The sequence below is a fragment of the Aquila chrysaetos genome, chromosome 1 (assembly GCF_900496995.4).
Source record: "Aquila chrysaetos chrysaetos chromosome 1, bAquChr1.4, whole genome shotgun sequence".
In the NCBI taxonomy this organism is placed as follows: domain Eukaryota; kingdom Metazoa; phylum Chordata; class Aves; order Accipitriformes; family Accipitridae; genus Aquila; species Aquila chrysaetos.
The window spans coordinates 84,959,247-85,456,622 of record NC_044004.1 but is presented as its reverse complement, the minus strand read 5'-3'; the positions used below and the strand labels follow the sequence as shown (position 1 = coordinate 85,456,622).

The window sequence follows — 497,376 nt, the reverse complement described above, 5'->3', positions numbered from 1 at the left end:
GGCCCAGGCCCAGGTCTTGTAGACTTCCAATTTTCCTGTTGGTGCTTTCTTTATTCTTGAATAATGAAGCCAAGGTTCTTCTCCCAGACCTTTCCTGCTATAAGTGTTGTTAAAACGACTCGATACGGTCCTTGCCGCTTCTCAGCGATTTTATATATATTCAATCTCCGGGTCGGAAGGGATGCGCTGCTACGTCCAATTCTAAGGGTCCAGCTGCGGAGACATACCGACAAAGTTCTTGAAAGAATTGCTTAAAGAAATCATAACACCTTTTAAAAAACATATCTCCAAAGGCACTCAAGGTACTCAGAACATAGGACTCTTGATACGGTCTTTCATATAACATTGCATAATGACTTTAAATTTTCTTTCTCTTCTGGCTATACTCTGATTCTTAATAGAGCCATCGGTAAGGCTTTAACCCATGTGAGTGAGGTTTCCTGACAAATTTAACTCACCTGTCGCTTAAGGGTATAGTTCATTCATTCTCCCCCCCCCCCCCCCCCCCCCCGCTTGCTTGTGGTCTATATGGGGTGTGATAGTCTCAATCTCTAGATAATACTTTGCTCAACTTGTCTCATAATCTTTGCTATAAAATGAGGGCCATTGTCAGATGACATTCTTACGGGCACCCCATATTTTGGTGTTACCTCTTTGAGCAAGACTTTGACTACTTCTCTCGCTTTGTTGGTGCGACAAGGGAAAGCCTCGGGCCACCCAGTGAAGATATCAACTAAAACTAGGCTATATCCTTCTTTTCGAGGCAATTCTATAAAATCGATTTGCTAATATTCCCCTAAAAAATTTCCTTATTTAATAATGCCAAAGATAATCTTATTACTGATTTGGGGATCGTTTTATACGTAAATTTCACATCCGCTTATAATCGTTTAAACAATCTTTGTCATGTTTTACCTTCTGTTCCCCAATATACTTTGTTATGTTCAGCTCGGGCAATTTCTCTTATTATTGTGGGCGGGACTATTATTTGACCTGTCGGTGTTACAGCCTGTCCTGTTTCATTTTGTTAGCCTGCAATCTAACAATTAATTCCTCATCTTTTTCGTTATAATTTCGAGTTTCTTTAGGCAATTTTATACTTTTCTCTGGAACTAGTGCTAGGGTGCCTTCTTCTGCAGCCTCTTGAGCAGCTTTATCGGCCAGTCGGTTACCTGCGTTAGGAACAGTCTTACCCAACTGATGTGCTTTACAGCGCATTATCGTGACTGCTGCTGGTTTTTGAACGGTTTCTAACAATTTCAGTATCTGCTCTGCATGCTGAATGGCGGCTCCTTGTGCAGGTAACAGTCCTCTTTCTCTCCGTATCGCTCCGTGTGCACGTACTACTCCGAAAGCATCCTTTGAGTCTGTCCAAACGTTGACTCGCTTTCCTTGACTTAGTTCCAGAGCTCGAGTGAGAGCTATCAATTCAGCCTTTTGGGCAGATATCATCGAAGGCAAAGTTCGGAACGCAATTACCTCCTCGGTAGTTATTGTCTATCTCGATAAACGTTTTCCTTCACAGATGAAACCGCTTCCGTCGGTATATAGTTCCCAATCTGTTACTTCTAGCGGCGCATCTCAGAGATCCGGTCGGCAGGAGTAAACTCTTTCGATTGTCTGCAAGCGGTCGCGTTCCAGTTCTCCTTTAACTCGATCGGTTGTTGAAAACGCAACAGGGTTAACGGTGGTACGAGTTTTTAAGTAAACGTCATCTTGTTCCGGCAACACCACTTGGTATTTCAGCATTCTGCTAGGGGATAACCAAGGCCCCCCTTTCTGTTTTAGCACAACAGCTATCATATGGGAAACACACAGTAATCCTTTGTCCTCAGGTGAACTTACGAGCTTCCTGGATCAGTCGCACAGTTGCAGCGACGGCTCTCAGACGACCAGAGCATCCCAGACTCACGTGATCTCATCGCTTCGAGAAGTAGGCCACAGCTCGCCCACTTGGCCCCAAATATTGGGCCGGGATACCCAGAGCTATACCTCTTCTTTCACGAGTAAAAAGTTCAAATGTCTTTGTGAGATCTGGCAGGCCTAGGGCTGGCACCCCCGTTACAGCCCGTTTCGATTCTTTGAAAGTGGCTTTCTCGGCATCAGTCCAATCCATTGCCTGAGGTTTTCAGCTGCTCGTATAAAGGTCGGACCAGCAAGCCGCAATTGATAATCTACAGGTGACACCACTCAACCGTTCCCGGAAAGGCTCGTCATTAATTTTTTTTGGTCTTAGGTTCGGGGAGACGACAAATTGCCTCTTTTCTCTCAGCTCCTAATTGTCTCTGTCCTTTTAGGACTTTAAAACTCAAATAAGTGTCTTCTTTCTGGGTTCTTCGGCTTTTTTCTTTTGACACTCGATATCCACCGATTCCCAACAAGTTCAAAAAGTTAATAGTTACCTTGGTGCATTGTTCTTCCACCTCAGCTACAATTAACAGACCACCCCTATATTTCAACAAGATTTCTTGATTATTTTCTTTCTTCCAAATCTCTCATTCTCGTGCCAATGGATTTCCAAAAATGGTAAGACTATTCTTAAAGCCTTGAGGCAAGACTGTCCACGTATAGTGTGTTTTTCTCCCAGTCTCAGGCTTTTCCCATTCAAAAGCAAAAAGCTCTTGACTATTGGGATCCAAGGGAATACAGAAAAAGGCATCTTTTCAGCCTAACGCTGTGAACCGTTCTCGTTTCTCTGTCAGGGTTGTTAACAAAGTATAAGGATTTGCTACTACCGGATGAATACCTTGTACTATTTGATTTATTGCTCTGAGGAACTAATCTATAATCTTTTTCGTTAGCCTTTTAACAGGCAAGGTCGGGGTGTTATATTTGGATTCACGTTCTATTAACAATTTACATCTTAAAAAATTTTTGTCTTATCAATACTAACCCTTTCCGACTTTCCGGTTTTAGGGGGTATTGTTGAATTCTTACCGGATTCGATCCTGGCTTTAAATCAATTCTCACAGGTTCTGCTTTTTGGACTTACCGGGAACTTCCCAGGCCAGACGATTGGAATTACAGCGTTATACTTTGACCGGTATAATCTTCGGCTTTCGGTAACCATCCTGTAACAACAAAGCCACTGCTTCGATACGCTTAGTTTCTGGAATTAAAATTTTAACCTCTCCATTTTTTAATTTAATTTCTGCCTCTTAAGTTCTCCAATAGATCTCTCCTTAACAGGAGCTTAGGAGAATTTGGCACGTACAAAAACTGCCGAGTGACCCGTTGCTTTCCTAATTTCATTGTTCAAGATTTAAAGAAGGGTCTAGTTTCCCGTTCACTTGTTGCACCAACACCACCCATTTCTTCAAAACTCAACTCTCCCTCTAAGGTATCTAAAACCGAAAAGGTGACTCTAGTGTCAATTCAAATTCAATTTTCTGTTCTCCCAGTTTAGCTGTAACCAGAGGTTCTGCTGGGAGGCTCCCCTCCGGTCCCCGTCAGATACGTTCACTTAAAAAGAACAAATCGACCTATGGCACTTCATTCCATTTACTCTCTCTCCTACAAAACAACAGTAATTGCGATATAGCATTATAACTCAAAGGTCTGTCTGTTTCCCATTTTTCCCGCAATTCACCCCAGCGTGCCAATAAACATCCCAACGGTGACGTTTTTGGTACCTTTTCATCAGCAGTTATATTTCCTGCGCTCTCATTCTTAAACAACTTTGCTAATGCCATGATACTTATATACGTTCAAATACCAAATAATACCAAACAAATGCAAATGACAGTTGTCCCAAACAATACACAAAGTCCAACCCAGCAATAACTTTCGCTTATGACTTACGGGCGGACGCCTAGGCTTCCAGTGCAAACGGGTACCCTCCGAGCCCCCAACCCTGCGAAGCTTTCGCCGCGCCTCAGGGGCAGGCTTTCCAAACAAACTGCAAAGAAGCAGCGCCTCACCTTTTTTCCAGGGAACGCTGCGAGGAGCTTTGCGAGTCGAGGGTGACGGTTCTCCCCGAGAATACCTCGGTGCCGGCCGGAGTTCGATCAACACTCGATCTCGTCCAGTCTCACTCGCAAGGTCCCATCCGGGTCGCCAAAACCGTTACCGAAATCCGGAATAAAACTCCTTAACGCCAACGTGAAGTTAAGAAGCGGGCACTTCGTTTATCGCAGCGCTGGGGACACGGGGGATCGCTCCTCCAGAGGCGTGTCCCGCCTAGTATCAAAATCCATCAGTTTTTACAGACTTTTCCTGTCAGCTCATTGTTACATAAGCTCTTTCCATAAAAATGCATACTGTGCTCGTTCTTAAATTTAACCTTTATAAGGACTGGTCCTTCGATTACGTAACCTTATCAATCTTCTTATTCAAAAACAATCATTGGTCAGTTACACTTAGCTCTACTGACTGGAATCTTCGATACTCAAATCGAGATGGGAAGGGTAAGGGGGTCTCCAAGCAGCAAACTGGTGTCCATGACGGTTTCCTTAGTTTCTTGAAACAGAACATAGGAAAACCAGTAACTTCCTGGGGAGGGTTCTAGGGTTCGCTATTTCCAACTTTAACAATATTAAGGTTCCGATAGTCACACATAACGCAGTTCCTAAAGTTTCTACGGCTACGTTTCAGACTTAACGTGAAAAATGATCACGTCCAAAACAGGATTCTAATTAAAGTTTACAATTTATTATATGCATAGAGGCAAGCAAACAGCGCTGGGTGCACTGGGAGCCTCTGCTCTACCAAGGCACACCCCGTCAGGTCTAATTGTGCAGGTTAAGTACAGGTTCTACATACATATTCACTAGATTCCTGAGAAATGTTATACATATTCATTAGTTTTCCCGGGAAACTATTAACATATGTAAATGTCCTTTACGCAGGCACATGGAAGGTCTCTGGTGGTCTTCAGGAGTCCTCTGGTGGTCTTCCATAGTGTTCCTCACTTGTCCGCTATTTGACCCTCCTCAGGTGATTCTGCGCAGTATGGTCCTTTACATGTTTTGATACCTTAGTGCTTGTTAGTGTTCTTATTATCTAAGTTCTCATTAGTGGTATAGCACCGTAGGTTAGTTTAAGCTAAATTATCTACAAGGATGGGAACAAAAGGCAGGAGTTCTTATCTTTTCCGGCCTTATCTATTCAAGCAAGGCCTCTACTTGCGTTTTCTTAACAAGATCGTAAATTCATCGAACACTTAATTAAGTCTTGTGATCGCTCTTGGTTCCTTCTTGCTCATCATTCCTAAGTACCAGTCTCTGACAGGCTTAATCCTTGACAAACACCAGTCCTGGGTATGTAAAGTTACAGAGAGACAATCATTAAGCAATAAGCAGTTTGTTCTCTATATCAATCCCCCCCCCCTTTTTCTTTAAACCTTTGCAACTATAGGATTCCGCTACTTCCGAGAGACCGTGTGAAGTATTTTTCGATTTCTACTTGATGTCTGATTTTATTTCGTTTCCAACTTTTGTAATTCCCTACTGTTATATGGCTTTTGCAGGAAGCAAGAACTATATACATACTCTCCTACTTCCCTTAGGCCTACGGTTATACAAGATCAAGCAAAACGGTTAAAGATTACATATGCAGAAAGGGTCACATTCACCATGCGGCCCTATCGTTGTTTTATATTGACACGAATCAGGTTACTATATTTCACACTTAACAATCCTATACGTTATGCTTCACAATTTTACTTCTTAATCAAACCTAACTCTTCTACGTGATTAAATTTTGATTTCTTTACCAGAATATTTGCAACAGCTGGAGCCCAGCAGGAACAGGGGGGGCATGGCCCGACCCCCCCAGCGCCTCACCTCCTCCTCCCCTGGGCTCCCTCACGGCCCCTCGCCCCGTGCAAAGGGAGCGCAAACGCAGCCCGGAGCGCAACGGGGACGGACAGCCAGCGTTCGTTCAGCCAGTCGCGCGCCTAACGAGTCCTGCCAGCGAGTCCGCTCCGGGGCTCGGGGCCCCCCCCCCCCCCCCCGACGCTCCCCCTGCCCCTGGGACACCTCTGATAGCATATGTCCATACATTCTGTATGGCACGTCTAAATATTTGGATGGTTTTAATGTTTTGTACCAGCCGTGGAAACTGGTTTGCTGCTAGGTGACTGTAAAAGTGAGATTTGGTAAATAATTATTAGAAATCTTACACTAACACGATGATTGAAACAGTAGACAAAAGTATAGCCAAGCAGTTAACTAGCAGAGGTAGGTACTCACAAGTTTTGCAGTTCTTTGCTCTTAGGACTAGATGTTCCTGTGCACTAGATGAGAACAATGCTGAAACTGACCACGTGCGATTGAAACTGCGTTAAGCTTCAAGATCAAAGAACAAGGACAAGAATAAAGACTTTGAGGACAGCCAGCAGGAACTTCAAATGGGTCGGCGGTCGCAAAAGCAGCCCTTCGTCTCAAACGGATCCTTCATTGCGCATGATTGGATGTAGGCAGTACTGTGATAATCGGTTGCCATCGTTTTTATGTATACGTATACTAATCTGATTAATATGCAATTAGTTCTTCTATAGAACCTGTGTGTGCTAAACCTGTGGCACGCGCGCTAGGTGGAACTATCCCCCGTGCATCCAGCGCTGCAGTGAAGAATGCCTGCTTTCTAAAACTCCAAAACGAGCCTTAGAGAGTTTCTTCGACCGGCTTTTCAGTATCAGAGGTACAAGGGAGGAAAGGAGGGGAAAAAAAAAAAAAAAAAAAAAGAGGCAGCGGTGTGGGAAAGAGAGGGGGCCGGGCAGGGCCAGGGAGGGACCGGAACGCAGAAGAGGGGAGAGAGACAGGGCCCCGAGGCTCACCACAGCTCTTGTTCTTGGCGCTGCCAGGAGAATTTGCCAGTTCAGACGCTTCTTTCTGCTCCTCTCCCGCTCCCCTCCTCTGCTGTAACTCCGGCTGCACGGCTGTCCTCCTCCCCCTAGGAGAACACGCGTCTCACAGGTCTTGCAAGACGAGGCTTCCTAGGCACAGAGCCTCGCTCGCTCGCACGCTACGTGGCCGTACGGCACCGTCGGTGCTGCATACGGACCCTGCAGCGCACCTCGGCAGTCTGACCTGCTGCGGACTACGAGGAGGGATCCTTCCACACGCGGAGAGGCAGGCTCTCTCTTGCCTGCAGCGGGAGGCAGCTGCCGGCCGGCCGGCCTTCCGTTCCTTCTTCTCTACCTTTCTCTGGCCTCGCCAGCTTCAGCCGCAGCAGCTCCTGCCCACAGCCGGTAAGTGCCCCGCCTGTCCCTTTGTGCTCCCGCGCCCGCGCCGCGCGGAGAGGGAGGCCAGGCAGAGACAGCCCACGCAAGCCTGAGGCTGCTGCAGTCAACGGCATCCCCAAGGGAGGAAAAGACAACCATGCCCTCAGTGCAGCCTCTGCGAAAGAGAAGCATCGACTCATTACCGCAGATCGCCCCTGGCCAGAGCCCCTCCTTCTGCAGAGGCTTCTGGAGATGCACTGAGGGCCAGCTCGCTGCCCTCACGACAGGGCTCGGGGGCTGCCTGCGGCCACAGCACAGGCTTCAGGGGAGGGGCTGGAGCTGGGGGCAGCCGCACGGCCCGAGCGGAGCCGGGGGAGGCGCCGGGGGAGCTCTGGCGACTCGGGGAGGCGCCCGCTGGCCGCGCCTGGGGGGTGCGCGCCTCCGTCCCCTCTTCCCTTCTACCGGCGGCTCTCGGGGAACTCCCCGGCGCTGCCCTGGCCCGGCTCGCCTCCGGCGGACCGGGAGCCTGCCGCGGCGGCCGCTTCGCAGCTTCCCGGCCCGGCAGCCCCGGGCGGCCAGCGGGCAGGAGGCACCCCCCGCCCCCGCCCTCGCCCTCGCCCCCGCCGGAGGGGATCGCTCGCCTCACCCGCGGTCCCGGCGCTCGCCCGCTGCCGCCGAGACCCGCGCCCTGCGCGCCGCCACGCTGCTCCCGGGGACCGCGCATGCGCCGGAGGGGCGGGAGCCGGCGCGCGACCGCCGGGCTGCAGTACCGCGCTTTGGCCACAAGGCGGCAGCAGCGGAGGCGGCGGCGGCGCTGCTGCTGCGCACCCGGGCCGTGCCGGCGCTGCAGTTCCGCGCTTCGGCCACGAGGCGGCAGCAGCAGCGAGAGGACGGCGGGACGCGCGTGCCCAGGGGCGGCCCCGGCGCTGCGGTTCCGCGCTTTGCGCGCCGAGCGCCCGCCGACACCGCGCGCCTGGGGCGGCAGCGGCGTTTCCTTACCGGGAGGAAGCAACGAGCGCGGCGGCACCTCCCGCCGGTGCCGCATTGCCGTTACCGTCGGACGGCACGTGCAGGACAGGGGCAGCCCCGCGCACTCGCAGCCTCCGTCCTGCAGTACCGAGCATTGGTCGCAGGGTGGCAGCTGCGAGGGCTTGGCGCGGCGCGCCAGCGCGCATGCGCGGCTCCCAGCTGCAGTACCGAACTTTGGTCAATAGGTGGCGGAAGAGAGCGCTGGCGAAACGCGCCGCCACCACGCTTGCGCGGCTCCCGAGCAGCTTGCACGGCGTCGCGGTTGCCAGGCAACAGCAGGAGGGCGGCAAAAAGCGCCACCGCGCATGCGCGGCTCCCGAGCAGCTGTGCGGCGTCGTGGTTGCCAGGCGACAGCGGCGAGAGCCGTTTAAGGCGCTACCGCGCATGCGCTCCTCCCCAGCTGCCGTACTGCGCCCCGCTTGCCAGGCAACAGCGGGGGCCCAGCCACGCACGCCTCCGCGCATGTGCGCCTCCAGAACGCAGTTCCCTCCTTCGGTCGCCACGCAGCAGCATCCGCATCCCCGCAACGATCCTCTTCTGAGCATCAGCTGCAGGAGAGATGACTGACAGCTCAACCCAGTAGAGACCAGCCACAGGCGGTAACTACTTACTGGGGGCACGGGGCTTACATTGCCCTGCCCTTTCCCCACTCGCAGCCCGGGCAGTCACCTTCATTGCCTCCCTTCCAAAAAGCACCCGAGGGGCTGGAGCGGTTACAGCAGTCAAGCACAAAGAACAGACAATTCGGGCGGTTGCTTCTGTCCCTGCCCCCCCACCCCATTATCTAGACAGGAGAAGCAGCACAGGGAACCTGCAAGGGCAGGGGGGACGGGGGGTTCCCCTGGACCAAGCCCCAGGGACTGCTGTATCCATCTGCATGCAGCATCAGGGTTCTGGGAGTGACAGCAGCCAGTCAGCAGATGCTGGCGAGAGATTAAAAAAAAAAAAAAAAAAAAAAAAAAACAAACGCCTGGTTCAGGTGACAGCCTGAAGGCAGGCCACAAGAGACCCAAAGCTGCCTCGTGCCAGGGGGGCAGCTCTGTTCAGCAGGAAACGGCGCATCCCAGCGGACCGGATGCGAGCGGCCCACCTGCAAGCGAGCGATGATACCCTGGCGATCCTGGGGCTCTGTTGGGGTGGGGCGCACCTTTCCTCACCTCTGTGCTATCACAACTCTGCTCTCCTAATCCTGCACGCACGCAAGGCTTCTTGTGCAGGGCTTGTCTCTTATCGAAGAGACGCTGCACGGTGTTACTTACCGCCCCGCCCTCCGGCGTGCAAAGTAATTAGACGTGAAGCAGGGAAAGCAAAGCGGCGCGTCGGGATAGTAGACGTTCTCGGCCGATGACCGCAGAGCCCTCGAGGTTCCATCTTTGCTCCCTACAGGAGCGTGGCTCCGCACCCCTTGCCGCTCCCCCCAGCAAGCGTCACAATTGCCCTTTGCTGTCTGCAACGTGCAGCACCTGCACGGCCCGAGTACTGCTGCTTACGGAGCAAGAGGCGCTCGCTATAAAGCGGCAATGAAGAACAAGGACGGCCCGTCAAGACGGCAGGAGGAATGCAGAGAGCCTCCAGCATTAGCCAGGCAGGGCTTGCGACTCACCTCGTGTCGTGGTCTAACGCCAGCCGGCAACGAAGCCCCACGCGACCGCTCAGTCGCTCCCCCCCCGCCAGTGGGACGGGGAGACAATTGGAAGGGCGAAAGTGAGAAAACTCGTGGCTGGACACAAAACCAGTTTAATCATTAAAAAGAAACAAGAACAATAACAACTTGTAAGGAAAAGAAGAAAAAAATGACAGAGAATGGGGTGCAGGCAGCATGCCAGGGGTCTGAAGCCTGATGGATCATGGGGCAGGGGGGGTGGTGTGGAATATGGAGGAGGGAAAGGGCCGGGGGGGGGGCAGCGCAGGAGAGAGGAGAGCAGGGCATGCGGGGGGGGGAACAACTCGCGCAGGTTAAAAACTCGCGTGGGTGAAGGGGGCGGGCCGGAGCAACGGGGGGCACATGGGGGAGAAACACACACGGGGGGAGGGTAGGTGAGGGTACAAAGGTGCATGGGGGGACACGGGCGGGGATGACCTACCCCAGGGAGTCCACCCGGGATGATCCACAGCAGGTAACTCACCTGGGATAACCCGCAACAGAGAATCCACACCAGATCATCCACACTGGGAGGACCCCCAGCAATGCCCCTCAAACTGCCTGTGCTTCGCCCCCAATCTTCCCCAAACTGGCGAGTTTTTTGCTTTTTCAAAATACTCAGTTTGGGGTGTGTTTCAGTGCTTTTCCACAACATAAAAAGGGGTGATCTTTTGGTTGTGGTTTTGCGCGTGAAAACGGGGTGGGATTTTTCCTTTCCAGCTGCACAGATCCAGGCGGATTTGGCTTTCCCAGGAGTCCCAAATTCGTTTGTTTTTTTTTCCCCTGTTGCAGACCCAGAATCAGGGGGGTTGGGGTTGTCCTGGTTTTGGCTGGAATAAAGTTAATTTTCTTCCGAGTAGCTGGTACAGGGCCATTTTGGTTTTAGGACGAGAATAACGTTGACAACACACCGACGCTTTAGTTGTTGCCAAGCAGGGTTTATACTAAGTCAAGGACCTTCCAGCTTCTCATACCGCCCTGCCAGCGGAGGCTGGGGTTGCACAAGAAGAGTCACTGAGCTAAAGGAGGATTCCAGGTAAACAGGTCAGCTCGAAATACACCACCTCCTTTAAATGAGTGATTTGAACTCTTAAAATCAGCATTTAGGCTAACTGATACCATTTTGAACACCTTCTTAGCACACAAGTAAACACTCTTGCCGGGGTTGAAAAACGTCTCCTCCCTTCCTTACAGCACTGCTGCAGGGAGAGAACCCCGGGAGGCTGCGGGACGAGGTCGTACACAATCATAATCTACGCTTACGGATCCACCGCAACAGCTACAGCCCTTGCGTTGCTGCTGCTGCTTTGCATCTTGCTTGCTTGGTCAATACAGCTGAAAGTGAACTGGAAAACTTCAAACAGCAAAATCAAAAAAAAAGAATATATCTCAATAATTCACTTTATACTAAGAAGTCTGCAAATGGTTATATACATGCAATAAAACTATTTATACTATCAAAGAAATTGATTTTCCTTTGCATTAACTTAACTTGCATAGCTGTGAATTGATACCATTAAATTGTTTATCTACAAAATCCACAGTTACAATGTGACATGGGGGGGGTGGGGCAGGGGTTGTGAGTGTTACTCCATGAGGACAGACACCTGGCCAGCTGCACTGCCCAACAGAGATGCTACTGAACTGCCAGGGAAAAGCACCATGGAAAGCCAGACAGCAATAAAATACTTCAGAGCACTCTGTCACAACATCACGAAAACAACCCCATAACATTCAGTTGCCTCTCTTCTTAAACATTTAGAAAAATACCTAACTGCTTAGTTAAACCTAATAAATTATATGCTACAGCTATTTGGCAGTTACAGTTTAAACAATGCAAGTCAGTTTGTAAATAATACAATTTTAACTTTTTTTTTTAAAGTTTCATTTATGATAGAAAAATCAGTGAGATAAGAGATCCTTCATATAGTTTTACTTTTAGAAAACAAAAAAATCCCCAGTGCTGCAATACCTCAGACTACCAAAAAGGACAGGCGGATTTCCTAATGCTTTTGGCTGTAGTAAAGCATGCAGAGTAACATATTTTTATGATATCTCAACTGTTACAACTGAGAACCCAAAGACCTGCGATGCCATCAACTTTAGGAAGATGTGCTCTGGGCTTGGGTCTTTGGAAGGAAACTGACTTCGGTTTGGTTTTTTTTTTTTAAAAGAGAGTGAGAAGTCTTGTTGCCTATGACTTCTACTGTCAAGGCAATCACCCCTGAAGATCCACTCTGATGGGAAGTTCATACAACAAACTTTCTTTGAGTGAGAAAGACTTCCATTTTGGAAAATCTCTTTCCAACTGAAGTCAAAATTCCACACTCTAGGTGTGGTGGTTTCAGCCCAGCCGGTAACAAAGGACCACGCAGCCGCTCGCTCACTCCTCCCGCCCCCTCCGGTGGGATAGGGGGGAGACGGAGGAGAGAAAAGAAAAAAAACTGGAACCTCGAGGGTTGGGATAAGGGCAGTTTACTGGGACAACGCAAAAAAAGTTACAACAACGACGGTACTAATGAAAGAGTATACAGAAAAGAGTGATGCACAGTGCAACTGCTCACCACCCGGGACCCGACGCTCCGCCACTTCCCCCACCGAAAGTCGAGAGCAGGAGCCCCCTCCCCCCGGCCCACTCCCCATGTATATACTGAGCATTATGTCACATGGTATGGAATAGCTCCTTGGCTAGTTCAGGTCAGCTGCCCGGGCTATGCCCCCCCCACCTCCCAGGTTCCTGTAAAAATTAACTCTATCCCAGCTGAACCCAGGACATTATCCACCCCTTATTCTATACTATTTACATCATGCCCAGATCTTACATTTTCCAATCAACCGCTACCACTTTCCTTGTCTTATATATAGATATATATGTATATGGACCCCCCCCACACACACACACATACAAATAGTATTCCCTTAGTCAATGGGTTATCCCTCCAATGTGTCCATCAATTTTATTTAGTCCATGACTTTGAGGCTCCATCTGTTGTAACACTTCTTCAGGATAAGAGAGATGGTGTGAGGTGTTGGGTTGTTGTATGCTGTCTCTGGAACTTCTGGCTGGTACATTTGATGCAACCCACACCCTTGGTCTGCAGGTCGAAGAGGTTGATCTTGAGGAAATTGCTGGGCGCCAGTTCAAGTTCTATCACTGTTGTTCTTGGCTCAGTTTCAAAGTCCATTCTTCAGTCATTTGGGTAATTCTTACAGTAATACCCTTGATATGGCATATAGACACTATAGATACAATGACATACATTGGCAGGTTATTTAGCAGTTAAATATCCTACAGCCTAGTTCACTGGCTATTCTCTCCCAAAATCAAATCTCCCTGAGGTACACATCGAACTTCCCCATCCTTCTGCATCACCCACCAGGTGTACCCAGGTCCCTGAGCAAAAACCACCCCTTGGATGGGTTTGTCTCTGCGTGAGGGAGGACTAACCCAGACTGTCTCTCCTAACATACTCCTCATGCGCACTACAGGAACTTTATCCCCTTCTACAGTATGTGGAAGTCTTGGTTGGGCGGGGCCCGCCCGATTGGTGGATCCTCTAGTATTAACTAACCAGGTGGCTTTTGTTAAATGTGTATCCCAATGTTTGAAAGTTCCACCCCCCATTGCTCTCAATGTAGTTTTCAGCAGTCCATTGTACCGTTCGATTTTTCCGGAGGCTGGTGCGTGATAAGGAATGTGATATACCCACTCAATGCCATGTTCTTTGGCCCAGGTGTCTACGAGGTTGTTTCGGAAGTGAGTCCCGTTGTCTGACTCGATTCTTTCTGGGGTACCGTGTTGCCATAAGACTTTCTCTTCAAGGCCCAGGATAGTGTTCTGGGCAGTGGCGTGGGACACAGGATATGTTTCCAGCCATCCAGTGGTTGCTTCCACCATTGTAAGCACATGGCACTTGCCTTGGCGGGTTCGTGGGAGTGTGATATAGTCAATCTGCCAGGCCTCCCACTGTTTATATTTCAGCCATCGCCCTCCATACGACAGGGGTTTCAGTCGCTTGGCTTGCTTAATTGCAGCACATGTTTCACATTCATGGATAACCTGTGCGATAGTGTCCATGGTTAAGTCCACCCCTCGATCGCGAGCCCACCTATATGTTGCATCTCTTCCCTGATGGCCCGAGGTATCATGGGCCCACTGAGCCATAAATAACTCACCCCTACGTTGCCAATCCAGGTCCACCTGAGACACTTCAATCTTGGCGGCCTGATCTGCCTGCTGGTTGTTTTGATGTTCTTCAGTGGCCCGACTCTTGGGTACATGAGCATCTACGTGGCGTACTTTTACCACTAGCTTCTCTATCCGAACAGCAATATCTTGCCACAGTGCGGCAGCCCAGATGAGTTTACCTCTGCGCTGCCAATTGCTCTTCTTCCATTGCTGTAGCCACCCCCATAGGGCATTTGCCACCATCCATGAGTCGGTATAGAGATAGAGCACTGGCCATTTCTCTCTTTCAGCAATGTCTAACGCTAGCTGGATGGCTTTCACCTCTGCAAACTGACTCGATTCACCTTCTCCTTCAGCAGTTTCTGCGACTAGTCGTGTAGGACTCCATACAGCAGCCTTCCACCTCCGATGTTTTCCCACAATGCGACAGGACCCATCAGTGAACAGAGCATATTGCCTCTCATTTTCTGGCAGTTTATTATACAGCGGGGCCTCTTCAGCCCGTGTCACCTCCTCCTCTGGCGACATTCCAAAATTTTTGCCTTCTGGCCAGTCCATGATCACTTCCACAATTCCTGGGCGACTGGGGTTTCCTATGCGAGCCCGTTGTGTGATCAGTGCGGCCCACTTACTCCACGTGGCATCAGTCGCGTGATGTGTAGAGGAGACCTTCCCTTTGAACATCCAGCCCAGCACTGGCAGTAGGGGTGCTAAAAGGAGCTGTGTTTCAGTACCAACCACTTCTGAGGCGGCTCGAACTCCTTCATATGCTGCCAATATCTCTTTTTCAGTTGGAGTATAATGAGCCTCGGATCCTCTGTATCCCCGACTCCAAAACCCCAGGGGTCGACCTCGGGTCTCCCCAGGTGCTTTCTGCCAGAGGCTCCAGGTAGGGCCATTCTCCCCAGCTGCAGTGTAGAGCACATTTATAACATCTTGTCCTGCCCGGACTGGCCCAAGAGCTACTGCATGAACAATCTCCCGCTTAATTTGTTCAAAAGCTTGTCGTTGCTCAGGCCCCCATTTAAAATCATTCTTCTTCCGGGTAACTTGGTAGAGAGGACTTACAATTTGACTGTATGTCCTAGTTTCAGCTGGGATAGAGTTAACTGTCTTCCTAGTAGCTGGTACAGTGCTATGTTTTGAGTTCAGTATGAGAAGAATGTTGATAACACTGATGTTTTCAGTTGCTGCTAGTAGTGTTTAGACTAATGTCAAGGATTTTTCAGCTTCTCATGCCCAGCCGGCGAGAAAGCTGGAGGGGCACAAGAAGTTGGCACAGGACACAGCCAGGGCACCTGACCCAAACTGGCCAACGGGGTATTCCATACCATATGACGTCCCATCTAGTATAGGAACTGGGAAGTGGGGGCGGGGAATCGCCGCTCGGGGACTAGCTGGGTGCCGGTCGGCGGGTGGTGAGCGATTGCACTGCGCATCATTTGTACATTCCAATCCTTTCATTATTGCTGTTGTCATTTTATTAGTGTTATCATTATCATTATCCGTTTCTTCTTTTCTGTTCTATTAAACTGTTCTTATCTCAACCCGTGGGTTTTGCTTCTTTTTCCCGATTTTCTCCCCCATCCCACTGGGTGGGGGGGGAGTGAGTGAGCGGCTCCGTGGGGCTTAGTTGCTGGCTGGGGTTAAACCACGACACTGTAATTTGGAATATGCATTCTCCAAAAGCCCACAACACCTAAGAAAGCTTGTGTTTCCTTTTTATTAGTTGGTGGGGACATAGCTGCTATTTTGTTGATCACATCCATAGGGATCTGACGACGCCCGTCTTGCCATTTTACTCCTAAGAACTGGATCTCCTGTGCAGGTCCCTTGACCTTACTTTCTTTTATGGCAAAACCAGCCTTCAAAAGGATTTGGATTATTTTCTTCCCTTTCTCAAAAACTTCTTCTGCCGTGTTGCCCCATACGATGATGTCATCAATGTATTGCAGGTGCTCTGGAGCTTCACCTTTTTCCAGTGCAGCCTGGATCAGTCCATGGCAAATAGTGGGGCTGTGTTTCCACCCCTGGGGCAGTCGATTCCAGGTGTACTGGACACCCCTCCAAGTAAAGGCAAACTGTGGCCTGCACTCCGCTGCCAAAGGGATGGAAAAAAATGCATTAGCAATGTCAATTGTGGCATACCACTTAGCTGCCTTTGATTCCAGTTCATATTGAAGCTCTAACATATCTGGCACAGCAGCGCTCAGCGGGGGCGTGACTTCATTCAGCCCACGATAATCTACTGTTAGTCTCCATTCCCCATTAGATTTCCGTACGGGCCATATGGGACTATTAAAGGGTGAGCGAGTCTTGCTGATCACTCCTTGACTCTCCAATTGGCAAATCAGCTTATGGATGGGGATCAGGGAATCTCGGTTGGTGCGATATTGCCGCCGGTGCACCGTCGTGGTAGCAATTGGCACCTGTTGTTCTTCAACCTTCAGCAACCCCACAACCGAAGGGTCTTGAGAGAGACCAGGCAGGGTAGACAGCTGTTCAGTCTCCTCCGTCTCCAATGCAGCTATACCAAAAGCCCAACGGTACCCTTTTGGGTTCTTGAAATATCCCCTCCTGAGATAATCTATACCAAGGATGCATGGGGCCTCTGGGCCAGTTGCAATGGGGTGTTTATGCCAGTCATTCCCGGTTAGACTCATTTCAGCTTCTAATACGGTTAGCTCTTGGGATCCCCCTGTCACACCAGAGATACAGATGGGTTCTGCCCCTTTATAACTTGATGGCATTAGGGTGCATTGTGCACCAGTGTCTACTAGAGCCTTATATTCCTGTGGGTCTGATGTGCCAGGCCATCGAATCCACACTGTCCAGTAGACTCGGTTGTCCCTCTCCTCCACCTGGCTGGAGGCAGGGCCCCTCTAATCCTGGTTAGAATATTCGTTACTCACTTTTCGCACACGTGAATCAGAAGTCCCTTCAAGAGGATCAGAAATGTGATCAGCCCATCTACTGCATCTGGGGGACTCCTCACAGGAAACTGGAGCAGCAGTTTTCCAAGAAGAATCCTCTTTCCTGGTTGCTTTTTCTCGCAACTCCCGTACCCGTGCATCCAGGACTGAGGTAGGTTTTCCATCCCACTTCCTCATGTCCTCTCCATGGTCACGCAGGTAAAACCACAGGTTAGCCCGTCGTGTGTACTTTCTCTCTCCTCTCTCTTGGGCAGAGGAATGCTTACTCCCAATAGCTGCGATGCGGGCCTGTACAGGTGGGGAGGAAGACATATCCACTTGCCTTGGTGACATGTAACTTCATCCTTGAAGGGGTATCTTTCCTTTACGCCTAACAGAAGTCGCCTCCAGAGGCTGAGGACTTGTGTTTTTCTCCCGATCGCCTTGTCGATGCCCCCTTCCCTAGACAGAGATCCCAACTGCTTGGCTTCCTTACCCTCTAATTCCACACTACTAGCCCCATTATCCCAGCATCGGAGCAGCCAGGTAACAATGTGCTCACCTGGGTGGCGGCTAAAATCTTTTCGCATGTCACGCAACTCACTCAGGGATAGAGATCGGGTGATTATTTCAGGTTCTGCCTCTTCCTCCTGTTCTCGTGATGACCCTGGTTCATCTTCATCTCTCACTGAGCGAACTGATTTCTTTGTGTGTTTCTTTTTCTGTACAGGGGCGACTGATACTGGCACAGGTTGGTTCTCTGGTTTAGCTGCAGTATCCGTCACTGCGGTTGGGGTAGCCGCGCTGCCTGTTGCCGGGGTAGGGGTAGCCACGGTGCCTGTTGCCGGGGTAGGGGTAGCCACGGTGCCTGCTGCCCTGTTTTCCATCTTTTCCCCCTTTTCTCCCTGAGGGTGCTGCCTAATATCAAGCAGTGTTTGGTAGATACTGGCCAGGGCCCAGCACAGTGCAGCGAGTTGTACGTCTTTGGAATAGTCACAGCATTTTTCTTTCAAATATTCTACCACTTCATGAGGGTTCTGTAGTTGTTCGGGAGTGAACTTCCAAGCCACTGGGGGTGAGAAGTTCTCTAGATACCTGCCCATATCCTCCCACATGCCGTGCCACCCATGAATATCCAGCTTTGGGGCAGATCTCTGGGTGGTACTCTTAAAGAGCCTTTTTGTAGCCCTAAACAAGACCTGAAACATATTCAGGAGGCATAGCACTAACAGCACAGTGGCTTGTGCATCCCAAGGATATTCAAAGTTCTCAAAAGCTGTTGTAATTAGTCGGAAGGAGAAAAGGGAGGCGAACGGACGGGGGGAAGTATCCCCCCCTAACTCCCCCATGGATTGGCTGTAATTACCAATAAAATCCGATAGAAGGTGCCCAAAGTATGGAAATGATATCACTGCCTCATACAGATACCAGCTTAACCTCATGACCAGTGATGTAATCATTTCACAAGTCGACATTGCCCAGTACAGCAAAATGGTAATCCCAATCACTCTCCCAGAGGTGAGAAACGTAACTACAGGCAATACATAGAGCATATAAGGACCTACAAAACGCCACCATGTAAACAAATTAATCAACATTGTGACTAACATCTATTTATCTAATATAAGGAATGCGTATGACAAATTTGTTTCAACACGCTCTGGCCAGATCTGTCGTTATCTCAACCCTTCGTGCCCCACGTTGGGCGCCAAAAAGGACTGTCGTGGTTTCAGCCCAGCCGGTAACAAAGGACCACGCAGCCGCTCGCTCACTCCTCCCGCCCCCTCCGGTGGGATAGGGGGGAGACGGAGGAGAGAAAAGAAAAAAAACTGGAACCTCGAGGGTTGGGATAAGGGCAGTTTACTGGGACAACGCAAAAAAAGTTACAACAACAACGACGGTACTAATGAAAGAGTATACAGAAAAGAGTGATGCACAGTGCAACTGCTCACCACCCGGGACCCGACGCTCCGCCACTTCCCCCACCGAAAGTCGAGAGCAGGAGCCCCCTCCCCCCGGCCCACTCCCCATGTATATACTGAGTATGATGTCACATGGTATGGAATAGCTCCTTGGCTAGTTCAGGTCAGCTGCCCCGGCTATGCCCCCCCCACCTCCCAGGTTCCTGTAAAAATTAACTCTATCCCAGCTGAACCCAGGACACTAGGTTAAGGAAAAAAGACATTATCGAAACAGTAACTCACCAAAAACACCTCAGGACTCACTGTCACCAGTTAAAAGGCTGCTAACACTTCTCGGGAAAACCTGGAAAACACAGGGAAGCGACACCAGTTGGTCCTGTTTTGTCCACGTCTCCTCTGTGACCTTGATTGCTTTTAGTACAGATATCCCCTTCTGTCAAACCCTCTCCTTACCCTCAGAAGCAGCACAACAGTGCCACCACCATGCAGATCTACCAGAGGCAAGATGCTCTCCACGCCTGAGGGCAAGTCAGAAAAGCCAATTGGTCCATCTCCACCATCCCCACATCACCACAGTACTCATAGCGCAGCTGTGCAGCAACACCCACAAGCAACGGGCAAACAGTAAATTTACAAGGGCAAAAATTGGCTCAAACAGCAGCAAATTGCATCACTCTTAAGGACACATATGGAAACAATGCAACCCGCTTAAGTCATCGGAGTGACCCTGACCAGAAAACTGCTGTACAGCGAGGAGTCAGCAGTCCACAGAACAGTTCCCCAGAGCAGTCACAGGTCTGGGCTGCGCCGCACTGCACGTACGGCCAGGCTTTCAGGGCCGTGCTGAGTTGTGCACATCCCTTGGCCACAGGATACACTGAATCAGCTCATAGCAGCACAAGATGCTGCAGGCAGCTCCACCTCAGTACCAAGGATTACACCACCTGCATAGCCTTGCCTTAATCAAACAGTGCAGGAACCAGCTCTCACACAAATGACCTTCCTGTTTGACACCAGAGAGAAGGAACAGAGTTGTTGCCTTGTAAGAAAAATCCAATAATAGCTCACAAAACCAAAATGGGGGATCCTTTTCTATGGCTGGGGTCTGCATGGCATGCTGCACATCAATCAGAGGCCCATTGGATGCCACACCTCTTCAGGTTCCCAGCATCTAATAAGACCTAAGACTAACTATGCTTTTCACTTCGTAGTGTTAGCACTAATATATAGCTTCCAAAATGATACTTCACAAAACAAGTGCCTTAAGTTGGGAGCAGGACAGACCAGGACCTGGTACAACACAGCAACCTGCAGAAAAATATACATGTAGATTTTCATCAGAGCTGGCACGAACTTCTTGCTTTTCTTGGTTTTGCTTTATTTTTCAGCCACGCTGTTCAGCAAACACAGGCCAATTCAGTAGTGCTCTCAGTGCTACTGCGCTTGAAAAGCAGCACAGGGCACTAAGCACCTCACGGATACATGCTGCATGTGTCTGACAAAGGCAGAAGCTTTAACCCAAGTAAAATCCGTCATTAATATATTCCCCCGACCCCCTGCCAGGGAAGTAGTTGAGACAGCTGCTACCCACAGTCAGTAGTCCACGCAGTCAATTACACTGCTTAAGGCTGGCCTGAGACACAAGGTCTCTGAACAACTGTTTTTATCACTGCAGCTTTGACCTACTAGCACTTCTGGTCACTCCAACAACTCCTCATCAAATTCTCATGTGCAGTAACAGTATAAACACCTTGGGGAGAGCACAGGACCTCTAGCAAGTACAGTTGTGAACAAATTATAGCAGTGACAGGGGAATAGGAATAGTGACAGAAAATAAGGCAAAACTAACCCCAGCTCAAGAAAACCAATGGAATAGCCTCTGTTGACTCTCCCCTGCCTTCAAAAACCCTCAGCCCCCTCTCATCAGTGGAGTCCTTGCCCTCAGCCAAAAGGCACACAAATAAAATCTCTACCAAAGTCTTCACTGACTGGTAAACAAAGAAGAACACCACTTGATACACAAGCTGTTGTACAGGAGCAGCTGTGTTTAGCTCACCAGTGAGCCCTCCAAAGAGAGAGCGGTGCAGCCAGCCTCCTCTTCCCCACCACTCCATCACTGCCAGGCCCACCCTGAACCATGAACTGGAAAGCCACAGCCGGGCACTGAGCTGCAGAAAGGTTGGGAAAGAGCCCTTCCTCCACCTCCAGTCTTCACAGGAGGATGCCACCCTGTGCAGTCAGCTCTGTGCTCCACCCAGGAGCTGGCAGAACTCGGTTGCAGAAAGGCCAGGGGCAAGTGGAGGAGGTTTTCTCAGGAGCTGGAGACAAAACTTTGCTCTAAGTGGTTCTAACTATCACATACCAAACTCGGGGTAAAGTACTCAAAATTATTGTCCTGCACAAAAAAAAGCAGCTTAGTGGGTGGTGTTGGTCAGTTGGGTTTTTTTGCGGGGTAGGAATAAAGTTGCCCAGGGCTAACGCTTTGCCCATGTGTGCATTGGCTAGAGCCTCCTTTGGGGTGTAATCCCCAAACCTCAGTCAACTTCACAATTCATTTGTCACAAATTTGCAAAAACACATCCTTTTGTATAGAGGAGTAAACAGGTCACTAGTCTGCCAAGTTTCACCCTTCACCTTCCCCCAGTGCTGACAATAACTACACCCAGTACCAGGTAAGGCTGAAGAGGCGCACATACAAGTTGAAATGGCTTACCACAAGTTAAAGGGAAAATTGGCAAAAGCATCAGAGACTGAGACATTCTCTTGCTTCCAAGGCGAGACAGGTCATCCCTCTAGGAAAAGGCAAAGAGACAAGTGTTACTCAAGCAATTCACTCAAGAACTACCATCATGTTCTGTGCTGGGGGTGGGGGGGGGAGACATGTTTGTTAATAGTTAAAATACCAATGGAAGTTTCTGGCTGGTTACAGCAGTGAGCTTCATACAGCCTCACATACTCATGGATTTATAAGCAGCAGCAGTTTCAGGCTCTTTCACTTACTCCAAATGCTTGTGAAAGCCATCGTTCACCGAAGTCCCCAGCAATTTTCTCCTAAGAATAAAAGCAGCCGCTGGCAAGGACCAACAATTACTAATCGAAGATTTGCACAAGATTAAGCCAGCCATTTTGCGGGTACATAGAGCAAATTCTGGAGCTGGGCAGCACTCAAATCTTTCTCTCCACAAGCAGTCTCACACACTTCTGCTAACGCATACTTGTCAGAAATAAAGCAATCTCCTGACAAAAGGCCCCGAGTGCTGTCACACCTATAACAGTACGAAAACTGGCCAAAGACCACATACTCACAGATTTAGGTTTCATTTCCACCGATGGCAGAAAAAGGAATCAACCATCCTTTCCTCTATGATGTAGTCGTCACATCAATACAGCAGGATGGGGAAAAAAACCCACCTCCACCCCAAATCAAAACAAGAAGCACTCATGCTTTTAGGCTCTCTAGGATTGCCGTAAGCAATACTAGCCAAAAAGCAGACTCCTGACTTGTGAACTGCAAAGGTTCACAGACTCAGTGTTATCTAAAGCATGACAGCTTAGGTCCACAAGGTTGGATTGGGATTCCCCCTAAAATACTTCAACTCATTTCAAGCGCTTGATGTTCCTGAACATGTCAAGAATATCACAGACTTAATTCTTTTTCCTTGTAACATTTTGTCTCTGACTTCCTCCTCCCTCCCCAACTCAGTAAGTAAAAGAAGTCTTTATTGCCCCTGTAGTACTACTAGTAGCATGCAGTAGTAGGTTCTTATTTCACCTCAGAAAATGATTGGACAAGAACATTTAGAGCTAGGCTCAAATCCACACTGTTGGAAAAGCTTTTAAGAACCCTATTGACAACATTTCCTCTATCCCTCTAACATCAGTGGAGGCAGTGAGATATTAGGCCAACAACAAGAGAGAGGAGGAAAGAAGTAAGGAGAGCCTTTTCAAGAACAGGCAGGACAAAACGCACGGTGTAGACAGACGCAGGAGAGACTGCCTTACACGCAAAGCACAACCCCAGTCTAAGGGCAGAAGGGCCACCTCACACTGCCAAGTCTCCGGCAAAGCAATTTCCAATTATAAATACCTATTTTCATTACACACACCTGCCAGGTATGGTTTCTGCCATCCTGCCCTTGTTCCCACGAGGCCTCTACCTCTCCCCTGTCTCTGACAGCTGACTGCCTGCGCACATGTTCAGCCCAAGGGCTGTGCAGGTCCTGCCTCACCAACTGCTAGTGCAGGTGCCACGAACTCAGCACTGCCTCGCCTTCTTATTCCTTACTAGCTCTCAGTAAGTGCAAACAGCAGAACTACGGTCTGATCCTTGCAGTTATGATACCCTCGTACATTTACAGCTCCCTGAGCCTGTAATACCTCCTATGTCTGGTACCAGACAGGGCTGTCAACAGCCAAACCTCTCGCGTTGGGCAGTTTCCCTGCAGCTGGGCTGGCAAATCACACAATGCCAACTGTGTCGTGGAGCCGGGCAGGTCTTTCAGCCTGCGCTGCAGGCAGTTGCCTTCATTCGCGGCCAGAAGCCTCCTCATATTTCTTCCTCTCACAGGAGCTCCCTTTTGCCTCTTCCTTTTTATTATCCCTCATCTCTATAGCCAGGCACCTGTCCAACTAGCCCACTCTCTCACCTCAGCTACCATCTGAAAACATCCTTCAGCTCCTTCCCACAGCCCTCGCACAGTGGTTCGCAGTGTACACTATTTCCAACACCAATTCTTTGGCAGTGGCTGCTGAAGTGAATGAAGGCATTTAGCTCCTGGAACGGAATGACCTGGATCAGAGACATCCGAGCCAGCAAAGCCTACAGCGCTTCAAAAGTTTCACATAAAGCTGCTCCAGGATTCCAAGTTATTATCATTATTGTCATAACACAGTTAGTGTGCTGCCCGAGACAGAGCAGATGTCAAAAAAACAGCCTTTCTCTGGGGTTGCGCGGGCTGTCACATCGCTTACTCTAGTTCGAGCTCTGCAGGGAAGTCCTGCACATCCACACGGTGCCTACAAGAGGGTGCACAGGCTGGTGCCGTGATTTCCTCATCCTCTCGGCCACAAGCCTCTCCTCAGAGTCATTCACTCAATAACAAATTACAAGTGGCTAATGAGCACTGGGGCAGTCAACGGCTCTCTGCCAAAGAGAAACAGTCTTTGCCAACAAAGTCACACCAACATTTACACCAACCAGGCACAGTTCTGCGCGGGCCAGGCAAGCAGTTCAGGAAACAAATGACTTCAACATTCAGAAGATCGGCTAACTACAGGGTCTCAACATGGGCCAGGATCTGTAAAAACTGAGGAAGGGTTGTGTCACTTAGATGGCTACCAGCAGAAACACTCACTGCAGCCAGCTGCCTTTGAGCCCGTGCGCTTTCAGTGCGAGCCAGGTGTTCACTTCATGCTAGGCTAACTCTTGCCCTGGCTGGAGGCTTCTCGCCCTACCCGCTCCCAGAGGGAGCTGGCAGGGGACCCAGCAGGCTGGTCCTTACAGGCACAAAGGCCCCACCAACTTGTCTCCGAGACACAGGCCTGGGGAGACACACTCTGCTCTGCCGCTGTACTGGCAGCGGAGGAACCCTGCCAGCTCCCGAGTCTTCATCTACATCCCTAGAGCTGAGAGACCACCCATAACCCTGTGGGACAGGCTACCTCAGCTGCTGGACTGCAGAAAGGGGCTTCCTCCCATGCCAGGGAGCACGTACCCCTCTTTCCACATCCCCGTAACTCCCAGAAGCAAAGCATCCCTTTCCTGGCTACCTGCTTCAGCCCCAGTGCTCTTCTAGCAGGCCCCTCCTCTGCCTCCCCTCCCAGCAGCCTTTCTGACAGCACCCTGTTCCCAGTCCCCTGTGAAACAACACAAGGGGCTTCAGGAACTGCAGCTCTTCCTGAGGTTAAACATTAGCTGCCTTTTAGTAGGAAACAAAAGGGCGAGATCATCTAACACACCCTGATCAAGAGAAACCAGGCTAAATGGTTTTCGAATGCAGCCTAAGAAAATCAGCACACAAAGCATTAAGATGTACTGTCCAAAGAGTAAATTTATTCCTGTAAGCCTTCAAGAATTACACAACACTGACCCCAGCCACACACTCTGTAACAATGAGAGCTTGTTTCCAAGATGCTGCAGCAAGTGGATCACCTCTTTCTTTATTGCTCTCCTGCCCTGTTTTGCTCAAGCTGATAAGCTTCATTACTGCGCAGAAAATAACTGATTAGATTTATATGGATAGCCAGAGTCATACGACTTAGGAAGAAGTTCACAGTACAGGTGCACCACATGAGGAGCTAAAACATTTTTTGACACACACAAAACCACACACAAGGACTTTCCAACACAAAAGACCTAGAACAGATATACCTCAACAATAAAGCACAAGGGGCTCTGTAACCCTGCCCAAACTTTGCCACGCCTACACGTGCACACTTTCAGAAATCATCTACCAGAAAACGCTGGACCGAGCCATTCGCCACAGTCACAAGATGCACCACACGATAACACGATATGACACGTAAGGCGGGCTGAGAATTTTAAGACAAGAAGCACCGCCCCTGCCCCCCCCCCCCCCAAGATCCTTCAGGTTACAGATCTGCCATCTCTCCATAGAAAACGTACCTGGCTAAAAGGGTTTCAAGTGGCCTGAAGCACCATATACTAAAAACAATCAGGGAGACACCTGAATTTGACAGGTATTTGGTAAAGTGACTGATTCCTGACTGGGGCCTCTCTGGGGGGCCCAGAGGCCACCGGCAGCCACCCCACGGTTACCTGTGTCACTGTGTGTGCCGCACCGCTCTGCCACAGAGCTGTCCAGGACAGCTGCTGGCTGGCCAAAACGCTGTGTCTCCAGCAGGACCCCGATGAAGCGTCTCGCACTGTCAACTTCAGCTTCCCCAGGCCGAAATCAGCCTGTTCTCCCAACCCCTGCCCAGGAACAAAGCGACGCCCTCCCGCTCCCTATTTTTTAAGCAAAGTAACGGACAAGCCCACACAGCGGGTGCACAAACTGCACCCTGCGCTGTGACCCGTCACCGCAGAGCACGGGCTCACCCAGAGGCGCTCTCCGGCCTGTGGTTACAGCTGCGCCGCTCTCCGAGGCGGCTGCCGCAGGCGAGGCTCAGGCACCGCTGCCGTCGCCGCTGAGGGGATGGCTGGCGACGGACGGACCGTGGCAGCCCCCCGCCGCCGCCGCCTCGGCGCTGCCAGCCCAGCCCCGAGCGGGCTCCGTCAGCCGCAGCGCCTGGAGCGAGGGCCGGATTCCCGCAACGGGACTGCAGACGGGCGCCGGGACGGCAAACAGACGCCTCACCACTGCGGCCCCCTCACGCCGCCGCGGCGGCGGCGGCGGCTCGGGCTCCGGCGGCATCGACTCCGACCTTGCCGCGCCGGAAATCCCGCGCGCGCGGGGCGGCCGTTAAACGGCGGCGGGAAGGACCGCCCCCCACGGGGTCCGCCGCCGCGCGGGGCGGCCCCCTGCTGGCTAACCCTAGCCGCGGAGCACGAGCGACCCCTGCTGGCCGAGACGAACTCCTGCGTGCGACAGTCCGCCCCGCCCCCGCCGCCAGCTGGGCCCAACGGCCGAGCGCGAGAGCGACTCGCCCCGCCCCTCCAGCCGGGCCCAACGGCCGCCCCGGCTGCCCCAGCGGCCCCGGCCCCTCGCCTCAGCCCGGCACCCCGGCCCCACAGGCTGCTGCCGCCGGGCAGGGGCCCAGCCGCGTCCCCGCTGGTGTCACAGCTGTGAGGGGGCACCGGGATGTCGTGGCAGCTGGGGAGTCTCAAAGCTGGTCGCTCCACAAAGGGCCAAGGAGAGCCTGTGCCAGCTCTCCACAAGTGAGGGACGCCAAGGTCCGAGGGGACACGCCAGCCAGGCCCGCTCCTTTGATGGCGAACCAGTGGGAAAACATTGCAGGTGCTGTTCGTCTAGGCAGATCTGCTGCGTGCCTTCAAAGAGCTGCTGAATATGACTGCCGTTCGTGACAAACACTGAGCCATCGGGGAAGGGAGCGAGCAGAAGAGGAAGGGGTCTGTGGCTGCCGGCCTCCGGCCACACGCAGGGGAGCTCAGGCCTGTGGGGCCGCCCTGGTGGATCACTGCCCTGCACCACACCAGTCTGAGAGCTGGGGGCTGACCCGTGCCTGTGGACCAGGGGGCAGCAACAATTAGAGGGCCCCAGGTTAGCCACAGTCTGCTAAAAAATTCTGAAGTGTGAGACCTTGCAAGGCCAATGTATTCCTTGGAGATGTAGGCGCCTGGGCTTGGCCTCCACCTTACTTGTGCTGGATCTGCGTGTCATCCTAGGGAAACGCTATTTTCCTTGTGTGGAATGTAGACTGTCCATTTAGCTGTGCCCCCAGGAGTTACTGATATTGCCAAAGGCACTCAGCAGCTCTCATTGATTACTGCTGTGATGCCTCATTGTACCAAAAAGAAAAGGTGGTGTATTTTCTTACAAAAGGCCTCCTATGGTCATCTGAAGGAACACTCTCTTTCCAATGGACCGACTCTTTTCTTGCAGTCCATAGCCAGCTTTTGCCTCTACAGCATTCGGTTTGCCTTCTGTCAAGCTTCCTACCTGCTGTAAAACATTTCTACTGGCTCCACAACTCCCACCCCGACCACCCAATGCAGCTCCCCGACCAAGGAGGCTTTCCCTGGGATGGCCCCTACATGATGGCCGAGTTGTTTCAGCTCTCGCCCTGTCTGTACCCAGCTGAGGATGTCTCTGTCCCTTGGGAGATACCCAGAAACTCCTCCTGCGGTGTGCCAGTCCCCTGCCCCTTCAGTGAAATTTGCTGCAATATCAGCCAAGTTAAAAATGTGTCGGCAGAAGTTGCAGAACACATGAATACAGAAGTTGCTGGCTGCGGGCACAATATAAACACATTTTCTCCTACGGTCCTACGCAGTGTCAAACGACACCTCAGCCCACTGACCCCCGGGCTCACTGGGCTCAGAGAAGGGTCTCCTCAAGGGTGTGACATACGGCAGCTCAGGAATCCCAGCCGCCACACTCCCAGTCAGTGCAGGACGCTTTCTTACAGTTACACTAACAAGGGTGTGGATAAGGCTGGAAGTAGTGGAAATGCTGACTTTTCTGGCCCTTTATTCGTGTGAGGCATAGTGCACAAGACTCAGCAGCTCACAGGAGAAGCATGCAGTACTGCTTGATTTTTCTTTTCAGTTCTCATGAAGACTATTTTCAAGGCTCTCGCCCTGCGCTGTGCCAGATACCAGCTGATGTGGGAACGTGGACTCCTGAGTGAACCGGTTGTTCTAAGAGTGTGAAGTATTCACTTTCCTTTGCATGAAGCTTGGAGGAGATTTCCTGCAAGTTTTAAAACCTCTATCAAATGTGACAGACTCAAAGAGCATTTAAAAAAGGCAGTTAGGTTTTTGTAACCTTTACGATCTATAGCGTGGCAAAGAGCACCGTCTCGGTGTCAGTTGCTTGGCTTTCTCCCCTACCAACAAGGTCCCAGCCTCCCGGTGAGATCTTGCCAGAGATACTTCCCTCAAGTATGTGGCTGCAGTGGCCCAAGGCCAGTGAAGAAGGTGACTTTGCTCGTGCCTGAGTCAGCAACATGTACAGCGCACAACTTACTTGCAGAGCCCAGGGAACCCTTGTAAACGGGTTTCTGTGTGTGTGTGTGTGTGTGTGGTGCCACATCTGCTACATCAGCCGTGGCAAAGGAACAGTGCAGTAAAACAGGCAGGTGAAACTGCAGTACACGCCGATACATACCGCTGTAGGAGGCATCGCTTTGCCTGCAAGGCAATTCAAATGCTCTGTGTAACAGTCAGTCGGAGTAAAGGCAGTAGGAGATTTTTCCACTGATTTTAATGAAGGCTGAATGGAGCCCATAAAGGAAGACTACGTGTTTTGCTGGTTTTGTTTGCCTGCCTTGTAAGCTCTTGTGGAAACTTAGAGCTAGCAAAGCCTATGCAAACTGATGACAGCCATATACAGTTGAAGAGGAAGCAGACTGTGAAAGCAGAGGCTTGCGCTTCAGGCTGTGCACTGGAAGCTAATACTATTTTGCAGCATTAAAGAGTGGATTTTCTTTTGGGGGTTCAGGTGAGCACTAAACATTATATGTGTGTGTATCTCACACAGATTTTTGTCATGCCCCCCCTACCCCACCCCCCTGGAAGAACCTCACACTCCACAATTTAGGTAGTGTTTTTCCATTTAATTTGTAAGTACTTTTTAAAATGCAGGAATAGCATATGATAGATTTAATACAGCTAACAATTAGATGCGTGTATCTTTACAGTGTTGGTTGTTTACAAAACAACTGTACACCTTATTTAACTCACAGTTTAAACAAATAACCATCCAGCGCATCACATGCACTGTGTACAATCACGTTTCATACGGTAGTCCAGATGTGTTGCCCTGCACTGTACTTGTTGTCCCCGTGATTCCAACGGGACAGAGCCACTTTCTTGGAGCTGAGTTGCTTGCCTGGATGTCCCGCAGACAAATGATTTCCCCACTGAATCTTTTCTTCAGTATTTTCCTATTTCTGCAGGCCCCACGTACTTTTGTTCATTTTATTTCTGGGCTGTATGCACAGGACTGCTGCTTTCCAGAAACAGAAGCGGAAACTGATTCAGTTCAGTCTAAACATTCTTTGAAATAAACCAAACTCTCTTGAATAGATAGCTGTACTTTAGACACAACCTCAGAACCAGAAGTTACACTGTCATAAAAAAGGTGGGAAACAAGGCATTCAGGCTGAGGGCGTTGAACAGTGGGCTGGAGATGGAGGAAAGAAACAGTGGATTACACTATGCTCAGTGTTGCAAATTATGCTATTATTTTGGAGGTCAGCAGAAAATAGATTCTGACATTCATTTCTTTTGTGCTGTGTGAGTTCTCTCCTCAGCATTCCAATGCACCATCTTACCTTTGTGTTGTGTCAGCTTTGCTTTTGTTTCGTAGCTCTCTGAGAAATCCAGTTCTAACCGCGCTCCCCTCCCTGCCGCCCTCATTGCTCTCTAACAAACGCATCTCTAACTGTGCCTTTTTTTTGGTTGTTGGGGTTTGGGGGGGGGGGGGGGGGGGGGGGGGGGAGCGGGGTGCAGGGAAAAGCTCGTACTTCTGCCACTAGACAACATACCTCAGAAGGCAGGAGAGACGACGATGCGTCCTGACAGAGGACAGAGCTGAGGAGCGGTCCGCCTGGGCTGGGTAGATGGCAGCGCCTTTCCTCAGCTCTCACAACAGAGCAGAGATGCAGGTGAGCACTGAGGAGAGATGAGCAAGCAGAAGCAGCAGCAAAGCGAGAGAAAACTTTCCCAGGTGTACGCTACTGGTGTCTAGTTTTTAGTGCAAGCAATGAATGTTCACCACATCCTTGCAGCTGCCCCTTCAGGACTCAGGGAGAAGGGCGAGCTTGGCCACCCAATGCAGCCCAACTCTGTGCCCCTGAATTGTCGTACTGTTCAGTTGCTGCCCTGATCTAGCTGGTATCCCTGCAAAAAGTTTGGCATTTCTGGTGCCTCTCCCTGCCTGCCACAGACCCTGACTGCATTCGTCAGAGCAGTTGCCGAGTAAAGTGCAACTGCCTTCCCTGCGGAACTGGTGACCCTTTTTCAGCCCTCACCCTCTTTCCTCAGCTCGTTGGCCCTTCATTTACCAGTGCCAGCACTGATCCTGACTCCAGCTCACCCTGTCTCCCCCTGTGAGCACCCAACAGGAGCTAAACGTCTCCTCAAGTACGCATGGAAGAGGCACAGAAGTAACCTAGCACAGGCCCTCTGGAAGCATCTTATTTCCATTTTTTTTTCCTCTCCTGACATGAATAGATGACTTAGGAAAAAGCTTCTCTTCCTAGGCCCCCGCTGCATTTCTTCTGTTCTTTCTTAAAACTAGATAATGCTTTTGGTAAAAGAAGCTGGAAAAGTGTTTGATATGAAGCTCATCATTCTTTAGGAATTACCGACTATGGAAACACCTGGACTGTCCTTGATGGGTGAAAGAGATCAGGATACCTTTGCACAGCGAATTTCTCTTCTATGGGGCTCCCTGAGGACTGAGTAATCAGAAAGAAAGCGGCTGAATTGTTGAGGCTAATAGTATTTATTTAAAAAATTGCCTGCAAACTAGTGATAATCAGCATGGTATAAAGTTGCCTGAATCACCTGTTAATCAGAATCATCTGCCAATAAAAAGGGCAAGAAGTAACCTCAGTGCCCCATTGAATACCTATATAAAGGGGTGCAGATGTTACAATGAGTGAGCCTGTAATTTTTTTTTTATTGAATGAGAGATAAGAGTTGTCTTCACACACAGACACTCTCTGTGATTGCAGAGAGGTCAGATTCAGCCAAATGCAGGCGGGCTGTTTCTCTGTCCGACAGGGTCTCTCTCTCTCTCCCGCCAAGCTACTAGCTGCTTTCCCGTCAGAGGCCAGCGTGGTCCTGGCAACTTACTCTTGACTGGGGGAAGCAACACCAAGCAGATGGGCAGCTGTGCTAGGCAGCGGCTGAAATGGGACTGGGTTTCAGGTACACCTCCCCTCCACGATTTTTCCCAGATTTTGGGGTAACATGAGGAAACATTGCCTCCCTTCTTCCCAGATTGGTCACCGGCTTTCAAGACTAAGGTCAGGTCTTCATCCCATAAAGGAAATGGATGGGCTTCTCTGTCCATGAGCTGCCAACATCATCCAGAGGTAGCTCAGGAATTGACTGGTCTCATTTGCAATGAAAAGCAGCCGAGACCCCTTTCTCCTGCCACTACGCAGCAACCTCTCTCCAAACAGACATAGCTTTCCCCTGCTGCAGTCTCCAAGGACCTTGTGGTGGAGTGGGTAGAAGAATTTTTATCGTTATATGACTAAGTGGGAGCTGAAGTCCCGAGACATTTAAGCCCCCGGGTAATTTTTGAAGGCTCTCTGGAGAGCTGTGTGTAGCTTTGGGTTTAGACACCTCTGACAGTTTGACAATTTGACCTCCTTGAGATTACACAGAAAGTGTGGGAAAGAAGAAACAATTAAAGGCAGCCTTCTCAGGTGTAGTGTAGCGCGCTGCCCTAAATTCACCCTCCCTTCCCATTTTTTTGCAAGGCAGCAAAAGGCTGGCGCTCTGTATCTCTCGAGTTCCTTGTGCGTGAATGTGGTAGCACAGTTATTTTGCTTCCTGGCATGGGTTTGAGCATTTCTGATTGACTTCTTGATCTAGGGCTGAACAGACAGGAGTAAATCGAGAGGACGTGCACAACTCGGTATGCCCGTTAACGAACATCGTTTCCCAGTTTTGTTTCTCACCACTAAGGTGGCTGCACAGCCGTGCTCAGATAAATGGTTCCCAGGGATGTGGTGATCCTTAAGTGTGCAAGATCTGTTGAGATGAAAGACCAAGGAAATGGATTTGCACCACATTATGATTCAGACATTTTGCACGTGGTGCACTTTTAGGGAGAGAGGGGAGGCAGCACTGAAGCGGTAGAACGCAGGGTGAGTAAAACGAGGTAATTCCTCCTAAAGGTGGAAAGCAAGGATGAGGTTGTGCAGAGAGCAGACGTGAAGATGTGAAATTAACGATAAAAATGTGACATTGTGGAAAGCTTAAAAAAAGAAAAGATTCTAAATTAGATCCAGCTCTGCTCACTAGGATGTTTCAAAATTGCCTGGAAATCAGGATAACCCAGGGCTCACTAAAAAGGCTCATTTATGAGAATGGGATTCTCTGGTCTATGTTGCAGGAAGGGACCCTCAAAGTGAAATAGGAAGCTGAAAAGAGGGAAGCATCCTTTCATAACGACCTCATAAAATTCCACGTGTCAAGAAAAGATGTGGGATTGTTTTTTGCGTGCAAGCGTTGTACAGCAGAGTCCTATTTCTCCGTACCCTTTAAACACAAGTGTGACCTCCTCGCGTGAGGTAAGATCTGAATACAAGCTTTCCGGGAAAAGATCGTTCCTCTTCAAAACGAGCGTATGAAATCCTGAGCTTTGCTCAGGAGGAGGGAGTTAGTGGGTTTGTATGGAAAGTTTGATTTGTGCAGGATTACCAGTAAGCAACCATTGCTCGGGTGCTCCCACGTGCAACGGTGCTTTCTTGTTATTCTGCACAGCGATGGGAGTTCAGGTTTACCACAGGCTGCAAGCCTCGCTTTCTTAATAACTAACTAACATCCCCTCTAAGAGGCAGCGATCAAAACACAACGTAGGCCCGGAGCAGCTCCCTGAGCTGCAGAAGAAAAAAAGCACATGTGTAAAGCTCAGGCATGAGTACTAATCGTCAAGGCCCTGAGCACCTCTCTCTCTAAGTGCGTGCAGCTCAGGGGTCAAGAAATCGGGGAAGGACGCGCGGGATCGCCGTGCCCGAGACAGGCTCCTCTTACAGCCGATGTCATGAGCCGGCTGTCGTGGTTTAACCCCAGCCAGCAACTAAGCACCACGCGGCCGCTCACTCACTCTCCCCCCAGCCAGCAGGATGGGGGAGAAAGTTGGGAAAAGAAGTAAAACTCACGGGTTGAGATAAGAACGGTTTAATAGGACAGAAGAAACTAATAATGATAATGATAACACTAATAAAATGACAACAGTAATAATAAAAGGATTGGAATGTACAAATGACGCGCAGTGCAATCGCTCACCACCCGACGACTGACACCCAGCGGCGATTCCCCGCCCCCACTCCCCCCAGTTCCTATACTAGATGGGACGTCACATGGTATGGAATACCCCGTTGGCCAGTTTGGGTCAGGTGCCCTGGCTGTGTCCTGTGCCAACTTCTTGTGCCCCTCCAGCTTTCTCGCTGGCTGGGCATGAGAAGCTGAAAAATCCTTGACATTAGACTAAACACTACTTAGCAACAACTGAAAACATCAGCGTTATCAACCTTCTTCGCATACTGAACTCAAAACATAGCACCCTACCGGCTACTAGGAAGACAATTAACCCTATCCCAGCTGAAACCAGGACACCGGCGCATCCGTCATCGTGCGCAGTCACAACCTGCCTTCCTCGAACCATTATGTCCCTGTGGCTTGGGAATCTGGGTCACCTCCAGGCAAGAGGTCAGGGTGTTGCTCTGAAACCCAAAGCAAAGTTACTTGTCGGGTTGGGCCGGCAGGGAACACGATCGAGCAGTCGGAAGCATCCAAAAAGCCGTCGGGAGTCAGAGTCCCCATTCTTGTCACCCTCATGTAATCAGAGGCAAGAGATTGTCTCAAGACGGAATGCTCTTGCTGTGGCAAGTAATGTCATACCTGGAGGGCAGCACATGCCTTGCTTTTGTCTTCTCCCCACAGTTTCTTTTCTATTGTTTTGAGTAAAACAATCCTGTTAACTGAAGAGAAATGTAACAAGTCTTGTTACCAGCGTGGCAATGTGGGTTCTCTTGTTACGGTGACCTGGGGCTATCTCCCAGCTGCTCGGAGAACAAGCCCAAGTTCTCCTTGTTTCCAGGGGACAGAGCAGACTGGAGTCCTCCCTTTCAGGGCATGCACTCCGTTGGGTGTCTGCTCTCATTTCCCTTTGCGCAATTACTGTGCGTCCCCCAGGTTTGTGTAGCTGCAGTCAGAGAAGACGAGGATCACAGAGAGACAGGCATCTTGGTGACGGGCAGAGCCTGGGAGCTTCTGACCCGCTGCCTCCTACGTGGCCCGTACAAGGGGGGACAACGTTGCGCCCAGCCCACCACCCTCCCTTAGCTGGACCTGGGGGAAAGCAGGAGAGCATCCTGCTGGGACCTCCCTAGAACAGCAAGTCTAGAGGCTTCCTTTCCCTACTTCGGTTTGCAGCAGCATGCTATCTGCAGTAAGGCTGCAGGAATTACTCTTCTTTTTTAACACAACCGCCTTGGGTTCCGTTCACACCAAGAAAGCAATTAGGACTGCCTCATTCTTCTTATAAATTGCAGGGTTGTCACCACAACTTCTGTACCGTTTTTGTGGGCTGGAATCAAAACTCAGTGAAGCCAGTGGATAGAAACCCACCGACACCTTCGGGCCTTGCTCGGATCAGGTCCGGTTACCTCAGTAGCTTCTTACTGTCATATCAGCTAACCTTTAACTGAAGCCATAGCACCCACTCCCCAGCCACTCTGTACTTTCCTCTATAAAGACAATCTCTGTTTAAACAGCATTTGCAAATGAGCACTTGAGATGGATGCATTTCCAGAGTGCTGAACACCGAAAGCAGTGAAAGCCTTCATGTTCTTTGGAAAGACCTGAATACCACACAGAAAAAATGGATTTTCATGTAAAAACTGATTTTATTTTATATTTTCTCCAGAGTTCCTAGCGACACTTTCCCATTATTGAAAGAGAAAAAAATACAAATCAGGCAAGCTTATACATCAGTAGTGAAACGTGCCCTTCACAGTGTGGCTACGACCTGTCCTCGCACACTTGACTACGGTCCTAGCATTTCATCTTTGCGACGACAGAGAAAACTGTATTGTTTAAAGAGCACCGAGATAAAGAAGGAAACATTAAAAGGACAAGATGGCCACAGATATAAAATAAATTAAAAGCATCTGTCAAAGTTTCTTTCCATATACAAGATAACTTTCTTTTGGGGGGGTAATTTTAATTTTTTTAAATTGACATCGTCTGTACAAAGAATAACCTTTCAAAAGAAATCATTTCAAAAAGCTGTTTTTACAAGGAGAAATGGGCGGCTGAACAAAACGTCAGTCTCCTGCAAACCGCTGCCGCTCTCCTCAGAGGTGAGCACATGAAGCTTTTGGGCCAACCCTGCGGCAGAGCACAGTGACTTGCAACCCCACAGCCGGTCGGCACCTCACGAAAGGCGCTCTGCTCCTTGCAAGTTCAGCACCCCCAGACAAAGGAAGAAACAGAGCCTGCCTCGTGACCCCGTTCAGGGGAACAGCATCATTGGTTCTAGCAGGCAATTCTCCTGGGCCAAGGTACCGCATTGCAGGATAAGCAGTTTTATTTTGCTCTCTGTGTTTTGCACACTTACCGTGAGTTTCCCTATTCAGCCTCCAAGAGTGGCATTTTCAAGAGCTTTCTGCAGCGGCCTCCTCACGGTCAGCTCCTCACTGGGGACCGTGCTCCCAGAAGAGCCTATCTGAAGAGAGAGCTTGTGTAGCTCGAGACATTCTCCTGCCCATCTTTTGAGACAGCCATAAAAATAATGCATGGGCATCAGATACTACATAATTAGATACAAAACAGAGCCATATATCAATTAATAGTGTTTCAAAAAACAGAACAGGTGGGAAAAGCCCCTCGTGCCTAGTTGAGATTAAAATCGTGATTAGTAACATGAGTTGGAAATTATTTGGAGGTCACTGCTAAAACCAAGTTATATACAGAAATCATTGCCTGTGCGATTAATACATTACTGATGCTAGACACGGCTTTATGTAGAAAGTTTCACGTACAGATACAAAGGCAAAACATCTCGTGGGCATAAAATGTCTCACTTCTATATGGTTAGCTGCAGACATTGCTCTCCGTGTAGGATTGGAAGAGGCAAATCACATTTTCCTTGGAAGATTGTACTGATTCGACACGACATGGTTCACAACAAAGTCTGGCTGTATCCCGGTGAAAACCAAGCATAACATACTCGCGCTTGTTTTCGGGTGATGCTTTTAAGGTCACTTCCAGGCTGTCCCATCACAGCACTGGAAAGCATTGCCTGTAGCCTTGAACTCGGCTTCAGTCCCAAAGAGCGACACAGAGCACGGCTGCCCCAGACTGCTGTGCTGGGGAAACACCTGTATTTCATTAACGCCTCTGTTCTGGAGCACAGAAGTTGGGAAGCGTGGCTGCCAACAGGCTATTCTGATCCGGGTAACTCCACTACCATCCAAGGGGGGGGCCAGGGGGAGTCTGCATTTTCCTCTGAGGAGCCCTGTTCCTGGCACTGCTTGTACCAGACACCGTTCACAGACTGAGCTGGGCTCAGCTCAGTCCTGACCTTCTGCCTGAGAGCCAAACGCTCCAGTTCATCCCCAGCAAGCAGTTCATCCCCAGGCTTAGCAACACCTCAACTCGCGGGGTGCCCGTTCCCCCAGCGTTTTCCTGGGGGACTGACTGCCCTTCTCCCAGGCAGCAGTCTCATTTGCAGTGGAATGACGCCCCCCAGCCCTCCCACGGGGCATTAGAAAGCTGCGAGGTACTTACTCCTCTGTGCCGTGTTTGGGAAGGTGTCGTCCGGTGGCGTTCTAAGGAAGGAACATGCTGTAATCCCAGCACAGGGCGACGCGAGGAAAAATACAGCCTTCGAGGGCTACCGCGCAGCTCCTGCCTTTCTACGCAGGACAAGAAGCGCGCACCTCAAGAGCCTCGAAAATACCGTGAAGGAAATGATTTTGGCAATGAGAGCGTTACTCATCACCAGCCAGCTCACCTTGAACAAAGAAACGTGCAGCTCTTAACAAGACAACTATTGGAAACCACCGTATCTGTTTCTGCTTGCAGGGCCCGATGTCTACTGAGAATCCGAGCCTGCTTCCAGCTTAGCCAACGGCATCCCCCACGTGTCCTAATGACACCAGGCCCAGGAGCGGACCAGTGGATTAAAAGGTGAACCCTACGGTACGGGCAGCCCGTGCGCATCCCTGCTTCTGCCTCTCCGTAAAAGTCAAGACGGGAACTCACACACCTCCGCACCAGAGAGACAGGCTCTTTTTCATTACTAAGACACAGCTGTGAAAAGCTCCCAGTTGTCTGCAAGTGTCTGTCTTTTGTGCCAGGAGAAAATTACAGCTTTTTTCCTCCATTTCTAAGTCCACCCAATTAGCGTACAGAACGTCGAACTTCTCTCCTGCGTATAGAAGAGGATCAAATGAACCTCGATCTAAACGTACGCAGCTTCGCTCAGGCTTAGCGCTTGGTTTTGATGGCACTTCTGCTCCTGTATGCTGAAGATGGCACTTGTTCTCTAGAAACGGAGACTTTTCTCTTCCAGTTCCAGGGAACGCATCCTTCACGACGATACATCGCTACAGAGCTCTTGGAATCCTAACACACAGCAACCAGGTCAGATAACTGTGCTAATCAGTGTTGCTTAATTGGAGCCAATAAACACGTATCCGGTGGCATTTGGGGAATCTGACTGCAGGGGTATGCTGTTCAAACAGGGTAAGGGAAGAGCTGCAATCGTAACCTGCATCTGGGACTAACTGGTGGTTCTCTTCTTTTATTTTCTTTTTTTAATTTTTTTTTTAACTTAAATTCCTGTCAGCTTCCACTGAGACTTTGTGCAGGTAAAAAGTGACTGCTGAAAGGATCCCTAGGCTACCTATTCCACCTCCACACCTCTCGCACCCTTCCACATGCGCATTATTCAGGTTGGTAATCGCGACGGCACCAGTGACAAAATACAAAAATCAACGACCGAGTGTTTAAACTAGCCTCAAATAGCTATGAAGCTGCAAAAAGGCACGTACATAGGAAAACTGCTGTCACCTTCAATACGCTGAGGAATCGCTGACTCCAAAGTAGAGAATTGAACTGTCATGATGATGGGGAATTAATTTATTCCCTATGAATATGTGCCCTTTAAATACACTATTTCAGAGAGTCAGTTATGTAGATAACTTATGGGAAAGACTGTTTGATGTTTACTCTTAGCGCAAACTAAAACATCGCTCTCGCCAGCCATAAGTGCTTTACAAAGCATCATCCTCTATAGATCGCGCTGCTGGAAATGGAACTGGGGTTCTGTCTTCTGCAAACATACACTCCGTAACACAACAAGCTTTTCGCAACCGTGCCTGAGATTCATCAGACGTTTTCTCTCCCGCTTGTAGTTTCTCAAATGAATTTTTTTGGCGGATTAAGTCACTGAAAGAACATTTTGCGTTTTTATTGTGCAAAACCTGCTAGTAAGAAATCTTAAATTGACAGCATAGGTACAACAAATTTGATTTTCAGAGTAGAAGTGAACTAAGGAAAAAAAAAAAAAAAATTCTACCATCTGATTAATAAACTCACCACCCAGAGGCAGTTTTGACCAAATAATCATAGTGAACACCTACAGATAAGAACTATGCACCAAATAATTTCACGTCAGGAATCAACTACCATGATTTACTCATAGATTACTTGCAACTATGTTGCATAACATGTGTTGTGAACAAGTCACTCAGACGCTTCACCGAGTGCGATACTTTCATACCCTTGGCCTGCTGAGTCTCCATAGTGGCATGAAAGAAAAGTCTCTGCTTTTGAGACACCGCCGTTATGCACACAGCAGTAATGCGTTTTGCGTCCTTCCGACTGAGGGCACTGACATCTAATAAGCTGAATTACGAAGAATACGTCAACGAAAATGAATACACACATGCATTCGGTGACGTGCCATACCAAGGAGACGTATGTCTTAAGCTGTGTTATCTAAGGCTCTTAGGATGTCGTATTTGTTTTTCTTCCTTGCTGCACTACTCGATAACCTAAGGCAGAAAGCTTAGCTTTAAAATGAAGACTAATGTATTTCTAATCTCCCTCCCTATTACTCACTGTAAGAACGGAGACAAAAGTTAACAGCTACCGCTGCTTCCAAAATCTTGTACAAAAATAGACCAGTATGTCCTTCTGGCAGTCTCAAATATCTTGAAGAGTCTTCTGCAAACTCCTCTTTGATCTCTTGATTTCAACAGAAACAGTCGGTCCCATTGCCAAGACTTGTGTCTTGGTCAAGTTCAGAGACAAATGAAGTTTGTATTCTTTTTCCTTGGAATTGCTATTCAGAATCCATTCCGTTTCCATCCTCATGGTTTGGATTTGTTTACATTTTTTTCTTTTTTGTCCAAAGGAAATGCATTGGCAGTGCAAACAAAAAGTAGTTATCATGACGCTCCCCCCCTCCCCCCAGCCCCAAATAGCAAGTGATCACCTCAGCATTTCAAAAGGGTCTCCCTAGATGTTATCTGCATGCACAGGATTCCACTGTCATGTTGGGGTACACCTTAAGAACCACGTTTTTGTTTTCATCGAAGAATAAGATACTAAGAGAAGACATTTTGTCAGGAACGCAGCAAGGCTCAGGAATGCCCGGGACCACCCCGACGGCTCTCACTATGCTCTGGATGGTGGCATGGTTGGTTGGCTTCAAGGCCTGCAAGAGAAAGATACAGCACAAAATGTAACTGCACCCAAGTTAGAATGGACCCACGTTCTCTAGAACAAAACTGGTTTCTTGAAAAAGGGCGCGGTGGAGACCCCACAGCTGACTAGCTGTAACATCTGTCTTCTACTCGACCGTTTCCAGTTGTCACTTGTAGCTGCCCTGAGTCTGCAGCAGGAAATACGAGTCTGGTCCGGTTCTTCCGGCCACTGGATTTGAGTGTCGCTCCACCGCTTTCAGCTCGAGCGTCCTGCTGGGGACAGGGCCTCAGGCTCTCTACGGACCTGCCTTCCCAGGAAAACGCCCAGACAGAAGACCTGGCAGCAAGGTGTACCTATAGGCCAATGTAGTCTCTTCTGAGTGAATCAAGTTACATGTGGGCTGCAATTTAGTCATAAAACTTGTTCGGCCTGGAGGGAGGCAGTCAACGTGCTAGCAGGCTGAGTCATTAGGGGAGCAAAAGAAACCTAACTTGTAGGCTGGGAAGTTTGACTGGTGGAATGTGAGTGCATCAGGAAAAACAAAAGCAGGTAAAATGTGTACAGATGAGAGAACGGAAGTACTTTACACCAGGATGCTAATTGTTCCAGTTTGCTCTCATTCAAGTTTAGGTTGTTTTGCTCATTCTTCCATGCCAAATCACTTCTCATCCGTGGTATACAGAATCAGTGACATTGTCCAGTAACTGAGGCCCCATATCCCACGTCAGTTGTACCTCATATTAAGGTGACATTTTTCTCCAAAGGACAAAGTTTCCTGGATTTGTATACTCACGTGAACAGGAGCACGCTTCGGTTTGATATGAATGAAAAGCGAATGTGACCAGTTAGATAACTGTATATGTTCACCAAACCAGAATACATTAATACACTCATAAAAATTAAAATGAACACAGTCATAGAAATGAAAAATACTAAGTTTTACCTCTGAATCTCCAAACCCTTCCAAATCCAAGTATCTGTACGAGAGATAGGTGAGCATGAAAAATGCACAAGATGCAGTTTTTACCCAAAGACTTCTGGTTTTCTAAGAGTGAGACTTCAACAACGCTTTTTAGAGCTCTTCTTGTATGTAGAATCTGGGAATCACACAGTTAAATATGCTCAGTCAGATGCCACTGAGAAATATATGGAACAAGATCATTTGGGCTAAATGTTCAACTGGCAATTTTGCTCTGACAAGAGATTTGCTTTTGGAAAAATCAGTGTTAAGGGTTAGACATCTACCTACCTGAAGTGCAAGTCTTAATGACCTTGCATACAAAAAGCACCGGAATAACTGTGAGATTCCGGCTCATCGTATCGTTTCTGTAGCACGTTAGTACATTTAGGAGGAATTGCTTCCAATTCTGCTGGCAAAACGCACGGATGTCTAACCTGTCCCTACTTACGGCAACACAGCTTACGACTAATGCCAGCTGTATTTTCCTTCTTTCTCATGGAGACAGCTGTTCCTTGAATTCCAACAGAAATGGATCAGAATGGACTTTTTCCATATCATGCTGTTGAAACTAGTCTCAAGAGAGAACTGGAACCATCTGACACAGAACTGAAAAGGATTCACTGGGGAGCATTCAGCTATTCTTTATGTACATGTTAGACATAATTCGAATGTTTCTTCTTCTCACAAGGAACCTAGTTCACCTGCAGGAAGGCTGAGCAACAAATGGCGCCAATCCTGCACATCCCATGCTTCTATTTATCCTCCAAGAGACTCGGAATTTGCTCAAGTATACGCAGGATTTGAGTCCCTTTTAAGCGCAGACGTTACACAGAGCCTGATCTTTTTCCCCTGTTGCTGTTTAAGTTTACTGTCATAGCTTATCAGATGAACAAGATGCAGGGGCGTGGTGATATTCTGTTTAAAATACAAATGCAAAGCTTGTTGCGGAATCCTCTGAACGGCTGTAGGTTTCCCAGCGTGGTTACAAAGACATTACTCTCCATCTAGGTAGCCGATCTCAAGAAAGGCATTTCTGTTTGTTTGTTTTGAATTCAGGAGTACCTATACACCTCAGCAGTAGTTGATAGAGATTTCAGAAATGTCTTAGATCAGCATACAATTCCAATTCCTGTATCATTTCCGCCTGCAAAAGGAAGCAAAAGCTCTGGTAGCATCCAGGCTTGTTTCCCTACTCAGCTGCAGCACAGCGTGCTCCACAGAAATAACGGGGAGCCAAACATATCTCCTGAGCCTGCTGATCAGACACCAAAAGGTAAAACGTCTACTGAGGCCCTATTTCCCATTGCCAGTACTACTGGAATTAAAAGCGGGTCTCCGAATATGCCGTGTTAAGGTGTCACCGGAAACCCGTCCCTTCCAATATGGAGTCTGTACCACTAAAATGCTAAATTGTACACAACTGATTTCAGGTATTGCCTCAGCTATCGGTGGGAACAGCCCGGATACATTCCGTCATTGTATGATAAAAGAAGTATCTCTATTTGATATGGGTATCGTACAATACAGAACATCCTCCGTACTGACTTGAAGTCCGTCTTGAATACCCTGCCCCTGGCCCTTAAGGTGCACTCTTGAGGATGACCAGCTTTGGAATAACTCTGCATCTGTCGGTGGGAATTTAACTGTGACTGGAGTAAAATCCAAAGGCGTGTGCTTCTCAGAAAACCGAAATCCCCCTCGGAGTACTGAACTGGCATAATGCCCTGCACAAGGGGGGTGAGTTGGGCCATTGCCCGCAGGCCGCCTACGCCCTGTCCAGCACACGGTCATGAAAAGCAGGCAGAGATTTTCTTTTAGGAGGGAAGAAGCAGGGGACGCCCAGAGGAGCAGCAGGAGGAAAAAATGCCGAGCCGACTCCAAACTGCCAAATAAATCTGTGAATGAGTCCAGCTGTGGCTCAGGCTGCACCTGCTAAGCTGCACGCATCCTTGGGAGACTTGCTGCCCTGTTGAATATCATTGGAGATGTATTATGAGCAGGGCAAACGATGTCAGTTAGGAGCTTTCATTCCTGACCTGGGAGAGGGTCTGCCTGGCCCGTGTGCTCTGCGGCATTACGCAAGCCCCACACACGGGCTTGACAGCAGTCAAACCGGCTAACTGAAATCAGGGAAAGGTTAAGGCCAGAAAATTTGGAGGTGGGAAGGCAGGGGGTGGGGGAAGAGGTACATCTGTTCCTAATTACCCAACAGGTTGTCAACTTTAAGAGCTCGCCCTCAGCAAGGGAACATTATATACCCAGAGGCACAGATTAGCTTGTTACTGCCCGATGGTTATAGTATCATTTTGCAAACATAGTCTTGTTAGTAGCACCAGATATTATGCATGGCTCAGGAATAACACAAGGCTCTAGAAGTTGCTCGCTTTCCCTTTTTATATAATTTAGCTTTTCATTTTCTTTGGAAAACAAGGTCATTTTGGTTTTTGCGACTGAAAAAGTGCACAAAAGGAACAATTAGTATTCCAACATGGACAGAAATCTACCAATTGCTTTCAGGGAACCAAAGTCACAATGGGTTTCAGTAACCTGCCCTCTTAATGAACTAGCGCTCTCTGCAGTACGCGACAGCAAATATTCAGCTTCACAGTGTCCAAATAACTATAATGCTCTGCTGATGTAACTCTTCACCCAGCCGAGTCTATAGAGTTTCACAGAAAAAGGCCGGATTTGGCCTTTTAGTAGGAATTTGTAGAAGAAAACCGGTGTCCTGGTTATGGCCTTGCAGGCCTGCACTACAGGCTTAGTTCACGGCAATCAGACCTTCCGCTTCATGTCAGCAAAGTCATTTAAACTCTGTGCTTTATTTGCCTACCCACCTCTCCTGTTTACTTCTCACCTTGTCTCTACTGTAAGCTTTTTCCAGGGCAGGGATCACTTCTCGTAGTGCATACATGTCTATCCCAGGCAGAGCAGAGGGGTGAAGACGAGGAGGAAGAACACTCCTTTGGGACTGCCAGACTTAGCTACCGTGATATCAGTAGCCAATACTGCAAATTTACTTACTTGAGATAATGGAGTTCAATTACAACATCTCAAGAGGCTGATGCTACTATCTGCATGAAAGCTAAACCCGAATTTGGCAGAGAAAAACTTGGCTCTGTGTATCAGAAAATCTTTTGATGCCCAGTGTAATACCTCAGGGGAATTACCCAAAGATGGACAAATCACAGACAAAGCTGGAACTCCTTTTTCACCCAAGCAATACCTGTTAACTGCCATTCAGCTGTATGCACTGTTCATACCTCCCTCTCATGCCTCAGAGTGTCAGGTGTAAGTTTAAACTTCAATTAAACTTCGTTTTGCCTCTTCAGAACCACCGGTACTAAACTCATCTCGGGACGTTTTACTTGCAGGAGCATTCGTATGGCTCACTGTGTTTCTTTCCAGAGGTTTGAAGTTACTCTGGGAATTAAGCCCCGAGGTTATGGAGCACGTTAAGGATTTTCTGGTTGCAGGTGCTAACAAAGGCTCTGTGTAAGGACTAGGAAGCTCTTGATTACAGTGCTTCTTTATCATTACTTGACTTTTGGTTTCTGAGAGTTTCTTTACCTTCATGAAGATACGTAACGCTTTTTGCTGCCCGAGAATCTGTGTTCTCAAAGTCTCACCTCGACTCTTAAAAGGAGAGATTTGCTTTCTGTCTTAAATATGTAATTTCCCATCAGCTCTCGGCAGGATTAGGTTTCGGTCAGAGCAAGGAGAGACCAGTAACAAGGGCTTCTAAAATGACTACATCCAAAACTGTTTTTGAGCAAAGCCACCTTTGCTCTTGAGAATGCACATTATTGAGCAATCTGAGGTTTGATCCAGACTCTCCTAATAGGCAAAGGGGGGGTTCTTCCCAGTCTCTGCATCAGGCATCGACTAACCCTGAAATAGATGCTATGTATTGACTGTTAAAAGAGAGCTTTTCTGCCTCAGAAGGTAGAAACCTATTTTGCATGTCTGCCAAATGTAAAAAAAAAAAAAAAAAAAAAAAAATTTCTAGTGACTGAGTTGAAATGGTTATTCTCTAGCAAGCGCTAAATCCTGGGAGTTCATCAGCACCTCAACTATCCTTTTACTTCTTTGAGAGCCAAAAGAGCCAGACCCAATAACCTTAGGAAATGGGAACCTAAACGCTGTTGGACTGACAACAACACACCTTCAAGCCTTTCTAAGAAGCTGCTATGCCTTTTTTTTTTCTCCTATCATCAGAAATACAGAGGAACCTGATTGAAATTGTCCTCCAGTAGAATCACCGATTGTCCGATGCGTACTTGACTCTTTGCTTTGTTTCTTTTGTAATACTGACGGCAGCCCATAGCAGATGTCTCATTTAAAGTGAAGAATATTTTAGGGGGCAGGATCAGCTGAGCTAGATGCTTTTTTTTGTACTCCTTTGAACTGAAGTACTCGAACTCTTCCAATTTAAGTATCATGTACCATTTTCTCCTAAACAAAAATCAGAGCGACACTCACTTATGGTTGGAATAAAGTTTTTATAACTAAAGCCGCAACGGGAAATGCTAACCCAGTCTTAAGCAGAGGGATACGGCAGGCATTTTTGTAATTTACGTGTCCTTAAAGTTTGAACGAAAGAAGTCCAGGTCTGGCGCTTTTAAAATTTCTAACCTGTATGCCGACTTACCGGTTTGACAGAGGACTGCTCCCATCAACGATAAAGCCAAAGGCCCAGTGCAATGTATTCAAAAGTAATGACTCCACCGCTTCCTGTTCCCTTTCATTTTTGCCTTCGATCCAAAACCTGAAAGCCTGCCATTGCGGTTGGGGGTAGTCAAGTAAGTCATCTCCTCCTTCAAAGAGACACTCCTGCCTTCTCTGCTTTCTCTGGGCTCCATCCCCTTTGGTACATTTCTCCACATGCCATTTTCAAAGGGTGACTTCCTTGGGTCCTTAAGCCACTGAAATGCCACGTAAATTTCAGAACTAACTGCTAAGGCTTCACCGTGGCAGGAATAAAGACTCTCGAACGTGAGGTTACAGCGAGACCAGAAACCCTACCTTTACTGACATTTCCTGCAGGCATCATTTGCGTGTACCCCCTGTTTTAGGCTAGCCTCAAATACCGCATCCTACTTTCAGGTTTCGGTAGACTCCAGGGGGGGTCCATGCTGCTAATAATGACACTGGGCACTGGATTTTAAAGAGCTGAGTTCATCCACCTAAGTCACGGGGCTAGGAGCACACTGCCCTTTCTTGCTCCTCACATGCAACAATCTTATAAAAACCAGAGGATATTCCAAAAGTCAGTTGGCCGGGATCTACTGTTTTTGCATCCACTTGGCCCGCCACAGAAGTGATTCATTTGACTCTTTTGCTTACACTTAGAGCATCCTGACTGCTCCTATAGCTCCACAGAGCCTCTCTGTCATTGTGACGGTCATGCCTCATGAGGCACGCATTCTTCCTAGAGCGTGCTATGCTGACTGACCCCAGCGTGGGTCTGGGAGCAGACACTCCTTCGAGGCATAACGACTACTGTCTAATATGCAATTTTCTGGACCTGGCTTGTATTATGTTTATTAAACACGTTAATAACAAGTTCACACATCATAAGCACTATTCAGGAAACATTTTATGGCAATTTGGGTTCTGGCAATTTGAGTATTAGTTCAAAAAACTAATACCATGTAATATTTTTTAAATTACCTTTACAAGCCTGTCTTTTTACTAGCTGTTCTAACCATCACTCCTTGCAGCACAAGACAAAGATATCACTTATTTACTAGATCCAAACACGTAACAGGTGACCAGCTGCCTTCTGCTGACACAGGAAAGAAAATGCATAGTTTACGGAAACAGATAGTGCAAAAGAATCAATAAAGACCGTACCTTTGGAATTGGGAATTGGCATTCCCCTGAGCAGTAATAGGCGTCGAAGGATTTAGGAGAAATAATCCACTCGCTCCAGCCAATGTCTGCAAAATCCACCTTGAGATAGCGCCGGGCGCAATACCTTGGCTCGTTCCACTGCTTCCTCCTCGCCTTCTTCAGTGTTTGCTCATCGAACTGGAGAGTCTGGCTCTTCTGGTGATGATTCTTCCTCTGCTTTTTCTTACTCTTTGCCCTCTCTGCTAACCGTGGCTGGAAGGTTTTGTACGGTTTTCTGTCTTCCCATCTCTCATCCTCATCGTACTGGTACTCGGCTCCCGGAAGCTCATTATTCTGCAACGGCAACAGGACATTTGCAGAGCGTTTTCGCCGCCGCTTCCCGAGGCTGCTCCTCACGTGGTTTTCTGGCCTGGGAAAGACCCTTGCCAGAGGATGACGGTGCCCTTGCAAACTAAAGACAACGCTCTCTGGCTCTGAAATAGCAGAATCATTGGCATAAATCAGAATGTAGGGTTCATAGCGAGAAGGTGCCCTTTTCCAGGAGCGATGGCTGGTCAGATCCATTTTGACGCCGATCAGGAGTTCGTTGTTTTGTTTTGCCTCATGCAGGAGCTGAGTGATATCCTTCCGCTGCCAGGAAAGGACATCCTGGTAAGCAGTGGAGACATTTATTAGGAAATGTCCCAGGCTCCGAGTCTGGTTCCCAACAAAAGGAAAGGCCCAAACTGAAAGATGTATCTGAATTTCAGGTTTCCCCTGCCCGTGACGAAAACAGCCTCTAGATTGGGAACAGTTCCACTTAGCATGCAGCAGATCACCAATATAATAATGCACCGAAGCTGACAAGACGTTTTCAGACTCTGTGAGTGACGTCAAGTTAAAAATGTACATCTCCTGGCTTTCAGGGCTCCCTAGAAGAAGAAATACTTAGATAAGAATGTGGGCATTTCAAAACGTTATAAAAAAAGGACCGAGCGCAAGGCTTTCTAGGTTATACATTAAGTTCACAGGAAATTTTCACGCGGCGCTGTGGAAACAGGTTTAGGCCGCTATTCGGAAAAATAACCAAACTGGTAAAATGGTGACCATAAATCACACACGCTTTCATTCTGGTTTCCTTGTAATACCTATCTCCATCCAGAAGTACTCACACATTTCCTACTGCTCCTCTGACGTCAGGAAACAAACTAGGGCACAGGAACACAGCTCGATTAACAGACGCACTAAAGACTTCAACTATCATCCATAAAATTGAGCGATGCCACAGGAAGGTTTCGCTCTTTTGTCTTCCTCTTTCTGTAACATTTCCACCCCTCCCCCCCCCCCCAAAATTCACTCAGGTGCCGACGGCTGCCCCGTCATGACTAAAGAATTGTCTTTCTTTGTCCACGACAACTGGGACATCACCAGGACATCAGTGGCACTGAACCGTGCCTTAGCCCAGACCTAGCCGAAGCTGGAGAAAGGCTCCCGCTGCCTTCACTAGGCACTGGATTGTCTGTAAACTTTCATTATCCTCTTGAGCCACACCCTCAGTGGGAAAGAAAAGATTTGCTTCCCTACTAGTAGAGGCTCAACGTGGCAGCGAGGAAGAAAAAAAGCCTGGATTCCAACAGGGCACGATTCTCAAGCGTTGCCACAGGCTTTCAAGTGTACTGCCAGGTAAGTCACTTAAGCTCCGATTGCCAAGCCGTTCAATCCAAAAAAAAGCCTAGCTGGTTCCTTTAAACCTTCCACTCTGCTCCACCGTGATCCGGGCCTCACCTACAAGACAGGGACTTTGGGGGCTGGGTGGCATTTACTCTTAGCTTCTAAAGATGTCAGAGAGACTACTAAAGAGGGACCCAAAACCATGTAACATTTGATACAGCTACCTACGTATATCAGGATGCAAAACAGGTAAGCAAACATAGACAGCACTACACGTTTCAAAAGCTAAACAAAAAGACAAATTGAAATCCTGTGTTACAAAGGACATTTCCTCTTGATATTAACCATTCCTCCATTACAACGAGACCAATTTATTGGCCCCTCAAGTGGTCAGTGAGCTCTGCACGCACAACTGGGTCTTCATGACACAGAGCCCTTCGTAACAGCAAGGTCAGAGTTGGGCACAGAAGAAAGTATAAAGTTATTGACAACAAGCTTCGCACACAAAGAAGGAATGTGGCTCACCTCTAAAGACACGGGGAGAAGAAGCACCAGGATAGAATCACTGTTTAATCAGTGATTAAGGCTTGAACATCAGCTCTGGAGAACGAGACGATTCACCTTTTATAACAAGCTAAAGACACGCAAGCTGGTCTGACAGCCTTTTGGCTAAGTCAGACACTAATCACAACCGAAGTTTCCCTCTAGAATGATCAGGCCTAGGACTGCTTCAATTACACTGGGTAAATTTAGTCATTCCACCTAGGACATTTCATCAGTTTTCATGCCAGTCAGAGTTACAAAGTATTTACTAGCATAGCTGAAGGTAGGTGAACAGTACTAGAGCAACCCCAATAACCAAAAGAAAGCCAACCCAAAATGTCTTGGTTTTAGGGGGTGGTGGTGGCGGTGGCAAAACATACCCACTCGCCTCTGTGCAGAGGGAAACAAGCCAAGGACGATCCTTCTTAATGGTCCGGATGTTACCTTATCGATTAGGAGGGATGCAGGGGACTGGAGTTTCCACAGCTGTGAAATTAGAGAAGCCAACCTAACCACCAGCATCTTGCACAAACCCAAAGATGCGCTTCTAACACAGGCTGATCTGTGGAAACAGATGGCTAACTACTTTAATCCCTCATAGGGTGCAACAGAAAAGCTTAGGGGAAAGGTTTAATTTTTGTTTTCGAATTTCCTGCTTGGACTGCAGTTACATCTGTCCTTCAGAGTAAGAGAAATATAGATCCAATCGTTAAGGCCCTATTGAGAGCTATAAAACCAGGCTGTATGGAAAAGCCAAATGTAGTAAAGCAAAGGTATGCTCTGCAGCCCCCCAAATGGCTGGAAACAACCCAACACATTAGGAAAACAAGGGAACACGGAGTTAAATGCTTCGCTGACATCATGGCACGTCAAAACCCTCTCTGAAGGCTAAAGAGAAGTTATAGTTTACAGAATTTTGCAAGAGTGTTGCTCTTTTTATTTATTTTTTTATTCCAAGGAACGAGAGGCCTAAAGATGATCGTGGACTAGAGAACAGCCTCCCCACTTCCACTCTCAAAACACTTTAGTAAGTCTCCTGCCCAAGCAAGGGAAAACATCGTTTCCAGTACTGAACTTTCAAAGATTATGACAGCTTTAAGTTCTGGGTGACAGTCCATGCTTCCAGCCTGCGATATCCCAACTGCTAATGCCATTCAGGTAAGTCCAGCAAACGACTGTATTCCGCCTCTGCCTCCTCATCCCTACCCCAACAATCTAAGTGGCCTCCTCTTCTAAACATTTTTTCCTCACCAATATTCTAACCCACACATTAAAAAAGCAGGAATCGGTCTCACTAGAAAGACAGAACCCTTCTCCCCAGTATATCACATGCACTGCTTCATGAAATTAGGGAAAAAGCAACATACGCTTTTCCCAGTGAAACAGGGGAAAACAAGGCCAAGTCACTTACGGGAGGCACCCTTGTTTACACACTCAGCTCAACCTGATGGTGGATCACACAGGTAAGTTCCCAACAGCTGAAAACTTAACACACCAAAGCCATCCAATTTCTAGCTATTACTTATGCCTGGGGCACGAGATCTTCTTTTAATTCGATCCTCCTTTTCATGCCTCAAGCCAAAACCAGCTGTTTATTACATTTGTACTAAGCACGAACGAGGACCTGACCTCTGCTTGGTTTGTAATCACTAGTATAATAAGGTTAATATGTAATTTGGCAGAGCACGAAGTACATCAGTCTTAGGAACCAGAATTTATGATGTCTCACAAGCTCCTATTAAAGAAGTTATTATTGGAATTGCTGTTGTATGTTGAATGACAACTTTTGATTTTGATTTTTAGTAAGAACTCCACTTAACACATACTGCCTGTTCTAAATTGGAACACAGAACAAGCTGCTTTTGTTTGTGAAGAAACCCTAGATGGCATGAAACAGACACAGGAGGAATATATAGTTTTGATTTAAAGCAAAACTCAAGAAGCCACTCTTGGTGTTTAACTCTACACCCAAGACCAAATACTTGCAGTAGATGGTGCTATTTTCTTACTGCCTGACCTCCAAGCTCAAACGGCTCCGAAGAGTTTTCGGATCATTCACTCTGCAAAGTATCTTGAAACCAGTTACCGGCAGCCAGCACAGATGTCTACGGATTTGCTGGCTTTCGGCTCAGAGAAACCCAACTGCGTGACCTGGGTCTCTGTCACAACTTAGGAACACTGCGTCAAATACATCTGTTGGGTGACAGCGATACCCGACTCTCAGATGTGAGCAACGCACCGAAATAAGCATTCCCCAGGCTAGTCATTACCCTTAAAAATGACAGACACATCAAGGAAAATTCAGCTTTACAATATCTACAAACGCACCTTTTCCTCAGGAGAATTTCATTTCACTTAAATGAAACTTTGTCCTTAAACCCAGAGGACAGAAACTGCTGAAAATCTGTCCCCACAATAATGTAGTTTAAACTATTAGCCAAGGTCGGGAGCACTGTTTCAACTTTTCACCAACATCAGGAGGTATCGAGTAGCATCTAACCACATTTCATTGTGATGCGAGAAGCTTTCCATGAGCCTCATCCAGCTTGCTCTGCTGACACAGGTGAAATTTTACTGAGTGATGTGAGCTGAGACTTCAGTCTTTACAATGACTTACACTGATAACTCCTCTCATATAAACAGTCTGATTGACTGATTTCCCCCCTCGCTAATCCCAGAGAACCCCAAACCAAAACCCAAGCCAAATCTAAGTAGGGCTTAAACTCTAATACCTTGCCAATGATCAGTAAATGGTATTTCCTAGGATGCCACCACCAATAGCTCCACGTTAAATGGAGGGGAGGAGTGGGCCAAAATGCAGGGTGAAGTCCATCAACACTTGCTCAGCTGCCAGTGGAAAGAGGCAGGCTGACTAAGCCCAGCTAAGGCCTCTGGTCAGTTTGCCCTCTTATAACACGACCTTGAAAGCCTCAAAGGCAACAAGACCTCCTTGCAACAAAGCCCTCTATTGGTCTAGAAGGATCAAGTCAGTTTCGCAGGTGAAAGCAAGCAAAAACACCGGCCCAGAAACCTATGCCCTAGAAGATCATGGCATCACAATAGCTTTTTTCTTATTTATGTTTTCAATATCAAACAAAAATGGTGAAAACAGCAGCTTTGCAGCAGCCTTCTTTGTGCCAGTCACCCAGACAAGAAATGGTCTGTTGCAGACATAGACAAGAATCTGATGCTAAAGTATGACCTTTCGGAGGGATGCTGGGCAGAAGGTCCCCTTTTGCCTGGGCTGGCTCTTAGGATACAGCGGCGGTGGGAAGATCGTACGAACCTTGGGCATCCCCGCACTGCAGGCAGCTGCCGGAGCAAACTCACAATCGGGTCCGTCACCTTACTGCCTGGCAAGATTCCGTCTGGTACCTTTCAGCAGCTGTACTTGGTAAACCTTGCGCTCATTTGTGGCAGTATACAACCCAATTCAGTGGCAACTCAGTATTATTTGAGCAGGAGTAACTTCCCTGGCTCACCTAATACCCTTCCCAACTCTGCAAGCAGCCGATTTCTATCCGAGCACCGCTACTTGAGCTAAGCGTGTTAGTTTCTTACTTAAAGTGAGTTCTGCTAACCCAGATTTGCTCTTTTGTAGTACAAAACAGGAAGCGCAGAACACTTCTCGGCCACAAAGCACGTAAGGAGAAGATGACTTAAGAGGAAACAAGCAAAGGAAAAGTACGTACAACAGAGCTATACGCAAGGAATACGATGCTACCTTCCAGATACTCTGAGGCCAGATTTTAAGGGCAATCTCTGCTCCCCACCAAGGCATCACCGTATGTTGCTGCCAGCCCGATGAGGAATTTTCAAGACCAAGCTCTGCACAACAGAGCTCTTTTGAATTGCAATAGGTAAGACATAGCCTCGCTGCGCTGTTCGTTAGTATCGCTCGCTTCTACAGTGTAGAGCTTTGGAGCGGCAGCCACGAGCTGGGCAAAAAGGTACTCGACGAGGAGAACATCTCATTGTTTGCATTCGTGTAGAATGCAATTGGAAGTTGCATGCAGTTAAATGGATAGGCTACATATTCATCGGCCTCCTCAGCCCATACGCAAGTGATCATTCCACCTGTGCGCTCTCCCCTTGCTCGAAGGGGGAAACCCAGACCCCAGTAGCACCATGGCAAAGCTTGTACTGGGCCAGCATCACTCCCCCACTCTCCCGTACGAGCGACAACAGAGCTCTCCGGGGTGGGGGGAGAGCAGAGGTACAGTCCCTCCAGGCCTAAAGCAGAAAAGCCTTACTGTGTCACACAGGTGGTTGTCACCCAGACACCGTCAGGGTGTGCCGTCACTCACTGTTTGGGGTATCAGAGATGCCAGCTTATTGACGGATAGCTCAGACGAGAAATGAACCCAGCTCATAGCACTACAGCTGAAGTACTTGTACTCGCTGAATCTTCAGAGGCATGACCCATGCTTCCTCACCTTCCTGCAATAACCCACAGCTGTATGGATTGCCTGTTACTGGCATTAAAAAGGTATTTTAGGAAAAAGCAGTAGGTCTGTGGAGACTGACGTCACCAGCATGAACATATTCATGTTCCAAGGGGCATTTCCAGGCATCAATAGGCTGGAACGAGACCACTAACATGTGGTGTGTTTACCTTTATAGAGGATGCACTGACGTTTTTATGGACTGCCAAATCTATCCCACGGGTGAAAAAGGATGCAATAATGAGGACTATTTAGTTATATAGTCATCATTAGCCATCATTTAAATGAGATATTAAAGTGGTGCCCTTGTGCCACTGCACCGCTAAGAACGTATCAGTGTTTCCATTGTAAAACTTGGTTTTCATGGGTTCATAGCCTAGCTACAAAAGTTCACTCCAAGCTGGAAATGGGAACAAGTTCCAGAACAGGAACACAAATTTGGAAGCCAGATTTCTTCTTTTCTCCCACCTTTGCTCTTACTCGATTGCTGCTTCCCCCTTACCAGTTTGACTATTATGCAAAAGAAAAATATAGGATCCCATTTTCTCTTTGTAAAGAGCATAGGACTTGGTGTCAAACTGGTTTTGTTAATTCTTTCACATTTATTAATTCTTACTATCAAAGCAGGTAAGGTCATAACAGCTCGTACCTTGATATAAACAAGTCAAAAGTCCACCACTCTGACTAAAGCTATCGGCTACTTAAATAAAGAACTTCAAGAAACAGCTACTTAAGTAAAGAACTCCAAGAAACAGCAATGGTGTGTGCTCAGGATCTAACTTACATGTGGATTTTATGATATGAAAACCACAGATATGCACATTTCACATAAAAAATAGGCTGCACAATGGGCAAATGATCTCTCTTCCTATATACTTTAAGCAGAAAGACCACAGCAGGTCTGAAAACTAAACATCAAACTCAAAGGTAGCATAAGCTAAGCAAATAAGAAGGTTGCATCAGTAAAGGACACAGATCTGGGAAGGGGAACACAAAAAGCCAACTCTACTCCTTCTCACAGTCACGATGGATTCCACTTCAGCTCGTGGGAACAGGTCGGCTATATGAAAACCAAGATGCGCACAGTTCGTCTGTCCCCTCGAGGCCAGTACTCTTCACAAGTGAAGTGACAGGCTCTAGAAACTGTGACCGACTGGCAACCGTGAGCACAGGCCATCCACGTGCGTGACAGCACAGCGAGACAGGTGGTAACAGAAGCCAGAAAATTCACATTCTGAGTCTGGTCCCGAGAGGCCAAACCTACAGAGATCCTGCCTATTTGCATTAGAGAAGGTTTGCAGATTAGAGCCCAGCCTGCCCAAAACATAGCGTAATCGTCTTCAAGTTCATTCTGCTTGAAAAACTACCAGAATGCTGCTGCTTGCATTTTATTTATAGGGGTACAGCAAAAAAAAAAAAAAAAAAAAAACCACAACCAAAAAAACCAACCCCAAAAAACAACCCAAAAACCAAAACAAAACAAAAACCAAAAAACCCCCAACCCAAAACCCCCAAACCAAAAAACCCCACGCTCTCACCATCTCCTGCCCGAATGGTTTTAACGCTTTCGTTACAAAAGACCTTTAACGTTACTAGAGCTCAAAGAGGTTAACGCTTTCGTTACAAAAGACCTTTAACGTTACTAGAGCTCAAAGAGGTTAGAATTTGGCCCGTACTGGTTTTTGCAGGCTGACAGTGGCCGGCGACTAGCTGGTTTCCCTGTGCAGTACTCTGTTTCCCTTGTTTGCGTGGGCATTTCATACCACAACAAAGGAAAGAAAGGCGTTTTGAAAAGGAGGAGAACATAGTTCTTAAACCACAAAAATTGGCCTAGGGGCGGGTGTAATACCTAAAATTACTTGAAATTCAGTCAATAAAAAAGAGTTTAAAGTAATTTCTGACTGTATAGCTTTACTATAACATCATTAGAGGGACCCTCCAATTAAAGTCGAGTTTTTTAAATGACTCATTTGCAAGACATGCTGCTTTAGCGATGCTACGATTAAAAGCGCTTTCAAAAGCAAACTGAAAGTCTTGCGCGTAAGGCTTTAATCTTTCCGCTCTCTTTTATTTATTCTGCGCTCTATCTTTCCTCCAGATCCTGAGCCTCAGAAGTCGCAGATCAGCACACCTCTACGGGAAGCACTGAAGGTAAGCAGATTTATATCAGCTGGAGGTCTGGTCATTCAGCGGTTTCACTAAGCAGCAGGAGAAAAGAATGGTCGTGTGCAGAAACCGATGCACAGACTCGACCGCGCAGTTTAAGAGTACGCTTGCCAGAATTGTCAAAGTGTTCGGCTCTAACTCATATATCGTCTGACCTTCTTCCTATCTGTCTTTTTAGAGTCACAGGGACTGGAAAGCCACTCGCTGTTGTAGTACACACGGGGAAAGAACCGGAAAAGGCTCTGTCTTAGGATTTTTACTGAAGCAGAGCTCGCTGTGAGGCCTGGCCTAAGCAAGACAAGAGCTACTAGTATCATCCCAGAAACACCCCACAACAATGACACAGCTGCCATGGAAATCACTGGCTGAACATCCTTTGACTCAAATACATAGAAGTAAATTAGAGCAGTTAAGTCAACGAGAGAGAACAGTACTGGAATGTAACTAGATATGCCGTGAATGTTGTACATCCTTACTTCACTTGTAACGGATTCGGGGCCCGGGGTTTCCTTCAGCATTGTCACGGGCATCAAAGGTTCCTTTTTTAAGTGACTCGCACTGAAAAATTGTGGTTTGGGATAATTTAGCAAGATTAATGGAAAGGAAATTTGCCCGAATAGAAGATCACATGAACATTCATCAAAATCAAAGGCCAAAACCCCCAGCCCAAACAACGAAACCACTAATAGTTCAGCCTAGTCGTGAAATCTGGTGCGCGAGAGATTTCGGGGCAGCGTGGGACGGAAACTTCAGAGGTGCCCACGCAGGGCTGAAGTTCTCGTCCTATCCCCTCGGAGGACTGAGCCACGGAAAGAAAAACTTGCATTTAACACTTCTTAGGATGCTTCTTTTGATTAATCACTTTTTAGTTCCTTCTTGTTGGCTGTCCATTGCAAGACCGCAGTTGCCACACGCAGCCCCGCTTTTCTTGGACTAGAAACCGGGATGAGTTTCAACAAGTCCCACCGGTTCTTAGTCCCATCACACAACACTCTGTCTTACAGGGTCTCAAAAATTTGTCTGGTGGGTTACCTGGGAGATCTGGGAAAGGCCTTTCCAGTGTGCTGCGGAAGAGCCAGAAGCCCTCCACAGGAAAAGCGAGGACAGAAAGGTTTCAAAGCCACATTCCAGAGTTGTGTTTCAGAAGAGAAACAGTTTCTCTCCTGAAAAGATATGATTAAATTGCAAAACGTGTGGTTAAACTGCAAATGAAATCACTAAAGATTTCCTTCAAGGCCTCTTGCTGTAGATGCAGGAGAAATGGGCAGATTCTTAGGGAAGTTCTGCTTATTGCACACAACAAGCTGTCTCCTGAAAGGGCTCGCAGCGGGGATTGTAAAATGTGCTGAAGGAGTAACGGCAACATCATTTATTAATTTAACTGATGCAGCCACATTAAGGACAAGTGGAAGCCTGTGGGAAGCTGAAATTTGCAGCCGAGGAGCGCAACAGTCAGAGCAGAGGATCTGGAAACCAACTACCTCGAGAGGGAAATACTGTCGATGTGCCGTTTCCATCACAGGGCTGGCCAGGCAGTCGGGTGCAAGGAAGAAGTCAGAAACCAGAAAAGGCCTTTTCACTCCCCCCCACCACTCCAAAGAACATTTGAACTAAGGGTTTTCTGGAAATGCACTTTCCTGCCATCAACAACCATACAAAATGAGCTGCTGCCGCCTACGGTGAGAGAAAGGCAACAGCTAACTAACCGGTTAAATATTTTGCATAAATACTTATAAAAGTGTCAAAAAACTTAAAACCGCTCACAATTTATTGCGTTGGCACTCCAACCGTGAAAGTATTGGAGAAGGAGGAAAGGGCTTAGCGAACAGTGTGTTTATAGGACTGCTGCCACCCAATGTCGAGTGAGAGTATAAATATAATCAGAAAGACCACAGAGACGGGATTTCAACCAAAGGCCTTCTAGGTTTAGAACAATAAATATCATTAATTAGGTATGCTTGAAGGAGCAAATATCACTCTGCTAGGATTATACCCTCCCCCACTCCTTCAGTGAGGTAACTGCTTATTTCGGAACGAAGGCACGTACATTAGACCTTCTATTTACTGCAAAAAATCGTCACGTTAGAAAGACAAGAGAGTTCCTCTGTAGGAGCAGCAAGTGGGCAGTCGCAGCTCTCCATCCTCCAAACCCAGGGTATTTACGCCACTAGCCTCTAAAGCTTCTCTTGTGGACAGAACTACTTGCAGTAGCATGCGATGGAGAACGTTTATAGGGCTGAAGCCTAAGACACCAAAGCCATTCAATTATTCATGGTAGTTGATCTCTGTGCAACGCTACCCTATAGTAGACATCGTTGCCTTGGAAGAATCAGAAGTAATGACTCGCAAAGAAACCTATGGGAAGTCTGGCACCCAGCTCTCAGTTTTCTGGGAGAGGAAGGGATCTACGCAGGTCACTGAAACTCCCAGACAACACTCGGTTTTACTGACGGATGCTCGTCTGTGAAAAAGCCGCTGTGTCAATCCACTAGTGCTATGAAATATAAGAGACTGGCAATCGGGCTGCTATGCACGGCACGACAGTTGTCGTACAAACAGCAAGTTTTAGGGATGCAGTGGACCTGGGAAGCGTATCCCAGCAAAGGTCACGTTTGAGTTCTGGCATTTCCATTTAGCCCTTGCAGAGGTCAGATGGAGAAAAAGCAGAACAGCGGCGTGGGGGAATGCAGCGCCAAGACAGTGCCATCTCACCCTTCTGCTAGGACAGAGCTCTTTCGGGATGCTGCCACGTTAAATACACGCCCTCCCCCTTTGTGAAAGAACAGTGTACATTTTCATAAATCTACCTGTGCATGCCACTCTGCAATGATGGAGAGATCTAAGCGTCACTGCCAAAGACGCCGAGATGCAGTATTTACTGTGCACGAATTACACTTCAACTAGACTCATTTGCCACTGCCCCTAATTGCCAGTACTGTCACCAACGTCTCAAAATGAATACTCTGTAGATAGTCTAAAGGATCGCCAAACCATGTTACTGCACTATCGGATGCAAATCAGCCCTCGGTTTCAAGAGAAGCAACACATGCGAAACACCGATAAAAGGAGACTCCAGAGGGGATACATTAATTGCTCCGCTTCCCTCACATGGTACTCGGATATCGTACGGCGGAGACGTCGCATACAGAGTTGAAGAGCTAAACCAGCAATTAAAACACGGGAGACGACGTAAACACGATATGCTAAAATATGCGACTGTTGCCGCAGAAGCATCCTTTTCTCACCCTCTTCCCTACATCGAGCTCCCCGGGCGCTAAACCAGCCAGCCCGCTCTGCGAGACGGCTGCCGCGCAGAACCAGCAGTGTATCTTCGCAGGGGTACGAACGGACCGTTACCTCCGTTTCCGCGGAACCACCGAAGCCTACTCGCCTGCAGAGCGTCACCCGAAAGCCGGCCGCTCCGGCAGCTCGCTTAGCCCGCACAGCGGCCGAGGTCTCCCCGCCGAGCGCCCGCCCTCCGCCGCGGGCAGCCGCCGCCCCGCCGCCGGCCGAGCTCTGCGGCCGGGGGCGGCTCTGCGGGGCTCCCCGACGGGCCGGGGTCCCGCCGCCAGCCCCTCCTCGCCCGTCGTCCCCCCCCCCCCGGCACTCACCTGCTGCCAGCGGGCGGAAGCCGCGCACCGTGTTGCCCTGCCGCGGGTGCGGCGCGGGCAGCCCCGGCGGGTCGTGGGGCCGCGGCGCCGCCGCCCGCCCCCCGCGACCGCCGCTGTACTGGTCGTAGAGCCGCAGCATGTGCTCCGAGACCTTGTCCCCCGGCTGCAGCCGCTCCGGCCGCCGCCGCTCCTCCTGCCGCTGCCCCAAGCCGTAGTCACCTGCCGCGGCTCTCGCCCGGCCGCCCCGCACTCCTCCCGGGGCAGCTCGCCGCCGCAGCCCGACCCGGCGCGCCTTCAGCACGTCCCCCAGCGCCAGGCACAGGCAGCCCCAGCCCAGGCACAGGCACAGCACCCAGCGGGTCGACGCCGCCATCCTGCCCCTCCGACCCGGCTGGGCGGGCGCCGGAGTCCCCCTCCTCGTGGCTGCCCCGGCCAGCAGGCAGGCGAGACCGAGACCCCCAGCGAAGTTCGCTTGGGCCAGGTGCAACCCCCGGCTGCGACGGGTGCTGCGGGTGGGGCTGCGCTAAAAAGCGCAGACGGGATTTCCTCTTTTGGGGGAAGAAAAAAAAAAATTAAAAAAGAAGAAAAAAAAGGTGGGGTGGAGGAAAGCGCCACGGTATAAACCGCCCGTCCTCCCCGGTGCTGGCAGTGAAGGTGTTTATTCCCCTCGCTGTGCAGGTTGTTTTTTGGCGAGAGGTGGAGGTGTTGCTCGCCGTGCAGCCGGATGCTCGCTCCCCGCTTCGACTGGTGCAGGCGCAGCCCGGGTGAGTTTTTGTGGGGTGTGCGCGCGTATGTGCGTGTGCGAGTGAGCGTGAGTGTGAGTGCCGGCGCTCGGGGCCGCTCTGTGTAATCGGCAGCCAATCGCACCGCCTCCTCGTTCGGCTCCGGCTGCAAGCAGGAGGCAAAGCGAAGGGGAAACCGCCACCCGGAGGGAAGCGCGCAGACCCGCGCAGAGACAGAGGGAGACCCGACTCTGGAAATGCGATCACTGGCACTGACTGCGTCCCCGAGGGCAGGCGGGGAACAGGGTGGCGGGACGGTCCCCTTCCCGCCTCTGCCCAGCCTTTTCCAAAGGCAGCCAAATAACATGATTGCGCTAAAACAAAAATCACGAGTCAGAACGCAGTCGGCCACCTCCCCTTGAAAATCTCAAGGCTTGGCTGGAGTCAGAGCACAGTCCAGGGCAGGCAGGTGGCAGGGATGCTCACCGGGCTGGGCGGGGGGATTCAGCCCACCTCTCGTGAGGGCCGGCCACGCTCCGTGGCACTCTGCCACCTGCTCTGTCACCCTCCAACCCGTCCAGGGCTGGCGGAGGTGTCCCCAGCAGCCTGGAGACCACGGGAAGAGACAGGCACCGTGCCCAGGTGAAAGGAGGACAAACCCTCTCAGGCACATAACCCTCCTGTGAGCTGCAGCGGATCAGACAGAGAAATCCTGCCCGTCAGGACTCCTCCACTACAGCAGGGCAAGCAAGGTGTTTCTTGCTCGGCAGAGAGGATTTCACACGCCTCCTGCCTTTGCTGCTTTTCGCCACCAAAAGGACGCAAACGCCTCATTCCCATTGCCAGTGCCACAGCATCAGAAAACACCCCACCGGATATGTAACATCGTCCCTTCCAAAATAGGCTTTGCGACACAAAGGGTGCCTTACCTCATACATCTGGTGGGGGAAAACACAGGAGGTGGAAGAGAAGCCTTGCTGTGTTTTCACGGCTTAGAAATACATTGTTTCACAAGAATGACTTTGTTCCCAACCTGAAGAAGGGAAATGAGAAAACTGGCTCGCAGATTAGTATATGGAGCTTAACACACCTTATTTCCAGCACGGGGCATTCACATTTTCAACAGGCTGCAGAAAATGTATCATTACCAAGCACTAAACGTAACATTAAAATGCATCAGGTATTGCAGGGTGAACTTGCCTTTCAAATTCCACCAAATTTGTGATCAGTAACAAGTACTGTTATGCAGTTTTAATAAGCCCATCTGTAGCTACAAGAGGCAAGTGCCTGTTGGCAGGTAGAAAGAGAAGATTTTCAAAAGCGGAGTAATGATTTTTATATGCTTCTGTATTCGAGTGCTCAAATACAACCCATGGCAGTGCCTCATTTCCAAGAAGTTTTGAGGTATTGAATTTGCCATATGCATCTAAAAATATTATCCATATATGTACAAACACCCACAATTTCAATATTAATGCTTACAGTAAGATTAACTATACTTTTCACTTCTCTATGGAAGAAACATTACCGCACTATAAAAACTGTACAAGTGAATGTACATAATTAAAACATTAAGGCGTGATTGAGTTTTTGGACACAAATAATAAAACCGATGCAGATCTCTGCAGGAAGAAAATGAAACGACTCGAACTAAGAGCTAAAAAATTCAGCACAAGCAGCAATCTCCGGCTTACATCCACGGAGGAATTGTCAATCCCCAAGAAGAATCTTTAGGCGACCAAAATACTGGAATTGCTATTTCAACTTCAGTCGTGTTATTTTTCTACTGGTGAGAGATGAGATTTAAAAAAAACACCACCACACCACAACTCTTCAAATAAAACAAGCATAACTGAATCCTCTTTTAAACCCACAGCACCAAATAACTGGCCATAAAAATGCGATGTTTTGCATATCCAACACATCTTCCACACTGCGGCCTGACTCTTGAGATTGGAGCACTGTAGATCAAGAACGACTTCATTAAAAAAAAAAAAAAAAACAAAAAAAAACCCCCAAAAACCACTCAGAGACAGCATGTATCTTACCACCATACTCAAGCAAAGGATCATTAGACAAGAACTAACTTAAGTTCAGCATGGAAGCTCAAGCACTCTCTTGCTGAACTTTTATTAAAAATCTTTTAAGTGTTAGCAGAAAGCCCTGTTTATGCAAAATTAATTCACAATTTGACTCCCAGAGCCTTGCCCCACCACTTGACTGCAGTTGTTTAAGTTAAGTGTCTAAAATAGAAAGTTAGCCCTATACAATGCTATTACAGCCAGTAAGAAGAGAGAAAGAGGACACTTGGTGTGAGTCAGAAAGGAGGAAGTGGCTTCTCAGGGCATTAGGTGCCTTCTCCGAATCCCCCTTTTTAGACAGCCGTTGCAGTTTTTCGAGAGCACTGCAGAAGAACACGTTGGGTTTCAAATACCCCTTGCTTTATGGATTGTCCTTGTGACACGGTGGGACGCTCATTACATGCAGTTCTGTGGCTCCCAAAGTTAAAAAATATTCCCAGCTCAAACTGAACATGAGATTTTTAAATGGCAGAGCACTGTGACTGCACAAACCAAACCGAACCAGTACACGTAAGGAGTTACTCCTCATTAGTAAATAACGGCTGGCAAACTCTCAGACCTGACTTCTGAGATAACAACGCTTTTGCACTTCTCTATGATTCGTTCTCCATTTCTTCCATGGAAGCGCTGCATATCAGTAGCAAGTTTAGCATTGTTCAGAGAACCAAACTTTGACCGTGTCCCAGAGAGCTTACAGTTTAACCCCACAGGTTTCAGAAGAGTTGTGCTTATTTCCAAGACAAGAAAGAGGACCCCTGAAGCCACATACGTAACTGTATTGGTACCACGCGCAATGGCGAAGCTGCATTCCTAGCCTTGACAGAAGGGCATGGTTCTTTCCATTATAAATACCATGGCGGTAGAGGCACATACAGGCTCACCCTCAAAACAACGGTTCCGACAGCGAACCTTTTTAATTGCAAGCATCAGTGAGCGCTACCGAAACCACCCCTTCCTCTTACAGATGCAGTATTTCCAACCAGGAGGCACGCTCTGCTTTTTGGCTTTGGTAAAAGAATCTGAAAGATCAAATTCAATGGGTTATTTAGATAATGGCCAGATTCCAGCTGCTTCCACAACCCTATAATAACGTGTTTCCTTCCATATAGCATTTATGGGACAGGACAGGAAGTGGAAAAAAGTAATTCACAAGTGGACCGGGACAGGGTTGTAACACGAAAAGGACACGCTGTGATAAATGCTCGGCCTGCCTAGCTCACCCAGCGCAGTTAGACTGAACGCCCCAGGCAAAAGGAGTGTGCCACCAGTATTGGCAAACATGGGTGCGTTACACTGTTGCCCTACCCAATCTCAGTAGCAAAGAGAAGGAAAAGGACCCAGAACCGGGGAAAACAGATCAAGAACATTAAAAATGAGACACTGACTTCCATTTAATCTTTCTCTAAATTCTCCATTAATGAGCGACAGCTCAATGACCTGTTATCTCTGCACTTTGTTGGGTGGAGATACTTATACACATGACATTGCTTTCCATCCTTCAGCAACCTACCGCTCCTAACTTGCAGCGGGACAGGCCCCGAGTCAGCGTTAGCTTGCTGGGGCTCTGGCAGGAGGAAAGGGGGGCTATACGCTTTACAGCTTCCCACAGCCATCCCACAGCACAATGCACACAGCAGGGAAGTTCCTTTAGGTACCCTGCCAAACAGGGGAGGAGCTGCTACCCCCGGCTTTGCAGCAGAGAGCTCCCCTCCCTGCAGGTAATCCTCCACGCCTTCACGTTGCTCTCGCGGGGCAGATGACACCGAAGAATCTGCCCCTGTTCCGGTCTTTAGTGACTGTTTTCACAGCGAAGGAGATACTCCCCTGGGCAATATTCCTGTGCCCATGAAACCCAGCAGGATGGTTTAACACTCGTATCAGTATTAAGCAGAGTCCAAGCTTGTAATTCCATCCTGCTCCCTCGTGCATGCTAAAATTACTCCGTAATTCTACTACTAATAAATATCAGGCTTACCATGCAGCACTTCAGCAATATACTAAGCAAAACCAGAGCTTACCCTGAATTGAAAGGACTATCCATCTTTTTGGGATGGTTTAATCTGCATGACCCCTCTTTTCTGTAAGCTTTCTGCTGTGGCTGACCAACAAGAAACCAGCTAATCCCAGCTGTCATGGTCATTTTGCCAGTATGGCTGCCTCAGAACTGGGAACTGTCCCTGTATTACTGACTGAGACGGCACTACTGTTTCTGTTAGGACAACGCATGCCCAGTAAGCGTGCTATACATGTAAGCTTGGACAGAGGTGCTGCACTAAAGGACCCAGTCTACTTCAACACCCTCAGCTCTCACCATTCTGTGTAACAGACTGTGAAACATGCAGTCTACCGGTCCCGATCTAGCAAGAGAACCAAGTTTTGGCAAGAAAAAGCCGTGGTTAGTTGAAACTAAGCAGCTCAAAATCCACGAGGGTGATTTTCTACCCACCTTCTCATTGCAGTTTTTGAAGCACATATTAAATGTGCACCCAGCACCGCACAGAAAACGTTCCTGGCTACAAGCTCTTGCATTGCAACTCTTAGTTCACACAGCCAGTACACAGAAGTACCAGTCACAGCATTATTAAAGTGGAGCAAGATTTTTTTCCGAAGCGCTCTGAACTACTGCAGCAAAAGTGCGGAGCGATGTGTCGAAATGGGAGTCAGCAGACCTGCTATTCTCAACCGCTTCAGGTACTTCTGGAATTCTAACAGGGGACCACCACAAACACTCGCTATTACGAATGGTGCGTATTCATGGAGATTAAAACACCCAGCTTTAGGTGTCTGTTTTCTAGCTGGGTGTCCACGACATCCTTCTCGTCAATGCAGGAAGAAGGATCTAAAGAGCTATTCACCTCACTCAGCGGTAGGCTTTTAGTCAGCCGGTTTGCTGTCCGTGCAACCGCAAAGACACTCTTGGAGTTGTACTGCTGCGATGTTCAACTTCAAAGGTTGGAGCAATATTCCTGAGTTAGATCGTGAGCCCCCGAGATGATTCTGTAGTCTTCCTCTTCAGGGGCAGCCAGGTGAATAGGTGGAAAAAAGGCTCTCCAGATTAGAGCCCACTTTTGAAAATATACATCTTGGCACACAAACAGCAGTCTCTGCATCTGAAAGCAGTATCTGAATTTGCTGATTGTGGAGAGAAAATCTTCTTTCATCAATTGATGAATATTTCATCACTACCGGTTTGCACACTTAATGGCCTTCGATGAGTTGGCAGAAGCAACTCTGCTATCCTGTCAGCCACGGTTTGTTTTCTTTCCATCTATCAATGTTTATTACTACGATATGGATGTATTAAAACATTGAGAGGTAGGCAAGGGAATTTGGAAAAGTGAGAAAATGGTTTCGTTTAAAATGAAATATTTTGGTTGAGCTAAATTGTGGTTGGTTAGTTTAGATTCTGACTACGTCCCCATCTGAAGTTCTCCACGGGCATATTTTCAGCTCAGTTTCTTTAACATTTTACAAACAGCAATGAGGGCTATGGAAAGAACCTGTGGTTTGGTTTTCAGTAGATATTTTGACACTGGCGCTCCTTCCAGAATGGAAATGTAGTTCTGCAGTTTTTCTTAATGTGCTTTGTGGCCTGAGTCTTGCTCCAAGCGAGGCAGATGGGTGCGCTAGCCCGGTTGCACCGACTGGCAAAGTTTCATAGGGCCAATAAGCTTAATAACACAATGAAGTCAGCATTTACTGATACATTTTACCACTGCGCTTCTTCCTCTGACAAAATGAATATTAATTTTAATTGAGGCAGCAATTTCATGTGCTTCCAGTTTAGTTCTTGGTTAAAAAAGGAACAAGTTAAACATCTATCTTTCAAAAAGCAAATGGCAATCTCCTTGAAAGAGACTCCGCTAGCTCTGTTTTGGAAAGAAGGAACCAATAGGGTGGCCACGGTACCGCTCTGACATTTTAACCTTTTCTACCAAAATGGCCACATGAAAATGCCAGATCTGAATCTCCTCCCAGAATAACACAAAGTCCAGACTCAATTTCACCCAATATGACCTCAGTCTATATGCAACAGACCACCGAGTATCAGAAACTAATCACCGTCGCCTATTGGCGTAAAGCAGCTCCGTAACAGCTGAACTGTGCCCTTGTGTAGGAAAGACAAGGGACTGTGGGGGCACAGGAGGAAAAAAAGTCTCCTCCACCAGATCTGTCAGAGTTACATGGTCAAGAGGAGGCGTATCAACAGTTGAGTACCTGACAGTCTCACTTCAGTCTCTGGGAAAATCACTGAGCGTGTCCTCTCGGGACACATTTCTGGGCACGTTGAGGGAGAAGAAAGTGACCGGGAACAGTCAGCATGGATTTGCCAAGGGCAAACCACGTCTGACCCACCTGACTGCTTTTTGTGATAAACTGATTGGACTTGCAGATGAGGGAGACCAGTGGATGACATTTACCTCAACTTTAGCCAGGGTTTTGCCACCGTCTTCGACAAAATCACCGTATCCAAGTTAGGACATTACCACCTGGGTAGCTGAAAAACTATTTAAATGATCACACTCAGAGGGTCGACATTAATACGACATGTTACACTTGGAGGCCAGTAATAAGCGGACAGCTGCAGGAGACTGACACACCTCTTGGCGACTGACTGACACGAGCCAAAAGCTTGCGTTCGCTTTGTATCAATATGCAGTCAAATCCTGAGGTCTTTTCTTTGGGCCAAACCCTCAGCAGACACAAACTACAGGGCTTCACCAATTTCAATGCTATACGCGCAGCCAAGAGTCACCGCATTACAGTAGTCACGCTTAAAAAGATTGGCAGTTTTTTCTTCCGAGACTCTTAGCGAGACACTTAATTGCTAAGTAAGCTAATATTACTGCACTGATTTAAGCTGTAATGATTTTCCTCATGTAAGCTCTTGACCTAGGAAGTGCAAAAATAGTTAATAACAGTTCTTAAATTCAACATCTCGGCTTTTCAGCTGTCAGCAGAACTGATCGCAATTATGCCTGAAGAGCAACTCAGGGGATGAAAACACCTGAACTCGTCCCTGAACATGGGTCCTTCTCATGACAGCGGAAGCGCACCCTGATCAGCTTTTTGAGTCTTCCACTGATAAAGGTGAAACAAGTCCTTTAGAAGGCTAAGAAGTATTAAACAATGTGTTGAGTGCTAATGTTGATGCAACAGCAGTAAAAATGATTTGTGCAGAATGAGATCTAGTCTGAACTTGGTGCAGAAACACTCTACATATTTTTCATTTTTAATGGAGATGACTAAACATAGTGTCAATTTCTTATTTTTCTCCCTCCCTCTTTTGTCTGTCTTGGTTTGCCAAACATAGCTGCTCAACAGCATAATCATCAAAGCAGGCGTGGAATAAAAGCTTACCCGCCTTTCCCGTGTTTATAAAAACAAGGCAAACATTTCAGTATGGTATACTGACAGGATCCACATCTCAAAACACTGTCCAACTTCCTAAGTCACTTCTTTGGAACATCCATATAAACTCATCTGCTTTTCTGCACAGCATACAAATCATTTTGTTGCAAATGTACAAACCAGGTCTTAGTCACTCTGGAGGGCAGGTCTCTACACAAAACAGCTGCAGAGGCACGAAAAGCTACAAAACATGCAGACAGACAAAAAGAATAACCATCACCACATGGGACAAATTCTGCGTACACACCGTGTGATTACAGCGGAGTGACTCCGTCCTATCCAGTACAGCCACTCTAGATTTCCATCTGCGGAGCCGAGATAACAATTTGGACTGCTACAGATAATCTGTAATTTATTTTTTTTTCTTCTTCTTCTTCCTGGTTCCCCCCTTGTATTAAGAAACAGGAAAAATGGAAAGAGGTCAAATAATGCTGCTCTAGAAGTAGGCACTGAACTCCAGCTGGTGCATGCATAGGCACACGTGCGTGTCTACAGATGCACTTGCAGTCAGATGTTTGAGGCAAAATCAAAGTGCAACTATCTAAAATTCTGACTATGCATAAGAGGGCCTGACTGTCTTTCTCCCCTTTAGCAAGACGCAAGTTACTTGCCTTACAATTGGCCAGGACTGGACTTTCCAAGCTGATCACCCACCTATACTCATTCGACCACGGTACTATAGAAAGAGAAGGTCAGCGGGTGCTTCTCATTTGTTCTCGCCCGTGTCAGCGATGATAGGTTATCCACAAACATCATCCTTCCGAGTCACAGCCAGCGCGCGCACCTCCCTGCTGGGCCCTACCGGCTCCTCGGTAGTACAGCTCCATCCTAATGCACTACAGAGTCTCTGGTTTGTGAGGCAACCTAGCCTTTTTATTCCCTAGCCCTGGGCACACAGGAGGCTTCAATCTTAATTAAATTTATTTAAATGATGAGCAACTCCTGTGCCATTGTCAGGGCCAGCCTCAGCACACTCCAGCAGCCCCTTTCAAAAGTGCTGTTTAAAGCCTCCACCAAAAACTTCCAGGTTTCCACTCTTTCAGAGCTTGCCATGTAATGCACATACCCGGTAACTTCACAGTTACTTGTTCCCGCCACACAAGCATTCGGAAGTCCTGTGGAAGAGGAAACCACAAATACTCCTTCTGGGGAAATGAAATAATTACATATTTGCATAACAAAGTGATATTAGCAAAATCTGTTCAGCATGTGAAGGCCAATCCCACACTTGCACTTATTAGTTGCCTGACTTTCAGGCGTTCCAGAATTTACTTAAAAAAGCAATCTCCACTGCTGCGGCTCCTACATCCAGCTCTCCCGGCTGTTTTCTGGTGAATATCTCCCTGCAGCTTCACCTTGCCTGGCTCACACCAGCCCTCCGCACCGATTGTTCGCCTGTCTCGGATGAGCTTCTGTTTTATTCTGCTCTGACAGAGCTCCTGCCACCAAGTCTTCGGGTCAGCGACACCAGCTTTGCTCCCAGCAGCGTGTCTCCGACCCCACAAAGTCACCCCCACTCTTACCAGACCCATAATCTCTGGCTAAGGTGTGTCGTCCCGCTCCCTCCCCCTGCCAAGCCATCGCTCCAAAGAAACCTTGTCTCTTCTCACTGAATTTGGTCTTGTGACCCAGTCAGCTCCGAATGACTCGCTTATCCTTAGCCGTATCATTCCCATACATCCCTTATAGACACACGTTCCGACATACAACACGGTGAAGTTCATAACCGGCGCGGGAGAACACTAAACGGCACGTCAGCCAGCAGCGCTTGGAATCGCACTACGCAAAGTCCAACATGCAGAGCCGGGTCTCCCCTTTTATTGGGGAACAAAGTGGCACTTGCTCTCTTTGAATCTCCTCGCTCTTGGTCTTAGAGATGCGTACAGAAAATAGCCTTTCGCGAGGCAGGGTCACGGTGAGAAACTTGTACCAAACCGCTCCCGTGTCCAGTCATTACGTATATCCATTATGCTTGCTTTTTTACGCTAGCTAGACTTGGTGTTTGCTCAGGTGGCCAGCATCAGCCTTCCCACTGGAAGTGCCTTCCCAGCATAATTTCTTCTCTAGGGCCCGGAGATCACATGTTTCTCTCATCACAGAGAACTTCTGCTGTGGGATCTGTAATAACTCTGCTTGCAGTTGAGCTGAAATAAAACATGCCTCAAGCGAACAATAGCCAAATAACAACAGCGATGTTTTTTCTTCTTGTAAAGAGCGTGTACTGCACACAGGGCTAATCTGCATGGCTTCAGTACATTCAGCACCTGTGTTTTTGTTTTCTTTGCAGCGGGAACAGTGGCTTGACCTGCACTGCTTGTCCCTGCCTGCCTTGCAGAGAATTGCCCAAAGGTTTTATTCATTTTTAATCTGATTTCTTTTCTGTATGTGGGGAGTTGGAGTTAATGGAGAATTTTCTCCTACAACCTCTTTCGCTGATGGCCAAAAGGAGAATGTCTAACGACCAAGTTGTATGCTGCTTGGATATCTTCTTGTTCTTTACATGAGACGGGTCAGCTATTAAGGTGGCGCTGCCATCCCCCATTTCCTTCTTTCAGCTTTGAAGACGCAGCTAGACTGGCAAGGCTGCTGCTGGAACCACGAACTTAAGAGTTCGTGAAGCATTGCTACGTTTTCTCAGCTGATCCCTTACTGCACAGCTACCAAATTCAAAAGTGGGGCTGAATTACCACCATTGCTTGGGTTCCTCAGACCGCTGGCCTTCCATAAAACCACTTTTGGTCAGAGCATGCAAACCTGCTGATGCCTCTCCATAAAATCACAGTGAACTCACCAGAATTTCGTTTCATGTAATACGAAAAGTTTGTAATTACGTCAAAGCATCCTGTTGCGACAGTTAAAGGGCAAAGAACTTTACATTTTGGTGTAAAATGACTGTTCTTTTCAAAGGATCGTATTTTGTACTTGTGATGGGTTGACCCTGGCTGGTTGCCAGGTGCCCACCAAAGCCGTTCTATCACTCCCCCTCCTCAGCTGGACAGGGGAGAGAAAATATAACAAAGAGCTTGTGGGTCGAGATAAGGACAGGAGAGATATCACTCATCACTTACCGTCACGGGCAAAACAGACTCAACTTGGGGAAATTAACTCACTTTATTACTAAATAATAACTCTTCCTGTGATTCTGCTTATGGCTCAGGATGGAGCTGTTCAGTACCAATCTCATGCTACTTTTCAGCTTCACTCGTTTTATCCAAAGTAACAACAACAACAGTTCCGAACATCGTTGCAAGACCAAAGATCCAGACTCCACATAAAACAAACAAAACTATGATTTTGGTGGGGAGGTAAAGAAACATTAAGGAATCCAAAACACATACAGGTTAATAAAACGTGTAGACTGTTAACTCATGTACACAGTTTAGACACGCTTGGAAAAAAAAAAAAAAAACACCAACACGCACCCTTCCCTCCCCTCCTCCCACCTGTATAAAATCTAGAGTTCCAGGGATCCTTTGCAAGGATGCGCTTTCCCATCCATGCCTAAAATCAGTTATCTTTTCGGCGGCGTGCAAACTCCATACCTGCAGTAAGCGTCATGACCGGCGACGGTACCAGAGTGTCTTTTCAGAACAGAATGGAGAAATTTCCATTCATCTTAACGTTTACAGCAGGCAGTAATTTCAGGCTGGACAGTTTGCATTTGTTTCTGCTAAAAAGTCACAGAGCATAAGAACATATGCAGAAAGCTTTCATGCAGTTACCAGTCCTTGGAAAGCTTGTCTCTTGATTACCGTATGTTCTGCAGGTCCACTTCACTGTGTGCCCACCCAGGGATGAACAGTGACAAGATGCTGGGAAAAACCACCACTGACATTTTAGGGAAATGGAGTGTAACAGCACTTAGATGCTTTCAGGCACTATCCTGTTTCTCTAAGAAAACGAACCTTTTCTTTAAAATGCAAGCCAGATTACAGAAGTGTTTGGGGGCAGATTTTCACTTACAGCAGAGGCTAGAGTTTCTTCCGGTTAGGATTGGCAAAGGACCGTAACATGTAACTCGGGAGCTTTCATTTACGACAACGTGCCGGGGTCCTAGGTTTTGAATGTCAGAAGAGGCAGACGACCAGGAGATTAGCTCATAGGCAAGGATGGGTGGGAAGGAATCAAATGAGTTTACTGAGCGGCCAGTACTTCTGCAAATTGCTCACTGAACACCATTCTTTAATTGCAACTGTTACAGTTTACTTTTTGTTGCAAATGAGGTTTACTGCCCCAGTCAGAAATAGCATGAAATTACAATTCCATAGGAGGTCCGCACCAACTGCAAAACTTGAGGCTTCCTACATCTTTACAGTCTTTCGGTTACCTATCTTTAGAGATACAGAGCGCATTGCTGTGCTCGCTGACCTGAAAACGCGTAAAGCCCACTTAGATCCAAATTTCCTTCCATTTTCCTGCCGACGTAGACATAGGATTCTCCTAGACTTCCTGCTGTTCTTTTGAATCAAGAGCGTTGATTAGTAAGAAGACAACAAAGGAAGCTGAATTTCTGGAAATAACTTCTAAAGTTGAAAATGTGCTTCTCTTAAGTCTTACTTAATTTTATTTATTTATTTATTTATTATGATTCTGAGATAATGTTCTCCGAACTACAGGGACCACTTTCCAACTTATTTCTTTTTAACATTACTTAAAAATCCGATTAGATTGAGGAAGGAAAATGACAATTCATTTGTCGAGAGGAATGAAAAATACAATTCATGCCCTTTCTACCAATCGTCCCTTCTACCAGTTTTCATAATGAGACCTTTTCCCTCTTCGGTGCTCGAGAGAGGGAGGGAAAACCTAATGTTTTCAAAATGGCTCAGGAGTTCTGTTTTTTTTCCTTGGAAAAAATATATCCCAAACGCCAAGCTGTACTATAAAGGCACTTTTGCTTTAATGCTACAAAAACACTTGTGAGTCAGTACCTAGCCCTTCCCCTGAGCTGCCTCAAGACACAGGGGCACCAAAGCAAAGCTGAGCCAATGGGAGAAACCTACTTCTCAGGTGAGACGCAAGGAACGGCGGAAATCTTTACGTCTGGTACTGCTAAATGCGGGAAACGCCTAGAAGCACCAAGGCCAGGAGCAGCCGGCCCTAACGGCGCGAGGTCTTCCCTCCGCAGACGCGTAGCGTCCAACGTGCGGCGGCCCTCTGCGAAATCAAAGGCTTACGGCAGTCTCGAGCTTCTGTTCTCCCCGTCGACAGCCCTGGGAACCCGAGGCACCACTTGCCTTTGCCCGTTTGCCCCCCCGAGCAGCCTCCCAGCTTGGTGCTCCCACCCGGCCGGGTGCGGAGGGCGGCCGCGGGCGCTGGTCCCTGCCCGCAGCAGGCAGGGAGGCTCCTCCAGCCGCCTACACTAGGGGTCTCTGCTGACCCGGCGATGGAGGCGGAGGCCCGATGGAGGAGAGGAGGTCCGAAACCCAGAGCAGCCTTGCCATGCTCTGGTGCTTCCCCCGCGACCCGGCTGCCGTTCAGGGACGCGCGAACCAACCTCCAGCTTGCCCGTCTGCTGCAAAAAGGTCAGGGAGCTACGGGATGAAGTGCTCTACGTACAAGCGAGACGTTACAGTAAAAGACCTCGTTGTATTTTGGAAATGGCAGAACTTCATAACATCGAAAGTTTTATGGGAAAGAAAAAAAGGCTTCCAAGTCTCTCCCAAATTACTGCAGCTTTGAAGTAACAACTTTCACTTTGTAATTGTTGGAACACTCCCTCTCCTCGCAGTACAGGGATCTTTAATGCGCCAACTGCTGAGACTGAGGCGCTCAGCCTTTTCCAAAGGGAACATGCTCGTGATGAGGCTGGCAGATAGACCCCACCCTATGGTAAGCCTAGCAGCGCAGCTACCATCTTTTTTCTCGTCTGAGTTGCCTCACTTGTCCTTTTCACAAATTCACAGTACCGAGGCCAGAAAAGATCATTAAAATCAACCAGCCCCTTAAGGCACAAGGTCCAGGGAATTTTATCCAGCCGCTTTCTGCCTTTGTTTCCTCTGCCTTGACCTCCACATCCTTTTTATTTTCTCTGCAATTATTGCTTTTGTTTCCTGCTAGTTCTTTCTGCTGCTTAGCTTTGTGCCGTTTTCCAGTTCTCCAGTAAGCAGATAGCTATGCTGGCAGTGATACCAGCTGGGTCACGTTAAGTACGGGCAACTTCCCGAAGCGCGCCGGGAATAGAAGAGAACCCCTTGGGCCGTCGCGTTGCCGCCTGAACTTCTGGCAAGTTGGTACTAGAACAGCAGCAAGAGCAGGAACGGATGAAAGGCGGCCTTCGAGGAACCACTAATGCCGTCAAAACGCTGCAGATTTCTTTACATTTACCAGTCTATGTGGTACAACTTCTCCCTGCTACCCTATGAATGGCTTGGTTCATATTACATGGTGTTAGCTGCTCAACAGAGGTCCAGGCCTACCCGAAAGAGTCTCCCAGGAAGAATTTAAAACATCCTGTTGCTGGGGAACTATGGGACAGTTGTTTCTCGTCTTTACTCCAGGAAAGAATGCCGCACTACCGTCCCAGCCGCCCTGCTGCCCTAGGAGTAGTGGGAAGAGTTGGGTCCAAATCTTCCGACTTCCCTTTAGGCGCTTTTGCAATTCACGTAGCCCAGAGACTTCACAATGGACAAACAAGGGGCCCAGACACATAGACTCTACAGCCAGTACGGGATCTTCCTTCCACTTTACTTCCGTCAAGGAACGAGGCACAAACCAACTCTAAACCGGTATGAAAATCCCCCTTCCTAACCCGGAACACAAGGTAAAGATCTCTCAACTGTTTATTTTTCTTCCCGATGACTTTAAAATAGCTAAACAAATCACTGGGAGAAGAGTCACACAGATGGACCTCAGGTCCCTCTTCTGACGATATGGTCATAGATAACAACGTGGAGGTAGAGATCTGTTTCAACAGGTATCCGTGTTGTGTTGTCTCCTGGGTAGGCCTGAAACACAGAATATTACAGAGACCCAGTCAGGAGAGAGACAAGACATGTTTTTTCGTATCATGAATTTTCTTCTTCCCTCAGAGCATGAAGTTTGATAAATGCAACCAGCTCTAATGGTGGGGATTTCTCAGCAACGATTAATGTCCTGGCACCAGGCAGTTCATTTCTCCTGCAATGCTTTTAGCAGATGCAAAGGCAGTGATAGAGTTCTTTTGGCTAAAAACAACTAGGAACAGGTGGACGGTCGACCGGTCAAAGAGAAGGCCCGCTTGCAAAGATCAGGCAGCTGGTACTAAGTCTGTTCAAGCTGAACCCCATGAGAGAGAACACATGCTGATTGCAGTTTGGCCCATAGCAAGCACTTCTCAAATGCTTGCTCTCCATCAGTGAGTGCTACAGAAAAGCCAAAGCCAGATGGATCTCACGGGGACTCACAGGCCTGTGCCCTGCAGCCTGTGGGGGGACACAATGCACACGCACAAACGCTTCTTCGTGTGGCTCTTGGCACACAAGGATCTTTCACGTACACACTAAAGAGCTAGTTATTTGTTACAGATGTTCTGCAGCTGCAGGAAGTTGGACTGGTGGCCCACTTTCAATGCAACCAAACACATTTTTAGGCATGCATTTTTGAATTTCTAACAAACCAATGCACTTATTTTGAAATGCATATAATTTGATATTTTGTACTGTTACTATTCATATGCGACCATCTTTCATGGGAAGCACATCAAAGAAACCACCATCCTAGATTAGTTCTGTAGAAACCCAAACAAATTATTGCCCAGCTTAGTTCATGTCGGTTTTGAGAGTAACCAAAGCCTGGGTGTGTTTGTCACATCCGATCTATAGTCCAAGGACTTCAGTTGTAAAGTTTTAAAAAGTGCGGTTGGCACTGGAGGAACACAGTCGGTTTCTTACAGAGGGAAGCTCTCTATAAAGTTATTACCCATTCGGCTCTCAGCACGAAAGATAAAATACCCATGGCGATTTAATCAGCTTTCAACTATGGCTGAAAATGGGATGTCCGGGTACGATTCGAGCATTGGCTTTCTTTGGATTCAACTGCTATGTAAATAAATGGTAGAGACCAATCAAATCCAGCAATAATAGGATCAGAGCCATTCTTAGGTGAAAGCAAAGCACATGTTTGCGCTGTCAATCATCTATGAGACACAGAGTCCACAACGTTCATCCAGTTTATAGCACTACTGAGGCACAAGTATTTTCCTTTCTTTTATTCAATTGTAAATCCTTCTGAAACATTTACTGCGTGTTGGAGAAACACAGCCTTCCACAAGAAGATGCACGCAGTGTCAAATTTCTCTTTTGTGAAGGACAGGGACCCTTAGGCCGGTGACAATCTCAATCTGCTACAAGAACTAAATGACCTTAATGGGGCTGCTTTCCTTAGGACTTCTCAAATCTTTTGTATTAAGGTGGAAGAATAACGACCGTGTGCCGTTGGGAAAGGGATTCTGCCAATTTCAGTTCACCACTGCAAAAGTGCTGGGGTAGAAGATGGTCCACGCTTTGGATGCAGGAACTGATTCTGCTTTCTGGATTTGCTGGTGCTCAGCAGGCCCTGCCAGGATCTGGGATATTAGCTCCTGGAAGTTGCAACTTTTGTTTCAAAGTAGCCTAGTATTTATTTATTTTTATCCACCTGCAGGCATGTTTCATAATAGGGATTTGATTTTTAAGAGGAGATGAATACCGAGACCACCAGCCCCAGGATGCGTCGCCAACATTTTAGCAATTTTTCCTTTTAGCTAGAGGCACGCGTGTCATCCTCTGAGTAAAACAGAGTGTCTTTCCACACCAGATGCACCTGCTTATACACTCCCATGCTTCAGTCCTCACATCGTCCAGTCAGTCCCGTTTTCCTCCTCAGCCTGTTCCCTCTCCCACGCTTCCCTTTCCTTAGTGCTTCTCAGCAATTCAACTAATAGGACACAGCCTCAGCCTGCAGCCTATCCTGGCAGTAAGGGCAACAGTTTCTCATTCCGGTTGGAGGGAAAAAGGGCAGGGAAAGGGGCAGGGTGTAAGAGAAACCCTGCTTCGGAAATCTTGCGGTTTTATCAGTCAGTTCGACTTCTGATTTTTGTCATCGCAAGGTAAAGGCCTAGACACACTCACTCATACGCAAGGTGGGCTAAGTTTATCCTGACAGGGACCAGAGCAGCCAGGTTAACAAGGCGAACAGCGTGTCTGAGTAAGCCTGAAATATTAGGTGTGTATTGATAAAGACACTATTTGCAATCAGACTCAACAGTTTAGCAGTCAAACTCCATTGCGTAAAGGCAATTTACAATATTGGGGGGGGGGGGGGGAGAGACATTTACCTTAGGATCCACATTTATTATTTTCCTATCGCTTTTGTTCTTGAAGAGTAGTCCACAGGCATTTTCTGCAATCACTTGGTAATTTGGGCTGGAATTTGAAGTGCTGACATTTCTATCCCAGTTGTAAAAGCTGTGAAAATGTGAAACAGAAATGCTGTGCTTTTAATGGATGTCATTCTTCCAACTTAAAGGGCAGATTCTGACCTCCTTATTCGTGCTGAGTAGTTCCTGATTCCACAACAGCCCCTCTGAAAGCCAGACAGATTCACTGAGGAGCAAAAGTCTACTAAATACTAGAAAACCTGTCCAAACGTGGCCCTACGTATCTGATCTCTGGCAAACCAAAGCTGAGGCCCCTAGCTGTCTCCTCATCCATTCAGTACTAGCGTTACTAAAAGACTCAGAGACTGGGTTACAACTAGCGGGAAGCAGTAGGGCTTGAGAACTACTACTGTGACGGAAACAGCTCTGGAGACCACCTGAAAGTGCTTCCCGGACCACCACAGATCTGCAAACCAGATGTGGGAACCGACAGTTTCCCCTTAGGATCTCACTGGAACTCTCTTGCTGCTTTACTGTTTTCCTTTCTCTTGTTTTTAATATATAATTCTAGCAGTGAAGAATTTTTGGAAGTCTCCTCGCGGGCCAGATACAGCAGGAGGGGCTGAACTCCAGCTCCCCAAGGAAAATCCCAGCTCCCCCGAGAGCTGGAGGTGTCAGCCTAGGATTAATTCTGGAGCAAACTGTTCAATCAGGCTGACTGTGCTCGCTAGTTTCCAAAATGTCTGGCACTAAACAGAAGTCAAAAGGAATTGGCCTGCTATGTCAAGTACGATATGGACACAGGAGGGGTTCAGCACTTTATCAGTCTTTCTCCCAGGCCAGCGGTACTGGAGTTCCCCAAGCCTTCTCACACTTTTGTTTTTTGACTTCTCAAACTTTCTATCACCTGACCTCAGCCCCTTTGGACTTTGTACTTGCCACACAGCCAACTATCAGGCTGTCACGTGCACGCTCATTGTTAGTGCTTGCTCAGAAACCTTTTCGACTCAGATGTACCTACAAAACTGCACAACGCGATGCTGCTGCTACGCGTACCTCGCCGGGATAGTCGTCTGATCGCTGAAGCGGCGCATTGCATTTCCGCTGCTGATTAGATGAGCGTATCTTTTGCAAAAGACGGAGGAAATGGGAGGAAGTCAGGAAATCATTGTGGGTGTAAGGAGGATTCAAGAAATTTAGAAAATACCTTCTAATTTTCCTGCCTTCTGCAAGGATACTCCATTGCAACCAGATACATGGTTCTGGTTTTTAAAGCACCTTGATTTCTTCCTCGCTTCGAAAGAGTGCAAAACTATAGGCCTCACTGTTACATATGCTAAACTTTTTACATCCTGAACACCTCTGGTAGGAATGGAGCAACATACAATGACTTGGAGGTGAATTTACAGTGCCATTACAGAACTCATCCTGGCATCAATGAAGTCAGCGTGTGATTTGCCACTGAAGTCGATAGCCTTGGATTACAGCAAGGTAATGTAAAACGGCGTGCTCAGGACAAAGTTACGTCCTTGAGCAAGCGAGTTAGCGCAAGCAGAAGCCGCCCTCTGGAACTCTCTGCAGCCTAATGCTTAGATGCCTGCAGAAAATGAGTGAAAGGTCGGTGGGCACAATTCACTCAACTTAGTAATAATAACTGCTTTGCTTTGATATGCTAATTGGTCACATTAATTTGTTGTCTATAGAATTATTTAATGCTCCTGAATACCCACATTAAGTGGTAAACACAAGATTTTTTCATTCATGTTTAAGAATAAGAATATGCACAAACTTACATACAAATTAAATACACAGATTCTTTTAACTCTCTACTCAGTTACCTTATTTCATCCACACAACTTGTCTCTGTCCCTCAGGACACAACGTGCTTAACGAGTCCAATTGCACAAATAAAGGTTGTTTCTGCTGGAAAACCACTACCAGATTTGGAAGGAATTGCTCTACCTTATCTCGGGGTGGGGGGGGCGGAATATAGCGCTCTCTGCAAAGACTTCCCCACATTCATTAAAAAGAAATTAAACATCTGAAGGCGGAAATAGTCAATTAGCTGTCGGATAATAACTTCCTGCATTTTGCCAAGTTTCCAACCCCACTCCTATCATACTTCCCCATGTAAGCCAGTGAAGACAAGATCAGCCTTTCTGCTGAGAAATCAATGCCTAGTGCATACAGTTTTGTTATGGACTCTTTCACTCCATGACAAATGAAATTCCATCATGTGCTTAGATGTGGAACATAAACCCCAAGTCCACCAGCAAAACAAAGTGAATCTCTCTGGACCCTGTACTGAGGGCTAAGAGAGTGGGGCAGTGCCCCACGCAACTCTCCAGCTGCCTTTCCCACGCATAAGCCCCGAGCTTCTTGGTATTCCCACGTTCTCTACAACAAAGACCAGCAGACAGCGAGATGGCGGTGGCTTTGAGGAAGCCTAGATGCCTGGTCATGGAAGAAGATTTTCTCCTGCATACCTTTTTTCATGTTCTTCACTGAAAACTGATGACATCTGGAGGTTCAAGTAAGCCTCACACCCACCTCGAGCAGGCAGGGTGAGAAGGGCTGCTGCAGCTAGAGAACAGTGTTACTGGGAGGACAAAGTAACATATGCTAGCAGGAAATACTCCTAATACTGCCTAAAAAGGCAGGAGGTCAGAGGAACATTTTGACCAGAGGAGCAAGGCGTTGGAGAAGGCTTCTGCGGAGCGGCCTCTCCCCTGCCAGTTACTATTACGGTGAAGCTTGCTCACTGTAATCGATGCGTTCTACCACCAGGCTGCTGCAAGAGGGAGCTGGAAATCAAAATCTAAGGAATCCCATGTCATCCGTGGTTTATTTCTCCAGAATAAATACTAAACTGAACTTCATCAGCAAAGTGCTATTTAGGAGTTACTATAATCCCAATCTAATCAAACTAATTTTTGGTAGCAGAATTCCACATGGCTTTAAATACTTAAATTATCCTGAGATGAAAACATGCTATCAGATGAACATGATCAAATGCCAAAGAAAAAAATCTCAGTGTGCATTTTTTCTATTATTATTTTGTTTGATTACCATGTGTTTTGGAACAAATGTAACAGTTTTCAGAACGGCACTTAAGTATGTGGACTACGAGGAACTTCGCAGTGCCCATACTCCAGCTGCAAGAAGAATGCATCTTAGCTTGGTTTTGTTTTTTTTTTTTTTTTTTAAATTTTGTTGTTGTTGTTAAGTTGGCGGGGTTTTTTTAGACAATGACTTGTTGGTGCAGCGGTATGTAACGAGTAGCACACTGCATGTGGGAATACAGACTAAAATATGTGAGGCGGGTTTCTTTCATTCATCAGCTAATTCTGGTCTGAGCAGATTTTCATTCTGCAGGCAGGCAGATGCGCTCCCAGAACACAAGAGTCTGAATACAGGTTTTTGTATCCTTAAAGTTATCCTTCGGGTACCAAGATGGCAGCACATCAAACCACATGGTGCTTACAGAATGTCTTTCATCGAAAAATCTGAGTCTTTTTGTAAACATGCATTAAACCACTTGACATTCTTGTGAGATGTAAGGCAGGCTTTATTACAGCTCATCAGCGGCTAGGGGAGCCAGGGCACAAAAAACGTTGGAGATCTTTCCCTAGGACATGTGGGCTGATGGCAGAGCAGCCAAGAGTCCCAATTGCCAGCTCCTGCCACGAGATGGGGTGCTTTGGTTGGAGTCCTGTGGCTGCTCACATTCAGGGAGCCAGACAACCATTTTCCTAAAGGCAAATCCTTGGCAAGGTTAAAACTGGACATTGATGCCTCAGTGTGCCATTGTACCCCTTTTTCCCTTATTCCGCAAGAAAATGAGCTGGGATGGAAGAACTTGTTACACAGCTTGTTCCAGGGGTTGAAACACCATAGCGCACCAGGCCTGGAGAGACCGGAGAACGCTGCAGACGCTGAACTAACTGAGGGTTGCCAATCACCATCTGACCAAAAGAAAAGGTGTGCATCTGCAGGGTAAGAGCTTTGTTGTCCCAACTTACTATTTACTATTTAAATCAGCAAAATCAGGGAGACAGAACGTAGTGTAAAGGTGTTTATGTCTGTGTTGGCCCCACCTTTGATCCCATGGGGTTAGATTATACTACCCTATTCTTTCTTCCCCTCAGGATAAGGATTGGTTCCTTGATTCAGTTCTCCACTTTTCTCTTCCACCCACACATGCACAAAGATAAAACCATTCCCTATAGCAGACTGGGACTTCAGTCAAAAACTAATTATAAACAATGACGGCTCAACAGCTTTTTTCAGTTTGTGGTTCTACGAATTTGCGATGCAAACTATCTGGCTTCAGCCCCACTCCTGGTAATTTACAGACCAGCTTGCTTTAGTTGGGCAGCAGCAGAAGGGTGCAGACAAGGGAGACAGGGGCATGCAGGACAACAAAGGAGACTAAAACGGGGAACAAAAAGAAGCAGCGGCTCCTTTATCCTGGTGTTCTCTTTCTTTCTGCCCTCCGGTAGAAGTGCACTGGTAATCATTCTAATGGGGGGAAACTGGCATTCTGCATGTGCTTGCCAAATATGACAAAGTAGCAACATACTTGGATGGTATTTGGCCCGTCAGTCCTTCCACAGCTTTCTGGTGCAAATGAGGTCACTGCCTTGGTGGGACACGACACGACGTAATACGACACATATGCCTGATTCCATGCCAACCGCTGTTTCATAATAAGATGCATGTCACAGACCTCTGATTAAATAAGAACAAGCTACTTTGTCCACCTAAGAAATTTAAAGATGCTGAGTTTTCCTTTTCTTTTTCATCTTGAAGCAGCTTTGACCAAAGTAATTATATTTATCAAATGATTGCCAGGGCAGGGTGAGCTATGTTACACTACTTTGGAAAACCAAGGCAGTTTGATTTGTGCACAGTAGCTATTTTGGTGGTTTTTTTCCTGCTTACCTGTGCTATACTGTCACTACTGAATTAAAACCCTGCAGCATTTAGTTCAACTCGCACGGCTGATTATCTTGCACACTGGTTGTAAATCGGGAGTAACTCCAATGCATTCTTGTATAAAATTGGTAGAAATGAGCATCTGGCCCGCAGGACCCGTTCATGCCTTGGTTTCCTAGAGGCAGTGGAAAAGCACAGCGCTGCCTGCTGCGCATGCAGTTACAAAGCAGGAGTCACCACAGTAGACAGTGAGTGCCTGACACGTCCTCTTTATACCACTTGCACTGGGAGTAATGGGCATCTCTGCCTCCAACCTCTGGCCAAGCTTCCTTGCTCTGAACCGACATGGTGACAGGATGTTTAGCACTAGAGCCAGAAATAATCTTTAAGACTATTTTGGCCTTGCCATTGCCGTTTAGCTAACGCGTAGCTCACCGTATCTCATTACCGAACTTGGGAAACAGCCCCATGAGCACCGGGGTCGGCAATGACGTTTCATCGCTGCAAAGCAGTTTTACGGATGAACACCGCGCCAGCTAGCACCGCATGCGTCTGAACCGAGCAGAGATGCAGCTTTTCCCTCTTGCTCAAATCTGGACAGCTCCTGCAGCAGCGCTCTGCGGCCAACACCAGCACCTTCTCTCCGCAGTTCCTGAATGCAGCCTTTCCTTTGCGTCTCTCCCAAGCAACAGCAGAAACTCTGAAATTCGGCTCAACAGAGAACAGCGGCAAAGCTGCCACTGGTTGCAGGAGGGCTGATGCTCACCCACTACGCTCAACAAGCACAGGACAAGAACTAACGCATCGCTGCGAGTCATTGGGACTACAACTACTCCATGGCACTGAAGCTTATGAATAGCAAGAGTTTGAATATACCTCCCTGAGCTGTTGACCTCCCCCTTTTTGTATGGCTTTAAAAACAAATAATTTTTTTGCTTTTCCCTTCCTTTACTTTTTTGGGTATTTTTAAACATAGGTGACAGTCGGCAAGAAGAGCTGTGAAAGGAGTGCATCTATGCTGATTCCCATTTGCTTCTGATTCCGTAGCAAAGGGGTGGCGAACTCTACAATCCACGGGAGGCCCGAGATCCTGACCTGATGCCACAAAACCACTGCCGTGAGGATGCACAGACAGCCAAGCTCTCTGCACAGGAGACCCTGTCACGAAGACCAATGATGACTGCTATGCACAGCGAGTGCACGGAAGCGTCCAGCGGGGCACGGAGATCGGCTTTAGGCCTGCTTTCATTTAACGTCGTCAGTGGCGTGCTGGAACAACTCGAAGATCAAAGGCTTGCAGAGCTCCTCTCGGCACTGCAACCCTTTGATCTTAGCCTCTCCTCCCGATAACCCCCCAAAAGCCACATGGCCGCTCTGCTTCCCGCCTGGGATCTGCCTCCAAGATTGCCCCTTTTTCCCTGCATCAAGGAGAAAAAAGGAGTGTGATATGCAAAACTTAGGAGCACCTGCAACTTCCGTTGACCTGATGTGAAACTGTATGACTGCTCAGCAAGCCTCTAAGTCAGCTCTCATGAGTTTGTGAGCATACCATGAAGGGCAATGCACTGAAAAGAGGTGAAGATAAATGCAAGGTGGCTCAGGGGAGCGGTACACTTGCAACGAGCTTCACCGAACTATAAACCCAGGTTGCCTGGGAAATGTGCATCTAGACCGGACAAGCGCGTAACACGAATCTCAGTCCTATGACGTAGGCTACGAGTGCCTCAAGGATGCTGTATGTCTGAAGCTTTCCTGTACGCAGCTCGTGTCGAAGCATTAACTAAATGGTGCATTTTGAGTTTATCACAGCTCGGCATATTGCTCAGTCAGAAAGTAGCAACACAAAGAGGACTTGGAAAGCAATTCTGTTACACAAGAGAGTTGGAATTCCGAGAGCCGAAAGATGCTATCGTTCTGTGAGTCTGTTTTTCAGCCTTTTTCTTGACGGAATAAGAAGAACGTCTAATCTTCATTAAAATAGTAATTTTTATATTGAAAACCACGGTTCTATCTATGCTCTCAGCTACTGCCAGCGCACACGTCTCCTGCCTGTCCCCATTAACAGCTGCTGTATAGTTCATCTTGTTAGTGTGTCTACCAGCATCTAAACCAGTTACGTTTTCTTCCTCTGGTTCACAGACACAGCAGTTTAACAATTTGTTGCCGGGAGCTTACTCATCAGGTAAGTTTTCTTCCGGTCATGAATTATCTATGAAACAAAGATGACTTCAAGTGCGCGTAACACAACGAGCACACGATGCATCTACTCTCTCTACATACACATACGCACCCCCATATGGGTATTCTACATGCAGCAATGGGATCCAGATGATCATCCTATGCATCTCTGTGCTACCTCACCAACTGCCCGCACTCCTCTCTCATCATCCTGTTACGTCGCAAGCCATTGCACTTCACCTTCCACCAAAGCCAAAGGACTTCAATCGGGCTACATATTTAAGTCCTCATAATCTAGGTGCGTGCCTCAAGTTTGCTGCCTCAGTAGGATGTCATTAAAATCACCAAACCCTTAACCGCTACATTAAGTTTCCCTTTTCGTTTCCAAAGTTTAGGATTCTTCCTTCTTCCCAAACTCTCCTCACCTCTTGGCAGAACAGTTCTCTATGGGACCTTAAAAAGCGCAAAGAAACATTTCAAAAAGCAGCAGGGAAAGAAAGGACACTACCTTTGCTTCCAGGACGGGAAGGTACACATTTTAACAACGTATCATTGTTGATACCACACAGCCTATAGTTGACCGAATGTACCTTTGAGTGCAAAAGATTTCCTTTCCTGCGCCGAGTTTGGACTGAGAACTGCAAATGGGAAATTAAACACGAGAATTGCTACCTGTTTTTTAAGAATACTTAAAATAACCCGCAAAATCCTTCTGCAAAATGTCATTAGGGAGAGACTATGTTACTGTCTGTCTGGGACGACCCGTGTAATTCAGGTGCTCTCAGAATTCAGAAACGATGCAGTTTACTCAAACTCTGGCAGAACTTTCTATGGTAACTGTTACTGCATGTATTTACACCGTACCTCCAGACAGCAGACTGCTGCCATGCATTGGAGTTTACAGAACTGATTTGCCCCTGCTGTATACTGCTATGTGCTGCTGTGCAAATAGGTACTCAACAAAATGAGTCTTTTATCAGACAGAAAACACGACCAAGGTCAAAGTGAAGCCATTAGCTGTGTCGCTCCACCTCTTAAGCTCACTCCCGGTTCTGCGAGATGTGTATCGAGGAAGTCCGGGCACTGCCAGACCGAGGATCGCAACCGGTGTCGCGTGCACCGGCCGACGTCCTTTCCTTCACCCCTGCCGAGGGGGCTTTCGCTCACCCCGTGTCCCCGGGGGCAGCAGCCCACCCCTACCCAGCAGCCTACGAGCTGTGCCCAGGGCAGGCGGCGGCCGCAGCCCCAGCAGGAACGCGCGGGTGGCTGCAGGCTGGGCGGCAGATCGTCGCAACCGAACCGGCTCGGGCACCTGCGCTGAGCTCGGGCCTTCCTTTCTGCAGGGCTCCCTGGCCCTCCGCCGCTGGCAGCGCAGGCCGTAGCCTAAGAGCTCCAGCTTGCAGGTTCGTCTGCTTTTGCTCTCAGCGGGCATTAGCAGACACCCTCAGCGTTGGAGCGTTTAGAAACGTTTCTCGTAGCCAAGGTGGTTTTTGTGTAATGTGCTCAGCACTCCCGGCATTGTTTGAACTTCGGCTGGGTACACCTTTTGCATTTCAGAATGAAGGCTAAGATTACTAAGAAAAAGAGAAGAAATAAAAGCAATAAAAGGAAAATAAATTAAAGTCCTCGGGGTTATAGGCCCGATCCCAAGAAATTATGAAACTACTGTCAGGCTCCAGAAGCTGTGGAGTAATCACTCACAAGTGTATTATCTTATTAGTTCTCTCCATCTTTAAAGAATAAAACCACCCAACACATTAGGATTTATGGCCAACGAAAAGAAAAAGTTTTATCTTGAAGCTACAACAAAGAAGATAAAAGAGAGGCATGTAATTGTTGAAGGAACAACAGGATGAACAGCTTATACATATTGTGCAATTAATAATCACTGAAGGCCTGTTGGAAGTTGCCTATAGCCGATAGATCAACGTACAAAATCAGAGTCCCTGTTCTTCTGCATACCAGTACATGGTGACTGCAATAGCAGTCAGCCAATCAAGTTGGGTTTTGTTCCCCACCGTGTGCTTTCTCAAAGTGCCTTCAGATGGGAGCCAAAAAACCCACCCTATAAAAATAAAAATCTCAGTCATGGAAGTTTTCCTCCCAGCCAGGCCTCGGGTGTTAAAACAAAACAAAACAAAACCAAACAAACAAAGCAAGCGCCATTTACAGAAACACGCACGCAGCGGTCACTCTGTCCCTGTCCCACACCGAGTGGTGCGACCAGAACAACGGTCTCTGGAGAACAGGGGGCCTCAGGTTAAATTCACTAGAGATTTACCGAAACTAGTTCCTCACCACGGCAGACAAGGGAGTATATAATGGTCAGCAGTGCGACAGGAGAAGAGATCACCAAATCTTCCTCAGAAAAGAATAAAATCTTAGGGAAAGATTTATTATCTGATTATCTGAGAGGAATTTCTAGCAAAGGCCAATGTAGAAATGAAGGAAGGCATCCTAGCGGAGCATTCGTCTGCTTGTCACATAGGTTCACTTATTAGCCTTCCTCTTCCGTTAACGAAAAGCCAGAGCACGATGAACAACTGCAGCCCTGCGTTATCACTCAACTAATTGCTTCAGGTGCCAAAGGTGCAGGTAAGTGCCAAGACAGATTTCCAAAGCCTCACGGTTTCTTGTAGTAGGCGGGGTGCACTGCAGGGAGCTTCCATGGATTTTTCAAAATCCCCCTGGGCACCTGCCTACACCTTTAACACTTTTAAAAACATGACCTTCAGATGTGTGCCAAAGTTGCACTGAAAACAATGCTTAGGTGCTTTGCTGGATCAGAGCCACAGTAAGATATGATGAGCAGGAAGACGTGGAGGAACCAAATGGCAACTAGACAGGTTGCCGAGCTAGTAAAGGTAACGTTGAAGTATTGTTCCGTATCGATTTAGATACGCGTATTTGTGGAGCTGGGCCAGCTTCTCCAACGTCTTCCCTTCTGAAGGAAGCGGGGTTAACATCCATGAATAAATTAGCCTCGTGATCAAAGTTTGATTAAGCATCTGAGATGAAATGATGGATTTTTCTGAAGGCATGTATTCAAAGCATGCTTAATGTATGCATGTATCTCTCTGTCTTTCTTCCTGTGGTTTCTTTCAAAGGGTCTTCTTCCCTTCCAACTGTAATCTCCTTAGGCAAAGAGCTGAGACCAGAAAGAATTCATCTATAAAACCATGTGCTAAAACTTCTAATTATCAGCTGAACTGATGAAAAATAATACTTTTATGAAAAATGAACACTCCCTTTTCCTAGTATTTCACTTCAATGGTGTGAGGTAAAGCTGGGGGAGACAGCTAACCTTCAAGGCTTGGAAAGGATTCTTCCCTCCTTCCCAGACCTCACTAATGCAAATCCTTTGAAATCCTAATGGTTTGGGCACCGAGGGAATCCTCAGAGCAACCAGTCTGCTGAATGAGTAAGACTGCAATTTCCAAGCGGCCTGGGGACATTTAGATGCATCTTTCCCACTGGAAGTGGAAAACGCCACATGGAAAATCTCAGCCCCTGAGAAGAGCTCAGTCTAGAAGACTGTGAAATTGCTGGGTGCTACCTCGGGCACTGTGGAGGCAAGGCACTGGCCTGCCTTGCCATTTTCTGCAAGCTGTTGCATAACAAGTCTCATATCCTCCAAACTTTGCCAACTATACAAACATCTGGAAGACGAATCTTAAATATTTAGGCACATTTGCAAAATACTGCTCTACAATTCCCTCCCCCCTCCCGCAATACGCTCAGGATTTTATCTGTATCACAACGACCACGAGCTTTTAAATACACAGGAATAGGAGAGACTAGAATGCATCAGGAGTTTCCATCTTGAGCAACTTAACTTCCCTTCAAGTGGCAAAAATGCCAGCTTTTCAGGAAAGGACTACCCCGTCTTGAGGAAAAAGGTCTTTGGCAGAGTCACTCCTAAGCTTACTAGATCCGAAGGGTTGTTGTAAAACACATCCTCATATAACGTCTGGATTACTAACTCTGGGTTCAGGATGTAAAAACTGTTGCAAAATGGGCTTTGCAGTTTCCAGCTCGCCAATACCAATTAAGAAAAAGATGTGTTTTGCTAGGATTTGGTGGGACCAGAGCACCCAGGAGACTGCTAAGTCTGGGGAGAATTACTGACAGCTATTAGTGTAAAAACAAAATCTTTAAAAGTAACTTACTTAGTTAAAAACCAGCAGGTTTAACTTCAGGTACCGTATCTTACAAACACCGGCCTTGGTATGATCCATTCATTAGTTTCTTACGGTTGAACATTTGGTACAGGAAAAGGCAGTGCCTATTCTCTTCGCTACTAAAAAAATTATATAACCCATTACTACACACATTTCAACTATTCGTGTGACGCACAGCAACGTATAGCTTGAATGGCTCAAATCAACATAACTATTGCAAACAGATTGGGTTTTTTATGCTTTCAAATCACAAACGTACTATCGATCTGGGAAACTGACGTATCTCATTTAAATGTACGTTTAACAAGAGAGCAAAGAGATGACAGGGCATCAGGCAGGCAACTTTTCTATTTCAATCCAAACAAGGCAGCAGAGCTGTGATATTAATGAAGCAAAATGGCATACAGACTACTCGCGTTCCTTATCTCTTCTCTACAATAGATTCATAGCTTGTAATCTGACTGCAAAGCTTACGCACATGAGACACACACATGTATAACTAGACAGTCGAACTCTGTCAACAGTCTATAACCAGAACCTCTTTGAAATCCAGAGGGATAAAAAGGATGGAGGCCCCAGTTCCTCAAACTACATGAAACACATTGAGTACAACAGGACTACACAGTGCACCGAAAGCTCTGCACGTGCTTGGGTCAGAAAAACCGTTCCAGGAAGAGGCTGTATGAACAGGAAGAGATTGTACACATTACAGCAGACGGTAGGAAAAGTAGGAAAAAGGGAAGTTGAAGGAGAGCTTCATGTGGTTGAAGGGGCACTGCGTACGTGAGGACGGAGGGCAAGCAGTTTGAAAGCATTCGCTGGGTCCTGCAGGCGAGGATACAGATCACGGATCTGACGTGACAGAGAGAGGACGCCGATTAAGTGTCATGAAAGGAGTGAGTTGGTCACAGTAATTGTTACTCACGTGAGCTGCGAACGACCTGAGGTTATCTGAATCACAGGAAGCAAAAAAAGAAAAGTACATGTCCTTATGCAGAAAGATAGAATCTGTTCCAAACAGGATAAACTGATATGTAGGACTACTGGGACTGTACTTACTACAACTGTTCCAAAAAAGACCATTTAGATAAATAGCTGACAATGTGAACGTTACACCTTTCTGTAAGATGTGAAGAATCAGATATCCCGAAGGTGTACGCTTAGTATGACCGTTTCAACAACTGCATAATATGTAGCCCTATAAAGAACAAACCTATTGAACAAACCAAGTCAGCAATACGGTTTTTAAGGAAATCACTCACCCTGTTTGTCTTCAATATGCAGATGTAAAGAGGATATTACTGCATACTATAAAGAACAACTACAGCAACCCCCTCAGCAAGCTACAACTCAGAAGCAATTTTTTTCTAGCTGACACCGATGAACCTTTTCTGCATATTACTCGCAGACTGCAACAGGGGTGTGCTTCACTCTTTCTGCATATATGTCCACCAAAATCTATGAGTATGTAGTATCAAGGGTATCAAAACACTGAAAATGTGAAACTACTTAAAACATCCCAGCCAAAAAGAGGAACAGTGGCGCTACGGCCGAGATGCCCCGATCCTACAGTTTTAAGTGGACTTTTGTGTGTGACTGTGCTGACTTTCAGAATTTCACACTGCCTAATTTCACTAATTTTCTGACAGAGTATCAGTTTGGAAGCTTGAAAATTCCCATCTTTTCCACGAGATACTCACCCCAGAACATAACGTGAGGAGATTATCACAAATAACATCACACAAATCGATTTTGTGATCTGCTTCAAAACCTGCCGCGTCTGCCAACACCAGCGTGGCTCCTGTTGAAGCTGTAAATTTAGTCCCACCGGAATCGAGGGGGAGGTCTTCTCCCGAGGCTGCTGCGCACCTCATTAAGGTCTGACATGGTTTCAAAAGATGATGAAAAGGTCTTTGCCTATAGTCTTTCACATACTGCTGGGATGTTTAGAGTTACTCGAAACAGGAAAGTTTAACAGTGTCGCTTAAAAAATAAATTGGCAATCATTGGCATAGATGGTAACGAATGCTCAGGAAAACGGCCAAAGCAATTTAACTGGCGGGCACGGGAAATAAAATCCAAGAATTTCATTAATGCTACGACAGTGGCAAAATGGGTCTGAGGCACCTGGCTAAGACACTGCTCAAACACCAGTGCTGTTAGGAAAACAGATTTGACAGAATTTAGATGCAAGTGCGATGATCGAAAGCCAGAGATGGAAAAAAATACAGAAATAACAATCTAGTCTTCATCTGTATTTGGGGCGTACACAAGGAAAAATGAAGATTAATTGCTTCCCAAAACAATGACATAGCACAATGTTTTAACAACGGGAAAATTGGACTTAGAGCAGATTTGTAACTTTCTAGCAGTTTAAAATTGAAAAACATAGATAAGTTCTTCCCCTCCCTAATGTTCCGAGCTGGATTCTCAAATATTATGGTTTATAACTGATGTAATCATTGCTTTTCCACATGTGCTTAATGTAGTTGAACGTTTTAGAGTACCAGAAATGTGTCGTATATAGAACAGAATATTACTATGTCCAACAGTAAGAAAAAGGGATATTCTCAACCCAAAGTTGAGAAAACTTACCAGTTCCTATGCATCCAACTAGAGCTATACGCTACCACAACTCCTGTGTCCTATACATTTGTTCTAAAATCTGTCACCCGTCTTCTTCAAGGCAAGAGTTTCGCAAGTACAGAATACAACATAATTCGTGTTATACTTCAGTGTTTTACGTAAAGTTATAATTTTGCAAGAAACACACACATCAAAAGGTATTTGCAGGCACGTATCAGTGTTTAAGTGGAAATGTGAACCTAGTGGAAAATTACGTGGAATTAAAGAAGGAAGCCCATCAACACCCATCTATTAAAAGTATGCAAATATGCTCTGGCAAAACTGCAGACACCCTGGCAAATCACAGCCCGTAACAGCTCCAAGCTCTCGCCGCACCCCTGCTGCCGGCACGCTGGGAAGCCAAGGGCTGTCACTGTTCCTCTGCCCTGCAGACGAGCGAAGGAGCTTCCACGGCAAACAGCCTCCGCCAAAACGCACTCCTCGTCCTTCCCCATCCACGTGTGTGGCGTCATCTGATGCAACGCCAGCGAGACAGATATCGCACTCTCACATGGAGACTGCATCTCTTCCTCTCAGACGTGTAGGTCTGAAGCCACACAGGAATTTATAGATCAGAACTAGCACTCCCATTCTTTATCCCAGCTTTGGCGTTCAGTGTAGCATTATTTAAACAAATAATAGGGCTTCCATTATCAAACAATTTTCTACTTCTTTCTTTATTTTAGCAGGTGTGAGAGGTCTGATTAATCAGTCATGGGTTTTTTCTTTAAAAGTGTCAAATGTCGTGAAAATTCTGACTTCCGTATCAGTTTTTGGCTGAGAAGGTTGGGATTATATGCTATAACGTTATATGATATATGTAGGATTATATGATGTGAGAAATAATTTGAATGTTCCATTGCAAAAAAAAAAAAAAAAAAAAAAAAAAAAAAAAAAGTCTCTCTCTTCACCTCACTAGTTCTGGTAAGTGCTTTAAATGGTACCATTAGCTCCAAGGAGCGTTAAGAACAGAAGAATTACCTTTCCTTCCCCACCTTAAATGCTAGCCCATGCTTCTCCCACCCTTTCTCCTGCTGTTCTTCAGGAAATATTTTCCGTGTGGTTACAACATGTGTGATCTGCCTGTGCACAGAAGGCCATAAATCCATATTACCAAATGTTTATCCGAGCTTTTGAACATCTTGGAGAGTGTGGTATCACTATCCCACAAACCTCAGGGTATACCAGCGCAGAAGAGGGAGCTAGCCAGATACCACACCGTTACAAAGAACATTTTGATCCGGGGATGTAATGAGAAGCAGGATTGCAGGAAGGCTTCCTCGGTGGCAGCTCCAGCGCGTAGGTGCAGGTGCACTGCCCAGACAGAGTGCTGAAACAATGCACTTCTGGCAGAGCGAGGACTCCAGCTTGGCTCGACATATGCAGCTTTCACATCCAAACCTTGTTACTAGATCAGCCTGGAATGTCATTCTAAATCCATAGTCTCCAGGCATTAATCAAGAAAGGGGGCCGGCAGGAGGGGGGATAGCCTATTTAAAACACATAGCACAGGAAAAACATACCCTCCAAAAATGCCCTATCGGTGAAAGGAATTAAGTCACTTTCCTAGCTTGTGGTCATTTTCAGAGACATAATAAAAATAACCTGTGGGACCCATAGAGTACCTGCAGTTAAGTTGTCATCACATGCAGATGTATGGTATCTTTACTATTGCAGTGCATTACATTATTTCCTTAAATTGGTCTCATACTTCAGCCCCTGGAAAAGCACCAGAAGAATTTACTGGAGCTGCGAGACTCGGATTGCACTGAACAAGCCCCACTGGGCTCACTTGGAAAAGCACGGGAACTCCCCGCCACTCAACCATTAACCTGGGATAAAAGGGAAAATTAAAAGCTCCGACAGTCGCGCTGAGCGGCCACCGCAACCCGAGCTGCAAGCTCTGAAACCAGGGAGGGCTGGTCCTACGGTGCCGAAAGGACACCGCGGCACCCCCAGGCAAGAGCTGTGTCACTGCCACTGTCCCACCGCAGCCCGGCATCGGAGGGCACGTGACGGTGCTTTGACTGCGAGAGATTCTCGTTTCCGTGAAAAACACAGACACAAAGAACTGTTACGAGGCTTCCCAGAGGAACGTCCAATTTTGTGAGCTCTCTGTAAGCATCTGTGAGCGAGAGGGGAAAAGGAGGCAGGGGAAGTTAAGGAAATTGAGAGATCAAGAGAACTGGGAAAAGACTTAAAAGAAAACTAAAGATGAGGAAAAGAAAGTCATACGCTTATTTCACGGAGGAAGAGAAGGGAGGTGTATATTGGAAGACAAGAAAAAAAAAATTGTCAAAAAGGACCCGACGCTTTTTAACATTCACAGTATTTTACATCTGAGGCACATTATTCCTACTTGGCATATCCCCTGTTAGCATTAAGCAAGCTGCCCCGTCCTGAAGTAGATGAGGCTGAAACGCAACCCTCAGGCTTTCTCCTGAAGGCTTATTGACTCACGAACCAAACTTCCATCTGCTCTCCATAAGCACGGGTGCCTTCAGGATATTTTGAAAATAAAATCACTACTGTGTATCACATAAAGATTTTCACGAACATAAATATGAACTCTGTGGTGCAAACAAACAAAAAAAGATTGTCTCTCCCCACCCACCTTTTTTTAAGTAATCAAGAGAAGCACAGAGAAATACATTATTTATCCACACAGATCTCTGCTGGAGGCCGGGAGTTTGGTTTCTTGACCTTCCCAATACCTCTCAAGAGATGCAGACTTAAAGCTTGCAAGTACTGCGATACGGTGGTATGAAAAAGTGATACAGTCAGCGTACACTGCTTATAAAGCGCGCGTTCCTTTTAAGAATACTTGTAGAAGCAAACTCAAAATTACTCCAACTACACTAACTCGGTTTTGACATGACCATTGCGGCCAAAAAAGAAGATCCGATAAAATGCTGTTGATTTTTATGTAAATACTTACTTTTTCACTGATGCAATCTAAGGATGAGTGGTGAAATCATGAGAAGCATAAGACATTTCCATACATAGAAAGATTAACTGGCCTAACGCATGAGAAAAGACAAGGACATGGCATCACAATAATCCAAAAATAAGGGAAAACACAGTGATATCGAACAATAACTTTTAATGGGAAATACTTTTTTGTACACGATCAAATTACTCGCGGACCTCTGCTGCAGCACAGGAGATAAGTAGATTCAGTTCGGGGTACTGATGAATTTTTCAGTCAAATGTTTATTTCAAGACCCTGATTGTTCAGACCTCACCAAGGACGTGGGAAATCCAGTTGCATATCCACCCTTCGTTGGATCGTTAATTATTGACGTAGCTCAGACAGGAGACCTTGAAAAAACGCGGCCACAAAAGCCAGTGATCGCCAAGTTAGTCTGAGCTCATGAGGGGTCGTTCTCTGTCTCTCACTGCACCTTTCCCCCTCTCTTTGCCCGCCAAACATTTTAAAGATACTAGGTCTTTTCCAAATAATAGTTTTGGAAGTTTTAGGGAAAGCTTTTTGAAGGAGTTAAAACAGATCCCTCAACAGATCCCTCCCTCGGTATTAATTCTGGTTCCTGGAAGTTAACCATCAAGAAACAACCTCTGGTCTCTTCGGCCAGGCACAGGTATGGACTATCTGTCACAGGGACCGGGGCTTCACCCTGCTAAGTATTACGCAGAAATTCTGTTTATGGCAAGACGTAGCGATTCTCCAGTTAAACTTTAACAGCGTCTGCCACAAATGCACAGCTTTACCTACAGCAGCTGGCAACCAAAGCAATACCATTACTTATCAACACAATACAGGAGAACTTTGCCATCATTTTCACTAGGATATGGCTGGCAACTAAAGAAAGTACTAGTTATTCCATACAACCATCCGTTAAAAAATCTGGACATACCGACTTCAGCCACAGCTATTTCCTGGTCTAACTAGAAGGAAAAAGTGGTTTCTCAGACACCTGTGTGTGGCAGAAATCACACGCTGCCTCAGGATCACCACACAGTGCTCTGGCTGACGTCGATATGTCCCGACAACAAATCAAAAGCACAAAGTTTCCAGAGAAGTACTCGCAAAACTATGGGACGCTGCAGCTTCATTATAAACATCCCTTTCGTGTCCATTACTAATGAACAATACCCAGATCAGCCACCACAACGCAAACTAAAGCTACGCTTGCACAGTCAGAGCAGACGTGTCGAGGTTACGCTGTGCTGGCCAGGCCCGCTGCCCGAGGTGGGTGACACCCTGCACTCGGCTCTGTGCTGCCTCAACTCCTCTCCCTCCACCCTTTACACACTCGTGCTTTCTAACATAATTTTTAAATCAACAATGCAACTAATCACGGTGCACCGCATTTTCGCTTACGTGCGTCTTAACATTTTATGTGCACATTCAGTAATTAAAGCCCCAATCTAGGGTGCTTATTCAGTTTTCTTGCTTGGAAAAGCATGTAAATACACGCTTTAAGTGTTTCTATAAATACGGAAGCAGTTAACTGAATGCCTAATTAGGTCCCTTGTTTGGGACCTCACCCTTTAGCTGTTACTGTTTCTTATATTATTAATTACACTGCAGCCAATGCCAGGAAGCCCATTCTGGTGGGCACCTTAAAGGGGCCTTTAAAAATGCAGCTTGAGAGGATTAGGCACATTCTCCATGCGTGAGATGTGGCCGTGTTTGTGGCACGCTGACTGGCAGATCTTACGCAAACAATGGGATGATTTAGAAGAGCTTGACAACAACCAGCCTGACAGCACCAGCAGATATCTTTTGTCAGCAGTGCAAAGATTAATTCAGTATCTTTCCTGGTCCACATTAAGAGAGAACTGAGGCTGGTGGGAAGATAGGCGGCTACCTGGTGAGGCAAGATATAAAGGGTTTGATCTCGTGGCCTGCAGAGCTCCCTTGGAACGAGCGAACGCACAGGGAAGTAGTGCAAAATTGTTCCCTTTATTTTCAGGGAATCAGCAAGAGGAGAAAGGGCTACCGTGTTTAGGTCCGACTGCCTTACGCATCTGTCTGTGCACCGTAACACTGTCTTCACACGTAAGCAGCTGTGAATCATTTCTGATTCTCAAATTGCACACAGAAGCTTCGACCCAAATCACATTCCAGGCAAGCGCTTGGCCGGTTTCAATTTTCCAAGAGGTTCTTCCTACCATTCTATTCTTTCTGGTGATAGTACAACTGCACCGACAAGGAAGGCAAGGTAGCCTTTCCCCTACAACACAATTTTTTCTCTCCTAAGATTTTAGCGGTTTGTAGTTTCCATTTCCCTACTTCAAATGTATACAGTTGGTTTGTTCAAAGCTGTAAAAAGCCAGTCTTTCCTCTTAAGAGACTTTATCTTTATTAAGAGACTGAAGTTTGAATTGAAAAAAAAGAGAGAAATTAAAAGTGAAAAGTAATATTTGCTGTATTTAAATACAAGCCAGATGTGGAAGTATACATCTCCAAATTAAACATTTACTGAGTTGGCAGCAATGGAATTTTCTTCTCACACATGCAAAGGTCAAGTCTGAATGTGCTCTCCTTTCTACCTACGTGTCTATCTGTCACTTGCTCTCCCTTGCCCCGCATAGCTAAGCGGCGGTTAAGAATTATTGCCTGGACTTCTGCACAGCCACTCCTCCTGCCGGCACAATGGCATCACTTCATCTCCGGAAGATTTGAAGACTATGAAGAAAAATCCCAGATGCCAAACATGAGACAACAACTTGCATAAGCAGAAACCTAACGGGTGACTGACTAAGCCATAAATACTACTGAAAGAAACCATAGTGCAGGTACTGAAAATCTTCAAAAATCAGGCCACACTATCTGTGAATTAGGACGCTAAGTCGCATATATGATCAATACCCTTACACAAGGAAAGGACTCTGGAGTCACAGATGAACAGCAAAAAGAACTTTTTTTCCCCCCATATGGCTAAAGAAAGGCTCCAGCCGACACGCCTGGAGTTGACACCAGCCTTCACTGGCTTCGTTCTCATCTGGGCTCTCTCGTTTCACACCCTTTGCCACCCATTTCCCCAAAGCGTCAAAAGCAACTAGCTTGGTAATACCGGGATATTGGCCAACAAACACAAAACACACTTGTAACCAAAGACACGGATGGTTTTGTAAACATTAAGTATGGTGACAAACAACCGAAAAAAAATGTATCTACTTTTTGTGAACTATAAAACAAAGTACTGCCCTCATCAAACTGTTTGAAACCAGTGTCTCTTTTCCAAGAGATCCAATGAAATTTACTCTGTCAGTCACGGCAAAGTTCTTACAAAATTGGGATGTTGAAGAGAGGTATTTTTTTTCTCAACCCTGAATTCTTTCACGCTGTAATATTACTAACAGTATGGCAATCCCTGCAAATTAGGGGGTGGAGTCTGTCTAATCCTCTCCAAGACTAGAGATTGCACATTTTGCAAACTCAGAAGTTTTTACCTTTTTCCTGAAATGAAGCTTGCACTTAACTTGTGGTCTACATCCATAGCATCCAATCGTTAGAGACGCTAACAAGCTTCTGATCTGCAGGCATTCAACGCTACCGAGAAGCTGACTTCTCTCGCATTAGATGGGGTAGCTGGCGAGCGACACACCAAACGGATGATGAATGGGGTCTGCAGATGTACACCAAGAGCGAGCTACCGAAGGGTTTCCCTTTCGGAGCCAATTGAAGTAAACACACCACCAGGGCGACTGCAGAAAGGGCTAAATGTGGAACTTTCAACACACGGTCAACCTCCTGTTGTGTTTGCAAAAAACCCCCTCCCGATCAACGAAACAGAAAACACCAAAACAAGCACAGCCTGTTTTCCTCCGACACCCGTTCAGCATCCTGCTCCCTGAAAGCAGGTCCACAGTAACAGGTGTCACCAAGTGCAGGCTCACGCTGCCTGTTATAGGTGACCTGCTCCTACCTCTAGCTGCTGTAATCAATTAATTTACAGGCAGCCACAGAGCATGCCCTGGCTAGGGAAAAACAGTTTGCAGAGGCTTCGGGCTGGATTCTGGGATTACCACAACCGCTGCATGTGGGTCGCTGCTGCCTCGCTGCTCCCGGGGCACAGCTGGGGCGCAGCTGGAGTTCAGTTCGGCTCCTGCCTCCTGCTCTTCGAGGGAGGAGAAGTTCTCCGCACATCTTCCGCTTGGCACAGCGGGACCGCCCGTGCCGCAAAGCGTGAAAACGCAACTTATTCCCTCTCAGCTCTTGCCCGGGTAAGCAGGGTAGGAGCAGCGCTCTTCTGTCAATTGCTCTCAGATCTGCAGGGTATGGGGTACGGCAGGGAAGGGAGAAGTTGCCTCTTGCCCCATGCTTGGGAACGTGCCGCTGGCCATGATTTGGCCTACAGGTCTTTGCAGATTAACAGATGGTATCTTAGAATATACCTGACAATAAAATGGGAGAGAATTCCAACCCCAGTTAATGAATGACTGCCAAATGCTGCGCCCACTTGCAGCCACAACAGACCACAGCTGAACTACTAGAGGAGAAGGGCAGAATCTGCGGGGATGGTTCTTGCCAATAACAAAGAACAACACGCCGTGTCTGAAAGCACCCGTGTGTCATGAGGCACTTCTATCGCGGACGAGGTGCATCACCACAAAGCCCTGAATGCCGGACCTCCCATGCTCAGACTGATGCGTGCTGGGGCCAAAACCAAACAAGTTTCACTGCTGATGAGATAAGTAAGTGACTTCAGACCTTTAATTAGTTCAGGGGAAAATCTAGGACCCGTGTTCTACAGTAAATGGCTCCTTACCTGGCTCTGTTTTAGAAAAGAATGTGCTTGCTAGTAAGAAGAAATGAAAACACTGCAACCGCAAGCCAAGTGTGCGGATAAAATGCTACAGTGTACAATATCAAATATGCTGTACCTAGCACGCTGCTACAGAAAACTAATGAAAACCCAGGGCAGGAGTTCACACAGAACTGAAATAGCACAATACTACTGCAAGACGTTCATTTCATCCTCCTTCATTAGGAGAGGTGCTCAAAGTACGGCTAATCAGACAGAAGGCAGCCCAAACTTCCCCTTTTTGCTGTGCTGCTTCATTCACAGAACTCATTTGGTATGGTTCCATTGAGTTAACATTCTCCATTTTCTTTGAACAAATTGTATTACACTTGTTTCTCATCAGATTACATAAATTAGCTGAGAGGGTATGGATTCAATTACAGTCCAGATTCCAGACCTCTTAAGAACTGACTGCCTAACACATTCCTTTCATTTAATAAACTGGAACCAAATGAGGATTATATCATATAAATAATACTCCCTCGATAGGGCAATGCAATAAAATGGCAAATATACTCAGAGGAGCCACGTAGATCAAATAGAAGAGCCTCTGATATTACCCACCGGACTTAAAGTATGAATATCACATAAACTTAATGGTTCATTACTTTTACTTTGCATTGTGAACAAGAATCTGATTCAGAGGGTACTTAAGACCAAGTTTAGTATCTTCTGAGAGCCTCAGACAGCTAAGGAAAAAATGTGTTGCAGCAAAGTATGGATTTCCATATTTAAAACATAATTTCATAGCTCTGCACAAGATACCAACCTCTCCCGCAAAATCCAAGATTTACAATCTCCCAAGGAACTAAGAGTAAATACAATCAAGAGTACGGGCTTTGTAAAGCTCTCAGTGAGGCAGTTTCCCAAACTGGCTTGTTCTTAAAGAAGGCAGCGTTTTGGAACAACCTAAACTGACAGGACAACTTTTAGGAACAACTGCTTTTGACAGAAATAGCCAGTCTTTCAGCCCGACAAGTAGATATACCATCTATAGTCGGACATTTTTACACCTGCCTAAACGTGTAAGTATCCAGAGAAGAAAAATGTGATGAAAAGACTTGGATTCGGAGCTCGACAAGAGATTCAAAGCTGAGGGCACAAAATTACACATACAGTCAAATTATCCCCATTCACAAACAGCATTCTTGACACATTTTGAAGAAGCTGGGTAGAAAACAAAGAGGCAGAGGAACAATGCTGCCAAGATGAAGGATGACCGTTAAATGTACAATTACCTGTAAGAAAATTCTTTTTAGACTACTGAAGAATGGCTGAAGACACGTTTTGATGACAGGCCATGTAATTACAACTTGTCTAATCCTAAAGCTGTATTTAACCTGGCATGCAACTATGAATACAGGATCCAGCAGGTGAAGTTCAAATTTAAGACTCCAACCAAGAAACAGGATGTTTTTTATCTACTCAATAAAAAGGTTTTCAGGGGACATTGTAAGTTCTCTGCCAACGAGAATGTTTAAATCAGTACAGTACTAGCCAAGTCTTTCTTCCTGGGCTCCTTCATGCCTGTCCTCTATCTGTCCAACAGCATTCTCAACGATAACCACAAGAGACAGCGCGAATGAAACGCGCCGCTCTGAAAACACCTAACTGATGCAAAATGAGGTGCCCGACAATTCCAGTGGACCACGGCATACATAAATGTCATTAGAGATTTTCTGTGCAGAGATGGGGCTTTTATGAAAAAGCAGTTTGTATACGCGACACATCAAGAACCGCACCATTTAACATTAAGTGAAGGCTTTTTCTTTAGTCAATGTACAATGCGCTAAAACTTCAAGATATATAGGTATAATTACATATATATTTATATATCTGTATATGAACCTCATTAACTGCAGTGCATACATTCACACATATATATAAATAAAACAAACTAGCCTTACTGGCACTGCGTACCCTTTACCTTAACTTCCCTTTATGTTCAGCTGGAAAGTTCAAATGCAGTTTTGCATGGGTTACATTCTAACTATAAAATCCCATATATGTGTCACGTTCTACCCCCCGCGCCACCCTTTTTGTTTTTTCACAAAGAGGTTAAATAAAATACCACCTGAAGCTATATTTTGCCACTAGAAAGAACGAACATAGTGAGCCATGCATGAAGTTTGCAGTGTATCCTGGTTTTGACACAAGGGAGGGAAAACGAGGGTGAAGCATACAGTAAATGAGACTTTTTCAACTCAGAATAACCAGGACTAAGGACACCTACTGGATACAACAGTGACATTTCTTATTGGATATGACAACAATGATTTAAAAAGGCTTATTTATGAGTCGCTAACAAAATCCTAACACGTAGAAAGAACACAATATGCAAAGCAGACGCTTTATTATGTTCACCCCTGTTCTTAATTCAGTCATAAACAGCAACTGTCTGTTCATCCCTGTGATTTAAAAGCGAAAAATCAGGATTTTTGCTTCCCTTTCTCAGGTAGTGCTGAGAGATTTCAGTATCTCTGCCTTATTACTGACATCTGCTGTCCCGTGAACGAATAACACAAAACCTTCACCGGCCCACTTGTCCCCTCCAACACTCTTTCCTGCTTTCTCGCTCCATGACACATACCAGAGTTTGACCGAACAGTATTTGCAGCCATTTGCGTTACAGAAAGCCACTCTCAGAAAATTGAGAAAATGCATTAAACTCCTTTGTACTGGACACCTTTTCACCAGGAGACAAGTAACTGCGCATGACGTTGCAGCTAGTTGTCAACAGTTCTTACTTTCTAACACGTGGGAAGAGAAGACTCTCATCACGATTCACAACACCAGTCCACTGAAAGTTTTACCATCTCCTCCCCCATGTCCAACAGCACCTGCCTGCCGGATCACATACTGCTTCAGTGCTAAGCACGGTCCCAGGCCTCAGTCAGACTGCAAGCTTTGCTGCACCAAGCCTTTTCAACCTGGCCCCCGCCAAGGGAAGTGCACAAACATCTCTCATACGTCTATCTCCGGGCACTCGTACACCCAGGATGTACATTAAGGAAAACACATTCCTCAGTGAGAAAGGTCATTGATGACGTTTCTCGTTAAGTCACAGGTAGCACACCATCTTATTTGCCACTAGAAGACCCCTGCAGGCGGCCCACTTTCAAAGGAAAGCATCCTCCCGCGGACTCTGCGGAGAGCAGGCAAAGCTGGAGATGTTCCAGCAATCGCTCACTGCAGCTATGTGGCCTGTGCCATCTCCAGAAGCGTGCTCTAGAGAGCATCGCTCCAGAAGCGATCATGCGTGATCGAAGCACGTCGCTATTTACGGATTCCTCAGGGTAACAAGAGATGCAGAGACAGGCGACGGTTGTAACGTCCTGCTTAAGTTTTATGCTCTGGACTAAGTAAATTTGACAGGGACCCTTCTTAAAAGCGTTCTCCACAACTAGTTCTGATCACGGTGTTTGCTTTTCAGCGAAAAACGCTTTCATAAGCTATTTTCCTACTCAAAAACATTTAAATCTTTCTCTATATATTAAGCTATTTTCCTACTCAAAAACATTTAAATCTTTCTCTATATATTGCCTAAATACAAATAAATGAAAAGTCAAGATAAATACCTCAGATCAGTGCTCCGAGGGAAAAGTCTTTTCTTCCCACTGAAGTAGACTTCAAAATCATCTGTTGTCAGTCTGTGGGCATAGTCGATGTATGCAGACACCTCCTGGCGATGAGAATTTCGGTCACGAATGAAGATGATGGACTGGAAAACACAAAGGCGGCCACAAATGAAGAACAGAAACACACATATGTGCACAGAGTTCCATATAAAAATGTATTTAGAGAGTACAGGAACATTTTCAACTTCACCTGGGCCAGGCTTCTGTTAGAAATTAAGACACTTAAATTATGGCTTATTACAGCATATTCTTAACACCAGCTTGGCAGCATTGCAGTAAAAATAAATATAAATGCAGTGTCACACAACATGCCCTCGTGTATTCCCCACGTCTCCTGCTGCCACTTCGAAAGGGTTTTCCCACAGGTCCTGGGCTGTATCCGCCAGCCCGATGCACACAATCCTAAAGCAGTCTAATGCCGTCGGACACCTATTTTTAAGCAAGGGTGGTTTTGTTTGGCTATTCTACAACGCTACTGTCCACACACTAATTACTGGACCAAGGTAGGAAGGGTGAAAAAAGTTATTTTGTTTGGGATGCACCTCTACAGCCAAAGCAAAACTTACTCAATTTAATATTCACAGCAGATTTTTAGCTTTTCAGAAAGACGACGGACCGTAAACTGCTTACCATACACCTCTCTATTCTGTGCTGTGACCAGAGAACAGAGCAGACTTCGCCAGCCCTCTCTCTTGCAAGACAACCCCTGTACTGTTTCATTCCTAACAGCTAATGAGATCTAGAGCAAAAATCTGGTAATTTAAATACAAGCCAACAAACAGAAAACAAAATCTGTACCCAGAAATAAAGCTGACTAAAGCAGGGTGGCTACAAGTAGGAGAACCAATTACCCGTCTAGCTGTTGCACCGCCTTGTGTCAGCGCTGGTTTGAAGGTGGTGCCGAGGCACCTGGAGGACAGCGACACATTCAGCAGCGGTTCCGGCTGCGAGAGATTACTTTCTGCCTTAGGGTTGAGATGCACGTCACGGACAAAGGCGCCAATGGGATGGCTTTCTATAAGCGCTTGTTGCTGGGAAGCCCCGTTTCCCATTTACTCTCTACTCCTCTGTTCCTTTACCTTTTATTTGCTTTATCTGCCAACCGAACGCAGAATAGGTTGGTGGAAGGCAATTCTTTTTCACACACTACCGCAACACAAAAAGCAAAAAGAACTGGTAGAATAAGTGTGGACTTGCAAGACAGAAGGGTTCTTGCATCCCAGGATCCACATAAGAAAAACTAACGCTGAGCGTAGAGGTTATTAGGTAGGTGAGGCATAACAGTATTTGTTAGCTGCACACATGTTTGTTTTTACTCAACTGAAATCAAGTGATATTTCTTTTCTCAATGTGGGGGAAATGGAAACAATACCACATGGAACTCTTTCAAAAAACATTTATTTTTTTAACAGCAGCAGATTTCTAGAGTGTAATGGTTTATCTGGCAAGCCTTTGTTATACTTGAGACATGTTTCCTTTTCCAATTTCACATTTAATTCCATCAAAACACGTGTTGCTCATTTTGCAATTCTGTACCATCAACGTTGTTGATAGGAAGAGTCAGAAGAATCTCCTGTACTACATCTGACCATCTTGAAATATATGTCTCCTCCCTATCCCCAGCACCTTCTGTTTTGAACGACTGGTTTATGTGTCTGGAGAGCCAGGTAAGGGCAGATATGAGGCAATGAGAAAAATAAGGTTGTCCCCAGCACACAGCAAGGCAACTGTACGCTGCCTCTACGTTTAAATACAAGACTAGGTGCACATCAGGCATCTGGAAAGGGGATTCACCGGCCTTCAGAAAAGCTAGTTTTAAATGAACGCCTTGACTTGCGCAGTACGATCCAATCGTTTTAAAAAGCTGCCAGATATTATTTGCAACGTTGAACAGACAGCTACCTTTCAAGGCTCTTGCGCTTATAAAATTCATCTCCTAAAATAACGTTCACACATTATCAGCCATAAAGCAACGCAGAACTACAGGCGAGCAGAGATACTACCATCAAAACTGCTTTACGAACTCTAAGAGAGCAACCAGAATACCTAAACAAAAATGTTCTGTGTTAAAGGTACGCTTCTGAGGACTCCTCCTCAAAACTAAAGGCCTTTGATCCTTCTAATCTCTCAACACTGTTTCCCTTCTTTGCTCATCCCTGATTCACTTCTAACCACCTATAAGCATTCATTCATTAAACTATGAATCAGCTTGAATTTTCTTAAGTTATTCTAAACTTTTTAATTGTCACACCTTTTTAGACAACAGACTTGCCAAAATTTGCACTCCTTCCTCCCAAAACGATAAAGCTCCTGATTAAAAAGTAACTGAAAGACAGAATAAAAATACTATAAAACTCATGAACAGGAAAATCTCCTAAAAGTCTCTTCAATACTCTTCCGATTTGTCTCTAACACAACAAATTCTGTGAAGCACAGAGTTTGTGCTTTACACCCCCCTGTGAGTTTTCAGGAACTTACATAGCAAAAGGCGAAAAAGCTTTAAGACGGGGTTTGCAAGCTATGCTTACATGTAGCTTTCGGACCTAACAACTGAACCTATTGACAACTGGGGTAAATTGACTTACAATTACTACAATTTAGAGCAAAGTAGAACAGAACAGAATGGAACAGTTCAGTTGGAAGAGACCTAAAATGACCATCTAGCAACACAGAGTTCCTTTTCCCACTTTTCTGGTCAGTCGCTAGAGGCACGCAGAAGTGGGGTTGCACAAAGGACTGAGGAATTCTCGTAGTTTCAGTGGAGTAAATACCAGCAGCAATGCTGCCTTCAGCACTGGCACGCAGAGGTGCAAGTTCGCAAAAAGCCACGGAGTTGTGCCTCGTAGCTTCGGCCATGAATTTGGCCCATAAAAGCCCATGCATCCCCACAGCAAACAACCGGTGGTACCGATGCTTTTGGGAGTCCCGCCGGGAACTCACCTCTCTTGGCTGCAGATGAACCCCATACTTTGCCGGTCAGGAAATGCATACGAGGACATGTTCCTTAGCTATGTGCAAGAGAGACACAAACCAATGGATTCAGAAAGCCTTAGCTGCATGACTCACCCCAGAGGACAAGCGATACCCATTTTCTCCTGAAGTTTAGATACGTCTCAAAAACGTGGCCTCTGCGCTTGGGAATGAGGTCAGATGTCACGCTCCTTCCAGTACTGATGCTGGAGACGGCAGTGGGAGCGGCATGCTTAACGCCAGTGGTCCGAGGAGCGTTAGCAGGTGAGAGGACGGCTACTGGAAATGCTTTGACAGCCGCCTCTTACCAGCTACGGTTTTACCGAATTCACAGCCCGCACATCCAAGTTCAAGTAAGTTATACGAAAAAAGGTCTTTCACAGGTGGCACGAAGGAAGGTTTAAGCCCACAGAGAAAGGAGATGTGGTATTTCTAGGGGATGAATATAAATATCTGCCTATACTTACATTTATATTTATTTATATAAATATAAATCCCTTCATGGGGGAGAGGCTGAGGCAGTGGATGAAGTTCAAGATCAGTAAACTACCATTTGGAACAGAGTAGCATCCTACATTTCGTCGCTCATCTTTCTCACTTCCATCTCCAGTGATATGTTTCTACAGTAGACAAATATTGTGGGATGCCAATGCTCTGATTACTCCAAAACCATTTGTAGCTGCTGCTTCCTATAGACAAAAGCAGAACATTTATAAGGAGCTGCACTTGCCTATGCTAAATACAGGGGCACGTTCTTCAGGAGTGTAAGTATGTGATCCTTGGAAAAGACTAATACCAACCTGTCACACTTCAAACCAGATGGAAGAAACCCAACAAACCACTGTGAATAACCAACTCATCCGGACATTTATTGATCTTGTCTAACTACACAGAATACTTGTACGATTCTATTGCCATCACTGTTTGCCTTTTAATGCGCAGCCCTACCAGAGCATTCCAGTAAGTGTGTTTCTCCCACTCACCGATCATCGAAATCAAGTAAAATTCACAATGGCTTCACCTAGCCCAAAATCAGGTCCTATGCTATCAGTTAGAAACATTGGAAGTAGGACAGTTACAGCTTTCCTTTCGCCATCATTTGTAAACACTGCAGACTCGCTTCTCACATATATTAATGCCATTATATACAGTTGAGGGGGTATAAAAGGATTTTAGAAGAGACACAAATTACATTTGCCTCCTGCTCGCAGTTTGCTTATACATCGCTAGCGTTAGGCTGAGCAAGAGTCCAGCCCATAAGTGGACTGCTTTGGGTATTGAGTTTTCCCAGGTTTTGAAGCATGCTCTTCAAGCTGTGCTTCAAAAGCTACTAAAATCATCTCCTTAAAAGGCAGGATTGTGCAACCACGAAGGCCTTCCACCTTTATCTTAAAAGGAAACAAACTATTCTGTGCACAATTTCCACGTAATACCTGAGAAAATATTGTCTATGTTGGGGTCTAGTTCCATTTGCGAACTTTTAAGTTGTAAGAAAAAAACAAACACCACCTGCCAATGATTCACTCCTATATATGTTACTTCATGCATTGAAACACGTTTCCTAAAATTGGTTTTGACTCCCAACAAGACCTTACCACGGACACCTAAATGCCAGGACTTGCCCATCATTTGGGGTATATTTGTACGCATCATAAAACAGGTTCAACGTTCATCAAAGACAGAAGACCTGGTTCCACTGACACTGGTGGGCGCTGATCAGACTTGCCAGGTTGGAGGAGAATTTGTTTGCATTTTTTCCTATTTTGGTAACATTACTAGGAAGAATTATGTTCCTTGCATTAAGTTAAATCTGGCTCTTTGAAATATTCCACACCCGAAGGATCATTTCTCTCTGGTTAGAGCGCTAGGGTGGAACCAAGGGACCTGCCAAACACATCACTCCTCCATGCCCCGCTCTTCTCTTGGAGGAATCGGTATGAATATCTGCCCTGCACTGCCGTACTGCGGGGTTAGTCCGACCTGTGATCTTAGTCTGCTGCTGAGTAATGCTGTTTATGAAAAGAAAAGCTATTGATACAGATGAGCCTTCTGAGAAAGACCTCAGATTTCTGATCATTCCCACGTAACAGAAGACTGTCTTCATTTTTTCTTAAGGTGATGCTGCAAATGAGCTCTCCAGGGGTCAGACCTCTTCTCTATGCTAGCAGTACAGCAAGGGCTAACATTGTTTCTAAGACCAATTAATATCCCTGGGTGGGGGAAAAACAACAGGTACTTCTTACAGATTAAAAGGTATGGGTGTCAATTATCTTAAGAAAACTTGTAACTCGCCCGAAACCCTTGCCTTTCCTCTATCCTCTACCCTCACAGCAGAACATTCCTTCTGTGAAAGAAAACATTTTAATACGGGCTTTTCTTTCAGCACCTCCTCTGCACAGTTTGTGGGTATGTCCTACACGCTAATTACAGCCATTTTATAACTGCATCGAAGGACTTCACTGGACTGGGACCTACGAGATGGCAAATGAACTGGAGCGTGCCGTGATTCAGCTTTCTATGAAATTATTGCAACGCAGATGTGTTCAAGTGCAGCGTAGCTGGAGAAAGAGAGTATATGGGAGCATAAAGAGACCAGCCCTGCTGTCTGGTGAAACAGTCTCGTAATGCGAGTCCTTTAATAGCATGCCAAACTGAAGGTAGATGACGGGAAAGTAAAGACAGACAATATTTAGGAGTGAATTACTAATTCACTGAGGAAGCTCTTTTCATGTGGACAATATCACAGGTGGGGACCCAGGGGAATAAGCACAATTAGGCCGAAAGGGACAGCTGTAAAATACATTACCAGTTGAAATATATTTTTAATGAGTAGCAATTTATTTTTGTTGCCTAGTGTTTGGCCTTATTTGCCACCTGCAGATCACGTTACATCTAATAGAAATACCAGTGGGCAACAGTAGTCAGAGAAAGGACCTCACCTCTCTATCTTTAAACCAGATGCTATTACCATTTCTGCTTTGCAGGTAGGAATAACTTGCTGACCTATTCTCTTGGGTAGCTGGGAGTGAAAGCAGCATAAAACATGGGCTTACGGGTTGAGATTTTACCTTCTGCACAATCTGATTTTGGGTGAAGGGAGCAGAGCACAGCAGAAATGTGTTGTCCTTTTAGCAGACAGATTGAACCAGCACTGAAGCAAGCCTAGAACGCGCTCTGTGCGTCCCGTATTTTCATCCGGAAATACCATTCTCTTACTTATACTAACTTTGAAACGTTTCTAAAACTTGTAATATGTCTGAAATTACTTCAGTTTCCTTCTCCTATGCTCAAAAATGCCAAGCGGGCTTTTGAAAAACACATATCTGTTACCTGCCTATTACTGTACAAAAGAAGAAAAACCAAGGACTTTGAGAGTAAGAGATCGCACCAGCCTTTACTCTGCTTTCTTCTCATCTACTCAAAATAAGCAGGATGTGGTCTAAAGGTAGATGCAAATTTAAAAAAAAAAAAAAAAAAAAAAAAAAAAGAGAGAGAGAGATATCCTTATGCACACTCACACAAACATAAAATTTGTTTGCCTTGGTTATTTTTCCTTACTTAAAGTATCTTCAAGCTCTGACCGTAGGAGTTAGATATAGCATCTCTATACGCTTTCCCTGTTCAGCACCTAGATGCTGGATTCCAGCCCCAGAGAGCACTGCCCGGTGCTAACCTGGGACACCAGAGCATGCAGAAGTGCTCTTGGATATTTTATTTAGTTAGCAGAAACACAGAGACAAAAACTGTGCCGTAATATAAAGCAGTTATATGCCGTACCTTGTACCAAACGGTAAAACTGTTCAGTGGTTCACAGAGACCTAGTTCACGCTGCTGTTGCAGGAATAGCACTGAGGGCAGACTACGCAGCTGCTAGAACTATTACTCAAGGCCCAATGCCTCAGTTGTCAGATAAGGTGCAGTTTTCACCGGGGTAAGCGGAAGACTGCTGTGCTGAAGGAAGGAGTTCAGGGCTTTTGTTAGCGACTGTCTGCATTCTGTGCTTTTATGTGCCAGGCAAAGGGCATCAGATGCAGCATTCAGGGGACGTTTTCGAGGCCGAGGCACCTCAGAAAGATCCTGAGAGCGAGGCTGCTCTCACCTGCCAAGTACTGCCAAGTCTAGATTCAACCCTAGCTCTGCTGCGCACAGCCTGTACCATTGTTTGGTGGTTTGGGTTTTTTCCAAAAAGCTTTGCAGTTTGAGGATGTAAGAAAAGCAGCCAACTTACTAGAATAATTTAAATAGGCAACTGAGATACAGACAACATGTTTCTCTGTCACTGGGGCCAAATTCTTTGAGAAGTCGACTGTGTGCACCCACTCTTTTCATCCGTCCAGACAGGCACCTTCACAGTTATGCCCCGAGAGCAGCCCCCGACTATTGAGACTGCAGAGCCTTTGCACAAACAGCCCGAGGAAGCGCAGCCCAGCTGCTGCCATTCCTGCGGCGACGGTCCTCGGGGCCGGCCGTGCCGAAGCACTCTGCAGCAGCGGCTGGGGTGCGAGTCATGGGTCCACAACAGAGTTTGCCTTGTTTAACAGTTCCCTGTGTTCCCCTGGTGTGGTTCTGGGCATATTTCAGAAACACAGGCACCGAGATGCATACACGCACAATAACCTAACTAAGCTTTTTTGAACCTGGGAACCAGCATTTGTGGGAAAGAACGGCTGGCCAAGAAGCAGATGTTCTAGCTTTCAACTCTTCAGGAAAAAAAAAAAAAAAAAAAAAAAAAAAAAAAAAAGAAAAAAGAAAAGAAGAAAAAAAGATCTGGTTACCCTTCAGAAGAAGAAATGTTTGCTACGTATGTGAAACATGTGCTTCCCAGTCCCTTACTGTTAAGTGTTCAGCAGCTGCTCGGACTGGAAGAAGCTCTGTGGACTGTGAATTTGCTTATCTATGTAAACAGGGTGTTGCCTCAGTTTGAAAACAATATTCTGGCTGAGAAGAGCCTGCTGAGAGTGTGAGTTTAGATTAATTCTGTTAGCATTAAAAAAAAGGAGCTTATTAAAACCAGAAATGCACACAGAACCAAAAATTTGCTCAGACAGACATAAGAAGTCAGCCTTAGCAGCAAGGAGATAGCCACAGCCTTTGAGTTCAGCTAACGTGGAACAAGGCAAGTTTTCCTGGCAGAGGAGCATTCACTCTCCGGGTCGATGATGGATAGTTAACTGCAGGTAATGCTCTGAGCAGAATGAAGGGACGTAAGGAGTAAAGCAGCAGACATATAAAAGCAGTTGTCTGTATGTAAGGAAAAGTAGGGGAGAGAAGGAAAACAACAAGAAACAAGAAAGAAAAGAAAAAAAAAAACCAAAACAAAAAAACAAACTAAAAAGAAAAGCCAGTGCAGGACTCCCCCACGCCACCTGAATTTAAGTGTAGGATTGGGGAGAGGGAGGTTGCTTTTTAATTAAGACCTATCAAAAAAGAGAAGTGCAGATGCTTCCTGAAACCTTTTGGGGAAGCAAGCTTTTCTTTAAAGCTACCTAAGAACTACAAACCTTTTAGTAAATTCAGAAACACAAAGCCAAAACCAAAAATTAACTCAGTACATTAAGAGAGAAAGCTGAGGGAAGAACACCCAAGAACGCCCAGAAGAGCTGCCATCTCCGCCTGTTTATGCTCTCTCAAATCAACAAAATTTTTTTGAACCACCAGTTCCGCGAAGGTGCTGGCTGAGAGAGCGACTGCACCACAGTAGGACATCGTGTATCACCATATCATGACTACCATGATCCCATACGAATTGAAATAAAAACAGGGGTTTTCTAGCTGCTCAGGATGACGCTTCATGCCTGCTACAGAAACTGAGTTCCTGTGTGCTTCTTTAAAATCCCTCTGCCAAGCCCCAGCATACAATTTTTCCACGGCATCCAGCCGAGAGACAAGATGAAGGATTTAGGGGATGTGGGGTCATTGCAGCTCCCTGTTGTGGGGAGACCGGGGAAAAAATGGAGGCTGAGTGCCTACTCCAATGCTACAGCCATGGATGGCCTTGCATGGTAAAAGAGACTTTAAAGAAGAGGGAAAACTTCACAAAAAGGATCCTTTGTCGACCAAAACCTTCCATGACATTTCATTCTTTTAAAAAAGCATCCCTGAAACTTACTTTGTTAAAACAAACTGCCTTGCAGGTAAGTCCCTAGCAAAATCTACTGAGATTCCTGGATGGTTTCACCATTTTCTCAGTATTTGCCCCATTGCTGAGCTCTGTTTGCATTAAACTTTCACCAGTTCTTGTTTTCCTCAGCCAAATGCCTTTTTTTTTTCCCTTGGCATTTCAGTGCCAACATTAGTTTAGCTCTGAAACAAACCAGAAGGAAAAAAGCACCACTAGCTTCTCCTCTCGTTTCACTTCAAATACATCAGCTCAGAGCGTGTTTGATAGCCACATTATTTTACCGTCAGTAGCAAGTCAGTGGTTCTTGCATGTCAACAAATACATATACACACATGTATTCCAAATGATCATTGCAGCTGATGCTCTGTCATAATAGTAACTTCGATACGAAACCTCAAGCATCCCCAGCAAAAAGAAATAGTCTCAACTCAAGAATCACTGGAAGGAAAGCTGACGCAAGTTTTCTTGAAGACGTGCGAGAAAAAGCGTCCTTACTCCTGTGCCTGAAAGAAGCCCAGATGGAAATCCTCCTGAGCACGCAGCGACAGCGGGCAGTAAAACCCACTTGCCTGGACTGCTCCAGCCCCCACCGTGCTGCAGGAAGCGGAGGGGCAGGAAGAGATGTCGTTATTAGGACACAAGGCTGTGCAGGAGCCCAGCAAAAGCCACAGCAAGAGCTAGAGATGCTGAGATAACCCCATCACATGCAAGCAACAGGTTTGACAAGGGCCCTGGGCTACTTGTTTTTGACAGCAACGCCAATTTCTGCAGCTTCTAAGTGAATAGCAATAGCCAAGTCTGGCTGAATGAGACAGGAAAGGCATCTTTCCTGCATCGAGACTACCGCGGCCACACGACATGTTCACTTACACCAGAGAAACGATCTTGTTCTGTACCCTGTCTACATGAAAACCCAGAGAACTGTACGCTAACAATAAGCGTGTCCTACCAAGTCTTTATGAGCTCCAGTTCTACAGTCCACCTGTAACAAGGACACACGAAGGCAAAACACCACTTGTCAAAGGGGATTTGCTGGCTGATGGTAAAGGCAGTGGTCTGATCCTGGGAAAGCTCTGTCCTTGGGTCACAAAAACAGAAAACCAGCAGACTAAAGTCCACCAAAATCTGTTCCTGTCCTGTTAGATAAACTAGCAAAAGATTTCAGCCTGGAAAGTATGTGAGAAGAAATGCAGCCTTTTTTTCCAAGAAGCGAAACTTTCAAAAGTCCGTAAATATTGCTTAAGGGTTTTGGGGTGGGGTTTTTTTTCAGCTCACTCTCCTGTACCTGCTCCATCAGAAGGGCATCAAAGTATTTTCCCTGGCAAACACCTAATTTATGAATAAATAAGTAGTGAGGCATGAGAAACTAGAATAATAAGGGTATGCCTTAAAGTCAGTGAAAGGGACTGCTCAAAGCCTGCCCAAATATTGTACCAACTGGATTTCCACGAATGAGCCTGACCCCCAGACAACAGCAGCGCTGCACAGAGGGCTCCTGTATTCACATCTTGGTCATCCTTGTACCTCCTCTGATGGAAAGAAAAAGAAAAAAAAAAAAAAAATTCTATTAATTGGCCAAGAAACCTTTCGGGGCCCCAGACCTGTCCTGCTTGACTTTCTCTCTGACAGCATGTGTCTGGGCGGACACCCAGCCAGGAGAAGTCTCCCCATAGCACCCGGTCCCATGGGTCTGCGGGATGAACAATCCCCCAGTGTTCGGCATGCTGCAGGTGTCTCGGGGTGTCAGCTGCCTGCTATTTATTATTGGTTTGCTGTGTACAGGGAGGCAGGCCAGGCCATCACTAACAACTCTGTGCAAATGGGTCAGGGAAAGGAAAATAAAGCCTGTGCAGCGGGAACCTTTAGGGGCTGGGGTTTTGCTGGCAAGGCTGGCCTCGTTCCTCTTTAGGTGCTACTTAAAAATTGCTACTTGTTTGACTTGGAAGCGACTTCACATAGCTGGGGCTGTGCGAGGCATGCGTCGCAGGGAAACCAGCTGGAGGCAGGTGTGCTGCTTTTTTATTTCAGGTCGTACTGGAGGAACACTTCCTCTGCCCAGTTCTGAGAGTTTTTCTTTTTAGAAGTCTATTGATATAATTTGTTTTCCAGTGGAGAAAAATCACTGTAAAAATAGTAAAGGATTCATTTGCATATCTTTGAACTTGGGGGGGGTGGGGGTGTTTTGGTTTTTTGTTTTTGTTTGACAGAAAAAAAGAGAGAAAAGACCTCTTACAATTACATGGAAAAAAAATATAAGCAAATACTTTTCCAAATTCCAAATCTTTTCCTATTTTCCACTGACCTAAGAATAAAACACAAACCGTACCGCCCCTTCGGTGCTGATAACGGTTGCAGAACCTCTTGCAGTTACATTTTTTTCTTGGGGGGATTATAAAATGGGACTCACATGTAGCTCTGGGATTAGACAAATAGCCCAACTTCAGCAAACCAGATGTCTCTAAAGCCGCTGTTTAAGACATGGCTGAGGGAGCATGCTGGCAGTGCAAACAGAGCGCAGGCACGCTGGTCACAGGCCTGGGGACTGCAGCTGAGGGAAGGTCACACAGACGGGCTGTCAAAAACAGCCTGGGAAATTAAATGAGGAAAACAGATCTCCCTGCTTGCACTGCTGGATGAGCAGAGGCACCCCGGCCCGGGCGCCACACGGGGCTCTAGCTGGGTGTGCACAACCCATCGGAGCGACCTGAGCATCTTCCCCTGGATCGGGGCTTTGTCTCACAAGACGCGGAGTCCGTCTTGGCCAGCAAATCTACAAAACTCAGCATTATTTTGTTCTCAACAGACATAACCTGTGCTTACCTCAGGATGTCCCACTGCCTTGGCAAACATGATGTTTTGACAACCTACAGCTCCAGTCATCGAGGCAAACCACAGGGCCAGGGCTAGTCTGGATTCTTCTGCTCTTGGGCAACAACCCCCCAGAGCGATTTACTTTCAGAGACTCTGTTATGTAGAGAAGTCCTCCCCTAAGGAGATACATATACACAATTCACTAGGATACCAGAATGCCTTTATTTTGTACCAGACTACCTAGCTAAACGAGAATCAACGAACACCTTAAAAAAGCAACAAGTTGCATAGAATTTAACAGCCTTCCTCTTGAACGGCAAGGACTGAAATGAATACATCACCCCCCCCGCGCTCTGGGGTCATCTTTACTTCCAAAATAACAACTTCAAGGCAGTGATTCTGCTGACACAAGTAACTGTTTGCTTTTCTGAGGCCTCCCCTTACTACTCCTTGTCCTTCTGGGCAGCTGGAAAACTAGCTGTGTTTGGCAGGTGCAGAGAGGCCAACCGGTGCTAACATCTACAGCCATCTCCTTCTCCAAAAGGAGCAAAATGAGCTCTTTCCTGAATTTATTCACACCAAGGTACAAACGGGCAGTTTACTAAAACTGATAAAATGTCATTTCTCTTGATGCCAATTCTGATGAAACCTAGGAGGGACAAGAACGGCAAAGGAGAGCAAGCAGAAATCAAAAACCGCAGGAGGAACATACTCTGATAGAAAAAACAAGAGGGTTGAACTCCAGGTATGATGACAGCAGCTTCTAGTAGCTGCCGTGGGGTTCGCAAACATTTGCCGTGCGATCACATACACACTTCATCTCTCCTTAAGTTATGAGACCTGAAGGACCACTGCAAAAATTCCTGCCAGATAGAATAAGCATTCACTGATGGCTCAAGGTTTATATGATACAGTTAAAGAACAGCTTTACTGAGGTCAATCAAAACAAAACTAAGATCCCTGGCCCTAGAGAGCTGCATAAAACTTAAAAAGCAGCACAAACATCCACCAAAGTCCTCAAGCCTCTACAAAGGGGAAAAAAAAACCAAAACCAAAATGAACTAAAAGGAGAAAGACAGGAAATGAAGTAAAATCAAACCAAAGCAACAGCATCTTGCTTTTAATGTATGAAAGTTTTGATCATATAAAAGCATACTCATTTCTTCCTGTCACCAGGCACAGAAGTCAGTTGGGCTGTTGATTTTGAAATCCTAATTAAAAATAAATTTGACATACACCTGCCTGACTCTACGTGATCTGCTCAGGATCTAAGACTTCTCAAAGGCACCTCTCTGATTCCACTCAGTTTTCCCCGACTCAAGGGCAGGTCAAGCCCGACCTGTGCTGCCAGCTCCCAAGCCCTGTCCTGCACAGCCACCTGCAGTGCCACCCTTCCAACCATGCTACTTCTCCAAGAGAGGAGAAGAATTTCCAATCCTAACAGCTTTCTCCTCTTCTCCTCCTTTTTTTTTTTTTTTTGGTTTTTTTTTTGGTTTTTGTTTTTTGTTTTAAGGAGTGACCTTTTAAAACAACCCACCTGTCTAAAGAACACTCTTTCCAGGTATTTGTCAAGGATATTTGAACAGATTTGACTGTACTGAATGCCATGCCTCCAACTGTTAAAATGAACTAGTCGTCCCCAGACTTCCTTTTTTTTTCTTTTTTAAAATGGTGTTTACTGAAACATTCATAAAAATCCACTTGGCAGCCTCAGGGCTTGAACCTCAGCTGTATACCCTGCGTGTGCTTAACACTGGCACTGCTGGAAGAGACCAGGAAGAACTTTTCACTTTTGCATAGGATTGGTTATGGATTCATTAGCCAACTCTGAGGGAGGGGGACAGGCCACGGTCCATGATCTCATGGTTCTGCACAGATGTGGGGCAGTGGTAGGCTCTGAAAGGACTCAGAAGTTTGCACCCTCTTCAGGGTAGGGAGCTTTTCCTAACACCTGTCGGTAAGTTGCGGAAGTTGTTGACAGATTTTTCTTAATAAATACCAAACCTAACACCCAGAGAAATGGTACGCTGAGCATCCGGCATATTTTTCCTGCCACTTCACTTGGGTGGAGCACCCCGATTCACCTCTGCTCTCAGCAACTGCTGACATATTCTGAGGAAGGCACCAGGGAAGTTAATTTCTCTCTTAGCATTCCTGCTAGTAAGATTTTCACTACATGAAGCCTACATTTAAAAAATATACTTCAATTACTTCCAACACCACCGAAATTCACCTGCTTCTGTCATGGAAGGAGAGAAACCAACCCGTCAGTCCAAATGAGCACTGGGAAATGGTCAAAAGGGAGAATCCCTTGCAGAAGGCACAATCGCAGTATGAATAATCAACAAAAAGAGAAGACGGAACCAGGACTGAAAAAAGCAGCCTAAACTGACTAAAGACCCCAAAAGCTCATGCTGAAAACAAAAAACAAGGAAACAATCTGAACGCAACCTAATAACTGACTTCAGAAGATGATGATCTGACCTCTTAATTGAACCCCCCCGAGTTGAACTCTGCTGATGCCCTTTACCACACAGGTAGGACAGTACATGGCACTAACTACTTGGGAACTGGCATTAAAACTGCACCAGACATGTAGAAGTATCTCAGCATGATTAGCGCTTAGATTAAGTCTTCACTTTGGGGTTGAACCGTTCCTTATCCGCACACCTGTGGTATCTATAAATACTACACAGCATGAAAATCACATCACAAGCAAAACCTCGTACCCCAATCTTCTCTGGGTTTGATGCAAGGCTTGTGAAAATCACCAGAAAGATTCCTCTTCGCTGCAGAAGTCAGGCCAAACTCAGACATTCACAGCTCTTCTAGTCAAGCACAGAAATGGCACCTCAGGAACTCCATTTTTACCCACTCTTGTGTTTTACACCTGTGGGTTTTTTGACAGAGAACTTAACTACTCTGTGAACAACTCCATGTGGTGAAAGCAAACCAGGCTTCCTCACCGAGCACCTTCTGACTGGTGCAGGGCGATTACTCCCAGTTTGAACACACACTTTACTCCAGCCACAGCAACGCCAGCGTGGCAAATCCACGTGCCCGGTGAACAACGCGAGCCGAGACGTGGCACAGTCATGCAAAGCAGACAGGCTCCATAAAGGTGATAAATCCTTGGGGAGCGTAAAGCATCAAATAACAGCAGAGATTGGATCAATGCCTGCACGCTGAAAACGTGCTGCCGAGAGCTAGGTTAACTTAGGACAGGAGTGAAGCGGGTGCCATTTGCAACAGCAACAGTTAATTTAAAACACAACTCTGTGGCAAAAAATCTCAAGCGGCCGGCTAGCACAGCCTAGCTTAAGAGCTGCTTCAGGGGCCGGGGAACGCTCTCATTTGAGCAGCCCTTCCCTGTAGCCCCGCAGCAAGCATCCTCCCGTTTCTCAGTGCGTGGATTTGTTTCACTCCAGCCCATGATGGTGCAAACACCACACCTCCCGCCACACTCAGAAGAATGCCCGGCAAGTACATCTATCAGCAAAAACACAAGATGGAGATCCCTTCCCATGTAATTACAGGGCGGTGCCACTGTGCAGATGTCTTTATGCAAAGCTTCGGCAGCCCACAATTAACCAGAAGAATCCTGCAGCAAATGTGGTTGGAAGAACAAAAAAAAAACAAAAAAAAAAAAACCCAAACAAAAAAAAACGCCACCCCACCCCCTCCTCCCAAAAAGACAAGTTTACCCTAAATTTGACAGAACAGCCTATAAATAGCTGTAGGGCCTTGTCAAGCACATCTTTGCTGTCATTTCTCCTAAAATATCGTGTCAGTAGGATTTAGTCCCACGTGTGTATTTTCTATCGGAAAATAGCCTCACTAATACGTCTTAAAGATGTCTCACTGCTCTCTGCCTCGCATCTGGAAGGTATGCACGTGGATTTATAAGGCTTATGCGAAGCATAAGTCAGTGGTTAATCCATTTGATTGTAAATCATGTGACTATGTACTGCGACCACATTAAAACTCTGCCATCAATAAAAAAAAGGGAAAACTACAGCTAACCTATAATTTTGGTTGACTGAATCAAGCCTATTCCATGGTCTCACACGCATTTGGTCCCAGATCTGTCATACAAAGGAGATGCTTGACAGTCACATCTTTAATGACTTAAATGTGCAGCTCATGGGGCTGACAGGCTGGAGACTTTTCTCCCCTCAATAGTTATTTACTTGACAAAAGAAAAATAGAGAAAACTGAGCACTGGCATCATAAAGGGTGCCAAAGTGGGAGAAGTGACTTATCACAGTTGCAGCCTCAGGCTAAAGATGGAGCGTTGGAAATAAGGGTGAGGCTTAAACATCTTTGGCAAGACTTCTGGTGACTTCATGCCCTGAAGGATGGCCAACGTTATATTGAAGGCAAATCCCAAGCAAACGCTTTGGCCCACTACTTCTACTGTATGCCAATACCCTCATGCCTGTCAAACCTGAAGACCTAAAGAGGCAATCCGCTTACCATTTTTCCTAGTGTTGTAAGCGTCTATTCAGGCTGTCTGCCAACTGATCAAGTGGTGCAAGGTCACCCTTTAAACGCAGGCCTTGCAGCCCTCGCAGCCCTCACGTGCATGATCGCAACTCCCTGATGACCCGCGGGAGAAGAGCGCTGCTGGGATTATTTCCCATGCATGAGTCGGTAAACCTGGCAGGCATAACCCACAGCTGGCATCCTGCAGCCTATGTGATGCAGTACCAGCTCTTGTAGAGACCACGGACCATCGGGGACTTGCCCGGGGCTCAGATCAAAGTCCAGCCTTTCCATCCAAAGGCCCCAGCTGGACTTCTCTCCTGTGGCAGACCAGCTCCTTCCCAAGCCCTGCTGGCTGACCCTTCCTGCCACTGGGCCGGGAAAGCCCGTGGGGGGCAACGCAGAGCCAAAACTGCTGACAGCAGAATCGCACCTCGCTGCCCTTGGAAGGGAAAACGAGTTTTTCCTAGGAAACGCGTGCACCGCAACTCACCCCGGCTTCATGCTGCGGCTCAGCTGAGGCTGTGCGACCGGTACTGCGGAACCGTCCCCTCGCTCATCCCGGCTGAGCCGCCTGAACTGAAGTGCGCCAGAAACAAAAACTCTCGTATCTACCTCACAGTGTTATAAGTTATTTACTTTCAGATATATTCCACAAATACTTCCCGCTCCGTCCAAATTTCAGCACTCCACCGCCCTAGAACATGTACTCCTAGGCAAGCAACGACCAAAAACTGCAGCGTGTGTTGTGCTGCCAACTGGTTTCACTGCAGAAATGGAAAGCGAATTCCACTCTGGAAGGGGAGTGAGGAAGGCAGTGGGAAGTCCTCTCCGGAGGACTCAGTTCTGAGGGTTTCCCCTTCACATCTCGATGATTTCCTCAGAGGTTCTTCCAAAGACGGCAGTACTCCAACATCAAAGCCGGAGGAAACCGCACTGCTGTGCTTCTGTTTGGCTCCTTTATCAGAGCAGCAGAGTGCTACAGAATACTCAAAGCCTCACGTTAATTAAATATCAGTGTCACTAGGACAGAAATCATTACCAAAGACTATTTATGGAAACGCTGTTGTTTCTCCGTGGAAGAGACGCACGACTGGAGCGGGAAGAAAGAAGGGAAGGAGAAGAGATGGACATTAGCCGATATTAGTCCTTTAAATACGTGGAGACATATCTTGAATTGATCAAGTCTCCCCATCAGGCGTCTAGCCTCTATTAGCTGTGAAGAGACAGGCTTCTTAGGGGGAAACAGGCTTTCAAATACACAAAGAAACAGACCCACACCTCCCCTTCTCGCAAATTACACCACAGCCTTCGTTTCTAATCACTTTTATGATTCAGTCAACTACGTCCCGATTTTTCAGACTCAGTTAATCATCGTACATATGGCTGCACAGCCTCAGTGCAAAAGAAGGATGGGCCCGTGTATGTACATGCACAGCAGCAGGGAATCGTTGCCCTCTGGTGATTTCTTCCAAGCTAATTCACAGATCTGGTCCTCTCTCATGCTTCTGCCTCACTTGAAAATCCTTGCTCTCCCCTTGCTTCTCTGTTGCGCTGTGGCTCCCCTTCTCTGTTGGTAGCTTTTATTTGCATTTCCTAGTTATCAACTTAATCTGGAGTATAGGAAATTGGATCCTGGCCCAATAGGGATATTTGCATAGCATTGTTCCCATTTTCTGACGACTACTTTAATTTTATGAATTTTCTGGGCTCTTTTGACAGTCCACTGGAGACCTGGAAGGAGATACCACTATGCCGCACTTCACAGTCTTGTGGTGAGCTCTGGTACTTTTTGTTGCCCCAGCACCTACAACACTGATAAATAAAACTCTCAGATTTCATATAAAGAAGCCAATAACCTCCCTGGAAAGGACAGCATGGAAACTTGAACTAATGTTAGGGGCTCAGCGGTCAACAGCTAAATTGTGATTATAAACCTGTCTTGATCAAGCTCCATCAACGCGCCTCATCCCTGTACTGTTCACATGGATGAAACAATGCATTCAGCCTGCAGGAACTCCACGCATTTGACATCTTCCTAAGTCGTCTTGTGTGGTCTATCCCTTAGACGGAAAAAAAGCATAAGCAGACCAGAAATCTTCCTGATAGAATGATCTATCTGCATTTCTAATGAAATCCGACCGGAAACTCCACGTAAGTCTCCCTGTCAGCAGATTGCCAAGGCACACTCTGCTTGCTTATATCAGTAAAACTCCTCAGTCAATCACTTGAGCATGAAATATAGCTTAAAATAAAAACTGTACATCTGAAAAGACAAGCAGACAAAAGATATCCTAAGCTCCATTTTAAAAAGTAGCTGATTTAATCAGAAATGTTTCCAAATGTTCAGTAGCTTACAGAAACACATCTGAAACCATACAGTTCACTTACCACATGTCCCTTTCCCTCATGTCACTAACACCATTTGTTCCTGACGGATTATTTTGACCTTGCTTTTATTTCTCATCTGAATTCATAATCCACTTGTTGATCAGTGCAGGCTATTATTTCTTGTGAGAAACAGTGTGTTTGAAGTCTCATCTGAAGCATCAGCAGTAGCATACAAAACACTAAAAATTTTAGGAGCTGCTTTTTATGTCAGGAGCCCCACAGAGCAAGCCAAGAGACATGAGAAACTGTGAAATTAACAAAGTCGGATAAAGTGGAAATCAGGCATGTATCACCTGATACAGAACACGATATTTTTCAGAAAGGCAGTTATTCTGTTAAAGAAGAATAAGAATTTTTTTGTTGTTCGAGTTGCCTGATAAACTTAAGTATAAATATTCACAAGAAATGCTGAAATCGCCAGATGGGTCAGAAATCTGTTTGGTTCGAACGGGTCGGGGGCCACTCTGCCGCAGGTGCCCCAGCAGTCCCCAACCACTGCTGGCTGCTGCAGAAGGCGCTAGCGTTTTGGGGGGTTGAGTTTCCTGAGGGAAGCTGGGCAGCACGGCTGATTCCTCCAACACTCCTCTAGGCCCTGAGAGGACGTGTCTGTGCACCGATAGGACACAGACAAATTCCCACTCCTCACATACTACCTTCCACCGGAGGCTCAATGGGGGCAGATGCAGTAATGGGGATGACAAGACATTCCCGGAGGGTAAACAAGCAAGCGAGGCAGGGCGTGGGTGTCCAGGGTGGGAACTGCTTGATGGTAACTGCGGGGAATGGGAGGTACCTCGATCTTCATGGGAGCGGAGTGAGTTTCTCAGATTTGCCATAAATGGGAAGAGTCCACCTGGATAGCTGCCGCAGAGTTGTAATTGGACTGCAAATGCCCGAGTAAGCTTCCCTTCTGATGTTTTTTTCATGCACTCATAACTGTACATTTGGACCTTTAGGGTACTTCATGCCAGGCATGAGCACACGTTCACGTACTGTAGTGGCTTGGTTCTACCGTGAAGGACAATCGTTCGAAACTGAGCGGCCATCACAACACAAGTACTGAACGGAGTGCGGGAAGCATCAAAATAAATGGCTGGACTAAAATCAAAAGATATCAAACCAGCGCTATCGGATGCTGAGCACTTCTCAAATGCTGTCTTATTTAGGTAGAAGTTAAATTTCCTTAGGCACCACTTCTGACCGTTTGAAAATTTGCCCCACATAGATCCTAACAGAGCTAGCTCAGAGCAACTTACCTGATCCTAGTTTCCTTTCTTGTAAGAACATCTTTAGCTCTTTGAAAAGTTCATTAACTGCTGTACCTTGACAAGCATTTCCAGCAGTACAACAGACAAGGCGTGATCTCGTAGAGTAAGAGCAGGAAATGCCTGCTGTGGAATTACACATCGGGATGTTCTTGATGATGTTCTCTGATAGTGCCCTGGCACCTTTTGAATAGATTTTCACATCAAAGAAGCGCTAATATAAACATACTTTGTTTACACTGCGCCTCAAAAATCCTTGTTCAACATCTTCTAAACATCACTGATCAGGCCAACTTCTACAACTTCCAACCCATCCTGATTCCAAGTTCAGAGTTCAAAACACATTCTCTGATTCTAGTTAAATTGCTAACTCTTAAATCAATGTAATGCTCCAGCTGACACTCTGTTGAAGTTTTTAAGAGTACTATGATAGCTTTAAAAGGATTTTAGTGAGGAAAAAGCCCCGCAGTTCACTGCTCCTTTAAGTCCTGAAGAACTAGATTAAATAGCCCTTCAACTTTGAACAAGATCCTCACAATCTAGTGCATTCAATTTAAAAATACAGATGTTCTAACTAAATCGCATATTAGTAAGAAAAAAGCATTGCAATGCAGCTAGGGCAGGAACACATAACTTTCTGAAACACAACCAGAAAAATAAGGAAACGAAGGTAATACCTGTGCTTCCACCTCTCCGTGATAACTACTATACATTATAGCCCACACATTCTGACCCAACATGGCCTTTAACTTACAGCTCTTGAAGACACCATTTTCTTCCTCATCTATTATTCTGATAGCTTTTGACGTTCTAGTTGCTTGCGTTGACAAAAGGTAGTTTGCTGGAAGGTTGTGAACAGAGTAGTAATTGTAGGGGACAGAATAACTTCACCTCTGGGGGGAGGAACTGAATGTATCAGAGTTGTGATACAATCTGGGTCGCGACCACTTAATACATCATCAGCAACGTATGGTACATACAGCACAGATGCACACAAGAAGCTTGGGGAACAGAGGGCCTGCCACCATTAAATGATATATTCCATGACTGGGTTTGTGCATGAGGGCTCCTCTGTGCTTGAGAGTAATGTATTAACATCTCGTACTTTTAGATGTTTAGTCGACTGGAGCAAGGGTGCATCAGAGCAAAAGCACATTTACTGATAGAAACCATTTCATCTCAATATATTGCTGTCCCTGACGACACTGCCGTAGTAAGGTACAACACAGCCATGGAGAGAGAAAACACTACATACGCTTCTTCCTTGGTCAAGTGTGCTAGCACGGTGTTCCCAGCCCATCACATAAAAGTGTGCACCCGCAGCGCAGTGAAGAGTGTTTTGATTCTGGAAACCAGGCTATTATGCATTAAAGTTACAATTAGAACATGAAATGTGGTTAAAAAGGACTCCTTGCCCAAGAGCAAGAACCCATCAAACTCACCTACTGCAGGAGTTCTTGTTAAGCTCTCCCTTCAAACAAAGCAAACACACACAGAAAATCAAGAAAAAGTAAAAAGGTCTCACCGACAGCTCAGCTGCCCTCTTGCTTTATTACCTACCAGCCACCTGTTTTTAGACAAACATACAAACGTATCTTGAACTCATTCTTAATCCAGATCTAAATATGGCATTTTCATCAGGCCCATCCATAGTGTAAATTCCATATTCCTCTTATCATAAATCATATATTATTTTTCACAGAGGTAGCGCAATAGGCAAACAAAGTGCTTGTCGTGGTTTAACCCCAGCCGGCAACTAAACACCACACAGCTGCTCGCTCACTGTTCCCCCACCCAGTGGGATGGGGGAGAGAATTGGAAGAAAACAGGTAAAACTCATGGGTTGAGATAAGAACAGTTTAACAGAACGGAGAGGGAGAAGCTAATCATGATAATAGTAACAATAATAAAATGACAATAATAATAATATAAAAGGAATATACAAAACAAGTGATGCACAATGCAATTGCTCACCACTCGCCGGCCAGTTAGTTCTGGAGCAGCGATCACCCCTCTGGCCAATTCCCCCCAGTTTATATACTGGGCATGACATCACATGGTGCGGAATACCCCTTTGGCCAGTTTGGGTCAGCTGTCCCGGCTGCGTCACCTCCCGACTTCTTGTGCCCCTCCAGCCTTCTTGCTGGCTGGGCATGAGAAGCCGAAAAATCCTTGACTTACTATAAACACTGCTTAGCAACAACTGAAAATATCAGTGTGTTATCAACATTCTTCTCATAGTGAATCCAAGACATAACACTATACCAGCTACTAGAAAGAAAATTAACTCTATCCCAGCCGAAACCAGGAGAGCGCTTTATAGAATTGAGTTCTTGCCCTCAAATTCATGAAGGTACGAACAGTGACAGACAGATTACTTTTCTCCCCTCATCGTTTTACTTTGAAGTGAAGTCAAGCGTGGCTATTGATCAAGAAGGCACTTGTACACCTGAGCATACGTGTGCACAGGCCCACAGGAAACGTTAAGCACAGTTCAAACAGAAGCATGGGGATTTCCTCTTAGCTAACTCTATTAGCCATGCTCATTTTTTTTTCAAGATGAATTTTCCAGAGGAACCAAAATGATTAGGTTGTCGCTGAGCTTCAAAGCCACCTGTCATGCAGCAAATACAAAGCAAGCCTGTCTACAAGAAATTACACTTCAAGTTACAGCCAAAAAGCATCTTAAAAATAAAGACAAACTGAAAAAGAGACAGCATAAGCTAAGAGAACTGTAGTAATGTCTGATGGTGCCAGCACGCTTCCTGGGCGCTGCTCAGACAGTAAACCTACCGGAAAATCTGTTGGAAAAAGAAGGGTCATCCCTGCTGTCCTTCCCTACGTGGAACAGCCAGAGGAAGGTGGAGTGACATTCCCACTCAGGAAGGTCAGGTGAAGTAAGCCGAGAGGACTATTTTGTTGTGTAGGAAAAAACCTGCAACACGTGTCCCGCAGCTGCAGCGACAAAACTAACGCTGTAGTGCAGGCAAGTCCCAGGCCTCAGACTGATCTACAGGAGTTGCATAAGTGGAGAGGGTGGAAGGCAAATGTTAGTCAGAAAAAAAAAGACCAGTTTTACCATCAAAGTGGAGTTTCCTTGCATACTGACAGAGGCCATAAACTACAGATCAGGACATACCCTAAACGTTGACATAAGAATAATCAGTTTGAACGGAAAGTTTTCCAATTAAAAAAAAAAAGAGGTGGCATTTGCTGGTTTTGCTTATTTTGCTTTAGTTTTTTCAAGCGAAAAGACGGATCGCGTGTATCAATAGCATGACATAAAAAGCGTGATCTGTTATTTTTACCAGGAGGGAGATTATCCAATGTCTCTCTTTGCACTTAACGCAGCACTATTAGGGAACTGGCTGTGAGCAAATGCACACACACCTGCTGGCGCTGAGTCCAGCTCTGAAGGTCCTTCACTCTACACTGACAGCATCCCAGCTGCATTGTGTTCAAGTTCACATCTCATGTCCCACGGGAGCCTTCCAGTAACCTCTGCGTGTGTCTAAGATTCTAGCAGTGAGCAATGCACAGCCCAAATAATGGTGCTATAGGCCACCTCAACGGAAGTGGAAATTTGGACATTTTCCATTTCTTTGCCAGACTTCTCTTAGCTGAACCATACCACGCTTCTTAGGGTCCAAACAGAAACAAATGCGTCATTTCTATACGAAGCCGGCAAACGGGAACGAAACCAAAGTGCGCACAGGCTAAATTTAGAGCATAGGTCTAAATATCTGATGACTGACCAAAGCCTGGCTTCCAATAGACCAAAACAAAAACGTAAAACCAGTGCTGAAATATTTCTCTTGAAACTTCATTTCATCTCTGAGATTGATTTCAGTCAGCTGAAACCAAATCGGTAACCTAAATGAGCAATTGTATGTGCTAGCATTTATGCGTTCATTATTTGGATACAAAGTGAAGCTTTAAATAAAACCTGAGCTGGCCCTTTCTTCCAAGTACCAGTTAGATGTTGTACACACGGGTCTGTCAAAAAAAAAAATCCGTAAGGATTTTCTGGAATGTACAAAAGACTTTGAAATGTTAAAGATCCCTTGGCAAAACGCATTTCTTCCACGAAACCCACAAATATTAATGCACAGTCACCAAAAATTCTGTCCAACATCCACCCTCAAAAAATTAAGGAGTGAAAAAAAAACCCTCCCAAAACCCCTAAACCAGCACGACCTGTGGTTCTGACAGTAGACTCTGTGCTGGCTGTGCTTTGCGCAGGTACGCTGCTCAGGGAGGGGAGCGCATGCAGCTCCTTTCCCCCTCCACGGTCCTGCTCACGTCATGCCAAATTAATCACGTTTCCCACAATACCCACGTGAACTAAGAAGCCTCACGGATGGCTATATAGAAAAAAGACGGAGAATGTATTTCCCACCCCCAGGCACGCAAGCTGCTTCTTCGGGTGGGCTTTCCTGGCACGCAGTCCATTTTCACAGCTCAGCATCCTACCGCCCAGGTATTGCTACTGCCATTGCCAGGAACAGTTTGCAAGGTCAGTGCAGGAACACAAGTGTCATCGACGTTCATAGCTTTGTCCAGCATCAGCTGAAACTTTCCTCACAAAAACCTCATCAGCTCTTTGGAAGTTCGTTAGCTGCTGTACTCAGTCACTCGCACCGATACGACAGAGAGATGTAATATCTTAAATACCAGCAGGAAGTGCCTACCGTCGAATTAAACATGATGATTTACTGTGATGATACCCCACCATGCGATAGGATGCTTTTTCACATCAAAGACTTCACGCTCATTTCTCACATACTAACTCCTTGGGCAGACAAGCCCTAAGCCCCATTTGCAAAACACAATTCTCAACTTTGAAACGAAGGACTCGTTGCAAGGACAGACGTGACCAAACTGCTTATTCAAAATAAGAAGTGGGTTTCTCGGTTCCTACTAAGCAACATGGTAATCCTAATCAGCAGTATTTTCCAAGTAATTATACTCTCAGAATAAAGATGTTAATAAAACTAACAAGTAAGAGGGCACCTAGGATAGTTCTATCATGTCTCTGTTGAAATTCTAGTAAAAGCTTCTAGAATTCATACCAGCGCACGGTTTAAAAAAAAAAAAAAAAAAGTTATCTTGAACATACTTCACAATTCAGCTGAATCAAAGCAAATCTTATTCCCCCTGAAGTCTGATTCAGTGTCAGTTGATGCAAATGAGCATTACTTGAATGAGTGAATATCTAAGTGCATTCAGCCTTGGTGCCAACATCACACACGGTATAACTTGCTGATGAATTTGCCTATATGGGTCATCAAGAAAGTATTTTCTGCTTCTTTCTAAGAATAACACAGGTTATTAATTTCCCAGGAAAATTTATCTATTAAACAATGATAGCTACTATACAGAATTTAATTAACTCCAATTTTCCTTATCCAGATACATGTCACTGGCACCTAAGATTTTCCGGGAAAGGCTGCAAATTACTAAGGTGAAAATCACATTCACCATTCACTGTTGCATCGTCAGGAACATCTTTTACTCTTTTTGAACTGAAGTCCTCAGCTGGCTCAACCTTTTGTTCTGGTAGCCCTCTACAAAAAGGTGATTTTTGACTAGCTTGACAGACTCCAGTTTTCCTTTAACCCATACTTCAGGGAAGTTTGTTTCTTTTTGCTATTCTCTCAAACCTGTTGAATCAGCACATGTTCCAAGATGCCCCAAGTACGGGCCGCATTCTCCGTGTGATGGAGGAAACTTGTGATTTCTTTCTTTCCCTTTCCCTTCCTTTCTGTTTCTTTTTTTGAGAGTCAAAAACATGCCTCTCCAGCATGGACATCAAGCACCATTCACCCTGTGATTCCCCAAGAAGCCAAAGCCACGTGCTTTCCTCACCGGGAACAATTACAAAGCTCCGTCCACCAAACGCATGCGGGGTTCGTCAACGTTCCAGAAATTCACCTTATCTTTCAAACTAGTCTAAAACTGCACCTAGGATTACAACAAGATGGCTCGATAAGAATCTTTAAAGCTGGCGCTGCCTATGCGCACGCGATCCCGCGCACAGGCACTCCTGCGCACGGAGAAGCAGCGACTGAACGGCCCGGCAGCCAGAGGCTTGTTCTCTCTTTCTCCCCAGAGGCAGCCACGTGCACACCGTGCCTCAAGTCGTTTCGCTCCAGAGATAAAGCGATAGTGGTCCTGACGGTTTCTGCTCCCTTGACAGGGCGTGATTCATCGGCTGACCCAGCTGCAGATGCGCCGCCTGCCGCGGCCCTCCATTCCCACCGCGGCCCTCCATTCCCACCGCTTACCCAAAAAAAACATACAAGAACCGGCAAGCCGGAGGCCTCCGTCACACAGCGCCCTACCCGAAAGATAAGGCGAGGAGACTGAGGAATCCCTTTGGTATGCTTTGACTTGGTATGCTGCTGCCTGAGAAGGAGGGAGCCCGTGCCCAGCCCCACTTGGAGCCAGCTTCCCTCGGGGTCCATAGGCAGCACGGGCCCGCCGGGTGAGGGGCAGCATCGCGGCTGCTGCCAGCCGACGGAGCGAGAGGCAGCAACTATTACATACTGCATCGGTACTGGACAAGGGCAAAGGAAAGAGAACTGGTGTAAAATGGCAGGGTTGAGGGAGACACGGACTAGATTTTCCTCCACATGTGCAGCATTTACACAGGGAACCAGTTACCGCAGAGCCAAAACGGTCAGCATTTATGTCTAGCTGCAGCAACCGCCTGTGCCGGTTTTTGACTTTGGGTCTGAAAACCCAGGTCAGAGACATCTCTCCCTCTTATCCCTTCGGTCCTTTTGTTCTTCCACATGCCCTCTCAGCTTGGCGTGCTTCTGTATATACGGCGGTCGTGCGGCCCACATACCTAGAATCTCATTCCTTAGTCTCTTCAGGAGTAAAGTTTGGGGATTACGCATATACACAGGAATAGCCATAGAAGAAGGAAAGGGGTTAAGGATGGATTTTGTTCACTGTTCTAATTGCCCCCTCTGCTATCGGTCTATTGACCCCAAGTATAACCGTGAACCTACCTTGCCAATCTTTAAAATTAGAAACATCTGAATGCCTCTCACCCGCTGAATGTTTTTGGAGAGTTTTTCTATGTGCCAAATAATAATAGTGCAGTTTCATCCTTCGCAACCCCAGCAAAGCCTCTGAAAAAAGCTTAGAAGCCCAGCTAAGATTAGAATATGCTATTAACCACTGCTGTAACCCCAGCCCAACAAAATGCACAAGTCCTTTTGTCTTTGCCGGCTACACGACAGCTACACATTTTGTATTCGCCCATTTGAAGCACTTCAAAACATTTTTGTGAGGGTCTTGACAATCTTCCAGTAACAAGCAGCTGTCCAAATGTATCGTACAATATACTAGCAGACCTCCTCCACACTGCTGCTATAATTAGGTGGGTGGGGTTTTTTTATGTTGGCTTTAAAGCAGCTTGCAGAGAATATAATTTTCAGTTTGACTAAATAAAATGTTCAGAGCAGATCAGGTCCATAATAATATTTCAATTTCAGAAGAATGCGTTCAGTTTAAAAGAAAGCAAGCAGCAGAATTGGTGGTAATTTATTTTACCTTTCACAGCTTCTGAAAGCCAAACCCTCAGACTAACTACAGTTCACAAAGTATGCAGGAATTTGGGACCTCCTTCTGAAGCGAGCTCAGCATCCACATGTCCCGTTCAGGGCAGCACTGTACAGGGAGAAGCTCTGAAGCTTTTACTCTCCAACTCTTTTCCCCAACTCTCTTCCAACACTTTCTTGACTTCAGCAAAACAGAGATCTCAACTCCCCACCTCTTCGGCCGTGACAAATTACAGGGACAGGGAACAGGGCACATCTCCTATTAGGGTCTAGCCGTTTGTGGTGCTCTTTTAACACAAAATAGAAATAAATAAGGCTTAACTGCCTTTATAGATGCTCTGTGTCAATGCGACAATGCAAAACAGCCAGAGGTTACTGGGAAACCTCGCTCTAAAACCATACACGAGCACGTTTTTGACAGCTCTATTTAACAGGGCTTCTTTTTCAGAAGCCTTGGCCAAACGCACCCCTATAGAAGCACACTGAAGCCAAGGGTCATACAGTCACGAATCTGACCCTGTGCTGCATGGTCTCGCAGCCTGTTTTTAAGCCAAACGCCCACTAGTGTCCCATGAAGTTTTACCTGAGGCACAAAAAGAGTTTCAAAATGCAGTTGGTTTTCCAGTAATTCTTCAGGTGCGATGTACAACTGGGCCTTGCCAGGATCAGGACAAGGACTACACTGTGACTCAGAGTTACAATTTTTCCCACCTTCCCCCAGAAGATAAAGCTGTGGGGTTACTGCTGCTTTTTGCTTAATATTTCCCCCTTTCTCAATAATTTCCCCAGTCTCCAACCCTGAAGGGTCCCTCCTTTTACTTGCTCCAGGCCTACCCCACCTCCTCATCTCCCATTCTCTCTTCCCCCCACTTTTCTCCTCCTGTGTTCTCTCATTTTTCTCTCATCTTCAGACCATTGCTATCTTTATGTTGCTGAAAACACACTAGTTCCTTTCTACTTCCTTTTCACAATTTCATGCTTTGAAAAATTAAAGGAAGTGAAAATCATTCATTTTTTAAAATTCAAAAATAATATTTTTTCACCCCGTGGGGTTTTTTTGTTGTTGTTGTTAGGGTTGCTTTTTTTTTTTTTTAATCCCTCTGCTTTCCTTTTGGAGCTTTTCAGCACAAGCCTCGCAAGAACTGCACTTGCAAACTGAAGGCACCATTCTTTTGCACTCATTTATCAGAGACAGGAGTAGTGTGATAAACTGTGAGGACCAGCAATACTGCCTTTCTCCATCCAGGCTCTCCTCTTTGTCTGCTCTTCCTCCAGTTCAGTCCACCAGATCCATTGTTTCTCAAATGTCAACTTTTATACCCTTATGGTCTGTTTTTGCTAGGTTTATTTCTCCAACATCAGAGCTGTTCAAGTCACCAATTCGCTCCTCAGTACCAAGTCTCTGTGCAACTTCGAGTGGCTCCTCCACCCACTGATTCCTCCTCACATGGGGAATATCAAAGTTCGCGTGTAAGTTGAACCCCAAACTGCAACGCTCATCCCACAACTTCGACGTAGGTCTTCATTTACTTCGGACGGAGCCTGCCATTTGCTGAAGGATCCCAAACACTGCTGCTGCTATCCCAGAATACTTCCTTTGATTACTCAGACTGCTAAACAAAGGGTTTGTGATTTACATTTGCTTAACAGCACTTATCCGAAGTGCTCAGTGGGACTCCCACACACTTTAAGTGTACATTTCCAGACGAGACGGAAGGAAGAAAACCTTACGCTGTAGAAAAGCCCAAGGAAGGCCAGGTGCCAGGTCATCGAGACTGCGAAGAGGGCTCTGAACAGTTTTACCAAAACTTTAGAAGAGCAAAAGCACAGAGAGATTTGAAGATGCAATTCCAGTACCTCTGATAACAGACCCCTCATTTCAGTGCCATAGAGAATGTGCAGAAGTTAAATTCTGCAGAAAGCCTTGAACTGCATGTCACAACAGGCACTGCGATCAACTACCTTCCTTCCTCCTTTTTACAAGCTAGAAAGGGTCAGCCTCAATGGCAGTGCTTAGGCAGAGACTGATTATTTCTGGTTTTTCTGTCAAAAGGAGACAAGTGGATAAACAATGCTTCCACCCTCCCACTTTCCAAGGACACACTCTCTCAGGGAGCCGCACCAAAGCAGTGATGTCTGCATTAGTTCTAGCAATGAAACAGTGTTAAGACAAAGGAGTCAGAAATGGAAGGGAACCTCGTCCTTGACAGGCTATTTCACATTGGCAAAGGAGCGCTGTGTAAGGTTACTGTTGTAGATGTTGGCTTTTTATGCAGAAAAGGAGGACTGTTTTGTTAGGATAGAAGAAACAAGGCAAAAATAAATGGTTCTTGTAACAGAGGAAAGTTTGGGAGTTTTGCAGAGCTCTGTGCTAGGATCTGTGTGGTTAAACAAGCATGTAGATACCCTGGAAGAAGGGATAATGTGAAGCAGTGATAAAGCTTGCCGATGAGACCAAGTTGTTGAGGTTAGAAGGGGCTCCAGCAGCAGTCACTCCACCTCCCCCCAGTGAAACATCAGGAAATAGATCACAGATAGAAAATGGCTTCTGGACAAAGAATATATGAGTAGTAGACTAAGATGATGTGGAACAATACGACAGAATGATCTAGAAAGGGATTTACATTTCACTACTCCAAGGAAGAACTAGCGACCATGAAGCGAGACCAAGAAGTTCAGAGCTAGCAAAAGGAAAGGCTCCTCATGCAAGGTATAATGGATCTGTAGCACTCTGTTTGGGGTTTGTGTGGCGGGGTTTTGGCAGCGGAGGATGGGGTGCAGGGCTGGCTCCTGTGAGAAGATGCTCGAAGCTTCCCTGGCTCCCAAGTCAGACCCACCTCTGGCCGAGGCCGAGCCCATCAGCAAAGGTGGTAGCACCTCTGGGAGAATGTATTTAAGAGGGGAAACCTGCAGCGGGGGGGGGGAGATTGCAATGTGAGAGAAACTCCTCTGCAGACACCAAGGTCGGTGAAGGAGGAGGCGGAGGAGGGGATGCCCCCGCAACCCGCAGTGAGACGGCAGGCTGTCCCCCCCAGCCCATGGAGGGCAGCGGGGGAGCAGATGCCCACCTGCAGCCCGGGGACAGAGGAGCCGACGCCGGAGCAGTCGAATGCCCCCCAAAATGGCCGTGACTCTATGGGAAAGCCCACGCTGGAGCAGTCTGCGACTGAAGGACTGTGGCCTGCGGAAAGTACCCACAATGGAGAAGTTCATGGAGAAGTGTCTCCCGTGGGGGGGACCCCACGGCGGAGCAGGGGACGAGTGAGAAGTCCTCCCCCTGATGAGGAAGGAGCGGCAGAGACAGCGTGTGAGGAACTGACCCCGACCCCCATTCCCCGTCCCCCTGCACCGCTGAGCAGGAGGAGGTGGAGAAAGCCGGGAGTGGAGTTGAGCCGGGAGGGAGGCATGGGCGGGGGAAGGTGTTACGAGATTTGGTTTTACTTCTCATTATCCTTGTTTTGATTTGATTGGTAGTAAATTAAATGGATTTTGCTTTTTCCCCAAGTTGAGTCTGGTTTTTTTGCCCGTGACCATAACCGGTGAGTGATCCCTCCCTGTCCTTGTCTCGACCAGCGAGCTTTTCTTTACATTTTCTCCTCCCCATCCCACCGAGGGGAGGAGTGAGCGAGCAGCTTCATGGTGCTTTGTTGCCGGCTGGACTTGAACCACGGCACACTCCCTATCACCACACGTGGACAGCAGAAGTGTACACATACTCAAGAGCTGGCTGGACAAAGACAGGGAAAATAAAGCCACAGGAAGTTACTGAGTCCCCTCTGTCTCCCACAAGCCTCTATTTTACCACTCAGATAAAACTGGGGATGGCCAATAATAAAGAATTTAATTCCCTGAATATCATCTCCTAGCTGTTCTAGCTGGGCAAGAAGCTAAATGCAGAAAGAAAAAGAAGTGGACAGTGAACATCCATCTACAACTTGAGAAAACCAGCACTAAGGGACTTGCATTGCTTAATTTCTTTTTTTCCTAGCTAATTTATTTAAACAAGTTGTCCAAAACAATGAGTAGCCTTGAAAATATACACAAGAATCTATCCCAAACGGGCTATATAAACATCTTAAAGCAGTCCACAGCCCCTTTGAACCTCAGCCTGATCCTACATAACACACCAGCGCTGTATATCGTACAACTCCCCCATCTTGCCAGTTCTAGGATTGTATTTGTTATGCTGACAAACTGCCCTTCAATAATTTTCCTTCATATTTAACGAGACAATTTTCTCCTCCATTTCTTCAGTTTATTTTTCATTAAAAAATCCCTTATATTCACAGTTCAGCTCCTCTGAACTATTCTTACTCTTTCACTAGGCAAAACAGAAAATCAGTAATGCAGCAAGTAAAAGCTTGTTATACACCACTGCTTTTTACTTGAGAGCAAGCGTGAATCCCTCCTAAGCCAAGATTCCTAATACCTCTCTGCTAGCCCCTCGGAAAAACGCAGTCCTATTTATCAAGACTATGTTGTAAAGTAGACGCAGCTTTGATCTTTATTGGGATTCATCACATGCTTACTGATTTCTTTCTGTCAATAGTATTCCATATCCTCAATACTTTTATTTAGAAATCGGATACAGTTTTGAGTTCGGTGACTTCAAAAGTAAATCACAAGTCCTCAACAGTAAGGAGACTCATGAACCTTTACGTCTTGCTCTAGTAAACGTTCTTTGAACATACAAAATCAATATAATAGAGTATTTAAGTAGAAAGATAGGGAACTTTCAGATGATTACAAAAGGCAGACAGCCTGTCACTTCAGGGGGAATTTGGGGACCTTAACTCTTTTTTGGTGAGCTTGGGGTTTTTGGGGGGTTTGGATTTTTTTTTTTTTTTTTTTTTTGGTAACGAAAGCCTAAGTATCTATATTGTATATCTGGAGAGGTGGTCTTGCGGCAAAATGTCCCAAAAACCTCGTAAATAGACCCCCACATACCAAACCTGCCTAAAACATGCCCAGGCTTATCTCATAAGATACAACTCAACTCTCCTTTTTCATAGCAGATACATGCCAGCAATAGCAGCTTCCTTACAGAGGAAGCCTTGTACTTCTCTGATGTGCTGTCTCATCACTTAGACGGTTTGTAGAAGCTTGAGGCTGTGACATTATGAGCCGCTCTGAGGCATGAGGAAGACCACAGACCCCTGCAGCCACAGGCATTTTCCTCACTGCTGCCAGAAGGCTTTCCAGTTCAAAACTACTGTGCTTATTTCTTGTGCATGAAGTTGCAGGCAAACACAATCAAATCATCGACCGTGAGTCGCCACTGATCACTTCGACGCTGCTGCTGCTTACACAGAAACGGCAGAAAACATGAATAAAGCTGCCTCAAAGGCAACGCACCACTTTTTACCAGCTGAGTCACTTCTGCACCTCTTCTCAAAGTTATCATTCACATAGGGTAATTCTGGAAGTCCAAAAGCAATATAAATTGACAGGACGTATTCAGTCTAGTAAGGATCTGTCTAGTGTGCAACAGTGCAGAACCATCAGACTCACAAACAAAGTGTGCAAAGTACAAACTGCTATCCTCAGGATAAAATACATGCTTATTCCTGTTATTCACATCTACTTGTTAATCACCTGTATCGCCGTGTGCGTGTCACTCGCCCACCACCCTTAGACACACGAGCCCATCCCCACAGTTGGTGTACGCTGACGCAATGCTGTCCAGATCACTGAAAACGGCACAGGTGACAAGGACCGTGCCTAGTCCACGCTCGCTTGGCCACAGCAGATGGGTACCAAAACAGTCAATGCTGTTCGTTACCAACCTGAAAAACCACTTCAAAGTTCCCAACCAATTCTATGACTCATGCCTTTTTGTTGGAATAGGATCTGTTTACCCTCATGTACTGGTGGACACACTGGGCATTTCTGATATTTGAATTCCACATGGAATGTGTTCGGACAGCTAACTGTGGCTTGTCACTTTCTTGACTTTACTTTTAAAACATAGATATATACATAACTACAGAACACTCAAAATGGCAAAACATAGCTCCACAGCTTTCCTATGAACCGGCTTAATTCAGCCATTTATCCGTAAGAACCAGAAACAGCAAGAAACAACACAATTTTTATAACAGAGATTTTTAACTGGAGCCCCATAACAAATGAGTCTGTGTTCTGTCTGTAGCCTGGTAATTACGCTACCTTTCTATTACTGCTCACGTATTTTTCTTTTCAACTAGAAGCTTTCTTCTGGGGGCGAGAAGAAGACAAGAAATACTTGCTCACTGGTATCAACAAGGAGAGAAAAACGGTGCTTGTTTCCCATTCAGTATTAACCCAAAACAACAGAGTGGACTGTCAAACAATAAGTGAGCTGGATTTATACCTCTCCTGCTCCTGAAAGGTATGATAAACAGGGGGGAGGGCCTCGCAGCGCAGCCGTACTAACAGAAACATCCACTTGGTAATTAACTGCTGTTTTAGTAGACCAGCTCGAAGATTTAACGTGTTTTTCTTCAGGTCCCTCAATTAGTCCTATGCAAAATCCCAGCCAAATTGGCCAGGTGGCCCCACACCAGAGAGGGAAACCAGAGCGGTATTTGGTGGGGATCCACCGTGGTGTTTGCATCCCTGGCGCTCAGCTGTCCTGCGGGGAGAGAGGGAAGAAGGCAGAAGGCACCTTTTCCCAGGATCAGCCCTGGAGCTCTTGGACATCACTGTAAGGGGAAATTCCTGGGGTCTCTGAATGAGGAAGGTAAGAATTTATCTTGGGTTTTTACTAGCATAGCCCTAAAGCTACAGGTATTTTATGTCTATGGAAATGGAACCACACACAAAGTCTAAAGCATTCGATGGATTTTAACCCTTTCTGGGAACACTACTGAGAAACCAGCACCTGCTCCAAGCTAAGACCTCAGGACTCATTCCACGGGTGAATACAGCAAATGAGCAGAGCATAAAAAAAAAAAAAAAAAAAAAAAAAAAAAAAAAAAAAAAGGATTCACATCATTCAGTAGCCCATCCCTACAACTGGCAGTATGAAGGCTGTGTCCCCTGGGGAAACAGAACACCTGCAACACAGCCATGATGCCCTGCATTAGAGGAATAGAGCAGTGAATACTGCAGGATCCGGTCAGACATTTCCTATCCTGTTTTCAGGGTGAACAGAATCTACACCCCAGTCCACATTTTTCACTGGACCGAACCTGGCTTTTTTTTCCTGCCTCTAAAACATGTTCATTAACCTCAGTAATTTGCAGCTGTTGTACATATATACGTGTCAATATTCCTGCTACAGATTAGTTTGCAAAATAATTAAGGATTGAGTACTAAAGTTTTAATCAAGTTCCACTTAATGTAAAGAGAAATTTACTTGAATAAGAATGAAACCCAATTAATTTAACATGTGGATTTCACTACGAAAAGCTCAAACAGATGTCCCCCACTTCACTGTACATATGCATCATGGCCAGTCCTTTGGCTTCACGACTTGGGGGTGACTCAGCAGAACGCCGGACACGGGTGCACCGTACAGAACAGGCGTCCAGAGGAGCAGGCATGGGTCCTCCTTAGGGTTAGGAGAGCCCTGTCACACCAGGATCAGCTGTTGTTTTCAAAGATGCTTAGGATTTAAATGACTTGAGAATTTGCAATTACTGAGCATGAAATAGCATCTTCATGCTTGGGCTATTACAAGGATTCCAGTCGGGTTCCAGGAAGCGAATGCTGGAAAGGCGAGCGTGGTTACGATGAGCTTCACATGCCATTTACAGGGCCAGATTCACCCTTGTTATCATTCCAGCAACTTTACTGCAGCTACACCAGAGATGTCTTAGGTTCAATAAATTCCACAGATGCATGAAATAAAAAGGGGGTTTATGCAAATGATGGCAGTCATGCCCCATGTCGATCTCTGAGCATTTTGCAAGTCTGGGAGGCCAGGAAAACATAGCGAAGTCTGCAAGGAGCATTGCTAATCATGCATGCAGCAGAACACCTCGCCAGCTCTCATCTGCCCAGAGCGAGAGCAGAAAATGGAAGCTGGGAAGCTCAAAACAGGGAGGCAACAGAGGCTGCTAAGGTAACGGCTTCCCTGATGGCTGCCATTTCTGCTTGTTAAAGGGGAGGCAAATCACACGTCATCTATAGCAGCTACATCTCATCGTTTCAGCTTCCCTGCCAACTCATTTGTTGCACCACAAGCAGGGGCCGAGAGAAGATCCATCCACTCTCCGCCGTCCCCTTCTGCACCCACCCACCTCTCTGACAGACATGGTGACCAACTAGGTCCCTACCGCTGCAACATAAATAGCACATGTGCCTTGCAGGGGGAGAGGAACAAGTTAGCTGTTGGTAACTCACTTGGCATCATCCTGAATGCAGATGAATGCAAATCTCTGACTTCTAAGAGAAGCGCAAAGATGGGAAAAGGCAGATTGTACGGATAGAGCTCTTTGGCGCAGAAGTCACGGTGCTGTGTGGCACACCAGAAGGCTTTAATTATGCAGATCTCTTTCAAGGTCTGGTTTGAAAGCGGACAAAAGCTTACAGGCAGTCGGGAGGTATTCTCTTTCTGCAAGAAGTGCTGATAGCATCTGAAGCAAGGAAAACATTTGAGATATAAATTAAACCAAAACTGCTAACCCCACAAGTTGGATCTTTTCTTGCCTATTCATTTGTTTCTTAATCCCTTTTTTCCCCTTTCGCATCTGCCTCTGACTCACCATTATCCCTTTGCTTCCACAACATTTTCTTATTTTCCCCTGGAGCTTCTTTCTCCACCATTTTATCTATTTTGCTCCCTTTCGTTCCTTGAAAAACAGCATCTGTTTACCCTGAACTATTTCTTCTCGTTCATGTAACTCAGCGTCCTTCCAGATCTGAGAATCTCATACTTCTCTCCTCCGCTTTCCTATCCCCATGCTCATCCAAGCCTTCTCCACTCTGCTCCCCGATGAGGAGACAGGCCCAGCAGAGCATGTAGGAGCCAGCAGGCAGCTCACCAAATACCATGGGAAGGGGACGCTCATACCGCGCAGGAAGCAGCTGGTCAACTCGCAGAAGGTAACTCCCTCAACATCACCTCCGTCCAGCCGAGAAGCACTAGCACAGCTCAGCTTCCGCGGCCGCACGGGAGAGCAACACGTTGTCAGAGCAGAAAGACAAAAAAAGGAAAATAGTTTCTCTCTCCTCTCCAAGATACCTGCCCTTACCACTGCTGCACCAGTGCCTGCCAGGGTACTGCGGTGGGAATTCTTTGACACAATGACTACTGGGTAAAAACCACACTTCAGAAGCTGGGACAACACCTTTTCTCTGCTAGTCCCAACAACAGGAATAAAAATCGCTCCCTCCAAAACATCAGCAGCGGGTTCCTTACCTTCCTGTGGACCAGCTATTGAGACATCTCTACCAGCTCCTACATATACACACACATCAGAGAATTTCCTTATTTGAACCCAAGCCAAGCAATACCTGATGAGTTACAGAAGTACGCTCTACAGCAGTCTTTTGCTTACATTAACTCTACAGGTTGAACACACCCTTCTTGTTCAAAAGAACTAACTTCCAGTATGATTTTGGAAATGCTCAGGCCTCAGCTCCAGGTATGCTGCAGCGCTTCTTGTTAGTTTGAATTTCTAATATATTGTCATGGAGTATTATGGTTGGCAAAAGTAACTTGGGGCTGGCAGAAATGGTTTTGACTGCAACATTAAAAAATGAAGAAAAGCATCCCCAGCCAGAACCACCATCTACGTCTACAAGACACAAATTCTTTAACAGAGTGCCAACGTGCTCAAATGGCATAAACTGTAGTATTTATTCTGTTGAGTCAGTGTGTTCGTACACTCCCAGTCAACTCACTTACTGGAATATTTTGGTGTATTCCAATAATAAAACTGCACATTCAAACCTCCTCTCACGCTCCTGCATTTATTTATAACTAAGTTACTCAAACAAGTATGCTCAATTGTTAGGAGCAAACGCTAGAATTCACCATTGCTTCTACCCCTGCTTATGGACAAGTCAAAAATCTCTCTCGCAGAATGCGGCGCCAAAGCCTTAAGTGGCTGGAGGAAAAGGGAAACAAGGCAGAGTCTTTCCACACCGGCCAGCTGAGCAGAGCTTGCCACAGTCCTGATCCAGAACAACTCGCTTACAAGCTTCACACTGATTTCAGAAGTCCTCTTAATCTGAATGGAGTGCAGCTCCTTAACCTTACAGGAACGGCATCTCCACTCTCCAGCCTGTACATATACAGATATATTTTCATGGGAAATGTGTTCTCTGAGACCAGAGAGCCATTTCTAGAAGTCAGAAGACCTGATGCTAACCCCTTTCAGTGAGTTATGTGAAAACGTACAAGATAACTTTTAAACTTAAGTCCATCCTGGGGGAGATACCCCATGGGCAGCAGCTGCTTTGAAGTGTCTTGAAAGAGAGACACATGAGCAGTGATTTCCTGCAGAAAACAGAAAAACTCACAGCTCACTAACATGCTCCTGTCCTGATGATCACGCTCAGAGTCGAGTTTTCAAGAGAACAGTCTAAATAAATACTTGGTTTAGACCTGGTTTCAAAATCCCCTGACACTGAGAGACTAAGGCTTGTCACAGACCAGCGATAAAATGCAGGTCCTTGTTGGGCTCGCAGGCTGGCAAGTATACTTGAAAGGAGTGGACGGCCAGAATGGAAACAGCGGAAAGCAGGATGCTCTTTATGGAAGGAATACCTCTTATCTGGCTGCATGGAAGCAGGATAGGAAAAAGATGGCTTGAGCAATATGTTCTTGGCCGCCCTCTTTACTGGCAACACAAAAATGATCCAGCTCAAACCTTCTCTGTTCACAATTTCTAGATCTCATGTACTTTTCAAATAGGTCAGTATTCCAGGTTTGTTACAAAAACCAGACTCCTAACACTTGATAAAATCAAACATGCTGTAAAATGGCTGGTTAGTGGGTAGCCTGCCTCCAAAAATCACAAAGCAAACTAAACTTACGAGCTACGAAATAAAAGTATCAGTGTGTGAATGACACTTAGCTTTCCATCCATACAGAAGAAACAGAAGCTGGATTTGATATTTCAGGGTGGAGTTTTGTTCGTCTGTTTGCTTGTTCTCTCCCAGAACGGACCACTTTCGGTATGTCAGACAATACCACCTTTCAGTTGTACTACAGTATCACCAGGAATGAACTTCACAAGTTTAATTCATTGTTATTTATCATAAGCATAAAGAAGGGATGAATAAGCAGAAGTCTTCTATTCTTCTTTTTTAAAAAAACACATAGGTCAAACCTTAGCTAGTGTATATCAGCTTACCAAAGGCAATGGAAAATCACCTTACACACCCTGAGCAGGTGATTCTGTTCTTAAGAAGGAGGAAAGAACCATACCTGTTATTACTACAAAAGTGCTTGTTTTGAAAGGCATTAAACTCGCTTCTAGACACAGGGTTGGTTCCCCCCTCCCGCTGGAAACAATTGCATAAACACAGGTACCAGACTTCAAAAAGGAAATCCCACAGGACGTTATTCCCTTCTGTTACGGAAGAGGGCAATGGAGATGACACAGTTGTCTTGTCCCTTCTTGACTCAAAAAAAAAAAAAAAAAAACCAAAAAAACCAACCAAACAAAAAAAAAAACCAGACCAAAACTGCTCCCCTTTTTTCATAAAAACTCTCCTTTTTCCTCCACATCCGCATTGTGCATATTCGAGGAGATAAAGCAGAAGTAAAAAGTCATGCCTACACCACAGCAATCCGTCCTGAATGAAGTTGACTTGAGTTAAGCAGAAACAGGTCCACGCAGCTGGTCTAGAAGCGAGACCTCTAACTTTATTGCCATATGCAGGATATAAATTAAATCTTGAGATGGACATCCTTCTACATTAGGGCAGATTTACCTTTCAAGGAATTATCTGTTTGTTCACAAAATCACCCATTACCAAACCTATCCTTTACGTTCTACAAAGTTATAAAAACTACCAGTCTAGAACTGAATCTCACTTCTTTTTTTAATAAACCACCATTTTCCCATCAAGGTACGACATTTTTCTCCAGAAACACCTTCCCACTTTCACTTACTGTATATAATCAGCTTCTCACTTTTTTTTTTTTAATTAGCGAGTAAGTAATTTTTCTACAGAGTGGTACCTCATAGCAGGCACGAACACAGAATACACAACTCAATGCTACAACTCCTGAATGACATGAAAGCCACAGAAGTGTTACCGAAGTGTATAATGAGACAACTGTACTGATCTCAGTGCTGTGCCTCACACCGGTCCCTCCCTTCCCTGCATTCATTTGTCTTTTCTGTCCATTTCCAATTCAAACATAGGCTGCACACAAGCAGAGCAAAACTTTGCTTTTAAACTTTTTCAAGTAGACATGGTATTTATTCCATGTCTTTTGATTAATCCTCCTAAGAGAAGTTAACAAGTCCATAGGTTTAAGTTAGTGTTCGTGCCAACCTCTGAGATGCCATAACTACAGCTCATAGCACAGCTGCTTGGCAGGAGCATCTGCCACGGGGAACTGTGATATACTTTCTATTACTGGTGAGAGGGTTGTTGTTTAACATATGAGTAGCTACGCTCCACAATAATTTATGTTTCTAAATGCCTAACTATATGGCATCCAGTTAAATATGGTGCACTTACTCTATATGCACGGGACATTACAGTCATATACCTTGGAGGAGTTGAATGAGTAACTGCTGAAAGATCACATCAAAAGAAAAGAATTTTCAGTCCTCCCAACGAGAGCAGATGGAGATAAGTGCTTCAGCAGATCCCTTTCATAAGCAACTTGGTGCTGAGCGAGTGCTCAGATCGTGAAGACACATCAAAAGTGGTAATGCACATCCTCTGTCAAGGGCAGAGGTTTAATCCTAACCCATTGTTTCCTCAACTTCCTCAGCCTGAACTCATTCAGGATGGAGCGTTATGGCAGCTGCAGTCCAGTCTTCTTTCCTCACAAACATTGTGTCATTCAGCCTACGGCAGCAGTAGAGATAAAGAAGAAGTAGTATAAAATTAAGAGTTGGTTAATATCTGCAATTAGTTAAAGCCTTAACCTTCGAAGACATGAAAAAAATGAACTAAAATCATGCCCTGAAATGAGATAATCACAACTTATTAGGTATGCGGCATGCTACAAACTAGGCGTTAAGACCAAATGGATCTCCATCTCTCAAACCCAGGAGTATGCAACGCCGATAGCCCCCACAGCCATTCCTCTATCCCAGTACGTTACCAGGACCAAGCCCATCTCAAAGCAGAGTAGCACCTCAAAAAATGGATTTGATCTCACCGCATCCAGCTCTGAGATTCAGAACACCTAAACCAAAATGGGGACAAGGGGGGCTCATGCTATGGCACTCAGGGAGGGACGTTAGCAAGAGTGGATCTGGAAGGACTCATCAACACTTGTGCTATTTCAAACCCAAACAGTAAATGCCATTATGCAACGTGGTTTGGCAAACTTCAAGCACCAATATTTAGGCAGGTTGGGTTTTTATTAGAACCATTCGCATGGCACTGACCCAAACCAGTGTCTGAGTTTGGGGGCACTGTCATAGCAGATTCCCTCTTAAAATGGCCAAGACTCTTCTAAGAACCACCTCTGAAGGAGCAGCAGTTATCTGTCCCACAACTTCTATCTTTTTTGAATGCAGCAGTTTACCTCGCATGAAAATTTGTACTGCAGCATCTCTCCGTTCACGGGGATGCTTGAGGTGGAGCAAGCACAGAGGGATGTTGCAGCAGCATCTTTTAGGGCAGTGACATTGACAGCACAAGGAACAGCCTTGGCTGTTTTACCCGGAAACAAAGTTCAACTCTGCTCATCTTGACAGAAATTAAGAAAGATGGGTAGGGAGTGATAAGAAAAGGCATAATGCAGCTTTCTGTGGATTTCCTTTCAGTATTAAAGGATTTAATACATCATATTTGCCATCTGTGCTCAAACTTGGAGCCCTCAGCCCTCACAAGATGAAAGTTTGCCCCTTCCTCAAAGTAAATTTTTTTTGCTGTTTTGAAACATACCCCAAGTCGTCACTGTAACAACAGACCAATTTTCTTGTGCTGACCACAGGAAGAGATGGACAACTGCAGTAAGATAGTTCAAACGTCTTAATTGTAAACAGGATTCCATTGTATTCTCATTTATGTAAGACAGTTCCCACTATATGCCCCACTGTATAAAAACACCCACTAAGTATAGTGACCACCCAGAAGTAAAGGATTGAATTCCAAGAGGTTGCGGGGAGGAACACAACGTAGTTACACACGTGTTCTTGTTTATATAATTCTTTAGCAAAATTAAATTGAGCTTTAAGAAAATAAAATTAAATATTGATGTCAACAAAATGCAAATTTCTATAACATCTGCGTTGAAGAAATATAATCATGCTAATCAGAGCACCGGATTAAGCTCCAATTATAGTAGTCAGATTTAAACAGAAAGGAGAATATTTTGGGGGTTTTTTTTGAAGTGACATATGTTACAGAGGTAAAAGGTACTGCTTTCAAGTAAACCAAAACTACAGAGTAGCTTAGTCTGATCTCATTACGCCAATCTGCACGTGCATTACTGTCACTCCAATGAAGACAACAGACTTCCTCTCGTCTGAGCGGGGAACAGTTATTCCCTATTGTTTGTAGTACATGGTGCTGTATTGAAAAGACCTCTTGTACACAAATGTTTTTAAAATCTCATAGACACAACTGAAAAAATAAATATAGCTCACCCCATTTCACAGATAAAAGCAGTTAACACATTAATACCTATTAAACTGAAATAGCTATAAACTGATAAGAAATCCACTGTCTTAAGTGCAGTGCTTTCAAATCATACCACCTGAGAAAAAAATGCATTCATCAGCTGGCCACAAGAGCAGTAGAAAACTGGGATCTGCTGTTAGAAACCAACGGATGAACCCAGCTATCCTGTGGTGAGAGGACTGAAGCAGACGTCAAGACCCTATTTTTATTTCTGATTTGTTCCAGTATGTCTTCTAATTGCACAAAATAAGAAGATGCCCACACTTTTATCCATCAATCACTCACTCAAACAACAAAGGAAAAAAATCCTGCATCTGAATTTCCTACGTCGTTGAACTCCCTGCAGTTGTCTGGAATTGAGCTGTCATAGACACTGTTGTTTATCCCTTCATCAGAGGAGCTGGGAACTTCTCATTCCTGAAATTCTTTATTGTCAAAACCACCCTGGTAAAAACTCACCTGAGGCAGAGACAGGTTATTAATGTCTCATTTTACAGATTATGAGAAGAGACTGCAGCCCGGATTAATGTTCCTAATCCTTTTACCCAGCCTATCATTATCTGACACAAAATACTGGAGAGGGAGCTCAGTGCTTTTACAAGCTAGGAAATTAAGAGAAAATGACCTAATGACCATACCGATACGTTCAGAAGGAACACACAAGTTCCTATGAAATGTTACTTTGGTAATTGCTATGTTCTCTTTTCAGTACTACCCAAGATTACGGTGATAGAATCATCAATGGCAGAGTGGGTCAGCAATTCTCAGAGCACCAGAAGACTGGCAATAAAAGCAGGTTTCATTCACTCTTCAGGTGTTTATCTGGACTTACCTGTGGATGCTCACCTTGGCCTCAGCACCCTTCCTCTTCCACTCAGCTTCTCTCTCCTCATCAATCCCTCAGACGTTTCTGTTCTGCTTGTCTTAAAAAGTAAGCCTATCAACTAGTTAATTCAGCCTAGAGTCTTAACAGCTCTGTTCGGTTTTAGCATGGTTTCTTCCTCTTGGCCACACAAACGTCTGTTTTTACAACATACAGCTCTCAAGAGCCCCGACCCTTGATGGGGTGCCACAGTAATACAAACAAGAAATAAGACACCGGCATCACCAACCCTAAACAGAAACGCAACCTGTGATGCTGTCCCAACAGTCATGCACTCGTCCCGTGTCAGCAAAAACGGCCTTTACCTAAAAAATGGCACTGTCGTGAGAATACATGGGAGTTTGTTTTGCAGCAGAATTTACCAAATGCTGCCATAATGGCAATACTGCAGCCATGGCATCAGGCCTGCGTGAGACCACAGAGGTTCATCGGGTGCGTACCCAACTTCTCACTAACGCTCGGAGCAGAAAACAGCACGGTGGTTCTAATCCCACATTCAGGCAACGTTCCCATTGACGTCAAACATAAATATTGGAGAGTTCAGCTGTGTAAGCCTTCTGCAGTGTTGAAAACAAGTATATTTTCAGTACTTAAATGCTTGGCATGTTCTTAAAGAGAGTTCACATGAAGCCTTAAAGGCAGGTCCTCCCCAACAAGAACTTGCCGCTGTACCAACCTTTCAGCTGAACAATGTTGCTGCCTACGTCAAGACATCGGAGCATCAGGCCAAGGCACAGAACAACAAGCATCTCGCCAGTCGTGTAACCCTTCTCTAGTCAGCTGTGCTATCTCAGCTGTTACCTCTGTGGCACACAGAGAAGTAGTAACTACGTGCGAAGGCACTGCAGGTATGGTATCAGAAGATTTTGGGCACTACCTAATGGGTTATCCCTATGTGCTCCACAGAAGGCATGACCTGCGGCTTCTCTTCTGTTGATTGCATTAACTGTTACATATTTTTACATGTCAGAGAATAAAACGCAGTCATAAACAAAATACACATCTGTCATGTTTCCATGTAAGTCACAGAACACGGCAGAACTTTAAGCCGGGGCAAATGCACTGTGCATGAGCACACCCCACACCTCTGCCACGTCCCAAGCTCTGCATGTGTGTAGACATGCCTGTAACAGCAGCCAACTACAAGAAAATACTTCCAGGCTCCCTTAGGAGAACTTGGTATAGACTGTCAATGGTGTACAACTATAAGGGTTCATTTTATTTTTTTTTTTTTTTCCCCTCTCTGGTCGTTCCTATTTTCATGGGCTAAAATCAATACCAGAGAAGGAACTTGTCCATTACAGCAGGAATCACCACTGCTGAGCACATGTGCTGATCAGGACGGTGGCGTAGCTCAACTTCTGCCTCTGGTGCAATGCAAGTGGTGGTAGGACTGCATATGTCTGTTCCAGCCAGGGTAGTTTATATTTATTACTGCAGAAGTGTAAAAATATTTGGTGGTAAAATGAACCCAGCGGATGTTTTTGCTGGCAGGAGGCTGGGAGCGACAACTGTACTACTCATTGTGAAAGAGTAACAGCTGAGCATGTGTTGGAGTTGCTTTCGCACTGACAAAGAGGCATCCAGTACTCTGTGATTAATTGGATTATAGTGGCTTTCCACTTCCCACCCAGATCAATTGGCGTTTTAAGTTATTCACTTATCACCCTCGAAGGTGAAAGGTTGAAAGGAATAACTTCAACAACAGGCCTTTTGCAAGAGTTTAAAAGACTTCTGCTCCCCTCAGCCCCCGCCTCCAGCTCATTTCTTTGCTGCTTTGCTACGTTTTCACCATGCTCAACTACAGCATTTCTCTTCTTTGGCAAAACAATCAATTAATGAGACACAAAATAAAACAAACATCGGGACGTTAATATAACACACACACCACACCCCCCGGCCCCCAAAGATAAAGCAAAGAAAACATTTTAAACTTTGGTTTACGTGAAATCACAAAGAACATGCCCCACAAAACCAATTTCCAGTATAACTTGAAGTAGGACTTTAACAGTAGCATGAAAAGCAACTCCATTCCATAAGATGTAAAAAGCACCCTTCCTGGAGAAATGTTATTCTGCCACTGCAGAGGTGTTTCTTATACAATTTGAAATTAGTAGTCAGTAAATGCTTTGATCTTTCTTTTTACCTTTTGTAAGAACTATGTGATGATTTTCAATAAATTAATTTCCTTGTAACTCCCTGGTCTCGACATTACAGTTCGGTACGTTTGTTAGCATTTGAGAGGGCATAGCCATAAAGGGCGAGATCACAGACAGATATTCCTAGAGTAGAGGCAATTTTTCAGAGGGCACATAAGAGGTACAGGGAAAGCATATACAACCTGCCCTCACATTTCACTATGAAGAAAATCAGAATTTGTCCTTTGCCATATGCAGACTTCTGATGTAAAGGCAGCGCAGGTTCGGCATTTCTCAGAAGCGCAGAAAGAGCTCATTTGCCACGCAGAATCACAGCGCAACACGTCTGCAAGCCAGAAGGGGAACGGGTGCTTTCTTGAGTGGGTTGATAAAACAGATATTGGCACTTCAGCACAATCAAACATGACTGAAATAACTAAGAGGTTACCGCATTTTTCTTTTAAATACAAAGGAAGTATAAAAATAACACAAAGCCACTTTCTGGTTTTTTTCCTGTAAAGAGGAAGGAAATGGAGGAGTAAGTGAGAATAAAGTGGCAGTAGGGGATCATCCCAGGAAATGAAGTGCCTAGTACCAAAATCTTCATCAAGAAAGCACATTATATGCTGCGTATTTTACAGCACAAAGCTTTCTACCTCAAAACATGTAAAACATGTAGAGTCACCAAGGCACCAGCAATGTAACTGTAATGAAACCAGGCTAAGTGCATATTAGTTGCTTTGCTGAGATGTCATGAAACTTTGTAGGTTAATTGTGCTTGTCCTTTGTATAGAGTGCTAATGATCGCTTTCACAAAACGTGATGTTTAAGATAAGCTGATCCTGACAAACACTGTCATGGTGGCATGCCTAAGACTAGTTTTCCAACGGTGGCGTCGACAGTTCGCTCTGTCTTTTATATTGCCAGCATGATCAAAGCCGCATTTTATCGGCTTGATCAACGTTTAGCGTTTCTTACATAGCTAGTGCACAATCCTGCGCTGTCAGCGCACCAAAGGCAGCTATCATCAGGCTATCTGAAGAATTAGCCTTAGCAGAGCTATTGTTTAGACATACTCTGGTGTTTTCTCTAACGTACTGGTACTGTGCTAGCACCGCTTGGCTCCACTGAGCGATGAAACCGCAACCTCTTGCCAATGTCATTCACAGAGGAGCCTCAGCTATTTAACATGATCAAACAAATCGCAGGCAAGGCAGCAAGTCAGCTGTATCAGGCTTAACAGTTCCAAACCCACAGAATGCAGAAAACTAAGGATATAATTAATGTTTACTAGGGTTTTTTAATCTTATGGGACAGGTGCTCTCTTTCTGACTCCTACTAATTGTGCCTGGATGCCAAGTGCACAAAGCCACAGGTGGAATCCAACTGATTCACAATTTATGAATCCCAGTAACTGAATCAGTGCTTGTTGTTAATGCAACTAGACCGTCAATGCCAATAATTATCAGTCTCCAGCTGAATGTTGTACTGGTAATTAAATGATGCTAAATGAGACAAAGGGCAAGTTCAAAGGGCAAGCAATATGCTCCATCCACCCAAGCTCTCAATGAGCCACGTATGTCCTTTGCAGTGTACCACTTAACTCAAGAGACAGCACCTTAAAACGGACAGGGCCCAAGAGGACACCAGGGGAAGTTCAGAATACAGCTACATGTCCGCAACTCAAGTAACGCATGGCTCTTCAGACAGCTATCTATGCAAAAGAACTTGTCATGGAGCTATTGAAAAAGGAAGAGATTTTGTTACCTCCACAAGTTAGAATTACTTTGTCCTGTTTTGATGCTCAGACCCATGCCAACTCACATCCTGCTTTGACTGCCCACAACATGACAAAGTTATCTACCGAAATACTTTTTTCTACAGGAATTAAGTCGTTACACCAGATGCTAAATGAGCAATTGCATCAGATCTGTATGAAAAGTTCACATCTCCTATGCTTATTCTTCTCTCTGCAGCAATCAGGTTTGTGCCCAAAAAAAAGCAATGTTCCTCAGCTTTCACAGCTCAAGAAACCTCAAGCAATGTACCCCCCACAAAATCGCTCTGACTGGTGTTGCCAGACGCTGCCAAAGTTTAAGAAATCTCAAACACACCTCTAAGAAACAAGATCTGTACCTGTTTGATGGTTTATGAAACGCCTGTTTCACAAAAATCCAAGTAATTGCTTCAAAAATCCTGAGATGCTACTCAGAAAACATTCAGCAATTTCAGCGCTCCATACACAAAATACAGCCTGCAGAGTTCGAGAACAAAAAAAAAAAAACAGTGAAAAACTAATTCCTCATCTGAAAGACTGGGATTGACTGCACGGGCTTCCCCTCAGCTTAGCTGCAAGGAGATGAACAAGACTTCAAAGGCCACAGCACAGGACACCGCTTCTCCCCTTCCCAGCACAGCATGCGGTTGCCCACCCTCAAGTTACCAATTAATCTCTCCATCACTTTGGTATCATTCAGGAGAAATGCCTGGCAGAGTAACACCCTCCTTTTCACAACCTCAAATAACACAGGGAAGTTTCTACGTGCAGCACCATCCACAGTTTGTCCAAACACACGGCCTTGAAGTCTTGCTCCCATTTCAGTGCAAGTGAACCTAAGAAAAAGGCTCAAAGAGCAATACTGATTTGCCATCAGATCAGCTCATCCTCTTACAGACAACAGCTCTGAAAAAAGTCAACCTTCTACCTAAGAGGGAGGCATAATCAGCTCCCTGGATCTGAAAATGCCATGCTGGAGTTAGTGTGGCTCTCGTAAGGATCATATGCCCTTCTCCTTGCTCTGTAACCAGCTATACACATGCTTCATTTTTAGTAAGAAACCTTGGCTTCTGATCATATGGCTATTTTCTGGAAAAAAGTTCTGAAAAAATCAAACTAAATTATTCATTCTGAATCAACTTTATCTACAGTTCTATTAACTGAAAAGTTTATGAGGCATGATTTTCCCTAGGAGAAGCCATTCTAGTCTGACCCACCTGGAAATACTTAAACAAATGTTATTCTCCGCTATTCCACACTTGGTTAGAGTTCTGCTTATTTCTTCCATGCAGCTGAATGGTGCGTAACTCCCATAATTTTTCTGTCTCACGGTTCAAATAAGCCTTGAATAAGCCTTCAAGTGAATGTACGCAAGCTTGTTCATCACTTGTTTTTCTGTTTATGGGCTTTCTAATGCTCTCGTATATGAGTTCACCTACATGATCCTGAAATAGTTCTACCTTCCAGAGTTGTATTTTAAAAGAAAATAAAATCGATTAATTGTAAAGAAACATGATCATTCTAGTACAGGACTGATTGTAACTGTTTAATCAGGCAAATTCCCACTGACTTACTGGAAGCTTTGGTTCCAGAGGAGGAGAGGCGCATTATTTCATTTACTGAACTGGCTGACGTCCTTGAGTCATAATTGAGCAGGGTGGGACTTTAATTAACTGAAGCTTTTCACCACTGCAAGTTTATACAGGTTGCGAGCGAGCTGCCAAGCACTGGAAGTCTAATTCTGGAAAATTGTTCTAGTTTCTTGATCACCTCAATATCCTCCAGTGTTCCTAGATGACCATTACATCACCTAGGAACCATGTCAGACAACTCAGAAATGCCAAATACGCACAATATTATGCAAAAATTCATCAAGCCGTGTCACACGTTAGTATTTCAAATCCATCCTCTCAGAAACACGGGCTCTCACAGATGAGGATCCTCTGAGCCACAGCTCCTTCACATGCTGTTGTTACTTTACATTGCAAGATGGTATTTAATTGAAAAGAAGTGTTACCCGCCCGGTGCAAAGGCAAACAACTCAGTAAACTAATTATGACAGCATGCGCATTATTATCATTCAGATTTTTACCATGGAAGAAAAGCAACAGTGTTTAGGCATGCCTTCAGCATTTGCTTTCACCACAAAGTAAGCTCGTTAATGGTATATAAACTTTTTTTTTTGCCTTAGGGATTACAAACATGAATCCCAACCATATAAATATTTATTTATTTAGAAATTATATTTTAAGTCAACTTTAAGTTTTAATTGTTTTTAATGATTTTTGAAAAACATTATTATTGGCTTCTTTATTTATTCATTACATCAAGTAAAATAATTAAACTTAATTTTCTGGTATAAATTACACATGTGGAACATATGCAATATCTGTATTAAAAGCTGTAATCATTAATAGTTTTTTCTATGTATATAAACACATATTACACATTCACCATTTGTTTGAGATATCATTTCTGTAATGCTTCCCGTAACGGAAACCTAGCCTCTAGGTTTCGAGGTAATCGCACCTAACAATACACAAGCTGCCATAGTGGACCAGCCAGCAATTTTTCTAGTACAGTTTTGGAGTTCCCCCCTCACCCCCCCAAAGACATTGATTCATAATCTTTGACCTGTAAATTTACATCTCCAAATACTGATTGCTTTTCCTCCACAAATACGAAACCTTGCTACACTTCTGGTGCTTATTTACCTCAACACACATGTGGAGAGGCTGGAATAAGATGTGAATGCTTAAACGCAAAATAGAAAAGTCACAGATCAGATTTATAACCCAGAGTAGCTTAAAAAATTAAGCACGTGTCAGTAAATTGTTCCATCAGCGCTTTCCAGGCAAAGTAGCAGCTGCTAAGGGAGAAAAGGACAGGACTGTGCAGAAGGGAGAAGCGAACAGTACAGATGCAATTGCTGAACGTGAACCTGACGGAAAGCATGCTTTCCACATCTAAAGCTGCACTGAAAGGCACAAAAGCACTTTCCAAAGGCTGACACGTGAAAGCCCAGCCCCGCAAGTCGGAGCCGGCAGCTCCTGGTTCCCCTGAAGTCCATTCCCTTCACATGTATGCCAACAAGGTTGTCAAGAAAGAAGTTTCCTGCTAAAAGGCATCCTGAGCTTCCCCTATTGTTTCCTTTATGGCACCGCAGGGTGATGATGGAGAGACCTTTGGACAATTCCAAAGTGCCAATACATGACAGGTGACGAGAGTACGTGTGACAGGGGGAAGGCTGCAAACAGACAGGTCAGAGCTGATTGTCCCTCAGTTTATAATCCCACATCTGAAATGCAAGGAAGTCCAAGGATATGGCAGCTCTGGTTAGGGGGGGCTGGACTGGTAGGAAACCTTGACTCTGTCGGTGAGCCTACCTGGGGCTGGGCTGTTCTGCGTCAACTTACTGCTTTGAGTATCTGGCAGTAAAACCGATGTGCTTCTGTAAAACAGTTTGATTCCAACAAGTGGCATTATTCACAGCAAAAAGCATTGTCATTTTTTTTTAATAGGCTATAGAGAATGAGGAGACTGTGGTCTTTCATGGACGAAGAGCTCTGTGTCAAGAAAGCAGCTGCGATACTATTTTCAGGAAACCATAGCCACAAAGCTTTGTCCTGCTGAAGTTCATCCCAATTATGGCAATCTTCTGCAGATATATTTGAAAAGGTGTTTAATATAGCCACGGATGTCTCTCGTTCTCAAAGCAAATCACTGTGAAAACGTGCCATATCATGCCACAGATGGAGTTCAGCTCTCTGAGACAAGCTGTACTCTTGTCTGAGACAGCATTTAAAATAATCATGGAAGTAGCAATGCTCCTGTCACTCAAAGTAATGGCAAAAGCAAGGTTAAATGCTTTTCTTTGTGTAATACAAAGAACAACTTGCTTACTGTCCTATTATGTTATTACAAGCTATTATCTGCTGCACTGTTCAAGACAAGCAATAATCTTGTATAGGAAGGACCCGATAATTTACAAGGAAGTCCACCGCTTGCAGCTAAGTAAACATTTCACCACTTCATTGAGTAGCTCTATCATTTATACAAAATACTCCTTTGTTATATCATCAAAAGCCACCTCACCAGTGATGAGACAGCCATAAAACAGACCCTGCAGGTCATTACCTAGCCTTGTACCTTATCCATTTGTAAGAAATGACTGAGGTTATGGTAGCACATGGCCTAGCATTTCTCTTCCATGGCCTCACCGGGCTTCACTGTATCCTGCTCAGCTGCATTCAATGAACAGCATCCACTCGCTGGTATAATTGTCGAGAATTTAATTAAACGTCCATGAGAGCCAAAAAAGTCCAGTTTTGTGCTGAGCCCCGCATGCGTTCCCGGCACTGGTGGAGAAGGAAACTTTCCTCCTGACTTCCCCCCGGCCACTTTCCCCACATGGACCTGGGTCCTCACTTAGGGAAGCATTGCCACTATCAGATTTTTGTAAGGATACAACTTCCAATTAAAGCGATTTCTCTACAAAGAAAAGTCTTGGCAACCTCCATCCAAAAACCCCAAGAATGTTCTGGAAAAGAAACTAGACAAACTCCCAGAAACACTTTTCAATGATTTTGAAGTGCAATATCTAACACAAACATTCATATCAAACCATAAACTTTATGGGACACAAAGTCCTTCTTAGTTGTCATTACAGTAGGCAAAATCAGTTGCTACAATACAACACGTAAGATGATAAACACTCTTCCCCAAGCACTTTCTTGTTTGCTATTACAGAATTTAATATAGTATTGATAATACGTAACTAACGCAGATGATAAAAACTCGATAAAAAAGTGTCTGCTTCGCCACCTTTCCGGCAGGAAGGCTTGCGTCCTATTCACACCTCGCAAGCCTGTGTCACAAGCGATAGTCCAGCGTCAGACCCAGCCCCAGCATACACCCTGGGCGGCAAGGACCAGTCTCTGGGTGGCTCGAGACTAGAAGTCGGAGGAAGCTACCTTCCTCACACCGACTGCGTGGGGACCGTCGCATCTCGCTGGCTGAAGCAGTCAGCCCAGGCAGAGATGCTGGCTGGGGAAGGACGGGAAGACGAGCAGCCCACAGCCGGGCCAGGCCCTGGCTGGTGAAGCCCCTGCCCCACATGCCACGGCATCCCCCCGCTTGCTGCCCAGCCGTCGGCGAGCACCGGACCTCGCTGTGCCCCGACAAGCACCCTGCGAAGATGCACGGTGTGATCCAGAAGTTGATAAAGGCAGGCAAAAAAAGAGGGAAATGCCAAGGAGAGCCACAGAGATAACAATAATTATAATAAACTTTTTTCCCTCCTGATCGACTACGGAAAATTCAAGAGTCTCAAAGTCTCTATCACACGTGGTCCTAATAATTTACCTAGGACAGACTGATAGACGTTATTTCACCTTTCTATTATCTGAGTGCGTCATAATCTTCCTTTTATATTATGTTTGCGAGGCAAGCGTGTGAGGCAGGTAATAATTTACAGGAAGCACAGGGATGCTCAGAGACACAGCGGACTCTACCTAGGCAGTGCTGGAGGTCTAGAGAAACAGAGAATTTGCCTTTCAAGACCTCCCCTCTGACATCCTGATACTCACATACTTCCCAGCAAGGATTTGAACCTTAAAAATCGTAAAAACAAGTCAACAAAAAATGCCACAGAAGAAACCGAAACCAAAACTTTCCTTATCGAGAATTATAACACAGTCACACAAATAAAGCGGCTCATGACAACTGCAATACTAAGCCCTTTTAAAACATCAACAAAACATCCCAGGGACCCAGTGCAACCATTTCAGCTCTGGACACTGCCATTTAACTGCTAAGCATTTAACTGCCAGCAAAAGGCCTGACAATTGTCATGTACCTGAATTTGTGAGGAAAAACTGCTTGGTTTGCGGCTCCAAGGGAATAAATGGCGGGAGACACCCTGCATCTCTTAAGGGCGTATAAAAGGGTACAGCTAAGGTGTCTTGTTCTTTAACCAACACCTCTGATTCCCTATGGCAGTTTTCCAAAGCAGCATCAAGATTTATAAGGAAAAATCCTGAAACTGAATCATTTCTTTCAAGTCTTCAGCATTTTTTGGCCCTTTTCCAATCAGATGAGCCTCCTTCACAACTTCCTGCTCTGAGCGTCTGTGCACCATACACCACAGACACACACGGGGCTCTAACGGGCTGACACACTGACACTCCTGGATAATCAAAGCATTTTTCATGAGTATGTTACAAGAAGGAAACACAATGTAGAGCCTCTTTACGATAAATATAGCAAGATGCTTGCAAATGGGAGGTTTAAAAGTGTAATAATGAAGTGGAATCAATCAGATGTTATCAATTGCACTAGCGCACACATCACCCAAAAGGATGTTGGCTCACTTACAAAAATATGGTTGACAGCATTAAAAAAAAAACAAAAACAAAAAACAAAAACACAAAACCCCAAACAAACAAAAAAAAAACCAAAACAGAAATGCTACATGGAGAATACAAAAACTTATGCTTAGCTGTGTCTTCTGAATCGCCAGGCACACGAACCTAGAAACATAGCATAATGACCTGTCACTGTTTCCTTATTGGGGATCCAGTGACTATTGGTTTTATTGCAGCAGCTGTAAAAAGAATGGGAGGATGAGGTAGAACAGATGAAGGGAGCTGGCATCTGGAAAAGCCAGTACTGAACATTTCAAAGTCAAACAAAAAAAAGACTGGTCAGAAAAAAAACTTAAGCCTAAAGGCCCTCAAGTTTAGGAATGGTACACAGGTTACTGATCTGGGATTACTGGAGTGTGAAAGCCATTTTTTATAAGACACCATTGCCTAAGTCATATACACGTCTTTTATGCCCGGGGACATATTCAAGTGCCAGTGAACATTCAGTTTATGTTCACTTTTTTCTTGTTTACATTTTTAAGAATTCATACTAGTCATTTTCATTTAATCAGCTGCCTTAACTGCCTTTCACTGTGTGACATGGGTTTTAACAACCAGAGCTATTAAATATTACTTGAAGTACTGAACAGTAAAGAGAGTTTAATTATTAAACCCAGGGCTACAACAAACATCGATTTTCATGAGGAAAGTAATTCAGGTATTTTTCCACACATATAAAAATGGGTGCATCCTTTTAAAGAGCAAACAGTTGTGGGGTAAGACTGGCAGATTGTAAAGTCAAAATTAAAGATAAAAAGAGAAAGCAGTTATGAAGCTGGAAAACTGTTCTGCAGGCTGCAATCAACATTTTATAATTAACCTCATACAGGTTGTTTTATGTAAGGGAATGCATTTTTCATGTTGAGCATGATAAATCATATCATTACTGCCAACATTGTAAAACACATTACCTATAACACGGCCCGGCTTTATACAGAAAACCATAACGTGTAGTCTCCAGGGAGCTGACTATCTGCCACTGGTCACCAGTACAAGCTCCACAGGCAAAGGCCAAAGCGGACCCAACCAAAGCAGCGGGTCAAGGACAACGTTTCCAGAAACCCTCGGCTCCGACTCGCTCTGCTCTTGCACAAGTTAACGGGACCTCGGTGGCAAGGTCTGCAGGCTGATCAGTCTGCATGGGCCTTCAGTGTTGGTATCATCCCAGCAGTGAAAAGGAAAGGTAAATAAATAAAGTACGACTTAATAAATGCTGAGAGTAAACATTCAGAGACAGAGAGAGGGAAGGAACTCTCAAAAAGATGATAAAAAGTTCATTTCCAGAGACTCCTCAAAACAACGCCAATACTGTTACTTCAAGGACATGCACACAATCTTCAAGGAAAAAGAAAGCTTGAGGAAAGCTCCGAAAAACTCACAGGTAAGGGTAGCATGTGCGGTACATCTTTGCAACTGAGGAGCACGGCAAGGGACTGACTTAACAACAGACTCAAAAGCATGTACGTTGGATCCTGTAATATTCTCAAGTAGCGAGTAAACACAGAAAAAGCAAGTTTATTATCAAAGTGAGCTGGATCACCCTCACCGAAGCTTTAAAAAAAGTTGTTTTTACCTCTGCAAGGTAAAAATTCTTATCACCCTAAAGCTAAAACCAGAGATGACTAAAACCAGAGCTAAACAATACCTCTATTATGTTCAGTTTCCAGCAGCACCACACAGATTTCTCTGAAGACATCAAGATTGGTGGGGTTTTGGGTTTGTTTGGTTTTTTTTTCCTTAATAGTCAGCATTGAAACAAAGTTGTTCATTAACAGGCAGTAATTTCTGCTTCCTTGTACTGGACTGTCTAACAGTTAATACAATCAAGTTTCAGGGATGCAGTATCTATAGAATAAAGTTTAAAAGACTCATGTCCTAATCTCTGCTGATCAGGACATCTTCAAAACATCTGCAAATTTTGGTGCAGTGCCCAGGAATCATAATTATTTCTGAGGAGGAGAAATTGAGATTTATTGAGTAAGACAGAGCAATACCTGGAAAATTATGAATCTTAGGAAAGATATGCTATTGCTAATAACATTTCAAAACTTGATGAGAGTCAGCACTGTGGAATGGTGAACTCCAGGCGTGTTTTTAATGATGTTTTTGATTACATTCTATTTAAAAGAATCAGCTGTCAACACTGATCATTTCCTTTTGTATAATTCATAAAGTGGTTAATTTCAGAAGCAAAAATATTATGGGTTTGAGTAATTGGCTGCTGAAGCACAGTAGGTACTAGATCTCCGCATCTGGTGACTAGGAGCACGTGCTTAGCCTGCCACATAGTCGCTCAAAAACGTACTGTGCAAAGGAATGTGCTTCCACTCGCAGGCTTTCTGCCCGAAGTGGGGGAAAGAAAACCTCCCCAGTGAGCATAGAGGCCTCGCAATAAATACATTACTCCATGTACAGAAAGTGTGATGGCCCTGTCCTTTCCTAGAGGCAACATATCTCTTTAGGCTCAGAGCAGAGCATGCAAGGAGGTCGCACTACGGTGAACAAAACAGTACCTGTTCGTGGGTTGCAGTGCTCAGGGTTGTTATTTACAGTGGTCCTGCACCATGCCACCCAAATGCAATAAAGCTCTGTCAAGAGCGTCAATCAGACCTGTATTACCACAATTTTATGCCATTACACAATTCAGAAACTTAGACTCATGGTCTCTGAGGCACTAATTTTCAACTTCTTCTGTTTCTGAGAATCTAAAAATCTCTCCAGAGGAGACGGAAAATTCACTTGCACTCACAAACCCATTATGTGGTCTGCAGACATCGCCCCAAGGTCTCAGCCAAGCTGAAGATCACGGTGACTGACGTGATCAGCACTGCACCAGCGTGAGGCCTCACAGCTGCAGGCTATTCTCCCCAGCGTCATTGCCGGCGCGGAGCTGTGACAACACACGTCGCAATAGCCGAGCTGAGAGCAGTGGCAACCAGCCTCCCGACCTTCTCGCCTTAGAGCCAGACACGTAGGGATAGCATAACAATGACCCTCCTATTAATTATGCCCCATTCATGCTATTAGAACATACTTAAATAGCGATTCTTTGCATTTAAACATTTATATGTTTAATAAAAGCTTTGATTGCTGTGGTTGTGGCACTTAGTATTCCTAAAGGCTAATGGTGATACAGCCAGAGGGCTATAAATACACAGAGGATAGCTGGTCTATCCTACTCTGACTTGCTAGTGGCATACAACACTGGAAGCCAGAACAGAGAACACACATGAAACATGCAGATCAGCATTTAAGAGTCATTTTTAAATACAGTTTGCGATTATGTGCTTGGAAACTGTTTTTTGTAATCACAGTAATTCGATAAATAAAGTTGTAATGTGATTATTTTGAGGATTTTCTTTGCGTTTTAGTATTTATTCCACCATAAAGAGAAACACGTGATTGAATTCTAAACACAAAGAATCACTACAGTTTAACAGGGATAATCTCTCCTATACTACCCCTTACATTTAAAAAAAAAAAAAAAAAAAAAAGGTCAGGAATGCAATCTTACAAATATCTATCTGTTTATGTAAGTACTACAGAAAGGACTGTATTGGCCTTCTGCTAAATCCCTCTCTGCTAATAACTTATTCAAGGAAAAAAATTAAGAACAAAAGCAAATCTTTTCTCATGCAGCAATGGATCTTGCACCTTTGAAGCGAATTCTTGCTCTCGCATCCCATGTTTTCTGTTTTTCGGTGGGCACTTGTAAAAGAAGCACATTTCCTAATTGCCAACGCTGCGTGTCTCTGGTGGGATCTGAAAATCAAACTGGGCCTATTTCATTGATCACCAGCAACAAAAATAAAGAAACCAAACTTTGCTCTGCACTATTTCAACCGTTTTGAATGGATGGCTGGGATTAAGAGCAGAAGTTCGTCTTCCAAATGTAATTTAGTTAACAGTTCAGCTGGAGATCCAAGATACAAAATATTTTCCAAATCATTTTCTCACAGAATGCCTTTGGAGGATTACAAATGAACGCTATTTAAAACTTACTTTAGTTATGACATGAAACAGATGGAACCTCAAGTTTCTTCCTCTGAACTATATAAAAAGAAGTTTTGCTCTTTTTAGAGCGCTTCAGGAACTCAAAGGTGATATTTGACTTGACCTCTGGACTCACTTAGGCTCCTTGCAAACCTTACTTTCCACGGTAGCACTTCTGCACTGCCCTTAAGTTCCTACCTCAAGCCTAATTTTTGAGGTATTTCACTCCACGAATATCAAGGCACCACCTGTCCCAGCAGTAACTCTTTGTGGGTGGGAGGTAGCCGCTTCTGTTAGATGGCTTAATGTCAATACAAATACATCTTTTTCAACTTAAAACGGTGTCGTATAAAATCACTGGGGAAACTATCTCAAATTTTCAGTGAGACAGATGATTAAGTTTTAAAACTCATCTGCTTTCAGGTAATTTTCCAACACATCTATTTCAGTCTCTTTATGCAGCACACTGTAACTTTTAGACTTAACAGTACAGGCAGTAGGGTACCCTCTTTAGTAGGTATAAGGTCGCAGTGGTATTATTTGGAGGTCGTTGTGTTTCCTAGTGCTGCTGCTCTATAACCACAGCATTAGGCTGTCACTGTGCAGGGAGTCATACCTGTGCTTCACTTCATGCCCTAAAGGGAGCAATTCTACTCTTTTTAGTGGAGCGGTTTGGGGCGTTAATTTAGGTAAGTTGTATGCTTTCACAACATCAAAGTGAATGAAATACTTTAACAAACAGAACCATCTAATCATCCATTCCTTCATTTTTCATTACTGAGTAGGTCAAAATTGATCACAATTATTCACATGTATCTCAACAGTCCCTATACCTGTCTAGCCGGTTTTTGGTGCCTCTCAGCCAGGCGTAGGTGTCAACTACGCCTCTCACAGGCCAGTCCGTTTTCTATCTGTCACAACTTAAATTCTTCCTTTCCCGTTGTCACAAAAATAAGGAGCTTTACTGACGCCAAGGAGCAACGTGCGAAGCCAAGGTGGGGAGTTTTTTCCACAGAAACACCTTCTTTTTTAGCTCGGTCCTCCCACTGGAGGAAGATTCAAGACATTTGGCTACATACTCACCTTTTCGTACGCTACCATTTCGTGTCACCCGTTTCCTAAAAATACATCCTCTGAGTCCAAGCCTGCTTCATAAACAGCGCATCCATTGCTAGTGCTTTCCCTGTTATTTCCTACACGAAGTACTCTTCCCAGAATGCCATCCATTACCAGAGTGAAGCAGACGATGCCGCAGGATCTCCACCTGCCGTGTCCACAGAGTGACTGAGAGAGTGGAGCACTGAGCAGAGAAGAGCAAACCAACACGTCCAAGAGCTGAAAGGAACCACACAGTTTTATCTACAGTGCTTTTCCTGGAACTGGAAAAAGAGACAGCGTTACTACTCTCCTCATACTGAATGTAAAACGTGGTCCCTATTGAGATTGTTCATAAAGCCAGGCAGGAACTTCTAATATTTTTATGTTCTGAGTCTCCGAACTTAAGCAATTAGAAAATGGTAACTAGTTAATTATATGGAGAAGTCTAACATTTACTGCCTACAAGTAGCTGTCATCACTGGTTAGTGGAGAACAATTACTGCAAAGAGAAAACCATCGCCCTCAATTTTCACGGCTATGTGACAACAAACATCGTCGTAACAGCATTAGCCCAAGACAAATTAAAGTCTCCAGCAAGGTTCAGTGCCTTTGGAAAAATACTGCATAATACACCAAGAGTTAGCAATCCACTATAATGTTTTAGTAACCAACAATTACTTTTCCCTGATAATTAGACGCTTGGGAAGAAGCATGCTGCTTTCACCATTTCAGGAACGTTTGATCCCTATCCAGCCGTAGTGCTGAGTTACATAACTCTGCTCATTAGCGGCCACACCAGTCCTGAATGCCATCGTACATGGGAGGCGAGATGAGTCTTTAGAAATAAACAACTAGAAGGAAGCAAGTTCGACAGGACTGAAGACACACAGATGCTGCCCTCAAATCATACTTTTCTTGTGAAGTTTGAAAATTCTTTCATGAATATTAATATAGTCACATGCAATAATGCTCTTCTGGGGGAAAAAAGAAAAAAAAAAAGAGAAAAGAAAAGAAAAAAGAAAACCAACAACGAAACCTAGAAGCTCTTTCAGAGAAGGAACAACTTCTGGAGAAACAAGAATATCCTTTTGGAAGCACTGCCTACTCAGTACCCAGCTTGACTGACTTTAAAGTGCCAAGAACACACACAGCTGCTCCAAGTCAGGGTGAGCTGTGGAGATGGGCACTGCTGAGCTGCAAGCTCTGAAGGGGCCACCTCAAAACAGGGCATCCCTAGAAACCTAGCACTGCATAAAACGCAGCTCTAACCACCTCTCCAAAGCGATACAGATCCCCAATTCTTTGCTCTGATAACACACTAGTGAGGGAGAGATTGTTGTTACTTGATTCAAATAGGTGCCAAAAATTCCATGACAGCCGAAAGTCTGGAAACGCATGAGACAGGGAGACAGCAGGAGTAAGCCCCACAGCACCCTCCCGAGATGATCCCCTCTCCTCAGATAGCTTTCTAAGTCCTATTTCTGTTGGACCGCCTTTCCTCTGCTTCGGCACTTTTGCAGAGCGGGAAACGCTGTCAGCTTCTGAGCAGAGGGGACATTTCCGAAAGCAACAGCAGAGAAGCAAACGTGCTTTTTTGGAAATCATCTTGAAACTGCACGTTTCTGAGTTATTCAAGCCTGCATCAAAATACTAAGTGAAAAAATATTTAACCATTTCATTTTTCTGAGTGAACAGAGCAATTCACAAGAACTTTCTGGGGTTGGAGATGAGGGGGCAAAGAAAATCCGAGATTTTCAGTCGTAGAAGTCAGCAAACAAACAGGATGAAACTGGAGGAAGAGCAAGCCAAAGTTAGGGCCCACACTGCCTCAGCCATAAATTATGCTAAATCAGCTGCCAGGAAAACGTTTCAAGTTGTCAGCCAGAGCGAGGGCAGAAGAAACCAGCCCCCCCCAAATGTGTCACAGTGCAAAACAACGCTTATTCCACAATAGCTCTCAGTGGAGAGGGGATGTAAAAGAATTAAGAGCTCTGAATGAGCCCTCCAATAGGGCCCCAGCAACTTTCCAAAGATTTGTCACTCATTTTGTTAAACTCCTAAAGCTAGCAGCATAGTGGGTGAGGGGAGAACTGGATTCCCCTTCTGCAGGTGCAATTTTGCATACAGAAAATTAATTCCAGATGCAAAACAGAGTATTTGTCCATCTCTGTAATACAAACCTGTAGCATGACTGACGTTCGCGTGCTGAAATTCCCACCTGCAGTTCAACTGTGGGTTAAAAATAGTGGGGGGGCCCTCTCTTGAAAATCTGTGCCTATCTATTTTTGTTCTGTCCCATTGCCATACATACAGTGATACGCTGGGGCATAAAGAAATAAACCTACATCTTGACCTTACACAGAGTATTTTAGGCATATAATTCATGTACGCCAATTATTTGTGGTAGATGAAAATATTTTTTCAATTATAAATTAAAGGGAAGAAAAACATCTGGAAAGGTCTTCTGTGTACTTGCAAATACGGAATTTTGAAAAAGTATGAAGTCTTCAGGGATGTCAAACTGTTTTAAATTCGTGATAAATCTCATTTCCAATTACTTTTTTCCCCCCAGCATGCACAGCACTGGAATCTGAGGAAAGCTCAAGATACAAAACTTCCGTAGAAGTAATCAAATGTCACAGCTGGCTCTAAAACAGTGTGGCAAGCTATTGATGTTTTCTGCCTGGGATCATTTCAATTAGTTTACATCATTACTAAGCACCTAACACTTTCTGAATCGATGCTCGGCATGAGGAGCAGGATCCCAGTGCAGTGACACACCAAGCACGCTATCTTGGGCGTATACATGACCTGAGGCTGGATTTTTCAAGGAGCCACAAGTGCCCTGATCCCAGCCGTCACAGCTCTGGGCAGGTTCCCAGGAAAGCTCCTCATTCAGCCATGGGAGCTTGGACAAACATTTTCTCTAACAGGCTAAATCTTTCTATTCAATTTTTCACAAGTTGAAGCTGAAAGAGGAAGTGACGAGAAAAATTAATTACTAGCACTCGTAACTGCAACAGAGTAAATACAACCGATCTTTTGTTTTACGTTCGGAATGCTACCGAGAAGACAGGTAAATGGCTATAAAAAGGGTCTTTATTTGCCACTATCTGAAAATGAATGGCACTTGGCAGCAATAACAACTCCCTGCAGTTTATTAAGCCTCACTGGCCATATTCTCTGGTGCTTCAGTCCAGTTGCTCTGGAGAGCAGAGGGATGCTCCAGAGGGAGTCACAGGCATCTGCTCTGCAAAGAAGGAACACTACAGTCTCAGTCACCAAATCTCCACTTCATGTTTGCTACATAAACGTGCCAAGAGTCATAGCAAGTCAGAAGACCAGCTGAGGCATCTCCAGCTCTGCTACTTTGCTCAGGCTGTGCTCTACAGCAGGGTCTCAGCTTCCACGCTCACTGCTGGTGGTCAGTAACACATCCAAACCCCAAATGAACTCAGCCCTAACTTGCAGGGGCTACGTGAAGCAACTAAGAAGGTGGCAGTCGATACAGGAAAAAAGGATTTCCCATGTTGGAGGGAGAATTCAGAATTGCAGCCTCAAGAGACAAGTGCAGGGAAGCACAATTTCCCCTTGTGAAAACGGACGTCTCTGACTGGCAACCCAGAGCACTCTAGTGAAGAGGTCAAGGATTGCTGTTCAGAAAGCCTGTCCAAAAGAATAAGAGGAGAACTGATTTCTTAGATTGAAATCTAAAAAAGATTAAAAGGGCTAGCAAGCTAGAATAAGACTCAGACTAAGCAAATGGCAGACGTAATACAGAGAAACAGATAACGAGTTACCCACAATGGTGCTTATTCTGCAGGCAAGCTCTGTTCTGAGCACAGTAAGGAATAAGGAAGACAGTCAGACAACCATTGCTGTCCGTATCTGCTTTTCCCACCTGTTTAGATGTGCTTCTGCCACAGCACATCTCAGTCCAGCTATGTCTGACTACGTTCCAGCTGCAGAACATTACATCTTTAGGAAAATGGATCCTGGTCATACACAAAGAGGAGGTTTTCTTCCCCACGGCAGCAGGTATCAGACACACTAACTGACAGCCCCGTTTAAATGCACTGATTAGAGCAGTATCATACAGACAAGTACACTATTTGTTGTCATAATGTACCATGGACTTGGAAAAGCTGCAGCCCAGGCTCGGTGCACTAGGAACTCAGCAGGACTTAATGTGTACTTCCCACCAAAACACAGCCTAGCCAAAAAGAAGGTGGGAGAGAGGAGGCATATATTACAATTACAGAGGCTTTTGAGGCCACCAACACCGCTTAAGAGGTTTCTGCTAACAATTATTCACTCCATTAACCATATTGGTTTTTGTGGACAAAAGGAAGCCGTATCAGCAAATCTCCTGTTCCCTGGCTAAACTCTGTGCTGATCAAACAGGCCCACAAGTAATAGCATACCACTTGGCATTTTATGACCGGCAGCAAGGTTCCTTCTCCTGAAGCTGACAAAAGACACAGTAGCTCACATGGCTTCAAGACCTAAGCACCTCTTTTTATTCCTTTAAATGGATTACAAATCCTCCAGTACAATGACAGAGAATACATTTAAAGGACAGCTTCATTTAGCTGCAGTGGCGATGCGATGCTGGAGGGAATGGGGAGAGAAGGAGGAGGAGATGGCTGCACTCATCAGTAGATGCTCTCCCATGTGAACAGGTTAATTACTACTGAGCAATGCTAAAAGGGATAATGGGGAGCTACAGACACTCCCCCCCCGTCCATCCCCTCCCCTGCTCCCAGTAAAACTGCTCAGAGGTCCAGGACTTTTACATGTACAGTTTAAATAAAAGAGGTAGCTTGCAACATTACCAATTTCCACAGACTATTAGGCAAGACTATCCGAACTATTCTGGGAGCCATTGTGCAGTAGCTTTTGGCAAGTGGCAACTTTTTAAAAACAAAACCATTCTAAGCAGATGGTGTTTAAAGCAACATCCATGTTACTTGAGCCATATTGCCTGTGTGGATGTATAAATACATCCTAAGAGAGGTTTTTTACTCCAGTGAGCTTACTAACTGTGTCGGTAAGAGAGGCAAAGGGTGGAGGGGGAGCAGAAGCACAAACCTGTGAAGCAACTTCCCCAAAAATCACAGAGCAGCTCAGCAAAAAAGTCAGTAATAAAACCTCGGTCTCCCTAGTCCCAGCCAAATATCCTATCTGCTAGACCGTACTGCTTCCACTTGTTCGGAACCACTAGTTGCAGCCGTGGACCAATGAACTTATTTACCATGTGCACAAGGTCTGACAGGCTGTACAATTTTTATGTTTAATAAAAAGAGAAGTAGCATTTTTTTAGAGGACTAACTTTGGAGCTACTTTTCCATTGTACTTCCCCACTCCTGTCAAATTACAGTGTTATCTAACAGGCAGCAGACTGTTTATATTCTCGTCTTTTTCATCAACTTCAGGCTATGAAATCACTTGAGCTGCCTGTGTATCGCTGTGCCCAGGGACAATAAAGCCAGGAGAATAATATTTGCATGCCAGTTTTAAGCAGCGGTATGCCTGTAAATCCAAGGCTATTTTTAAGTCCTTTGAAATTCTTCAGTGTTAAGATTCTTCTTCAGCCTGAGAATAACGACTGAAAAACTGAGAAAAGGACTAGGGGGAATCACCTTGGCCACCAGGCCCGGCTCCTCAGGATCAGAGACAAACACACAGTGGGTAAGACAGGCTGACCTGTGGCTGAGTCAAACGCAGTCCAAGAGTGCTTCCAGGGCAGCTGCCTTGCCGAAGCCGGGACACATGGCTGCCCACTAAATCTCTCAGCTTCCGCAGGGAAATATCCATCTCCAGCTGGAATTAAGCTGGCAGAAGCTGCCGAGTCTGACCTGGAATGAAGCTGGCAGAAGCTGCCGAGTCTGACCTCCCAAGCTGCCTGGGGATTGAGCTCCACGACAGCCTTACCCCTCTGGAGTCACGTCCTTGCCAGCGAAACCATCACACGCTCGCTCCTCCACCAGCTCTCAGCAGTGCCGAGTTTCGTGGCCGCGGGCTCTGTGAAGACCTTGTCCCGCACCTGGCAGACCCAGGAGACCTGGCAACGCCTGCACCGCGTGTGCACAAACGCACTGGGAAGTACGTGGCGGTTCCCTACACCGCCACCACCTCCTGCACCATCTCACCGACCCTGGCCGTGTCCAGCCTGACCGACACCACAGAGGGGCTGACGCTGGGAATCGGACTGTTCTGTCCCCAAAGGCTGCAGCTCGGGGCCCGGGGCTCCGCGCGGTGTGCCTGCTCTCCAACCCACACAGGCACGGCTGCCTCCCCGTAATGCAGGGTGGAGATGGGCTGGGGAGTGCTGCGGGCACACCCCGAAGCAGAGGCTACACATACCCGGGAACTGACCTAGATTGGGACTTCGGATGCAACCCTGGGTCTTCCAGTTTTGATGCAGTCATTAAGATGCTTAGTTCAAAAGATCGGTGTACCACCCAAGGAGACCGGGGAGACCAAGGGTATTGCCAGCACGTTCAGACCAAGGGCTGGCTGCACGGAGACTTGTAAAGACCAGGTAGCATTTCCTCCACAGTCATCGACATCTGTGATCATCAACAGAGAAGCCACAATCATAACACAATGCATATTTATACAAAGGAGACTAATGCTGAAATCTGCCTGACCCACACACTTGGGTCTGTAATGGCTGGGGCTAAAGGGAAAGCTCTGCTTCTCCAAAGCGCAGCTACATTCTTTCCAAAGCACATCCAGCCAATTAAAAGCAATTTTCAAAAGTTTCCTAGCCCCATTTCTGGTTAAAAAAGAAAAGATCAACACAGAAACCCAATCTTCAATTGACATTAATAGGATCAAGATGGATCCCTGAATTGTTGCAATCAGTGACAGCAGAGCTGAAGCCCACATATACACAAGTAGTAAATTAGCAACTCTCATCAATTACAGTAAGTTCTTCTTAAAACATACAGCAGATTTGCAAACTTTTAAGGATGCGAATTCAGAATAACAAGCCCTTGTCTTTAGATAAGGGGAGACAAAGTAGCATTAGATCAAAGCCAATGTTTAAAAGTCAGGTGATTATTTTAAATAGTCTGTAACTCTAAAATAACACGAGCATTTTAAGACATATAATTTGCTTTAAGTGTAGCAATTTTCAAGCCAAATCAATTTTTCAAGCTGAAGTTCTAGAAATGTTCATCGGGGGCACCTTCAGTCTGAAGAAACTACTGCTTTTCAGAATATGCACATCTGATTTCATTGACAGGCATCAATTTTTGCTCGTGATTTTTGGTTCCAGAAGAGAACCTGACACAGCTGTCCCTATTTTCAGTTCAACTGCCCTTGCTGCTTTTGGAAAGTGCACATTTTCTGGCAAGTTTTCCCTAGACATGCATTTAAATCAACACTGGCAGATGTCTCAAACAAAATCTGCTACCGAAACATCTCCCACATAGCAGATTTCAACAGGGTACTATCTTCACTCAGTAGAAACGATGTTAAGAAACAATTTTTAAAGCACGTGATATCACTGATTGTCAGACCTGGTCTCCCATTCCCTCTCTGCCCTGGCTCACCTCAGGACATCTCCTTGAAAGCCAGGGCTTTGCAGCCTTTTTGTCTACTGGCAGCTCAGACATAAAAATACAGCTACACCAGAAGTCACTCAAAATAAAAACATATTTTTGATGAAGACGGTTTAGTGGTATCAACTGCTTTCATACTAATTCAAATGAAAACAAGGTATATCTCAGAGGGAGAAAAGAGTATCTGCTGTGCTTCTCAGCAGTAGGTCAATTAACATTATTGCCTTTTATTCTAAGTGAATTTAGATTAATGAAGATGCAAAACAGAAATTCACACAGCCGTCAGCTGGGAATGGCAATGCCAGACATACTCCGAGGACATCTCAAGGGGGAGTTCAACACAGCCTGCTGGATCAGAAAGAGGCTTTCTGTGAAAAGCGAGAGCAACCCCGGAAACACAGCTCCTTCAGAAAGTACCTGTGTACTTTAAACCACGTGCTCTGTGGACTGCAGTGTTTACATTGATCTCGTCAGAGACTGAGCATTACTGCTGGCTCAGGGGACAGGTTGCTTTTCTGTCCTAGATCTTCATACGCTGTGGGGGACCAAGAGCCCACGCTAAAGCCTACAAACACAAGAATAACGTATACATCTAGGTTAGTACAGAAGCCACTGACAGGCAGTCAAAGAAACGCAGACTACTCCTGCGTGAGTACAGGCAACATTCAGGTAGAAACAGAGCACGTGTGTGTCTATTTGCCCCACATTCAGGGCCAACATACCTCTGTTACTGAATGCATCAGAAAGAAAAAATTTGCCAAGGCAAAGCCTCCCACTATGTCTTTGTGTTGCAATAGTATCTATGGAGAGGTCCTAACCAACAGAAGTCACTGCACTTTGTAAGGAGCAAAGAGATACCAGAAAGGTGGTGCCTGTCAGAAAATTGACAAAGTTAATTTGACATGACTGGGCACGTGATGATCCCAAAAGCCAAAATAAGTCTCACCAGCACCAACCACCAGAGGAGGGCAGGATACAAGGGCAGATGTAAGCTGACAGGCTCTTGCATAGATCTTTCTCTGAACATAGGTGCAGAGAAAAGGACGCTGGAGTGACCAAGGTACGATACATGAGTTGGAGGAAGAATTTTACCTGTGTGAACGCACAGGGAAAGCCACAGCTCAAGGATGTCATGTGAAAGAATCTGCAGAGCACGGTGACTGCGAAGACATGGAAACGGGGCCAAACCCTGGGCCACCTGTGTACACAGGCCACCGTATAGATGTGCTGCCATTTTAACCAAGGGGAAAGAAAAGTTCTCTTGTCAAACCTTTGGGGCATTTTTATGTACAGGACAGATGCATACATACGCACAGGAATAGGTAATAAATCACATATCTAGCAACAGTTTTAAATATTGGTTGCCTCTCAAGAACACGGCTGCAATACCCATTTTTCTATAAATATGCCATTGACTGAAGCCACCTAAACAACTGGCCAATTAGTCCCTGACTTGCTGTAGCTTTTTTGAATCAGGAGCACTTGCCTAGGGCACAGGAACACAGCTGGCATTCAGTCTGCACCCAGCTCCAGCACAGCTTCCCCAGCACATACTGCCAGCAGAAACCAGCACACACAATCCGAGGTCTTGTGCTGTTTTGATCAAAAGGTGAATTTTACATTTACTCCCACAAAAATCACCTCCTTCATTCAGGATGGAAGATTACTGAGTTTCACAGCTCCATAACACAGATTTAAGCAGCCAAGTGCTTGGCCACGCTCTGCAGGTACCAGTGGCCCATCTCAGTCACAGCATCTCCCTTCTGCCTACGCAGCCCTGGCAGCGTGTTCCTCCTTTGGAAGCTCCCTCCTTTGCACCCCTTTCTGGGAACCCCACCAATGAGGAATTGTTTTTCCTTGTCATTTCATTCGTGTTGCTCAACCTGCTCACCTGCTGGGAGACTAAGAACTGCGACAGGTCAAAATAAAGCATTCTACACCCATCTCTGACCCCCAAAAATTTAGTAAAAAGCAAACAAACAAAGAAACAGTAGAACAGAAAATCCCCAGAACACAGCCACCTTTGTGAGCCAAGAGCCCAGTGTCAGGGTACCCACAGACGCTCATCACCCTGAACAGAGATGCCTGGCCCTCCTCCACGCACCCTCTGCCCGAGGGCCCCAGAAGCTGAGGCCATGCTCTGGCCCAGGCGACGTTGAATTTGTACGGTGCTTGGCCTCACACCCTACCGACCTTCCGACCGCAACCTCTGACCTGCCTCGTCCCTGTGAGCTGCTCTGGTGACCACGGGGTTGCGGCTGACCCTGGTTATAGTCACCAGACCTGCTCTCCTGGTTTTGCTTGGGTATTGCGGGAATGCCCAGCTGGTGATGTCCCTGCCCTGCCCGCCATCCTCAGCTCCGGGCTCCTTGCCTTGGCTAAGATGCTCCCGACTCCTGCTGCTCCCTGATGCCTATGGGAAATCATGAAGGGGCATTTCCTGAGCTTGGAAGTAAGTGAGTTTTAAAGATTTATCAACAGCTTTAAGTGATTCACCCAAGAAAAAAAGCGATACATGCGGCCAAACAGGAAAACCAAACCTGAGCTTTTACATCTTGAGCTCCGACACATCCCTACTGCCCTCCCAACCTCACCTCCCCGCCTTGCAACCCTCTGCTCTTCCTGCTGTCACCCCGAAGCCTGCAGAGCTGCCAGATGTTCAAAACCACAGCAGGCTTCATGGCTGCAAACGTGCTAGGGATAATGACTCAATTACAAAACAGAATTTTCATTTAATTTGAGACTGTGGATTGGAACATGATCTGTGTATTTTATTGTGCTTTTTTTTCTTTCTTTTTTTGGTATGAGTTCCCTATGCATGATCTGTAAACACAGTATACTTTGCAAATTCCTTAAACAGTTGTGTAAATTGTGTCTTTCCAACAGTAAACATCGTTCAATCTGATACCACCTGTTTCTCTTAGCAGCAGCTTATATACTTTGAGAGAAAGGATTTCAACAGGAAACTTTTCAGTAATTGAAGGTAAACTGTAAGCTCCCATCTGCACCTATGAATTCCACCAGTTAAACCTCTCAAAACTAAAAAAAGCTTCAAAATAGGCAGCCAGCAGAAGCACGCTGCATATTCAGATGGGCATGCTAGAAGCAACAAGTCTAGTTCGCAGTCCACACCCAAATTCACACCTGAGACAATTCTCCTCCAAGTATACAGACACGCTAAGCACTATACAGCAAGTTTTCTCCCCTCCCCTTTGGGCCATAATGAGAGAAATCCACAAGAACTGTTCAGAGATGATGCAAAGTGTGGCACATAATCCCTTTCAGTAAACTTCAAATTACCCGATGTAAGTCTGCTCACTATAAAACCCTGATTGCTCTTGCTGAGGTGAGCGTACGATACAGCACACGGGGGTCTGTGTGCTGTCAAAAGAGGATGGCCAGAGGAACGGGGAGCTCAGCAAAACACCACATAACGCTCAGGGCTCTGGATTACAAACTCCTTCTGCTTCCAGGGGAACCAAGTGTTCCCAGTGCTAGCTGAGGCTTTTTTCCTCTCCCTTCACACCAGACATGACATAAAGCGATAACCTACTAGATGAGAAATCCCAAGGGCTACAAGAGAGGGATACAGATTGGACAGCGGAGTGTTGGACCTCACGCAGCTCACAGCGTGGTGTCGCCTCAGCGAGACTACAAACCAGCCCTGCCCTGCAGATGGAGAGCACTTCAGACTCTCGGGAAGAACTCGCTGCCTCTCTGAGTTCCTGAGTGAGTGATGAGACCAAACAGTCCAAACCCTTCTTAATTTACAGCCGATGGCAGCCATCTTGCTGGAAATTAATCTCCCTTCTCACTCCCCCTCGACCACAAATTCCGGCATAAGCTCCTTTTAAACCTGTACTTTTTACTTTTTTATTTTAAAGAATTTAGCATTTGATGAAATACTATGCTATGTAAACAAAAGTATTATCCCTAGCTATTAAATGTAAAGTCCCTTATTTTGTTAAAGAAATACCAACACCAAGTACAAAGTCCCTAGATAGGCCTGCAGGATATTCTAAGTGATTAACCCCTTTTTTCAGACTTCCCTGACCTCCGAGACAGATCAGCCACATTTTCTGCAAGCATTTCTTCAGACGTTCCAGCAATACTAACGGTCTGTTCTCACCTGCAGGAGTGGAGTTCTGTGTCTGGTCTGGGACACGTGCAGGTTAGAAGCCAGGATAATAAACTGCCCTTTAGCCTTAGGAAAGTCCTATCACTTACCTCAATGCTACCCACCTGCTGGAGACAACAATGCTGACTACATCTATTTTACAAGCATCTTTTTAAGATCACTTAGAAGCAAACCCTGGCCGCAGTTCCCAGTTCAGCTCCCAACACAGTCGTTCTGCAACGTTGCATATAAAAGGGATTATTCAGGAAACCCAAAAGAGCCCTCAGAAACTGAGCATAAAGACCCCAAATCCTTCCCCAAATACAAATACTGCAGACCATGTAGGAGAGAAATCCTGGACTCTCCCTCTAGAAAAAGAATTGCTGAAAACTGTGTAAACTGCATTTTTGATTGAGGAAACGCTTATGTTCATATTGCTCCAAAGCATAAGACAGTAATGTCTTCAGGCTGAAAAAATGGAATGTAAAAGTCAAATCTTGGCAGATAAGAGGATAAGGGGACCACACCCTCAGACAATATAAATCAGCAAAGTTTCTGGGGAACAGCTTCCAGTTTTAAATATATCTGCAGATTTTAACCCGATTTCCTGATATATGGCCGAGAGAATTCCGTGCACAACCCGAACGCCAAAACTGTGCATGCAGTTATCCTGACTGGAAATCATTCTCAGAAGCCATCGGTAACATCCAGTTGGACAGCAGCACTGCCCAACGGCTACGTCCATCACCCGTAGTGAATGCACAGATCAGATGGGCAGCTACGCTTGTGCTAGCAAGTTTAACCTGTGCTAATAGTCAGGTAACACGTAGCTTTCATCTCAACTATGTGGCAGCTTAACGGAGCTGCTGATTAAAAGGGATCGGGAAAAGTTTGCTGTCCTTGAAGATCAATTCTATTTCTGGTGTGCGGCAAAAGGAGATGACCTAAAGCATTCCAGAAAGAAACAGGCCTTAAAGATAACTCTCAGAAAGAAACATAGGACCAAAATGAATTCTTCCCTCCAGCAAAAGCTGCAGTAACTTTAGCGAGAGCTCAGCCTGGGCTCGGGAATTCAAAATCTGTCCCACAGTGTGGAAACAGCCTCCTGTACCTTGCAGTGTAACAACTTCATCTGATACGATAAAAGGTCTTCATTGCGTATCACCAGTCATGATTGCTAGGTCAGATTTGGAAGCTACATTGCTCTCCTTAAGAGGTTCCATGTTAGTGAGATCATCACTGAAAACAACAGGGCTGCACGTACCGAGTCTTGCCATTGACAATCAATGCAGGAAGATAAATCATTCTGCTGCCGGGCTGCAGCAATCTGTTTGCCAGAATTCTGAGCTCTGGTGAACAAGTTTTTCCATGTTAACGAGCTCTCTGCTCTTTACTTGGTGACCATGAAACCCTCCGGGACTTTGCTTATGCCTATTAAACTTGTGATATTCAACAAGACTCAAATAAATAAACCCAACTTGTGGTATTCAACAAATCTTAAATAAATAAATAAATAAATAAATAAACAAACAAACCAACCCCAAAGCTACATCATAAGAGCAAGGCAGAACCAGGAAGACATGCAGGTGGTACGGAAAAGTACTAACGTGTAAGCCCTGCGATCACCCTGCAAGAAGTGGTCAGAGTTTGAGTTTATGTTCTCTGGGGCCGGACTTCATGCAGTCATTTAAAACCAAGTCCAAACAAACTGATATCGTCACTTAGCTACAGGCTCGTTAACATGCAGGAGGCCGTTTCCAGCCCTTGGCAGTGTGCAGCAGGTGCCTGAGGAAACCCATACTGTTCCTTTGAAGAGGCATTACTGAGAACGTTTTTATCCCACAGAGACATCGAAAGGAATTCATTTGTCTCAGAGGAACTAGGACAGACCCGAGGTGAGGGATGATGCTTCCCCTTCCCCTTTTGCTTGTATCTACCATATCCTCTTCTGCTAGACTGAACCGATAGGCAGTAACATGTATGTCTGAGAACATGGTTACAATAACCTCTGTCTATGCACAAGCACTTGACCTGGTTGAAGGCAGTAATTTTGAGACTTATTCCACAATACTCGTGTGCAAGGGGTGCAATTTCAGATTTTGGCAATATATCTTGCCTAGTACAAATGTCTGGTCTCCCTGAGAACAATGTAGGAAAAAAAAAAAAAGTTTGGCTCCTAAATCAGACTTCAGCTCAGCAGTAGTCAAATCATGTAAGCCCCAAAAGGCTCCACAGCCAAGACCATGGAAATCTGGCTTTTGTGTCTGCTCAGACTTCTAAATTAAAGAATGTATTTGCAGCGCAGCCATGGTGGAACTACACAAGGAGGTTTTCACCCAAATAGCAACAGTTACTCAAGAAGAGGGGGGAAAAAGTTTTAAAAAATAAGAAAAAGAGAGAGACCTGTAGGCAAGACAATATGAATGATATGGAAAACATATTCCTGAAATAACAGATTTCTTACCACTCTAGGCAGCTCAGAATAACTTCCAAGGAAGGCATTTTCCTCTATCTAGTGGCCACATGGAAATGACAGCAACCAAACTGTAACTGTTAAGAGCTGAGGCTTGTGCACTTGCTATTAGCCATTTCTATCTTGAAATATCAATTAAATACCATTCTCATTTTGCAAAGAATAATTTACTCTCCCAGCCAGCAAGCAGAAACTGGCAAGCACGCTGTACACCTGTTATTATGCATTACAATTAAATTAAAATATTTAGAGAATTTGGCAAGTCTACGCTGCTAAAACTATGCTGGTAGTTTTAACTGTGAACTGCATAGATGAATGCTGTTCCTGCTTGCTAGAAAAATATTGCTGCATAAAAAACTACTGGTGGCCAGCAGCTGGCCTTTCAAGATAAGTATCAAAAACATGCACTTTGTGACATTTGGTCAGATGGCACGGGCGCCGAGGCTCTTGTTATTCAGCAGGAGCAGCAGGGAAAGAGCCGAAGAATGCCCCCCTTGCAAGCCACGTGCACTGACCTCAATGGGTGAAGTGCAGAGCACTATTTATTCAGGTGCAATAATACAAATCTTTGTGGGTTGTTCTGCAATGATAAAACAAAGAGGATTCCAAAGAATGAGCTCCATGTGTGACTTCCCGAGCTCCACTGTAAGCACACCGTATTTGCAATATCAAGTGACAGCCAGAAGCAAAATTATTGTCGTTTGGGGCTGCCGAGTGTAGAACTTGAGCAGCTTTTCAAAATGGAAAAGTTTTATGGTGCTGCAGAGTATAACTGGGATGTGGGGAATAACACAGGGGCCCGATGGAGATAGGCTTTTTCTCCCCCAAGTACTTATTTCAGCTGTCCTAACCTTTTCATGTGAAAATAAACAGGACAAGCTGGTAATAAAAGGCAATTTATGTGTACTTATTATGTCTCCATGAGCTAGATGCTCTATTAAGAGTATGGGAAACTGCGTGCATCCAAGCAGTCAGTGACCGTAGCTTGTGTCATTAATTACTGTTTTTGTTTCAGATCAGAGAACTTATGCTCAATACGAAACATCATGAGCATATGTGGCAGTTAGCATTCTAGTAATTTACGGAAACGTGTGTCTCATCATGAGCAGAAACCAGCGCAGACACCTCAGCATCAATAATACCCTAAATCTGAAAATTAGTCTAAAAGTAAGCTTAATGCACCGAGGCTTCCGCACATACACGCACCTCATGCTACCGTTACATAATCTATCATTCTTACATTTCTGACACAACCAAATGACTACAGTTTGCAGTGTTATTAGGTTATTTTAACCTCCTTCACAGGTTGAATAACATCCTTGTCCCGGGGTTTTGAAAAGAAAATACCTGAAGGACCTGTGGTTTCCAAACAACACAGTGGTGGTTTCATAAAGAATATGTAAACTGAATCATCAGTGATAATTTCCAGATAAAATTATATTCGGTCATCTTAGGCAGTTTTTCTGTAAATAGATCGAAGACATATACTGGATTCAGGTAAGCTGTTGCTCTACACGTGGCCTACTTCAATAGCACAGAGAGAGACGTGGTGAACTCGAGCCAACTCGGGGTAGCCTCACCCATGCTCACCCAGGGGGTGGGAGACAGCTACTCTCTGGATGCTTTGATTCCCGGTCTTGGAAACTGGCCATCACTGGTTTCCACAAGCATGGCATTTCTGCTCTTTTTGCCTATGTCTGACCTTCACATACCCCTTCCCATCATGGAAACAAAAAGGAGGTAACAGATTTTTCAGAGAAACAGCCCAAGCCAGGTACAGAACAGAACCTGTGTTAAGTCACAGAAAAAGGCAATATGAACTGAATAAACAAGGTACATTAAAGGTATACAGTAAAAGACCTCTACTCAGAGCATACCAGCATTTCTGCAATGCCTGGATTCTTCTTCCTTCACAGTTATGCATCTAGAACTATCCAAAATTGATAATGACAGTAAATACTATCACCGCTATTTCCCGACCCTGATAGTTTGAGATGCCATCTGGCAGATTAGCACTTTTCTTAAGGATTCAGTTAATCGTAACTCTGATACGCTGCTGGCAACACGTCCTTCAGGGCAGAGCTTTTTCCACAAGAGCCGGGTGCTTCTGTATACGTTCTACTCTCCTGACTCTATCTCTGCAGGACACTTGTCCCCCACCAGTCACGGTGTCCCCCACCAACACTGGTGTACATCTCTGCCCCAGTGGGTATCCTTATAGACTCCCTCATCAATACTTGTCGCCTGCTTTTAACATCTCTATGCACAAGACCCTACATAAGATTCTCAGCCCCAGTAAAAATCTCCAAGATGAGCAGGAAAGACTCACTGTCAGCCTATGCCGTTCACTACTTGCAGAGACTTTCACTACTTACAGAGAGAAAAAGGGGAATTTCATGTTTCATGCTCCATCTCTCTTATGGACATCCACACATGTCCTAACCTAGAGGTCACTTCAATCTTTTCTTCAGACCAACCACACAAAGCAAAAGAAATTTCTGAATCTCAACTACGAGAATCTGATTCTTTCCAATCCTGCTAAGAACAGGACGGAAGGACATCCTCAGGTGAAGAAAAGATCAGAAGAGCATTTCATCCGAGGGAAAAGGGAAGGTTTAACTGGGAGCCTCTTTTGGTTCATTTAAAGGGTTAGAAGCAAATGCCTGTGATCCTCAAAATCCTGAGCATCAAAGGAGAAACAACAGATAGACTATTTTCTGCCATCAACTTCTCTTTCAGCAGAGGGAGAAATTCAGGCCAAAGGCATCCCAAGCTAGCTTTCGTCAGAGCAGACTCCTTAAAGACTACACATGAGTAAGTATTTACCCATTTTCAAGTCTAATGAATACCAGTTAACTATCCACCCTACTTGTGCCCTCCAAGAACAGAGAACAGTCTCATCCTTTATACTACATCTTTTCCAACTGTGTGCCTGAAGTACGGTGGAGAAAGATCCAGCTCAGAGAGATGTCTCCTTTTTCTTGTCTTCAGGAAAAGAGACCTTTCCACCTCTGACTTGACTTCTACAACTGAAGGCAAACAGGAAGCAAAAGGAGCTGATCCTGCGATTCCCTCGTCATCCTCCTCAACTAACCACAGTGTCAAACTCAGCTCTTGAGGAAGCAAGCGCACTTCCTCAGAAAGCAACATGAAGGCAGGGAAAGACGCTATCTATCTGTATTTGGATAACGGATCAGTATTTTGGAAGTGAACAAGTAGTTCTGAAAAGAAATAAAAAAGACATTTTCTTAAAACTTTTTTGTCGTTGCATTACAGAGATTGTCTTTTTAAACATGCGGGAAACCTGCAAAACAGAGAACTGCTTTGCAAGACTGGAGTCATCGGTCCGTTTGATTTTAACAATAATGCCAATAGGCAGCTGAAAGCACAGATCCACTAACCAGCTCCGGTGGCACAGAGAAGCAAAGCATCAACACCCTGATCTGAGATCTTTTGGACAAAGTGCTGCTTGGCCAACACATCTGTTTTTCTAGAAATGCTACAGAGTAAGCTAATAAGTTATGCATACCTTCATCCTGCTATATATATTTACCCTAGACATTTCAACTCACTTTTGCAGATCTCCTTTTTTTTTTTTTTTTTTTTTTTTAAATGGAGGTCTGTTTTCTTAGTTTTTCCTTTCCAAACTCTGGTCGCGTTGTCTCCACAGAAAGTACAACAGAAAGCTGTTTTCCCTACAATTTTGTTTCAAGTTTGAGCTGTGGGGACATAAATAGAAACAATTCCTTAATGTTATTTTTTTCATTTGTTCTTTGCCATAAACTTCAGCAAAAATAAAAATTAGTATCAACTGAAGTATGCTGGGGTTTGGGGTTTTTTCCCCTCTCAAAAATTGCTAAGGACATGACAGAGACAGCAATTAACGTAAACTCTCAGAGTCTAATGCTTTTTCTTGGGTAACTTGTTAACTAGGGATCAGATTGAGATCACTACATTTAGTTCAAAAAAATGCTACTGCAACAGACATATTATTTTGTTAAAATTGTAATTCTGTTGAGTAGCCATCTGAAGAGACAGCTATAAGCCCACCATATATGCATGCTTTCAAATCTGAATGGCCTTTGATGCCAGCACCTGGGAAGACAGGATCAGTGACGTTTATGTGTGGAGACAATATGGGGACAAGCTACATGGTTCCAGTTTCACCCCCTGCTGATCCACCAGTTAATGAAGCTATCCCAGTAGCTCAGGTGGAAAAGGACTGGATTGCTTCTTATTTCTGCATTCATTACACTTAACTGTGGAGAGCTGTAAAAGGTTTTTGCATAGATGGGGCTGCCCCATCCTTAGATTTAAGAACAAACGCCAGATACAAAATATCTGCCATGTTGTCATAACATGTACCCATATTTTGGCAATAGTTTGGAGTTCTTCTATAAACAGTTTGCAGATACTAAGACATCCTGGTAAACTACATCTGAGGATAGCTGTTGTTAGAGAAGAGCAACTATTGGTCCCTGGCTCTCCCAGTCTCCTGCTGCTAGGGAGGGGGTTTAGCAGTCCGAGTGTATGACAGCCACACTCCCCAAAGGTCAGCCAGGGAATCCAGGAGCTTGCTTAGGACTAGGGTAAAGCCCAGTGGATTTCAAGGTAAGGTTAGAATACATTAAATAGAGAAAAAGCAGCATAATTAGCTACAGGAATTTTGAACACAGCTATTTCTTGAACAGAGTCCTGAACATACAGTCCTGGACTATACTGAGATCAAGTCAAGTTGCCATCCTGAAGAAAAAAGTAAAAGAAACACTGGTATAAAATCTATGTAAAAATATTCATAAAAGACATTTTCCTGTTTGTGTATGTGAATCTGCCTTTTGCCTCTCAGCAACAGATCTATTGCATTTCTGAGTAACAGTGGAGTTCAGGCATATCCACCTACCCTAATGAGAAAGAAAACTGCAGAGACATCGGGCACAGCAGGACACTGTGATCCCGTTTTTGTGACAGAGCTTGTAGAAAAGCTGTCAGATGAACTGGGTGTTCCTTTGTCAAAGCCGAGAGGCCTCAGTACTAGCAACAGATGTTCACAGCTGGAAGCTTTTAAGAAAATTTAAGCCTTCTCCTGCTTCGTCTTCTTGATGGCTGTCAGAAGTAAGGGAATTTGAAGAAAAAAGCCCAGAGGATCCCTCTGCTCATATCCAGTATAAGGAATCTGTCAAGGAATCAATGTGTCTCCTCCATCAGGAAGTTTCCTAATTTACTTAGTCCACTATCAGTCTAGATCATGAACACCAGCGTGGGTAAGCAACACCAGCATGGGGCTTGAGGAGTGGCGTTCTGTGGCAAACGTTCCTGAGGTGTTCCTCAGGCACAACGAAGGTTTGGAAAAATTATACCTATGCTGTTCTTGCTGGAGTCTGAATTAAGCTACCAAATTCAGTATGTCCTTGTCCAAAAGATTAAAACAAAAAAGCAGAAGTAACACGGAACTGATAGAGCAAGTTTCAAAATGCACTTGCATTTTGACTGATTTCAATTAATTCCTTCTAATAAAACAAGACATCTCTTGAAAACACAGATCACTGGTGTTCATTCTTTTTTTTTTCCCATCAGGAAAGAAGAGAGAGAGACCCAAACTCCATTTCTATACCGGTCAAACCACCTAAGTGAAACAAGACTGAAACATAACCCTCTCTTCGATTTACACTGGTCAACTGTATGTGAAATACGTTCATTATCAAATCATTGTTCAGATACCAAATGTGTATACACACCTGAGAGCGTTCATCAAGACAAACTGTGCTAAAAAAGCCCACAACAAAGCAGGGATTGCAAGCGGAGAAACTGTGTACATCTCCCTGTGTAAATCCTACTGACACTGGGAAAACATGACTAGAGTTGTTTGATATGAATTCAAGATACAGACATTTTTAATAAAGCTATTCGGTAAAAGTTTACCTGACCCACTACATAGGCATTTAGACTTTCTTTCTTTCAACTCTAGTGTGTTTAGGAGGATGATTATATAGATCAAGAAAGCAATAGAACTGGCAGAATTCAAAGACTGGATATTACAGCTTCATAGGACTATTGGCCCACATGGAAGGTGCTTTCTCTACATCTGGATATACGAGAGAGGTAAATCACAAAGCTAAAATGCCTTCCCATTGATGGTTTGCATAAGCGCAACTAACATCGAGCTGAACACATATTCTATCTTCATTAAGTTCATTGGCCTCTGTATAAGTTACCAATTAGAGTAAATTAAAAGCACTTGCATCGCCAGCTCTCACTTCATCATTCAGCTTTTAGTTCTTTCAATAATCACACTGAGCGCATTTGACAGAAATAAAACTAGATATTCCACCCTATTAAAAATACTTCATTTTGCCTATGGAAATGACAGCTTCTATAAAGTGGATCTTCTTCACTGAAAGAAAACAGAACGGGCAAACAACTGCTAGTGGAATAACCTTCACTACTGTCCTTAGCCTTCTCCCTGCAATTTTAGGTGACTTGCGAGTAAGTCTGATTCCAAGGAACTACAGAAGAATACAATTTATATTTCAAGCTCATTGTATCATGCTTACCTGCTGGTGACTGACACATCCCTGGGAAGAGATTAAAAACCGCCTCTTGGATAATACGTTAACTGGGATTTCAATGCTTCTTTCGCCTATTCTTACGCAAAAAAAATACACTCAGCACCAGTTCCTCAGGAATGAGAGTTTCTGGTCCTGACAAAACACCAAACTGAGCCTCTGCAGAGAGATGAGGGTACAACCCGGTGCCAGCTGAGATGGCAATTCTGTCGTTATTAGGGAAGAGCTGGTACAAGTGTAGCATGCAAGGCAAGCGAAGGACTAACAGGCAGGAAAGCAGAATGCTTTCTGACTCGATAACTACAGTATCACCAGAGCCAAAGCAGCTGCCTCTGCCTTTAATATATATTAAAACAAAAAAAGAAGAGATCACCACCATGGAACACGACACATCCAGCTCACAGCCTGAACGCGACAACCAGGAAATTAAAGGCTTGAATACAGGTGTCCTGTTGGATCGGCCACAAATTACTGTCTGCGATCCCAAACTCAGAAAGGAAACTGAGACATTGAAGAGTGACTCAGAGCTCAGACAGACAATAAAACAACCTCTAGAAGGTAAAAAGGAGCTTGAACCAAAGACAGGTAAAATGCATTCAGGCAAGTGAAACGTGTACTGATGTCGAAAACTGGCATATAAGTATGGTAGCAACTTATATTTAAAAAAAGAAATGCAGAAAGGTTTTCTCATCCTCACAACCACCAATATGGTAATTGATACTGTTGCATTAATTTTATATTAGAAGTAACTATTTCTTTCAGACAAAATAGCAATGTGACCAACCCCCCCCCCCCTTTTTTTTTTTTTAAGACTTTCAACTACTAGGTTCATTAATTTAGGATAGAACACAGTGCCTTGAGATCTGCTCACACACATTTTAGGTTAAATTCCCCCAGCACATATTTTACAGGATACATTTTATTCCGGCTACCCATTTCTGCAAGCCTATTTTGTATTTCAACATTTAAGCTCTAAGTTGATTATTTTTGTATTGTCACAGCAAGGCTACTGCTATCTCCTGGTGAAACTGGTTTTCATACTATACAGTAACATCACAAATATTTTAAACAAGTCCTTTACATATGTCTATGATTTTGCTAAATGCACTAACAATAGCTCAGTTACAAACGATATTAACTGCTGTAACTCTGCTGATTTTGTCAATTCAGCCCCATTTTGGAAGCAACCTTGCTATTTTCAATGATGCCAAGCCCCATAACAGACTCCCAAATGAGCCCTGAAACGGGATCGACGAAGTTTTGTGCAAGCATTAATGTAGTTCTTGCTATTCTGCTACGCAGCAACAGCAAAAGAACATCCCTAGAATGCACAAGTATTATCAAGTAGGAGAAAAAGAAAAGATGAGCACAAACCCAAGGAAGCAGAGCAGTCTATTGATTTTGACAGGTTAACATTCATTTAGAGTACAAAAACCTCTTAATGAGGTTCAAACTCGTAAATATGAAAAACCTCTTAACCTGCCATTAAGCCAAACCATAACGCTGTCCACCCAGACTCCATGTATGAAAACACTGCTCAGAACAGTCATGTTGAAGTCCTGCTCCAGTATTTCTGTCCATAATCAATCTGCACATTGAACACTTTAATTCTCCCATTGCACCAGGGAAGAAGGATGGAAGTGGCCAAATGCAACAAACGCTAAACTCGATTCAAAACAAAAATGCCAATCTGCGTAAGGCCTCACAGGCCACCAAGAAGCATTTTCATCGTGAAGCCTGCAACCTTTTCTGCTCCTCTGACACAATCGCTACCACGATGCCAGGCCTCACACCTTTAAAGATCTGAGGTCTTGAGTTGCCCCAGTTCACCAGAGGTAATGGATCACTCAGTGTCATCTCATGTTACAACACTGACAGATCCAACTGCAACAGAGGAAACATAACCCTGAGCATGCCATAACCTGAAGGCGTGGAAGTTGGTCTCCTCCCTTCTCCCCATTATCTCAGTGAACCTGGAATGCGCTCCCAGACTGGCCATCCTTGCAGACCAAAAGCAATGTTCAGCTTTCTGATGCAGCCTTCTATCTCTTGCACGCGTTAACTTGATATACAGCAAATCATTCAAATAGTCAAGATTTATTTCCTGCTGTCTGAAGAGAAGAATAAGGGAGGCAAGAGAAAACTCTTTGTATACACAAATTCTCTAAATAGACACTATGATAGTGCTATTTATAAAGGAGCTGCATTTCAGATGGGGTAGCTCTCTCCATATAAAATCAGAAGTACACAAAAGGTATATCCATAACACAGCACCACCTCCTTTGCACTAGCTCCCCAGCTCATGCCTGTACTGCACCACAGTCCAGTGCCTCATAGAGCTGCTCCTCTGCCACTGGAGGGACCAAGAGCAGCAGAGCCACGACAATCTCCGTCCGCACATGGGCGGTCTGTATGAGAGCCTCTCTACATCGTAAACCCCTCGCCTCAACGAAGTGACACGCAAGGCAGATGCCATTGACTCTAGCGGGAGCAGGATCTGGTTCAGCCAAACAACCTGCCGCTACTTCAGGACCAATTCAACCTCTCCCAGAAACGTTGTCTCGAATAAAATAGCATCAAAAGGGCTTCTGATTGATGGAGGAAATAGAGGAAGACAATTTTTTTGAGCAAAACTGAAACAAAGAATTCAAACAATATAACGCATGGCTGCCTAAATACTTCAGTAAATAAAAGATTAATCTAAAACTAGCCTCCTTCCAGCCCCCAGAAATGCAAGGCCATCATTTCACTGTGGTGTAACAAACTTTGGGTTTGGCCTCATGCACATATGGTTCAAATTAGCACCTGCATACCTCTGTTATTAAATAAAAAACAGTGCTCTCTACATGACCTGTAGAGTTCTTGTATACAAGAACTTATCCAAGAGCATTATGTCTTCCCTTATCAGATGTGTGTGGTGTGACATAACGAATGTAGCGCTGCAGTGCAATTGGCACTAGTTCAATTCCCAAGCACTGGGTCACATTTCCCATTGCATTGTTTTGAAGCGGACACTATGGGCTTGGTGGCTAATGGATGGAGCCCTGGAATTTTACCTCAGATGCTTCAATTTTAACCTCAGTCTGATGAACTAAATTCAACCTCTAGGGAAAAATGCATCTGTCAAAACCACCACTTGCAGCATACGGCTGAATTGAGAGCTATGCACCAGCAATTTTTACCTTGATTTGTTGCACATAAGTTAAGGTGTCTGCTATGCAAGTAGGATTTCAAATGAAAAGTTGCTGTTCTAGATATTTTTCCAAAACAGCGCTTGGGATTTGGATGGTGGAAAACAAATTGTTTTATCGTTAAAGCACATATCTTGGTGTTAAGGAGACCTAGTTTCTATCTGTGACTCTCCCAAGTGTACCACCTGAGCCAACACAATTGCTTAACTACTGCCTCTAGATCTCATCCTTAACCCAGCGTACCAGTGCTCACGAAGACGGTGTACTTGCACCAACTGAGGACACAACTGTTGATTTCTTACTGCTTTTGTACACAGACAACACTTGGCTTAATAACATGCAGCCACGTTCACTCAACACTGTCAGCAGATTCAAGAACTTGGGAACTTCCTCAGATAATGCACCCATCACCAGTATCCTGAAACTCCCGGTGCTGCCTCTGGGCACAGCATAGGTCAAGCCTTCTGCAGTACTTTAACTATCAGTCAAAACCTAATTGCCCCATAAGAAAAAGACCTTCACTGAAAACAGGAAAAAGTTCCTTTACAAAAGGAAAAAAAAAAAAGGGGGGGGGGGGGGACGACACCTATCTGGCTATTTTTTGTTCAATATAGCAGAACCGTTGGAGCAACCATGTACAGGATCACAACGTAGTATATATTTATACATTTAGTTGCCTATTAAAGCATTCTTAGTTAGTCCTGTCAATAATTGTTCATTTTCACGTATTTCTCCAGTCTTTCAATAGGCTGCTGCAGGCTACTGCCTGACAGATTTCCCTAAAGACCAACTCTGTTTCTCAAAAAGAGAGCTGTGAAAGTACATTTCTAGCACAGAGACACCTCCTCACATTCTGAAGACCTCGCAGTGACCGCTCCAAGCAAAAAGTAATTGAGCAGATTAAAAAGAACTATGTCGTAATGACTTTCAGGAACCCAAATGACTAAGTGTTGGTTGGGTCATGTCTCAAGCTGACACAAGCTAGACTTGGGCCCCCATGCTGAGTTGTGAACTCACTCTCACTTAGATGTGAACTTCCACCATGTCTCAATGCAGGCTTGAGTTATCAAAATTGACCTAACAAATACTTTCGATTGAGTTTTCATGTATGTCATGAGGCTCATGTTCTCATCGAAAGGACTGTTTAACAACAACAAGTTGAAGCAGCGCAGCACTTAATTCACAGGTGAATTTCCTCAGATACTGCTCACATTGATACTTAAATGCAATTCCGAATAACAATACATTTTTTGCTACTTACTGTAGTCTATGGCAAACAGCTCTCTAAAATATGGCTCAAGAGTTCCCTAGCAGTAATTATTCTCAAAAGGTCAATCAGTGTCAAACTGTAACATTAATTTGTTCTGCACATGCTCAAAGCCTGCATAAAAGAAAACTTTCAAGTGCAAACACCGAGACGTCCAAGAAGATTAGATTAAGTGTCTCCCTTTTCATCTCAGCTGAACACTGGCCAGTAAATACTCTAAATGGTGTTGGACAACTTTGTGCAGCTGTTTGTTAGAGCAGACAAGAGGAAATCATTAAAGATAGAAACTTCCAGCCACTTGACTTCCACACCAAAATAGAAGAAGCAAGTGGACGCCTCCATGACCCGATTTGCACACTCGCAAGCAAATTGCCAAGCAAGGCCTTGCCTTATACGCAAACGAGTATTTTTCTCCAATGCAACTGAGAGCTTTCCAGTTTTGTTCTCCCGGGCTCCCATGCTTACAAATCCAGTAGCTGGAATTTACATAATTGCAATTTCACTTTGCAAATATCGTTGGGCTCTTTTTATGCCTGATTTTCTCAACAGCTGCTTCTTGGAGTTGAAGTCTTTACTAATTATTTCAACCATTTAATGGAAAAATGCAAACCATACTTGGTACAATTATTACACAAAAAAGAGGAAAAATTCTCATGGTTTGGAACATAAGGGCACTAAAGGTTTTTGTCTTGTTTTCTTTTCCCCCATTTCCTTCTCCTTTGCTCTTTAAGATCAGCACATGCAAAACATTTGTGAAGCCAACACAGCTGCAGGGCCCGCTCACCAGACCAGTACTGTCTACTCAGTATCCTTTCTAGCTTTTTATAGATACAACTTAAAAACACCGTGAAATTTATTTCCTGTAATAACGATCCCCAAATATTTTCTTTAAAAGTCAATGTTTCAGCAAAACTCTCCCAAGAATGTGTAGTTATGCATTTACATTGTGTTAACGTAGTCCTTCCCTCCCCGATTCCTTCGTTGTTCCCTCTTCAGACACTCTTTGTTGCTTTATTTTACCTGCATCAGTCTTCGCGGTCTGTGAGTCCAGGCTGGCACAAACATATCCGTACATAGCTTACTGATAACTGGCACACCCCACGCTGGAGAGAGGGCACAATCCAATACAAAGAACAGACATATGGGCTCAGAGGCTCTTTTTCCCAAATTTCTCTCTTTCCTACTGTAAATTCCTGGGCAGATAGTTTATAGCTCATTTTCTTCTTCTTTATTAGCTTCAGGCTGCTCCTGGTCTCCACCTCTGCATTTTCAGTGCCTAGCCTAGCCTCAGGAAGGACCCCTAGAAGCTGTTATAAAGTAAATATTATTATTTTAAGCTAATATAAGATCTCCTGGCCTGCATACACAATCCATTCCAACAGACTGATATAATTTCCTCACACAGCACTTGTTCTTTTAAGAATTATAAAGACTTCCTTGCATAACAGCAACCCTCTTCACAGTGGAACAGATACAAGCAATATATGCCTATACACACCAGGCTCTAGACTCTGCTGTTCACGAGACCCTCTGACATTACTTGCGGCCACTGCAAAGCTGACTGGGAGAACAGCCTAGGATGTTGCTCGGAGTACGTCAGCGTTTGGTTCCAGAAGCCGGAGGAAGCTTGGGAGCACTGCTGTGCACTCCTCAGTCAGCGTCAAACAGCACGGACTGCTCTTGTATCACCTTCACTTGGTCACACCAGCAAAGCAGCTCTGGAATTTGTTACAGGGCAAACCGGGTAACGAGTATCCCACAAAACAGCACAACGAAGAAGAACAGTTTTTGCATGCCTGAAAGCTTACTGGCTTATGCTAAATACATCATTCAGTCTCATAAACGACACCGCATCTCGCCACATTTAGATCCTGACCCCACTGTGGTTATAACAACATGAGAAAACAATATAAAAATGCTCCCTCCCATACAAAGCCCAATTAACAATGGTTGTTCCTGGACTCTTCTTTACAACCTCAGAGTTAGTGAAAGTGTTGAAAGCATACAGGTGAACCCAACATGGACAGAAAGGAGCTCCAATTCCCGAGACTAGCCTGCACGTCCAAGTAAGGATGCAAGGAAGAAAGAGACGATGAAGCATACATAACAAGGAGTTTAAGAAAGGCAGAAACTAATGTTACTCCTGGCATTTTTTCCTCCTTGGAGGACTTCGCTTTACAATATTAGGAGTACCCTTCTAAAATAAAGTTTCCCTATTGCTTTTATAGATAGCAAAGCTATGGTTCAATAGCTGTTGCGTGATACGGTTCTACATAGAAAAACCACCCAGGTCCTTGGGGGTCCTTCCTGCAAGAACCTACACAAGCAACTGGCACATCAAGCCTAAGATACTTAGCACAGATTCTGAGCTGTTCAGAGGGTTTTGGTTTTGCATCAGAGGCAGATCAACACTTTTATTTTGCCGATACCTAAGCCCACCCAGTTAGCTACTGTACGAACAGAAAGAAAACACGAAACGACGAAACATTCACAGCATATCCTTAACAACACAGAATACGCAAATAAGGATAACCAACCCTAAATAAATAGCTAGGCACTATTCAGAGAACTGATGCAGGTTCAGTTGCAAGACGTAAGCTCTTTCTTCCGTATTCTGTGCCCCAGAAACAATTCAGAGACAGTTGAGACTGATCTAGACCATTTAATTGCTTTAATTTTATATAGTCACAGCGTGACTGCAAAACCTTTCCCTACAAAAGCCACTTTGTGGCTTTACAGCATCGCTAAAATATCTTTGTGATCCCAGGTAAGACTAGACTAGGGTTTGGGGTTTATTTAATAAAAAAAATGAAAGGGTGTCAAAGGTTTCACGTTACCTTTTCTTCACGTTTGACCAAAACATTTGGATTTGTTTTTCTAAAGAAAGCACGTGGTCATTGTTTGCCCACATACATGCCACCCAAGTTTGGCCTATATAGTCTCTCCCCCTCGCAGGGAGGGACTACGACATCAGGGCAGTGCAGGGTCCTGGTGTAGCACATGACCTGCCTTCTCAAATTCTCAAATTCCTTCTCAACTGCGGCCATTTGGGATGTTTGCTGTGAAGGAGGAGAAGGTCGTCATCATCTGCTGTGATTTATTTTACCCGCTGATATTTAGGATCTGCAGCGAAAGCCAATTTGTCATTTCACTGCCTGTTTTTTCATTCTTACCCCATTTAGTTCCCATCTTAGACAATAGTTGCTATAAATTTACTCTGTAAATTTTGATCTGACAGTAATGTCTATGCCTGTGGTATGTAAAAAAAAAAAAAAAAAAAATTATTTCAGAACTGGAATTTGAAAGTATTCGTCTAAGTATGTCAGCTTACTAATCTCTCTTCTACTGGCAGCTTCCAAAGAACCTTCTGGGAAAAGCCAGTCACTAAGCCTGATACGTCAGAAATATTTGCTAAACAGAACAAGCAAATCTTAGCACGCAAGACTGCGTTTTAATCACTAATGTTTATGCTCCTGATCTGTGTTTCAATCTGTGTGGCATCCAGCTCTGACTTGCTTTTCTGTGCCACTGAATGGGCTGATCTGCCTGGAACCTCAGGTTGTGTTTATAGTTTCTGTTACCCAAGGTATTGAGCTACTGAGATGAATGGTCTTAAACGTTCTGCAACATGGGACACCTGAACTAGGTGGTGATTCCCACGGGCAATACTCCTGAAGTGTGTTCACCCAACAGCAGCGCTGTTTGACCCAAGCAGTGATTCTGTCAAGTACTTGACTTCAATCTGTGCTGACTGCTAGATTTATACACACTGGATAGAAAAGAAGGGAACGGAGCACGCAGGGGTAAGGAATAAGCATCATCTAATTCAAGGGACACAGCTTGATAGTCATTGCTTAGCACCCAAGTCAATACAATTAACTTTGGCAGGATCTACTATTCATATTTGTAACTGCTAGGCTTCAGCTACGTTCAGAGCCAAAAAAAAGGGAATTGGCCATTATGATGAAAAATGAGTGACCCAAGAAATATTATAAAAGATATGTCTAATTTCCTGTGTCAAGTAAAAAATAAAATTAGGTTTATTTTATCCCACCTTATTTTGACAACTCTAGTTGTGCATAGTAGTTCAGAGTCGTACTATAAACAATATTTTTATACTGATTGCCTGCAAGTGCCAGCTGAAGAAAAAAAAATATCCTACCACTGTTACGGCTCTGCATGGAAAACAGAAGTGGCTTTGTTTGCAATCATATCATTTCACTCCTGCTGATCGCTAAAAGCAAGAGTCCGTTCCCAACATATTTACAATGTTTAGCGATTCCTGTTGTTAAACAAAAAGGGAGTAGTTACCAGGAAGCATAAAACACATTATGGAAATCCCCTTTGAGCAAACTCAAGAGGAAACCCCTCAGAGAGAGGCACCTGAAGGCAAGCACTGATCATCAATGTCAGTCCTGTGACTGGACAAAGTGCAGTGCTTTTCAAAGGCAAGGATAAGAGACTACAGTGTTACTGCTGTTTACCTCTTCTAGTATATTCTCCCTCCATCTTGTTTTCCACAGTAGACCTAGGGTAATTAACTGATGTGAGAGTAGTCACAGCTAGTTATCAATTTAAATTGAACACAGGCGGTCAGCAATAGTTACTGAGCACTGAAACGATGGTGGAAGCATTTCCAAGCTCACTAAATATCCCATCTGTATGAAGCATATCCAATCCCCCCTTTTTTCTTTTATTTCACAAATATTGCATGGGATGAAGGAATGTCAGGGCTGAACTCTCCAGTACAGATGCAGAACACATGTATTTGCATCAGTTTAAAGCAAGATTACAGACACTAGAAAGCAGTTGTGGTTTGGCACTAGAAATCTTCCATTTTAATTAACTTACGGTCCAAATGATTTCTAGAAAGTCTTCCTCACATTGCGGGAGTAGGATTACTTCTACCAGGACAGGTTTACCAAACAGATTTTCACAGGGGAAAACTATGAGAAATAATTACTTCAACTCAACAAGCTCAGTAGAAGACAATGAATCAACTCGTACATAAGCAAGTTCAGCAAGTTCCATGGGTTATACCAGCAATAATCTCAAAACTGTGTGTGTGTGACCGAAACCCACAGAATATTACCCACCACATGCAGACCACCATCAGCTGTGCTTCGAGGGGATCTTTCCATACCTTCCAATTTTCCTGATTTGTCTCCTGTATCCCTTGGGCATTTCTTCCTAGCTCAGCTCAAGAGGAATTGAGTCATTGTGGGATCAACTCAGTTAATGAGCAACTGCTCCATTACATCTCTCATCAAGATCATCATCAGTCAATAGGAAAGGATTTTACTCCAATACTTGGACATCGAACAGGGCTACTTGAGCACTGAAAGAAGAATTTGACTAACTCAATTTTTAAGAGTCTTGAGATTGAATCCTTAAAGACTCTAAATGATTCATCCTTAAGATCAAATCCATGACTATGCTGCTGGAAGTAAGACCACAGAAAGTCTGGTTTACTTTTTCTTTTTAAAAGGAAAGGACTGTTGGCTGCATTAAAATTAGTGGCTAGGTTTAAGTCTGCTACTGAAATTTGTTATTGATTAAGCTTTGAATATTAAGAACGTAGAATAATTTTCATCTCAAGTATTGTATTTTTAGTAAAACCCTATTCCAAAGAACTTATTCTGCATATTAATACTCCCACAGCACAATGATTAAACACAGCATTAACAAGCTGTTTCTAGATAGGCGGTATTTTGTTCCATCCTGAATTAGAAGGAAAAAAAAAAATTATGAAAGACTCAAGTAAGAAATACACAACTACCCAATATGTTAAAGCTTGGGTATTGTATTTAAAACACTGTTTCTCTTGTTGATGGTAAAATTCATGCTAATTTACTGCTAAAAAGTGATTTGATTGATGGACTGTAAAATCAGGATTTTTTTTTTTTTGCAAACAACAAACCCAAGAACAGAAAGAAAACACACTGCTTTATTCAATATCTTATGCCGTGATTTTAGTTTTGGGAAAACTCTCCTTTAGCTTTGAAACTTTTTAAGAAAACATTTTAAGAAAATATTAACTTTTGCAATAACAACACACAGAATTAGCCACTTGATAATTCCAAATCTGACACGTCCACCAGATTTCATGTTTCAGAATTGTCACGACACCTTATTTTTGGTAACTGTTTTAAAAATATCATATACTTAAAATACTGATATCTTTTTTCCTTTTTCTAAGTGTATTTATCCAGTCTGTGCTGTATCAGAATTATCTTTACTGTACGTACAGCTAATGCATTTCTTTCTTCAAAGCGCATGTAACTCTCGATAACTTGAGGTATTAGGGTGAACAATACATGCTAGAAACATACCGATGTGGAAGAATGCTAAAAAAAGACAAATCCTAAAGCTATTTGAAATTAAAGGCCTGGGTTTGGAAACACAAGAAACCACTTACAAACAAGCTTTGGAAAGCCATCAGAAATGCAACTTCCCCTGGAACTACGCATGACATGTTTAAGCCAGTGGGGTTACATTACCTGCTCCTTTTTCAGTAATGTAATAAAAAGTGACAAAATCTGTCCGAGTATTAAATTTGCTTTTTAAGGAGTAAGAGAGCTTCTGAAGTTCTTGAATGAAGTTATGCACTCAACTGCTGTCTAAAATCAACTCTTTTCCAATGTATTGTATCCATGAAACAGTACAAAAAAATCCTGATTATTAGCATCTGTAATACATGAGACTCACTACCCAGGCTGTCACGTCACTGTCTCCCAGCTGGCACATGAAACCCAGATGCCTCAACCAAGTAGAAAAGAGGCAAGGACTGAAGGTGATCTGCCGATTACCATGGCCACATTACAGGCATGCAAGCAATTACTGTCTGAACCAAAGCAAATGTACCTGAGGCAAAAGTACGTGCCCCACTGGACAATCAAAGCAATTGCCTAAGCAATACTGAACCCTCTATGCATGGCAGTGCAGCTGCTCACCTGTAAGGTAACAGGACTCTACGGGAGTTACACCAACTAAGGGTTTTATTTTCTTCATGTTATTCAAAACATTAATAAACTTGGTTTTATTTGATAGGAAGTACTGCTTCATCTGCTCGTTGTATAAAATGATTTCTTCGTAAAGTTTAAAGAAAGCAAGCCTTTCACTGGGAAGTATGAATGAGTCTTGAGGCCAGGGTTAGCTTAGGACAAGGTACCTTCTCCAAACTGTTCATGGGAAACACTGATGACATTTACAAGTGCCTGAAACCATCCTCAGACTCTGCACAGACACACTGCAGGGACAACCCCTGCAGATCTTGCACGCTGGAGCAAGCCTGCAAGGCTAACGTGCCAATAGACACCCAAGGGAAGCTGCCCATGGCACCCTGGAGGTAGGTATAGTTCAACATAGCCTACAGACGCGCCAGAAAGCACTCCTCCGGAATAACCCGGACATGGGCAGTGAGTTCACGCGGCTGGGATAAGTATAGCTCTCGAACATAAGGGAACAGTACAGGAGTAGGAAAAAACCTGAGAGTTTTGGGTGCATTTTAACTGCACATAAACAATCACTATTAAGTATTCCTGAAAACTTCAGTGAGAATACTGCACTTCCAATAACTATTACATCACACTCAACACAGTGAAACATACATAAAATGCAAGCTCAAACAATACTGTGGCCTGCTATTTTGCAGGTATGACATTTTCCATTCCATTAATTCCACTCAGTTATGCAAACTTCATATGGCAAAATCTGTTCTATGAAGTTGTAGAAAAAATGATCGTAATGTGAACACATTGAATAACATGACAGTGGGCTAGAATACGGTGTCATCACTTACTAAATTCTATATTCCCCCCCTTTCTTTTTTTTAATAAGCAGACTAAGCTGCAAGATCACTCTGACAGGACAAAGCGAATACTCAAAATACAACATGCAATACTCTCAGAGGATGCCAGACAACCTTTGAAAAAAGTTTACTTTTTTTTTTTTTTAAAACATCAGCTGCTACAGATGTCAGCAGCTCTTCCATAATCCACAGAAGAGCAGAGAATACACTAAAAACATACAGTTCTGAACTTCTGAAAAACTTCCATTTATCTCCAGCCTCCAGCCACAGAAAGATGCAGTTGCAAGAGGCAGGGATACACAGGGTTGTTACAAGCCTGATGGAAAGAAGGTAACGCATTTAAATCACATTCACTATACATGTATCCCAAGTTAATGTCAGCACAAGTCCTGCAACGCTCTCTTTCCTGCACCGAATTGTCTCGTCTTGTCTCCGGCTGATGGCTTTTCCACTCCCCTGCATTAAGTGAACCTCAATGCAACCTTGAACACTGTGGAGTGTTCCTGCCCCCTCTTGTCACAGCTCCATTACTACCACACTACATTTTTATTTCCAAAGGTAATTTTGCCTCTGATAGCCTGTCTGGTTTTACCCTAGAAACTTTAACTGCCTGGCTCCCTCATCTTTCTTAGGCATCCTTCTCTTCCGAGGCATCCTATTTTTAATGCGGATATGCCTTCTTTAGCTTTCAACTCATAACATTTCACGCAGCCTGTCTGTCTGCTGTTCCTGTGTGCTCCGAATCAACGCATAGTTCCCAATGAAGAAGAGATGAGACTTTCACAGTTTTTGTTTATAGTTTTGATAATTCAGGTATCTTTTCTCCTTCTAATAGCAGGAACTCCTCAAACCCGTGTGACACTTAGGAAATCTGTATCCTTCAGTGCAAAGCCGTTCAAGTTCTCCCCAGTTAGCATGACCAGCTGGGCTCCTCGCCCCAGCAGGGCATCAGCACCACAACATGCTCTGCTCTCAGCAACAGCCCTTGCAGCTCTGCCCGACGCAGCAGCACGCTGAGCCGCTCCAGGCATGCCACCTTGCTCAGAGACAGCCTGGTGTGCTATGTGTCAGTGCCCAGAGCTGACCGTGCGGAAAGAGAGAAGATGGCAGAAGGGATTCAGCTCTGACAATATACTAGTGAACACGTCTAAACCTCAGCAGGCTCTACCGGGCACAAACCGTACAAAAAGAGCACAAACTTGCCACGGAAAAAGGCCTGTGTAGAGGAAGGTGGCTGCGGCCATTCAAGGTAAGGCAGAATAAAAAGTGAGAAGTGTGAAAGACTTCTGTTTCCCAGAGACAAGTATGGACCCGACAACCCCTTTTATGTAGCAATTTTTTATTAGCATTAATATCATCATGCCTCAGAAGACAGACCTGAATGATCTGGATATAGTAATTTTATTTCTACCCAGCGCACGTACTTTTCATCTACTTCCACTGTGTCATACCCATTACGCTTCGCACGTGAAGACTTAACAATTTTCAGTACATTTCCCTTTGCAATGGGAAATACCCTATCTCTATCTTATCAACAGGGAAACATACAGACTGATGATGTAATTTTTCAAAAGCATCTGATTGCAACTCCGCTTGCCAAAAGATTTAAGACAAGGCTGTGGCAGAGGAACTCAGACCACCTAAGACCAGAAGACAATAACCACTTTTCAATGCCCTTCCGCTTCCGTGCCTCGCTTGCGTATCAACCTCTCAATCCCTTCTCAGGACTACCTCTTCATGCGCAACTCTGCTGAAAGGCTTCTTTGCCTCCCTCTCTGTTTTTTGTATGTATAAACTACCAACTTTGAAGTGCAACCTAAGCACCTGAGGCTCCAAAAATCCTGGCGGCTTCCCATACCCTTCAGGAATAATGAAATATGCAGACATCTTACCAAACCATATCTTTCCTGCTGTTGCCTGTGCTAGTTTTCTCTGGTTTGTTTTGTTTTTTTCTTTTTTTGACAGTTTCTTTACTTTCTGCTTCAAAAAGCTTCTCTATGCAGGTCTTTGGGGTTGGAAAAATTTCTTGTCACTACCTATAAAACAGTATCTTCCTTTAAACCTCAAGTCTATTCCCTGCTCTGATGTCACCTTTCTGAGTAATGTTACCCATAAAAGTCCTTCTAGAAAAAATTATCTGCTCAGAATCTGGCTACTTCTGCACAAGAACTTTACTGACAGTAGGGCAATTCCCAGATGCAAAGATGCTCGCGGTCCTCCTCCCAATACACTGGATGTGTTCTAAGGCCCAGGGCACCTCTAACGCAACTTCGCTAATCCCAGCTTCACCTCAAAACCAGAACTCCGAGAGCTTGATTTCAACATGATGGCTCAAATATATTCTAAGGATCCATTAAAATCAAGAAAAATATTCCAGCTGACTTTAATTGACTTGAAAGGCACCTGAAGCAAGATGCAAAAGCTGCTACATCCCTCTGTTTCACCCGAGACATAACAATGAAATCCTCTATCCTGTCACTGAACCAAGAAAAGCCTTCATGCTCCGTTCCAGCCAGCAGCAAAACCAGGAACACGCCCGACATCACGTGAGGAACACCCAGGCAGGTGCCACTGCAGGCTCCTAGCATTCTGAGGCGTGGGAAGTCGCTGTCCTCCAGCCTCTGCCGGACTGGCACAGTCATGTCTACTGGGTGGCACAGCTCAGAAAGGTTGGCTGTTGATGCAGACAAGGCTCCACTGCAATACAAACACTCAGGGTGACAAAGACACTACATGCACTGCATTTAGGTCTAGCACTGTAAAGCTGCCTTCGCAGAGGGACTTCTCCCACAGAAGTCAGTTACAAAACTCCCATCTTCCAAAATAATACAGGGTCAGACCCAAAGTGAGGCTTTCCTTCATACCTTTAAGACTAAAAATGCGATTTTTCAAAAGGGTTAAAACGAGAAACATATCTCAAGAAAAACCAGCAGTGCCCAAGATGCTCTGTTAAACCTACTTTCCAACAACATCATTGCAGCTTGTAGCAATGAGAACTGAAGACAAAACAAGTTCACAACAGACCTCAGATTTAGGATGAACCTCTGAGAAGGAAAACGGGAGTAATGAAGGATCAGATCCTTAATTATGTGATGCTTGGTTTCAGGTCTCCTGAAAGGTGAATCCACACTCTGTTTTCAAAGCTACCTTACAAGATTTAAGGAAGTGCCCATCAACCTCCCCTCCTGCCTTTGGTGCTCACGTCAAGGGCAAATGGTTGGGCAGTGGGAGTCTTCACGTGAGGCTGAAAACACAATAGCGCTGGGAATTCTTCTTCATTTCTACTTTAAACTTGATCTTTCAGCTGCATGACTGACCAGGTTATTACCTCTGCTGAGCAAGGTCTGCTCAACGCTGAACGTTCTGGGTCTACAAACCAGAGACAAATACAGCCATTGTACGGTGCATCAAGGAAATGGAGAGGCATTGACAACCATTGCTTTCCAAGGCCGAGGAAAGAAAATACTTGCCTATCAATTCCACTCGTTACTGTATATTACACTGTATCTATTACCAACTCCTGACAATGACTTTCTAAGATTTCCAGTTTGATTAGATGAAATAAAAAGCAGGTAAGAGCCCATTTTTATTCTCCTGATGTCTACTGTGGTATTTCTATCTTGGAGAGCACGAGACCACTTTCATTCATCATTATTTATGTAAGACTATGGGTTTTTTCACTCTCACAATCCATCCATTTTGACATCTCCTAATGCTGTACTTATGGCACCACAATTGTACCAATACCAAACCCCTTACCTGTAACTCAGAAGAGCGGCTTCTTCACAGAAGCAATCTAGAAGAGAAGCCAGGCTGCCTTACCAGAGAAGGAATGACCTGCAAATTTTCAAACGGACATTTACCCTTCTGCTGCATTTCTCACACAAACGTAACTTCCTTCTGCTACATCTACCTGCCTTCTCCTTCAACTACAGACCTATCTGATTTCTCTCAACTGATTTCTGCTAACATGCAACTACCCTGCAGAAATTATGTCCTCTTTATCCAAACTGCTGCCCAACGTAGTACGTCCTTTCTCCTGCAACTGCTGTTCCACGTGCATGGGGCCACGCAGCATGTGCTGACGCGCTGGCTCAGGAAGCCCAGGCAAGAGTCAGTCCTCTTCTGGCCCTCTTGAAGAGACAGGAGATGTAGCACGAAGCCACGTCCTACTCTCTTATTCCACGTGCTACGTTTAATCTGAACAGCCTGCACAAGTTACATTCCCCTTTTACTCCTCTGGGCGAGTTTGTGAGCTAGGCCCAAACCTGGGCCTACACTTCCATAACTGATGAATATACAATTTCCTATTTACTAAGCAAAGTATTAACATCACCCAAAAGAAAATCTTTGTTCCTTGTTACAATTAATTCCCTCTTTAGTTTACTTAGCATTCAGGTTTTGAATAAGTGATTGTTCTAAGGAACACACAGAATTATTCCACAAGCAGAAACCTGCTCTTAATTACAGAGAAAGGAAATGCAGTAAGGAAAGAATCGATATGCCTGATTGTATCTCCCCATATATTAAATTCAAAAGCCTGTGATATTGTTCATTTGTTATGTCCCCAGCATCAATCTTCAGGAATAGTAAATTAGTCAGAACAAGTATCAATCAATGACATCTCCATAAAAAAAAAAAAAAGGAGACGGACCTCATCTTTTAAAGGAAGGATAAGAAACAACTAATGACACAGAAAGATAAAATGTTTCACTTCCTTTCAAGAAACTTAAGACTACAGAAGAAAAGGGAAAAATTACATGAAAAGAAGTTGGATCAACTGAAGTGACCTGGGATGAGCAGCTAACACATTACTGAAGTTACCCATACTACATAAACCTCACTAAGAACCATGCTTACTGTAATTCCCAATGCCAATCCCACCAAATGGGCAGGAACCCACCCTGGACTTGACTTTGTCGAACTAGAACAATTCCATTCCCTTTCCATCTAAGTAACTATCAGTAAATGTAGCAGAACACTTTTTATACTCCATCCCCTTTCTCATTTACAACATTTCAGCTGTCGGGAACTAGAAGGCAGCGAGTTATCATCATAGGACTTTCTGGGTCCTCTTTGTTCAAAGCGATAGCAGGAATTATTCTTGGGGATCAGGACCACCGGCAGCCAGAGAATGGGGCAGTATAACTTTCATAATATGCATCACCTACCTACAAATCAGCATGATGCTTATGCACACGCCTGTCTTTAAGCACATATACAGAGCCAGCTGCATACGAAGATCTGTGTATGCTTATAATTAAGCATGCTTTTAGGTGCTTTTCTGAATTTGCGCTTAAAGTTAAATATGCAAAAGCTTTGCTCCAATGAAACCAGAGACATTAAGCATGCTTTAATAAATGGTACTATTAATAGGATTTCCAGTGTTTTTTTGGTGTACTAAGGTTTCATCCTTTCTCCTTTGTTCATAGATGTTCTCCGTAAAAAGCAAACTTCACTGCTCTGCAATTAATGGATAGATTCTGAGGGGAAAACGTAAGAAAAAATAACATCCCTCAGAATTAAATCAAAGGAAGGGGAAGTCTTTCCTGCTGCGTTCTGGGCAATGGAAGACAGTCCATCATTCCGATGAAGCCAGAAAAATTCTTTTACATATACCAGCGGTCTCAGTAAACCTACCCCTAACCCTCTGAGTTGTAAGGTTTATTTTATAAAAGTTTAAATCTTACCTCGTGTTTTATCATCTTCTGCTAATAGCAAAAGCTTACACAACAGCTACTGGTTAAAGAGCAACCAGAAGTTAATTTTATTTTGCCTAAATGTGATGTGCAGTCATAAAAACAAAGCAGACCTTCTGATGTTGTTTTATTAGTAGTACTAAGAAAGACTGAGTTTGCAAACTACCACTCCAAGCAACCAGTGTTCTTTAAGGGCAACTCTCATGAGAGAACAAGAGGAGATTGTAGAACATTTTCTTAATGTAAACTTTGCCTGTTTCACTCTGACACGTCAGCTAATTTAGCAAATCAAATACTATAAATGCATCCCATGAATTGGTTTCTTGCATTTGAAATGAGAAACACAACACAAAACAAAAACACAGGGTAACAACTTGCGGCTCATGTAAAGCAGCTGAATGCAGTGCTTCTCTGCTGCAAAGACTTTAAGAAATGCAGTTTGCCCTTCAGCGATCTGAAATTTTGCGTGCTCTGCTTGAACTGCATTTGCCCCTACCTGCCAATGTATTCTGCATATTGTATAGGAGACGTTTGGACAGCTCTTGAAAAATCTCCCCCTATGAAACATAATTCTTAGGTACTTCAGAGTCGTTGCTTTATTAGCTCTTGCTGACAATAGCTATCTAATACTCGATCAATGACTTCAAACAGAAGTGGAGTCCCATAGACCAGGCAACAAAAAGCCCAAGCATTTTCTTGAGCTTACTTTTGGCAGACAACCTGAAATTGGTGGATCTAACGGTTATATAAATTCATAGGAGGCACTCGTTCTCATTTTCCTCTACTTACGAACCCATTTCTGTGCAAACAGTGCATTTTAAGACAACTCTTAAATAACATAAAGGCAGCCAAAAGCAAGCCAACATAAGGCAGGTCAGGACTAGTATATCCTTATTCCTCCAAGTCACACCTCCTGAGACTGCTGATGCAGTGTTTAACTTCCTACTAAGCGATTCAAGAGAACTAGTCCTCGCTTTTTAACTCTGCAATGGCTGCACCTGCATCCGACACCCCATCAGGAGCTCTCAGCTGGCCTGCCAGAAACAGCACCCTCAGTGAACCTGCTTGGATTGGAGAAGCCTTAGAGTGTGCTGACTCAGCACAAGCTCACTGGCAAAGCAACAGCAGACATGATGGATGCTCTTGGCTTCAGCAATTAAAAAAAGACTTAAATATTTAAGAAAGCAATAAGGAGGATTGGAGAAAAAGCAGGCAGGAAAAAATGAGAGAGAGATAAGATTTCTAAACAATAGAAATCTTCAAATAAAGTTCAGTTCAAGCAAACCTTTCTTTCGTCTCATTCTTTCTACCAGCACCAACACCGAGAAAGTGTCTTGGGGTTAAATCCAACAAGTACCAACCACATAAAAGGCTGCGTATCCAAAGAAATCTCTTCAGCAACCAGAACTTCGCTTGCTCCGTTACCAACAGCATGACGATTTCCCTTTTAGCTGCAGCAGAAAAGCGCGACAAAGACCATTTAGATCTCAATTTCCTTTTTCGCCTTTTTTTTTTTTGTAATTACTCTGAACAATAATTCACGTTACTGCAATTTAGCCAAGACATGCATGAGCTACTTAAACAAGTTCTTCTAGCAAAATACAAAATCACCTCCACTAACCTAATTACAGACAGATTCAACAGCATTTCTCTGCACAAAATTAAGCAGAAGCTATAGGTTAAAAGCCTAACATCAAAAAAAGCCAAGTGTTCTAACACACTATTTGAGAACAGGTGTTATGCACAGTACTACTAAGACTTTAAAAATTCTTTGAAGGAAAATAGAGGGGCTTTCAGAAAGAGAAACAGCCTCTTGAAGCATACTGAAATGCTACAGACATGGCTGAGAGATAAATGAATGAAGTGAAGAGCAAAAAACGAAGCAGGCACTAGCATGGAAACCACAAGACGGGTGAGTGTTGAGGCAAGTCAGAGCCATCATGGAGAAGAGTAACACGGGAGGAAATGAGAACCATTAAAATAATACGGCAAGAGGCAAGACTGCTGAAAGTTGCCAAGACCATTGGTGAATTTAATACTTGGCTCACTGTTTTTCCACCACTGCCCTTTCTAAGGAATTGTGCTGACAATAGGAAAATGTAGCTAAACACAAACTATTTTGATTTGTGGAGCATCCCCAGTCCTCCATAAGAAACTTTCGTACATGTACAAGCAGAGCAAGAGGCACTCCTTGTCCTGAATGACTTCCACACTCAGCAGGCAAATAGAGAAAGGGCGAGATGAGACACATGGAAAAAAGTGTCCCTGAGGTACTTTCTGAGGACCTAACAGTCTCTTCACCAGAAACTATTTTTAACACAGCTTTATATACACTCACGAGGAGACTAAGGCCTGAGCCCTATCCAGATATAACATGAAAAGGGGAAGGGGAAATCGGAGAGGGGAGAAGAAAGGTTCTCCTGTTTAAGAAGCAGGGGCCTTCCGTCTCTCAGTATGTTTCTTCACTGGACCCCAACGGAAAGGGCATCAAGACTATGGCTGAAAAATGGTGGTTTACTTTGGATGACAGCAGTGCCCAACTCACAAACCCGCGCAGTGAGTTTGTCTATGTAAATGTTACAGTGAGTTCCCACATGTCCCGCAGCACTTAGGGCTTGGCAATTTCTTTTCTTTACTTAACACTTCTTTCCCAGCCTTTCAGTTTTTTCTCTTTAGATCGCTGCATCACTGAATACCTACCCCAGTGTGTGGGATACCAACACTGCATCACAGACTAACATATATTCATATACATACTCCATTAACTGTTTTCTCCATTCTGTCACCCTCTACCCTATGAAAATCAGTGTACAGTCATTATGTTGCATGGACTACATATTCTCCCAACACAGATTTCACGCACAGGGAAGCAAGAGTCCTCTGCAGTCCTTGCAAGTCAGCTACTGTAAGCACTCAACTGGGGGGAAAAAAAAAAAAAAAAAAAAAAAAAGTGGAAAAGTTAAATGAACCCACAAAACAATCATTATACACACACCAAAAAACCTGTCAGCCAGTCCTTCAAGTTCGCATGACTGCACACCCAAGTGATACCAGCACAGACCTCGAGTTAAAAGCTACGTGTCTATTTATGTGTTCTTTGCTAGGTTTGCACAGCAGCTTCCCTGCGGATTTCACGGGGAAATTAGTATTTTCACAAGGTACCTTTTCTTTTTTTTCCTGCTTTATTTTGCTAGTCAACTGAAAAAAGTGTTGAAAATGCTCTTTTGGTCAACTGCATACAAAAGTGTTTATTACAAAAGATTGTTACAAGTACGGTAACGTAAGTTATCAGGAGTACTAGTTTATTGGGAACAGAACAAATACATTCCTACACAATAACTGAAGCAGTGATTATGAACTCAGGCTTTTGGTTTCCTTCAGAGCTACTGGATATCCATTTCCTTTTTAATTTAAGAGTGCCACTGCTCAATCTCCCACCTGGTTTGCTTTCCACGTGCAACAACCACACAGCAGCCGATATTTACATCCATTCTAAGTATGGATGCTACATATTCTTTCAGAAAACACCTTACAAATACCTGTTGCCAGGAACTTCCCAAAACGGTGATTAGAAAATACATTTGCCAGGTCTGCAGATTAAGTTTAACTCTCCTCATGCACGCCTGGTTTGTAAACCAACTTAAAAGCAATATAACATGACTCTGTTACACAGTGACATGCTTGGATATCTGATACGCAAGACTACGGACACCTGTAAATTTAGATCAGGTTTCCTGTGTTCTCCTTTCCACCTTGGCAGCTCAGTTTATTAGAGCAAACATTTCAGAATAGGGCAAGTCCTTTGGATGCATCGCTGCCAACTGAGACATTTTGCATCATCCCAGCAACACAGGCTTGACTTGATCAGTCCTGGTACTGCCAAGCATTACATTTCGGACTTAGAGTGGGGCTAAATGAGACTCTCCGAAGTCTCCATATGTCTCTGCTCCCACGGGCTGGCAGGTGACCGTGAGGGGAGGCAAGGAGCTGGCCCACAGCAGGCCCTGCAGGGCTTCTGGCCAGAGCCTGGCTCTTGGGCTCCTGCCCTCCTGCTGCTCCCTTCTGAACCTTGACCGTCTTCCTGACTCCCAGCACAGGTGTGAACTGCACCTGGTAAAGCATTAACTTTGTTCTCTGTGTTAACAAAACAGGAGCTGCTCGGGTGCACCTGTTTGTGCGAGGTTACTGGCACGGCAAAGCTAAAGGAGTAGACCTAAGAAAAAGACCAACTACGCTAAGGGGCAAATTCTCAGCTGGTATTGCAGTTGCGTGAAATAATACAGAGATGAATTTTCTCATGTCAATTAGCCTTTGTTGTGGTGGATTTCTTCTTGAAACACCTGAGGTCTCCTGCTCAGGTCAATTTGCAGTCCCTGATGTAATGTGTTATCTATTAGACTTTTAAAATTAATTTTTCTCATGCTTTTGAAGCTTAAGTTTTTCTGGGTTTTGTCTTACATCCTCTTATACACAAGCTGTCGCCCCATCATTGGGGCATTCTCAACTCCTCGGGAATCGATGTCAATTTCAGTGCACTACTTAAGAAGTCCGCGTAATACCTGCTGACTCCTCTTGGAAAGCTAGGATTTACATTGTGGCTACCAACGTATTCTTCATGAAGCAAAAACTGCATGTATTTCAGCTCCAGTTGAAACAAATCCAAATAAACAGTGTAACACAGAGACTACAATCAAAAAAAGGTGACTGTTCCTCCTAATGTTTTCCACGGCCTCTCCATCGTGACCTGGAGGTGGGAGACAGACCCACCTAGCATACGGCTGAACAGCAGCAGAACACAACAGCTAGGTATGTAGTTCTGCTACATGACCATGCAGACACCATACACATCCAGTCCAGAAGCACGGTTAGTACTGCAAAGAGATGCAATTAATCATTGTTGCAAACCAAATCTGAAGGGGGAATTAACAACTCCCATCTCAAGCACTGGAATTTAAGTATCTCACTATCATGCACAGGAAGAAAGAATAGTTCAGAAAGATTGTGAGAAATGCTATAGAAGATGTCCCTGCTCATTGCAAGGGGGCTGGACTAGATGACCTTTACAGACAGGTCCGCTCCAACCCAGGCTATTCTATGATTCCATTCTACGATTCTATAGACTTAGCTTACATTTCCCAGATTAAAAATAATTCCATTACTGAAAATATCTATCTTAATAGGCCAAACTATGAATCTTCAACTTAAACGTTATTTACACCTTAAACCATAGAGAGGTAAAACATGGAAATCTGTCAAAGATGCAAACGCTTCAGAAGAAATCTAACCTTTTCTATTAAGTAGATGCATGTTTAGAATTCAGTAGAGTGCAACAACTACCGTGTCTCAAGTCGTCCAGGAAAAAAAGCTGTAAATATTCGCAGCCTGCGTTAGGAACAAAGGCAGCTCCTTGGCAGGAGTGCTCCTAGGCAATGGATGCAATACATAGGGAAAAAAAAAAAAAAAAAAAAAAAAAGAGGACTAAACATCTAAGTGTCTCCATCCCATACTCTTCAAAAGGAAAACACTTAAAGAGTTTTACAGATGCAGAAAACAACCAAAGAATGGTCCAGGACTGACAGGAACGGTGTAGCCTTGTTTATGCCTAACATCACATCTGATAGCATGGGAAAGATTCAGATGCAAAATCTAGTCTTTATGTTCAAGCACTGGCAAAGGGATTAGATATTACTGTGCCCCTAACTACACAGGCATGCGTGCACCACTCCTGCCTGGTCTTCCAATATGGGTGACATCTCTCATTTTTACCGTGGATAATGAAAAAGAAGACACTGAACTTAGCTCTAAAGAAAGTGATGGAGTTGGCTGGTTTGTATGGCAGGACATACCTCCATGTAATTCCTTTTGTAAAAATGACAGAATGATGGAATAACAAGAACATGCGTTACTGACAGGTGTAATTTCACCCATTCTTGAACGGCCATTGCTTGAAAGGGAGATGAAAGCCTCAAACTGCTGAATGGGGACGGAAAAAAACTCAGACAGAAATAACATTCGTGGTCTCAGGGGCGCCGAGTCACATTGTTCCTGCCGTCTTCCATTTAGCTAAGGAGTCGTACGATTTACAACATGCTCTGAAAAGACCTGATCAAAATTATTTTCACCTGCCTGTGGAGGGCTCCTAGAACACATTGGGGCATTTATAAACACTACCAGGAGCACGTCCAGAGGACTCCACAGCAACAGCATGCCCCCCTCACATCAGCAACAGTAACTACTATTAAACAGTTCTTGTTAATTCATCTGATGCTAACAAGCTTAACCCCGATCCCACTGTGGTGAGCAACAGTTTCACAACCAACCTCTATAGCACCAATATTCAACTGTCCATGAACAGAGACTTTTATATGTTATTAACTATTGTTAGTATAGTAATGACAGTCAGCTCCTGCCAGGGCCCTGCCACGACAGATGTTATACAGTTACCTCACGGCAAAGTCAATGCCCAATTTGAAGGGAAGGGCAGAAATCAAATGTAGGTGGGCAGGTTTCCACTCTGGAACTGAAGGCTGCCTGGGTCAGCCAAAGGAGGGGAGAAGAGGACCAAGGGGGAAACCTGGAAGGAGGAAGAACCGGTGTTAGTAACATGCAAGGGCAAGAGAGGGAAATCAGAAAGGCTACCCAATACAGAACTTGCGATCATCCTTCCCTATCAGACAAAGCACAAGAGCTGGAGCATCTCATGGCCATCATTCAAAGCACCCAGGGACTGATTAGGGGGAAAAAAAAAAAGGGAGGGTGGAGGTGGTAAGACAGCTTTGTAGAGGAAAGACAGAAGGTTCGCAGCATGAGGCTGACACTCCCCGAACATGGGATATAAGCAAGAAGTACTCCTTGGAGCTCTACTGACTCCTAAAGAACAAAACCACTGTGACCTATGGAACATGCACTGCTATTTTTTTTTTCTCTTGCTGAGTAACAGAACAATTATCTCCACTAGTTTAGAATATATTCTTTGAGTGGAGTTGTTTATTTGACCATCAACTGCTATAAACTTACATCACACATAGCACCTCACCACTGCAGATCTTAACAGCAAGAACCTCTGCCGAAGACTTTTGTACATATCAGCTTCTAGGTTGTTTTAATAACCTTCCGGAGAAAGCCCATTACCATGTTACAGAATGTGAGTTAACAGACAGTTGTCTCCTTGCATAGGTGATCACAAAATACAAAAGGAGAGCTGATCCCTAATTTTAAGAATGTTAAGTATTACCAGAAGCACTAAAAGACAATTTTTGTTGACAAAATACAAAGATGTAAAAGACTAAACCAAGGTCGCCAACAGTAATGTTTCTGGTATACACCTTTCTGCAACGACTGGATCCAAGGTCCTCTAAGCGCTCAAACGTTTATGAGCCCACAAGTTGATATCCATTAAACACTACCATACATTTTCCAGAGAAGTAGATTCTCACAGCATTTTCACAGTGCAAATTGGGACCCTTCCGGTTGCAGTGATGTGAAAAATAGGTAACTTCAACATCAAGGAATGTACATACACTACGCAAGAAAAACAGCCAACTTAATGAAAAAGATCTGATATCTGGTTCTCCACTTCGACTTATTTTCAAGCCAAGAAGGAGGGAGGAGGACTGTTTTACCGTTGGTATTTTAGTGTATTTTAGGTTAACAATCTGTTTTCTCTTGTACTGTTTTATTTGGCTTTTGTGGGACACTTACATAGTTGTTAGGAGTATATATGCCAACACATATGCTCAGAAGAATTTCAGTAAGACAGATCCAACTCTCAAGTGTTTGTTTTTGTACGCTGCAGTTTATGATCCAGGATGGCCAAACTGAAAAAGGTTATTAGAACAACAATGCTGACTGAACATCACAAAAATAGACAACCATAAAGCAATTAAGCATGAGAGGGCTACATCTATTTAAGAAATAGTCTACAGGCTCTGTGAAAGCCAAGTATGGTAGAGTTTCTCATATGCTGTCAAGAGCCATTACTTTTAGCACTGCAGAAACACAGTGATTCCATGAGCAACATGTCTGAGGAAGTTAATTCCCAGAACTGCTGCAAAGTGCTTATGGCATGATGCAAAATAATTTTATTTGTCTCTTATAGGGAAAAATGCATCTCTTCTCCTTACTTCCAGGACGCTGGTCAGAAGTCATTATGATCTCTTCTAACTCTGCAACACCTAGTAAAAAGGGCTTCTGTATGGGTTCTGCAATGCTATCTTAAGTACAAATAGACAGATAATTACAAGTGTCACTTGTTGAAATTTAATTAGCCTCCTTTAGAAGTTGATCTGTAAATGATAACGTTTCTCGTAGTTCTCTCCCAGACAGCTCATTACACTATGTAGTTCTATGATTCTGCTGTTCTCAGTGAAAATTGTTTCCCAGATAAAAGACACCAGATAGGAGATGTGAAAAGTATACTCTTCCTCTCCCCCAACCCCCCGTTGTTTTTTTTCCCCAGGGGAGCTGTTCAAAACTTACATAGTGGTGAACAAACAGGCTCTGCTGTATAACGAGCGCTGCAGTTAAAGTAAGTTTCAAACAGTTGGAATGAAATTTATAACTTAACCACTTTTGAGATGCTTACATCTAACATTCCAATATAGCACTATTTATCTACAAGCACCGCAAATTTTGCTTCAAAACAAACACGGATCAAAATAAACTTCTAAAACACCCACAAATGCTAATCTCTCTCTCGCCCTTGCTTTTTCACTCATATTGAGATATATACACTTGGCACCCTCCCCAATTATTGAAGGGAAAGCGTTTCATTTTCACACAATAGCGTCTCGCCCGCCAGAGAGAATTGTCTGGACTGCCTGCTTTCATGTGCATTTTCACTTTCAAGAAAAACACGCACAGAACGTAGATTTCACGAAACACGTACCTGTACTTTCCCTCCCTCATCAAAGACAGTGTGTGTCGCGGCCCTGCTATGACTGGCTTTTGAGCTAATGCACATTCCCGGATCTTGTGAATCAACCCTCAAAGCAGCCCCAAAGGCAAAAGCCTCCTTCAGAGAAAAGATCGGTGGAACCAAACAGGCACGACGACAGTCCAAAGCTCTTCAAAGATAGCCAGCTAGCTAGAAAGTGCTCCTTACAAGTTGTTTGGGGGTTTCAAAACCTTCAGAGTTAGCAGATCTGCTAGAAAAGCAGCTCTGCCACGCTGCAATACCCTCGGCCACGAATCCTCTCCATACTGAGATTTTGGCTAAGCAGGAAGGTTGGCTAATGTATAACATAGGGCTCTCATATTCCAAGCAAGTTCTCGAATAAGTGCAGCATATTATTCATAACATATTCTACCTCAACTGCATCAGTGTAATTTCCACATGAAATGGAACATCTCTCACGTATTGCCATGTCGCTACATTTCAAGTTCTGGTGAGATAAAACCAATGTACGTTGTCTTTGTCATTCATGGAGGATTTCAACTGATGCATGTGGTTGACCTCAATTGTTTCCTAGGTCTACAAGAAATTACCTGTAGGTGTGCTTTATGCATGTGCTAGGGTCATTTATTACTCTACAATTCAAAAAGTATGTATCATAATGCAAGCATATGCTCTATTGACTATTTTTGTAATGGTTTGTATTAGGAGGTCACTGAGTACTTGGCAAGAATCCGTAGGACCATCTGATGACTTTTTGATTCCACGTCACGCTACCACATGGCGCGCTCAGTAAACATCCAATCACAGTGAATCGCTTTGTCGAAAAGCAACAATTTCCCCTCATAACAACCTCTGTTCTCAGTGACATCCAACAGTCCACACGCACGTACACAGTAATAAAGCTGTTCACATTAACAGGCAAGGTGGCCAAGAATGTCACTCAAATGCTAAGGAGGGAAATATTTAGAAATATTGCATGTAACATACAGAACACCCTTAAAAGCCCATTAGTTCTCATTCCAGCTCTCTTATTATGCTTCTTTCAGTAATGCTTTGAATGTCTTCTCTTACAGCTGGTTTTCACTGGGTCTCACTTATCAGACCATTAGTTAATTTGAGCAAATGAAATGATCTGTTGACAGAATAGCTGTTTATTTCATCCATTTCTACTAAAAGCTTTCATGCATCAGCTCTTTCTGCCTTTCTCCACTGCTTCCTTCAGAGGTAATAATTTATAATGTGAAAGTCATTGTGTTTGGTAACATTAGGAAGCCAGATGGTTGGGGTTTGTTTTCTATAGCTAGGAACAGAGAAATACTCCCATTGTAAAGGTTCGAGAGCTGAAAAGACTAATAAATACATGTGGGCATAATGATTTTTTAAAAGTCAGTGACCAAAAAAGAAATTGTTTTTGAAAATATCACCATTTTTCTATGGGTACCATCATCTTTCACTAAGCTTACCCAGATATCTTTTTACCACAGTGCTTATTTGTTTTACACTAATACTACAAAACACATACAACCTGAAATACAATGCCAAAGAACAAACACTGAAAGGGTCTTAAAACATGCGCACGCTATTTAAGAAAATTCCAGTTAAATCACGTGTTAGTACTTATTTACTGAGAACTGACAACGTGTTTCACAAAGGCACGCACAAAGGTTCATTTCACGTGTGCCCAGGAGTGATAAAGTCATCCCTCTGCAGTTACACGTACCAACTTCCAGCTGGGATCTTGTGTTTTAGTGTAACAACCCACTGGACTTACGTTTACACCTGCAAAAAGCTACCGCTGAGAACATGAAGCAAACTAAAGATCAAATTCAGCTTCCAGTTCAATACAGGAGGCAGCCAGCGACAGCAGCAGAGAAATATCAAGATCAATACCGAACCCAAGGTCCTTATACACGCTGAGTGAGGTTTTTTTCCATAGAATAGCATTGTCTCAAGGAATACTGTAACTTAGTAGTACACACACAAGGAGATGGGCTTCTGGCTCCATTTAGCTCAATGGTATCAAAATAGTAACTGACTTCTGCAGGAGCATGACTTCAACTTCCATTTCCAAGCAGACAAAACACTACATCGACAGATGTGGTGAGCAGCCAGCTAGTACACGTTCTCTGCTTTGTACAAGGATCCTACAGAAAAACATCCCAGAGAACAAGCACTCATTAAGGTAAACTTGCCATTTTACGATCTGAATTAAAAGTTTTCAAACTGTTATTTTCTGACTTCAAACACAGCATTTTTTTCAGAATACTTAATAAGCAAAGGGCTACTGCAGAAAGCAAATTCAGGTTAGACAAATTTGTGAGCAAGTCAATGTCAGAGACCAAGAAAGTTAGCTTTAAAAAATGAGGCAGACTAGCCACTTGAAGACCTTTTAAGTATAAGAGACAGAAAACTGCACTGGTTCATCCCGCAGCAGCCACGCTGCCATTCCTCACTGCAGGAAGAGGTTAGAGTCGTCCTGCTGACAAATCAGGACTTTCACTCCACAGTCATCATGCTCGCCAAACCCCCTCCAACCCCCAAGTATGAGTAAACCTTGGCATCACTGTGGAGTGGAAATCACACATGTGAATCACTAAACAGCCACTTGAGGTTTCAGAAGACAAAATAAACTCCAGGGAATAAAAATTCAAAAGTCCAAGAGACCCAGTCAGTTAGAAGAGCGAGACAGTGAACACTTCCCTCAGGAAAGTGCTACCTCCAAGCTCTACTGCTTTTCCTAGAAAGGGTAAGACAGCAGCTCAACTGCCTTTCCCATGGAAAGAGGAAATTATGGACAGCCACTCCTCATCCGAAGACAGCCAACACAATACATGACAGGCTTGGGTTTATTTTCCACATGCCTAGAGAATGTCTAGCAACAAACTCCTATAACATCACCTGAACCCTCCAATTCTTGACATCTTTGCTAGAGGGAAGGCCCTGTCCCAAAATTCATCTATACCCCTTTTCAATCAATTGGAAAAGTTTGAGTCCCACAAGAGTCTTCTTCAAGCCTGAAAAACAGAGTTCTTCCGTTAGGTAGGAAAGACATTTAGCTCTCCCCTGCCCCCCCCCCCCCCCCCCCGGTGTATTTTAGTCAGTGATTTAATATGACTATGTGGAGTCTCTAAAAACATGTATTTTCCAGCTAAAGCATTTATGTAGTCACTTATATCTACATTCTTATCCCTCCTTTTTTTTTTTAATTCACGATTTGAGAAGAATGTGAATGAACACATGACAAATTCCTCCCCATCAACAACTTACACACACAACTCTGACATTCTTGGAAAACAAAAGCAAGTCTTCAGAAATATTTCTGATATGAGTTGTTAAATTATATTCGTGCAAGTACCCTGATGTTGAGAATCAGTCTTCTGAATTGGCCAACTATGGCTACTTTAGGAAAACAAAATAGTGGGTTTGGTTTAATTTATTTATACTCTGTGATCGCCTGTTTGTCTGTGTTTTAGTGATGCTCTTTGATGATCCAGCAAAGCATTACCCACTTCAAGGAGTTCTCTTCCTATTGAGAATTTTATTTCTTCAAGCTGATAGGCTACGATGAAATTTTTCCATTGCATGTGCTAGCATTTAACAAATCCTACCGTCACAAATACAGTAAGATGAACTGCAATGTACATTTGCTCTATATATCTATAATTGCATTTCTAACGCCACATATTTCCCCACTAAGACAAGTATTCTTTACTGGGTTGGCTATATTTAGGAGATCTACTAAAAAGCAAAAATTTGGCACTCATCTAGGTCCTATTCTGGAGAGACCTCACACTACATTTGCACTGGACAATCATGCAACACCAAGAGCAGGACCTCAGGAATGTAACACAACAACGTACACATTTTGGGATTTTTACATCAAGGTAGCACTCATCTGATCCCAAAAGCTGGCCATCTGTAAGAGGATGGTGCCCCCGGAGCCCGTCGTCTTGTTTAATGTCTCTTTTTTTCCAATTAACACCAATAAGCGCATTCCAAGATTGCTCTGCGACACAAGACCAACGTGTAGTAAGCAGGGCCTACTGAAAGAATTGTTTCAAAATCGCTCTCCTCACCCCAACTCAAATGCTAATGTAGACACAGCGTCACGTATGTGTATGCAATCACTCATCAGCCCCTCTAGAGCTTTCTTTAAAAGGAACCCAAAACTCCTGCTGAGACAAATAAAACCAACTACGAGGTCTTTAAAGGGAGCTTAATTGGTCTCTCGAATTAATAGCAGTTAATCAAATTATGCATTTTGATCGGAATTCTAAGTGAACCTTGAGGTCTTCTGATGACAGCTAAAACCATTCAAATATGCCCCATGTCTTGCCGCCAGCTGATCTTAAACATGACCATTTGCCACAGCACAAGTAATCTGCAGTTATTCACAGCTGTCGTATCACTTAAATGGTACAAATCATGTATTCTACAAAATATACTCAGTTCTCCTACCTTTTGCTTCACTTTTGATAAAGTACAGAAAAGAATGAAGAAATAAAAGATGGTCTATATTTCTCCTCTTTTTCCGCATGCTTTTCTACACGGAGTATCAGTTTTGCAGACTTCTGATGGAAGACACACACTATATCTAATCAAACAATTTTTAAGGGTTTAAAAAAACCCTCCAATCCACATATTACAGTTAAAATGATTTTTCCATGATACTGCACCTACGACTTACAGAGAAGGAACCTTGGGCGGGGAGGGGGGGATAATAATTATATTAACTGGTCCTTTTTAAGATATATTTCTCCAGAACAGATTTGATAAACACAACAAAAAATCATACTGAACTTAAGAGCTGTCTTAGCATGCTGTATAACATTTTAAGTAACATTCTTTGCCTGCTTTCTTAACTCCTTTCTGTCGCCAGTACTTCATGATCCTACAAGTGAAATCATAGTAATAGAACTACACCATAAATGTACAGCCGCCTTCTTAACAGCTGTTTTTGAGGTTCAGAGGACTCTGGATCCAACAGCCCTGTTTCCAAGTATTTCAAGTGCTTTTATACTCCATTACACCTTTTGCCAAACGCGGATCAGCATACAGCACACGAAAAGTAGCAGACAGCCACGCTTATGATTTCTGGAGATAAAAATATTTCTTTCATACTATACTCTTTCCAATGACACGGAATCTGATATGTATTTTGTATTTCAAGGCCAGAAGTGATTTGTTTTAAATTAAGGTACGACTACCTGCATGACTCACGCAATTTCCAAAGCAATTTATTAAACGGACAAACATGGGTTCAGTTAAAAGAGAAATAAACATTTCGATAATACCCTCTTTTTCTTGAGGGGGAACCCTTCATACATGTTGGGAAACAGCAAAGGGAAAAAAGACCATGTCAGCACAGTGTTGTTGGTCATACACAATACAGCCTTATGCTTCATCGAAGTTTTCAACACAGGAAACAGATATATTAGAAAGTGCTTAATTCACAAGTTTTTTCCGAGTCAGCTACAGCGGTTGCTTTGAATGGCTCTAAAGGAACAAGCTGTAACCAGTGCTTTCATACAGCTTCAATAAAACACATTTCAAAGCCAAAAAGGCCCAACCATCTAACTGCTTTCACGGCCAATACTCAGTGCAGAAAAAACTAAACAAGTTCCATTCTGGTAGGCATGAATTTCATCTGATCTCCTGGTTATAGCTCTCTCAATTGAGAACAGGAGCATCAGTTTTTTTGTTGTTTTGCATTTTTTTTGTGGAAACTCTTTTTTTCCCCCCAGTCAGTGGAACAGGGGAAGGAAGGATGAATCCTTAGCTTACCAATGTCCTTAATTTCCATCAACAGACTCCACCTAATTATTTGACGTGCCTTAACACTTTTGATGGTGGCACTGATGCCTGCGAGAACGTAACTATAACTTGTTCCAATCGCCATGAAATCCAAAACCAGGCTTACAAGGTATCTATGTCTTGAGATACATCAGTGTAGCTGTGGTCTTCCCCTCTGCCACATCACCCCAAGCCCCTCCCAAAAGATCAGCCTCAAGGTATTCACACAGTAACTGAGAGAGTTGTCCTGGGACACAAAAAGGAGTTCCCAAGTATTGCTTAATTTCCTAAGGCTTTTGTAAATATAAACTACGATATCCACAGAGCCCTTAATCACCTTGAATAAACAAGTAATATTTAATCCATACCACAGTATAGGTGAGGACTAGATAGGGTAAACATACACCTGTGTAAAGAAGTCGAGACCTGTCTGCCTGCCCAGTTCATCAGATCATAAGACTTGCATTGGACTTCAGGGGAATTCTCATTTATCAAAACAGAGAATTCACCAGTACTGGCAAAATCCATCAGTAGCCCACTGTTACCTTACCCTGCAGCCCCTGCTCATTTTTTAAAACTATCTTCTACCTCACACATCGTATTTCTTACATAAACTTTTCTGGATAAAGTTTTTGAATGGAACCGGTTAATGAGCAAATAAACGCAACACTTTTGTCATGACAGGGTCGTTTTAAAGAATTAACCTGCCAGATCAACTTGACATATGGATGACCTGCAATAGCCAATAAGAAATGGAGAGGAAATAGGAACCCCTGCTAATCAAGCCACAGAGAGTGGCCAAACACAGCTGAGAGAGGTTTGCCTTCCAGGCACAGTAAAGTGCAGTTTTCGAGACTGGATGTTTTTCAATGCTCCTCATCCCACTCTATGTGAGAAAAGGAGACATTTTACCCTGCTTTTTTGTTGCTTTTTTCCGTTTTTATTCTGTTGGGTTAGTTTTTTTGTTCGTTTTTATTTGATTGGTTTTGCTCTGGTTTTGTGTTTTTTGGTGTTGGGTGGTGGGTTTTTGCTTGGGGTTTTGGGGTTTTTTTGTTGTTGTTGTTGGGGTTTTTGGTACAAATAGGACGGGCTGGCTGTGTATCTAGAAAACACAAACAGAAAATCATCTTCTGGCAGAGGTTGATTTCTAAGGGTCCAGACGTATCAGCAGAGCTCCCACTGGCAACATCAGGTGAGAGCACTGACACTGTTCATTGCATCTCCTACATGTAATACCCCTATCACTGTGACATGTAGAAGTGCTGCTAACCCTTAAATAAAGGGCTGAGCCTTGCCGTGGATAATGCCAGAGCAGAGTATTACAAAAAACTTTGTCAAGACCACACTCATTCAGCTTCTGAGAAGTGTTTCACATCCTTTTCTTTTCCATCTCCCATTTCTGCATTAACCCTGAAGTCTAGCTGTAAAGCAGGTAACCCCATCATGTAGCATTAACTCCTGTTGTGCTGTGGACCACCACAGCAGACAATCTCATCGTCACAACGCTGTCACATGTGTGCGGTAATTTTTGAGGTAGACCACAAAGCCTTACACAGGCTGATCTGGATGGACTAAGAAAAGTTAGTCTTACGTTGACCAGTCTTTTGTAAGGAATCCCAAGGATTTAATTAAATTGCTCATTGGCTCAGAGAGACCCAAATTGCTATTGTCACATGGTGCCATTCAAAGGAGGATGGGAAGTCATATGACGACTCCCTGCCGTGTCTGTCATTTTTATTAGTCCAACTTGTGCAACTTGGAAGCAAGTCCCAAGGCTTGCACTGCCTTCATCTCAAAAGGAGTAGCAGATTCTAGAAATCACATACCGAACAGAGAAGCACAGAAACCATGCAAGTCTCTCACTGAGCACAGACAGGATCCTGCAATGTAAACATTGCTTGGCAGCAGTTTTAGCTTTCCAAAGAGGCAGTGTTTTCTTTGGGTCGGCTGGTATTCTCAGCAACCAGCGTACATGGTCTTAGAGCCCGAGTGCAACCCCTAAAAATGTACAGAATTGTCTATAGCCCTAGTAATAATACAGGTGGCACTGTCCAGATTAGAAAACAAACAAACAAACATGGTTTCATAAGGGAATACCTTCTCTCTGTTGGTTCATTAGGTACGCAATAGTAAAAACCAAAAATGTCTTTTGTGTGCATTCATGATTGCAGGCAACAGGTTTATGTTCTGTATCACTATTTGAAATGCATTCCCACATTAAAGTGTATTAAGAAAACATTATGGGGTCTCCTGTAAAACAGCAAACTACAGGAGAGTTAGAGTTGAGGCTGAAATTGCACACTTGATATACTTCATTATATCTAGGTACGTACTGAATAGCTTGTAATAATACTCACTGTTCCAAAGACTTTTATACATAACCAGAGGCTGTTTTGAGGGCGTAGAAATTGTATCACTGCAGGAGGCCTGGGAACCGAGACCAGCTGTCTTCATTTTGATGGGACACTTTACTATTTATTTTTTATTTTAATTTTAAAGGCTGGCCCATAATTTACCGTCCTTCGCTTTTTAGACCCCCACATGTAACTCTGCAGGCAGCGTGCTAAAACCTTACTAGTGCTTTCTGAATCTAAGCTCTGCTTAACACAGCTGAGGTGGCTCCCACCTGCTTGTTTCAATAACCTCTGCAACAGCAGTATAAGGATACACAGCACAAGAGCAGAGAGGAGAACCAAACTAGCTCCAACATATAAAGACATGCCTCACAGCATCAGAAAAAGGAAACAAACAAACAAAAAAATCACCCCAAAACCTCTTTTGGCTTAGTAAACCCAAGGAGTTTTAAAAAAAATTTTTAAAAATAAATAAATAAAATCATTTTAAGCCTATGACCCTATTCTACCTTTTTCTGTCCATGTTTCTCAGGGCTGAGTTTCACCCAAGGAGAGGAATCTCTAGCAGAAGCTTCCAGGAGTTCCCAGACTGCACTGGATCCAGTTTCAGGTGCTCAATGAATGCTACTGCACTGTGTCCACAAGACTGAAGTCTACTATTGACCTCAACTCTTTCCAGTGCCCTCCTTAGGCCCTCTGTGGTAACAGAAAAGCACATTTCATTTCCCACTCCCAGATCCACACAGCACCCCATCAGCACAGTGAGGGCATTGGAAGCAACCTGTAGAGAGGTCTCAGCCAGTCCAAAGTGCTGGGTTCTGCATTAAGCCAGAAATACCTGTTAGTATAAACTGACAGCCCTCTTCTACGCTGAAAGGGTTCTGCGTAACTCAGTAGTGCCCCCATCTGTAAAATGAAAAAATTACATTTCCTTTATAAAATGCTCTGAAAACTACAGCCAGAAAGGGAACTAAAAGAGTAAGGTGCTACAATTAGCAATTGCCTTCTTTTTTTTCTTTTTCTTTTTAACATCATGGCAAACATGTAGAATAAGTCACAGAATGCTTCCATTTTCAAGGCTAAACCATCACGGCATTGTTCCACCCCGCTTCATTTCTGCCATACATTTAACCTTTTGGGTCCCATTTCTCCCGTAGAAATCCCTAAATATCCCAAGAAGCACAGTTCCCAGGATATTTGTCAGGCAGCTGAAACCACAAGGTGTTTGAAGCTTAATGAGAAAGCTTGCTCACATATGTTGTGGAACCACACTTCAGGCAGCATTTCCTCTGCAAATTCTAGAGATCAATTAGCTAGCCATAAAAGAATAAATATCAACCCTAGAATTAGGGGAGGGAGGAAGGGGAGTTATGCTTTTACTTCAATTAGGAGAGTTCAAGGAAAGCAAAAAAATCATTAGTGTATGCCCGATCAACTTCCTAAGCAAGCAGAACCAGGAAATAAGATCACAATCACTTCTGACTTCCAGAAAGCCCAGCGCTGCCTTTGCAGTCACTTTTATTATTTTTCTTTAACATGAGAGACAATCTAACAGACAGAAATCCAGGCTCCTGCTACCGTAGAAAGAAGGCAAGAAACAGCACTGTTCTAGCTAAACACAGCAGTAAGACTAGGATGACCATTCTGGGCTCATTTTCAGTTGTGTTATGAAGTTTAAATGGAAGCAGATCAAACTTAAATCGTGAAACTCAAAACTTCCCTCCTCGTACAGCACACGAGCGCAAACTCTTCTTTGTGCAAAACTAAAGCTATTAAAAAGCCAAGGATATAGGAGCATCCTCCCTTTAAATTGAAGGATATTGATCTAGTTATACTTACAAGTGGAAATTTAAACTTCAGCAGCACTGTCCGCTGAACATACCTACGTGAATGCAAGGGAGTCACAGGCAAAGCAGGAGAGATTCCCACGCGGCCTCTGCCAGCATGATCCTGGTCAAGTAAACCACTGGCAAGCACAGCGCACAGGCAGCTTGGCTACTGTGTAGGAGCGGGCTGAGTCACGAGGCACATGGCCATATGCATAACACTTTCCTATGTTAGGCCCAACATATCAAGCACCCCACCAAAACTCAGCAGGGAAACTCCAATAGCACCAATGTTAATGAGTTTCAAAGAGATTCCTCCAACAGTCAGACTGCATCTTCCTCTATTTAAAGCACGCATGGGAACGAATTTTGCAAGACGGGAATCTACAACTTCTTATGGATTCAAAACACAATTCACTAAATGTTTTTCCTTTTGTATCCTTCAGCTCAGCACTTACCTTTTGTAGACTTCACGGCAGCATTTTCGTAGACTATGCTTATTTACAAAAAAATTAACATCAACAAATTTCTAGGTTTCAAGAAATCTCTCCTAAATCAAACAGTCTTTTTCAAATGTTCCACCTGAAGTTTTCCTGTAAAATACCTTGCTTTCCTATTCAGATTAATTTTTGAGCTGTTAAGAAGATTGTGATCTCACAGGTACTCACATAAATTTTTCCAGTACGATTGGCTTCCTCTCTTTCTGCCAGAGCCTGCAAGAAGTTACCTTTCAGTTCTTTTCCTACACTTGCTAGTGACCTAGGAAAAAAAAAAGGTACAATTATTACTATTCATTATTGCCACAGACTTTGGGTTCACGGTTGGGTTAAGGGTTCTGTAAATATAAGGAGACAGTCCTCAGCCTATCGTAGCTAGTTTGTCTATTGCCTGTTCTACTTTTACAAACCCTTAAACCACTCTTCAAAATTGATCACTACTGCAGATGTACGATATAGCAGCAGTTTATCAAAAAGTAACTTCTACTAAGATGCATTTTTCGTTATATATCCAGAGTAATCTAAGCGCTTGTTTTTTATCTCCAGAACTATGGCCAAAGTCACGTTTACATAAGAATACCAAATTTTCACAGTGTACCAATATAAATCTAAACAGATTTAATACTTCATTCTTCAGCCAGCAACTAACCAAATTAACTACTACATACTTAAACTGCTTGGTGTGGTAGGGTCAATATAGTTTCTGTATCCTTAAGTACAAAGCATGAAAAGAAAAACCAATTGCGGGGGGGGGGGGGGCGCGGTATGCAGGGCAAAAAAAAAAAAAAAAAAAAAACAAGAAAGGATACCATACACTAAAAATTACTTGTTAGGCTTTGAACACAGTGCCCTAGAACTCAGTCATTAAAAAGAGAAAACACGCATCAGATGGACAGAAGCACTGAATATTGGACAGACCCTTCAACAAAAGCGTGATTCTTCAAAATGGTTTCTACAAGTCTCTTAGCCTAATCTAAAGCCCTTCTCCATTTGCAGGGGTCATTGCACTCGCTCCAACGTACTCTGCACACACGAGAATGAAGTGAAGACTTCCTAAATCTTGCACTGAAGTGGCTTCACTGCACACTTTTCACCTTTTCATGTCTGAAGTAGTGAATGCTGACTGGAAAGCGCACTCTCAGGCAACCCAAGGCAAACCAGTGCCTCCAAGTTCAATCCAGATCTACCTGAAAGGGGAAGGATTATTACATCCGCCCACTATCTCGATGCGAGTATTGCAATAAAAAGCAGTAGCATTTGTCAATCTAAGTAGACAGAATACAGCATCAATAAAGACCTTTCTCTCAAGTGTAAAATGTATCAAATTTCAAATAAAGGACTGCCACAAAACGTGAAAAATTCCCTTTGGTTAAGTTTTTAAATATAGACATGCACGGTAATGTCCTTCAACTGAGTGAAAAGCCTGCATCTAAGCTTCAAAATTCTGATGCAGAGCTATCAGGTCAATCTCTGGCCACTTAACCAGCTGTTATCCAGAAGCACCTTAGTTTGAAGCTGTTTCAGAAGTGCATCTGCCACACAGTAAAAAAATATGAAAGACTAACATATGGATTAAAACACCTCAATTAATTACATGTAAAAGACAGATAAGAAACAGAGTATTGAATTTTACTTTTCCTGTCCAGTTAAGAATTCCAGATTCCCAAAGTATTCCTTTATCTAGCAGAGGTTATACTAAATCAACAGTAAATCCATGTTTAACAACTATTCTAGCCAACTTCACTTGAAGTCTCCGGCTCCTATTTTGAACCAGAAGGGTATGGGTGCCTGAAAGATTATGTTTTTAGTCACTTAAATCTTATGTTCCAATAACAGACGTCACCTTTCCTTAAAAACCTTGTCTTCCTCCCATCCTTCAGTCACCAGCAAAATAATCACTGATCCACTTGCAGAAAACTAAGATGTATAAAACTTCCTTTTTAGTAAGTATCATTACTTCTACATGAGAACATACTGAGCCATGCCCGAGATCAAGCTGCACTGTTTCTCAAAAATATAAGGTATCGCTGCCTGGCCCTGTCTAGGCCAAAAATCACACAGTGTTAAAACACAGTGTCAGGGTTTCAGCTGGGATAGAGTTAACTTTCTTTCGAGTAGCTGGTATAAGGTTATGTCTTTGATTCAGCATGAGAAGAATGTTGATAACACACTGATGATTTCAGAGGTTGGTGAGTAGTGTTTAGACTAAATCAAGGATTTTTTCAGCTTCTCATGCCCAGCCAGCAAGAAGGCTGGAGGGGCACAAGAAGTTGGGAGGGGACACAGCCAGGACAGATGACCCAAACTGGCCAAAGGGATATTCCATACCGTGTGATGTCGTGTCCACTATACACAGTGGGACGAGTTGGCCGGGGGGGGAGGGGCGGCAGGCCAGGGGTCATCGGTCAGCGAGAGGTGAGCAATTGCATTGTGCACCACTTGTTTTGTATATTCCCGTCCTTTTATTATTATTATTACTACTACTACTATTATTACTGTCATTTTATTATCATCATCATTATTATTATTATTGTCATTATTACTTTCTTCATTTCTGTCCTATTAAACCATCTTTACCTCAACCCATGAGTTTTACCCCCCGCCCCTTCCCCCCCAGATTCTCTCCCGCATCCCACTGGGTGAGGAGAAGCAAGCGAGCGGCTGCGTGGCGCTTAGTTGCTGGCTGGGGTTCAACCACGACACTTTTTCACCTAGCTTTTAAGAAAATCATCAAGTCCAGTCTGGCCAAAAGGGTTTCAGATTCGTACAAAAAGAAGCAAACAATGAAACAGCAACTTGAGCAATAAAATATACTAACGTGCAGAGTAACCTTTTCACAAGAGATCAAAAGGTTCCTTAAATCGTTACGGCACACTCAAAGAACCATCAAAGGTACGGGGCCTTTGGTTAAAAAAAGTTAGTGGAAGTAAAAAACGCCACAATTTTTTAAATAATCCTGTATAATTGATTGACAGAACTCCAGCTGGGGGTTTTGTTCTTTCGGGGGTTGGGGGGGGTGCTTTATATTATTCAGGGTGCAGCCCTTATTTTTTTCCAGTAACACCAGCGTATCTAAGGCTTCCGGTAGTTTTTAAACACGCAGACAGGCGCACACACGCAGACAGGCGCACACACGCAGACAGACGCACACACGCAGACAGACGCACACACGCGCAGACGCACACACGCGCAGACGCACACACGCGCAGACACACACGCGCGCAGACACACACGCGCGCAGACACACACGCGCGCAGACACACACGCGCGCAGACACACACGTTATAGACACTCGTGACAAATTGGAGGAGCCAATTTGTATTAAATAAAAGATCAAATTTATTAGCAAGCGATAAAAGAGCAAAACAGCGCTGGGTGGCCGGGGAGACAGTGCTCCGCCACAAGCTCGCACCCAAACAGGGGAAGAGCCTCTTTATTTATACAGTCTTTTTAGTCCCTGATACCTGACGGCTGGCTGGTATCTTCGGTATCTTGTGCCATCAGGTGTTAAGTGGTCGTAATTTGCCTTCTGGTGGTTGTTGGGATGAAGGCCGAAGTCTTCCTCAGCTGTTCTTTAGGTGACTCAAGTCCCATTCATGCTCTGTAAACGTCTCTCTACATATGCTAATCATCGGTACTCATGGTCTTAGATAAGTGAAGAATATTCCTACCTCCACATGCGATTTCATGAACAAAGTTAACTCGTTCATTACAACACACACACAGACACACACACACACACACACACAGACACACACACACATTCATCGTCTAAAAATAGATACCAAAGAGGAAAGCTCCTCCACCGTTCCTATTTAATACACCTAACTTCCACACATACACACTTCCTCATTCCTGCCAAACTCAGCCTAGCACAGACAGGCACAATATCAGTACTCGGAGGAGCTAAACGGGTACGCCGAGCTCTGCGCTGGAAATTTCAGTTGGGGGCTGCTGCTGACCTCCCAAAAGAGCAAAGACAAAAGTTTTCTTTTTCACGCAAATTTCCTGGGAAACCCAAGTAAAACACATTCCACGGTACAACTGTTGCTACGCATGCGCTGCACCTAACCATGCTGGGCAGAGCTTGCTTTTCGTTATTAGTTTTTTCCTTTCTGTTCTCTTAAACTGTTCTTATCTCAACCCATGGGTTTTACCTGTTCCCTTCTGATTCTCTCCCCTGTCCCAGTGGGTCGGGGGGAAGTGAGTGAGTGGGTGCATGGTGCTTAGCTGCTGGCTGGCGTTAAACCATGACACAGAGCTAAAATACTGCAGGTGCACCACAGGTATAAGGCAGCAGCTTTTCACAATCCTTGAGATAATTCCAAAAGGGCATTATTGTGCCTTACTTGCTGTGTTGACTACTTGGGGTGTATTTCAGCAAGCCTAACTTCTGAAAGATGCTAAATAGGAAAAGGCACCATCTCATACGTATGTATTTTCTAAATACTAGTCTCAGCGACGAAGCCCCCCTTGCTCTATAGAAGATGCTTCAACATCTACAAAATGAAGAAAAAAAAGAAAGCCTGGATTTGAGTAAAATAAATTCATTTTCCTATAGCCAGTGAGAAAAACCATCAACAATATTATGGCAGAATAAAACATTAGGAGTGCAACACATTATTGTTGAAGTGACACAGAAGCAAGCTCACTTGGAGCGGAGCTTAGTATTAACTGGCTGCTTTTTTGTAACAAAAAGGGCAGTGGGACAGAAGGCCCCTGCCTCCCCCTCCCCCTCCTCCAAAAAAAAACCAAAGCAAGCAAAATTATTCTTGAGTCATATCAGAAAAACATGTGAAACATTCGTTCATTTAGATAAATGGTTTTAGAAATATATCAACATAATTTTATCCTCACAACAATGTCCCTAACAGCCTAAAAGTAAAAGAAAAATAGATCATGGGACCGGTTGGTGCAGAAGCAGAACACAAGATGTGTTTTCTGCATCAGACACTTTACCTCTTTGAAATCCCCTGTTTTAAATATATACTATTACTATATATACTGTTACTGGATAAAGAATAACAGAAGGTATTGCTGTCAAATTTGAATCGCAAAGAAAGCAGAAATAGGCTCAGGCTCTTCCGGGGTAAGCCTTTATAAATATAGAAAACAAGAGCGTTCAAGAGAATGAGGAGCTTAACACTTAACACTTGAATTCTAAAACTCCAGGATCTGGAAGCATCCCCCAGCATCTAAGCAAGTACTTCCTGAGGTAGGGACAAAGAACCTCTTGGTATACCTTCCACTTTTTTTAACTGGCAAGGATTTACTCCTTTATTTCCTGCATGAATGTGTATGTTATTTCTTTGAGTCTTGGTCTTTTTCAATTCTTTGCCCCTTGGGATGTGCATCGGGTACCTCGCTATCCCAGCTCAGAGATCCGTCTTTTCTCTCCGGGCTTGCCCACACAAGAAAAGTGCACCCATTTACCTTAAGGGAGATTCTCAACTAAGGTAGTTAAAACAGTACAAAAGGTAGCATGATTATTCCTAAGACTGGCTTAAAGCGGGCTCATTTCAGTACCAAACATAGTCAATTAGTAACTGACCTGACTTAAAACTGTCCACAAGACACTGCAAGCTTCTGTAGACGTATTTTTGCATCGAACCAGTTTAAAAAAAAAAAAAAAATCAGTTTGACTTTAATAAACTCAACATAAAGAATTGCAAGCTTCTGCAGAAATAAGCGTGCACCAATTTCTTTTTAAGAAGTTCCAATTAGACATGGTTCTCATCTGAATAACACCACATATTCACTAGGAAGATGCAGCATTTACGGGAACATTGTATGAGCATTTGTTACTAGTCAGTCTTTGTGAAAGAAAGAAGATTTTTCTCTCCCTGCCACAGCAGCACGTACATTCTCCGCAATCTAGTTTACCATCACAGCAGAAGACTGAGAAAAAAAGATCAAGGCATTCCACTCTGCAGAAGTTCCCCCCGCCACGAACAGGCTGAAATTTTGGGGTGTGACTAGCTAGGAATTCAGGAAGGCCACGTAAATGTTTGTTTCAGCTTCCTGCCAGGCAAGATGAGGGAGTTCTCTGAGCAGGGAGGAGCAGTGAGGAATTCCCTAGCACCCACCAAACACTACTCATGTCTAACGACAGTTACTTAACTTGCCATGACACAAAAAATTGCTGTTTAAATGAAAAAAAAAAAAAAAGTTACTTCCTAAAATCTGCATTAGGTCCTTCACAAAGATAGAGGATTACAAATTATACACCAGTTCAGAGAACATGCTTGCACATTACAACAGCCCTTGAAAAGGAGAACACAGAACATTTCATTATTAGCGTAAATTTATGCATCTCCAGCATCACACGTCACCATAACATTCGTGCACTGCCCGAAACTACTCCTACCACTCAATTCATGCCTCAGCGTACTTACTGAAGGATGCTTTAGAGTGAAAGCCCAATTTACGAGGCAGCATTATCTCTTTACGAGGCACTCTGATGCTAACTGCAGTCATTCGTACTTGACACTGTACATATCTGACTGATTTTTTTAATTCTTATCTGTACCTCATGGGTAGAGGTCCACACTGAGACCCGGATGCTACTGGGCGAGGTAGTGTACAACCCTACTGCATTGGTGAGCTTTGAAACCAAACACCCAGACACAGAAAAGCCTGGTGGAAAAAGTAAAATACAGGAGAACGCTACTCTTCTCATATTTCAAATGGGAATCTGAGACATGCTAAGATTAAGCAACATATCCAAAGATAGCACAGAATGTTTCTTCAAAAATGTTGTTATTGTCACCAACTTGGTGGCATACGATCCATAACTAGTTGTGTTGAGTATTAATTTCTATATTAACTTCTCCCCATCTGAAGGTATGATTTTCCTGCACATACAGAAGAGGATGCATTAACAATGAGCAACACTTTTGACTACAGTTTCCTTCAACAGAAGCAATACTGAAAAGAAGTATTACAGTTTAGCAAAAATAGAAGGGATACTTTTCTGAAGGAACTTGTTTGGGTACAGAAACTCCTACTGACGTTAACACTATTAACTCTTGGTTGCTCTTTTTAATGCCATAAATACAATTCTTACTTTATGATGCTCAAAGGTTCACTTATGAAACCGTACCTTTCCACACTATCTTGTTCCTTCCAAGCTACTCTCCTCCTTCCAAGAGCTCCTAGTATCTGCCACCATCCCACACACCTTTCTCACATTCCCAGTTCAGATGCGTTTTGCTTGCAGCATGCTTTTTTGGTCTTCACTGATAGGTATTAGTGAAGCAGAAAGAAGGAAAGCTCTTTCTGAACTCGGGTTTTGGTTCCTCGATTCTTATTTTGACAGGCTACACTGCTTTTTTTTCTATTTCATTATGGTTCCCTAGGGGTTCGTTTACTTTATTTTCCTACATCCTCTACCATGTAGGCTCTTCCTGAGAGCACTGGAGTCACAGTTGGAAACAGAACAATGTAGTTTAACTTTTAGAGAGCCCCATTGACCTGAAGAATGCTTTTTAATCAAACTGAGATAATGGGAAGAACATCTAACAGTCAGACTGTTATTCTTTCAAAAGTACGCTCTGTGTTCCATTCAGCAGAAAGCCGGACTGGAATGCACATTCTCGCCTAACTTCTGCAAAGCAGCTGTGTTTTGCAAACACCTGCTCCAGGATTAGTGGGGAGACAGGCATAGGAACTCGGTCCCAAAGCTTCTCCCTCATCTCGAGACACATAATTTTTATTTTAAAACACCTGAAGTTTCAACCTCTCAGTGCTACGCACTTACAGCATTGTGTCCTGAGGCAGGACTAGTACTTGAGCACTTTTCCAAGACATCAGATGTCTATTTGTTTTCTTTACGGAAGGCATGCACACTTTAAGAAGGGAGACACTGCAGTACAAGATTATGCCTTGGAGACCAGGGTGTAAGGCTGGGACTGGAAAGATCCAAGTTCATCATCTCACTCTGTCACAAACATGCAGCGCAAGCTTGGCGATCAGCTCCGTTTTCTTGCACCTTAGTTTCCAGTCCGAAAAGCTGGAATGACTCTACTTCTCCAGCTCAATATGGACAAACACAGTAAGGCCGCCTGAGACTCCGCAAGAGGCATAGCACTTAAAAAGGCATGGGGGAGCATTCAGACACTGTAGTAACGTGGACAAATACTTACTCCTTTATGTTCAGTCACATGAATCGTAAGCTTGGTCAACCCACTTTTCATTAGCAATTCTTCTCTGCAAGGATGAGAAAACACACCCTCTCCACAGTAAAATATTCCTTTTGTTAAACGTCAGCGTGGTTCTGCAAGCTGCCTTGTGGGAGTATCAGACTGGCTTGAGACCTATGAATTCACATTCTCAGGCCTTTCTCCCTTCCCGACAGACCTAACGCCACAAGCGTACTTGCCCCCTTCAGCTAACTCACCTCAAATGGGATGCGAGGTTCAAAAGAAACTCATGCAAGGGTAGCCAACATCCACCGAAATCCTAGTAAAGGTTAGCAAAGTAAGAAAGCAGTCTCTGGCTGACCTACCACATGCAGCCACGGCAAGATAAAGCAAGAATGAAGGCAGTGTATCAGTGTTGTCAAGACTGATATGCAAGGACATATGTATGACTGATTTTTACTGCACAGTGCCATTTTTTTTTAATTTTAATGAAAAAATACAGAGTATCTTCAAACTGCAACGACACCACATAGTGAGAACCATAATCCTTTAAACCATGACTACCTGAATCCATCTACAAGTTTGCCTCCATTTTAAAAAAGAAAAATGAAACAGGAGTAAAAGAAAAAAAAAAAAATCACTGATGTACAACGAGCTGTCAGAGTCTGACCGTCAGGGTCCAGTCCTCTACTCTCCAGCAGTACTTCCACTGTATTCCAGTGGTAAGGCAAAAACAGGCACCCAAAACATCAACTGACACCACAGGCTGGATTTGGACTACTGCACACACAGATGTGTCTACCTAGAGACAAAGGGAAACTACTTCTTTTCTAAATAAACATGATCTGGGGCTGCTTAAAGGGGAGGTCTAGATTTAAAAAAACCAACCAACCAAACAAACAAAAACCCCACAAAACTTCTTTTGGTTCAGCTTTACAAAATAAAGCCTGCTGATCCTACTAACCAACTTTATGTACTATGTTAACTTGCACTTCCCTGCAGCTCCTATAAGCAACACCAAAAGGTAAAAACCGTCAGGTGATCTTTCTTGTATTTTACAAAGACAATGATGCAAGGAGAAGACAATTACTTAACCTTCTTTGAACCTAAAATAATGGCATCAAAAGGCACTAGGCAACAGCATTTGTGTAACAAGCTTATGTCTGTGAGTTTGCAATTTTATTACATTTATTACATTGCAATTTTATTACATTTTATTACACACATAATAATAATGTGTGGCATCCCAAGAGCAAAGGACCTAAGCAGGAAGACATGGCTAAGAGGAAAATACAAATGAACTTAAAATCTGTTGTATCTCTGTTCACGACCTTGCATACTGTAAGCGTGCCACATGTCTAACAGTGTCAAAACTTCTCAATTACACCGAGAACAAGCTCTGCCTGTAAGGGGACGGTAAGCGAGGAGCTTAATGCTGACCTGAAGAGAAGGGGGTGTATACATGGGCAAAACTAGGTCCAACGTGACTGCACTGCATTTCACAAAGTCCTTTTAACAGTTGTGGAGGTCTCTGCAGCCTAAATGTACTCTCTTAAAAGCCCTCTGCAAAGCTCCCACTAAACCTCCTAACCCCAAGATCTTGATGTGAACCGTTCAGGGCATACCGACATTGAGGTGCATGGTATGTACTATTTCGTTACTTGGGCAACTTCATTTTAAAAATATTTTTACTGCATGTGTGTCTGTGCTAAAAAAGAACCAATCCTGACATCAAGGAATTAGATTAGAAATTATATAGAAAGAGAAGATTAAACTTTGAACTATTTGGACATTTTAGAGCATATAAAAGTTTGTAAAATCTGCTATAAAATTTTTGATCACTGGTTACATAGTTGAACATACAGGAAATAACTTTCTAAGGACCTTAATACCATACATTTCATCGTTTAATAAAATGAACAAGGAACTGTAACAACTATACTTACTACATGATATCTGAAACTCTGTGGAATAAATGATTTTTTTTTAAAAAACATTTGAGTTGCTTATGCACTTCTCTGCAACACTTTCCAGAGCTATCGCAGATTTGGCTTGTGTTGAGAAGCCCACACCTGACAAAACACTGGCACCAGTATTTCAATCGGTCCAAGCTACAAGTAACATGGTCCTGTCACTCAACCAACATTCACAAATTTAAAAAAAAAAAAACAAAAAACAAAAAACCACAACAAAAAAAACCCCAAACCTTTATCACCTCTGGTTAAAGCCCTAGAATACACACACTGCTGCCTGTTTAAAGCAAGGGAGGGAGGAAATTCAGGCAGAAATTTTCCTAGTGCCACTGTCATAGCTCACCATCTATGAGAAAAGATAACTGTACGTCCTGTATGTTGTGCCTTTTGCACGAAAAAGCTGGACTTGCAGTCTTAACTCGAGACAAAAGCTTACCTGACTTTGGGAAGCATCCTTGTAATGAACGGGTTAACTTTGTTCATGAAATCAAGGAGGGGGAAGAGACACATTGAGAGTTAACATATGCCTGGTGTAAATAACAAAGCTTGCTTAAGTGATGTGTAAAGGGAAGAGGGCAATGGCTATAACTTACTAGATAAGGAGGGGGGGAAAGAACAACAGCAATAACTTACTAGATGTGAAATATATTAACCTGATCCGTGTCAATATAGAACAACGATAGGGCCGCATGGTGAAATGTGACCCTCTCTGCATATGTAATCTTTAACCTTTTTGCTTGATCTTGTATAACCGTAGGTCTAAGGGAAGTAGGAGAGTATGTATATAGTTCTTGCAAAAGCCATATAACAGTAGGGAATTACAAAAGTTGGAAACGAAATAAAATCAGACATCAAGTAGAAGTCGAAAAATACTTCACACGGTCTCTCGGAAGTAGCGGAATCCTATAGTTGCAAAGGTTTAAAGAAAAAAAAAAAAAAAGCAGGGGGACTGATATAGAGAACAAACTGCTTATTGCTTAATGATTGTCTCTCTGTAACTTTACATACCAAGGACTGGTGTTTGTCAAGGATTAAACCTGTCAGAGACTGGTACTGGTACTTAGGAATGATGAGCAAGAAGGAACCAACAGCGATCACAAGACTTAATTAAGTGTTCGATGAATTTACGATCTTGTTAAGAAGACACAAGTAGAGGCCTTGCTTGAATAGATAAGGCCAGAAAAGATAAGAACTCCTGCCTTTTGTTCCCATCCTTGTAGATAATTTAGCTTAAACTAACCATATGGTGCTATACCACTAATGAGAACTTAGATAATAAGAACACTAACAAGCACTAAGGTATCAAAACATGTAAAGGACCATACTGCGCAGAATCACCTGAGGAGGGTCAAATAGCGGACAAGTGAGGAAGACTATGGAAGACCACCAGAGGACTCCTGAAGACCACCAGAGACCTTCAATGCGCCTGAGTAAAGGATATTTACATATGTTAATAGTTTCCTGGGAAAACTAATGAATATGTATAACATTTCTCAGGAATCCAGTGAATATGTATGTAGAACCTGTACTTAACCTGCACAATTAGACCTGACGGTGCGGGCCTATGGCGGAGCGTTGCCTCCCCGGCCGCCCAGCGCTGTTTTGCTCTCTTATCGCTTGCTAATAAATTCGATTTTTATTCAATACAAATTGGCTCCTCAAATTTGTCACGAGCGTTTATAACATCCTGAACACGTGGGCCACAGCTCATGACAAGGAGATGTATTACAGTTGGGCTGTGGCATATCTTTTTGCCCATTCAAAGCTGGACTAGCAGCAGACCAAGCCAGTCTCCTCACATAGGTCAGAGCAGCCATGAGACCTTGATTCAAATTTCAGTGGCTGCAAGGCCACGCAAAACAGCCGTTTGGAGAAATACTATCATCTGTTGAGGTATCACCTGGTGAGCAGTTAGGCCCATACTGTTGTCAGTTTGTAGTGCAGAAAGGCATCAAAAATCTAGGAGAGAAACACAACCCCCCCTCTTTCAGCAGCAAGAAGAGAAACTGGCATCTAGAAGACTTACTACTATCACACCTCAATCATGACTGTTCAAGAATGAAACTGGATTTCCCTTCCTGCCCCCTGCCGCCTCATTTATCTCCATCACCAATAGCTCCTCCAAAACTCATATCAAACAATTAGGCTCACAAGGCAGAATGAGACACAACACCCAGATGTAAAAATGGGAGAAAAAAAAATCCGTTTAACATCTTTATGAAAATGACAAGACCTCAGGGAATGATGTCAGAGACACAACAAAAGTAATCTTACTCTAACTGTTGCTTTTACTTGCTACAAGAAAGTGACCTTAAAATATAGATTTTATAAGTAACACAGAAACAGAGTAACATTTTGAAATAGGCAAAATGGGAATTACACATGGCATTCTTACAAAGTGACTGTCAAACAGGAAAAATCATACTTGTAGATAAAAAAAAAACTATCTCTTTTTCCAGACAAACCCAAAATTTACAAAGCATTGCAGGGCTGCAGAACTTTTCAACAGCACCTATGTCAAAAGCAGACTCAGACTGCAGAGGCTACTATACAGCTGTTACACCCTACTCTTGTACTATACAGATGCTACAGCTGCTACTACAGGAAAAAGTAGTGCTTTTAAGGCTCCAAGTCTTCTGCTTATGAAAGTAATAAGGAAAAGACACAGCTTCTTCAGAAATGCATAAAAATAATTCTATTCCCCGTAAGAAAAATGTTTCTTTCTGATTTTGTGTTTCATGAGTAAAATAAAAGTGAGGCAGGTTGTCCACATATACCATTTTGTCACGCACACGAGCTACCAGAAAAAGAGTTTTGCTTAAGGTATGACTGATTTGGGGTTGGGGCGGGGTGGGGTGTGTTGGTTTCTTGTTTTTTGTTTTGTTTTGTTTTTGTTTTTTTTTTTTTTTTTTTTAACAGAGTCAAGATGAAGACTGCAAGGATTCTGCAATATGTCATTCAATCTCCAGGCCAAGTAAAGCCCTTCATAGGATATCAATTTTTACTTCATAGTATACAGATAAAAGCAGCTGATGATTTCTCAGCAAAAAAATTCACACCTAAGCTTCAAGCCCAATCTGTAACAAACTAGTAGTTGTATATCTGTATAAATTCTCACTACCTTTTCCACGTGAAGGACAATCCAAGCACCAAGTGAGCCCGGAGGGTGCACACATTAGCTGGGCAATGGCTCCAGCCGTGACTGAAGACGGCCAAAGGATACTCAGGAGCTGGGAATAGCTTCGGCACACTGATGTACCATTTGTACACCGTTCTACCCAGATGCTTCCAGCGCTCCCAGCATTGCTGCATGTGAACGTCACTTTCCTATGCCACAGGGAAGACACGCAACCATTCCCGCTACACCATGAGAATTTTTCAGAAGCCGGAAAAAATGCCAAAGCCTGGGCACCGTTGGGAGTGTCCTGGCTACGAGTGAACTGCCTAAATGGCAGAATGACCTCTCCGAGCCATAGGTGACCCCTGGGAGCGCCTTCTAAAGACATGGGGCTAAGGACACCTGCCACATTTGTGCCTGCAGTTTTCAAGTCACGTGTGGAATTGAAGATTTCCTGTTTAACAACAACCTGTCTATAGGTGGCTCTGGGATGTCTAATCTCACAAAGAATTATTTTTTCAGAAGTGGTTACAGAAAAGGAGCCGAGATTCAGAACTACGCAACTACGGTACCAAATGTGCAAATGTACAGCAGAAACACCTGATCAGCTATGTAAGACTTATATTACAATAATAACCTTTGCTGGTCACAAAAGAACTTTAATTCAGCATAAAGAAATTAAAGCATTTGTAATGGTTAAGCATTTTATTGTATGCAACTACCTTTCCGGAAACGCAACAGACCTTGGAATTGGGATGTTATTAGTAATGGAGAAACTTACATATGACAATAAAGATACTTATCAAGATGTCGTTCGCTGTACAGGCCAACAAAGTAGATTTAGCAAGACACCCCAATGCATTTACAACCTTTCTCCTGCAAATTCAAATGATTTAACTCTCAAACTGTGCCCCAAAGTTGCAGTTCTTACACAGAACCCTTACTTCCAACTCTGAGAAACAACCCTTTTTGTATCACAGTCCAGTCCTTCATTTCACACTGGGGAAAGTGAGCTAAAAAGGAGCTACTGCCACACAGCCCCAAAGTGACAGTCACTGAATTACCTCGCCTTCTGGCTCACGCACATCGCTTTCCTTGTTTGACAGCAGTGCCTTCCACAAAGAAGGGGAGCTCCCAGGACACTTCCAGGCATCGGACCAAATAGTTACTTAAGTGTACAGATGTATCGGGGTCACAGCAGTCAAGATTTGCTAGCCATTTGCCAGGAAGAGATGGCTTCTAAAATTGATTTCCTGAGAATATATTAATGTTTTACTAACAGGTGCAACAGTACGGGTGAAAGTCAGATAATCGCTATTCCTAGCATAGCACAGAATTTGCTATAACCACCAAATGAAATATCTGCATGTGGACGAAGGAACAATAGTGCAATAACCTTTAAAGAAACTGCTTCCGCTCCACACCTGGCCCCACAGTCTGTCCAACTTTTGCTGCTGACTACCATCACATCACAATTACCCAAACATTAGGCGCAACTCTCATCTGACTTATGCTCTTTCACTGGACCCATTCTCCACGCCTACTCTAGTAAACGAGAACAGAAGTATCACTCTCAGCTTTTCCTGTAGACTAAATAAGATCCTCTGTATTTGCCACTTTTAAATAAACGTTAATAAGCCTTGCAGGCTGAATCATTTCCCAGCAGACCCAGCCAGTGCTTCAGTATAACACAGGTTGAAGACTCCTTGTTGCTCCCCTTCTTCCTTCGCTTTATTACCAAAAAACAGCTGCTTTATACAGAGAGAAGTCACACTGGGGAGGAGACTGCAGAAGGGAGGAGAAGGGGATGGCTGAGAAACACGAGCAACAGCCAGAGGCTACTCCCAGTTTCCTCAAAATAACTGACAGAGTCCACTGCTGGGAGTAAGGCTGGAGCAAGGGCTGACAGACACAAATATTTGGCAAAGGCAGCTTCAGGTGGAATGGGGAGAGCCAGCACACACCTGCTCGCTCCACCTCACAAGTGCTCCATTTTCGATGTCCAGTTTTTCTGAGGGGAAAAAAACCAGACTTCTAAAGCAAAAAGATTTAAGGCAGCACACTTAAACGAGGTGCTCTTATCTTTTTTGTGCTTGGCTGCCTGACCATTCTCCACTTCACTTACTTGGCTGCTATCTTGCAAATGAGAAGGAAGCCAGAAGTTATGCACCTGTGTTTGCCCCTGTATTCAGTATTCCTATTAAGTCCTAAAGCCCTATTATGTGGTAGACAGGCATGCGGGATTGCTCTGCTCAGGTTACAGTAAGGCAGGTGAGGGGCTTTTCAATCTTAAACAATGATTACAAAGAATTCAAGACAACACAGTGGTTAGACTTGGTCTTACAGCTGAGAACAACAAAAACATTGAATACTACTGAAAACATAGCATTTATTACAGCTGCTACTATGCACCCAGATACTTATGTGTGAGAAAAGAGTAAGCAAGGTCCGACCCAGCAGGCCCATCGTCAAACATGACAAAAAAAGTACAACTCAGATGTTAAACCAAGTTTATGTACAGTACAGTTTGCAGTATCACGGTTCTACACATTTTCTAGTACAGTTCATAGTGTCGAGAGGAACTTGCTTCTTGCATTTTGGGAGATCTGCTTCACTGTAAAAGTTGTCACAAGGCCAGCTGTTCTGATTTAGTGTTATTAAAAAGTTATGAAAAAAAAGCAGCTTCCACTTCATCAGAACCTGTCTTTTCAACAGGCTTATGACAAACACTGATTTTGCCCTGTGCGTACAAGTTACTCTGTATAGAGCTGAAAGTCTGCAGTACTAACTTCTCAGATCAGAGGAAACAGTGAGCGGTATATATACACACCATTACACATATTTCAAAGTTAAGTTTCTCAAGCAGTGATTAGCAGCTGTATGTCTACAGACTAACCTTACAGGTTACTATCTTAACTTTAAAAAAAAAAAAAAGAGTAGAGCTGGAGTTCCAAAGGAACCTGACCCTACAATTTGGTGAAAACAAAAACTGTGCAAGAGACACCTTATGGATTATCTGTGCCAAGACACCAAAAGAAAGGCTTTGGGGAAAGACGGGGTCAGAAACCACTCAGATAATAATACAACATGTTACCAAACAGCACTTTAACTGCAAGTGAGGCAGTATAAGGCAGTTCACTGAAGACTTGCTGCTACTTAAATCAAACAGGCAGGAATAAACAAAACATCAGGTGCACCAGAGCTGTATCATATAATAGATCAAAGAGAAACTGAGATAACATCAGAGAAATTTAAAAAATGCGGCTGTACGCCTGGAAGGCTAGTGAGTATGGACAGAAAGTCACAGGGAGAGCAGCAACGCCCTGTCAAGCAAGGAAAATCCCAGGCTCAGGTCTTACAAGAAGCTCCCAGCCCACAAAGAAAGATCCTAAATGGTAGACATGACTGGCAGGCACTTCTACCAGGTCCAAGTGGTACACACTCAGCAAAATGATACCACATCAGCTGTTTCTCCAGTCTGCTCTCAGGACTGGGGGTTTTGGGGAGAGGAGAAGGGACAGTCTGTTTTGTCTGGATCCACCCAAAAATGTGCTAGCAAAAAAAAGACCAGAAGCACGACCACCAAGACACAGTATCTGAGCTTTTCTGGGCACTCAGGGGTTAGGCAGTTCCGCTTGGCTACAGAACTGTAGAGTGATTTTCTCTGAGTGCTGGTACCAGGGCAGAGTTTAGATGGACATGTATTCCTTTTTCTACTAGCTGACATTCCTTCATCGGTATTCCTTCAGCTGTTTGTTCTCATTTGAGCTTCATTAAATAAACATTTTGTTTCTGGAGGAATTCTTACCTCTAAATTACTAACATGTTGCCTCAACTTTCACCTATGTGCAATTGTTTGGCTGTGAATCTGAAGATTAGGAAATTTCTTGAAGTCTAGCGACGGCGGAGGAGATGAAAAGGTCTCTGGAGACAGCGAGAAAGAAACGGGCTTTAGCCCAAGCTTAAGGAAAGCTTCACTAACATCAGCAAGCGTCTCCTAAGCAAGACTAGGCTGAGTATCACCCAAGTGTTGTGAAAATTTCATAGAACCTTATTTTCTTGCAGATTCCAACTTATATAGTGCTCTGAACAATTTTATTTCTCAGGAGCTCACCGATGCTTTTATCAAGACGAGCTGCTATCATAATCATTTCAGTGGAGAAGATTTAAGCTGTCAACACTAATTAATATTATACATACTGTTGCACTGATTTACTGATGAACTGATTTTTTGTTATTGGTACTATTAAGAAAAAAGAAACCACTAACATATGGGATACAAAATAAACACAGTAGTGAAACACTGCTGTGTACTGAAAAACCAAAAAACCTGACCTTTTAAAGAAAGCCCCCCCTTCCTCCTCACTTCCCATTTGCCAAGGAAAGCAAACAGTTCCTAGACGCAGGAAAGTCACTGGTTGAAGTCCAGCTAAAGTCCTTCATGCACAGAAACTACCTCACCAGCACCTAGGGATTTATAAATTTGATATTATATGTACCAGTGAAGTTGTTAAGAAGTTTATTGTCTGGAGAGCTGGAAGCCATCCCTTTCTCGTGTCTTCTGTCCTTTTTCATATAATGGAACACAATTTTTCAATTCTGCCGAAAAAAAATACTCCACAAAACTGCAATTACTATATATTTTAGGTGTTGGAATGAGGAGGGAATATTGTATCATCATATTTATGGTAGGAAAAACCAAATGAAAAATTGAAATCAGTAACAATAACAGATCTTGATTCCCTCCCTTTCCCTCCTCACTTCCGACAGGAATACTTTTAGATTTTAGAATACTATTTCAACGCTCAGCATGAGGAACTAACAGAGCTGGCTTAAAGCAAATCCTTTGTAAAAAATTCCTAGTGACCCCCGTTCCGTATTTTATATGTAATGCTGAAACTTCTTTGCCGTTTCACTCTTTGGCCTTCCTTATACGGACAATCGCCAATACTGGTAAAACAGATAAAGCTGAAGGGTATTACCACGCCAAGGGGTATTGCTGTCACAGCTTCCTTGGAATACTTCTCAAAAAACCTGCACATTAGCCTCAACAACACGCACATCACCCTCTCCTCTGGGACACGAAGGCGCTGTCACCTCCACTGAAGGCTGGCTGGTGGCAGCCGGGGCTGCAGCAGGCGGCTGCGGCGGTGCCGACCAGGACGCTGGCCCTGCCGCAGCCGCCCACGGTCTCCAGCCAGCCACCGGCCCTCGGCACCCCGCAAGCTCCATGGCGGGGTGCCCGGCTGCTCGGCAGCAGGCAGCGGCTCACGGCCTGGGCACAGCCGGCAGAGGCTGGGTGGCTCCAAGGAATCAGAAGCTCTCTGCTGTCATTTAACCTTGGCACACGACCTATGCTGAAAAGGGCACACACCACTGGTCACCCCCGCGCTCTACAGGCCACACAATCAGCAGGAAGCGACATGAACTTACTTGGAATCCACCTTGGTAAGCCAAAATTAGGTTGCCAGACAATAGGAAAACCTCTCTTGTCCTAACGTATACCTAGGATCACAGCTTAGGCACGAGGGTGGGAGCATAACTAACACCAAGTGACAGCAACGCGCAGAACATACAGCAGCATTTAACCACAGATATTTAACGCCCAAAGAAATTGTCACTAATGCAACGCACATTAGCAACGGGTTGAAAAGCGACCGCCTAAGTACCAACTCAAGCCCAAAACACGGTGATGCCGAGGTAAGAAAGTTGTTCCCTAAAGAACAGTGTGTTGGTTTGCAAGCATTCATCTTAGTTGTTCATCTAAAAAATTCCTAATGGGCTGACTTGAAGCTGGGTAGAGAAAGGCACAGGTGTGTTTCTTTACAGATAAACAAGTTTCAATAGGGGTAGTGTAGAACAAAATAATTTTTAAAGGACTTGGTAGCTGATGAAAAAGACAGACCTGCCAGGTCATCGAAGGAGATAAAAAAATCTCAGGGTAACTGGTCAGGAGAGGAGAAAATGGACAGGGATGAAATCACTCAGACTTTGACTCCTGACTTTAAGAGATGCAGTCACCCACACTGCAAGTGCCTTAGGTTTCAGGCCAGACAGGACAAGCAATATCTGCGCTGTGCCTAACGTTTCTCATCCTTCTGCGTAACACAGGATTACCCACCAACTCCTGCATTTATCGTAGTGCCTCACTCAACCTTAACTGCTTATCATAGACAAAAACCCTTCTCCTTTAGAAAGTGTTCTCCATTTCCTGTATGGATTGTAATGAATTAACAAGGGCCATGCTGGAACCAGCTGACTGAAGCCTCTCTCTACTTTTACACCACCAAGTTTTCCAGTGACACTCTTGTGAAAAAATGTTTTTAAGGTAGTGTTATGCTTGCATTTTTATCAGCACTCTTACACCAGTAAGTGAGAAAACCAAGCATCTTCTGTGTGTGTCTGACTACAATTAAAGCAGCTTGGGGAACTCCTCTAGCTATAACACCCCGGCGAGTGTCCCCGAGAGCCTGCCTCTATCCTGACCTAACGTATAAAGCCACCACTCTGTTCTTCCGTGGCTGCTGCAAGATTTCAAACCGAGATGCCTGAAGCAGTAACAAACCTTGATAGAATTTATTTTCAGCTGTCTGCAAATTCTGATGGGGCTCTTTTATAACCATTGAAAACATCTGCACTAAGAAAGGAGAACGGAGATATTTATCGAGGAGCCTAAAAGAAGACGTAGGGAAGCTACCCTTGCATCAAGCATATCTGGTCCTTATCCAGCTCTCTTGTTCTGGGGCACCCCTCTGCATAACCAGAGAGAGACAGCAAAGCCATCTGGAAAAAGGCAGGTCAGTGGGCACCTTGTCTGCAGCAGCGTGGCCCCCTCCCCCCGAGCACCAGCAGCATTTGCTAACCCTCCGGTGGAGGACGACACTGCCCCTATGCCGAACCTCAGGTGCCTGGACCTTGCACAGGAATTTGTAGTTTGAAATAACGTTCTGCGGCACTCTATGTATGTACATGTATGCACTCTTCCGCTCCCCAAGCCACATCCCCAAGATAATAGACAAAAGTTGAAATAATAATCAAATAAATTTCCCTGATGTTACAGACTTACATCATGTTTTGCTCAGGATTTTCAAAGATTATGTGTTATATGAATTGGCCTGTGTTTTTGTTGGGAGGAAAATCATCTTGACAAGAGATGGAAGGGGGCGGGGGCTGGTGTCCATCTTGAAGTGGAGTTAGCAGCTGGGTTAGAATTTAGCCTTGAGTAAAAAGAGGACAGAGTTTCATTTTGAAATGCTGACACTCATGTTAATTCAGCAAAGAGAAGTTCTATGAAAATATTAATACTTATTGCCTCACTGTAGATAGCTCCCTCTAGCAAATGAAATTTACAGAAGTAAAAATAAACTGTAACAGAAATAATACCTTTATATGGACCTGCAGAAAGCGAGGCAAGTGAATGCAAGCAATCCCCAAGTGTTCTGTGGACAGAAGGCACTATAGCATATGCCATTCTTTTTCTTCCCAGTACTATGCTGTACTACAAGCTATTTTTGTTATGAAGACTCTAGGTAATCTTGTTATGCAGCTCTAAAATGGATTTATTTTGTGATCCTTTCACCGACTTATTGCCACCACGAAAAATGACCACAAAAACTGTCACAGCCAACTAGTAAGCTAATTTTGCACGTTCTCTCCAAATCTCCAAGCTATTCCTTAAACAAAGATTAAAAATAAACACTCTCAGAGGCTACAGGAAGAAGGAGGCACTTTTAACTGCCTTCATTTCTGACCTAACAATAGGAAATAAGACAAAAACAAGGGCAGAAACCTCGCTTTAAGACACTGGCCATCAGCAGCCTACACACCTGAAGCAAAATACATTATTTTGCCTTGGATAATCTAACCTTTGTTTCAGCCCCACGCAACTCAACTATGACTCAAAGACCCAATTACAGCAAGTCCCTCTGGGCCAGCACAGAGATGTTTCTGATAGCAATTGAGAAAATGGAAAGCACTGTGCACAGCAAGATGCCTTCATGTAACAAGTTTGCTATGCAGCAGGCTCCTGAGCTGTGAACAACTGTTACTTATAACATGACATAAGCTGACTTTAAAAACCTAAATAACATTGCACTTAAGTAACACCAATCTAGTTATCTTTTGGCAACATGCTTGGATTTAAAGCTACAGCAGACAACATAGTGGCGTATACTGCTTGAAGTGACTACAGATTGTTAACTCAACTTGTTTCTTTCCAAGTGACCCTGATTTTCAACAAGTACTGAGCATCCACTGTGTAAAAATCAAAACCCATGGTCCAAGCTATAAAAAAAACTTTTGGTCATTTTTAGAAGAATTTAGGTCGAAAGCCTGTTCACAAAATTACATTCAACACCTCCACAGCTTCTCAAGGCCAAGTTCCATACCACCTAGCTAGCATAGCCAAAAAGATAACATACAGCTGCTAATTTTTTCCAACCAGCACCAGGCATGTCTATCCTCATTATTTCACAAAATGGGTATTTAGGGTGGGGTTTGTGCAGATTACTAGATTACCTCTGGACTTGAGCGCTGAAACCCTGTGCTTCTGCCATCTTATTTCTCTAATCCATCAACATTGCAAGAAATCTGTCTTACATACTGCAAATGGTCAGAAGACATCACATTTCCTTTGTACCACATTGAAATAATTTGCTATTTGGAAACTGGTTCTCCACCAAAGTGACAGAAAAAAAAATCTCACCTTTTAATATTTGGATCAGTAACTGACATATTTGGTAATGGCTTATCAATCAAGTACAGCTCTAGGGGCTGTCTCTTCCACCTACAATGGAGAAGCGTTCAGTGAGTCTGCTTCCCGACATCAGTAACCTTGTCCATTTAAGCAAAATGAGAGACTGCTGGTAATATACAAAAAAGCTGGAGCCACTCCTATCTTCTCCACCTTCCTCCCAACGTGGGTTTTTTTTTCCTCTTGGAAAAGACAAGCTTTCAGACTTAAAAAAAAAAAAAAAAAAAAAAAAAAAAAAAAAAAAAAAAAAAAAAAAAAAAAACCACCACATTTTCATTCCAAGCACCTAATGCAGATGGAAAGTGCAGTGGCCTAGTCACCAAGAGGCTTAAATACAGAAGTTGCAATCAAAGAGGACAGAGAGTCGAAAAAGACTCAAGCACTGTTAACAAGCTACGAATAAAGCTGCTCAGAGGAGCAAGCCAAGAACACAACACGAAGAGCTGGATAGCAGCGTGCTGAGGCATCAGGAAGAATCAGTCCCCAGGGCCTTGTCTGGAGTCGTCACCCAGAGCAGGGAGGGAAAGACCAAGAGGTGGTATCTGTACCAGTAAACAAAACAGTTCCAGCAGTCAACTAGTACAGTGACACATACCACCACTAAATCCACATGGCTTTAAGGAGTGGGTCGTTGCACCCAAGCTGCCCACTGGGACTTGTTCCAGGACCAGCTTAACTCCAAAAATGCAACTGATAGGTCTTTGGGCCAAGGACCAAAGTACCAGTACCAAGGACCAGTCTAACATTTTCACTACAGGATGACCACATTTCTGTGCCAGCGTGCAGGCTTTGGCACTGCTAGATCACTTAGCGCAGAGATAACCAAACAAAGACTGGGCCAAATTGAATGCCCCGAGGCATGAGGATGCTAACACAAGTTTGGGCTGCCAAAACGCAGCAGAGCTAGACCAAAGCAGAATATCTGTTCCCCTTGCCAAGAGGTACCGGGTCCCCAAAATACACCATAACCCTTCTAACAAGCTAGCATCATCTCAAAACGCCAAGGCTGCTTCGAGAGTCCCAAAGCTGCCCAAAAGCCTTGGCTCCCTATTCAGATACTTTTAAGGACAACAGATTATTTGACAAATTCTGGCCTAACCAAACTTCATCTATGGCCTGTGGACACCCTGACATAGGTAAGTTATGGCACTCATGTGGTAGCAAGTAAAAGCATCTGGAGCTTGTCTAGAAATCCTCAGGACCACTACGAAGGGTGGGACACACGCCTGAGACTTTTGAGTGAAAACGTTACAGCTATTTGCCATCTGCCAAGTCGGAAAAGCACAGATACCCTCAGCACATGAACTTAACACCCTACCAGCAAAATAGATTATTTCAGATAGTGAGCTGAATCCTGACCCAATACACAAATAATTCCGTAATATATTCACATTTTAGGGTTATGAGCAACAGAAGATTTTTCAAGCAGTGTATCAGCTAACAGCTAAAGAAAAAAAAATACCAAAAGAAAAAAAAAAGACAAGAAAAAAAGCAGTTGCGACCTTTTCTGCTGTGAGAGCAGACCGAGAAGGAATTGAAAATTGCGAGCTACGACTTGATATAATTACCACTGCTACTCAAGGCTCACAGCTGCTGTCCAAAATGTTCCAGAAATTTCTGAAAGCTTTGAGACTGCTGCCAAAGCAAATGCCGTACACTGCGAGGCTCGAGAGTGGATTTCTAGGCAGGATACCTATCATTACAAGGGAATTCAGCTTGAGGTTTTTTCGTTAATCTTTTTGTTTAGATCTGAATTCCAAGGCACAAAAGAAAGTTTTTGGCACAAATAGACTGAAGAAAATATTTCTGTGTGTGTATTTGAGAGAGTAAGGTTTTGCCCAATTATAGTTACTTAGCTATTGCAGAAAAAGTCTTCCTCTGATTGCCAGAGCATGCTTTGCTTACAGTAAAATAAGGCTTTATAATTTCTCTTCTGCTGAGCTATCAAATCACTTCTTTCAGTTAACTCTGCCATGTTTCCAAGACATAGAAATCTCATTACCTGAAAAGCATACTGAAGTTAGACCAAGTCAGAATCGTTGCACTAAAGCTTTGTACAACCAATTGACCTGTCAAAGACAACCCATCAGTGGGCATCCCAACCATATGAGAGCCTATGGAAGTTATCTTTCTTGAAATACAAAAGGCACGGAATTCTTTGTTGAATTTAAGTTTTCACGGTGAACACCGACAGATTTTTTTTACACCATGGGAAAATGGATTTAAAGGTAACAAAATAAATATATATTAGCTGAACTGACAAGGTAGGAAGACAAGGTAAATGCTGCTACAGCTGTATTTCAGGAAATATGGATAAACGGTTTTTGAAAACGTGTCCACACATACTGAAGAAGATATTTAGTAGCTAACAGACGAAGATGCAGAGCGTGAGTATAATCTTTCAAAGAAACTACCAGTGTTCTCTTAAATACAATAAATAATACCCCTGTCCTGGGATAATCAACTCTTTAACCTTTGCCACTTGAGTTTATTTAAGTCAAGATACAGTAATTATTTCATTAACAGAAAACACCCATGTTGCAACTTACAGTTATTAAAATGCTTTGAGTCCTAACCACACACACAGGGAAGAACATGAGCTGCACTTATGGAAAAGAAACAAAACAAAACAAGAGCGAACCACGTTTCCAGCTCACACACACACATACGTAGAGATGTCATGCATTTCAGTAAACTTCCATTAACTTCAAGTAGAGGTACACAGATGACAATGGTTGTGCGTCTGACCCAACATCTTAAATATATAACAATAAAAAAAGAAGACATTAAACTAAAATTCTATTATTAGGAGTTTACATGCTGCTACATGTGTGCTTGCCAGTATAGAATAGTAGTTTTATTACGTCTGATGAAAGGTAGCACAGTACTCGGCTTCCATACATATCCCCAAACAAGCTCACTGGCAATTGGTTAATCCGAGAAACTGAAATTTTGCCAAGAAGTAAATCTTGCCCTAATATAATACCTCATACCTCATCCCTCTTACTACTATCATAGTTCTGAATTGCTAAATAGTAGTGAGAAGTGCTCTGTAATTTAGAAAACCTGCAGCATTTTTAAAAAGGAAAATAAAAGTTGTAAGTTAAGGTTTTGTAGCATATGGTTCCTGTTTACAGTTCTTCAGCCTTCCTGGACCCATTTACAAGATCATGAGGTTAAAATGTTTAAGCAGAAAACAAACAAATAAGCATTGCCCAGACCGGCACTGTTCTGCTTTGTTTTACTCTTGGGTTACTCTCTCCTTCAAAGCCTAACCTGATACTGGGCATTGCACAATTTTACGATGAAATCAGGGAAATACATGCTCTGGGAGCCATACAAATCGAAACGCAGCCACTGTCTGTTCGTTCACGTAATTTCTAGGAGCTTCTCAATGGGCTGGTTGAAAAGGAAAGAAAGGTTCCCACTGTGACAGAACTAAAGGAAGAACCAAGGAGCAGTTATACTTCTACAGCCTCGCTGACAGCTGCGAAGAACAAGAGAAGTTCTCCTAGCACCACGCAACTCCTGCGCTTGTGGCAGTTCTGCAGCGCAAGTTGTACACCTACATCTCCTCGTGCTACCTGCGCACTGTGCAGGGATCTTTAAAGAGAGTTTTAACTGTCTTAGAAAGCCCCCCAAAAAGTAGCTAGAACAAAGATTTGGGTTTAGGAACCGCAGCTTTAGCTGGGCCTGTGAGAGGACACAAGTTCAACAATTGCTTTATGGCTTCCTAGGTTTGTCTTTAAGGGCTAGCTAAAAAAATCAGTTATATATGCCAGCTACTTGTAACGGTCTGATTAATTAGCCCTTCAAGGCAGCTTACTTATGTGTGCATTGGAACTTGATATTGACAAATAAATAACCACTGGATTACCTGTTGAAAACAGGCTGGAATCCTGCCCATTACTTTATCAAATACCTGAAAACTAACAGTCCTATACACTAACAGCTGAAGCAGGAAACAATGTCTGCCGTGCGACTTCCAGAGATGAGAACACCATTAGATTATTTTTCTCCAAGAAAAACAAAGTGAAAATATAGACATAAGCTTGTTATTTTACAGGTGGTTTGAGCTAGAACGTTTCACACTAGGTCTCAATGTTATCATAGAAACTCTCATTCCCTTTTAAGTTGAACAACTGTCCACAAAAATCACATAAATAAAAGATGTAAGAAATTACTTCTTAGCCTTCAAGTTACATCCTGCTGATATAACTGCGTGCAGTTTGTACTTCCTAAACTACTTGTGGAAATTATATCAAAATCAATTCCATTACTGTGTTTACTTTCATGTCATTAATTATGAGAAAAAGATTAATGACTTTTGAAGCTTCCAAGCAATTCAATTAAGATCTTCCTCTGAAGAGCTGTTGAAATAAGCCTCTTATTTGCTTTTCGTAAGTGCTTAAGTGTTTTGGTAATGCGCTGGGGTTTTTTCCCTGTGTATTTTAAAGAAAATTTGAGTTTAATGTAAGAAATAAATACGAAGACTTATTGAAAATCTGGAAAATATAGACAGAAGAGAACAAAAGATTTATTCGATGGTGAAATTAATTTCTCTTTTTAAAAAAGCAATACCACAACTGATGTTGCAAAATCATATCTATTAATGCATTTAGTTATACAAGAGTTAAGGCCACAGAGATTTGCAAGTATTTTATTTATAAAACGTACTATACAGCTAGAAGTGCATGACTACAAAGAGTCTGCATTTCAATTGGAGTTGCTACCATAATTCAAGTTGTGAACCTTGACCCTCGAGTGTGAGTATTGGTTCAGAAAACAGTTCACCAGGTCATAAATAATTGGAGGGACATTTAATTCTATGTGGAATAATATTAATCACATTCCTTAGAGAAGCACTGTTGCAGATGTTAATATCAGGAAATCAGCTACAGAGCACTAAATATTTTGAAGGAAATGAAAAAAAAAAAAAAAACCTGCCAGTTCTAGCATGTACAGTTTGTTTACTTTACAACAGAAGACAGCCTGAAATCAGAACTACAATGAAACCCCCACAAATTCCAGGACCTTCCAAAGTTTTGTTAATTTGCCTAAAAAATTATGAGGTAGGTGTAAATATGGATTTTAATATTGCCCTAATGACGAATGTGAAGGCATGAGAGTATCTGAGTTTATGTTTCTGTAGCCCAACTCTAGATTTCACACTCAGCCCTCTAAGTGCTTCTACTGCAGAAAGGACTGGTTCACAAAAATAGTTTCAACAGTTTCCTGTTTCTGTAGAAGGGGGTTTGTGCATCTAATTCCCCCCTCCCCTTTTTTTTTTTCTTTAAATCACGTGGGTTATACCTTGCACGATTAAAAACGCATTACAAGAGTAAGATCTCTTGAACTGTACAGCATCATTATATCCATAAATCAAGCTTTACAAAACTAAATAAACAATCAAAAAATCCCAATGGCTCCTAATATTTTCCTACATTCAGATATTTTAAGTGCTGTAGCGACTGCTTAGAGTATTTAGTTATGCCTAACACTTTCTAATGTGTGCCTTCTTTTCAGCAGCATCAACATTTCACAAACAACACCGATAGCTGTATGTGTTTTATCCCTCAAGATTAATTTTTCACCATATCTGATTTGAAGAGATTCCGTTGTTTTCAAGACAGTGAAAAAGACAAAAGCTTTTCTTGGTTGGGGTTTTGCTTATTTAAAACAAAAAAAAAAAAAGCAGAGGGGGTTCCAGGGAGGGGGAAACACTATCAGAATAATTGCTTTGTACAGTATTCAGATAATTATTGCTTTGAGGTGTACTGCACTTACAGGAGTACGAGATGTCCTACAGCAAGCTTCTTGAAGAGAATTTCTGGCCTAATCCCTTTAATCCCCGCAATTTAAGACAAACTGACAAACACTCAAATATTAAAAAACTGCATGAAAAAAGGAGGAGAGAGAGAGAGATCACAGCTGTGAAATGCACATGCACACAGCCTTTACAAATCTTGAGCGGAACAAGACTTTGAAAACATGCCTAGATCATGCAGACCCATGTATTTGGTCAGCGAGAGGCCTCCTCCCCTGCCAGCTGTAGCTACGGTTTTCAGAAGCTCTATCTTATAATTGAATAAGCAAAAAAGAGGCACTTAATATTAATATATCCACTGAATGCCAGACCTGACAATTCGTCATCATTACCAAGAAACTGTTTTCTTCCTACGGGCTGGCAAGTGGGAATTTTTGGATTGGCATTTCCTTAATGACTAAAGACACTAGACGTGCAGATGAGCAATATCAGGTCTGAATTATCTTCTTGCTTCTCCTCCTGGTTGCTTTCCCCCCATAGCACACGCACTGACTTGCAACGTTTGGCTGCATCTTATGATAATCTCAAGCCTCACATCAGTAAAAGAGCAGGGCACAGTAGCGAACCCTCCCCACCTCTCCCCGCTGAGGAAAACAGAGCGTGTTTAACACAGAGGGTTCCCTAGCACAGTAAGAAGGTGCTTGCTTTATCCATTCCCTCCAGTTACACAACTGTTCAGGTTACTCCCGGTGCAAAGTTTTACAAGAGAAAGTGTGAAACGGGACTGCAGAAGCCAGAACCAATACAAGGAAATTTTCAACCTGAACTGAAACATGCAGCAACTCCAACACAGATAGATGCAATGTAAACAGCTCCACCAGCGGCCTCCTCGCTAACTTGCAAAAACCTCATCGCACCTTGAGGCAAAAAGCAGTTCACCTAGCACAATAGCTCCATTAAGTGCCTTTATTGAACAGAAATTGCCAATTGTATTAAACTGTGCCAAGCCACACATGATGGTTTTAGGACAACTTCTACAGATGGTAAGGACCAAGCTCTGGCCAAACTACATTTACAGTAAAATTGCAGCAATTTTGTTCTGCATCACATTCTGAAATGTCACATAATGAGACGTATGAAATAAAAAGCCTGAAAACCATGAAGAAACTACTCAGATTTTTATCCTGAGAGTACCATCAGAAATCCAGCTCAGGAAAGTATTTGGATTGAAGCGCATAGTAAATTAACGGTTTTCCTAAAGTGAAACCGCACCACTGGAAATGTCATAATGGAACACGTGGCAGCACACAGGTTTGGTGGGGAAGACCGTAATTCAGTTCCTATTTTGCTCACTTGATCAAAAAGCAGTGTTTCTGGAACAGATTCACTCACCCTGGCTGAACAACCTTAACTGCCCTGCAAGTGCTCATTATTCACTGCATTTTCCATGACGTTTTCTACGTAAAACTATTTGCAACAGTCACCATACAAGTGAAAACCTTTCCTAAAAAATAAAATAAAAACACAGTTCTCAGATAAAAAGGCACTGGACCTAAAACTCTTGCATTTTCAGTACTCAAAACATTTTCAAATTATGAGCAGGAGTTAAAAAAAAAAACAACAGAAAAGCACAAAACAAGGCAAAAATCCTCTTTGCCCCCAGTATCCTCAATTCAGTAAGTCAAGAGAACTCAGCAGTTCTATCTGAGGGCAAAAAAACCTCTACTACTCCATGTAGAGTTTTAACTAGTGCATAGGAATAGCTTTTTCTTCCCACTTTTTGGAAAACACTATATAAACAGCAGATACACGACATCAACCAAATCACCTCAACTTACACGGCTGCAGTTATTCTTCAAATAACTCTGACGAACGCATGCAGCCAGATTTCCCCGTACAAACAACACGCTTGTTGTTCCCCAGCACACCACACTTATCCATACCCTCTAATACTATTCTTCATTACCATTTCTAACAATTTGCCTTGCACAGTTGTCACAGCCTTACTAGTGAATAGTCTACTGACTCTCCCCTACAGTATGTTTTTAAAACTGCTGTCATATTTAACACCTTGGAGTCCTCGGGTACTAAGGTAGTTTAAGCAAAAAACATTCCCAGCAATAGAAGCAAGCTAATGGTTTTGTTAAGGATTTCCTTGAAAAATTCTGGGAGAATATAATTTTCAACTGTTTATCACACAGAATCAAAATTAAACAAACCAGCTCCGGGAAATCCAACAACAGCTATCACTAAAACTACACTGGAAATCTCATTTAGGCTGAGCCTAAATAATTTGTGCCCCTGTGGATTAAAAAGAAAAAACAAAACAAAAAAAAATCCCGACCTCTAATAATAAAACAAGAACAAAGAAAGACAAGACAGCATTGACTGCAAATATTTGTGGTAACATGTCTCTGAAGTTGCCACATTCCAAACCCATTTTACTGTAAGATTAAAATGTAAGCCCGCAAGCAGAATTTTTATCTGAAACTTACAGAAGAATTGACCACAGTAGCCTCTAACGCACCACAAAAACACACAGCTTCCTGAAACAGAGCAAATAAAAGAAAGCTGCTTTGCTCCCTTACTTTACCTAATCTTCTAGCAGCAGGTGAGATTCATCTCTAAAACATGAGGCCTGTTAAGGGGCAAACCTCTTCACCTGTACCCAACTGGTGACCAGAGAAGTCACACACACTTAACGAACCCAACTGTTACCTTCAGAGGTTTTTGAATAAGACCCACCCTTTTAATAACAAATCTAGCATCCTGCTCAGCACAAGTAATAAGAATGACTCCTAAATATAGTATGTTGGTGGTTTATGAAAGTTCATAAATCAGTAAGATGACCAGGCTTGATTTAAATTATGTAAGTTAACTGCATATACATTATTAAGCCATTACAAAAATCTATTATCCCTGTTAAAAACTTGTCCAGATTAAAATAGATTCCTTCCATATTCTAGTCACTGAGATGCAATGCTCAGAAGCGTATCACTAACAGTTACATATAATGTGCTTTACGTAAGCATATTGTCATGTACCATTCAGATGGAACTGAACTTTTATTAAACTTCTTCCATCTGTCCCATACAGTAGCAAATTCACAGAGACTGTCCTATTTCTCAGCAGCTGAAGCAGCAAACCCCAAAGGGCATTTTCCGCTGTTTCTGTTTACCCTCTTCTTGCCATTTTCCCAGTGGTCTTAGCATCACATACAACTATGTCTTATGTGTAGTCATGGGACTAAAAAGTCAAGGCTGACAAGTCCAATAAAGCTGTCAGAGAGAAGCTAAAAATAAAAGCAGACCCCAGACATGAGAGGAAAGGCTGTGAATCGTCTGTATTACGTGAGTTACAGACACAGTCATTGCTTATATATCAGCTGAGTTGCATCCCTTCCTATCACTAAAGGAACTAATTATGATCACTGCTGCAACACCATTAGTCAGGCTCCGACTGCAGAGATCTCTGAATCCCAGGCATATCAAAAAGGAAAGTCAACTAAGGTCCAGTGCCTATAAGTTACAGAGGGGGGGTAAAAAGCAAACACAATAAAACCTTGGCACTTGAGACATCCTGAGGATATCAACATACTCATCTTTTCACCAACACTTCTCAGAGCAGAAACTTAGAAAAAAATTCCAGGGCAGAAATCTTATAAATTATGACCATGGGTTAAGAAACACCATCTTACTCAATGAACTGACTAAAGAGACCAAAACAAGTCCGAGTTGCAGTGGTACACCAAGCAGCTGTCATTTGCATGCAGAATGCTCCCTAGCATTCCTCCATCAGGAAGAAGTTGCCCTCTGCGTAAGAAGCCGTTCTCACCTTTGCGCAGCGCATGGGAGATGACAAAACCCTCTCTCCAGTTCCCTACTGCTAAAAAGGGTCAGGGATTAGATAATACAAACCATCAGCAACCCCTGACAGCCAGCAACGTGGGACCAAAAAAACTCCTTTCTCGTAGAGCTGTATCATTGCCATTTCCGTAAGTGGGCCATTACAGTAAAATCTGCAAAAACAGGGGTGGTAGCTTCAAGGACATTGGCTACTGAAAGTTAATCGCCTTCACAGAGCAAACATAAAGAACCAAAGGAGAAAAATCCAAACTGAGTAAGGGCTGGCAAAGGCCCTTCTTCAAGAAATGCTTCCTCCAAGTTTAACAACCAAGTCACTGCCTCAGAGGAAGGAGAACAGGACAACCTTTCTAACACCAGGAGCATCACCAAGACGCTCAGTACCGCTGAAGAATGATGCTTATAAACCAAGCAAGGATAACGTGGCAGCCTCACGAGCAATACCATGGTGAGATCCAGTGTCCCTAAAATGGTTTTGGGACTCGGGGCTGAACACACTACTGAACTGCCTTTTGTCTCCTCCCACCCCTTCAAATGCAGGCTGAGAATCAGGTTCGGCCTTCACAGCAGATCAACGACTACACGCTGCTTACTCACAAGCAGTCTGTGCTTGCTTCTTAATACACCGCCCTATTTAAGCGAGGCCCAAAGCACAAGTCGGATGCGCATGAACGGACATAGCCGGTGCACCTGAAGCAGAACCTGTAGTACTTAATTGCGTTTGTGACCAAGAATCACAAGAGCCGAAGGAAATAATTTTAAATCAGTATCCAAAAAAGCATTAAGGGACTTAACAAAACAAATACCCTCCTAGAAAGTGAGTGACTTCTATGACACTGCACAAAACTTCTGTAAAGGCCCAGAGCGATTAGGGGTTAAAATGTTAAATAAGGAACCGAAGTCCTAACAAAAACTCATAACCTACCACCCTCTCTTGAAAATGAGGACCGAGTAAGCAAACCTCATCTTACAGGTAATTCTCCGCCAGATGTGACTGAATTCTCTGATGTTAAGTTTCACAGAAGCTTCACTTCATCGTTCAAAAAGGGAACGATGTTACTGACAGTAACAAAATACTTGTTCGCATTTTTCACCGCACATTATGAAACCAATATTTTCAGCGTGTTTTCCCAAAAATATAATGAAAATTCACACTATGTGTTCCAAGTTCTCCACAGACAGCAAAACGGAGGAGCCAAGTGTATCAGCTTCCTTGTATTTCAGCCTACTGCAGCCAAAGGAATTCCCAACAAACCTTTAATTCGAGGAACTTTATTTATCTGCTGGAGAGGACCATCTAGTAGAAAGATGCTGATTGTACAAACACGTATAAATCATGTAGCCAGTGACTGCCTGAATGCCTTAAGACTATGAACGTTTAAGTTTGTCAAAGTAATTCACAGTTCGCAAAAGCTGCCTCTACTTCCCTTTAACTACTCCTAAGGACTTGATTCTGACTTTGATGGAAATTTTACCACTGAACTTTTAACATAAATCAGCCAAGAAGATAAACCTCAATTGGTTTTTTTTTCTCCTATTTTTGCTAGTTAAAGGTTAATGAATAGCTTCGGCATAAAGCACAGGCCAGCTGCTTTGTGATATCATTCCCCCGACTCTTTGGCACAATGAAATACACGTTTCTGATCCAACTTACTCTGCAATTGCTGACAGCTAAAAATTTGCTATCTAAATATTTTTACTCATGAAAAATTTATTAGTACCTCTATCAGAGTATTTTTGCATATATACTTTAGCCCATGTGGTTATAATGTGAAATTCCCTTTGAGTACATGGAATGATTACTGAAAGAGATCTAATTTTATCATAAATAAATGAAATTAATCGTTCTAGATTCTGCCCAGCTGCCAGTCAGTTTCATGTTTTGACTAGTAAAGCTCTACGGCTTTGCAAGTCTTAGTTTCTTTAGTAAGGAAGGACTCCAGAGCTGATCTTGCATCGGTTCAATATAGACTCCAAGATCTTCATGCTGAATAACCACACGCACAACATGCAGTAGCCCATTTTACTAAATAAAGGGTAACACTTGATACAGCACCACAAATCAAAACCAAGGTTTTGAAATTATTTTACAATGGGAACTACGTCACAGAATAAAATAAATTTTTTCAACGTGTGTATTCTGGGTTTAACACCACCTCTGTTCTTTACCTGCAAGTACAAACTAACCATCTTTCACCTAAATGTTTCTACCCTTACCTTGATACTCATCACTGCAACATGTGAATAATTCACACATGAGACTTTTTGTAACCACAAAAGCTCTGGCAGACTCCATGGTCTTGGACTGCCGGGCTGCACTAGACTGTCCTACTGTTTCACAGTTTGAAATTTGATTATACCTAAAGGCAGGCATACAGTGCCATTTTAGATATCCTGGGGCATTTAAGAGACACGAGGCTGTGAGATATGACACAAACCTCCCAGAAACTTGAACCCGTCTGGAGCAGCAGCTCAAATGCAGAATCCAGGCAGGGACCACTCTGTTAGCAGACATGGTGGTAGAAACTTGCTATTATCACAGGACTCTACCAATCACCCGACTTCAAAACATCAAGCAAAGTACTGCCTATTTGCTTCATAGGGCAATCCGAGTATTTGTAGGATAAGAAAAAAATTAAACATTTCTTTTAACATGTGTGAATTATGCAAAACTGCTGGAGCCCTGGGAAGTTCTGAGCACCCCTTGGACAGCGAGGAGCTTGCAGGTGAAGCGGCACTTTGTGCCGTGTCACAAACTGGGACCAGCCCCAGTTTAGTTTGTAAAAAACAAGCTTCTCCACTGGCTTCCTATTAGAAGCATTTCCTAGAATTATTATTATTACATGCTAACTAAGACAACCAATCAACTACTGAAAACAACACAAAACTACTGTGGAACCTAATGCCCGTTATTTCTATACCAGTAACAAACTTGAGTTTTGCCTTCTGCCTACCTGACCAACTTGATTAGAGAAGCCATTCCAGGCCCAACAAAGAATAGCACTGAATAAAAAAGGGGCTGATCTTAGGAAATAAGTCGTTATTTATTTAAGCTTCGCTGATGATCGCTATATGGGGTGCTAACATTTTTGTAGAACTGCTGTGAACCACTTACTCTACGCTTTTTTAACTCTTGGGAGCCTTTACTTGAAACATACATCACAGATACTCGATGTTGCAGAGACGATCAGGTTTTCCTCAACACTGGGGGACTTTCTACAAAGCAGGCAGTCCGGGGAGAGCAGAGGACCCAGCAAACCTGTGAGTGGGCAAGGAAGGCAATTCTGCAGCGCAGAGCCGCAACCAGGCAGTTGGCACGCTGCCTGCGGGCATGGAGATTGGCAGAAGCACACCAGGAGATCTTGGAGGCCAAGTTTCTCCGAAGCCACTGCCACACGTTCAAGCTGCGTTCCCTTGATGGGGCAAAATCTCCTAGCGCTCTAGTTAACTCTGCTGCTGCTTCAAGCCTTTTACCTCTGCTTTCCATATTTCTGTGGGTTACATGTCTACATTTCTTCAGCAGACCATTTTCAGTACTCCCACGTGTACTGTAAACAGAACTGGACAGCTGCAGTATCATTAGCAATTTTCCTGTTTTCTTTAAAGTCACCATGACCCATTTTCATTTGGTTTTTCAGGAAAATTAAAGAAGGCTTTAAAAAGGAGCTCCAAAACCTAATGCACCACAATGAACATGTGGGCGGGTTGGCGGGAAAAATAAAGCGGGGTAAGGAGGGGGCTCAATTACTTCCTGTGGTTAAGATGTTAAAATCCATTCCAGAAGAGTCTGGCTTGATACCACGGGTTTCGCTGGTATCTTATTTATGAACATCGGAAATAAACTTGCATGTGTGCCCCAGTTTCGGTAGAAAGCACATGTTAAACAGATGGAACTCGGTTACGTTTCCATCAAATACAATTGAAGACTCATACTGAAGATGCTGCCAGATGCCACAAAAACTAAACAGTTTCCAGAAGAACAGAATTTGCTGTTGCAGTGACAGCACTTTCCAACAAAATAACAGGCTATGCTAACAAACTGAAGGAATTCAGCTTATCCACAGACATATTTCTCTTGCTCAAGGCGTTTATAACTTCTTTTTACAATCAGATGCCCATTTATTCCAACTGATTCAGGGCAGATATATTAATAATTGGGTATACACTAAGCCAGACTTAAGGCTTCTTTAAACACTTCCACAAATTCTTTCTTTAAAGAACAGTCAGAAACAGAATATCCTCAAACTCGGATGGTCTGACGTTCACACTGACTCCACACTCTACTGTATACCTGTTATTGGGGCACACGTCAGCCAGCATTACTGTTAAAGTCAGGTATTTCATATCTGGCCTTACGATGCAATAAACACCTTAATCTTGGCTTTTTTCATTTCTCATTCTTGAGAGGACATTGTCTCATTGTTTTGTATGGTTTTTGTATCTTTCCTCACTCATACTACGCAACACCAATGAAAACAATGAAATATAATGCAATTAACACTGAAAAGGAAGATTTTTGCACTTTCGTGTAAATACAAACAGAACAAAATCAACCCCCACTGAAAGGAGCTGGAGAAAACCAAGGTTATTTATTAATCATAAATGCTTCATGTAATAAAATGCAATGAGATATTAATGAGAGCTATGACAAAAAGACAGCAAAATGAACTTATTTTGTGGCACAAATTTCAGTCCATGGTAGCAAATCACATTCCTGCAGAGAAAAAAAAAAAAGCCTACTGTTTGTGAAATGAAAAAAACCCCACATTATTCTGTGTTCCTGTGTAACCATACATAGGTATCTTGTCAGGTCACCATTGTCCTCACTGAGGTGCTTAGGCAGGGGGTAAGTCTAAAGATCCTGGCTTGCAGCAAGGGAGACCCTGCCAGCAGCATCTTGTGAGTAAAAGCATCCTTGCCCGCTAGAACCTAACTTCCTAAACGTACTGTAATCACTGCTTCCTTCAGGTTTTTGACAGAGAGGCAAACGGATGGGAGATACAACTGGAGACAAGAATGTAACACCATGATACAAGAAAGAGTAATTTACCATTACAATGGGCAGATATTATTATATATATTGGGATTAGCCTTTTATTCCATGTCTTGTAAATGTTCTATTCTACCACTATTTAAGATTGTAAAAACATCTGGACTGAGGGAGGTAAGTAGACCTTTATAAGCATATGAAACAGCAGAGGAACTCGTTATTAATTACACGACCACAGCGAGTACTAGATGAGTGCTGAAGGACCCCGATAGCCTCCACGCTTCCTCTCTCCATATAAAACCCACTGACAAGTTAGCAATGGTCAAGAATTTTTCACTGCACTGCCAAACTAGGAAGCATATGCCTCGAAGATGTACTTCAAAGCCTGGTACATGGGTATGGTTGGAATCGCTTATCAAAAAGATGAGGAGGTGACGAGGTGACAGAGTTATAAATATCTTCATGTGGAGAAAATACCGGATATTACCAGGCTCATTAATTTAGCAGGGAAGGACCTAGCCAAAACCAATGGCTAGCAGCTGAAGCCAGACAAAGCCAACAGAGTTTCAACAGTACAGCAGAGCATCTCACCAAAGCAACTCATGTCCCTTCCATTTATGAATTTAGATGCAGAGCCGGTTGTTTTAATGCAGTGTATTTAGCTATGTTTTTTAACAGGGAAATCATCATTTTCCCATTGAAAAAAATCAAATTGTCTTGTATGAAGGATAGGGTTCAAATGCACCACGACAGCAGACGGCTGATCCTCAGAAGACTCAAGAGTATTTTTCACCAACAGAGAAAAGAATCCCTGAACTTATCAAGGAGAAAGAGATTCAACTTCTCCAGGCTTAATGAAAATGTCATTCCATCACAGTCATCATTATTGAATTCATACCACATTTGGTACAACAATAACTGAAACTCTTTGCAAGAAAGACAATTATCACATAACAGCATTGATATTAAATGACAAATTACTCAGGCTGATGAGTGATTAAGAATTATTATTTTTACTTAGGCAGGTGTGAATCCAAATTTATGTTTGTCAGCCTTTAAAACTGTAGTACCCTCCAGGCTGTGAATGCAACTGAAAACTTTAAAAAGCTACTTGCTGAATCACTGGAAAAGCAAAATGCATTCCTAATGCAAGAAAAGGTAAATGTTGAAAATCCGAATGTCCAAACATCCCTCAGTCTTACAGCTTTTCTCTAAATCAGTTCTCCCTTATTCTGCTAGAGTGACAAACTGAGTTCTCTGTAGAAGCAGACAGAAAGAAGTCATGTATCAAGTCTAATTATCAAAACAAGTTTATGGACAGGAGGTCTAGATGAAAATAAACCTGTTTATTTTGTGGCTGTTTTGTTTCTAATTCTGGCTGAAATGTTTCAGAAGAAAAGAAAAAGCTTAATGTATTTTCATTGGGACTCTTTTTTCCATGCAGAAAGAGCGGCAAAAGGCCCATATTTCCTTCACGATTTCTTTTTTTTTTTTTTTTTTTACTTAATTATTTCCTCCCAGTAAAAGAATGGGAAAAAGTTAAAAAGGCAAAGTAACACTTTATGGAGTGTTATTTTTCAGTTTTTAAAAGTAACTTTTCACCTTTAAGTGCTAACTGAATGCTTGAAAGCTAAATGAATACATCACCCCCCCATCACAACACTTGCAGCACAACAAAGTGGACTGCTATTAAAAAAGTAAGGCTCCTGTGGCAAAGTCATGAAGGAAAAGCAGTCACCTCGAGTAACCCGAATGGTACGCTGGGAAATCCTCACAAACAGGGCACCAGCAGTTGATCAATGACTTTTCCTAAGCGAGCAAGGGTAAAAACTGAAATCCAAACCACCGTCACTTGGAAACACTCAAAGATTTATTGCAAAATTTAAGATTATGTTTACTTAGATGGCTAATTCAGAATCAGGGAGAGATTTTTATCGCAACCTGAAAGCAGATGATCCAGTCACCTGCACATATCAGATTAAACTGGGGGGGGGGGGGGGGGGGGGGGGAAGGGGGGAGAAAAAACACTGGACCGCAATGGTAATGTGACTTGTTTGCTGCTTTTACCCTTCATCTCACTGCAGGCTATCTCTGCCTCCATCTTATTTGTGTCTCACGGACCTATCTCCCAAAACAATGAATTCAGCAGGAGCGCTCAGAGGAACCCCCAGGCCTGGCCCACAAAGAGGGAGTTTGGCGAGAGCACTTGGTTTCCGAAAGCCGGCGCACAAGGACGTTGACTGGCATCCCGGGCACCTACGGCTAAGTCGTTATGTGCTGGTGCCTTCTTCATTGGACTGAACGTCACGCTCCACCTACGTGAGTGGTGCATGGACATAATCTTACACCAGTCCAACCAGGGAAACCAGCGTGAAAGCCCACAGAGCACGTAGATGGTCCAGGCCCTGAGATGCTGTCTGTAATTAAAATAACCTCATCATCATGTTGACTGTTCCTCGACTTAATGGTGGTTCTTTTTCTGGAAGATCAAGTTATTTCCTAAGAGTGCAAGTATAGCACAATGCATACCTTTGCAGGTATCATTCTGCCATTAAAACTGAACTTGGAAAAAGCACACCAAACATCTTAATTTAGCTTTATATAAAAATTGTCTTATGTGTTATGTTATAGCCTGCTTAGAAAAACCAAGCCAAACCCAATAACATAAATATTTTAAACAAGGTATCAGGTGTTGTGGTCATGAAATAGGACTTCTTGGTAGAGAGGAACTGTGACTTTTGATGAGAGCTGAAACCTATTAAAAGCAAATGTTAGAATGTGAATAAAAATTTAATATTTTTACATTGCCTTTAAGCTTCTATAACGGAAAGAGTGAAATCTCTGATTAAGTGAAGCCATTTGGGGATTACACTGCAAGAGCAAGTGGCTATAGTTACACACAGTATACTGCATCTATCCAGTTTTGGAGATGTGCCACCACAAGAATTCAAATCCAAGCCACCTGGCTATAAAGTGCAAGCGCACATCTCTTGAAATTCAAATATTTAATCTTTGTCTCCTAATAAATAGAACAGAAATGCTTAAGGAATGTGCAACCATCATTTTGTCTGTTATTATCACTGTGAAGTCTTCTGATAAAAGACTTGATTTTCTGATGTTTTCAGGCAGCGGAATCAGCAACTCGTCTCTTGAGTTCCCACAATGAGCTAGCTATATGCACAATGCGACATAACTGAAAAAAGAGAGAGGGACATTCTAGGGATAAGCTAAGACAAGAAATTATTCAACGGTTCCCTAGAGCAAAGAAGCAAAAGGGAAGACTGAACATTATGACAAAGACAGTCACATATATGACATTATCAAGCAACGCATTCAATTGCAACAAGAGATGAGAGCTAACAGCAAACAGACAGATGCAGACCATTCACAGACTAGTCAATAACAGGAGGCAAAAATGACCTCAGCTAAGGAGAATCTCTCACCTTCTTCGATGGTCAAATCCTTTGCTGGCCCTATGATTTGCACAAGAAGAAACGGAAGATGCTTCTGATGCCTGCGGCCAGCTCAGCAAAAAAAACCAACCGCACAGTAATCACAAGCTTATATGAGCTATAGCAGTGCTCGCAGACTCAGAATTTCACGAGTAAATTTGCACCACACCGGTCTCTCGTGGTTGACAAAGTGAAATCATGCATGTACAGAGTATTTCATGAATATATCATATCTCCTTTTCACTAACACAGATAACTGAGGGCCAGGAGGCAAGAGTGGGACAGGACATCTGCCGGCAAATTTCTGCCTTCAGAAGCTTAGGGCCTCGTACTCGAGTGGTGTATGCACATCGGTACCTATTCACTCTGTCAACAGTAAGCATCAAACCCTCCAAGTGCAGCAAGGAATTCCCAATTCATTAACTAAGACAGTCACAAATGCATTTTATGATCAATTCTATCCCCAAATAAAGCTCCAAATCCTCATCTTCCCCCAGACACACGTCCCTAAATCTTGCCCTCTGCCTCGCAAACAGCATCTTCCACAACGTTTCCCTCAATCATTTTTGCTGAAAGAATACAAATTAAAAGAGATCACAATCCCAGGTCTCAAGACTGCACCTCGCTACTTTTCTTTATGGCTTCATCTTACTAATTTGTACTGAATAAGGGCTTATAGCATTTCTGTGATTCTCACAAACATTTTCAAAAGCTTTCTTGCAAAGAAAAGGCAGCTTCTACAAGAAAACTGTTCCTTAAATTATGAAATCTTTAAGTCAAGGGGTAGAACTGTCTTCAGATAGCTTTGCTTGCATGTCATACGCTCTTCTCATGCAGATGGTCCTAAATGTGACTGTAACAGGCAACATCTTCCAGGGATTCCAGGCGACCATACCATCAAATTCTACTGCATTACAATATCATCTATATAAATTTCTTTCACCAAGCGTGTGCATCAGAAAGCGAGAGCTGCAGACCAATGACCCTTTTGATCTTACATCCTCCTCACAGTTGCATTTCATGCTACACCCTATCCTCTAAAACCCTGCCAAAGTTTGAGTATAATCCACTTAGTGTGCCTCACACCCACTTACTGGTTTGCAGCTTACACTGGTTTTATAGTACGTCTTGATTGTGGCTGAAAGGCTTTATAGATAATGATTTCCAACTGCATATTGGTCAATTTTTCAAAAGAGAAAAGAAGGTGATGTCATCTTCAAAGATGCAATGATAGCAATTTTTGTGGTTTGCTTCAGATGAATATAAGGATTTCTGCCACAGAAACCAAGGCAATCATAAAAGCAAACAATCCCAGGTAATACTGGGAATTGAGAGGGGAAAAAAATTGAGAAATATATATTAAAAAAATTATCATATAGGAAATGTTGTTAAAACATTCTCCAAACCATATGCAACTGCTTCCGTTTCACTACAACAGTTAATTTGTGATAGTACTTAATCCTTATAATTTGTAATAGTACTTAATCCTTACAGACATTGGAGATAAAATCCTGGGCTCATGTCTCTTCACAGATATCCTTGCTTATAAAACCTCTACATATTTTTCCATACATAGGCAAGATTCAAAATGGCAACATTTCTGGTACTACCTGCCTGTTGCTGTATGATTAGTCATAGTTTTCTGACTATTTTAAAACAAACAGCTACATTGCCAGAGTTTTCACTTTTTGATTTACATTAACATGCAACAGGAAGCGTGTTGGTCTTTGTTTTCCAACCGATGGCCTGCAACAAACTCCAGAACACAAACCGAAATGTTCCTTTGGTGTTATCCATTAGATTAAGTGAAATTCAAGTTTAATCTTTTGCAAGGTCCCAAGCAAACTGCCCAATCCTGGGCTTTTTTTGCATAAGCTTCTCAGGAATCTGATGTGCCTGGGGTTTCTGTAGAGCTTTTGACTGCAAAAGAAATTAATAAAAGCTCCAGTTGAACACAAGCTCCCTCCTTGTCTTCACAGGATCGAGCCTCAGAGGAAAACACCTTGTGTCTGCCTTAATATTTCATCCTTCTTTGACTAGCTTCGCTTTCTCACGACGTCACTTCTCCGTGACTGCTCCTGATACTCAGCTTAGCAGGATCACTTCACTACACTGGGAAGTTTTAATACACATTGTCACTGAACTTGCACACTTTTAATACTACCCTGTGCCAATAAAACAATTCCGGACTAGTCTCACTCCAAATGAAACCTGGTCAGTGCAGCAGAGACATATAGATTTTAAGTCTCTTGACTAGAGCTGCATTTCCCATTTCCAACGCAAGCCAGGAAAAAAAATCCACAGACAAAGGATCTAAGTGAAATCTGTAGGTCACACCTCAGCTGAAGTACCTGGTGTAAGCACCTTCAGGGCAAGTCTATCCCATCTGCAAATCCAGCCACCCACACTTAAGACCCTAAAATGTTCTAAACTTAGTTGCACCGAAACCTCTGCAGGACTGTCTGTCTACAGTGATGGCCGTAACTTCAACAATGAATGGATAAAAAAAGAAAGAGAAGATGGGCAGGCTCAGACGAGAGAAGAAAAAAACAAGAATACCAAAAAAACCCACACGCAGCCACAGGACATGGGACAGACTTCACATTACTTACTTGCTTTGTCTCATCTGCTGAACTCTAGAGCTGTTCAGAGCAGCTACCAACTCGTGCTAAATTTTAATACAGCATCTAGCCCAACCATGATATTAACGGGATGTAAAAATTCACTTAGCAGGAACTTGGGAGTTACCAGGGTTAACCAGTTTGCCATGATAAGCTGAGCACCATTTTTAGAGTGATGTCTGTAACAAGGCATTGCGAGTATGCAGCCACTTAGTACTGCCCTAGGACACCAAAAGCTACAGAAACCACACTCGGCCCAAATTCACCAAAGGCATCTGATGAAAACTGCTATCAGAAGCAACTGTGACAGGCAATAGATTATCATCTCTGTCCAAGAAGCAGAGGCAAGAACCAGCACCACGGCAGGTAAAACAGTGAAAACGCAGTTCAGAAAAAGGGTTAATAAAGTGAACGAGACATTTGAACAAACAGAAGCTGTAAGATGTTTGTATTTTCTTCAGTTGTTCACTGTACTCTATCAGTTACTTGAGCTTCAAACAGAACAATTAAAACACATCTGAGAAGCATTACAGAATTCTGGTGCCCCACACAATTATTTCCACAGCAAAACTTGAAGCTGATGTGTTGCAATATGCTGCTCAAACACCAAACACTTCCTTTCCTATGATAGAAGATAATCCAGGAATTTAATTTGTGAACTCCCAGGTGGCTGTCTTCCACATTACACATGCCTGAGGGCAATGAATCCTTTAATACTTTTTGCACCCTCAGGCGAATGTTCCAGACGTGTTCCAAGAGGAGCTCCCCTTCATGTAACCACATCACACAATAACAAGCAAGAATTCTTCCTGAAGCCAAACTATGATTATATTAAGAGTCACCTAAACACATTGTTTCAATATTTTACATGCATTTGGTACTCTTTCAATTTCTTCTGAGTATGTTTGAAAAAATAAAATGGCTAAATTCTGCAATCTGCTCCTACAAAAAGGATGCCACTGCTAACAGCAAAGAAGCACTTCAAAGACACAACAGGAGCCAATACTGGGTGCTAGAGAGGAAACTGCTCAGTGGAACAAAATGTCTTGATCCATAGGAGGGATTTTGTGCCTGTCAGGTTAGCATCATTTGTGGTACTGTAATAAGCCACGTCTCATCTAACATCACAAGTGCAAAGGATGCTTTCAAGTTTTTGTCCTGGTTTTGGCTGGGATAGAGTTAATTTTCTTTCGAGTAGCTGGTATAAGGTTATGTCTTTGATTCAGCATGAGAAGAATGTTGATAACACACTGATGATTTCAGAGGTTGGTGAGTAGTGTTTAGACTAAATCAAGGATTTTTTCAGCTTCTCATGCCCAGCCAGCAAGAAGGCTGGAGGGGCACAAGAAGTTGGGAGGGGACACAGCCAGGACAGATGACCCAAACTGGCCAAAGGGATATTCCATACCGTGTGATGTCGTGTCCACTATACACAGTGGGACGAGTTGGCCGGGGGGGGAGGGGCGGCAGGCCGGGGGTCATCGGTCAGCGAGAGGTGAGCAATTGCATTGTGCACCACTTGTTTTGTATATTCCAGTCCTTTTATTATTATTATTACTACTACTACTATTATTACTGTCATTTTATTATCATCATCATTATTATTATTATTGTCATTATTACTTTCTTCATTTCTGTCCTATTAAACCATCTTTACCTCAACCCATGAGTTTTACCCCCCGCCCCTTCCCCCCCAGATTCTCTCCCGCATCCCACTGGGTGAGGAGAAGCAAGCGAGCGGCTGCGTGGCGCTTAGTTGCTGGCTGGGGTTCAACCACGACACTTTTTCACCTAGCTTTTAAGAAAATCATCAAGTCCAGTCTGGCCAAAAGGGTTTCAGATTCGTACAAAAAGAAGCAAACAATGAAACAGCAACTTGAGCAATAAAATATACTAACGTGCAGAGTAACCTTTTCACAAGAGATCAAAAGGTTCCTTAAATCGTTACGGCACACTCAAAGAACCCATCAAAGGTACGGGGCCTTTGGTTAAAAAAAGTTAGTGGAAGTAAAAAACGCCACAATTTTTTAAATAATCCTGTATAATTGATTGACAGAACTCCAGCTGGGGGTTTTGTTCTTTCGGGGGTTGGGGGGGGGTGCTTTATATTATTCAGGGTGCAGCCCTTATTTTTTTCCAGTAACACCAGCGTATCTAAGGCTTCCGGTAGTTTTTAAACACACAGACACACACACACAGACACACATTCATCGTCTAAAAATAGATACCAAAGAGGAAAGCTCCTCCACCGTTCCTATTTAATACACCTAACTTCCACACATACACACTTCCTCATTCCTGCCAAACTCAGCCTAGCACAGACAGGCACAATATCAGTACTCGGAGGAGTTAAATGGGTACGCCGAGCTCTGCGCTGGAAATTTCAGTTGGGGGCTGCTGCTGACCTCCCAAAAGAGCAAAGACAAAAGTTTTCTTTTTCACGCAAACTTCCTGGGAAACCCAAGTAAAACACATTCCACGGTCCAACTGTTGCTGCGCGTGCACTGCACCTAACCATGCTGGGCAGAGCTTGCAGAGCTGGCCTGGGGCTTCCTGGATGCTTTGGACACATCGCCCACCTTCAAGATCAACCTGCCCATACGGAGCTGCCAAGAAGGAAAGAAGGAAGGTACACGATACTCCCCCTACCCAAACAAAACTCTTGTACTGCGAAAACAAAATGGGATATGTGGGACAGCACATTCTACAGCAGCCCTTGCACCCAGAGAGCACGCAAAAACACAGCTGGGCTAAAAAGCGGCAATGCCAGTGGAGCTCACTAGTGCAGAGAAAGAAAGAGCTGCTGCCTTAACACTAAAAGCTTGTTTCTGTCCCCACACAGAAGCATCTGCAAAAGAAGTCTCCCTGACATTGCTATGTTCTTGTTGAGACTTCTAGGCTACACTCTCAAGCTGTATCGCCACGTCACCTAGTTCAGTGCAAGCCTCTGTCATCCTGAAACAGCTTTTCAAAGTGCAACCCTCAACATTCTTGCAGCCCTAGAAAAGACAAGTTGTGTTACACTGTCTGCCTTCGGTCTAAGTAACAGTCATACACAATACAATGTCAGCTGATTTAACCGGAGCGGCTAAAATAGCCCACAACAAGCCGCCTATTTCAAATGCCGAGATGAACCTTTGACCATAAGCTAGAGAAAGATGAGATTTACCAAGTCTGTCGTATTTGCAGCTCTCAAAGTGCAGCCAGCCAGCGAAGGCTGAAAAAAACACCTAGGAATGTGGTAACACAATGTGCATTTAACACCCTAGCATTCTCTTTCTTTCAAGGAACTACCATTCATAGCAAAGTTTAATTGACAGTTCATGCAATGGCAAGAGACTCATCAGATGCCAATCTCAAGTGGAGACACAATACTGGATCCACTTCAGCTTGCCTTTAATTGAAGTGCTGTGGCAAGAACTTCATTTTGTAAAATTATGAATTTTTTTATCTTGTGAAAATATCACTGAAACAGCAAAAACCCCCGTAACAACATCTTTTTCATTTTTCACAGTGGTTTCATTAGAAGTGTATTGACAGAAAAACTCTTATGTGATCGATAGTAACTATCAATTTTTCCTTATTTTTTCATCGTTGCCCTTGCACATTAGATCTAAAGTAATGTGGACCTGTTCTTCAACCATACTGTCTTATTTCACACGTACGCTCCTAGATAATCATACATACAGAGAGATTGTATAAGGAAATTCAGAGCGCCACAAAACGTCCCATACACAAGAGAAAGTTGCCCAAGCTGGGAGTAAGGAAACCTAAAGGCATTTCCTAGATTCAGATAGATACTTCTTAAATTCCCATGAACTTCACTACCTTTCTTATTGTCTATCACCTGACACAGACACACAAATAGCATGAACAGGCCTGTATGCTGGGCTGCTGTTCCACGCACCGCCACGGATGTTACCATTTTGCATCAGTTCCCTAGTTTATCCCGACAGCAGCTGCAACCAGCTTTCTTTTAGTCAGCTGCTCTCAAGGTTACTGCAAGATCTTCTCTTCAGCGTAGGACCCCACACCACCACTCCACCTTGGTCACCTCTGGATTAGTTTGGCTTAGTGGGCTTTTCATCAACAATCTACTGAGCTGTCTTGACTCACAGCCTTACATATAAAGAGTAAACAAAACAGGATTAATCTGAAGTGAATGTGAAGTTAACATCATCACGTGAAATACGACCCCAATGAAAATCAACAAGGTCATCATTTCACTCCAGAAACTTAAAACCGGTTCCATAATTCATTCCTGAAAGCTGTATCAGGGTCACACGAGGAGAAAGTTAGTGAGGACTACAAAACAAATATACAAGACAAACTTCAAGAAACAATGTGGGCACTTGAAAGTAATAAAAATGCTCAATTACTGCAGAAAAAAAGGACTGCTTACTGAACTGTCACATCTGCTAGTCTCAGGATCTTACTGTACAGCTATTAAAAAAAAAGGCAAATAATAATTTGCAATAATTTCTTTAAAGAAGATGCAGATAATTTAGAAGCTTAAAAAAATCTGCGTAGTGTTGACTTTGCATGTGACAACGGCTCATACCTATACATTGTTTCCTGAAAAGGGATTTAGGGCCTTTTGAAAAATAATTTTTCTATTTCAAATTTTATCTGAAAACTATGCAAGAAACTTATTTTTACTGACTCAAAAAGATCTGGAACAATGACATCCATAAAGATGAACCTCACTCTTTGAGTTAGGCTAAGCACCAAGCACTTTAACAGTTGCTAAATTATTAAAACAAGAACAAACAGGTCAATTCTAAGAAATTATAAACGAGTCATATCCAAAACTCATCTTTTGCATGGATGCAAACTGAAATATGACTTTTTCCATAAAGTTCAGTGCAGCAAACAGACTCAGCCTTTCAAGTCCTTCAGGTGAGAACTACTATGCTCTGTTAAGGTTCCAGGATAAAACATGTCTTTGGATTGTAGAAGGAAAAATAACCAAACTTGCAAGGAATATTGCAGACATCAAGGAAACCCTTTCCAGTAGATGTGTGACTAAAATCAAGCAGCAGAAAGAGGCTTCTCTCTTCCATTTTCCTTATTTAGAGCAATATATCAACAATACCACTCTTCTGTAATTCACACAGTACAACAGCGCATAAAGCCACAATACCACCATCTGTGCCCTCAGAAAAGATGACTGCACTATTTTTGGAAACTACTCAAGAGCCAAAAACTAGATCTGCAATAGCTCATTCCGCGTAACCATAGAACAGCTGGAACAATCATTCTGTATTCCTGTCTGGACTTTCTGTTCCCACAAGAGCTACGTTTGGTGGACACCACAGAATGTGATTATGCCTTTGGTTAACTGTATTCACACACGGGCATATGCCTAGCATTGCTCAGCAGTAACAAGTTAAGTAGTTGCTGCTTTAGTTTGCTGCAGGCTGGTGCTGACCACCACCTGCTTAGCAGCTCAGCACATGTGTTTCTAAAAATAAATAAATAAATAAATACATACATACATAAAAATCATTCTGAGTATTACAAGTCCACCAGAGCCCTTCCTGACTCCACAGCAGAAGCCAGCTACAGTTAAGCAAGGATGCCCACATGCAAGTTCATCTAAAGACTAATTAAATGTTAGGCTGATAATTAAATAGTTTCCTTCTCTCAAGAATAAGAGAAATCTAGAAATCTGTAAGAGAGAACAGGGAAAAAATAACACACGACCATTCTCTGTGTGTTCATTTTGCCTGCAGCGTGTCCCTAAGTGGCAACAGTTAGAAAAAATCAACTGGTTTCCATTTGCGGGTAGACCGTAAATACAAATAGACTGGCACAGCTGGCTGGAGCTGCAATAGGAAAGAACCTGGAAATGACCACTGGCAGATGGCTGGCAAGGACCCACAGCCCACACAGACTACTCCGTACAGGCTGCCCACCACTGCCCGTGGCCCTTCCCAGTTTGCTCACGTCAATGGCGTGCATACTGCTGACAGCACAACATCTACGTTCAAAAGGGGCCAATCGAGGGGCTATTTCTACTGAAACCACAGCTAAGTTCTACAATGATGAGCTGTGCACTTGAACTCTGATCCATTCCGCCGGAACATCTGTAGATATCGAGGCTCCTGAACATCTCTCTGACTGCCCACTCACACAACACCCTGCAGCAATAGCAAATCAGTGCCGTGTAAACATACTCAAGTTCACTCGTGCCACTGTATTTGGAAGCGAAGGGTGCAGATAAATTGTTAAATTCTTAAACCCCTACTCTGTTGATGACCGAGTGAAAGGAAAAAGCTATGTAGCTCACAGAATAGCTATACATCAAAGTAATTTTTGTATGGTTTGTCTTATCTATCGAGCTCTATGTGGCAGCAACAGAAAAACAGGGGCAAAAAATACGAAAAACTCAGAGCCAGACAGCCAAGTAAGTCAAAAAGACAAACATGACCATGACCTGACCAAAGACCTTGCAATGCTAAAGGAGACCCTGAAACAGTACAAATGGTAAAGTGAAAGCGTTGATTGTGGAAGATGAGGATAAAAATAGCCACCACTTGTTTTACCTAAAGGTAGTTTCTTTTTTTGTGTTCTCACTCTAAATCTGTCAAGTAGCCACATCTCATCCATGCAGGAGAACAGGCACTTTTAACCCGTGCCTGCCAATCCCCCTTCCCATGGAATAAAGGAGCCTGTGGACTGGCAGGAGCCAAGGGTAGCTGCATTCACCAGAGCAAGTCCACAAGCGAGGCAGTGCAACTTCCCTTCTCACAGAGCTTCAAAGCCTAACAGGTCTGAAAATCCTAACCCATCCGTCATAACCCGGGCTGGACAGACCAGGGAGTCCTGTTGAGTTCGGAATTCCCTTGGGCTAAATTAAGGTGAAACGACACCAAACGATCAGTTAAGCATTTTATTCATGGCAGAAGCAAACTGAACTTGGGAGGCATAACAGTAGTTGGTGGGGTTTCTCACAATAGTAATTGGCATGGCACTACCTCAGTGACCCATGTAACCCGTGGTAACCATATACCTCAATTCGGGGAAGGCGGCGATCCCTCCGTTGGGTCAGGAGGTTCCGAGCGGACCCCCTTGCTTTCTAGGCTCCTCCTCAAGGAAGGGCCTAGGAGCAGCTGGATCCACTTCTAGTGCCAGACTTGGTCAGCGGTTTTACATCTAAAGGGATGAGGTGTGGGGATTATGGAAAGAGAAAGAGAGAACAAGACAGAGAGAGAAAAAAAGAAGAGAAAAGAGAAAGAGATCACCAGTCCTGGGTCCAGCCAGCCATCGGGTCCAGCTGCGGTGGGTGCGCCTGACGGGCTTCAGTTCACGCCCTTTTATCATCCTTGCCCTTCCTTTGGGCAGGCACTCAAACTCATTAGGCTAATTAAGTGTCATACGTGGTTTGTGCTTCCAGAACCTTCGGGAAACGGGTCGGTGGGCTTGGGGATCGTTTGGGGAGGAACTTCTCCCTCCCCGCAGACCTGACCGTGGGTTCATCTTTGGCCGTGCAGGGTGAGTTGCCCCGCTCAGCACGTCAGAAGAGGGAGCTGCGCACCCTCTGGGACACTGCACGGCCTCCCTGCCCTGTGCCGCATCAGTGCCGATGGGCTTCTTTTCGCCTGGGGTTCCTTGCTAGGCAGGGTTCATTGTTATGCAGATTTCATCGTTATGCAGAACTTGCCCAACCACAATGTTTGAGACATTAACTCTTTCAGTCTCTCACACCATCCTACTCCTGTGATGAAGCCAGTACCCCCCCCAACATGCAAAAGCAAGAAGAGCAGCAGCTCAGGGCAGCTTTGCCACTGGAGTCCCCCGTTTCAGTTGTCTGTTCTTTCTTTTCATTATTTCCACACACACCCCTTTTTTTTTTTTTTTTCTTCTAACTGATGAGGGGGAAGATTTGGCCCATCTCTATTTCTCTTACCGCCTTTTTAGAACAGCTGTCAAATTTCATCTTTCTCTTCACATCAACCTGACAAATGTTGGGGGAAAAAAAACCAGAAACACACAATACAAAGGCTGACCAAAGGAATTAACAGACAGAAAGTCCCATTTGAAAAAAAAGAAAAAAGTTTAATGTTAGTCCTAAGGCATTAATTGATTCCAGGTCATGATTTCAAGAGAGAGTTATACCACACTTCCAGCATAAGTGGGTATTCAGCAAGTTAATTTACGTTAGCTTCCAAACCGAAAACTCCTAAATCACTAGTTTAACTGTGTTCACTAGTAAAAGTGTGGGAAGAGCGTTTCTTGCAATGGCTGAAAGCAAACCAAGAAGTCTGTGTGAAGGATAGCTGCAAGGTCATGTTCTGCCAAGGGTTCCAGGTAAACACAGGTTTCACACGAAGGAGCACACCATGCTCTGCTCCCTTGCAGCTAACTTAAGACAGTCAACTGTGCTTTTTACATTCAGCTAGAAGAAGGGAGACCGAAGGAACAGGGGGAAACTGGTAACAAATCATGTTTTCGTATACATTCAGTACAAATCATTTAATGGTCTTTTAGTGCCATTTGTTCATGTTCTGTATCCCACTTTTTGAGTGTTCATGAATAGAGGGAGGAGGCAAGGGGTATGCTTAGGAAAGAAGAAATTAAGTTCAAGTCCTCTTCCACAGACTGCTTTTCAGGCAGCTACTATACGTGCCAATCAGTGGAATTTAATAAGGACTCTCATGTCCTCTGGGGGGGGGGAAATAATACTTGTGTCTCCTTAATGTTTAGCAACCAATTCTCCTATACATTAGAAGACTTAAAACTTGAAATGGCATCATTTAAATACATATATACAGACCTTATGCTTGTAACTTACAAGAACCTATGAGGCAGATTATACACACCCTAACCAATTAAAATAACATTAATGAGCAGTTGTCAATTTTATGATTAGCATGCACACACGGATTGTGGTTTATGGTTTTTACTCCAAAGTATTCCAGACCTTCAGCAGTGGTAAATCTATGTTATTGGACTGATGTTTTTGGGGTCACAACGGCCTGCTAACTGCACCCTTCCCCATGTAGCAAGAGCTGGCTACAACTTGGCAAGCCATGATGAGGAACAGGCTCTCTGAGCAACAGGCATGCTCACCTTGTAGGCAAAAGGGGGGGATGCAATTCACATTGATCTTCAAGGGTAAGGATCAGACCTTAGGCAAATGTGGTACTGTTCAATAAGTAAATACAGCTGAACTGGGCAGTAACTAAGAGCTACAGCCAATCCCTGTTTCTTTTTATTGGAAAGGAAAGCTATGCAGGCAAAAGCTTGCATCCCTATCAGCCTCAAAAGACAGGCTGCAAATTCAGAAAAAAGGATGTGATCCAAAGATCAAAAATAAAAACTGGGAGAACATGTGGTTTGGGGTTTTTTTTATTGTCTCCAAAGTGTCAACCTTGACCCTCCCTTTCCCATAGCAGATGTCTCTGACTGGATTCAAATGAAATCCTGAACCACAAAAACAACCTAAGTTCCACTGACATCTTTCAGAATGGATTTCACTAAGAGGAAACCACATAGAGAAATGAAGAAGGAAAAAGGTGATCTATTTAGTACTCCCGCGCCTTAAGCAGTTATTTTATTTCTCCCTTGGCATCCGGAGTTACAAGCAGTGGACTATTCTGGTTGCTTTAGTATTTGAACAGAGCTTTGATTAGGTTATAAACACATAAACCCTATTCCATTTATAGACAAAGATATCTAAGGAACTCCAGGCTTTATTATACACAATTGATCTAAAAAAATATATTCATTGAGAGCAATGCTATTCTTCAATTAGAAAAGCACACAAAAAAAGAACCCAATTTAAGCCATATTACTGTTGCTTTCAGCTGCCTTCATATCACAAGCAAATTTATTTTGACATGACTCTACTATACTTGCACAAGACAGACTCTGTGTGTGTGTTAATGTGTATGATCACTAAAGCCTGAAAATAGATGCCAAGTTAGAGGTTTGAGCAATTGTAATGGCTAAGGTCTAAGTGTCCAGAAAAGCCCAACTACAAGGTTGAACTGACACAATGTTAACTCCATTCATGCTGTCACTTCTTTCTCCAAAGTTGGCCATATGACATGCAGCACAGATTAACCATCTGCATAAATTTAGGATGTGGAGGGTGAAAGGTTTTATTCATTAACTCTTTTATGTAGGAGCGATTAAAAAGTGGAATAGATAGAAGAAACATCATAACAGGTAATATCAAGAAGAGAGAGAAAAGCTGGACCTAACTTTAATATTGTTACATATTTAAGACAAAGACTAACCGCCAGTTTGACTCCATCTCCTTCTTTGTTGTGGAAGCTCCTAAGGGAAAACGGACCTTATTCCTAATGCTGCTATTTTGGCATGAAAAAAGAGCAATGCTGAAGTAGTTACTAAACAGGAGAAGAAATCAATGCAGCAGTGCTTGATCAACCCGCTAAAAAAGCAGGTGACAATCAACCTGTTGAACTGCCTGAAGAAAAGGGAAGGTGAAAAACCCAGAAGATTACAATAATACAAGTAAGAAAGATCTTACCAGCAGGAACTTCAGCAACAATATGCCTCTAGTATTTACCCTTTCCCTGCAAAAGGGGGGAAGAAAAAAAAAAAAAAAAAGGACACAAAGGGAAAAGAAGGAACGTAACCAAGTATACCAAGTTGAAGTAGAAAAACAGTTGACTCTGGAGCGGCAAAGAAAGAAAAAGCAGCAGAAGTGAGTTGGGATAGGTTTGACAAATTTGTAAAAAGGGGAAGAGAAATATAGCATTTGCTTCTGTCGATGCTATCTGCTATGGCATTAAAGGAGTTTTCTATTTCGTCTGCCTAGGCTGGATGTCTCCTTAAGAAGTTGAAAATTTTCTTGTGTACTTCATTGGTCTCTAAGAGGCAAATCCATTTGTAATCATCTTTTTGGCTACAGTAGGAGGTTTTTCAAATATTTTCTGCAGAAAAATGCATTTTGTGTTGGTACTAGAGAAAAAAGATAACTCCTTGTAGCTCCATATAGGGATCTTAATGACAATGGCTTGCAGAATTTAATGGTACAGAAATCTATGAACTGGACTTGAAAGTGCAGTTATCCTTAAAGAAACCAGCATCTGAAAACCCATTTGTGTTTTGTGCAGGCTTTGAGCCAGAGAGGCAAGTTAAAGGATAGGTCTATGTTCCCCACCACCCTTATAGACTATAACAAGCCTAGAATTTTTTCTTTATCATTAGAGCTTCTATGTAGAGGGTCTATCCTGCATCTTCTGAGCAATCGTCAGGGCTTTTTTTGTCTTTTAAATCAGCACGTTTTGATGAATGGTGCAATTATTTAAAGAAAACCCAACATTATTCCAGATGTCAGTAAACTGCTTTTAATACCTGTTAACAAATGAACTTGCTGTGGCAATTGCAGAATATTCTGTAGAACATGCTACTGCTCTACAGTGGAAAGGACTGGGTCTTGCTGCCAGATTCAGCTCTGCTATAAGGGTCTTTCACCCTCTATAGCAAAATTGCTCAAAGACATTCCTAGGAACACTGATCTCCAAGTCAGTCTTGGAGAAATCATGCTGGCACCTGCCAGTTGTGGCCCTGACCCAGTATTTCACACTATTTTAAACTGAAGACTACAAAAACGTCAGATGCAGACGATAATGGCCTGCTACCGGAAAGAGAGCATGAAGAGGACTATTGACAAAGGGATCGTTAAAAGGAAGATCTCTATCTTTCTTCACCCACTAATAGGACCTTTTCAATTTTATTTTATATACGAACAGAATCTTCATAGAAGTTTCCATCCCAGTCATCACGCCAGCTTTATTCAGTCACAAATTTAGTCTATTCCTATCACAAAGAGATTGTATTACGAAGGCATAAAGATACAAGAAGTCATGAAGAGTGGCTGAGGCTTCAGCGTTAGCTATGTAACGCAAAAAGAACATCCTTGCCTGAGGGAAGAATTTCAGTAGTCTTAAATACAAAATCCCTGCTTCTTTCCATTGCAAGCTCTCAAATGTCAAGACCAAAAATAGGTAGGTATTCTCCAATTGTTCTCCAGTTAGGTTTCTGAAGATGATGTCTCTCAGCTCACATATTACACTACTGTAATTGTGAAATAAATATAAACACAGAACCACCAATACAAACACAAAACCACCAATACAAACACAAAACCACAAAGAAAACTGCAGTCCTGCGAGTCTTCATCAAGTATTATTGCATTTCTTGCCACAAAATTAACTGGCACCTTCCTGCTGTAAGGGAACATATGCTTGGCCCTACTTTACTAGTTGACATTTTTGCTTTTAACCCACAGATCAGATACATTTGTAAACCTGAGAAAATGAGCATCTTTTCCATGTACGTGAATTTCTTTTACTGTTCAAATATTAACTCACCAATACAGAAATTCTGCACATACTTTCTTTCCCTGTGTCCCCCCAAAGACTCCCACTTTTCAAAGTAGCATAGACTAATTTTATACGTTCTGTGTCTAATCCTACAACAAGATTATTTATTCGGGCATCTTCCCTACAATGTCCTCGAGCAGAGGAAAAAAAGGTATTAGATCTATGGACTTCCACCAAAAATCATTTTTAACAACAGAAATGATGCAGAAAGTTTGCCACTTCTTTATTAACTTCCCCCTAGACACACACAGAGGCAGAAATGCAGCCTCTTCTAAAGTCTACAAGACTTCTGAAAACGTTTTGAAAACAAAGGCATTGAAAACATTACCATAACCTATCCAGAGGCTATGGATCAACAATACACTCTCATTCCATGCATCATAATGCAAAAATTATGGCTTTTTGAAGGAAATTAGAGTATTGAGACATACACTGGGGAGGCGGAGAGAGATACTTCATTTAGGTTACTGTTCTACAGTGACAGGAGTCAGAAACATGCTTCCAACTTCTGTTGGTTTCTAAGGGAACTATTCCCTTAGGAGTCAAATTTAATCCTGTATTTTCAAACATCAAGTCCTCGAGCCTGATGAGGCAATCCAGCCCCTGAACACATCTCTTGTGAGAAGTCACATATGTATTAAGGCAGAAGGTAAGTTCCAAGCAATAACACCTCACATAAATGTTATCGATACTTCGTAACTGAAGAAAATTTGTCTTCTTGGTCTTACAGACTCCTACACAATCTCACACGCTTTAGTCCCTACACGATACATCTGAACCTTTCACAGACTCTTCCACAAGCTTCTGATCTTAGAAGCTGGGAAACCCTCTCCTTTTCCCCTAAATTTTGAAAAAAAAAAAAAAAAGGGGGGGGGGGGGGGAAGCAGCTGGAGCTTCCTATTTTGCTCACAATCCTTTTGCATCTTCACTGATCGCCTCCAGTGAGAAAGAAACAACTTCCTGAGGGACAACTGCCTCCTGCAGTCATTTTTCGCTATTGCACATGTGAACTGTCATCTTATTACAAAAAGCTTTACCAGTCCAGTTAGGTAACATCATTTTGTTTGCTTTCATGCTACTCATAACAATAAGCAATACATATTTTGCACACAATTGCGCTGAAGCTTCCTATTAAACAATTCAACCACTTCTAGGTGTAGCGGCCCGTAATTCAAGGGCCAGGAGTCTTTACGTGTGCCACTAGCAATTCTGACATCATCTTCTGTAACAGCACAGGACTGCCAATATCACACACTTGATTGATGGTGCTCATACTGATAGCATATTTCCATACATTCTGTGTGGTATGTCTAAATATTTTGATGGTTTTATTATTTTGTACCAGCCGTGGAAACTGGTTTGCTCCTAGGTGACTGTAAAAGTAAGATTTGGTAAATAATTATTAGAAATCTTATACTAACACTATGATTGAAACAATAGACAAAAGTATAGCCAAGCAAGTAACTAGTAGAGGTAGTTACTCGTAAGTTTTGCAGTTCTTTGCTCTTAGGACTAGATGTTCCTGTACACTAGATGAGAATAATGTTGAAACTGACCACATGTTATAGAAGCTGCGTTAAGCTTCAAGATCAAAGAACAAGGACAAGAATAAAGACCTCAAGGACAGCCAACAAGAACTTCAAATGGGTCAGCGGTCGCAAAAGCAGCCCTTCGACTCAAATGGATCCTTCATTGCGCATGACTGAATGTAGGCAGTACTATGATAATCAGTTATAATCATTTTTATGTATATGTATACTAATCTGATTAATATGCAATTAGTTATTCTATATAACCTGTTCGTGCTAAAGCTGGGGTATGCACGCTAGGTGGAACTATCCTGCGTGCATGCAGTGCTGCAAGAAAGAATGCCTGCTTTCTAAAACTCCAAAATGAGTCTTAGAGAGTTTCTTTGACCGGCTTTTCGGTATCAATACTATTGCTAAAAACTCCAAGTTTAACCCACAGCTCCATGTGCCATTACTAGCAAATACTGATTTCACACGCAAGAGCAGTTTTTCCACAGTTGTATTCTCTAACGATGTTATTTCTGGACAGAAGACACAACCACCCCAAACCAACAAGCACATCTTTTCAGCATATCTGGAATAGATCCATGCCAACTTTGAACCATGACCTAAAGTTTCTGTAACTGCCCGATAACCTTCAACTTGTCAAGTTTCACAATCCTGGGTTATTTTCCTCTGGTGTCTGTGTTCTTTCAAGACCAACATAAATCACTTGTAAGTCACTTTCTGCATATTCCATTTCCTAGGGATGTTGATGGAAATAGTTTCACACCACTTGCTTCAAAAGCTACAGGAGCAACAGATCTTGCTGCTTGTTTCAACTCAGTTCTAGAACGGACATCTACTACTCTCTCTTCCAAGCATCTATGTGGAGACCACATGTCCCCATGGTCCTGCAGTTTGCTAGCCAAATGAACTACAACACTGTCTTGTTTCTCTGCCAGCATTTGTGATCTGGACCGATTTATCCTACAGCTTGGCTAGTTCTCATCTTACCCCTTCTTCAGTTAAAATAAAAAAAAATAAAATTAAAAAAAAAAAAGTATCTACCAATGGTCTTCCCTAACTTTGAAGTTGGAAATTTCATTCCTAATCAAAGTCCGCTCTTTCATTAAGGATCCAGAAATCCAGAGGCCTAGATAAATGTTTTATTTGACATATCTGGACAGACTTCTTTCTGTAGAAATTGTTCAACAGCTTCTCATGCTCCCAATTCTTATCCAAGCTGGTGTTTTTCAAAAGCTTTGCACCTCTTTGGTATGCAAAACTCTTTACATTCATTACCATTTCTGGTAATTGACTTGGTCTTTCTCAATTAATTCCATACTTCAAACAAGTAGAGTGCTTCTATTCCTACAGTAGTCAAAATAGCTGCTTCGTGTTCATGTTCTACCTTGCTTCCCATCATGAAGAGATAAAGTTCCTATTTTGGCTTCCTCCAGGTGTCCCCAGCTGGACTTGTTAGCTTCTTCAGGATATTATTACTTCACCACTTCTTCCTTAATCTGCATCTGCAGTATTGCTGTACAGTGTTCACTGGCATTCCTTAAAGAGCAGCACCATCCCAGATTTTGATAACTACCTGGAAACCATGATGCTGCTAATGCAAAGCCTGGAACACAAGTGAGATATATTCAGTGAAATGACCCACTTAACACATTTCAGTCTTTACTCATGTCCCATGCAGACCAAAGGCTTTGTTTCTCAGTTCAGGTGCAATACTTACTTTAGAAAATGAAAAATCTTTATCTTTTCCCTGCGGAGTTTGATACTGTTGCTCCTGTTCAACCTTCAACCAAGTATCTGTCCAAGCAAGCTTTCAAGTTTAATTTTCACACTGAAAATACCAAGTAAAGTATTTCAAGATGATTTCTACTAGCTCTTTGGTTTTAGTCGTATTTGTAACATTCAACTCTTTCATGTGCTTATTTAAATCAGAATCTTTAAATTGCAAGAGGGATACTTTCTTTCCATCCAACAGAAGGAGCTGTCTTAAAGGAGGAAAACAATGGAAAACACTAGCATGACATACCCTGAAAAGTAATTCAAAGTCTGATTCCATTAATACTTTGTTAGGACACGAAGTTTAAATTCTGTGATTTCGAAAAATATACCTATATACCTCTAAGAACATATGACAAAATTTGTTCTTGCTAATCTTACCTTCTTAGAAATACACGCATAGCCCTTTTTGTATTTAAAAAGGTTTTAGGAAAGATGAGCATTTACCAGCATCACACCAGGCTTTTCTAATTGCAAATCCATCTGAGAACATGTAGTACAAGGAAATAGCCCTGTCTACAAACTGTCTTAAATCATTGAATCGCAAAAACCCCAGACCTACCACACTGGAGGAGATGTGAAACATACGTGGCAGAAATCTACTACAAGTGTTTTCTTTCAAAATAAAATTCTTAATACATCTGGCTACACGATTAAAATAAATACGTGTATTGACAATCCTCAGGGGAAAGCTTTATAGGGGAGAAACTAGCAGTTTCAGTGGCTCAGCTTGATACACTTTCCAAAACAGCAAAATTATCACAAACTCCCGAGAAGATCCCTTGTGAATAATCAGGTCCTTCTGGTGACACCTAACACAGGAGTCATTTGGAAAAGAGGAAAAGGAAAAAAACCCAAGCGTGTAGTAGATCAAATAGAACAATATACATACATAATCATTTAAAAATCCATCACATTGCAAAGCCGGAAGCAGTGTAATTTATTGTTTTACTTAATATTTATGTAATCATAAAATACAAATGCTAACTAAACAGAATCCACTTAAGATAGAGCTAAGATTTTACAGGTCTTAGTGTTAGCAGTTTTAATGAAAAATAATCGTTCCTGCATTGACACGCATCATAGTTAAAATGACTACTTATCCTTACTCTTATTCACCTCCTACCTCCCATTTTCCACAACTCTTTTCAGGACTTTGCACCTAACGCTTTTTTCCTATTGCAGTGGTATCACATTGGCGTTGTTTAACCCCAGCCAGCAACTAAGCACCGTGCAGCCGCTCACTCACTCCCCCCCCACCCGGTGGGATGGGGGAGAAAATTGGGAAAAGAAGTAAAACTTGTGGGTTGAGATAAGAACAGTTTAATAAAACAGAAGAAACTAATAATGATAATGATAACACTAATAAAATGACAGCAGTAATAATAAAAGGATTGCAATATACAAATGATGCACAGTGTGATTGCTCACCACCCGCCGATCGACGCCCAGTTAATCCCCGAGCAGCCATCCCCCACCGCCACCCCCCCTAGTTCCTATACTACATGGGACGTCACACAGTATGGAATACCCCGTTGGCCAGTTTGGGTCAGCTGCCCCGGCTGTGTCCCATCCCAACTTCTTTTGCCCCTCCAGCTTTCTTGCTGGCTGGGCATGCCTGCTGAAAAATACTTGACTTTAGACTAAACACTACTTAGCAACAACTGAAAACATCAGTGTTATCAACATTCTTCTCAAACTGAACTCAAAACATAACACCGTACCAGCTACTAGGAAGACCATCAGCTCTATCCCAGCCAAAACCAGGACACACATCGTAACACGTACAGATTTTGGCCTGAACCCACAGTCTCAAGGCAGATTTTATAAGAAACTGTTGTGCTTTTCAGTGCATTAGTCACGACAACATTTTCTCACTAAAATAAACATTTTCCACAGTGAAATGCAGGTGCAAGGGAAAAAGTCAAGTACAGCACCGCAATATTTTTCAGGCTAAGGACAAATATAAATCTTTTAAGGTTTAGGTCATCTTCTAGCACATCAGAAATGGTTTTGGGCTGCGCAACTGAAAATGCTTTATCCCTCTGACAAGCCTGTCTTTGTCATGATAAGTCATGGCTATAAACCTACAAACCCAATCTGTCTGTTTTGGCTCTGAACTAGAACATCAGCAACATACAAACCAAGCTGCCAGTGGGAAATGATCTCAGTGTTCGTACACACCTCTGAACCAGAAGACAAGGTCCTTTCAACAACATGGTGTTACACCTGCACAGACAAGGTGCAGCATGTCCTATCTTTGCACAAACACCCGTACTTTAGATAGCTTGGTCACATGCCACCATCACATGACATCAGCCTTCTCTCTCAGAGGCTCTAGAGCTATCCTGCACTAACATACAGTCTCGTGCTTCCTTTTAACACTAACTCCTCTGCCTCGTAGCATACAATGATGAGCAAGGGCTATGTGTTTGGAGATCAGACAGTTTAAGCTTGTAGGTCCACAAGCCATTTCACCAACAGCTAGATGAAGAGGGGGTTCTCCAAAGTACACACTGAAAAACTCCACTCGATACACATCAGTTCACTGCCTGTGGGATTTTCAAAGCCTTTTTTCAGAAGTCCCACAACGTTTCTGCCTCATTAGGCATTAAACTGCTTTTAAATCTTAGGGCTCCCACAGCACACAAAGTGAAATTCCAATTTGCCCTCACAACTCAGATTCAAGATGAACATAAACTCCTCTCCCGGTGCACCAGTCCAGAAGCAAGAAGTACCACAGAAAGGACCCTTCTGCAGACACTGTGAGTTGGGTAATGTGGCAAAGACTGCAACAAAATAGTTTTGTTCCACTAAAAGGAGGCAGCAGCCGTGAGCAACACAGGTAATCTAGTTAGACAGCTCTCTTGGGCTAGAAGTACTCCAAATGAAATCGGTCACTGTTCATTGGATAATGCTTTATTATGTCCTACACTACTACAGGTTTATGTGCACGTCCAGATTCATCCGTAAGAACTGTCACACCAATATCCCTGAATATTCCAACTTCAATGCAAATATTGTATTAACCTTCTTGATTTCTTTCTGTAGTGCAATGACAAGACAAATTGTTTAACCGCTCTGTACATTTATAAAATTGACTGTGAAGTTTCAAACAAGGTTCCTGGTTTGAGGTGCATTATCTGTCCAAAAAGAGTAACTTTGTGCCCAAGAACGCAAAACAGATGCATGGACTGTTGTCAGCTTGCACCTGCAATTGACTCAATTTCTGGCACTATATTAACATAGCAATCAAAAAATTTGGCCCAAAGACCTCATTAAGAGAGTGCAAAATCTACTTAACACTGGTTCTGAAGCTTTCAATATCATTATTTAAAGGTGTGGCTCAAATAAAAAGCAAAACCAATCAAGTCCACAGATAAAAAGCTTAGGTTTTGGTTTGGGGTGGTTGTTTTTTCTTTGTAGATACTCAACTATCTGAAATATGTTTCTGTAATTCAGGTGAGTTAATTGCCAGCTTCTCTGAAAAATGTAAGTAAGTCTACGTTCTATGATACGAAGAGCAATATATTAAGAAGGCGGGACGTAGAATATCGTTTTTGGGATAGGTGTCAGGCAGAAGATCAGCAACATTTTAGAACAAATCCAAGAAGTTACTCCAAATGCTGCTTAAAAATAATAGTTGAGCAGAACCTTCAATCACACACACACTAAGTACTAGTACAGTAATCGATAGCTTAGCTAGCCTAAATTTTCCACACGTAGATCCACTTTTGTTCTGGACTCCAGGGCATTGAAGTACTTGAAGCTGCAATATGAAACATATCTACGGACAGGCCAATACCCAGGCCTCGCTGCAGAACCATGACCTGTTCAGCTCTCTGTTGCTGCGCTTCTTGTAGCTAAACAAAAAAAGCAGTTTGAAATCCAAAATAGTTGGAATTACTTCCAGATGGCAGGTTTGTAAAAATAAACTTGATGTAAGATCTACTTTGTCTTTCAGAAGTATTTCATTAATTTTTAAGACTGATAAAGGGTCCAATCAAAAACAAACCTTATTTAATCGATTTGCAAATAATAATCCTGCACCTTGCCTTCATTCTTCTACACTGACAACATACAGCTTTGATGCCCTGATTAAAAAATCAGGCAACTCTCTTCAACTTTTGTTAAAATCTCTTTAACCTTTCATGTGGCAAACCCACTGTGTTTTTCTTTTAACTAAAAAAAAAAAAAAAAAAAAAAAAACCAAACCCAAAGCCAACACCCCCAAAAAAACCAACAAACCCCAACAGAGGTCAAAAGTTGTGAAAGCCACTCAAAGTCATATGAGGAAACATAACAAACGTTTGAAGTTATAAGCAAATGCCAAATATCCACATGGCTAGTCACACTGTTTTCCTCCTTTGCACAGAAGCTAGTAACGAACGTCTCGTGGTGGCTCTTGCAAACAGTGTCTTCCAAAGGCCTGCTCACATCACCTATGCCGTATTAGCCCAACGGTGGATACCACCATATCATCACTGCCCCCTCAAACAAAAGCATTTAAGCCATGAACAACCACTGTTCAAAGAACCACAGGTGTAGATTTTCATGGCTATCAATGCAAAATGTGGCAGCTAAGCAGTGTCATCCATGTTGTAGCACTCAGACAAGACCCTCTTCTCTCTAAAATCAGTGACTCAGCACGCAATGCTGCTACCTCTCAGACACATGCTTAACTTAAGCACTTAATTAACTCTTAAGCACTTAATTAAGTCTGTGGAAGTACTTACAGGGCCTGAAGTCCAATGCTATAATGTGGCACACATACAGTATCTCACTTTGTGTCTACCGAAACCATTATGCTACTGTGGAATGTTTTCTTCTAAAAAACCCACCCATTACACTAGTTACACATCTGACAAAAATGCAGTAAATTACCTCAAATCCCATTAATTATCCACTTTCTCCCACCACATCCTTAACCTTTTCAAAAAAAAAAAAAAGTCTACAGCTGTTAGAGTAGTTCTTGGAAACAGCATAAAACACACTTTCCTTGGAATGCATGAGGGCAGGTACTGAGGGCGCAATACAGCTCCCACCCAAACGCACGCATCACCACCCTAAAAAGAGCACAGTGTTCAAACCAGGTGAACACAGCCAATGCCATCTCCACCAACAACTGCACATAGCAGAGGGCTCGCACTGCTTGCTCCTGACAAACAGCAAAGCGTGACTCACCACGTGTTTGCCTCCAACACACCCCAGGACAATGTGGTCAGGCAAGCAACCTTCAGCAACTTCAGCGCCTCAGCATCGACATGACTTCCAACCACACTCTCCAGAAGGAGGACTGGTCCCTTCTGCACGCAGGGTGTCGCTGCGGCTCTCGCGCATCCCCGCAACAGAGCTGACAGGAGACCTTCCACGTGCCAGTCAGCGAGACTATTTCAAAATAATCTACATTAATGCCACATGCAACACTTCAGCTTGCTCTTCATTGAAGAAAATTGCCTGATCGCTACAATCAAAACAGCCCTTTGAGTTCAATGAGAGCTGAATCAACCTCTGCTGCTGTGGAAGTTTATCGGTAAACATCCTTTAAATACCTTGAACACCTGCAGCCTTGGGGTAACAACCAAGTTGTTTTAAGAACTGCTTGTACCATTCTGCAATATTTCTCCTAAGGAAGCGATTAATTTACAGTGATGTCAGCTCAGAGCGTTTTCCTTGATTATTCTCTCTATTTACATGCAGGATCTTTTGTGACTGCAGGTGTATAAATAGAATAGCTTCAATTAATTGCAATGTCGCCCACAGCATCTCTGATCAGTGGCTGTTGTGCACCTGCAGTAATACAATACCAAGAGAGATAATGTACTGAATTTTAATCACATGTTGCCGTGTTACATATTACGCTGTTTAAAAACATTTCCTTTACTCCTGAGCTCTTTGTAAAAGGGTGTTACCAATTAAGCACCAATAGCCTGGGGAGTGATATTACAGTTCACACAATTTGGTTATAGTGACTAAGCGGAGAAAGCAGCTTGACAGCAGCTGTTTTTCTTAAATGGCTAACACAGTAACAGGACATTTTTTTTCAGGAGCCCTTGCAAGGGGACGGGAGCTGGGGTGGTTTAAAAACTCTTGCCGCATTGTAATGTGGTATTATTGCGTAGCCCAAAATGAATCACAGTTCAATATAGAAGCTAAAATGAAAACAATCCGTGCGTAGGGAAAACAAGAGGCACATTAGTGGCAAGATGTTCCCAGAAAAACATTGAGAAATTTCAATCCTGCTTCTTTGTATATTCAAGGAGACAGCCTGTGCCACTGCACGCAGACATGTGACCTGAAAGAACATGTCAAGGGGAAAAACTACATGCTGTCTTTAAAGGCGTTTCTTCTGAAGTACTGCCCCATTATTGCCAAACACTTTTTTCCTATCAACAGCAAGTACACAGACTGAATTTAAGAAAATTTGAGCATGTGCTGAAGGCCTTTACCGAAATTAACGTACAGAAGGAGAAAAGCAGAATACACTCTAGCATCTGGCCGTATATAACAGAGATCCCAAGCTCCACACATCCTGTCAGTTTCTTGGTTCTCTTAGGAAACCTCAGTGCACCCCTGAGGAACGGTACAGCTGATGTTGTCATGCTTTGGCAACTTCACTGACTGGGGTAGGAGCTTGGGATCACAACAGATCTAGCTCTAACTCCCCAACAGCAGGAGAAAATGCTATTGCCAACAGCTTGTGCAGGAAGATACTCGAGAGTTAACTCCCAGCATCCCATTTTCTCCTTGAGTGCCACAAAATGAGGACCTTTGCGTATTGCTCTTCTGTCTGGTTAACCTGCAAACCAGAGTGTAAAATGAAACACAGTGTGCTTCTCCTGCTTTCCTGCAGGTATATGGTGAGCAGGTACAGGTTGTTCACCCACAAATGGATCCACATAGAACTTGGCACAGGCACTGAAGAAAAATCAAGATGAAATAATCTAAATGAGAGATACTCTAATGCTTGTGAGACTAGAATGCCATAAACAGCAGCCAAACTGTACAAGAACCAGTGCCCTCTTCAACTACTACAGGGCCAAATGGAACACAATTCCAGTAAGGACCCTGTGTCTCACATCTTCCTCCACTGTAATATAACTGGTAAATGTTGTGTCGCTTCTAAAGCTACAACAGCCCTTGAAAGGGCCTTCCCTTCAATAACTGGGGTCATAAACGCAAAAATTTACAAGTTGAGTGGAACAATCTGTTTGGATAGCAATTCTTGAACCACGTATGCCACGCATTACAAAGTATGGTAAGCAAAGAGGCATGTTCATGGGCATGCACTTCTATGTCCATGCATGAGGACGGATGGGAAAACAACCTATCGCCATCCACTCCCTTACACTGTTGCCAAAATACAGTCAGCAGGAAAAAATTACAAAGAACGCTGTTGGATTTACAGCGTACCTTATTTCCTCTGTTGGGAGCTTCAGAAGAGGCAAACCCTAAGTTAGCAACTAGGAAAGCATGTTAAAAACGAGCATGTAAGTGATAAAGGACAACGAATACTGGCAGCAATGAAAGCAAACGCTTCAGGAAACAGCAGGTGAAATAGGAAGAGAGTACAAAAACAAATCAGCAGAGAGAAAACCACATAATCCAGGTGTCAAGTCAGAGCAAATGCATTCATTCCCAACTCGATTACTCAGGCAATAATGACAAAAGACACTCAAGAATGCCTTTCTCGGAAGTAATTTTCTTAACTACTTGCACAGCGCAATGGCAACTGGGAGGGAAAAAAAAGGTGAAAAAAAGCACTCGCACGCTAGCAGCCTGCTTTATTAACACTGATTTGGGTGGGATTGGAGCTACCACGGGAAACCTCCTCATAGGTCTAATGGTGGTGTAGAAATAGCTGCTAACATTAAATTACAGCCTTGCATTCATCAGAAAATGGGAAACTTCTCCAGCTGTAAGGTTTCACTACATACGTGTGATGCGTGACACTTCAGCACAACGAAAGGCAGACCTGTTCTTTCCTCGATTCAGCTTGCTCTGCATATGATGCAAGGCCACATAATGGTGAGGACACCTTCATCAGAAACACCAATGAGCGATCAGCCCAACATGCTAAGAGGGACGATGAAATACAATATCAAATATGTCCAACCAAGTTCTTCATTTTCACCATCAGTCTTGCCCTTATGGTTACTGGATTTCTCTTCTTATTTCACGGGGCCAATGTGCACATGACTGTTGTTTACTTACTTCCAAACGTGATCCAATTTTTCATAAACATCTACTACAACAACCCTCAGTTATCTACTACAGACAGTTAACCTTCCCTTCATACAAAAGAGTTAATGCTGTTCTGAATGCACTCTTTAGACCAAATTACACTCTAGAAGCTTTAAGGTTAACTTCGACACAGGGTAGCAAAAGTAACTCACTTTACTGGCCAAGGCTGTAAATTATTATTATTATTATTATTAATCAACAATCGAACTCACTCCTTTTAAGGGCATGTAATGTTTGGCCCATCATGTGACTCCGTAACACGGAAAATCATCATCTTAAGAGCACAAACACTCTCCCAGTGATGTCTTTTCACTCCTGTCATTTGTGCGGCAACATCACATTATTCTTTGATTTCAGTCAGTGCCTGGATGGCATATTATGGAACTTAAATCTATAAATAATATCTGTACCTCACACAATACAGTTGATTGCACCATCTAGCACTAAATCTAGTGACAACTTGCTCCTTCGGCAAGGGCTAATGGATATGTATGGCAATTAAAGGTATCTTTAACATTTCTATCCTTCTCTTTCTTTCAAGACTTCACAAATATTTCTGCTGCTGCCTGCAACTTGGCATTTTTCAGCACTGAATTTTACCAGTCAAATCCATATAGTCTAGTTAAAATCCTCAGAAGTATTTTAACCTCCGCAGGAATTAACAGATGTAAATAATATTGATCGGAAGGACTGAGCCACCGTGCTGTTTACCTTCTGCCAAGATGGAAGATTCGTACACCTTCGGGGTTTTTTAAGCTGGTTTAATGCATACCAAGACAGTCACTTAATTAACTAAACTTGTGGAAAATTATTGTCAAAGACAGTTGGAAACTATAAGCACATTGTGTCAGACCATTTCTCTTCCTTCCCTCTTAGCAATGTGTTTGAAGAGTGGCAAGAGATTAAGGTAACACAACTTGTCCTTTGCCAAAACCATGTTATGGTTTTCCAGGTGTTTCATTATTTGTTCTGTGACCAATTAAACCCATTCCTATGTAAACACTCACTAATCTGCAATTCTCTGCCTCTCCCTTGAAGTATTTCTAAAAAACACAGTATTTACTATTCCTCCATGGAGGCCGGATAGAAGCAGCTTTTAATGATGGATGCCATAAGCTCCATCCCTTCATTACTGACTGCTCTTGGACTCCAGGGAGTAGACAGATTGGACTTCATGATACTACTTGGTAACATTTGTCACTTGTTTCCAGCACATTTCTCAATACCATTGCCCATCTTCACTGCCAGAAAAAGAACACATCTTTCCCACTGTATTCTGTACTGAAACATCAATGGAAGTCCATCACCTGGCATCTGAGAATTACTAGTTTATGTCGTTATTCAAGGCGTACTCTTCTGTAGGCTTACTATTTTTTTCTGTATACTAATAAAACACATTGTTTTCATCTTTGCCTTTGGGTATTCACTTTCAAGCTCTATCAGCCTTCCTCTGACATACCAACTACTACAATTAAAGCTTCCGCTCACCAGCATCACGTATCCAAATCTGGATGATTCTCCGTATACTGAAAAAGCCCTCAGATAACAAAATAAGCCAATTTTGCAGCCACTTCAAGCCAGAACACTCCAAGAGGCTTCAACAAAGTCCAGGGGCTTCTCTAGCTGCTACTTGTACTACTGACGATTTCCTGGTTTCCAAAGTGAAAGAGCAAAGTGTTTCCAAATATTCCCCAAGCTTCTGTAACTTCTCCTCACTTTCAAGCACATTCCAAAGGTAGGTTATTGCAGGTAAATGGAGCAGTAGATTTCTCCTTGGCAAAAAGGCCGATTACAAAGCAGATTTTTCTGATGCCTGCTGCAGACTAAAGACATGTAAATGCTTAAGTACTCATTTCTAAGCCTTGAGGTTACCATACAAATTAACTGTACTTTTAAAAACACTCAAAACCTTTCTCATGGCATTTAATATGAACACATATACCCAGGAAGCTCCTGAAATACTTGACTACATGGCATAAAATATGAGCTTGCTGCACTGCGAATATACATAGATAATCTATATTAACCAACACAGCCACAAAAATACCCCTGCTGTTAAAAAGGAAATGTTTCATTATTAATACCAGTGTGTCAACTGTTAGCTCCCAGACCACTGGGAAAGACAGCCAGCACTGCATGTGGTCCATACATATTGTAGTTTTTGGGACTCAAATCTAGATTTCAGGTCTTTGGGAGGAAAAAAAAAAGGGGGGGGGGGGGGAAGGGGGGAGGGGAAAAAGGGGGGGCAAGGGGGGAACTATTCCAGCTAGCTAGTCACTGACTAGTTCCCTTTGGCAAACATTTCCAACTCAGCTGTTTCAATCACAGCAGAACCAGAGCAACATCAGAGAATTGCAAAGTAGTATGTAAAACTCACATGACTTCTCGTGGACAGTAGACAGCATTTAGTGATACATACACAGACTGACATATCTCTCAGTGAGTAGCAATCTTAAATGGGAATAGATGGCTTTTCCCAACAGTGAAAGATGAGATCCACAAATAGGCTTTCATGGAAGTTCGCCACAGTAAGACTGTCTCACTCTGACTTTTGCATAGGACCTTCCTTAGTCATTACATGTACCTCATGAGATGATCTAGCACTTGCAAAGAACTGCCATCAAGAGCTAAGAGAGAGAATGAAAAATATTTGAAGATACCTTCATGGAATAGAATTCAGGGCATGTAAACACTGAGCTACAGAAAGACTGCTTGCTAGCGTCCCCGATTCTGCATTACAGTGGAAAGCATCCTGAAATTCAGGTGTGACTGGCAGGTAACAGCAATGCCAAAGTTGGCACGACAAGAGAGCGTACACGTTTGCATGTGGAGCAAGGGGGAAACAAAGCAGGGTGTCACAGGACGCTGCCGCACTTAAAGCCATCCAGTAACAAGCGTGAAGTCGGGCCACCTGTACAATCACACCAACTTAACTCCCAAACTCTCACAAAACCCAGCATCCTATCAAAGCTAACCTCTGCTATCTCTGTCATCTCATTTGGACCTTCTCACACTGACGTGTAAGTAAGTCCACATACAGTCTTTATCTGGTTCAGGCTTCGCAAAGTGCTGTCAATCCTGTCATTAAGCAGATGAAGCACTGAGCATCTCCTTAAGTTTATGGACTTCCAGATCTGGGAGCACCATTATCTAAGCTACAGCAAAAAGCTGTTCAGCTTGTTTGCTGTAATCAAACTTATATGCCAAGGAAGTACTCATACAGAATTTATAGCACCCCGATAATTCCTTAGCAATTCTCAGATACTGCCCAAGCACTAGAGTTGTGACCTCAGGAGATGCAGAAATCACCAGGCCTGTGAGCTTACAGATTGGAGGCAGGAAGATACCAAGGCATCTAAGTTCAATTACCTCTTGCACACTGCTCTGCACTGAGAAGCATCAACTAAAAATGAAAACCAATACACATGTCGTCTGTATTAAAAATTCTTGTAATCTCATCGGGTGATTATTTAACAGATGTGCGCTATCTGTAAAAACTACCTCTAGGAAGATGCTTAGCAAAAAGCCTGAAGATGGATGCCTCTTGCTCCATAACATACAAGGCTCCTATTAATAAACCACTCTCACCGAATATCAAAGAGAAAACATTAAAAGTAAAGAGAGGCCTCCTCTAGGCTAAGTAGTGCTAGAAGTTTCAGGATTCCTCACGTTTTGAAAACTTACACAAGCCTAAGTGAAGCATGTGACAACTGCTTTTAAAAACTGTACTATTTTAAAACCAGGATTGAGAGGACATAGCAATAAAGGTGACAAAAAGCAAGCATATACAGCCCAGTGCCACACCACAGAGAAGCAGGCAAAAATCTCTGGCTAAGCGTCAGATCGGTACAGACTCCAGTAAAGAATTTGTGAACAAGCACACGAATACGATCTATTTGAAAAGAGCCAATGGAACTTCTGCCTTACAAACCTCACAGTTCTCTGAAGCAGCTACAAGCATACGCTTAAGGATGATCTGGCTGACACGGTCTACTTGGATTTTTGAAAGCTCATCAGTGAAGGCTTCTAAGGAAACAACCTAATAGTGGAGTACAATGAAAGGCCCCTTCTAGGATAAATGTTGCAAAAATCGATCATTTACTTCTACCCTGTATTTTCAAACTTTTAAACAAAGGGACAGCAGTAGACTGCTAGCTGGAGTGTGCTGTTAAACCTAGGGAAAAGGGAAAGAGCAATTAGGAGAGAAAGCCTGATGATGACTGAAAATTAGTCAGTGTAGGGATGAGTCCAACACCCTAACAACAAGCTATAGAATGACCTCATGAAACTTTATGACTGGATAACAGAAGGCCAAAGGACAATCAAAGCAGAAAAATATAAACAGATGTCTACAGTGAAAAAAAAATAAATCCTACCTTCACAGATAAAATGATAAGCTTCAAACTGACCATTACCATTCAGAAGAGAGATCTCTACATTATGATACAGAGTCTGGGCTGTTGCAACTACTTCCAAGTCAGTCCTGTTTGTTTGTTTTAATTGTTTTCCATACAAGTTTTAGATTGTTATTTCAAAGCCAACCTAAAAGAAAGAACTCGCTGGCCGCTGCGTGCCACATCCTTATGAGTCCAAAGAATGTGCAACTCAGCTATTTACAAATTTATTATCCTGATTTAACATGGACATTCATGCCTCTGCTTTCCAGTTACCAAACTGAATTGTAATTCAAAAAAATGTACAATTTTAGCCTGCAAATACCATAACTAAAAAAATATTATGAACGCCAAAGAAATAAGCTAAAAATGTTTTGGAATTTAAGTTGTCTTGCTGCAAGAGAAGCACAGCATTAATGCTACAGACAGCTTCCTATCCTTATTTAGGAAAAAAAGGTAGCAGGGACCACGGCTTTGCTATAGCTGTCTTTTGCGACATGACTCAAAGAGAAATTTACAGTGTGTGGAAATGACACATTTATTGCCTAAACCCCAAAGACTTAATCGCCTCAATTACCTCCTGTCTTCATTGACAAGGGTACCCTGAGATCCCAGGCTTTTAACACAACACCGGACAGAAACTATCTTTGTAACACAATCCTGGCCTGAATTCAAAGAGAAGAAGAACAATCGTGACAAGACAATTGAAAGCAACATGACTAGGCAAAATTCAGCTGGTGCATGGGAATGTGTGGAGGAAGAAGCCAGCTGGAACAGACACCCTGCTGCCAAGCCCCCTCCTTCGACCTGGGAGGAAGCCCATGGCTGTTACCACTGTTCAGCATGAGATGATAGGTGGGCTAGCACTCGAACAGCAGCAAATGCCCTGCAAGAGCATTACAGAGAATCTCTGTACAGCACAATTTAAAAAGCAGGAGAAAATCTAGCCACTGAAGCACTAGAGGAAAATTCTCCTCACACTGTTCTTTGTGGAAAACCACACAAAACTTAAGATCAATAGGGCTCCTAAATCACCCACTACCAGCTCTTCTCTACTACAGTTCAATGGTTTCACACCCATACCCTAGCTGCTCTTTTCCTGTTTGTTTTGATTCCAAACAGCTTTAATAGCAAGTTTTGGGTTTCTTTTCAAAATCGTTCATTATAGTACCCTCGTTCTTTTACTAAGCTTAAAGCTAAAAATCCACGTGCTGGTGCCAAATCCGATGCTTGCTTAAGAGGAGCTTGCACAAAGCTAAATCTTGGATATGCAGACAATTATTATCATTTGCCTTTTAGAAACTAACATAGCGAATTCTGTGACAATTCAGGTACTTAAGCTGGCATGTAGAGAACGATACTATATGAAAATAGGGTTTATTTGTGGGGCACAGTGTGCTTCAAGTTCCTACAGAGACTAATACAAATAGTCTCCATTTTGATGTTACTGTATAATTTGGTGCACGCATCTCCCACGTGCAAGCCGGGCCAAGCTGACAGTTCACGCTGTTCCCACCAACTTTGCAATCCTCTACAGGGGTGTAAGCCAGAGAAAAACTTGGCCTTGTTAGCACACCACTCACACACATACAGTTTAAGAAACACACCAGAACTTATTGGAGCAGAATCAGATCCTCAAAGATGAACTAGACAAACATGTTGCAAACGTTCCCAAAAGCATGCATAGCAAATCAGGAGAGGTTTTCTATGTCTGGAAGACACACAAAAGTATCATGCAATTCCTCTTCCAGTAGCTAGCGCTAATCAGCAGACTGTGTTCTCAGGTGAGAAAGCACTGTTCAGCCCAAATGCTACATCTGTTTGGTAGGAACCAAGTGACACTGGCTACTATAACTTTACAAGGATGCGTCCCAAGTGGGTGCCAGGTCCCGCACAAGAAGAATGCAAACATACTGTCAAGCTTTACGCATCAAAACCTCTTAACATGAAACGCTGCGGTCCCTGCTATCCTTAAGCAGATTTGCACTCCAAAGAAATTCGGGTTTTGTGCGGCCAAGACAGCCAGACATTGAAACATTTAAGCAAGTAGCCTTGGCAGATCTTTAGCTTTTGTACACGTATTTGTGAAAGCTGCTTCCTTACCACAACAGAGCTGCTGACAAAACCTTTTTCACGACTTGCCATTCACTGCGTTAGAGGTGGCCAGGCAGAAAATTCTATCTAGTCCTTAGTGTGGGCCTGCGGTTCTCACTTTACTTTGGTGCAGAGAAATATTTCAGCTCAGAACTACTGTTTTGCAAAAGATTGCAATCCTTGATATACTTCAGAGGAGGAAAGGTGCTTTGTTTTTCACTTAATATAGAACACCTGAATTACAGCGCTTTGAAGATGTGTGTTCACAAGGCACGTTAGCAGGAAGAAGATGGAAGAAGGTGCAGATGTTTGAGCATCCCTGCCTTAGGCAAAGTTATACCAAAAGGAAATAAATATCAAATTCTTTTAAAACCACTTCTCTTTTCTAGGTACTTAGCTCATCCTAGCTAGAGTATGCAATTCTTTAATGTCTATCTTGTCCAAAAGAAATCTGAACCAGCAGATTATGAACTGCAGGAATCCACAGGCAAATCCATTTCCCGGAGTCCTGTTTCATTTGCTTGAAGATTACCAGCAAAATAACAAACCATCCTTCTAAAAGGAAATACTTTTCACCACCTACTTAAACACATTTCATTTATTTATTCCAAATATTCTCCCCAAACTATCCACAATTTATAAAGAAAAAAAAAGTAAAAATATGATGACCAATTTATTCTTAAGCAAAGACTGTTGATTATTGCAACACGCTTCCAGGTGAAAAAACATTTCTGCTAGTGTAACAAATTCACTGCCTAGAGTAGAAAGCTACCCAAACACACCTGGACCTCTTCAAAAAACATTTAATATTGTATTAAGAATATTAAGAACATAACACTTGGAATTATCGAAAACCACTCAGGTTTGTGTGCTACTTGGGGGACAACTTCCACACATGGCGAATTCAATGGTCCCCAGATATAAATACATATCACTCAAAATTTGTATTAGGTATTTGTTCAGCTACTTATCTTTTTCAGAAGCCTATGTCATAGCCTGTATAGTCAAGGCTGGAAATCCTTACTTATTCTTTCCACATCATATTTGGATTTGCTGGAAAGCACGTAAATATACTTATTTCAGTGAAATGTCCATTGCAAATCACACGACCTATCAACTTGCTCCTCACTGTACCACTTACAAATAAATTTTAAAAAAACAGAAAAAAACCCAAACCACAAAATAAAGAGCTTATTGCAGTACCATCTTAAAATTCAGCCCAGTCACGGACAGAAAAATCGAGAAATCTTGTTCTTCCAGTTTTCCCAATTTTGGACTAGACAATTTAGAACAGGCAACGCATTGTCCTCACATGCAGCTGTCAAAGCTTCTCTCCTTCCTTCAGCCTTGCCACCTGACTTCCGAAGGACCGAAGGTGCTAGGCAGCCCAAAACTTTCAGTAGTTACGCACCCAGCATTAGTATGTACACCCTAATGCTCTATCTTCAGCTACACACATCCATGTAGATGTTTGTGTTCACCTGCCAGGTTTAGGAAGTTTCATCTACATTTCTCAAGGTGTCTGACTTCATACATCATACACAACCAGGAGAATTCTGTTGAGGGAAACAAAAATTCATCGTTTTCTTGCTCATGGTAACCCAATGTCTTCTAGGCCCACCCTCAAGAAAGGAAGTTATTGCTTTAACCATTCAAGGGGCTTACGCTGAAAACACCACTTGGGACACCGATTTCCTATGGTGTTAGACACACAAGGGGAAACAGAAACAAACTGGTCAGTAAACTGACTTCCACAGTCTCAGATTGCCTCCTATGTCTTTTTCATTTGAATACGTAGCCATCGCAAGTTTGGGGAAAGCCCAAAAAGAATGACTGCAGCTAATTTAAGTGTCTACTTAAGTCTGTGGAATCCCTAAGAAGCTTACGGATGCCTGCCTTATCCCACTCAACTTGTGGCTAACTAAACCAAAATAACGACAGTCAATAAAGTGTCAGGAATTACTTCTTCCCTTACCAGAACATATCAGAAAAGAAAAAAGTGGCATTATGGTTACACGACCTTTTACAGATTTAGAGTTGCTATTTGCACAAAAGCGAAGACTGGAGTTAGGTGAAAGACGTTTTGTTTTCCTAAAGAGAGACTGAGTTGCTAAGAGTGTGGAAAAACGCTAACCGCGAGACAGACGTAGGTGGCAAGATATAACAGGAAACGTAAAGAAGTTTTAAGTATCAGAAGGGGAGGATTTCAGGATTATCAGCACCCAGCGCTGATGCTACCAACTAGTACAATTCTAAAACTCAACCAACTAATTCACCTCCTAGCATTTTCTGCAAAATATCGCTTTGTGCGTCAGAAGCAATTCTCGAGCCCGCTCCTTTCTATGGCTGTATCTCAGGAGTTTCAAATCATGACAGAAGCAGAAAGAACTGCAAGGTCTCTATATGATCAACAAACAACTATCAAGGAGTCAGTCTTCCAACAAGAGTGGGAGTTGCATTTGTCCCTTCATCAGTCTGAGAAAGTGCTACTTCACACTGAATTGTTGAGAAAAACATGCTGCTATTTTAACAGTAGAGCAAGCAATAAAAATTCAGAGAGGAGGAAAAACCTGGTCTCAATCCTGCAGTTTAGGGTCAGGAATGGGTCATCCTCCCCTTCCCACTAAGGTACTGGTTTAAAAGACTCCAAGGGAAGGTGTGGAGAAGGAGGAGAGAAACACAGAGAGAACAGGAAGATGTCCAAAAAAGCTATTTTGCTGGGCCAGAAGGGCCACCATGAAACATTCTTAAGGCTGTTCCAGTTTGCTCTGTTTACCCAATCTTGAATTACCAAGACATGTGCAAGCTTCAAAAAAATTCAGCTCAGAGAAGCCTTCCAACATTGATAACCATCTAAATGTTATCTGTACATTATGGGCTTATAAAAACGGGGGAAGAAAAGAAAAGCTCTAAGATATTCCTGCCATGGATTTTCTTTCACATTCTCCAATTCTTACTCATTCTGGTTGAGCCAAAAAGCAGACTGTCAGCCACATGACTCAAGCTGTTTGGCCTCTAGTCCCAGCAAGTGCTAAGAGTGCAGAGGCACGTTGATATGAAATATAATTAACCATACTTTTTCCATAACATCACAGAAAAAAAATTCTGCAGGAGCTTAGTAATAGCTCTGGGGGAGATTTGGTGGGAGACAAAACCAGGAGTGGCTCTACCACACGCACAGGGACTTGGTTCTTCAAAGCCTCAGAGGAAGTTAGCAGGTCAGTTCACAGGAAACCGGGCGCCCAGCTGCCTTCAGCACCTTTCAGCATTTCAAGCTTAGTAATGAGTAGGTTCACTCCATATTTGTAATGCTACCTAAAAAGCCACAAGTGTTTAAAACAGCTATCCCTCAATTCATCCTTGGCTGTAAGACACTGGCCCACCCAGCAAACTGAGAGCATCACATACTACCCACATCCTTCCACTGAAGCAGTGTGATGCACTTGCTAATACAGACTGTACCTTTCCCCCTTCTCTCCTCAGTGAAGGTATAGTCCATGCCAAAGTCAAAAGTAATTTATGAGCTAAAATGGGAAAGGAAGGGACTAAAGTCATGCTGCTTTCCTCCAAGATCCTTAGGTGTATTAAGAGAAGGTCACTTCCTACACTCCCTCAAGAATGAACAGATTCATCCCTTCCAGCATCCTCCCTCTGAAGCAGTATCCATGTACTACTACTCAGCCACATCTTGATTCATACAAAGAAAATACTCTCAAAGAAATTTCAACCCATAGCTTATCTTTCAACTGTTGAGAGTTTTCCCTGCAGTCACAGCAGAGTCCGTGAGGCCTGCACTGTGTACAGAGCCACTCCAGCACAAGAACCACAGAGAAGATTTGAAGGAAGAATCAGACTGCAAATTAAAATCCTAGGTATTGAATGAAGATCTGCTTCTGGCATATTTCCTTCTTTCTTTCTGTACACAAGAAAAGTCTTTAGACCATGCACAGGCACATGTGAAAACCCCCAACCAAAGATTTAGTTTTAAAGATGTTGCACTTAACGTTAGACATAAAATTGCTTTGGGATTTGGCACTTCCTGCATTTCCAATCACTGAAATAAATTAAAAGAATTAGGCTACCGTTAAGTGCAGACTCCTGAAGTTTAATTCTTTGCATTGTATTTCAGTGGGATCACTTGCAATACCAAAACCCAAAGCAATACTTAAAAAAGAAAAAAAAAAAAAAAGGCACAACATTCCCTCCCACACTTTTAATGTTTTGTTTTAGCAGCCTGCTTAAAAGCAGGTTAAAGAAAGAGAGGACAGCCAAAGACCTACTATCGACCCATGTACCAAAATACCTCTTGTCCACAGGGTTTGCAAAAGGAATACATTTTAACTAGACCTGATTGCTTTTCTAAGAGAAACTTTTGTACGCATAAAAACACATCCAGTAGACGGAGGTGTTTCTGAGCCCACACCTCCTGCGTAAAGGATCAGAGGAGGAGTAGCACAAAAGGATAGCGTGCCAAAGAGAGACAGGTTACAGTTAACTGTGTTTGGTAGGACACTCACAAAACATCCGAAAGCAAACTGCTCTGCAACTGCCTCAAGCCTAGAGATTGCAGAAATGAAAGGAGCTCCCCCTTCTGCTTCATTTTCTGCTTTCTCTGATAAAGGGGCAATCTCTAAGGTACCTCCCAAATCACGCTATGCAAAAGATAAAAGAGAATATGGGAACATCTGACAGTGACTTAACACATGCTCCCAGGATGGCTGGCACCAGGGTTTCATTCTCTCCTCTGGCTGATGAAACTTAAATCCAGGTTTTCTACCATCCGGGAGCAAAGCCCAGCTTCGCCATCTGCTGTTCCGCTCCCACCCCCATTTGCACAGGAGAAATATTTCTGGGTTCCTGTTCCTGCTCCAAAGGCCAGTGCTGGTGTCTTAAGCCACAGAAAAGCAGCCCTGAGACCGATGCCATACACCCTCCGCTTCTCAGGCACCAGTGCTGACTGATGAGCTAACTAGTCACCCTCATGGTCCTCCTAGGCCAAAAGAAAAAAAAAAAAAAGCCAACGGCTATTTTACACATGAAATGGACCGATTTCAGAAGACAACGATCCAGCACTCCATTCTAGAGCAGCTTGTAGCTGGACATTATTCTTGCATTTCCCAGCACACAGCTGTAGATACCCCAGCAGAGAGGCAGCTACACAGCATTTCTAGCACCTGCGAGTGATACAGCCCTGATACTCTGAATGGAAGCAGCAGCCTTTCCTCCAAAGGAAAGCCTTAACAAGGACGGTTCCACTTGTTTAGGGGTTGTTTTTTTTCTTCTCCCTTATCACCGTCTACTCGTATCAGTAAGCAGTCAGACGAGAGCTCAAGGGCTGTGAATCTTAAGTGGAGAGAGGCCTCTCCTGGTTACATTAGGTAAAGCACTAAAGACCTGAAGCAGAAAGAGAAACTAGATCCCTATCCTAAACACCCTCTCCGTTTCAGCCACTGCTCCTTTGACTGCAGGCTTTAGCAATTCTCTCTGCAAGGGGCAAAGACAAGTTGTAGCTACAGAACCCACGCCAGTGGCAGTGGCAGTAGCAACGACACCTGTTCAACGTGGTCATCAGTAGAGCAGGAGTTGAAATGGAAGTGATTTACAGATTTATCAGTGTTGCTTAGTACTAAATCTTGTGGGTAGGGAATACTCATGTGCCATTCAGGAGTCACTTAAAATCCATGTGAAAGTAGTGTAGTTCCCTGGTAAGCAGAGGCCACAGCAATCCCACAGTAAAACACTGGTATAGGTGCCGTATAGATGTCAGGAAGTCCACGCGGCCTGGATCCAGGCTTTGAAATACAAACGCAGTTATGAAATGCTGCTGCCTCAGAATGTTCGATCGGAAGAGGAGCTTAAAGCATCATAAGGCAATACTGTATTTCCAGTTGAGACAACTGACAGTAAGTTGTTTCCTGTCCTGATGTCAACCAGAGTTTTATTTATTCTGTGCGTGCTCAGCTGAAAAAACACAGCTCTTCTTAAACATAAATACTATGCAAGTTACAGGACACTTTTGAGGAACTTGAGATTTTTCCACCTGTGTCACTCTGGACAACAGAAAAAATAAACGATCTTGCACTCATTTAGAGATGACCTAATACAAAAAAAATAATCTTTGTTTCCAATTTGCTTCCGTGAAAGAAAATAAAAAACAACCCTGGGCTCAAGTCCCTTCATTTCAGATCCCAAAGAAACACATACATCCTTGTCGCAAAGAACAGATGGCATGTCGTGCTTCTATCTGCCTCTTTAAGCCTGCAGTTCACTGTTTTTTATTACCCCGTTTCTTTGTTCTTACCAAAAAAAAAAAAAAAGCCCAAACCCAAGTCTCTGATGGTGCCCCTTTTTTGTGGAAAAGCACAAAGTATTTTAAAGGAACTAATCTTACTTGTATTTACTTTCCCCTATCAATTTTCACTTGACTTCACATGTGAGACTAAGACCAGAAAAGTTTAAGACTGCTTCACAAAGAGAGGAAATAAATGCACTGCCTCCAGCCCGCCCAAATTCATTTTCTGCAACATGTACTCAACTTATTTTTACCATTTGTTAAGGAAGTCATACCAATCCTACCAAGTACATGCCTTAACTGATAATGCTATTTAACTAAGGAAGAGGCATTCAGAAGGCAGAGGAGGTAAGGATTCAGGGGAACACCCCACTACCCTTCTAGACATTTGAGGGAAAATATCAGCCCTTCTCATCAGAAGCAGCTTTGCAGTATGGTGTAATCTGTAGCTACTCTGAAGCTGATTTTTCAAATATTAGTCAAGCGCGCCTTCGTACACATGAAGAAGACAACATAGTTCTCGAGCAAACCCTGACCATTTCATTTAATAAACAACTACAAAAACAGAAGAGCATCCTAAGAGTGATGACGTTCTCTGTGCTCACCTTTTACTGCTGCTGTAAATCATCTACTCAATTCTGTCTTGCTGATTTGTTGCTACTCCACAGGAACCATGCTTGGAAGTTGTAGCTAAGAGGACACTTCCCTGTTACTAACCTTTGCATCAGGCTTTACATCTCCAATAAATTACAGGTTTCTGTGATTGTTCTGTGATGCCGTAAAAGGCACAGCAGTAAAAGCTTGCTAACTAATACAGCCTATGTAAATTAAATGTTTCTGAATGCTGACAGACTAACCCTAAAGATAAAATGGGAATTATGGAAGCCTACAGCAAACACAGCAGCTATGCATAATACTGAGTGGCGCACCATGGAGCCGAAATGCAGCAGAGGCAATATCTATTACTGCTGTTGGCTTATTTTAGTACTTTTTAGCAACTGGAGCTTGAAGCTGTTCTTGTGCAATACCAGTGGTGTACATTGTTTCTTATGGCTTAGCGTGGTTATATCAGTGAGGGACACGGGAAGCACTCTGGCTGTGGGAACCCCATTGTGATGACGAGTATCAACCACTTGCAGGTATTTCCAAAACCATTAAACACAAGTTTGTTTGCCAAAGAGAGCACAGGAAGTTACTTAAGACTACCTCCTCTGTGTTTTGATCCACATAACCCCTCACTGTATGAACCTCCCGAGCCATATATCCCAGCTTAAACTTGAAAAACTCACACTGTTTTTCTTTCATGGACGAGATTATTGTGGATGGGAAATAGCCCTGTCAACCTCTTTGTATGAGACAGCGGTGTCATGGCAGTAGGTAGGGGATGGAGAGGAGCATCGAAGCAGAAATCCTGGAGACACATGCCTAAGGAGTTTGCTCTCACGTGCAAAAATAATCTGGGCAGTCAGAATTAACAGTGACTGTTGCTGAGACCTGTGCAGCCAAGTCCAACTTGAGGAAATTTTTTTTCTGCTCCGAGAAAACCACAGTTATATTTCTGCAACCAGACAGGAGGGAAGCCCTGACAGCCACAACTCCTGACGCAGACTTTTGGATAATCTGCTCAACGAAACACTGTTAAAATAGGCCACTTAACCCTGTGAGTCAACCCTGATATCTCCACCTACAAACTAATGGGAAACTAAACAAAGAATAACCAAACAAAAAAGGACAGTACGACAAAACACCCACTCAAGACATCACAAGGAGAGACTCAACTGCACCAAGAGCTGTGCCTTTAGCTCATTTTCACTCATCTCCACACACGGAATCACTAGAAGAGTAATTAATAACCATCAGTGCTTTAGAAACATACTGTAGAAGACCATTACAAGACCAACCGGTCAGCCATTTGAGTTCAGTTCTTACTCTCTTGATGTCATCAGCACTGTCACCATCAGCTTCATCTGGCTGCAGAGTATGACTGGCATAAGCCACAGAATGTTACAAGTCTAAACAAGTACGAAAAAAACCAAGCCTTTTTGTCTTCATTCAAATAATTAAGCCTTTGGTTTTCCAAAAATTAATTTCTCCATATAGTAACATGAACACTTAATTCTTTAAATAAAAAAAAAAGTCTCCTTCTGCCTGGAATAGAAGTTTGATACAGGATTGTGCATGAAGTATGGCAATAGCTTAACGACACAGCACACCTTCTTGGCCCACAAATGCTACGAAAGGCATTTGATACATGCTGTTAAATCATTAAATGCTCATTTCACTATAGCGCAGAAAGGGAAAAGCACCACAGGAGAATAAGACTGCTCAGCGGCTCTACTATTCACCAACCACTTTGACAAAATAAGTATTGTAGTAATGTTATTTAGCTTCTTGTAGGAAGGCACCCAAAAAAAGTTCACTATTTATGGGGGTTGTTCATTTATTTTTTCTCAAGAGGCAAAGAAGAGTAAACAGCTAAATGTTTTTTAAGATTTGCAGGCTGGTTAAACAGAGTGGAGAAGGTGCAAAAAAAAAAAAAAAGGGGAGGGGGAACCAGGCACAAGATACGATAAAGCTTTACTGCAAAGCACTAAGTTCCCAGCGCAACATTGAGTTTTTGTGGAAAATGCATGCTGTAGCAATACACGCTGGAACAAGTATGAGATGGCAGAAGTCAAAACAAAAGCCTAAAAGAAAAAAATTGCATATGCACTGCTTCAACTTCCTTTGTCAGAGACTTTGGAGAGTAAATCAGCTCTCCCCACAAAGGCTTTTGGAAATGGAAGTAAAATACTCCACATAAAAGAGCAGACACCTTGTAACAGGATCCAGAGACCTTCATCCAGCCTGAGCCATTTAAATATCTTCCCAAGTGCTAGTTATACATGTTTGCGTGACTTGCTTCAGCCACCCTATGTAAAGAGAGCACTCCAACAGCAATCCCAGTCTCCCTGACCCAGGAGAACACTCACAAGGAGCCAAGATGAGCTTACCCATTGCTGTAGACAGGAAAGGAGCTCTAGACTACCTTACTCAATAAACTCGGTCCTTGAAGCCTAACAGCTGATCAGCAAAGAAAGGATATTTTCCCTTCTCATATGCCACCCCTGTTCCATCAGTACCTTCCCTGTCTTGTAACCATCAATCCCAGAAGCGTGAAGTGTTAGAAAACAGACATTTCTTGGCTGCAACTTTGAAAGGACAATTGAGGTATTGAAGTGCATTGTTTTGTAACCGAGTAGCAGTATTTAGGTGTCTCTAGCACATCTACCACCTAAGAAACACGGTTGCCTCATTTCTCTTACGCTGGTATTTGAGCCTAAGGGAAGGGTGACAAGAACAGCGCCCACACACACACACACACAAACACGCCCCAAGTCATGAAGCAGCCCAGACAGCCAGGGCTCAGCTTTTGGGGATGGGTTGCTGGTGTTACAACGTCTGTTTGACCAGGGAAAGGAAATCAGCAGAGGCTGCTAGGCGGTGGTGCAGACATGCTCCCCGCTCCAGCAAGCTGCAGGGCAGGTGTCTAGCGAGGTGCGCCCGAGGGCCCCGGGCGGGCCCGCACTTACTTCTGGGGGGCTGCCGCCGTCAGCCCCGCGGCCGCTGCCGCCCGGGCCTCGAACTCCTCCCGCCGCAGCACGTTCCCGGAGCCGCGGAAGCCCAGCTCCACCAGCTGCCGCCCCACCTCTTCGCTCTGCGGGAAAGAAAAGACGGGCAGGGAGCCCGGTTACCGCCGGCACACCGGGGACGCGCACCCCCCCCCCGCGCCAAAGCCCCGGGCACCGGCAGCCGCCGCGGGCGGAGGGCGCCACCTGGCGGCGTGGCGGGCGACCGCGGCGCCCCCGCGGGTCCGGGGGCTGCCCCGGCCGGTTCAGCCCCGGCCCGGCCCGGCCGTTCTCCCGCAGCCCGCCGAGTCGCACCTCCGCTCCCAGCCGCGGCTGCAGGTGCCCGGGGGTTGGTGCTCCCGGCGGCGGGACACGGACAGGGCGGCGCTAGCGGGAGCCGGCGGGGCTCAGCGAGTGGGAGAACGTCAGCCAGGAGCGGCGAGGCGGTCTGCGTAACGCCTGCCTGACACCGGCTGTGCTGGGCAGCCGGGAGGGAGCTGCTCATCCGGCGGGGCTTGCAGACACCGGCGGGCTCTGCCTCGCTCAAGTCTAAGAGGGACGGACAAGCACGGCCACGATGCGGGAGCTGCGAGCGCCAGCTCACCGGCGGGGCTGGGGGTGCTCGGGGGGGTCCGTGCCACCACGGCCATCCCAGGCAGCGGCAAGCAAATCTCAGCAGCTGAAGCCCGGCAGTTTCTCGGCCTCCTTCCTCCGCCTGCACCGCCCCTAGGCCCCAGGAGAGGACGTGCCCTCTCCTCTTTCGTACCTCCAGCTGGAAACGCATTCCCGAGTTTAAACTAACATCCCCACGGGAGAGTAACACCGACCAGCTGAGCGCTGGGGCGGGAGGTGGCCGAGCTGGGGGGTGAGCTATTTTCTCCAGCCCAAGCCGCGGCACCTGATAAGCCGAGACAGGCAAAACACCCCAGGAAATACCCCCTGCCTCTCCCGCCCAGGCCAGGTGCCCCAGCCAGCTCTTCCCAGGCTGCAGGCGGGCTGCCAGACTCGGTCCCCATTGCTTAAAGCCAAGCAGGGATAGGTAACTGCTTTCTGAGGGAAAACCTGTAAGCACGGCAACCATTTTCCACACCGCCTGCCTTCTAAGTGTGAGACAGAAAACGTTTTGCAACTTTCCCAAAAAGTGTTTCGCACCGAGCAATGTGCACTACCATTTCTAGAGATCAAAATTTCAGCAGTTGGCACCTTCTGAATATCACTGTGATGTAACCTGTCTGACCGGGCACATCCCTTGGAATGATTCAGCCTAAACATCACACTTTGTAAGCACTGGACAAGATCTTCTTGCAGTTTTGGTTATGCACGGGGCCAGCACTAGCTTGAAGCTGCCTTTGCACATCAAAGCCAGCCCCACTGTCTTCATCTCATCTTACACCTCTAGACAGAGGGGGTGTTTGTTGCCACATTTTGTTTCTCTGGGTGGATATCAACAGCAAGCGCTACAAAACAAACAGCTGCTCACATGAAAGGCTTTCTGCTCCAGACCTGCACTTTGAAGCTTGCTTGTGAGCAGACCTGTTTCAGCTTCCCCACCGCACTTCTCAGGCCAACCAAGACACAACCACCACTGGCGTGCCCCTGCCCCTGCCTCACAGCCACCCCGCTGCTGATGGACTTCAGCCTAGTTTTGGGGGGGGTTTGTCTGCACCACCTCCCCGCTGTGGGGAAAGTTCGCACGGGGAGCAGCAGGACCGTTCACGCCCCGAGAACGTGGGTTTTCCTGACGAGACCCTTGCACCTAAGGGACACCAAAAGCTTCTCAAGCTAAAAACGCCCCTGAATCCCCTCACCAGCTCAGTATCGACCTGTCACCGCGGCCACCCAGCCCTCTCCCACCGAGGCTGGTACCTGACAGAGCACAGGCCCGAGGCCCGCAGAGGGGGCCTCTCCCACCGCGGCCGCACCGAGGCGGGGCGGCCTACCTACCCCGACCAGCCCTCACCGAGGGAGGCCGGGGCCTGGCGAGGACCCGCGGGGCCGCATCCCGCCTCCCACTGACCTCCAGATACCGCAGGTCCCGCGCCGTCACCTGGGACCCCAGGTACTCCTCGTAGGTGCGGAACGACAGCGGCGGCGGGGGGGGATCGCCCGCCGCCATGCCGCCTGCCCGCCCGCCCGCGTCTGTAGCAACGGCGGGGCGGCGGCGCGAGCGGCGGCGCAACGGCCGCGGCGGCACGTGCCGGCCCCTCCCGCCCAATCAGCGCGCGCGGGACCCCGGGACGCGCGGCGGCGGCGGGGGGGGGGGCGGACCCGGGAGCAAACCACCCCCCCCCCGGGTTTGCGGGAGGAGGGGTACTGCTCGGCTCTTTGCTTTTGGGGTTTATTCGGTTGCTTTGGGGATTATTATTGGGGGGGGGGGGGGCGCCCCGCGCAGCTGCAGCCGCCGCACCTGCGAAAGCAAACCCAAGTGGGGAAAAAAACAACGTGCCCTGCACCCCCGGTCGTCCGTCCGTCCGCCCCCCCCCACCGCCCCCGTTAACGCCAGCACCTGCAGCCTCCGCTGGAGACAGCCACAGGCCCAGTGCCCTGTGCCTGATAGCGCTGATTTTAGAAAGCCTGTGGTTGCCTCGTTTTTGGCCACTGTTCCCATGCGGGGTTTTTTTGGCTGTCCCACAGGAGAAGTGGAAACGGAGCCATAACGGGGCTCTGTGGGAAGGCAGGGGACGGCACGGCGCATCTGCAGCCGATGGCCCGGCAGCTCCTGCGCCCGCAGCCATGAGCTCCGCCGAAGGCCCCTGAGCTGCGACATGCTGCGGTGCGGGAGTGTAGGACCCAAGCAAATATTTCTGGGCGTTTGGAAAACGATGTACCTCTGTAGGGATGTCTGCAGAGGTTAGAAACAAGGTCTGATGGGGAGGGGGGGAACGTGGGGGCTTTTTTTCCATTGCAGAAGTTTAACAAATGCAACCAAGGACGCGGAGCTGGGGCACGGCCGGCAGCTCGGTGCACCCCACCGTGCTCCCTGTGGCCCCTTCCTCAGCTCCACGTGGATTTGTGCCTCCTTCAAAGGTGGCAGTTGTTTGGAAAGGAATTTGGGAATCCCCTTCATTTGTTTCGTTTCCAGCTGTTTCTCCCCAGCACCACAGCGGTAAGTCAGAGATGGTAGAAGAAAAAAAAAAACAAAAAAAAAACCCACACAAACCAAAAAATGACACACCGTGCCAACCCCCAACTTCTCAACGTATGCGGGGTTTAAGGCAATGTTTTCCCCATCGGGTGAGAAGTTCAGTCCGGAGTTACTCCCTCGGAGGTGAACACGCCAACAGTGCAGCCCGTGGCAGCCACCAGCCTGGCCTGCCCGGGGCAGCTCCTGGCGAAGCGAGCTGACTGGGGTAAAACACCAGCTTTGCAGAGCAAAAAGGAAGTCGCCTGCTCCCAGGAGACTTCACGTTTATTCCAACACTTGCTAACGTCGTGCTTCGAGCTGAGCTTCCAGAGGCTCCACATCTCTCCCCATGCGGTACTTTGCCTAATCAACATCTGAGACTTTTTATATCTGCAAAGCCTGCAGGAAAAGATGACTCAGAAAGCAAATGGGAGAGAAAAAAAGGGCAAATTTTAGGTATCGGTCCACATTGTGCAATCATGCCATTTTTAGCCTAGCTGACAAAGAGCTTGCATGCATCATGCTGATGTCCTAGGATGGTTCATTTTATACATCCGTGTTACCTTCATATGTCCTGGCTCCCCGGATGCCACCCACCGCCAGGCTCGTACCAGCCCTGCTCTCAGCCTGCTCCCTGATTAAAATTGCCTGAGAGGCTGCTGGTCCCTCACCGAAGGCCACTCATCCTGCTGACACACAACCCTCCTCCCTGCTCGCTTCCAGCAGCCAGAACCTTCCCACGGTCTCCCAACGCAGAACCCCTTCCCCAGCATGGCCCACTGCCCTCAGCACCCAAAAAAGAGAAGTAGGAAAGCCCCCCCACCCTGGATTTTCCCAGAAAGTTTTTCCTCTGTGCACAACAAGATTTAAAGGCAATATGAAGGGCTTCTATGTAAAATAAGTACAAAAATCTGTTTAAGAGTCCAGCAATTAGTGCTGTTGCTGTTGAAGGCAAGACGATAAATCCACTCAGATAAAACAGGAGCGGCTGACAGGATAGTTGACATCAGTCGGAACTGCAAAGCTGGAGCCCTTCTTTTCCTGGACCATCACAGCAATTTTCCCTCCCTCATGTCACAATACCGGGCATACTCTTGCTCCAGTTGATTTTGCAGGTGCAATACTCCCACCAGCATGGAAGACTAAGTGCCACCAACAAGCAGGAAAGAGGAAAAGAAGCATTTTGGTCTTGTGTGCTTCCTCCCAGTAAATCCCCACCTGCTGAATGGCAGGGAGGCTCCCCGTTGCCTTGGGAGCAGGACCGCAGCAGGCTCTGGGCCTCTGCTGCAGGTTTTGGGCTGCTTGTCCGGCTCGGGGAGCAGTTGGCCAGTACAACATGGCCTTCGCTCCGCTTGCAAAGGCAGTAGCCAGAAAGGTTTAAATGCAATCAACAACTGTAAATAAAAGTAAGCCAAGACCAAAACTACTCTTGAAATCCAAGAAACAAAACACACTGGAAAAGTTACCTTTATTCCATAAAAGTCTCTCAAGTTGTCCACAGACTATTTCTAAATTTACCAGAGGTGTTTCCCAATTTTTTTAAATGCCTTCAGTCACCTCCCCATAAGTGAACCTACTTAATTTTCATGCAGAAGAGTAGCCAGAAAGGAACAGGAAGGGTTTGTGAGTCCAGGCCACTTAGATTAACTCTCATTAGGCTCTCTGCTGAGGTTGTTGGCGGGATGCTGTCTGACATGGCACAGTCCTCTTCATTGCAATAGTGTGACTACATTTTAATAAGTACTGTAATATTAAAGCACCAGCCCCCCCGCCCCGCAGCTTGCTGTGCCTGATAGCACCCTTTAGCTGCATACTGCGGGGCTGCTCCTGGCTGCCAGAAACCCCAAGCAAAATGTCCGCGTTTCAGCAGCAGCCCTCGACGTGCAGAGCGGCAGCCCCACGTCCCTTGGGAAATGGGGTGCGAAGGAGGAAAGCACCTGCACTCCCTCAGCCCACCCCAGTCCTCACCCAGCCCGGGTAGGAGAGCGCAGGTTTCGCCAGCCCCCAGCGTGGGGGGAGATGCCCGAGCTGCTTCCTCAGCCAAATTTCACCCGACAGGTCTGAAATGCGATAAATGCTCCTTTTCTTCTCGGTGGGAACAGCGAGGGGTGTCAGGAGAAACAGAGTTCAACCAGACCCATGAGCACAAGGCAATGGCGGTGCTCATCCCCTGCAGGCACAGGGGCTGCAGGAGGGCTAGCTCAGGGCGGGGGGGGGTGACAGACACCAGACCACCAGCAGCACTCCTCCTTCCTCGGGTGAGTCCCAAGGGCCACGTGCTTGAACCACGGCCCCCCACTCTCCGGTCTCTCCCAGCAACTGCAACACAGCAAGCAGCGCTTCCCGGTAGTTGCTATGGCAAACGCTGGATCCTGCCATCACAGCTCAGTTCGGGATCGGTTTTTGCCCAGAAACACACAGATCAACGCATTTTTTTGTCATACAGGCTAGTTATAGATAAGAATTTTCCTTAAAGTAAGACTAAAAAAATACCTTTTCCCCTCTGAGGGAAAGCAGTGGCAGCAAGGGACCGACCCATTTGCTCCTCTCTTACCTGCTCGGGGAGCTCCAGGCACCCACCCCGGGGCTAAGGCTGAGGACGGCACCCTCCTACGCAGCTCCTGCAAATGTTTTCAGTCAATTAGTTCATTTAGGTGGCCCCATGCTTCACTGAGCATTAATTGCACCTAATTGTGCCTTGCTGCTGAATGGCACATAAGCAGCGTCACTTGGGTTTTGTAAATTCGTGGTCAGGCTGTCTCCCTGGAAATGGCCAGGGTGCACAATGCACCCGTTTTTGGCTTGCAGTCCCCTGCTGTGACTCCGGCCCAAACAGCCGCTGAAGAGAAGCCATCTGAAGGTTTGTCTTGGCACACAGTATGCAGAGCATGGCATACAAAGGAAGCACGTGCACCTATTTTGCTCCGCTCCGCCCTGCAGCCGATACCACACTGGCCAAACCCTCTGACAAAACCATGCGTAGCAACTAATTTAGCAACACTGATTTTTCTCCTTCAGGGGAACGAAAAGAAAAAAAAATGCACGGACAGCAGACAAGCAAGAGATTACACATCCAGGTTATAAAATGAAGCACGATTATATTTTATTCCGGCATCCCCATCCATCCCCGCACATGGAGCGCGCACCCTTGTGCAAAAGCATTTGCTGCCGCCTGGAGCGGATGCATCCACCCTGGGGCTGCTCAGAAGGCTGATGGGCGAAGAACCACGATTTCAATGGAAATAGCCATTTGTACCATGATCAGATTTGGAGAAGAGGCTCAGCAGTGCCGCCTGCCCTCCTTATTGCTGCTCGACACCAGCAGGGCTCAGGTCAGGAGAGGTTTTGCTAACACGAGCCCTCCTGGGCTCCTATTAAGGCTTAACTGGTGAGGTTCAATGCTACCATTTTCTGTACCTACGCAACACAGCTAAACGCCAATTAAAAACCCCTACGCACAATTACTCCATAGATAACACCGCAAAAGAGAAACAAATCGACAGTCGGGGCCATAGGGCAACCTGGGTGGGAAAAAACACTTCCAAAGGTACAAGTAGCTGTTACAGCATTTATTGCCACATCGCCACACTCGCTATAAAATAAAACCCTTTCCCCCCACTCTATAAGCATATTGTGAATGATAAAATAAATCAGCAGCGCAAACTGTCGGAAGAAACCGGGGCAGTCAGAGGCCAAGCGCATCCCCGTCCCCAGGGAGCAGAGGCTCGGAGGGGTCTCGGCCTGGCTCCCTCCCCGTGCGAGCAGGAATGCCACGGGGCCGGGGCAGAGGTATTTTAAACACAGACGTCGAAGCCATACTTTGATGGACGGGAGGAGACTCACTCCTCCAGCTGTCCAGGGAAGAACAGGAGAGACCACCAGGAGCAGGGCTGCAAACAGCCGCCCTCCCCAAGCCTGCAACCCTTAAAAAAATATATATATATCTCTATGTATTATTGCCAACAAAGAGTTTTAAGACCCCCTTGCACCACAGGCAAGATGAATGAATTTGTTGGGCTTGATCTTGTTGTTTTGTTGTGGAAGGGAGGAGCTGGTTTTTAAGAGAAGGGGAAGGGGCAGACCTGGATACACGGTGCCTGAGGTATGGTCAGAGGAAAAAAGTGCAGCAAAAAGGAGATGCAAAAAAAAAAAAAAAGGAAAAAAAAACACTTAATAGGTTGGCTTTGAACATATCTCTTGCATGAAAATGATTGTCAAAAGAGTCAATAGTGAAAATAAGTTAAGAAAACATGTTCGCCGTAGAGGTACCTTTCTGCTTCTTTCAACCACAGAAAATGAACCCGAGGTCCATCAAGTGTTTTCTGTTCACCACAGGAATACTCTTTGGAAAGCCCAAGTTGTGTCGTCCCAGCGCATGCCTCCGAGGATGCTGTCCGGTTTGCAGGGCGAAGAGAAGACCCCAAGCCCAACACAGCTACCTGGAGCCTCGCCACATCCGTCAGGGGAGGCGGGGAGGGGGGGACTCAGGTCTCCCACGAGGTCACCCCCAAAAAGCCGCCCAGGCGCCTGCTCTCTCCCATGCCAGCATCCCCGCCACTGCACGCTACCCGAAGCGAAACTTCAGCCGGTACTTGACGGGGCCGGGGTTTTTCCGAGGCGGGGATGGGGCGACCTTCGGTTTTGGGGGCGGTGGCGGCTTCTTTTCGGGGAGGGTGACGGTGAAGGCGAGCTCGGGGGGCTGGGGCTGCCGAAAGCGGGGGAGGAAATGTGTGGAGACGTGCTGGGGCCGGGCACGGGGGCTGCAGCCCCGCTTGGCTTTGCCCCGCTTGTTGAGTGCCACGTACCACTGCCGGCCCGAGCGCGGGCTGCGGTGGACGGCCGAGGCGTAGGTGTTGTAGCTGTTCTCCTGGAATCGCTCCCGAAACTGGCAGTCCGCCGTGAACCGGGCCTGCGGGGACAGAGCCGGGGGCACCGTTAGCAAAGGGCTGGTTTTACCCGTCCCCTGCCCCGTGACACTTGCTGGGTTTCTAAGTCTCCCCAAACCGGGTCCAAAGGGGCGAGCAGCAACGTGGGGCACCTGGGAAACCCACTCCGAGGCCGCCAGGCACCCAGCAATTTGGAAAACCCCCAACACAGATACTTTCAGTAGCTGCTTGCCACCCAATTTTGGAGTTTCTTGGAAAAAACGGGCTTGGCCTGCCCCAGCGGCACCCTTCCCTCCCGCCCCAGCTCTCCTCCTGCCATTCCCACTGACAGGAGGGAGGACACGGCTCCATACCCACCGTGCTGCAGCCCCACCAAGGACCCTGGGTTTGAGCCCCCCGCTCCATGTCCGTTCCCACCCTCACACCCCGCGCTCAGGCACTGAATCATCACTTAATAATCTGGAAAGGCAATTTGCATGCAGATTTTCATTGCTTCACTGAACATGGCTTTGATTGTATCGGTTGTTTTTTTTCTTTTTTTTTTCCTTCTTCTTCGTCTTAAATGAACTCAGGGCATTTTGTCCCTTGATAACCTGAAGAAATTACGTGCAGCCCAAGAGCATCGCCTCTTACAAACAGGGGGGCCGCGCTGCCTCCCAGATGGCCGGGGCGAAAGGCTTCCCATTGCCCGAGAGGACAGGCTGAACGCTGCCCATAACAGTTCCTTGTTGCTGTCAAGGGGGAGGAGGAAAAAAAAAAAAGCATGCAGAAATACAAAAATGGAACGGTAATGCCCCAGCTATGTACCCACAGCCCTGGGACACCTGGCTGCAGCCTCCGGCAGCCCCTCTGAAATCCTTTGCCACGCGGTATGGTACCCGGTGCCCTGACAGCTTCTCCAGCCGTGCCTGGGGCACCGCAGCCTGATTGCAAAGCAACGCTTCTAAACTATTGACGTGAACGGGATGCTGAGCTCTCAAGCTTCGAAACCCCCAGCAACGGAGAACAAGACAAAACCCCCAAGCAGTGCTTTATAACCAGAGAGAAGGTCCAACTGGCTCAGATCATTTTTAAACTCCTAATTTAACCGGTGAAGTTGCGTCTTACAATACAAGTGACAGAGTCCCCAGCCTGCCATGCATTTTTTTTCCTCATAGCACTTTGAATTAAGTCTCCTTTTGCTCTTCGCTTGAAAGAAACGTCACATTGATGACTCATTTTTGCTTTCCCTCTCTTTTATACATCCTCGATGCTCAGCACAAAAGGCCCTGAAACAGGCCCTGCGTTTCCCAGTGGGATCTGGGCAAATGGCAAGAGCAGGCTTTCTTGGTGTAGGAGATGCCAAGTTGGCTGCCCTGTACCAGGCATCGAGGCTGACTGTGGCCGAGGATCCGATACTGAAATCGGATCCAGCCGGCTTTGCAAGCGCTGCTGTGAATAGGAGAAGATGCTCGTGCCCCTGTTTATACGTATTCCTGTGCAGACAGGTAAGCTTGCCGCTGCTTTGCTTGTGCGTAAGCCAAATCTGCATTTCCAGCCTGGCCCAATGTTTTGGGGGCAATGCCACCCCGCAAAGGGAGGTGGCATTAAGAGGGGTGCCCAGCTTCCTGTCTGGAACATCACAGGAAAAGTTCCTCCTTAAAGTAGTTTTGGGGGAACTCTTCCCAAAGAGTCAGAGTAGCATCCATTCCAAAGTGGGATTTGGGGAAGTGGGGGGGGTCCCCAGCTCTGGACGGGGAGGGATGTCATGGGCTGCACCCGCAGCCAGGGCATGCGGAGGGAAGCCCTCGCCCCCGGATGACAAACCACCCTCAGAAGCCCATCAGCTGCTGCTTCGCCATCACTCTGACAGGCTTCCCTGCGTCCCAACCTCTCAGCTCAGCAACCGCACCATTTCAGCCAGGGAAAAGGCATTTTTCCCAGCACAGGGCAGGCAGCGCGGCCACGGCACGCTGGCTGGCCGTTGGATTTGCTCTGCAGCAGCTCCACAGACAATCATGAAGAGCAATCCTGAAGTCAATTAAATTCCAAAATCCAGTTCAACAGAGATTTGCCCCAGGGAGGACCATGGCATTCGGTCGACTCAGAACAACTCCTGAGAAAAGAGAATTACCTAGGGCCCCTGAGAGCAAGGCTCTTCTCTCGAGTTTGTGCCGGTCCCTGCCGAGACTGATACCAAACCCCCTCCTGCCCGTTTCACGCTAAAAATGTACAAACTGGGGACCGAGGATTTATCAACGAGGAAAAAGCCATCTGTGCGTGCAACTGATAATTGCTGGGATTGCTGTCATTTTCTGAAGCTGGTGCCTCTAAAAATGAACCGCTTGGTAATTTAATTAAATTGCCATCAAAAAAAAAAAAAAAAAAAAGGAGGGCTGCTGCAAAGCACTGAGCTGGGATAAAGCTGGGCCCTGAGAGCCAGTTTCGAAGGAGCCCGAATCCCTGCAGGAATGACTTTTATCTGCGGTTCAGCACAAAGTCACCGGCGTGACTCCCATATCAAAGCGCTGCCCTGAGTGACGGGCGCAGGACGCGCTTTGTACTGCTCAAAACTCATTAGGCCATGGAATAACTTTATCCTGCCAAGGCAGGAAAGAACAACAGATGCCGGGTTTGCATTATCAGCATTATTTAGCCCAGCAATCTTTAGACATTTGGGTCAAGTTTCTACAAATTTGCGGCTTTCATCCGAGCAGGGCATCGTGTGTCCTCACCCCCCGCTCTGACCCGCCTAATTGAGGTCCCTCTCCGGCTCTGCCCTTTGTGTGCCGACAATTAACCATACACCAACGAGGTTTTGATTTAATTTCTGCCTGCACCAGGGCATAAATCAAGGCTTCAGCTTGGATAAGGGGCCCATTGTATGCTGTGAGGGAGGGGAAGCTCTGGAAGGTCCGGGGATCATGCGCCGCCTGCTTCTCTCTCCTCTGCATCCTTTACCTTCCCACTGCTCTCCTGCTCTGCCTGCTTCCTGCCCCGACTACTTCCCTCCTGTTTTCCTCCATGCAGCCATTCCCCATTTCCCCTAGATGCCATTCCTGCTCCTACTTTGTTTCCTAAAATAAGCGACCATGTGCTCACCCTTTAAGCATCATTAGGTTTCAGGAGCAACAGTCCAGTAAGACTCAAGGGAGAGAGGCGAGTTCATAAATCTCACTTGAAGGCAATCTGCGGGTTCGGGCAGCTTAAGCACATCAGTAACATCCGCTTTGCGACCGTGAGGTTTGGCTCATAACCTCAGGGCAGGCAACTGGCTTTTCCCTCTTCCAGGCTATCAGCCCTGAACAGGCTCCCTGGGAACAAACTTGGGCGACAGGTCGTCCAAGATGTTGCCTTAAAAATGCCTTTCTTTGGGTGTTGCACTTACACACACCTTTAAAAGACGACAACTTTCGTGTAAGCATGGTAGTTACTTTCATTTGTTTAAAAGATCTCTAGAACTAACGGGAAAAACTTAGAAAGCAGCATCTTGAAGTTGAAAAAAGACGTGAAATGAACTTACAGGATTCATTCAATGCAAAAATCCTGGAAAAAGCACAATTAGACCTGCAGGAGACCCCAACCTTCAGGAAGACAGCCTGCAGAAACAAGAGTTACTGGGATTTTCCCGCTCTAGCTGCAACGCTCCCACACGGTCTGGACCTCACCTGCCCAAAGCCCTGCGTACAGCCACACACTCTCACCGGGGGACGTCTCTCCCCCATGGGCGAACCCAGCCAAAATGCCAGGGCTGCAGCCCCTTCCCTGCAAGCGCATGGGCTCCTGGCGCCACGCGTGCCGCTCTCTGGGAGACATTTGGCTAAAACCGTCTGCATGATCTGCTGCAGAAGTTGCTAAAAATAAACCGGCAATGCTCAAAGAACAAGTCCTTTTGATGCAAACACCCAACTGCAAAAGAAAAAAAAAAGCACTTTTCTTGGTTAAATGCAGTAAGTAGGGATATGGGCTTCGGGGTTTTAGGCTCCACCTGTCCCCTATCTGTCTGCATGGTGCCGATGCTGCCCAGCGCGGAGCCCTCCCAGCAGCCGAAAGGGCTCGGCACGCCGGGGCCCTGCCTGGGAGCATCGCTGCCACGTGCACGTGAAGTTGTCACAAGGCCTTTAATAAACAATACATACTGATAAGCGGGGGGTTTACTTACACTTGCATGGAGTTTTCCTTTTTTTGACATCGCTAAAAATTTGTTGCTGAAAACTCCTCGTATTCCTACAATCCCCTGAGACACAGCAAATATTTCCAAAATACCTAGGATGACAGAAATCCCAAAATAAATCACAGTTCTTTTCACATTGGTGTGACAAAGAAAAAAAAAAAAAAATTCAGTCTCATAGGTTTGCATTTCCTTTCCACACGACCCTGCTCCTCAGCTGCCTGGCTCCACGCTCTGTCCCTCTGCCCCGCAGATGGACCTGCATCGACTCCAGGATGGCTACAGGGTGGTGGTTGGTTTGGGTTTTTTTCTTTTTAAAAGCTGCGTTTCAGAGCACAATTTCTGACTCAGCTGCGACAGAGCGAGTTCACCCCTGGGGAAATCCCTCTTAAGGGTGGTAAAAGCTCCTTGTGCCTACAGCTAGCTTGCTGAGATCAGCTTGCCCATCCTCCTCCCGTATACGCCAGACTCTGGAAATAAAGGTGTCACACACACCATTTGGGGCTAGAAGTACCAATAATGGTTTCTTACGTTCTTAAGCCCCTCCTCGCAGCAAGGCTCGGGGAGCGGGGTGCTACACAGCCCAGCCGTGAGAAAACAAGACATTTTCCCCACAAACAGTTACTTTCTGAGCGGGATTGGGCTCTGGCCCCCGGCGGGGCGTGCGTGACCTATAACTCGTCTTAAAGAAGACCTTCAACCTCCGAGCATTCTTCAGCAACAGCACTGACACGTTTTGCTTCCCCGCACAGCGCGGTGTCTCCCTGGGCAGAGGAAGGGTGGCAGCCGGGGTCGGGCGTGTGTGTCCCCCCCCCCCCCCCCCCGACACCCCCACCAGCCGAGGGAGCCAGGCTAAGCACCACGTCCCCAACGTGCCCTTCACACCCTGGGAAAAAAGCATTGCTACCCCCAGCTGCAGCCCTGGGGTAGCCCCAGGGGGGGTCTCGGTGACCCCGGCCCCCAAGGAAGGAGCCCACGAGGCCAGCCCCAGCAAAGGGCCGCGTGGATTAACGTGCCAAGAGCAAGCATGAAGCCTCTGTTAAATCCCCGAGGCCAAGGGATCGGATCACCACTTCCCATGTTTATTTTAAGGAGGAAGCGCAGCTCCCGGAGGCACCCAAGTCCCGGCACCAAGAGCCTGGGGGGCACTTTGGGGGGGGCTGGTGGGCCACCCCTCCTCACCCCACAGGCCCCAGTGTTAGCGACTGCCAGAGACATGGGGCCGTGCAGCCCCACTGCAACAAGGCACGTGCCCTCTCCAGCACACTCCCTGTCCTCAAGGGCACCCCAAAACCTACCGGCCTTTGGGGGTGGTGGCCGCGCTGGCTGGGAGACATACTCCCAGTCGATGGGGTGCCCTGGGTCAAGCCCAGTTTCCCAGGGGCCAAAGCTGGGGTTTCCCTGCCAAAAGCGGGACGTCTTCCCCACGGGGGACGGATCCTCTGGGCAACACCTTGGCACGGCCCGCCCCCCCCCCCCCATCAGCACAGCCCCCAACTGGGGCTGGCTCCGCTCCGAAGTGCGGAGCTGGTGCCACTGTTGCCTTTCCGGGAAGAAAATCTGAGATTAAAGAAGAAGGAACTTCACATAATCCAAGTCCCTGCGAGACAGCTGTGGCATCGAAGGCTGCGCACGTCTCGCGAGGGACAGCCCCTCTGGCACGCCACTGTGGGACAGGGTCCGGGGGGGCACGGCGCAGACAGCCCCTCCAAACTTGCGTCTCCCAAAAGAGCCCTGGTGTGGATGCCCCGATTTCCCATCCGTCCCCTTTGCAGCCCCTAAGCCCCTCCTGGCCATGTGCCTGCAGTGCTCCTCGAAGGCCCCAGGCAGGGTTTCTGGCCTCCCAGCATCCCTGCCCGCAGGCTGCCCTCCTTCGCGGGGCCACAGCACAGACCAGGGCCCGAATTTTTCGGTCCAGGCCAGATGTGGCCGTTGCTCGGTGAGCACGCCCAACAGCTGAAGCCACGCGTGCTGCTAGGGTCACCTCAGGCCCCAGCCCTCAGGCTCTTTAAGCGATTTTTCATCCCCGCCTGCCATTTCATTCCCTCTAACAGGATATCACGGCAACTCCGACCCGAAGGATAAGCCATGAGTTAGCACAGCTTTCTCTCAGGGGAACGTCAGCCTCAGTCCTATTTTTAAACTGCATATATCCTATCGCTGTGCTGGAAGAATGAGAAAGCAGAAGGAAGGATGGAAAAGTTACACGGGGAAAGGACGGGAAGAGGGCGCGAGGGAGAGCCCAGTGCAGCATCCTCCCCCCAGGCACCCCGGGCGAGGTGCTGTGGCGGGAGCGCAAACCTCGCACCTTCACATCGATCCCCGTGGATTCCTTTCCTCAAGGTGGGCGAAGCCCGCGGGGCGGCACTGCCCAAAGAGAGCAGGGCAGACCTCGCGCTGCTCCCCGGGGCGGCATCCCACCCGACCCCGTGTCCCACCCGAGCCCGCAGGGTGCAGCACCCCCAGCACCCCCCCCGGCCCCAGCCTCCCGGGGCAGACAGCACCCCAAATTCGCCTTTCCCGAGGCCGCCCGGGCTGCAACTCGCCCCAGGGGAAGGCGGCAGGCAAGCGACGGGGTCCCTCACCCCAGAAGAAACACCCCCAGGGATGGGGATGCCGCGGCCCCGGGGCCGCACCGGGGGAGGGGGGAATGCCCCGCTTCCCCCCACGCTGGGGCACGGCCAGGCGCCCCCCCGGCCCCCCCTTGCCCCCCACCCCCCCCCCCCCCCGGCACTCACTGAGCGGGCTCGCGTCGTGGGCGCCGTCCACCCGGCCGTCGGGGTGCAGCTGGAGGTGGAAGCCGATGCCCCACCCGGCAGTACAGCCGGCCCCGCCGCCGCCCCGGGCGGCTCCGCGGGAAGCGGCTCGGCCCCGCCGCCGCCGCCGAGGAAGAGGAGGAGGAAGGCGAGGAGGAAGAGGAGGAGGAGGAGGAGGAAGGCACGGGGGCGTTGCGGCCCGCCGGCCCCGGCTGCGCCCCGCCGGGCACCTGCTCCCGCCGGGCGCGGGCGGGCAGGGCGAGGAGGAGGAGGAGGAGGAGGAAGGACGGGCTCATGCTGCCGGCGGGAGGGAGGGCGCCGCGCCGCATCCCTCTCCGCCGCGCAGCCCCGGCGGGGGGGACCGGGCACGGAGCGGGGAGCGGGGGGGGGGACACCGGGACGCCTCTCCCCGCTGCCGCCGCCACCGGGGTATTTATAAGCGGGCGGCGGCCCCGCACCTGTGCCCGGCCCCGGCAGCGCCGAGCACCCCCCGCACCGCCCGGGCTGCGCCGCCCCCCGCGGCAGATGCTGGGGCTCGGGGGGCGCATAAATCTGGGGAATTAACTTGTCCGCCCCGCCGAGACGGAGGCGCTGGGGCTGCGCCTCGGGTTACCGCCGAGAAATACCTTGTCAGCGGCTTCACCCGCGGCCGGGCAAGGGGGCTCGGCGGGGCCGGCGGAACCCTCGGCAAGGGGAAGGGATTGGGTTGCACCCCCCCGGGCCGGGGGCGCGGGGGGATGACAGCCGGCAGCTGCACCGCCAGCCCGGCCTCAGCCCCGGGCAAGGGGCACGGGAGAGGATTTGGGGCTAGAGGCGGCACCCCGAGGGGGAAAGCCGCCTTCCCTCCTGCACGGGACGGCCATGCCGTGCTCGGCCCCGGAGAGCGGCCCTTGGGGGTCAGCGGGGGGCTCCCGGCGCTGCCACCACCGTAAATCCACTGACAGCATCTCCAAGTGTGCGGGGAAGCGCTGGCCCGTGTCTGGGCACAGTATCCCCTGCGGTTCCCAGGCAGGGGGGATGGCAGCCCAGCGGCCTCCCACCGTCCGCACGGTAACCCCGACACGTGCGCGCTGCCCCGCCAGCACCGGCAGCCGTATTTCTTCCCAATTACAAAGTCAACTGCCACGCAGCACCGCGGCGTGGGAGGAGACCCTGCGGCGATGGCCCATCCATCACCCCGGCATAGCGCCAAGCGCTTTCTGCTTTTTTTCGGTGCCTGGGGCTGCTTGAGGCTCCCTACGCATCTCCCAAAGCCACTGGGAAAACCTCACCTCTACAAAAGCCAACACTGGCCAAACTCGCCCTGCCCAGCGCACAGACCAACTTGTGCACCTATGTGCCCTGACTGCTCTTGCAAATCTGTGCTGTCCCACTAAACCCTACCCAGAAAACGCTCTGCAGCTTTCACCAGGGTTGGCTCTGGCCAGCGGGCTCGGCCGGGATGTGCGCCCAGGGATCGGGTTCGGCAGGAAGGAGGCAGAGCGGGTGGCACGCCAGAGGGTGACCTTCGCCTTCAGAGGAAGCTGAAGGTCAGGGGCACAGGGAGGGACACGCACTTAAGGGGCCATATCCAGCCTGACTGACACCTCACACAGTCTGGTGTGAACAGGAACGATCTCACAACAACATTACTGCAATTTCGAACTATTTATCAGCACATATATATATATACACACACACATACACAGATATATGCACACACATGTTTATATATAAATGTGTATTTATAGACAGTCCTATATATAGATACACATACCTGAAGGAAGGTCAGGGCACTCAAAAGCTTGTTTACTTCTTCCAGCTGTAGTGATTGGCCTGGTAAAATCTATGACTTCCTCTTACCAACCTCATCTTCTTTAATTACATGCACATGCTGACTCTAAATCCAGATCCACAAGCAAGACAAGGACCTAAAGGGGTTGTGAACTTCCCCCATGATATTTGCACTGGACCTTATATATCAGTACAGCTGAGGCACACATGGAGGCACAGCCACATCGCCTGAGGAGGATTTCCGCTTTTACATTTTGCTTTAAAGGCTGGAGCTGCCAAAGGATTGGCCCCTGGGAAATCCCTGTTCTCCATCCAGGCTGAGGAGACTGTAAACCATATCTGCCACTGTAAGTAAAGGTGAATGTAAAAATATTTAAAGTCTTCATCATGGGGGTGACTGGGCACAGCAGCAGCCCAGGAGCAGGAAGGATGCACATGCAAGTCCCCGGGGGATGATGCCCACCTAAAGCTGTCGTGCCCAGAGGTTCACCAGCAAGCCAAGCCTCCCAAATTTTAACCCTCGTGTCCATCTCCATAGCTTCCACCAGCTTCTCTGGTGCCACCCTGGCTGCCAGGCATCCCCTGCTCAGAGAGGGTTCTAGACCATTTTCTGCCCTCCCCCCCTCCCCCCAGCAATGAAGAAATCCCCAAAACCTGAAGTCCCATGGGGCGAGGCCATGGGAAAAGCTACCAAGAAGGTGACAGCGGCCAGGTGGCCTTGCCCAAGCTGGTCCTGTAGACCTGCTGTCGGTGGGGACGCCACTGCGCTGCATGATCACGACCCTTTCTGGGGAGCACTGTGAAACAGCCGAGACCTTTCGGGTCTCACCCGCTGCACTCTCCAATTTTCCCTGCTGTGGGCTAAGACACGGATACCCTGCCTGAGGGGGGGGGGGGTCGTGCCCATCTGCAGGATGCCATCGCCCTCCTGTGGGGACTGCCGTGCCCCCAAGAGGGTCATAGCCCAGCCAGCTGCGCCAGCCCCATACATGGGGCAAGATATTGTCCTTACGGCACATTTTCATCTTCACAGTTAAACCCTAAGAAAGAAAACTCCCAAGCGGTCCTTTGGGCGTGAACTACATCAGCTTGGGTTGTTTTCATTTGAATCTATTCATTAACACAAGGCATTAACTTTCATTTCAAATAGTCTAAGTGCCTATGTAACGTAACTCAGTAAAAAAAAAAAAAAAGATGCTTAAACCTAAATAAATAAGTAAGTAGATATAATAGTCAATTTCCTGGAATAATCCAGTGTAATTGCCTTTGGCAGTAGCAGCCCTTACATACACACCAGCAGCTTCTGAAGCCTAATGCTGATGTTATGTTACCTAAATTATTCAAGGCTTGGTTACAGAGAAAACTTCTAGCAAGTGGAGAAGATAAGTTGGGTTTCAAGTGTAAAATTCTTGCTTGAAGAGGCTAAGGGCTCTTCTGAGCCTCTGCTCGATCTGCTGCATAACACAGGGCCGTGCCCTGCTGTCATAACCTGACTACCCTGAGGGGTTATGCATTGGTAAAGGTTCAGGCTGTCCAAGACTGATCTGGGTCGTAACAAAACTCTGATTCTTCCCGAGGCACCTTACTTCCACCTAACTCTTTAAAGTGGGTATACGTACAGTACCTGGCCAATGTCCATAGGATGACGTTTGAAAACAGGAGATAAAAGAAAAGTACCCGTTGGGCTCCAGTAGAAAGAGAATTAAACCGATCAAATATTGGAATTACCAATATATGCAATATATGTACGCTTCATTAAGCATCTAAATACTCGCTAATGCTTACTCTTGTTAGTTCTGACAGATCTAGGTCTATTCAAATAATCATAGGTAAAAGCAGTTATGAACTTAATAGTAAGAAGAGCAATGATGATACAGGTAACACGCAAGATGGCAATTAAGGCAACTGGTGGCATCATACAGTCAAGCGTCCCAGGCCAGGAGGATGTCACCACACTAGTGAGATCCTCAGCTGGCTCTGTCCTGAAGTCAGCTTTTATACAGTTGCTTTACCTGCGTGCAACTATTTGCAGCTCTGATCCAAAAGCAAACCACAAACCACAGGCCAAGTTCCATAAAAGCATGTAAAGGTCACAGAGTATACATTTCCGACTTTGGGAGTTAAGCGCCCACTGTGGCAAGGTGCTTGTGGTTTCGTGTCAGTGAAGTTTGCAATGAGGGGGAAAGGGGGGGGGGGGGTGTCGGTCAGCACATCTGCCATGGCAGGAACACTCCCCCCTCCAAATGCCAGCCCAGCACTGTTTTAATTGCCCCTTAAAAACATGCAAGGCAAAATGTGACAAGACTTAAAACAAGCCAGCAAAGCTCTGTTCAGCGAGCTTGTGTGTGAAGCTGTAGCCCTGGCCATACCCGAGCCGCCACACACTCCGCCAGCCCTGTGCTTATAGGAACCAACCCTGGTTCCCACAGCACGTATGTGTGTGGGTATGGGGAACCCCAGCCAAACCGTGCCAGGCTACAGCAGCACCCTACCAGACAGTCTCACGGGGAAAGTACACCAGGCTTTCAACACATCTCTTGTTTTTTTTTCACTCACAAGAAGATTTATTTCACAGTATTAGCAGAGTAATAGCACGCTGGATTCAACCTCTCAGGGGACTGCAGAGCGACACTGTGTCCCTGTACTCGTGCAGGCAAAGGGTGCCCTGGGGCCAGCTGCTCCCTGGGGAAATGCACACCACGCCACCCCAGGAGCTTGCAAAAAAGTCTTTGCAATAAGGATTTGTGGCGCAAAGGAGACTCACCTGCAGCAGGACTGGGGAGTGGCTGGACCCCAGGTCATGCTGCAAGGACACACCCCACGTCTCTCTTGGAAGTGTGCCCGCTCCTGGGGGAAGGTGCGAGCCTTGGCTGCCGGAGCAGCTCTGCGCAGAGCTGAAAGCAGAATATGTTATTACACGCATTAAACCGGCTTAATTTAATTAAGATGATAACCCAGGTACTGCTGGGTGACATGCACCCCTTCCCCATGGGCACAAAAGCAACTAGGGTCGCTCAGAAGCCACCTCGCCAGCCCCAGCACTGGAAAAACACCAGACTGGCACGCTGCAGCTCCTGAGAGGCCACGGCTGCAAGCAGCTCTAGGAAAGGGCAAGGCTGAGCCAAGGCCCCAAGATGCTTCATTTCAGAGGAGCCTGAGCACAACTTGCCCTGCAGCGCATCCCTGTGTTTCTGTGGGCAGAGGCAGGCAGCAGGCTTGCAGGACAATGACAAACAGCCGCTGCCCTAATGGATTAGTTTGGTCTATTAAGACAAAATACAGTGTAAACAGTGCGGCTGGAAGAGGGACATTACGCTGAACACAACAGGCCACGGGCACAGGCTGGTCCCAGGTGTGCCACAGCCTTCGCACACCACGTTCAGCAGCTCTCCTGCACTTACCCAGTCTTACCATCAACACAGGACACACTGGTGCATCCCCAGGCGCATGCAGTCACCCCTGACAACAGTCAAGACCCCCTTAAAAGAAGGCAAACCCACAAACCTCCCCAGAGCAATGCAGAGGGATTTCTGACAAGCAGCTCGTACCAAAGGGGGAACTGCTCTGGAAGCGCGGGTGTATTTGAATGTCGGTGCACATCCATACACACCCAGCGTCTCTTTTGCACAGCGAGGCCTCTCGGGACCCTGCAGGCTGTCTGTGCCCAGCACATCCCCGGGGTAAGTGAAGCTCTATAGGCATCGCTGCAGACAAGGGCTGTGCTGAGGCAAGGGAGTGGAGACAGGCAGTGCCGCGCTCCCAGCCAGCTGTGCCCTCTTCCCACCTGTGGGACAGGAAAGAGAACACAACCAGTTAACACTTAAACCTTGACAGGCACAATGTCCAGCTGTTGTAATGGATAATAGATAAGGAAATAAATATTAACAAGTGGAAAAAAAACCCCTCTCTTTAAAACATCCAAAGCAAGCCAGGTGTTCTCCAGCATCTTGCAGAACAGCACCATATTTGACAGAAACTTTCCCCATGGGTGTATTTGTTTTAAACCCACCTTCTGTACTGGGTAAGATCTTTTTCCCCTCCAAATAAGACCTTAGCAGCAGGGTCTGGTTTTGGCTCCAAAGTAGAGAACAAGTACTGTATTGCTCTTATTATTTTCAAAACGAGTAAACTATTTCAGTCTTTTCTCTGATATCCACAGCCAAATAAGTCATTTTTAAGAGCAGGGTATTACAATGAAATCTTAATAGCTGCTTTCTCAATTTTAACAGCTTGCCCAATTACAGGTTAACTAGCGATACACACCTTGCAAAGAGGAGCCCAGCCTCCTCGGGAGCAACCGCAGCAAATGGTGTCACCGACCAGGCAGCAGACTTTCATGCCTCCATCACGCCAGTACACTGCTTTGCATCTCCACACTTAGCAGAAAACCCAGCAGAGAGATTTTTGGGCAACCTCTCAGGCTGCAATGCAGCGCACAGGCATCGCACCAAGGGCTCACCGTGAGCCGGGGGGATGCTCTGGGGGAGCTGGGAGGGGACTGACCCCCGTGAAAGACTCACTCGGACACCTCTGTTCAGACCTAAGGAAAAAAATCTGGGTAAAAGCAGCTCTGTTCAGCCTGCATCCGTGCAGCCTGGGGAGTTCAGCTGCCAGTGTCCGATCGCACGGGTGCTAATCCACAGCTGAACCTGCTGCCTCATGGAGCCAAAGGCAAAGCTCCCACTGGCTTCGGCAGGGGCAGAATCAGGCCCCAGGGCAGGCAGCTGCGCTTGGCTTCAGCCCAGGGATTCGCGAGCTGCGGGTCTGCTGCCCGTGGCTGCCTGACTGCTGCTTGTTGTATTAAAAATGAACAAAAAACCCCCCAAATCACAGTTTTGCCCATGCGCATTACTGACACGTATTAGAACAGAATTCAGATCTGCTTTCAAGTAGTAACTACCGTGGTTGCAAGCCTGCCTGCTGCACCCCGGTAACAGCATTAATATCAACATTTGTTATAATTATTATTATTATTTGCAGCATGAAGGACCTGCTGTGGCCAAGTCCTGAGCCCCGATAGCCCCAGGGAAGCTCTCGTCACCCTCCTTCGTACAATACCCAACCACACAGGACCAAGAGTGCTGCCTGCCCTTATTATGTGATGCCATGCTTGTCCAGATAGCATCAGCTGGCTTTTATTTGTCCCTTCTGATCTCAATGGCCAAAATAAAGTCTAATGTCTTTTTCCTGCCCACAAGTCCTGTACATTTTTGGTACTTACATAGAGGAACAGTGTGAGTTTTGTGTACCAGTAGTAGCACAGGGTACCTGCTGTACCACCCATACATCGTGTGACAATGTTTTTAAGGGGCTGACCACGCATGCAGACCCTCCTGAGCCCAGACAGAGCCCACGGGCAAAGCCCCGGCACTTAGCACTGTGCCTGCAGCTAGGGCCGAAACCGAAGGGTGGAAGAGCAGGGTGCTGCGGGGTGCTGCCAGGGCAGGACAGGGCCCCAGCCCACCGCAGAAGCACACGCAGCTGCTGGGCTGTGGAGAGGCCGTGAAGCATTTGGATGTAATTTTAGAGATGCTGTATGCTCTGAGGTGCCCAAGACCCTGCAATACTCACCCACGGGCCAGACCCGGAGGAGGCGAAGCAGCAGCTCTTTAACAGCACCGGGTCCCGACAACCGAAGTGAATGCATGAGGTCGGGGAAGGGGCGGGGGGAAGCATCACTTGCCCCCCCCACCTTTTCTAAGCCCCCCCAGGCTCCAAGGAAGGCTCTGAGCCCCGAAAACAGCCCCGGGGCTGCTAGGGAAGTGGAGCTGCCCCGAAAAAGGAACCGGGAGCACCGCGCAACCCTCCCCTCCCCCCAACCGAGGACCCCCCCCCCCCCACCTCACCACGCTCCCCGCCGAGCCGGGCCCGCCGGCGGCCCCGCTAGATGGCGGTGCCCGCCCGCCTGCGCCGCCCGCGGCAGCGCGCTCCCCGCCGGGGGGGGGGGTCCCATGCCGGTGCCGGTGCCGGTGCCGGTGCCCGGGTGCCGGTGCCGGTGCCGGTGCCGGTGCCGGTGCCCGTGCCCGTGCCCGTGCCCGTGCCCGTGCCCGTGCCCCGGCACCGGCACCGGCACCGGCACCGGCACCGGGCCACCTTAGAGCAGAGCGCCGCAGGGATGTTACCGCCATTGAGGGTGGGGGGGGAAACTCCGGGAGAGTAATTAGGGCCTCACCCCCGCGATTAATTGTGGCCAGGTGGAGCCACGCGTGTTCCTGACCGCAAGCGAACGGCAGTCGGGAGGTGCCGTTTAGAGCGGCTCGCCTGGGTTGGGGTGCGCTGAGGGAGCGAACGGCATCAGAAGGAAGCTGGGGGGGGATGACGGGGACGGGGACGTGATTCCAGCACAGCCTACGAGTGGCGGGGAGTAATCCGAACGGAAAACGTGTCGTACGGGGGGGGAAACCTCCCGACTCTGACGCCACTTTCCTATCAGGGACCCCCCTCTGTGCTCTTTTGACGTACGGGAGGGCCAGCGCTGGTTGATCAGCCTCGGCTCTTTCCGGGAAGAGACAAGAAGGCTCCAAGTACGCGGAGTTTTTAAGCGTGCCCTAGTTGAAGCTCCAGCCAGCTTCCCCGAGAGCTGTAAAAGCTCTGCAGCGGGTCCGGGCACCTCACGGCAAACTCCGAAACCCGCTGCAGCGGACGCGGTGGTACCCCCAGCCCCGCTCGCACAAAGCCGGGGGGGGTCCCCATCTCTGACCTGGGCTTCTGCCTCGCACCCCTCCTCTTGGGGGGTATCCTCCCTGCCGGCAACCCGCCTCGCCAGAGTGACGCCAGCCTGTGCGTGGAAGTGGGTTTGCAACACATCACCACGCCGCTGCCTCGGCTAGTGCTCGCCCTTGCACCCCAAAAATACACGAAATGTCTGATACGAAATGCACCCGCTGCGGGTGGTGCCCGCAGGACCCGGCTGTCCCCTCCCATGCCCATGGAGGATCCCCCTCTCCTGAGCCCTCCCGTGTGTCCCTGGCTGCGGTCCCATCACCCCAATAATGCACCGGGGCAGAGGGGATCCACCCCCGGACCCCCCGAGCGCTCCCCGTCCCAGGACACCCCGGGCTGGGGGCTCCTCTGGGCCCTGTGCAACCCCCGGGGGCTCTGCCCACAGCCAGGGCCCGCGCTCCCCCCACTCTGCAAGCGGGGGACCGCGCACAGCCCGGGGGGTGGGGGTGGGTGCGTGTCTCTCAATAAAGTCTCCTGGTAGGGGTGAGGTGGGTGGGGTGGCATGGAGCAAAGGAGAGGTCCGAGAGGGGCTGGGAGGGGAAGGGTAAAGGCAAAGGAAAAGGAAACGGGAAAGGAAAAAGGAAAAGGAGAAATAGAGAGGAGAGAGAAAAGAGAGGAAAAGACGGGGCAAAAAAAAAAGGAAAGACAGAAAGGCAAAAAGAAAGAAACGAAACAACGCGAAAGGAAAACGAAGGGAAGGACAGGATGAAAGAGAGACAAAGAAACGGTGAATAAAATGCGGAGTGAAACCAAGGATGAACAGACAGAAGGATGTAAGAGAGGCCGAAGGAAGGAAGAAGAGAAGGGAAGGAGAGCAGAGAGGAGAGCGGCGGGGTCTCCCCCCTTCCCCGCAGCCCGGCCCGGCCGGGGGCACTGCTCCCGGCCCGCAGCCGTGGGGCCGCCCCACTCCCCACCGCCCACCCCCCCCGGCATCGATTAACGTCCAGGTGCTTTGAAGAAAATAAAGTCATTTATTGTCAAAGCATCCAACATACCCAGATAAACTATAAAGTTTAATAAATCTTTTCGAGAGGGGGAAGGAAAAAAACCAAAACCAAAACCAAAACCCAAAAACCGAACCGAAAAGGAAAGGTAACACGGAACTATCGAGACTCCATTTCACGGGCACCAAGTGACACTCTGTAGGAAAAGGGACGCGAGCGGCGGGGGCCGGGCGGGCGGGAGGCGCCCGGTGCATGCAGGACCCCGGCCCGCCGCCCCCGCCGGCCCCGCCGCGCTTCTCCCCGCCTTTAGCTTTATATCTAAAATAAAAATTTACCCCGACATATAATTATTATTACATCTAAACCATAAGTGCTTAATAATTTAAGTAGAAACGTATGACAAATGCATCAATATGTTGCAATATATGACATTTTAAAAAATGTATTTTTTAAGTCATTTGCTTTTTTTTTCCTTCGTCTGTTTTTTTTTTTTTTCCGGTGCTTTTATTCTTTTTTTTTTTTTTTTCTTTCTTTCTTTCTTTCGTCTTCTTTTTCCTTCTCCTTCTCCCCTGCCGCCCTCCCCGCCCCTCCCCGGAAAGTGAAAATGCGTGCATCGAAAGGAAAGGAAAGAACGCGGCGGGCGGCCGCTGCCGTCCGCGGCGGGTGGGTGGGTGGGTGGGGGGTTATCCCCGGGGTTTGGGGGGGGGTGTCCCCGCTAGTTGTGCGAGGTCATGTGGCGGGAGAGGTGGTGGCGCTCGCGGAAGGACTCGTTGCAGATGGGGCACTTGAGCTTCTCCTCGCGGCGCCGCTTCACGAGGGGCTCCAGCGCGTACTCCTTCTTGTGGTGGGAGCGCATGTGGTACACCAGGTCCGAGGTCATGCGGAAGGAGGCGTTGCACTTGGCGCACCAGTTCTGCGCCGGCAGGCACAGCGAGGTGAACGACGGCGGCAGCAGCGTCAGCGCCGACGGCAGCTGCAGCTGCAGCGGCCCCGCCGCCGCCGCCGCCACCGCCGCCGCCGCCGAGCTCTTGGGCCAGAAGGCGGTGGCGTAGAGGAAGGGGCTCTGCTTGGGCAGCCCCCCCCCCGCCGCCGCCGCCGCCGCCGCCGCCGCCCCCCCCGCCGCCGCCGCCGCCCCCGCCGCCGCCCGCCGCCTCCCCGCCGCCCGGCAGCTTGACGGCCAGCGCCTCGGCGGCGTAGAGGCGGGCGGGGGCGGCGGCGCCGTCGGGGCAGGGCTCGCCCAGCCCGCCCAGCTTCTGGCCCAGCACCAGCGGCGGGACGTGCGGGAAGGAGCGGGCGGGCTGGGAGAAGGCGCTCTTCCGCTCCTCCGCCCCGCCGCCGGGGCCGCCCCCCCAGCTGCGGCACGGTGGTGAAGGCGCTGCCCCGAGCCGGGCTGCCCCCCTCCAGGCGGGCGGCCAGCGGGCCCCCGGGGCCGCCGCGGGGGCACAGCCCCGGCTCGCCGCCGCCCGCCCCCGGAGCGGCGGGGGAGGCGCGCTCCTGGCCCTCCTCGGGGCCGCCGCCGCCGTCGGGCTCGGGGCCGCGGGCCGCCTTCTTCACCTCCACGAAGGCGCTGCGCTTGGCCTCCCCCGTCTCCGGGCTGGGCGGCGCGAAGAGGCGGCCGCCCTCCTCCAAGCCGCAGTAGGAGCCGGCCGCCCGGTACTGCTGCTGCGGGGCGCACACCGGCTCCTCCTTGGGCGCCGAGGGCAGCCCCGGCCGCTCCGCCGGGAAGCGGCCCCGCGCCGCCGCCCCGGGGCCCCGCTCCTCCTCCTCGGGGTACCGCCGCTTGGCTTTCCCGGCCGCCGCCTCGGGGCCGCCCTCGGGGGGCGCCGGCCGCCCCGGGGACCCGCCGTGGCCGCCGCGGGAGTTCTCCAGCTCCCGCGCCAGGTTGTGGAAGTCCGTGGAGGGCTTGGTGCTGGCGGCGGCGCTGCCGCCGTCGGCCCCGGGGAAGGGGTGGTGGAGCGGCCCGCCGGGCTTGCAGTACTTGCCGGCCTCCTGCTCCTTGCCGCCGGCCGCCTCCTTGCCGCCGGGGGCCTCGGCGGCGGGGCCGGTGTCGGGGCCGTGCAGCCTCTTGGGGCAGCGGAACCGGAGGTGGGCGGCGAAGGGCAGCTCGAACTGGAAGCGCTGGCTGCACTCGGGGCAGGCGAAGGGTGGCGAGCCTGCGGCCGGGCACACGCACACGCGGGACGGGACACACAGAGACGGGGGCACCGTCAGCCGGGGCCGGAGCCGGTACCGGGGCTTTCCCCGGGGGAGGAAGAGGAAAGGTGGCGGGGGGTCCCGACGCCGGCCGCCTCCCCCCCCCCCCTACCGCCCCGCCGTCACCCCGGGCGGGGATCCCCGCCCAGCCTCTCCCCCCTCCACCCCGACACGGCGGCCCCCGGTCACCCGGGGCCGTGGGGAGGGGGCGCGGGGCGGCCGCGCGGGGCACCCACCGTTGCTGCGGGCGGGGGCCCGGGCGGGGCTGAGCAGCAGCAGCTCCGTGAGCTCCTTGCCATACCACACCAGCAGCTCCTCGTCCTTGGCGATGCGGCGCAGGGAGCGGTAGAAGAGCTGCCCGCTCTTGATGTAGGCCTCCAGGTTCTGCTCCTCCCGCTCCCGCGCCGACTGCACCAGCCGCAGCCACATCAGGCCCTCCGACGAGCCGTTGGCCGCCGACGTGTCCACCTGCAAACGCCGCTTCAATAAACGCGCACGGACGGACGGACCGACCGACCGACCGACGGAACGGGGCCGGGCAGCCGGCGGGAGCGGCTCTGCCCTCGCCGGCGGCGGGGCGAAAGCATGCCGGCGGCGGAGGAGGCTCCCGCCCGGCTCGGCGGGGCCGTGGCAAGCAGCGGGCGGCCCGACGGGGCTGCCCTCCGCGGCGGGGATGCGCTCGGGCACCGGCCGTCGGGGCGAGCGGTGGCGGCGGCGGGCCGGCTCCCCGGCTGCGGGGCGAGCGGCTGTGCCCGGCAGAGGAGCGGCTCTTACCCGGAAAATGTAGGGGACGGTGCGCTTGTCGGTGGACTTGAGGGCGATGAAGGCAATGCTGTCGTACAGGGACGTGTGGCTCAGGACGCAGGGGCCGAAAATGGCATTTTCCGGAATGTCGCAGGTGGTGTAAACGCTGGTGAAAATGTCAGTCAAGCACTGCTGGACCGTCTTGGCGTCTCCGTCCCATATTCCCCTCTGGACGCCGGCGTCCTCCATGCCTGCGGGCGGAGAGAGGGGCCGAGCGGAGCCGTTACAGCGCGGCGGGGCCCCGCCGCAGCGCTGCGCGGAGATGCGGCCGCCACCCGCCGGGGAACACAAAATAAAATTTGAAAAAAACTACGATTAACAAAAAAATTAAAAAAGAAATGAAAATAAGAGGCAGGCGAGCACTTTCGCCGCTCTGGAAAAAAAAATAAAGGCGGCGAAGAGCTCCGCGAGCGGGAGGCGAGGTGCGGGGAAGCTGCCGCGATGATTTATTTATCAGCGAGCCCGGCTGCGAGCGCGACGGGAGCCGGCTCCGGGCAGCGACCGGGCAGCCGCGGGGAGCGGGCGGGGGAACCCAGCGGCCGGCTCCGGTCACGGGCGGGGGTCGGACAAAAAGGGGCAGCCGTCTGCGGGCCTCCGCCCGAGGCGGGGAGCGGGGCTCCCGGCCGGTGTCCCCCCCCACCCCGGGCTCCGGGGCCCCTGCAAGAGAGGAGCCGGGCCGGTCTCCGGGCTGTGACAGAATAGCAGAGCGAATGGGTTTCAAGTGGCTTGTCATTGTCGCTGATTGCATGTCAGCTCACCTCCCGCTCCGCTCGACAAGAGGGAACGTATGTCTGCTCATTACCATAATCCAGCACTTTCCCTCCGAGACTTTAATTAAAAGCAGCAAGCAGAGGTAATTATTTTTACCTCGACACGCTTATTTATGGAGGAGGGTGAGCCCCGGCTCCCGTGCTGTAGGAGGGGACGGATGCAGGCGGAGGCGAGGCGGGCAGGGTGCGGGCAGCGGGCGGCGGGCAGCGGGACGGCGGCCGCCGGGTTGCCCGCGCGTCCCGCCGCGCTCCGCGATGCCGAGGCCGGGGAAGGAGCTAGGCGCCGGGCTGCGGGTGCCCTTGCCCTTTCCGACCCGATTAGCGTACGGCTGCCTTCCCCCCACCCCATCTGGCATCGAAATCGTTCATTTCGGGGCTCGCTCGGGAATAAATCTGTGTTTCTCTCGGTGCGCCTGTTTACACCCGAAGCCGCTCGCACCGGGCACGGCCCCGCCGAGCCGCCTTCCCCCCCCCCCCCCCCCCCCCCGCTTTCGGGAGACCACCGGCAGCTCGGCGCCCCCGGGAACTTCGCCCCCCGGAGAGGCGGCGTGGGCGGCGGAGGTTCCCGGCCCCCCCCCCCCCCCCCGGGAACGGGGGCCGGGGGGAGGGCGCGTTCGCTGCCTCCCCGCCGCCCTCTTCGTTACGGTGCTGCCCGACGCATCCCTTCCCCGAAGGGATTATTTCGCCAAACGAAACGAACGGCAGCGAGCGGCCCCCGCCAAACTTTCCACCCGCCCTCGCCGGGCCCCGCACGGCTCCCCACGACCCCGCATCTCCCCGTCTCCCCGGGTCGTCCCCCCCCCGGCCCCGCGGCTCTGCCTCCCCCCGGCCGCCCTTTGTCCGGGCCGGGCGGCGCCGGGGCCGATCACCGAGCCGGAGCCGCCGGGCACCGCATCCCGGGCAGGGCCGCCGCGCCCCGGCCGCCGGCACGGCCATCTCCCGGCATTGTTCCCTCCTCCTCCTCCGGGGCTACCCCGCCGGCGCGGCGCGGCTCCGCTCCGCTCCCCCCCGGGCCGGGCGCTGGGCCCGGCGGCAGCGCTGGGGGATGGCGGGGGCCCCTCCGCGGGTTACTCACCAGGGAGAGGGGGAAGGTAATCCTCGCCCCGACAAGTGGCACAAAGACGGGCTCCTGCCTCCGCTGCCCCCGGCGCTATTGTATCAGTGCCGCTCCATGGCCGGGGAGGCGGCGGGCCGGGGGCCGGGGCGCGGGCGGCGGCGGGGCGCGGGCGGGCGAGGCGGGGAGGCGGCCGGGGAGGCGAGCGGTGCAGATGGACCCGATGCAGTGAGTGACTGGCACACAGACACACACTTTTTGTTTGCTGCACATAATCTGCCCAATGACGCGTGACAGCCCACGTCCCCTCCCTTTAACCCCTTCGGGGGCTGCCCGCTCGCTGCCCGCCCGCCCGCCCCTCACCTGGCTCCTCCGCCACCGGGTACCTGCGGGGGGGGGGAGAAAGTGGGGAGGGGGAAAGGCCGGGGCGGGCCGGGGCGCACCCCCCCCCACCCCCGCCGACCCTTTGCCGTGGCAGCCTGCGGGTTTGGGGGCCGCCGCTCCGGCCCGGCCTGGCAGGGGGGTGCGGGGCGGGGAGCCGGGGGGGGGGGCCCGACGGCCGCTCCGCCTGGCGCCGGGGTCCCGGCGGCCGCCTTCCCGCTCTGCCCTCTCACCTGCCGGGCAGCGGGGAGCACTCAGACACACGAATCGAAATTTCCCCCCCCCCGCGCCGGGTTTTATCCAAAGGCAGGCGGGGTGCCCGTGCGGCGGGGGCGGAGGGGGGAATTAAACGCCCGCCCGGCTCCGCAGACCCGGCTCTTCTGGGCTGCCGGCGGCCGAGGCGGGGAAGGCGCCCGGCGGAGGCCCGACGTGCCGCCGGGCAGCGGGCAGCCCCGCCGGAGCCTTCCCCGGTTCGGCGTCCCCGCCCGGTCCGGAGCGGAGCACGCAGCCGACGGGGCGGCCCCGGCCGGGCTGCCCCCGCCCGCCGCAGAGCTCGCCGGCCCCGGTGCTCGGTGGCAGCGCCCAGGCTCGCACCCCCGCAGGCGCGGGGCGCGGGTATTTACGGACACGCACGCAGGTTTGGAAAGCAAAAGCATCCGCAGATGCTCTGTGCCAAAATAAGGTTTTTAGCGCACGGAAAAGTATGTGCCGGTTCCTTCCTTACCGCCGTCATTTCAGACACAAAACGGGGGGGGGGGGGAATTAAAAATAGAATTTAAAGCCCCTTGAACTAAACAAAAGAAGAGACAAAGCGTTTTCCAGAGGCGAACGGAGCGTTGTTTGCAATCAGAGAGTGGGCTCATGTTTGGCTTTCAAATTCACTTATCCTCTACATAATTACGATTTTCCTTGCATTAGGATTAAAGGCTGCATGTAATATGCTTTCAACATTTATCTTATTAATTCGACAAAACGCAGCGTCTCCTAAAACGGAGATTGTCATAACATTAAAAATATGGGAGTCTGTAAAAATTTGGATCTCAATTCCTGCTTCAAAGGGGGGTTTTGCCCCTTTTCCTGTGTTTTTTTTCTTTCTTTTTTTTTTTTTTTTTTTTTTTTAAATGCTGCAGCTCTCGCTGTGTGATATAAATTGTCCGAATGACTGTCATTAGTAGGGGGGAAAGAAAACCTACGCGTTATTTTTATTCTCGAGAATTTTAAGGGACACCACGGTACATAAACTATCTCGAAATTGCTTCGACATTATCTCAGCTACCGAAATTCCCCGATACTAAAAAGGACCGTAGCGGCATTTACGAGCATTTATTCAGCCTCGGATGCTACCGTAAAAGTGAATCCCAGGCAACAGCGTCGCCTCAGCCCCGCAGAACAACACTTCGGTGTACGCGGACTCTGCCCTTTTAAGTTTATGCTTCCAAGTGCCACGACCGGGGAGCGCCCACAGCAAACCCCAACCGACCCCGGCTGCCTAGAAGAGCCCGGTGCCGGTCTCGGCGGCGCTGAGAAGCCCGCCGTGCAAACCGGGCGGCATCCAAGTCCGCCGATTTGGGAAGCAGCCGCTCCCCCGGGCTCACCGAGAAGCCGCACAGGGATTTTGGGGACGGGGGTGGGGACACGGGGGACAGCGAAGGTGCGCCCGGGCCCGATCCCGCTCCAGCCCCGCAGCCGGCCGGGACCGCAGGCGGGACGAAAGGGGCCCGGCCCGGCTCTGCCCGGCCCCAACCGGGGAGAGAGCGGCTCCCCGGCTGCCAGCACCGGCCGGGCCTCCCGGCAGGTGTGCTGCCCGCCCCGGGGGGCCCTGCGAGCCCTGCCCGCCGCCCCCCCGACACCGCGTACGAACTACCTCGTTACTTTCGGGCATGGCATTACGCACGTTTATTCCGCCAGAAAACCTCCCGCGGAGAGCCGAGGGCGACCCGGGCTGCGGAGCCCCCGGCTGCCCAACGCCGCCTCCCCGCTGCTTCCAGCCCCCCCAAAAGCGCAGTGCCAGGCCCGCAGCCCCCGGCGCCGCCGACGGACCCCACCACGACACCGGCCCGGAGCCCGCCGACCACCGGCTCCCGGGGAAGGGGTGTCCCCGGCAGCGGCCGGGGCGGGACCGGGGCTCCGACAGGCAAGACAGAGTCCCATGGACATGCGTGGGCCGACGGCCATCCAGCCCCGGGGGGGCGGCCCGGGCTCTGCTGCTCCACAGCCAGGATCCCCATGGCGGGAAGAGGGCGGCTGTGGGGTTCAAGGGGCCAGCGAGCAGTGATGCCCAGCTGCCACTTTGCCTCTCAGTGGGAAGTGCCAGGTTTCTGCCCGGGATGAGTTACCCCAGGGATGGCTGCAAAGGATGGCGGGGGGGGGGGTCTCTTTCTCTGAAGATGTCAGGGCACCCTCCTGGCTGCGCTGGAGGGGGCTCCTCTTTCTGCCCCCACATTTCACCCAGGAAGATGAGGCGGAAAGAAAGGGGCCAGGTGGGGCTGTGTAACCTGTTGTCGGAAACACCCTTGCATCCCTTGGGAAACGCTGCCTCAAAGTTCTGACACGCACCAAGCCTAGGGATCTACGGTTACTCCTCTGAGGAGACACACACAGAGCTGATAGTCAGCTCACAGGTGACTGTATAGTACAGTCACCTGTGAAATAAAATCCCTGAGAAAATACGCAAGTTCCCAGAAGCGCACAAGCCCAGCCACGATCGTTCAGGCGGTGCGGGGGGACCGCAGGGAGGAGGATGAAGGGATGCCCAAAGCTGCCTTGCTCCCATCTCTGCCCAGTGCTGGCAGAGGCAGGGCCGGCCTGCAGTCCTCGGGGTGGGGTGGGAGCACACGAGGTGGAATGGAAAAGAGACTCAGAACAAAATGGGGGGGGGGGGGGGGGCACAAGCTTTCCTGATGCCTGAAGAAATGCAGGCAGAACGGTTCCCTTCCCCCGAGAGAAACACCAGCAGCTAGGCCTCTGTAGTGGAAATAAATCGGGGCCTCAGCTGAATGACAAATCATCCTTTATGCATTTAACTGTTACCGGGCTTGCGGACGGTGCCTTTCCTCGGAAGGTCCTGTGCCGGGGCATCACAGAAGCATCACCACCACGCTGCAGACCAGCAAACAGCAGCACGGAGGAGCGGTATTTCTCCCACCGGTAATCCTTCCAGAAGGGGAAGGGGATCCTTCCGGGACTCCTCAGCCCCACAACCAGCCGGACATTTCCCCACCACCAGGCCCTCACCAAGGCCGAGGTACGCAGGTAATGCCAGTCCTGTCTCCTTTCCAGCTCAGCTCCCAAGCAAGCCCGCAGCCCCCGTCCTTTCCTATTTCTGTCAACCCTTCAGTTGCATCTCACCGATGCTTGCAGCAGCGCCTGGGACTCCCAGGTCAAGTGACCACCATGATACAAAGCTGTAAAGCCCTTTTTGCCAGACGCCAGCTTTGGCTGTGCTTCACCCCAGAAGCAGCAAACACTCCTGCTGCCCCAGAAGCCTCAGGCAGCCACAGCAGGACTCAGCATCCCTTCCCCACCCGTTTTCTCACGACTCAGAGATGCCAAAAGTACCTCGGCTATTTCTTCAGCCCCTGATGGTGCTTGAAATTATCCTCCGCTTCTTTCCAAGCAAGCGAAGAAACTAGTCAGAAATATTAATTTCTATATTCACTAAAGGGTCACAGAAATTTTTTCATAACTGACCAGAATGTAATTACATGCATGTATTACACTAAATGTAATATAGGGTGGTTGGTTAAATGGTTAATATAGAGCCCCAAATAACTTCTGACTTTCTATCTCAAAATTATTTTTCTCAACCATGGCTTTCTGTTTCTCCTCCTTACTTGACCCGATAGCAGCACCAAAGCTTAAAACCTGGAAAGCTTTCACCTAGCTATAGCTGCCTGAAAATGTTGAATACCCTGATAGAGGATGTCATGGGATATACGGGAGAGGAAGGAGAGAAACGAAATGGGGAAACCCCTCTAGGGCTGAAATCTGCTTCTGCCTCCTGTACGCCCTTGGGCCTTTCTGTCCCTGCGTGCCACCACCAGCGTCCCACGATGGGGCGGGAGCCCACCCTGCTGCACAGCCCTTGGCCATCCTCCCGCTTTGGCGTCAGACCATACAGAAACCAGGACTCGACAGCTGACAGGCTGTGGCTGGCAGCGAGGACTGAGCCTCCGTGGGGGCGACCGGGGGACAGTCCCACAGCCCCCGGCCCACGGGCTGCCCAGCGTGGGGTGCAGCGGAGTCGGGCAGTGCTGGGCTCCCTCTCATTCAGGAGACCCGGGCTCCGGAGTGAGCGGGAGGCAGCCCGACCCGGGCATCTCTCTGGTGGCCACACGGCCTCCGTGTTGCGGGGTTTATGAGGATGTCACTCAAAACTCCCCACCGGGACGCTGGGTGGCCGCTTTCCGGGTCACACGTGGACAAGCCTTGGCAGGAGCTGACTGCCCAGCATTTTCCCATCAGGCGAATGATCTGCATCTGGGGACGGTCTTTTCCTTCCCCGTGCAGGCTGCGGGACCATGAAGGCCTCCGCTGCTTCTGTGAGTGACAGTCCCTAAAGTTTGCAGAGGTTTGCTAAACCCTGGCGGAGAGGGGGTGGGGAGAGCAGTGAAAGGACAGACAGACAGAGGGGGAGGGAGGAAAAAAAGAAAGATGCAGAGGATTTCAGCTCCAGCTCTGCTACAGCGACTTGATGTGGGGTGTGTGAAGGAGCCTGAAACTTAAAAAGATTTATTTTCTCTAGTCATAAATCTCATCCCGTTGTTCCTCTGACCAACCAAGCATGATAAAGTCCTTTTCCATAAAGTATTCAGTATTAAAGCCACAAAGCTCACCCAATCAGTAGCCATCTGCTTCTCCCATAACTGCTGCTCCAGAAGCAGGGAAAAGCAGCCAGAAGAGAAAGGGCACCACTGTTACGGCTCCGGGACAAATGAGGAGGCACTGAATAGCAGTCGAAACCTTTAGTTTGCCTTGTATATCTGTATCTATAGAGACAGAGGAAGAAAGGAAGCATTATATTGATACAACAATTGTAAAACAAAAAAAGGAAGAGGCATCTAAAGGGCAATACAGCAGGCATCAGAGGGCCCCACGTAGAAGGGATGCTAACAGATTTATAGAAACCTTTAATTGGTTTTCAATTGAAAGATAAAGAGACCGAGGAAAAAACCGGGAAGAGCGGCAGAGTGATCTGCGTTACACTCGTGCATCGGCGCCCGATCTCATGCAACCAGAGCATTTGTTATTTTGATACGATACCCCTGGTATCGACCCCCCCACCCCCCCACCTCCCTCCCTGAAAGCATCCCGACCAGCCCAGCCCAGCAACGCTGTGCTGAACTTGACTTTCAGCCGGCTGGGGGGGGGGGGGGGGGAAGCAACCTTCCCCCCCCGCTCCACCCTGCCACTCAGAGCTAATCGTGTCTGAACCTCCCAAAAGCTGGCTGGTGCAGGCAGCAGCCCCGGGACACCGGCTCCAACCTGAGCAGGCACCCCGCACGGGTGGGGGGCGGGGCAGGGCAGGTTTTGGGGACATGTCTCCTGCACGGCCGGGAATAAAAAGCAGGAACAAAAAGCAAAGGTGCGGGTTGTGGTTACGGGGCGGGTGGAAGACGGTCCTGCACGAAGCCGCAGAAGCGGGGCGGGGGGAGCGATGGACCAGCAGGTGACTTGACCAGGGCAGGGGCTGGGGGGGGGGGACGACAAACCCCGGCCGGGACAGCATCCCCCGGCCCCGGCAGGTGATTAAGGTGAATAACCGAGTTACCCGGTGCCGTAAGAGCAAAGCTCTTGGCCCAAAACCCCCCCGCCGGCCTCTCCCCCCCCGGCCGAAGGAACCCGCACCTGGAGCCCCGCTCACCCGGTGCGGCGGCAGGGCGGGATTAGCGTGTCCCCCCCCCCCCCCCCCCCCGCGTCCCCCCGTGATGCCGCTCTCCGGGATTATGCCCGGGATTAGGAGACAGCCCCGTCCCCTGCGGCAGCCGCTCCCCCGGCCGTAACGGGGGGGGGGGAAGGTGGTTGTAAAGGGGCAGCCCCGAGGAGGTTAGAAGAGTTTCGGGGCGGAGGGGGGCGGAGGATGGCGGGTGCCCCCCCGGCTTTCCCCTGGCAAGGCAGCTGCTCTGCAGGGGAAATGCCGCCTTCCCTCCGATGGAGGGCAGGAGAGGAAAGACGAAGCCGAAGATGCTGCCGGCGGCGAGATTCACGTCCCAGGCACCTTCCTGCAGGGGGGGGGACACGGCACACGACTGCGCCTGCCGTGCTCGCCCCCCGCCCCAGCCCCGCCGGCTGCCGCACCCCGTCCAGCCCCGGACCTGCGGGGAGGGTGAAGCAGGGAGTCGAGGGGGCTGGGGGGACCAGCTGGAGCCAGAGCCGAAAGCATAGGAAAAAAGGGGGGGCGGTGTTTGGTTTTTCTTTTCTTTTCCTTTTTTTTTTTTTTTTTTAAAGATCCCCTGGCACGCGAGGGAAACTAGCACAAATATGATTTACGCACCCAATAAAAACACGGGCGAGGAGCAGGAGACACCGGCAGGCCACCCTCCGTCACGCAGGTTTTGTTTCTCTCTTGCAAAACTGTGAGTGAGACTGAACGCCGCGTTGAAGGCACAAGTTAAGCCGTGGCTTTTCCCGAGCACTGCCGTGTCCAGCAGCACTGTATTATGTCAAAAATCTGGCATGGCAGCCAGTGGCACATCTGCTAGGTGTGGATGACATTCATTAGCCAAGGTTCTCTGCTAAACGGCCTGCCAGAGTCTCAGCAGTAATGCCCAATGCCAATCACTCATCTGCTGCCAGCTCAAAGGCAATCCTGCTTCAAGGATGGCTTCCTTCCATGCTGGCAGGAGAAACAGAGGAAACAATGCATTTAGATGTTTGGGATGTGAGCGAGGTTGCACATGGGAGCAGCAAGCAGATGTAGCAGAAGAGGAGATGAAGTTGTGAAGTGTCATTTAATAATTGCAGCACACGGGAGATGTCCTGGCAAGGCGAGGTTTAGGAAGGGGAAGCGTTAACCCCTTTCCGAACCACAGGGCAGACAGTGGTGGATGCTTCTTGAAAGGAAAGGTAGCAAGACTAATTCAGCAAATCATCTGTTTATGCCCATAAAGGATACACATCATCTTCAGCACGGGGAGACTGCATGTCAAGACAGCCTGGAAAGCAACTCAGGCTGGTGAATGCATCGGTGTCACACCTCTCAGCATCCACAAGTGTGGGTTTGAAATCAAACAGTCAAGGGCTTTGAGATGCCACTGTAACCAAGTTGAGCAGAGGTTTTCTTTCTTGTTTTAGTGAAGTTTTTTTTGGGAAATAAACCCAGGCAACTTTGAAGCAGATTTCCTGTGTGTGAGCTCTTCTAAACCCCATGAAAGGGGTGGCAGGGCAAGTCCGCAGCACCCACATCTGCACTGCCTGGGAGCACCAAGCCCAGAACAGTCCCTCCTGCCCAGGCACTTCAGGCACGACCCGCTGCCTGCGCAGGGGAATGAGCTGCATTGACCTGCGCAATAGTCGATCTGACTCGGGTTGTCCTTCCTCTCCGGAGGTCTACCCGCTGCAATCTGGACAACCTCCCCGCTCATGACTTAGTGGGCTCAGTGCTGGTTTTGACATCTTGGTTCACAGCCTAGGAAGGGCAGCTGCATAACTGGGGCAGGCTGGGCACTCACCACACTCTCCCTCAAGCGATGTGGAGGCCAGAGATGGAAGGAAGGAGCACCTGCTCGGCACTGCTGCTACCACCTTTCTCCGGGAAAAGAGGCTCCATTTCCCTCTGCTCATAGGTCCTGTAACAGTCCTTGTTCCTACAAAGGAATTAAAACACCTTGGGATGAGATGGATGCAAATATGTTAATCTTCCCCTCTTATTACTTTCATGAAATTACAATCACCTAATGAGGTTTGCATTTGAGCCAGTATTTGGTTTTCAGTGAACCCAGGAAGCAACCTCAAATAGGTGCTCAATGAAAGCTTCCCTCATCCCTCTGCCTGCCTGCCTTCAGCTTCCACTCCTACTTCTATTTCTGTTTACATCCATTCATTTAAGTAGTGGTTCATAAAATGTGTAAAAATGCTACCTACACATAAGAGCATACACTCCTTGCCTCACAGATGAATTTCTATGACAGCCTCAGTATCTTAAATCTTTGACTACTTTTGCTCAGGCTGTGAAAGACCACTGATAGCTCGCAGTGCCTTTTCTACTTCTGTCAACCAGTCAAGGAATTACGGGCTATTCCCCCCAGTGTCGGCCTCTCTGCAATTGCCTGTGCTATTCAATCCCTACATACAACTTTCTGCAGCACCCCAAGAGCCCCGCATCCACGCTTCCCCCACCGGGCTAGCATGCTGCACTGTGGTGATGCCCATCTCTAACCCCACGTGTGCTCTCCTCAAGGCTTATCGGACAACTCTTCCCCAAGCCCATGGTTGCAGCTCCCCCCATTTCCCCTGCCCGGCCATCAGTGGTGGAGGCTCAGCTGTAAGCCCTTGTCCTTTTAGCCTTCTGGTCCCACCTGCCGGGGAAGTCGCTCTGCTTCGGCTGTATTCGAGGCTGAGCCTTATCCACCTTTTATTTTTGCACTAGCTTTGTCTCTGGTCTGGTTAGTTGGTTGGCCTCCACCAACTACGTGTCTGCAAATTACATTTACCCAGTTTCCAACTTCTCATGGTTTAATGCTTGTTGTACCACACCAACATACTTCTGGCATCAGCTGTGTGAATCCCTTAATGTACTGTCCTCCGGCACTGGAACTGAGTGTGTTTTAGGAGCAGGAAGCGAACCGAGAGGTAGAGATGTGATGCTTCTCCCCCATCTCCTAACATTATACCTTTGCTTAAATATGTGAGTAATCCCATTTGATCTACTCTGGTGCTTAAAGTTAAGCCTCTTAAGTGTCCACAGGGCAGTGGTCTCGATGCAAAGGAGGCAGAAGAGAAGGAAAAGGGGAGAGCGGAGCACTGCTCCAGAGGAGAGTTGTGATGGTGGGACACACCGCCTTGCTCCGCTTCCCCTCAGGACCATGCTCTCCTTCCGCTGCTCCTGGTGCTCTACAACACCGGCATCAGGCTCCCCTCAGGGTTTGGCGTTTCCACTGACATCAGCTATGTGAATGCAGTAATCATTAGGGCTGTCAAGAGGGAGGGGGAAAAATGTATTTTAAAAAGTCTTGTCAAAACAAAAGCCTGGTTTCATGGTTTTAATTCCAGGTTGGACTTGGTGGTCATTGTGTTTGAAACCATTTCATTTTATTTTCAAGGTGTTTCTAGCATGACTCATCGAAATTGTGTTCATTGTCACTATTTTCAGACAGCTATGTGGGAGAGAGCAGAGTTATCGCTGCTCCTACAATGAGGGCTCTGTGCAGAGAAGCACCTGTGCACGTGTTTCCTTCATTCTCAATGGATTTTAAGCATGTACTTAAATTTAAGCCTAAGTACTTTTTGGAACAGGGAACGTCTCTTGGACCTGGGACTTCATGCAAAATCTGTACATCCACAGAGCTCTGTCTCTTAACTCTGCTTTAAGCAGTAGAAAATCTCCTGCCTGAGCCGTACAAAACCATGTCACGCCATTTGATACATTTCTTGGCATGTGCACATTCTAATTCACAATACTACCATTTCTTACCCTTTTTTAGTTTGCTTTTCTTTGAGTGTAATGTATTATGTTTTACTGTATGTAGTACTACATACTGCTTGCACAATGTTTTGCATGATCTAATATTCTTTGTTCAAAACTGCAAAAAAATCTAAATAAAGACTATAGTGTGTCGCATCAGTATAGGCATCAGCTAACGTTTTCTATGGCATATGGTACTTCAGAAGCCATATGTACCACTGTTTAGTGATTCTGGCAAAGAGGCACAGAATGGTGAAATCCAACTGCCAGGATTTCTGAAAACAAATATGTAAATGCTCCAGTGCTTTTGTTATTCATAACATACCTCTAACACAGCACATACAATATGCTGTTCATTCTGTAACGCATATACTACTAAACTATATTTGCTTCAGTTCTCATTTTAAAAGATTTCTTTCTCCTACGTATGATTCCTCCATCCTTTCTATCAAAATCAATTTAAACTGCAATTTAGAAACGGCCTTTTATCTGTTCTAAAGGATGCGCTTCTGGGGGGATTGTCTATCTACACTAGGGTCTCATATCAGAACAAAGACAGACATTATTTCAGCAGTCCAAGAATGCCCGTTATAACTAGTGGAATGAAAGCAAGAAAGGAAACTGCATTTAACAAGATCGGTTGTGCAGAGTGAAGTCTGTTCGGCCAGGAATAACCTCCCAGGGAAAACCGGTTGGTTGGCCCCGCTCACGGGCTAATGCAAAGCGAGTAGGCTGGCAAATCCTCTGGGAATATGCTCTAGGAAACAATAGTTGTGAAGGAAACAGATGACTCCAGACATGTGCTACAAGGTAGATGGCAGCTGCCAAACTCTGACCTGGGCTGGGATCAGTCCCGGTGAGCCGGGGCTCGGTCGCCAGCTGAGGAACAAAGGAGATACTCCGCAGCCGTGGGTTTCTCCCCAGAAGGGCCAGCAGCACCGGCGCTGGCATCTTTTGTGCAGCAGTCTGAGAAGTCAGAGCACAGGCATTAGGGCAATGCACAGAGCTGCACAGTCTCTAACTCCTTTGAGTGAGCATAACTTGCCCAGAGTCCATCCCAACACTCATGTAGAGCATTTGTGCATCGGTAAGGGCACTTCAGACCCCACCGGGGAAGGCAGGAGCACTCTTTCCAGAGCCAGCAATGGCAGGTTAACAGGAATCAACACCTGATTCCCATTAACCACCTCTGGCAGTGATACTTCATGGCACTCCTCTTATCTGCAGAGAGCCCATCATCTTTGCCTGAGATTTTGCTATGAAGTAGTATTTCAAAATGTTGCTATTTAACATTCAGCTTCACCATTCACAACAAACATTTTAAAATTCCCTGTCGCCACGATTGCCTCTGTCTTTCGGTTTATCAGTGCACACGGAGACTGAAATTATGGAAGTGATCAAACATGTTAGCAAGTTGTTCTGCGGCTCACTCCTGCCTCGTCTGAAGCAAGGCTGTTGTAGATCACTGTCAGAGCCAGCGCTCAGTACCCCGGCGGCTCTGGGCGACACCAGCAAACCAGGCAAACCCTCAAGCAGCCTGGGGAATGACAGGAGGGGAAAAAATAGCGATTCCTCTGAGAAACACTTGCCTCTTCAGTCATCACTTTTGTTATTTACATTGTTAAAACCAAACAACGAAACCACGACTTCCCTGCCTACTCTGTCACGCTGCAAGTTCTTGAAAAATTTCAGCCATCTCCAGACATGACAACATTATCTGAGACACACAGATGCCTTTCTCCCAAGAGGCCAAGGCCTGCTTTTCCTTTCTTTGCCAGTCTTTAATTACAGCATCCCATTTCAGCAAGCACAGCCTCCCTCACCAGGGTCTCACGGCCACCACAGTCTCTGCTGAACTTTCTTCGTAGGCACATAACAGACCTGCTCGTTACCTTGAATCTCCTGTGAAGTCACCACTATATTATCCTGAACTGCAAATAGTCTGGGTGCCCCAGCAATTCCTTTTCGGTATGTTTTTCCCCCCTGCAGTGTTAACCAGGATCCCAGTTTCCTCCTCTAAGTTTAAAAGAAATACCCCGTTATAAAGCTTAAGCTAGAACTCTGGGTGCAGCCAGGTCTTTGCCCTCTAAACACTCACTTGTTTTCTGTCCTATCACAAAAGAAAACCTTAAAATTAGCCTTTATGTTTTCCTACTTTCACAGATCCTTAAGCCAGAACCTGTTTTTTTTCTATTCTGTTCTAACAAGCAGGTGACAAAAAGTTGCCATAAGAAGTTTTGGCTTTGAGCATAAGAAGTGCCTGGATTAGAAAAAGAGACAATTAGAAAGTGAGAAGTGGCAAAAAGCTCCTAAGAAGCCAAAAATAAAAGAACAAACAAACATACAATCTGGCTATCAAAAAAGCCACATTTTTCCCTTACTGCAGTAAAAATCAGCAATCACAGAATATTTTGAAACATAAGAAGTCTACGAGGAGAGGAAAAAACCAACAGTCCAACACAGTCCAAAAACTAAAGCTACGGACAACCCCGAAAAAACCATCTGAATAAGCAAAAGGGGCTACGCTGTGATCCGAGGGCATGCCAAGCTGCTGCACAAAAGGAGGTAACAAGTAAAGCCAAGCGGCTCACACCGTGCCGCTGCCTGATAAGACATCGCACTAATCACACAGCCACATGGTAAGACAAACTACACAAAGGGAAGGGAGCCAAAAAAAGAGCGCGTTGATTGAACTAGTTCACATACACTGGCATTTATGGCAGAGCAAAGGTCAGTCTTGTATTACCTCTTGTGAATCCCTCTTGAATGAGCAGGCTGGTGATTTAATGGGCTAAGAATGAAGATTTATCAACATACCATAGGTTGCTGGCCCTAACTCTTAACCCGCTGGCAAAGGGTTTATTTTTCATTAAGGGGGGCTGTGCTTGTAATAGTTGCTTCCTTACATTAAGAGTAAATGTGATCTCATCCCACAGAGCTTGCCGCTGCCTATCAGACTGCTTTTCTCTTTAAGCACAAAAAGTCAGCAGAAAGCTTCCTCACTTGAAACCATCTGAACAGTTGAGGGCACAGAGGGGAGAGTGAGGGGAAAGCTGGAAGGTGTATCATGTAGTTGCTGGCACATCTGAACTGTTTGCTTTACCACACCTGCAAGCTCAAGATCAGCAGAGAAAACCCAGAACACTGCTAATAAAGAACATGGCAGGTACTCCCTTTCTCCCCAGGCACCCTATTTCTTGAGCTACATGACCACCCCACAGCCAAGGCCAAGACAGACACCTCCAGAGTGCCATTCAGAGCTCGCATCTGCGGTCCTCCTATCACCACCACAAAAGCTGGCCTGTTTTTAAGGGAGAAGAGTCCTTACATGGGACATAACCCCCTCAACAGACTTGCTCCCTCTCCTAAATCACCATCCTTGATTGGACAGCAGCAGCGCCTTAAAAAGGAAAAAGCTATCTGAACAGTCCTGTATTTACAAAAACACATCCTTGCAATTCTTACACCAACAATTTCCATTGAGGTCCTCACCTCTATGCTCCCGGTCCCTCCATCTGGAGCATTGCCTCTGGCTGCCTGTATGTGAACTACTGGGTTTTTTCCCCTCCTATTCCTAGGAGGTTCCTATAAACCATGCTATATCCAGCATACTTCTGTTTTATAAGATCCAGCTCAATTTTGAAACCCTCTTAGACCCCTGAGCTTTCACCGGCAGCTAAAAGAAAGAAAAAATGGACACTGCATCCTGTTTTTATGCTTAAGGTTCTTGCAAGCTTCACACTTGTTTCTACCTTTTTCTTTTCCTGTTGCAAACCAAATTGCCCACAGTGCTGGATGGGAGCACAGGGGAAACTGAATTCACTCCCTCCCTTCCTTCCTGCTGTCTCAAGCAAGCCGCTCAGCTGTCCTCCGCTTCCTTCTCCCTTTTGTAACTAGAGGCAGAGCTTTCTTACCTCGTAGAGGCACTGCCAGAACAAGCTTCCTAGCCAGTCTGGGGCACTTACACACCCAAACCCCTTTTGGCACCTGGGCTGCAGTGAGCGCCCTGGACAAGTCCCTGTAAGGACTGGGAGAGGGATTCCCAATATGGACTTCTGCAGAATGAATGAATAATTTCTCTTCTGCAGCTACTGCCAGCACTTGCTCTTTGCCAGTTGGCAGAGGGTACCGCTTCCTTTTCCGAGGAATGCTTAACATCCACCTTTATCCCCACCGAGGAATGTCGCAGAGGCTGGTGCAAGTCCTTCTGAGCAGCCAGACTTCTGCAGGAGCTGCAGGCTTGGGGAAAGAGGAGGAGGAAACCAGCACAGGGGAGGTGGTTCCTGCTTCAGGTGCTCCTTTTAGCTGAAGGGGAGCAGCTGGCACATCTCTCTCCCTCACCTGAGAGTTCCCATGGGAACACAGAAGGGCTCTGTAACAGCAAATTTTGGAACAGGCATGTATGTGAAAAACTTCTGATATAATATTTGAGTCCTCAGATGTTCAACCATTTGCACATACTGTGCGCAAGCCTTATTTGCATAGAATTTGTATTTGTTGGTATTCACATTTGTAGGAGAACGCATACATTAGATTAATGTCATCACAGTTTATGGAGATCATCTGTGCCACAGTATCAGCTCGAGGCTCTGACTGCACTCAGCACCCCATGGCACACTGCAAGCCCTCCTGCCCTCCCAGAAGGGCAAGGCAGGGCTACAGAGAGCCAGGACAGCTGGCACCAAGTTGCAGACCTGGAAATGGCCACACTGAGCCTCAAGCCCAGTCCTGGTGGACTATCCTGTTTGGGAGTCTGTACTAACTTTTCAAAACAGAGAAGCTTAAAAACCATTAGGAGCAGCCGGCCAAAATTGCCTAGCGCACATTTCCAGAGGTGAGGTTAACAGAACTATTTGGATTCATTCTCTTGTATTCGTTTATAAGATCTTATATCAAACTCCCTGCTCACATCTTCAGTGCCTACACAGGGACCTTCAGCTGTGAAACAGTCCAGCTAGGTGGTCCCTTTCCATCTTGCAACAGCATCCCTCCCTCCATGCAATGGGAATGGTTATTATTCACTCCCTGGTTTACCATGGCACCTGGGTGCTCTTGTCTGCTAGACAGCTGGAAACTGTCACTAGAGATGCTGTTCTCACAGAAGCGTTGCTAGGCTCAGTCAGATATTGTTTGTAAAGCAGATGGAAAACCTCAGAAGAACAGCACTGCAGCAACAGAAAGCTCATTTTCTGCTAGGAAATTTTTGTTATTGGGCACTGTTTTCATCAGGTGACTTCACATCCCAGCGAGCCCACATGCCAGGACAGTCTAGTAACAATTTTGTTAACCTACTTCCATTACTGAAACCCTACAGCTTTACTTCCCAAGGCTGGCCAACAGCCCCAGGTCATTTTACAAACTCTACACTCCCAAACTGCATGGCACAGAGAGCACCCCAGAGCAGCAAAGATGGGGGCTCACACCCCCGCTGACAGCCAAAGCACTCCTGGCTCTGTCGTCCCGAAAGCCTTCCTACAGCAAACTGCTGCATCCCTGGGCAGCCGCTGACACACAAGCCTCTCATCTTGGCTTGCAAATCCGAGTCGCTTTTCACATGCAGGACCAGTTGGATGTCCATCAGAGGCCACCCCCAACCTGAGCATCAGCAGCTGGCAGAGCTGCCTAGCAAGTAGGGTGCTGCGCTTCCCCGCATGCAAGGACACGGAGGGACCAGCCTTCGGAGGATGCTCAAACAGCCTGAGCAAAACCAGGTCACTTGAGTGGCCATTTCCGAGAAACTCTCAGAGGTCAGTTGGCAGGAGAGTTAGATATCTGGTGAAAAGCTGATGCGTTGACTCGGTTTGCTCAGTCGCAGCCTCCACTGCGCATGGCATTACAGTGGACTGAAGGCCTTCACGCTGCTTCCAAGACCTCCATATGGCTGTTCACACTACAGTACTGCTGCTCTGCCTTCTCCCTCAAACTGTGCGTGACATATGCCACTTGTAGATACACCCGCCTGCCCCAAACACAGTCATTGTCTGCTGCTTGAGGGAGAGGTGTGGTAACCAACCAAGAGCCAAATCCTGCATATGCAAGGATGTGTTTCTGTGAAATCTGTCTCAATCTTGATGATGCAACCAAAAGGAAGCGGGTAACACAAAGGAAGAGTGTACGTCTCCAAATCTGTCTTCTAATGATTTCACACTTACTCCAGTAACGGGCCACGTAACATCATTTCGCCAGTCATTAATAACTCTGCCATTAAGAACGTGTGCCACCAATCTATGCTTAAGCTAAGTGTGCAATCATGTTGCTCCAATTTCTCCCTTACAAAGGGCACAGCTCTCCCACCTCGCAGCAAAGGTGCCATCCCTGCCGCATCCAACTCACAAGTTATCATGTTACGAATAACTCGTTTAAGACAAAGGCATGCCCAACGTTAACATGTTTTAGTAGACATGATTGGAAGGTATGCCTGTTAAAAGCAAGAGTAATTTCCTGAAAAGTCCTTTCAGTATTTGAGTGCTTCAGTCTTATTTTCCAAGTGATTTATGTTCCAGGAGACCTAGATGGAAACTTCCAAGTCAATCAAAATCATGAGATAGTTCAGAAAATTTTGTCCCCAAATCTTTTGGTAACTAACACCCTTGTGACAAATAGCTCCCTATCTTTTTTTTTGTTGGTTCCTGCTTCTCACCAACATCTGTCACTATGATTATGATCCCTAATGAGCTTCTAAATTATATCACAGCATTCTGCATTGGTGAGCTACATTCAGTAACTAAGCATTTCATCCTGCAAGACATGAAACACTTCCTACAAGATGCTGAATGCTCTCAATTCCCACAGCACAAAAGGTGAGAAACTTTTTTTTTTTAACACATGTTATTCAAGTAAACCCAGAAACTTTAATAACAACAGACAGAGGGAGGGAGATTTGAGCCTGCCTGCTTCACACACTGAAAATCTTTGTGTAAAGATAGGGGGCTTTCTTTTGACACACAGCAGCAAAGAGATGGCGTGCATTTCTGTAATGTGGTAGGATAGTGAAAAAAAGCAAAAGACAAGACTGCATAGAAACTTACCATCATTTTTCATGTTGATTTCAAGTTAAAAATGAAGCGTAGTTTGGGCGATTTACCCAAGTACTTGGGATGCTGTACTGACTCAGCTCCCTTGTGCTGCCAGGATCCAGCATTGTGCTCCACACCTACACACACACTCTTTTTTCCCTAATGACCACACTGGGAGACCTTGGTATTAGTAAAATTCCAAAAGTTAATATTAACAAGCAAGGTTTGCTACCTTGGCTATAAGGAAGTCCTTTCACAGCTCTGATCACAGGGCCCTGCAAATGTATGTCTACCCTGGCTGGCAATTTCTACATGACTTGGATTTCAGGTCCGTGGTTCTGTTAATTCATGACACAACCTGTAGTACAACAGCAGCCCCGCTCACCTTCCTCACTAGAACTTGCTCCTGACATGCACATCCAGAGTCCCATATCGCATCACCATCACTTGTCCGATCTGGAAAAAGGGGTACTGTGTGCTCAGCCAGTCCCATCGCAGGAGAACAAGGATGGAAGAAGGCTGATTTTTTTGACAGGGCATACAAATAATTTTTCATGAGGTAGACAGCAAGGTGATGACTCCCTGCTGATGACTCAGCTGTGTCTTTCACTGCCATTCATCGAGGTTGCTGTGACATGGCTCATCAGAGTAGCTATCGGTAGGGTTTGATTTATAGGTTGTGATTTATGGGGGTTATTCCTTACTTCCTGCTGATAAGGACAGGCAGAGTTGATAAGCAGTTGCCACGTTTCAAGCTCAGAGTAGCTGTGCTTTCCTTGCAACTCCTGTCTATAGCCAGCCTTCCACTTTGTGTCTGCAAAGCAAGTTCAAATCTACTGGGATGGAATGAGCTGCGCACAGTAAACACGGTAATAACTATTGCCATCGCTGTGCCCCTAGACGCTGCAGTGCAGTGGCTTCACAGACAAGAACTCTGCGATGGTCAGTCACTAAGTCTGAATCTGTGGCTGTCGGGACCAATGGCAGTCATCCCACTGAACAAAGATATCTTTTTTGCTGGTGTCTGAACACAAGCTCTCCATCCTGGGCACTATAGTCTGTAGAAGCAATTCAATGCATCCAGGTGAACTGTCTCTCCACCTTCTCCACCACCCAAAAAGACTAACTCACTGTGGATGTTTACCATCTAGGACAAGTCAAGTACAACAAAATGATGCCGTAAGCCACACTTCAGTCCCCTCTGCGTACAGAGGGGTGCATGCGATTCACCTCTCCTAGCTGAACTCTGGAGAACCGACCACCTTTTAACACAGTTTCAGCCTTAGCGAGCGGTCGAGTACTAGGCAGATAACAAGGAAGATGCTGAAAACACGTGCAGAGAATGCCATGCGTTCCTGGCAGGGACAAACATCGCTGGCACACATCTAACTGGTAATGAGTTCCCATGCAAACTGTGTTTCTAAGGGCACAATGGAAAAAAAGCAACGGGACAACTCTAATTGCGGAGCAGTAGACTGGTCCAAAACAAACCCTGTTCAACTGAAACCTCTGCCTGCTCTTGCCCCAGCTGACAGCAACTCCCATTTCTTTTGCTCTGCGTGCACTAAGTACCTTTCCAAGCCCACGACAACTCTGACTCGCTCCCTGCGGTGCAGCTGGTTCCAAAACAAGTAAATGCTACTGAGCAGAGGCAGATGGGGCAGCACAGTACTGGCAGGGAACTGCCAAGGGGCACATGCACCATAGCTTGTCTGTGCCACAGGGCATCTTTGCTCATGTCGAGGTGAGGTGTCCCTGAGTTGCCACTGACTCATCACCGTCTCCGACTCAGGAAATGAGTTAGCCAGTGAATTAAACCACATCTTGTTTGCACGTCCTCAGCTGGGACTGAAGCACCTCCCACTCTGAATGTGCTTCGCTACAACTATCTGTGCTATAATGGTCTTGTAAAGGTAGAGAAGAAGCTGCTTTCACGCAGAAACTGAGGAGCGCTTCTCAAACTAGCCAGGGAAATACGCAGATAGGCACAATAAGCCCAAGCCTCCACTTGCGCTGGCTGACTGCAAGCACGCCTGCTTTCTCTGCTGTCAGAGGGAGAGTTGGGCAGGTGCCCACTGCAGCCTGCACAAGAAGAGACACTTGTGCTGAGATGCTGCAGAGCCATCACAGCAGGAGTTCTGCAGAAGACACAAATCCACACAGGAATTGTGTGCAGGACATCACCAAGAAAATATACATATAACGACAAAGGTGTCCGTCCCCTAGCCCTACAGAAAAGCCTAGAGACATCAGGCCTTATTGGGCGCCCTTTTCTAAATTTCCCAGGCAGCAAAGGAATAGCAGAAAACAAGTCACCATCTCACAGATGGAAAGCTGAAAATCAAGTGATGGGATACCTGCTGGATATCATACAGGAAATAGTGGTGGGTTTCACACAAGCAACTCTTCCTCTGCAATCAGCTTTTGAGCCTTAACCACAAGGTCAGCATTACTTTTCCAAAAACCCTGGAGAGCCATGCTGAGAGGGCCACCCTTGATACCATGAGCTATTTTGCTTCTTGTTTAGCTTTGCTGAACAAAACATTTACTTTACAATGCTTTTCTTCAGCCAAGAGACCACAAGAATTCAGCATTAATACTAAAATACTGCCACATCAGGATGGCAATTTCATCTCCTTGCTCTTTTCCTGTGACTATTATGGCATAGCAAGTGAACATGTTCCCCAAAATCATTGCTAAGTGTACCACCTTCTATATCCCGATAAGTTGATCTGCACAGGTACATTCAGCGCTAGCCTTCGTTAACACAGTTATGATTTCCAAGGCACTTGCCGTGGTTTAACCCCAGCCAGCAAAGCACCACCACGCAGCCGCTTGCTCACCTCTCTCACCATGGGACAGGGGAGAGAATCAGAGGGTAAAAGTGAGAAAACTTATGGGCTGAGATAAAGAGAGTTTAATAGGTAAAGCAAAAGCTGTGTGAGCAAGCAAAGCAAGGAATTAATTCCCCACTTCCCATCAGCAGGCAGGTGTTCAGCCATCTCCAGGAAAGCAGGGCTCCATCACACATAACCATTACTTGGGAAGACAAAACACCATCACTCCAAACATCCCCTCACCTCCTTCTTCTTCCCCCAGCTTTACATGCTGAGTATGACATCATATGGTCTGGAAAATCCCTTTGGTCAGTTGAGGTCAGCTGTCCCACCTGTGTCCCCTCCCAATTTCACATGCATCCCCTGCCTACTCACTGGCAGGGTGGTGCGAGAAGCAGAAAAGGCCTTGACCCTGTGTAAGCACTGCTCAGCACTAAGGAAAACATCCCTGTGTTATGAACACTGTTTTCAGCACAAATCCAAAACATAGCCTCATACTAGCTGCTATGAAAGAAATTAACACTATCCCAGCCAAAGCCAGCACCGCACTGAAAACATGAAGCCCGTATAAAGCTGCTTCATCTGCACATCTCTGGGAGAAGAGACACTACCCTTCCTTTCCACAGTAGATAATTGTACTCACTGGTCTGCCAACACCACTGCTTGAAATGAAATCTACAATCCCAGACAACACTGCTCCACCTCTCTCTCTCATAACTGCCCAAACACAGGAAAAAATAGGATAATATCTTGAATTACAGCAGATAGGACATGAGTACTGCTCACTGCATGATATAAGTTTAACCTCTTTTCAGCTCTTCTGAGAAATTGAGGAAAGGGTAGTCTAGACTCATGCAAATTTAAATACCAGTCAGTTAAGATAGATCACAACTATCTCACTCCTGTCTCAAGGCCAGTACAGTCACACCAACACACAAAAAAATGCTTAACATGCAGGCAACTGGGGGAACTGCTCACACAAATAGGGCAAGTACAACTGACATACACCCAACTTACCAGCATGGCTTGGCTGGTAAATAACCTGGCATGGCTGTGACTCAGCTGGCAAACCCTCCCACAGGCACTCTTCCTGCCTAGCAGTCTCTGACAGCAGACGGAACAAGAAGACTGACTGTGGTATAAACCCCAGGCAACTTTGTAGATTTGGGTTTTTACCAAGCACATCCTCTAGAAGGTTTGACTGGAGTTTGCAGTTTGATTGAGAAGTTTTCAGTAACCCAAAAACCTCAGGCACGCAGCCAGCCGGTCACCCAGTCTCCAAAGTAACTCCACACCTCGCAACCGCTCCCACATGTGGAGGGCAACCCCTCTCCCCTTCCTCCCCATCCCTCTCCTGGAGGACCCGTATCCATCCACGGCAGCACTCCCTCCACCCCTCAGGTGCCCACGGGGCATCCTGAACCAGCAGGGACACGTGGAGGCTCTGCTCCTCCCACGCTTGCCATGCCACAGGGATCTGCTCATAAGCTTTAAGGCGAGCATCCATCTCAGCTGTTTTACTCCTCCCGAGGACTCTCCAGCAGATATCGCCCTGCCCTGCGTGCTCGGCACCCAGAGCCTCACTCCGCAGTGGTTCTTCCCTCCCTGGCTATCAGAGTCGTTGACATTAAAACCAGAAAGCAAAGAAGGAGCGAGCCCTTCCCCAGCTCCCAGGTGGCACAAGCAGCCAACCTGCCCCACGTTGGAGCCTCCATCCACCTCTCATGGCAGCACCACCTCCAGCCATCCCTCCTCCTACGTGCCCTGGCTCTTACCTGCAGGCAGGTCTCTACAAAACCTCCACAAAAGGTCTGGCATCTCCTCCTCTGCCCCTCCTGGTGCTACGCAGCTCCAACCCTTCCTCCTCCAGCTCTTTCCTCCATTGGGCTGCCGCCAGCCAGACCACAGCCGATCCTGGGCCGGCACTGGCTGGAAGCACCTTCTACCCCCGGTGCAGGGACAGCCTGGTGCCCGCTGGCCACCAAGCCCCCAAGCAGTGCAACTGCACAGCCCTGACCTTCTGGAAGCAGCATTTCTACCTCTCCCTGCTCTGCAAAGCTCCCCATTCTGTCTGTGCTGAGCTCCAGGAGCTTGACTCCCTCTCACCAGCAGCAACACCCTCCCTAGGTGACGCCCAACAAAAGAGAAGGAGCCCTCCACCTCCAGCCTTTATAATCACAGACCCACAATCAGGGAACACCAAACAGCTGCTGTTGGCTGCAGGTGGCCCCAGAAGCAACGGAGAGTCGTGATCCTGACCTACGGAAAGCAGAACCTGCGTGAAAAGACAAACGACCAAATCGTACAGAGTGCTGCTGTGGGGAGGAAGGGAAGAGAAAACAAAACAAAAAGCCAAAACCCCCAAGATGTTTCCTCAAAACGTCATGCAAGAAAACAGCCGCAAAAAAATCCCCAACCCACCCCAAAAGCCCCTGCCAAACTTATAAAAGCCCCTATCTAAATAAATAAGATAAATAAACGCTCCGTTGGCAGTCTCCAAAAGTGGGGAACCCCTCAAATTATGGATGGAAAAAAAGAGGAAAGAAGGAGAAAGAAAAAAATCCAAATAAACAGGCAAAAAACATGGAAAGGAATGAGACTGCCTTCCAAGAAAGACAAGGGAACCTTGAAAAGTTGTTGAAAACAGCACCAGCTACAATGCCACCGGGAAATCCCTCCCCCCCAAAACTAACAGCCTCTGTAAGTGTTAGCCTCTGCGGAGCTCCCACCTCCCTGCTGACTTGAGCCCCCCCGCAGATGCCTCCCCTTGTCAGTAGACACGATAACCTACAAGAGGTAAAGAAAGCCAAGGAACAGACTCAAATCCCAGTGGGCTTTTTGTCGGACCGTAAATGAGTTATGTTTAGTCGAAGCACGGGCGAGGTGTCTCGGCGTGCCGTATTCCAACACGGAGCTGTAGGTAACTGGCTGTGAGTGCGATGTATCCCTGGCTATAGGTCTGGCGAAAGATTACACTCTGGTGAACCATATTTTTAAGGAGACACAGGGGACTTCGGCAGTGTATACGGCTCGTACGGGAATGAATTTCACACCCTGCCATGCCTATGACGCCGATGGCGAATGGGAGCTGCGTGTGGCCTGCACGCCGTTCGGCGGTGCCCGCAACCCCCCCGGTGCAAACAAGGCTCGCAGGTTTTCGGGCGCTGCGCCTGCTGCTGTTGCTAAGCACAAAGCTCTTTGTGACTGTCACTCGACCACGACTGCACGCCGGAAGAACGCTGCACAGATGACTTCATGAAACAAAATTAAGAGTCATACATAAGAAAGGACATTGCCACAGATCTGGCGTAATTAGGACCCATCATCATCAAATACAGGAAATTGGCACATCTGCTTTTCAGGCTGTTGATCCAACAGTGGCTCGTGCACGCTGTCAGGGGGAGTCCTGCTGCAGCTCGCTGGCCCTGCAAAGCTGTCTTCGGATAAATATTTATACAGTTTCCCCCAAACAGTGGTATAAGCGCTTGTTTTACCATTTATCCTCCCAATTGTTCTATTCTATTTCTCTCCTAGGCCTAGGAACACAAAACTGACTTCACAGCTTAATGGTCTCTTTCTCCTTTCCAGCCCCAAAGAAGTCAGGCTAGATGATAGACAAACATTACTCACTTTTCAACCAGTATAACCCCAAAGAGAACAAAAGTTACACTTCTGCACGGGCGCACCCTAGGAGAGGTTTGCTCCTTTTCCCCCAGAGGCAACGATAAAACGGTCGCAAACTGGTTGCCTGTAGGATCACGACCTGTTTACGCCTTTTTTTTTTTTTTTCCTTCACCCACTGTTCAGAAATGTGTTGTCCTTTTTATGGGATGCACTGTTCTTCAGGGAGAGTTCCTGCCTACTTCATTCCTCCGTCTCCTCTAGCTGGGCCGTTGTTTCCCGAGAAGACCAAAAAGGGTCACTGCAACTCTAGAGTTGTGCTAAAATCCCAGCCTAAGTTTTCCTCAGTGCTGCTCTGAGCCAGCAGCGGCTCCCAGGGCAGAGCAGGAGTTCAATGTTTTCTATCATGCTTTTTTTTTCTCTCCCGGGCCAGGATGGACTTATTTTTATTCTGTGATGGTTTGCACGAGGACAGCCAACCTTTCCTTCTTTATTTTCATTCCTGCTGCTCATCTGAGCAAAGTAGAAGCAAACAGCTCTGTGTCCTGCGCAGGGAATCAGCCAGCAGACAATCCCGCCAAAAAATAACGGAACCTTCTCCACCTTTGCCGACACCAGGAATGAGTACCACTTATCATCCCTGGCTTGTCTGGGCAACTAATGGTCCAATGTGCACATATTAGTGACATCACTCTGTATTCTCACATTTATAGCTTCTCTCATCCAACATATTGCTAACATCTAGGTTTCCTAGTTTTCGGAGTGGAGAGGGGTTTTTTTTTGTTTCCTGTGTTTGTGTGTGTATTTTCAGTGGGTATTGCAAACTGTTTAATAGTGTTGGAAAGGAACGGTTATTCAGGAATTCTGAGCTTGCATAATGCCCAGATTTGTCTAGACAGGTCCCCTCCATCTGGATGATACATGCAACACCACACTAACATGAGAGTTCCTGTGTTACTTAACGCTATCCTTTTTATTTATTCATTTATACACTAATTTACGGAATGAGCACAGACCACGAGGCTACATCTGTAAAGGGCAAAAAGGATTTGTATCGCTAATCCTCCAGGACGCAGCTCCTGAATAACTACTGCATATTGTATAACTCCTGGTGTCACTCTGGTTTCTCTTTCCTTTTGCAAAGCATGAGACTTCCACCTGTTGTTTATATCCTGTGATGGGAAAAGAAAAATACTTTCCAGTGAGCTGCCTTGAGTCAAATTCTGTTTTAAGCTGGAATGGCTCAAGGGTTCACATCAGCATCACCCCTGTCCTTCGGTTCATACATCTCAGCACGTCTCAAAGTGTTGGCTGGTGCCTGCCACCCCGTTGCTGGCAGCCACTGCTTCGGAGCAGGCAGGCGGTATGCTGTACTCGCAGCAGGCATCGCCGGAGCTGTGAAACGGACCAGGACGCCTTCAGCTCTCCCGTTTCACTCTGCTCTCGTAGCGCATGGCAGAATGACAAATCTGGACCTTAATCAGAAAGTATACTTAAGTAATCAGAACTGCAGCCGTGCCCGTCTCACAGTTGTTGGACACAGGTATCCTGGACCACAGCTGAATTTAACGAGCAACAAAGACCGCCCGACCCTTTGTAGTCTATAGAAAAGGCGGCCCTTTTCTATACGGTCGGCGACCCGCTGCTTGACTTTGGTTAAGCCCGAAGGTCCTTTCTCCTCCCGCTGAGGTCACCTCACCACAGCAATGAAGTATTTCCCACCGCCCAGCACCATCCTTCTGATGCAGCATTAACAAGTATCCAAGGGCACGGCCAGGCTTACAGCCAGGTTACGTGGAAGTCGCAGGTCGACTTTTCACTCCAACTACTTACTTCTGAAATATGCTGAGTTCGGTTTGGCACAAACGCAGTTCGCATAAGGTCTTCCCAACCAGTCTTGGCCAAAAAGAACGTGGGAGTGGGTGGATCTTAAGGGACAACATGTGGGGAAATCATCTGCGAGCGCTGAAGAAAAAGAAAGGAGCTGTATAATCCCATATGTGTTGTGAACCGTACTGTTTACTACTTTCTCTGCAGTAAATCTTGGCAGTAAACTTACGTTCATCTGTGCATCGACCTTCCACGTGAAAACTTCTGCTTCTATTGCTGGGTCATTTTTAAGCTGTATTTAAAAGTTCTGTTTTAAATGGCTTTCCCCGCTCTAGAATAGCTAACACCTTCCTTTCAGTATCCGTATTTGCTGCATACACGCAGAAGAAAAGGATCCTCGGAGGAAGTACAAACACTCTTTTTCTGCCTTGTGAATCTGCCCTGGCCAAAATATGACTCCTCAGTATCAGGTGAGAAACCCCAAAACCAAAAAAACCACCACCTGACTTGTAGTTCTCGGTTCATTTGTCCAAGCACATAAATACAGCATAGTCTCACATCTTATGATGGGTATCGTAATCTGCCAGGTTTGAGCTGGCCATGTCCCAAAGCTGAGAAACGCTGTGCAGCTATGAGGCAGGTGCTGATATAAAGCACGATCGCGTTTGCTTGAGTGATTAGTCGCCCAAAGCCAGGACGTGTGTGACCCGAGGGTCCTGCGATGGTAGGAGCACGGGCTCATCGCCGCAGTCTCTTCCTGCGGTGTGGAGGTCTGTCTGGGTTACGTGCCCGCGGGACAAATAGTGCCAGGCCCACCTTCCTCTCCCCAGATGGAACAGTGGACAGACATGAGACAAAACTCTCACCATTTCCGAGTGGTAGGAAAAGACTGAAAGGGACCAATTGTCACTAGGCACTTTGAGAAGTTTTAGATATGCCCATGTTTTTGGGAGATGCTTCTTTTACATGGCCTCTCCAAACGCTGTCAGCCTTATATGTACCGAGCGCACCCGAGGAGGGTTTCTCCCCGGTTCCTCTGTTTTCCCCGCCGTCCCAGCCGCCCAGCGTAAAGGAGGTCCTCGTGCGAGTGACCTCCGCTCGAGACCCATAGGACAGTGAGCGAGGGGAAGCTGTTGCTACTCCAGATGTGGGACCGATACCCAGAGCCCGCAGGAGAGTCACCCGGTGTTGGGGCTGAGGTCTGCAGCCGGCCTCGGTCCCTCGATGCAGGCAAGAGCACGAGGAGTCCCCTCCTGCTGCTGTGATGTGGCCTTTTTCTCTGTGCTGGCAAGCTACTGACACCCCATCCAGCTCCTTGGATAGAAGGAAGTACCTCCACGGGCACCGGAGGGAGCAGCACGAGGGTGCAATTTAAGGAGCGCCTCGCAGCAGCTCTCCGCTCAGCTCCACGAGTCTGTTTTTCTGAGGGTTTGTACACAAGCAGTCGTCAGGGCAGTCACACTTCCCCGCACTGCGCTTCCTCTGTTGGTGTGCGCATGGTGAAAAACGCCCGACCCGCTGGGGCTGGGCACCGCGGTCCAAGTTTTACTCAACGATGTGGCGGTGGAGGAGGAGGGGAAAGAGGCGAGCATCGTTTAACGAGTTCTGAGAACTGGGAAAGGAGGCCCCCGGGTCCTTGTGCGAACGGAGCCAAACGTGTGTAAATAGCCACAAGCTGCTGCCCGGTACCTCCTCCGTGCCTATCATCTCCCTCTCATCCGACCATTCCAGCAAAACAGGCGTGATTTATCTGCTACTTCAGCAGAAACCACAGGCTAAAAGAGGAATTCACGCACTTGGAAACGAGGAAAGAGTGAACCCTGGCTACCACGGATCCCCAACTGGCAGGGGTAGCTCGTTCCAGACACCGTCGGTCGGTCACATGCGCTGGAAGTAAAATTTCCAACAGCTGGATAACATGACACGTACTCCCAGGCGAGGCAAGCGATCCTAGGGCTCGGGGCTGACTCGCGCAGCTCTGAAAGCTGAAGCGCAGCTTGTTTTGGAAACCCTCGGAAAGCCTGCTCTGCCGTATCGCACGCCGCTGCAGAGAGAGGGAGAGGCAGCACTGCACCACATTTCCGAGATGTAATGGATTATCAGCCTTTGCTTTTGTTGGGTCCTTGGCAAAGTGCAGGCTGCTTGGTCCTTAATCTTCCGTGTTTTGTGCATCCACGGGGACTGTAAAATACCGCTTACTTAGCCTTTAGCCTTGCTAGCTCAAAGGCATTAAGAACTTCATGAGCCAGATCTTTGGCTGACATAAATCACTGTTGGTCCACGGACTTTTGTGAAATTTCCAACTTGCATCATACTGAGGCTTGGCTTTGTATTTGGATCGGCACGGAGAAGGCATTCTGACATGGCTGTGTCGGGTCAGAGCACCGTGCCCACAGGAAACCATCCAAAGACGGCGGGAAATGGGATGAAACGAAAGATCTCCGGCAGGCCGCCTCTGGCTACGATGCTCCCACCTCCTCTCGCAGAGGGAAGAGGCTTAAGAGCCTTTTTGGAGCAGTCGATGTGTCTGATTCACCTCCATGGCCTGTGAGAGCCACATGATCCTTGTTAGGTCATTGTCTCGGTTAAAAAACAATGCTGTTGTGTTTGTGCAGATGAAACTTTCGATCACTGGTAGACTAAGATGTGCAGATATGGTCTAAGTTAGGACTGAATTCTAACTGCATGTAATTTTGTGTATTTATTTCACGTACTTCATTTTGTAAAGCTCTTTTCAGTCCTCCCATTCTAACTTCCTGACAGAGCCACTTTGTCTTGACTGTTCTATTTGCACTGAGAGCAAAATGAAATGATATAGAAAGGAAAAAAATATATTGTAACACCAGCACGTACTCAACACTAAATTTGTTTGGGGCTTAATCTATGACGCATGACTGCACACGGGGAATGCTGACAGCAATCCGCAATCCCGAAGTCGTTCTTTCCATAGGAAATCGTACTTGTTTAAAGACTAAGGCTGTTCAAAAGTCTGCAGCAGGGAAAACAGAAATAATTTGTTTGATCTCACAGCGGTGGGACTGCGTTGTGACCCAATTTAACAAGAAAATGCTTGATAATTCTGCATGGAGTCCTGTCGTTCCAACGAGCAATTCAGCATGGGAAACCTGTCCGTTAGAACTGACAAGGAGAAGATGGATGTTAAAGGTATCAACTTTGCCAGCTTACCGCTGGTGTGACTGACGTGGGATTCTGCTTGTATTTTATCATGCATGAACAAGAAAGATGTTGACTGAGAGATGGAGGCTCAACGAGGATAAAAAAGATCAGCCCCCGCCTCCCGTGTATTTTTCTCACCTATCAATGACGCTCAGGCTGTCTGGACTCTCCTGAGCAGTATGCCAGCCTCCGTATCCGCAGTAAAACAGAGATCCTGTTATGGAAGCTTGCAGGAAGCTGTGCTTTTCCAATAGCCACGTCAGTTCCTGCCAGACAGAAACACAAACGATGTGTTTCTCCTTTAAACTTTTCTTCAGTAACCCCTCCCGCATCAAAGATGCACCTCGTTTCACCTCCCGGTACAAAGGACTACCCGCTGTAAGAGATGGCGGGGCGGTTTGGTGGCTGGAGCCCTAGCTGCGCTGCTGGGAAATTTACATACTTACCGTGTAAATCCTGAGAGGACCATTGCCCCCCTTCTCACCTGTATTCCCTGTGCATCAGGCCGTAGCGACCTGCAATGCCTATGCCGGGAGCATTTCTCGCAGGGAGGTTTCCGAAGCACCCGTACCTCCATATAATGCCAGCAGGATGCCCAGCAGCATGAGGAGCTCTCGCCAAATTACAAACAGACAAGGGAGCACTGAATATTGAAAGGGAAATGTAAATAACGTGGTCAACCTAAGAAATGAGGTAGTTACTACGAGCTAAAAAAAAAGAGCATCTTGGGAACAAACGGTAGGGTTCCAGGTAATATCCTCTATAGAGCCCCATAAAGCATTAATTTAATAAAAGCCACAAGGCCATGACAGCTTACTGCCAGTCACAAGCGCACGCTGACTCATGAATAATTTATTCGGCAGGTGATGGGGGAAATCAGTAATTTCTGGGGGGGGGGGGTGTCTTGGTAAATTGCTCACCCTCTGACCACTTCCATCACAAGCCAGAACTGTCAGATTCTGAAGGAAACATGTTTTTTTGTCATAAGGCACGGGGCACCTCTGAACTGTGTTTTATCTTTCCACAGTTGGACAGCCTTATTGACTCATTGCTCCTGTGATTGATGTTATGATGGGAGACAGGCCTTTGAGAGCTCTAGCACATTACTTGGTTAGTAAAATGTACCTTCACACGTTACGAGACAGAATCCTGAGTCTGGTCCTAATTTGAAGTCTCCCGAGGTCTCTGGCGCTCGAGGGCCGCACGTCTGGAGCTTCCATGCATCGTAGCGGTGAATGCAGTCCGCTGTAAATTAAAGCCGCTCAAAGTAGATGCTATTAAAATAAAGCACCGGGCACACAAATGGTGAAAAAAAAGAATAACCAATTTTATTTCAAGTCCTCTTAATTGCTTGTCACACAGCGCTCGTGGAGAAACCTCCAGAAAGGAAACAAAAGAAATACAGGCTAGACATTTATTTTTAACTTAGGAGATAATTTTGGTTTATGCAGCTTGTCACATGACTGGCATTTTTCTTCACAGAAAATTCACGCATCTTTTTAGCCTTCGGATAATATTTTAAGATTATTAAGCATGTTTGAACTTCCTGTGAAAATCTGAAACTACAGATGGAAAAAATCTGAAAGATAATATTCTTGCAGCATAAAGTGACGCTTTCTACAGTGCCTCATGTTCACTGTGAAGGATCCAGCTTATGCTTCAAACCAAATGTCTGCTCTATATTTAGTTTTGCAAATTCTATTGTAAATCAGTACATTCTGGCGGTTACCACGTGCGCAGTCCCAGAGCAACAGTTTGGATCTATTGTCGCCGATTTCTAACAGAGAGAAAATGGCTAACACGCACGGCCGTCACACGGATTGCAACGGCTTTTAGCTGGCTGCTGGTTTAGAAACACGTTCACCATTCAGCACCCCTGGCAAAGAACACCAAGATTTTTAAAAAAAATAAATAATAAAAAGGAAGGATCCCAGGAGGTCCCTGGCTAAATCTCCTCCGTGGGGCAGCTGAGGCACGCCGAGTTAACGGGCAGGTCGAGTACCAAATCCCGGGGAGGACGGGGTGCGGAGGAACGCAGAAGGGGAGCCGCCCGCCCTCCCCAAGGACGAAAAGCCGCGTTTTGTTTTAACGACGCGCCTTCCTCGTGAGCGTGGAACAACATATTGCTATCACGTCGCCGTGAGTTCTGTCAGCTCTTGCGGGCTTTTGAACTCCGCACACACCAAGCACAACCCGGGCAGGGCAGGGGACGTTTCTGCTCCCCCGGCCACCGTCCCACGGGTGGGCTTCACCACGCCCGCGGGACTACCCCCCCCCCGCCCGGCCTCGCACCGCCGGCACCGTCTCCCCTCCCCGGCCGGTTCCTCACCGCTGCCCCCCGCGGCGGGGCTGGCCCTGCGGCACCGGCGGGCGCGGAATCACGCGGGGAGCGGCCGCCGCTGCCCCCCGCGCCTTCGCCGAGGCCGGGGCGGGGGGGAGGCTCCCGGCGGGCCCGGCCGCCGGGGACTCGAACCCGGGGTCAGCCGCGGGCCGCCGCCTGCCGGGGAGGCGCCTGCGGCGGCGGCGGCGAAGGGCAGGGGGGACGCCGCCGCCGCCGCCGCCACGGGAACGCCGCGGGGTCGCCATTGCCGAAGTTGCGGGTGGCCGCCGAAGCCGGGCGGGCGAGGGAGGCGGGCCGCGCCACACAGGCGCAGAGGGGCGCGCCGAGCCCGCCCGGCCCCGGCCCCCGCCTCAGGCAGCGCCGCCGCTGACGGGCGGGGAGGGCCGGGCCGGGCCAGGCGAGCCGCGGCAGCGGGCGAAGGGGCGGCCACTTCAGCACCGCCCGCGCCCGCTGAGCGGCAGGACGGCAGCGCCGGGCCCCCGCTTCCCCTCGCCGCCGCCGCCGAGTCCCGCCGCCCCGAGGCCCCATGGCGGGGCCCGTGCCCCGGGGGCGCCTCGCTACGCGCGGCCCGGCGCTGCTGCTGCTGCTGCTGCTGCTGCTGCCGCCGCCGCCGCTGCCCGCCGCCCCAGCCCCGGACGGGCCGTCGTGCCACGGCGCCTTCGACATGTACTTCGTGCTGGACAAGTAAGGGCAGCGCGGGGCGGACGCGGCGTGTGTGTGTGTGCGCGCGTGGACGGGACGCCCCGCCGCCGCCTTCGCCTTGCTGCGGGCGCGGCTTTTGTTCCCGCCGCGCGCGCCCGTGGGAGCCCTCGCGGGGCTGGGGGGGGGGGGGGGGGGGGGGCGCCGCGCGCGGCGGGGCCGCCGGGCGGGCTGTGAGGGAGGCCGCGCGCGCGCCGCGCCGAGCGGCCGTTAGGGGCTAACGGCCGCCGCGGGCTAACGGCCGCCGGGGCGGGGGGGGTGGCGAGGGCGGAACGGGGAACGTCCGCGTCGAAGCGGGGAGAACGGGGAGGCGCGCGGAAAGTTTTCGGCGCTTGGCCGTGGCCTCGCTGCAAGGGTGGCGGGGAGGGTCCGATACCTTCCCCCCCCCCCCCCCCCAGCGTCCGTGGAAGGTGTGGAGTTCGCGCCACAGAGGGGTTGAGCGAAGGTACGCTTTCTGACCGAAAGTACATGGGTGGACATTTTCGAGGCAGCCCGAGCGACCGGCAGCATCTGCCACCCCTCCCCCTCAACAGCTGTTGACGATCGTGTTTTTGTGGCGAAGTTTGTACGTAGGAGATCGGCATCGGCACGGCCCGCGCTTGCGGGGGGAGCGAGGGCTGGGGGCTGGTAGAGGACCGGTGCTGCTGGTGGGCCTCACGGCGAGATTGTTTGTGTGTTCTTCAGCGTATGCGTTTTGCCGCGCCTCAGCTCGACAAATCGTGACAAAAAAATCATAGGCAGGGACCACCGTGAGCCGGGGTTGGTGGTAACTTGAAACTATTAGAAAAGCAGATAGCCCTGTATTGTCTCGTTTCTCACTGGAATTGTCACCCTTCCTTGTCCGGTTTCCTTAAATAAGACCTACTAACGTGCTTTTGTTTTCTTTTCAGATCGGGGAGTGTGGCGCAGAACTGGCACGAAATATTTGATTTTGTAAATCAGCTGACAGAAAGATTCGTGAGGTGCGTTTTCCTCCTTGTGACATCTATAATACTGGGATATGTGGGAAATAGCCCCATGCTTTTGTAAACTCAGCAGCTATGTTTCACAAACATGTGAAGAGTTTGGCCTCTACTGCCCAAATTGCTGGAAAACATTGGAAACTTTTACTTCATTTTCTCCTGTTTGAAGCTCACTAAAAAGGTGGTAATGTGCACCTTTAAATACTTAATTTCTAAAATTACTCTCAGAGGTAATTTGATGATTTTTTTAAACTTTTTTTCCGTAAGCTGCATGCCTCATTTCTGCTAGACTACTTCTTGTATATTGGTTTTAGAGATATAGATAAAGAAGGAAATCTGAATACATGGCTATATATGTGTAAATATATGGTGCAGGTCAAAAGGAATGGAGTATCTTTCAAGCTCAGATGTACAGGAAGTTTATGCCATGTTAACAGTATATTTGTTGCACATAAATGTAATCAGCTTTCTAACTGGCTATCAGTATTGTCTGGCATGCATCGCTGCCACAGAAACGGCTGTTGTAAATACTGGCTAACTGTACTCTGTACAAACAGCTGAGGATTAGCGTGATCCAGCATTTTTCTCTAAAAAAAAAGACAACAAAACAGTATAAAATGAAGCCCCCCGAAGACACAAACACAGAAGTTGTGGTAGTTTTTGCTAAGGAAAATGAACTGCAGTGGGCAGTTACAATCTTGGCTTGCTAATAAGGGGATATAATGAGGCCTGCATAATTAAATATTGCTTACGTTCATCTTGTAAAAAGCAAATCTTCTGTAAACCAAGTGGGTGACACAAGCTTTTGAAAGTTATTTTGTAACCTCTAGAATAAACAAACAAACAAACAAAAGACCCTGAGGATACCAAAGCAGTACTTCTTTTCGGTGAGTGGTAAACACATACATTTGCCCCCAGTGAAAGGGTGGTACTTGTTCAGTGGAAATCTTTCAGTTCATCATCTTTTACAGCCAAATGACACTCCCTTTTGCAACAGTTGTTGTGTCGTGGTCTGGCTGCATTATCTGAAATAAAGCTATTGAGTTGGGCAGTTACTCCGCTGACCTGTCACACAAAAAAAGGAGGATCACTTACGGCACAGAGCCACAGAGTCCAACCTACGAGCATCTCACTCGGTGTCCAGGTGCTGAGCTCTCAGCCTTATGTGGCACGAACGCTTCGCAGCATGATGGTTGTTGGGCTCTTGCGGGAGCCTGAACAGTACATCTCCCCGTGTGTTTCCCTGATGGGGCTGGAGTGCCTCTGAGGGCTGATGAGGCTTTGTCCTGCCTTCAGGCCTCAGTACGCTTTCAGAATAGGGCATGGAGTCATTTGACCTTGCCCTTTCTTAAACTGAAAAGAGCGGTTGTGGGAAGAAAGCAAAGAACCAATTGGTAGCAGTTTCCTTCAGTCCTCACCTGAGGAATTAATTAGTGGTGGTGCATCTGCTCTCCAGTTTGACTTGTCTCTAACATGCATGTCTGCAGTAATGGCGGTGCATGCTGATTATCTCGGTTCTGAAAGGCCTGCGCCTGGCAGGGCTGACAGGTCTAACGGATGTGTTCGTATGATCCTCTTCCATCGTCACAGTGTCTTGAGTCCTTGAGAGAGTGGAACAGAAATGAGGTGTCTTGTGAAGAGGACACTTCTGTGTTGTCCTAAAGACAAGTTATCTAAATTGTAACTTTGGGGTTATTACACACAGAGAGATGCATCTCAAATAGGGAAGTCTCACGTTACTTGGACTAGGTGGTGACGTAATTATCAGAGATTGGGATTGCAAGTACTTGTCTTTTGTTTGGCAACTGCTTGCGGCAACCAAGAAGATTGATAATCCCACGTTTTAGATTATAATGGAATTTAGAGCATCTCAGATTTTTGTATTCAGAGCCTTAACGGATAGACTGCAAGACTGGATCTTAAATCTTAGATCTGTGGAGTTCTGTGCAAAGACTTGCCCAGTACTTATATTTCTATGATGTCAATAACTTTTAAGTTGCATCATTGACAGAAGTGAGTTGAAAATCTATGGTCATTCGTCTTTACACATGTTATGTCTTTACTAACATTAACCCGATTAATTAATGCTGATACACATATACAGTGAATTATAAAATTACTGAATATATTGACACTGTCACGAATGAAAATTAAAAGCAGGCAGGAGAGATGTTGTTACAACTTGCCTTAGAAAAGTTACTGTCTTGGGCTTCCAGAGCATCAGTTCTTACGCATTTTCCACTCGTAGTTGGATATAATTCCTTGTAATCTTGTTGGAAGAGACAGGTGGGCTTCTTCAAAAAAAAGGTTGAATTCCGTAATAAAATCACTTCATACAGTATTGCATTTTATAATGACATTTCGCCAGATACTTTTACGCAAGTTGATTGTAAGTGTCGCAACTCTATGTCACCAAAACAAAAACACGCTCATTCTGAAAGAGTTTGTTGTGCTACTTTTTTAGAGATGAATCAGTGGGAAGGCACTGTTTCTTTGACTTTGATGAATTTATGACCAAAAAGCACAGTTTCAAATTTACATTGTGTCAGTATCAACCTTTAAAACTGACTTTTGAATGTGTCCATGTTTATCACCCTGGAGCAAGAGTGTACCCTGAGTCTATGTCCCTGACTTATTTTTACACCAGTGACCATGAAAATATAAAAGGATGCGTTGCCTTCTGTACATTGGTAGATTACAACCTATGAAGTTCACTTTCAGTTGGGTCAGGTGCAATCTTCACTGTTAAGCTTAGTAGGTCTTGATCTGGAGTCTAGTCAGGCAGGAAAGAATAATAATTCTGCTACTTCATTCTCAAAGCATCTGGGTAAGGAGTAGATGGGCAGAAATCCTTTAATTCCTCTCTCATTCTGGATTTGTAGTTCAAAAGTATGTTCTTTGGAAGTTGGAGGATAAAGATGATACTAATGAAGCATGAATAAGTGAATGAAATGCTGTGCACCTATCTGTACATTTTTCTTCATTTGTCTAAAATGCATTTTTTTTTTCCTCTTTCCCTTTCATAAAAGCCCCAAGATGAGATTATCGTTTATCGTGTTTTCCACCCAGGCACACGTCATTATGCCATTAACTGGAGACAGGTTAGTGCACTGCTTTTTTTAATTCTCCATCTCCCTCCTCCCCCCGCAAGGGCTCTTATCAAATCAGAGAATAGTAACAGATACTGAACAATAACTGATACCTTTAAGTGGTGGCCAGTCATGAAGCCTCTCTGCAGAGCTGGATTTAATTTTGTGAACATATCAATGGATAGCCTAGTAAAAAAGGAAGGAGAAGAATGATGGGAAATAAATTCTCGATGTGAACCCTGCCACCACTTTGTAGAAAAACTGCAAGTAATGTTTTCATCTCTGCATGGCTCTGCATCTTCCTTGGTGCAGCTTTTGTGAAGCAATGTCTGTAGATAAGACTTCAGTATTTTTTCACGTCCTGGTAGAGAATACAGTGGTAGATTAATGTTTCCATAATCTTATATAAGGTAGGTGTTTCGTTTTGTATTTTCAAATCACGACTTCAGAATCGGTTTTAGATGGTGGAGTTGGTGCCACTTGAAAGGTGTGAGATCTTTCTGGTACTGTGATGATGTATGGGTGCGCCTGAACTCTTCCTTGTGGTGGATGTTTTCAAAGGCAATGGAATTCAAGGATGTTCACTCCGATTTCTAAAGCAAATAAGGATTAGCAGCTAGGATAGGTCAAGGACAGGTGGGGGGAAACAGAAGGAGAAAACCGGGTAGAGAAGAGACTGTTGCAAAAGTAACTACTAAAATAACAGGAGTTGGAAAACGATGCTGTGGAATCAGTTCTTTCAGCCGAGAACAGTTGCACTGTTGTCAGAGTCCTTCAGTATCCTTTCAGCCTTGTCAAAAACAACACAACCTCCTCCCTCTCTCTCTCCCTTCTGTCCAGAAGCTAAACACACTGCACAACTTTTTGGATTTTGAACGTGTGGATAAGCCGTTTAGGAATCATTTTAATGAACTGTGGCAGGGTGGAAGTGAGGGAGTCCTTCCTTTCTGCTCCCTTTAGTGGAGTGAATACAAAATGGGGTCTGCCATAGTCAATTAGTTTATTGTGTGTTTTGTTGATTTTTTTTTTAAATAATACATAATAGCAAGTACAAGACTTCCTGAAGAGACCTAGCATTGGCAGCAGACAAACGTGTCATGCTGCAGAAACGTATGCTGACATCCTCGAAATGGGATGTCTAAAACCCCAATTCTAAGCCCCTCCTGTTTTACCATTTAAAGAAGTGGTCTGACTTGAGAACAGCCAAGTTTTCACTTCCCCCCACCCGGACTTGGATACTGGATCTGCTCTCTGTGGGGAGAGACAAGGTTATAAGCCATTTTTCCAGATGGCTTGACAGAGGTCAGGAGAGGACACTTAAGCCTGTTGTGAGGACTGCTGAAGTCAATGAGATCCTTTCTCTCGATTTCAATAGGCCCTTAATCCCTGTCAGTGGCCTATGCCTTATCAAGCATGGAGAGTCAGCACTGATAGCATACAGACCACTTGGAATGCTTGGGCAGAACTCTGGAACACTGCCACTGAAACACAAGAGTCTTTTTCATTGCATGTCTGTGGCACACTTTAAGCCATGGCAAGAACCATGCTTTTCTCAGAAGCCTAGGAAGCAGGCTTTAAGCATTCCTTAAAGCATAGGAAGAACCTTCTTGAGTTCTAGTGAGTTCCTTTGTGGGACTTTCCTTTAATGCAGTTAATGCATCCTTTAATGCTGATACTTTTGTGAGCGTAGTAGGGGAAAGGAAATTACTACCCTTATTGTTAAGGAGGAATTAGATGGAGAATGAAGAAGGAGACGTTAGTAACTGTGACATACGTACACAGGTAAGAATGGATAGATACAGTTGGAACAGCTGTCCTTTTAAATATTAAACAAGTCAACAGAGGAGAATGACTTAGAATGTCTAACTCCCATTGTTCCAAACAGAAGATGAGGACGCTAAGTACAGTGCAGTCTTGGGGATGGTTGTGTATGTGTGTGTGATTATGGGATATTATGGCCTTGGTTTCTTTATGTGCATTTTGGACTTGCAGGGATTTTTTTCCCATTGCTTACTTGCTAATTCGCAAACGTCAGGAAACCACAATTCATTCCCAGCAATTAGTGCAAAGTAGGGAAGTCTTTTTTTGTTTTGAAAGCCTTAGGCTCATGATTGTTTGCACAAACTTCTTGCTGATTTTTACTGCATAATAAAGCTGTGGATATAAAGAAACCCACACCATAGCGCCGAAGCCCCCAGATTATCAAATATTTTGTGACTATGAACAGCGCTGTGTGAATAACTCTGGAAACAGAAGTCACTGTTAACCACAGCACACGCAATGATACAATAAATACATAGAATAAAAATAACACCCAGATGGAAAAGACTTCTCACAATAGTTACGTCCTATTTTAGAGATACACGTTTCCCCTGTGAAGTTTAGCTGGAAACTGTATGCTAAGTGGTAAACAAAGATTTGTGCATTCACATTTGGGGCTCAGTTTTGCTACTAGTTTTGAAAAGCAACTTGTTTGGAAAAGTGGATACACTTACTTACGAGCATCATTGTCTGCGTTCTCTTTTGCTAGCCTGTATGCTGGCCAGCAGAATTTCAGGTTTCTGTAAACCTGCTTCTGCAGCATTGGACCGATACCCATGGCCAGGACTAGGCCAGTTGACTCTGCTTAGGTGAAACTCCTGTTGGAACTAAAGAAAGATTATATTAACGAAGGTGGAAAAATAGGACACTTAAGTACCTGGTACCTAACCAACTGTACCTTACTGTGCTTGTCCACAGACTGGTGGAACACTGACTATTCCTTTATTGCAGAGAGACATGTAATCTAGCAAGACGTTTATACATTTTGAGCCTCGGTCATGTGAGCTAACCCTACGCTTTGGTTCAAGCAGCTTGCCAAAATAGAGCCATCTGCAGAGAGTATGTTCTACTGAGCGTATAAAGTACAGCAAAGTCAGCCCCTTACATGTTTTCCATCTGGAGCCCGTGCAGGAGCCCTGAAGTTTGAAACAGAATAATTATTAAAGTTGTGCCGAGCCCTCTGTAGCATTTGAGAGGTGTAGAAAGCAGGAGTGTCCTCCAAATCGTGCCCCTGAGGAGGCTGATGTGCAGGGTTTGATTTCATCAGTACGACGGCTCTGACCGTCAGGGATGTGACCATCCCTCTTTTTGTTAAACGACACTTTTTTCCCCACCTTTTGTTTCACTAACAAGTTTGTGTGTTTTCCTGTTACTATACTTCCTTAGCAGCAAAATCGAAGTACCTGTTTTGTTTGCCTTTATTTGTTAGAGGTGAAGTACGTTGCCTTGCAGGCAGATAGCCTCATTCCTGATGATAAATACATGCTCATTGGGAATCATGATTTCCCTACCAGCGCTCGTACTCTCAACACACTGAAAAATGATTAAAGATTCTAGCACTTCAATAGGTAGAATGCAACATGGAAAAGAAATAAAGGATACTGTCCCCCATCCAGAAGAGCTAAGAACACCACTACTTAAAATTGCATAGATATTAATGGAAACTCAGTGTTTTGTACAAGGCTAGCCCATTGCCCAACTGAATCAGCATGACCTGAGGCTCACGTGACCGTTTCAGCTGGTTCTAACCTCTGTAGCACTAATGTACAAGCACAAAAATTTTCTCCCTAAAAAAAAGCAGGATTTTAATGGTTTTTAGGACTCAGTCCTCAAGCATACTTCGCTTTCCAGCAAGTATAAGCCTTTCTTTGTATATGTTGAAGATGCATTTATTTCCTTTAAGGCAAACGATTGTCCCTGTCTGTTAAGCGTTATTACTCTCAAAGAGTCTCATGTCTGTGAGAAGCTAAGGTGGCTTGTGCTTCGTAACTGGTCTGTGGGTCTATCGTTGGTCCTCTCAAATGGGGGTGCGATCTACATCCTGTCGCAGTAGAAGGAAGTATTACCTGTCTTGTGCTGCCAGCAAGTGCTGGCTGTGGCCCTGTATATGCAAGGAAACAAGGCAATGCCTTAACAACATCAGTAGTCTGACCACTTGGCTGCTGACAACACTGTTTTTAGCATTGTGTCAATTAAACTTACTTAAAGCTAGAAAAAATACTGAACAGTGACGAAAACAGTACCTGTTGAGTTGCCTAAATAAAAGCTTGCAGCTTGGTGCAACAGAGCTTATGCAGAGAAATGTCTCCTGTAAACTGGTGATAGTTGCCTTGGCGTGATTTGAACTCGGAAAGGCGGTTACCTTTAGACCTGAAAGTAAAATCTGAATTGTGGAGTATGCTCAGGTGAGGGGAGCTCAGTACATTTCAATTTATGTTAAATCGATTTCTTCAGTCGGTTGCAAAGCTCGGCTGCTTTGTAATCTCTCTTTACTAAATGGTCTGTTTTCAGTTCTAAATTTAGTTCTGCAGTGCCCTGCCTTGGGGAGACACTGAAGGTACAAGACAAGCTCAGTGTAGACTTTGGTCTGTGCAGGGAGTAGTATTTGTAGGTCAGCCCGCATGCCTCACAGCAAACAAGCTCTCTGCAGCTGAGCTGCTTAATGCTGGTGCAAGGTCCTGCTCTCTGAGGTACAGCACAGCGGAGTTCCCCAGAGAAGTAAGAGCTGTGGGTGCTGCCGAAGCCGCCGCCACCAGAACCTCTCCTGACCTCAGCCGGGCTGGGATTATGCCTGCAGCCCCTGTTCGTGGACTAGCTGAAAAGAACCCACAGAGCAGAATGATGGAGAGATTGTAGCCATGGCTGTATCTGTCTGGCTGCTGCTGGAAGAATTCTCTGAAATAGTTACAAAGCTTAAAAGAGAGAACAGTCAGGGTAGCTATTAAAAATCAGATGTGCCTGTTGTAAAAAACAGAGATGTGATGCAGCGCATGTGCTGAATGGGGAAGAAATATTAAATTTGTAGTCATTCAGCCCAAACACAGACAGGCTGCAGGTTGCTGATTTTGGTTCGCTTTTTCTACCTCCCTCCATTGTCTGACTTAAACCGTGAAGCCAATGGCCCTTCAGCCTTTATCACTGTTACTGAGCTGTACTGCGATAGTGTTCAGACACCCAGACTGAGGTCATGGCTCTGTTATTTCAGTACTGATGAGTTTTAAAACCAGACCTTCTCTGTAGATTTCTGTTGCTACAAAAAATTATTACAGAAACTAGAAAAAGGAGAGTTTTGAGAGCACTGAAGAGCGGGAATGAGGGCTTCAGAGTGCTATGGCTGGTTGACTAAAGAGAGTCCCGTTACCAGAATGGTTCAGGCAAACACGAGCTCCTGTGCCCACCCTCCAAACTGCCTGGGTGCGAGTTTTAGCAGGATTGAACTAACCTCTCCTGCTGTCTGGTGGGGCTCATTCGCTGGGGCCCCAGGTCCTGCACTCACATTGGCCTTGTGATATCCAGACCAGGACTCGCTCGTACCTGACCAACTCGGAGCAGGGGTGGAGCTTGTTCACATCTGGCTGGGCCTCTCTAGTACAGATGTGTCCCAAAGGAAAGAGATGATGACTGATTAAATGCAGCTAAAGAAGCACATGCTGCCAAAGATTTTCCTGGAACCCCTTGTAGGCAGAGGCCTGGAAACACCAGAGATTTCTGTGTGACCGGGTCACAAGGCATTTTAGATAAATAAAACTGAACTGACTGTACAAAAGCTATTTTTGCAAAATGAAATCTGTTTCAGAAAACTGGGACTTCAGTTGCTGCTTGTTTCTTGGCAGCAGAACGCTAACGCCTGTGATGTGCTGCCACTCATTTCTGGCAAGCACTAAGTATGTGGTTTATAATCTGCGTTCATACATAATCAGTTTCAAGTTGTTTCTATAGATGCTGCATGTAAAATATTTGGATCAAACAGATTGTATTATCTTACATAACTTCTTCTTTTCCATATATGCAATGCCACATTTCTCTCTTCTCCCCCCTCCCTCCCCGATTGTATCATTGTATCAGTTGATCCTGTGATTGGGAGCTTATTACAGCTATGGATTGTACTTTGGAACAGAGCTTCTAAACATAGAGGAAGCCCATCAGTGGAACAAATGACTAGTGGGTGGCATTCAGGCAGAGCGGCATATGCATTCTTTCTCATTTCGTTTGCCCTAAGGAAAGCTTTCACGCATCCTGCAATGTATTTTCCCTCCATCTCCTCACCCCTGCTGGTTTCCTCTTTGTCACCTATGTCTGTTATAGTGTTCTATATATTCTGGCCTAAATTTTGTCCCTACTTAGTTTTTACTTGTCCTTTCTTAGCATAACTTTCCATGGGCTTCACTGGAACTTTGCTTGCTTAAGAATTAAGAGCTTCCAGATTTGATTCTTTAGTAAAGTGTCTCTGCCTTTTTTTCCCCACTCATACTGATTTCACTGGAAGTAATTCCTTTCGTGCCACCCACCAGCTTCTTCAGCCTTATCATCATAGTTAAGTGAGCATCGAGCAGTCAAAGATGGATTTATTTAAAGGCCCATGAGAAATCATGGCACAACCATATCCTCCTGTTAAATCTAAGTGAACTCTGACCTGTGTAAGTGTGATGTATTGTCAAAGGTCACACAGAAAGGTAGTGACAGCCAAAAATTTAAAAACCTATCCTTAATCCTAGTCCCTTTCCTTGGATACGAGAGGTGTCTTGCAAATACTGCATTTGCCTATTGAGACTTATTTTTTAAGAGAGAATAATTATTGCAGTTCTGTCCTACCCCATTAAATACCTGCATGTTGACCTGGAAGATTTCTCTAGAAATAGAACTGCTGTTTTAGGGGATTTTTTTTTTAATTGCAGGGTGATTGGACGTAAGTTGTTTAATTGAGCAAAGTAGACTTAATATAACAGAATTTCCACTGGGCTATTTAATGCCGAGGCTTTGCCACTTCTTTGCAATATCTGCTCCGTCTGAAACGTTTCACTTGATTCTAGCTCTTTGACTCACTGAGGCATATTGTGTTATTTAGGTCTAAAATATCTGTTACCACAGTGCTGCTTCCGTTGTGAATACAAAATCTGCCTCCACATGGTATCTCAGCTAAATGCTGTATTTTGCAGATTTTGATTTCAGCTCTCTTTTATGACAAATACTAATTTTTCCCCTCAATAAACTAACTCCTTTCCCCATTTCAAATCATGCTAACAGTCTCTTACTTTTTTGTTTTCAGAGAGAAAATCAAGAAAGGTCTTAAAGATTTGGAGGAGGTAAAACCAGCAGGTGACACATATATACATGAAGGATTGAAACAGGTAGGCTTTACTCATCTTCTTGGAATCAGAATACCCTCTGTTCTCACCCTTTGGATAACAACAGCAACAACCTGTAACATAAATGGACTGACTGTATGCCTCAGTCTGTTACACTCAAATCTTTTTGGTTTCCTAAGTGGTCCCAAGATTGCCCAGATACTATGCAAATCCCGTGCAGAAGATTAGCCATCACAGAAAATTGCCATATGGAATTTCTTTGACTTGATCCTTCGCGGTAAAGAGCGGTTCTTTGTCGTGAATTTAACAGCTAACACGGCATACCAATTACATGGTAAATAGTTACACACAGCTTTGTAGGGCTGTGAGCCTAACCGTGCCTTCTAGAGCATGAGCTTACAGAGAGTTTACTGCACAGATGAGCGTTTTCGAGACAAATGGCCTTAATTTTGGACTGTCTTAATTACGGAGTTCCCAACTGCTGTATTTTCTTGAGACGTACATTTAAAGTATACTCTGGGATTTTGCTGAAAGACTCAGGCCCTGAAGGTCAGGATCTAAGCTTTCACTGTTATGGATGGAAACTCAGTTTCTTCCTTTATGCCTATGGAGCCAAGTTTGAAATAGTGATCTGCGGGCTGAAAAGCTAGGCAAACAGAAGTTTGTTGCCATTTAAAAAAAATATTTAGTTTTAAGCCATTCTTTTTACATCTTGGAACCTACTGACTGGCATTTGAAATCTGGGGGTAACGAGGGAAACCTTGTGGTGGATCTGAAGAGAAGTGAGCTTCACAACTCAGAGAGTATCTGTCCTGAAACAATCAAGTGTTTCCAAGGGTTGATCAGTTAGTGACCCCAGCACTTTGGAGATAGGCTCACTGGTGACTGGAAAATACTGATGAATGATTTCTTTGTTAGTAGTGACTTGAAGGGAGGCAGAGGATTGTCACGAGAGATGGGTTTCAAGATGAGGCTGAGTGTTGTTTCAGAAGCTATATTCACTTAGAAGATGCATCTTGGTAAAAAGTTCAGGTGTAATTTTAAGCTGGATAAATATTTTTTGTTTCCAGGCCAATGCACAAATTGCGAAGCAAGGAGCCTCAAGGTTTTCTAGTATCATCATTGCATTGACAGATGGCAAGCTGGATGGTCAGATTCCCTTGTATGCAGAGAAAGAGGTGAGCGCTAGGGGACAATTCATGTTACATTCTGAAGAGTTTGGGTGTTGCCTGTTGAATGAAAAAATGCTTATTCCTCTCTTCTGTTCTGGGGCAGGCAAAGAAATCCAGAGACCTGGGAGCTAGAGTTTACTGTGTGGGTGTCCTTGATTTTGTACAAGAACAGGTAAGAACGTTACTATTTTAGATTACTAGGCAGTGCCTTGTCACAGGGCTTTATACAGTTAATGTTAAGTAATACAGAAATTAATTTTACTTACATTAGGCAGTATAATGTCTTCTCTGGCTCAGGAAGCAGACACTCAGATGTGTACATAGACATACACAGAATGTGTGGGTGTCACTTCCATTGCTGAGAAGACCCGTTGGAATTACCCTTGCTAACTGGAAGCTGCCAGCAGGAAAGGATGCAGGCAAAACCCCTTTCATGAAGTTGGCAGCCAGATTCGGCTACAGGTCGCATGAACAGAGTAGCTATAGACAAGCTTCAAGCAGCATGTATAACATCCTTGGGATAAGAAAAAGAAAGAAGGATCCATGTCCTTCATTGACTGAAAGCTGGTCCAGAGTTGCTATGTCCTAATGAAGGCTGCAGCTACTCTTGTACCGTGAAAGTGACTTAAATGGAGAAGTATACGAAAGACTCTTTACTATAGAAGGCATGTAGAAAGGCTTTTTAATGGAAGGCAGAGCAAACAGGGAGGGTAATTGTAGGAAGAGTTAGGAAATCACTGCAAAGATACAGGCCCTAAGAAGTTTCTTTAGTGTGGTGGTCTGACATGATGGCTAGCCACTATACCATTTTGTTAGCTGCAGTCGGTTGTAGGAAGTCCTCCCATTTAGAAAAGTCCTAGTTAGCCGTGAGGGAACTCAAAGTTTTCCTTCTCTTTGCAGAGATGATGTCAGTTTTTTCTAGACATCCATTTACATTTTAAGGGTGAAAAGCAGCGTGACGAATTTAGTTTGCAAAGTGATTCACGTGTTTGCATGTGTTTTCTCTCCAAAGCTTGAAAAAATTGCTGACACGAAAGAGCAAGTCTTCCCTGTCACTGGAGGATTCCAAGCACTTAAGGGGATAATCAATTCTGTGAGTATCAGGCAATAAGCTTAACATTTCCTGAAGATTACAGCATACTCTCCAGTCCCACTTACTTTTCCAGGCAGAATTGGTTCCTAAATCAGTAATTGCAATATATTAAGTTCTCTCTTCCTTATCTTAGAGACTCAGTTCTGTAAGTTAACATGGCTTGCCACTCTTGCAATTATTCATGTTCAGACCTTGCGTGGAGTTTGAGGACTCCGTACCAGTGCGGTGAGTTTGAAGGGAATGCATTGACGAATGGCTGCAGTAGGTTTAGTCTGAAAAAATCAAGACTGTTACTGCAGGAGAGTTGAGAACAACTGGTTAAAATCATTAGGAATGAGTGCAGTTTAGGAAATTGCCCAAATCTTTGTGTACAGAGAAGCATTCTAAATACATACTTTAGACTTGACTTCTTTTCCCAGTAAGCGGTAAGACTCTCAGTTCCTTTTCCTCGGCATGCCATGAGAAACTCCCATCAGTGAGATGCGGCCATTCAACTAATGACTCTGACTGGCAAGAAGGGATCAAAGCAAGAGGAGCATTTTGGTGGTGATCAGTGGCTTGACAGGGTTTTAGCCGTGTGTCAAGAAAACACCTTTGGTTGTGGGGACCTGATTTATTTGCGTCGTCTTAAACTAAAGGCTCTGTGTTTTATGCAAGGTTAACCGTGCTGCTGCTGCATGTAGGCAGCAGAATGGAAAAAAGCTTACTGTCACAAGCCAAGTCAAAGCCAATAATGAAATCCTTTTTCTGAGAGAGATCCCACTATAATTCATTTCCCTTTCCTTCTTTTTTTTTTTTTTAATAAAGAAAGGATACTACTCACAATACACGCTATTATGCAGTCATGAATTTATCACTTCCCTTGAATAGCGTGGGTTTTGTGGAAGTTAATATCATAATGAAACAACTCATTTTCCTTCTTGTTGCTTAAATTAAATGTAATTTCAGAATCGTCCTTGCACATACTTAAGAGATATAATCCACCTTTTCATGTAGTGACATTTATTTTTCTGAAAAGATAGTACACCCCATGTGGTACTGCTTTTTAAAAATCTCATTCTATGCCATTTTAAAGACTTACAACAATCAGCTATCCTGCTAGTGCAAAGCGATGCAACATTGAAGCCGCTAGTGGTAGACTTATAAATAAAAGCTGAACGTTTAACCCCAGTTGATTATGTTAAGTTTCCAAGGATACTGCATTTCAAAATGCGTATGTCAAGATAGAACTAGATAAAGGACTAAAGACATTTGCGTTCGGAGTTTCCCCTCCAACGAGGGTCACTGACCTGCAGATTGGACCTTTCCAAGGAGTCAGGTTTCTCCAGCCTTCTTGCTCTTTGAGGCAGCAGCAGGAGTACGATCGCTTGAGATTTCTGAAGAGCTCAGCTTGAGGAGTCTGTAATTCAAACACACGGAAGATTGGCATAACCTGTAGGTTGTCCTCTTATCCCCCATTCTCAGCCGAGGTATTTTGGGCAGTCTCTGGCTAGTAGCAGTGTCAGTCTGCCTCTTTTATACCTCCCAGGAGCTTCCAGGCACCTTCACTTTTTTGTGGACAGAGCGAGGGAAGCTTTTCTGATAAGATCTGGCAGGTGGTCTTTGCACAAGCCTCAGTCCAGCTTCTTCTGGCACTTGTGAAAAGCTGAGCGTAAAAATCCCAGATTTGTGCCTATCATAACTGTAGAGCAAGAAAAGACGTACATAATGGCAGCACCTTGTTTTAAGATAACAGCTTAGCGCTGACAGGCACTGTACAGAAAAAGCAAACTTTAAGTACACAGTTCTACAGCTTAAATGCATTGTCTGCTCCTTTAAGCTGTGACTGAATTCCTGAATTGTTTAGGATTTTATTTAACAGACCGGAGCTGGAATAGACATTTCAACGCTTGGCTTATTGCATATTTCTGTCCATAAAAAGACTCTTACGTTGTGGCTGTCGGGGTAGTGGAAGATGTTTTTGCTGATAAAAAAAGGAGCATGAGAAGGCCTTTCTGATAGGAAACATACCACCTGACTTCAGTCTTACCTGCATCAGTCTCAGTTGTTGAGATAAAGGATCAAACAAAACCAGTTAGTACTAGTGATTTGATAGCTCCTGAGAGCTTTTAGAGGCTTGAATATTGTTTACAGCTTTCTGAGAAGCACTGAATCTAACTGGAGTTTCATTTAGCTGTCAAGGCATTTGAAACTCCCCTTCTCTCTTCTCTAATAAGCACATTAAATGTATTTGTTGGAAGGAGGGGGAGAACGATACCCTGCCAGCATCCCTGTTTTATTGCAGAGTGTGGATGAAAGTCTCCATAGGTAGGGTTTTTGGTGGTGGTGTTGTGTTCTGTTTTTTGTGTGCGTGCGTGCTTTTTTTTAAATGCATGCGTGGCGGCTACATTAATGTGATCTTTTGGTATGCTGTAATTATAACTCAATTTTCTTTGAGGGGGTTTTGACTGATAGTGCCAATTAATTCTCATTGCATTATGAAATTGATAAGCAGATCTAATTGAACATGAAATAGTCACAGTTTTCCTTTTTATTTGCAATTATAAATCCATTTCAGTTTGCAAGTTAGCTAGAGAATGCAGGCTCAAAGAGACACTCTGTCGTAAAAGGGAAAGCTAATTTCAACACAGATGAAAATGAAGTGCCCATGTCACAAACATGCAGAAGTATTGCTTAAAGTGCGGTATCAAAGGTGCAGTTGTGAAACCCTCCATGAACATTCTTGAACACTTCTTATTTAGAAAAAAAATACACTGTTTACAGAAATGGTAGCGACCCAGCAATTAAACCCTCAAGCAAAACTACAACACAAAACCGTTCAGTAGGAATGATGGGAGGAGCTGCTCAAAGCCTCTAATACATTTGTCTCTACGGGACTCAGCTGCAAAATTTTTTGGCTGCTACGTTGTTATACTTGTATCAAATTCCAGGAGAGCTGAGCAGTTAATCTTCATGTGTCAATGGAAAAAAAGTGATGAGCTTCATCATAGAGTATCTGTTAGAACTCGCTTCTGCCGTTGTTGGAAGCCTAAGCAATTATTCCAATTTATTTTCTTTAGACTGATACACAAAATGTGTTTAATTGTGGCCAGGGATTAACATTCAAGACAGTTGAGATTGGCATTTAGAGAAAACCTAGCTCAGATGTTGAAGAGCTTGCATTGTGTTTTGACCACCGCCTTAGTTCAGATAAAATCACAGTGAAGTAAGGATTTAAGCATCACCGTGCTGTGTTGTGTTTCTGTTGAACAACATCAACTAATGATTCAAAACTCTGTGCAGACTTCTGTGAAGAGGCGACCGTTTTGTGAAGTTTTCAGCTCTTCTGGCATTGCTAATATCTGACTTTACAAAGCAGTAACTAAACAGCGTTGTCAGGGTAAATAAATCTAAGCAAAAGTCTAGAGCTTAAAAGAAAAATGCTGAAGGCAAGTTATTATGCTATCAGGAACAGTACTGATGTAGTTTGGCTGATAGTTACATGGAGCGTGGCCTCGTGAGTAAGCCATAGCAGTGTGAGCTGTAAGGGTTTGGAAGTGCACAATTTGTATCACCATGTGACAGTTCAGTACTACAGAAGAAAATGAAACCCATTCTTCTTTGCCTTCCTTTCCTATATATGATTTGTGCTGCTGGTTTTTTTTTTTTTACCCATTTGCTAAAGAACCATTTGGGAATGTATCATTTACATTGTTAGATCTGAGTCTGTCTGTCATAACCAAGATAGCACCTTCCTACCTGGCTTCGGGGGGACTGTTGGTGAGGCTGCACATCTCTTGATACAGGGGTGCAAGCAGTCTGTAAGCAAGCTAACGCAAGAGTGCCTCACTTGCATCTGACCAGATATGGTCCTGAACCAGCACTTTGATCGGGAGAAACTGTGGAGACTTTGTGCTTATTAAATAGCTCAGTCAGACTCACAATTAGGCTAAGGGGTCAGTTTTTGCAAGTTGACTAGAGACTGCAGGGCTGACAGCCTTGAGAAAGTTGGATAGTATCTCAGGCATCAGGTAAACTCTTCTTTGTAACGCAAAAAACCAGTACTGGACTCCCTGTGGAGGAGGGGAGCAGAAGATGTTTGTATTCATAGAAGCAGGAAATGTGGCCGTTCTGAACACTGCTCATTTTAGCTGTTTGATCACTTATGAAACGATGAATGGAGGAATAATGAGAAGCAGCAATTACATTAAGGAGCTGGGAGCCAAGGTGCTGCTACCGCTTGAATCAAACACAGAGTCTTTAGACAAGACAGTATCTTTCATAAGGCTGACGTTTCTGTAATGCTCCCATAACATTCTGCTGTAAATCAGTATGATGTTTTATTTGCAATTTTGCCTGCGATTTTTTTTCATGGTTTGCCTACTTTCATGGCATGTTTCTGTGTCTGTGGTTTGCACAACTTAGCAAATCTGAATTGCTTTTGTGCGCCACGTTCTGAAAAACAAATCCGATGAAAGATCCCTGCTTTCCCTTTCGCTTAAGCAAACACAAGTCCTGCTGATTTGTGAGTGAAACTTGTCTGGTTGTCTCTGCAGGCAGAATTGGACAAGGCTTGTGCCTTCAAAAGTTACATTAATGGAACTCGCTTTAGTAACATTATTAGAGTGTGTGACAGTTCTAAGTAGACTTAAACACATTTTTATACTAAAGTGAGTTGGCAGCACTTAATACAGGAAGTTAAAATATATTTTGTACTTAGGAAACCTTGCAGAAAATTATCAGATAAGACTACAGGAACTGATACATGCAGAACTTAAGAGGAAGTAGTCAGTTCAAAAAAAGTTCAGTCCAGAATTGTTTTCTCTTTACTTGTCACAAAATTTCTTAAGAATACTACCTGAGAAGGATTACAAATAGAATCATTAAGCTCTCTTTTTGCTTGCTCATTTTGTAGGCGCTCAATTCTGAATTGTTCATTTTATGTGGGAAAACCACCCTTAAACATAGTGGACAAAAAAAATTCATGGAGACATGCAAGCTGAGCCGTTGCATCACCTAAAACATTTTTGACTGAAGCTAAATTGTCTCCAAGTTGGCTGAGCCCCTCAGGGAAAAACCCTCATCCTTAGCATAAACTTTTAAGTTTGTCCAAGAAAAGTTGCGAATTCATAGATAATATTGCAACAAAATAGACTCGGTAAGTCCTGAATGTCAGTATGGACAGCCCCCCTACAGCTGTACCTTGACTACTGTGTTCAGCTCGGCAGATCTCACTGCGGGAATGGTATTAACAAAGCCTGGAAGAAGGTTAGGTAACAGTGTAACTGTGAGCGGAGAGGGACAGCATGGCAGGAAGGATTGATTCTTGAAAGAACAGAGCAATACATACCTCAGAAGTTCTTTTCTTAGGTGGAGCTTTTTTTGTGAAAATGCTGGCACTGAAATGAGTAGCACCACTTGCTAGGTGGTACCTTACCCTACATGATGAGATTTCTCAACATCTACTCAGGTATCCATTCCTCAGTGAAAGGGTAACCTGCAGGAGAAGAAACCTCAGTGTTTGTAGGGTGTAAACTCCAGGGCTGAAGTGGAGTTAACTCAGAATCATCAAATGAGTGTTCCTAGGAAGAGTAAAATTGAACAAAGGATTAAATGCATCAAGTGTCCTTAAAAAGCAAAATAATATTCGTAACATACCCAGTGGCAGACTCTTGCTAAAGCGGTATAAGCAGGTAGTGCTATAAAAATCTCACTGCCTAATTGGAAAAATTCTTTGCAGTAATACTCTTGTCGATGATAGAGGGAAATCTGCTCCGCTTGTAAAGAACAGTCGGCAAAATCCCTCTAGCTTTCAGATTCATTTGAGCAACAGTGAAGGATATCTATTGAATATCCAGAGGGGTTCCATGTCAGTTAAATGGTTCCTGTATCAATCACTGTGCATGACAACGCATTCCTACCTTTAAAGTTACATGGGTTGGTGACAGCCAGATCAGCAGGGCCCAAAGGGAACCACTGTGCAGAACGTACATGGCAGTGGCACACTCAATAGCTCTCAGTGCTTGACTAGTCACTTCTCATCTTCAATGTGGTGACATTCAGCGTCATTGTCACTTGTACCCCAATGCCTCAGCAGAGAAAGGGTTCACGCAGGCTGTTGACAAGAGTTGGTGAAAAGCAGACCTGTACCTGTGTGCCTTACAGTCTAACAAAAAAAAAAAAAAAATCAGCAGGGGAAGAGAGGCACAGGGAGACAGGCACAGGGAGAGAGGTAAGCGGCCCACGTTGGACAGTGAGTCGGTGCCGGAGGGGCAAAAAGAACGAAGTCTAGTGAGTGATAGTCAGTTATGTTGAGGTAGGCAAAAGCTGTTTCATGCGAAGAACAATTTTAGCCTTTAGGTTTTTAAAACTTAATGCAATGACTTTACAAAAATGTGCCCCAGCCTCTCTCCGTCAATCTGATGCCTTCTGCGCTAGATATGCTATCAGCAGCACTTCCTTGGCCTGACCTGGCTTTTGCACTGGGGTGATAGTGAATTATTAAACTCATATGAGTCAATCAACATCTCCCACTGTTACCTGCTGTAAGGCAACAAGACAGGTCAGTGGAGTTCATATTTATGGAGAATGGGAAACTTAACAACTGCAACCGTTAGTGCTCCAAGGTTAGATGTTCTGGTAAATACACGGTATCTCTAATGTGAATGTTTACTGAGCCTCTTGTGTCCCAACTGCTTGTGTCTCAGTGGCCAAGTTATAGTAATCAGGGACTACCTTATTTTCAAGTAGTCGATACTAATGCCCTGAGCCAGCTCAGCTCACTAGAGCTGAAATTCCTCCCTAGTCTACCTTGCTTAGAGTACGCTGAGTCTGCTCCCTGCTTTTTCCTTAAACCGTGACCCTCAACTGCAGATGAGGGGAGGAGGGTCAACCAATTGACTGCATGCTGTTAAGATTTTTCGAAAGCAAAATCAGCTTAAACAGTTCATTATCAATTATACATCAACTTAATTGGATCATTTCCTGTAGGAACAAAATATGCTCAGCTTATGCACTGGGAATTCAGGAAGCGAACTATTAAACATTTAAAGGGGGGGGGTGGCAGAAGTGCAACAAGTTATCATTAAAAGAATTATTCTGATTAAATCAGTCATCATCTTTACTCCCCTTGGATGGTCTACTACTCAAGCTGCACTGGGTGCAAGGTTTAGAACTAACATTGGGCTGTGTTTTCCATGCAATTGAGACCGAGTAGATGGTTTTGGGAATTACTGCATGTAGTTGTTAGAAGGAATCAATGGCCTGGAATAGAACGCTTTCTGCTCTACCCTTCACTGCTGTGCAGCCCTTAATTTGACATTCTCTGACATATTACAAACCATATAATGTTCTCCTGGAGAACAGAGAGCTTGATAAGCCAGCAACGTAACTGACATGGTTCCAGTTTGTGTGAGCATGCATGTACCTTGTGATTTGGATTTGACTTGTCATCTATTGCTGCGCGGCTATCAGTTCTGTTACATAAGGGATGCTTTAAAACTTGCTTAAGATGAAGCACTCACAAGTCCCAATGAAATATAGTGTTTCCTTAGCGGTAAGTTGATGTGAGCCAGATTTTCCTTACTAATTAAAAAATAAAATAAAATAGCCCAAACAACTTTTTTCCTGTTATGGAAAGCAACAGTTTGTCTTGATTCTTATTTAGACTACTTGATAAGTAATGGGTTTAGGGTTGGTTTTAGTAATTTGGGGCTAAAGGTTCTGATGCTGTTAAAATACACATCTCTTAGGACCCACAGTTTTGTCATCTACATTTGGTTTACTCAGTGACTGCAAATGAGGTGCTGCTTAGACGTTGTGTAATTAGAATATTCTCACTAACCTGACACTGCACCAGGCTTCTCTCTGATGGTTATTTTATGCAAGACCATATGGCTCAGGGATTTTTTTTCATTTAGATAGGGGACAGGATAGCAACCTCCCCCCCCCCCGCCTCCCCCTTTACCCTTGCTCTTTGTCTACGGCATTGCTGAGCAGTGTCAGGAAGTAGGCTGAAATTGGCAGTGAGTTGTAGTTAAGAGCACAGATGTTTGGCAGCAGATAGAGCACAGATAGTTTGGCATTAGGTATTAACTGCTGTAGTTCCTTTGCCGTGGCTTTGTTGGAGAGAAGCATCAAAATGGTGTTTCCTGTGAAAGCAGGTGTTTCATTCCAAGTTATCTTGAATTGATTGTCTTCCATCTAGTGTGAGGTGGCCCTGTTGCCTCATTGCTTTCCACACAGATGAGCGCTGGGAAAAAAATGGGAAGTCACAGGGCTTGCTTTAACACAGTAAGGACACATGATGTGGGACTGAGCCATAGATATCATATGGAATTTCATTTTGCATATGGATCCCATGTTTTGGGGCTGGTTTTTTTATAACACTCTTTTTTCACTAAGTTCATATTATAATGACATGGACCTTGTGACACTAACTGAAAGAATAGAAAATTTCACTTTGGAAACAAGTAATTAACTTCAGGCACTTTAAACATTAGTTGGTATATGGAGAAGCTGACCTAGAGCCTAAGGTGTGCTGTGAAGGTGCTTCTAACTTATAGATCCCGAGTATGATTAAGGTTACTCAAATGTAATCAGTGAAATCAAGGGCTCTACTTAGATTCATTTTCTCTTGTAACCTACTCCAGGTTTTTATCTTTAAAGCCTAACTCCACCACAGTATAAGGGGGCACAACTCCTATTCAGGTAAAAAAAGCAGCAACTCAGGAATGAGAAACCTGTAATGATACTGGCATAAATACAGCCTAAGTTTTTCACCACCCTAACTTCACACGTGTTCACTTCTACATGCTGTGAAGTTCAATGAATTCAGTATGAAAAATACTGATCTATGGACAGTCAGCATTTCATTCTCTAGAACAAAAATAGCAAATGAGTCCATTAAACCAATTAAACACCTCCTGCTTCACTTCCATTTCCTTTTTACTGCCTCAGCAAGAGTGGAAAATAAAAAGTTTTAGGTTACAAGAAAAAAAAAAAAGCTGCCAATAGTACTTCTAAATGACTCATAGAAAAATAAAAACACATGGAAACATGGGTTAAGCCCAGTCCTAATTCAGCCAATCAGCACAAATGAAGCAAAATGATTTTAGGATCTAAAGTAACCACCTGTGTAAACTCAGTTTTGATAGGTTCTGCTTGACTCACTCTGGCCAGAGAGGCTGCTAGCCCAACCTAGCTCAAAATGACTAAACCAAACAATAGTACAAAACAGTTTTCGTGACGCATTCTTCAGAGGAGCTTTGCAGCTCCGAACTGGGATGAAGCTCAAGAAGATACTAACTTACCAGAGAAGGGACGAACTCAAGAGCCTTGTTCCACAAGCTCAGGTTCACACAGCTCCGACCCAGAGTTTCTAGACTCTACTTACGCATGCTGCTAAGCCTACCACTTAAATAGCTGCTCCCCAAGCCCCAGTTGTACAGGTGTGTGGCATCCCCTGATCAGCTCTTAGTGGGAGCCAAAAGGTGTAGGCAATCCCTAATCAGGAAACAGCCCACAGAACTCCAGTATTACAGCTGACAATCAAAAGAGCCTTTGTCTATGTGCACAGGTCCCACTGAGACTAGTAATGCTAAAGGTAGTTTTGAATGCTCATATGTTATCAGAGCCCTCTCAGACGCTGTTTTGTGAGTTAGCTGTAGTGCGTGCCATCTTCCCTTTCTGCTACCCTTCTTTCAGTACATTTTATTGAATTAAGTATCTGTATTTTGCAGTAGCAATTACAAGGTTGTAGGTTTTCCACTGTATCTTGATCGCGGGTGGAAGTAAAAGAGATGCAGCTCTTGGCGATGCAGGTTTCATGGTTAACTGAGAGACACGCTTGGCACAGTATGTGAGGAAAAGCACATCCTCTTTGCATGTTACACTATGTACATAGCTTCTCCAGTTTTAATTATGTTTGCAGTTTACCATATTTCCTAGATCTGCTTTCCTCATGGTTGGTTGTATTTTGCTCACTAGGTGTTACGTTTATAACATCACTAGAGAAAATGATGAATCCCACATTTGGAAGGGAGCGAGGAAAGAAAAGAAGGCAGAAGTCTCCACAGAAAAGCCACTGTCTCGAGTTTGCTGTTAGACTAGCATTTAAGGTTTTTTTTTTTTTTTTTTTAGTGTTGTTTTGCCATCTTTCTGAATTGTGCAGCGCACATTTTGCAGTGAGTGTACGCATGACTGGCTGGCGGCGTATCAATAGGCAGTCCTTCAGTTGCAAGCTCAGAGTGCAATGAGCAGGAGCTAATACTGCTGTAAATATATTTTTGCACGTGGACTGTGGAAGTGATTATATTGCACTGTCAGCATGTTTTGCACGTCTTGCCATACCTGAGTACAGCAAAGAAGATTATTTTTTAAAGGCAAACATTTTTTTCCTCTTTAAAACTTGGTTCTGGAAATAGCAAGTTAGATGCATTTGTTTTATTACAGTACATACACTTTCGTTCATGGAACCATATTGTCTTCCCCTGTAAAGAGTCAAGCCGGCCTGGTTTGGGATCGGCTTCCAGTGAGCAACTATGTAAACGAAGAGGTGCATGTTTGAAATGGAACTGTAGGGAGCAAAGGCCACCGGTGACTCTGGAAATCCTTAGCTGTTCCAAACTATTAACATGCCAAGTCTGATCAAAATGTGTCAAGGAGCTTTCTTCTTCCAGCAGTTCACGGTTATAGTAATCTTCAGCAGGAAACCAACACCTTGCACATCCATATATCATTTTCTAGTTTCAGAACAGTAGACTTAAAAATTTTTATGGCGGTTCAATAAAGAATCCAGCTGTGCTGACGACCTGCCTGAAATCCTGAACTCAGCGTACAGTTCCGGGGAGGAACAGATGCCACGCGAGTTATGATTTATGGTGCTGACTGCTGCCAAAAACTTTTGAACTGCAAACTGGGGCTAAGCAAAATCGAATGGTGCTGTGAAATAAATTGACACTTGGCGTATTTTGTTAATTGTTCACGTACAGTTGGGTCGCTCGTGGCTCGTTAGTACTGTATTGTTCTCACAATTTCTTGGAACATGAAATTCATTAAAGTGCTGGAAGGGAAAGTTGTTGTTTTAGCCTGCGTGTAACACTGTACCGCATGGTACAGCTCTGTTCCACAGTATGTTCTGAGTGTATGGTAGTCAAAATACTTAAAAAGCTGCAGGAGCCACACTGCTTTACTGTTGAAATTCCGAGAACTTCTAAGAGACAGTAGCAAGGGTGAAAAGTGAGTCACAGCAGAGCTAGGCCCAGTCTGTGACAAGTTAAAGAGGTACTGGAAGATGCAGAAGGCACGTTTTCTATTGGAAGAAGTGTTCACATAAAGCAGGGGCGAGATCTATGACAAGGCAAAATTTATGAACAGAGGTGGAGTTTGCAAAGACTGTAAGCACTAGTGAGCCTTATGTCATCTTGTTGTTTGGCTGCCTTTTTGCAATTTATTGCAGGGACATCTGCCTTTTCTATGCTAATGGAATTATTTGCATAGGTGTATTGTTTGTGCAGCTTAAATCTAACAAAACATGATTCTGTTTTTCAATTCAGACACGTACAGGTCACAAACTGACAATGTTTCTGTAAAACATCTCTAATTGAATTAAATGTTTTATTGACAACAAAAATGCTAAACCTCTTATGTAGGAAGCGAGCTGTGAAGTTTATGTGAGCCTTCGGGAACCTTCTAGTGGGAAGTGCATAGAAATCCATGCCACTGATAAGGTTTGATATGGATTTTAAGTACTGATTAACAATCAGGTTGTTCAGAAAAAAATTCGCTAGATGAAAAGTGGTCCCAAACTTTATCAACTTTATAAAGTGGATGGACTTTGTACAAGCGTTTTAAGAAAAAATTTACATGTGTACTTGTTTGTGCCTGGGGAAGATTAAACTTATATGGAACACAAAACTGTCGGTGGCTTGTTAGCCTCTGAAATAGCTTAAGAGATGCAGATAGGTGACAGTCAGACAATGTAGGACTTAAAGAGAAAATTTGAATGCTAGTTAGCTGGTTCAGGAGCTAAACATTTCTGGTTCTGGTTGCTGCATGCTTTGCTGCTGTCAGTGAGCTGATAGAAAGCGTTTGACGGTAAGAGTTGAGTACTCGGAGACTCCTCTAAAGGGACAGAGCCTTGAGAGCTGTGTGCATGCCAGATTCTACAGGACTGTTGTGGAAGGAAGCTGAGTCTAATTTTCTGTATGGGACATCAAAGCCTTGATCCAGCAAGGGACATCTTTAACTGTAAGCCAGGATCTCATCCCACTGTACTGAACAGGATATTAATATGCTTAAAGTTACGCATGCAGATAAGGAATGCGATAGCTGGCTCACAGACAGAACTGGGCAGTCCAGCAGCTGATTTACGAGTGACCTATTCAGAAAAGAAAAGCTTGTTTGGCCAAATAGAATCCAAGCTTATGTTAGTGAGTTTACATCAAGGGTGAATTTGCTTTTGAGTGCCCATGGGATAACTCGGATACCTTTATTCTGATAAATTCTGCTCTCAGAAGTATTCTGAAATGATTAACTTGCATTACTGAGAAATGCTATGGAAACCGTACAGTATGCATTCACTTAATAGCCATAAGATGTGATTTCACTAAAAGCCTTAGACGCTCCTCTGCCTTCAGCCAACCCTCAGAAGCCGTGCTGGGCGGTGTTTCCAGTGCTGAGCATAAGCTGCGTTCATGCCACTTGTTATTGAGGTAGCTGTTGTAGTAACTCTTCATAGAAAACAGCATAACAACATTTTTTTAATCTGGGATGCTCAGCGGCTGCTGCTGCTGCTGCAATATGGCAGTGACGCAACACATCCCGTATATAGAGGAGCCACAGAATAGGGTTCCCTCAGCAGTGTGTTGTTCTGTTGTTGTTGAACAAGAGGATGTTTCGGGCCTGAATTTCATGTCTCATTTTCTTCAAGTACAAGAGACTGACTACCTCGGAAGAGCAGAACTCTACTGCCTTCCCTTTTCCAGCAGCCACACATGCTTCCTAACAAGTGTTAAAATGGCAAGCTCAGAGCCATGTTTTTGATGTGATCCTCTGCACTTTGATTAGCATCTGTGTGTTTCCAGCTGTAACCTGTTCCACATAGGACAGTTCTGTCTCAGACTTGGAAGAACCACTCTGTAGTTCCTCCACACTTCTCCATTTCTGAAGCTGTAAGACAACAGGACACAGGCTGACATGTTTCAACTCTGGTTTTGCACTTTGGTTTGTGGGGAAATGTTGCTTTCTGGGACAGCTAGCATTTAGGGAGGAAAGCCTTTGCAAGCCCAGGAGAAGAGAGCCCTATATTTGGTGTGGAGCTCTGGAAATGAAATGGATGACATCAGCTCTCTGCATCTCTCCCTGTATGCTGTTCAACTAAGGCAATTTATAGTCTTACTGGATTTTTTTTTTTTATGTCAGCATAGTGTTTAACTATCCTATCCAAGGATGGCCTTATATAGTGATTATTTCAACTTTCCTTGTGGGCATTAGGTTTCTAAATAATGAATTTGCAATGCCAGATCATTCTCTTTGATTATCCTCAACAGGGAAAGAGGGAGCATAGTGCAGATTTTTTGTAGAGTTCATTTTGATCTTGCTGACTCTGCAGCCTAGGTTTCCACAGCAAGATAGTTTAAAGTTCGTTTTAAATTTTAAGCATGCAAATTATATGCATGCTTTGGTTTCTACATTGCCATAGTTAAATGTGCTTTGTAACACACAAGTGAGATGGCTCCATTAAAAGCTATTAATGTTGAGACTGGTCGGATCCCTCCTCTTGGACTGCAGAAGAAGCAGCAAGGATACTAGGTTTCAGCTGTGTGTGAAAGCTGCCACGCACTGGGCATAAGCCCAGCGCTTACCCCTTTCAACCGTATGGTAATGCACCAACATCCTGAAAAGGGGAACTTTGACAGTTAACATGCTTCTTGGAAAATCCCTCATCAGCTGTCGCTGAAAGATCATTCCACAGGGTACTAGGAAGGGTGAAACAGGAACAGCCCTGATATAGAGATATGAAGGCATATTAAGTAATGAACATGGATCATAAGGCAAGATGAGTAAGATGCCTTCACATCATTCCTCCTAAGGAAAAGAGACAAGCCTTTTATTGGAGTGCACCTGGAGGGAACAGCTTGCATGGAAAGAGTGAGAAAAAGATTAAAACAGATAGAAAAGAGCATGAGCCAGAGCAAGAAAAGGGTAAAGAAAGGCCACAAGTTTCTATACATCCTTTTAAGATGCAAAAATATGTTCTCCTCTCCCGCATGTGAAAGAGCAAGTGGTGACTGCTGTCTTTGAAAATATTTTCAGGTTTTCTATTGTGACAGCTAAATGCTAGTTACCATAGCCTTGTGAGCCAAACCATTCAAACTGATTGTGCTTGGGACATCTAATGGGATTTGATCCTTTGCAAGAATGCTCTGATTTTTACTTAATTGATGGAAAATTTGGTTCTGCATCTTGTTTCAGTGTTGCTTAGAGAGAGTGTTGAGAAGAACCCAGAATTTAAAAGGCTGAGCAAAGAGCTATCTATATGCTTTTAGGTTGGTTCCACCTGATTCCAGTCAATTCTTTACAGGTTTCTTTTATTTCTGCCTCTTAAGGTTACTTGATGGTTGTTGAAAGGAAGGAGGTTTGTCAGGGACAAGGCAGATTTCTACACCATTATCTTTTTTTTTTTTTTTTTTAAAGCATGGGCTATCAAGAAGCTTTTTGAAGGATGGAAAAGAACTAGTTAAACTTACAAAAACAAGTTTTGGTATTTTCACACAGGTTTTTTTTCCCTAGTGTAAGCTTTGTTTGGGTGAAAATGACAGTCTTAGGCCACCACACTTGCAAAGAGACTGAGGATCTTTGAACAGTACAGCTTTCTCAAGCCAAGTGGAGAACGGCAATAATTAAAATGATGAAAAATTAGTGTCAAAGGAATTGTTTATTTCTAGGAACAGTATTAAACCCCAGTATTTTCCCGCTTTACGTCAGGAGCAGCACATCTACATGTATAAATATGAATTCCATGCTGCCATGCAGGAAGTCAGTGTATCCTGAACCCTATATTGAAATTGTATTTTGTTCATGGATTGTGATCATTTAACCTAGGCCATATTTTATCTCAGTTGGGGTTGGTTCCTCCTCCACAGTTTATTCTTAAATCCAGAAGGCGTTAAGCATGTCCAAATACGTTCTTTTCCTGTTTTATATTGCATTTGGAAACACAGTATTAGAAAAATCACTATCAGTTACAGTGCAATTGCAGAAGTACTACTTTCCAAGAAAAGACAGGTTATGTCCATCATTGTCTTCCCCTCTCCCTGCCTCCCCAATCCATATTGTGGCCCTACTTAATCAGACAGTGGGCAAATGGGGTCAGGATAGGCGTTGAAATGTTCCTCCCTGTCTATATAGTGCTGCTCTAAAAAAAGTTAATTAATTCAGTGGGCTTTGATACTGCCAACTGTTAGATCTGTACTTCGTATTAAAGCAAGTCAATAGTCTCATTAACTTAAACTGGACTATTCATCTCAGTCTCTTCAGAAGGAAGAAAAAACAGAACATGTTTTACAGTAAAGGAAGAAAATGCTTTACTGTTTATGCACAAAATATTCCCCCCCCCCCAATAAACTAAGCAAGACTGCCTCTTTCTACACTGAAATAGGAATCAAAAAGCTGAGTCCTTTTTTGGAATTGACATGACATCCTCAGCTAATATAAACCGGTCAACTTTCAGTGAACTTCAAGCTACATTCTTTCCAATGATCTCTATTGCTATGTCTCATCCAAATGTATGCGCCTGCAAGGTCTCTAATTTTTTAAATACTACGTAGTGTTTATGAATGGGTTTTGAAGCACTAAAAAGTTAATTTGTGCACAACAGTTTGTGTGGAGACAGGTGGTATGGACAGTGTTAAATGAGGCCAGCTATTCTTTTTTTGGAGCTCGGCATGATTTTTGCCATAACAACGACAAATATGTTGTTGTTTCTACTGGGCCTGGATATGTAGCAACAGAAATCACTAGCAAATAGTGTAGATGGGGCGGGAGAGGGGGAAGGAAGGAGAAAGGAGTTAAGAGTAAGAGTTACATTTACTGACAGGGCAGTTCAGGAACAGGCAGAGTTTTGGCAAATGGAGATGGAGAGGGGATAGTAACAGGTCTTTCTACTATGCACGTGATTGCAAGGACCTGAACTGATTCCATGTAGGATTATATATGAATGCCTGCTAAAAATGTACCACTTATGAGACGGAAAGCTATATAAAGACATCGTGAAAGTTTTCTGAGTGGGAGGAAAATTAAAAACCATTGGGAGAAATCACACGTTATCATGCAAAGGTAGAAGAAAGTTGTGGATTGTTTGGGCGTGTTTAACCCTACAAGCTTCAAGAGACTCATTCCCTTTGAGTTAGCAGAAATCCCGTTACCTGCTTAGAGAGGGGGATTAACATTTCCGTAATAGGTATCACATCTCCTTCCTGGACAACAATAACAAATAAGAGATGGAGCCCTGCTGTGGGACTGAGATCCTAGCAGTGGGAAGACAGTATGGTCTCCCGGCTAGATTCCAGAAACAGTTTTAGTCAGACAAGCTCGACCCATTCCTTCTGAGATGCACCATTTTTGAATGGAAAATGAAGTGCTCTGCAGTAGTCAACACCTGGGTGCTATTTATGCGTCTGCTTAAGTGACCATGGATAACTTGATCACTTGATGTATTTGTAAATGTTAAAATGTGACTTTGCTGAAACTAAAGGTAACATCTGAGACCTTTGTAAGTACAAATCGGTCCAAGGTGTCTAGTTCCTCCTCTCTCTTACATCCCATCCCTTGTATTTCTAAGTCACCTGTAGGAGTATTGTTTTGTCCCAGCCTTTTGGAAGAATATTCCCTGACTAGTTGAAGAATCAAAGCAGGCTGACTACTACAGCAGTGAAAAAACCCCATCCGACAGAAGGCAGCGCAGTCAAGCACACCGTGTGTTCTTGCTGTGCTCTACATAGGGCAGGATGCCAGCACTTGGAATAACCTGCACTTGGCTTGACCCACAGATTGCTGGAAGACCGCTTTTGACTGGATTGGGTTTTGGATCAGGCTCCTTGTGACTAATTTTTGGCTTAAACATTAAGACTGGAGTTCATGGAAAATTATGTTAGGGATCTGGACAGAAATTTCAAGACCAACATCAGACATCATTGTGTTTTGAAGACTGTCCCGGATTTAACAAACTAATCCAAGTCTTGTGAACTCTTAGGAGACTTGACTGTGCAGGCATGCAGAAGTTTCACATGGTCAAGGCAGTGTCCTACAAAGTCAGACTTAATGCAAATCAAACCTGTAGCTGTGCGCCTGTATCTTCTGGGGATAAGCGTTTGTTTTAAAGTAGTATTTCTCAGTGAAATAGCACTCTGAAACCTGTTTATGACTAGTTTCCTCCTTTGCAACAGGTTTTGAAGCAGTCATGTACTGAGATTTTGTATTTGGAGCCATCCAGTGTCTGTGTGGGAGGTAAGTTTTTATAATTCTAAAATAATACTCAATTATTACAGGACTGTGATTTCCTTATTTTACCCAAAGAAAAACCCCAGAGGTCTCTAGAATAAAACACCTCTACGTAAAAAAATCCTCAAGGAGTTTAAGAAAGATCAGATCCTTCTCTGTTGACTCATTTTACTCCTCAGAGGAGCTGCCTTCCAGGGCCTACTTTCATAGTTTAGGTAATGCATGTAGTAGTTTGAGATGCATTTATCTGCCTCTGTCCCACTGGTCATGCTCTGCACTTGCCCTTGTATTCAAAGCAATTATACTTATTCCGTGACACTTGCATACTATTTTACCTATGGTCACAGAGTTAGAGGTTCTGGGAAACCTGGTGACTTACGTTCATATAAATTCTTGACAATATTTCTAGTGCCGTGCCCCAAATCTGTGGAGTGTAAGCAGTAAAGCATTTGACTGCATTTTTGTGCGTCGAGTGGTAATACATTTAAGTAGAAGAGCTGCACAAAATTTTAAGTGCTTGTCTTCTTTCTGGGTTTCACAACCCATACATAGTTTCAGACCAATCAAAAAAAGGTAGTTGCAAAATCTCCTTATTTTGATGTTTTTGTAAAAACATGGATCGTCTCAATGAAATCGGTGGCCTTGGTAAACAAACTGTTTTCACTCCTCCTTTGCACAGTTCACAAATAGTGTGGCCCTTATGCAACTTCCAGGGAAATAGTACTAAGGAGAAATGTTTTCTTCATCTGGCACTTTAAGTGGGCCTGATCCAGGTTTGGTGAGTCGTCTTGTTACAACACCCAGATTTCTCATTTATCAGAGTATTCACTGGGAAACTGTTTCTTACCGTGCAGTTGAGCCCCAGATCCTGTTGACAGTCAGAATCAATTTCCATTTTAATAGGGCTGCCTCAGGGATAAAGATTTGGGAACAAATCTTTATTTTTCCTATAGTGACCTAACTGAAGAATGCAGTACCAGGGGTCAATTAAAAAGGAAACCTGAGCAAGTCTGAAGCATTACCATGTTGTGGTTCATTTACTGCAGGCTATATTGAAACTCCACTTGTCTAATTTACTGCAGTGCACTAAAGATTGGTGATTTCGGGTTTTGCTTTTCTCTCCAGAGGAGTTTCAGGTTGTTCTTAGAGGAAGTGGCTTAACACTTGGTGGGAAAACTGATGGTGTTACTTGTACCTATCAACTGAATGGAACTACAATTAGTAAGTATTGAAGTTTGACATGATCTGCCTTTAGATTTCCTAATAAGTGTTCTACTTTGCTTCTCATTACCTCATTTAATTAAAATCGTACGAGCAAAAATATCGAAGAGGAGGAAAGCAGGAAAGCTCTGAGGATTAGTAAGAGGATGCAAGTTACTTCACACCTCGCTCAGGGGTTTGAATTGGCTACCAATTGCCATTAGCTGTAAACTGTGACTGGTGTTTGGCAGCCCAGATGGCTGTGTGAATTAACATGGTGACAAGTAGGCAGATGTTTGCCAATGAAAAAAACATGACCACAGAGTGTACCAAGTGCCCCTTCTTGTAAGAAGGCCCAGGCCAAGACATAGGGTCTCATCGTGATTCCAAAAGGCACTGTTTTCCGAGGTGCGCTTACCTTGTTATCTTGGAGCGTCCCTGCCCATTCTGTCTGCTGTACTAGATGCATAGCCGTTGTGCTGTTTGTTTCAGGGGCTTGGCAGGGCTTGGCTGCCCCTCCTGACATGGAGTCAGTCCTCTTCCTGGAGCTCCTGCAACAGCATAGAATAAGGCCAAGTCGGAACAGGTGGTACTATTTTGTCCCTATATTTTGACATGGTTCTTCAGCTCAGTGTCCCAAGCAGCGCTCTCCTCCAGGAGTGTGTCTCGCTGCAACCAGATCCCTAACTGGACTCTAGTTTCCTGACCTGTGGAAAGCAATTCTGTTTCAGACAGAGTGACCGTGGCATCTTTTACAGGCACCTTCCCTTTAGCTTTATCTGTTTGGGTTTTGTTTTTTTTGGGGGGGGGGTGTTTGTGTGTGGTGTATGCAGATGGGTGTTATGTGTTTGGTTTTTTTTTTTTTTTTTTTTTTTTTTTGTTAGTACTCGCCATTGGTCAGGTGTTACAAACCTTAGTTATTCCTTTGTCAAACTACAAGTGTCACGGGGGAAATTTTTCCGAGTGGAATCCTGCAGAAGTTAGAAAAGCTCTAGAAGTAATTGAGAGGCAGTGCAGACTATTTTCTTCTTGCTATCTGATTAAGTAAATATGCTCATGGAGAATTTAATTTTCAGTAAAATATTCAGGGCTTGGTCTTCTCTTGCTCAGTGCATTAACTTGCAGCCGGGCAGATGAAAAGTCATGCCGGAATTTGGATTAGTCTCCTTGTGCTGCTCTGTTCCCTGAACTGGCACAAGGTAGACGATGGTGGAAAAAATGCCACTAATAGAAACTTCCGCCGTTTTTTTTAATCCAGAAACTGAAGTGGTTGGCTAGTGTAAATACATCCAACTTCTTGCTCTAAGTGGTATCCCTTAGAAGCAAGCCAGACTGGAAAATGACCCAAAATGGACCTGTAGAAAAAAAACCAACTCATTTTTTCCCTACCTACTGTCTGATTTTTGTATTAGCCTGTCTTGAATTCCTACCCAATTTAACATGTGTTTCCAGTACATTTTCTTCCTTACTCTGGATATCATATATACTTGAATGGGCTGCCAATCTCTCCTGCCTGTTAAATGTCTAAAATAATCTGGAAGAATAAAAGAATAGCACAGTAGTCCTGGATAAAGGCAACCTGTGTAAATAAAGTCTGCTTGTATAAATTTCCCTTCAGTTTCAATTCTAATTGTCACTTTTGTTTCCTACATTAAACTGTAGCTTGCTTATTTAAACTTGTTGCATAAATTAGCTTCGTAGAGCTAGAATTTGCAATGTGGCAAAATTATTGCTTCAGTTGTATATTTATTATCATGGTGTACCTTTCTTACTTGGAGAAGCGGGGAAACAGACTAGTTTAGTTCCAAATGAATAAAACTCATCTCACACTATATGGGGTAAATAGTTGAGACATCAGTTACATGACCTGAAGATAATTAGAACTTAAATTTTCATTGAAGTGGCTGGTTTGCAAGTCATCAGCACTCCTCAGTTCTATTCCTGCTTTGCTCCTGACTTCTTGTTTACCATGAGCAGTTACTTCTCTACAACCCAGTCTGTCCATTTGAGAAATTAAAACAATAGCACATCCCTTCTTCATGTAAGCGTTTTGAGGCTTGCATCAATATGGTTAGGTTTGTAGTGGCATTTGTACGATTCGATACCTTCTGATGGGGAGTGCATTAAGGTACTGGTGGGGATAAGGACCTATAGAACATGAGAGTTAAGGAGGGATTTAGCCATTTTCCATAAGCATCACAAACGTAAACCTCCTCTGTCCTGCTGGCGGGTGCTACTTTCATACTAAAAGTTTTGGCATTATTTAGTAGCAATGCTAGCAGCGTACACCAGATAGACTTATGGTACTTAACGTTTGGTAGGTTGCGGTGCTGCTTGAATTAAGGGCTGTGCTGTGCTGCCAATGATTGCTCCTAGGAACTTGGATTTTGATGTGCTCCATGCTACAAACGGGGGATGAATCCACTGTGGAGGGTGTCCAGAAGAAGCTGGCAAGGATGTGCAGAAGTTCAGAACACTAGCTGTAAGGAGGGACAGAAAAATTCAGTTTGTTACATCTACAGGAAGGGAAGAATAGCCAAAGTAATTGTTAATTACGGGCTGCTAAAGGGCTGAAAAGAATAAGCTGGACTCTCCCAGTCCACTTAGAAGAGAACAAGAGGCAACAGACTTCAAATTCTGCCGCAGATCTAGGTGAAGCATTAGGAGAACGGTTCTCACTGTAAACATTTCTCGGGCCTGGAACAGGCTACCTAGAAAGCCTTTTAACAGCTTAGATGAGCGTCACTGAAGAATATCTGAAGCATGTTGCCTTCTTTAAATGACCTTTTGAAATATTTTCCGACTCTGGTTTCTTCGATTCTCTGATTGTTTAGTCTTTTATAGCTGTACGGCATGTGTATGTCTGCTTTGCCACGGTAGAAATAAGTATACTTGGACAGGATGAAACCCTCAAATACTTGCTAGCATCTGATGTGAGAATTTCCAGCTAGATCTCTAGGCTGCTTTTTTCTTTTCCTTGGCTTCAGGAAAGGGTGCGCTAAAGCACACGAAGGGAGGGCTGCTTTTTTTTTTTTTTTCTTGGCTTCAGAAAAGGGTGCGCTAAAGCACACGAAGGGAGGGGAATGGCATAGTGATGTATTTATTATATGTTGCAGCGTAAAAACACAATCTGCTCTATGGGGTCTTGCCAGAGGCCTGCTGCAACCCACCCAGGTTCTCATCTTCAGCAATTGACAACAGCAGATTTTTAGGGAGTAGTATAGGAAGGAAATAGGGAAACTTTATGTGACCCTTACCCTGATACGCAAGCTCATTGTCTACAGCTCTGTGCTGGGCTCGAAGCGCTTTTGTCTCAGAGGAAACCTAAAAGAGAACAGTGGAGCTAGGGTGGTCAAAGGGGTAAGAAGGGTGCTTTGAGCAGTAGCGGGAGGAAGGAGGTGGTCCCAAGAAAAGGAAAATTGTTCCTGTGTCATTGCGTTCTCTATGAAAAACTGGCAGTTTCAGCAGAACCCTCACCATTTGAGGGCATAATGGAGGGTACTTGCATGAGGATGTACTTTAAAGTTAGAGTTCCCCTAACTGATAGCCTGGGCTGCGCTTTGGGATCAGCCCCAGAGCAAACCGTTATTTTGTCAGTTCTGGTTTTAAAAGATGCATTTGGCATGTTTCTCTTTTTGCATTTATAAAGAACCATTACCAAATGCTAGAAAGGAAACCTGCCAAATGTAGCTGTGGGATAGAAAAATAATCTATGAAACATACCATTAAGACAAAAACATATGGCAATGTGCTAATCCCTCTTCCCCACCTCACAACTAGCCCCAAATCTAGGCCAAGCAGTCAGTGCAGATTATAGCACATAAGAAAAGCTCATTTATGCTAACAGCTCCTCCTTCAGCTGCCCCTGAACTACTTGTATGTCTGCCTCTTCCCCAAATGCAGGACAGAGTTATCTCCAAGTTTATCTGGCAGATCATTTATCTGCTCTCACCCCTAAATCAGAAAATAGTCCATGCTTGCAGGAGCAGCTCCAATACAGAAAATAACAGCCCTACTGTGGGGAAGTTTGGGAGGATGGTTCTGCACACAGGAGCGGAATTTTTCCCAGCTTACCAAACACATGAGGTAAAAGAGCTCCCTCCTCTCCTTTTCACAGCTGCAGAAAAGGAGTGCTCTGCTGGACACGGTGCTCTACAAATAGCTGCTTTATAAGTTTAAGAGATTTGCGAACAGCTAGAGACTCAAAGGCATGAGAAACACTGGAGAAGTAGACACTCCCATCACAGCTAGTAAAAAAACCCTTGAATGCAATGCACAGGGTTGGAGCTAATGAGAAACAAACCTTCATCTTCCAACTATTAGGAAGCTCCTTATAGTGTTCTCAGTCTTTGCAAAAATGGTCTCGATTCTAGGAAATTATCTCTCCGGAAGAGCATGAGCTGACTTGAGTAAAATTAAGTAAGCAGTGTAACGTGGGCTCACACTCGCATTTAAAGGCAACTCTGGGTTTGTATGTTTGAGGTGCAGCTTTAAAAAAAGCAGCAGCTTTATTCCCTAACTTGGGCCCGCTTTGCTTGCAAGTTCCAGACATTACCAAACCAGTAACCAGCATACTGTGAGAAAGGAAGGGACTTTATAGCACGTTACATCAGCTTCTCATTTACGTAACACAGTATATTAAGCTCATGTGATTTGTTTTTTCAGATGAAAAACCAAAAACGGTGGAATCTGATTTTTTGCTCTGCCCTGCACCAATCCTATACAAAAGCGGCCAGTAAGTACTTGAAACAAATGTCATCCGATGTTTTGCTAGAATTGGACCCATTATTGCTGATGTTAATCATGAGAGGTTTTGGCTAGAGGCAGTCTTTTGTTGGTTTTATGGGGGGTGGTTTGTTGTTGCATTCTTGTGTTATTTCCCTAGTGTATTTGCCAGCTTTGGAATGGGCTTTAAATAGTCATCTGTGACCAAACCAATTTGGACAGTGCCTTAAAAATGAATATTCAGCCAGTTTATTAAACACTGAAAAGGTCTGGCTTGTCATAAGTTTTATGCAGATTAGCTGTTTTAACAGGGCATAATATGCTCTCTTCTGGATAATCTTTAGGCTCATTGTTAAATAGATTACATTATCACTGACACTTACAAGCTATTATTAAAATTATGTGTCAAGATGCGTACCACTGCTCAACATGTAATGATAAAACGAGGCACTAATTTAACAACGGCAGCAATCTTGTAATAGCACAGTGGCTAAACTGCAGTTCTAGCCTTATTCTGTGTGTCACTGGCCATGGCTACACATTACTTCTGGCCCTCTGAGAACTAATCCTTCCCTCCTCCTCTCAAATTCAGACGTGCCCTAGGCTTTTAAGATCACTTCAACTTCATTGTTCAGATTTGTGAAATGCTAAGCTGATCAGAAGTCAGAAAAATGCATGTCAGGTCTTGGCTCTGTAGCAGGGCGAAGGCTTTCGGGCTGTTGACTTTCTCCCTGTTTTACAAGTAGTTCTTCTCAGAGAGTTATTTGGGATGAGGTTAATATTAATCCAACAGGAAGCACAGTGGTTCCTTACAGCTCTGCATTGTCATTTTTCTATGGCAATTCTTAGCATTTTAAAAGCTAAGCATATTGCATAGATGATTTTCAGTAGTTAATTTTCTGAGTTAAGCAACAATCAACTGCCTCAGTTGTGGTGTAAGACCAATAGCAAAACCCCAAATGCACATCTGTTTTGTGCATTAAATGGCAACCGGAAGGAGGGAATTTGGTAGAGGTAGAAGAAAAAAACTCCAGCGATTAACCCCAGTGGAAGAGTGTGGGGTGAACCACTGCAGAGGAGCTGCATCGTAGCCTCTGTGCAGCCACCAAAGCTCCCCTCTGAGGAGCGAGCGCTCGTTTATGGCAATGAAGGGAAAACAAGCATGGATGAGAGTTACATGGAGAGCAAAGGAAGGGGATGAGTTTTTAACGCTGTTACGTTTTCCTGATACTCAAGTTGCCTTTTACACAGCTATGCAAATGTTGATCTTGTCCTACATGCAGGAGTTTGTTAGACCTGTGCGCCTTTATGTTAAGCAGTACAGTTGCGCCATTTTCAGTTGAGCTAGGCTGCACGTGGTTGTGTAGCAAGTATACAACAAAACAGCTGTAACAAACTGCTGTAACAAATTGCTGTCTTAGCTAAAACAATTCAGCACCATTTGCAACTGTAAGAGAACTGATTTTGTCATCAGAACCATGTAATTCATTCAGGTTAAGAAGCCCTCCTCTCCGTGCCAAGTATTTCAGTGGAGTTACCTTACAACAGAAGAACAGTAGTAACAAATTAGGCCCCCAGTATTAAGCACTGCAAGACCTGAAGCTGTAAATGCTTTTCCACACACTGTTAGTCTGAGAGTATGTAAACAGCCTATCCTGCCAAAGGAATGTGAAATGCATGGAATATTTATATAAATTAAAGCACAGTGGAAGTTATTCGAACATGCTGCATTTTTTTCTTATTCTGTGACGAGCTTGTTTGGCCTGTGAAGCGTTATGGAGATAGACAAGTCACCATATTGTAATTGCAGCGTAGATCAAGCACCTAATTACGGCACGTTTCTTCTCAGCAGTGTTCGTAAGAATGAACACGAGCAATACACATAAAGTTGTACCGCTTCACAGGAAAAAAATTTTTTTCATAAGTTGCTATGTGAAATATACTTCCATAACCTGATGTTGAAATAGTTACAGCTTTGGCCCAGAGATAAACAGTTTGCTATGCAAAAGACTGACAGCTATGAAAGATATATACATACTTGAACTCTTGACTTTCCGTTGGCACAGCTCAGGCTATTGCTGGATAACTCCCAGTAATTCCTCATGTAGTGGAGCTAATATTAGTCGCTAATGTAGCAACAACCAGTCTGCTCTTTTTCTAGTGCTCTTTTCAGTGGAATTCAGAGCAATACAAGCAGACAAAGTTAGCTCTGTGACTTTTAAGCCTGCAGCTTTGTTCTTGGGTAAAGACTCACTTAATAGGTTTCATTATATTTTTCTAATTGGAGACGCTTCTTGTTGACTGACGAATTTGCAGTTTTCACATGCAGAACAATAGAAACCCACGTGGAATAGATAAAATGGCAAACTACGCAAGATGTTGGGTTGGTAAACCCACGGTCTCCCGGACTTAACGCCATTGTGTATTTCTACTTTCTTCCCAGCTGCTGGCTGCATTTAGTTAGGAGGCTCCAAAATGCCAGCTGTAGATTTAACCAAGCATTCTTTTCAAAGCCTGTTTTTTCACAATACCATGTAGCAGATGCCTGTGGTATACTTAGGTTATGTGGCAACATGACTATGGTGCTTGGGCCATTTAAAATACCTTCTCGTCATGCCACTTCTGAAGTACAAAATTACATAGTCTGTTTACAAAACCAGCTCATTTTAAAAGACGCCTGATTAGCTAACAGATGAGAATTACTTGGGATTTCTACATGAGCAACATATGCATTATAAAAAAATGTCAGAAAGTATTGAAATAATCCAGAAAGGAAAAGTACTACGTACGCTCTGCAGGAAGAAGATGAGGAGACAAACTTGAGTTGAATTGCTTTGCTTCATGTCCTTTGAGAGACCACTTAAATACTGTGAGGGCAAGTGTAACATTACAGCTAAGCTTGTTTACTAAAAAGGACTCTGATTCTACTGCAGTGACCATGTAAAAGCCATATATTTTTAGGGTCTTGCAGAATATTTCAGAAAATCAGTTCCCCTTTTTAGCTCAGGCTTGAATTTACTGTTCTGCCACAGCTCAAGGGAATCAAACTCAAGAAATCCGAGATTTCTTTGACCTCTCCGTCGCTTTAGATGTTTCTGTAGTCATTGTGCTTTGTAAAGAAAACAGAGCCCTTGTCTCTTTGGAAGACCAGTACAGGAAAAACTGGTATATAAGTCTGCCTTCTTGCTCTACCTTTGGTTCTTTTCTCTTCATTTTGCTCTAAGTTCTTTGAGTATGGATTCAGAAAAGATATCTATAGGCTTGACTTCACAAACAGATGGCTTCTGTTCCTCTAAGCCAGTGGTAAATTCCCCTCTGCCTTCAATGGAAAGCCTAAATTATTCAAAATGAACCAACAGGCTCAGAAATTATCATTGTTCTTAAAATAGTTCAAAGAACTATGGAAGTTTATTTTTTTATGCAGCTGCAGTGTTGCAGGCCAGCTTCCACCTTTATGCGTCCTGCACTTGAATTCAGACAGTGTTTGCTCTAAGATTAGCTCATAAAGTGAAGCGAGCAATTACCCCTCAGTCCAACAAGATTCATAAGCTTCTCATAGCTTGAAACATATTTACTAAATCTATCTGAGCACATGTACAAAAAGTTGGTTATGTGTTTCAAAACGCCAACAGAAGGGCAAACATCAGGTTAAGTGGGATCACTGCTTTGAGTATCACATGGTTTCCATCTCTCAGTTGAGTGACATTTTGACACCCTTGCGGAGAATGGTACTTGACTCTACCTATCTGAGGGGTGCCCTAGGACAGAAGTGGGCAGTATCTTTCTCCGTGGGCTTGTAAGCTTAAGGAATGACAAAGCCAAAAAGGACAAATCCAAACATAAACCTGAGTGCAGGTGAGAGGTCGCTCGCTGTTACCTTGAATATAAATACGATCAGATCACATGCAGAGATGGTACAGTCTGCACTACTGTTTTTTAATGACCTTATTTGCCCTCTATTCAAATCACGTTGGCTTCAGCTTGCATATATCCCTTCCTACATCCTGTCCAACACGAACAGCTGGTGGCACTTAAAAAGGAAAGATTAAATAGGAATTATTTTTTGTGTGGTAGGAAGGAAAATTACTACGCTTGTATTCCCAAATTCTTAGTTGTCTCCAGTTTCAAAGTAGCTGACTTAAGTTTAGTCTGCGGTGTGCAGTTCACTTGAGAGAAAGCACACAACAATGCATGAGATAATCTGTTAGCGATCACCAGATTTTTTTTTTTTTTTTTAATGTATTGCTAGTAGTAAGAGCTCTTGGCAACAGCAAAAGTTCAGCGATAACTTTAAATGTACTTCTAACCAGACATTCCAGTAAGGAGTTACTGAGGGAAAAATTAACCTTACTAAGCAAGTCTTACCAGAGTCTGAATGTAATTGGAGAATAAATAAGTCAGACTCTTACAAGTGTAAGAAAAAGTAACTTTCATCCTAGAAAGAAAACATAGCGGAAAACGATCTGTAGGACTGAGCACACCGCTTCATGTTTCTGCACTGCAAATGCTACCTTGAGACATGCTTTTATTTGGCTATTAACCAGACTTCTCATAGGAGGAGCCTGTGTCATTCAAGGCTTTGTTCTTCCTGTTGACAGCAGCTGCTTTGCTTGTTTTGCACTCATTTGTGAATGGGATGGCAGCTCAGAGGGAATTCAGAAACACGAGCAGCATTGTGTGGTTTCTGCACTATCACTTCTCAGGTCTTTAAAATTCAATATTTTTTTGTTTCTGGTTTATCACTGATTTCCTTCTGATCCTGTCTTTACCACTCAGATCTTGTCTCAGCCCTTTGGAATAAGAAGATGAGCAAAGAAATAAGTAACCCTCTCCTTATTTTATGTAGCACCTTCAGCCTTTAAGTAACATATTTCAGGAACTAGCTTAACGACCTATTGCATCCATGCATCTTTCTCTTAAGTTTCTCAACTTCTCTACATATGAAAATAGAACGTTTTTTTGGATTCTGTTTCACTTTTAGAAAATCAATTGTTTTTTCCACAGCAGGAAGTAAGTCCTGTAATGTTTAGTAATGCTATCTGGCTGCTTATGGTTGACAGTTTGCATTACCCGCCCTCTGTCTATTTTTGTTAGAGCTGGTGCTAAAACAAGCTCTATTTCTTTCCTTTTTAATACCTTTTTTCGTAGCCTGTGATAGCCTGAATGCAGGCAAGAGTTTTCTCATTCTCTGGCCAGAGTTTTGGTAGCATGATTTTTATCTCTGAAGTACAGATTTAGGGCAGAATTAGCTGCTCCACTTTTTGCTGTGGATCACATGCAGGGCTGAGGGTTGAAAACAATGGGAGTTAACCACAAGCTTCAAGTTAAACATGGCTTTGAGAGCATTGTCTCAATAGGAGCTTAAGGGAAGCCAGTATTCTGTCTTCTGGAAGAGCTTGTAGCTCTGTGCAGTTGGAGAAGTAGACTTCTGAATCCAGTGCATTTCTTCCTATGGGTTTCTGACAAAATAATGTAAAAACAGTTTAAAGTAAAACAGTACTGTGGGAGTGCCTTTAAAACATATTCATTGCAGTTTACAGGATGCACCAAGAAGTTCCTGCTCACTACTTCAGGGGCCTAGAGCACTCTTTACAGCAGCTATGCAGGTGAAGACTAAAACTAGCTGAAAGCCCAAGAATTCACACCCAAGCTGTTACTGGCACTCTTGTCCTGGGAAACAATCTTCCAATACAAAAAGGAAGCACATGGTTCATACTTAATTCTAGGTGCTAGGAGTGAAAGATGTTGCCCTGACAGTGGAACAGTGGTACTTTGACTCTTGCTTTCCGGTTTCAGAGTGTCATCTTTTTTAGTACCAGCACCAGATTTAAGAGGAAGAGCATGGACACATGAAAGGAAACAGACACAGTGAAGATGAATGGATTGTGGGCTCCGTCCTGCAAATTACCTCATTTGGTTTCTAGACAGCTGCTCTCATTCGAGAGCAGCTGAAAGGTGTTCTACAAAATGGTTGTCATGGCAGGCTTCTAAGAAAGGATTCTAACTGTTCCCCCCCTGCCCTGACTAGCTCAAAGATAAAGCATATTATGCCTTGACTCCATCCACTGCTTCTTGTGACATGAACCTGGGAGCCAGAAACTTAAAAATTACTTTTGAAGTGCACCTCCTGGGGAACAAGAGCATGTTACATTGGCCAGCAATGTTTCCGAGTTCATTATGCAGGCAGAATGCCACGCAAGTGCTTGCATCTTCAGGGATATGTACAATACATGCAGGAGCAGTGAAGCCATCCTTTTTCGAGTTTGACTTGACTATACTCAGAAAAAACTTTTTCCACTGCTAATTCCCTTCTCTTCTCCAACACCTGTAGATCCTTAAACAAGCCTCCCTGCTCCCTCCCATGTGCTAGTATACTTGCAGTATTAAGAGGCACATAGTTAAGGCATTCACCTGGAGCATTGCAGTTTTCATTACTACATGGCAATCAGATTTCATAAATCTGTTTTTTACTGCAGCTCCTTTATGGGATGTTTACTTTTCACCTCCTTTATCCTGTGGTTGATAATGGTTCTGAAGAAGTAAAAGCACTGTTAAAGAAGTGATGCTTTTTGTAAGGTGACTGATGTTTAATGTGTTTGCCTAATTAACTTCTGGCTAATAATTCTAACCCATTAAGTAGCTAGTTAGTACATGCTTCGAATAAACACATCTGGTCCTGCAAAGAGTGAAGGTTCTGCCTGTGTGTGGGTGACAGATGTGATGGTAGTTTCCCCAGTGCTCTCTTTTAAATAATTAACAGCACACTGGTGAAGTAGCCTTCGACAGACAGCCTCAAAGCCAGCTGTATAGTCTCAGAGCTGTGTCTGTGGACATGTGCCTCATCTCGTTAGTCTGCTCCAGCTATTACATTCCCTCTTCTTTGGTATTTCAAAAGCTACATGTAGCTCTAAGAAATACCCTTTTAAATAACTTTGGACTCTTGGCTTCTGATCTGAAAGGCAGCAGGAGAAGGAATAATACGTCAGGCCACCCAAGGGGCAAATAGTTTTGAATTCACAAGCCTTGCAGATTGATCTCTCTTACCAAACAAAGGGCATTTGAAACAGTCCCGCCCTGCTGTTTCATTACTTGGAGTTGCTGGGCTAGGTTTGGAAACAACCTTCTTTTGAAGGAGATGTCATCCTGTGGTAGCCTACTTCTTTATGTGGTCAATAACTTCCTAGGCTGGAACAGCTGGTAATTCTTATCAATCTCAAGAGTGAGAAAAGCTAAGATTAGTTACATGCAGAAGAGATAATTCCTTCCAGCTCAGCTGTCATTTTGTTTGTCAGTTTTTGGCTTTTTCTGGTGGGGCTGTTTAAAGTTATTTTTTTTTCCAGATGGAGGGAGGAATTATGTCAATAAATTAAATAAACAGCAGGGTATTTTGCAAGAGACTAATTTGCACAAAAATGACTTCTTAAAAATGAGACTTGAGTTCTTGCTTACCAAAGGGCAAGGTAAGATTTATTCCTACTTATGAGAGTCCATGAACCCTGATTATTCTGTGCCTATACCATAATGGTTAACATGCAGCTGTCATTAGTTCTAGTGATACAGGCTCAGTCTGTGACCTTTGTTTTGTAAGGCATCAACAATAGCACAGCTGCCCCTGCATAGTTGAGATCTCAAACCTGCAATTTGGCAAGAGGAACAGAACAAATTGGATAAATATACATAAACACATTGTGAAGGAAGGGAAAACAGAACAGAATGAACCAGAGCATCATCCTACAACTTGTTTGATAGGGATGATTTAAGTAGGCATATGGTATAGTTAAATGTGCTTTCTAAAACATTGGCCCGATTCTTCAAGCAAATATGAAATAAATATCTAAATAGAAAGAGAGCTGATACAGTATCATTAGTTCTCTCAAAGGAGGCATATGAATGCCTTTGGAAATGTGTGTGAGTGGGGGCTGGGCGTGAATGATAAGCAGATTTACATTCCCCCACAAAAAGTGTCATTAACTTATTGTTAAGATTACACAGTTGTACTTCCCTCTAACACTGCAAGCATTAAAAAAACAAGTAGGCAATAAGCTAATACTTAGGCCTAACCCAGCACTAATTTTCACATCTTACTAGCTCAGTGTTGGCATAACAGACCACTGCAGCCACTCTAATAACCTCTCACACAGACAGTTCCCATACAACAGTCAGCCTGCCTACAATGCGCATGCTTAACAACTAAAAATCATTGCTGTGCTCATCCTACATTGTGACCTTTCAATGGTGTGTTATTTAGTAACTCAATAACAATTGTAAAGTTAAAATTAGCCTTTGTCTTTTTGCGTTCCTTTTACCAGATGGAAAAAAATACAAAGTAGATAAGCTAAGAGAGTCTGAATATGTTACTGTAAGTCCGAACATATATTTAAGTGACGTTCTTCACAAGTCACACCAGGTGTATCTCCCACATAAGCTGCATGCAAATGCTCAAGTACACAAAACCATGTGACTTCCAGAGCTCGTACATAAACATACAAGATAACCTGTTTATTCAGACAAGCCCATAACTTCATCAAGTTCATTAATTTTAATAGAAAATTCATTTGTCTGCCTTAAGGAGTATTGAGAAAAGTTGTGTGTAACAATTGAGTTTTCTTGTGACATGGAAATGGGTAGCTGAAAACCAGATGAAGGAGATAATTACTGTTGTTTCCTACGGCTATGGCTGGAATTACTGTTATTCTTTTTATTTTGTCACTTTTTCCTCCTTGGCTGATAAAAGTAAAATTTTTGGAAACATGTTGCAAGCACAGAGAAGAAGTGCCAAGGAAGGCAAGTTGTATGCAAGCTGCGGATTTGACTTGTGTATCTTTCAGAGTCATTTAAGAAAGGATTAATATTTCATGGGGTGTGTTGAGCAGTTTCTGTTCTCTTTCCAACTAACAAGTTCCATTTACCGTCTTTTTATGGTATTGTTGACTAAATAGCCTTATCGTAACCTTTGTAACAATTAAAGCAAAAGACTAATCTGGCCACAGAACTGAATTACTCATTCATGTAAGGGGCAATGCGTGTGATGAGTACCTAGCCACTTGAAAATTAAGAAACTTATTCAAATATTCAAGCGCGGATTTAAGGACCCTTTTTCAAAGCATCATCCTCAGTCTATAAACTACATTGCAGCTACATATTGCTTAAAGAACACCTTATCCAGAGAAAGAGAGAGCAATTAAAATTAGGATTCAATAGGATTTCTCAGTTAAGAGATAACTTGTCGACTAAGGTATTGCACTTTTCAGATAATACCACTTATTACTATAAAAAGTGAAAAGCACAATAAACCCACATGACTGATTACCTCTCAGTAACTGGTTGTACAGCTGTACCTTAGGAAGTGCTCGGTGGAGGGGAACAGGCAGTCCACTGTTGCAGAAAGAGCTACCAGCCATCAGGACAAACACTGGGCTTCCTAAAGCTTATCAGCCTTCCTAAAGCCTTTCTGGCCTCCCTGCGCATAGTAGCTGAGCAGTTCTCTAACACAGGGGATGTAACAATAGCCAACACACACACACAAAAAAAAAAACACCCCAACCCCACCAAAAAAAAAAACCAACCCCAAAACCTGACCAAAACGGAAATAAGTACTGAATGCTTGCCCCCTTTTGACTTCCTCCTGCCCTTGTCAGCCACGTGAGTTCCTTGTGCTCATAAATTGGTAGCATACCATCTCCAAATCAGGTTGTTTTCACCTGTCGTTTTTATTCCAGAGCCTCTGTGCTCAGGTGACCGGAATACTTCTCCATCATAGATGTACTCATGGCTAATTAGGCCCATTGATTTGATATTAACATTATCCTTCAATGTAAACAGGTCTTCTTCCCCAGTAGCACTGGGTAAAGAGAGTTGATGTCAATCAGATCCTTTCCCACTTGGACTAATACCTTTCTTTGCAAAGTCACTGAGACTTAGCATTTATTTTCAGCACCAGCAGTTCAGCTGGTTTTTTTTTTCCCTATGCAAGCATTTTGTTCCAACAAAAATAAAAAAGAGCATGGTTACCAATTACTGGTTACTCACATGGCACAATCTCCCCCCTTCCAAAAGAGCTAGAGAAATAAAGTCAGGTAAGGGGAAACCAGAAATATGGCTGGATTAGGCTTAATGTCTGTTATAAATATTAACTTCTGAAAATATTTTAGAAATACATTTAGTTTGACACAATTAGATTATAATGGGAACTATTCACAGATGGAAACATCCTCAATGAATTGTATAGGCTAACTGGCTCCTAAGACATATGGATCTGATGTTAAGATCAGTAGTAATTTCTAATGCAGTCCTTCACGTTCCTCAATAGGGCACATAGTGTTCCCAGAGCATTAAGAAAGAGTGCGTGAGCAGAACTAAGTGCTTAATATTATGCAGTGGACATAGTATCCTGAGCTGAATTAATAGACTAATTTAACATAATAATGACATTTCATACCCTGTTACTGCAGGTTCCCATGATTCCATGAGATCAGAGCTAATTCATTGCTGGCTTCCAGTTCTTTCAAATTCACCAGCACTTTCCAGCAGTGAAATACTTACATATCTCTACATTTCTGACCGTTTCCCGTGGGAAGCCAAACGCAGATAGACAGTATATTGAACACTCCATTGAGAAAGCTAGGTAGTTCTGGGGTAACGAGGGGATTCTAAGAGAACTGTAACTTGAATTTATGTCAGTGCTAAGCTACACCGGGGGGGGGGGGGGGGGGGGGGGGGGGGGGGGGGGGAGGAAGTTTATACTAATTCTTTACCAAAAGCCCAAAACCACGATAATGATTTGCATAGAGTGCAGGTCTTGCTGTCCTCGGGAAAAATAAATAAATATTCTTTTTTATGCCTGTGTGGTTGGAGGGAGGAAAACAACTCTGACCATTTATCGTAACTGCACATTATTAATTGTCCCCAGTACAGTCCCTGTCGACTCGAGTAAACTGTTTCCTGTGCTTCCCAGGCATAGATGACCCTTGGCACAGTGGAACTGCACCGAACATTTGGCAGGCGAGGTTTGTAACCCTGCTCCAAGGGAACTTGCTGTGTCCTTATGCAGCTGGGGCTTTTGATCTAGGAAGCACAACAAAACCAGAAGCATGGACTTGAAATACCTTACTCTGTGGCTTTGTGTTGCCTCCTTCTGCTGCAGGGATGCGTCCCTAGATGCAGAGAGTCAGATTTGTGGTCCTGGAGTGTTTGTTAACCGAGAACAGGGGAAAGGATACTCTGTGCTTTGGTTGGTGAGAATGTGTGGGTAAATATAAGTTGTATCCCCAGCAAATAATGGCCAACGATTTCAAACTCAAGTTGGTCAGATGAAAGCCCTGTGCCCATACAGTGAGACGGGAGCTGACCCCACTGAGACACCATCACCTATCACTCAGAGTCCAGCGGCTGTCTCCCCTACCCTATAGCTGAGCATTGGTTGTCTCTCTGTGTATGCCACTACCCCTGCTTTACAACCTTTAGGCAGAAAATGAGGGGTGGCATGGCAAAGGCTGCCTCACCTGGCACTAAAAATTTCAGTCTGCCTCCCAAGATGAGGTTGGTAGCTTTTGGCCATGGAGCTTTTCCTTCAAACTCTAAAACACTAAATACTTGCACTGAATGACACCTTGTATTTGCTCCAGCTGTGAACAGTGGTGAATATTTCTGTGTTAAAAACTTGAACATGCCATTCAAAATAAAGCATGGTCACGGTGGCACCCCTTTGTGCCACCAGACTGTGGTGTAGGGGATGGTAAATTACATGGGGGTAAAGTGATAGGCATGCAAAAATTTATACTGAAATCGGTAGTTCCACCAAACCCTTCTCCCACCACTGTTACTTTTTCCAGTGTGTGATTTCTCTATACATAAATATATACATATGCAAACACATACATGCATGCATATGTATGTATAGATATATTTAGAACACATACATACACACACACACACACACACACTTAGTACTGGCTTACCAATACTAACTGTGTAATAAAGCTATATATTAATTCATGGAGGCAGGTTTTCTAAGGGAAAGCACCCTTTTAAATACGTAGATCTATTTTTTCCTTCCTACTATGTACAGCATTTTAGCTATTTTAATGCTCGCACTTGATTCTAAAATACCTTTGTCACCATAATTTTAGTAACTTTTTGAGCAGTTGCCAGTTTAATTTTCAGTGCGTGAAAATTGGAGGTAAATTATTTATTACTTCCAGCAAATGTCTTTCACAATTTTATTTAATTTTTTCATCTTTTTTAATGAGTCATAAAATGGCAGTCTTTTATTGGATACTCGTAAAGTAAGGAGCAAATGAATACTTTGCAAATAGGTTACCGTGGATTGAAATGTCAGCTGTATTTCACAGGGCATGAAATTCTTTAGACCAGAGCTGTAGTGACATATGGCAGTGGGCCACGTTCCTCTTCTGTAACAATAAAACAGCAGTGGACATAAAGGAAAGAAAGAATTGCAATTGTTGGGTCTTCTCAAGTTACATTTTTTTGGTAAATTATTTATTAGAACAGCCAACGGGCCATGACTGATGCAGTTTAAAGTTGCAAGAGTCTTGTGGTTAACTTTGGTCATAAATAAGAAGATTTTTTAAAAGCTCTTTTCAGACTAAGTTTTCCAGGATTGATTCCCATCCAAAAAGTGATACTTCACAGACAAAATACAGGAAAATCCCTTTCACATTGAGCAAGGGCTATGAACTGTAAATAAACCCCACAGTTTTTCCTATTACAGTGAAATAGATTTAAAAGTACGGACCACTGGAACATTGCACATTAGACCTGTGGTACATAAAAAGCAATAGCGTTTGTGAGTATCTGCACAGCATGTTAATTACAGATGCTTATTAGCTCAAGTTTGCCATCTCTTTGATACCACTTTACCTCAAGTGCTGTGTCAGAACTGATCAGAAGATAGGAATGAGCATCCTGGCTAAAAGCCTTAAAAAGATGCTGGCTTTGGGCACTGCTGCATTTTTGAGGAACAGTGTGAAGGGCTGCACTTGTCTTTCCCGGGAGGCTTGTTCCCGCAGCCGTGTTTTTTCAAGCTAGACATAGAGAAGCTGGTTGACGCCTTGTGTTCTTGGGTATAACTGTGCACGGCGTGAGCGGGCCTCGATTACTAGAACCTCTGATTGTTACCCTGGGGGTCTGCTTCTCCTTCCCATGTGCACAGATATAAAATCCACACCGTGACCCACGCAGAATGTGTCACACAGCAAAGGTGAGGTTTCAGCCGGGCATCAGAGGATGTCTTCTTGGGTCGCTACAGCAACATCAACATTTACACTTCCTGATTCTTTGTGGGTTTTATTCAGGGTTGACCTGAGGAGACAATCTCTTCTGCAGCAGCTTTCAAGAGCTCAACACTTGTTTTTTGCTCTGTGCTGGTACGAAACTAGTATCAGTCTAACCCTTCCTTGCAAAAATAAGGTTGTGTCAAAAGGTCTGTTTCCCTTCAGGGACAGTCTGCCCTGGGAGGCATAGCTGTGCTGTTCGGGTGTGACCGGATTCACAGTGAATCGGGCACAGCGAGGGTTCAAACGCAGGCCTCACAGGCCAGGACGGTCTTTCTTTTGGTGCTAGGATGGGGTACTGACACCTTCTCTTGTCTTGTCTTGCTCTCTCTACACACCTCAGCAGAAGGAAAGGCAATTTTCCCTGAGTCTTTGGAAAGCAATTAAGATACTGTGGGTGTAGTCATGTAAATCACATAAATAATTGCTGGGAGATCTGGCCATACAGGCTTACAAAACCAGGCATTTAGTGCCTGTGGAGACATTTTTGAGGCGTTTCTGTCACCTCCACCAGGGAGACTGAAGGGATGGTCTTACGACCAGCTGACCAAAATCTGTGCTGCTCCCTCCCTCCTGAGGTAAGCCTGTCATGAAAAATCACTGCAGTTTCATAACCCATTAAATTGTAGTCCTCCAGTCTACAGAAAAAAGCATCAGCAGAGGCCCAAAGATTTAGAAATGTTATCTGGTGACATAGGCTGGTTCAGCTCTTAGCTGATTTGAACTTTACTGAAGGAACCTGACACTCACAAAATACTGACAATCACCAGTGGGAAATGAAGGTGCCCAAAAAATAGAACCACTGCTGAATGTCACTTTATTTTCAAAATATTTGCAGTTCACACAGAGTGCTGAGCTAAAAGCCTCACACATGTGGACAGTTACTAGTAAACACTGGATGTGTTTATGTATACGTCTCTCTTGGATGTTTGTGAATGAGCGAGTAGAAGAAATAGGACACCTAGTTTTTGGAACTCCAAATTTGAACGGGTAGCGTTTATAGGAATCAGAAGTACACAGAGCCCATCAAACAGTTGGATGCTAAAGAAATGAAAAACCACGTTTCTTATACCCTACAGACATGACTGTTTCAGGAAGGAAGTGATTTTGTATGTTGACGGGTTCATCCTTTTGAAGATGAGATAATTATCTGTGTGAGTTCACTTTGTGGCTGCTAGAACTGAGCGAGTATGAAAATCTCAAATGGCTTATCCCTGCAGCTCTGTATCAGAATGGAAGTTGATAGGGAAACTGGTTGTTCCTACTGCTTTGTATCTGTGCTGATAGCTGATGTGTTCAGTGAGCCTGTTGCTTGGGATATTTGTCAGACTGTCTGACAGCTAAAGGTTGGGGGAATGCAAAGCTTGACAGTAGCGAGGTGGCACATGGCACCAGGGACTCGAAACTGGCTCTTACCGCAGTCCATGGGAGTCAGTGAGCTGTGGGCCCGGCTCTTCTTTAGACACACGGGTTATCGGTGCCCTTTTCCGTGGCCGTCTGCACTGCTGGAACGGTGTACAGAGGCGTTGCTGTGAATAAGGATCAGATCCGTAGACCTCACTGGCAGCAGAGTTCAGTCCCAGAGGCAAACCGGAGCTTGCTCAGTGGCACCCTCTTAAAGATACAGGTAAGCTCCCCATTTTAGTAACTCTCTGTAATAACTGGCCTTCAGTAACTGGCCTGAGCAGACTTTGTGGTATGCTTCTGTTCAGTTAATGGCAAGTTTCTTCCTGGGCATTTTGCTGGACTGAGATTTTTGTGCCACTTTTGAGGATCTGTTTCCACCAACTCACGTGCTCTGATAGGAATTGTTTATTTGTCATTTACCTGGTAGCGCCCAAGTGTGGCTCTGTTCTGAAGCTAAGAAAAACAGCTTCAAATGCTGGAGGTGTGTCCCCGTGACCCTGCCCGCTCGGCACACCGCTCCTCTGGGACTCAGGCAAGTCGTGTAAGAGAATAGATTACAGACCTCCCTACTCGCTGTTTTTCTCCTAAATCCCAGGTAGAATATTTAGATAAGAGAATGGAGCTGGAATGTAGCTCTCGGGCGTGTACAGCACATTAGCCGAGCAAACGTTTTTTGGTGGGACTGGAATTTAAAGCTGCCTTTTCTAGTAGAGGACAGTAGTGGTAATGTTACCACTTCGCAATCCATCGGGGAATCCCCGTTTGAGTGGAGCTCGTCAGTGGACATAAACAGAGGCCAGCTCTATGTTGCAAACAGTAAGGTGTAAACATGGCCACTAGTCCACTTGGAAATCTTAGGTATTATACAAAATTTTTCATACAACCCTAGTGAGTTCAAGGAAATGTCAAGATCCACAAGATAGCTGGGCAATGATCCTTTTCTTTGGTAGGGGTTAATATGGTCTTCTGGAGTGTTTTATCCAAACATCTTTCAGGTTCCTGTTTCACTCAGTTTGCTAACAAAGACCATCTAAAAAAATAGCTTCATTTCTTAATAGCTAAATTAGACAAACCTTGCATGTTTCAGCCAAGACTCACCAAGCTCACGGTGGCCAACAGCATAAGCGTGGTAGCTACAGAAGGCTGCTAGTAATACAGCAGACTGATACAGATGTTCCATACAAAAGCAAGAGAGAACCGTCCCTATAAATTTAAGAAAATAATACGTATCACAGCAGGAGTATGTAGTTTGCTGCATGACACAGGGAAGGTAGAAGAAAAAAGGGTGACTTTTGCTTCAAGCTTTAATGCACAAGAGGGAAATGGAGTGAGAAGTTTAACAGGATCGATTGTTAAGTCTTGAAAGCTGGACTTTTTCTAGGGGAGCCAAGAAAGCCCAATACCTAAGTCATAGCTCCAGGAACTCCTAAGATACGCTGTCACACTCTCACACTGGAACAGTTAGTGTGAAATGCAGTATTTTAGTGAGCTAGTATATCCACCTTTGGGATAAGGCACGATGCGCGCCTAGATTTTTGCTGACAAATCCGTCAGGGTGCGGGGGGGCAGCCTGGAGGTTGTGAGTATAGGAAGCATTGCTGCAAAAGAAGTAATTTGTTTCCTAAAGATCTAAGGGATATGTGGAAGCCTACTTTTATGAAGGCCTGTATGAAATAATTTATATGATCATTTTAGCGGACTTAGGTTTTTTGTGTAGGCTTTCTTATACAGGAGGATGAAATTAAACATGAGTAACAGTTAGAGGCACTGCTAGCATAGTGAGAACATGCCTCAACAGTACTTTACTTCTCTTCTGAAGTTTCAAATGTGTTTTGTTTCCTAGCTGCTCAGCTGAAAAACATGCGAGCCCGAGTATATGACACTTGACATAGTGCCTGCTAGTGCTGGCAATAGTAGTCAGCCACCAATCCATCTTCCTTTTCAACCACGTAGGTTTGGGACTGGTAGTAGCACGTCGTGTAAATCGACAAACTGCCAGAGGATAAAAAGCATGGTGAAATGATGTTAGAAAATATGCCTGACTGACAAGTACACATGGGTCAGGAGGAAGGATGATACTGCCAGGCAGCGAAGGGAATTGATTGGATAGCAGAAGAATCCCCATAGGAAATCAAGGATTCATATTCACTTTTTAAAAAAAAAATTAAATGGGGAAAAAGCAAGCATCTGAAAGCGTTTTGGAAATTCGACCCCAGCAGCTGGCAGCAACTGTAGTCAGATATTACTGGCCAAATCCAGCAGTTCTTCACTAGTGCATAGGCAGAATTATTTTTGTTCTCAGTGGGAGTTTTGCCCAACAAGACACTACAGAAATGGTTCCAACCAAAGATAAAAAAGCTGAGGAAAACCTACAATGTATTTAGACACAGTTAAAACTGATTGGAAATAAAGTCAGTGCAGGAGGTATATAAGGATCTAGGTTCTTAAAGAACATGATACGTTAATTTAAAAATCAAAATTACTTGGTGTACTGCATTGGGATTTAGAGCAGCTGGAAGGGTTCTTGCCATGCTAGCAGGCTTTGAACCCAGCAATATAATCCCAATTATGGCATCAGTCAGCGGCAAGGCACCCACCATTACTTAGGCAAGTTCAGAAAAAGTAGAAAGGCTGAATAGCTTTTATGTTCAGGAAACATGACTGCAATGAATGCCCCTTCTTGGGTGTAACCAAGTTCAAAACTTGGTACGGAGCCTGTGGCGTGTCTCTCTAAGTCATGCTTTAAAAAGGCAAGGCTAATTGGGTAAAATGAAACATTTAAGAGATTAATCTTTCCTCTCTGAATTTGTGCTTAACTGAAAAGTTGCCATCCAAAACCACATCTGTGTGCTGTGGATTCTTCAGTATTTATGGGCTGAATTCAGTTATTCCTGTCCAGCTTGAGACATTCTATGATTCTATGAGTCAGTTATACCTGTACAGTCATAGTTAATGGAGTAGTATGGCCAGAGTCTGTGCAAAAGGATGCGACCCCAGGTCACCGGAGAGAGTCACGTTAATGTAACTGGACTGTAGGTTAGTGAGTTGAACAGAAAACCACTTCGTGTGATGTGTTTATGATGCGCAAATCTCCAAAAAGTGTAACAGTTTAAACACACAAATTCCTTCAGGGACACCTGTCAGCATTTGGGCTGTGTTTTCCACAGCACAGCATGTACTGAAGTCCTTCTCTGATCAAGAAAAGGCACAGCATGAAATCCTCTCACGCTGTAGTCAATAGGATTGTTTTGCCAGTCAAAATCAAGCAGAATCGTCATGCTGAAATTTCCCACAGCATTTCTCATTAAAGTGGCAAAGCAAAACATTGAAAATAAAAAAAAGTAATTAAAAGCATCACATTTAAAAAATTCATCACTAACAAAAGTTTTGTATAGTTTGCGTTATTTAGTGCATTGGAAGGGAAGGGAATTGAATTAATTTTTTATTTTTATCTGTTCCGATTCACTTATTCCAGTAATAATTAGAAGTAAATTAGAGTTATTCTTTCTGTTAGATCAATTATTCATAACACAGATCATTTAAAAATGAGTTTAGCGGAAGCAACTTACATCATTTTTACTAAAACTGAAAAAGAAATTAGCCAAATTAGTTAAAATAGCTTTGAACTCCATATTGACTAAAGCATTTGTGCCAGAATGAAAATTCATGACATATAAGAACAGCATAAATGATTAATCATTTTAGTTCATGGATATCTATATTTTTATTTAATTACATCTATGCATAATATAACTGTCTGAATCTTGGGAATCCAAGCCAGAGAAGCTGAAGAGTCTTCTTATGTTTAACATTCACCATGTGTTGTTTTCTTCTAGGGTTAATTTGTAAAATGTAAACCACATACTATTTGTATGCAGTGTTTATGTACTATTTATAGAAAGTCTTGACCATTTATAATTATCCGACATTTTATCCATAACGTCTGCATATGACTAAAGAGATGTTTATGGAACAGACAAAACAATGTTATTTTTACAGTTGAACTTCAATTTATTTACGTAAAACTTTTTGGAGTATTTTATGCTACATGTAATAGAGAAGGGCTGTTCTCTACTCAGACAGCTCTCTATCGAGAAGACTAAAATTATTTCCAAACAGTAAGGAGCACAGTACCTGCGGCAGACTGTATTGTTTGTTTTAAGCACCATAAATTGAGGAAAAGAAAGCTCCGTCTGAAATGACCAAAAATTGGGTTCTGAAAGCCACAAGGTCCAACCCTGTAGCAGCTAAGTATCTTGATCACTTAAAAGTCATCAGAGGTTTCTGGAAATGATAACACAAAGTAACCACGTTAGTTTTGTCATTTCTGTGAAGTCACTTTTGATGTCTAGGGCAGCTCAGAGGCCCTGACTCCCATTTTCCTCTCTTGGAACACCTTCTCTGTTGAACAACAGTCTGTAGGTACAAGTGCCTCCGCACCATATATGTGCTTTTATTGACTGGTTTATGGCTGCTGATTTTCTTTTCTTTTCTTTCTTTCCAGAACTCTGGAAGTTTTAGTGAGTTTGAATGAAGGGCAATCTTTCATGTCCAGCTCATTAACGATCACCGCTTCAGAGTGTGTAAGTAAATGGCTAACATCATTCAATGTAAAATCCTGAAATCCAGTTTCTTTTGGTTTTACCATTGCATGACCTCTCAATGCACAGCGAGTCCTGTTAGATGTTTAGAATGCACAGATCCACCTAACGAAAAAATACACCTGTGCAGACGCATACAGAACACACATAATTTAATGATACATGATTTCTTAATATGTAGGTGCATACATAAAGATATGTTAAGTTGCTTTCTCTGTATTTGGAAACACGCTTAGAATCTGTTTCATTACACCGCTACACGCAACAAAGAGTTTTCAGCTGTTTTTAATTCCCTGTCGAAGTGTGCGTGAGGGGTTACAGACAAGATTTTTTTCTGTGGTTATATAAAACAATTCCCCTAATTCTTTCCATTAAGGTGGCAAACAGCTTTATTTTAGGAAGTTCTTTTTTTGCAGGATTCTGCATAAGTGAAGTATTGCTGTATTTATCATCCAAGACTTCCTAGTAACACACGAAAGCTATCTCTCGCGTGGCAGGCTTGGAGATTTACCTTTGCTTTCTGCTTACCTTCTGCTATAAGCGTTTCTCCTTTCATTGCTGCTGAAGCTGTTTTGCTAGCTGCTTCAGGGGCCGCTGATTTAGACCATATGCAGAACTATACGTAGAGGGAAAGCCCTGGAATTTTCCTCCTCTCCAAGGCTACCTCAGCCAGCTCTGCCCTGAAATCCAGGCAGTGCCTGTGTGTTCCTTCTCTGTGCGGGGCTTCTATTTTTCTATAGCTTGCAAATTGTATTTTGCTATATGTATTACAAAAATTTACTTTAGCACAGTGTGCAGCTGTGGCTTTCAAAATACTGGGAAGCTTCCATGCCATCAGAGACTTCCTCGCTATAAATACAATCAACTCATAAGAGCCAGGTACTGAGTAGGTTCAGTGGGAGCAGGCTGAAGCTGAGGAGGCAGAACCTTAGGACTTCAGCCTGGTTATGGAAGATGGTTAGAAACCTACAGGAGCATACTAGCACTGTGTAACTTTAGATACCTAACGGTGCCTGAGTAAGGAGCGTAGGCTCTCAACTCTGTAAATTAGGAGTCTTTGTCAAAGCACAGGCTGGAGTACCTAGGTTAAGCCTAGGGTTAACTGTGTTTCTATCATAGGCTTATGGAAAAGAGTTAAAACAGCTTGCAGGATAAACCACAGACTTACGCAGGCAGTGGCTTTTCAAACTTAATATATAAAATTTCTAATCTCACATTTCTGCTCTCTGTTAATTTCTTCTGTCTTCTGTTTTACATAGGTAGGACAGTCAAAATTTTTGCAGTTAAACACAAGACCACTATGTAGGGATGGAGGTTTTGAAAATGTGCTACGCGTGGATACTCTGTTTCTTTAAATCGTCTCATCTGAAGTGTGACTTTAGTGCAGCTTTCCTGTCAGGCATACAACCATACAGAACAGCACTTTCTGCTCATCAGCATGTATTTTTCCAACAATATTTTTATTGCTCATAGGTAATTAACCTAATAGAGAAAAAAATGACATTTTTCTTCTATTAATTTAAAAACTAAATACTTGGGTAACTGTAGAAATCAGAGTCATCTCAGTTCAGCCCTTCAGTTTCAGGAAGAAAGCCTGAATGAATCGAGAGGTGAACAAACACACGCTACCGAAATCACGTTTCTCTGTTTAAGGGCCTCTTTATCATTCGGAAGCATTTCAATCTTACACCAAAGCACGCTGAAGGACAGTATGATAACGTAAGGACAGTACAGTCACAGGATGATGCTGGAGACTAACAGTAGACTGAGAAAGCAGCACATGTTAAGTCTGTCTCCATACCCCCTTAAAAATTGCTAAGATTGCACAGATAGGTAAAAACAAAGCACTGATGCAAAGCAGATCATACCAAATTGCTGGGTATGGCTGTCTTCTCTCTGCTGTACTCTCACAGTGCTTCTTTGCGGTCAAAAGTTTTCACTACGGAGAAACAGAATGAGTACAGATGTGCATTGACAGGAAAAACTGTTGTACTTCTGATCATGCTTTTTTTTTTTTTTTTTTTTTTTTTCTTTCATACATGTTGCAGCAAAGACAGCTCCATACAAAGAGAACTGCTGTTTCCATAGTAGCAGATGGGCAACTGCAAGAAATGGGTCACTGCTAGAATTGTTCCACTAATTCTGATAGCTGAGCAGCTGATGGCTAGCTGGTATATAAGAGTCAGAAGTTACAGCCTCCCCTAGCGAACACACATTGCTGCAGTGAAAACAAACAAAAATATATTGCATCTAGGCACTGTGGCATGCATCCTACCTGTTTCTTGTAAATGCATATGCCTCGCTGCACCTACGCGTACTTGGAATAAAGCTCTGTTTCACCTTCCATTTGCAATGGTGTATCTCCAGTGCAACTTTTCTCACTTTGACAGAATTACTCACGCTCTACTCGAGCCTTAGTGATGCCCTGGGTGTCCCTCCTTTCCTTTTTCCCCAGCTGAAGTCTGAATAACTTCCCTTTTCATAAGGTCACTGTTGCCTTTTTCTCAGTGTTGTTCTAAACCAGCACAGCAGCACAGAACACCAAGTGTAAGAATAAAAGCACCTACAGGATGTGAGTTTGAGGTGGTGGGAGATGGGCTGCTCATTTCTTCATTAAAAGCAGTATTGCTGGAAGCAGTAACACTTGTTCAGAACTTCTTGGGATGGTGCCTTCAGGTTCAAATAGCACTACTACAGGGATTTAGCGTGCTATAGTCTGTACAGTGTGAATGCCCCAGATGTATGGGTTATAAGCATAAAAGCCTTATGTATGTATTGTTAGTATAGATTCCGTAAAATTCCACGCATCTACCAATCCATACAGACCTGTGTCCTCATGGGAGGAGGAGGGCACCTCTTATCCACAGACTTAGGAGGAGACTTTTCCCGTTTGTGTCGTAACAGCTCGTTTCTTAGCAGTCGATGTACCCTTTCTTTTCTTCAAGTTGGGCCTCGTTCCTTATGTCAAGGATATCAGTTTTACATCAAAATGAATCCACTGACCTCAGCAGAAATAATCCTGGCTTGCATTGGGGCACCTTGGGCCCGTTACCGATGACTGAATGACTTAATTTGAAGTTTAGTTTACAGGTAGGCAGAAAAAAGTAGTTTTCAAAGTTCTGTCATTTGCAATGTAACATGTCCACCAGTACTGCTCTGTTCAGCACGCTGTGTTCAGTCCCTTCGAATACCTGAGAATTGCAGGCGCCAGAACTCGTAGGGAATGAGAAACACGAATAGCATCTTACCACCTCCTCCCTCTTTTTAGTGTTGATACATCATTTATTGTGACACGCAGCTCCTATTGAAGCATCCTAGCTTACCTTCTACGTAACTAGTGGAACTGAGGAGACTTATAACGAAGTGTGTCACTGAACTTGTGCCAGATACGCATTTGGCTAAGACCCCCTTCTTGATCCTTTGTGAAGAATTTCTCCATTGGCAAGAATAGGATCTGACCCATGGGAACGATTTGCGTGGGATTTGTATCGGTCAGTAGGAAGCTGTTTTGGGGTGAGTGGGAAAACCAGGCAGCAGTTATTTGCAACATCCACTGACACTGCCTTTCTGCTTTCTTTGCAGTCTAGTGGAGTAGCGGCGCTTATTGCTGTTCTTGTGCTGCTGCTGTTAGTGGCACTCGGTCTGCTCTGGTGGTTCTGGCCGCTCTGCTGCAAAGTGGTGAGTAAAGACTACGAGAGAAAGTCACTGGGTGTGCGACTCACGATTATAACTCGTAGCATGTTGGGAAACACAGATACCCTAGGAAATAGGTTAAGTAACAGGAGAGCTACATGTGACATAAGCCATCTGTTGAGGGAGTTTTCTTTCATTAGTGGTACGCAATAAATGGAAAAAGAGACCAGCTTCAACGCTGTGGACTGCACTCTTAGCAGTGCTTCTGGCTTTCTGAGACCTGCACACACATGAACCAACATCAGCATGCTGGTGTACTGCTCATTGGCTTTCTACTGAGCGAGCACATGTGTTATATTTCTGTGAAGTCTTTGGTAAAAGCCTTTTCTCCGTTATTTGAAAGTTGTTGGCCGTAATAGTATGCAGACATCCTGAAATCAAGGACCATTTTAAAAGTAGTATCACTAAAATTGGTATTTGTAGTCCATTATGGGCTCTCAAGTTGGAAATCCCATATTGTCTTCATAATCCCTTGCACACATTGCATCTTTTTTCATCTGAGTGCGCTCTTTATCCTTCTAGCAGCAGTCAGCAGTGCTGTTTCACTAACTCTCCTTCTCTCTCCTTGCATGTTGGGGTTTTTAAATGGGTGAAGTTTATTATTCATCTAGTTCAGCAACAGCGCTGAGGACTTGGGAAGTGGAGATGGCTTCCAGGCTGTCACTGTATTCCTTGTCTTGTCTCGGGCTTGTGGAACCTGGGGCAGCAGAGGAACTGGCCTTCTCTCCTGACCATGCCGAAGCCCACGCAATCAAAAGCTTTGGTGTAGTCCGTGAGGCCCCAGGCTATCCTAGGGCAAGAAGTCCTCAGCCCCTGTCTGCATCCTCATGGTCTGGGGCTTCTGAGGCAAGAACTATAAGCTCTTCTCTAATAAAAAGACTCTCTTCTCTCTCATTCTCCACAGGAGTGTCCCACCAGAAATCTAGGGAGGTTGTCTGTTACTACTTCAACTTTATTTTATATCATGAGCCTTCCTGTGGAAAAGGAAAATTTGAAATCAGTTAAGAAGAAAGCTTCCTATTTTCTTATTTTAAAATAATGGGCTAACCTTGATTCATAGACCATCCTCACACATCTTAGTTTCTACACTTCCTGTCTGTAGAAAGCGGTTACAGCTAGGCATTTCATGTAGATCTCTCATCGGGGCGGGGTGAGAGGGAGATAGAGGACATGAAGGAAATAATATTGCGGCAGACTTGTGCTGGTAGAAGAGCAAACATTTTGTGTTTCAAAGTCTAGTTATTTTAAAAATACACATGTAAAATACAATTTAAATCCTTAAGTGAAGTCAGGTAACTTTTTTCAGTGTCTCCTGTCAGCTACTTACACACTTTGGAGTGGGTTGTTACACTACTCATTTATAGTTGTTGAGCGGGATCATCATATCCTTTCTTAAGAGCTGCTTTTCTGAAAGCAGCTGCTTTTCTTTTGTCCTTTTCCTGACTTCTCAAGGTTTTTTTTTTTTTTTTTTTTTTTTTTTTTAAGACAAACACACTTCCTTTTGAGTTGACCAATATCAGGAAGCCTTATGTTCCTTTAGTTTGTCAGAGCTCTCAGAACAATTTACCTCACCATAACTCTGTTTTTTGTCGCGAGCTGAATATGACTGTCAAAACGTAATGCACGTGTCTCTAATTTACGTTAGTCCAGAATCAGTCTTTTACAGTTGGAAGTGCAGTCGATCACATCATATTCAGTTGTGCATGCAATTTTAATCGTTTGCCAAGTGGACATTTTTTTTTTTTTTTTCCAGCATTGGGTTTACACATGTACAACCTAGTGGAAAAAAAAAAATACTCTTCACATTGGCCAGTGTTCAGAAGTCAGTGCTCGTTAGTGGTCAGTTCCCATGATATACTGTGCGTTTTCCTTGCGTTACAGTGAAGAGTAATTGCAGTATCTTAGTCGCTTGAGAGCAGGAATTTTTTTCCCAGTGATAACTCTGTAATGACTATCAGTAAGGTGCTTTCTGGATTTTTTTATGTCGAAGTCCTACATTAAAAAATAGTCAAATGTATAGTTCTGTAGTATTAATTTCAGCCCTTCTGGTAGCTATGCCCATATAATACATTAAAATATTAGCTGCACCAGCCTATGCCTGTTACAAAGGAGTTCAGTTTAATGTTACGTATGTACACCAACATCCTGCAGAGCTGTGGGGGGATACCCAAGCTAGGACCCAATTAACTAAAACAGATGCCCCTTACAATGAATTGCAGAGCAAAGATACTACCTTGGGTGCTGAAGATGCACCGTGGCATTAAGGCAGGTTCTGTCTGGGCGAATCTCCTGTGGGGAGCTACGTCTCCACAAAGAGCTGCACTGAGCTGTGAGAAAATGTCCCTTGGTTCTGATTCGCCTTGTGCTTAAGTCTGTTCCTCCCTGATGTTTACTTTAAGGGATAGTAGCTTACCCTGAGCATCTTTTCTGGTTACGGTGTTTGGTACAGGAGTAATTGACTCTTTCTAGAGAAGTCTTGAGCTGTAGATTGATAAGTTACTACTAAGAAGCAGCCTGACTTCTACGGGAGCAATAAAACCATGGCACGTTAAATGTTAGTGCCCTCTGTTGTTTCCTCCCACCTCTCATGGATATTGTTTCTTTAAAAGGAAAAGGTAATTTTAGAACTCATTGCTACAACAATACTGAGCTCCAAAACCACATATGGTTGCACCGAACCTATTACCAAATACTGACTCTTCCTTTCTTTTTGTTTTGATGTCCGTTTCCTCAGATCATTATACTGTGCCTCCATTCTTTTCCCTCATTACGCGTTACCTTTCTCACAGTACATGTTACTGCCACTTCTGGCTATGTAGTTTGGGCTTTGGTGCCAGTGTCCTTGACGAGAGAGGCAGCATATGAGGGCCAGGCAGCACCTCCTCTTCCCTTCCTCTGAGCCTGCTTCCCTGGCAGAGTGGAGCGTCTGGTTTCGTGGGACAAAGAACAGGAGCAAGGAAAAAAGCAGCAGCCCTCAAACCTTGTAAGCATCCCATGCTTCAGAACCAAATGGAAGAGAGAGAGGCAAAAGGTATTGCGGACAGAACAGAATGAGCGTCCGGAGCCACACAGCACATAATCCCTACCGCCCTGCAGGCAGAGTGGTGAGCTTCAGGTGGTTCAGGCACTCCGCTTCATCCTTGCTAGGACTCAGTCTTGTCAGCGTTCTTGCTATGAGGTCCATGTACTCTTACAGGTTGGGGTAGAGGGACTCCTTTTTCTTTTTCTCCCCCCCCCCCCCCCCCCCTCGCCCCCCCCCCCCCCCCCCCCCGGCCTTTTTTAAAGGCAGTTCACTGTTGACAGTTCTTTCACTCTTCCCTCAATATCAGAACATATGATTGCATCAAGCTGGCTTCAGGCTCTGGTGCTGACATTTCCTAATGCCCACATCACGCGAACATTTGAAAAGTGTTAATGAGCAGATCAAAGGGACTGTTGCCTGAAGCAACTAACTTTTTTCTTTCTTTTTTTTTTTTTTTAAGAAATCGGCTCTCCTCCAAACTCAAGACTTCATTCCTTGCCACTAAATAAATGAGATGCAGGCTTGCCTGGTGATGATGATAATAAAACAAAACAAAACAAAACTAGGAAATAATCCATCTCTACATGGGGTTAATAAGACAGCAGCATTTTTCAGAGTCTTCCATATTTAAACAATCTGAATCAAGTTCAGGAGAAGTTAATTTGCAATATTATGATCTTCAGTATGTGCAGTTTCATGCTACATTTGCATTGTTTTCTGCCAAAGCGGCATGGGTTCCTCGGATTTCTCTTCTTTAAAAACGGCTTTCTACTGATTTCACTTGAAATATCGCACAAGACTGAAAATAATCTTTGTGCGTGTGCATGTGTGAGAGAGGGAGAGTGTGTGAGGAGCCTGTGGAAACATAAGGATGCAGGCATTTACATTCCACTTCTGTCAGCAGGGGTGAGTATCTGCTACTCAAAGCAGATTATTTTCTCACACCACTGTCACATGTAAAACAAGTTACATTTTCTGAAGCTATTAGAAATAGCAGCTAATTAATGTATTGGTTAGCTTGAAATCAAGTTTACCGTATAACTTCAGGGAGTTTAGCAGCTGGCATAGGATTAGATCCTTTGATCAGGGAGTCAAACAAAAACTGCCATTGACTTGTGACTTTTGAAGCGCAGTGAGGTCAACAGGTAAGAGTTTTTCTCGATTCACCAGGGTAGAAATTTTGATTCCGTAAATATCAGTAGGCGTAGGGCCCAAGCAACCTTTAGCATACATCACAAAGAAGTTCACTGTGCAAAGGTGTCTTTGCTTAGGAGAGATTGCAAGACTTAAGAATTGTAGAACTATAGAGAGTGGAGTCATAATACTGTTTAATATGCATTCATATAAATCCAACACCCAGCTTGCAGTCTTGGCAGCGAAATACATTTTTTTGAGATAATCGTTAGAGACAGGCAAAAGGGAAATAAGAATGGGAATCAAATAAGATCAGCTGACCCTTAATATACTGAAGGTACTCTTTTACCGTTTCCAGTCTTCTAATTGCTTTCAGTGAGAATTAAATATCTTCATGCTTTGGACAGTCTTGCTCAGCATCCAAGTATCTCTCAGAATCTGTCCCATGATCCCTCTGTGGTGTTGCTTCTTGTAAAGTTAGGGCAGTAATTCCACTCTGGCTCTCAGAAATGTTGCACTAATTAAATAAGTGATTTCTGTTAAGTATTCTGATATTTCCTGATGGATGGGAAGAAAAAGTATTCAGAAACGTTTAAGGAAAAATAATTTCTGGCATGTTTTTGCAACATCATAGCAGCAAAGGGACGTCTGGTTAAAATCCATAGTTGACTTTCCAATCCACTCAAAGTACTGTGAGCTTGCTTGATGAACAATTCAGTATCTTAAACCTGAAGCGCTGTGGAGAAATGTTTCCACGGGTGCCATAACTTATTTCTCTTATTTGATAGAATTCCTGTATCCAGTGCTAAAAGTCCATAGCTTGTTCAGGCAGTTACTAGTAACTATCTTGGTGGCACTGTGACTTGAAATGTAAATCAAGAAGGAAAACTCCTGATTATTGGTGAAGAAAAATATGTTTCTTTTATGTATGATGCTATACATCTGTGCAGTGACATTATTTATAGGCAGTGGTAGAGTAAATTAAAGTACTATAATTAATAGCACGGAGTGAATAAAATAAGGCATATTACAATTAAGGTACTTAATCCTGTATTAGGAGATTTAGGTGTTTGTCATCGTGGACAGTTTTGGTTATGCTTGTATAATACTAAGGCATAGCAGAAGCAGACTCCTTTATATTCATGGGATATTTTTTAGTCATTTCTATGCAATATTCAAGCACAAAAAATGACTTGATATCACTGAAATACTTCTTTTTAGCTTACAAACCTGCTTTTCTTGTGGAAGAATGGCTGTGCATTCAGTTTTCATCTTAATCATTTAAGAGGGTCGCTGCCTTCCTCTTCCCCTCCCTGTACTGTTCAGTGGATTCCTGTCAAGTACTGGGGAACTCCCTGAGATTTACAATATGTACGTGACAAAGGGAACAGGAAGAAACTGTAGGTAGAGGTTTAAATATAGGTGTAACTGATTTATCCTAAGAGCAAGCCTTATCCAGAAACAGTTTAAGAAGCCTTGTGAATGTAACTCCCACTTGCAGGCACTCCACACTGAACAGTCAAGTAGCTACATACTTAAAGTATTAGATCTGAAATGTGAGATCTGTGGAAACGATCTGGACGTCTAGAGGTGAAGCCTGAGCTACCAGAAGGCATTTCACACTTGTCATAGGGCCAGAAATTATCCAGCAGCATGGCACAAGGAAGCAGGCATCTTGGCCCAAGATTATGCAAGACCTCACATAGACCTTGGGATGCTTTTCCTCCCAGGCTTGCTAATTAACTCCATAGGGTTTCATCACTGGCTATTACTTAGAATGACTGAGTCTTATCCGGTCAGGAAGCAAAGCAGCAGACGTGTCTGCCCAAAGAGTGTCTGCCACTCCATTGATGTTATTTTCTATTAGACGGATGGTGTTAATTTCCAGAAGGCCTTGATAATCGATACCCAAGGGACTTGGCAGCAGCGGTTGCCAGTTTGCAAGCAGATGTGGGGGACTCAGATGGAAGCAGTTCACTCTTAAAATTTTCTGTTGGCTATTGGATGCTGCCAGTGCAATTCCTTATGCTTTTATGTGTTTGGCTCTTTCAGGTCATCAAAGATCCCCCTCCACCTCCGCCAGCTCCAAAAGAGGTACGGTATGATGGTGCTCCACTCATCACACTGGTTACACGCTACCACTCCTCTGTGCTTTCCTGTGTTCTGCGAATGTGGCTCTTTGTCCTAGCTGCTGAAGAAAAAAGAACTGCCCCATGCGAATCCTTAAGATGAGAATGGGGTGGCCAACGTCCAAATCTCTGTTTGTCTCAGTTGTCTCAGCGTGGCATGAATTAAGCCCAAATCCGCAGAAATATTTAGGGCCTTTTCCCAAGATAGTTGAACATTATTTTCCCAATTCTGCAGCGAAAGCAGAAAGACTGAGTAGCTCTTGTGTAACAGTCTAAAGATTCATGTATGACTTAAACAGCATTTTCCCACAGCTTTGGCATTCTAGACGCCGAAGAACCCTTATAAAGGAATTTCTCTCTCTTTTATGGGCAGTGATACATTAGAGGATCTTCTGGTGTCTTCAGTATTTTTGCCCCTTGGTCTTGATTCAGCCAATTGCTTGAGCGTACTCAAGTGTACTCTGACAGTTAAGTCCATGATAAGGCACACTTCATTGAGCTGAGGCAGCCAAGAGCGAGTTTGACAAAGGTTGGCTTAGGAAACTGTGATCGGCTGTGCAACCTTTATCTGCAGATCTGCTGAACACCGTCTGCTGAATCCAAATGAGTAGGACTGATGATCTGGCTTTCTGAAGGCATTGTGTTTTCTGTAGAAGAAGCCACCGCAAATCCTTTGTGCGTGTTCTGCTTATTTTTATTAGTGGAAAGGAAAAGGACCAAGGCAAACAAATGATTGTCAATCGATTACACAGTTAGATTCCCCATTTGGACTTTCCTAATGGTCGCCACCAATGCTTTTCCCATGCAGAACATCAAAATATTTCCCAACATGACCAGATTTTATCTGGAAATTGGTAAACACTTGGGGAACCTAAATATCTGATCTTTCACACCTAACATGGGAAAACTTACTCTCTGTGAACTCTAGTAAAATATACTAAAAAGACACTGCTGGGGGAGGTATCTTTTTAAAGTAAATGTTATTTGAATTTGACAGGAAGAAGAACAAGAGCCCTTGCCTACCAAGAAATGGCCCACAGTGGATGCTTCCTACTATGGTGGACGAGGAGTTGGAGGAATTAAAAGGATGGAGGTTTGTACGATATGGAGATGCCAATTCACTAAAACACAAGCTCTCTGAGGCTGCAAATGGTGGAAACAAAGACTTTTAAAGTGTACTGAAAATACAAAGGCATAATGTGTGCTCCCTTCCCAGTGACATAAGCCTTGTAAAATTTTTTACCGTATCGAACAATTTTGACCTTGCCTATGAAAGAACAGCTTTCAGTAGTTCCATTTGACTGGAACTTTAAATAGCTGCCTGAAGACATGCTCTTTCCATCAAGCTAATGAGAAAGAGAGAGTGAGAGCCTTTTCTGAATGTTTTGGAAGAAATTACAGTGAAACATAAGTCCTCCAACTGTGGGCCAGCCAAATGCGCTGACAATGGTGATGCTAAGGAGAGGCTTGATCCCAAAGGAACTCACAGCTACAACAGTGCCTGTCTTTGAAGAGACATGATAGCATCATGTTAATTAAAACAGAATGAAAAATGTGCATCCTTATGGGCACGTCCTTATGTCAGATTTTATAGTAAAGTCAGCCTTTATGGAATTTGCAGAGCAGTTTTCTGCAGTTTTTAACTTCAGTCTAGGAAACTGTCTCTGTCTGAAATACCCACCTAGGCCATATTGATGTATCCTGACGAAACTTTAAAGGTATTGGCCTAAGAATCAGCTTTAGTTGAGTTCTCTTTAAACGCAGCAGAAGAACAGGCAAGTTTAAAGCTGTGTTGCTTACATGTGTTTCCTTCAGCAGTTCAGAATTGCTAATTTAGAAGAGCTTCAGACTTCAGAATAAGAAAATAGTGCAGTGCAGTGCTTTTCAGAGGCAAACTAGAAAATACGTTCCAACATAAAGAATTACAAGCCTGGATTTCTAACGGCAGCCGTGATGAGCCTCCAGGAGGAGTTCCAGGAGGGGGTTCCAGGGTTTAAATCGTTACAGTTTGTAAATGGGATCTTCTGCAATGAAACAGAAAACCGATAGATACCTCATGAACACAAGTAACATGAGTACCATAAAGAAATGCGTGTGCATCACATGACAAAAATACAGTATTTCCTCTTCAAAGAAGAGAGCAGAAAGTAATGATTAGGTTAGAAAACTTGTTCATCTGTGCTAGGAATTTTGTGCAGGGCTAAGGGCTAAAGGTGTAAACCAATTGAAACTGCCTGCAACACCACCATGGGCTCTTGAAAGGCACCTCATTCTGTGGAGCTGTGTCTCTGTCCTTCTCTGGGACCTGGGAGTACTAACAAATTTTGGGGTTGGGCACTGCATCATCAGTGCCTCAGCATTTGATAATGGAGCTTTACCTCTGTCCTGTAGTACCTGTAACAGTGGGCTGAGGGAAATGCTGGCTTAACAGCCCATTCCCAGCTGTTCGGACAGAGCATTATCAGACCTCATACCTGTCACTGGTTCAAGAGAGCACGTTGCTTGTTTGGTGAATCAGGGCAGGGCAAGTGCAGAAACCAGAGAAAACAAAAACACTCTTAACGAGTTGATGCAGGTGAGCGGGTCAAAGGGAGGTTATTCCTTACCCGGCAGTTAAATGTGGTTTCTGAGCTGTGGCCAACAAAAAACTTGCTGGATTAGTCATTACATTTCTTCCCGGTTTTCAGTTCATGTGGTAATGCAGTTGTCTGTTTTTATTGCTTCTCTGTGCTGTACTCTTCTGCCATTCTTCCGGCAGCTGCCTTGCATGGAGAAAAGGAGAGCATGAACCAGTAAACTTCCACTTAGCGCTCCTATCCTACTTCTCTTCGCTTACTATATTCCCTTTCGGGGCAATGACACATTCACTCCTGCCTTCCCCACAAGCTTCACCCCTCTGCAACAGTCCAGAATAATTTAGCCAGTGTTGTTCGCTTTTTCTAGATCCGTCTTTTGGCATTGCTTTAAAGTTTTGTGATGTCATTTCTAGACCCCATCCATTAAAGGCAGTAAGTTTTTATGTCAAAGTTGTGTTGTCAGACTCTGCAAATTCTGGTTTCTTCTGGGTGAAGTCAATTTATTCTGAAGGAGAAGGTCATTTTATCAGTAAGGAGTCCACCATCTATCTCTAAATGGTTTTAACAGTGTTTAAAATACATTTTAACAACCTCATATAAAACACCGTAAAAGTACCATTGATCACAGTGAAAGATACAGATGCATTTTAATGACTCAGCAGGGCCTACTTGGACATGAAAGCCCATTCTAATATTGCAGACAGAGGATTCCCCAGCGAGAAAAAGAAATCGCTAAGCAAGCCAAACAGTAAAGTTCAAAATAACAGAAAGGTTCAAAACAATCCCCTTCCTAAGAAACGATGGTCTGAATTTTGCTAAGGTGAGTTATAGTATTACAGACCAAATTAAGCTCTGTCGTACTTTGCTGCTCTCGTTCTCTACATTGAGATCACAGTGGTAAAAAACACTTGGTGGTGGTGATAAAATGACAAGATTTTCCTCTAAGGCATTTCATTTTTCTGAAGGGGGCTAGACTCTGGCTTGCCTACATACTTTCCTCACTTCCCATATCTGCACATTCTGCATATGGTGCTGGTAAGGATGAAGAAGTCAGGCTGCTTCCTTTTCTCATCCTATGGCATAGTTATCCCGGCACATTACAGAGTGTCCCTAGCAAGACCTGGAGCAGTCTTCTCCCTCCCTCCCTCGGTCCCTCCCTCCCTCCCTCCCTCCGGCTAGCAGAAGACGAGGGTCATGTCTTTTTCCTGGTCCCCCTTTGCAGTGGGAGAGTTGTTGCATGCCACTTTCTTTCTGCCTACTTTTCAAGTGCTTGAATTGGCAGGTAGCAAGCCGGAACTGACATATACCTACCAAGCAGTGTGCAGTGATGCTCTTAATTCTTTCCCTCAGGGTGGAAGGTCAGTCTTCTCTGGTGTTTCTTACTTGGATTCTTCTCTTTTCATGCCTGGCAACTCCAGTCAGGAGGTCCCTGAAAAAAACAAGTACATTGGTGGAGTCCTGCAGTAATGGTTAGCTATTTCCCAGTAACAGTTTCGTGACTCATCAGCGTGTCACATTTACCCAAGATGTAATGTCAGAATTTAATTTCTTGGGTTTAGGTGTATTGGGTCCTCTTTACAGGCTAGATTGTAGCAGACAGCATGATTTAGAAAGTCTTGCACTGAAAATAATCCAGGCCAGTTTTACTAAGAACTTTCAAACTCCAGCCATAGCTTTTAGATGCTCTTTTTGGATGATAAAGTAGCAGTCTCGTCCAGGTTTGTTTCTTTGCACAATGCAGCAAACATCCCTGCTGAAATGGCTGCATGGTGTTTCCAATTACAAGATGAAATAAGATTACCGTAGCAAGACAAATCATCTCTCTTGGAGGGAAGGTTTTTTCCTGTACTTCCTCTTTACAGCATAGTTAAGTACAACCTTTTATGGAAGTGGAAATATGTGCTTGTGTCACCAACAGCAATAATCCAGGTTTCCTTTCTCTTTGAACCCTTTGTATATATTTTATATACTTGTGGCAGTGATAAAATATACACTGCTACATGTTTTACATTTACTTATTATGCAGGTTAGACTGCTTCATCTGCGTTTTCTCCAGTATGTGTCTTCTTGCAGAACTACTTGAAAACCTGAGCAGTTTCAAGGAGCTTCTGCTAAAACTTGCTCAAGTATCACCTTCTGTCTAAATTGGGGTTCTCAACAAACATGCTGTGTTAGGAAATCTGGGGTGACAAAAGTCGAGGCTTTCATCGGTGCCAGATTAAGGTCTAGTGTTTTAGGATAAAGCAGAATTGGGAAATATATTTTTACATCATTAATTAGAGAAGATTTCCCAGATTTCCTGTCTCCTATACAGCCTGTGTGATGCACAGCAGAATTTTCTTCAGTATTTCTCTTGACTTTTCACTACTGAGAGACTCATATTTACAAATGTATTTAACTAAGAATGCTTGTCATCAAAAATGAAGACGGAGCATTTTCCTCAATACCTCCCCTCTCGTTTATTCAGAAATTCGTCCAAATGCAAACTTCTTCCGCTACTGTTATTTGCAACGGTTTCCTTGTCCTTTGCATACAGTGCATTTACGTCTGAACTCTGGCTTTCCTTAGGTTCGCTGGGGTGATAAAGGATCCACTGAAGAAGGGGCTAGATTAGAAAAAGCAAAAAATGCTGTGGTGAAACTCCCAGAAGAACCAGAAGAACCTTTTCATCCTAAACCACCTAAACCAAAGCCTACCTCACCAGCCATTCAGCAGAAGTGGTATACGCCAATTAAGGTAATCTTTTTAGTCTTCAGTACAGTATAATCTTGTACTAAAGGCTGGATTTTGTCTGCCTTACCAGTCTTATGCATGCTGAACTGTACATTATTTTTCAAGTAGTCCCATTCAAGTGTAACGTACTATTCTCAAAGCGAACACCTACTCAGGATGAATAGCAGGAGCAGTTTTCAGCTCTAAATGCAGTACTTCATCATTACTGCCACATTCTGTTAACCTTCCCCCAAAAAGGGACATAACATACCGTAAGAGTAGTAAAATCTACGGGGGCTGTATTGGCATTTGGTGTATCTCGACGTGTATGTAATTAAGCCTAAAACTACACAGTTTGTAGGTGTTAAACTAAGTTTGAAACACACATACTCATTACTGTCCAAGAAAAGCAAAAAATTATATAAAACAATATAATGCAAAAAGTCTGACAAACAAGCGAAACATAATAAACGGCATAAAATAAAGGCATTTTCCTCTCTAGTTGCTGTGAGTCACTTGCAAACCTGTAACAAGCTCTTCATAAAAATTGAAGATGGGCCCATAAATACCTTGCTTTAAATGTGTAAGAGCAAAGAATACACAGGTTTAGCTGGGAGTACAGATACCTCTATTCTGTCTTCACAACTCCTTACAAGTCCTTTCTGACCACAAGAAGGTCCTGAAGGCGTGTTGTCCACACGCAGGCGCAACTCTGCAACCCATTTGTGCGGAGCGGGATGCTCCTGACAAGCATCAGAGCTGCTATGCGTGTTCTGCACAGGCAGCCTGAGTGCTCGCAGTGAACCTGCTGCATTCGCTACACGTGGGACTTACCGCACAGCACGAATCAGCTGTATACCATGTGCCTAGCGGGTCCGAGGCTTCCCAAGAACCATGAACTTGCTGTATATGTGCTGTAAAAACAAACGCATTTATGTGGGAGAAATCCCAGATGGACATGTGGCAATTCAGCCCCAAATATTGGCAAATAAACGTATTACTTCTAGATCGCTCGGAAGTAAACGTGGGTTAGGTCATAGCCACTCTGCTCCCAGTGGAGGTGAGAGTGCAGTACCTAGCATTCACTGATGGGCAAGAGCAGCACCACAGCTGTGTGGCGTGGGTGACAGAGCCTAAGTGTCTACTTTGCTTATCCGGCTCTAAGGAACTGGTTCTGCCAGTAAATTTCTCTATGGATCTCCTTCGACAGTAACTTAGCAGGCGTGGTGTGCTCTCCGTTGACTCATTTTATCGTACTGAAAGTCCTGTTGCTCTGTTACCACAGGGTCGACTCGATGCACTGTGGGCACTGTTACGAAGACAGTATGACAGAGTCTCTCTGATGCGACCACAGCAAGGAGATGAGGTTTGTGTGTGTGGCGCGCATATCCGCTACGGTTGGCAAAAGGGGGGCACATTACAGCGAGGCTTTAGCAGCTGCTGAACGTTGGTAATTCCATGACCTTAACTAAAGAAAGCACTGCAGCCAAAAGAATGGCACAACAGGAAAAACAACGCATCGGGGAAACAAAGTGCATTGAAAGATGCATCATGCCAGCCCAGACATGTTGCAGAAACACAGATCTCCTGAAAGCAGAGTGAAGGATTCTGTGTTTTCTGTGTGTTCAGCTGGAAAACAAAAACATAGCACACGCATCATTCATTATGAACTCTCTGTAACAAATACCCAAATCTTTCTTTTAACCAGCCATTTGTAAGAGTAGAGTCTCGCAATCAGAATACTAAAACCATATCAAATTTAAGTGACCAACAATAACTTTCATGCAAGTTGCTTCACACAGCTTTGCACTTCCACGCCAAAGGCAACTTTCACAGGAAAAAAAAGGAGAGCAAACTTCTTTCTCAGACAGTCCTTTCTTCTAGAACACTCATGACCCACGAAAAAGTGGCCTTCGCTACAAAGAGTGCTACAACTGGGAAGTAGAGTTATTTTTTGAACCCTTTATAGTGAAGCTAGACTGTGTATTTCTGATGGTTATTCCTTAAGAAAGTATTACTTCAAATCTTAGCATTTATCTCAGGAACCGATTTATCATCAAGGTATTTCAAATCTACTGGGACCATTCAGCTTCCTGTTTGTGGCACATCGGAAGAGACATAGGATTTCCTCTAAACGAGACAGCAACTTCTTCTCAACAAACTGGCCCCAGATGGGCGTGCCAGATTCTCTCGTACCACAAAGCAGTAGTGTGTGAGAACACTATTTTTGCAACATACACCGTGAGCATGACATAAAAGAATTAGAGGGGCTAAAGGGAGGGAGTTACCTTTGAGAGAATGAGAGGTAGTCGGTATTTAGATTATTTTCCTGGGATGAAGTTTGGTACTGATCTAAAGGAAGAAAAGGTGAGATTTAATTAAGGCAAGGACAAGTGTTGGAAGAATTAGAATGACCAAGTGCAGTGCTGCAAATAGGAAACACAGTCAAATACTAGCATTATCATTCTAGTTGTTACGTTGGCAAGTTATTTACTGTTTGCGTGAATGGTGCGTATTACATGTAGCAGAATTAACAGTAACAAATCTACGTACAAAATATACAGTACAATACAGTTTAACAGGTAGATTCAATGTAAATAGGAACGTAGAAGAAATGATGCTTGAACAGGCTAAAAAACTGTCAGTCAGGCCCCGTTTTGAGGATTTCTGACCAGAAAGACAGGTAGTTACTGTAAAAACTGCCTGCCAGGGAAGGCTTTGCTGAGCCACTGTGAAGTCAGGCATCCGCCTTCTCTGGACTCAATAGGAAGACATTGACCAACATCTCGGTTTATGAAAAACAGAGAAGTAGCTCGCTAATCTTCAGTATCCCCACTGAAAAAAGGAGCAGAATTTATACTGATGAATAAAATCTAAACCAATGGTCGTTAAGGTGTGACCTGTGATACTGTAGGAGTGCAATTTCTGTCTGGCACGGTATTTTATATCTTCGGGAAGAAAAATTAAATTTTTTTACGTGTTCATAACTTGCTAGGTAGAGGTTCCGTGCTGTACCCCTGATGGCTTTAAGTCAGTGAACGGATGAGCAGTCACATGTATGTACAGCGAGACAGGCATACACACTTACTTCAGCAGCGCTGTTATGGTAAATGGCAGCCATATAGTTGTTTTGCTTTGTCTTCTTTCTTTTATTGTTTAAGAACTTGGTAGTTCACATTTGTAGAAGAATTCACTGCTGAATTAAAGTCCTTGATCAAATAATTGAAATTTAGGCATGAAGTATCAAAGCAGAGCGAGTGAGCTTTTTCTTCCTTCTCTCTCTCCTCTCCCACTTCTGCTACATTGCCAGATAATGCCGAGGGTGGCCCAGTTTGAGGGCTGCACGCGGCTGAGCCAAGAAGCTTTGATTGTGGATGGAAGTCCTTCGAGTCATAAATTTTTCAGCTAGCAATCCGTGAGGTTAGGAAAGCTTGTACAGGTGTGAGCTAGCAGGTTGTCGCCGACATCTGTTTAGAGCGGAGGCACAGGTCCTCGGCAGCCTGCAGCGAGGCTGCAGGATTGTCAGCAGATGTAGTTAAGAGTGGCAGAACAGTTTTGGTCTCACATTTGCCGCCTGGGGGCTGAAACACTAAAGGTAGAGTGGGGGTGGACACAGCTGCGCTCCCAAACATGCCTCGGGCACAAATAAAGAGATCTAATATAGTTTGACTCTGCTGTGGTGGGGAGATGAGGACAGAGAGCCACTTCAGAGACAACTTAACGCTGCAACATCTGCCGCTAAGTTTCCAGGGAGTGACAGGGGACAGCAGGTACAGATCGAAGTCCCCACATAAACAGCCTCCATTAAGCCATGAACTCTTTTGAAGGGCTCCCATCAAACATAGCGGAGTCCGCAGCAGGAGATTTTGTTTTCAAAGCCATGTTTTGTTTTCTGTGCTAACAAGATAATTTATAAATGATGCATTACCCTGCATTCATACTCCTATTTATACTTTCTTTCCTTTTTTTATTAAGGGGCAAAGAAGAATGAACCACAGTAGTTTTGGGGTACTTTGATAAACCAGTTAACTGTCTGAGGGTTTTAACTGAGGTTATGGCAACCGTCAGTCCACAGCGTTACATTCAGCTAGGAAGCGGAGCTGAACGCGTGCACCGTTACGGTGTCACTGCGGAGGAGTGTCTGCCATTGTTTCTGTACTGGAACACCTCTTCCAGGGAGCTTGTTACTGCATGAGAACAGAACTTGGCACAGGTTCGCAATGGGAGCGTTAGGGTCCTCCTTTTCTCTAAATCCTTGTGTTTATTTTCCAGTTTGTAGTTTAGCACCTAAAGCTAAGCATCTGGGTTTTTCAGATTCTTTATGTGACCTTGCTGCTTTGTGCAATTTGATAGTGGCTGAGATTCTGATCCTGTTACATTTATGCACACAAATGTCTTTTAAGTCCACAAATAGCCTGTTTTGCCTTGTCAGGATGCAAATACGTATGACTGGTAAAAGGAAAATAAATCTATAGCTAATTCCAGAAGAAATTCTATAGTAGAACTATAGAATACTTTCAGCTTTTTTAATGTTACAAAACAGCCTAATAAAAAGGAAGACACCTTTACTTGTTTTTAATTTTAGGCCTATTAGCATTTACCTGCTTTAAAGATTCTTTTATAATAATGGCTGCAGAATTAATACAAACATCTGTTTAAACTAACGTTGCTTTGTGAGCATCTCTACGTTATACAAAAGAATTATATTCTGCATTGTAACTCTGTTAGCATCACACAATTTACAGTTAGAAACACTTGGACAGTATTCTATTCTCTGAGATGAGGCCCATGTTATCGTTCCCTTTGTGTTTCTTCAGTAATTCCTACGCTGGGCACAGGCAGGAAATACTAAATCTTTAGCTTAGTCTGTCAATTGTAGCGTGGAATAGTAACTATTAGGAGGCTGAGGCTTTAAGTGCCTTACAACTGAGAGAAACCTTGCTGTTCTGAAACAAAAGACTAACTGCAGTGCCTAGGAGTACCCCAGCCGTCAGTTCCAACAATGCTTTCACAGGGTTCGACGGGCAGTTCATCACCTACCTTTGCAGCAGAGCTGCCCCTCTGCTGGCACTGTTACTAGCGTAGTGCTTTATAACTCACTGAGCGATGTCTGCTTGCCTACAGGGTAATGGGAACAGGAACGAGACTGGTGATATCAGCATTTTTTGGTTTACTCCTGTATTCTCTAAAACCAAAACTGTTTGTCCATTTTCTAACCAAGGAGGACCGCCTTCGAGAAAATGAAGGTGACTTGGCTTCTTTTTTAATCACTGCACATGGTTGAAATGCGTAGAGAAATAACAAGTTACAGTTAGAGAAAGATTACTGTGGCTACTTAGCGCACTTTTTGTTTTAAAACTTCTAAAAATCGAACTGCGCCTAGCAGTAATTCATATTACAACATAAGACTCAGTTCACTGGAGCTCCCTGTTCAATGATTATACGGTATAGCACATTTTTGTGGAACATGGAAATTATTATGCTCAAGAAATTGTTGACTGAGGGTTTTGAAAAGAAACTTCAGTATTACTCATATAGCAAAGTTTATGTTTATGTTGGATCTTCTAAATTGCTGCAGTGGTGAGAAGATGCAGAACTAGTTATGAAATGTGTGAGATCAGAAGGGAGTTAGAGCACCTCTTTTTCTTAAATGTTTTCTGCCAAAATATTCCTTCTGCCTTTTCTTCAAGTGGGAATTTGTATAGACCTGAGAGCTAAACTGGAGCCAAAGTTTTTCTTAAACTTCCAGAATAGACCCATATTACTGGTAAAATTATTAAGTTCACTGTTACAGAAAGCGGAAGAAAACATTTTAAGAGCATTCATTTCAAACTGCCCTATTCAGATTGAATTCAGAGGTCGGTCTCCAACATAAAGCAATGCATCCCGTTGAGCAAAGCACTGAAATAAATTTCAGAAAAACAGTCGTCCCTTGGCCTGCCTAAAAGAAGAAAGTCTTTTTTGGAGAGGATGCCTGCCCCTTTTGTTAAAATGGTGAGCGACAGCCAAAAGATAAGCACGATTACGAATTATCAACTTACTAGAATCTGCTTGTGCTGAAGACCCAGAAGAATATTCTGCAATTAAAACATCCAGATAGTAGTACTTCCTCCAGAAGGGTGCTCACTGTAAATGGCTATCACAGCTTCACTTTGTTAAAACCAGGTTGCAGGCTACCATCCAGGAGGGTCCAGCCTGTTTGCCTTTCGGGTGCCCCCTCCTAGCTAGAGTGGTTACCTGAATAGTTGGATTTGCTAGCTGTCAATCAACGAAAGCAGTAGTAATCATCGTTATTAAAAGGCGATGTTGTTCTGGTGTTAGGAGAAACAAGGATATTTTCCCATCTACGTAGGCAGTCACTTTTGGCACTCCCTCCCTTTGTGCAGATGAGTGTTGTTGCTCTTTTTAAAATGAGCCTTCAGAATTCATTAGCGTAAGCATGAACACTTGTATGAATGAAATAGTAGAAATAAAGATATCTACTTGTCAGTTTTAAAGTCATGACATTCGTACCGATTTGACCAGTACTCCCACAGACTAAAATGGATGAAGCGGCCCTGACAGACCTTGCACGGGTCCTCAGGGGCAGTACCGTGCTGGTGAGCACACTGCTCCACCGACGTTGTTACCATTGCTGTTGGATGACAGCAGGCTGCATGGCTGGATGATGGTCCTGATGAAAGTACTGTCATGCCAACATAGGATGTACTTTTTGTGAAGCCATGATACACTTGAATAGAGCATTTTAAAAAGCTGAGCTGCCACCAGAGTGTGCAGCCGGAAGAATTCTTGCTGTCTTTATTAGTTTACAAACAGCTGTCTGAAAGATGAGTGCCTTAGGCCTCATAACATGGAACAAATACACCGTACCGGGTATCACGGTAACTTAAGCTGTGCTGGCAGCACGGGGATAATGCCTATTAAGAAAGAAAAAGTCAGTCTTTCCTGGGTGTAGTATGAATTTGCTACAGCTGTCAAATACCTTCTCTGCCACCCTAAAGAGCATTACACTTCTTCCCCTGCTCCAAGCTGTACTAAAAGAAAACATTTCATTTGGCAGTGCGGTTTTTGTTAATAACTGTTTGTTTCATTGGGCATGATTCAAAAGGGAAAAATCAAATTTGTTTCCTTAATTCCTCAAAACATCTTTCGTATGGAGTGGACTGCAGTAAAACCAGTTATATCTAATCACTACCTGGCTTCCAGTGAAGAGAGGGCAGTATGTATCTAACCAAACCCAGTCATAAAACACAGCTCCCAGCTTGGGCGCAGCCCTTACGTAGCTTATGTTAATGCTGGATATCTCATTAGTCCAGCTTACAGAGAGACTGGCTACCTTCAAGAAGCAGCAAAAAGAAAGTTGACAGGTTCATTCAGTCGCTACTGTCCAGAAGAGACGTGACAGCTTTAACTGTCTTGGGCGTCCAGATTTATGAACTGGTCCTACGCTCCTAACCAGATTAGTTCCTTTTCCATTAACTGCTGAAAGTAGGGCAGCTGTCCGAGCGGCTGGCTGTAAATTCGATAATGTCTGCTGTGTTAATCTGTAGGCTTTTCAGATGAAGAAGGCAGCAGATAACAGGATTAAAGTTTCACGACCCAGGGTTTTCACAGCCCGAGACGCGGGCGTAGGGGGGATAGAGAATGACTTCTGTCATTAATCTTAATTGATTGCCAAGAGGTTTTAATCTGGGTTATTAATTAGGAAGGTCCTTAACACACTGTCTACATATCAACATCAGATGCTCTTTTGGGACATATGGCCTATCTCATATTTACATTCACACAATTTACACATACATACATTTCTGTATGACGAAAGTCTTATATGTATATATGCATACAAATAGCTGTAGAAGCATCACACACTCTTTGGCAAAATGTGATGAAAATGAAAAAAACCACTTTGCACAAAGGTTAAATTTCCACACAATAAACACGTATACCTCTATTTATGTTGATAAGTATATTAATCCATTTTGATTATATATGCCATTTATCTAGATTATCTTTCAAATGGAAATCTTTGATTTGCAGATTTAAGTCATGTTTAACTAAAGTGCAGCACACGTTTCTCTGTGCCTCTGGCCATTCAGACACATACAGATCGCAAACGGAAACTTTACCATTTTTATCTTTCACAGTTTCGATGAGTTAATGTTCAGGCCTTCCCTCCTCCCTTTTCTTATTTTTAAACAAGTTACTGTTGGACAGCCAGAGTGGACAAAGGTGCAACTATCCATAGTTGCAGCTACGTAACTATGTGATAAATCCCAGTAGCGCTGCTTCGACATTTACCAAAGTACTGTTTGCAGGAGGAAGTATTAAATTATGATTTGAGCACGTAAACTAGGCAAGAAAAGAAAACGCTGTGACAGAGTCCTGGCATTTGAATTTTGCGCAGATTCGAACTGTGCTGCAAATTTCTGCAGTCTTTCCTTTCTTTACAGAAGATTATTTACGTGATTAATCCCATGTATGGAAATGGAGCCAGGGCTGAGGAGGCCTTTTGTTTTAAGTCGTCTGTGAGTGACAGCAGAAGATTCCCATTTATGGCTAAGTGTGCTGGGCCATGCTGTGTGCCGCTTTCCAAAGCAAAATGCAAACATTATAAGGCGGCAACCATTTAGTTAGTAAGGAGCTGAAAATTCTGCTCTTAAAGTGTCCACAGCAAGTAAGAATGGTTTGAAATGCTTCAGACGAGAGAGGAGGGTGTAACTGCTGTTTTTTAGGAAGAGGAAAAAAAGGCCATAATCAGGGAGGACTTACTGGCAACTGAGTCCAAGAATTTCCCAGTTTTTCCTGGGAAATGGAGATCAATCACTTGGCTCACCTAAAACTAGACTGTACAAAGCAGCTGTAGTGCTGTAGGGACCTCTGTCAATGGAAGAGGATAGGAAACAATCTGAAAGCTCATGTCGTTCTTGGGTATTGTGTTGCCTCTTGAAACTGTTATGCACAACTCATGCTCGTTTTCTGCAGTAAATTGCCTTCAGTCTTCCCTAAGTACAGATGTGTCAACTATTGCACCACCCCACAGGGGCATCCCACAAAAGCACCCACCTGCCAAAGACTTGCTGTGGTTTTCTGCTTCAACTTGAATTTCGTAGGAGTTGACTGATGGCCAATTCCAGAGTCCTTTGGCTCTTAAAAAGGAATTAATTTTGTCTCTTTGCTAAGGTGTTTATGAGAGTCCCATCTGTGGAAGACTGACAGCTTATGTCCTACATCATCTTACTCTTGCAGCATGTTCATCTCTAGCAGCCTGTATAGCTTCATTCAGACTAGTGGGCTATGTGCGTATTAGTAAAGTCCTGCCTTGTATCAGTCATTCAGCAGCCACTTGAATCAGTCTGTAATTTTTCACTTTGCATCTGAGATGCTTCTGCTGAGAAGGAACAGCCTAGTAGCAACAGACGTCCCAAGAAGGTGTCTTACAGATTTGGCAGATAATCCACTGTTGTGGTGTCTTAGGAGTGCTGTCACTGAGTCGGGAACGCCTCCATGTTGGCAGACTGAAGAAGAGGTCAGGACTCGATTTCAGACAATGGCATCATTTCTTCCACCTCATCAGAAATTTGAAGTCCAGGGACGAAGTGACTTTAATGACCATGTTTCCTTGACGTAGCTCTGTGCCTGGCTTGTCCCTGTGAGTCACAGATAAAGAAGTGGAACTAAAATAATTTGAAACCACGTCGTAGGCCACGAACACCAAGAGTGGATGGGAAGCCCTCCAATTGCTCACGCAGAATCAGCAAAGAACTTCCTTTGGCTGTGTACCCCCATGAGTTTGCTTTTTGACCACATTTAAATGAAAAGATTTTATTTGGAGCAAAAATAATGCATTAGTCATTAAAGCTCTCACGGTCCCAAAGATTATTAGGAATAGTACAGTTTATTGGAGATGGGATTCTCCATAGCTATAGAAGTGAAAGGTCCTAGCGTTCTTCAACAGTGATCCGGCATGTTTTAAAAGATTCAGACTGTGATTTCACTGCCATTTGGAGGAGATCACTACAAATACTTTATATAAATAGAGACAAGTGATGATGGAAATCAACTGACCAGGAACTAGAGAGGCTCTGGGATGGGAAACTTGGTGACAGAATGAGGTGAACAGAAATAGGCTAGTTTTCCTTTGACTTCACTGGGCTCTAATTCTCTAACCACCAGGAAAGCTTGTGAAAACATCTCAGAAAGACTATTTTTTAGAAAGTGAGAGTCTACCTATCGCCTAGAAGGTGTTAGTGTCACCTGCAGGTAGCTGTGGCAGCCCAGACCTCAGGGAGACTTACTCACTTAGGATGAGTTTATTAAAAGCTTGTGCTAAATTGTAGCTATATGAGTTCAGAGTATGCTCAAATATGCCCACCCAGATACTCACTGTACCGATACAAAAGCCTCTAAAGCCTGAAAGCAGTTGCACGTGTTAATCATTTCATGCATGCAAATTTTCTCATTAACTTTAATACAACATTATCGAAAAGAAGGCGGGGTGAGGGAGCTGTTCCATTATCTTGACATTGATTGCATGGCTTTTGCTGAATCAAGGAATGAACAAGAAGATAAAAAGTTGGGAAGGACTACAGCACACATGCTGCTGAATGTGACAATTGTATGTTAGAGGTGGACAGTGGGGAGAAAAAGAAGAAAAATGATGAAAATTATATTTATTGCTTCTGATCTTTTTACTTTATTCCAATAATTCAAAATTATTTTTGTTCTGAAATCAATTTTTGCATGTCTAAGTCCATTATGAACTACAGATCCATAAAGAATTAATAAAAAACCCCAAACACTTGAGTTATTAGCATTTTAAAATGACGGAGTCTTCATAAGCCGTAATATTTTCTGAAGAACTCAGCTGCAATATATTTATGGAGTGCCTTCAAGTAACATACGCCTCTCATCTCTGCCTGTTTGTATGCTTTGTCTAAAGGGGAAATTGCTGCCTAGTAAATGAAGTGACTGTGCCATATGTTGCCAAAGCCCGTTATACTTTAAGGTTCCATCCATAAATTAGAATGTCTCAATACATTTGAGTTTTGTCCCTCAACAGTGTGACTTAATGGCACGCCCTCAGCCTTAACATTTAATTTTAATATTGAATGTGGTGCTTGTTGATGGCTTGTGTCATAGCCTTCATGTAATTTGAACAGTCTTAAAAAAAGTTAATTCAATTACAAGTAATGGAGTTATTAATGCTGCTTCGTGTCACTAAGTATATATGGATGCATATGATTCTGTTCTTCGCAAGTCACTCTGAAATGAATTTTGTAACTTCTGATAACTGTGGTGGACAAATGCTAAACGAAAATCAATCACTTAAGTTTAAATGGGCTAAGCTCACCATCTTTCTTCAACAGCCTCTGTCGGACAGCTAACCAGATGATAAGTAACAGTTTCACTGACCTGTGGCCTGTGAATATTTAACGTAATCCTCTAAGGACAGCGCTTCAACTGCCATTGCACTGCTTGTACTCTAGGGCTCAGGATTTCTCATTCATAGGTAAAGATTATTTTTGATACACACTTCAGTCTGTAGTTTTCTCCCACAATGTTGCTCTATCTTTATTGCTTAGTCTAGCTATCCAAACCCTGCAATTTAAATCAGTTTGATCAAATTAAAAAGGATTAGATTTTCTTGGAATTCATTATAACTTTTTTCCACTGGGAACAACAGAAATTCTTTAATGGTCTGAAATATAAATTTCCTTGCCGGATGCAAAATAGTACTGTCTGATCACACAGGGTAAATGCAGGTGCAAAGCGCATGGTAGCTAGTAGCACATTTTATATCTTTCCGTGCCGAAGTAGATGGATGATATTTTATTTTACATTATAGTACAACATAAAACATGCTAAAATTTGGAATGGTTGTAAAATGATGGACAGGTATCTTTAGGAAGTAGAGTATGATCCCAGAAGAAAGTCGATTATTTAGGGCTGAATATTCAGAAGAGCCTAAGGGCTCTTAGGAAGTTAACTCAGTTCTGTGGAAAGACTTTCCCAGCAAACCCGAACACACCCCAGCGTTACAAAGTGTGGCAGGTCTCTAAATCACGTAGAAATCGTGCACATTGCCACCAGACAAAAACCGCTCACCCCAGGAGAGAGATGTTACGTTTTAGGGCACATCCTTACGTCGGGGCTGCTTCCTTCTCTCTTCCAGTGCGGCCCTGTTACCCTGTTCCTCAGCTAGCGTGCACTGCTCCGTTTGCCCTCACCACTGGAGAGCTTTGGGTGGCTGTCTTAAGCCTAGGGTATCTATCACAGTGGAGCCACAACTAGTCGCAGGTCATTTATTTCATTTCATTAATAAAATAATAACATCTGTAGACAAAGGCTTCTGCCCGCTAATAGTCAGTTTGAGTCTCAGGCAGTTGATGGGAATGACCTTTGGTTTGTGCAGTCATTTTCATAATGATACTCAGGGTCAGGCCTGACAACCAATCTGCCAAGCATTAGTAGTAGGCATCGGTTCCCTTTGGCAATACGACATAGATGTACCCCAGGCAGATGGTCAGAGATCATAGGTGGCTAATGAACTTGATGGGGCATTTTATTAAGATTATGATGGCAACTAAGTAAGATTTTTTCCCTCTGATAACGACATTTATAACACAAAGAGAAGAAAAGAAAAGCATGTAAAGGAACAGGAGAATATAACGGACTACGTTTCCATTGGATCTAGCATTCTGTGAAATAGAATTCTGTGAATTCTAGATGTAGTTTTTCAAATCTCATTGCTTTAAAAGTGCAGCGATATACAGTCTTGTGGTCGGCAGAGTAAAAGAAACTGCTGGTTGTAGGTACTACTTGGCGGCATGATACTGGCTCCTTCATGGTATTTTTCGTTTTGACTCTTTGAATGAATTAGCCATGTCAGGTATTTTAAAGCTAGTTACCATCCTTCCCCCTCTAGTGAAGAGAAACTGAGAGAGAACAAAATGAAAGAAAGAGCAAATTCCAGTAAGCTGGCCTTGCAAACCCATATCAAGGACTTGTGTATATAGGTGGCTCTTAATACCTACCTGCCTGTTGTGGATTTGCACCCCTTGAATCTTAGTGAGCAGAGCACGAGAGAGTCGTATGTTTTTTCCTTGGAAGTCCTTCCTGCTCTTACCATTTGCTTTTTCTGGTGTATAGACATTTAAAAATTTTCAGACCTACCAAACTGAAATCCAATTTATCCTCCCTTTTTTCCTTCCAAATTGACAGTATGCCTTCACATACAACTTTCCCCATAAAGTTTTGGGCTGGTGTCTGCGGACCTGACCCTGGGGGTATCAAGGCCAACTGCATCTCCTTAGCACTGCTCCTAGTCAGGGCCAAATCAATAAACAGCACAAAGCTGTCAGGCTTGGAATAGTGCTTTATACCATTTTATGTTTTAAATCCCTGCCAAGTATAACATTTTTACTGAATGAAAGCTGGTTTCTCTGTGCTAGATAAATATTACAGCTGTGGCTCAAACTGCAAGTGAAATTCTACGTTTTAAGTTTTAAAGGTTTGAGTGGTCTGGGTCACAAGTATTTAAGAAACCCCTTCATTTCCTGGCATATTACTCTAGTTCAGCTCTTCCAGCCTGTTCACACTCGGCCTGTGTGGGGAGTGGTGCTAGCTGGGGATTAACCTGCGCAGCCAATCCCGAGCTATGGTACCTTGCCTCCCACTTCAGATCACTAAAATATACATCTAACGGTTTTCAGTAGGGACTGTAAAATTTCCTCCAAGGGCTTGTCTGAGGAGTAGTAAATATAAATGGTCTTCACCTGAAATAATTATTCGTTATACCTGATTTATAAGGCGGTTCCACGTTAAAACTCAACTTTCTGGCTAATTGTGTCTGCTACTGACTTAGATTTGTAATTGCCAATGCTGCGCTTACGCTCAGTGGTGGCGAGGGTTTGGTAGCAATTTGTGAGTGTAGCACTGAAAAATACCTTGGATTTAGGCCTTCCAGAAATTCAGTTTTCATGTATTTTGGTAGTCCAAAAGAAGGTAAATTGAAAGAACTCTTCCTATTTCTTTAAATTTACATTTCCTATGTTGATTGTAATGAAAGCCCTTTTCTTAAAAGTCAGCTGCATGCTCAGTTGGCACTCTGTGAATACTCTCCTAGGCATGTTCAGTGCATGTTTTATGTCACTCTTTCCTGATTTATAAAACTAAAAATGCTCTGCCTAGGGAAAGAAAAATAATACTAGGCTTTGGCTCAGAAAAAGTCAGGAGAAAACCAGGATACTCTGTCACTACAGCAGGGAAGTTTTGTTGACGAGAGTATGCTTTACCATCACGTGTTTCCATTAAGGGAGAAGTACAGAAATTTGCCCCAAATGTGCATCTCTGGTCTGGTCAAAGTCAGGTGCTCCTTACTGGCATTTAAAAAAAACATTTGGATGAACAAAAACTGCCCCCCTGGAGTAAGGGCTGCAGGATCAGGCATCCCAACAGCCTCTGTAAACCCCGCTGCCACACCCGAGATAGTAACTGCCATACCTCCGAGATCGTTACGATGTGTGGAACGTTACGATGCTTCTGTGCGTGTGTGTGTGTGCACCCGTGTAATAGACACGCACACAACTCACCTTTGCACACACATGTTCAGGGCTCAGATACTATCAGTGGTAAGTGCCATCAGTGAGAGTCAGACCGCCCCTCTGTCCTTCCTGAACCCTGTCAGATGTAAATCATCAACAACATGGGAGGTGCCCAGCCTCCTGCAGAGCCTGAGTAACAGGGTAGGCTGCTTTTATTGGCTGTACCATGCTCCACAGCTCTACTCCCCTCCAGGCTATGGGTCTCTAGAGCACAGAGAAACCTCTTAGTACATCTGTACCGAGTTCTCTCTGTCTCTTTGGATTTGTGGGTCCTATGCCCAGGACATCTTGATTCTGAGAGCTACGCGGGTGCCACACGATCTGTCACTTCTGCCACTCCCTGCCATAGCTTGCTCTTTCCTAAGCAGTGGATGTCCTTAGCATGCGCATACTCTTCACCAAATCGCGAGATAACTCTCAATATCATTTTAGTGGAGGACTGTTTTGCAGTTTGGAATAGATGGCATGTATCTTCACAGCTTGGTTTCTCCATCCCTCCTTTTACTGTTCTGGTGTTAAGACTCCTGGACCAGGCATATCTCTGTGCGGATTGCATCCTGTGATACTGGCAGGTCACCCATAGGGGCAGGAGGACACTTGAGGTAGGACAGGTGTGGCAGAGTGTTCTTGCTCCACCTTTGCAATGTTTATATGAAGCAACCTGACAGCTATGAATGAAGTTTTTTCTTCGGCTGCTGCGCCAGCTGCAAGATCTGTATTGAAGAGGTGAACGTTCACAGATAAGAAAAAAAATTAAGTCCAATAAAAACTGCTGTCCTGGCTGGCCCCTACAGAGACTCAGGCTTAGACTGTCTCTCTTTGCTGATGAATTCCTAGGGAGATGGTATGCTTCCTCTTCACCCCTCCAAAAGGGCAACCTGAGGCAGGGACACAGAGGTCAACTCCCACAGTTCTGTGGTCTGAACCCTGCCTCCGATGAACAAACTTCACTCTCCCACTGGCTGTGTTAAATGCACACCCCATTCAAATGATTATAAAGTCATCAGAAAACCAGGAAAAATCTTAAGAGAAGTTACCGATAACCTGGGTTTTTTCAGTACGTGCTTGGATACAGTATTTTCTATGCTTTTGTCAAATGTTGCTTTCACTGGAGATCACCCGAAAAAGCTAGTTTGGTGGTAATGAAATGACTGGTAGAAGGAAATACAGTAACAGCAACGGGAAATGGTGCTCTGTGTGCACAACAGCTTCTGGTTTAGGATCTCCCCAGTTGTGGTTCACCGTCTGTCCTGCAGAGCCTGCAGTTAAGAGACACCTTCCTGAGCAACTTAACACTTGTGACACTATTACTACAGAACCTGTATGTGCAACAGCGAAAGCAACAGGAGATATTTCTGTTTTCCTATTTGCAGCAGATCAGACAATATGCATTAGGATGACTTAACCTTCTCAGACTTGTAGTTAAATAACGCTGGTTAGTGAGAGAGGAAGTGCTGAATTTCCTTTTGGCATAAACGGATACAGATCTGTTTATATCAGTGGTAAGTTTAGTCATATGCGTTTTAAGTTTTTGAGGCTGATATTTTCAGACGTGCTACTCAAATCTATTTTAAGGGTTCTTCGTGCTGTAAGTTTGTGAAGAGCCTGCGTTAGAGTTCTAAAGCACTGCTTTGGGAAGCTATTATCAGTAGCTATTAATTATTGAATGCTATACCTTCTGGAAAAGTTGTTTCATCACTGGAAAGTGACCTTGTTAGAAGAGGCAGAGGGAAAGAGAGATGTATAGTGCCTCCTGAGATCAAGTGGAGTGATGCGTATCAGGAGAAGACACTAAAGATTTATTGTCTGTGGCAAAAGAAACACAGATCTCTGCTTGTGCAGTAAGTGTTTTTGACATCATACACCGTAAAGAATGATTGGATACTGTAGGTTAAAAAGTGTTTCGCTGAAGGAAAATAATAGACATTTTCACACTGCTGTTTATATTAAGAGGTTTGACTGCGTGGCTGTGTAGCCTAGCTGGTCCTGAGAATTTGATGGTGTCCGAGTTAAGCCAGTTTTGTGCTAAAAGGCAGCTGAATAAGCGTAAGAGAGGATACTGAGAGTTTATCCAAGTAAAAGGAAATGTAATTTAAGGCAAAAATCTGTAGGGTTTTCCTCATTTTGCCTTTTTCAGTGAGGTTTATAGTTAGTAAACAAAAAACATTACTGTAGCCTTTCACAGCTGCTCTTGAAAAGACACTGGGAAAGTTGAAGTGATTGCATCGCTTACATAGGTAGCACAAACTCTACTGCTGTGATGCTCTTATGTATTGCATTTGTGACATTCTCTGTTTCACAACAAAAGCTGCATCTTTGCAGCTGCTGTTTGACGTTTATTGAAAGAAGATTCCTTTTGACCTTGGTGATTGCTGGTACAAGTTCTTACTGCATGACATCCGCACCACTGGAGAAGTCCAACATCAGCATTGTTTGGAAGCCTTGCATGGAAATTTCATTTATTAACCTCACCCTGGCCTTTCCCCTGGAATTTTTCTTTTTTTCACACCTGTTTGTGCAGCACTATGCTTGTCTTCCAGTAATACTGCTGTCTTCCCATTGCTCAGTCAGCTTGAATTGTTTAAAAAGGTAATTCCAAGATAAACAGGAATTCAGTTTAAAGTCAAAGTTAGGGAAAAACGACCACTCATGCTCATCTCTCGCTTTTATGAATGCCTCTGGTTAGATTGGAGAGCAAGGCACTATAGCCAGAGAGCTTTTAGATAAATCATAATTAGATACACGTGCAAATACATCAGCTAGGCCTAGGCGCACAATTAGGCACCTAATTATGTTGAAAATGCAATTGCACACTTAGCTAAAATGGCCACGCTTCCTCTGAAGCCGTCCCGTTGTTTCCGTCCCAGCCTCCAGCGAGGTTGTGGGATGCCACCTGTTGAAAATGCCCCTGCAAGTGGAGGTGGAGGTGTCGTAAAAGGGCCGAGCGCTTGCCGTCCTGGCCTTCATTCAACATCAGCCCTTTTGAAGGGGGGACGGCTGCTGGGGCAAGGTTTTCAAGACAGGCTTCCACCGCAGTCTGCCCACGCACATCCCGTGCTTTGGCCTGGTTTTCCTGCCGAGACGGAGGTGATGGTGCTGTGCAGTGACGGAGGGGACAGGCTGCAGGAGGGATGCGCTTGACCGTCAGTCAGTTGGGAACGAGGCCGGCACATTTCACAGCAAAGCAGAGGTTTCACAGATGTCACATTGCCTGTACGCGTCATGGAGGAAGCGGCCACGTAGAAAAAGAAGATGTTGCGGTGTTTCCTCGGAAGGACAAGCTGTAGCACAGGCAGCTCCCTGAGGACACACTCGGTATCCGTGCTGATGTGCTCTCAAGGTATCAGTCTGTAGGGAACCAGGCTGCGCCGAGTTGATTTCTTGTGGAACTGCTTGTTTTTGAGGAAATGAATGTGGAGTTATCAGAGGGTCATGTAAGAGAGGAGGAATTGGTAGTTCCCAGCATCTCTGGCATCGGGCCATACTTGGCTTTTGTTTAGCTATTTTTTTTTCCTCTTTCTGCCGCGGCTTCTTTTTCTTTCTTTCAACAAGGAAAAGAGGGGGAAAACCCCAGCCAACTGTGATTTGTGATTCAGCTGAGTGTGTGATTGAAACTGCAGCTAGGTTGATTCCAAATTTAAAAATGCAGTTTAAAATAACATTGTCACTGTTCAGGGACAGCATTTTCTTTATGTAAATGTCTTATCTGAGAATGTTGTCAATGTCACGATCCACTTGGGGCCTAATTGTTCAGCCACTACTTTGTCTGAAATGACTTCTCGCTGGTAAGGATCACGTGCGAGAATTAGCATTTTCAAAGTAACACTATGTGAACTGGAAGGTGAAGCTGAAAAGACGGGGAACAGCTTTAGCCTTTTGTGTTCATACTGCACAGGTGATATGCAATCGTTTGGCTTTGCTTCTGTTTACTTCTACTAAAAGTTTTCAGCCTAGATTTTAAAACCTGAGCCGAAGGCAACCGAGCGAGGTGCCCGATTCTCAGTTCAGGAAAACCAAACTGCATTTTTCACGTGCCTGTTCAACACGCTATGACCCATTTTCTTTATTCTTAGCCCTTTCATGACTTAATAAAAACATCACGGCTTCACAGTAAGTGCTTCATAAGCCCCTCACAAGTACAGCACTACAGCAGCATATTAATGCCATGATCTCCAGAAGTGTGCGCAGAATGGCAAGAGCCCCTTCGGCATGGTACAAAGAGGATACCTAAGACATGGTTTTAAAGACTGGGAGGGCAGAAAATATAGTACGTCTACCTGGCAGCTGAGAGCGATAACCAGCCAAGCACGAGTTTATAACCCTGCTGGAGGCAGAGATCACCATGGAAGAGCAGGAGCTTTAAAACAGCATTCGAGCCAATAATGCAAAAAGCCCTAGATGAGCGACAGCAGTTAATTTTGCCTGGTAAAAGGACAGCAAGAAGACCAGAACTGCAAAGTTACGCATTCAATGAACGATCTTAAAAGTTCAGAAAGGAAGAAGCTAGATATTTATAAGGCTGAAAGTTTATTTATACATACGTACACACACACAAACCCACGCTTGCCTTTAAGGAAAGGAAGAGAACGACTGAATGCGCAGAGTGCTTGGAGATCAGTCCCCAGCAGGGCCCCAGAGCCCGGCCAGAAGCAGGGAACACTGAAGTGGCAGAGCCGAAGACATGAAAGATTTTGCCAGCAGTGGTGGATATGCTTAATGTGTTTAAGAGCTTAACAGCCTATTGAAATTAAACTGCAAATGTATTGTGCCAAAGTCCGCTGTCTGCCAACAGTCCTGTGAACTGCCTTTCCAAGCTACCAGTTTGCTTGCCTTCCTTGGTACTCACCAAAGTACAAACCTGCTCTTCATCTCCCCGACCAAAGTATCTTAACCTTGCCATTTACCAGGGACCAAATGTTGAGGGAGGTGGGTGCATGCGAGGATGATTTTGCCTATGTTTAGATATATTTCCCCCCCCCCCCCTTTCTAATCCTTGAAATGCAATATTGTAAAATTCAGAACTTTTTTCTGCTTCTGCAGCATTTTTTAATGTTCAGGTTATATAATTTTTTAATGATTGTAATATGAGTAGTTATTCTTGCGTAGGGCCCAATTTATTAAGCATCCTGAATAAGAAAGAAGTAGCCCTTAAAATAAAGCAGTCACTTCTTTTTAACACTATGTTAATACCTCTGAAGGAGTATCTAGACTTGAAAACTTCATGTGAGAAGTCTGAGAGTAAGACTTGTTTCGCAGAACTTACTAGCCAAGGAGTGAAGATATGTTCTCCCCCTGTCCTTTTTTTTTTTTTTTTTTTTAAAACCACTATAAAATCATAGAACTACTTTTTAAAATTACTGTGGTTTTTCCTTGAAAAAAATTCATATAATTTGTACAAGCTGAGGTGCTACTCGAAGAAACTTTGTCTACTTCAGGGGATCTTACTTAGGTTGATTCGAACATGGAAAAAAAGGATTTCTGCATAGATTCTGGAAGAGGTTGCCTTGGCCTCACTTTCATCCATTTCCACCCCAGTTGCAATGATTAGGCCATACAGCTGAGAAGAGTTTGCATTTCATTCTTGTGTTCGCAACCAGTACTAAAGGCTAAGGAGAGCCATTATTTTGCTTGGGAAAAAATCCAGCATTTCACATTTTCCCAATTTCTCGCCTACATTTCCAAAGAATGTGTCCTCGGTCCAAAAATCCACCAAAAATTCTAACAGTTCTTCTGGTTCTTATTAGCACTGGAGTTAGGAAGTATAGGTGTATTAGAGAAAGCCAGTTTTTCTGCATTTTGATCCAGATTTTGTAGGTGTAAACATAGGGTTAACTGAATTGGAGAAGCATCTGGACCTTTAAAGTGCTGGTCAGAAATAAATACTTAAACTTTTGTTGGCTTGCGAGAGAAATGGCAGGACTTGCAGTAAAATACTTGTCCTGCTTTTGGTACCAGAACTAGCTAAGTACTGCTATTAGGCATGACGCACCACAGTACCTGCACATCCTTACACAGGGGTGGCTGGCTGCAGGGGAGCAGATGGTCTGATGCTCAGCAGAGCTGGAATTCATCCCACCACTGGTCTGTCAGCACTGTGGCACGCCCTACCCCAGAAAGCCTGAGGGAGAGCAGCACTCCTGTGGTCCAACAAGTTTGGGATTCCTTTTGAATGTGGCTGCAGCTTGGCACCAGTCTAGGTGCAAACGGGGCGTCACTTCCCGGCTGCAGCAGGACTGTGCTTCCCTGGCTGTGGGCTGAGCGAACCAGGTGATTAAAACATCCCACTTGAATGTCGGAGCTAACAAACGTGTAAGTTCTTAGTAGCAGCTCTGAAGTTCTGCTTGCCCGCATCTGCTAACACACTGCATCTCTTAAAGCCTCTCCAAGGCTATTTTGGTGAGGTGCTTGTTGACAGTCCCACATGCTGCCACGTTGTGTGAACTCCTGCTGCGTTTAGAGCACTGTATTAAACCAGGACAAGCTCACGCCCATTTCTGAGATAACATGCCAACACAGCTGGCTGCGTAATCCCTTACAGAATTCATGCACATAGTACAGGACCTACTACCTGCTCTTTTTTTGTATTTCTCTCCAACAAAAGCTGGCCTCTTCCTCGTCCCGTCCTTTTGCATGCTGCCCGTCTCAGAGCAGCAAGTTCACAGGAGGGAGAAACGCGTGCCCCAGGAGGGGACACAGGACCCCACCTTGGAGGCACGGTTACCACAGGTGGCGTCACCCCACTGTAACCGCATCGTGCCTGAGGGGGCTCAGAATAGGGCAGAAGCTCTTGCATCCCGTTTTCCTCTTCAGGATTCCTCATCATTTGTTATTATCTCTACTACAGAGGAAGAATAGGCACTGTATTTTCTTACTGTCACTATCAAGTCTGCAGTGATTTATTCTTATAGTCTGTAACTGAATTAAAATTTTAATTAAGCTTAGGCTTTTTTCTTCTTTTTAATTAGGTATAGCCAAATCGCTTGTCTGTGGGAAGAAGTAAGAAAAAGAGCAGAAACATTTTTTTTGTGATCTGTACTTGTGGTAGTGAAGCCTTAGTGAGAATATCCTCTCGGAGATACCAAAGGGTTTTTTTTCTTTTTCAACGATGTTAAGAATTTATTCCTCCCAAAAACTTTTAAGCCTGCTACGCAGTTATATCATATGTCTTCTACCCAGGGAATTCCTCCTGAAGATTAAGTCTTGTCCCACTGAGCCTGACAGCGCCAGCTGGTGACCTGTACCTTAGGTGGAGAATACGCAGAAGCATCACGGCGAAGGCTTTCCCTTTAACAAATACAACGACTGTCCGGCGGCAGAGTGCTGTCTGACTCAAAACAAGCTATGCTTAAGAAAGACTGATCAAGAAGTCCCACAGAGGTGGGGAGTGCCTATACTAAGCCAGAGGAGTAACACAGTGCCAGTGCCCAGTCTCCACACACAGATAGATACCTCTTTCCTTGCTTGCCCTCAGTAACTGCCAAGACCCCACAGCATGTTTCTGGTGAGGAGAAAACAATCACCAGTGCGCCTCCATAATATCAGGTGCTGCTACTTCATCTCCTCTCCCTGTTCTGCTCACAGGTTAAGAAAAATGTTTTGCACACACTCATTCACCAGAAGTTTAAGCAAGGGAGCACGGACGAGCGCAGCTACGACCGGATTTTGCGTTTAGGTCCCGATAAGAACGAGAAGTCACGCGCAAAGTAACATCCAGGGCTACTCTGATTTTAAAAGCTTGCAACCACCGTGGTGTGGTACTTGGGGAAGGGGCTCAGCAGCCAGCTGAAAAGCCAACAGCCATCTTTCCAGCTGAATGCATTGTCCATGCTTAGCTGTGTGCCGCGACTTGATCGTCAGCACCATCAGCTTTCTAGTCAGCTTCTTATCCAGGCTCTTACCAGAGGAAAGATAACACATTAAAGAGAGTGCTGTTGTACAGGAAACCTCAATACCTCACACAAATATTTGTCTTGAGTGTTTCCTGGTGTTAATTTCATACCCGGCTTCTACAGCTCATACTTAACTTTAATAAGACACCAGGAGATGACACATTGCAGCAATGAGTTTTTGATGCCTATAATAAACACTGCTTCCATCTAAAACAATAAATCATAGTAAAATGGAGAATTAGTGGCGGATTTGGCCCGTGGTACACTACAGATGTCTGTCCTGGCTTTGCAGATGCAACTACAATCTTAAGCAGGTTTGGCGGAAAGAGTGAGCTCAGCTGCACCTCCCAGTGCTTCCCCGGAATGCATCGCTTCTCCTTCCTGCTCATGTTTCACCCACAGCAAATGCTGAACAGATTACAGGGTTTTTTCCCCAAACAAATCAGAAGTTTGTACTAAGCTCTCCTAAAATATCAAATGGTACCATCAGTGAAGTATAAATCACTAACTTTTAGCAGTGAAGGCATTTTTGTTTGGTCTTCTTTCAGTGTTACCCATTCATTTTACTCTTGCCTCAACCAGCCTCTTCAAAGGCTACAGCTTTGCGGAAGAAGTATAAGCTGGCTCTTTTCGGGGAGACTATAGCTGAGTTAACGTACTCATCTGCGGGGTGGAATCTTTCCTAGCTTTCAACCTGAAAAAGGTTTGGCCGAATCATCTGGTCTGTGTCGTGTGGGGGTAGGATTTCAATCCAAGTTAAATTCCAACGTTTCCTCTGTCATGCAACTTCATAATCCCCATTTGTTACAAAAGCCAGCTTCTGCAGTTTCCTTAGTGTTTATAAAATACGTTATTAATGAAGCCTTTATTAATGAGTCTTAGGAGGAAACTCTCAAACCTCCTAAGTGCACGTTCCATGCCTTGCCCTATGGAAACCTGAGGCACTCCTTTTGCTTCAATCAGCTGTTTACGGAGAAGCTTTTTTTTAAAAAGCCTGTCTCTTGTAGTCATAACTAAAACCACTTCTTTCCACATTAACCTCATCATTTGAGTTTAATCTGTGCTATCCTTCGGGAGAGAAGGAGCTCTGGCATGCGACTGTTTTAACGTCCAAGTGGCAGACTTTCAAACAGGCGAGCCCATCTCTGGTCTGACAGCTTACTCCAATTAAGGCTGACACTCTGTCCTTAACTCATCCTCTTGTGCATAGGTATTGCAGCACATATGGTATGTACCATCACATACTGATCCGAGACCTCAGCTGTACCCTTGCATGGTAAGGGAAGGGAGGCGAGAGGGGTGGGACTGATTCTGGTCCACTCCAACCTGATTGTGTATCAGAGTGTGTGCACCAAGCTCCGTGGACACGCTCTGTCCCACAGGCACGTGTGGGAGAGAAGCGTCCGTCCCCATAAATTCAGTCTAGTCTGAAGGAGAATGTACTTCCACTAGCAAATCTGGCTATTTCAGTGCAATAGGACTGAGATTTTGCAAGGGGTTTATGGGATTTGAAGCGTTTCAGTGGGACTTAGAGACTTTAAATTCTTCTGTAAATGTCTTGCTTAACATTTGTGTGTTGACAGTTTCTACTTAAGGGGCCTTTTGGCATCTTTTGCATTAATTTATAATGCTGTGATAGTTGGGTTGCAAGCACTGCAGGAAGACTGTTTATTTTAAAAAGACTTCGCTTTGAAATCAGATTTGATTCAATGCAGACACTGACCACATTCCAACTTCTCATGTCAGTTTTTGGTTTGTTTTTTTGGTGGGGGGTTTTTTGGTTGTTTTGTTTTTGTTTGGATAGATTTTAAAGATGTATTTCCTAACAAAATTTTCCTGTATCTTTACATTTCACATGTTTTAATGAAGCATTATATGACACCGACAATATTTTGTACACCTTCCTATGTTAATGGTGTCTTAATGTAGCCCTGTTGATTTTAATGGGATCAGTCAAGGAAAAAACCCACTGCATTGATGGCAGCTTCTATTCCGTCTAGCTGAAGTATTTTGTTCATACTGGTGTCAGAGTTTACAGCTTTAAAGATTATGGGAGCAAAAAACCTGGGCTGTTAATTTGTCCATTACAGCAAGTAAGATTATATACTAGTATTCAGCTGTAGACGAAGCTATATAGTTTTCATCCAGTAAGGAATAATGCTAGCAGTGTGTTTTCTTAATCCGGCCTTACGTGACGACAGCGGGTCTTGAATTTTTTGTACTTGTATGCTATATGTAATTCACAAACTCTGAAACCTCAGTTGGTTTGCAAAAGTATAATTAGAAGCAAGGATTTTTAGACAAGCAAAGTGGGGCTCAATAGGGTTATTTATTTCAGGTAAGGCCTTACATATGCAAATGACAGACTGGCTTGATTAAAATCTATTACAACTGGTACAAGACCCCTTATCAACATGCCTGGGTCATTTTAAAGTTTTAAAAATCATTTAGCTTAAATCAGTCCTTTACTGACTGCAGCTAAATATATGTAAGCCATTTTAAGACAGTTCCCAAAGCTATCTTTACTAATTTAACTACACTTGTTTGAAAACACAATTTCAAATATGCAACTAATTACAATAATTAAACCTGTATTTTATTTTTGCAAGAGAATTTTTATTTATAAGTTTATAATTTAACCGTGTAGGCTGTTGTTTTGTCATGGTTTCAGCTAGAAATAGCTGTCATCCTCATCAGTGATAGGATTTAAAAAAGGCACCAATCTACCTGTATTATAATTAAATTCATGCTTAGGTATGTGCATGTCTCCAGCTTTAGAAGGTAATTGTGCACACCTCATTGCTTTTTACTTCTAAATGTTGCTGTGGCCATTTACCAGGTAATTTCAGAGACAAGTTCTAAATTACCAGTGATTTCATAAAGTTTAAAATATTCATACCTAGCTATAGGATGACTGAGCATTTCCTCCTCCCCTCCCAAACAGCAAATTAAACATTCATGAAAAAGCCCTAAAACAATGGGGGGAAAAAAGTACGTAGTTTGAAGCGCTCTCTCAGGCAGCAAATTTTCACAGTTTACTCTGCTGTATAATAAACAAGATGTCACCATAGCAACAGCCACATAACTTCATTTTTATGTAACAAATGACAAACCCCATTTCCTTTCCTAAATTCACCAATTAGATTTATCACAGGATTTTTAAATTTTACGTTGATTTAAACATACTGTACCATTTCCCTACTCTTAAACAAAGATCTTTTTGTGGTGATTGTTAATTTTCTTTTTACCAATTAAAAAAATCGAATACCTTAGGCAGCAATCTTGAAACAGACTACGAGGATGATTATAATTTCTTTCCAATCCCTTAAAACTTTTTTCTCCTTCTCTTATTGACATTTCTAAGCGTCTCTTCACGCAGGGAGCTACCTTGAGATGCGTCAACCGGCACACCTGCAGCAGCGCAGGAGTCTGCTGCACTTGCAGCGCACCTCCACCTGCACGCACCAAACACGTTTGCGAGACGAGTGTCTGGCAGAGCTCACCTTGCACGCGCTGCCGAGGAACTCTGCAAAGCTCAAAGATGCAGAGCTCGTTTGTGGAAGGGAGAGGATTGGGCAACGTACTTCTTCATGGCGTAGTGTAGTCAGCGGCTGAGTGTTTGGTCTGACGAGACGCTTCCTGGCTCTACCCCCCCAGCTCTATGAATCCCCTAGAGCACTGCTGTCGCCACGCTAACAGCAGCCAGCCCCTGGGTGAGTTCATTCTCCTCCTCCCAGACTAATGAAGCTGCACAGCCACAGGGATAGAGGTAGCTGGCTCAGAGCAGGGACATGGCTGGATACAGATGCTCCATCTGGCTCATGATGAAGTTGTTGTTGACCCCCCATCCCCCATCAAAACAAAACCATAGGCTGAGCTTATATAAAATAATGGTGGCATATATAAAATAATTGGTAGCACGTTGAGTCACGTTTCAGTACGGCAAGATGGATCACCCATCTTGCTATGGCTGTGAGCTGGCTACGCCAGATACAGACCTAGCATTCAGCTGCACTCAGTTCTGTGCTGCATTTCGTTCGCTGCCCGTACTAGGTAAGCAATAGGTACTTCTATGTACAGAAGCAAAAGATCAATAGGAAAACCCTGTGTAATCCCAGACAGGCAAGTAAGAGAGAAGGTCTTTTAGGTCAGAAGGTAGGAACCTACATAGATGTCAGGTGCTAGTCATTTCTCATTTGTATGAGTGCAGTTTTTCCAGTAGAGGCCGGTTTAAGTATTATCCAAGTATTCAAAGGCCAATTCCTAAATAAAGTGCAGGGCCTTCCTTCCTTAATTACAAAGCTGACAAATCAATCACCACCTCTACGTGGCTAGGTATAGCTCTAAGCTCTGTCAAGCCTTATGTGTGCTGCAAATGAAGAACCAGATGTTCACTCTCTCCACAGCTCTTAAAAGTTAGTTGCACGTTCTGAAATTGTCCTCAAGGGTGTTTCCCCCCCACCATGTGTTAAAAAAACCCACAACCATACAAAAACTCAGAAGCTTTTGATAATGAAGCAAACATATTTTTGTGGTGTGGGCTATTTCTTTCAGTTTGCTGCTAGTTTTTAAATATAAAGTATAGCATATGTTTAACGGAGAACATATGGAAAGAAAGAAAAAGCAAATCTTGAATTCCAAATAATCATATTCTTAGTAGAAAAGATTCCACAGTGTGAAAGTGGTCATTCAGAACAAAACCAAAAAAATGTATTTATTACATATAAATATTTATAAAACTAGCTCTAGTTCTTCTCTTCTATATCCTCATGTACATCTGAAGTAAGACTCTTCAAGACAGCACAAAGTGTACAGAATAGACTGCCAACAAGTATTTTTGGGGAATAGATCAGTTCAGTATGCCTGTAAGAGCATGTCTGAAAACCTGACCTTCACGCAACAGACCAAGACCAGCCGCTGTTGCTTTTATACCTTCTGTGTCACTAGCGGGCTGTGCTCCCCAAGCTATTCCCTCCAGGGAAGGGCTTCACAAGCACAAGGGTGGACCTTCCTCCCCTGTGTGAGGCTGGCCTAGGTGGGCAGGGGCTGGTGCCCCCCAGGGTGGGCGAGAGGCCTGAGGCTAGCCACGCGCCTCCCTCACACACCGCCACCTGCAGAACCTGCCATCAGCACTGCTGAAGCATAATGGCTTGGCTTGTCTTGGCGGAACTGCTGCTAAGAGCCTGCTGTAACAGACCCAAGAGTCCTCGTGCTACGTGCTGTAGAAATACCACGGCAAAAGGCAGTCCATACAAATGATGATTATGCCATTAGTTTAGCTATAAACTGCCTTTACCAAGGAGTATCTCTGGTGAAAGGACGCGACTTGTATCCCCGCACTAGGACACCTGCCCCATGAATGCAGAACACCTAAGCAGTAAGAACTGGCATTGGAGGCAAGCCCCTGAAGGAGTCGTACTGTATATGTATAAATCACAAGGTCTACTCTACAATACCAGATCTCAGTAAAAATACACTGTGAACGGGCTGTGCATCAAACAGTGTGCAAGTAAAACTGCTGATACTCCAACAGCTGTTCTTGCTGAGGGGGTCTAGCGTAAGGCCATTCTACTTTCAGGGAACGCTTACATTACAAGTAAGAGAGAGTTCCATCAGTTTTGGCACTGTGCAGCCACACCCCAAGATGAGTCCGTCTTTGCAGAAGAACATTTGATTCATCAGCCTTGGTAGGAGCTGTGTTCGGCTCAGAGGTGGCGTTTTAGCCCCTCTGCCAGAAGCTTGTGTGCTCTCTCTAATGTAGCTTAGGCTGGGTAAGGCACATTATTTTTCTTGACAGACTGACATTGCACTGATTTAATTAAAGTAATTCTCTTTTAAATAAGCCAGATAATTCTCTTTTCAATTCTTAGCAGACAGTTATGTTCAGTTTAAGAACTCTTTCATTTGTATTTATATCTGCTCTTCGTATTTTGTACCCACCTACTTAGGACAAATTGATTCAAACTGCTGTCAACTCAACAAGAGTATGCACAAAAGTTCTTTTTCTTGGGTTCAAGGAAACTGGTCTTAAACCAAAAATACAGTAGAAGGAGGAAATCTTTGCTTTTAGTTCACAATCTCTTAAATGAGACTCTCTTCATCTGGACAAAGGAGCTGCAGAGCTAGGAGCAATTTACCTCATGATGCAGATGTAGCTGTACTGGGGAAAAAAGAGACTCTAAATATCGGAGGGGTGCTCTGGATGCTGCCCGTCAGTCTGTGTCCAGACACGAGCACGGACAGACCTGGATCATGACGCTTTCACTGGTTTTGCCAGGAATTCCCTTCCCTGTAGTAGCGTTAAGACTTTCCTTGTCTCACAGATAACACAGAGATGTATGGTTCAGAGGTCCTTCTCTTGAAGTCACCTCAGTCTAGACAGGCAGCAGGGAGAAGGAAGTCAAGGCAGGATGAGGTGGGAGGTAGAGACTGGCTCTGGTCCTTGACTGGCTACGAAAGCACAGCAGCGGTGTATTGCCTGCTGCTGTAAGACAGGTAGTAGTAAAGCTTCGGCCTGTGCAAAATGCTCCAGTTTCTCAGGAATCCTTGAAGAAGGTTACTATGCTGTGTTTATCAGTACTCTCTGACTTTCAGCAGGGAGCACTTTTTGTTTATTATGACAAACAAGATGACAGACATCAAAAAAATAGTAACAGAAGAAAATGCTCACCTCTCCCCTTATTTATAGGAAAGAAACCATAAGAGGCTATTTCACTCCTAAGTTTTTCTGACCAGCAGATGACTCTGAATAGAAAGCAAAATGATAAACCCAGCATGGTGACATCTGCATTCCTATATGCAATCAATATTGTAAATAACCTTCAATACTAGCTGAAAGATTAAAGGCATTACTTGGTCCAAACTCTCTCTGACCAAACTGAAACAAGATGCAATGGAAAAAGACCTTCACCAATCCAAAACTGTCCCTCAGACTGCAGTGGTTTTTTTGTCTTCAGCCTTGCCAGTTTGTCTTTCCTTTAAAACACACGGGTAGGGAGGATTTATTTGAATACCGTGACAGGATGAAGCAGCTCTTATTTAGACAGAAAGACTAAGAAAGGACACGGCAGATTTCATCAGCAGTTGTAATGAGGGACGTCAGTGCAGGTGTTTGTGCTCACCACTCTGTCTTCATCCCTGAGATCCATTAGCGCCAGCAGCAAGCATAAAGCCCTCGGTACCATCCTTACTGTCTCTCTTCCTCCTTTCCCCCCTTTCTTTTTCTTTCTCTCTCTCTCTCTTTTTTTTTTTTTTTTTTTTTTAGTGCACTTCCAGATAAATGCCAGTCATTTGGCCAGGGCTAACTCACAGAAGGTACAGCAGGCACAGATGGTACTAATGCATAAATGTAATCTAGCAAAAGGATGCCAACACCAACCCAGAAAAGGTTCCAAGTAACTGCAGTGCACTTACAGGAGTACAGTGATTGGCAAGGTGAAAGCTGAGATTTGCAAGAGCTTACTGTTCCCAAATCAACAATAGAAATTCTACAACAAATGAGCATATTTATTTATTAATTTATAAAGTGCACTTAATACCAAGATCTCTGGGCATATGTATAATAAAGCCTCACCAAACCCCAAACTTAATGTACAAATTATACTAACCAAAGTAAAAGAAGGGAGAAAGGGAAAGGTGGAAGCTGAAAAACAGAACAAAATCCAGCACCATGTACCCATTCCCCCATGTTTCTCGGGAGAGCTCCTAAGAGGAAAGAACGACAGCGCAGAGGTGATTATACGTCAAGTGATCTACGCAGTGTCTGGGCAGTGACAGAGGCAAATCCCATGTGGGTAGCTCTGTATACCATAAACACCCTATCCTTCCTCAGGATTCAGAGCATAAAAAGACCCATACCACATCCTTTTTGCAGTAGCAGCTGGTAATGTACACTTAGGAAAAATGTACAGGGAAGAGAATAGATGCAGTTTGACTGTGTCCCCATGGGACACTTCCAGCTTCTGGAGAACATTAGCATCTCCACTAAGCACATCTGTAGCAGTGATTTCCAATGAGGAAAAAACATTTCAAAGAATAGAGACTTCACCCCACATACCCCAGTCCACAAAGAAGAGAGTGCAACTGCTGCAGGACTCGAGCAGTATCTCTTTTGTAGCGCACACATCCTAAAGGCTGCCAGCACCACTTGTGACGGGCCAACTGCTTGGTAGTCCTGAAAAGGAGCCCGTGATAGACACCACACTGTCATAATACAATCTGAGGACCGGCTTCTGATCTTATTTCCATGAGCTTTATGCTGCTGACTTTAAAGGAACTATTCCTGATTTTCAGCAAGACGCATCAGATCAGAAGCACCGCCTAAAAATTAACAGAAGCTGGTAAACTGTGACACTACTACATCCAAGTGAATTGTTAGCAAATGCCTTGCTAGAAGGAAATAAGGAGAGTACTGCTAGCTGTCAGGATAATCCAGGACAAAAGTCTTCCTAAATTACAGGCCTTTTGGCAAAGAATTATCACAGAAACCTGCTGCATGTGTGCTGCCCACCCTGTCTTGCTTGCTGGGATAACTTCTTGTACGAGGAGAACTCTTAGATTCCTCTCTTCCTCCGCTGGCTACTGACTGATCCTCATTTTCCGTCCCGCAAGAGCTCTGTTATTCAAAGGCTGCTCTCACCTGTGCCTGCTACAAGTAGCTAGAGTTCACCAGAGCACTGCAACTCCTAGCAGTGTCTCTCCTGTGGTCTATAACATCCAAATGAGAGATTAAGCCCTAATTTTGTGTGCAAGGGGGCCAGACATGCAGTCCTCACTTGTAACAGTTTGTGTTCCTGGACAGCGGCACCAACTCCCGATTCAAATGCTAGACAGATGTGGAAACGCATATTGGCATTTCATCTTTGTCTCCATTTATTAGCATCAGAAATCAGCACTTGTTATCATAACGGACTAGTCACAGCCATCTCTTTTTCTGCATTCGCAGAGTACAGTGGATCGCGGGTCAATGGTTAGGGCTTCAACCAGCAGTAATGGTAGCAACAATAGCAATAAATTAGCACCGTTTGAAATATGCCTGACATACAATTAATAGACATCTTTGCAAACTGAGAGCAAGGCAGACTGACGCAGATGTGTATGAACATAAATCAGACAGCTTCATAGACTCTCCTCTCTCATAATCCAGAAGGTCTAAATCAGATGTGGAGCAGGCCGCAGGAGAAAATACATTCTGCGGTCATTTTAATTACGGTGTTGCATGAGGGTTTGGCTTTCAGGAAGGATTTAGGCCTTGGTCCAAGGTAGAGGATTCTGGAGCTGCTGCTTCTAACAGTGCTCTGAACGGAGAAGGGTTTTTTTTTTTGGGGGGGGGGGGGGGGGGGGGGGAGGGATGTCCAAATATCTGTGAAGTTTATGATTACTAATCCATTTGAATTAAAACAAAAGCCTAATGATGTGCTGTGGGGTTTTGTCTGCAGGAAGGAGAGTTGACTCGTTGACGTGTACTCGTTAGTACCGGGAAAGCCGACATGGGTTGAGGGGTGGGTAAACAGCTTGGCATCCACATTCTTTACTGGGCCCAGTGGTCAGTGTCATTAATGCTGAATACATTATCGCTGTGAAGGATCCAGCTATCAGATACTGCTCTAAAGGCTTCAGCTGGTGAAGTGACAGCTGGATCACAGTGGCATCTAGAGGGCTGCTACATGCAGTGTGCGTGCAGATATTCGCGTGGCAGAGGAAGGTTCCTGCTGGGGCTCTGTCTTGCCATCTACAGAGCCATCTCAATCTAAGTGGTCACAACTGTGGTAGACGTGCACCCTCCCGCTGTGCCAGGGCCTTTCCAGTCTTCCTCCTAAGAGAATCCACTTAAACCCTCTCTACATCTTCAAATAGATTCACATTTTCCCACAGAATTTCTTCAGTGGAATTTTTTCCGCATAATAATTGCATCATAATTATTTTAAAATCATTTACATAGCATCCTAAATACTATATAATTGGGGAGACTTCTTTCTTTACAAGTAATTATGATATGCCACTCAGATACCGTAAAGTCAAATGGGCCAAGTTTTTGGCTGGGGTATGAATGTCATGTTATTGCTCTGTTACAAGCTGAGAACATGGCCCCTGGATGACTTAGAGAATTTACAGCTGTAGAACATCTGCTTCTTAAATATATGAGCCATTTGAAGATGTCATCTCTTCAGAAAAGCCTGGGTTAGAGAAGTAGATCAGGAAAAGGAGACTGGGAAGTATTCCTAAAGGAAGGAGATTTTGGGAAAGAGAGGCTTGAAGGGGACTTTCCTGAGTTGAGGTCATGATGGAGGAGAAAAGGAGTTTAAAGAGAATGGTCCTTCTGACAGTTATGGTTTATCTGTTGTTACCTCTGATTTCAGGGAAAGATAAATTGCATTCTTCTCACTTTGAGTAGCTGCACAGAGGGGAGGAGGGAAGAATAATGGAAATGTTTGACTTTTGCTTTAGAGGTGCCATCTCTAGGAACGGTAAATTTCTGATATTCTTTGCCTTTTTAGATGAAAAAGGCCCCAAAGCACTAGATTTTGATGTTCGTTGGTTTTAGCGGGCTTAAAATTGGTCTCTGTTTCTGATTTTACAAGGCTTGAAATGTGATGCATCTAGTAACATATTCTCTTTCTTCCTGAAAAAGCTGCAGAGGACTCAAGGAGTCATTTAGGATGCTAACACAAGGAAGGTGTTTGGCACTAAAGATCAGGCCTGCTGTCAGTTTGGCTGGAGTCCTTCCATAACATAAATGGGATCCCCAGTAATACTTACTCCTGACAAGGATTCATCCCACAAAGTTTTAGAAGAGTTCAAAGAGCCAAGACACTTCTCAGAGAAAACCTCACCCTGTTCTTCAACACCCCTACCCAGCCGCAGCAATGCATGTATACTGCAGAAATTAAGGAAGGGCTTTCACCTGGAAAGGAGTGTTACAGTCGTATCCCCCCGGTTTCTCACTGGAGGAGAGGGAGCTCTCCCAGTGACAGCTCAGCGTATCACTTTGGGGATGACGGGAGAAGAAATGTCCTGGTTATTGCACCCACGTGAGCGACCACCAGCACTGGGTTAGGTGTGTGCTGGGATGGCCGCCAGGACAGAGATCACTTTCCCTCTGGCAGTGAGAACAAGCCTGATCTGCCTTCCAAGGCATAATTAGATCTGAGGGAGAAGAGCCCTCCATTGGCAGGCTTTTGCAATGGGAAAACAAGAACGTGTCCTTCAGGAAAGAAGGGTCAAACCTTGCCAGGCCATGGTGTATTTCCACAGAGGCAGAAGCGCTGCAAGTGAGGGAGGCTTACTGCCAAGGGGTCAGATGGAGAGCGTGCTGGGGCCCTCGCTCCAAAGAATCCGTGGTTGAAAAACAGGGACTCTCCAGGCCATTTCCACATCCTTTCCTTTTGCATAAGCAATGCTTGCCTTGTACGAGGAAAACAACAAACTCCTGCCCTCTAGAGACAGGAGACCTCCAGCTCTGCTGAATAAAATATTTGCCACAACCTCCTTTTGAAGCAGATGCTACAAATGCATCCAGTTTTATTCTCCCCTAAGGCCCACACAACCGGCTCAGCAGCTCGTCGTGCTCTCTTCTCCCAGACCTGGAAGGCCAACTCGCAGGAGAGGCAGCTTGTCACAACCACTCTTTTTCAAGGCAGTAGTTTATTTGGAGAACTGCTGAATAAAGCAGTCACAAAAAACTTGGCAAAGGAAGATAAATTCCTCCCTTCTTCATTACCAAAACCTGTCTAGGCAGGATGGCAAACGCTCACGCTAATTGAGCGCTTGCTTCCTTTCCCTTCCCTGGCTGCCTGCATACCTCTGCAATCCACTCGCCTTCTCGTCCTTCTCTGAAAACGGGTCAGGGCAAGAGCTGCCTCACTGGTATATAAATGACAGAGTGGCTGGCACTCGGACTCAAGGGGAGTACAGATGATAAGAACAACCGCAGCTCTTGTGCTCGCTCGCACCGATGGTCGCCCCACAGACCAGAGGTCTGGGCGGATGCAGGCGAGGAGCTGTACAGCACCTGTGCTGTTCGTGTTTGACTTGATTAGCAGGAGTTCAGTGTGGATGGAGCTTTTCAGGTTACTCTGTGGAAGTTACTTGGAAATTCAAAGGTGGGAAAACAGTGTTGAAAGTCTAGCCCTGCATCTTTGCTCTCAAGTACCAGGAGTCTTGGCAGAAGCACTCCTTCCAGTGCCACACAGCATATTGAGCTACAAAATCCCTTCACTCCTGGGTTTCACAAGGTTACACCACTGGTAAACATGTACTTCGAAGATTTTGTTCGCTGTAGCAATGGTGCCGAAATGTCCATATGTCCAGTTATAAAATAAGCGTTATTAGTGGGGTGAAAAGCTGTTCATAATAGCATTTTCTCAAAGCTGCCAGCGTACTAAAAATGCTACAGATAATACCCCTCGACTCCTCACTGCAGTGCACCAAGTATTTTCATTTACATCTAAGCAAATGTGTACAAAGCGGATACCAAGCCCTGCCTGATGACAACAGCAGCATTTTATAGGCGCACGCTTGCTCTGCATCAGTGGGTGTTTGCTCCAAACGTTTAGCACACCGTGCCAACACGAGATTACCAAAACACACGCCTAAATCACAGGCACTTAAAAAAAACCCAACAAGCAACTTTGTTCAACAGTAGTGAACTGCTGAATCAGGACTACATCAGATATAACACATAAATAGGTTTAAGATACCCACAGGGTTTCTCTCCACAGATTAGTACTTACTGCATAATATTTATATTAAAGTAAAAGTTTGAGGCAGATGGCTACATATGAGCTGCATATTTTCCTACAAGAAATACTTGTCTGACACAGCAGCAACAGTGTCTTGGCCATCCATTACACATTTTATGTATTTAGACAGTAGCTTTAAAATACCTATTTTGAACCTATTACTGGCAGTTTTATTTTGTTGGCCTATACTCTAAAATACAGTATCTATGTGGTGCAGAAGGACAGGAACTATATTTTAAAAGAAATTAGTTCTGTCCTCCTTTTCTGCACTTTACTCCACGTTCACTTTACTTGCCTACAGCTAAAGCAGGACCAAGGGATGAAAGGTGGCTGTGAAGTCAGACTCAGCCACTGAAGTACCTGTAATCATGCTGGCACATTCTCCTCAAAGCAGTCTTTTTTTGAGGCAGATGATGCCAGTTTTCATTGTGAAACTACTGCGTGTGAAATTCAGATTATGTGACTTTTGAAAGTTGACCTACAGGACTTGATTGGCTTGGAAAGATTGCTTGGAAAGATCATGAGGTTCATGCACACATGCTAAGGAGGCTCCATTACATAAATATGAGGATAATAAACATGTTATATGCCTTTTATTTCAAGTTACTGGCAAAAATTGCTAGAGTGAAAAAAATAATCATTCTTAGGGTGAAAAAATACAGCGCCGTTCATCTGTAGTTTGTTTCTTTTTATTGTGCTGTTGTTAATTTAGGAGGATTTTGAGCCCATCCACTGTTGTTCTTGGGGTTCAGAGCTTAACTCATCTCTGTCAGTGATGTTTCAACCATCAATTAAGTAATTTTGGGGAGAAAGCCTCCTTGGGCAGCTGTAGAAATGATCCTGATATCTGCATCAGTAGTGATGGGTTCTAGAGCAGTAATGCCAGTTCAAGATGATTCCTTTAAGAGATTCATTGCTGATTTATTCTGTGAAAAATGATACTTCCAGCAGTGTACAGCACTGCAAGTCATCTTTTCCCAGGTGCTAAATATCAACCACCATAGCTTGGTTCAGGGATGCTGACTGGGACTTCTTCACTTGCAACTTGTGTGGCTGCCTAATGGCACTGCATTAGGATGGCAGTTGGTGAGCAGGCAGCCAGTGAAACCTGTTGTGGGTGGTCTTCTCTGGGCAATAACGTGACATATGCAAGGACAGGAAACTCTGACAACTTAAAATGGTTTTGCTTTATATAAAATAAACATGCTGCTAGGAACGCACATCTGCAGAGATGAGGTTCGAGCACTAAGAGCTTGGCAATGGAGCACAGGTTTCTGTTAGCAGAAGTGTAAAGCCAATTCCAAATTCTTAAAATGTTCTGAGCTTCTCAGGTCTCCGAGACGAGGTATTGCCTGATCGCCAGGGACAAAGAGCAAGTGTGAGAAAGATGTCAGTTTAAATCTCTGAACACTGCTTAGAGCTGCACAGGACATGGGTGGGTTAGCAACCCCTCTCCAAAGTAAACATATAAATCAGCTATCTTTAAAAAATATATATATATAAACGTAACTTCAGTTGTATGCTCCAGCTTGTCAACGGATATTTATGAGGCGAGCGTAATATTGTAACGGTTATAGCAGTGAAATACATCCTGAGCGGGGGAGCTAGTAAAGAAGCGCATGGATGTTAATGCCAGTAGAATTTTAATGCCCAGGAGATGAGGGCAAGGTGACACTAGCTCTAGTTAATGTTGCTTTTGCTGGCTACAGCGAGGGAAGATCACCGACGGCCCTTTCTGAAGGCTGTAAGACAGCGGGGTTTGGCCCCTGAGCCCAACACAGGCATGTCGGCGCAAGCTGCTGTCTTGTTCCACTCCGTGGCACCAGGCTCTGCTGAGGGGAAGCAGTAGGATTTTTCCAGTAAGGAAACAGCCACCTCTGTCCAGCTCTTGTTCCAGGACTTTGAGGAGGGTGCTGCCAGTGCTGGCATCTCAGCACCTAGTTTCAATCCCTGCTGTTTTTTTTTATTCCTTTAAAAGGCCCTTTCATTGCCACAACTGCATGTGTAGGAGTTCATTATCCCCGGTAAGCTCTGTACTGGGAGTTAATGATTCTGAAGAGGTTTGGAACGCAGGAAATTGTCTGTTCCCTTGCATTAGCAAAGAAGAAAAGGTTTACACAGTCCTGTCTTTTACTGAAAGGGCTACGGGGCAGAACCTGATACTCTCAACTTTGATTCCTTAGAGAGGCAAACTGCAGGCTGGGCCACAGGGAAAACAAGTGTAAGAAGAAACAGAATCAGGTAAACCAGATTCTCATCTGCTGACCCAGACTGCACCAGCAGTCTCAGCAGACTGTCGTGGAGAGCTGTCGCAAGAAGACAGCTTCCTGGGGAACGACAAAGCTGGGCTAACAGGGATGCACCGATCACAGAGATGAAAGATGCTCTGATAATGCTGCGAAGACAGGGCCAACATAAATGACATCGCTAAATACGTGCCTCGGGAGTGACATTATTCTAAAACCCTCTCCTTCCTCACGGCTATGCGGGCACTGATCAATTGGGCTGGAGGGCACAGAGCTCACGTGTGCCATATAAATGACAAATCCCAAAAGGGTATGTTCTCTTTATGGGGACACTGCAGCTGGGGGTAGAAGCACATGATTCTCTGCTTCTGCTGGTATGTCAGAGACAGACAGTGGACCATCTTGATCCTCCAAGGCCAAAATGAGCCAGTCTTTTACGACATTGTATATTACAGTGGTTCTGGACAAAACAGAGCTGTAAGTGCTCCTCTGGAAAATGCGGTTGTCCTTATCAGTCCTAGGTTGGATGCTGAACAATTCAGCAGCGTACTGGGAACCTTTTCCTATATATACAGTTACTCAGCATGTTAAAGAAATTAATTCATACGCAAGGACAAGGTAAGGTTGAGCAACAAAGTACATGAGAACAGACGGTACAGCGTAGGCTGGGTGGCTGGATATCATCCCATCCCATCCCATCCCCTTGATTTACAGACTGCTTCACTTGCCCGTTCTAAATTACTGAAGAATACTACAAGCGAGGCCAAACGTACCAAAGGAAGCAGTAGCCGCAGACAGTGGGTTGAAGGTGGTGTGTTAAAAGCTACCTCCTAAGACCAGTGACTACCCAGCAGCAGCCAGCTGCTTAAATGCTAAGCGAATGATTTGAAGTCATGTTCCGAGTAGAGGATATTCTGTCCCTTGAACTTTATGTGTCACAGTGGTTACAGTTCATAGGTAGCCTGAGCCTGCTGGCTCAGTAACATTTGAAGGAAGGCTGCGCTGAAGGATCCACAGCCTCAAAGGAGACCACATCTCACCAGGACCTTTGTGACAGCATCCAGAAGTTGACGCTGGATTCAAGGTTTTATATGGAGAACCTGACTTCCTTTAGTTGCATCCTTTTAGGCAATTGCACAACACAGTAAAGGAGAGCAAACCAGAAAACTTGAAGCGCTTGTTCTCCAACCCATGGTGAAATACTCATTTTGGAAAAGTCCTTTCCATGCAGCGAGGCCCTTAGGTTCAGAAGGTATTGTTTAGTATAGTATTTCACATGTGACTACAAAAAGCCTGTCACGCAGGAAAAGCAAGAGGAACAGTTCTATTGCCAAATTTCAGCTTCGGAGGTAGTACTGCGAGGACTGCTGTCGCTGTTTTGGCAAACCCAGTCCACATTTGCGATACCAAGAATGGAGCCTATATATCCATATCTGTGTATTTGTCTCTCCTTTGCATATGTGTTATATAATTTAAAAAATGCTTCTCAAAAAGCTCTAGGCACTCCAGATGGTACTTAATAATAGAAAAAGTTATACTCTGACACGACTCCAGGCAATAAAACTCCCCCCAGCCAAGCAGGCAGCTATGGCATTGGCACCCAGCTCCCCCCCAGCCCGTGCCCACCTAGTACTATGATGTGGGAGAAGGGGAGGGTGAAGAGCTTTCTTAGCCCGCGACCTCAGTAACAGACTTCTACGTTCATCTCAACAAACACAATGCATAAAACTTTCGTGATGGCCAGTTACGATCCTGCTACTCATTTTAAATCTGCTACTAGACCTTTGTTGCCTTTCATCTATTTCAGTTTGGAAAGATCTAGCAAAATTTATTCGTCATCTCCATGAGATCACTGCCTCTCATTCTCACCCCTGCATGCTTTGAAACTCTTTTTGCTGAGCAGTGTGTCTTCTGGCTGTATTACTCGGGAGGAAAAAAACCCACCTCAATAGACAGTTTTAAATGGCTGACCAGTACATAAAGTTTTATAGCAGAACATGTTTGCAGCTTGTAACCGAAAGAGCAGAAAACCTGTAGTTCAGTTTGAGCAAAATGCAGCAGAGAAGCAAAATCTAATTTACTCTCTAGATCACACAGGAGCTACATGGTGAATATTTGTACAATGCTTTGAACAGGGAAGGTCAGCTCTGGCCATGCGGGAAGCGGGCTCGGCTCCAGAGGAGCCTGTGCAGCCTGCCCTGCTGCCTCCACCGAAGAGCCCAGTGTTACGTTAGGGATCGCTGCAAGGCGGCACATGTTTGCTCACACATGCACACATACAAATTAAAGTGCTTTTCAAACCTATCTAGCCAACATCAACAACTGAGCTCCAGGCTTATATTAGAGTGCAGTCCAAAAGGTATCCTCCTCCACACGCCCGCTGCACTGTTGCAGCAGAGCTGTACGGGCTCGCAGAAAGTCACTCTGGAGGAGGAAACACAGCTGTTTCTGCAGGCACCTCTTAGTGCTTTTTTTTTGGGGGGGGGGGGGGGGGCATTGCCATGCGAGGCTCTAATCTGCCGTTCAGCGTGAGCATCCACTTCCCTTGCGATTGTGTGCCCTGCAAGGACTTTATCTTGGTTGCCCCGTAGCTTAAATTCAGAAAGAAATTCAGCAATGTAAGAAACGGCTTTGATGTAATGTAAAAGTATTCCTTCTGAGGTAAAAACCCTTGCTGTAGATATTTTTCCTTTTTATCTTGTTTTTTTTTCCTTTGGGTTTTTTGTTTGTTTGTTTGTTTTTGGGTTTTTTTGTTAAATACCTGCCATATTCTTCTCCTGCAGTACCTGTGATGAATCTTCAAGAGTTAAGGATGTTGGGGTTTTTTCTGTTGAATCTGGTGCATGGAGACAACTCCCATATTCCACACGAAGATCACAGAATGCTTGCATAACTCATTTTTTAATTACTCTAGTCCTAAACCACTAATTTAGTTCAATTTTGTACTGACTACGTGTTGGTATTGTTAAGGTTTATGATCCAGTGATTTACAAGGCATGATACATCTGATTTCAAATTGGTTGTATTGATTGTTTAATTGAGTACGGGGACATGAGTGTCACATTAACTCACCAAATTGGTGGATCATGGCAATGCTGCTAGGATGGTAATTCACTGGCGTTATTAGTTACATAGAACAAGCAGGTTTTAATTGTGAAGGCCAAAAATAGACTGATGAGTCTACTGTTTGGTAAATAGTGCTTCTATTTAAGTAAATAGTCCTTTTTGTAAAGTTCAGATTAATCAGAAGAAAAATTTAATATTCTGTTTCTAAAAGCTGATCTTAGTGATGAAATAGATACCACTACATGGGAAGTTTTGAATTCATTTAGAGGAACGGCTTTACACAAGTATGCATCTTTTTCTCAAAACCAACTTGGACAAAGACAGTGATGTTGGTTACACCACATACAACCCCGTTTTCTCGTTGATGAAAACCTACAGTTGGTATTGGTTTGATGTGGAGTGATAAATCCTTAACAACTGAAAATTAGTCTTTTATCTTCTGCCTACTTCAGTGTGCCCATCTCGAATTTGAATCGTTTAAGATCTCACTTAAACTACTTACAGTGTATTTGTTATTATCTATTACTGTCTGATATTGACAGTGCTTTGATAGCTGGTATTTCTTAGGTGCTTTGAGATACTCCGGTTAATGGTGTTTTGTCTGCCTGTTGGATGGGTTACATGATCAGGGGTGTGGCTGACCAAACAATTGCTTCTTGTTCTCGTTCCTCCCCCATGAGTCCTTGAGTAAGGAGTTTGGGGGCAGAGACCATGGGAGATGAGCGGGGAACCATTATGGTAATTGCTCATTTAAGGATTTCTTCTGTCCCTGCTACATCCAGAACTACTTGCTCTGGAAGGAAGAACCCTCTAAGCCAGCATTTAGGGGAAAGAATTATGGACGCAAAACCAACTGTGGCAAACAGACCAAGAGAAAGGCTTGCTGATATACATGTATCCATTTTTGCTAGGAAATAGCAATATGAAAGGTGTGTCTAGTAACTGTGCAAGTTAGACTGAAATTGCAGGCATGGTGAGAGCTCAAAGCCCTTTACGTTGGCTTGAAAGCTACTTCTTAATGCATTTCATGTGTAGGTATTGTGAAACCAGGCACCTTGTCACATCCCATTACCTAAACGTAAAAGCTGTTCTCTCCTATGCCAGCATGCAGTATTTGCTGTTCCGTTAATGACACTACAGTCTTCCTGACCTTCTCATTAATTAGCACTTCCAGTGTATTTTCCAACATCCTGATTTCAGCTCTGTCCTCTGCAAGCATCACATTGTACACAAAAAATGGTTTCTTGCATGGAAGGCTTTGTTTTCATTTGAAATCTCTCATCCTCCAGTTTTCTTAAGTAAGAAAAGGTAGTCGAAGTTGCCAGTACAGAAATTCACAGAAGTTATAGCACTATCTGATCATACATCAAATATAATTGCTAACTTAATGCCTACGGGTAGGTTCAGAGTAGCAGTGACTCTACCTCAGGTAGAAAGGAAAAAAAGAAATATCACAAGAGCATCTTCCAAAAACCTTCTAACCCTTACTAGAGGCTGGCAGAGAAGACGTGTTTAGAACAAAAGAGAACATCTTTTTCGTCATTCTAGTGAAAGCTATGCCCTGTAACTCCTAAGATACCACCTCTAAATATTATTTTAAGGCTTCACAATTTCCAAATTCATTTTGGAACAGGTTTATTATGTTCCCTTTCCTCCTCAGTTCCCCCCTTATATTGTTCAAAAATCATCTACCACTCACGGTCAGCCTTTAGAAGACAATGGACCCTCCAAAATTGCAGGGCACTTACGAGAAGGCACCTGGCCAGCGGAGCGGGGCACAGTGCTACAGACCTGCCGCGTCCCCCCTTGCCCCGGAGCGGCCAGGACAGAGCAGAGGGAGCAGCCCTAACCGCGGAGTGGTTCAGCCTTCACTGCTGGTGCGGCTCACAGGGGATTCGCAGTGACAGTTACATGCGTGCTACCTGGCAGGATCCCAGCGAAGGCAGAGATGGAAACCCATGCTGTCTTTGGTAACCAGGTTTCAAGGTGGAAGTTCTCCCTCATTTTCTATGCGTGGCTCTTCAACTGGAAATCCTTCCTAGGGCCGCAGAACACCATCTTCCCTAGAGCTAAGGGGCTAGTTTTCCCCTTTAATGACATCTGTTATATAGTTCATTAATGCCATTCTCAAGAGCTAAAACCACACTCAGTCCCTCTTAACGCGCTGCACTTAGCGACTTCATGTAGTCAGACCCTGAATAATTTATTTTGGATTCCAGTGATTACTTCAGACCTCAGGTAAAGCATTGAGCCACCAAAACAGCTTCTAAATGCAAACTGAATGCAAACACCAAAATGAGTCATAGTCAAATCATTTGCTCCAAATTCATACAAATTCAGGTACTGGTAACTATCTTTAAAGAACAGTGAGAAAGCTACAAACAAAAGCAGAAATTTTGTATCGATGGCCAAACGGTAGTATTAATTACATCAGCTAGGAACTACTGCAATTCCCCTATTACCTGCTTCCTGCTAGTGTTTTGCAGTCTTGTTTTTCCATTGTAGCATTAACTTGGATGTAAACATCCTTGCTGTCAGTGTTTATTTAACATTAGCTCTGTGGTCAGAAGTGCTCGAGTTGCACAGCATTTCTGGATTTTGTGCTCCAGAAATACTTTGCTTCTACTACAGAATTCATTTTGATATACTTAATTAAAAAAAACCACCAACAAACAAAACAAGCAAATGGAAAGGTGCATAAAGATGTCCAGGCCTATTACACTTTGCCTTTAAAGGAGTCTCTTTGCACTCCTGGTTGATCTCTATGCATGTCTTCTGCATTTATAATACAGATGGTAGCAGCTAGAAGTCACTACAGTTACTGTACCCACCTATTCACCAGTTTTATATTTATGATACAGTTGGCAGAAGTAGAATCATTAGAAGAGCGTCAGGGAAAAAAAAGATCCCTCGATCAAAACGCCTCCCCTTTCGTGCCAGTCAAGGGCAGGTGCCAGCTGAGACTTGCTTGAGTAATGCCAAATTAACACTGTGTGCAGTCACCCTCCCCGTTAACCGGTAAAACATTTAGATGAAAATAAATAAATGAAAGGAATATGAAATTCAGCCCACTCGAATGGAGGGACTTTGTAATTAATGACGAACCTCACACCAAAACACGCGATACCGGCTGGCATTCACTAATCATACCATACGTGTTTTCATACAAGTACTTAATACTTCCATTTCGTAGCTTGGAGAATTACTTTCTCTGGGTGGAGAAGTCCTGAACAAAGGGTCGATGTAAGCTGGCTTTTTCCATTACAGAAAGGAAGGGTATCGCTGGTGTGCCCTGAAGAGCTGTTTAAAGAGAGGAGCTGTTCTGTTGAGAGTATACCCTACTTCAACAAATTAATAAAAAGGGGTCATGATTTTTGCTAGTGGATTTGTTTCATTCAGCACACCAAAAGCTGTCAAAATTCATCTGGGCCCATTTCTGGGAGAAAGGTATTTACTCGGGTATGACACGAAGAGACACACTTTTCCTTTTTGTGCACAACGATTTTAAAGCACATAAGAACAGAGTTTATAGATGCAGAGCTTGGGTTATTGCTAATAAAATACACTTTCAAATCAGCAGCAGCTCTGCTAACTAACCGTCACATTCATCTGCACTGCGTGAGGATTTGGCTTGGGGGAGATCTGTGGGGAGTTTCTGTCTTCAGCGTGATCTTCCTTTACCATGTTTAGATAGGTTTGAGTTTGCTCGCTACAGTTAACCAAGAATTTGTAAATTATCCTCACAAAAGACCTGAGAGTGTTCAAAACGTGTCTTACGTGTCATCGCTGCTTTCCTAACATCATAAATTTGTAAGTCAAATGTAGTGCCTCACTCTGGGTAATCCATTAATTCTTAAAAGGTTTTTCATGGGTGTGTTATTTTCACAAACATCTGAATTTAAATTACAGCCTTCTTCTACCATCTAATAGTCAGCATTCGAAAATCTTGGTTGCATATATTACTCCACCAATAAGAGCTTCTCTCTCTCCCCCCCCTCAGGGCCGATGTATCAACTTCACCCGAGTTCAGTCTCAGTAGAGGAGAAGAGGATACCAGGAGGAACGACAGCCACATTGCCACTTTTCAACCAAGCAGAGAGAACCGAGCACTTCCTCGCATTTCTTGGATCATCTTCAAGCCCGAACTCAGAAGAAGGTTTCTGCATTCCCCGCTCCCAGGGGCCAGCACTGCTGTACTGAGCTCCTGTGTTTCACCCCAGTACGTTGATACTCTGTGATTTGCAACAGTGACAAGAAGAGAAGCATTGACTTGCGTGCCTATGCTTTTATAGAACACAAAAGGGAGAATACAGACACCAAAGATGATAATGTTTTTCTATTTTTGTTACTTTATGGTTTTTTAAGGACTACAAATTCTCAGGACCTAATGTGCTTTTAGCAGAGATGCGAAGTTTCTCAGATGCAGAGATGGCACGTGTTACTTAAACAGGGACTACTAGCCAAAGGCAGAGGATAAAAATTCCCACCAGGCTAAGCAAGCACAAGAGTTGAGTGCCTTACAGCGATGTCAGATCACAAAACCCTTGCGAGTCTCCCATCGCATCGTGCCTTACGGGAACCTTCTGACTGGAAGTCTTGTCATTCTAACACTGAAAAGTGCACACGCATGACAAAATGTAGACAGGATGCCTCAAGGTATTGGTAGCAAGCAAGACTTTGCCCTTTAGTTTTTGAAGACACCTTTCTTTCATTATGCACCCGGGACAGGAAGAAAATTAATAGAGCGTTATTCCACGGGAAGACAGCCTGTAACCAGAGATCTTGAGCGGAGTTTGAGGGACTGATGCTTCAAGACCTTGACACTGTGGCTGGTGGTTTTTTCCCCTTTCCTGCATTCAGAGTTCAGTAGCGCATAAAACATCATCATCTATAAACATACCTAGCAGTCGTAGGCTTATGTATTTTTTTTTTTTTTTTTTAAGATCAAAAAAAGCAGTAGCCACTAAGCTGGTATCTCAGGGTTCCCCCCCCCCCCCCCAAATCTCCAAGGGCTCTTCAGCGTCACAAGCCAGCAACTCTCTTTGCATGAGAATTTCAAAGTTTAATTAATATAATTAAAGGCAACAGCAAGCAGCAGCCTGTGAAGATTTTGCTCATCTTTTTTATGCCTTTTGACATTGAATGACCTATTACTGTATGTGCATTACTCGGTTTTCGAGGGGGCACCGAGCATTGGTCGAGATTCAGCAGTGGAAAAAGACCTCCTTCCATCAGTTTAGAAATTAAATTTGTGGGAGCGCCGGCCATCACAAAACATTGACAATGTATGTATTATAATTTTTTAGAAAAACCAGTGTCGTGTCACGTCGACGATGCCAAATTATGTTAGCGTGAGCGGAAACACTGTGGGGGAGGAAGGAGGGAGCAGCTGAAGAAAAAGGCTCAAATGATCCAGTCACTTTCGATACTGTACTTCAGATGCAAAATGGATATTCGAGTCGAAACCTGACAAAGCGCGCCCGCTTTGATGGGAACTGGTATAGACAATGACCAGTGGCTGGGTCAGTGGGATGTCTCTCTGCGAGCAGGGAGGCTTATCAAATGACACTAAAAATAAGTTCAGCAACCATCACGTTGGAGGGGAAAAGGCGAACATTTCACATTTGGTGGGCATGAGCGTGCGCAAGATGGAAAGAGCAATGCGAAGCATCCTGGTCTAATTATCTCCTTTGTGTTCTTCATTGAAATTGCAAGGGACATAAATAATTTTCTTGGTCGATGTCCAAATTCGTGGCACTGCCCAAAGAAGCCTTTACATATATCCACTTGCTTACATCGTTTGCTTGAGTTTATTTATGTCACTGGTAGCCTCATCATCAACAGCCATGTGTGCACATTAGACTATAAATAAAATTATTATCTAAGTTTCAGTGATTATTTCCTTCTTCTTCTCCTCCCCCCTAGCCACCCATCCTCTTCACAACTTACACCTTCATTTTGCCAGGTACACGGTCACCCTCGATACCGGCTTCAAAAGACAGACCACCTTCCTGCGGCCCTGCGTGGTGTGCCGAGGCGGCCTGCCACAGCCTAACTCAGGGGCTCCCGACTGTTCCACAGCTATTAAGAACCTGTCAGACACCGGCTCGTACAGTATGTAAGTCACGTACACAGAAGAATAAAGTGCCCACAGAGATGGCTTGTCGCTCCTGTACCTCGCGAAATCGCAGCTTCGGTACCACTGGCCGCTGGTTGGGGACATTTTAGCCCAGTTGCGTGCAAAAGGCTGATTTATCAACGAATCCCAGCCATCGACAAGTCTTTGGCTTATTTCAAGCCACTGATTAAACCTCTGTGTACTCACCAGCTTAACTCGAGATGAAGAACCAAAACTAGGTAGGTTTGCTAGGACACACGTGAGGTTCTGTACCACTCCTTGAGACACTGAGGCGGTACAGGCAGAAACACTGATCTCATCAGACACCAAGTTAAAATAAACTCGGCTCTGTTGTACTTATTTTTCCTCCATTTTTAATGTAAACACGACACTTCTTTTGAGATATTGCTGGAATTGTCAGCTTGCATTTTGAGCAGCGTGTTGCATAACAGGAAAACATGCAGATGAAGAGGATTTTTTCCCTCACATGTATCTGCTGTCTCTCAAAGAATATTTGTAACAAACAGAGCCACAGAAATAGAAATCCACTAATAATCCTTTGTCCTCTCTAGCTGTCTATCCATATTCATTAAAAACTGTGGAACGTGCAATTTTTCACAGAGTGGCTGATAACCAAGCAAAAACGTATTTCAGGTATCTGCATTGATTTTTCCCTTGTAATTGGCATGATATTACAGTACCTTACACTTTTCATTTAGCTGAAGATAATACCCTAAGAGTTTCATTATTATACAGTGTGGAGTATCTGTCACAAATAATTTGGGGGGCAAGAGGCATAGGGTAATACTACTTTAAAATCCACTGATTCAAAATGACACAAAGTAAGGCTTCCTTGGCACGAGAGCTCAAAATGCTTGAGAAAACCACAAACGTGAGGGTTAATAGAGTACGTCCCTTGCACAGTTTCAAACCTTGGCTATCTGGTTACAGAAAGGACCATGTCCTGGTAACATTGTTGGTATCTATTTTAGCCTGCCTAAGGAAAGTAACGGTCTCTTGAAAAATTAAATGAGCCTAAGAGTGATCCAGAAAACATTCTACTTAGAAGCATGTATAAACCCCACAGTGTGAAGTAATTCTTTAACAAGATGCCTGCTCCTCAGTATCTTATTTCCATGTCAAAAAGATCCGCCAAATACAGATGACACAGCAACTGCAGGCATTGGGTGGCGTGACCCTTCACGTGTTAAACCTGTTTAAGAAACCTCTGATCTCTCAAAAAATGACGGGAGAAAGAACGTCTGATCGGACAAGTTTCCCTTCTCAGGAAGGCGCAGCGTTTTCCAGGAACGCGTGCTCCGGGTTTCTGGTCGGTACAACAAAGCGAGCGGTTACCGCCACGGCCCCAGTGAACGGAGCCCGAGACGGCCATTCCCAGGCAAGCCTCGGAGGCATAGCCTCACGTCCCCGTGTGCTGCACTGCGGTTTGGATCCTGCAGTCAGTACTTGGGACACCGGTTTGGTCTCTAGAGACTTTCCCCTGAAAAGCAGAACATGCTTGGGGGTTTTTATGTTGCAAGCATGAAGATTAACGCAGAGCAAAGAAAAGAATAAAACCTACAAAATCTGGCTGCGTGGCAACTTATTAATGACCTGACGGGTGACAATAAGAACCATTTTTCTCTCGAGTGGTGTGTTACTTCACTTACCTGCGGATGCCTCGTATTGCACAGATACTGAGCATTCATTTGCGTTCACTGTAATCGAACTACAGGTTCTGCCTCAATACCAGCTCTGTAAACAGTACACACCTTGCTCGCAAAGACAGTGCGCTGACAACATACTGTGGATGTACAACATGAGGCAAAGTAATTACGGGGAAGCAAGTATCAATTCCAGGGGACAAGAAATCTAAATAGATTCTCACCCAGATGCCACCAGCTACACTGAAACCTGTTTCAAATGCAGTAGAACTGAGGAAAAAACCCAACCTGAAGAGTTAGGAAAAGGGAAAGCTGGTTTCACTGCCCTTATGCTCAATTCCCTGGTAATCCTAGATGTCCGCAAACACTGTTCGCAGGCGAGCTATTTAAACAAAACTGGGTCTGCATGAGACGTAAACAGCACTCTATAATAATCTCTCAATTTTTAAGAGATTTATTGATGCTCCTTTTACTTGATCATGCTGAAAAACAGAACGCATACCTCACCACGTATGAGACTATCACCAGCAAGAAAAGCACTTCGGTGAAAATATTTTTTTTCCTAACGAGCAATGTACAAAACACATAGAAATACCACCAGCCAGTCCTTGAGGAGCTCCTGTTGTGACCAAGACAAAGCAGGATTTATAGGAACAGGTAACAGTATTGTGGACAATAGGATATCCTAAATACAGCAAGGCTGGTTTTATTTTATGAATTTCGGTAGTAGCAGAAATTAATTGGCTGAAGTTAATATGAAATAAAAATGAAAATGAATTTTTCAGTGTTCCCTTTCAGTTGTTTTTTAATTTAACAAGAACTGCAGCTTTCACCAAGCATTAATCTGCTGGGCTTAAACCAAAGGAGATGGGTCAGGCTGATATGTCTAAGGTGAAAGGTAAGGGAATTTTCTCGAGTGCCACGATGCAGGTTCATGCCGAGTCACGAGCACTGCGTGAAAGCCTGGGCTGGCTGGTATAAATTCATACCGGTGTTTTTCCTGCAGGAAATTACCGTGCCACGCCTCTCCTCTTTTAATCGTCCTTAATGCGACATCACAACTCTGCAGTTTACATACTGATGTTTACTTAACGTCATCGTATTAAAACGTACTAACACGCCTGCATTGTGGGTGCAATCCTAAGTCCCATGTCTGGTGGTGTGCTTTTTTTTTTTCTCCAAGGCAAAAGATACTATTTTTTAACCGTCTCAGTAAATGGTACCTCATGCAAGTCATGTTTACATCCCTTCCCCGTGATTTTGATAAGACTCCGAATACACAGTTATCCAGCCTCTTCAAAATTTGTGGTGACATAAGACTGCACTGTTCATTGTTTTCACTTTTAAGCACGTCCTTACAATTCAAATCATGTTGACGTACCCAAGGAGAAAAAAAAAAAAAAGGTGACAGCCGCAAGTAGGGTAGGTTTTACCTTTTGCTTTTCCTCCCTGCATGTGGGAAGGGACTAGGGAATTTTGTGTTCTGCCATTTTAGACAGACCATCCCTTTCCAGCTGGGGGAGAACTGTCACTTTTATTTGTCACAATTTAGGCTGCAGGGAAGGGTGAAGAAACTGAGTGCTATCAATTAGTTTTTTTCCAGGTGGCAAAAGTACACATTTTATCCTGTGGTTATTGACTGCTACCTTGTGACTGAAATAACACTGGTCTGCTGCAGAACAGTTTTCTTTTTTCTAGCTCATTGGGAAGCAGCGAAGGTGCCATCACCATCTGTCTGTAGATTTTAGCTCACTGGAAGTTCTTGCTCGCAAGAGGAGCTTCTGAGGAGAATTTTGGAAACTAAAATCTGCAGCGTTGGGAGGCAGGGCCTGACTCTGACCGCTCCTGCATGCACCCCTCGCGCGTTGCTGAGCATTTCCCAGCTCTAAGAAGTTGTAAGGTGCGCCGGGGATGTTCTGGGGTAAGCACACGCCTCCCTCTCCGTAGCTAATCCAGACGTACTAATCTCGCAGAAGCACTACTGACTTCTTTCTCCATCCTACGGCCGCCGTGGCTTGGGAAGCACCTGGCGGCTCAGAGGATCTCCCAAGAGATAACGTGAGGAGTTGGGAGAAGGAAGGCCACATAACAATAACCTGACCTAGATAGACAGTAGCTGTCTTCGGATGTGAGCGCACAAGTCGGGGTGCGTCTTGTTAGAGCCACCTTCTCTGTGCGTACATACTGTCAGGCAGAAAAAGGGACAGATTTTTCACAGGAGCTCAGATTTGTGTTTCCCCGCACACAGAGCTCCGCTCGCCCGGACTGAGAGCAGGCCGGAACGCGGACGGCCAGCAACAGGCTCCGCAGACCCTGTCCTCCACAGCAGCCTGCAGTGGGCACAGAGGTTTCCTTTTTCAAAAGCAGGTTTGCTCAGTGGTGGGTGACACAGAAAGGTTAAACGTTGCTTCCATGTCAAAAATTTCAGCCTGACTCTATCAGCAGAACGGGCATAAATAATGAGGTCATCTGCTGTCGAAGCCAAGCTCAAGTGTTACGAGAGAGAAATGTTCCCTTTCAGACTGCTTAAGGGGGTGGGGAGGTTTTGCCATTGTCTTCAGCAAAGAGAAAAGGATCCAGCCCAAGGAGCTAAATTTGAAAATGATACCATTAAAATGGCAAGCCTCAAATGTCAAAAGGAGGCAGGCAAACTGTACCAAGGAAAAATGAAAGCAGGTAGAAACGTACTGATCAGGAACTTAAGAGATCACAGTAAGCAAGTGAAGTAAATGATAATTTGCTAATGAGCATCTTCTAAATACCTCTTGGGCTGTTACAAAATTACTTAATGTCAAAATTGCTAGTAAGAGCCTTATTAGACCTGGCATGTACTATTTTATTTCACAAATCTGTTTTGCATTGGCTCAATTAAAATTGTTATATATTTTTGGGTCTTGTGTAGGTGCCATCTGTTTAACAGTACAAGTGGGTCCTGTGATGCACTTGTAAATTTTCTGCTGCAATAGTTTTTTTTAATATAATGAGGGACTCTGGATACAAGAAACTGCCTATACTCAATGATTTTTTTTGTTTTTTTGGCAGTAAACTTACAACGACTCTTACCGTGTTACAAGGATGGCTCTGCATCCTATGGAAAAGCAAACAGCTGATCTACATGTTTGCACCGAAGTAATATTATTTAATTCACACTTTTTTTTTTTCATTTGCTTGTTCCGCCTTATTTTGTAAATGAGCTTATTTTCCCAAACTGGAATCCATAGGATTGCTCTCAGCTAGTTTCCTGCGGCTGTAGCTGCTGCCTTCCGCGGAGCTACTTGGACCACATGTTGAAGTCAAGTCTTTACCCAAGCAACAGTAAAGTACAAGTGTTGTAGGAGTGGGCCTGTCTGCCTTGTGGATTGGGTCTCTCATGCCTGTTTCAGCACAAATTTGCCTGTTATTCAAGTCCCATGTAAGGGACAAAGAAAACGTATCTGACAACAAAGAGCCAAGACAGTCACCTCCAAGCCCTGGGAGCTATGCAGTTCCTCACCTTGCCAATATTTCTGCAGGAACTGACTTGATGGGGTGCTGCTGTGGGGGACGGGGACCCCACGGGAGACTTCCCATACAGACAAACTGCTGCTTCCTGCTGAGCAAAGTTACAGAGAAAAAAGGAAGGTTCCCCAACGTCAGACTTGCTGGCAAGTTGCTGATCTGGCTTTTGAAGCCAGTGTGCCAGCACCAAGCTGAAGCAGGAAAAGCAGCTGGGCCCAGCACCTCTGTTACCAACATGCTGTGGAGAACTTGGCCCCAGGCGTCCCAGGGAAGGAGGACATTAGATAAAGCACAAACAATGAAGTTCGCAGGCTGGGACAGCACAAAGGGCCGCCGCAGACCAGCTCGGGCCCGAGGGGACGCCTAAACTCCTCGGCCAGAAGTTCCCCGTGCCCAGAGCTGCACAAGCTCGAGCACGCCTACCACACGTGGCTCACCCCCAAAGCCGGCGCACCTGGCACGTGCTGCCACCGGCACTGTGCTGAAGCTGATTAAAACAAACTACACGAACATCTCATGAATGTGATTGGGAACAAATGCACCTTTTTGAGGCAAAAATCCCATCTGCACAGAAACAGTCTGATGTGCTCTACAGCAGAGCGAAACCTGGGAACAAATCTCCAGGGAAACAGAACTAAAACTTTCTTTTATACTTTGGGTTTTTTCTATTATGATTTTTAGCTCTTGCTATTCCGTCACAAGCACTGAAACGCTGTTCCTAAACCACAATGAATTATAACAAAGGCCCAAGCCTGGCCTATTAGTTGGTTTTCCTTTAAAAAATGTAGTCTCAAATTATCCTACTAAATTCTCCAATACGTTGTAGGAGAAAAGTATTTGCAATGGCAACAATACTGCAGCTTATTTTGAAGTTCTCGATTTTGCTCCACAGTTGAGAGAGGGATGCCAGACTTAAGCACGCAATTTATATATGTAGAACTGCTTTTTTCTGTACGGTGGATCAAGCAGTACACAAAAAAGCGTTCAGCTACCTGCAGCGCTGCTTAGGATGCTCAGTAGGACAGTCCCCTCAGTGGACATCAGAGATCAGAAAGAGAACTGGCTCATTACAAACTCTGTTCAGACAGAATGTAGCACCTTGGCCACCTTGGATGACACTCATTTCTTTTCTTACGTTCTCTGCATACTCACTTGCTTGAGTGTGGCAAACAAAGTTTGTTTATCCCCAGCTGACGGCTAGCTGAGGACTTGCTGAGGGCACCAACACCCACAGCCTCTCGGCGCTCCTAGAGCAGAGCATTCTGTGGTAACTCGAAGGAAAGATGAAAACTTTTTCCTAACATCATGCTGCTTCTAAGATATCGTTAAGGAAATGGCTGTACCTTAAGAACACTTCTTGCCTATTTCTAGATTTTATTTACAAGACTAGAATCAGCTGTGGAGAGATTCCTCCTTGACCAAATCACTTACTTCAGCATTTACTCAGGACCTGAGAAGCCAAGTACCACATCGGCCCTGGCCATCTGCCTGAGCACCAGTGACGTCCCTTACTCCCCTGGACAACCTACTGACAGCACAGGGAAACCTGCCTGCTCTGACTACAGTGCTAGAGCAAAGCATTTTATTTACCAGGCAGCCGAATGCTAAAGCAAAGAACCTGCACCACTATGACATGCCGACACAACAGCATTTAATGCAGCAACCCAAGGTGCCTTTACTCCCTCCAAAAACCTCTCCACGCTATCCGTGCACTCAGCAATTCCTTGGTACTCGAGACAGCTGCTCAGCACATTGTCAACACCCAGAATGTATTGTGTCTATTGACAGAACTGCAAAATGCTGATTAAATTATGTGCTTTAGCCAACCTGTGTAGGGAAAATTAATTGAACTGCAAAACTGATGGGTTCAGTGTTACCTTGTTGGAATGGGGAGGCTGGGCTATGTAATGCTTGATCTCCTTTTATTTGATGAGGCAAATTAGGAAACAACAGTGTGAAATGCATTATTGTACTAATATGATGTCCAAAATGTGAATCTCATTAGAGGTCTGGCCATGATGCATTTTATTTGGATCCTCTGTAAACTGAAGAAGAGTAAGTAGGCCAGAAATATATATTTTTCAAATTACAGTGGGACTGCCCAGTAATGAACATCATATTCTGTACAGGCTTTAGTCACTGGAACATCTCCTCATAAAAAACATCTCTAAGCTTCTGGAGAAATTTAGTGCAAAATGTACTAGAAACGGAGGAGACGCAGTAGGTAGATGAGGTCGGAGCCAGAGAGCGTTACCTATTGACGCAAGATCGCTTAGAGCCGAAAGCTGCCTTGGAGAAAAGAAGGTTTATGGGTTGAGACCCCTGAGGGATTGAGGACACTGTAGCTCCCTAAAGGGATGGCTGAACAGTCAAAAAATGTGTTTTGCAAAACTTACCTCGGCAAAAGCGCGTCTTATGGTTATTTGGGGAGAAGGAAGGTAGAAAAAAGCAAGAATGATGGACTACTTCTGGGATGAGCTCAGGGGACAGCCAGCTGCCATGCTGCAAGACCAAGGGAAACTTGGGTTGGCTCTGGAGAGCGCTCTGCTGCAGCAAAGCCTGTGCCGGTGCTCTCGGGACTTGCCGTAGTACGCCCTCGTGACATCGGTCTCTTCTAAGAAAGCTTTGAATTCAAGGTCAGTCCATAATACTAGGGGAGAACAAACATATGGTATAAAAGTAAAACAACACTACATTTCATCTGTAAAAGGGTTTTATGAGAACAGCCAGTTCAGTTATAAGTTGGTAAAGGGTCACTTCACAATATAGCCCTTTCAAATTGCAGTTCAAACTCAGAATTAATTATCCTTTCACTGTCTTGGGTTTTCTTTTCTTCTTTGCTTCACATTAACTGCAGCTGAAATTATTTTAAAGCAATGATCTTGAACGTCATGTCCTTCAGCTGGCCCTGAAAATCCATTTTCTATGGAAAGCCTCCTTTCTTTTCCAAGATTTCTGTGAGTCTATAAAGCTCATCAAGGCTCTGGTTCTCTAGGGGTGTCAGATGCTCAAATAATACCCAGGTGTCTGTCTGCTGGACCAGCTCCAAGGTACTTTATTAGCATGAATAGGCCAATTTGAAAGCACTTTAACTCCTTCGGCTTTCAGGGATCCAGCACGCGTGTCCTGCAGCAGCAGCAGCAGCAGCAGCAGGACACATTGTGCATGTGCACAGCTACAGTACAAATTCTGAGTCATCAAGTTGTGAGATAAAAACAGAACATCAAGGGCAACAGGCACAGGCTGAGACATGCCAGTCTGACAAAAGAGAATTTTTTTTCCATGCAATTATACCTATAAAAAAGTATCTTTAAGGCCAGAAATACTCAGAAGCTCCCACACTCTTTTGGAAGTGCCACTTTTTCCCCTTCCTGTGTTAACTCTGGGCACAGCAGAGAAACAAGGTGGCTCTCCCACGTCAAGCCACCACAGCTGCATTTCAGGGAGCTATTTACATACTTCAGCTGCTCTCAGCTCACAGTTAGATGTGCAGTTTACTTATGGCTGTCAAAGGAAGGAGAGGCTCTCAGGGCCACATTTCTGGCTCCCACCGCTGTACCAGTGGGATTACAAGGCTGCATGCTCCGGCGCAGCTATAGGGTTCATAAGTCTATGTGTGGCGGGCTGCCATGATACTGTGCTGCACAACGGCACACCACAAGGTAAGTCACTTGCTTAGCACACGAGGGGCATGCTGACTCCCTCTTTTACCTTCCTATTTTGCATAGGTTTCCAAGGGAAGGGAGAAACATCCCATTTTAAACACATTACATAGGGGATGGTCCCAAGCCAAACCAAGCTCTACAGAGAGAGAGGGAAAGCAGACTTCTGAGTTGACTTCAGGCTGGAAAACTTGCCTCTCTCCCTGCACCTAAGAGAATGCTATTCTTCTGCTTCCTCTCATGAAAAGCTTTTCGACTTTTGCCTCGTGCCAGGGTTTCCCACGGCACTGCATGAGGCTCAAGCATGCACAGCGGGCCTGTAGGTACCAGCATAAGCTGCAGGGAGATAACCCTCTGACCCTCTCTGGCCCCTGAGCCTCTGGAGCTGCCTTCATTCTGTTCTTGAAACTCCCACAACACCTAGGCTAGAAGGACAGTACGAGCAAAGCTAAAGACAGAGCTCAAGAGATAACAGGCTGCACCTTCCCCCTTTCTGCCAGCCCAACTCACTAATCATACACCCCCAGTCCATGCTATGTCCTAGCCAAAGCAAGCTGAAGGACGGGTCGGACAGGCGGTGGCTCCTGGGAGTCACACAGCGCAGAGATTTCTCTTTCCCTTCTCCACCCCAACAATCTGTTAGTGGGTGTTGATGAAAAACTGCTTCAGACAGGATTTTCAGAAGCTTTTCACCAAAGCTTAACGCTGCAGCTTGGAAATAAATGGGACTTTATCGCTGACATCAGCCCACAGCCAAACCAGTGCCAAGAGCTCTTGAAAATCACTCCCCATGAGCTCAACAGTTTTCAGGAGTGGAAACGATCCTGTTGCAGAAGGACCGGCCGAAATTTGGTGCAGGGGGCCTGTTTCTTACAAGGGTCACCGCAGGCCCTGGCCAAGGGGCTTGCCAAAGGAGCGGCTGCGAGGGACGGGGGAACACAGCCCGCCGAGGCCTCATGGGAACAATCCAACTTTCGGCTGAAGCGATGCAGCCCCGACGGCCAGCAGGCTGGGAGGGGTTTCGTAACTGACTCACAAATCTCTGCTGTCTTCGGGCTGATTTTGCCAAGGAGAAAAGTCATTGGCGCTGACCATCTCTCCAATGCGTTAGGCTGGTGAGGAACACCACGCTTCCCTGCGATTTGGGCATACTCTGAGTGTTGGCATAACCCATGGTCTTCTGATGAAATATGCAGGAGAAAGCAGCGCCAAACAGAAGAAACTGAGACAAAGCCTAGCTGCAGGTTGCTGTGATTGTGCAACACATGGCTGACACGAGAGCTGGCTAAGACTGGTATCTCAGTATCACTAAATACTGACTATTCCTGTTTCCATTCTCCAGAGATTAAGAACAACAACATATAAGGAAAATAACAGCATAATGAAACACTGAATTCTGGGGCCCTGTAGTGATCTGCAGGTATCTAAACTGGCCCTAGGGACGTACTTTTCCGCAAAGAAGCCCCATGTACACACAGCCTCCCTGTTAAACAGGCCTCCTGATTTTTTCATTTCAAAATCAACTTGCTGGAGATTCAACCCAGGGGCTTAAGAGCTCCTGGGGCCTGAAGGAACAAGGGCACACGCTCGATTAGTTTGAATGATGATAGCCCAAGTTCAACTCCTTTGCCGGTGAATTTTGTTTTCCTTCTGTTTTGGTCAGGGCTGCGTTCCCAAATGTCTCTGCCTCCAGCCCGTTTCTTATGAAGCTGGGGGAGAGGCGCTTCATCACCGTGCCCAGCTGCCTGTCCAGCCCATGCCTGTCAGAGCGCCTTTCACAGCACCCCACTGCCGGCTACTCAGTAACACGGCAGGGACGTCCCTCAAGTTACAGGCCTCCCATTCGCTTCCCGTTCTGCCAAGCAAGTCAGCATAACCCTCCTACATCCATAATCCTCTTACAGCGGGAGAGCATAATTTCTCCTGCAGGGTGTGACCTGCCATATGTTAACCCAAAAACCCAAGAAAGAGGCTCTCGTCTCTAACGCAGGAGCAGTCAGCTTGCACCCAGGACCCCGCGCAGTTATAAGTGAAGGTAAGACCAGGGAGATGCCCCAGTTGCAGGAGTGAGCAGAGAAACCCCTTGTTAATTGTGCCTCTGCAGACCTGCCGCATTACGGAGGTTCTTCGCGCATAAACTGCAGCTGCTGCTGCTTTCCCTTATTCTAAAATTTCCACATGCAGTGACTCCGCCACCTGGGCATTTACTGCTGGCTGACACAAAGCCCTGTGTGCCGGCTCCAGCACGCTGAGGTGCCGCATCCCACCACAACAGGGGAACACAGCTCTCCAACAAGGTCCGGGTGGAAGGCTGCACAGCAGGTGCTGCCCAGGAATACTATCAGCAGGATGAATGAAACCACATGGGACTATTTTTACTAGCCGTTGATGTGCACAATAGAGACAACAGTAAATAACACTTTTCCTCGCCTTTCTTCTCAATATCCGTTTTTCTTCTCTATCATCTAATTTCTCATTATCATGAGTTGGCTTCACTGATGAAAACTTTGCCTCGAGCACGGGATAATTTTCCCTAAAACTGTGTGTGATATTGCCAACACCTCTGGGCTCTCTTAAACTCAATCTCCTCCGATAAATGCCCAAGGGAACGACTGAGTTACCACAATTTCCTCAGGAATAAACAGGGAGGACTGACCACAGTACCTCATGCACCACTGCGTGGCAACTCAAGTAAATGTTGAACTCTTGTGATGATTGGTTTCCTTACCTCAAGAGAGACAACAGTTTCATCGTTTCTAGAGTTTTAATTGGTGAAAAACTGTCTTGGTAATTTTGCTATCGGTGATAGCAAGTCTTGAGTATTAACGGTTAAAAATGACTGAAGAATGCAAAGATCCGTGGTGTATGAAACCTGTTAATAGCAGTGAAAAGTAAATGCACGTGCAATGGATGAAGTTAAATACCTGCAAAATACAGGTTAGATATCAAGAAAGCCTTCTAGGAGATCTGGGAGGCACAGATCACGCCTTTTCTTCACTCTTTGGGTTGTGCGGCTTCACCCCATCAGGTATTCACTGCGTTGCACCGCCACTGAAATGTCTCAGGGAAGAAATACCGTCTTATAATCATAGCTGGGAAGATCACACACTGAAGTCCCGCCCACATAAAGAAAGGAGAGTTGCATGAACAACCACAGAACACAGCTCTGCTGCATACCTGCTGCTCCAGGCCTGCCCCCGGCTCAGATACAAACTGCTTTACAAAATACTGGCAAAACCATCTACGTGATGCTGCTTCCTTCCTCACACCGATGGCAGCAAGAGGAGAAAGAACACGTTGACTGTTTTTCAGGCACAAAGTTGTCCCCCTCTCGACGCCCAAGGTGCGACACGTAGCTCAGCGTTCCCCCTTTGCTGCAGGGCTGGTTCCTGCACACAGAAAAGCCGGGCGGCAGCAACTGCCCCGATGGAGTGGGAAGCCAGCTGTAACGCAGGGACCTCACAAGATGTCTGTGCCCTCGTCAGCGAGCAAGGCATAGGCAAGAAGGGCCTTTGCCGTGCCCAAAGCCACACAGCAGGGTGAGGTGGGGCCATGTCCCTGATCAATCCCAGCAAACACAAAATCAGCAGCAAAGCAACAGAGCATGTGAAGATCCTGTCAACACACTTAAAATAAGAACTGTGAGCAGATGCCCCTGGCTTTCTAGGGACTACAGAAAACTTAAGCTCCTTGCTTGGAGCTCCAGCAATTTGCATCAGAAACAGAAGAACCAGAAGGGACCGCTGGTGCCGCAGCGGAGAGCATGTCCATGGGGATGCTGCACCCCTTGCTCTAAGGTTGGCTCTTCAGCCCACTTGCCACAAAAAAGCTGAATTGGAATGAGGCCTCTTGTTCAGCTGGAAAATGCCATTAATGAACCAGCAGTGTGGCACAAAAAGGCACGCACCCATCTGTTCCCTGTTGCCAGCACAGCGAATAAGCCTAATGAACTAGTCCCTCCTCTTTATAAACCAAATAGCAGCAATGATGTATCAGAGCACCTTCCCGATGCCTTCTGACCCTTCTGTGAAGAAGGTGTCCCTGCCAGCCCTGTTACAGGTACTATTGGTAATCACTGCTTATGCTTGATCTAGAGATCCCCGTCACGTTTTAACCAGAAAGCCCTACTATAGCAAGACGTGGCTAACCTACTTCCTCTAAACACTACGTAACAAGATATATTGCCGTCTACTGAGTCAAAGAAGGTTGAGAGAGATGATGACAAGTGCTCTGGCAGGAGGAGAACGAGCTCAGGGACCGCTCCAAAACCTCTGATCCTCCAAGTTGTACAGACTGCTTATTTTTAAGACCCCCAAAAATACCACTACAGTGGTAACGGTTCAGACCAAACATCCATCTAGTCCAGCTTCCTGTCACAGTGACGCACGGCAGAAGCGGCACAAAAAACACAAGGCTATGACAACAGTGCTAGCGTATATGTATCTTCCCTCCACACACTCCCAGGCCATGATCTGCAGCTTGGGGATGCCCTGACCCAGAGACAGGAATTTTTATATCTCTCCGCTGAGATCACGTGGTCTCGATCCCACCCTCTAACACAAGACGTTTTCTTTCATTTCCAGCATGCAGAATTGGACTATGCAAAACAAAAAAAATAACAACCGCAAACCCCAGCCTTAAAAAAATCAGTTTCCACTTAGAAAGCAAAGCTTCTTTCAAACTGCACAGTGTATTACTTCAAAGATTGAAGCAAAGAGATAAAAATCTCAGCCACCAAGATACAAAAGATTTGAACAAACACAATCCCAAAGGCACTATTTAAAGTTTTAAAAACCCAAGGTTTAAGCTATTTATAAGCTGCCTGAGGCCCTGTTACCAGGGTTTGAAAGCAAGGGGCTGACAGCACGGATGCCCTCCTACAAGAAATTGGAATTTCTTTACAAACCACAGAGCAAGCAGGGGCAGAGATCACTCAGGGTCAGTGTTTAGCTCCCAAGTCACCCAGCTGACACCCAAATTCTCCTTCCCTTCTGCAGCACCAATGTCTTCCATATCCTTTCCACAAGGCTCTGCCTACAGAGCCCTACCAGACTCGCTAGCAATGCACCTGCTCTTATCTAAACAGATTTATCAAAGTGTTTTCACATTGTGGTTAGAAACTCTGTAGAACAGATTCCTCGGGATTTGTGTAAACTATTCTCTGCATCCCCTGGTACTTCCTTGGGTAGCACACAGAGAAAGTGAGCGTGGGGACTGACGGCAGCTGGGGGTCACTGCACTTACTAGGAAATATTTTCAATTGCCATAACCAGTTTTTAAGGAGGACGCGGTGGCCACAGTACATCATAAATTCCAACCAAGCTCTGTAACTATTTTTTCTGCCTGCAAAAAAATACCTCCGAACATCCAGTGCTTCATTTTGGCTTCTCCCTGGTGTTTCCCAGGGAGTCACGCAGCCATCCCCCTGCAGCACCATCATGCAGGGCACGGAACAAGCTGCACAATGCTTCCCGGTCCACGCAAAGTTTGGTTTCTTCCCTGACATAAAAGGTTTGATTATCCCCATGTTAGCATGTAAAATATTACCGTGCACAGAATAACCCAGTCACTAAAATGCTGCTACAGCTTTTCTTCTTGTAGCTGCCGGCTGACTAGCCACGGTGCTAAGGGATTGAATTTGGCTGTCCAGTGCATCCTCGCTGGGCATCTACAATGCCCAGAGAAACCTTCAGTTCAAGAACTCCCAGCGGTGCCTCTTCTCCTGTCCCAGCCTGCCCCGATGCACAGATCGGGTCCCTCCGTTTTCTGCAAGAAAACCAAAGGAGATGAATGTAGTGGGCCGAGGCCTCTGGCCTCAGCCCTTTAAGGGGAAGCACGTATATGCCAGTATATTCTGCAGTCATTGTACAAAAAGATTGCAGCAAGCTTCCCAGGTTCCTCTAAACCAAGCTTTATGGTAATTCTCTCTAAAGATACAAACACATGGACTGCAGGACCTCTCTGAAACCAGCCACTAACATTTCTGTTTCTGTAACTAAATCAAACCAGCTGACGGAGTGGCTTTGCCATTTCAAATAATTTCCTCTGAAGAGGCCATCTGATAACCAACAAAAGTTCCCTTTCTTTAATTTTACAGGGCGGTACTATTTGACACAATGTTCGTGTCCAATCCAGCCTGTGTAGGTCAGCTTAAAGACTTTTACTCCCTTCTTTGGTTGCTGGACTTTTCTCTCAAAGCTTTAGAAGTGCTGAGGTAAAGGCTCTCTCCAGAAAGGGAAACACGCCATTCCTGCTTCTTGTCATGCATAAAAATGGTATAAAAACCGTTTTCTCAAGCCGTTTTGGTTTTTTTTTTTACATGAAAAATTCCTTTTTTCTTAAAAGCAGCTGGAGAAATAGGTGAAGTTCTGCTATTATGTGTAACAGAAGCACCTGAGAAAAAAAACCTGAGCACCTGAGAAAGTAAACACACTTTGGCCTGACCACTAAATAACCATTTTGGTCTTTGAGATCTAATTTCTTTGTTTTATAAGAACCATAAACTCTCTGGTGCCAGCCCGTCGCTTGAAACCCCTGCGAAAAGGCTCATTCCTTTCTTTGGTTTGATTAGAGAGGCAAAGGTTTCCTCGAAGTTTTGGGTGCTTCCAGGTGAAAGTCAGCAGCAGCAGAAGACAGCGGCCCCCGCAGCTCAGAGCTGTTCCTTGCCATCACTCCACCCTGTACAGCCCCTCGTCTTCACAATTAAACACCTGCCACTGACGATCTCTTTAATTACCCTGTGTAATGAGAAGCAGCCACAAACACACTGGAAGAGAGTGGTGATGGGCGATTCTGTCTCTGGCAGAGCAGACCGAACACAGCACCTTATCCCACGCCTGCGGCAGCCCCGGCCCCAGCTCAGCACTTGGGGGACGCAGTGGGCTGGAAGCACTTTGCAGTCCGTTTACTCTGCAAAGGTGAGGTCTAACCTGTGCCCAACAGGCCCTGAATTCAGGAGAAGAGTGGTAGCTCGGAGCCAGCCATGTTCTCTTCTCCACTCCCCACACTGCCGACCAGGTCACAGGACAGGACACGCGAACCCTTGCCTTGGAGATGACTTACTCCTTTGGTGTTGCAGCTACAGGCCATGTCTATGCAACCAAAGAAAACATTTTATGTTGCCAAAGTATTACATAGCGCGGGGAGGCTGGTAATACAGAATTAGGGAAGAGCTGGCAAGTGTGAGGTTTCCTGTAGCTCGGCTCTCAAACATATTGAGGAAAGATGAATCTTGGGAAGAGCGAAGGGAAGTTCAAGCCCTCTGGAGAACAGGGATCCAGAGCCCAAAGCAATTGAAAGGGGAGGAGAGAACAAAAGCTGTTAGCTCTGCATCCCAGCTGAAGGGAAAAGCAGTGTCACTGGTAAGACCTGGAGAGATAAATGCCATGCCGAGGAAAAGCTCTTGCAATGTTTCTGCAGCATTTTACCTAACAAAGCCACGTCCATCTCTCATGTCCTCCCCACTCCCCCAAAGATACCCCGGTTTTGATGCAGGGCCAAGCGGGGGGCAGGTGTCTCCTGGGGACCATTGGCTGAGCCCATGGATGCCTCCAGCCCTGCCAGCGCCTTCCAGAACTGCTGCCGCACCAGCTAACGGCAGCTGAAACCGCTCGCCGTGTTCATCTTCCTGCTGTGACAGGACTGTAGCAAAGAGGTTTACTTGACCAGGACCTGGAAATCTTTAAGATGAGTTGCCCAGACAAAGCCAACGGTGAGTAAATTCACACCGAGTGGTGTCTTTCAATACCCTTGCAGAACAGCTGGAAACTGAGCTGGGACATCCACTGCCATCACCTAACAGGGTCAGGCCCACTGAGCTGTCCAAGACGAGGCCTTTTTTCTCTCAAAGCAGCCCAAACTTCATTTTACTCCCCTCTCTTCTAGGGATGAGACTGTGGCTCTGGCATACGCCACACCTAGAGGAACGTCTTCAGCTGTACGGAGATGATGAGGGCTTTTTAAAGGGGCCGACGTGACGCTGGGTACGCCCCTCACCCAGATGTTGCGTTCAGGGTGACCG

General features: G+C 44.9%; 5 protein-coding genes and 3 long non-coding RNA genes across 15 annotated transcripts in view; 2 read left to right on the top strand and 6 right to left on the bottom strand.

The window, feature by feature from the left end:
* The first annotated feature begins 2,897 nt into the window (after positions 1–2,897).
* LOC121233225 lies at positions 2,898–4,106 on the top strand. Its single transcript, XR_005932149.1, has 2 exons — positions 2,898–3,062; positions 3,932–4,106. It is a non-coding gene; the product is annotated as an uncharacterized LOC121233225 (long non-coding RNA).
* A 6,513-nt stretch (positions 4,107–10,619) lies between these two features.
* BMP3 (bone morphogenetic protein 3) lies at positions 10,620–59,665 on the bottom strand. 4 transcript variants are annotated; one of them, XM_030006566.2, is made up of 5 exons: positions 59,144–59,665; positions 46,729–47,639; positions 21,573–21,651; positions 19,142–19,202; positions 10,620–11,190 (listed from the first exon to the last, which is right to left on the bottom strand). In XM_030006566.2, exons 1-4 carry the CDS (start codon positions 59,514–59,516, stop codon positions 19,183–19,185), a joined length of 1,383 nt encoding a protein of 460 aa, XP_029862426.1. In that variant the 5' UTR covers positions 59,517–59,665; the 3' UTR covers positions 10,620–11,190; positions 19,142–19,182. The 4 variants fall into 4 exon arrangements, with proteins under 4 accessions (XP_029862426.1, XP_040978762.1, XP_029862479.1 ...); XM_041122828.1 differs by having other exon boundaries at positions 10,620–11,171; XM_030006619.2 differs by lacking the exon at positions 10,620–11,190 and adding an exon at positions 13,050–13,076.
* An 11,286-nt stretch (positions 59,666–70,951) lies between these two features.
* On the bottom strand, positions 70,952–303,922 carry CFAP299 (cilia and flagella associated protein 299). Of its 2 annotated transcripts, XM_030006813.1 has the most exons (6): positions 303,772–303,922; positions 301,719–301,843; positions 218,944–219,034; positions 101,971–102,113; positions 76,654–76,783; positions 74,096–74,305 (listed from the first exon to the last, which is right to left on the bottom strand). In XM_030006813.1, exons 1-6 carry the CDS (start codon positions 303,868–303,870, stop codon positions 74,210–74,212), a joined length of 684 nt encoding a protein of 227 aa, XP_029862673.1. In that variant the 5' UTR covers positions 303,871–303,922; the 3' UTR covers positions 74,096–74,209. The 2 variants fall into 2 exon arrangements, with proteins under 2 accessions (XP_029862606.1, XP_029862673.1); XM_030006746.2 differs by lacking the exon at positions 76,654–76,783 and having other exon boundaries at positions 70,952–74,305.
* A 4,397-nt stretch (positions 303,923–308,319) lies between these two features.
* FGF5 (fibroblast growth factor 5) lies at positions 308,320–317,055 on the bottom strand. The gene is given in 4 exon segments (XM_030028603.1): positions 308,320–309,787; positions 313,906–314,009; positions 316,653–316,722; positions 316,724–317,055. Coding segments are annotated over 4 exon segments (795 nt in total). The 5' UTR covers positions 317,000–317,055; the 3' UTR covers positions 308,320–309,442.
* A 9,062-nt stretch (positions 317,056–326,117) lies between these two features.
* Positions 326,118–331,231, bottom strand: PRDM8 (PR/SET domain 8). Its single transcript, XM_030026583.1, is given in 6 exon segments — positions 326,118–327,200; positions 327,202–327,459; positions 327,461–328,263; positions 328,540–328,771; positions 329,078–329,298; positions 330,953–331,231. Coding segments are annotated over 5 exon segments (1,887 nt in total). The 5' UTR covers positions 329,297–329,298; positions 330,953–331,231; the 3' UTR covers positions 326,118–326,825.
* A 30,719-nt stretch (positions 331,232–361,950) lies between these two features.
* Positions 361,951–480,305, top strand: ANTXR2 (ANTXR cell adhesion molecule 2). Of its 3 annotated transcripts, none has more exons than XM_030007599.2 (17): positions 361,952–362,440; positions 363,346–363,417; positions 366,447–366,518; positions 373,594–373,675; positions 374,704–374,811; positions 374,909–374,977; positions 375,818–375,898; positions 393,325–393,385; positions 394,505–394,600; positions 399,245–399,314; positions 418,508–418,586; positions 422,187–422,282; positions 428,506–428,547; positions 429,580–429,675; positions 433,727–433,894; positions 435,156–435,236; positions 478,415–480,305. In XM_030007599.2, the coding sequence occupies exons 1-17, from the start codon at positions 362,283–362,285 to the stop codon at positions 478,451–478,453; spliced, it is 1,470 nt and encodes a 489-aa protein (XP_029863459.1). In that variant the 5' UTR covers positions 361,952–362,282; the 3' UTR covers positions 478,454–480,305. The 3 variants fall into 3 exon arrangements, with proteins under 3 accessions (XP_029863469.1, XP_029863459.1, XP_040979122.1); XM_041123188.1 differs by lacking the exon at positions 361,952–362,440 and adding an exon at positions 362,882–362,900; XM_030007609.2 differs by lacking the exon at positions 422,187–422,282 and having other exon boundaries at positions 361,951–362,440.
* Positions 417,749–433,767, bottom strand: LOC115338780. Of its 2 annotated transcripts, none has more exons than XR_003922528.2 (5): positions 433,606–433,767; positions 432,470–432,587; positions 431,189–431,344; positions 420,880–423,271; positions 417,749–418,287 (listed from the first exon to the last, which is right to left on the bottom strand). It is a non-coding gene; the product is annotated as an uncharacterized LOC115338780 (long non-coding RNA). The 2 variants fall into 2 exon arrangements; XR_003922526.1 differs by lacking the exon at positions 417,749–418,287 and adding an exon at positions 418,740–420,543.
* The window catches only part of LOC115338786, a 194,852-nt gene continuing 132,840 nt past the window's right edge, over positions 435,365–497,376 (bottom strand). The window contains exons 3-4 of the long non-coding RNA XR_003922529.1: positions 436,159–436,222; positions 435,365–435,499 (exon numbers count right to left, since the gene is read on the bottom strand). This is a non-coding gene — a long non-coding RNA (uncharacterized LOC115338786). The remainder of the gene's footprint in view (positions 435,500–436,158; positions 436,223–497,376) is intronic.

Excerpts from the sequence above, each read along its gene's own strand:
- BMP3 (XM_030006498.2), bottom strand. The coding sequence starts at position 59,516 with ATGGCGGCGTCGACCCGCTGGGTGCTGTGCCTGTGCCTGGGCTGGGGC. Across the intron at positions 47,640-59,143 it reads CTTCCGCCCGCTGGCAGCAG|GGAGCCCTGAAAGCCAGGAG; the intron begins GTGAGTGCCGGG and ends TTCTTCTTCTAG. Across the intron at positions 39,922-46,728 it reads GCCAATTCCCAATTCCAAAG|GCCTTGAAGCCAACCAACCA; the intron begins GTACGGTCTTTA and ends TTTCTCTTGCAG.
- CFAP299 (XM_030006746.2), bottom strand. The coding sequence starts at position 303,870 with ATGGCGGCGGGCGATCCCCCCCCGCCGCCGCTGTCGTTCCGCACCTAC. Across the intron at positions 301,844-303,771 it reads GGGACCTGCGGTATCTGGAG|AGCGAAGAGGTGGGGCGGCA; the intron begins GTCAGTGGGAGG and ends TCTTTCCCGCAG. Across the intron at positions 219,035-301,718 it reads ACGGCGGCAGCCCCCCAGAA|GTCACTAGCAAGTGTAGGAA; the intron begins GTAAGTGCGGGC and ends TTTTTTTCCTAG.
- ANTXR2 (XM_030007599.2), top strand. The coding sequence starts at position 362,283 with ATGGCGGGGCCCGTGCCCCGGGGGCGCCTCGCTACGCGCGGCCCGGCG. Across the intron at positions 373,676-374,703 it reads TACATGAAGGATTGAAACAG|GCCAATGCACAAATTGCGAA; the intron begins GTAGGCTTTACT and ends TTTTGTTTCCAG. Across the intron at positions 375,899-393,324 it reads TTAAGGGGATAATCAATTCT|GTTTTGAAGCAGTCATGTAC; the intron begins GTGAGTATCAGG and ends CCTTTGCAACAG.